Below are 576,716 nucleotides of genomic sequence, written 5' to 3'. Positions count from 1 at the left end.
TCTGGATCTTAACGCCTGCAACGGCGGCGGCATTGTAGTGCTTGGAATGTGCCACTTAACAGCAAAACACAAAAACACGACTAAGGGTGTACATTTCACTGTAGTTCGCTCACGCGCTAGTCTAAATATTTTCGGCGTGAATGCGTTTAATTCTTTCGAATTAGATGTACAGGACAATGTGCATGTCATTGGCACAAACGTTTCCTATGCCGCAATTCAACAACTCTGTGACAAGTATCGACGTTTGTTCGACGGTACTCTGGGATGTGCAAACAGATTTTCACGCTCCCATTACGTTGAAAGCTAATGTGTAACCCAAATTTTGCTGCGCACGCCCTGTGCCGCATGCATTACGCGACAGTAATTGATTCCTACCTGCTCTCACGTATTGAGGAAATTTTGCGTCGCCTAGCGGGAGGACAGTTCTTCTAAAAACCGATCTTGCAGACGTCTATCTTCAGTTACCAATGGACGAAGAGACAAAGAAAAATTTTGTTGTGAATACTCATGTCGGCTAGTTTCAATATCAACACCTGCCTTTCGGAAGTCCTCCCACGCCTGCGTGGTTTCAAAGATTTCTCCAACAAGCGATGTCCAAGATGTCTACTTGTTTTAATTATCTTGACGACATTTCGTCTCCGAGCAGGCACCGAAAAAACACCTTCAAAATTGGAACTGTCTTTTTCAAGATCTTACTGAGGCCTGCCTCAAATATAATTTGCAGAAATGTTCTTTTTTCAAGACTACAATTGAATACTTAGGACATGTCATCGACACCAGTTAGGCTCGTCCTTCGACAAAACATTTGCAAGCCATTCAGAAATTACCATCTACTAAGAATTTTTCGTGAACTGCAAGCTGTTCTCGGAAAATTGACTTACTACATAAAGTTTATTTCTAATGCGGCGCAAATTGCCGCGCCTCTGAAACGTCTCAGGCGTGAAAATATTCCGTTACAATGGACAACAGACTGCATCCAAGCTTTTCAGAGACTGAACAATTCATTGCTTTGTCAACCTTGCCTTATGCACTACGGTCCGCTCAAACCACTTGTGCTTGCTGTAGATGCCTCGCCCCATGGCGTCGCGGCGGTTTTATCCCACAAAATTGGCTACACAGAAAGCCCCATCGCATTTGCTTCAAAAACGTTGAACAGTGCTCAGACTAGTTGTAGCCAGCCGAAGAAGGAAGCCCTGACTATAGTATATGGTGTCACTAAATTCCATCATTACCTGTATGACAGAAAATTTCTTCTGGTCACGGTCCATAAGCCACTGACTGCATTGCTTCATTTGTCGAAACAAGTCCCCGACAACACTGTGCAAAACCTTCGGTGTTGTTCACTATTATTGTCTAGTTATCAGTATGAAATTCTGTATCGCCCGACGGCGCAACACGCAAACGCCACACACTGTCTCGTTTACCTTTCGGCACAGATGCAGGATTCGACACATCGGAAGATCTTGTTTACGTATTGATTATTCTGATTCGCAAGCGCTGGATTCTTTTCCTATTTACTCACGGTGGATCGCACAAGCCACGGAGCATGACAAATCGCTAATATTGCTAAGAGGTTACATTCGCAGAGGTTGGCCGCGCTCTCAGAAATGTTTTCCCGATCCATTGGTGCGAAGGTATTTTGTGCATCACAACAGTTTATGTCTTCTGAATGATGTGATTCTGCTTCGCACGCCTAAGGAGCAGGCAAGAACGCTAATTCCCACCTTGTTGCAACAGCAGGTGTGTTCTACATGGAGGTCACTGGGGAACGGTTCGCAATAAGCAGCTGGCGCGCCAACATTATACGTAGCTTGGTTTGGATAAGCAAATAGAACGTGTGACGGCACACTGTTGCGCACGCGCGGATAAGGCGTTCGCTTCTGTATTTTCTCTCGTAAGACAATTGTTTCTGAGAATGGCCTTCCTTTTTCTTTGAAGAATTTGCACAATTTTGTAAACGAAATGGAATACGACATGTCAGGACAGCACCATTCTCGCCACAATCTAACAGCGAGGCTGAACGCATCGTTCGAACATTCAAACCGAAAATGTCAAAACTTCTAGCTTCACACACATGTGAAGATACCTTACTTATGTTTTTGAGTTCACATCGTACTTTACCTGCTCCTGACTTTTGCCGGGAGAACATTTGCATGAAAGACACCATCGGACCTTGCTGTATTTGTTTCGTCCTTACCGCTCTGCTTCAGACTTCACCATGAAGTTTGATCCAAATGTCAGAGTTTAATATCAAAGGCACAACGAGCATTGTTCTAAGATCAGCTGCCAGAGAGTAGTATACAATTCGCGACAGCGCAGACACACGCCAGCACCACCAAAATCAGCTACGGCTCCGTAAATTCAGTGATCCTGCCGTAAATCAAACTGTTTCAGATTTATTCACTGCCCAACGTCCGGCCGCCGCAACACAGGCGCAGCTTACCGAGGGGGTGCCTCCATCCGCGACCGCCTCACCAATGGGAGTCGACGTCTACTCACCTGCGGCGCCGCTGCCATCAACGCCGCACGTCGCCCAGCTCATGGACATCGACGGCATTACTGTCGTCTAGTCGCCGGCGCCCTCTGCGACACCCTTAGTGCTCCTGCCTGTGCCCTCGGATGCGTGCTGCGTCTGGTTTTCCGGGGCAGTTTTCCTCAGCTCGCAAGACGCAATGTCGGGACGCGGATTGGTCATCTCTGCCCCAAGAAAACAGCCTCATCACTTTCCACGGCACAGTCCTCCCCCCGTACCATAAAAGTTGGGCGGGGAAGGGTGCGGTATCGGACGCCATCCAGTCGGCCGTACTTTAAAACACGTACGCCGCCGCGTATACAAATATCTCCTCTCCGGAGCTCCAGCGGCGGGTATATTTATGTTCAAACATGTTATGTTCCTCGCTCCTGCATCCAGTAAAGAACCACAAGGCGTGCAAAGGAAGTTACAACAGAAATATTACATGGAAAGGACGAGTCAGTCTCAAATATCTCTGTTAAAATTCGTAGTAATTGTAATGACAGAGCAAATATAGATCTAGCCAGTTCCTCTGCTGTCTTTACGTGCTTTGATAAAAACGATAGTAGTCTCCTGCTCAGTATGCCTGGTGTCGGGAATTACGTTGAAAAACAGGAAATTGACGACTTCCTTCAGTTCAAATGGCTCTGAGAACTATATATGGAACTATGTATGGAAATAGTATATATGGAAATAGTAACTTCTCCCATAATCAGATATCAGATTACGGGGTACTGCTCCCCAGTACATAAGGGATGTTTTCATCATTGTTTCTTTCCGTTTTTTCTTTGAGGGAGCAATTTGTATACAAAGTTATGCAGATAACGAAATAACATCACAAATTGAAGAATGTCAACATGTTTGTCACAGACAAAGAATCTATATTCCGTAGTTATATGAAGATGATTTTAATCTCTCTCTAGGTTAACTGGTCTCCCGCGAGCGCACGTATTGCACGTGTTGCAAAGCCGGCACGAGTCATAGTCTCTCTCTCTTTCAGAACTACTCCTACTTTCAGTCACAACGTTATCATTTATTAGAATGATATTATCTAGTTTTATTTCTGTGATCATGTTAGTGCAGAAGTGTCCTCAAATTAACTTGCACTGTAAAAGATTTTTATCAGAATCTCACTCACACTTCGTTCACCGGCTTCTGCTCTCTTTACAATAGACAAGTCGCGCTGACTTCCCATTATTTCTGTTGTTCTCCATGTTAAATTACAAAGTGCATAGCCGGCCGGAGTAGCCGAGCGGTTTTAGGCGCTACAGTCTGGAACCGCCCGGCCGCTACGGTCGCAGGTTCGAACCCTGCCTCGGGCATGGATGTGTGCGATGTCCTTAGTTAGGTTTAAGTAGTTCTAAGTTCTAGGGGACTGATGACCACTGCAGTTAAGTCCCATAGTGCTCAGAGCCATTTGAACCAACAAAGTGCATCATCTTCCAGTTCTTGTGGTGGTTTCTTCTTTTGATCGAACTTTCCATCAGTTTCTCTCCAGAAATCTTTTAAATCTTTGATGTAATCCTCTCACATTTCTATGTTCATCAACTTTTTATTCCATTGTGCTTCAATATAGTTTGTGTCCATTTTTAACATCACAAACAACTGCATTATCCTTCAGTTTTCTCACATATTTCATGTGTCCCCACAATTTGGATCTCTACTCTCACTAAGCTCCTTTGAATTCAGCTAACCTTCAAGCTTCCTGATGTATTACTGACAACCTTGTTTCAAACATCGCCTCGTCTCAATTCATTTCTGAACTTGGCCGCAAAACTATAAACTGCATTTAATTTTTTACTTTTCTTTTTTTGCCTTCCTATTAAGTGAAAGACAGTTTTCCTAATCTATCTCAAAATAAGGAGACAATGACAACAGCACTCTGGTATACGACGACGTAATAAACAACGCAGCATTACCAACACAGTTAATCATAACTGAACCAATATCTGTAATGACATGAGTATGATATAGTATGGGCCTTCCGGCCCACACTTTATAAGTTTAGGGCCGTACAGCACTTAATACTGTCCTCGGTTGTCTGCATGCAGTTAAATGTCAAAATTTTATTTCCACATCTAAACTGTTCGTGTTATTTGTCAAAATATGTAAAGCTTAGCCCCGTACCAGTGCAAAACACATGTCGCTCGCTTATTGCCACTACCGGTGTAACTTACACGTTAAGGCGCGCTTGATGACAAAACCTAGTTGCGGTTCGATCTTTGTACCCATTTCATGAGTCAAATGCTTCACGCACGTGCATTTAGATTGACTCGATGACATACATCACACTCGGAGATTTCGTCTTGAATTGCTTGAATGTCCATAGGCAGAAATCAACAAGTCTCTCGACTTGTCTGAGTTCTTGCTGACTAAGCGAGAAGACAGGTCGATGAGACACGCTTCTCTCATGTGCATTTCGGTCGACTCGATGAAACATGACATTCTTGGGGATTGCGTTAACAGTTCCTCGAATTCGGTTTAGTAGACGTCAACAAGACTTGACTTGCTGAGAAAGCAGGAAGTGAAGTATTAAACGCAAGCAGCCAGTAGTAGTGGAAAGGCATTTAACCGAGCATGGTGGCACAGTAGTTAGCAGAATGGACTCGCATTCGGGAGAACGACGGTCAAACCCGCGTCCGGCCATCCTGATTTCCTTAAATCGCTTGAGGCAACTGTCGGGATGGTTCCTTTGAAAGGGCATAGCCGACTTCCTTCCCGATCCTTCCCTAATCCGAGCTTGCGCTCCGTCTCTAATGAACTCGTTGTCGACAGGACGTTAAACACGAATCTCCTCCTCCTAGCAAGTCATATTGCTGGCATAGTTACCTGTACGCCCTGCGCGTGTCATCAACAGATTTCGAATTACAAAATGTAAGTCCAACATGTATTACGTACCACTCCAACAACAACAACAACAACTACTACTACTACTACTACTACTACTACTACTACTACTTCCCTAACAATTACTTCTTGTAATTCAAGAAAAGAGGAATTCTATTTTCATTTTGAAGATGCTCAGTCAGCTGGGTGAAGCGGGAAGCGCAAAATTGACCGAAGGGCTATCGGCATTAAAGGAGGAAGATATGCATATAATTTTGAGCTCAAGACGCAACAACACGTGATTTGTATTAGCACTGTTGATTTATTTGAAGAAGTGGAAGGTATATCTGCCAGCAAGATACACAACTGTGAGTAATGAGGAACCTGAGCTACTCAAGACTGGAAAAGTATATCTAATTTACCACGGAAGAGTAAATATCATGAACACAGTCGATTCTGATAATAGTTTAGGGACTAACGTTATATACACACAATTTCTTTTTGTACGAGCGTCTGGTAACAACAGTAAGCGGATATCATAAAGATATAAAATAAGACTTCCAGTGTTAATTCCTGTTCCTAAGGTATCGAGCATTGGAACCATAAGACAAATTCATATTCGCTGCCTAGAGGAAGACCTTGTGGTTCTGAGTTTAATTAGCAAGAGAGTTCAGCTTTCACATACAAAGTCATTAGCCTTAGTTATGATCCAAACACCTTTCTGAAAACAAACGCGAAAATAATGCATTCACTCAAGGAAGACTGCTTTAGGGAATCTGAATACTTTGTTGCCTTTGAAGCGCGTGATAAACATCAATGTATTTATTACACTGAACTGTTTTTTGTTCAAACATGCTGCTAGTTACATTAAGAAAAGATTATTCTTAGCATACACTATTTGCCACAAAACACAGTTCAGTGTCAATTCGATTTTATTAACGAAGATACATGTGTTAACACTTGGTTAGTTGCTGGAGGGGTTTCACGTGCACTATGTGATCAAAAGTATCCGGACACCTCCAAAAACACACATTTTTCATATTAGGTGCATTGTGCTGCCAGCTACTGCCAGGCACTCCACATCAGCGACCTCAGTAGTCATTAGACACTGTGAGACAGCAGAATGGGGTGCTCAGCGGAACTCATGGAGTTCGAACGCGGTCAGGTGATTGGGTGTCACCTGTGTCATATGTCTTTGCGCGACATTTCCACACTCCTAAACATCCCTAGGTCAACTGCTTCCGATTTGATAGTGAAGTGGAAACGTGAAGGAACACGTACAGTACAAAAGCGTACAGGCCGACCTCGTCTGTTGACCGCCGACAGTTGAACAGGGTCGTAATGTGTAATAGGCAGACATCTACCCAGACCATCACACAGGAATTCCAAAATGCATCAGGATTCACTGCAAGTACTATGATAGTTAGGCGGGAGGTAAGAAAACTTGAATTTCATGGTCGAGCGGCTGCTCATAAGGCACACATGACGCCGGTAAATGCCAAACGACGCCTCGTTTGGTGTTAGGAGCGTAAACATTGGACGATTGAACAATGTGAAAACGGTGTGTGGAGTGACGAATCACGGTACACAATGTGGCGATCCGATGGAGGGGTGTGGGTATGGCGAATGCCCGGTGAACGTCATCTGCCAGCGTGTGTAGCGCCAACAGTATAATTCGGAGGTGGTGGTGTTATGGTTCAAATGGCTCTAAGCACTATGGGATTTAACATCTGAGGTCATCAGTCCCCTAGACTTAGAACTACTTAAACCCAGCTAACCTAAGGACATCACACACATCCATGCCCGAGGCAGGATTCGAACCTGCGACCGTAGCAGCAGCGCGATTACGGACTGGAGCGCCTAGAACCACTCGGACACAGCGGCCGGCGGTGGTGTTATGGTGAGGTCGTGTTTTCCATGGAGGCGGTTTGCACCCCTTGTTGTTTTGCGTGACACTATCACAGCACAGGCCTACATTGCTGTTTTAAGCACCTTCTTGCTTCCCAGTGTTGAAGAGCAATTCCGAGGATGGCGATTGCACCTTTCAACACGACCGAGCACCTGTTCATAATGCACGGCCTGTTGAGGAGCAGTTACACGACAATGACGTCCCTGTAATGGACTGGCCTGCAGAGTCCTGACCTGAATCGTTTGGGATGTTTTGGAACGCCGACTTCGTGCCAGGCCTCACCGACCGACATCGATACCTCTCCTCAGTGCAGCACTCCGTGAAGAATGGGCTGCCATTCCCCAAGAAACCTTCCAGCACCTGAATGAACGTATGCCTGCTAGAGTTGGAGCTGTCATCAAGGCTACGGGTGGGCCAACACCATACTGAATTCCAGCATTACCGATGTAGGGCGCCACGAACTTGTAAATCATTTCCACTCTGGTGTCCGATTACGGATAGCGGTTCTAGGCGCTTCAGTCTGGAACCGCGCGACTGCTACGGGGCAGGTTCGAATCCTGCCTCGAGCAGTGATGTCCTTAGGTTAGTTAGGTTTACGTAGTTCTAAGTTCTAGGGGACTGATGACCTCAGAAGTTAAGTCCAATAGTGCTCAGAGCCATCTGAATTTAATTCAGTTACAGCAAGAATTCTATAGTACGGATTGGGTTTTGGTTGATTCCGCTTTTAAGACCCGAATAGTACAGTTGTGAAAGATAATCTGATAGCGTTCAAGGATCCTAGACATTTCTCGAACTTTTGTTTTCCAAATTTTGAGAACAGACTGAAGGAAATTCATCAACTGCTGGAAATAAATTTTTCACTTACTTGAAAATTTGTTCTGCTTAAGTGAGGTAAAGTAAATTAAATGTACATAAACATGAAGAACATAAATTTATTGCAGTCAGAAATCTACTGATGGCAATGAGAGACAGACTTTTAGAGAAACCAGAAAGTTTTCAAGAAAAAGTTTTAGCTTTGGTGCTAAAAAATAGTAAAATTCTGTGTCAATGTCAATAAAAGTAAAGGGTTTTGTGTAAGTCTATACCTAAGGGCACCCAAAATTACTGAAAATAAATATTCAGTGAAGAGATAATCCTAATTTCAAATGAGCAATTCTGGCTGGTTTGTGTCCAGTAAAGGAACATGTCTATCGCGTGTCACTGTATTTACCTTTTCAAGACGATTAAAAGTTTTCTAACGTACCGTTTCCTGCTGAGTCGAAGCAAGTACAAATACTCGAAAATCAAAATAAATCTATTTCTGGTTGCCGGAGAGGAAAGAAAAAAAAGAAGGAAGGTGGCGTGGAACTTGAGAAGGCAGAAGGAAAGGAAGAATTTACGGTTGTTTCATTATACACTTTAATCCAAAAACACTACGCACCTCGAATGAATCATTCGAATGGGGCGGAAATCGATAGATGTGATGTACATAAACAGACAAACAAATGATTAAAGCTTCAAATAAATTGGATAAGTTATTCAAGTGAAAGATCTACACAAATTGAGCAATATAGTAACGCGTTGGACCGCCTCTGAGCCTTATGCAACCATTTATTTGGCTTGGCATTGATTGGCAGCATTTTTGGATGTCCTCCTGCGGGATGTCGTGTCTAAATTCTATCCGATTCGCAAGTTAGACCGCCAAAATCCGGAGCTCCAAACATTCTCCATTGAGGAGAGATCTGGCGACCTTGCTGGCCAAAGTAGGGTTTGGCAAGCGCGAAGACAAGCAGTTGAAACTATCGCAATGTGTGGGCAGGCATTACCTTGTTGGAGTGTAAACCCAGGATAGCTTGCAATGAAGGGCATCGAAACGGTGCGTACAATATCGTCAACTTACGGCTGTGCTGCATGGGTGCCGCGGATGACAACCAAAGGGGGTCTGTTATGAAAAGAAATGGCATCCCAGACGTCTATTAATGGTTCTTGCACCATATCTCAGGCGACAGTCAGGCTGATATCTCACTGCTCTCCATTGCGTCTCCAGACACGTCTTCGCTGGTCATCGAAGCTTAGTTCGAAGCGTGGCTCATCAATGAAGACAATTCTACTCCATTCAGTGCGATTTCATGCCGAAGACGTGTCTCGAGACGCCCCAGACAGCGGTGGGATACCAGTCTGACTGTCGCTCGCTATATGGCCTGACAGTCAGGAGTGATCGTCTGAGCTGTCATTTCCTTTTCTAGTAGGACTCTTCTGCTTGTCATCCGAGGCATCCTTACAGGACAGAGGTAAGTTGACTATGTTCGACGCCTCGTTTTGCTGTTATTCATGGCAAGCCATCCTGGGCTTACATTTCAGCAGGATAATGCCAGCCCGCTCACGACGAGTGTTTCTACTGCTTGTCTTCGTGCTTCACAAACCGTACTTTGACCAGTACGGTCGCCGGATCTCTCCCAAATTGAGAAAGTTTGAAGCATTATGGGCAGGTCCCTCCAACCAGCTAGGGATTTTGACCATCTAACGCGCCAAGTGGACAGAATTTGGCACGACATCTCTCAGGAGGACATCTAACATATCTGTAAATCAGTGCCAAGCCAAATAGCTGCTTGTATAAGGGCGAGAGGTGGATCAACGCGTTACTCACTTGCTCCATTTGTCAAACTCTTTCTCTTGAATAAATCATCCAATTTTTCGGAAACTGTAATCATCTGTTTGTCTGCACATGAGCAGCACATTTACCTATTTACGTCCCATTCGGATAATTCGTTCGTAGTACGTCGAGTTAACTTTTTTTCTTAGAGTGTACATCAGAAAAAATAATCGTGAAAAACATGTATACCTTTTAATGTTGCAAACCACTAACACAGGTATCACTCATTTCTATTACGTAAATTACGTTTCGAAGTTAGTGCATTTTAGAATAACTGCTCATCATAAATCTGGCGTAGTTTATAAACTTTGTTACTTTCATTCAAACGAAAAGTTAGCTGAACACCTAACTGAGTCTTCACTACCCAAACCAGTTGATAACATAATTCCTACTAAGAAGACTGAATATGTAAAGCTTTTATACTTAAGATAAAAACAAAAGGTGACTTTTCTAGAGTATGCAGATAATGAGTGCATGCTGGAACAAATTGCCACATACAGTGGTAGTTCAAATAGCGGCTCATATTCTGATCAAATAGATGCACATACTCCTCTCAGTACAGCCTATTACTTGCACTGAGTTAAAATGTTGAAGTTCAGATCTTAAATAATGTGGAGGTTGTGTTGTATAAAATGGTTAACAGATGGGGCATATGTAAGTGTTAAGACTGAATGAACTTTTACTGCAAGATAAAAAGATGGAAATAAGCTGTGAAGAATAACTACAATTTCAGTCAACAAAGCTTTGTCATATTTGCCATGGAGGGCTTTAGGAGGGTGAAATAACATGTGGCGATCACTATCATTTTACTGCTCCACATAGAGGAGTTGGATATACTAGATGCAGCGTGTACTGTAGACTCAGTTTTAAAGTGCCCATTGTGTTTCACAACTTGAGCAATTTTAATGGTCATTTGTTCTGTCACAAACATATGTGAAGTTGAGATAGTATATTGTGAAAAAGAAGTGAAACTAAATCTGGTATATACGTCATTTCCAGAAAACTTTGTCATAATGCACCAAGAAAGCTATTGTAACACAATATTCGAGTTTATAGACTTGCTTAAATTTTTAGCATGTTCTCTAGAGAAGTGTGGATCATATTTTAAAAAATGTTTTCAGAATATCAACAATAATCTTTTCCAACTGTTACTTCCAAATAAGATATTTAAAAGTTTATGAACAGGAGAGATTCACAAAAGGTGAATATCAAAGAGCTTGTAGTACAAAGCATTTATTGAAGTGTGAGACACAAGGAGAGTATTTCAATATGTATTTGGAAATCGATGTGCTACTACTTGCTGATACAAGCTAAAACATCTGTAGCCTCTGTCTTAAAACAAATGAACTGCATTCTGATCATTAAATTACTTCACCTGGCTTAGCAGCTTAGGATGGGATGGTCTACTGAAAAATACTACTGCAGGATTACTTCTTACTAATGACACTGAAGAACTTCATTTTATTGAAAGAGGCATTAGATGTGGTATTGTTCATTCTCCACTTAGGCATGCTATTGCAGATTCATGGTTAGTTACGGTAAGAAAACTGATGAATCTTACATTATTCATCTTGATATTAATAGTCATTACAGTTTTCCAATGATGCAACATTGTTCAGTTCGCAATTTGCTGTGGGTTTCTCCAGAGAGCGTTGAAACATTTGATGTTAAAAGAATATTAGATGATCCTGACATTAGAGAGACTTCAGATGTAGTTCTTGAATATTCTTAGAATATTTACGATTTTCATTTTGATTTGTGCTTATTGCTTGAAACAATGGCACCATCACCTGATAGTAACAAGCCTCGCATGCAAAAGGAATAATTTTTTACATTTTGTATTCAGAAAACCTATTCAGTATAGAAATCTAAAACCATGTTTGCATCACAAATTGTGTTGAGTGGTACTTAAGATAAATTAGTGAAATCAGTGTGAAGTGAAGTAGAAATTAGAAAATAAATGAAAAAGTTAGTTTAGTTTAGAAGAATTACACACTGGCAAACAGCGGACAAAGCAGCAGTGGCAACAGCCGGCGCTTGAAGTCAGCACGTTCAGGAGAGAAGCGGAAACTGTCGATTCAGCCGTCAGGGCATCGCCCGACCGGCTCACCTCAAGAAGATTCTTCGGGAAGCTTTTCACGTGACAGAAGAAGCCATCGCCCTCCCCACATAAGCGGGCGCTGTCGATTCAGCCGTCAGGGCATCGCCCGACCGGCTCACGTGTTTCTCAGTTGTCACATGTGAGCAAAGGCCCTCGCCTACATTCCAAGAGCCAATGACCGACGTTAAGAAGATTCTTCGAGAAGCTTTGCAACGTGACAGACGAGGCAATGACCGTGAAGTCGTTCACCTCCAGTGGACTGAAGTGAATAAATACGCGAGACGCGGTGGGCCCGACAGACGAAAGACGAAGAAGTGAAGAAGAGTAGCAGTAGTTTTCAGTCAGTTTCGGTGCTGAAGATCGTCATGCAAGAAGAGACTACATCATGCACAGACGCACCAAGTCCGCCGCTGTAATGGAATAGCAAGCAGCAGCCTCGGCGCCAAAAGACAGAAGTTAAAAGGTATTTGAAGTCTGATTTTTACGTACCCGGGTGACTCGTGAGGACGGGAAGGAGACGGCCTCACATCAGCAGTCACCTGTGAGCTGGGATGAAGATCTGACAGCCGAAGACTGGCAAGCGGGAGTCCGTTGTTCGAGTCCGGGATACTGGCCTCCCCCCGCCGCGCCGCTCCGCTGGCCGACGCACAACACACACGGTCGCTTAGAGAAGAGAAACACTAGGACGCCACATTCAAGGTATCACCGTCCGATGCACGACTTCGCTCTCAATAATTACACGGGCCACAGCACGATGCGCGTCTCCAGTCAACTGGGCGAGACGGCGACACGAGATACACACCGCCAGGCGTAATCAGACGCCGCCGCTGCCGCAGCATAATTTTGGTGTCAGAGAAAAAACCCTTGGCTCAATATGAGGTGTGAATGACAGTCATTAAAGGTCCAAAGTTAGTATTGTTTAATGTGTGAACTATGTGATTCATCAGCGTACAGTGCTTTAGTAAAGTGATAAAGTATTTTCAACACACTTAATGTGAAGTGTGTGTAATCTTCTAAGTCGAGAGTTTTCGTTGCTTGTGTTAGTGCTTTTGCCGTGTAAAGAGTGGAGGAATGTTGAGTGGTAAATTCGAGGGCGAATTTCTCCGAAGAGTGGAGGAATGTTGAGTGGTACTTAAGATAGATAAAATTAATATTAAGAAAGATTAATAGCATTTTATTCTTTAGACAAGTTGGGCCAGGTGATCTTGAGGTAAAGTGCTTGTCTGGAAACAAAAACGACACAGTTCCGATAACAGAGTTTCAGTCTGCCTTTAACCTAGCATTCACCTGTCAGTAACGTGAAAATTCGCTAGAAGCAGCACATGGTTCGAATTTCACGTTAAACTGTATGTCCCCTTTCACTGTTTATATAACTGGTGTAGATTAGAAACACTCAACTCACCGAAGTAGCATCCAATTGAAAGACATTAGCAGGCCATTAAGCCACACGGAATTATTATTATCATTATTATTATTGTTATTGTTATTTGAACCCTGGACGAATAAACTGAGATTATTGCGCAGGAACATATGAATTCAAACATGAATTTATAGAAGACTTTTTTTCAAATTTATAAATAACAGGTTTTATTGGTAAAATTATGCTAAATGTGTGAAATATGCTAGATGAAAGACTTTTATATCTCGGAATGGTAGATATGGTGCTATTGCACTAGTTGCTAAACAAAACATTAAAAGAAGCTTTATCTTAAGTACAATTTTTTTGATGCACCATTTATTTATTTACTCGTAGTGATACAAGTTACACGACGAGCTCGTTTGGACGATTTGCCGTTATCGAGTTACATGTAAAGATGATATAATGGTATAACATCGCTCCTTACGTCTGTGTTAGTCTGTGTCTATATATGGCACCTTATGCATACATCTTAGCTGGTATGACGTGGTCCATATGGCGTCTTGAAGAATAACTGTCGACTGGCTTCTCTTTATGATGCGATCACGTTATTTACATGATTACTTTTTATTTGTGTGATCTGGTAAAGTTATTTTTGACAGTTTCGGCTCCAGCGATGCTATTTCTTTACAATGAAGTTTCTATTTCATGGAAAGATAGTGACTACATTTAATTTTTTAGAGGTAGCATTTTTCAGGTTTTTATGTAAATGGTAATTGTTCTATTGTTTTGTGTTTATCACGACAATTTAGACTTTTTCTTTTATAATGTCAATAAAATTTTCGAGGTATTTTTATGCTTAAAATATGTTTGTTTACTGAGGGTATCTTCTGGGTATTTTTCTGTATGGGTGTAAATTTCTATTTCCACCAAAATGTTCACTGAATGTTCTTTAGATACTTTGTGTAACATTTTATGGCATTTTCAGTATATTCTGTTTTATGTTGTTGGCTTTTTAAACGCAAGTAAAATGTGGCTTGGCTGCATTCGCAATTTCATGTGTGTTCTCTAAATGTGATTCCGAAATTGCTGCCTGTTTGTTCGATATAAAATTTATTGCAGTCGTGACTCGAAAGTTTGTATACAACTGGATCTGACAAAGTTGAGATATTATTTTTTGTTGATTGTATTATGGCTTGCAAGTTGTTATTCGTACTAAATGTAGATTTTACTAACGTTTGCTTAAACAAATTGCTCATTTTTTCTGATATTTTGCCTATTTGTGGTGCTGTAACACACATAGGTATATTTCCGATTTTTTCTTCCTTTTTTAATATTATTTATTTATATGTGCCACCTGCTTTTGGTTTTGTATGCTGTTCATATAATGTTAGTACTATTTTGGGGCTGGCATCATTTTGTTGTGCTATGTATTGTATCGTTTTCATTTCATTGTGTATCTTATTATTATTGACAGGTAAACTTAAAATTCTATTAATCACTCATTGGAATTATACATATTTATACCAATTTGGGTGACAAGATTTTTTTATTTATAGTAATATCAGTCGTAGTAGCTTTTCTATATATTTCTAATTGGTGGTGGCTGTCGTCATTGCTTACTTTTAGGTCTAAAAAGTTTGTCTGTTTTGTTCTATTTCCATTGTACATTTTACGGTAGGGAGCAAGTTGTTTAGTTGCTCATGGATAATTTGTATGTCTTCGTTACTGCCATCTACTATAACATATCTGTTGTAGTAGAAAATTTTATTTAATGTTGGCCAGTTTAAATTGAATAATTTCTCTTCCAGCGTATTAATAAATATGTCTACTATGGTGCCTGTGATATAATTTTCCATCCCACTCCCTCTGATTGTGTAAATATTTTATTTTCAAATTCAAAATAGTTTTGAGATAAAGTAAGTTATAATAGATGTTTCATAGGAGATTTCTCTTCATTATCTCTATTGTTTCTGATACTAGAATATTTGCATGTAAATTGGTTATGTCAAATGAAATAAATTTTCCTGCTCAGGGGATTTGTATGTCTTTTATTTTCTGGCCTAATACTCTGGGGTTTTTTGTTGTGTATTTGTGTGTATCGTGAGTAGATGTAAGGAGCAATATTACACCTACCAACTTCTAATGTACATTTGACAATGGTAAATAGCTGAAATGAGCACACTGTGTAACTTGTATCACTATGAGTAAGTAAATAAACTTGTACTTAAAATAATATATGTTGTTCTTCAAGCTCATGCAAGTGGCAGGCCCACTGGAAAATGTATTTGAAAATAGTGTTATATTCAAGGAAAATCTTGTTTCTATTTAATTAAATAAACTTAATGTTATGTTTGATAAGTCAATAGCTGGAAGAATGGCTATTACAGACATTTCAAACACTCATATTGTAGAATTTAATTATCACTCTTTGTAAAAAGGTTTCCAGTTAACCATGTTAAACTATGTTGTACTGACTCTGATAGTTTAGTTTATCATGTTACAAATCCAAATATTTATGAAATTATTACAAATGACATCTTTACCTGGTTTTATAGTTCGGGCTTCTTAGAAAACAACAAAAATAACATTCCACTTGTAAGTAAAAAGAAAATTTGATTAACAAAAATGACTTAAATGGGGAACCTAGAGTTTAATTTATTGGACTAAGAACATAAATGTATGCACTGGAAACTGAATCACAATGTTTATTCTGAAAGATGAAAGGAATAAAACTGTATTTGGTTAAGGAGCTAACCATTAATCGTTACTGTATGTACTAAATTCACATCTTAAAAGTATTGTTCATTGTGTTAGTTCATTGAGGTGTCATGTAGTTTCCACCGTGCAACAGCATAACTTGGCGTTATCATCCAAAGTTGAGAAATGAACTGCAAGATGAGGTTTATACCAAGCATGGGGCCACTACAATGTGAAAAACATACAGATTTCAGTTGATTTTAATGGTTAAAAATAAATAAACTCACAAAAATTAATGTTGTTTTGTATTTTCATCAAAATATCCCTCCTACAACCTGGAACATTCAATTCAGTAGGAGCTGAATTATCAGTCTAACGCCTTGCATTTATGTTGCACTGTCTATATGAATTTTGGTATAGAGAAATAAACTCATCAGTCAGAAAGAATATAGCCAATGTGTCGAAGCGGAGTGAAACATCACATAAATATGGTAATAATTATATTGGAAAGAAATAGTAGCCAATTGCATTCAGATCGTGGATTTCTCCTACATAATTCCCATACATTGTCACAAGTAATTTTTCTACATACACACATATCAATAAAAGTTTTGAGATTTATGACACAGAAAATAAAAATTGACTCTGACGTGTTCATACTCCTATATTCACTGTCATTGTGTCCAGATCATGAAACTGACAGCAGGAACATTTTTGTAGTAATAAAATCGTCTGTTTCCTATGGGGAGTTTTTCACAGTCCTCTTGACTAACGTCAACATATGGTGGAACGTCCCCTTGCTCAAATGTAGGCTTGAATCCGTAGTGGCACACCATCGATGAGATGATCAAGTCATTTCTGGTCCAAATTGTACCACTATTCAACGGTGATTCTGCGCAAGTGGTGCACAGTACGGGATCATTGTCGACGTCCAAAAACAGCTCGTTCAATTAAGATCATGTCCAGGGAAGAGATAGGCCAATCCATTCTGGTGATCCTATAGTACTCAAAGAATGTGTTCATGAGATCACCATGCTGAGCATGCAAGTTACCATCCATCAACATGAAATTTTCATCAAAATGTTAATGATATGAACCCAATATTCGTTGCAGAATCTCGTCGCTGTACCATACAGCAGTAAGATTACTCTCAGCAACCACAGGAAGTGTATGATGGCCCAATGTAATGCCATCTTGGTACGTCACTCCATTGTCATTGTTATGAACATGTGGGAAACAATGCTGGAGGTGTTCAGTATTACCAGGCTGTCTCCATACACTTCATCTAAGATTATCAGCATACAAACAGATCTGAGTTTTGTCTGCTAACAACACCTAATTACAATCCTGCGGCGTCCATTCTGTATGATTTCTTGTCCATCTGTAACTGAGTCCATGGTGTTGTGGTGTATGATGTGATGCTCGCAACATGAAATGGCCTCCTAACAATGATGCGACACATGATGTTCTGTACCCTCTTCAGACGTCGAATTCAATTCTGGAACACCCAGTGCGCAGTTCCTCCGACTCAAAAGACGTAAATATGGATCATCCTATGCACACGTCGAATATGGGCGGCCTATGGAGAGTAAGTCCTCATCACTATCCGTCAATTGGAACCGATTTAATGTCCACACAACTTCATTTTGACTCAGATGCACACATCAATCATCTTCCCTGGTTGACAAGCATTTTGCACATAACCTGACGATGCAGACCAAAACATTCGTCATGATTGTCCTTTGTGACGTGATGGATGTTCACCCTATTGTTCCACAGGCGTCTGTAATGCCTCATTACTGACGCTTTACCTTCAACCATAATTCTACAATCCATTCAAGTGCAGCGTTCTCCCCATAGGTAGCACTTATGGTAACTGTGTTTACATTTACAAACACCAGGGGTGGCCCCTGATCGGTACAGGAACAGTCGTAATAGCAATAAACCACCATGACATATTGAGGTGAGGCAGCATTTTTGTTGACATGTGTATATAAAGCCCCATATATGTGTGTATATCCAGAGTCTCCTCTCAAACCCCTGGATCGATGTCAGCGAAATTTGACACACAAAGCAGTCTCGCTGCCATAGGAGTGGAGGTATGGGCCAAAAACCGTTTTTTAGCCCATGACATGTAGGCTGCCCATCATGATATGCATGTTGTGTGGGAGTAGTATTGACCTGTCTTACCAACCTGCTTCACAGGGAAGCCTACATGTCAGGGGCAAGAAACAATTCTTCCAGCTCCTAAAAATTATGCTGCTCTGCATGACAAGCATGTTGTGTTGGAATATTACTGACCTGCCTTATCGACCAGCTCTTCAGGGCAGCCTACATGTCAGAGGTAAAAAGGGCATGTTATGGGGGTAGTATCAGCCTGCTTTATTGACGAGCAGATGGGGACAGCTGAGGGATGATTGAGAGGTGCAGAGGATAGCTGGGGAGAGAGAGAGAGGGGAGAGGTAATGAGCAGAGAGATGGGGTAAGGAGGAGATCGACAGGGAGAGGAAGAGAGAGAGAGGAGGAGGAGGAGGTATAGATGGATAGTGAAAGTGAGTGGTCGGTTTTCGGTTATTGGGAGAATTCTAGGAAAGTGTAGCTCATCTATAAAGGAGACCGCCTGCAGAACATTTATGCGACCCAATCCTGAGTAGGGCTGGAGTGGTTGGGATCCCCACTAGGTCGCATTAAAGGAAAACATCGAAGAAATTTAGAGGCGTGCTGCTAGATTTGTTACCAGTAGGTATGCTGAAAACTGGAGTATATGGAAACGCTCTGCTAACACAAATGGGAATCCCTGGAGGGAAGAAGTTCTTTCTGCGAAACATTATTCACAAAGTTTAGAGGATCGGCATTTGCGACAAACTGTAGAAGGCTCCTACATCTCTCGTAACGTATGTGAAGACAAGATAAATCGGGGCTCATACAGAAGCAAATATATAGTAGTTCTTCTCTCCCTCCACATTCGAGTGGAACAGGAAAGTGAGTAGTGTAGCAGCGGCACAAACTACCGTGCCGCACGTACTGTGCGGAATATGTATGTAGATGTAAATAAGAATTGCATTCGCAGGTGTGATAACCCTACAGATGGTGTTAAACGTGGGTAATAAATACTGCGTAGCACACTTGTTCGTGAAATTTTTGGGGGTGAAGGCGCATATTCACATTTCATTTGTAATCTATTTACTTGCTGGATTTTACATTTCAGAATTGTTGGAACTCTAACATTAAAGTGCTGTTTCTTCTCTGACGTCATATTCACTGTCACTGTTGCTCTCCAATGTGGCGGTAGACTTTTCTGTTAAATCCTCTCAATACTTTTGCATGATGGTAACGTGTAACACGCATACAAAAGGCCAATCTTTCGCTTGTTTTCAGATGGCGGTAGTGGCCACACAAGTTGTTTTACAGACGAATGACGTTGATAGTAGTTTCAACAAATAAAATAGTTTATTTTTAAGTCGATTTTAGCATCTGCATCCGCAGAAACAAAATTTTTTAAACTGCTATAATCTGTTCCGTATGCCGGAGCTCTGAAGGTAGCATTGCGCCTAGCCTAATTTTCGTCTGCTGAATTCGAACCCCGTAGTTTATAAATCACTAGAATGTTAGAGGCTACTGCTGAGCACGTTTAAGTACAACCTAAAACTAAACTCCGCCCGAACAGGCCATGAAGGCCCAACGGTACCGACCAGACGCCGTGTCATCCTCCTCCCACTGCGGATATGGTGGGACATGTGGTCAGCACACTGCTATCCCGGCTGTATGTCAGTTTACGATTCCGGAGACGCTACTTCTCAATCAAGTAGCTCCACAGTTTGCCTCACAGCCGCTGAGTGCACCCCGCCTGCCAACAGCGCTTTGCAGACCGAATAGTCACCCATCTTATTGCTAGCCCAGCCCGATAGCGCTTAACTTCAGTGGTTTTAGTACAACTTAGTCTACGAAATTCTTGGTAGTTTCTGTAAGTTAAAGTTCTTCTCCACAGCGAAAACGTACATGTCAGCTAATGTTATTATGTGACTGTCTCACACAATGCGTGCTCCGCCACGATAGGATTCTCTGCCTTTATCAACCTGCAATACCAGTAATGTTCGATGATTCTGGTACTGATGGATCGTCCAGTCATTCCAACTTAGACTTTTCCACGTGTACAAGGTGTGCGATATACTCCCGAGATTGCGACTAGGTGCCTTTTGCCCTTTGCCGATCTGGAACAATCTATCATGTTCTAAGTCGGTTTGTATACAGCCCTTACGTCGTGTTTGTGCAATATACATACAGATGATTCTGTCCGTCACCCAGGGGATGTATGGTAGGAAGTCTGTACCCGACATTTCCTCTCCTGACGTGTCACTTCGCCGACTCTTAGCTTCCGTGACCCTTCTTGTATAACACGTGGGATATCCACTGTTCCTCAGATCGCGTATTAGGTATCGCATCTCGCATCCGGGGAGGCCGAGCTGTTCTAGGCGCTTCAGTCTGGAACCGCGCGACCGCTACGGTCGCAGGTTCGAATCCTGCCTTGGGCATGGATGTGTGTGATGTCCTTAGGTTAGTTAGGTTTAAGTAGTTCTAAGTTCTAGGGGACTGATGACCTCAGCTGTTAAGTCCCATAGTGCTCAGAGCCATTTGAACCATCCGAGGTGCTGCAGCACGTGTTCGTCTTGCGCGCACTATGACCGTATTAATCATGTCTCTTTTCTGTCTCGGATGATGATATGAAAGTTTGTGCATGTATCGGTCCGTGTGTGTCGGTTTTGGAACCACGCTTTGGGCCATCACGCAGGTCCTCGCTATAGAGAAGAGTCACCTTGTCTATTCGTTCAAGGAAGTCAATGAAACTGATAAACACGACAATAGTTTGGCGAAAAAAAGGAAAGCCTCAAGGTAAGTGGATTCTGGATGCCAGTGCAGCAGCGAACGGCTGTTGCAGGTAGCAAGGAGAGAACCACAGCGGTAATGACCAGGAAAACCTTTCAGACTTTGGTGCGGCAATTTGGTACTGTCTCAGGCCGCTGGCTCGACCGCAGTCCGCCTCCAGGAACTGAGGGTGAATCTTGTAACAACACCAGTCACCTGTGCTGGCTAAATGTTTGCGAAATCACTAAGCAAATGTCGGTCGAACATATCGAGACGAAGGCCAACAGGCATTGCGTTACTTGTATACTTCGTTTACTGGGGAAATGCCCTCAGACTTTGGAGCGACAATTCGGTATGATCTCTGGCCACGTGCTCGATCCACTCTGCCGCCAGAAATGGCAGGTGCATCTTTCACAATGCAAACCACATTCGCTGGTGAAACGTTAGAAAAATCACTAAGCAAACGTCGGCCGAAGATCTTGAGATAAAGGCCGACAGCCAATACGCTACTCATCTAATTCGTTTACCAAATGTACGCTAATTTACACTAACAACAATAATTGTAAGACCGTCGTGTCTGTCTGTCTTTGAACACACTAATCTCCAAAACTATAGACGAAGTTTCATGGGATTTTCGCAAGTAACCTGAGCATAGTTTGAGGCATTGTATAGGCTCTAGTTCATCAAATTCGGATCTTGCAAAAATGATATCGTGATTTAGAGTTTTACTAAGGCTTCCTTGTCTGTCTGTCTGAACACGTTTATCTCCAGAGCTACCTAATAGATCTTTATGGAGATTTCATTCGTAACTTCAGCGTAGCTAGGCCACCAAATAGGCAACATTTAGTCAAAATCGGAACACTGAAAAAATGTATTTATACATATTATAAAAATGTGCGTATGTACGTTCCAGATCTCGTCCGAAATCACTGAACCGATTTCAACCAAACTTCGTACACGTATCATTTACTATCTGGAAAGAATCGCTGTGAGGGTAAGAACCTATCAAACACGTGGGGATGAGAAAGGAGTGTAGATCTCGATGCGAAAATATCCAGATTTTATTCTAGATGCTAGAGCATTTGAGAACGAGAGCATTTAGCGACTTGCAAAGAATTTTGCACATAATTTTAAACCTTGGCGACACAGTTTTTCGCTGACATTCCCCACATAATGATGAAAGGCAAAACTTTATTTGTTGCTACATTTTCGCTGTTCATTTTCGCATCAGGCATGACGTTTTAATTTATCACTTCTTTATATTCGCGATACATTTTGCAGACAGTGTTCACATATATCACTGAACCAGCCTGCAAATAGACACCGATGACCTTAGCAGTTTGGCCCCATAATATTTTAGCACAATTTTTTTACAAATTCAGCCTGCAAAATTGTATCTATCTATAACACTTAGTTCAGAATACATGATGACATAAACACTGAGATGCGTGAAAAACTGCCGCAAATGCGTGATGTTTAAATTTATTATTACTAAACCGCTGAACAGATTTCGAAGAAATTTGATAAAGAGATAGCTTGAAACCTGCGGAACAACTTAGGCTACTTTAGAAAGTGTGAAGTACAAGATACTTATTGATCTGAACAATATTACTCGAATTTTGGAAAAATGGTTACTCTTGGGAAAAACTATTTACTGTTTGACTTTTGAACTTTCTCATATTGTGAAAATGCCTTTCTTGGTTGGTACTGGCTACGCGATACGATTCAAAGTAAGGAATACAATACTTATACAATCTTCGATGTGTTTATTCCATACTTCCACACTATTTGTTGCATAATGTACATTTGCATAATTTATAGCCACTATTTACACTATCCAGTATTTGAGAACGAGAAAACTTAGTGACTTGCAACAAACTTTACATATAATTTCAAACCTTTAAGAAACTTTTTGTCGCTGACAACCTCTGCAAAATGATGAAAGGAAAAACGTTTATGGTATACTACATTTTCGGAATCCATGCAGCATTAGGCATGACGTTTACATTTATTACTTCTTGTTACAAACTCTGTTCGCAATATATATACTGCTGAATGTGCCGACAAAGTTATATCATTGTTCAACAAATATTTCAGGAGATATGAGGGAAGTAGAAGATGGACAGAGGGGGGGGGGGGTGAGGAGATATACAGAGGAAGGGAAATGAGGAGATGGATAGCTAGATGGGGAAGAGGAGATGGACATAGAAAGGAAGAGGGAGGAGATGGACAGAGAGAGGGGAGGAGGATATATACAGAGAAAGAGAAGAGGAGGAGATGGATAGCGAGATGGGAAAGAGGAGGTGGACATAGAAAGGAAGGAGGAGGAAATTGACATAGAGAGGAGGAGGATGAGATGGGCAGAAAAAGGGGAAAGCAGCAGGTGGATAGAGAGAGGGACTGGAGGAAATTAACCAGAGAGTGGGTGGTGGAGGAGGTGAAGAGAGAGAAGGAAGATAAGGAGATGGACAGAGATGGAGGCAGAGGACGTGGTCGGAGAGATAGAGAAGGAAGTGATGGACTAATAGAACTGAAGTAAATGCATGCCAGGGCAATGGCGGTGCCGGGTACTCAGTTAGCTCACCACGATTATAAATTATGCTAGCGTGCTTCATTTCCCCATGCACTACACGTTGCATTGCTTACATAGAAATATAACTTGTGTTATAAATATGTTGACAGAGTCACTAATTTTATACCTACCATTATTTATATCGTACGTGACACATAAGTTGGGGTGAGACCAGGAAGCGAAAATTCCAGTGGGTAGAGTATCCTACAAGAGGCTTCTTGTCACTTTGTGGGAGCTTTCACTAATTCCAGGAATGACTTCCATTATGCCAAACGAAACTGGATGGACCCAGATACGCGACTGGGATGACGAAAACAAATGGTATGCGTAATTGTAACGGGGAAGAAAGGATGTCGCCATCCTTAGCCCTTGCACAGGTCAGCAACACTCCAAGAGTCTGCATTCAAGTCATTATAGTGTCACCCTGTCGCGAAAGGATAATACTTGTGCCCTAACACAATAATGATTAACATTATCTATAGCATTTGTTGCAAATAGACGAAAATTTTAATTCTGACGCTGTTCTTTAACGTTGAAAACTTATTGTGATCTTCAGTCCGGATGCTACTTTAAGGCAGCTCTCCATGTTAGTGTGTCTTGTTCAATCTTCTCCATCTCCGTATAACTACTGCAGTCCACGTTCATTTGACTTGCTTACTGTTTACCCTAATCAAACTAGGGACGTCCCCTATAATCCTTAGACCCTCCACGTCCTCCCTCCACTCGTCACAAAAACACACACACACAAACATTCAGTACTAAACTGACGAATCCTTAACGCCTAAGCATGTATCCCTTTAAAAGCTTATATTCTCTTCTTGTCTAAGTAATTTATCGTACACGTTTCACATTCGTAGAAGGTACCATTCCAGGCAAATAAATACCTTCAGAAAAGACTTCCTAAAAGTGAAATTTACATTCGACGGTAAATTTTCTTTATCAGAAAAACATGTCTTGCTATTACCAGTCAGTACTTTGCATCCTCTCTACTTCGGCCATCGCCAGTTACTTGGCTGCGCAAATAACAGACCACATCTGCATCGTTTATTGTCTCAGTTCCTAATATGATTCCCTCAGCATTGCCTGACTTGATTCGACTTCATTACATTACTCTTATATCACATTTGTTAACATTAATCTTGTAACGTCGTTTCAGGACACTGTCCGTTCCGTTCAACTGACCTTCCAAGTCCTTCACTGACTCTGACAGAATGACAATGTCAACTTTTAATTATTATTGCAGGTATCCTGGATATTCTCATCGATGCAAGCTTTTATCCGTGAAGTAGCTAGTACAGTGGATATCCGTCGCTATCTATGCGGATACAAGCATCTGCGCCGACGTCCATTAATAGAGAGATGTGTTAGACGGCGTGGATTTCTCTGTAGAAGACAAGGCTGAAGCGAGAGGGTCAGAAGCAAGAATTCCGTGACCGCCCGGCTGCGAGCTATTCTAGCGCCTCCCGGCGGACCTGTTACGTATTTGTGTAGGCGGGGCCACCGCTGCCCTCCAGCTTCCCTGCTTCTTGTCTCGCACCGTCTTTCTGCTTCGTGCGTGACGAGTACTCTAAGAGGTGTGTATTTAGAAGTAAAGGGAATTTTGTAATTTCGCGTGTTTTATAAGTACGATTCACGGAATATTTTCGTTATTGTTTTTGTAAACAAGTCTGAAAAGTGGATAAATGCTTCACGAATTTCTTGCCGTGTCAGAGCAGTATGAAATGCCAAACTCTCGACCACTTCCTCCGTGGTCACCGTCAAAAGTTTTCTGAAGGCCGTGTAGTAATTCGTTTAGTTGGTTCGAATTCTGTTGCGAAGCCACAAAACTTCCAAATTCTACCAGAGATTATGTCGATGACTATAACGGAAGAACATCTTCAACGATGTTGATTTCATTGGATGGTGGATAACTCAGCTGATTTCTCTGTTTCCTCTCAGCATCAAGCACCGTTTCCATGTGCCACTAAGGGTGTAGCCGTTGTCCCTGTTAATATTGTAGCTGTACGTACTGATCGCAACGGCTTCTTTGATAACAGATTCCCTTGCATCTTAATACTGGGATTCTGTCATCAAAGAAATCTTTGAAATCCGAATGTGCAATAACTTTAACCGGAACAGTGGCTATACCCTACAAAGAAACGGGTGCTTGATACTGAAAGCCAACAGAGAAATGAGAGAGCCAGTCATCATTTAACGAAATCTGTATCGCTAACATTGTTCTTCCATCACAGACATCGATATAAAATCTAGTATCGTATGGAACTTTCGTGACTTCATGACGTCTCCGTTACATAATTCGACAAACTAAATAAAAGAGCACACAGCCTATAGATAACTCCTGGCGATGGTGACAGAGGAAGTCGAATAAAACTTGAAACTGCATAAAATTCTGACGCGGCAAGAAATTCTGAAACCATCTATCCAAGAATGTCGCCGCAAAAAACTACGTTTTCATACGTAAAACGAATCTGTACAGTGTTAGTGGTATCGGATATTTAGTTCGTTGTCAGCTGTTAGAAAGCTATATGTGTTTTGGTGCTATCAGCGCTTATTCATATAGTATAAAAATGGATCAGAGAATTTGTATTCAATTTTGTAATATGAACACAATAAAGTACAGCAAAAAAAATGGTTCAAATGGCTCTGAGCACTATGGGACTTAACATCTGAGGTCATCAGTCCCCTAGAAATAGAACTACTTAAACCTAACTAACCTAAGGACATCACACACATCCATGCCCGAGGTTGGATTCGAACCTGCGACCGTAGCGGTCGCGCGGTTCCAGACTGAAGCGCCTAGAACAGCTCGGCCACTGCGGTCGGCAAAGTGCAGCAAAGTTTTAGAAATATTAAATATCGCTTATGAGTAAAACAGGAGTTCATGAGTGGTACAGGCGTTGCCAAGAAGGCCGCGAAGATGTTGAAGAAGACGGGCACCTCAGTACATCATCAACAAATGAAATTGTGAGAAAAAGTGAAAAGAATGATTGTGAACGATCGCCTAATCACAATCAGAGAAGTCCTGGTGATTCTGGCAAATCAGTTGGCTCATACCGTAAAATTTCTCGGTCTGTTTTGCTACGTAATGCGTGACAGTAAAATTCTTTCCAAAACTGTTCAATTTCGAACAAAAATAGTGGCGAGTGTAATTTGCTCAGTTGTCGCTATATGAAATCAGTGAGTTCCTGCCACGAAGTCGAACGATGAATAAAGAGTGCTGCTAGCCAGTTAAATGGAATTTGCATGAAGTAATCAGAAAAAAACTGCCAGGATTTGTGACGAAACAGTTAATGGCTTTTGCACCACGATAATACATCTGCTCACACTTCGTTGCTGTTTTTGGGGCCAACACAAAGCCAACACAACACTCTACTGGTGCCCCAGCCTCCATATTAGTCTCGTGTGACCTTCCAATGCTCCCATAATGAAAGAAAACCTTAGAGTGCCGTCGCTTTACAGTTACTCATCAGATTAAATTCACATCACTGAGAGAGCTAAAAGCTGTCCCAAAGATCGAGTTCCAGAAGTCTTTCGGCAATTAAAAACAGCGCTGGCGTAATTGTTTAATACCTAATAGGGAACTATTCCGAAAGGGATAACACTGAAGTAGACGAACAAATAAAATTCTTTCCAAAAAATAAAGCTTTATGTTATTTTTTGAACACACTTCGTACTTGTTCAGAATTACTTCCGGAGTGACACTTCGCCACACATAGAGGTGCTGAACATCCCACACGAAAACACAGAAGTGACCTTAAAATTCATTCAACTCATTCAGACTCGCAAACTATTCAATGTACAAACATAAAATTGGCATCAGTGTGGTGTAGAAGAACTGTACTACATCGATACGTCAGTTTTTTTTAATATCTGTGGAGGAGCGGAAGCCCATTCTTCCTCAGGAGCCGAAATCAGAAAACGTAGTGATGTTGGACGCTGGGGTCCGGAGGGTGGAGCGATGTCGATATTCTAAATTATCCCAAAGGTATATTCCATTCCATTTCATTGTGACAGATGCAGGAGGAGTAAATAAATGATTAAGATGAGTGAACAGTCTCTGCTGCAGTTATGTAATTTAACAAATTACCTTGCACTAGGAAAATGGTATGAGCTCCACGACTGTGATATAACTTTTAAAATGGTAAACAGCATTCATCATCCGTCGTTTCCGTTCTAGCTTTATTAGGACAGATCCAGATTTCCGGTAGTAACTAGCCATTATCCCTGCAGTATTTCGGAGCTGTTATACATGCTCTAAGAACTCCGAAATACCGCACTGATAATGGCTAGTTACTAGCCTAAATCTGGATATGCTCTAATAAAGCTAGAACGGAAACGACGATTGATTGCTGTCTTTACCATTTTGAAAATTATGTAATTGTTTTATTAATTCCAATTTAGCGTTTCGCACGGTTAGTGCATAATCAGACTGGAACAATAAGAAATAATTACAGCCCAAACACGTGAACCTAGCGAGTAACGTATCTAATATTGCTAAAAGGTGAGTAAATTTAAAAAATACTTTAAAAACTTACTTGGTTGTGGAATACCTACCTTACAGACTTACCAACCTTTCTTGAGGTCATCACGTGAAAGAGGCTTTCCCAGCTAACGATAAGGTCCAACATCGTTTCTGTCACAACGAACGGTTCTTGAAGGACTCGTATTCTCGCCCCGGGGTCTACAAAATCGTGTGCTTACAGTGCCCCACATCGTTTACTGGACTAACTGGACGAACCCTTAAGACTAGATTTCAGGAACATCTTTTAACTAGGAAGGGCGGCGTCAAAAACAGCTCGGCGTTTTCCGAGCGTCTCAACAGAACCAGGCATAATCAGCCTTCTCTAGAATTAGACATTTCCGAGTTCATGAGACGGTCTGCAGAACACAGTCTCAACGAGCAGCTGATTACAAGAAAACAAACTTTTTAAGATGCTACGTTGTCAATCTTCATTTCAAAATGAAATCTTCCTGCCCCCGCCGCCACTACCACCCACCTCCTTCCGCGCCCTCTTATCCTTTTTCCTTATCCCTTTTCTTTCAGCACTTACGGCACCTTCTTTTCCATTTTTCCAAGGTCAAAATTTCTTCAAACAGATGAACCCGACGTCACACCATTTCCTCTCTTACCCCCTCCCCTCCTTTTCCTATCGTTGCATATTAGTACATAGGGTTCCTATATTTACCTCCTCCCCTCCGCCCCCCCCCCCCCCCCCTCATTTCCCCGCATGTCATTTATATTCTCGCTGCTCCAGCGCCGCCACCTGGCTGGTCTTCAACTCACGCAGTTCCTGTTCCGTAACATCGCTGCACCACATCTGTGTTTACTACCGGCGAGGGCACTGCAGTTCCATCTCATTCAGTTCGATGGTTGTAAACGTGTACCTACCGTCGCACCAGCTCTTGGTTCTTCAGTGGTGAGTTTTAATTACATGACACTTCTTTCTTATTATTTTCATATTTTATCCGTTTTCCCCCCTCCCCTCCACCACCACAACTCGTTATACTCAGTACTTCTGCAATTAATTGTTTTACCTGTTTTAGGGTTCCCTTACGTTAACTCGTAGTTCATGACAAGCGTGTTTTCCACCGCTGTTTTATATGACAACCGGGCCCCGTACTTAACTCTTTCAACGTTCAACCAAGTAAGTTTTTAAAGATTTTAAAAATGTATGCACCTTTTAGCGATATTAAATCCACCACTCGCTAGGTTCACGTGTTTGAGGTGCAATTATTTCCTTATTGTTCCAGTCTGATGCTCTAACCGCTTGAAATGCGTTATTGGAATTGATAAAACAACATAATTGCAACAGAGACTGTTCATTGGACTGAATCATCCCGTAGTTGTTCTACTAAAGTCGGGATTCTCAGCAGGCGTGACAACTTCAGAAGTGTAATTGTCCACAAACTACTGCCTTACAGATGCTACTTTATGACAGGGTGCACTGTCAAGCCGATACTAACAGTTATCGTCTTCGAGCTCTTCCTTCACTGTACGTTGTACACAATGATGCGAATCGGGTTCGTATCCTTTCGAATTTAGTGTTTTCTTAAGCGCAATAAGGGGATCACAACATAAAGACGAAAAACGTCCCCATACAATTACACCACTTTCTCCGTACTTCACTGTTGGTACTACACATGCTAGCAGGTAACTTCCCTATGCATTCGCCAAACTCAGACGCTACCATAGGATTGCCACAGGGTATAGTGTGATTCGTCACTCGAAATAGCTGGTTTCCGCACCACTTCAAGCGTAGCTGAGCATTGTTGGCCTATGAGGAGCTGCTCGACCATTACAGCGCATTCTTTTAAACTCCCTACGCACAATCACTGTGCTAGCTCGGCTGCTGGTGGCAATTACGAGTGAATCTTTACGGTTAATAATAATAATAATAATAATTAATGTCTTGTGACCAGGGCCTCCCGTCTGGTAGACCGTTCGGCGGGTGCAAGTCTTTCGATTTGACGCCACTTCGGCGACTTGCGCGTCGATGGGGATGAAACGATGATCATTAGGACAACGCAACACCCAGTCCCTGAGCGGAGAAAATCTCCGACCCAGCCGAGAATCGAACCTGGGCCCTTAGGATTGACATTCTGTCGCGCTGACCACTCAGCTACCGGGGACGGACATCTTTACGGTAATTTCATGCGTTTTTGTCAACCATTCTCCGCAATACTCCACGGTCCGTGCCCGTCAGTACACGAGGCCTCCCTGGTCTTTAGCTGTGGTTTTTCCTACGCTTTTCCACTTCAAGGTCACTTCATCAACTTGGGCAGCGCTAAAAGCATTGAAATATCCCCAGTGTATCTGTTATCCAGGTGACATCCACTGACTCGTCCACATTCGAAGCCGCTGAACGCTCCTGACCAAATCATTCTACTGTTACTCTGCTTCTCTACTGACAACGCCATACTCCCAGATTCCTTTTACACTGGCGGGTCCTCCACTAGTGGTTAATGACACAGAGGTGTTCAGATACTTTTGACCAAATAATGTATATGTATATCTTATTGACCCGAATGTACACTGCTGGCCACCGTAAATGCAACACCCTGAAGGAAGCATCCGAATCAAGTGAAATTTACACCATGGGTTTGCAGCGATGAGATATGCAACTGATTAGAATTTCAGCGCAGACGCACATCACGCGCGCCTGTGGCGCCACCTCATAGCGCCATTTAAGGCTTGGCGATTTCGACGAGTGTATGTCCGGCACGTGTGTTTACCTTGTGGTTGTTTCACAAGACGATCAGTTATGCCTCGTAAACAACAGCGAACATCGTTTGATCAAGTATCCGCGTTCGACAGAGGAAGGATAGTGGCTTACCGAGATTGTGGATTATCATACAGAGAAATCGCTAGTCGTGTTGGACGAAACCAATCAACTGCAATGCGGATATGTGACCGTTGGATGCAGGAGGGTACGACGGACCGACGTGGTCGATCGCATTCACCTCGGTGCACCACTGCACGTGCTGATAGGCAAATTGTGCGCATGGCAGTGACGGATCGCTCAGTGACATCCCGAACCACAGCACAGCACATTGCGTCTGTAACGCATCATCCAGTGTCTGCGCGTACCATTCGACGCCGTTTACAGCAGAGTGGTCTGTCCGCAAGACGTCCATTGCTTCGTCTACCATTGACGCAGAACCACAGACGTCTCCGTCGCCAATGGTGTGATGACAGACGGATGTGGACGGCAGAATGGAATGACGTTATCTTTACTGACGAGGCACGCTTCTGTCTGCAGCACCACGATGGTCGGATTCGAGTGTGGAGACACCTTGGAGAGAGGATGCTGGACAGCAGCATTATGCACCGCCACACTGGTCTTGCACCGGGTATTATGGTATGGGGCGGTATTGGATATTATTCTCGCACGCCTCTAGTACGCATTGCCGGTACTTTAAATAGCCGGCGCTACATATCCGAGGTGCTGGAGCCAGTTGTCCTTCCTTACCTACAGGGCTCGGCCACAGCCATATTTCAACAGGATAATGCGCGACCACACGTGGCACGCATTGTCCAAAGGTTCTTCGTCAATAACCAGATTGAAGTGCTTCCCTGGCCGGCTCGCTCTCCGGGTCTTTCGCCGATAGAAAACATGTGGTCCATGGTTGCTCAATGAGTGACCCAGATTACATCCCCAGCTGCCACACCAGATGATCTTTGGCAACGTGTGGAAGCTGCTTGGGCTGCTGTACCCCAGGAACACATCCAACGTCTCTTTGACTCAATGCCGAGACGTGTGGCAGCGGTGATCTCCAACAATGGCGGCTACTCTGGCTACTGATTCTGGCAGGAACCACATGTCACAGACGTCTGTAAACGTAATCATTTGATACTTGGTCAACATGTTATCTACAAAATAAATTTTGTTGTGCTACCTCTTATCTTTCTTGGTGTTGCATTTACGGTGGCCAGCAGTGTATATACAGGGTGAGTCACCTAACATTACCGCTGGATATATTTCGTAAACCACATCAAATACTGACGAATCGATTCCACAGACCGAACGTGAGGAGAGGGGCTAGTGTAATTGGTTAATACAAACCATAAAAAAACGCACGGAAGTATGTTTTTTAACACAAACTTACGTTTTTTTAAATGGAACCCCGTTAGTTTTGTTAGCACATCTGAACATATAAACAAATACGTAATCAGTGCTGTTTGTTGCATTGTAAAATGTTAATTACATCCGGAGATATTGTAACCTAAAGTTGACGCTTGAGTACCACTCCTCCGCTGTTCGATCGTGTGTATCGGAGAGCACCGAATTACGTAGGGATCCAAAGGGAACGGTGATGGACCTTAGGTACAGAAGAGACTGGAACAGACATTACGTCCACATGCTAACACCTTTTTATTGGTCTTTTTCACTGACGCACATGTACATTACCATGAGGGGTGAGGTATACGTACGCACGTGGTTTCCGTTTTCAATTACGGAATGGAATAGAGTGTGTCCCGACATGTCAGACCAATAGATGTTCAATGTGGTGGCCATCATTTGCAGCATACAATTGCAATCTCTGGCGTAATGAATGTCGTACATGCCGCAGTACATCTGGTGTAATGTCGCCGCAGGCTGCCACAATACGTTGTTTCATATCCTCTGGGGTTGTAGGCACATCACGGTACACATTCTCCTTTAACGTACCCCACAGAAAGAAGTCCAGAGGTGTAAGATCAGGAGAACGGGCTGGCCAATTTATGCGTCCTCCACATCCTATGAAACGCCCGTCGAGCGTCTTGTCAAGGGTCAGCCTAGTGTTAATTGCGGAATGTGCAGGTGCACCGTCATGCTGATACCACATACGTCGACGCGTTTCCAGTGGGACATTTTCGAGCAACGTTGGCAGATCATTCTGTAGAAACGCCATGTATGTTGCAGCTGTTTGGGCACCTGCAATGAAGTGAGGACCAATGAGGTGGTCGCCAATGATTCCGCACCATACATTTACAGTCCACGGTCGCTGTCGCTCTACCTGTCTGAGCCAGCGAGGATTTTCCACGGACCAGTAATGCATGTTCCGTAGATTCACTGCCCCGTGGTTTGTGAAACCCGCTTCATCGGTAAACAGGTAGAACTGCAACGCATTATCTGTTAATGCCCATTGACAGAATTGCACTCGATGATTAAAGTCATCACCATGTAATTGCTGATGTAGCGACACATGAAACGGGTGAAAGCGGTGACGATGCAGTATGCGCATGACACTACTTTGACTCAGTCCACCGGCTCTCGCAATGTCCCGTGTACTCATGTGTGGGTTCATGGCAACAGCAGCTAACACACCAACTGCACCCGCTTCTCCTGTGACGGGCCTGTTACGGACCCGTTTGCGTGCTACGACCATACCTGTTGCATACAGTTAATGTTTTGCAATGTGCGGCACGTTGGATGCTCTCCGTCCGGGTACCGTTCTGCATACACCCTGGAGGCTTCAGCTGCATTTCGTCGACACTCGCCATAGATGAGTATCATCTCCGCCTTTTCAGAGTTCGAATACACCATGGTCACAGTTCCTACAACACTACACTATCACAGACACTTGGTAACACGGTGTACTACAGTTGGTCTGCGTGCGGAGACGAATGCAGAATAACAATAGCAGCAAGCGCTACAGGCGGACACTGCGACGGCTAGACCAAACCACAACAGTGCACTACAGCCACACTCGTAAACACGGTCGTCATCGTAAACATGTCCCTGCAGATGCTGCTCGCCGACCGTGGCCCGTGTTTGTTACAACACGCAACTGAACGTCGGAGGTTTCAAGCGTCAACTTTAGGTTACAATGTCTCTGGATGTAATTAACATTTTACAATGCAACAAACGGCACTGATTACGTATTTGTTTAAATGTTCAGATGTGCTAACAAAACTAACGTGGTTCCATTTAAAAGAACGTAGGTTTGTGTTAAAAAACATACTTCCGTGCATTTTTGTATGGTTTGTATTAAACAATTACACTAGCCCCTCTCCTCACGTTCGGTCTGTGGAATTGGTTCGTCAGTATTTGATGTGGTTTACGAAATATATCCAGCGGTAACGTTAGGTGACTCTCCCTGTATAGCACCTGAATATAAGTTGCCACCCTTAATTCTGAGGACGGACAAACAGAAAGGCAGTGAGAAAATCTGTAACTTAATGTATTTATAAAAACTGTCAACAATCTGTCGCTCTTAAATAGACTACTTACGTTTTAACGTAGATGCGGGTGAATTATACATGGTAAGACAGCTAAGACAGGCCACCGCAAATATATCCAGAATGCATGAATATATCGAGGTACGGTTTTCGCCAAGTTACAGCGGACAATATGTAGAATTTCTGACGTTCGCGAGAAATTTTTATTGTTTATAGCCGTCGAATTAAGGCACCGACTTTGTTTTCTTTAATGGTACTACACTCCTGGAAATTGAAATAAGAACACCGTGAATTCATTGTCCCAGGAAGGGGAAACTTTATTGACACATTCCTGGGGTCAGATACATCACATGATCACACTGACAGAACCACAGGCACATAGACACAGGCAACAGAGCATGCACAATGTCGGCATTAGTACAGTGTATAACCACCTTTCGCAGCAATGCAGGCTGCTATTCTCCCATGGAGACGATCGTAGAGATGCTGGATGTAGTCCTGTGGAACGGCTTGCCATGCCATTTCCACCTGGCGCCTCAGTTGGACCAGCGTTCGTGCTGGACGTGCAGACCGCGTGAGACGACGCTTCATTCAGTCCCAAACATGCTCAATGGGGGACAGATCCGGAGATCTTGCTGGCCAGGGTAGTTGACTTACACCTTCTAGAGCACGTTGGGTGGCACGGGATACATGCGGACGTGCATTGTCCTGTTGGAACAGCAAGTTCCCTTGCCGGTCTAGGAATGGTAGAACGATGGGTTCGAAGACGGTTTGGATGTACCGTGCACTATTCAGTGTCCCCTCGACGATCACCAGTGGTGTACGGCCAGTGTAGGAGATCGCTCCCCACACCATGATGTCGGGTGTTGGCCCTGTGTGCCTCGGTCGTATGCAGTCCTGATTGTGGCGCTCACCTGCACGGCGCCAAACACGCATACGACCATCATTGGCACCAAGGCAGAAGCGACTCTCATCGCTGAAGACGACACGTCTCCATTCGTCCCTCCATTCACGCCTGTCGCGACACCACTGGAGGCGGGCTGCACGATGTTGGGGCGTGAGCGGAAGACGGCCTAACGGTGTGCGGGACCGTAGCCCAGCTTCATGGAGACGATTGCGAATGGTCCTCGCCGATACCCCAGGAGCAACAGTGTCCCTAATTTGCTGGGAAGTGGCGGTGCGGTCCCCTACGGCACTGCGTAGGATCCTACGGTCTTGGCGTGCATCCGTGCGTCGCTGCGGTTCGGTCCCAGGTCGACGGGCACGTGCATCTTCCGCCGACCACTGGCGACAACATCGATGTGCTGTGGAGACCTCACGCCCCACGTGTTGAGCAATTCGGCGGTACGTCCACCCGGCCTCCCGCATGCCCACTATACGCCCTCGCTCAAAGTCCGTCAACTGCACATACGGTTCACGTCCACACTGTCGCGGCATGCTACCAGTGTTAAAGACTGCGATGGAGCTCCGTATGCCACGGCAAACTGGCTGACACTGACGGCGGCGGTGCACAAATGCTGCGCAGCTAGCGCCATTCGACGGCCAACACTGCGGTTCCTGGTGTGTCCGCTGTGCCGTGCGTGTGATCATTGCTTGTACAGCCCTCTCGCAGTGTCCGGAGCAAGTATGGTGGGTCTGACACACCGGTGTCAATGTGTTCTTTTTTCCATTTCCAGGAGTGTATATACTGTTTTTTGAGACACTTGCAAGAAGCTTTTAAGAGAAATTCAGTGACATAACATGCATGGGATTTGACCAAATAGTATCACTACTGTCCCGCCAACAAACGTCAGCCCTGTCATGTAAGCAACCATATACTCGAGATATGGTTCTTCTGTTTATCTGTGCATTTAAAGCCCGTCAGTCTGTGCTCTGCTGTTGTAGCGGTCAGATAATTTGCCCATAAAGCTGTTGATTCGCAATGTCTACAACAGTTGGAAATGTGAATATGGTTTATGGCGAATGTAGCCGAAATATTGGGGTATTGGTGCTATTCTATCATGAAGAATACCCAGGTCGAAGTACTCACGAATATGCCTTGGCGAGCATTATAAAAAAATTCTATAAAATTGAAGCGCAGAGAATAAAATACGCCAAGGAAAGAGAAGAGCAAATGGTGATGTCTTTAAGCATCTACAGTTCGATGCGCTTTCCTTAGTCGCCACTGCACTTCTTTACTGTAAGGTCACTGCGTGCTTCTGATGACGGCCACGGAGGGCTAAGTGCAATAATATCGTGGCCGAGAAGTATGTTTTCAGGTCAGATGTATTCACACGGGCTTCAGCATTGACGCGAAGCAGCCGACTGCGAACGAATGGAGGTGAGTGTGGTTTTCCTTCTTTATGTTCCACAAAGAAAAATTTAGCAAGTAAACAAGAAACCGGGCTTCGTCGATGTGTGCTTATTTAACTAAGCGAACTACTTCCATAATTTTAATTCGTGGTCTGATGCTGAATATACACCTTTTCCAGATTAAAACTGTGTGCCCGACCGAGACTCGAACTCGGGACCTTTGCCTTTCGCGGGCAAGTGCTCTACCAACTGAGCTACCAAAGCACGACTCACGCCCGGTACTCACAGCCTTACTTCTGCCAGTACCTCGTCTCCTACCTTCCAAACTTTACAGAAGCTCTCCTGCGAACCTTGCAGAACTAGCACTCCTGAAAGAAAGGATATTGCGGAGACATGGCTTAGCCACAGCCTGGGGGATGTTTCCAGAATGAGATTTTCACTCTGCAGCGGAGTGTGCGCTGATATGAAACTTCCTGGCCGATTAAAACTGTGTGCCCGACCGAGACTCGAACTCGGGACCTTTGCCTTTCGCGGGCACGTGCTCTACCAACTGAGCTACCAAAGCACGACTCACGCCCGGTACTCACAGCCTTACTTCTGCCAGTACCTCGTCTCCTACCTTCCAAACTTTACAGAAGCTCTCCTGCGAACCTTGCAGAACTAGCACTCCTGAAAGAAAGGATATTGCGCAGACATAGCTTAGCCACAGCCTGGGGGATGTTTCCAGAATGAGATTTTCACTCTGCAGCGGAGTGTGCGCTGATATGAAACTTCCTGGCAGATTAAAACTGTGTGCCCGACCGAGACTCGAACTCGGGACCTTTGCCTTTCGCGGGCAAGTGCTCTACCAACTGAGCTACCAAAGCACGACTCACGCCCGGTACTCACAGCCGTGCTTTGGTAGCTCAGTTGGTAGAGCACTTGCCCGCGAAAGGCAAAGGTCCCGAGTTCGAGTCTCGGTCGGGCACACAGTTTTAATCTGCCAGGAAGTTTCATATCAGCGCACACTCCGCTGCAGAGTGAAAATCCCATTCTGGAGACCTTTTCCAGAGTTTTACCAGACTGTCGAAACACGAATATATCGTAAAAAATAATTAGTCCCAGAACTGAAAATACACGTACCATTGTGAAAGACTGTGTACCATTGACAATCACATTGGCTATCATCCTTCGCGATTTGGCTACTAGTGATTCATATAGAAATTTTATGTTCTCTCGAGGCACACGTCTCACCTATACAGGGTGTTACAAAAAGGTACGGCCAAACTTTCAGGAAACATGCCTCACACACAAAGAAAGAAAATATGTTATGTGGACATGTGTCCGGAAACGCTTACTTTCCATGTTAGAGCTCATTTTATTACTTCTCTTCAAATCACATTAATCATGGAATGGAAACACACAGCAACAGAACGTACCAGCGTGACTTCAAACACTTTGTTACAGGAAATGTTCAAAATGTCCTCCGTTAGCGAGGATACATGCATCCACCCTCCGTCGCATGGAATCCCTGATGCGCTGATGCAGCCCTGGAGAATGGCGTATTGTATCACAGCCGTCCACAATACGAGCACGAAGAGTCTCTACATTTGGTACCGGGGTTGCGTAGACAAGAGCTTTCAATGCCCCCATAAATGGAAGTCAAGAGGGTTGAGGTCAGGAGAGCGTGGAGGCCATGGAATTGGTCCGCTTCTACCAATCCATCGGTCACCGAATCTGTTGTTGAGAAGCGTACGAACACTTCGACTGAAATGTGCAGGAGCTCCATCGTGCATTGAACCACATGTTGTGTCGTACTTGTAAAGGCACATGTTCTAGCAGCACAGGTAGAGTATCCAATATGAAATCTTGATAACGTGCTCCATTGAGCGTAGATGGAAGAACATGGGGCCCAATCAAGACATCACCAACAATACCTGCCCAAACGTTCACAGAAAATCTGTGTTGATGACGTGATTGTACAATTGCGTGCGGATTCTTGTCAGCCCACACATGTTGATTGTGAAAATTTACAATTTGATCACGTTGGAATGAAGCCTCATCCGTAAAGAGAACATTTGCACTGAAATGAGGATTGACACATTGTTGGATGAACCATTCGCAGAAGTGTACCCGTGGAGGCCAATCAGCTGCTGATAGTGCTTGCACACTCTGTACATGGTACGGAAACAACTGGTTCTCCCGTAGCACTCTCCATACAGTGACATGGTCAACGTTACTTTGTACAGTAGCAACTTCTCTGACGCTGACATTAGGGTTATCGTCAACTGCACGAACAATTGCCTCGTCCATTACAGGTGTCCTCGTCGTTCTAGGTCTTCCCCAGTCGCGAGTCATAGGCTGGAATGTTCCGTGCTCCCTAAGACGCCGATCAATTACTTCGAACGTCTTCCTGTCGGGACACCGTCGTTCTGGAAACCTCTCTCGACACAAACGTACCGCGCCACGGCTATTGCCCCGTGCTAATCCATACATCAAATGGGCATCTGCCAACTCAGCATTTGTAAACATTGCACTGACTGCAAAATCACGTTCGTGATGAACACTAACCTGTTGATGCTACGTACTGATGTGCTTGATACTAGTACTGTAGAGCAATGAGTCGCATGTCAACACAAGCACCAAAGTCAACATTACCTTCCTTCAATTGGGCCAACTGGCGGTGAATCGAGGAAGTACAGTACATACTGACGAAACTAAAATGAGCTCTAACATGGAAATTAAGCGTTTCCGGACACATGTCCACATAATACCTTTTCTTTATTTGCGTGTGAGGAATGTTTCCTGAAAGTTTTGCCGTACCTTTTTGTAACACCCTGTATACCTCTTGGTTCCAGAAGTATGGATAGATAGTTCGACAGTACTCAAGAATTTCATTAAAACAACTTTGGAGTAACAATGAAATGTTTATATTAACATTTTACTGAGGTTCACTAGCTCAGTGAGACCACTATGAATTTTATAAATGCGATGCATGTACGAGCATAGTTGCGGAACGTGGAAAGTAAAGTAGACAAAGACCATAATCAACAAAAGGGCAGTTTTCAAGTTGCTGTCACTGAATGTGGAAACACGCGTGATGAAACTAGCAAAAAGTTTAAGAGTCTTAAGACCTATGTAGAATACAATTATGGCTCACTGGGTCAAATCTTCTACTCGTAATACGACAATGGCAAAGAGATAGTCTTTTTATTCAGATTGGGTTTTTTGTATATGTACATCTACTTCTACATGACTGCTCCGCAGTTCACAATTAACAGCCTGTCATGGGGCGGTCATCGAACCACTTTAATGCTTTTTCTCTACTGTTCCATTCACTAACATCGCACGACAAAAATGAATAGTTAAATATTTCCGTGTGAGCTCCGATTTCTTTTAGAGGTTTAGTAGCCCTGTAGCATTTTCTGAGTGTTCCGCCTATAATACGCAATCTCTGGTTCTCTTTCCCCACAACATCTTCTATGTTATCGTTCCAATTTAAGTTATTCATATCGACAGCCATGAGGTTTGCGTGATTTATCGTATAACCGTTTAGTATTAATGTGGATGGTTCAAATGGCTCTAAGCACTACGGGACTTAGAACTACTTAAACCTAACTAACCTAAGGACATCACACACATCCATGCCCGAGGCGGGATTCGAACCTGCGACCGTAGCAGCCGCGTGGTTCCGGACTGAAGCGCCTAGAAGCGCTCGGCCACGGCGGCCGGCCTCATGTGGATGATCTCACACTTTTCGCACCGTACAGATATCATGTCTAAAGCATTTTGCAATTGGTGTTGATCTCCTGATGACTTTACTTGGTGGTGAACGACAGCAGCATCTGCAAACAATCTAAGAGTGCTGCTCAGATTGTCTCCTAAATCTTTTATATACGAGTAGCTCAGGAACAACAGAGGGTCTATAACACTTTCCTGGGGAAAGCCAGATATCAGTTCTGTTTAACTCGATGACTTTAAATCAATTACTACAAACTGTGACCTTTTTGACAGGAATTAAAGGATCCAGTCACACAACTGACACGTACTCCATAGGCACGCAGTTTGTGTCGAAGTCGCTTGTGAGGAATCTTGTCGAAAGCCTTCCGGAAATCTAGAAATGTGGAATCAATTTGAGATCCCCTGTCGACAGCACTCATTACTTCATGTGAATAAAGAGCTAGTTGTGTTTCACAAGAACGATATTTTCTGAATCCATGCTATGTGTAAATAGACCGTTTTTCCCAAGTAATTCATAATGTTCGAACACAGTATGTGTTTTAAGATCCTACTGCAAATCGGCTGCAGTGATAAGAGTCTCAAGTTCGACGGATTACTCATATTTCCTTTCTTGAGTATTGCTGTGACCCGCGCAGATTTCCATTCTTTAGGTCCGGATCTTTCCTCGAGCGAGCAGTTATATATTACTGTTGATTTCGGAGCTACTGTATCAGCAAACTCTGAAAGGAGCCAAACTGGTATACAATGTGGACCGGAGGCTTTCCTTTGTTAAATTATATAAGCTGCGTCGCTACACTAAGAATATCTGTTTCTAAATTACTCATGCTGGCAGTTGTTCTTGAGTCGAATATTTACTTCATCTTCTTTGGTAAAGGAATTTCGAAAGACAGTGTTTAGTAACTCCGCTTTAGCGGCACTGTCGTCGCTAACATCACTGCTGTGGCGAAGTGAGGGTACTGATTGTGTGTTACCACTGGTGTACCTCACATACGAGGTGTGAGAGAAGAGTAATGAGCCTGACAACACCGCAACGTCGTGTTGTTCTACTTGTGTAGGCCGGTGTGTTCATCCCTTTTCAGATGCATAGTTTGAGTTTTAGCCCTGTAAAGCCATCACGTGATTTTTGAGAGCGCCACCAGTTATTCCGTGTTTTTGTTGTGTGTCACGAAAATGGCACAGCGGAATTTAGAGCAATGTTACGCCATCAAGTTTTGCGTTAAACTTGGGAAATCTGCAAGTGTGACCTTTGAAAAGTTGAAACAGGTCTATCAAATCATTTCTTATTAAAAACATAAGTTTTTCACTGGCACAAATCATTTTTGAAAGGCCAAGAACACGTAGAAGGTGAACTGCGCTCAGGGAGACCTTCAACTTCAAAAACCGACGAAAACGACGAACGTGTGAGTGTTCTTATGAGAGCAGACAGACGTTTAACCATAAGCACAAACTGTCAACCAACTGTTTTACAAATATGTTCTCGAAAGGGTCAGGAAAAGGATGAATCGAATGAGACCGGACATTGCAGGCAAGTGGATGCTGCTTCTTGACAACGCCCCATATCTCATGGCCACTTCCATCAATGAATTTTTGACGTCAAAAGGCATTATTGTTGTTCCACAGCCTCCATACTCACCTGGTTAGTGTCATTTCCCGAAATTGAAAAATGCCTCAAAAGGACGTCATTTTGGGACTGTGGAAAACATTCAAAAGAATGTTATCGACATGTTGAAGGTCCTACCAATTGAAGCCTTTCAGCGCTGCTACCAAGGCTGGGAAACAATTCCGGCCGTGTATAGCCGCTTCAGGGAACTACTTTAAAGGAGACTTCATTGTTGTTTGAAAAAATAAAAACTTTGTTGGGAAAATATCAGTCTGATTACTTTTCTCGCACATCTCATGTGAGTAGAATCTCTTTGGATCTTCTGCTCGATTTTTAAACAGACTCTGATTGTGAAAACTATTAAAAGCATTTCCCATTGAAATCTGCATTAACCTTCGAGCGACAGTAAACCATCGCCAGTCTTGGAAATTGCTCTGACCTGTTTTCTGTGGGGATCAGTATCATCTCTTATTAATTTATTTGCTATATATACCCCAACTTCGTCGATAGTCCACTCTTTCCTAGTTCGTTTGGAAAAAGTGGAGATAGTCTCTTAGAAAGGCGTCGAGCGAAATTTATCTGTCTCTTTAAATTGATAAATTTAGCGTTTATTTTTGGTGGATTTGGATGTTACGGTATTAAGTTTCGGCACTACAGCCTTGTGGTCAGCAATCCCTGTCAGATGGTCTCACGATTGTTTGTTGCTAAGAAGTAAAGTATGTCTTCGCACCCATTTACATTTCTTGTGGGCTCCTGAACTAATTGTTCAAAATATTTTTCGGAGAAAGCATTCAGTAGGATTTAGAACGACGTTTTGTGCCTACCACCGAGTTCAAACACAAATTTTCGCCAAACTATAGAGGGTACACTGTCAACTACATTTGTATGAGTCGAGTACTTATTAGAAATGAGACTCAAGTTTTCTGTAAACTATTCAGTAACTGTATTATCTCAGTCGGGTGTCGGCAAGATGATCCAGTTATTAATTTATTCCAGCTCTCAAGTATAATGTTTCCATGTACCAACTCACAGGAATTAATCCAGTTTCCCTACAAGGTTAACTACTTCTAACAACAACAAACACTCGACCACCTAATGTATTTAATCTGTCCTTTCTCAACACCACAAAGTCATTTATACAAAATTTCAGCTGAACTTATCTCCAGCTTTAGCCAGCTCTCATTACCCATAACGATTTGATCTCATTGCTTTCTCTTAGCGCTCGGAGCCCCGGTTCTTTACCAACACAGCTATGACAGCTTACAGCCAAAATGGTGATTATTACTAGGTCTACCATTGTCCTGTGTTTGTCCAGCACCCATTGAGACTGAAGCCCTTACTGTACTTTCCCGAGACACTTTAACATTTAAAAGCGCCTGTTACACTCCACGTAGCTAACGCTAACCATGTAGTCACCTCCTGTGTCTAACGGACACTTGACCTAATAAACGGAACCCGAGACCCCATCAACGTATGGCGCAAGTCGAGGAATCTGCAGCCTACAAGTGGGCAGCCACTTATTAGGCTCTGTACCAAAGTGCGCAGTCTCTTCTGTTGACAACGCTACAGATGGTGAGTCCTGCTTTCATCTCGCAAGCAATAGTGACAGTTTTTACCACTTCAAGTAGCCACCCAAAACCAGAGAGAATCTCCTCTGACCCAAAGCGACACACGTAATTAGTGCCGAGCCACCACCTGCAATTGAGGCACCCTGTGCTCTTCATGGGATCCTGAAAGACCTGCTCCACATCTGGACTGACCCACTCCAGAAACTACAGAGTGCACACTGGATTTCTTCCCCTCCTTTACAGCAATATCCCTAAGGGCGCTCATTAAACATCTAACAGTGTGGCTCCCAACCACTAGTAATCCCACCCCCTGTGAATTCCCCGACTGCATCTGGCTCAGGATCTTCGTCACCCACAGACAGTGCTTGGAAACTGTTTGTCAGACGAACTGGGAATGCCCTTAGCTTGGCCTCCCAGAAAGTCTTCCGTTAGCTTGGAATGATCTCCTACTCGATCATTGGTGACGCATCACTCTCAGAGCTTGCAGTAACCGGGATGACCACAGCTGTGGACCATTTGGGGAACAAGTGGGACGCGCTGAGTATCCCTTGGATTCCCATCTCCGGCCCCCACAGTGATGCCCATTGGCGGTTGCCTCAAGCAGTGTGACCGAAGCCTGCACTGCCTGAAACTGTGAACGAAGTGTCATCAACTCAGCTCGCATCCGAAAACAGCAGTCAGTCTCCATACACGCTAAAGACGACGGCACTAGGATTACCGTAAGTTCGTCATAAAAAAGAGGACTTCTTTATCGATAAAATCATGCAGTTTACGGCTTAAAAATAAACCGTGTAAAACTACCTTAAACTAAAGCAGTGATTTTCCGTGGTTATTTTAAGATTCAGTATGCATTAACTTGACAGACGATTTGTTATCACTACACTCAGTTATCTCATTATTGTATTACGCCACGAATATTTGGAGACTGAAGAAAGTTTTAACAGGATTTTGTTTCGCAGCAACCATTCATAAAAGCTCAGGCAGTTCAAGTGTTTGAAACACACGCAACAGTTTTTATGTTTTTTACTTTAAATCTGTTACTGCAATTGTTTCCAAAAGAAAAGACACGATCCGTGTTCGCATTATTTACTGGCACTGGGGGCCGAACCGCACAATAACCCTGGGTGCAGTGTGGGGCGGCGGTGTAGTGGGTGGAACACTGTGGACTATGGTGCGACGAAGCCTATCCAACGTTTCTAGGTCCCCGCTTCAATACACAATGGCCCTACCTCACTTAAATGTGCTACACACGTTTAATATTTGTTCTAAATGTGGTGGCGTCCGAAGAGCGAGGCACCAAAGGAGGGTTGGTATCTCGCAACTCAACCACAAGAAACGATAGTCACTGCATGCCGCATCGACGAAAGAGCGACACCAGCGTGGCCACACCCACAAACGTTTCGCTACGCCCCTGCATCAGCTCGTCTACTTACGGCCGAATACAGGACCAGCCGGCCGGTGTGGCCGAGCGGTTCTAGGTGCTTAAGTCTGGAACCGCGCGACCGCTACGGTCGCAGGTTCGAATCCTGCCTCGGGCATGGATGTGCGTGATGTTCTTAGGTTAGATAGGTTTAAGTAGTTCTAAGTTCTAGAGGACTGATGACCTCAGATTTTAAGCCCAATAGTGCTCAGAGCCATTTGAACCATTTGATACAGGACCGCTCAGCCCCAGTCCGTGATCATCGACTAATAGAGATCACAAACGGCGCGAGCACGAGCTTAATGGTGTGGGCTGCATACTTGATAAATTAAGGCGTCGCCGGAGGTGTGCACATCCCGCTTTTAACCTGTTCATGTTTGCCTGTTAGCCAGGCAGGCAAGCTGCCCCACGTTGTCAGCAGAACGGGAAGACTGCTGCACTCCCATTCAAGGTAATCTATACCCATTCCATAAAGGAATCTTGCTTGCCTGCTCGTCTCCCCACTTTGCTACATTACGTAGCAATTTTTTTCTACACTTTCATTGCAGTGTTATGAGTAGAGTTCGGAAGCGGATGAAAAGCCTTTTTTACCAAGTATCAAAAGACAACGTTCAATGAACCATATATTTATTTCGGGTCATTGCAGGCCAGAAAGTGGTGGATTTTAGTTGTCCTTTTCTTCCTTTTCGGCGTATTTCTGGCTTATTTATTTCTTTCGATATGAACGATTTTCTCTGCAACTTCACTCTCTTTCGACTAGTACTATTCTCACTTCAAACCATCATTTGGTCACCTCTAACAAATATTTTCCTTACAAGGGAACCTCCCCATCGCACCCCCCTCAGATTTAGTTATAAGTTGGCACAGTGGATAGGCCTTGAAAAACTGAACACAGATCAATCGAGAAAACAGGAAGAAGTTGTGTGGAACTATGAAAAAAAAAGCAAAATATACAAACTGAGTAGTCCATCTGCAGGATAGGTAACATCAAGGACACTGTGAGGTGAGGCGTGCCGTGGTCCCGTGGTTAGCGTGAGCACCTGCGGAGCGAGAGGCCTTTGGTTCATGTCTTCCCTCAAGTGAAAATCTTAATTTCTTTATTTTCACAAAGTTATGATCTGTCCGTTCATTCATTGACGTCTCTGTTCACTGTAATAAGTTTAGTGTCTGTGTTTTGCGACTGCACCGGAAAACCGATGGGGAGGTGCGATGGGGAGGTTCCCTTGTTAGTAAGCACAACCATCTCTGAAAGCAGAGAGCCTTTGCACCTAAGAACCTGAAGGTGTCTACTATACTGCATCGCCAACTGAAGTGGGGTTTTGGAAGTCTAGTTTCTGTAAATTTAGTATGTTCCAGCCAAATATCACCCCAGTTATACCTATTTTAATTAATTTCTCCAGGATGTGTACTGCTAGCGAGTTCCTTTAATTAATTATAAGTGGCCAAAATAGCTCATAGCAAACACGAAATTCGTTTTTCATATTATATTGATCTGGGAGAAGCAGGTTTTCTTTCATACTAAGTTTTCTTCGCACTGCGTTGCATACCACCAGCATGCAGTTTTTAATCTCCACTGAACGTTTTTCTTTCTGTATCAATGAAAGTCTGTCCTAAATTTAGAAAGCCCATATACTGTTAAATGACTTCAAATCCTTAGCAAATACTTGCACGCCCTTGACAGCAACTAATTTTTTGTCCTCTTTCAAAATATTTATGGAGTGGGAAAACTGCTGGTCAAATTTACAAATATGTTGCAACATATTCAAGGTTCCCGAATGAGTGTTTAGTAACTTTTTACACAGTTTACATAGCGAGACACCAACCGATTTATTTGAAGTTGCCTCATAAACACACGACAACTTTCCCCTGCCGGACTTGAGCTCTGTTTCGTGACTGGTAATATGCGCCAATTCTTAATTTCTCCTCAATCGCCTTTAAGTTTGATTCGTTTATTTTGTTGCCCCCACTGTTATGATAAATGACCTGCAGTGAAACTACCTACACAAACATATACCTAGGTAGTGAATTTGGATTGATAGCGCAACCCACCGATATTAGAAGACACGGTATGGATCACGAGGTGAATGCGCAGTAGCAAGCTGCACCACTGACGTCAGAGTGAACCCAACCAGTGCTCAGTTGCTCGTAATTACCAGAACGTATTGTGTTGTAATTGCGTTTACGAGTGAAACCAAGGTTGTTTAGAGCAGTGTGAATTATTATTAGTGACTGGCGATTAAGTTCAGAGGAGTTAGTCTTTAAGTGAAAAATTAAGGTTTGCTTCGCGATCGCCAGTTCTACTAGTCACAGCAGACGATTTGAGTAAATTAGGAACCAAGCTTCACATAGTTCCTAAAAAAATGAGACGAAATAAAAATGAATAAATACTTCAAAATGTGCAGATTTGTTTTGAGTTCAAAATGTTCGTTTCTGCTCAATACGTTTCACTGATTTGGATTACGAAAGAGATTTGAAAAATGAACTGTTGAATATTACTTCGAAACGCAAGATGAAGACTGATGCTGTTCCAACTCTAAATCTTCTATCCTCTGGTGCTGATTTAGTAATGAGCCTAATAATGAGAGAAGTATTCGGGCACAGAAACGAAGCTACCGTAAAGAATTAGATGCTTTACAGGTAAATATATAATCAAATAATGTAAAAATTACAACTTGACAAAACATTAACAGTGAAAACACACCGCCGGCCGCTGTGGCATGCGGTTCTAGGTGCTACAGTCTGGAACCGCGCGACCGCTACGGTCGCAGGTTCGAATCCTGCCTCGGGCATGGATGTGTGTGATGTCCATAGGTTAGTTAGGTTTAACTAGTTCTAAGTTCTAGGGGACTGATGACCAAAGAAGTTAAGTCCTATAGTGCTCAGAGCCATTTGAACCATTTTTGTTTGAAAACACACTGCTGTAAATGCAACAATGCTTGCTTACGCCAACAATTATAAATTATAGAAACAGAAATAAAAGACCTTAGGCAAAAAATGCAGATTTAGAGGATCGCCTCCGTCGATGTTGGGCTGAGTTAGATGAAACTGAAACGTGTTCGAAAGGGTATTCCGGGCTCTTTTTGTGACTGTCAACAAATGGTTATGAAACGATGGTGTACTCACTGGTCGTCTGAAGATATTGCAAAGGCAGCGACTTTACACTGCCTATCTTAAAAAGCATTCCGTTTTGTTAGAGATATACTGAAATATCTTCTTCCTAGTGAAGTCACAATTAAAAAGAAAGCTCATTCAGTTTAGTATGCCATCAGGTTCTATTGATTTAAGCCTTAGTGTTTTGAAAACTCAAAGTTGTTAGCAAAATTTGAAAAAGACGTAGTTCGGAGGCTTTACACTAACATTTCACCGAGCATAGAAGAAAACAGTCTAATGCAAACCTTAATAATAATAACAGTAACAATAATACACTAAAACATGGAAAATCACTATCACATTCATACCCGTGTATGAGTCAGACATGAGTGTGCCGTGTGCCTATTCAATGCAGTGCGGCGCGGTGAGGGCACAGCTCACAGCCCGCCTGCGCGTGCCCTTACAATGTGTTCTAGTATCCGTGGCGCAACCTGTTGTCAGGTGCAGCAATCTGAACGGGTCCCGCGAAGCATGCCAGCCTTGCGGAAACCCAGGTTGGCCTTCTTGAACCGTTGTGCTTCGGTACACATGGACTCTTTTGTCTTCGTTCCGTCAGATTAAGCTGCTTCAGTGGTTGCGGCAGAGATGAGGGCAGGCAGACTGGAAGGAGAATCTGTACGTCTGCCGCTGTCACGTCAGTGCTAGCGGACATTCGTTGTTCCCAAAGTAGTCCCGCGGTTATGACGAATCTGAGAACTGTGGCGCTGCGATTGCTTCATACTCGTAGACGCGTCTCTTACCGACAAAGGGAACTCCCAATCGCACCGTGGATAGCCTGTCAAAAACTGAACACAGATCAAGCATGAAAACAGGGAGAAGGTGTACTGAACTGTGAAAAAAAGTAAAATAGAACCAGTGAACGCGCCAAGAACAAGAAGTGCAATAAAGAGCAGCCTGAAGCAGCAACGGCGTCGTACGTAAGTGGCCATGTTGTTGCGCTACCAAGCCGGCGAGCCATGTTGAAAACTCCCTCCTGCCAATCTTTTTTTTTCACAACATTACGAACTGTCCGTCTGGTCATTGAAATATTTGTTGTCCTTCTGTAGTCTTGGCAGTTGTAATAATATACACTAGTTATAGAGTATGAGTCATGTGGAAGGAATACGTTCCCGTCGCAAGTAAATGTCATGAATAGTGAGAGCGCCGCGTGGTTTGAGGCACCATGTACGAGTAGTGCGGCCCCTCCCGCCTGAGGTTCGAGGCCTCCCTCGGGCATGGTTGTGTGTGTTGTTCTTAGCATAAGTTAGGTTAAATAGTGAGGAAGTCTAGGGACCGATGACCTCAGCAGTTTGGTCCCTCAGGAATTCACACACATTTGAACATTTGAAAAGTGAGAGCAGGCGAGACGCCACATAGACGTCACACGAAATGGAAACAACAAATAAACCGGTGGGAACTACGTTACAACAGAGCGATTCAAGAGTCAAGACTTCCAAACCGGAACGCAACTTCAAAAACGTTAAAAACGTATGTTTTGATAGAGCACAGAGAAACTGTTGCGTTTGTTTGTTGCAGCTTATGTGACAAACTACTATGTTTCCATCATTTCCTTGAGTGTCATCACATTCACTTTCATACGAACACTTATATCGGGCAAGGAGGCCTATCTCACTCACTTACCAGGCGTACAAAATAGGTGCGTCGATACGAGATTCCTATCATATGACACATGCACTGTCACTAATGCCGTGTATGACACACGAGACGTGTTTTCCGGTGGAGGATTTGGTTGACTTGTCGCCTTGTCACCAAACGTTTGTGGTTCCCGTTCGAAAGCCACTTCCTTTCGGCTGCTAATAGAGTAGTTGTGCGGAACCAACTGTCATTGTAGGTCCAAACTTTACACCTCGCCGTTGCAAACGAACGTTACACCACGACACAGACACAAATTTGAATAAAGCGAAAAGCGAAAAAAAAAAAGAAAACAAGGCTCATCGGGTTGACAATCCAACACCGTGACCACTTAACAACGACGCCACTTGCCTTCACTGCTGCTATATATTGAGCTTCTTGTTCTTGGACCGTTCACTGTTTCTATTTGCTTTTTTTTCAGCTTTTTTTCCAGCACACGTTCTTCCAGTTTTTATGCTTGACCTGTGTTCAGTTTTTGACGGGCTTTTCACTGGGCTCTCTTACCACTAAATCTGAGGGGGTTTCCGTTGTGAGTCATACGGATGTGCCGGCCGAAGTGGCCGTGCGGTTCTAGGCGCTGCAGTCTGGAACGGCGAGACCGCTACGGTCGCAGGTTCGAATCCTGCCTCGGGCATGGATGTATGTGATGTCCTTAGGTTAGTTAGGTTTAACTAGTTCTAAGTTCTAGGGGACTAATGACCTCAGAAGTTGAGTCCCATAGTGCTCAGAGCCATTTGACCCATTCGAACCATACGGATGTGTAAAGCTATCGTGACTTATTGTTAGTACAGAAGATGAGTACATTGTCTTTCTGCTGTAACACAACCTTTAACGAAGCTTTGTTTAGTGAGACTGTAGAGGGTGTAAGACGAAAATTAATTGATGCAAAGTACACAATTGCTAGTGTGTTCCATTAAAGAAGTGATGTGTCAAGTAAGTTTCACGCTATAGTCCACGCTTCAGACGAATAACTTCCAAATTTATTCCAGTGCAAAGAAAAGGTTGTATTCTAGTTTATTCCACCTCCACCATGAGAAAACGTATGTGTCAAACAAAACCGGGGCACAGGGTAACTTCATTGCTATATCCTTGCGACCAAAAAGCGCGCTATTTCTGTATTCTTTGATCATGGTAACTTGGGTTTATGGGCTAACAGCGAGTTTGATAGCTTATCATTCATTTCTGCCACTTTTTTGAAAACTGTTGTAAGTTTATTGTAATAGTTAATCACTATCTAGGAATTGCACTTCATCTTTGTCATGCTTTCTGGTATTATCGTTACAGACTCAGTAAGCCTTGAAAGTGCGTATATGTCATTGTAAATTGATAGAAGTTCTCTGAATATGTATTAAACATTAAAACTAAGTTGCAACAGACTTCGAAAAAGTTTTATATACAGGGTGAGTCAGCTGCCCTTGCCAATGGGTTTTATGCAACCCGCAAAGCCTTCATATACCACGCATAAGATTTTCATATCCTCTCCCTCGCTATGTGCAAACTATTAGTGCTACAGAAAAATTGAACAGTACCTTTTTGTGGGAAATTTAATGTAGTTAGATTTTGTACTGGGATACACTTTCGCTAGAGACTGTAGTTTTCGAATTATCACAGAACATACAAAAGCGGCCTTCAAATATGTTTTTCTTGAATAACTCGAAAACCATGGCATCCAGCAGAAACGTATCGCAGTACACACACACACACACACACACACACACACACACATGCATATACATCTATACAGATAAATAGAACGATATTCACTGCTAACTAATCAGTATATATTGGTATATAATAATCGTAAGGCACAATTTTTGTTTATGTCGTTTCGGCAAATGGGACGTTCTGTGACTCTTCAACTTGCACTTGAGAATGGCTATAGAGCCTTAATCATGATTGTGTGAAATAAATGAATAGTAATATACAGTCTAATGTCGGATTTTTTTTTCAAAAAGGTCGTGTATGTGACGGGAATGCTGCGAGTCCGATGTTATACTTGCGAACTCGTGTACTCGCTCTCCTTTCTGAGGGTCGAGTCCACTTGTACCCGATAACCGATTCAAGTGACAAGTGAGAAGTGTCGCTGACTCACAAGACGGAGACGGCGAGTTCGGAGATGACGTCACAGGACTCGCTGGCGAGTTTTAACCCTTTCAGACCCTCTGGCTACAAATGTGTACATTAACTTGTACTATGTCTTAACTGCAACATAAGTATTTTTTTCCAGTGGAAACCGGACCTATACATTTGTGAATGTTCAACCTGTTCAGCATGCGCAAGTATGAAAATATCACCAAGTCAGTATATCACATCGCAGCAGCTCGTGACCCCCAGAAAACACGAGTGTGGTTAGTTCGCTATATTCCAGTGTATAATTGCATATTGGTATTGTTATTTTGCGTGGTAAATACTGAATGATAATTTTATTATATATTACAATAGAGATTAGTTCGTAATTAGTTATTGTAGTCCATAAAATGAAGCTAAGTGTACAAAGTATGCTCTGGAAGCGGGTACATATTTTTGTATAAATCTTAAACTTAAAATCATTAAAAATTACCTAAGAGCATTACCACATAAAGAAAAATTTCTTACAGGAGAAATTCAGATCTGAAAGGGTTAAATCGGGTATACGGAGCTCATTTATAATCTCTGTCGACTAAGACGACAGCATCCTCTTCTAGTACGCCAGCTGCGTTATTCATGTATTAGATAAAACTCTCAATATGGAAGTTATAGTTAAATGTACTCTTAGTGAGAGGCATCTAATTTGGTTTATCAGGTGATGCGGTAATGTCTGAAGACAGTTGTAAATACTCATTAGATTCCAGTGGAAATGGATTATACGAAGTTAAGTAATTCTTCTTATCTATGTCGTAATAAACTGAATTTATATCCTATGTGTCACAGTATGCACTCGGTTTCCTCTCAGAGCAAACCAAAGAACCCACCGTTGAACTGGCGAGAGTGTTTTCGTCCAGAGCAACACATAATCTACTTCATTTAACAATAAACATTAATGTAAAACACTAATGCACTATTTTTAATAATCTGCGATTTTTTCCATCTCCTGCAAACGCGGAAACTATTAGCCGCAGAGGAAAAATTAATAGGACCTTGTTTTTATAAGAATCTTAATTTCGTACTGGGGAACATTTTCGCTAGAAGCTGCGGTTTTCGATTTATTCAAGAACAACATAAAATAATCTTTAAATATCTTCCCGATTCTGACACCCCACCGGTCAGGGTTTTTGGAATGTTATTCCTGGCACTCCCGCCTACCAATGTGCAAAAATATGCGACTATACGAATTTTTTTCCCCTATTCGGCCTTCCTTGATCTTCGTTGACTGGGCTATGTATCACATTTATGAGTTCATAGATCCCTCGTTTGTTCGCTTACACATTCCTGTTGATTACAGATAGATTGTCTCTACGTACGGGAGCCAACTTTCGATTGAAGCGAAACAATATTGTTTCGCGACTCATGAGAAGACCACTCGGCAGTCTAATTTTTGTAATATTTATATTTATGGTAAGTGAATTTCAGGACTCAAACATCAATTTGCCAAATCAGTTCGATGCAACTCTCAAAAATTCTCGAGAAGATCAGCTCTGAAATTATAAGAGATATTTTAATTTACTCAAATTAAGGCGTATTTTTCAGGACGGGACTCGTGGCTCACTCGGTGTTGCAAGTTGGTAATTCGGGAATCAGTGCGTTGTTGGCTCACCTCTCGCTATAGTCTTTTTTCAGTTTCGTTTTTTTTTTCTTTCAATTCGAATACCTGAATCATTAAAATATAAAACGCATCAAATGTATGCTAATTACACATATCTATTCATCATTTGTTATGTAAAGCGCCCGTCTTCCTTTTTCTAATTACATATCGCACGCAAAATTTCTCGTCTTCATTGTAAATATAATTTTTTAATTATCGTTACTTAATAAATGATTGTTGATAATTTTTTAATGTCATTTTTAATTTAAACAATCATCATTAACAATATCTTTTTTAAATATCTATACCTAAGAATTTATATTTGCAATGCCTGTGATATGTAATAATAAACCAGAAGACGTTCATTTTTCATAAATAATAATTATATATGTGTTAATTAGCATTCAGGGTGAATATTAATAAAACCGACAAACTGCAGAGCTGACAAGTGAGTTCCTCTGACCACTCCTTGTGTGTTCCTCGTGTGTTACAGGCTGTGTGATTGACGCAGCGTAATGTAAGCAGCAGACTGGTGCAGTATTTATTTCGGGAACAAGCCGAGGTGGTATTTGTGTACTACCAGATGGAAACGGTCGAGAGGCAGCACGGCTATACCAAAACAAGTACTCATCAGTTCTCTTTCCCGACGAAGCAATCTTTACCAGAACTGACATCAATCAGCATAATCGACATCTGTGGGCTACAGATAATCCTGTCTTATCAGCATCGGTTCAGCAGGGATTCTTGGCGACCACATACTAGGACCGGTTATAATTCCACAACGCCTCGTTGAATTAACATACATGAGCTTCCTGCGGAATACTATGCCTGGGCTGTTTGAGAATGTGCCTCTGGCAATACGACAGTTTATTTGGTTTCTGCATGACGGGGCACCACACCACTTCCGCATTACAGTTCGTCAACATCTCAGCATCACCTTCGCCGAACGTTGGATAGGACTTGGAAGATCTGTAGCATGGGCTGCTACATCACCAGACTTAATCAAATGGCTCTAAGCACTATGGGACTTAACTTCTAGGTCATCAGCCCCTAGAACTTAGAACTACTTAAACCTAACTAACCTAAGGACATCACACACATCCATGCCCGAGGCAGGATTCGAACCTGCGACCGTAGCGGTCGCGCGGTTTCAGACTGTAGCGCCTAGAACCGCTCGGCCACCCCGGCCGCCACCAGACTTAATCCTCCCAGATTTTTACCTTTGGGGGCATCTGAAAAGGGCTGTGTGTGCTGAAGCCGGCTGGTGTGTCCGAGCAGTTCTACGCGCTTCAGTCTGGAACCGCGCGACCACTACGGTCGTAGGTTCGAATCCTGCCTCGGGCATGGATGTGTGTGATGTCCTTAGGTTAGTTAGGTTTAAGTAGTTCTAAGTTCTAGGGGACTGATGACCTCGAAAGTTAAGTCCTATAGTGCTCAGAGCCATTTGAATTTTCTTCGATTTGTTGTCGTGCACACACACGCAGTCCATTTCCGGACACATGTTCATTGGACCTTTTCTCCTCTATTTCCAGTCAAGAATCCGTCCCTGCAATTTGTCAGTTTTATTAATGTTCACCCTGTACACTTCATGAATTTTATATTTACATGATGTAGATATTCGAACTGAACCAAAAAAAAGAACGAAAAAAGACCGCATTAAAATTCGAACCAGTCATCCATTGATGATGGCTTCCTCTCGGAAAAATATTCTGAAGGTGAAATGGTCCCCATTTCGAATCTCTGGGCGGAGGCTACTCACGAGTATGTCGTCATCAGGAAAAACGAAACTGGAATTCTGCAGCTTCGAGCTTGTAATGTTAGATTCCTTAATTGGGTAGGCAGACTAGAGAATTTAAAAGGAAAATGGACAGGTTTACATTAGATATTGTGGGAGTTTGTGAAGTGCAGCAGCAGGAAGAACTAGATTTCTGGTCATGTGGGTACAATGTTACAAATAGCAAATCATATAGAAATAATGCAGGAGTAGGTCTAATAGTGAATGAGAAAGTAGGAATGCGGGTAAGCTACTACGAGCAGCGCAATGAACGCATTATCATAGCCAAAATAGGATTCTAAACAGCAATCCATTGATTACTGAATTAACATTCTTCGACCATACCAAGTGAACAATGTGACCTGTTGTAAAAGTGGTCTCAACGTTGGGATTCTTTGAGAAATGCATCAAACTGCTTTGGCTGAGTTATATTTAGGTTCTGAACTTCCCCGCAGTAAGTATAAAAAAAATTAAAAATTCTGGTGGCCGGGTTGTCTCCTTGTCAGATTACGGACTTGGCACTTCGGCACTGTCACCGCGAGAAAGAGGAACCAAGGGAATGGAGTGAGACGGAAGCATTTATACACAAAGACAGAGAGAGATAGAGATATGCCCGGGCCATATTCTCCACTTGCAGTGGACAACCTGGGCAACACCTCGGCCACACTTCGCTAAACACCTGCAACAGTTTGCTCCATCCGCAATATTATCGGTCAATACAGAAAAATTACCGTGTATTGCAACCATACTGCAGCAATGTTGCCGACAACACTATTGTTGTCAAAAACTGTTGTGAAGTACGGCCTTTGTAAATGCACTTTCATGACTTCTGTTCTGTAAGACAGTGAGGCAGATACTAGTTTAGTGATACTAAACCGTGTTTTATTGGCGTTATTCGAACGAGGTACCAGCTGAGCAGAACCAGTTTGCAGCAGCAGTCTTGACGTCAGTGTCCAGGCTGTATTTGCAGCGCTTAGTAGGTGAAATCAGCTCGTACCCAGGTGTCCTTCAGCATCGTCGCGCCGACTCGATATACCGACTACGTACTCACAGCGAGCGCATTTACACTCACTTCGAATCAGCAGCCACCTTCTGCGTTGCATGTCGCTGATTTCGTTTCGGGCTGAATATTAGTCTTATACGTTTACAATACAGGGTTTTACTTTGTAAAAGTAAAACAGTATTTAATGATAACTCAAGGAATGATGCGAAAACGGAGATTTTAAACGACAAAAGGTAAGAACTGGTTTAGCGAAATATGACATTCTCCGCTCTCGAGTAAAAATGTATTGAACGGTGGTCAACAATTTAAGAATATAGGGTTTAGCGTTTGAGCAAGTAGCCGCTACGCGATAATCAATTCCTCTCTTCAAAATTTCTTGGGTATCTCCTATCACACCCTGAAACATGGACCTTGCCAATGTAGGGTCACTTGCTCGCTTCAACGATACACTTAGCCGTACCGTAGGTGCAACCACAACGAAGGGACATCTTTGTAGAAGCTAGACATGTGGTGTCACCGCCAGACACCACACTTGCTAGGTGGTAGCCTTTAAATCGGCCGCGGTCCGTTAGTATACGTCGGACCCGCGTGTCGCCACTGTCAGTGATTGCAGACCGAGCGCCGCCACACGGCAGGTCTAGAGAGACGTCCTAGCACTCGCCCCAGTGGTACAGCCGACTTTGCTAGCAATGGTTCACTGACAAATTACGTTCTCATTTGCCGAGACGATAGTTAGCATAGCCTTCAGCTACGTCATTTGCTACGACCTAGCAAGGCGCCATTATCAATTGCTATTTATCTTGTGATGCATGTACCGTCAGACCGATGTTCACCAATTATGGATTAAAGTTAAGTATTCCAACAGCTACGTACTTTATTTGCTAGACTCAAATCCTTTAACTGTTCGAGACCTCACGCCAGCCTGTGTGAGCTTAAACGCGTGCCTTTCGGCTACCTCCTAGTGGCTTGGCTGTCTTGCCAAGTCACAACAAGAAACACCTGTCGTTCCTGATAAGGGACAGCGTTTTCAGTAGTTGCAGTGGCAACAGTCGATAACTGACTGATACGCCCTTGGTTATTAGTCAACATGGGCTTGTTGCGCTGGCACTGTGAACGGCTGAAAGCAAAGGGAAACTGCAGCCGTTATATTTCTCGAGGGCAAGCAGTTTTACTATATGGCTTAATGGTGAAGTCTTCCTATTGGGAAAATACTCCGGAGGTGAATTAATCCCCGTTTCTGATCTCCAGATGGGAACTACTCAGAAGGATGTAGTCAACGGGAAAAACAACACTGGCGTTCTACAGCTCCAAGCGACTAACGTTAGATTCCTTAGTCGGGTAGATAGACTAGTGAATTTAAAAATGAAAATTCACAGGTTGACATTATATATTGTGGGAATTAGTGAAGTGCAGTGGCAGGAAGAACACAACTTGTGGTCAAGTGAGTATAGAGTTGTTGTTGTTATTGTTGTTGTTGTAGTCTTCAGTCCAGAGACTGACTAGTTTGATGCAGTTCTCCATGCTACTCTATCCTGTGCAAGCTTCTTCGTCTCCAAGAAACTACTGCACCCTACATCCTTCTGAAACTGCTTAGCGTTTTCGTTTCTTGGTCTCCCTCTACCATTTTTACCCTCCACGCTGCCCTCCAATACTAACTTGGTGATCCCTTGATGCCTCAGAACGCCCTACCAACCGATCCCTTCTTCTAGTCAAGTTGTGCCACAAATTCCTCTTCTCCCCAATTCTGTTCAGCACTTCCTCATTCGTTACGCAATCTACCCATCTAATCTTCAGCATTCTTCTATAGCACCACATTTCCTAAGCTTCTATTCTCTTCTTACCTAAACTACATAGTGTCCATGTTTCACTTCCATACACAGCTACACTCCACACAAATACTTTCAGAAAAGACTTTCTGACACTTAAATCAATACTCGATGTTCACAAATTTCTCTCCTTCAGAAACGCTTTCTTTACCATAGCTAGTCTACATTTTATATCGTCTCTACTTCGACCATCAATAATTATTTTGCTCCCCAGATAGCAAAACTCATTTTCTACTTTAAGTGTCTCGTTTCCTAGTCTAATTCCTTCAGATTCACCTGATTTAATTCGACTAAATTCTATTATCCTCATTTTGCTATGTTGATTTTCATCTTATATTCTCCTTTCAAGACACTGTCCATTCCGTTCAACTGCTCTTCCAGGTTCTTTGCTGTATCTGACAGAATTACAGTCTCATCAGCAAACCTCAAAGTTTCCATTACTTCTCCGTGGATTTTACTTCCTGCTCCATATTTTTTCTTTTGTTTCCTTTACTGCTTGCTCAATACACAGACTGAATAACATCGGGGATAGGGTACAACCCTGTCTTACTCCCTTCCCAACCACTGCTTCCCTTTCATGCCCCTCGGCTCTTACAACTGCCATCTGGTTTCTGTACAAATTGTAAATAGCCTCTGCTCCCTGTATTTTAACCCTGCCACCTTCAGAATTTGAAAGAGAGTATTCCAGTCAACATTGTCAAAAGCTTTCTCTACAAATGCTAGATGTAGGTTTGCTTTTCCGTAATCAATCTTCTAAGTTAAGGCATAGGGTCAGTATTACCTCACGTGTCCCACATTTCTATGGAATCCAAACTGATCTTCCCCAAGGTTGGCTTCTACCAGTTTTTCCATTCGTCTGTAAAGAATTCGTGTTGGTATTTTGCAGCCGTTACGTATTAAACTGATAGTTCGGTAGTTTTCACACCTGTCAGCACCTTTTTTCTTTGGGATTGGAATTACGATATTCTTCTTGAAGTCTGAGGGTATTTCGTCCATCTCACACATGTTGCTCTGGTAGATTTTTGTCAGGGATGGCTCTCCCAAGGCTATCAGTAGTTCTAATGGAATATTGTCTACTCGCGGGGACTTGTTTCGACTTAGGTCTTTCAGTTCTCTGTCAGATTCTTCACGCAGTATCGTATCTCCCATATCATCTTCATCTACGTCCTCTTCAATTTCCTAATACTGCTCTCAAGAACATCGCCCTCGTATAGACGTTCTACATACTCCTTCCACCATTCTGCTTTCCCTTCTTTGCTTAGAACTGGTTTTCCATCTGAGCTCTTGATAATCATACAAGTGGTTTTCTTTTCTCCAAAGGTCTCTTTAATTTTCCTGTGGGCAGAATCTATCTTACCCTAGTGGTATATGCCTCTACAACCTTACATTTGTCCTCTAGCCATCCCTGCTTAGCCATTTTTCACTTCCTGTCGATGTCATTTTTGAGACGTTTGTATTCCTTTTTGCCTGCTTCATTTACTGCATTTTTATATTTTCTCCTTTCATCAATTAAATTCAATATCTCTTCCGTTACACAACGATTTCTACTAGCCCTCGTCTTTTTAGCTACTTGATCCTCTGCTGCCTTCACTATTTCATCTCTCAAAGCTACCCATTCTTCTTCCACTGTTATTACTTTCCCCCGTTCTTGTCAATCGTTCCTCAACGCTCTCTCTGAAACTCTCTACAACCTCTGGTTTTTTCAGTTTATCTAGGTCCCATCTCCTGAAATTCGCAGCTTTTTGCAGTTTCTTCACTTTTAATTGACAGTTCATAACTAATAGGTTGCGGTCAAAGTCCACATCTGCCCCTGGAAATGTCTTACAACTTAAAACCTGGTTCCTAAATCTGTCTTACCATTATATAATCAATCTGAAACCATCCAGTGTCTCCAAGCCTCTTCCGCGTATACAACCTTCTCTCATGATTCTTTGATTCTTAAACCAAGTGCTAGCCATGATTAGGTTATACTCTGTGCAAAATTCTACCAGGCGATTTCCTCTTTCATTCCTTACCCCCAGTCCATATTCACCTACTACTTTTCCTTCTCTTCCTTTTCCCACTATCGAATTCCAGTCCCCCATGACTATTAAATTTTCGTCTTCCTTCACTATCTGAATAATCTCTTTTATCTCACCGTACATTTCTCCAATCTCTTCGTCATCTGTGGAGCTAGTGGCCATACAAACTTGTACTACTGTGATGGGGGTGGGGGTGGGGGGAGGGGCTTTGTACCTATCTTGGCTACGATAATGCGTTCACTATGCTGTTGGTAGTAGCTTACCCGCACTCCTATTTTTTGATTCATTGTTAAACCTACTCCTGCATTACCCCTATTTGATTTTGTATTTATGACCCTGTATTCACTGACCAAAAATATTGTTCCTCTTGCCACCGAACTTCACTAACTCCCACTGGATCTAACTCTAACCCATCCATTTCCCTTTTTAAATTTTCTAACCTGCCTACCCGATTAAGGGATCTGACATTCCATGCTCCAATCCGAATAATACCAGTTTTTTTTGTTTTTTTTTCTCCTGATAACGACGTCCTCCTGAGTAGTCTTCCCCAGGAGGTATGAATGCGGGACTATTTTACCTCTGGAGTATTTTACCCAAGAGCACGCCATCGTCATTTAACCATACGGTGAAGCTGCATGCCTTCGGGAAAAATTACGGCTGTAGTTTCCCCTTGCTTTCAGCCGTTCGCAGTACCAACACAGCAAGGCCGTTTTGGTTAATGTTACGAAGGCAGATCAGTCAATCATCCAGACTGTTGCCCCTGCAAGTACTGAAAAGGCTGCTGCCCCTCTTCAGAAACCACATGTTTGTCTGGCCTCTCAACAGATACCCCTCCGTTGTGGTTGCACCTACGGTACGGCTACCTGTATCGCAGAGACACGCAAGCCTCCCCCACCAACGGCTAGATCCATGGTTCAGGGAGGGGGTGGGGAGCATAGGGGTACAAAAGAAAAATCAAATAGAGAAAATGCTGGAGTAGGCCTAATAACGAACGAGAAAATAGGAATTCGGGTAAGCTACTATGAACAGCGTAGTGAAAGCATTATCATAGCCAAAATAGGCACGAAGCATACCATCATAGTAGTACAATATTATAGGTTGATTAGCTCCACAGATGATGAAGATATAGAAAGATGTATGATGAAATAAAGAAAATTATTGAGGCATTTAGACGAGAAGAGTCTTTGACTGTGATGGGTGACTGGAATTCGATATTAGGAAAACAAAGAGAAGGGAAAATAGTAGGAAAATATGGACTGGGGGGAAACGAATGAAAGGGGAAGCGACTGCTATCATTTTTTACAGAGCACGGTTAATCATTTCTAACACATGGTTTAAGAAGAAGGTTATATAAGTGGAAGAGAGCCAAAGACACGGGAAGTCTTCAGGTTTATAATACACTGGTAAGGCAGAGATTTCCAAACTAGATTTTAAACTGTAATATATATTTTCAGGGGCAGAAGTGGACCTTGCCTCAAATTTATTGGGTATAAACTACAGATTAGAAGTGAAGAAAATTAAAGAAGGTTTAAAAGTATAGAGCTTTGATCTGGAAGGAACCAGAGGTTGGTAAGAGTTTCAGAGGGAGCATTAGCCTACGTTTGACTGTAACAGTGGAAGGGAATATAGCAGAAGACTAATTGGTGGCTTTGAGAGATGGAATAGTGAAGTCAGAAGAGAGTGAAATAGATAAAAAGGCAAGCCTGAGTAGAAATCCTTGAATGAGACAGAAGATACTGAATTGAATTGACGAAAGGAGAGAATACAAAAATGTAGCAAGTGAAGCAGGTGAAAAATAATAAAGAGGCCTAAAAATTGAGACTGACAGAAAATGCAAAATGACTCAGCAGGAATGCCTAGAAGACAAATTCAAGGCTGTAGAAGTATGCATAAATAGGAGGAAGATAGAAGTAGCCTGTGTGAAAATTAAAGAGATCGATGGAGAAAAGGGAAAGCTTAAAGATAGAAGGAATACACAGAAGGGCTACACAAGGGAGGTGAACTTGAAGTTAGTATTATAGAAAGCGAAGAGTAACTGAAGATCAGACGAGAGTTTGACAGAGCACTGGAAGACCTAAATAAAAACAAGGCCCCTGGAATAGGCAACATTTCCTCAGAGGTATTGAGGACTTTGGAAGAAGGATTCACGACAAAACTATTCCACCCCGTGTGCAAGATATACAAAAAGACAGGTGAAATATCCTAAGTCTTCAATAAAGTTGTAATAATTAAATTGCAAAAAATAATGATAAAGATTATGTGAGTAGATTGAATAATTATGAAGGACCTACAGAATCGAATTGGAGAATAAAGGAATTTATGACACAACTTGACTGAAAGATGGGATTGATTGATAACTCATCCTGAAGCATCAAGTAATTGCCAATTCTGTAATGGAGGGATGTGAGAGGGGATAAAAATTGTAGAGCTAGAACGAGGCACTGAATACAGTACGCAGTTTCAAATAGATGCTGCTCAAGTTATTTAGAGGCGAAAAAGCTTGTGCAGGATAGACTAGTCTGAAGAATTGTTCCCAACCAGTCTTTGGATTGAAAACCACAGAAAAGGACATCTCATATCAGGAGATCCAAATTTTTTTTTAATTTGTAAAAGTCATCTCACTTAGCTATATTAAGTGCACACTTTAACTGTTAATTCTAGAAAATATCTTTTCGAGACATTACACGCCGTAAAACATGTAATTTAGAAAAAAAATTTTTGATGGAACCTGCTGCGATCTAGTTTCGTTTGCTAATTGCAATGTGCTAAAGATCGGTTCACTTTAGCCGGTACCCCGGCGTATCGGAAATTTGACGGCATTATTCTCCCCTGTGGTTTAAGTGGTGACCTTTACAGTAGCTGCCAAGGGAATGCAACATCAGTGTCATTTCCGTACGAGCGTTCTCGGCGAGAATATTTTGAATTTCACGTTGGTAGCCATGCAACAATAAATCGGAGATCATGTAATATGCTCAGTCGGACTACATGTGTTCTGAAACACATTCATGTCTCAGTTCAATTGATTATTTCGATGTCGTCCGAATTTGACGTTGGTTAATCTTCTTGCATTTAATTCTGTTCCGGGCATTGTTTAATATTCGTTCTTGCCGTTCACTTATCTTGTTAGGTGGAAAGGTGGCCGTTTAACGAAAACTCAGATTCTTACGAGCATTTTTGGGATGATGAACGCAAATAACAAACAGGAAAGAATTTGGTGATTCAATGTCCTATCCACGACGACGTCATAGGAGACAGAGTGCAAGTTAGATTAGGGGGGGGGGGGGAGATGGGGGAAGGAAATCAGCCGTGTCGTTTCAAAGGAATCGTCCCCGGCACTCGTTTTAAGCGATTAAGTGAAATCAGAGAAATCCTAAATCTTGATGGTCGGACAGGAATTGGAACGGCGTCGTGTTCCCGAATACGAGTCCAGTGTCTTCCCATTGCGTTCAATAGCTAGGTGCATACACAATAAAGAAATATGTATATTTATATAATGGACTATCAGAGTTTTGCAAAATTTGGGGATGTAGTGAATCCAGGTAGACGTACGAGTACAGCCGAAAATAGATTACCGTGTACAGTGTTTATGTCCATAGCATAATAAATATGTATTTCCGACCATTGGTTCCGTATCTTAATATAATCGGTTGTGGACCCATTATCACCTGCTTCAGTTTGCCCCAAAAGGTTTGACACACTATGTATATTAAGTCTATTTGGAACATATTATCAATTCTTCAGGCGCAGAATTTTATTAAGAGCAAAATGCTATATATGTTTAGATCAATTTAATAATACAATGAAGCTCCAAAGGAACTGGTATAGGCATGCCTACTCAAATACAGAGACAAGTAAACAGGCAGAATATGGGGCTGCGGTCGGCAACGCCTATATAAGACTACAAGTGTTTGGCGCAGTTGCTACATCGGTTACTGCTGCTACAATGGTTATTAACATTTAAGTGACTTTTAACGTGGTGTTATAGTCGGCGCACGAGCGATGGTACCCAGCACCTCCGAGGTGGCGATGAAGTGCAGATTTTCCCGTACGACCATTTCACGAGTGTACCGTGAATATCAGGAACATCAAATCTCCGACATCACTGCGGCCGGAAAAAGATCTTGCAACAACGGGACCAACGACGATTGAAGAGAATCGTTCAACGTTACAGAAGTGCAATCCTTCCACAAATTGCGGCAGATTTTAATGCTGGGCCATCAACAAGTGTCAGCGTGCCAATCATTCAACGCAACATCATCGATATGGGCTTTCGGAGCCGAAGGTTCACTCGTGTACCCTTGATGACTGCCCGACACATAGCTTTCCGCCTCGCCTGGGCCCGCCAGCACCGACATTGGACTGTTGATGACTGGAAACATGTTGCCTGCTCAGACAAGTCTCATTTCAAATTGTATCGAGCGGATGGACGCGTACGGGTATGGAGACAACCTCATGAATCAATGGACCCTGCATGTCAGCAGGAGACTGTTCAAGCTGGTAGAGGTTATGTAATGGTGTAGGGAGTGTGCGGTTGGAGTGATATGGGAACTAAAATACGTCTAGATACGACTCCGACAGGTGACATGCATGTAAGCATCCTGTCTGATCACCTACATCCATTCATGTCCATTGTGCATTCTGACGGACTTGGCCAATTCCAGCAGCAGAATGTGACACCTCACACGCCCAGAATTGCTACAGAGTGGCTCCAGGAACACTGTTCTGAATTTAAACACTTCCGCTGGCTACCAAACTTCCCAAACATGAACATTATTGAGCATATCTAGGATGCCTTGCAACGTGCTGTTCAGAAGGGATCTCCACCCCCTCTTACTCTTACTGATTTATGGACAGCCCTGCATGATTCATGATGTCAGTTCCCTCCAGCACTACTTCAGACATTAGTCGAGTCCATGCCACGTCGTGTTGCGGCACTTCTGCGTGCTCGCGGGGGTGCTACGCGATATTAGGCAGGTGTACCAGCTTCTTTTGCTCTTCAGTGTATATACCACGGAACATATGATCCTTGCAACTGAACTGAATTTATTTCCCCCACTCATCCACTCTTTTCCTGTTTTGACTTGCAGTCGTCCATAAAGGTGATGATGATGTTTGGCTTGTGGGGGTGCTCATCTGCGCTGTCATCAGTACCAGTACAGAGTCTCAATTTTTCACAGTCCAATTTTTTTCACAGTCTAATCTAGTCACTGTCGCGAATGATGAGGATGATGATGAAATGATGAGGACAACACAAACACCCAGTCCCTGGGCAGAGAAAATCCCCAACCTGGCCAGGAATCGAACCCGGGACCCCGTGATCCAGAGGTAGCAACGCTAGCCACTAGATCACGAGCTGTGGATGGTTCACAAAGAGATACATGGAAGTAAAAGATACACTTACTCTGTCAACAAGTTTTCTGTACTCTCGCATGTTCAAGTTGAGGCAGAGAAGACAGGCCACCTTAAACTTCTGTTAACTTCTAGTGGACAATGAGGCTAGTTTTCGAACTATCAAAGTGGCTTGTACTGTATGTAAGTAGTATATCTATACCCATTCTGGCGCACTTTGCTTATATTTGATACGCCATTTGGCTGACGTCATTGACCTAGTTACATCATTTCTCTTGTCGGTGACATCGTCACTTTTATCCGTCATCATTTTTATCAGTGATTTAATCATCCTTTTCAGTGAGAAGCCATGAACTTCCCCTCCTCTCCCCCTCCCCCTCCCCCTACCCGCAACTCTTTCTGACCAACCAGTCTAGTATCAAAAATGAAAGAGCCAATCAAAAATCCAACCTGGTGAACTTAGCCAAATTCTGTTAATAGGAAACTAAAGTCCATCTCCCTCTCCATTCCCCTCCCTCTATCTCCCAAGCCAGTCAAAATTTCAAGACGGTATAAATATATAAACTGTACTAGTGGGGAAATTTGAAAACCTCTCGCCCCACTAGCCAATCAGAAATCCACTCCCACTGTAACGGGTTTATCAAAGGGTATGTTGCTCAGTTCCATGGCGACTAACTTTTCCTTAAAAATGCCATTCCTTAAAAACAGCTATTTTAGATCTTTCCAAGACACTTCTTTTCGACTTTCACTACGGATATATTTTTAAAAAATTTCTGCCAAATCGAGTATAGCTGTGCTACAGATGGTGATACCCTCACATATCACATTAAAACTCCAAATAACTACAAAGATATCAAGAGTGATATGTGTATAAGGTTCGGTACTTCTGGTGTCCCAGCTAATAACGGATATAATATTCCAATGTTGAATAAAAAAGAGGTTGATCTGACGAAACACGAACTGAATTTTGCATCTATTGTAGAATTTGTTGACCTATGAGGAAAAATGTATGCTCTCAAGGCCAATTTTTGGTGCATATTGTGCAGACTAAAAGGCATAAAACAATCTTATCTACGTAGGTTAACCATAGACGACTACAGGCATTGCATCTTGGATCCAGAGGTAGGTGTAGTTTGTCATTCAGTCGAAGCAGCATATTGTTTCAAATATTAAACATAAACTCCCTTTACCTGCACATAACAAACGGCATACGCTTACCGATAAAGTAAATACAGTGACCTGAGGCCACTACCCATCAAGAATAATCATCAATGTTATTGTAAATACTTATAAATAGTGTAAATATCTGAACTATTATGACTGATTTTTATTGTAAAAAATATAAATAATGTGAATAGTAGATTGCCACTTGTGACGATATCAACTTTCTGATAGATACTTCACAAAGAAAAAATGTGAGACGTCGTAATTTGATTTATTCAAAAAATTTTCATGAAATAGATCAGTGTAAAATATAAATTTTTGATTGTAACTTGAGGTGAAAAGCGCCCTTTTGAGGAATACTTCTTGATGGGAATTTAGGGATCCATTCTAATTTCATGTAAATTTTTGTGTGAAACTTTTACAATAAATTTTATGTATGGTGTAATTGTTCGTTTTTCTGGTCCTTCCCATTCCATCTTTAGCTTGTTAGCACCATGCAACATATCTCAACGGGTTTCTATCTTCTGACAGAGCTGGCGATTGGATGTGTCTTATCAGGGTAGCTGAGACATGCAGAGATACCTTCTGCACTGGGTTGTCTGTCTCACAGTAAATGTGGTCCCGTACTGATGCCCTTCACATATGTACTGTGTAGATGTGTGTGTTACTGACTGAAAAAGCTCGAGAGGTCAAATATTTATATTTTTCCATAAAATGGCGCCAATGATCAAGATATTATCTTAAAATGTTGACAGATGGCAATTAGCGATGGATAAAAGTGGATAGATGTGAAGTATTTTGTGCTCACATACCTATAAGAGATGAAATTTAATGAGATGGCAGAGCACACAAACACACACACACCCCTATATCACATAAAATTTAATAACTAAGCAGAGAGATAGGAAACAAGAAATTTAAAAGACGAGATGGTACAGAGTGATAATTTGTCACAATATTGCTCGACAGTTTGCCACAATTTAGGGGAGTAGGTTACAAGTGCGGTAAATTTGTCACAACTTTTACAAGAATTGTTAAAACTTTGGGATTTTGTGACACTTTCTTATAACTAAGAGGTAAATTGTTAAAGTTTTGGGATAATTTATTAAAGTTTGGAGGGGCGTATTTATTATAATTTTCCTTATCATTTTCTGCTGGTCACCATTCTTTCCATTAACCATCACTCTTTTCATTATCTATAATCCTCTATATTGACCATTGTTTTCTTAAATAGTTATCTATTTCCTAGGGGAATTGTGGATACCCTGGGAGCAATAGTGAACACCTAGGGTGGGGGGATGGTGTACACCTAGTGTGGAAATGGTGGACATCTAGTGGGAATGGTAAATACCTGGGTGGGAATGGTGAGCACCTAGGTGAATTGGTGGACACACAGGGGGAATGGTGGACACTTAAGGGGGAATGGTGAGCCACAAGGGGGAAAGGTGAGCACTTAGGTTGAATGGTGGACACCTAGGCGGGAATAGTGGCCATGTAAGGTGAACAGTGGCCACCTGGGTGGCATGGCGGATACCTGCAGGGAGGGAGAATGGTAGACACTCTATAAAAGAACCATATTTACTCTCACAAAGTAGTGTGTGTGTGAGAGAGAAAGACAGACATAAAGAGAGAAGGAATGATTTCTTTGTATTAGAGAGATCACATGAGTATAAGGAGTACAGTATTTTCGTCATAAATACAGAGGTGTGTGTGTGTGTGTGTTTAATATTATGCTGATTAAATACAAATGTATGTGTGTAAGTTTACACAACACCAAGGTAAATATCTCTAACTTTCAGTGGTATGGTATGATTATATGAATTCGTTGTGTCTATTCTTTTGGACATACCTGATGATGCTGATATTAGTTCCTTCCCTTTCCTTTCCTTTTTCCGTCTCTCCATTCAATTTACGTGATATAATGTGACTTTACACCATTTTTACACTTTTGAGATAGTACCAGAGGCATCCAAATATCTTTGACTCTTTACCAAAGAGTAACTTTTATATATGACTTTAATATTTCACCGGAAGTACATAACTGCACTTGACTTTGACAGAAATAATGAATATCTTTGACTTTCATTTGGAGGTTACTTAGATTTTAACGCAAATCTGGCACTAATTTCACACATCATTTAAATACTACGCTCTTAATTTTACACATCATTGAAATACTACACTCTGATTGGCAGGAGAGGCAAGGGGGTTTTAAATTTCGCACTAGCACAGTAGGGTTTTTGGGGAGAGAGTTTTTAACTTCTCACTAACACAATTAGTCTTGTTCTACCATCCCAAATTTTCGATAGGCTCTTTCATTTTTCATACTATACTATGACTGCTTGGAAAAGAGGGACATACCTGATGATGCTGATATTAGTTCCTTCCCTTTCCTTTCCTTTTTCCGTCTCTCCATTCAATTTACGTGATATAATGTGACTTTACACCATTTTTACACTTTTGAGATAGTACCAGAGGCATCCAAATATCTTTGACTCTTTACCAAAGTGTTGTTTGTCATTGATAAGGATGTTTGTCAATGATAAGTATGGTGGTGTCACTGATAAGAGTGATGGCATCACTGACACAAGTGTTATCTTTAGGTCAATGAGCTTCTTTACATGATGCAAATAATGCCAGCCAGATTTGTTATAGATACACCAATTTTATATATTCTGTTATATGAAAGAATCCCTGTTTATTTCAAATTTTCAATGAAACAACATATTTTTCCAGTGGTGTTGGAAAGAGCTTTTGAAGAGAACTTCAACAACTCAGCAAATGTGGAACTTGATGAAGTGTGACGAGATAAGTGTCATACACTACTGCCCCACTGTAAGGAGATGACGTCCCACAATCGTCTCCTCTACTTAAGGGGACATGCTCGTGAAAATGACCAAAAATTAGAAAAAAAATTTCTTGGTCTATAGAAAAGAGCATTTTATGCTTATTTCAAAAATGTGTAGTTTAGGGGCATTATCATTTTCCATTGTAAAACTGAGGTTGAACATAATGTTGCACGGGGGTCACTCCCATCTGTCAGTATGAAGTGTGTCAGAATACACGATGCATTATTTTGTTCTTCCGTTTTTTCCATCATTAGTTATGGATCATTAACACAGGTGTATTCTAGAAGGCACTGACTGCCAGAACCAAAGTGCAGGCGTGTCTACAAGGCTATGGTTCGAAAGTAAACAAAGATCTGAGAATACATGATTTTGGAATTTCATGTGCATGTGGTTTTGTAGTTATTGTGTGATGTTTTGTTTCTGCGTGTGTGTGTGTGTTTCCTGTGCTCCAAATGCCGAGAGTAAAGAAATTTAGCCCCAGACGAAAGTTTTGCGGCAACCAGTTCCAAACTCAACTGAATAATACACATCAGCTGCTTCAGAAGTCGCCCACAGGAACTGTGTCTACAGGCAGTGCTTCTAGACGTATACTTTCGGTTTCTGAATGTAATAAGAACAAGCCTAGTAGTAATGTGAGCAGCAATTAGATTAGATTAGATTAATTATTCATTCCATAGACCCATAAAAGAAAAGAGGGATCCTCCTGGGTAATGGAACATCTCAGATAAACACATTACAAAAATGTAATTAGAAAAACTTGAGTTTCATCAATTTTAATGATCCTCAGTCAATAAACAGTAAAATTATGTACATGAATTAAATTTAAACTTCTAATATTTACAGGTTTAATACTTACATCTGCTTTTATTAAATCCATCATTCAGACATTTGCTAGTTTCTTGGCTATTACAACCAAGCATTGTCAAAAATTAAAGTAAGTTATTCATTTCAGTGATCCTCAGTTAAGAACAGTCAGATTATGTACAAGATTTAAAATTAAACTTCCACTATTTACAGACTTAAAACGTACATCTGCTTTCCATACATCCATCATTCACACAGTAGGTACTTACTTGGCTGTTACAACCAAGTATTGTCAAAATTAAAGTACAATAAATTTTCATTAAAATGGTCTACTGCACTTGTTGAGAAACTCATGGATGGAATAGGAGTTGGCAACCAAACATTCTTTGAAATTGTGTTTAAATTGTGCCTTGTCTGAAACTAAACTCTTAATGGTTGCTGGTAACTTACTGAAAATATGCGTTGCTGAATACTGGACTCCTTTCAGGGCAAGAGTAAGTGATTTTAAATCTTTATGTATATTGTTCTTACTCCTAGTATTGATACTTTGTACTAAGCAGTTAGTTGGAAAAAGAGATGTATTATTCACAACAAACTTCGTTAAGGAATAAATATACTGAGAAGCTGTGGTTAATATGCCCAATCCTTTGAATAGGTTTTGACATGATGTTCTTGGATTTACACTACTCATTTCTCTTATTATATGCTTCTGTACTCCAAAAGTTTTTCTCTGTTTGTGGAGTTACCCCAAAATATGATACCATATGATATAATGGAGTGAAAATAAGCAAAATATGCCAGTTTTTTATATTTATATTTCCTATGTTTGACATCATTCGCATTGCAAACACAGACTTGTTTAGGCGCTTTAGCAGTTCGTTAGTATGTTGCTCCCAACAATAACGACGGAAAAGTTATTGTGGCCCTAAATATGCTGTCAAGACTTTTGAAGAGTGCTGCGAATTGTAAGTACTGCAATTGTGAAGATAGTATTGACGTTTCTGAGGATATTTCAGCAAGAAAGGGTTTTTCAAGTCGGTTAGTGATTGCCTGCAACTCGTGTAAGATGCACAGTGATAATTTGACATAGCAAGTAACTGATAATCGACATTACAGTGTAAATATTCAGCTTGCTTATGCAATGCGATGTATTGGAAGGGGAAGGAGAGCTGCCCAGATTCTTTGTGCAGTGATTGATTTGCCTCCACCGCCACTGACGTTTGACTGATACAATACATTAATACATAATGTTTTGTGTGGTGTAAGTGAACATTCAATGGAAAGAGGAGTAGAAGAAGCAGTAGCCTTGTCTGAGAATACAAACATTGTAGCAGCATTTGATGGATCTTGGCAGAAGAGAGGTCATACTTCTCAGAATGGAATTGTAACTGCCACATTTATTGAAACTGGTATTACTAGATTATGAAGGTCTAACAAAGCACTGCCGGGGTTGTTCAAGTAAATTTATTGGCACCCATGTTTGTGTAAAGAACTTTGATGGCCCAAATGGAAACATGGAAACGAAATGAGTTCTAAACATTTTTGGAAGATCAGAGGTCAGTCGTGGTGAGGGGTATGTAGGCTACCTTGGGGATGGAGATTGTAAAGGACACACTACTGTTATTAATGACAGACCATATGGGGACACTCTGATAGAATAGCTTGAATGTGTTGGGCATGTACAAAAAAGAATGGGAGCTCAGCTGAGAAAATTATGTAAAGACTTCAGTGGAAAAAACTGCCAGACGGAAAACACATAGGTGGTCCAGGTCATCTTACAAAAAGTGAAATTGATTCTTTGACTCAATATTATGGACTAGCAATAAGGAGAAATGTAGGAGATTTGGAGAACATGAGATGAGCTGTTTGGTCAACATGGTTTCACAGAGTGTCAACAGATGGAACCCCACAGCATGTTTTGTGTCCAAAGGGGAAGATTCATGGTGCAAGTAATGGTTGATCAATACTACAGGCATTCAATATACCTACAAGTATTCCTTGCCACTTGCTGTAATGGAGGGAATTAGGCCTATATATAGGGCTCTGGCAAACAAAAATCTACTTAGGAAATGTACGCATGGTCTCTCTCAGAATGCAAATGAAAGCTTCAACAGCTGCATATGGGAGAGAATACACAAAACTGTATTTTTTGGGATGACAGTGTTGAAGATTAGTGTATTGGATGTAATAATAACATTCAATCATGGTGCAATTTCAAGGATCAGTGTTATGAAGAAATTGAACATCCAGACGGGAAGGAATATGACTTCAGCTCTAACTGCTATTGATAAGTGGCGGGTAACCAAAGCAGAGACAGCTGCAGAAGCTGCTACCAGGGAGTCAAGGTTAAAGAAAGGAATGGAGAGAAAGAGTATGGAAGATAAGGAAACAGGACAACAACCAGAGCTGGAATGTTCTAAACGAGCATAGTGGTAATTTAATAAATCTGTAAATCATCTTTTGCGATTTACCGAACGCTCGAATGTTCATCATTCAGGTACACTTTTATCCTAAATGACTGAAGTTAAACTCACAAAAATTGGTACAGATATTTAGAATGGCCTCCTCGACCTTCCTTGCCTACAATTTCCTGAAAAATTTATAACATGATGATGATGATGTCAGTGATATTCCAGCTACATTTTTAAATATTTTTGTTGTAGTAACATATATTACAGACGAGCATCAGGGAAGGAAATTGGAGGCATAAAACACTTACGTGAATGTTGTCTGCACTCTGACTCTTTTTCCGAGCTGTGCAGTCAGTGCTTCCAAAGAAAATGGTACCGCAGTGAAATAATGTGCCACTTTTATATTATTATAAATATTGTTGTCAGTACCAAAATATAATAAATATCTCAATGATATTTTTGGAAATACTTTGACTAATGATCCTAATCGTGTGTAAGAATTTTGAGCTATCTCTCATTTATAGATTAGTTGCACTATGAAGGTGAATATAATGCAAAAATGCAGCCCATTCAGGGGCATGTCCCATTAATACAGCTCAGTTAGTATCATGTAACAGTACAAATTTATATACAAACATATCCATCATGGAACAACTCGAATTCTTCAGGTCAAACCTTATAAAACATAATAAGCTATCATTGCCTGGAATTGCTGAATTTGAACAAATCCATGGCCCTGCTTGAATTAGTAGTAAGGTACAATTACTTCACATTTCATAGTAAAATGTACATGCAACATAAAAGTCTCACAATAATCTCAAGTATAGCAGGTACAAATATATACCACCTGCAGCAGAAAACCCTTGCTGTTGTTAAATCGTTCTCTATAGATTAAATTATTTACTATAAACATTTACGTTGATGATCCATAACTTTCGATAGATAGTGACACAAATGATGGTAGTAATATAATTGCTACACTCAATAAACAGTACAAAATTATGAAATTTGCTGTTGAATATCAAAACAATTGTAGCATCAACTTCCTACACCTGAACATTAGTAACACAAACAATAGGCACACCTTAAAAATTCACAGAAGAAGAACAACAGACACCATCATACACAGCCCATGTTGCCACCCTACAACACACAAACATGCTGCCTACAGAACACTAGTTAACGGAGCCAGTAATATACCACTGGATAAATATGCGAAGCATGATGAATTCAGTGCAATCACACAAATAGCTGCAGTAAATTTCTATGATAACACCCTTATTGACAACCCCATACATAAAAGCGAAACCAGTAATAAACCAAATGCTCCAAAGAAATGGAAAACAAAACTCGTTGCTGGGATACAGGTACCATTCGTTAGCTAAATGTCCTACAAAATAGCAAATATTTCCAGACTGCACAACACTGATATCACTTTCACAATACATAACAAACAGCAAGACACAGGCAAAATAATTACACAGACCAACAAACACACATAATCAGGTATTTACAAAATAGTGTGTAGTACATGTAAAGTCCTCTACAGAGACCAGTCTTGGAGACCCTTTCAGAAACGGTGTGGGGACCACGTAAATGCCAACCACATGACCAGTTTAAGCGAAATCATCCATAGCCACCCACCTTAAGCACACAGGCAAACAATTCCATAGTATTGCAGATGATATACTACACAAAATGAACATGGGAGACCAAATGGACATATCATTCCATAGTATTGCAAATGATATACTACACAAAATGAACATGGGACACCAAATGGAGTCATGTGAAGAACTAAATATTTTCGTGCATGGCTAAGTTGCTAAACGATAAACTGGAAAGTAATAATGAGAATCACTTCAAAAATTTCTGCAAGATGGAATTCTCGTTTAATTAATATAAAATATCTGGGGAAAACGTTTAACAACAATTAATTAACCACGAAATACTAAATAATCGTATTGTATTTGAGGGTATACTGAGAAGTAATGCCTCCGATTTTTTATTCTGGTCTCAATGTCAGGTGCGGTATTACCTGTCGTGCATATTACTCGGTAGACTTCCCTGTTTTGCTGACGCAAGTTGCAGCCTTTTGGTGCTAGAGGGCTCCAAATTGTAGCATGTAACGTGGCTCTGTGTTATGTGCCTATGTCGGTGCATGACAAACGGCTCAGAAAACTGAAAGCAAGAATTCTAGGAGTCCATCTACGCTTGGAGCACCCTCTCCTCCAGCATAACAATGCCAGACCAAGCACAGGGACTGTGGCATCTGCGATAATCCAATGCCTTGGGTTCACTGTCATCAAACGTCCTCCATACAGTCCCGACTTGGGTCCATCGGAGTATCATCTGTTTCAAAAACTTAAAGAACATCTCTGAGGACTTCACTTTGATAACGATGAGGCGGTACAAGCGGAGGTGAGGTTGTGTCTCCGTCAACAGTCAAACATTCTACAGTGATGACGTCAACAAACTGAACTATCGTTGGGAGAAAAGTGTTCGCCGCTAGGATGACTATGTTAGAAAATACAAATGTAGACATTAAGCATAAAGATGTAGAATGTTAATAAAATTTGTTTCACTTAAAGAGCTTAGTGTTTTCACTTAAAAAATTCGGAGGCATTACTTTCTACTAGCGTCCTCGTGATATGAGCCATGACATAAACATGCTTTTATAAGAAAGATAGTAATTTTGTTCTATATACTACCTCAGTAACTAAAATAAATTTCATTTCTAACACTTCATCAGCGATAACAAACAATTCACTTATCGCTATGAAGCAACTAGAGAGTGGGATCAGCCATAGGAGTGTTCCACGAATACTAAATTTCAATGCGTTTAATCCTTTCCACATGTCGCACCTTCAGAAACTTCATGGCAGTGACTTTCACAATCCGTTACAGTTCTTCTAATGGTGCCTATGAACGCTGCAAGGTGGTGGTTCCTATGCAAGAGGATGTCCAGCCCATTCCGCACAGCTAATTACAACCCGTCTTAACGAAACATTTATAGGTCGTTGGATCGGTCGTTAGAGATCCAAAAAATGGTTTGCACGCTCATTATTCTTAGCAACTATGGACTTTCATGTGCAGGGAAATTAAAACAAGTCTACTAAGATCACTGACGACTACCAAAGAGATGGAGTACTGTATAACACACGTATATGTGTTTCTGAAGTCACTGGAACAAGTCGTCACAGGAGATTTAAAGTAGAACACGTGCGTTAAATCGCAACGTAACTGTAATTTGCCGCTGCTTCGGCATCAGTGAAAATGACAACGTGATGCGATGGCTCTGAGTATCCGATGTTGCGATCGAAACATATCGGTAACCTTCCTATCTACTGTCTTTTATGACGACTGCCAGCAACCTCAGAGATCTACAATGTAACCAAAAGTTGTGCTTCGTTCCGGTTCACATCACCTTTTGTTTGCGACTCCCAGCAATCCCAGTGATCTAACAGCAACTGTTATTTATATTACATCTTGTGGCTTTATTGTTTTGATTATAAGAAATTATATTTTAAAAATTTGAATTTACGAACAGTATTTTGTAAAAACTGATTTCTCATTGCAAGTTTTCAAAACTCGAGACTTGTGATTTTTGTGGCTTGTGGGGGGGGGGGGGGGGAGGTGTATGATTGAAGAGGTGTGTTGTGCGAATGCATGGCACTTACCATTTTAGAAATCAAGCACTGGCTCAGGGTCAGCATTATGAGCGGTTGATGTGACAATCAAAATAATAGATACGTGTACCTTACCTGAGTCACGTGTTTTGTCGAATTTAAAACAGTACGGCAGAAATAAGTGGTAACTCTTCTCAAGACGGCGGAACAGTGTTTTGCAGGGCTGTTATCTTGTTATTGCACAATAAAGTTCCACACATGTTATGTCATTACAGCCGTCTTTGAAGAATCTTCGCAAGCCTCAGAAGAACATAGTTCGATTAAAATACGTAGTGGGTGTAAACTGCTTGCGGACGTCAGAGAATTCGCCACATTGTCCACTGAAACTTTGCTTGAGAGTAGTTGTTCCCACAACAGTTGCAAGTAATTATATTTTAAGTAAAAGCTGTAGCAGTTTCATATTATGAAGGTGTATGTTAGTAACTATTGCTTGAGCGTGTAAGGAGTTTGTCCACGGTTTCGTCCTTGCACGTTGCTAGGATTAATTCATATGCGGATCCATGCAACACCAACATAAGGCGAAGTACAATATGATAGAAATAGAATCAGTCATTGAAAAGAAATAGTGCAATCATACAGTATCTTACCTTCGTTTTTGCCCTAAATAATTTCGAAAGTACAGGCTTACTTTAGATACCAATCGACAATTTAGAGTTTTCAAACCATCTGGAACATTCTCGTAGGCGAGCGTTATTACATCACGTGTTCAACAATATTCTCTACGTAGTAGCGTTTCAACCGGACAAGATGCTTTTGATCAAACATTTGCTTTTTGATCACGGAATAAACGCTCACATCTGGCAACAAGCCTTTAGATATCTGCTAACAATAACACGTTTCCTAAGGATTTCTCTTTTGATTTCTGGTCGTCAAATATATTCGCCGTGACACAGAGTTCAGTGTGTGATTAACTCTGTTTTTTAGCAAGGTATGAACTTCATCTCAGCTATTTACCAGCTTTTCTACGAATAAGCGTACGAGAAGTAGAGTTTCACGACTCCTCTGATAACAACGTCATTAGCGATGGACTACAAGCTCCAATTGGGCAAATATAGCTAAGGAAATAAAGATGATCGCTTCAAAGGAACCATCTTGGCATTTATTACAAGTTATTGAGAGAATTCATGGAATACCTAAATCCGAATGGTAAAACGTGGATTTCAATCCCATTCATCTGGAACCCAAGCTCAGTACCTTAACAACCACAACCCCTCCTCCCCACCTCACCACCAGTCAGTTTTATTTTTTCTCTAGAGTTGAGCTGATTTGGGGGACGGGAGCAAACAGCGAGGCTATCGGTCCCACCGGATTAGGGAAGGAAGTCGGCCGTGCGCTTTCAAAGGAACCATCCCGGCATTTGCCTGAAGCGATTTAGAGAAATCAGGGAAAGCCTAAATCAGGATGGCCGGACGCGGGCTTGAACCGTCGTCCTACCGAGTGCGAGTGCGGTGTGCTAACCACTGCGCCACCGTGCTCGGTCTCTTTTCTCTAGATTGTGTTGCTTTGCGACTACGCACAAGGATATAAGACCATAGAAGGCGTCGTAAGGGCGGTTTCTCAACTTTATTTTTTCATAGTTTATCCGTTTTACCACTTTGTTTTTCGGTAATCGTTAACCCTTTAATTGATAATGTTACTCCCAACCAGCATTGATTTCTAGTACGCACTGTACGAACGCTGACATTCTTAAGGCATTTTAAATGGCAGCGTTGCTCGCATTTATCCATTGGCTACGCGCTGTTGGCAGCGCCTGTGTTAGTAGATGGCATGCATACGGCGGGTTGCTCGAGGACTATGGCATGCTGCACGATTTCACTGTTTTCTTTTGGTTGTTCACATATGAAAATTTCACATGGTCGTTGTCAGTTCACATATGTAGGTATACTTCAGTGAGTAACATAAAAATTATGTACCGTATTATTTTAGGCACTGGAAAGACGATTTCTTACAAGTGACATCCTTTTTCTTTTTCAAATTACTTACCATAAGTTTATATAAGCACTTCATGACGTTCAAGAAATTCCACTCACTTAAAAAGTCACTAAAATAATTATTTTGATAAAATTTTAAAACAGTGCCAAATAATGAGTCAAAACATAGCCATAGGCATATTGAGAAGCTTACTTCTGCCAATTTTGTGAACACCGAAAGACAATTCCAACTGTCTGCAAGGAAGGCCCTATTCACGTATTCTTCATTGAAGCTGCACAGGACGCTTATTGCTGGTAATTAATGCCATTGACTTGCTTTTACTGAAACAATACTATCTCGGATCGAGCTGATTAAATTTTATGTGCACTCTTCGGCGGTCACAGGGGAGCGACTCCTGTACTTTGACCAAGGTACTGGGCAATCATATTGTCTGGTACGCTTCTGTTACTGTTAATTATTTACTCCCCTGTTGTTCCAGTACTGATGTGAGTAACAGTTAAACCTTGTATCACCAATGGGACTTATTTGCTTCCCAGTTCCCACAGGACAGGAATGTCTTAACTTATGCATGCAACTGCGATAATTTGTTGGGTTTACGAGGATTTGAAACAAACGGGGCCACTGAGCGAAGCTTCAAGCACGGGTTTTCGCTTTTTGTGACACCGTTGTATTGCGTATGTTGTGTAGAGGCGCTGTTTTACTTTGATTGTTGTGAGACACTCAGACGCTGAAAATATTACTAATCTTCATCATGCCATCGGCTAGTGCTACATATACAGTGTGTCCAGCTTGTCTTCACCACCACAAATAACCTTTTGTCGAGACAGAAAAGAAAAATGCATCAAGCAAATGTTTAGCTACCAGGGGAACATTAACCAGCACGACTGCCTTTACTGTGTCTTTGTTCATTACGAAGGTATGAAGAGTAATAAGTTTGTTTTAAACATCATCCTTTATTGTTGCTGAGTGTGCCGGCCGTAGTGACCAAGCGGTTCTAGGCGCTTCAGTCCGGTACCGCACGACTGTTACGGTAGCAGGTTCGAATCCTGCCTCAGGCATGGATGTGTGTGATGTCCTTAGGTTAGTTAGGTTTAAATAGTTCTAAGTTCCAGGGGGCTGATGACCTCAGATTTTAAGTCACATAGTGCTCAGAGCCATTTGTTGTTGATTGTATGACTGACTGAACGGCCGGCATGCGTTTTCCTGTGTTTACATTTGTTTACTGTCTTGAAGAGGTCGGATGGGTTCGCGTTGTAGACTGTGTGAGTACACATATTCATTATTATCCATTTTCCACATTTGAACCTCAGTCTCTACATGTCACTCAAGTATTCGTTTTTTAACTATCCTTCTGCTGACAAAGTGTGCTGAAACAATGGCATATCGTATGCAAGCAGTTGCTGAGGTGTCGTATTTGGAATTTGAAGTCAAGAAATTGCACTCGTCATATGGAAGTATAATAATGGTGGTCAGTGCCATAATGTATATTATAGTCTTCCTGCTTTTAGTGAGACGAAATATAAACAGAAAGTTATGGACAGCTATTTCCACAAAATGGTAAAGAGCAGAAGGAGGAGATGCAGATACTCCATATCACGAAAGTAAGATGTAAGAATTAGTGTTGCATGTAGTCTTTGCAAAGTGACAGCCAAGATTTGAGAAATTTCATAGACCGTAACTTTTTAATAATGGCATCTTACTGACGCAAAGTTACCACTTATTCTCTTCTTTTTACAGATCTCATTTAATTTCCTTATAAAATGGTTTCCCAAATTTCTTCCCTCTCGATTCCAATGGACGTACATCTCTCACATAATATTATGATAAAACTCACATAACGGATGCACCAGTCGGTTGCGTAAATGTTTGTCACGTAACGGGTATTACGTGATAAAACCATAAATCTAATTGCAATGAAAGTATCTGATTAATAGCATAATGAGATGTGGTGTAGCGTGGAAGCAAACGGCTTCCGAATGTCATCTTGAGCAATTTCTTGCCACACCTGAAACAAATGTGTCCGATTATGAAGGCTGCTGGCTGCAGTACAGATTGAAAGTAATTGTCTCCCCATCGCATCCCAGACATATTCTATGGATGACAAATCATGGCGTTCGTGGTGTGAATTTCAGTGCGGATCGTTTCATCATCCTGCTGAAACATTCCGTTTGTTAGCATAGTTATGAGGGGCCTGACAACAGGGTTTACCATTCTTACTGGTGAGCGTTCAGCCACCCTTAAAGTACAAAATTAGTCCTGTTTAATCATATTCAATGACTCCCCACATCATGATTCCAGGAGTTGGGGAGGCACGAGTCTCGATAATCGCCGATTCCTGTGACGATCACTAGGTCACCTGCAGACACCTTGACGACGGTCTGACCTCCACTAACAGAAGAGAGACTCGTCACTGAACACTGTAGAATGCCACTCACTGTCTCAGTTGACTCTGGCTCTTCACCATGCAGGTAAGTCTCCGTTGGCTGTGGTACAGACAGATAAACAATGCATGTTAACTCGAAATCTCATCGCAGCTTTCAGTAATATGTTTCACTCAGTTTAGGGCAAGACTCTGCTTGTAACCTCCTCCTGGATTTCAGCTGTTGTCAGTAGTTTAGTAGAGTTTATTCCAGATCACAAAACTCTCTTGACTGTTCTCAAGAAAGGGTCTCTGATAATATAAGGACCTCTAGTGAACAAGATAACACAGTAAGCCGGCAGGGATGACCGAGCGGTACTAGGTGCTACAGTCTGTAATCGGGCGACCGCTGCGGTCGCAGGTTCGAATCCTGCCTCGGGCTTGGATGTGTGTGATGTCCTTAGGTTAGTTAGGTCTAAGTAGTTCTAAGTTCTAGGGGACTGATGACCTCAGAAGTTAAGTCCCATAGTGCTCAGAGCCATTTGAACCATAACACAGTAAATGATAAGTAGTAGGGTATCAGGACATTTTCTGGTTACGATCACGACCGTATCACACGGGCCACTCATAAGGACTTCCAGTATCAAGGTACACAGTAATGAAACTGAGTGAGGTCATGCCCCATTCCCCTACTCTCCAGGGAAGCACCATCCTAGCATAGACATTACCAACAAAAAATTTTTGCAGTACAAATTTTACATATTCTTTGATTTTTTACTAGCAGTTCCTTTTTAGCATTTTTATGATTTTTTACAAATGTTATGTACAATAAATATTTTAATGATTTACATACATTAGTTTATTTACAATAATTTGCAAAGCATTTCTTGTGATGATATACTCTCTAAGACAAAAACGCGACGCACCACGAAGGAATCTGAGTGGCACCGAAATCTGTAGATGCGTTCTACGTAAACAGACAAACAAATTATTACAATTTTCGAAAAATTGGGTAGTAAATTTGTGAAAAAGAGTTTCACAGACTGAGCAAGTCAAAAATGCTTTGCTCCACCTCTCGCTATTATACAAGCTGTTTTCGCTTTGGCATTGATTGATAGAATCGTTGAACGTGCACCTGAGGGTATCGTGGCAAATTCTGTCCAATGGGCGTGGTAGATCGTCAAAATCCCTTGCTGGTTGCAGGGCCCTGCCTATGATGCTCCAAACGTTGTTAGTGGGGGAGAGATCCGACGACCCTGCTTTGGAAAGCACGAATATCAGCAGTACAAACTCTTGCCATACCCAGGTGCGGGTTATCTTGATTAAGTGGCTTGACATGGAACGCAACAAAACGGGAGATAGAGTATCGTCGGCGTACCGGTGTGCTGCAAGGGTGCCGCAGATGATAGCCAAGGGTGTCCTGCTATGAAATAAAATGGCACCCCATACCATCATTCCGGGTTGTCAGGCAATATGGTGTGTGACAATCAGGTTGGTGTCCCACTGCTGTTGAAGGGTATCTCCAGACACGACTTCACTGGTGATTGGGGCTCATTTCGAATTGGGGCAGAATTCTATCCAGTCAGTGAGACTCCAGACCGAATGTACCGAAACCATTGCAAACGGAATTGTTGGTGTACAAAGGTCAATGGTAGTAGGCGCAAGGGGCGACGTGAGGTCAGTGCCCTTTCTGTGAGCCACCTATTAATGATCCTTGTGGTCACTGAAGCACCAGTTGCACATCTGATCTGGGTCTCTGAGTGCCTCTCTAACGATTGTTTTGGTCCTCACCTTCTGTCGTCTCTCTAGGTCGACCGCTTCCTTCTTGATGGTGTGTCCAGCCATGGCCCACCCATTCCTGTCAACATCATCGAATAGTGGTATCATTCCTGTTAAAAGTCAAGCGATTAGTCGATTTCTCCAACCAGCTTCTTTGAGCCCAACTAAAAATCCCCTCTCCAATGCTGACATCTGCGTATATTGTTCATGCACCTATCTGCGAGGCTTAGGTACTGTCCACCTTAGTACATGGATTAAAATTCGCAAAGGCCTTATACCCTGGTGTATACATGTCCCCTCTTTACTATCCTTGCCAGCTAAATGGTGAAATTGTGCTGCAGTATCACGCAGTCAATCATTAGCTGCCAAAGTTTACAGTTTCGCACTTTGTGTCGCTACCTGTATGAATATCAGTTTGTGACCAATTTGCATAGCTGCTCTGTGGCGGTGTTCACCTTACTCGACCACTTCGTATATTTCCAAAAAGAAGCAAAATGTGGAAAAATGTAGTGATATACCTACGCAGGGGCTCACACAATGGACAGAAACACGCAATCCATAAAAGTTAACGTACACCATTTTCAACACAAAGTTGTTTCTTTTCGTGGCACATGTATGGTTTTTTTTTTTTTTTTTTTTTTTTTTTTGCAGAAATGAAAAACTAAAGGTACAGTAAGTGAAGGCAGACATGGTTTCATTGTTCTAATCCTCATACAATCTGAGATATCAAACAATAAAGGATGGCAACGGCGCCGCGATTTTTGCTGTAATGTGCGGGAACCCACTCACAAATAATCGCTAACGTCGCGTCCGACGAACCTGCACCTCAACAAGCGTTCGAAGTGCGCACCATACCGTAATGCATTGTTGCACATCCTCTGGTGTCATAAGCGGGGTTTGTTGTACATACTCTTTCACTGCACCCGTGAGAAAAAAATCTAACGGCGTCACGTCGGGGGACCAGGCTGCACAGCTCATGGGACCTCGTCATCCTGTCCACCTGTTTGGAAACATTGCATCCACAACTCCCCAGAAAAACGGTCGCGGCCGGCCGGAGTGGCCGTGCGGTTCTAGGCGCTACAGTCTGGAACCGAGCGACCGCTACGGTCGCAGGTTCGAATCCTGCCTAGGGCATGGATGTGTGTGATGTCCTTAGGTTAGTTAGGTTTAATTAGTTCTAAGTTCTAGGCGGCTGATGACCTCAGAAGTTAAGTCGCGTAGTGCTCAGAGCCATTTGAACCAAAGACGGTCGCGCGTAATGTATGGAGTATCCATCATGCTGGAACTACAGTGATACATCGCTTCCAGTACCACGTCCTCCATAACAAGGGATAGAGTATCTTGCAGAAAAGATGCATATCGCTGTCTGGTTAATGTTCCCTGATAAAAACAGGGACCTACAATACGAGTACTAATGATGCCTTACCAAACGTAGAAACTCCACAGTCGTTGATGAGTAACTGAAGCCAGAGGCTATTTTGCATGGACCAATAGAGCACGTTCCGCAGATTCACATGACCATGATTTGTGAACGGAGCTTCATCCGCAAACAATGTATCACGTGGGAAGTCAGGATGACCTTGCAACTGTATAAGTGCAAAACGAAAGAATTCAATGCGGGATTCGAGCTCATTTCTATACAGTTTTTGTTGGAGTGAGACACGATAAGAACTAAACTTATGCCTATGCAAAATGCTCCACACACTGCGAATGCTTATTCCAGAATCGTGTGTACTCTATCGAACACTCGCCTCAGAACTGTGCGCTACAGCAGCCAGAGCAGCAATTTCGTTGTCATTGTTAGTTTCTGTGTTCGCACAATGACGCTTTCTAAGCGTCCAGCTGCCTGTTTCCATAAGACTTGTGCAGATGTTAGAAATGGTACGACATGAAGGGCGCCATCGATCTGAGTGGTGCTCAGCGTACACTGCTGTAACTGTGGTTGCATTTCTGTGACATTCGCCGTAAATTGACATCATGCCCAGTTCTTCATCATCACTGAAGACAGGCATTTCGACAAGACGACCACAGATGTCACAAGCCACACCAAAACAAGTAATACGCTGTCCAAAACGTACATGAAATGTATCACCGTGTAGTTTCCTCTTGAACGCCGACAGTAGCACAGCAGAACCGAGCAGGAACCGATAGTTGACTGAACAGCGTAGGTAAAACGTGCGTACTGATAGTGGTCTGTTTACAGCAGGCTGCAGGACTGTGCACGCAACCCTTGCCCTACGCATTAAGACACAAACAGCTGCGTGTTTCAAGTATTTTTTATACTTTTTCATTTTTTTTCGTTTTACAAGTATCTCCTACTATTTCTTGAGCGTTATCGCTACCAGTTCATTTCAACGTTTACATCAGTGAAACCAAGTCTGCCATCACTAACTGTACCTCTAATTTTCATTTCTGTAGAAAAAATATACATGTGCCACTTTGAAAAAAATTTAACTTCGTGTTGAAAGTGGTGTTCGTTGACCTTTATAGATTACACATTCCTGCCCCTGACATGGGTGCCTGCCTGGTCAGTTGCATTTTTCACATTATGTTTCTTTTCTGAAATATGAGGCAGCAGAGTTAAGTGGGATTTCCTGTAAATATTGCTTTATCTACAAAGTTATTTTTACAATTTTTGAAGACTTATGTACATTACTAATAGCATCAGGTACACAAAAAACTAGTAAAAGGAAGAAAAACTTCAATACCACGTATCACAATGAATATTTACTTTATATTTGGTATTTTATTGTTTTTGTTTTCATTCAGTATATGGTATTGCGTTTTAATCACTGATTGGTTTGATCAGTCTACATACAGTACATGGAAATTGAGATTCTCTCAGTTATTGACAAAATCAGGAAAATCACCGAATTTCAGCTAAATTTCACGAAAAGGCCTAAAAATTCATCAAACAACACGATTTTGAAAAAGTCAATTTTAAAAACAGAAAATGTGAATTCCACTTCAACGAATAACAATAGTCATTTTTTCAAGCATTTTAACCATTCTTCGAACATTTTAACTGTTTTTTTTTTCAAATTTTTCATCATTTTTGAAGTATTTCTTGTATTTTTAAAAATTTTTCATCATTTTGCAAGTATCTTTTACTTGTCGCTACCAGTTTCAAACGTTCATTTCATTTGTCCAAATATGAGGTCTGTTCAAAAATTCTGGACCCTTCTCCACAAAAATTTTCTGCACTTACCTTTTACTTATTGTGCATGGTTTCCTTCAAAATACTCTCCTCCGCAATTGATACACTGCTCTCAACGCCATGTCCACTTCTGGAAGTAGTCTTGGTACGCCTCTTGCTGGATCCCCCTATGCCCCTGTCTACAAATTGTCTTTCATCTCGACCGTTGTTGCAAAACTTTGTCCTTTCAATGGGGTTTTCATTTTTGGAAAAAAAAATGCTCACAGGGGCCAGGTCAGAAGAGTATGGAGGAAGAAGCAGCACAGTGATTTCGTTTTTTGTACAATAGTCATGCACCAATGGGAATGAATGCGTGGGTGCATTATCTTGATGCAAGATCCATGAACATCTCGCCATATTTCAGGCCATTACCTTCTCACTTTTTCTCACAGGTGTGGCAGATAGTCGCGATAGTATGATTGGTTAACAGTTTGTCCATGTGGCATGCATGCATGATGTACAAATCCTTGAAAGTCACAGAAAACTATCAGCATGTCTTTGACATTTGACCTGTCCTTTAACTCCCATCCTGCCATTTTTAACCGTGAGAACCATTCGTAACACCGAGGACGGCTTAAACACTCATCATGGTAGGCTTCCTATATCATTTGGCATGTCTCTTGTCAAGGTATCCTTGAGTTTCACACAAAATTTAATGCACACATATTGCTCATCTAACACTGCCATCTCGAAATTCGCAAACTGTGTAACACAACATTACACTCAAAAAGCACTGAACAATAACTAACAGACACACAACAATGAAAATTCCAGCAGTTACACATTAAACACAGGCGTGTTCATGGATGCCAACCGCATTTCACTACAAAACCCTTGGCAGGAAATCGCGAAAGTTCAGGAATTTTTTTTAACAGACGTTGTATATCTCGAAGATTTCAAGGAAAAATCCTGAAATCTGAAGCAAAAATATCCAAAAACGTTTTCAAGCATAAAATCCAGATACAAAAGTTTGAAATCATCTACAGATTTTCATCTCTTTTTTCCTTAAAAATGTGGATAAGGAAGTGGAAAATCTCAGTAAAACAGGAAGTATTTTTTTCATTTCACTCATTTATTTCATTAAAAATTTTATGTTAATAATATTTTTTCAATATGAATGTATCTTTTCATAGTTTTGGAAGAGTCAGAACATTTATAACATAGAACGTATTTTAATAGAAACAAAGATGTTATTTGATAAATATATGAAAATCTTAATTGTCACATACCCATTCTATGTTGTGAATAGTAAGAGATTTTTTCAGATATTAATGATGTTATGAATGCAAAAGATGATTATGATGGCTGGGAATATAGCATAGGAATCAAAGATGATATAAATGATTTATTTTTAATGGAAACATAAATATATTAAAGGTGATTTTTATAAAAATTACAGATATATTAAATTTTATCAAATAAATATTTCCACATGATAATGTATGTGTTTTACTATAAAAAACATATATTTTGTCATTAGGAGGACTTAATGTTTTTTAATTAACCTCAACAGATTAATTTACATGTTTCTTACTTTATATTAAATTCATATTTCTATGTTCAATATCATTAAACAAACATTCTTTTATTTTATTTATTACAAAGTATTTCTCAATTTCTTTAGATTTTTTCTCCAAAATATGACGAATTTTATAAGCTTACATTTTTTACCATAAACCAGATAAATTCCTCCATGATTTTTCTGTTACATTCATCTTTCTTTTACCAAATACCTTTTTATTTACTTGAAGAATGTTGTAAATATTTTCCTTTGGGTAATAACTTGTATCAAATTGTCAAACATTTTCTTCATGTCTGCATAAAAATCTTGTGTTTGTATATTATAATATCAGTAGTCAGTATATTGACACAGAAGATCAATTTTTTCAACATCTTTTGTTTTCATAACTCTATAATGAAAATTATACATTAATTCTTTTGCTGAATCAAGTCTGCTTATTCCAATGAAAATTGGTTTGTTAATCGTGAGTTTAGTTTTATTCATGTGAATAGCTACAAACTCTTCATTAAATATTTTTGTTACTTCGAAATATGGTTTTGCTACAATTTTTTTCACTTTTTGTATCTCAAATTAATTTTATATCTACTCTATTTCTGATATTTTCCATCACTTTTCTAAATACTGAGCTATCCTTGAGCTTGAAAAAAGCTTTTTTAAAATGATTTATTGCTTCTGTTCTCATTCCTGTATACAGGTCAATATATTTTTGTAGCCAATTACAGTTGTTCAATTTTAATGCTTCATGTATTTTTGTTCCCTTCATTCCTACAAATAAATGTTAAGATATCTACAGTGCATGACACAATTATTTTTGTCATTATTTTCATCATCTTTAGTCATTCTCAGGAGCTAATGTTAAATCTCTATGTGTATCATATAATTCTTTTCGATATTCTAAATCCACATCCAATATACAACTGAACTGAGAAGCCACTGAAGTTTCATATATTTTCTCTATTAGAATAAAAATTATCTGGATTATCTGAATCAAAGCCACCATATGGCAAATACTGACTAGTAGGCCAGCGATATAAATTATTTGAATCATAATTTTTTTTAGTTGCTTTGTCTTATCTTTTATGAGATTGGGAATACCACTCCTAACACCTTTTTCAACCATTGATATCATATCAAAATCATCTAATAACTGTAATTTAATTTCAGTCATTTTATAAAGGTAAATTAAATTGATTCAAGTTAAATATATGTTTAAAGTTAAGAAAATGAATGGAATTCAACACAAAGTTAAATTTAGATTTTTAAATTATTTTTAATTGGGTTCAGACTGACTTTTATCAGCAAATTTTTTTATTTTCGTTGTATTGTAGAATACAGTATTCACATTAACTCGAATATTTGTCTTTAGACAATGGATCTGTGCACAAGCAATTCGAATCTGTAATTTCTTGGCAGTTAATATATTAGTTTTTTATCACACTCTGTCTGCTATCCAGTTTTTATGATACTTCTTAAAACTCTGTCTTCATATTGACTGTTAGCCATCTGTTGTATGTTTATGTAAATCAAAATATTTATAAAATAAATTTATCTTTATTTACCCAACTGTTATGTGAATTATCAAATCCTAACCATTTAACTTAAACTGTCTCACCGTTTCTCTTAAAACATTCTCAACTACATATGTAAATAAAATTTTATTTGTACTTCTTGCTCACAAAAATTTTCTTTTAAATCTTTCACTTTGTATGTAACTGGGTCTGAAAATATAACATGTTCAGCTCTAAACATTTCTGTTCACTAGTTTGCAATATAACTTTTTCAAAAATTCCTTTCAACTTTCTGATTCTCACTTTATCTCCTATTTTAAATTTTGGTTTATTATCAATAGATCCAATTTTAGTCAAATTTAAATTAAATTTGTGTACTTCCTTAAGTTTCATTTTTACTGTCAAATGTTTTGTATTATTACATTCTTCAACCATTTTTAACTATACCAATCCACTTGTAATTACCTTGAACTATTTTTTTCCATTTTTTCCCTTCAGTGTTCCATAAAACCTTTAAATAACTGGTTCTTGGAAATCTTTCTCATAAAATTCTTTTCCATTATCTGTTTGAATATTTCTCACAGTTCTTGTACCAAAGATTTTTTCAGTAACTTCTAAAACATATTAACAAGTTTTACATTTAACTGGTATTACCCAAGAATATTTTGAAAAATATCAGTTGCAGTTAATAAATATTTAGATTCTTTATTTATTATTGAAATTCCTTTTAATTTTTCAGAACACATTTTTATTAAATCTGCTTGAAAAATTTTTCTTACTGGCTTATGTAATTCATTAATAAATTCTTCGTGAATGTTTATGTTTCCAGTATTTATACATTAATTACCACTTTATCTTTTCTGTTTTACCTATATTCATTCCTTGAATCTTTTGTCACCCATTTTTAATTACTGTTATTTGAGGATCATAAGATTCAGTAAATGTCTTACACTTAAGGCACCATGTATGTTCATCCATTTATATAGGTTAAATTACACCTAACGAAGCCATTTTTACATCTTCTGGTACAATTTGAGGTGTATCTCTTAATCTTACAATTAGAAAATTAGATTTAGGCACAATTATTGATTAATTATTATTATTTATTTCATATAGATTATCATATATACTTAATCTAATATCAAAATTATTTAATGTTTAACCTGTTTTTAAATTTTTACCTCTGACTAGTGTGAAATCATTGTAAAAATTTTATATTTGTTGCTCATTGGCTATCGAAAATAAAAATTAAGTTATTCATGTATATTTCTTTCTGGTACATGTATAAAATCTTTTGTACAGACTTCTAGTTCTCTGTTTACCTTATTAATTGTTTCATTAACATTATATAGTCATGTAATTATCATTATAAAGCTCATTAATATTTTTATTAAGATGTCATTGTAAAAATTTTATATGTGTTGCTCATTGGCTATCGAAATTAAAAATTCAGTTATTCATGTATATTTCTTTCTGGTACGTGAATAATACCTTTTGCACAAACTTCTAGTTCTCTGTTTAGCTTATTAATTTTTTCATTAACATTATATAGTCATGTAATTATCATTATAAAGCTGATTAATATTTTTATTAAGATGTGTTTAGTGATATAGTTATTACATTGAATTAAAAAACTTGATATATAGCCTGTTAATTAACTCATTTTGTTCATTTTCTAATTTCATTCAGCATATAATAAATTAATTTGCACCTAAATATTGTATTAGTTGCTTTGGTATATTGCTAAAAAAGAATAAAAATTTTTTGTATTGTTTGTTTTGTAGTAACAAATTGAGTGTGTGCCATTATGATTTGAAGTATCTAACTTAACTATTTGAGTTTAATTTTTTTTGTTTTTCAGATAATTCGTCAGTCTTAGAAACTCTATGAAATTGTTTAATCTTCAGTTGTATAACTCGTTTTCCATGTCAAAATCTGACACTGCTCTGTCAACTTTCTTAATCATTTCTGACTTTTTTATTCCTTTACCTTTTTTGTCAATTGTTAAATTATATATTCCTTTTTCTTGTAATTAAGCATAATTTTTGTTTATCCTGAACTCATTTAGCAATAGCTCCACCAGATAATGAACTAATAGCTCCTAGCACTGCTAATAAAATCGGTAAAAAAGCTCCCTCACTTTTTGTTAAACCTGTTTTTTCTCTCTTTTCTATTAAATATTCAATAACTTTTTCATAACACATGTACTGCATATTACCGAGCCAATTTATATCAGTTTTTAATACCCTGCCTCCATTTGTTTTTGAGCATCAGTTAAAGAATTATCATTATTATGTAAGTGATAATTACTGACTTCAATTTTAATTGATTTAACTTAAGTTTTGTCACCCACTAGTGCACAATAATCAGTGCAGGAATTAATCGCTTCTATAGATTTTTAAAAGAATTAAAAAATGTTCTAGTCCTCAACCATTATCATCAAATTCAAATCCTAGTTCTAATCTTCTTTTTCCACGCATGATTCCTCTAACTGCTGTTACAGCTAATTTTTCTTCAAACGATGCATCTTACATTATTTCCTTTGTGATATTTTTAAAGTTGTTTATCTGTGTCATGTCTAAAGTCTAAGAAGATCTCTGTAAGAAGTGTTATGTTTTTGCATGCTTCTTCTAACTTATCTATCCCTTGATCTCCTCTCAGTAATAATTCTTTTAATTCTGTTCCTGGACCACAATAATTATAACCTAAAACATACATTTCAAATGGTAATTTGTTAATGTATGTGTTAATTAATCCTTTAATACATTTATCATTTTTCCCAATATGTGAGTTATAAATTGTTCAAAAATCTAAATAAATAAGGTACACCTTTTGTATTATTAATAATAAAATCATTGAACTTGCTAGTTAACATTTTTCTTATACCAACATTTTCATGATTGATTCTTATTTCTAGCTAAATCTTCACCATGTTTAAAGCTAATCTGTCTATTAAATCCATAACATCATTTATCCAAATATAATCAGCTGTGTTTTCTGTACATATTTTTATTAATCCTTTACTGTCTTCTCATCATTTGAAAAATCTGCTACTAATTTTGGATAACTAAACTCGAACAATTTCTTTTATCAGGTTATTATGTCTAATACCTCTACTTGATTTTATTTTATTTGAATTCTTATCAAAATATACAGCTCCTCAGATAATACATTTCCATAATTTGATAAACTGACATAATAAAACTGTTTATTTATCTCATCTATAGTATTATGTTTTTTAGTAAAAAGATTCATCAAATCACCTGTACCTTTATATTCTCTTTCATTAAATTTTACTGGAAAATCACCAATATATTTTAACATACCAACAGGTCTAAATCCAGAATGTTTATCATAACTATTGTTAATATATTTCAACAGTCTTTCACTTATACTTATTTTTTCAGGGTTTTGTTCCTTTTGGTTTTTGTCCTCTTCTTAATATTTGCTTATAATTTTTTGTATTTTTGATTAGTCTAACGTTTAATCAATTGCTGATATTTGTTCGACTTTTGCTAAACGTTGATGATGTGCTTTTCAGCTTTTCTCTTCTCTTTAGTAGCTTTTACGTATTATCGCCTAGAAATTTGATTCCTGCTTTAACATTTTCAATTCCATCAATAACAGTTTGGTCTTTTTTTGTATTTCTTATATTTCATTCCATGTTGTTTCTTCAATTTTTAAATTCTTCATTTGATCCTACAATTTTTTTCTATTTTGTTTAGCTTGTTTAACAACTTTTGGATCGAAAGAAGTTAAATTCATATCAAATTTTGCTAGATTTTAATTAAGAAAAATCATTAACAAATATTACTTTTTCTGTTTAACATTCATGTTTGTTTTTTGTATTCATGTTTATTGTTTATGTTTAATGACTAATTTAGAACAGTAAATATTTAACTCTTTTAATATTCAAAATTAAATTACGTTCATAGACCTATAAATATTTCTTAACTGAATTATTTTAGTTTTAAATTTATCTAAAAATAACAACTACTAGTACCTGGACCATATTTATCTTCATCATTAGACCACAGATAAGTTGTACAGTGTTCACCAGTTTTTTCTAAATATTTATACTTTTCAAAATCATCATGATCCCTTGTAAATTCTTTCTTATGTTCATGTCAAATACGATAAGTGTGGTTTGTTAATAGATTTTAATGTCCTTAAGGTCACTTCTTTATGTTAAAAAACAGTAACTGTTCATATAGGAAAGACTATACTTTCCAGAACGTATTTAATTTTTTATTTTTTATTTATCTTTGTTGCAATGTCCGTTGTCAGAAATCTGAACTGATTCTAATTCCAATGTGAACTACATTTTTCCTTAAAATCATCTAAGTTTAAATCTCCACCAACAAATTTGTGGTAAGTATGATTCAAATTTCTTATTTTGTCTAAATATATTTACAAAAATGAGATTATCTATGAGGAATCACTTTGGTATTTTTAAATACATCTGATCTAGACAAAAATAATTATTCCTTAATGTCTACCTCCAGCAAAATATTCTGTAATTATATCCTGATTTTCAAAAATGAAGTCATCATATAAAGTTACTGAATTGTTTTCAAGTTCTACCACTGGCATAATTTTACAACTATTTTCAATGAAAGTAACAACATTCTCTATAAAGTCTTTAAAAAAGTTACTGAATTATTTTCAAGTTCTGCCACTGGCATAATTTCACCATTATTTTCAATGAAAGTAACAACATTCTCTATAAAGTTTTTACAAATTTTTATAAATTCTTGATATTTTGTGTAAGTAATAAATAAATAAATTCGAATAAGCATATAAATGATTGATTTTATCCAGGTTTAACCGTACTACAGCTAAAATATAATTATTGATCATTAATGTTGTACTTCATCTGATTGGTCCAATTATAATACATCAAATTGAATCAGGTAAATGTTATATTTTCTGATTTCTTCTCTTGAATTCTAATTCTTGTTTCCAATTGGTTTTAATTTAATTGATAATAATTAATTAGTAATAAATGAGTCAGTTATTTCAATAAGGTGGTAATTTGTCAGTTCTCATGTAAAGATTAACTGTACCATATAAGGGATAGAGAAAGAATGTTGCACAAGTTAGTTTTTGTACATTTTTAACTCCAAGTACTACATCCAAAAATAAGCTGTATTATGATGCAGAGAGAATAACAATTTGTGTTGGACAATATAGTTTAATATGCTTAGAAAAATTTATTCATACAAAAAAACCATATAGATACATTAAAGCAGATGAAAATCCAAAGGTTTTCTTAAATTTGATGTGGACATAAAATATAATATCACAAGTGTGTTAGGATTTAATATTCAAATTATTGCAGCTAATGAAACAAACTGTTCCTAAAACACTATATGACTGCAATTAATAAATGCTAATTTTAATGTAACTGATGGAATGTTTGTAAAAAATGATTATTTTCATAATGAAACTAATATTACTGTTTCCTTTAAACCCAGTATCGAATTTGTATCTTTTTATCCTCATTTTCAAAAAACTGAAGATTATTTGTATCATGTCTGCTCTTTCCAGCTGTATAAATTTGTTAAATTTTTTGTTGTTTTTGAGTCCATTTATCCCACATAAAATTTTAATAATGATGAACAAATTTAAATTTTTATACTTATCATTCTTTCTATAAAAATAGTCATTACTTAAGAAGCCCAACATTGTATATAGTGCTAAATTGCTTAAGAAAATTAATGAGGTAGAAACAGATATTTTATAGAATGTTACTGGATGTGATTATTTAAATACAAAACATTGAGAAAAGATTTGTATGGAATTAAATAATGAATTTAAAGTTGTATTGCCAAGCAGATAATTGAAACTGGTAAGTGGATAGGTTTTCCATTTTTTCAGGATGGAAACATTAAACTGAGATAGAAAGGAATTAAGAGAATGAGGTGATTATAATGAATATCATGATAGTGAGTTTGTAATTTGGAATACTTTCAACATTTTTCAAAATTGTCTTGTTAATATTTTATAATAGTTTCACTGTTTCATTAACATTTTTTGAAATCTTGTCCACGTTACTTAAAAAAAGGAGGCGAAAATGAGGAGGTGACTTGAAACCTTTATATCTAAATTTCATGCATGAAAACTTTTTTGAATTTTTTTCTCTTGAAATTGCTCGATTTTTCCTTGAAATCTTTGTCATATATTTAGAGCCATGAAACAAACGTTTGAAATTGATAGTGAAAATAGTCGAACATTGTAAAAATTGGAAAAGTTACTGAATATATTCAAAAAGCTTTAAAATGCTAAAAAACGACAATTGTTTTTCGTTCTTGTTGGTTTCACCGTTTTTTGTTATTAAAATCGACTTTTTGGAAAATAGTGTCTTTTATGAATATTTGGGCCTTTTACAAGAAATTTAGCTGAAATGTGGTGATTTTTCTAATTTTGTGAAAAATTGGACAGAAACCTCAATTTATATCTGCAGATTGTGCCAAACAGCCTTGCCACAGTGGTAACATCAGTTCCCTCTGGTCACTGAAATTAAGCTCTGTCCAGCTTGGCTAGCACTTGGGTGCGTGACTGTCAGAGTCTTCCAACCGCTGTTGGCAAGCACGGTGCACTCAGCTCTTGTGAGGCCACATGAGGAGCTACTTGACTGAGAAGTAGTGGTTCTGACGATAGCTGGGAGATTGGTGTGCTGATCGTGTGCTCCTCAATATCCATATCCAATGACGGTATCTGTTGAGGATGACACAGCTGTCGGTTGGTACCATAGGACCTTCCAGGACCTGTTTGGATGGAGTTTAGGTAATATCCTAGATTGTGCGTGAACACTGAAGTTCACCTGCTTGCAAGATATTTTTGAGAAATAATCCGTACGAAATAATAAGGTACAATTCTGCAGCATTCGACACACCTGGATGTGCTGCTGATAATCCTTACGGAATAACGCCACAAAACGAGAATGTCATCGACCTGACGAAAGACTAGGCGAATGATTGGCAGATGACGGAGATTGTAGGCCTAGGTCAAAAATGTGTGTATACTGGTAGATGGAACGCTAGACTGTGGGTCTTGTCATCTCAGAGATTCTCACGAAAGAAAATTACAAGGAGTGCCTGCTGTAGGGCGCTGGCACCGCTCCACATATGATCGCCAATTAGTCTTTCGATCTCGAGATCATGAGGTGCACACTGCACTGCAGCTGAAAGTAGGGTTGTCGTTCATGACGACAAACGGTACATCTAGTAGTGGTGGGATCAGCAACCTACCATACACACTCTCAGTATTCACTTGAAAGTGATTGTCTGTGTGGCCGAGTGTTTGTTTATTTCTAAATAGTAGTTGTGTGTGGGATTCTGGGATGCACCGCTTCTCAAAGTTGTATGTGTGATTATTTGTGAATAACTGCACACTATATATGCATACAGATTATGTACTCTATTTGTGCATGCAAATGTTGTATGCATTTCCAGTGTATGAGTGTGTTTGGTTTTTCTTCACCTGCTGCTGCTAGTCCCATTTCCCACGTACAATGTGAGGCAGCTAAGTCAACTATCCAAAATAAATCAGTATATCGAGGTGCGGTTTTCGCCAAATTATAGCGGACAATATGGTAAATTACTTGACGTTCGCAACGAATTTTTATCTTTTAAAGTCGCCGAATTGCGACACCGACTTCATTTTTTTCTGGTGGAGCTATATACTTTTCCTGTGTTATTTGAAAAATATCCACAAAAAATATCCACAAATATCTGCCGTGTTATACCAAATGTAAGCAAACAAGTAACTCAGGTATGACTGTTATGACAAGTGCTCAAAATGTTGATCTCGAGCACTTCAACACGCAGTAAAGCGATTATGGAGAAAGAATACCGCACGTTGAAATTCATCTGGAGTTAACGTCAGCACAGGCCCATATTATAAGTCATTTCATGCCTTGGGGAATCGTCGGTATTTCCTCATAGACCGGGACTGATGACATTGCTGTTTGGTGCCCCCACCCCAAATTCAACCAACCTATCCTCATAGAACTCTTGCTCTAGTTTTCGCCACAGATAAGTGTACAGAACTGTTATGTTAAGTGAGTGTGTAGACCATTTTGCGTTTCCTGAATGACCATGCCAGTGCTCTCCGAATGTTCTCTTACGAGTGTGTGTCATTACATGTGCAGAATGGGAGGGACATCCATCATGTTGGTACCACACTGATTTCCATATGTCCAGTGGAATGTCTTTCAATAGCTGCGGCAACAGAATATATTAGGAACTCGAGATACTTGAGTGTATTCACATTCTCGTCAATAAAACAGGGACCACTTAAGAAACACGCACCAAACGTTAATGGACCAAGAGCGTTGTCTTTATTAACTTTATTGAGTCAGTGTGTATTTTCAGCTGACGATTATTGCATATTGCGAAGAATGACTTGCCCATGGTTTGTAAGCAACGCTTCTTTCTTAAACAAAATTTTGCATAGATATGCCACATCACGTTACACTATCCGTAGATAACATTTGGGTAACTGTAACCGATTTTGGACGTCATTCCTATGAAACTACAGATTCAGCGAAATGTGAAGGGGATGAAATGCGATGCAATGTAGTGCTTGCAGAACACTCATTTGATGAATCCCCCTCATACTTCCGAGATGCCTCTTATTGACATTTGCGTTAGTTTCATTTTTTCATCATTTACTCTTCTTTTTCCTTGGCGTATTTTATTGTCCAAATTTTCAGGTTCTAGAACATTTTTATAACGTTTTTAAGGACAATTCGTGAGTAACATGCACAATCTGGATCTCTTCAGCATACAACCGCAACGCTGCTCTAATAGTTTGGCGACATTCGCCATGAACGATATTCACTCTTTCGGCTGTTGTAAACATTATGAATGTCTCAGTAGCTTCATGAGCAAGTTATCTGATAGCTAATAAAAGCAGAAAACACACTGAATGACTTCAAGCGAACAGGTAAACACAAGAACCATACCTGTTTTACATGTTTGCTTACATTTGATGTAATAGGATAGATGTTTGTAGAACCTTTTCTCCCGACAGCAGGACAGTGGTTTGCGACAATGTTGTCTTGATACTATTTGATCAAGACCCATGCATGTTATGTCGTTGCACTACTCTTAGAAGCTTCTCTCGAATACCACAGGAAAAGTATATAGCTCCATTATAAAAAAAAAGTCAGTGTCGTAATACGGCGACTATAAACGATAAAAATTACTTGTGAACGTCAGGAAATGTACGATATTGTCCGCTAAAACTTGAAGAAAACCACAGACGATATATTTATTCATTCTGGATATATTTCGGGTGGCCTGTCTTAGCTGACTCGCCCTATATACAGTATACAGGGTGAATCAGCTGCCCCTACCGATTTCGTTTTATGCAGCCCACAATGTTATGGCTGGCCTTCATAAACCATGCACGAGATTTTAATATTCTCCCGCTTGCTACATGCAAAATGAACGGGATCCTTTTGTAAGAAATTCAATGTAGTTCAATTTTGTACTGGGGTACGTTTTCGCTAGAGGTCGTATTTTTCAAATGCCCTTCAAACGCACTCCCACTTCCACAGTCAGTCAGGATTTTAGTATGTTGTTCATGGCACTCCACTCTACCACTAAACAAATATTTGCGACTACACGAATTATTTCCCACATTCCACTTATTTGATCTTCGCTAACTGCCCTTATTACGCCACCGGCTAAGTCTGGCACTAACAAACTGTAAAACAGGCGTCTGTGCAAATTTTACCTAACAATGTTCTGATTTTTAACAGCATGAAATAAACATTTACATCGTTGTATTCGTCAGTCCTTCTGTCTATGTAAGTACTGTGTTTGTAAGGATTAACTTTCGGTCGATTTGTCAACAAAATTACTTTTAGCGTATTTTCACAAAAGCTGTTTTTCGTTCATCACCCCCAAGAGCACATTTAAATTAGTAGTGTCAACGGAGTAGTCGACTATGCTGGTGGCATAAAAGCCCAACCAGTAGAGACAAAAAAGGGTCGAATATCGGGAATAGTTCATGTAGTTGGATATTTTTGTACAGTGACAGGAGGAATTGCCACGAGCAACATACGCGTTCCAGAAAATCTGACTGGTGAGCAATGAGTGTGAGGTGGACATGCGTTTCAAGGTCAGTTTTGTAAGTTTTTCTAGAATAACTCTAAAACCGTGGCCTCCAACGAAAACGTATCGCAGTACAAAATTTAACTACATTAAATTTACTGAAAAAGGCCTTGCTCCTTTTTTCTGTGCGACTAATAGTTTGCACGTAGCGAGTGAGAGAATACGAAAATCTCGCACATGGTTTATAAATACCAACTGCAACATTGCGGGTTGCGTGTAACGATAGTGGTAGGGAGAGCTGAATCACTCTACGTGTGTTATATAGGAAGAAATAATTAAAATATAAATACTATATGTAGAATGATCAAATCAATCAGTGCTTAAAATGTAAATATTGCATGTAAAATGAAAAAAATTACAAAGCACAAATTTAGGGGGAAACATAGTATTTAAGTTCTTCTTCCCTCTACAAATTTTTAGAGTCCCTGACAGTATTAATAATGTATATAAATCATCAGAAGGAATTTTAAAAAAGTCATTGCAAATAAACCAATGTATATACTTGTATGACATCAGAGAAACAGCTTTGCGAATTATTGTAAATAAACAAATGTATATGTCATCAAAAATATTTATTGTACATAACAGTTGTAAATAAAAGCATTAAAAATTGAAAAATCGTTTCATAAAAAAATTAAACAGTACTGTTAGAAATTGTATTGCAGAAAATATTTGTGAATGATAAATCAGTTAATTTGTTATAGACTTATCACTATTTACTGAACTTTTCACTATAGAACTCTAAAGAAAAAATTATTTTAATAATAATCTGTTATAGCAAACCTAAACCTCTTCTTATGATTCACAGATCTCTAACGAAGAGGTCTATGCAACTGAACTGGTAATAAAAAGAGGAGGAAGGGGGATCCCACCAATTCAATGTGTTCCCATTGGTCGAGAGAGACAGAGGTTTCCCGTGAATTTTATGTCACACAGCTGTCCAGCGACCACATGACCAGTATCAGGTTAATTTTTGAAGTTGAATATACCTCACACAATTTCTCCATGTGCGTGGGTTGAACGGTGCTTCCCTGGGGGTGGGGGGTGGGGGGGTGGGGATAGGGGTAGGGAGGTGTAGGTGATCTCACCCAAATGCTTCAGTACGTAACCAGGCATTAGAAGTTGTTATCAGTGACCTCGAGAGATCTTCATCGCTGCCAGAATCTGGACAAATACCCTACTACTTACCAGTTACAGTGATACCTTATGACCGGAAGTCCTTATCTTATCGGTGACCCTTCTTGAGCACTGCTGGGGTGTTTTGTAATGCAGAATGAAACCCACCGTGCTACTCTTGTCATCCTTCTATTCATCACAGTCATTTGAACAGCTCTACAATCTTCTCGTGTTGCAATCCTACTGGAGGTAACTATGCCTAATCCTCTTGCCACAGTTTTCCCCAGCGCATATCGACGTCACACATTCCGCAGCCGTTGCACTATATCAGACTGTATTATGCCCCTAGGCCGCCATTGCCGATGCTTTTACCTTCCTCAAAGTCAGAAAGATGGCAATACGCTGCGCGAGTTTCCACTGGGCTTGCTGTGTTGCGATGGTTCCAGTAACTTTAGACACATCGAATACCCATCATGTTCCCTTACCATTCTCCTTCCGTAGGAATGGCTTTGTTCTACACTGAAAATAATTTCGTAAAAAAATGAAAACTTAAACAACATTACCCACAGCCATGTAAATAACTGAACTACCAGTTTGGTAGCGTTAGGTTAATGTGTTCCTAATGCAACACTTTCCATTTCTGTTAGATTATATGCACAGTGTTAAAAATTATACCGACAAACTTCGAGGCGGCGTAGGTGGTGTCTTGAGGAACAAAATGAGGATGGGAAGCCATGTCCAGGAACGTTATCCAACAATGCAACAGAGTATGGAAGTTACAGGCACCGGTGCCTTATGCAGGTTGTTTCTTATTAACGTTAAAAAAATCGAATCGAAGTAGATGACGCTGATACAAGTAATTTAACATAAGACACCTGGGGCCGAAAATCCCGGGAAATACCCCATGTTGAACAAGTGACGTCAAGCTGATCTAATTTTGTATTTCTTCACTTTGGTCTCTCTTTTTTTTTTTTGCAGATTTTATTTAGTAAAGAACACGTACGTTATTTACTGCTAACTATGCAATTTTGGAGCTTATACTTATTTCCTTGTGGCGCATTACGCTAGGTTTAGGCCCGGAGCCACACAGACGTGAATACTTGGGTTGGCATGATCAAGAGCGACAGGTCGATAGGCTCCACCACTGCACGCGCGGCGATGCAGGCCTACGTCAACTGGTCACGTAACACGTTCAACATTTGCCATCCACTTTTGAGATATTTCCTGACATTTACGGCTCCGTGTTACTTGTATTAAATTACTTGTCTCGATGTCATCTACATCGCTTTGGGATTTTTTAAACGTTAATGAGGATTACCCGGAGTGTTTGTATAAACAGAGTGATCCCGTGTTCATGTTACAAACTTTCAGGGATGATGGAGAAGTATAAATGTATCAATTTGCGGTAAGGAAGGCTGGTCCGGAAACGAACGACTCGAATGTTATAAGTGAAAATCATTCACATACCTACGATAGTGGAACACATGTACTGGTACTGTTGTTGCTAAGGTAGTAGGATAGGAACTTCCAGAGGTGGTAGTATGGACCGAAACAAGAAAAAATGTCTAGTAAACGGGGGCTCTACACTTCACACCTTAGGAGCAATGAGCACTTGTTCAATAGAGGAAATGTGTTTCACAGTAGCGAAGATAAAGAAGGGCTCAGAGCTCCTCAGGTACGCATTTTAGAGCCCATGTTCACTGAACTTTTCTTCTTGTTTTGGTCCACACAACCACCTCTGAAACTTAGCTACCCTTCAATCGTGGCAATAGTACCGGTATATCTATTGCACTATCAGAGGTATCAGAACGATTTTCGCTTGTAACTTTCGACTCCTTCATTTCTGTACCACGGTCCCTCACCCGAAATTCATACGTTAATCTTCTCCATCATCGCTGAAAGTATGTTACATCATCAAGGTATCAGCCTGTATGTATACACATATACAGGCGCCAGCGTCTACAACTTCGACGCTCTGTAGCGTCGTTGGATGTCGTTTAGAGACACGGGTTCCTATCCTCATTTTGTTCGTCGAGACACCTTCCACGTCCTCTCAAAGTTTGTCGGTGTAATTTTGGAACACCCGTATTGCAGGGAAAAATTACAAACATTGGTTTACTCACTATGGGTTCAAAAACCAGTCAAATAATTTTCCAGCGATAAGGGATATAGAAATGACTTGGGCTATGAAACGGGTAGCACTCCGCCATACAGTGAAATAGAATACAATCGACGTCGCACCGCCGCTGCAGCGTCAAGTGTCATGAGGAAGCCTGCCGGCCGCGATTAACGAATAAAGGGGTCCGTAACTCGCTCTCTCGCCAGTTCTAACGTCCCTACTCGCTTGCCCTACTCGGACCACGCTTAAGGGCATTCGTATTTGTCATACATACGAGGTGTTTCAAAGTGATTTATTTGATTTCACAAGACAACGCGTCTAGGTTGAAGTCCCTTTGGCCTGAATACATTACGTATCTGTCTCTCAGAATAACCGTTTTGTCAGAACACTGTCTCCAAATATTGTATCTCACTCGACAGGCTTTCAGGATCAGATACCACACGCGCTCTATGAACTAACGTACGTAATTCACTACCGCATTGTGCAGGGTGATGGCAGCTTGTGGCTTGCAAATATAGATCTACCTTCCTTGGCTTGCGTTAGACACAGTGTCCCAAGGTACCATCTCCTTTCGTTCGTACCAAAACATCGAGAAAAGGAAAAGTACCATCTTTTTCCACTTCCACTGTGAAGTTTGTATTGGGATGGAGCGAATTTAAATGGTGAAGAAACGTATGTAGAGTATCAAGTCCATGTGGCCATACCACAAATGTTTCATTCACATACCGCAGAAAACAAGAGGGTTTGAGAGTGGCTGACTATAGTGCTTCCCATGGGAAGCCCTCTGCCTCCTGTGGTGGCCCATTGTTTTATAGAGGACTCTGAAGAAAAAGCACTGCAGTCAGCTACTCTCAAACCCTCTTCCCATGGGAAGGTACCGTTCGTGGTCAAATGCAACTGCGCAATATGCAGGCTTGGCTAGCATCTGAATTTATGTTCAAGCATGCTTTTCTCTTGGTGTTTCTATATTTTTGTCCAACCCCGGAAGATGACCGAAGGCTTCCAGTTTTTGCTGATATTTACCAACTGAAGACTGGCATGTGACGCAACGTTGAAGGAAATAAGGAAAAGAGGTAGAGACGAAATGCTATATATTTGTCCCTCCACCCAGTACTTATTCTGCTCCCAGGTTTCGATTCCCAGTTTCAGCGAATTAAAAATGATAAAAAAATACACTTATGATTGAGTATGGCTGAAAGTAGGTTGTGAAATGTAGCCATCTTATGGACAGAATACGACACAGCAGGTAAACATGGATTCTATGACATAATCAATTAATTTACTTCAGTCATTACAAGGAGATGCAATGTAAAATTATAGTATAAATGTAATTCCTGGAAACGCGTATTTTCTCAGCCCTTAAGCACATAACCTTTTATTTTATTTTTAAGTTCACAATTTACCCACTATTAATAATTTATGATGAGCAAATAAAATATGTCCTTTATTACAGTAGCTGGCATGAACAGTAAGATACAGATTTTGTTTTACTTTCAATTTATTTAGAATGTTTGTTCAGTTTGTAATTTCTTTGCCGGTCGGTGTGGCCGAGCGGTTCTAGGCGCTACAGTCTGGAACCGCGCGACCGCTACGGTGGCAGGTTCGAATCCTTCCTCGGGCATGGAAGTGTGTGATGTCCTTAGGTTAGTTAGATTTAAGTAGTTCTAAGTCTAGGGGACTGATGACCTCGGATGTTAAGTCCCATAGTGCTTCGATCCATTTGAACCATTTTTTTAATTTCTTTGCTACAATTATGCATTTAATTTTCGGTGTGCCATATTTTTCGTCAATATAGTCTAGCTAGATTTGCTAAATCTGTGTATAAAATAAGTGCAAAATTGTGGTTTCACAATAGAAGAGGGGAGGATGGGGTGTGCAGTTTTCGCAGTTTCCCCAAGGGTGCAGAATAGAGGGCTGCATCTGAAGTGTATGGTCGCTTGAAGCGCTCGGTGCAAGCAAGTCTGGCTGATGCCAACACAGCCGCTTTGCCCGGCGAGGGGCAGCTGCACTCGACGTCCTTGGCGCTCATTGGAACATCGCTCGCTCGAATTGCCCGGTCGTGTGCTATAGCCACCCGAGCCCCGCTTAGTAGCCGCTGTTGGATAATGGCGCGTGAAGGTGAGATGACAGGGAGTGCGATAGCGAAACTTGATTGAAAGAAAATATCCCGAGTGTGAAAAAAGGTGGTCGTAGCAATGTTTGGGAAAGGTTTTCGTTAGTACTGACCAGGTTGTCGGTTACATGTACTGTGGCAACTGCCCTGCTCTCCTGTCTTACACATTTCTGTAGAACACGTCAAAGTGTAAGCTCTGAAGCATTACCATTTTCACTAAAAGCTACAGTAAGTAAAAACGTGCGTAGAAATGTGTGCCAGAGATCTTCGTCCATTTACATTAACATTAGATGTAGGATTGCGCGCTTTATGTCAAGAGCTTGTAAACACCAGTTCAGAATGAATGCATGTAGACGTTTCCAACATTTTGTCTCATCCTATGACAGTATCGTGAAACACTGAAAGACAGTGTAATGAAATACGAGTGCGTATTAAACCAGTATTATCCAGGATATACGCGTGAATGCATGTAGATGCACAGAGGATATATGGACTGAAATTAAATGTCGTGTGGCTAGGGCCTCCCGTCGGGTAGGCCGTACGCCTGGGCACATATCGATAGATGTGTTACATGTCTATTACTGCGCACTTTGCTTATCGACGTTAGACACTGCGAAATATGGTATTGGTGACACTTCACTATTCTCAGAAGAAAATATCTGGGAAATTTATGAAGACCTACGCCGACAAAACATTATTCAAATTGTTAGGAGTAAATCCTCAGCATTTTAATAAGATTTCTCTATTCACTGACGGACGCATTGATATGTGCAAGGCATTCCAATCTTTTCAGCCTTATCCATGTATTACACGATTTGAATACAGTTTTGAAAAACATGTTTGACGACTGTTACTTGATAAATGAGACTGCAGTGGTTTACACCGCGACTTATGCTGCCAAAGATACTATCCATTTAATAAACAAAAGGGACTTGAATTCGATACAGACAAGCTTGAAGCAAGAAACGGATAGTAGGTGGAATAGCTTATTTAGAATGCTACAGTATGTAGTTAGACAGTACGAGAAAATCATGGAAATGCTTCTAAAGAAACACATCTCTGAAAAACTTATTGGTTACGACAAGGACACTGCAAAAGAACTCATGCTATTTTTAGAGCCATTCAAAGATGCACTAGGATTACTGGAAGGCAAGATGTTCCGGACAATTCAGTTTGTTTTGTTATGGGTGCACCAACTCAAAAGTAATTGTAATACGGGGCCGGAAGATACAGAGATACGTTTCGGTTACTCCAGACTCAGTTTCCTTGTTTACGAGTAATACGTGCTGCGTGTCTAGCAAACGGCAATTGTGCTTAACTGCAAAATGTCGGTTTTGCGTCACCAGCGTATTTTGGCAGTAAAGTACAACTGTCGTATTATCTGTTAACTGTAGATACTACGAGTGCTGAAAGACCGCTGTCTCCGTCTGACAGACGAGAAAGTCGAAATTCGGAGGTTGCACAGAATAGCAACATTTCTGTGGTCGCCCTACCGATTATTCGATATAATTAATGACTGATTCTGAGCCGGCCGCGGTGGCCGTGCGGTTCTGGCGCTGCAGTCCGGAACCGCGGGACTGTTACGGTCGCAGGTTCGAATCCTGCCTCGGGCATGGGTGTGTCTGATGTCCTTAGGTTAGTTAGGTTTAAGTAGTTCTAAGTTCTAGGGGGCTTATGACCTAAGATGTTGAGTCCCATAGTGCTCAGAGCCATTTGAACCATTTTTAAACTGATTCTGACAGTGGTGAGAGGTTAAATACTGCGTATCAAAAGTATGTTGAAGTATCAGTTCCTGATAACCCAAAACAAAATTATAATGTGGCGGTAGTATCTTACCCTGTTTTTGTGATAGCTGTAAATATTTGCCAGCCGGAGTGGCCGAGCGGTTCCAGGCGCTTCATTCTGGAACCGCGCGACCGCTACGGTCGCAGGTTCGAATCCTGCCTCAGGCATGGATGTGTGTGATGTCCTTAGTTTAGTTAGGCTTAAGTAGTTCTAAGTTCTAGGGGACTGATGACCTCAGCTGTTAAGTCCAATAGTGCTCAGAGCTCAGAGCCATCTGAGCCTTTTTTTTTATTATTATTATTCTGGATTTACAATGTGAGTACATTTTTCCAGCACCTATTCTAGATTACAGTAAGTTACTAATTATTGTTCTCCACTCTTCTCTATTTGTCCATAAATCTTCAGGAATGTTGTTCTTCCTCATTGCTGACTGAACTCCCTGTATCCATGTATCAGGTGGTCGTCCCCTTTTTCTTCTTCCAATTGGTACCCAGTCGATTATGCATTTTGGTAGCCTTTCCTGTTCCATTCGTCTGATGTGTCCATACCATTTAAGTTGTTTGTGCTCGATGAAATCAATAATTGAATTTTTACATTTCATCTTGTCTCTGATTACTTCATTTCTTATTCTTTCTCGTCTTGATATTCTTGCTGAACGTCTCCAGAAATCCATTTCTGTGGCTAATAATTTTGATTTCAGTTGCCATTTTGTTGTCCACACTTCTGAACCATATGTAATAATGCTCCTAACTATTGTTTTAAAAATCCTTATTTTGTTATCAGTTGTTATGTGTTTGTCCCAGAGAATTCCATTCAATAAAGAGATTGTCGTCTTTCCAGAATTTATTCTTGATTTAATTTCTTTGTCCTGTTTCCCATCATTTGTAATTTTCACACCTAAATATTTATATTCCTCAGTAGCTGTTATTGTTCCCATCCCTTCTTCTAATATTAAGTCTCCATTCACTCCACCAATTACCATGTACTTTGTTTTATTCATGTTTACATGTAGACCTGATTTTTTATATTCTTGAATCAATTTTCTGGTCATATACTCTATGTCCTCATAGTCTTGGGCTATAATCAGTTGGTCATCTGCAAATTGTAACGAGTATATTGTTCTATCATTTATTGGTATTCCCATAGCGTGACATTTTTTCTTCCAATTCTGTAAAGTTACTTCTGAATATATTTTATACAATGTAGGTGAGATGCTACGTCCTTGACGTAATCCTTTTGTGACTTGGAATCCATGTGATAGATATTTACCAATTTTTTTTTTGTAAATATTTATTTAGGACTGTTCAGAGAGGGTCATCCGCACTCAGCAACCAAAAAAATGAAGTTTCTGTTTCCGGAGAGACTAGACTGTGGGACATTTGATAGTCAATCTACCGATGAGGTTAACTTGTATTTAACCCGAATGACTAGTGGTGACGACGAAGATCCACTTGAGAGGTGAAAACGTGCCTGAAGTCTCTTTCGCGACCAATCTAATTTATCGAGAAGAATGTTTTGTGTTCCAGGCTCAAATGTGACCAGCGAAAGAAATTTCAGTGTGGCATGGAACGTAAACTGCGAGGGACGAAGCAAACTCGATGAGAAACGAGTCATTTCACTGTAACTATGCCAACAAGGAATAATTTGTAGACAATTTTGTTCGTGTTAGATTTCTAATTTCTTAGATGGGCAAGTTCACATATGTACATTTGAATCAATAAAGCAGATGGTGTTACATAAGCCAGCACTGTGATTTTTCATAACGAGACCCCCAAAAGTTGGCAGTTACATAGTTTTCCTTTGAACCTCCAGACTTTTCCTAATTTTCGTTGTTGCATGAAGCAAGTTATTTTCTCCTGAGGATCACAATGATATCACGATTAGATAATACCATGCAGGAGTATAAGTCTACAGCGTAACTAAAGTGATGTAAGTGTGGTTTCATCAGCTGGTGAGAGTATGACACCAGCCTGCAGACGCACAGAGCTGCTACTAAAGTGGTCGCAGCAGCAGCGCTGGGAGCGGGCCAGACCGGCCGGTCTCTGGCCTCCCCACGGCGCCTCGTTCGCCCACGGCCTACTCTCTTCGAGTATTCGTACTCTGACAACGCCATGCCTGAGTGCGGTGGGCTCTAGCGAGCATGAGCGAACAAAACGCCTGTTTGCAGACCTGTAGTGCAAAATCACCTCGCTACGAATTTGGCTCGCTCGAGGTGCCGAGCTCATTCAACAGAGATGTACACGTGGTCGACGGAGACCGAATCGTCGTCCCACCAGTGGTCAACCATTCTTCATGTTTTTGTCTGGTGCGTTTCGCGGCGTCGTTTTATGTTTCAAACTGCTGTAATCCATACCAAATAAATACAGACATTTAGATTTACACTGCTTTCTAGCCATCAAACAGTAAAACAATTTAATTCGAGAGATCTTTGTATCCGAAATAATTTAAGACCCACAAGAAACTTCGAGTGCACAGCTGCAAAAATGAAAGCGTCGTTGCCGCGAACTACCTGGCTGTTGGAAGATGGTTTTTCTGTGACTGGCTACGTAGCACCTGATTCCGCCACTGTCTATTGTTATTCCCAAAGCCCATCACGCACAGAACCAGTCTTAAATATAACTCTTTATACACTGAAGAGCCAAAGAAACTGGTAGGTCTGCCTAATAACCTGTAGGGCACCCGCGAGAACGAAAAAGTGCCGTAACACGACGTGGCATGGACTCGACTAATGTCTGAAGTAGTTCTGGAGGGAATGGACACCATGAATCCGTAAGAGTACGACGGGGTGGAAATCTTTTCTGAACAGCATGTTGCAAGGCATCCCAGATATGCTCAATAATGTTCATGTCCGGGGAGTTTGGTCACCACCGGAAGTCTTTAAACTCAGAACAGTGTTTCTGGAGCCACTCTGTAGCAATTCTGGACGTGTGGGGTGTCGCACTGTCCTACTAGAACCACCGAAGTCCGTCGGAATGCACAATGGACATGAATGGATGCAGGTGATCAGACAGGATGCTTACGTACATGCCACCTGTCACAGTCGTATCTAGACGTATCAGGGGTCTCATATCACTCCAATTCTACACGCCCCACACCATTACAGAGCCTACACCAGCTTGAACAGTCCCCTGCTGACGTGCAGGGTCCATGGATTCATGAAGTTGTCTCCATACCCGTACACATCTATCCGCTCGATACAAATTGAAACGAGACTCGTCCGACCAGGCAACATGTTTCCAGTCATTGACAGTCCAATGTCGGCTTTGACTGGCCCAGACGAGGCGTAAAGCGTTGTGTCGTGCAGTCATCAAGGGTATACGAGTGGGCCTTCGGCTCCCGAAGCCCATATTGATGATGTTTCGTTGAATGGTTCGCACGCTGACACTTGTTGATGGCCCAGCACTGAAATCTGCAACAATTTGCGCGAGGGTTGCACTTCTGTCACGTTGAACGGTTCTCTTCAGTCTTCGTTGGCCCCGTTCTTGTAGGATCTTTTGCCGGCCGCAGCGATGTCCGATATTTGATGTTTTACCGGATTCTTTATATTCTCGGTACACTCGTGAAATGGTCGTACGGGAAAATCCCCACTTCATCGCTACCTCGGAGACGCTGTGTCCCATCGCTCGTGCTGCGACTATAACACCACGTACAAACTCACTTAAATCTTGCTAACCTGCCATTGCAGCAGCAGTAACCGGTCGAACAACTGCGCCAGACACTGGTTCTCTTATAAGGGGGTGCCGACCACAGCGCCGTATTCTGCCTGTTTATGTATCTATGTATTTGAATACGCATGCCTATACCAGTCTTTTTTTCTTTTCTTTGCGTTTCAGTGTAGAAGCCATATCACACTGTTCGACCAAAATGGTTGTAGCTTTTTATAACAACAAAAGAGACCTCCAAAACCAATTCGTGCTTTCTGTTATATGTTTATCCTGGATTGAAAAAAAAGTTATTTTAGAACAATCGTAAGAATATTTTTTGGATGATGAAAAAAAAAATTCTGTAACTTGAGATTTGCAATACGCGTGTATGTTCCTATAGCCCATTAAATTTGCATTAACATCGGATATATCATTTCAAGCTATACAGGGTGTTACAAAAAGGTACCGCCAAACTTTCAGGAAACATTCCTCACACACAAAGAAAGAAAAAATGTTATGTGGACATGTGTCCGGAAACGCTTACTTTCCATGTTAGAGCTCATTTTATTACTTCTCTTCAAATCACATTAATCATGGAATGGAAACACACAACAACAGAACGTACCAGCGTGACTTCAAACACATTCTTACAGGAAATGTTCAAAATGTTCTCCGTTAGCGAGGATACATGCACCCACCCTCCGTCGCATGGAATCCCTGATGCGCTGATGCAGCGCTGGAGAATGGCGTATTGCATCACAGCCGTCCACAATACGAGCACGAAGAGTCTCTACATTTGGTACCGGGGTTGCGTAGACAAGAGCTTCCAAATGCCCCCATAAATGAAAGTGAATAGGGCTGAGGTCAGGAGAGCGTGGAGGCCATGGAATTGGTCCGCCTCTACCAATTCATCGGTCACCGAATCTGTTGTTGAGAAGCGTACGAACACTTCGACTGAAATGTGCAGGAGCTCCATCGTGCATGAACCACATGTTGTGTCGTATTTGTAAAGGCACATATTCTAGCAGCACAGGTAGAGTATCCCATATGAAATCATGATATCGTGCTCCATTGAGCGTAGGAGGAAGAAACTAAAATGAGCTCTAACATGAGCTCTAACATGGTTTCCGGACACGTGTCCGCATAACATCTTTTCTTTATCTGTGTGTGAGGAATGTTTCCTGAAAGTTTGGCCGTACCTTTTTGTAACACCCTACATACACTCCTGGAAATTGAAATAAGAACACCGTGAATTCATTGTCCCAGGAAGGGGAAACTTTATTGACACATTCCTGGGGTCAGATACATCACATGATCACACTGACAGAACCACAGGCACATAGACACAGGCAACAGGGCATGCACAATGTCGGCACTAGTACAGTGTATATCCACCTTTCGCAGCAATGCAGGCTGCTATTCTCCCATGGAGACGATCGTAGAGATGCTGGATGTAGTCCTGTGGAACGGCTTGCCATGCCATTTCCACCTGGCGCCTCAGTTGGACCAGCGTTCGTGCTGGACGTGCAGACCGCGTGAGACGACGCTTCATCCAGTCCCAAACATGCTCAATGGGGGACAGATCCGGAGATCTTGCTGGCCAGGGTAGTTGACTTACACCTTCTAGAGCACGTTGGGTGGCACGGGGTACATGCGGACGTGCATTGTCCTGTTGGAACAGCAAGTTCCCTTGCCGGTCTAGGAATGGTAGAACGATGGGTTCGATGACGGTTTGGATGTACCGTACACTATTCAGTGTCCCCTCGACGATCACGGCCAGTGTAGGAGATCGCTCCCCACACCATGATGCCGGGTGTTGGCCCTGTGTGCCTCGGTCGTATGCAGTCCTGATTGTGGCGCTCACCTGCACGGCGCCAAACACGCATACGACCATCATTGGCACCAAGGCAGAAGCGACTCTCATCGCTGAAAACGACACGTCTCCATTCGTCCCTCCATTCACGCCTGTCGCGACACCACTGGAGGCGGGCTGCACGATGTTGGGGCATGAGCGGAAGACGGCCTAACGGTGTGCGGGACCGTAGCCCAGCTTCATGGAGACGGTTGCGAATGGTCCTCGCCGATACCCCAGGAGCAACAGTGTCCCTAATTTGCTGGGAAGTGGCGGTGCGGTCCCCTACGGCACTGCGTAGGATCCTACGGTCTTGGCGTGCATCCGTGCGTCGCTGCGGTCCGGTCCCAGGTCGACGGGCACGTGCACCTTCCGCCGACCACTGGCGACAACATCGATGTACTGTGGAGACCTCACGCCCCACGTGTTGAGCAATTCGGCGGTACGTCCACCCGGCCTCCCGCATGCCCACTATACGCCCTCGCTCAAAGTCCGTCAACTGCACATACGGTTCACGTCCACGCTGTCGCGGCATGCTACCAGTGTTAAAGACTGCGATGGAGCTCCGTATGCCACGGCAAACTGGCTGACACTGACGGCGGCGGTGCACAAATGCTGCGCAGCTAGCGCCATTCGACGGCCAACACCGCGGTTCCTGGTGTGTCCGCTGTGCCGTGCGTGTGATCATTGCTTGTACAGCCCTCTCGCAGTGTCCGGAGCAAGTATGGTGGGTCTGACACACCGGTGTCAATGTGTTCTTTTTTCCATTTCCAGGAGTGTAGTTTTGAAGTGAGCAATTCGTAACGAAGACGCCGTAAACCGGAAAATCCTTACTACAATCTAAAATATAAAACATATATTCAACTCTAAAACCAAATTACTCCATATAGCCTAACGCAGAAAGAAAACAAGAAAAATACTGGTATAGCTCATTTTGCGATAGGTCTATTGGTTCGCTTGTAATTAAAGATTAAATTCAAGTCTCCACGATAAAAAAATCCGATAGTAAACGAAGTAGGAGTGGATTCATTAAGTACGAAAAGTTCAACTTTTGTCACAGAATATATAGTAAGTGAGCCCGCATCTCGTGGTCGTGCGGTAGCGTTCTCGCTTCCCACGCCCGGGTTCCCGGGTTCGATTCCCGGCGGGGCCAGGGATTTTCTCTGCCTCGTGATGGCTGGGTGTTGTATGCTGTCCTTAGGTTAGTTAGGTTTAAGTAGTTCTAAGTTCTAGGGGACTTATGACCACAGCAGTTGAGTCCCATAGTGCTCAGAGCCATTTGAACCATTTATAGTAAGTGAAACTTGATAACAACGTGAGCAAGTTCAAAGTTTTCCACGTGACATTATCCGCGGTAGCCCAGATATCGCGAGGAAATGTTTCAGAGTATATCACCTGCCGTCGAGCGTTACTGACAAAGTCCAGTGGTAGTACAACAGAGGGAAATGACAGATTCGGCAGGGGCCAGGAGATTATGCCGTGGTAACGCCCCCCCCCCCCCCCCCCAACTTCAATTATGACGTCAACTGTGTTCACAGGAATAAACGCATACGTTCCTCGTTTGACGAACAGACACTGTATGACACCTCGGCTGGCCCACTAAATCACCCGATCTTAACTGCACAGAAATTTTCTGTGACTATTTGAAACAGCAGATGAAACACAGCTTTAAACAGCCCCATAATTAGGTAGTTCTGCAGGATCTAAACATCAATGAGTAGCTTCAGCTGTCTATAACATACCTGAAGACACTTGTGCACTCTCTTCCTCACCAAATGAAGGCCATTATGAAGGACAGAGGTGGTATTACACGGTGATATCTTCTGGAGGTGACTAATTTTCTGCCATGTCTGCTTGTTTGTCACGGACAAGATATTCTGTCCTAAGTAACCACCATCTAACCCCTTATATATCATAGTTATCTTATGTAACTTTGATTATACGTGTCATTTTGTGTAGAAATTATGACTTATTCCTGGGACAGCAATCGGAATCTATACATGACTGTTAAAAGACAGTGAAGTATTACTACCCGCTAAAACTAGACGCTGTATTAGTACAAAGAGAAAGAAAGAGACGTATGGCCACGAGTAGAAAGAAAGGGTCGTATAGCTCTGTTTGCTGGGGGACCATGAGGTACTGTTCAGAGGCCTAACAGGAAAGTGTTTTCTACCTGCTCTGACACTGCCTCCTTTCCACGCAGGATATGTGAGTAGTATCTTGTGTGTGTGTGTGTGTGTGATTCACGCGGCATAGACATCACTGTGTGTCATGTCGCAAGCTGTAGCTGCGTGCGAATGGGTTCGTGTGCGACATTTTCTATACGGCAGCAGTACAATCGAAATTATAGAGTGGCTGAATGAGGAGTGTTCAGTGTTCATAGAGGACTACAGGAAAGCTGAGGTTCTGTGGAACGCACGTAAAAGTAATTATCAAAATAATGTACTGAAAGAGACGTTACCGCCGGCCTGTGTGACCGAGCGGTTCTAGGCGCTTCAGTCTGGGACCGCGCGACCACTACGGTCGCAGGTTCGAATCCTGCCTCGGGCATGGATGTGTGTGATGTTATTAGGTTAGTTAGGTTTAAATAGTAATAAGTTCTAGGGGACTGATGACCTCAGATGTTTGAACCATTTTTTGAAAGAGACGTTACCGGTACGCGAAATCTCGCTTCTAAATAAAAAAATCGACGAGGACGCTGTGAGGACGAAGATTCAAATTTGAGAAGTGCATTTCATCGCGAACACACGCGCGTAACGAATAAAAAAGCGGCTCAGCGCCTAACACGGAAAAAAGTGGTTCGCATATGAATCATTAAAATTCATCCTATATGTAACGGAACCAAGTGCAGGAATGACAGCTCAATTGTAAGTATCTCGATTTCAATAACTACTCATATTTCTTAACTGACGTCTGTAGTATACCAATCCATGGCCATAAAATTATCAATACGTATATTTATAAAAAAGGAACCTTCATACTGTTCTTAGAAAGTCCCAATATTTTTAAATTGTTGTAATGAACAGGCTGCATGTAGTACATTCTACCAAATGCACTCGAATAAGTACGTAATCGATAGATGTAAACAGTAGTTTCTAAATTCATTAGCTATAGTAAACCACAAAACCAAGTTTGTAGGAAGAAGGTAACTAAATGTTTAAGTAAATGAATGCGCGTTGTAGTACGAACATAGTTAATATAAAGTGATGCAGGATGATACCGTTGGTATCCCTCTTGCCACTCAACCTTTCCATGTGGTGTCATAAAATATTCTTTGAATTCCTCTTGTACTGCCTGTGCATCACAGGAAGGTCTTCGAGGCACGTTTGATAAATTCCTTAAATCTATATAACTGCGAGTAGCTTCTCTCCACTCTCCAAGAGTAATTACACCATTATCTACGTCTTCTGTGTCCAGACTACTTGGAGGTGATTAAACAGTTCTGGACGTTGCATTTTGTCTTAAAAAACTGTGGAGATACATACAAGCTTTTGCAACTTTTTCAGAATTCTCACCTTTAAGTAACATTTGCTTCCTAAACACTCTAAAACTGGGTACATTACTCCGAAAGTGTTTTCGACAACACGTGAAAGTTGGTAATTAAATATTCTTTCCTCCGACCTTGGTAACTGTGCCAAATTTTCTATTCCGGAAGAGCTTCTGGGGGAGAAATGTTTAATTTATTTTCCGTTAATGCTTTGTGAAAAGAACTGTTCTTAAAAGCTCCTCAGTCATCCGGCCCTCTCAACCAACATGCACATATTGAAAGCAGTAATTTGCGTCTGCAATCGCCATAAGGACAATGCTAAATGTTTTTTGTAGTTAATATATTCACTTCCAGTATTGGCAGGCCATGTAATTTGCATGTTTGCCATCTATGGCTCCTATGCAGAGAGGAAAGTTCCGCTTCACATCGAAATTTCTGACAAAATTGTTCCATTCTTCAGCACCCTTTGGAATCTGTAAAGTAAAACGTAATCATTACTTTTCATATGTTTTTCAGAATGACGACACAGAGGACACAGAAATAAAAAATAAAGATGTAAGTCACCCTTCTAAAAAAAACGTTTCTCAAACACCAGCTACGTCCCATGAGGAAAGCGAAAGAGAATTACACTACTGGCCAGTAAAATTGCTATACCTCGAAGATGACGTGCTACAGACGCGAAATTTAACCGACAGGAAGAAGATGCCATGATATGCAAATGATTAGCTTTACAGAGCATTCACACAAGGTTGGCGCCGGTGGCGACACCTACAACGTGCTGACATGAGGGAAGTTTCCAACCGATTTCACATACACAAACAGCAGTTGACCGGCGTTGCCTGGTGAAACGTTGTTGTGATGCCTCGTGTATGGAGCAGAAATGCGTACCATCACGTTTCCGACTTTGCTAAAGGTCGGATCGTAGCCTATCGCGATTGCGGTTCATCGTATCGCGACATTGCTGCTCGCGTTGGTCGAGATCCAATGACTGTTAGCAGAATATGGAATCGGTGGGTTCAGGAGGCTAATACGGATCCCAACGGCCTCGTATCACTAGCAGTCGAGATGACAGGCATCTTATCCGCATGACTGTAACGGATCTTGTAGCCACGTCTCGATCCCTGAGTCAACAGATGAGGACGTTTTAAGACAACAATCATCTGCACGAACAGTTCGACGACGTTTGCAGCAGCATGGACTATCAGCTCGGAGACCATGGCTGCGGTTAACCTTGACGTTGCATCACAGACAGGAACGCCTGCGATGGTGTACTCAACGACGAAACTGGGTGCACGAATGGCAAAACGTCATTTTTTCGGATGAATCCAGGTTCTGTTTACAGCATCATTATGGTCGCATCCGTATTTGGCGACATCGCGGTAAAATGGAAATGTCGTGTGGCTAGGGCCTCCCGTCGGGTAGACCGTTCGCCTGGTGCAGGTCTTTCGATTTGACGCCACTTCGGCGACCTGCGCGACATCGCGGTGAACGCACATTGGAAGCGTGTATTCGTCATCGCCATAATGGCGTATCACCCGGCGTGATGGTATGGGGTGCCACTGGTTACACGCCTCGGTCACCTCTTGTTCGCATTGACGGCACTTTGAACAGTGGACGTTACATTTCAGATGTTTTACGACCCGTGGCTCTACCCTTCATTCGATGCCTACGAAACCCTACATTTCAGCAGGACAATGCACGACCGCATGTTGCAGGTCCTGTATGGGCCCTTATGGATACAGAAAATGTTGGACTGCTGCCCTGGCCAGCACATTCTCCAGATCTCTCACCAATTGAAAACGTATGGTCAACGGTGGCCAAGCAACTGGCTCGTCGCAATACACCCGTCAATACTCTTGATGAACTGTGGTATCGTGTTGAAGCTGCATGGGCAGCTGTACCTGTACACGCCATCCAAGCTCTGTTTGACTCAATGCCCAGGCGTATCAAGGCCGTTATTACGGCCAGAGGTGGTTGTTCTGGGTACTGATTTCTCAGGATCTATGCTCCCAAATTGCGTGAAAATATAATCACACGTCAGTTCTAGTATAATATATTTGTCCAATGAATACCCGTTTATCATGTGCATTTCTTCTTGGTGTAGCAATTTTAATGGCCAGTAGTGTATGTGTCTGTCTCTCACTGTCTCCTTTTTCCTGCTTTGGCACTGTCTCCTGTCTATCTCTCCCACTGTCACTGTCTTCATTCCTTTCTCTCGCTCTTCTTTACCACTGCCTCCTTCTCTGCCACTTTCACTGTCTCTCTGCCCCATTGCCGTTGTCCTCATCCCATTGTTTTTCTTTCCCACTGTCACAATCTCTTTCTTTCTCGCTTGCAGCCTGCTGTCTTTTTCTTCAATCACCGTTCTTTCCTCTCCACACATGTCCTTGGTTTGCTTTGGTGACCAGTGAACTTCAACACATGGGTCCAGGGGATTGGGTAACTGGGAAAATGTTTTCGTGCTGAAGTTCGCCGGTCTGAGAGGGTTTCCAGATCCCCGAAGCCTATGTAGAAAGATCTCCGTTCATCCTTCTTTTTGATTTACACTGCCTCCTCTTTTTCTTGCTTCCACAGCTTCTATCTCCATTCAGCTCTCTTTCAATTCAGAGGTAAAGTTCGCCGGCATGTATATGCACTGAAACGTACTGATAATGGCATACTGCAGCTATCAGTTTCTGGATGTCGTGAATTCGTATTTCAAGTGCAGGCGCATGAAATACAAATTCACGACATCCAGAAACTGATGGCTCTAACATGCCAACATCAATACCTCTGAGTGACTACACATGACGTGCATGTGTGGGCTGAGGGAGGCATATTTAATTGCCAAAACTGTTTGTGATCATAGAACAAAATAACTTTTTTAATTGTACAGTTGTTTGGCGACTTTTCTTCTTAAATATTTTATAGAATTTGCTCGGTAAGCGGAGTTTGACTACCTTGTTCATAGTAATAATAATACTGATCAAAACGTTATTTATTCTTCCGCGTTTTCTATTAGCTCATTGTTATTTCTTTCCCCCGGTACATAAGCCGTACCATCAACAGTAAAGTCGATAACAATAATGGTACGATTCAGCGATTATACGCAAATACACAGCGCTTTATCGACATAACTGCAGTTTGATGAATAGTGACTAACGAGAAATGCTGGTTTTTAACAGCCAACCTAGCTCACAAATGGCTCTGAGCACTATGGGACGTAACTTCTGAGGTCATCAGTCCCCTAGAACTTAGAACTACTTAAACCTAACTAACCTAAGGACGTCACACACTTCCATGCCCGAGGCAGGATTCGAACCTGCGACCGTAGCGGTCGCGCGGTTCCAGACTGTAGCGCCTAGAAGCGCCGGCCCTGGCTCACAAAAAGAATTCGCAAATCCAGATTCAGAATCTTATAATAACATTAATAATTCAGCTCTTAGTTCCAGAACTCGTGCCAATACCTTTTCTGTGAGAAGCCACCTGACCTTTCAGTGATAAAGGAGATTTTGATGCAGCAAACCCATGTCTTCACAAACGATTCTAAATAGTCGAGTTTGCAAAGCGTTATCCTTAATAGAGTTCACAATTTTGATCACCTCTTTAAGCACATTATTTAATTCAGAGGGCAAAACCGTGGCTGCCAGAGCTTGTCGATAAAGAAAGCAACGTGTTCATGAAACGTTTGGCATTAATGATTTTGATTTCGCAACGAGCTCACTTTTATTGCCAGTCACATGCTTAGCACTATCATTACAAATGGTGATAGAAATGCTGATTGAAGCTAACTAAGGACAAAAATAGTTTAAGTCCCGAAACACTGTGGTAATCGGAGACAGCGAGTATATCTAAGGAGGGAAAAAAGAAAATTACGTTCCAGCCTAAAATGAGGGGTTGAGTACATTATTTTGCTATTTACCGAAAATTAGATTTGAAATTTGATTACCAAAGGCAATAAACTGAGAATATAATGTGCTTTTCCCTTAAAAGCCTATAAGGAAACCGTAGTATTTATTTAACAGTGGAACATCTGGATTGACTGTATTAGTCGATGAATTATACGAAGAATAATTTAACTTCATTGCTGTTTCTGCATCTGCAGGCAGTTGCGAACTGTACTGATTTTACTGTACTGTGTAATTTCATTAGTGGAATGAAAGTGAACGTTTGAGTTGCGATAACAGTGTTAATGAACTTAAAATTTCACCGTGAATGTTAACAAAATTTTACGCTCTCGAACTTTGGCTCCAGGCTTTCGTGATTTTATTGCCCGGCTACAAATACTCATTTCGCATTTCGATTGTCTGTGAATGTTCTACTTTGCTATCTTGAATCACTGTACTGTTAAGTTATCTATTAATGTGAGGCCACCATTCGCATATTTGTACGCTTATTTGAATAAACATATGGTCATAAGTTTAAACCATCCGTTTCAGACATTATTATCCCATAAGGTCATTTTCATATTGTTTACCTTTTAATTTTTATTATTAATTTATTGCTTATTTATTTATTTCATCTTTGTTAATATCTATGCTAATAAAACGATTCCTTGGTTGATTTATTATTGAGTTAGTGCTAAAAAGCAACAGTGTATGACCGACCCCTTTTGATTCAGCTAGCCACTGTGAAATTAAACGTTGCGCACTTGCTCTCAGCGATTTACGTTGCAGTTTGTTGGTCTCAAATGCAATTGTAATACCTAGCATGTGAAGTTGCATGACGTTCAGAATACAAATGGCATAATTCCAGGAACAAAAATAGCTTCTAAGTAATACAAGAGCTCAGTGTGGAAAAGAAACAAGAAATCACGAACGTGCTTCTAGCTTTGATTTTAACTGATTTATAGGGAAAGGCTATGTTTTGCTTAACCTGCAGGAAAGAATAACTTACAGTTTCGGTTAACAAATGGTAAACTACAGTTGGTTGGTTCTGGGGTAGGGGACCAAACAGCGTGGCCATTGGTCCCATCGGATTAGAGAAGGATGCCCTTTCGAAGGAACCATCCCGACATTTGTCTGAAGCGATTTAGGGAAATCACGGAAAACCTAAATCAGGGTCGCCGGACGCGGGTTCGAATCGTCGTCCTTCCGAATGCAAGTCCAGTGTGCTAACCACTGCGCCACCTCGCTCGGTGTAAATTACAGTAACAGCATTATTATTCCAAAGAAAATATGTAGTATCGGCCTACCTATGCACGTGGGGGTCCTAGAAAATCAGTCTACCACCATCTTCGCTGTATTCATAGACTTGACTAAGTTATGACTGACAGATGAAACCTTTGGCAGTTCGATGAAGAAAATATAGTAGATAGGACAGAAGCCTACATTTCACAGTTTATTCATTTCTTTAGTTATTTAGCCTATGGCTGCATCATTAATAATTACTTTTCACAATTATCTCAGTTTACGAACCAATATCCAGGCCACGATTTTAGTCTATTGATCCCTCCTTCACCAACGGGACCTCTGTTGGATCGCCAAGTAAAGCTATCAGAGAACACTTTTGGACCACATGGTGAACAGTCTGCTTTTCAGTGTCTCAGTCACAACTTGGAGATCGCTCTACCTTTGCTGATGGTTGTAAAGTCTGAGTGAACTTGAAGGTGAGGTTTTTGCTGTAGTTTTTTGTACTCCCGTACAAGTGCACTTTCCCGCAACATAGATGTGAGTGGCTAAGTGTGGGTAGCCGAAAATTAGGTGTAGGTCTGGTTGTACCAGTTATAAGACGCAAGATATGGTAGAGCTGTGTGTCAACAAGTGTTGAGTGTGTATTATTCATTCAAGGTGGGGAGCAACATGATGTTCCACAGAGTTTCCGGGGAATTTTATTTCGAGTTGTGATTTTTGTAGCTGTTCTTGATAGATGTTGTTTGTAAGTGAGCGTACTGTCAATCTTGACCCTTGATATTCCGGGTTTCTGTTATGTTTGAGTAGCGTTCCTTCAAAATAGACAGTGAGCTCTTCCTTGGCCAATATTTTTTACTCTCTTCACTTGGAACTAGCTTCGCTTTTCTACTGCACCATGCGACAGATTGTTGTATCCGTATAAAGTATAGCCATCCACTGGATAACTAATGAAATATGGACTGTTCCGACAAAATAACGTGCCATAGAACATAATTAGACGATATTATTATTTTGCTAATTCCTGGCATTCCACGGCGTGTAATTTAACTCTTCATTCGACACAGTTTTAAAATTCAGAGAAAAATTTTTGTCACAAAGGTTCCTTAACTCAGTCGGTAAAAACGGAACCCTTGTAAGATCACTTTGTTGTCCGGCTGTCTGTCACTTAAGAACCCTTTCTCTCAGGAACCGGTAGAGGTATCAAGTTGAAATTTATGTCAGTTACTAAGATCTACGGTCTGTTGACGGTGTCAAAAATGTATGCTTTTAAGTCCAAGAAGTCAAAAGATACGTCAATTTATGTCACATATTTTGACAGTCGCACATTCACTCTTCAAAGCCTACGGATGAGCTATATACATAATTAAATTTGTACGCAATCCTCAGAGTGCGAGTCTTACTCGCACTCGTCCAAGCTTTTTTTTCCTGTATACGGTACTTCCCAAATGTGTTGAAGTAGTTATGACAATCTATTTTTATGTATTTTAAAGGATATAGAAATTTCTTCATGAGCAATTAAATCGTTTCAGACCCTAAAATCATAGTTATTTTTTAAATCAGTGGAAACATGTCTGTATATACTTTAAAAGACTGAACTGACAAACTCGGCGGGAAATCTTCTCCCTCTCGTGATCAATATAACTAAGGAAAAAGTACTTACCATGTGGCAGTTCATTGTTCCAATGCAACCCGCTTTCTATCTACTAACATGATACTGCAATACAAAGATAGACGCTGCCAACTGTCTGTAGCCAGTAAGTGACGGAGAGTAATACTGGCATTTAAAAAGCATTACGACGCTTAATGTTCGTACAATGGCTACTGACAATCATTTTTACTTTAGAGCAATTGTTCCCATTAAAGGGCAAACTGTTTCATATCGATGTACGGTGTAGTCCTTATAAATGAATTAACGCGACAAAAAGAGTACGCTGTACAAAAAAATTAACAGAAAAGAGAAATTTCGAACATAAGATCGTCGGCTGATGGGAGACTGTGATCGGTCCGCGAAGGCCGTCCACTCTCCCCCTCCGCTCTTCCTTACACCCCAATACTTCGCCCCCTGCAGCGGGAACATGGGCTACGCATCAAAGCAGCACTCTACCATGTTGGGATCGTTGAGCTCATGAATAGCTGCCAGGAATCTAGGTTCTCGAATCTGCTGCCTTCGTCATTATGAGGTTAAAATATTGTGTGCAAAATTTTCCGATATGTAAGAACATTTGGCTTTGCAGAATGATTATGTGTGTCGGTGGCTGAGTGGATATGCGTCATAGCACGATTTCAGATATTTAGAAATCAGCACTTCTACATCTACATCTACATAGATACTCTGAAAATCACATTTAAGTGCCTAGCAGAGGGTTCATCGAACCACCTTCACAATTCTCTATTATTGCAACCTCGTATAGCGTGCGCAAAGAAAGAACACCTATATCTTTCCGTAAGAACTCTGATTTCCGTTATTTTGTCGTGGTGATCGTTTCTCCCTACGTAGGTCGGTGTCAACAAAATATTTTCACATTCGGGGGAGAAAGTTGGTGATTGGAATTTCGTGAGAAGATTCCGTCGCAACGAAAAATCTTGTATCATTTCAGTGACACTCTCTCCCATATTTCGCGATAATACGAAACGTGCTGCACTTCTTTGAACTTTTTCGATGTACTCCGTCAATCCTATCTGGTAAGGATACCACGACGCGCAGCATGTAAAATAGGACGGACAAGCGTAGTGTAGGCAGTCTCCTTAGTAGATCTGTTTACATTTTCTAAGTGCCCTGACAATAAAATGCAGTCTTTGGTTAGCCTTCCGCACAACATTTTCTATGCGTTGCTTCCAATTTAAGTTGTTCGCAATTGTAATTCCTAGGTATTTAGTTGAACTTACGGCCATTAGATTTGACTGATTTACCGTGTAACCGAACTTTAACGGATTCCTTTTAGCACTCATGTGGATGACCTCACACTTTCCGTTATTTAGGGTCAACTGCCAACATCGCACCATCCAGATATCTTTTCTAAATTGTTTCGCAATTTGTTTTGATCTTCTGATGACCTTATTAGTTGATAAACGACAGCGTCATCTGCAAACAACCTGAGACGGCTCCTCAGATTGTCTCCCAAATCGTTTATACAGATAAGGAACAGCAAAGGGCCAATAACACTACCTTGGGGAACGCCGACCCTTAGTGTTAAAATGTAGCTCCCCTCATAAGTGGCCGGGTCATTCAGTTTCATGGTCAGGGGAAGGCAAGACCATGCCCGGAAAAGCACTGTGATGATAAAAGAACTTCGTGCTGATGACAGCTTTTGTTAAGTTTAGACATCATTAATTGAAACCATATACTGTATATTAAAAGTATTAGTGCTTGATATTGAATGGGAACTTTTAGAGAGAACCATGGCTGCAATTCTCGTTCACTGCGGGGTGTACTTTTCTGTTCGATTGCCAAACGAGAGAGATGCTTTTCCAATACGCCGTCAGCAAGAAAGCGGAAGCCCATTGCCCCAGCCATATGTGAGAAAGTTCTTTCTTACTTCCGACGTGATCTAAATACATGAAGTGCACCTCCTGCATTTCCATTCCATACGGATATTTTTGAAACGCTACAAGCATCAGTGCAAAGTTTACATCACGTATTGATAAAGAGGAATAGTGATTATTTTAAGAGGTTGTAGTACCGTATACACTAATTTGAATTAAACATTACGTATTGTGGTAGAAGCAGTAGTAGTAGTAGTAGTAGTTTTATTTATCCGTAGAACACTTTTGCAAGGCTATTGGACATGTCGTGTTATTGCAGTTTAAGAACAACAAAAATAAGTAATTCACATACGCAGACGTTTGCATACATACAAGTCTAGTTTGACAAAGATGGAACATGTAATTGGCCGTGGCCTTAAAGTAGGAACCATCGTGGCATTTTGCTGAAGTAATTTAGGGAAACGACGGAAAACCTAAATCAGAATGGCTGGATGAAAACTGGAGCCCTCAGCCTTCCGACTACAAGGCCACTCTGTTTAAAACAGTGCTACCTCATTCATTCATTAATATGATTTGCGTCAGGTTTTTATAGGTTACAGAGATACAGCTGTTATAATGAAACACAAACAAATACCCACACAACGCATCAAGCAAAGGCAAACGTTTAAGATCAAAGTTGATTTTCATAAATGTCACCTCTGACTTCGGTGCAGTTTCGAATTCACTTGACATCACCATGAGCAACTCTACTAAGGGCGTCTTGACGGTCTCCTATGTGGACTGCGCTATTCGTAACCCTAAGGATCAATTCGTCTCTTGTGTTTACTTCTTCTTTGTAGATTTCGCCTTTCAACCATCCCAACAGACAAAAATCTAAATGAGCAAGGTCCAGGAGCATTTGTGACTACCATTTCTGATGATCCATCTAGAATATGCAGAAGTCCCTTCACGCTAGAAAAAAAATATATATCCTTTTGCCAAAGGAACCCCTTGCAATAATGCTAGAAGGTCGTTTTTAAGGAAGTCTGGATAGTGGGGCGATGTAGTACGATGCGATAACACAACAGGCCCAATCAACTGATTGTCTGTCATACCACACCATACATTTACTGAGAATTGTTCTTGAAAATTAGTCTTTATCAAAGTATACGAGTTTTAGTTGGACCGATGAGAGTTAAGACTGTTATTGATACCGTTGCAAGTGATAGTGGTTGTATCAGTAAATATTAGTAATAGGTTTACTCAGCAACTCGCAATTAGCCAGTGACAAAAATTCCAGTCGTCTACCTTTGTCTCAGTCTCGAAAATGCTGAATTTGCTGTAAATGATAAGAATAGGGTCCGTGAATACGTAATGTCTGTCATATTGTGGTATGCTGAACGCCGATACGTGTAGAAATTCTGTGCGTGTGTATCGAACGTCTACACTCTACCAGTTTAAGAATGTCTTTAACTTCATACACACTCTGTTCATTTGCACGTTCAGATGAAGTATGACTGCTGAGCTCCGCTCCAGTTCCACACAGTTTAGTGAAAACGCGAGTAAACACTCCTGAATACGGTACTCTGCAGTTAGAAAATCGTCTACCGTATTCTCTACAAGTAGCAGTAGCGTTTCCATTACAAAACAAGTGCAGAAACATTATACCGGCGTATTCAACATTTGTATAGCATCGGACAGATTACATGAGCTCTTTCTAAGTTCTAATGAAACACAGCAGCGTGAACTATAGGGAACCAAGGATTCTCACGCAATTTTCGTTTCACTGTGGCAACAAATTATCTGTTTCTAGAGAGTCTTCCAGTGCATGAACTTTGGAGTGTTGGGCTTGGTTTGCAGGTAAGTAATACTACATTTTTTATTGTATCTAAGTGCATCTGATAATATTCCCAATATTACAGGCTGCGAAAATGTCTACCCCAAGTAATTAATAAAAAGCACTCCGTCTTCAGGCCACGAGCGGCCTACCGGGACCATCAGACCACCGTGTCATCCTCAGTGGAGGATGCGGATAGGAGGGGCGTGGGATCAGCACACCGCTCTCCCGGTCGTTATGATGGTATTCTTGACCGAAGCCGCTACTATTCGGTCGAGGAGCTCTTCAATTGGCATCACGAGGCTGAGTGCACCCCGAAAAATGGCAACAGCGCATGGCGGCCTGGATGGTAACCCATCTAAGTGCCGACCACGCCCAACAGCGCTTAACTTCTGTGATCTCACGGGAACCGGTGTATCCACTGCAGCAAGGCCGTTGCCCGCAAAGTAATTAATGACAATGAAAATGTTCGACTGGCACAGTTGTACGTTCGGGTTGTATCGGAGAAAGCAGTTTCGGGTTGTACCGGATGAAACAGATACTATAAAAACTGAAAGATTTACAATTTTTTTCCTTTAACAGGAAAATATGGAGAAGTCACGAAATAAATAGGATGAAAATAAAAAGAGGAAAATGTTAGAAAAGTCAGACTTCTTGAAATGACAGTCAGGGAAGCGAGTGAGTCATATTCCGTTCTAAGAAGTATAGTACATTAGATGATAGACCTAAAGCTTTATGGGAAAGCAAAGAGGCGAACGTGAAAGCAGTTTTAGGAAATAACAAGTTGTAAGATCCCTACTAAGTTTGGAACACAGGTCATCTGTGAGAGTAAGCAAGGTTATTGACCTTTGTAGCAGCCTGCTGCAACTCAGTCTCCTCCTGAATTTGATTTACAGCTCCCTTACCTCGGATTATTCTCGTCTTTCTCCAACACTACCCTCCTGTTCTTTCACTTCTTTTAAACTAGTTTCTAATATTCCTTATTGCCTAATGTTAGCCTTCATTTGCCCGGTATTAGCCGCTATTTGTTCAATATTAACCCTCGTCTGTTAATCAGTTCTCTTATCAGAAACCTCATGCATCCCTCTACGTGTTTCACTAATAAATCAACCATTTCATTTGTAAGTATACTGGTGCATGTTGAAAAAACACGTTGTACTGGCAGTTTATCCATATCCATCGTCACTAAGCAAAATGACAAGAAGTAATGATCAATTACACCAACAAGTTCTACAAGAAATGGAAAAATAAATCATCGCAATATACTCTCCAATAGTAAATCCACTTGTCATTTACACAGATGAAAACCATAGAAATAGAACGTTATTCCACTGTATAATAAGCTAATATTAGTCCATCTGATTAAGAAACATGCCTCGAATTACGCTGAACCACATACAAAGAAAATTCCTCACAAAAACCATCACAGTTTCGATGCCCCTGCACACACATCATTATTGCAGTAAAATCTAATTCTCAAATGGCAAACTATTTCAAAATAATAACCAGTCACCAGTGCCGTTTAATTTCATCAAGCAAATTAAATAGTCAAAATTGCAAATGTAAACTTCCAAAATTTTTTTCGGAGAACTCTCAGTGCTGAACAGGAAACAATATTTTACGATCAATGAAACCATCGAAGAAGACTGGATTCTATATATATTCATTCCATGTATGAACCATAAATTTTTTTACATAGGGTTATTTATTTCAGTTAGTAATGACTATCTACAGGCCTCAGCACACACTATTTTCTAATTATACCGAGTCAACATGTGTAAGGGCGGTACAATCAACGTAATAAGCCAAACAATAGTAATATAAAATGCAAGTACGACATACACTTACATTTTATACCAATAGAACGAACCTTATTTAACTTTTTACTATGACAGTACCATACTTAGATACGCTGACTCGATGTGGTTGGAAAATCGTATGTACCCAAGTCTGAATACTGTCATTAGTGATAGAAATTAATAACGTCGTATAAAATAAAATAAAACATGACAAATTGGTGAGGGTTGATGGCATGAGATTTGTGTCCATATAGAGCCTAACATTCTTTACTGTACGTGTGATAAACGATGTTTCACTAACGATTTATTTAATATCTTTATTTAAGACTATTATGCTCAAAAGTTGTACTTAATAACTTTATTATGAATTTTTGCTTATTTGAGCCCACTTTTCCCGTCGTGGGAACTTAGTCCTAAGATTTATAACTTATACTTACTTTAATTTAATGTTTATAACCATATATGGTCAAATTAAAAATTTTTTGTAACAAAACGACTGTTTAGAATTTCATGTCCGATGCAACCTTCTAAAAATTTACACGAGCGAAATGAAAAGGATGTCAAAAATATGAAAAATTTATTATATTCTTAAGACACTGAGTGTTATAACACTGTTAAGTAACATATCACGGTATTTTTTAATGTGAAAAATGTTCCGGTAAACCTTTCAGAAAAAATTACAATTCTGTAAAAGCTTCCGTGTTCGATACTACTCGGCCTTCCCCTACATTGAGAAGCGTAGCATATTAACATGATTTGGTATTGTTAAATATCATTGATAAGCTATTTTAAAGTATGCAATATGTGATGACAATATGTAACGACTTCATTTGAGTTCCCAATGCTGCGAAAATATTCTGCAGAAAAATTTACAAAATCCGTTTCTGTGATGGCGATAGAAAACTGTAACTCACGGAGGGTATGTAGATCAGTCGTCAAATTTTCTTGCTTAAGAGAGAATATTGACATCATAGGGCGACATCTCGGGCCATATACGAGTAGGATAGCAGGGGGGAGGGAGACAGTGGCCATTGAAAGAGGAATTCAGTTCTCACCAAACCATGGTTATTAATACAAGCTTACCACTTACACGTTTTGAATCTAAATACTGTAAAGTATCATATTAAATACCGGGTGATCAAAAAGTCAGTATAAATTTCAAAACTCAATAAACCACGGAATAATGTAGATAGAGAGTTAAAAATTGACACACATGCTTGGAATGACATGGGGTTTTATTAGAACCAAAAAAAAACAAAGTTCACAAAATGTTCGACAGATGGCGCTGGACAGCAAAACGTCAGTGACTGCGCGTGACAATCGTGTATAAAAGGAGCTGTAATGAGAGAGAGAATCAGATGCGCCAGCAGTCGCAGCATGTTGACGTTACCTAAAAAGGCGCTTTTAGTGAAGCTGTATTATCAGAATGGCGAATGTGCTAGTTAAGCGTTACGATCCTATCGCCATAGGAAGGGGATTCGAACGGGTAAAGGTCCGTTGACAAATGCAGCTGTGGCGAGAATGATTTCGAAGTTCGAAGCCACGGATTGTTTAGACGATAGACCCCATGGTGGCCGACCGAGCACAAGGCGTAATGCTGCTAAGACAGTTCAGGAATAAATGGAGACTAGCGGGTTCGTCTATGCACGGGGAAGTCAGCGCTCGTGCAGTCGCACGTCGCACCGTCATTCCATACGCGACTGTTTGGTTGGCACTTAAGCGTACCCTCCGATGCTATCCGTACAAAGTCCATCGGTATCGTGAACTGTTACCTGGCGATTTCGTGAAGCGGAGGGCATTTGCGGTGTGGGCGTTTCAAAAGATGGCGGAAGATGACGATTGGCTGAGTAACGTGTTGTGGACCGACGAAGCTCATTTCACGCTCCGAGGGTCAGTCAACGCCCACAACTGCAGAATTTGGGCTACCGAATATCCTAGAACTGTTGTGGAAACTCCATTGCACGACGAGAAAGTCACGGTATGGGTTGGATTTACCACATCTACCGTTACCGGGCCTTTTTTCTTCGAGGAAATGTGTGATTCTGGTTTTGTAACTGGTACCGTAACGGGTGAGAGGTACGCCGATATGTTACAGAATCGCATCATCCCCAGCCTGTCTGATAAACACCTGCTGGAACGTACGATGTTTATGCAGGATGGCGCTCCACCCCATATTGCTAGACGCGTGAAAGATCTCTTCCGCGCGTCGTTTGGTGATGATCGTGTGCTCAGCCGCCACTTTCGCCATGCTTGGCCTCCCAGGTCCCCAGGCCTCAGTCCGTGCGATTATTGGCTTTGGGGTTACCTGAAGTCGCAAGTGTATCGTGATCGACCGACATCTCTAGGGATGCTGAAAGACAACATCCGACGTCAATGCCTCATCATAACTCTGGACATGCTTTACAGTGCTGTTCACAACATTATTCCTCGACTACAGCTATTGTTGAGGAATGATGGTGGACATATTGAGCATTTCCTGTAAAGAACATCATCTTTGCTTTGTCTTACTTTGTTATGCTAACTATTGCTATTCTGATCAGATGAAGCGCCATCTGTCGGACATTTTTTGAACTTTTGTATTTTTTTGGTTCTAATAAAACCCCATGTCATTCCAAGCATGTGTGTCAATTTGTACCTCTCTATCTACATTATTCCGTGATTTATTCAGTTTTCAAATTTATACTGACTTTTGATCACCCGGTATTTTTAAGTGAAAAAGAAAATACTGTAATGGAACTACATGCATTTTTCTGAAGGCTCACAGAGTAATCAATTTTTCCTACCTAAGCTGCGACTGCAGCAGCCCATTTGCAATTGGACTTTTGTGTTAAGCCAAATATAGCAGAACAGAGGCGGTTTGAAATAATATGACTTAAGTAACTGAAAACTGTCGCAAACGGGTAGAATGACGGATGGTAGCTTTCTGCATAAAACGGCTTGGAAGTTAGTTCTATCTGTTTATTATGCTTGTTTTTTGGAAGTAAATGACTCTTACTGTGCTGAACACCTCGGTCACTTTTCCCGACATATAGTGTGAACATCATTCCCGTTCGGTCGTCGTGTCAGCATTAGTGGTCCACACAAGAAAGCATCAATCTGAAATAAATAACGACTAACTACATTTGTAGGCCAAAAGACGTTGTTTTACACCGAATTCTAAAAAATTATTCTTCTACATTGAATTGAGGTGTCAGGAATAATGTAAATGACTTAATTTACATCAGACGACGAAAAACAGAAATGCATGTACCAAAAACTAATGGAGCAAGCTCCCTCTCTCAGTCTCACTGCCAACAATGGCGACGTATTCTTTACCAAATCCTCCGATACCGATCTTTCTATTAACTGTTAACCTACATAAATTAGTACATTATATTAATTAATAGTAGCATCTGAAAAATGAGACACCATCACAAATGTTTAATAACGGTTCTGAATGTCATTTTCCTTTTGTGCATTGTTTTACAACAGCCTTTTCCTTTTTTGCATTGTATTACAACAGCCTTAATTCGATTTCATATTACTTGCTACAAACAGTACCACATTTGAAGATGACCATCTCTTTAACGCGCATTATGAATCCATGTTACTTCGGTGTAACACTTATGCTACAGCAAATGCTCGGTGCCAGTGAGTTAGCTGCACTGGAAGACAAGCAATAAAATATTCCGCGCCTCACTTCTATTTGTCCAGCAGTAGCCACACTACATGCCACTCTGCCCCTGATGTAAGCGGCAAATCTTACCCAGCCCACGGCCGAATTCACCAACGTCAGCTAAAATTAAGCATATCTTATAATATTACTGTTTCTGTAAGTATAGCCGGCCGCGGTGGCCGTGCGGTTCTGGCGCTGCAGTCCGGAACCGCGGGACTGCTACGGTCGCAGGTTCGAATCCTGCCTCGGGCATGGGTGTGTGTGATGTCCTTAGGTTAGTTAGGTTTAAGTAGTTCTAAGTAGCACAGCCAGAGTGGTGAAATGAATTGGCGCAGCCCATTGATAAAGTGGAGTATCGTGCACTAACTCGTTTCCTGTATTTCAAGGGGAATAAAGCTGTTAAGTTCGTGGCAGTGTAAGGCAACGATGCACCATTATACACAGTCCAGTCACATTAACGTAACCACTGCCATGTTCGACGTCAACGTACAAATAGCCACACACAGACGGTAGGTAGCAGCACTAGCAGTGGAGGGTATATAAAAAGTGTTGTGGGACGCGGAAAACCATCCTACAGGCCGGTCCGAATAAGTCAGTTCCCTCCAACGCCATAAGTCATGATCTGCAGGAATAGCGCTAGACGCTCACCCTGGCATACCACGAGCATAGGACCGCTCGTAAGGAAAAGTGAGTGAGTGAGTGCGGAAAACAGTGTAGTCGTCGTCGTAATACGGAGACGGACCGATTAATCTGACGTCCAAAAGGGCATGATCATTGGCTTCCGAGCCAAGGATGGAAACATTTCTGAAACGGCTATGTTTGTAAACCGTTCGCGTGCCGCCGTGGTTAAAGTACACTGTGAATGGCCAAATAACAAAATCTAAAACGGGCGCCAAGCCAACTGTGGTGCACTACAGGTCACAGATGGTAGGAGTGAGCGACAGCTGCGAAAATGTATACGGGCGAACAGACGTCCAACCAAAGCTATCAGCAGTGTCTCCTCAACGACGGTTCCGAGAACGTTGCTCGGCAGCAGGCGCCTGGTTCATGCACCGATGCTGACTACTGTTCATCGGCGACGAAGGCTGAAATTTGCGACCAGTACCGCGACTGGACGTCCACTCAGTGGCGCCAGATGGACTTTTCACGTGAATCACGTTTTATGCTCCATCGGGCAAATGGCTCTTGGCGTGTATGGCGTGAAACGTCTGAAAGCAAACAAACAGGGAGCGTTACTGTCTGGCGAATGTTTTCATCGCATTCTCCTTTGATTGACAGTTACTTAACGTATTGTTCTCCATTGATTGACAGGTACTTAACCTATTGTTCTGCTAAAAGGATCCTTCATTTTGATTGGCAGGTCCTTAACCTATTGTTCCCCAGCCCCCTCCCCCTGGAAGTTAAGCAGAATGTATGACCGGAAATTGTGTGACCGGAAATCCAGTCAACTCGGAACTTTAAAGTTTAAAAGAAGGCTTGACAGCCACAACTGATCAGTCTTCCGCAGTAGTTGAAAGTGTCCTCATGGATTCCTCCAAAGTGCTAAACATCCCTCAGCTATTAGGGAGGAATACAAGACCAATAGACGAATGCTTCAGTTTGTTTTTATTACAGCAGAACCTGGATAATCTGACTACTGACATTGGCAACATAAATTACACCGAAAATAGTAAACTACTTAGCGAGAAGAATGTAAAAGTGCTTACATCTATTACAGAACTGTTTTGCAAGAAACATTATGGTGATTAAATTCTGTGACTAAGTGGACTGCCAGGAACACTTAGAAAGAGGACGGTCTGTAATGTTAAAGAAGGAGATGTGTGTCTCATTTAACTATTATCTACGTAGTTCAAAAATGGTTCAAATGGCCCTGAGCACTATGGGACTTAACATCTGAGGTCATCAGTCCCCTAGAACTTAGAACTACTTAAACCTAACTAACCTAAGGACATCACACACATCCATGCCTGAGGCAGGATTCGAACCTGCGACCGTAGCAGTCGCGCGGCTCCGGACTGAAGCGCCTAGAACTGCTCGGCCACCGTGGCCGGCTCTACGTAGTAAATTCTGAAAATTCGTCACTGCAAGACATGGTGTCAAGGCGAAGCTGCCTTTCCTCCTACACAGGAACGACGGTATCACAGCAAGAGTGATATGGGATAAAAACGGCAAGGAAGCACTGGAAACTATTTTGAAGAAATACAAAAATCCTGTGGTTATACCATATAACGTGGAATTACCTGACGTTAAAATGGTAATGGAGGAGTTCCCTGGAATATTACAACAGCTATGTGTAGACGACTATTACCTTTTGGATTTGGACATAACGCAAGACTCCATCGGAATTTTTAACAAAATGGAGATGTGCAATTACTTGATATCAACCCAGGACTTCTGCATGGAAGGAGGTCACCAGGACAGTAGCAATGTAATTGTGGACAACGATAAGACAGTTGGAATGGACTGTCTAACGTGGTTAAGCTGCAATTGTAGTGTAAAGATATATAATAAATTTATATGTCAGGTCACAAGTCCGGGAGTGAACCAGGATATTGGTAACCACATTATAGATTTTATAAAGTGTCCAGACATGCGACTACGATAAACTTTTAGGTCTTCCTTGGCTGAACAGCATGGCTACCATGGCTACAATATAAAACTACAGAATGGATCGTGTATTCGAGCCTGTTTACGTGTATTAGACACCAATAAACAATATTTACAATGTGCCTCACTTTACTCTGTACCACTTGCTTTCATGTGATAATAATTAACAGATAACGTACAGAATAACTGTTGTGTTGTGTTTAATAACGTTTGCAGTTTGTGTACTGGGGTAATAAGAATACCCGAAAATTGACAGGTGTACAAGTAAGTCTCCCAGATACTCCAGACAGAGAAAAGCTTATCAACTGTGTTCTGTCTGCATATAGTTTTAATTATCTACCTATAAACTATGCGGAGATTCTTAAACTCTGACTCGAATAAAGACAATATAAGTATTATACAGAAGTGTTATGTTACAGCAGGAGAAACTTATTTTTGTCAGTCTAGAACACTGTTCTCAACAATATCGTCCGATACAGATATTACGGAATAGGGACTGGTTGACACGAGCAACGTTATTCCACAAGTCCTAAGAAAAAGAATAAATGTATCACAAAGACTAAAATCATTTTCCATTAAAGAAATTGCACCTTTAAGAGCAGTTTATGTGTTATGTGCACATAAAAGGAAACTGGAAATGGAAGACATCGAAGTAAAGAAAACTAGAGTATACAGAGAAGACAACTGCTATAAAGGAAGAACATAAGCTGCAAATTCAAAAGGAAGAGGCTATAGCGAATGTACAGGCCAGTTTTACATATGGCTTTAAACACAGCGTGTGGAGAAATCTAGCTACAACTGGGGAATACAAAATAATAGCGTTTACTGTAAAGAGAAGTGGTAAGTGGCCATATGTTGGAATATTGGCCGAAAACGACGAACTGGAGCAGGTTTACTATGTTCAAGGACACACGAAAAATCTGTTTATCAAACTCGATTCCTCTTTAGAGCTGCTTAAAAAGGATGGATACATTATACTGAAATGTGGTGGGCTCGATGTCATTAATACACTTAGCAACAGAACAACCGTTTGCAGAACTTAAAACCAACGGAATAACAAACTTCAATGGCAATTCGTTTGCAAAAGTTGTAAACTTAAAGTTCTGTACCAAAATACCACAAGAATGTGCAGCAGAAGAACTTGCAGCATACACCCAGGAGGATGTGGAGCGTTATAACAACAGTGTCATGCAAGAAATAAGAGGAAAAATTAAAGTCCCTGAATGTTCTCATCTAGAAGAACTGCCAGAAGGAATAGAACTAATTGTTAAAGCCATAAAGGAGGTAGTTTACAGGAACAAAATTAGATATATACCGGAGTTCGAAAACATACGTTCTCTGTATTTTTCAAATTACTGCCTGGAGAAAGAAATAGATGATTCAGATGTGGATTTAAGTTATAAGTTAAAAATTAAATTGGACATTATTAAAGCTACACCTACCAAAAATTATGAAAGAATTGTTTTCTGTACGTAAATGAATATGCAAAAGTTAATAAAGATTTGGTACTAGAATATTTGCTTGTCTTATTCGCTAATCTACCAAAATTCCTGAGACATTTCCTATATACAATGAGTCATGGGCATGTATTTCGGTTGTGGAAAGTGGATAGTCGGATGACCTTGAAAAGTAGTTGAAACTAGGTAGTTGAAAGAATAGTGACCCCCTTTTCGTACCTATATGAAGTGGTTCTTCCAGTCAAATACCGCGACACTGAATATAGACTGTGACCACTGGAGTGTGTAGTATCAGATCAGGAGTGCGGTTACACATAGCCCACGATGCAACCTCGTAATAAAATTACCGAATTTAGAAAGTGATTCGGCTAAGGAACGTGGTATGAAACCGGTATTTGCAACTCCCTCACGCAAGCGCCGCTAGATATTTCTGCAGTATTTGTAACGCAGTCTGTCTAGATGGCATGTCAAAGGTTCTGCCATATATCCACTGAGTTATAGACGATGGTTGATTGAGAAGGACCACAAACAGTAGTAGATGGTGTGCTGATTGAGGTCGTAAGAAATGTACATTATCTTTCCAGATCTCTAGTGCTACGCTTTCAGTAGAAATGATGTCTATGATTTGGAATCAAGTCTTTCCATTCAAGCACATACCTGCGTTGGATCCTATGGAGAATTTCTTTAATGATTACAGCCACTAGTGAATCATATTTCTGGCACTCCCATATCTCGAAACGAGCCACCTTTCTAGAACCTGTCTGCTACAGTAAAATTCCATCATGGTTTTACGTAGTCCCTACACAACTTGCAACTGCCCCTCAGACTCTGCACTACCATCCCTGCAGCTTTGCACATGTGATCGTTCCAATTTAAGTCGGAACTGAGTAGAAGTCAGAGAAAGCTATACCTACCACCTTCTGCAACCCGTGTAGAAACAGTCTAAGCTGAGTTAGTGCGACAGGACTGTGTTTTGGCCATTCGATGGAAATGGGAACACGTTGTCATAGCTCCGCCATGGTGTGTCAGGTTAGCGCCAAACGAAGCCAGCTCCTGCAACACGAGGTAGCATAAAAGACAGTACAGGAACTGGGAGAAGGACGAGGATTTTGCTACTGCATTGTGGTGTGTCCCCAAACTTCATAGAGATACTGCAGCCCGAAGCAGATCTGCGTCTCTCAGGTCCCATTCACATCTACCACCCAAACGTGCTATCATTGTTATTCTGTATGAATCAACAGAGAAAAATTACGACCTATAAAAGCTACATTAACTTTTTCCGACAGAGAACTCCACAAGATTTTTACTGCATCTCTCTCCTCCCATATATCTAAATCAAATACCGTCTGTATGCTGACATCAAGCACATGTGACGATCCTGTTAAATATACAGGTATTGATCCATTGCACAGGCCAGTGTAAAGTTGCATCGCCTGTACTGTAAGAGGATGACAGTATCCCACAGACTATACAGTAAGTAGCAAGAGACGCTCCCTGTGACCCTGTGTCGTTATTTGAAACATTGCTTTTTCTGCTGTAACACGCTTTGTACACTGCCCTACTTTTTCTTTTTCTGCCATGACATCGAAGTCTGTGTCAGGTTCTGAACTGACATTAACACGTTCTTATCCATTGCTTCTCACAGAAAACTAGACGTTGCATGGTACATATCATGTTGTTATTACTGCTACCACAAAACACCACACACACTGGGTGATTTTAAATAAAAGACAGTTACAACATAAAGAAACTGGAAGAGTTTGGCTGCGTTGTGGACCGTTTCCAAACTGCTGTCTGAAGGTGACTGACGACCTCTACATTTAAACTCATCTGTCACAGTGACGGAATAGCTGATGGCTCTGCGTCCCTTTTCGACTGATTCATCATATTGGAGTCATGTACTCGATCACTGTTTCATTGCTAGCCATCCTCGGAAGGTGCTGGACCTCCACCAAAACTCTTTCTCCAACTCAAACAAGTGATGTCAGTCAGTCGTTATGTGGTAACCAACAGCGCACCAGTGGATGGATGGGGTGGAAAAGACACCGTTGATGTACTTTAATAATAAGCATCACTGTTGATACTACGAACAATTTTATCAATTTTACAGTAATTTCAACACCGACCAATGATGCGACAGCATGTTTCCCAATTTCAATAGTATAGCTAAACCGCCCCTTCCCTGCACTGCGAGAATCGTTGCGAATGTAGATAGATGACCGTGCAGTACGTCCATTCACTGTTATTCTCGAACATATGCATCATCAAAAGTATACCAGACAGCGCTATACATATTTCTAGCACTCCGAGCATAGTGCATAATTTGCGATCTATCTCTCTGCGGATGGGTGTCACAGAGCATTCTCGCAGACTTAGGACAAAACTAGAGGCTGAAACACCCCCTTACATTGTCTTTGACCAACCCACCCTTCAGCACCGTTACCGATTTAATCTGCAGCTGACCAGAAGTAGACTGCTACATTCCGCGATTCGTGAATGAATGGAGCTAGCCGAGTCTTCGCTCATCGAAGTACACAAGATTTCTCCGCATGCGCCAATGTCGAGGAGGAGGGGAGCACCCGTTATCAGTGTATAGTAGTAGATCTGAAAGTGTTGTGATGTAATAGCAGACGGTTAAGAAGAACAAGTAACTGGTGGTTTTTATGCATGATGGAGCTCCAGAGGGATGGAGTTCAAAGCATTTTACGTAAATAAACTACGCTATCGATTTTAAAGTATTGTTCTAGTTTCTGGGATAGGTACTAGGAGGGTACAGGTAAGAGGAAACATAAACACATGCACTCCTAAGCCTACACGGTTCTGCACTTAAAACAGGCCACAGTGTTACATCGTTTCAGTTTCTGACCTATCAGTCATGTGAGATGCAGCGCTGTTAATATTCCAAAGTAAGAAATATATTTCCAGCGCATGACATTCGTCCAACGTGCAGGTATCTCTACATTAAACTGTGGTAACAAACTGTAAAATGAAAAAACTACTTCCTTAAAATATCGATTCTGTGTGATATGTACACAATGTAGCTTTCCAGAGATGTACAGCGTCCACTGTTCACTCCGATCACGGTTCAGAAATTATACTATGCCCGCATTGTCCTATACAGGGTGATACAACAAGGTACGGCCGAACTTTCAGGAAACATTCCTCACACACAAATAAAGAAAAGATGTTATGTGGACACGTGTCAGGAAACGCTTAATTTCCATGTTAGAGCTCATTTTAGTTTCGTCAGTATGTACTGTACTTCCTCGATTCTGATGATCAAATTGTAAATTTTCACAATCAACATGTGTGGGCTGACGAGAATCCGCACGCAATTGTGCAATCACGTCATCAACACAGATTTTCTGTGAACGTTAGGGCAGGCATTATTGGTGATTCAGGAAAGGTAGTAGGAGTTATCCACAAAATTACAGGCACATACCATTAACGTCGATATGCAGAAGGATTTTGGAGCATATATTGTGTTCGAATATTATGAATTATATCGAAGAGAATGGTCCATTGACAAACAGTCAAGACGGATTTAGAAAACATCGTTCTTGTGAAACACAACTAGCTCTTCACACACACGAAGTGTTGATTCTATTGAAAAGAGATTTCAAAATGATTCTGAATTTCTAGATTTCCAGAAGGCTTTTGACATTGTAGCACACAAGCGGCTTGTACTGAAATTGCGTGCTTATGGAATATCGTCTCAGTTATGCGACTGAACTCGTGATTTCCTGTCAGAGAGGTCACAGTTCGCAGTAACTGGCGAAAAATCACTTAGTGAGACGGAATTGATTTCTGGTGTTCCCCAAGGCAGTGTTATAGGCCCTGTGCTATTCCTTATCTATATAAATAATTTAGGAGACAATATGAGTCCTAGGTTGTTTGTAGATGATGATGTCGTTTGCCGCATGCTAAAGTCATCAGTAGATCAAAATCAATCGCAAATCTATTTAAAAAAGGTATTTCTATCGTGCGAAAATTGGCAGTTGACCCTAAATAACGAAAAGTGTAAGATCATGCACATGTGTGCTAAATGAAATCCGTTAAACTTCCGTTACACGATAAATCAGTCAAATCTAAAGGCCTTAAATTCAGCTACGTAGATACCTAGGAAATACAATTACGAATAACTTAAATTGGAAGGAACACACAGAAACTGTTATGGGGAAGGCAAATCGGAGACTGCGTTTTACTGGCAGAACACTTAGAAAATGTAACAGATCTACTAAAGTGATGCTTACACTACGATTGCCCGTCCTCTTTTGGAGTACTGCTGAGCAGTCTGGGATCCTTACCAGATAGGATTAACGGAGCACTTCGAGAAAGTTCAATGAAGAGCAGCACGTTTTATATTATCGCGAAATAGGGGAGGGAGTGTCACTGACATGATACAGAATTCGGGTTGGACATCATTAAAACAGAGCCGTTTCTCGCTGCGGCGGAATCTTCCCACCAAACTTCAATCACCAACTTTCTCTTCCGAATGTGAAAATATTTTGTTGAAGCCAAACTACATCGGGAGAAACGATCATCATAATAAAATAAGGGAAATTAGAGATCATACGAAAAGATATAGGTGTGTGCTTCGTCCGCGCGCTATACGGGAGTGGAATAATGGAGAATTGCCGGCCGGTGTGGCCGTGCGGTTCTAGACGCTTCAGTCTGGAACCGCGTGACCGCCACGGTCGCAGGTTCGAATCCTGCCCCGGGCATGGATGTGTGTGATGTCCTTAGGTTAGTTAGGTTTAAGTAGTTCTAAGTTCTAGGGGACTAATGACCATATATGTTATGTCCCATAGTGCTCAGAGCCATTTAAACCAATGGAAAATTATTGTGAAGGTGGTTCGATGAACCCTCTGGCAGGCACTTACGTGTGATTTATGGAGTATTCACGTAGGTGTAGATATAGACGACGAGGTGATTTTCGAGGTGGTACGTTTCCTGAACAGCCAAAATGCAGACCTCTACGATCAAGGGCTCCACCGGGTCATCCATCGTTGGGAAATATGTGTCACAGTGAAGGGTGGACGTACGGCTACATCTACATATATTCTCTGCAAATCACACGCAAGTGCCTGGCAGAAGTTTCATCGAACCACCTTCACAATAATTCCCTATTACTGCAATTTCGAACAGCGCGTGGAAAGAAACAAGCACCTATATCTTTCCGTGTGAACTCTGATTCCCCTTATTTTATTATGATGATCGTTCCTCCCTCTGTTGATGGAGGTCAAAAAATATTTTCGCATTCAGAGGAGAAAGTCTGTGATTGAAATTTCGTGACAAGAGTCCGCCGCAACGAGAAACGCTTTTGTTTTAATGATGTCCACCCCTAATTCTGCACCCTGTCCGTGATACTCTCTCCCCTATTTTTCGACAGTACAAAACGTGCTGCCCTTCTTCGGACTTTCTCGATGTACTCCGTTAATTCTGTCTGGTAAGGAAACCACACCGCGTAACTGCACTCCAAAAGAGGAAGTGCAAGCGGTCTGTATTAGATCCGTTGCATCTTCTAAGTGTTCTAAAACGCACTGTTTGGTTCACCTTTCCCTCATTATTTTCTATATGTTCTTTGCAGTTTAAGTTGTTCATAGTTGTAATTCCTAGGTATTTAATTGAATTTATGGTCTTTAGATTTGATTGATTTATCGTGTAACCGAAGTTTAACGGATTGCTCACAGCACTTAAGTGAATGACCTCACACTTTTGATTATTTAGGGTCAATTGTCAATTTTCCACTATACAGATATCTTATCTAAATCATTTTGCAATAGGTTTTGATCTTCTGATGACTTTACTAGACGATAAACGACAGCATCATCTGCAAACAGCCTAAGCCGCATGCCCGAATTGTCTCCTAAATCACTTATGTAGATAAGGAACAGCAGAGTGTCTATAACACTTACTTATGGGACACCAGAAATGTAACCTCTCTGACACGAAATCACGAATTCAGTCGTGTAACTGAGACGATATTCCATATATCATACTCATGCGACTTGATTACAAGCCACTTGTGAGGTACGGTGTCAAAAGCCTTCTGGAAATCTAGAAATACGGTATTAGTTTGTAATCCTTTGTCGATAGCACTCAACACGCGTGTGAATAAAGAGCTAGTTGTGTTTCACAAGAACGATGTTTTCTAAATCCGTGTTGACTCTGCCAATAGACCGTTCTCTTCGAGGTAATTCATAATGTTCGAATACAGTATACGTTCCAGAATCCTTCTGCATATCGACGTTAATGGTACGGGCCTGTAATTTAGTGGATTACTCCTGTTGCCTTTGTGTGACCTGTGCAACTTTCCAGTCTTTCCATGACTAACGCCTTCACTAAGTTTCACGAACACAGCTTAAATTTTTCGAGGTGATAATTAAAACTTCATGAGCGCTCCCCGAATATGAAGACTACTAGGACGTATCTCTTCGCACGATCAAGTAATCAGCAGAGTGGTAGCGTGTCGGGTGGCTGTAAGCAGGCAGTGTGGCAGACACTACTCTCCCCGAACGAGTTTTCCACGCAGACGAGAGATCGGACAGTGTGTCTCCAGAATGTGTCTTCAAAAGTCTGTTCATTTGGTTCATTTAGAAGACGATACAAATGTTGTTGACAACCTGACCAAGGAAGCATCAACCGAAAAAATAATACATGACGTTATTTCCACAAGTCATTAACTGGCTTTACATAAACTGGGGCGCTTTCATCATGAAAAACGGATTTAGCGCACTTTCCACTATAAAAAATTTTGACATCTTCAATTAATGCGTTGTAACAACAAGAGATTACATAAAAATTTCTAAGTTTTTGGGCGTACACGTTAACGAAAAAATAGCCTTTAGGTTCAAAGGTTCAATTACTTTTGTAATAATAATAAGTGACAACAATAGGAGCCGTAGATGTCAGTAATTTATCATGTTTTCTATGTATTCATTCAATTATACCTTACCAAATACCTGGTTGGCAGCAGAGAGAACGATGACAGACTTTTAGATGTAGATGGAATAATCTTAAGAAAGTAATCACTGAAAGGAATGAAACAGACCAGGAAATAACGGGAAGAATTCAAACAGAAAACAGGTCAAGGTTTGCACTCGGAAAGCTGCTGAAGTCCCAGCTTCTATCGAGCGCCACAAAGATTGGGATCTACAGGACAGTAAAGCAGCCTGTTGTCCTAAGACAGAGTTTTGGACTGATGAAGGATGGAGACGACTGGAGAAAAAGGAAGAACCGCGAATTGCAGAAGTTATAGATGTCACTGGACGTAGTGGCTGTCATTAGAGAAGGGAGACTGAGGTGGTACGGGCACATAATGCGGCGAGAAGGCCGTATCACCAGTGAGGTGGTGGAAGAAGACATCAGAGGCAGCACACCGAGGGGAACACAATCTCTGAGATTGACTGACGGGATCAGAGGATATACTCGTAAGTAATATGGGAGTAACTGGAGAAGACTCCATTGACCGAGGAAACTGGTGGAGGCTGCCTGGCGAGGTCGAAAACCGCCTAAGGTTTGTGTGGCCAACCTAGTAAGTAGTAAGTACGTTTATGCCCTACTAATAAGAAGCAGTTATTGTAAAAACTAAATCAATTACAATACAGAGCAGGATTCGCACATGACCATATTACAAGCACCTTTTTAAACGATTGGATAGGTTAACTATAGTCTCACGTACATTTATTAACCAAATAACTGTGTTATGAATATGCACGAGGTTGAGAGTAGTAATGATATTCACAATTTCACAGCATAGGGCAAATTTATTTCTATTATAATCTAGTGACTCTTAGTTTAATACAGACTGTAATGAAATACACAGTTATAAAACGCGTTAACACTCTACTAATAGAAATAAAATTGCACTCAAACGACAGACGTGTTCTCCTAGGAAACTCGTCCTATCTCAATACATTACAAGAAAATATATGAATATGAAGTACTAGTTAACTGCAAAGGATGTAACCATAAAAACATAATTACTCAAAAAGTGTTTGGAACTTTTGTCTCGTCAGTCCAACATGTCGACGCCTAACCTGAAGTTTTTCGTACAGGAATAAAACACACTGTCGAAATTTTAGCTGCTAAGGCGCATTGCAAGTATTTTTTAAAAAATGTTAAAGTTACTTACAGCCTTCCTGTCTGGCGCGTGAATCGGCGAATAAGCAGACGCAGCAGTGATAAGAGGCCGTAACGCCGCGTAGCCCGTAGTCCAAAGTGCACAATTGTGAATGTTAAGCACTTAAACCATGCCAAAATGTCTTAAATCACTAATTTTTTGAATAACTTGCAGTTCATATCGTCAGCTAAACTGTTGCAGATCTAATTGTTAAACAAGTAATAATGTAAATGTCGTGTGACTATGGCCTCCCGTCGGGTAGACCGTTCGCCGGGTGCAAGTCTTTCGATTTGACAACACTTCGGCGACTTGCGCGTCGATGGGGATGAAATGATGATGATGAGGACAACACAACACCCAGTCCCTAAGCGGAGAAAATCTCCGACCGGGAATCGAACCCGGCGACAGTCTGTCGCGCTGACCACTCAGCTGCCGGGGGCGGACTGTTAGACAAGTGACTAGTAAAGGGAAGAAAATCGAGTCTGTGTATGATGTTACATTACATAGTACATTTTATAAAAATTTCCGTAGCACAGTTTTTATGATAATTTTTGAGTAATGTATGTTTTACTAACAATTAAACTGTTCCTTAATTATTTCCAGAAGTCAAAGAATGCGAACTGTCTATCGCAAAAGAAAACAAACGTTTTCTTTGCAGCAGTCACACATGATTAAAAAAGAACTAATGCATTCAGGCAAATCGCAGCAATTACTGGTTTTTGTATAGAGTAATAAACAGTCGTTGCCGTTGTTCTGCAGACTGCGTTGCGTACAAAGTATACTTGATCAGATTCTGAAAAAGCATACTTGATCACATTCGTAAAATCTGGTGATGCAGACTGGCATTGCACAAATGACTGAAGTTTAAAAATGTTACTCTGCTGATTAACGTGAAATGAGAAGAGCTATTAGAAATTACATTGTCCGATGTCCGACAAATTGTTTTATAGTGTTGAAAAATTTCTTTATCGAGTGGCTGAATCTTTTAGTCGTCCTCCTAAACACAGATGTAATGTTATGTCCAGAACAAGACTCCAACAAAAGCAATGAATTATTTGCTGCAGCCGCTAAGAAGACGTTTCGGATGTACTATTGAAAATCATTCTCTTCCATTTTTCCAGATTTTGCTACGTCGATTAGAAGATTTTTACAAATAAATAGCCCCTTTTTCTTTAAATTTTTGGTTCTCATTTGCCTTGAGGTTCTTGAAGACAGGTATAAAGCTGCGGAAATAGTAACCCGCTGATACTTATCACTAACAGTGTTGTAATAGGAGAGTGACATAGTATTCATTGACTGCACAAGCAACTTTATCCCTCTTTCACACGAATTGATCAACTGTGCTTTTGCACACAGTTCTTGCATGAAACTGACTGATTGGCTTTGTACACAGGGTTTCAGGAGATAACAAGTAGTTTCGTCTTTATGTAGCCACGAATTTCTCCATAGTACTACCTATTAACCACATCTCCTCTACATGTTTTGCTTGAAGTAAACGTCGCAATTTTCCGGCTTCCTATACCTTTGCATACTACTTAATTACAACCGTTTTATTCCTCCTTAGGTTAACGAAAAAATTTGCTGCCTTTTCTTTGACACACGTGTTACCATCCATATTTTCTTCAGGCTAGGAAGATATTGTGCTTCGTTCTGAACCTTAATTAGCATGCCAATCATCGTTAGAACCACAATTCACGGAATCGTCAGTTATTTCCCGTTTATTCTAACGTTCCCACAATTTATAACCAAATATCGACATCATTGGAAAAATTCCAAGAAATTAACTAATCAGTAACACATATGTAGGTCTTCAGAAGGAGTACATGATTTCGATTCCATATCATATTCATTGTATTACATTTTTGCAAAGTTGGAAAGATTAATTGGATTTCAGATTGTTGTCCAACTTTGGAACCTGCAAAAAACAAATGCTATTTGCTATCATATATGAAGAAAATATAAAGAAAATAACTGAGCTTTATATCCATTGTTAACACTTAGCGGCACCGTAAAGCAACTGCTAATTATTAGGGTATTAAATGAGTTGGAAATTCAAGAGAATAGTAACTGCAAACAATTGTGTCAGAGAAACTACAACGGAAACAGAAATTCACTTTTCAAATTATGATCACGTTGTCCCTTTTTATCTCTTTGCTGGTCTGCCATCAACCAAGGCTATACACCAGTATTAAGACAAAGCTGTTATGGGCGCACTCTGCATTGTTGCCAGATGTATCCACGATGGCGTCGATGACGTCATCCAAGATGGCGACATGTAGACTTGGCAACAGTGCATGACATCATCCAAAATGGTGGACATGATGTCATTCAAGAAGGCGGATTTTGGTGGGAAAATAGGTCAATTGGGCTACCTCCACTAACCTAACACCCCTCCCCTCCCCTCCCCTCCCCTAGAAAAATGGCGGGAAGTTCAAATTTCGACAGTATAGTGCATCACACCACAGTTATCTCTACTAACCTAAGAAAATCGCAAGGAAGATAGGTCACTTGGGCTACCTCCACTAACCTAAGTCACTCGACCGCCACCTCATCCTAGGAAATGGCGCGAAGTTTGAATTTTGGCGGGAAGATAGGTCAATTGGGCTATCTCTACTAACCTAAGAAAATAGCAGGAAAGGAAGGACACTTGGGCTACCTCCACTAACATAAGTCACCCAAACACCACCTCCTCCTAGGAAATGGCGTCGGGGGGACATGACCTTTGCTGGGCTCCTGGAGAGAGGAAGGATTGTACTTTATTTATTTTGGAACAATTTATTTAGGGATGGAGTATATTTATCACAGTAGTACAGAACACACGTTCTGATATGCTTGGGGTCACACCACACAGCATATGGACCTGCAAAATACTCCTAAATAACTCATGTATAATGCTCTGCACCCACACTTGCTATCTATAAACACCCAAAATAATGCATTGCACAGCCTACAGACCTGCAAACCACTCGAAAATAATTTAATACATTTATGTCCAGAGACCCAAACAACTCATAAATCCTCAAAATAATAATCCGTTTAAAAGATTCTGCAAACATGCTTGCTAATTGTCAACTCTCAAAATCATGCATCAGTCTTTATTTAAACAATATCATGCAGTACAGCCATCCAGTGTATTCACCATGGGGTCCAGAGTCCAACTGACCTAGTTCACAGTACTGCCACCAGAGGGTGCTGTCATCCATTCTGTGACAAAATCTAAGATGCATGCATGTGTCGAGGCCGCCGCCAGACACAAGCCAGCATGAGCCATTGCTCTCACACCACTGCTACCTGCAGTGAGCAGGTGAAAGTTGCTTCTATTTTAGGGTATACAGTTAGAGTTCTCTGAGTGTTATACTGACATCACAGAACTCCAAGACGCGCTCAGGCTGGTTTCATATGTGAGACACCTCTAGGCAGCACATGTGTTTCACCATTGCTGATTCGATACCTGGGGATACTGACGTCGCCAAATAGCACATACTGCATTGTTCCTAGCGTGATATGTGAGACGCATCTAACTGTGCTTAACTGCCACAACATGAGTTAACGCTTGGTTTCTTGTATGCACAGAAATTCTTGCCCTAACAGAACCTGTTTACGAAAATAGCACAAGAATAACATCGAATGTAGTCTTCCTAGCGCTCCTAACATGGTACCCCATCCATCACGTGTTACCTTTCCTGCTTTCAACACACACAAACGTTCCCACAGCTATGTAGAGACTTCTATATCCCAGTATAAAAGAATGTCTTGTGAATGACTCGAGCATTATGATTGGCTCTTATCGAATTTACCCGCCAAATTACTGATGCCGTCAGTATCGAAGCACCATCCGCCTTTTCTTTCTTACTGCAGACGAGACTTTCAGCAGGAAAAAAAGCTATTTTACACAGATCGTCATATTGCACTGACAATTAAACCCTGCAAAGTGCCCCTGCATATCGTCAAATACGGAAAGACTCTTACTCAATTATACTGCTCTCCCACTGAGGACAGGAGCTTGAATATCCGAGCGATAAACCGATCTCCAACCAATAAATATATCACCGTGTACCGTGTCGATGTAGTAAACATACAATTCCTATCCTGCGCCATACATCGTCTCTTTTACATCATTCGTACATATACCGCGAAGACAGACAGCACTAGATATTTCCCTGTGAGATCGGTGGCCATCCATGCCTGGCAGGTGACCAGAGCACCCTCAGTGGACTGAAGTCACTCTCAGAACTGTTCTACAAATTCGGACTCGCTTCCCCTCGGCGCAAACATGTTGCTGTTTCTAGTCTGGACCTGCTTGCTTGCTTGCTTTTCTACACCCATCTCCAGACTCCAGGATTACAAGAACACATGTATTTTCGCATGGTTTCCCATAACATTATACTATTTTCGCGCTACTTCTCGATATCAAGCACACAGCAGTAGCCTACCGATCGATTGCGCAACATAATTTTGAAGATATAGACTGGAAATTATTTCTCTCCAAACCCGAAACTTTAGCGCTTATCCCGCCTCTGAAGACTTTGACGTGAGAACTCGAAACAAATAGAGGAAACTGATTTATTCACTTACGATTACCGATGTCCATGATGTAACAGATTCCAAATCATCCTATAATTTACAAGGTCAGCTAAGGTGTTTCTCATGTCTAGAGAATCGCCAAACATGTTTTCCACATGCTAGATGAACACACCGCAATCGATCTTCTCTCAACTAAATAAGGCGCGACTGTGCAGAAGCAGTCAACTGAACAATTTACATGGGAGGAAATAACAGTCCAGCGCAAACGCACCTCCATATTCAGTCTTCTTAAATTTCCACTTGATCAAAAAAGTCGTCCAACACATACTAAGTATTAGTTCACTATTTAGTTGTCTAGAGGACAACATGGTTAATTCATCTACATTCCTACACTACAACAGTTCTCTCCATTTGGGCACACACTACCGTTAGCTGGAAATGAAAATCATTCCCACCACAGACCACGCATACACAGAACCATACTATGAAACTTGTCACACATATATTTCATCGCTATACTTACAATTAAATGTTACGATTGCGGTTTCAGTTGAATGACATCTGACAATGAGCAAAGTGTCGGAAATACATCCTACTGATGGCCGTGGCTCTGGAATTAGAAATACCTCTACCATTGTTATGACTTAACATACTCTTCCCTCTGCTATCACAGTATTCTACAGTCATACCTTTGCACATGTCGGAACCCAAACACATACTTTAGCAGCCTGATGCTCAAGGTTAACCTATTACGCATACCCTACTACTACTAAGTATAATACTTCGTCAATAACTGATTGCTGGCGATACGAAATAATACTGAGAGGAAATCAGCGATGGGTGGACATGTCTTTCAAGTTATTCTTGTGAGTGATACCACTGTGTCAGAATGATACGCCTAATCGGCCAGATGTAAAAAAAACCGATCGCAACAACTGCTCTATGTTACTGTCACAAGCGCTCTTGGTTCTACAGGTGCACACAAACATCCATGTTAAAAGCTGTACTTGCTTTATAAATCGAGGTGGTTTTTTGTCCACACAAATACCGAAATGGTGATCGCTGGAGTGTATATTATCATACCAGAAGTCCGGTTACATGTAGCCCACGATGCAACCTCGTGATAAAATCGTTGAATTTTGAAAGTGATTCGGCTGAGGAACGTGGTATGAAATCGCTATCTGCAACTCCCCAACACCACTAGATATTCCCATAGTATTTGCAACATATTCTGTCTCGATACCATGTCAGAGGTTTTGCGGTATATCCGCTGAGTTGTAGGCGATGACAGATTGCGAAGGATCACAAACGGTAGTACATGGTGTGCTGATTGGGGTCGTAAGAAATGTACACTAGCTTTTCAGATCTCTAGTTTAACGCTATCCTATAGAAATGATGTCTATGATTTGGAATCAAGTCCTTTAATGATCACAACCACAGGTGAATCATATTTCTGGCACTCTCATATCTCGAGACGAGTAACCTTTCTCGAACCTATCCGCTACAGTGAAATTCCAATGTGGTTTTAGTCAGTCCCTACGCATCCTGTAACTGCTCCCATTTCTGCAGCTTTTGCGCATGTCATTGTTCCAATGTAAGTCGGAACTGAGCAGAGGTTGAAGAAAGCCATATAAACCACCTTCTGAAACCCATGTACAAATAAAACGACCTGCGTTACTGCAACAGAACCGTGTTTTAAACGTACGGTGGAAATGCGCGCATTGTGGTGCGTCTCCAAACTAGGTAACAGTTACAACAGCCTAAGGCAGATACACGTCCATTCACATCTATCAGCCCAACATGCCATCATCGTTATTCTGTACCATCCAACAGAGAAAAATTACGAACTATGAAAGCCCCACTACCTTCATCCGATATAGAACTCACCTAGGAGCCATTGCTGGCTCGATGATGCATAGCTGCGATGTGGGTCCAGCATAGAGAGAGAGAGAGAGAGAGAGAGAGAGAGTTGTTGCGATGCTTCCCAGAATAGCACTCCTAGCGGGACACACCGTCCGTCACGGAATTTACTTGTCAAACTGCTGCTGTTGCCGGTGCGGGATGATCCTATTAAATATACAGCTGTTGATCAATTGCAGAGGCCACTTTAAGGTTTCATCACCTGTACTACAGGAGATGATCATATCCCACGGACTATGCCGTAAATCGCAAGAGACGCTCCCTGTGCCCATGTCTCATTGTTTGAAACATGATTTTTTTCTGCTGCCATACATTTTGTTTTTCTGTCCTGACTTCGAAGTCTGTGTCACGTCCTAAACAGACATTAAGACACTCTGATCCACGGTCTCACGAAGAAAACTAGATGTGGAGCAATGTAAATCATATTGTCACTGTGGCTACCATAATATGCCACAAACATTGGGTGATTTTAAATAAAAGAAGTCAAAACATAAGCAAATTGCGGGAGTTTTTGCGACGTTGTGGCTGGTTTCCAAACTACAGTCTGAAAGTGATGCATGAGCCCTACATTTAAACTCCTCTGTCATAGTCACGGAATGGGTGATGACTCTTACGTTCCGTTTCGACTGATTCATCATACTGCAGTCATGTACGCGGTCACTGTTTCGGTGCTATCCACCCCAGACGGTGCAGTCCATCCACCAAAACTCTTTCTTCAACTCAGACAAGCGATATAAGTCACTCTTTATGTGGTAATCAACAGCGTGCCAGTGCACAGATGGGATGGAAAAGACACCATCAATGTACTCTAATAATAAGCATCACAGTTGATAGTGCGAACAATTTTAGCAATTTTACAGTAATTTCAACACCGACCAATGATGTGACAGCATGTTTCCCAATTTCAGTATCACAACTAAACTACCCCTTCTCCACTTTGCGAGTATCATTATGAACGTGGAGAGATGACTGTGCAGTACGTCCATTGATTGGTAATTCTCGAACACATACACCATCAAAGTATACCAACAGCTCTCTATCTATTTTTAACACCTCGAGCATAGTGCTTAATTTACGATCTGTCTCTCTGGGTATGGGAGTCACAGAGCATTTTCGCTATCTTAGGGTAAAATTAGAGAGTGAAAGACCCTCTGTACACTGTCATTGACCAACCCTTCCTGCAGTACCGTTACCCATTTAATCTGCAACCGACCACAAGAAGACCGCTACAATCCATGTCTCATGAATGAATGAAGCTTGCCCAGTCGTCACCCATCCAAGTGCACAAGATTTCTCGAGATGCGCCCATGTCGAGAATGTTAGCACTCCTTATCGATGTATAGTAACAGATTTCAAAGTGTCGTAATGTAATAGCAGACAGTTGAGAAGAACAAGAAACGGATGATTCTTATCCGTGATGGAGCTCCGGACAGATGAAGTTCGACACATTTTTGCGTAAATCAACCAAGCCATTAATTTTAAAGTGTTATTCCAGAGTGTAGGATCAGGACCTGGAAGGTAATGGTAAAAGAGAACATAAACACATGCACCCCTAAGGCTACAACGTTCTGCACTTCAAACGGGCTATAGTTTTAGATTACTTGCGTTTTCGACCTATCAGCCCCATGGAATGGAGTGCTGTTAATATTCCAATGTAATAAATATATTTCAAGCGCATGACATACATCTTTCTTCCAGGTTTCTCTATAATAAACTATGTTCTCGAACCTTCAAACGCTAAACTACTTCCGTAAAACATTTGCTCTGTATGATAGGAGCACAATATAGCTTTCCAGAGATGTATAGTGTCCACTGTTCACATCCGATCACGGTTCAGAAGTTATACGATGCCTAAATCAGGCCTATATAAAATGATCTTTAGTTACGAGGGATACCTCTTACAAGGAAACAGATAAACGCATAGCAGCAGCGTCCGATATGTGAAAATTACAAGCCATTCCGCCACTAACTCTGTAAACACCACATCTGTCAGGCAAATGTATACACGGGGATTGCAGTGCCTCACAAGCACCTATTGCTATCTTAGTTATGAAGCTGAAGTCTCGATTTTACACCCAAGATGCGACAGGGGGATGGAGTACATCGCAAAAATCAAAGTTCGTTTAGAGGAAATTGTCACGTTTCGTCTCACATGAGATGGAAGTCCTCTGATGTCCGACAGGTTTACCGTTAACGATCGCAAATAGACAGTGCTTTAAATCACATACAGAACACGTGGCTGTATATGAGTCGAACGCAGGCTATGTCACATGAATGATGCATCCTGACAGAACAGTGGAAAAATTGACCTGTAGCAACTTTTCCCTCTCTAGAATGCATCATCAGTCTACCATTAAATTATACCTCGTTACAGTTCCATCTCAATCGATCACCCTGTCCCCTCTCTGCTATCCTTTAACACAGATGCAAGTCAGTTTAGTGGTGGATAGTTCTCTGTCTTCCAGAAAAGCGTCAAATACAGTAGTCAGCTCGCGTCTGTCACTGGTACCTCACAGACATACAGTATAATGCTACCGCGAGGGAAAAAAATTTACTGCTTCCCTGATTCCCTTCGCTTCCACGCGACAACATCTCGGATTCCAATTGCTGCCATATACCTATCTCCATGTAAAAATTGTTCTGTGCGAACCAAAAGATACACAAGCACTTCCTCAATGTCCCCGCATTTCGGTGTATATTTGGACAATTTATACCTATTCCCCGTTATTTTTCGCAATTATATCTATTTTTTATGTCAGTTGTATCCGTGCAATCATGGCATAACCTCTCGTTCTGTGTTTTAAAACTGCTTGTAAATGTAGCACAGCTGCCCACAACAACTAGCCCAAATCCTCTGATCAGGAGGCGTAATAAAGTACTGCACTCGATTGTATCCAGTCACCTCCACATTCGGAGAGCTCTTGCTCTGTTTTCTGTTTTAACTTCTTTTATTTAAAATCACCAATGTTTGTGGCATATTATGGTAGCCACAGTGACAATATGATTTACATTGCTCCACATCTAGTTTCCTTCGTGAGACCGTGGATCAGAGTGTCTTAATATCAGTTTAGGACGTGACGCAGACTTCGAAGTCACGGCAGAAAAACAAAATGTATGGCAGTGTACAAAACGCGTTACAGCAGAAAAAAATCAAGTTTCAAACAATGAGACATGGGTACAGGGAGCGTCTCTTGCGATTTACGGCATAGTCCGTGGGATATGATCATCTCCTGTAGTACAGGTGATGAAACCTTAAAGTGGCCTCTGCAATTGATCAACAGCTGTATATTTAATAGGATCATCCCGCACCGGCAACAGCAGCAGTTTGACAAGTAAATTCCGTGACGGACGGTGTGTCCCGCTAGGAGTGCTATTCTGGGAAGCATCGCAACAACTCTCTCTCTCTCTCTCTCTCTCTCTCTCTCTCTATGCTGGACCCACATCGCAGCTATGCATCATCGAGCCAGCAATGGCTCCTAGGTGAGTTCTATATCGGATGAAGGTAGTGGGGCTTTCATAGTTCGTAATTTTTCTCTGTTGGATGGTACAGAATAACGATGATGGCATGTTGGGCTGATAGATGTGAATGAACGTGTATCTGCCTTAGGCTGTTGTAACTGTTATCTAGTTTGGAGACGCACCACAATGCGCGCATTTCCACCGTACGTTTAAAACACGGTTCTGTTGCACTAACGCAGGTCGTTTTATTTGTACATGGGTTTCAGAAGGTGGTTTATATGGCTTTCTTCAACTTCTGCTCAGTTCCGACTTAAATTGGAACACGTAGGGACTGACTCAAACCACATTGGAATTTTACTGTAGCGGATAGGTTCGAGAAAGGTGACTCGTCTCGAGATATGAGAGTGCCAGAAATATGATTCACCTGTGGTTGTGATCATTAAAGGACTTGATTCCAAATCATAGACATCATTTCTATAGGATAGCGTTACACTAGAGATCTGAAAAGCTAGTGTACATTTCTTACGACCTCAATGAGCACACCATGTACTACTGTTTATGATCCTTCTCAATCTGTCATCGCCTATAACTCAGTGGATATACCGCAAAACCTCTGACATAGTATCGAGACAGAATATGTTACAAATACTATAGGAATATCTAGTGGTGTTGGGGAGTTGCAGATGGCGGTTTCATACCACGTTCCTTAGCCGAATCACTTTCAAAATTCAACGGTTTTATCACGAGGTTGCATCGTGGGCTACATGCAACCGGACTTCTGGTATGATAATATACACTCCAGTGATCACCATCTCGGTATTTGTGTGGCCAAAAAGTCATCTCATTCAGAGGTACTGTCGTACCTCGATTTATAAAGCAAGTACAGGTTTTAACATGGATGCTTGTGTGCACTTGTAGAACCAAGGGCGTTTGTGACAGTAACATAGAGCAGTTGTTGCGATCAGGTTTTCTTACATCTGACCGATTACGCGTATCTCTCTAAGACACAGTGGTATCACTCACAAGAAAAACTTGAAAGACATGTCCACCCATCGCTGTTTTTCTCTCTATATTATTTCGTGTCGCCAGCAATCAGTTATTGGGGAAGTATTATACTTAGTAGTAGGGGATGCGTGATAGGTTAACTTTGAGCATCAGGCTGATAAAGTATGTGTTTGTGTTGCAACACGTGCAAAGGATATGACATACAGCCTCTTCGTAACGACTGGGTGTGTGGCCGATAAACTGCAACCCTCTCCTAGAAAACCTCGAAATAACGAAGCCAGTTTCCACACCTGAGCATGGCGATGAACTTGCGAACTTTTTCGAATCTTTCTACACAGCCTGAACACTTTATTGATCCCTAAGAATCATTAACTCCTATGGAGATCCATATCACCCTTTTAAAACACGAGAAAACGCAAACTTCAACCTGCATGGCCCATGACTCGTCTGCTACCCATGTGAGGGCTGCCTGCAGACTTCCATTTTCGTAAGGTCTAAAACGGCTACACGAAATTGTTTTAACATTTATGTCTCTTAGACAGTCAACTGAGAATTGGCCGTTTTCTGTTCCTGCTAACAGCAGTTTTCAGAAAAATGTACAGGGCAACAAGTACCACCACAGATAGTTAGAAGCCTTAAGCAATCCTAGTATGCTCGAACAACAGCGCATTTAAACGGATTATAGACACAAACATCCACTGCCCAGATCTTGCAAATTGCCTCAGGCATTCATAACTGCGAACAGAACACAGCCAGAAAATGGCATGTTTCATCTCGAGAAATGCATAAGCTTCCAGGTAGTGGGTCTCCAACTATCACGATAACACCAGAAAATCTCAATTTTAAACTCATTTCTACCCCATAATACGTTGTTAGAGCTATGAAATAGGTACAGTTCGAATAAGACTCGAACTCGGGTTCTTTGCCTTTCGCGGGCAAGTGCCCTACCAACTGAGCTACCCAAGCACGACTCACGCCCCATCCTCACAGCTTCACTTCTGCCAGTACCTCGTCTCCTACCTTCCAAACCTTACAGAAGCTCTCCTGCGAACCATGCAGAACTAGCACTCCTGAAAGAAAGAATATTGCGGAGACATGGCTTAGCCACAGCCTGGGGGATGTTTCCAGAAAGAGATTTTCGCTCTGCAGCGGAGTCGAGGTACTGGCAGAAGTGAAGCTGTGAGGACAGGGTGTGAGTCGTGCTTGGGTAGCTCAGTTGGTAGAGCACTTGCCCGCGAAAGGCAAAGAACCCGAGTTCGAGTCTCGGTCCGGCACACAGTTTTAATCTGCCAGGAAGTTTCAAATCAGCGCACACTCCGCTGCAATCTCAACAATGAAACTTTTATCAAACCAGACAAAAAAATCAATACAACTCAGAAATCCTTACCTTACAGGCCTTTACTCCTTCTGTATGTGTTACCAACAATTCATTTTCGTCAAATTTGGACTTAATTCCTTCTTTCGATGTAGTCTTCACTTTCACTTTTAGAGGGGCATCTACGACCTTAGAATTTTTTCAAGCAGTTTCGAGTGATTGGATTTAAATGGCAGTAGAAACTTCAACTTTTATGAGTGTCACTTGGGAGGTATGTGTATTTGCCATGATCTGCACACTTTGGGAGAGCTGCTTGTGCAGTTTGCATAGTTTGTAATAGTTAACTACACTGTATTTCTTCTTTTACCACACTTCAGTGTATAATGTCACCACGAACAGAATGTTTTTGAATTGGCTTAAATTAATCTGATTTCACGTAAAGCTTATTTGTTTTGGTTTGGTGTACTTCATTAATCCTGTGGGATTTATACTACTCACTCCTTTAGGACGATCTTGCAGTCCTGACATACTTAGATATTTGACTGTAAGACCATTTTAATATTTATGAATTGCAGCTGGTGATACTGGAGAAGGGGGAGGAGGAGGGGGATAGTGGTGTGTGACACACACCTAACAGGTACAGTGAATCAACATGATTACTTATCATCACACATTTAGCCACCCTCTCATTATTATAATTGTTCAACTAAACAGAAGAGAACTGGTCTGTGTTTGATTAAGGATTATTTACTTATATATGCTTGTATGTCGTGCATCATTGACTGTAACAGTATTTGAAGTTCGGAACAGTCAGATCATCACAGGACTGCTGTATTTAATTAAATAACTCCCACACAACCAGAACAGTTCCTTTCTAAAGCTTTTACTATCTCCCTTATGGCTATGTTTCTGCAAATGGTAACATATAATTATGCAACTGTTTGTACCCATAACCATTCTTATAGCTCGCATTTCTGGGAACAAATATTGTTGGGCTGCTCACCATTCTACTTGGGAGAGAGCATGGTGAATCCATGTCTGAAACCCTCTGTACTAGACTCAGATACACAGTAAGTCATACAAAGACTTAACTGCTAACAGACAAAATTGTCTGGAGATCTGAATGCTCAGCCACAGCAACTTTTCACAGTCTGGAGTAATGACAAATGGCAATGCTGTGAAAGCGGCCTACTACCGACGCAATTCGGCGATAAAGGAATACAGATCATCACCCTTTTGACTTCTTTTCGTGTGAGATTTTCCACTTTTAATAAACTGTTTCTCTTGACGTCCAAAGACCATTGATCTGTCTATAAACGCGGGTTTTTTATTGATTTGTTGTTATGGAAACGATGTTTAAACATAATGTGAGAGTGAAACAACATAATAAACTGTAAAGGAGTGACATGTTAGCCACATATAGTTGGTTATGTGTAGGAAATAAGTATTATTATTATTATTATTTATTAATAACGTTTCTCAGATGTCAGGCAAGAGTTATGTCCCAGGATGTACAAGCACTTATTGTTCCTGTCTCGATAAGAACTACAACAAAACGAGAGGAATAACTTCGTAAGAGAAATGAAGAGTGTCTTGCAGAAGATGTGATTAAGAGCTTTATTGAAATAGATGAAAATATGAGATGAACTACAAGAGACGACAAGTGGTACTATACTGTAATAAACCATTCAGAGTGTTTCTACAGATAGTGAGTGGAAAGCACTTCAAAAATCTGGACTAGTACGAGTTTTTATACCATGATTGATAAAATGTTGCTTAAAAAGACAAATAAAAACTCTTTACTGGGCTGCCTGTAGTCTAGAGTTATGGATGACAAAAGTTTAGAAGATATAAATGTAAATGAAAGATTCTTTACATTTGTGTAACTGAAATTAATAAGCTATTCTTTGAACAATAATAATACATTGATACTGTATATTTCATTGTTTAAGGTGACAGAGTTCCATAATTTTTTATATAGAAACGAAACTGTAACGAAAACACCATATTACTTACAGACAGAAAGAGTGGTGTAATCACTCTGTAAGTGCAGAGAAATATTGAGAATCAAAACGAATGAAGAAATTATAATGTAGTGTAAGGATATATGTTTGTCATGTAAGTAAAATACGAATCACACTAAGGAAATACAAAATTTACTAAAGGTGAAGATATGTTAAAACATAAGAAACCTTGTGAAGTAACACATTAAAATTAACTGTAACTGAACTTTTTTAAAACATTCTCAGTTAATTTTTAATATATTATAAATATATTTGCAGCGCAAGTCGTACTCTTCGTCTGCCTTAGCCTTCCTTTTAACTTTTTCTTTGTCAGTGTCTTTGTGATTGTAGGTCTGGCTGTGCAATAAATTATGTTTATATTTTTAAAAGTTTCTGACTTCACAAATCACCAGCTCATAGACCAGTTAAGTATTTATTGAGATAATTATTAAAACTCATGTTGCAAAATGAATTCAGAAACTGCTAATAATATAAACGTTAAAAATCTAATGTATGCTATGGAGTGCCTATGGCGTCAGTAACGTTTCGTGAGTTATGTCAAAAGATACACACCTGGCAGTATTTTCTTCATATTGGTGCTTTGTGTGTATTTTTGCCCAGTAGAATAGTATGTAGATGCAGAAATAAAAATGATGTTACAAACCAATGGAGACGGCTTGGTGGAGTGCATCTGTTTGCTATGCAACAGTCTCATAACTGAATGTCAACACGAGGGGCCTGAAGTACAAACAAGCTCTGAGCTTATTTCATCAGAGTATGCAGGGGACATGTAGCAACTGATTCAGCACTTCGACAACGTTGCAGAATAAGAAGAATGCGCTACTGTAATAAGGCTAAACGTAGCAGCTACACTTACAGATGTCATAGAAAAACCTTTCAGGACGCAAACTTCGAATAAAGGAGGGCTCTGAAACTCCGACGTTAAACACTAGAGTAGCCGAGGACTGACAGGTTCAGGAAACGAGAGCACATTCGGTTACCAGCGTGTGTGTGTGTGTGTGTGTGTGTGTGTGTGTGTGTGTGTGTGTGTGTGTGTGTGTGTGTGGAAGGGGGGGCGGGAGGGGAGGGGGCGAATCATATCACCACCTGCTACAAAGCCTCTGCCCTCCTTAAACTAAGTCTCAGAGCCAGGACCTTCCATCTGCTTTATGGATACTGATGGAAGACTACCTGTATTAAATTGCAGGATGGTTTGGTGAGTTTAACGACTATCTACAAACTGCCACCAACTTGGAGTTCACTGCTGCTGACCCACAGACGTCCAGTCATGGAGGGGGCTTCTGATTTGCAAGCCGCATTCCTGCCAGTCACATCAGTGACTTACTAGGGATGAGGACCAGGGCAATCTTCCATGGATGAAAAACCTATCTGCCCATCCGCAAACTATTCAGCTGAGGCGCTGGGCACCTGTGTGGTCATTACTGGGACAGTAGAATTACCATCTTCCCTGCTGTGTCCTGGGACAGTTACTCAGGCTGTCCTCCATGTTGGTGTTGGGTCTTCTGCCTACACGCCATCTCGAAAAACGATAACAGGTGCACTCATATTTCCGGTGCAGAGCCTAAGCGCAGCTTCACTCATCAATAGCAGTGATGCTTCAATAGACGTTCACATCCACGCCACACTCTGGGAACACAAGACCATCACGCCCTCCTCATGAGATAGGACCGTAGCACTGGCCACTGGCAACACAGGACCTGTACTCAGCAAGTTTCTCTCCAGGCACTGATATGTCACCTCACATTTTCAAGCAATGCGGACTCAGCATGGTCACTGCTAGGCAGTGCATGGAAGACGATAGAGTGACTGTAAAACTCACAGCAGTAAATGATGGTTAAGTGAATAATGTTTCATTAGCGCTCCAGCACATAAAGGATCACTAATCCCCCTCTTCGTTCTACCTCCCAATGACAAAGCGACCTCATTCAGGTCGTAACAGTATAAACAAATTGTATTCATACTAGGGGTGTTACATTACAATAGCGTGGTGGGGAACTGAATCCCCTCCCCACACAAATAAAAGTACTTTTGGACCACTTTACTGAATCATTTCTTTTCACAGTGAATATGGGAGTAAATTGAGCATTGACTGCACATCTTTGTTGCAAAAAAAACGTGACTGAAGCACTATGATCGTTGCAGGATAAACTGTTTCCCCAATCAGTTACGTGTGTCAATCAAATGTCTCATATTTGCTAATTTGGCTTACTGAACATAATGCAATTAGGACATTACGAAGAGACATCTTGTACAACGGAAACTAAATATTAATGTACTAAATAGAGGAAGACCTAAAAAGTCTTATCTGTACGTGTTCTACTGCTAACAGCCATTCATTATGTAAGACATAAAACATAAATAACTCAGCAAGCATAGTAAGGCAGGAGCCAGGGCAGATGGAGGGCCAATATCCATTTTGGCATAGCCAGCTATCCCTGTCAGGCGTTACAGGCCACAGTCACCAGTGCTACCGCTTCTTCTGCCATCAGTGCATACACCTGGATGCAGGGCACACATGGAGTGGCTCACAGGGCGACAGGATACAAGTCTCCTTGCGACCCCAAGAGTTGAGTTCGCCAGTGCATCTGATGATGAAGTCATATCTAATCACCGAAATATTGTAGCCGGCCGGAGTGGCCGTGCGGTTCTAGGCGCTACAGTCTGGAGCCGAGCGACCGCTCCGGTCGCAGGTTCGAATCCTGCCTCCGGCATGGATGTGTGTGATGTCCTTAGGTTAGTTAGGTTTAATTAGTTCTAAGTTCTAGGCGACTGATGTCCTCAGAAGTTAAGTCGCATAGTGCTCAGAGCCATTTGAACCATTTGAACCGAAATATTGTGCTTGGTAAACACTATGAACTGGCAGTACACACATGGACTGTTCAACCAACATAAATAAAGTATGCTAAAAATGCCTGAAAATAAAACAGAGAACAAATTCTGTCAATACTTCTAAGTGAAGAAATAAAGACAGTTAAGACGTGAAACAAACAATAGTTTTAATGCACTTTCTACAGTGGTGCATGTTACACACATTTCAGCATATGAGAAGCGCAAGTCGCCGAAGTGACGTCAAATCGAAAGACCCGGCGGACGGTCTATTCGACGGGAGGCCTAGTCACAACGACTTTTTAGCATATGAGAAGCTAATCAGCGTATGTTGTGCGGGATTAAAATTATTTAAACCGACTTGGAGATAGCATGGGACACCAAAAGAAACATTTTTCGTTCATGTCATAATTACCTGTGAGCATTTTTTTAAATATGGTAGAGGGTGTAATCTGTCTCAGCGGTTGTGAAATTCCGTGCAAGTGTAGTTCTATGTGAATGTGTGGGCAGGTGTTGAGGTGACTGTTTAATTGGGCTATTTCTCCTACCTAGGCCATTAGATGATAGGCATTATTACAATTCCCTCGCTAGAGCATTGCCAGAGTTGATGGATGGTACGCCACTCTCTACAAGACGGCGCAAGTGCATGCGCTTCCAGCATGACGAGGCACTGGAACATTTCAGTCGTTCTGTGTGTCGATTCTTGGGCTGATAGTTTGCAGAAAAGTGGTGGTCCTGTAGCTCGACCCCTTGATCTGACCCCTCTGAACTTTTTTCTGTGAGAAGAGAGTGCAACATCGTCTGTGAAACCCATGTTGAATCAGAAGAGGATCTGGTTGCCCAGATAGTAGCAACACCTGTAGGAATTAAGGACACTCCAGCAGCTTCTGACCATGCTAAACAGAAAACGACCCACCAGTATAACAACTGTTTACAAGTCAGTGCAGGTATACTTGAATATCTAGTGTGGCAGAAGTATGTGTTGCGTTAATGTTGTTCCTTGGTAATTGTTGTTGTTGTGGTCTTCAGTCCTGAGATTGGTTTGATGCAGCTCTCCTTGCTACTCTATCCTGTGCAAGCTTCTTCATCTCCCAGTACCTATTGCAACCTACATCCTTCTGAATCTGTTTAGTGTATTCATCTCTCGGTCTCCCTCTACGATTTTTACCCTCCACGCTGCCCTCCAATACTAAACTGGTGATCCCTTGATGCCTCAGAACATGTCCTACCAACCGATCCCTTCTTCTAGTCAAGTTGTGCCACAAACTTCTCTTCTCCCCAATCCTATTCAATTCCTCCTCATTAGTTATGTGATCTACCCATCTAATCTTCAGCATTCTTCTGTAGCACCACATTTCGAAAGATTCTATTCTCTTCTTGTCCAAACTATTCATCGTCCATGTTTCACTTCCATACATGGCTACACTCCATACAAATACTTTCAGAAACGACTTCCAGACACTTAAATCCATACTCGATGTTAACAAATTTCTCTTCTTCAGAAACGATTTCCTTGCCATTGCCAGTCTACATTTTATATCCTCTCTACTTCGACCATCATCAGTTATTTTACTCCCTAAATAGCAAAACTCCTTTACTTCTTTAAGTGTGTCATTTCCTAATCTAATTCCCTCAGCATCACCCGATTTAATTTGACTACATTCCATTATCCTCGTTTTGCTTTTGTTGATGTTCATCTTATATCCTCCTTTCAAGACACTGTCCATTCCGTTCAACTGCTCTTCCAAGTCCTTTGCTGTCTCTGACAGAATTACAATGTCATCGGCGAACCTCAAAGTTTTTACTTCTTCTCCATGAATTTTAATACCTACTCCGAATTTTTCTTTTGTTTCCTTTACTGCTTGCTCAATATACAGATTGAATAACATCGGGGAGAGCCTACAACACTGTCTCACTCCTTTCCCAACCACTGCTTCCCTTTCATGCCCCTCGACTCTTATAACTGCCATCTGATTTCTGTACAAATTGTAAATAGCCTTTCGCTCCATGTATTTTATACCTGCCACCTTCAGAATTTGAAAGAGAGTATTCCAGTTAACATTGTCAAAAGCTTTCTCTAAGTCTACAAATGCTAGAAACGTAGGTTTGCCTTTTCTTAATCTTTCTTCTAAGATAAGTCGTAAGGTTAGTATTGCCTCACGTGTTCCAACATTTCTACGGAATCCAAACTGATCTTCCCCGAGGTCCGCTTCTACCAGTTTTTCCATTCGTCTGTAAAGAATTCGCGTTAGTATTTTGCAGCTGTGACTTATTAAACTGATAGTTCGGTAATTTTCACATCTGTCAACACCTGCTTTCTTTGGGATTGGAATTATTATATTCTTCTTGAAGTCTGAGGGTATTTCGCCTGTCTCATACATCTTGCTCACCAGATGGTAGAGTTCTGTCATGACTGGCTCTCCCAAGGCCATCAGTAGTTCTAATGGAATTTTGTCTTCTCCCGGGGCCTTGTTTCGACCCAGGTCTTTCAGTGCTCTGTCAAACTCTTCACGCAGTATCTTATCTCCCATTTCGTCTTCATCTACATCCTCTTCCATTTCCATAATATTGTCCTCAAGTACATCGCCCTTGTATAAACCCTCTATATACTCCTTCCACCTTTCTGCCTTCCCTTCTTTGCTTAGAACTGGGTTGCCATCTGAGCTCTTGATATTCATACAAGTGGTTCTCTTCTCTCCAAAGGTCTCTTTAATTTTCCTGTAGGCAGTATCTATCTTACCCCTAGTGAGACAAGCCTCTACATCCTTACATTTGTCCTCTAGCCATCCCTGCTTAGCCATTTTGCACTTCCTGTCGATCTCATTTTTGAGACGTTTGTATTCTTTTTTGCCTGCTTCATTTACTGCATTTTTATATTTTCTCTTTTCATAAATTAAATTCAATATTTCTTCTGTTACCCAAGGATTTCTATTAGCCCTCGCCTTTTTACCTACTTGATCGTCTGCTGCCTTCACTACTTCATCTCTCAGAGCTACCCATTCTTCTTCTACTGTATTTCTTTCCCCCGTTCCTGTCAATTGTTCCCTTATGCTCTCCCTGAAACTCTCTACAACCTCTGGTTTATTCAGTTTATCCAGGTCCCATCTCCTTAGATTCCCACCTTTTTGCAGTTTCTTCAGTTTCAATCTGCAGTTCATAACCAATAGATTGTAATCAGAATCCACATCTGCCCCTGGAAATGTCTTACAATTTAAAACCTGGTTCCTAAATCTCTGTCTTACTATTATATAATCTATCTGATACCTTTTAGTATCTCCAGGATGCTTCCAGGTATACAACCTTCTTTTATGATTCTTGAACCAAGTGTTAGCAATGATTAAGTTATGCTCTGTGCAAAATTCTACAAGGCGGTTTCCTCTTTCATTTCTTCCCCCCAACCCATATTCACCTACTACGTTTCCTTCTCTCCCTTTTCCTACTGACGAATTCCAGTCACCCATGACTATTAAATTTTCGTCTCCCTTCACTACCTGAATAATTTCTTTTATCTCGTCATGCATTTCATGTATTTCTTCATCATCTGCAGAGCGAGTTGGCGTATAAACTTGTACTACTGTAGTAGGTATGGGCTTCATATCTATCTTGGCCACAATAATGCGTTCACTATGCTGTTTGTAGTAGCTAACCCGCACTCCTATTTTTTTATTCATTATTAAACCTACTCCTGCATTACCCCTATTTGATTTTGTATTTATAACCCTGTAATCACCTGACTAAAAGTCTTGTTCCTCCTGCCACCGAACTTCACTAATTACCACTATATCTGACTTTAACTTATCCATTTCCTTTTTTAAATTTTCTGACCTACCTGCCCGATTAAGGGATCTGACATTCACCGCTCCGATCCGTAGAACGCCAGTTTTCTTTCTCCTGATAACGACGTCCTCTTGAGAAGTCCCCGCCCGGAGATCCGAATGGGGGACCATTTTACCTCCGGAATATTTTACCCAAGAGGACGCCATCATCATTTAATCATACAGTAAAGCTGCATGTCCTCGGGAAAAATTACAGCTGTAGTTTCCCCTTGCTTTCAGCTGTTCGCAGTACCAGCACAGCAAGGCCGTTTTGGTTAATGTTACAAGGCCAGATCAGTCAATCATCCAGACTGTTGCCCCTGCAACTACTGAAAAGGCTGCTGCCCCTCTTCAGGAACCACATGTTTGTCTAGCCTCTCAACAGATACCCCTCCGTTGTGGTTGCACCTACGGTATGGCCATCTGTATCGCTGAGGCACGCAAGCCTCCCCACCAACGGCAAGGTCCATGGTTCATGGGGGGAGATATTAAGCACTGGACAAGGTTTGAACTCTGAACCTTTCGTTTACTAGCCCAACGCCTTAACCGTTACGCTACCGTTGGTAATAATGAATTAAAACTTGTTTGTGTTCTTTTTGTCATCACAGGAAAACACATTAGAAAAAGTTTTTTCATTGTCCTGTACAACCTCCTAGAGTTTGTCGGTTTAAATAATTTTCGTTCTGAGAATTCCTAAATTTCGCTAATAACTGTCAAATGGGGCTTATTCAGAATCTGGCTAGATTTTTCATAAGACATTATTTATGGCATTTTCATCTAATGGTTGCCAACATCTACTACTACTACTACTAGAGTTTTTGCAATGCAGCTGATAGCAGGATCATTTCCCTGTATATGACCAATTTTTTAATCACATCAGGGAAACTTTCAAGTTTCAAACATGGACATAGACGTGAAGTGATACAGGTGAACTTCTAATATATGTCATATTTCCTCTGTGTCAAGTGTGCAGAAATTTTCTGTTGGGTCTGGTATAATTTCTGGTTCACATCCATTTCATACTATGAATAGAATATCTCAGCAAATTCAGAACTATCGTCTATATACATATCTTTATACATGGTCCAGTCACATTAATGTGACCATCGCCTATGTTCGACGTCAACATTGAGATGGCAAGTAGCACCACTAGCAGTGGAAGATATATGAAACGTGTTTGTGGAATGCAGAAAACAGTGTAGTAGTTGTCGTAATGCAGAAACGGAGTTATTTATCTGGCATCCAAAACGACATGATCATTGGCTTTTGGGCTGGGGCTGGAAGCATTTCCGAAATGGCTAAGTTTTTACACTGTTCGTGTGCCGCCATGGTTGAAGTATACCATACGTGGCAAAATTATACTGTCCAAAATTGGCGCTGATGTATCTGTGTGGACCTTGGGCAATAGATGCCAGGGGTGAACAACAGCTGCAGAGATGTGTATAGGTGAATAGACGTGCAACTGTTGAGCAACTGACTGCCCATATGAACCAAGGGGCTACCTATGACTATTCAGCTAACATTGCCGTGTATGGTCCTATGCAGCAGGCGTATGGTTCACCTTGCCATGCTGACTGCCATAGAGAGAAATAGGTACTGCATATTTATTGGGGTTACATACTTGTCTGAAAGAAAGACATGTTGAATGTAATTCAGTATGTATAGAATCATTTCTATATTTAATTTCAATTTCCCCCCTGAAACTACCAATCACAGTAATAAAATATAGCTAGAATAAAATTATTATCCAAATAATCAGGCTGACATGAAACTTCTAATATAATGGCATGAAATATCTCATAAAAATTGCTTCTGTTTGCATGAGACACACTCATGAAATATAATTGTATATTCACATATAACTGATGAAACTTTGCAAAATATGTCTGAAGACAGGTCAGGTTGAGGATGTGCAGTAAATATCGTGCTGTTCCTTATTTCTTGTAATCTCTTATTTACTTGAATTGTTAAATTTACTACTATGTTGATTACCAATGATGGACAGAAAAAATGTATTCTGTGCTTTTCATACTTTAATAGGTGGGACAAATGATTATAAAGCTATTGCTTACTTGTGAGTTATAGAACACTTTGCTGGAACATAGCCTCTAAAGAAATGACACAAATGTCAAACAGTTGTCACTGGAAAATTAGTCTATGTTAGCCAATATGTTGTAATTAAATATCTGTTCTCAATTTGGATGTCTCATTGGATTTTATACAGGCTGCTGGATATAAATATTCAATACTGTTTTGATATAAGTAAAAACATATGTTTCATACATAAATTGTGTGCTGCTTGCTTGGTTTATGATTGAGTAACTTAGGAAGTAACCTGTTCAGAGCTTTTTTTGTTGTAACTTTTATAGATAGCATTGTAGTTTTCATAAAAATCGTGACAGCAGTATGTTCGAATTACTATAACATATATAAAGCGTTTTTCGCTATTACTCTAAGATGAAAGCCTCCATTTTCGCCCACGAATGCTTCCAAAGTTATGCTAAAATATGTGTTGTGATCAGTTACAAACACTTTAGTGTGGTGTCGCAGTTACACCCCAGTTACGTCAGTACACTCCAACTCGAGTGCCTCACCTTTATCAAGGTCATACGTGGACAAACGACTGACGCACAGAAAGTCAGAAAGCTGGATTGTAGTCTAGGTGATTGTACTGAATTGGCTGAGAGCACATTGGTGTTGGTGGCTAGGTTACTTGTGCATGTGCATGAAGCATGCCTTTGGGCCACTTGGCAGGTAGCCTATACTAGCTGTGTCTGTCCACAGATGTGCTGAGGGGTAACTGGGGCACCCTTGCCCTACAGGGTAGTGTTAGGACACCCTGATTTCTGTATACAATGCAGTGATCTCAGTATTAATTGAGCTCTAAACCAGGTTATCATAGGTATTAAGAACTTGAAAATGACCCCCCAACCCACCTGCCCTTAACCATTCATGCCATCTAGTGGAATTACCAAGCGAGATGACGCAAGAGGTAGTGCACTAGACTCGCATTCAGGATGACTGTTGCTCAAATTCGCGTCCAGCCATCTTGATTTCGGTTTTCCATGGTTTCCCTAAATCTCTCCATTTTCCAGGATTGTTCTCTTGAAGAGAACAGCTGATTTCCTTCCCCATCTTTCAAACATTCCAAACTTCTGCACCATCTCTAATGACGTCAGTGTTGATGGTACGTTAAAACGTAGTCTTACTTCCTTCCAGTGGAATATATTTCATTCTTTGGCTGCTCAAGTCATGATATTTTTTAGTTCATCCACCTACATAACTGGCGTCATGGCAAGAACATGGACTTTGTGTTCAACAGTTCACCTCTCCAACACATATGAAGAACGCAAGGAATAAATTGTGTAACATCGTGAAAAGGAGGCGTTGAGAGAATTTGTAGAGCAACAACATCTGCTTAACCTTTGTGATACGCAAGTCGTTTAGACATTCTGCAATTCTTTTCAATCACTGATTAATATTAATGCAACATATTATTATTTTCAAGATGGTCACCAAGTGGAACACACATGTATATCTCGTGCATAAAAAGAAGTTATTTAAGAGTAAAGAGTGTTAATTTACTTTGTGTTGAATACATGCCACAGTGTCTGTTCTCGTTATGCAACTAAATATTTGATGTTTATTCAGTTCATTATTTTAAAAACAACTCGTGTTATTTAAATGTCGATAGCCACTGTCTTGAGCGAAATTTTACATCTTGTACACGTTGAAAAATCTATTTAAATTTTCTTAATACTATAAATTTCTTTAAAACAAGGTAGCTACTAGTGCAGTATTGTCTGCTATCGCCGTAAAAGTGCAATTTTCCGTTTATAAATCGCATTTCTGATCACATTTCGTGTTAGTTACAAGACGCGACCTAGACACCTTTTCCTGTTTATAAACACCCCAAAACCTAACCGAACAGTCTTGTTAATGCGAATTCTTTCAAAACAAAGCAAGTACTAATTAATTCATCTAGCAGTATCGCTACATCCCTAAATAAGTACAAAACCAGTAGCCAAAGCACAAAGCAAGACAGTGCCGTATTTGTTTACATGCATCCATACTCATGTCCTTCACAAACTTAACACCTTCTTTCCAATCATACTTATACGTAATACTTCTATCCGAATTACTTTCACCATGAATGACAAATAAGGGAGCTGGTATAGGATACTGAGTGAGGAGAATTCTTGTCAGTCCTGTCTGAAATATTTTCAGGGGTGTGTGTAGCATGGTGGGGAAAACACTAAGCAAACTGAGAAAGATCTTTACTGATACTACAGAGTATGCTGTGGGAACATTTCGATCGAGGAACAGGAAGGGAAAATTCTGTGTGGGACAGGCGAAGGAAGGATGGAAGGAACTACTCAGAATCAAGGTAGACAGCGAGGACAAGGGATGTCAGGAAAGGGCAGTTAGTAGGAAAGCAGGGAGAAATGGCACATGAGCTTTTAGTTTCGTAACAAACACTAGGAACAGGATCAGCTACTGCCATAGTTAAATGAACATTCATTTCACATCATGTATTGCATATTTTAAGATCTGTTGCCTGATATTTTAAAAACAAGTCGTACACAATACAGTATTTTCTGAATATTACATTTAGCAGTACTTTGTTCCACATTACAAGCAAAATTTGTTTTGAGCCATAAAACAAGAGTAATAGCATTGAGTTACAAAGAAAATTAAATTAGTTGTAGGAAACGTAGGGGTTAAAGTAATACAACTTTCTAATTTAGAAGGAAATCATACAAAGATAGGAAAGCAGTGAGCAACAGGTTTTTTTAATGTTAAAGCAAACTATAATATATAAGTTATGCTTCATGTTGCTATTCCAGGTGTGAGGGTCTTGACAGAAACATCGAGCCTGTTCCACCTGAAATAGTGTTACTAAGTGAAAAACATCATGAGTGACTGTGTGTGTGTATATGTTTCTATCGTCTAAGAAACTAGTACTACTTATTACATCTTTTAAGAGCTTATGTAAGGCGTACTTTATACACTATTTGTGTTACTGGAACTAGATGCAGTTCTACATGTTGTATGTGTGCTGTTACGTTGCATGTTTGTGTGCATGACCAGTGCCACAGGCGGCAGGGAAGTCTCGGAACTTACACTTCGAGCCTCGTCTCCACATATGGCGTATTTCTTAGATGTAATGATTGTTTTATTGCTTAAATAAATCATTTTTCCTTACATTATTTAGTTATCATATTTTAAATGCAGTTTACATACATGAACCAATTGTGTGCTATGTCTACTTCTCTTGTAATTAACTTAACTCTTTTAGGCGTTATTCTTCTTGTGTTATGAATCTGTATCTAATGTTGTTGTTGTGTTTGTGTTATTGTCTGTGTCTGTATCCATATCAGCGCCTGTGGCTGTGTCTGAGTTTGTGTTCCCCCACAGATCCTGTTGTAGAGTTTGTTGTGTGTTTTCAAGATCTTCCGTATGGATTTTCTTGCATATACGCGTGATGTAGTATTCTTAAAACCTTATCAGCGATGTTACCTAGAGCAAACCATTTGTCTAGATCATGTAACATTTCTTTGATGTCTTCTATTCTGTTACAGGTCTTACATGTGTGAGGGTATTGCAATGTAATGCCATGTGTTCAGGAGAACCATGTGCCCTGCATGTGCACGTAGCATTATGGCTGAGACCCACACGGTGCAAATGTGCTGGGTACAGGCTGTGGCCAGTCAAAAAGTTAACCACGCCATGACTTGGATCCACATGCTTCAGCTTCAGCCATTCGTATATTGGGGAAGCAGGAGAAAACGCGACGGTCTTTGTCGATCGTCTCCCACACCCATTGCCATGTGTCAAAGCAGCGGCTGCTTAATTGACAAATATCTACGATGTTTTCCCCTGTTATTTGTAGAATCTTGTCATGTCTGCCCTCTTCAGCCAGTATGCGCTGCTCTACGGCGAATAGTGATGTCAACAGGGCAAGTCCCCAGAACCAGACACAATGCTTCTATTGATGTAACGCCAAAAGCAACCGACTTTTGAGAAGTATGTTCCTCTGTCCCCATCTCAGTGTGTTTCTGTAGGTCACTAGACACAGATGGTACACCCATGCACTTACCGGAAAGCATACTATGGCTTCCAAGAGAGCTGTGTGAAACATTCATAGGATCTTCAAAGATAGTCAGTATTGTGTGAAATTTGGCTTGCGAGTTTGTGCATCGCTTTTGTTACATTGTTAGTTGCCTGTTTTGTGTGTACACTGAAAGTATGTTGTTCATCAATATGTATTCCTAAATATCATATTACTTGTTTCCTCTTTATGTTAACATTCTTGAGTTTAATAATTGGGTTCAGTTTCAGTGACCCTTTGAATAATAGATATGCTGTTTTCGTTCCAGCTATTTTGAGTTTTGTTTTGGCTACACCAATTACTTACACATATGAGAAGTCATGTAGTTTTGTTTTCTAGTGCTCCCACGAATTTGCTGATATGATAACTAATAAGTCATCTGCATAAATGACTGCTCCATTTACCCTGTCATCTGCATCAAAGTTGTTTAGCAGCGGCTTGATCGCAATGTCTCAAAATATTGGTCCACAGATTTAACCTTGCAGGCATCCCTTTGTTATGTTATTGACTACTCTCTAGTGTCCTGTTACCCATTCTGGTGTCCTGTTTTTGCAATAATCTGGAGAGCTGCTATACAGGGCAGTTGGTAGTTGCATTTCTGGCAACCTAGTGAAGAACACAGGCCATCACAGGTTATCAAAAGCGCCTGCAATGTCGATTAAAATTGCAACTGCATATTTATCGTTGGTCGCGTGTATTATCTCTAATGTGCGGTTGATTACATGGTCTATTGATTTTTTAGCCCTGAAACCGCATTGATATGGAGAGAGCTGTCCCTGTGTTTGTCGTCGATCACAAAGGAGCCACCCCGGTACCTTAGCCAACATGTTTAGGAGCAGACTGGTCTGTATGTTTTGGGGTCAGTTGGGTCCCTGTCCTCTGATTTCTTAATGACGGAGTTTGCTGTTTTCCAAAGAGCAGGGACTTTTCCTTGCTGTAAGGCATCGTTTAGCAAGTCCGTTAGAAAGGGGGTGATCCATATGCCAATACTTTTAAGAGTTTCCGAAAGTGTTCCATTTGGGCCAGGTGCCTTTCTGCTTTTAAGTTTAGCTATCGCTGGCGCTATCTTTTCACAGGTGAAAGGGATGGTGACACCACTATTTTCGTAAATATTACTCATTTGATCACGTAAGGTCGTTTAGCGTTGTTGATCGTGTGTTTATTCGTCATCAGGGAGTAGCTTGCTCAGGAGAAACTCTACCGGTCACTTCTAGCCAACATCACCTGGACTACAGGCCTGCGTCCACACTTGTGACCTCACATACTGATGGCCAGGTCTGTATCGGAACGCTGCTGTGAAATCCTCTACAGCCACACAAACTTTACGAGCATAGGTATTCCCATGCTTTCCTCTTCTACATGGCCTTGTAATGAAAGTATGGAAATTTATATCACTGCGTAAAGTTACTGAACAAAACTGCCCTATGTTATTTGAGCATCTAAAATTGTTTTGACGATTTACCTTAAATACGCATTTATAGGTTAGAAGACAAACTGTAATTTTTAATTCTATCTTTGGCCCCAGGAACTACATTTTCTTGGAGTAAAAAATTTGTAATGTGCAACAACTAGCTGACGTTTTCGGTTTTAAATAAAGCAGCTTGAGCTCCTACAGAATATGAAGATTTATTTCCCTTGTTATTTTCGTAAATTTTCCTCTCCACTCCAAAATTTGCTGATATCACACGAAACTGAGGTCATTCGACGCAATGGAGCACCTCCTGACAGAATGTTTCGTAAATCAAAAACCATAAAAAAATATTTTATTTCCCTGTTTCTCCAGAATTTTAGGAACCTTAAACATGAAAACATTGTTTCTCCTATATCCTTGACTGAGATTTACGTCACAGTGTGCTATTAATTAATCATAATGCACTTGTGTAAAAATTCTGCTTTCTATACTGCTTAATCTGTCGAACACTGAATTCATTAAAGCAAATTTCTGAGGTGATTTCTTTAAATTCAAACGTATTTTCGAATAGCTGTATTTGTAAAATTGAACAAAATATTTTTGTAGCTCTTTCATATAAAAGTACTGGAAACTCAATAATCTAGTGAATGATAGGGAATGCTAAACATTTTCGAACCACACAGTGAAAATAAATTTATTCTTCAGCACACAAAAGCTGTATGACAATATGGATCAGTAAACCATTATAAAAACTCTGACAGATACATAACACAAGTAGCAGTATAGTACAACATACTCAGCTTTGTTTATACAGTGAGAGAAACATATATTTATTTTCTTCAGAACATAATTAAAATGAAGACAAAACATTTTATTTCTTGAATACTGGAAACACAAATCTGGTTGAAAACTACTCTGCATATATCAATCACAATTTCAATTTCTTACAAGTCTCCCAAAATATACGCTTGTACTGGAAGGGGGAATGAGCACACATTGTATATACTGACAGGTAAGGTATACAGAACACTTGACACACATTACATTCATAGGCACATTGCAAGTTAAAGGAAATTGTGCACAAAATATTCATAGACACATTGCAAGTTAAAGGAAATTGTGCACAAAATATAGATCAAATGCAAATAAAACTATTCTCACTCTGATTTTGTCGAACACCTTACCAAAACATGTTTGGACTTTTTCATCAAAACATAAGCATAATACATAATAAATATAGGCTTCTCATATAACAATGGATAACTGATTTGTACATCGTCTGAAAGTCAAAGAAATTGAACAAAGGCTCCAAAAGGGATAATACTATCTCATTACAATATTCATAATATAAGGAAAGGTGAGGTGGCTATATAGCCTAAACAGAAATTGCAAATAAAGTTGCAGGCCACTCTCATAAACGAGCACTTCAGTTGAGTTACTTTAGACCTGAGAGTTTAAAGGCTCACATCACATCCCCTCACAGTAGTATTCCCAACTCAGAAATGAGGACAGAGTCCAAACATGATTGATAATTTATTTTTAAACCTGTTTTTCACAAAACATATGTGAACTCCATAGTAAATAGCCTGTCTATGATGACCATATGGGAGCAATAAAGCATCATCAGTTGTGTTGTTGAAGAAGCTGGAAAGTGCTGTTCCTCAAAATCATAAATGGTGACTCATTCACACCATCCAGAGGGAATTTCTTACATCAATAATGGGAAAAAGTTTGCTAAGGACACACAGCAAATGAAAAATTTATCTACAAAAATGCTATGAAATGGAAACAGAGAAAAAGTTTGTAGCATACTTTTATTAAAAAGACTAAGATATTACTGGCAGATACAAGGCAAAAAATCAGAAATACTTAGATATTTACAATAAACTAAAATTATACCCTACTAGCTGTCCCATATTTTATCAGAATATTTGAATTCAGATATATAGCTTCTAGTTTACACTAATGCTCATATTAACTAGTTTGTAAGTGTCCCAGTGCATGGACTGATGACAATGTGAAAGGTTACATAAATGATTGGCAAAAACTTAGTAGACAAAAACAGCAACCGAATGTCACAAAAGTAGGTGCTTTGCATTTTTATTCTTCAAAGCAACTACTTTCTTCTGTCATGATTTTTGTTATTTGTGTACTTTACAGGAATAGCCTACAGTGGCTCCATCTTCCTGTTAATGTATATCTTGACTTGTTTGGCAGATTAAGATATACAAAACATGATTTATCAATGAGTGAATAAGTATAGTAACAAAAACACAGAAAATTATGTGTAAGACACAGAAATACAGGAAAACCAATTAGAAACCCTCATCCCTATCCTCCAATCCATTCTAATCACAGCAAGCTGTCATCTCTGACAACAGAGCACTGATTATGGAACATTATACAAAAGAACTCACTCTATTTTTTTTAATATTTCCAGCTTTCTCTTCTTACCAACTTTTGATTGTAGATCTGCTGTGTTAATTTTTTATTGCAGTAATTTTTAACAGTGAATTTTTTGCAATCCATATAATCATTTAAAGAATGTTTTCAGTCATATGGCTGCCACATAAATCAAGCTGCTCCGCATTTAAAGACAAATCATGTAGTATCAGACTGGTAGCCTGTTGCCTTTGGTTTTGCTCCTGCAGGAACTGTTTTTCATATTCAGGACTAACAAGCTTAGAAATAGTTATATAGCTGTATATGACACCATTTACAACAAATGGGCATGGATACAGTAAACCTCCTCAACCTAAGTTTCTTATAAGCTGGAAGGGTTCCGCATAATGCGTGACTTTTTGAAAAAGCAAACTCTCCTTGCATAAGTAAGATGACTGCCGTATAAGATGTACGAATTGTAAGCTCCGTATATAATGGTAAAAAGTGCATGCATAAATGCTCTATGAAAGAAATATAGTGCAGTGTACGAAAATATGTGTGTGCTGTGTCAAATCTTAATAAAAAAACACTAGAAGAAAAGAACAAGGAAATCCTTGTGTACGTAAAAGTGACAGTGACCAATTCTCAAAATACCGACGTTTGCAGAAAAACAAAGACGAAATACTTTGTGAAATAGACTCAAAAGAGAAAATTATTAACATCTTGTGTGATAATATGACAAAATTACAGCAAGACTTGAAATATTTACAGTCATGCAAAAGTGCAAATATGACACATGTTATGCCAAACAAAAGCTATGCCTGGTCTGTCAGGCCTAAACAATTCACTCTTGGAAAACAAAGTAAAAAAATATTCGACCTGCCATTAAAAAACAGTTTCAGTGTTTCAGAAAATAACGAAAGACAAGAATAATTATATGCAAATCAAAACACAACTAAGAGTTCGTCTATAATTACGATGAGCAAGGTAGGAACGAAATTTTCCAAAGTAAACATACACTTGGATAGCCATGGGCGTGGACTCGCAAAAATATTACGTTATAGATATGGTACAAGGGCATCTAGTGACGTGAAACCAGGGGCACCTACGTATGACATTACAAAAAACATACAAGCCGGAACTTCATCAAACACAAATGAATGCACGGCGATATTGGGGGAAGCCAATGATGTTTGCCAAAATGAATTATCGAGTGCCGTCGAAAACTTAAAGGTAATACTGGATACCAATCAGATGAAAACAATGATCATCATGGGAATTCCTCATAGACACGACCTCATAAACGATTCATGTGTAAATAAAGAAATCATGAAACCCAACAAACAGTTCGAGATTAAATGCAAAACGTATGAAAACGCTCAGTTCCTACCTGTTAACTACCTAGAGAGAGAGTGTTTTACAAGAGATGGTGAGCACTTCAACGTAAAAGGAAAGAGACTTCTCAGCTCTAAAGTTACGCAGATTGATGGCTACAGCAGAACCAAGATTACCATTCCAGCCACAAATAATAGTACAGCAACCACCACCAGCTACAGCAGTGAAACCATCAAAAACTACAGCGACAAAAAACCAATATCAATATTAGAAACAAAACCACCATCGTCAGCTGATACAGCACAACCCCGACCAGCAGCAGAAAAACCATCATCGACTGAAGCAAGACAATCCTCATCAGATGTGACAAGAACTACAGATGCTGTAACATCATCTCAATCAACAGCAGAACCACCATCATAAGAGACAAAAACAGAGCCACTATCACAAGTGGTGGCAGCATTGGCATTGCCAGAATCAGGACTATCATCATCACATGCACAAGCAACAAGGGAAGAAGCAACAACAGAAGAACCAACAACGACATCAACTGAAGAAACAACAGCAGAAGAACCAATAGGAACCACTCATAAAAAGAGAAAAACTTCACCACCATGCAATCTTAACGAGTTTTAGTAGAAACTGGGAGGAAAAATACATTAAGATAAGTAATCTACAAAAAGTTGTGTCTGGCCAGTTTAGAATAGATAATTTTCATGACATCACATCTAGAATAGCAAATAATAATCTTAATATGCATTTGAATATTGGAGGTTTATCAAGTAAGCTGGTCAGCAAGCTTCATCACTTGAAATATTTCGAGAGAGAACAAAATGGTCTGTAAAGGTTATTTGCTTAAGTGAACATTGGCATAGGGACGAAAATATACATTTAGTGAAGAAACGTACAGATTATGAAGTAGCAGCTCGCTTCTGTAGAGACAATGGGTGTGGTGGTTCATGTATTCTGGTTCACTCATCAGTAAAATACAAAATTAAGCAAAATTTCAATAATTTAAATGTAGAACTCACATTTGAGAGTTGCTTCACAGAACTTAAGGAAAATAACATGGTGATATTCAGCATATATCGTACCCCTAGTTACTCAATCTCCTGCAATTTTCTGGTCAAACTTGAAAATTTACTCCACCAACTCAAAACTGAAAAGTTATCTAAAAAAATAAATTCTTGTGCCGATTTTAATATAGATACGAGAAAAAAATGACAATTTTTTCTTTAAGATGAAGGAGCTGATGTCCACACATGGTTTTATTCTAAATTTTGTAGAAATGAGAACAGTAACTGCTTCATCAGTATCTTGCATAGATACAATTGCTAGTAGCTTAAACTACAGAGTAACAGAACAATGTATAGTAAGCTTAGGGATTTCAGACCACAGTGTTCTATTAGCACCATTACACTGTGTTAGCCCAAAACACACAAATAAGAAAATCACAAATTTTAGACAAGAAAATATAGAAATGTTTGTCAATAAACTCAGCCCTATCTCATGGCCATTTACTGCTAAGTCCTCAGTAAATGAAAATTTCAATAACTTTCTGGATGCCTTCTTTATTGTGTTTAATGAATGCTTTCCTTTTATAACTATAAAACCGACACACCTAAGAAGGCTTCATGGATAACAAGGGGTGTTCAGATTTCAAGCATGAGGATAAGAGAACTTGATATGGAGGCGAAAGTCAACCGAGACTATGTAAGACAATAAAGAAAATCTTTGATAAAGTTGTCAGACAAGCCAAAAAATTGGCGAATAATAATTACATTCCAGTCGCTAAAAATAAGTCTAAAGCAATATGGACCATTGTAAAGAATGAAGTAGGTATCAACATGGCAGACAATGGAAACTTGAACTGGTGGTTGAATGTGATACTGTTCGGGACCCTAGACAAATCTGTGAAGCGTTTAACAGACACTTCATACATCCATGTAAAACTGATGAACTTTCACCAACAAATGTGTACCTTGTTTCCAGTTTATGTAATCCCACTAAATTTAAATTCACCCATATTCTGAAGTAGCTGATATCATAAAGTTATTGAAGAATTTAAATTCTGTAGGCTGGGATGAAATTTCTAAAAAAATAATAAAGGCAGTCACCCATAGTATTGCACATCCTCTGTTCCTTATAATGAATCAATCTTTCGAGGAAGGATGTTTTCCTGATAGAGTGAAGTATGCTAAAATATGACCCTTTTACAAAAAAGGCAGACACAATGAAGTGAGTAATTATCGACCAATCTCATTGTTATCGATATTTTCCAAAATATTTGAAAGAGCTGCATGTAACTAATAATAATCTGCATAATATTATCCAGAACAATCAGCGTGGTTTCCAAAGGGGACACTGCACTGTGCAAGCCATTAATGAACGAATTACAAAAATTACTAGTAGTCTACATACAAATATGAAAGTATCAGGCACATTTTGTGACCTAAGTAAAGCCTTTGACACAGTAGATCACAAACTACTACTTCACAAACTACAAGCATATGGTTTTAGAGAAAATTCACTGAGATGGATGCCATCTTACCTATTAAACAGAAAACAAAGAACAGTAGAACAAACTGGTAAGAGATTATTCTCAAGTTGGAAAAAGAACAAGGTGTGCCACAAGGATCTATCCTTGGGTCAATATTGTCCTTGTATTATATAAAAGACCTGCTGACTAACATTAATTCAGACACTATTCTTTATGCGGACGACTCTACAGCAATAGTCTGTTGCAAGAAAAGTGAAAATTTAATTAGTCATCTTCAGCAGTCTCTGGGTGAAATTGAGGCCTGGGTGAGAAATAATGGTCTGAAATTAAATCTAACAAAGACACATATCATTCACTTTACCACAAAAAAGCTGTACAGGATATACTAGAAATACTATATGAGAACAATCACCTAGCCACCATAAACTGAACAAGAATTTATCATGGACAGACCATGTAGATTCTATGTGTCACCGTCTAAGTGGTCTTATATTTGCAATGAATGTTTTAAGCAGTGTAATAGAAACACCAGTCAAAAAAGTTGTATATCATGCATATCTTGTATCTGTGATTAGATACGGTATAATTTTTTGGAGATCAGAGAAAACAAATTTACAAAGAGTCTTTCGGCTACAGGAAAAAATCATTAGAGCCGTGGGAGGTGAAGAAAAATGACAATTGTGCGGACCTCTGTTCAAGGTCCTTGATCTTATGACTGTTCCTGGCCTCTGTATCTATGGGACAACGTTTCCTAAACGAAACCCACAACTTTTTAAGGATAACCTCCTTAAGCATGATTATGAAACAAGAAACATATATCAGTATAAGTTACCGACTCATAGGCTGAAACTGCTGGAGAAGACATCTTACTATGTGGGTATGAGGATGGGAAATAAAGTCTGTAAAAAAATTAAAGATTATGAACCAGAAGAATTTGGACATCATTTTAAAAAATACCTAGCAAGCAAATATTACGACAGTGTAGAAGAAATTATGACTGACTGCCACAAATAATTGTGCCTGGTGTTACATTTTATTCATCATGCTTAAAAAGTACATTAAGTAAATACCAATTCTTAATTTTACTTCATTTTGAACATGATTATTTTAAATCATTTTGTGGTACTTAAAATTACACAATACTTGTAATTATTCTGCATACTTACAATTAGAAAGTAGCTTTAAACTGACGAGTCACCTTTGTCCCAATCATCTGATTGTATGTGACATGTTATGTGACAATAAAGTTTATATTCTATTCTATTCTACACATCACATTTCAATTTTCATGTGACTGTGTATGCACAGTAGCCTGCAAGATATGTTATTACAGACAAGTAACTGCTAATGCCAGAATGTCAGATTCTGCTACACAGAGAGAAGCAAAGTTGTGTGAAAATGATGTATGTACTGCATTGTATTTCCTCCATGGTTCTAAAACATCAAAATGATTTACTTTCATTGGTCCATCTATTCCAGATTTTTAAAGAAATCCTTAAAATTGTAAAAAATCGCAGTTTTTCTCCTCTTAAAAAATTTGCCTGTTTGATACGTGGCATTGTGCCCCAGCCAGTTGCCCGTACTTTCCAAAACCTATCCCCAAGAAGGTCAGTCTGGAATTTTCCAGGCAAAATGTATTTCAAAGAAAGTTCATCCACACAGTAATTTGTGATCTCAATAATAGAGTGTGCAGACAATTTCACAGCAGATAATGTTTCTTTTGCAAAGATTCCTATACCTTTTGTCAACTCTTCCCACTTATCTAGTCAAGCCAAAAAATTATTTAACAATATGAACTGCTCGTCTGTGTCTCAATTAGTCAAAGGTCTCTGCATTAGATCCCTCTTCAATAAGCCTTTGTGAGGAGTCTTAACATTCAGAATTTTCTTCCACAAAGAAATAATCCTGATGAACTCTGCTGCACCTGTGTTCAAGTTATTACATGGACCCAATCCCTTTAATGCCTCCACAATGCAGTCATTGAAAATTTGGACTACTTATTTCACATTTTGCTTTTCTAGGGAAGAAGAATAGAGTGCTTTCAGTGACAACCCATAACCATATTTCAATAATTTGTCAGATTCCAAACTGTACAGTTTTCATCCATCTGAGAATGAGGCTTCCAAAAGTGAATCTAAACTTCCCTCAAATGGAGGAAATCTGAAAGTAAACCCATCAGTTTTCTGGTTAAGCCAATTATTTCTAACACACTTCAATAAGTCACATGATCAACTTAAAAAAAGAGGGGCCTTGTGCTGCCTGCACGATGCAGACACACAGTACTCAGCTTAGACTTCTTTGAGAAATATGTCATAGCCTTCCTGTTTACAGAATTATTATCACTTACTACTGCAAGCACTATGAACCATATGTCTTCCAAGCCAAGAAATACCTTCTTCAAAACAATGTGCAATGTTTCAGCAGTTACAGTCTGAAAAGGCAAAATGTGTACAACATCTTTGAATGGAAATATAATACTACTTATGATAAATGTGTGTGCACTAGTAGCTAACTCTTGGCAATCATAAGCACTTCCAATAGCATTAACATCTTTATAATCAAGTTACTGCTTAATATGGATCTTGTCAACCTTTAAAGTTACAATCATATCCTGCAACTGCAAAAGAGGAACTTTACACTTAATGTAAAATAAGAAATTGCTGTCAAAATTTTCTAATTCAGGACCAACATTAACTGCAAGACAAATACTCCTTATTGTGCTTTGATGGGGCATTACCAGGTTTCCAAATTCCCTCATGAAGCTATAGGCAGCTGGAGAAATAATTTGTACAAGAGAAAAAGACAAGTCTTCTGGTTTGTATCTTAGTCTGTGCCTGCCACTCACAAGTTATATTTGAGACTTCACAAAGTGAAAAATGCCTTTACCATCAGAGTCTTGAATAAGCTTATCTAAAATACCTTGCAGTATCTCTAATAAATGCTCTTTATCTTCATAATTCGGAGATTCATTGTTTTCAACACACTTCAGTAAACTTTCAGTATCATGAAAATAATTTATTTTCCTAGGGAACTGGTATCTGTTCTGGAAGTTATTCATCGATACTCCTTTATAAAAAAAACTGAAACTTCCAATTGTTCATTAATAACTACCGAGTGACATAAATTAGGTACAGATCCTGTTGTCTCAATGTTAACAAAAATTACACTGTTTGCCCTGCTGATGACGGTTCAGAACGAAGAGAAGTTGACTTTATGCCCCCCTATTAACTGAGATATATTTGAAATTTTGTTTTCACTTTCGTATTGATCAGTAGAATTCACACTCTCACTCGTCACTTTCTGAAGTTGTGCTGTTTCCCTTTTGATTAGACGATTCCCGGAAAGCCTGTTGTGATGACAAGTAGGAAGGACAACCAGGAAATATCGATGGATCACATCCATCTTTTGTCCTTGGTCGTTAAAGATTTACAATTAAAATCCATCCTGTCTTCTCGTCAAAGCAGCTTGCTGTCCATACAATATTTTCCGGTTGGAAATGTTTGTGACAGATCTGTAACAGCACAACATTAATTAAAACAACTATACTGTGTGACAATAGTTGCATTAACGAGAGACATTTCACAGCCAGATTCGTATTAACTTCGCAGCAAGGGACCAGAATTAAGAAACAAATGATATTCATACATCATACATAACTGCTTTTAAAAACGACAAATGTGGTGCAATGGAAACAAATGACATGTTATAAATTTTTCGTCATTTACTTACCCTTAAATGATGTGTAGGCACAAATTCCTGTTTGGGAATAGCTGCAATCCAGCAATTTCTCAACTTCACATATTTGGGAAATTGAACCATGTGCACTTTCATGCCATTTTTAGATTTATCATTTCCCTGGCGCAAAAGGGAACGCAGCACTTGTTTTCCATACTTTGAAGAACTGTAGGCGAATACTGTATAAAATATATATCACTTTCAGGTGGCACACACTTTCAACAAAACACAGACGCCAACAGGACAGCCGACTAAAGATTAGGTGGCCAACAGTTTGTGACGTCATGTGCCAATATGGCCGTTGTGCATAGGCCTTGTAGCTAGAAGGCTTTGCTCTAGCCCTGTGTCTCTTACTGTCTGCCCGTTTTAACGTTGACAGAACAGTTGTGATCTTAATTCGTTCTGTCTATAACTGAAAGGGTTCTCCAATACATTGTTCTGTAGTTGTGTCTTAACAAAGTTGTCCCAATGGTTTTCTCTTGTTTTGTTTAGTTCTTTCTTGAATTTTTGTTTCATGTCATGGTATACCTCAAGTCTGAACTGTCGTTCTTGTGGTTTGACACTATCTTCTTTTCTGTTGTGAGTCTTCCCGAACTCTTGTCAGCTCTATAGATTATAGTAGTTCATGTCTCCGTCCGGCTTTCGCTCGTGGAATGACTGCTGACTGCGCTCTTTGGAGTAAGTCTGTTAGAACACCCGTTTTGTAGTCAGTGCTACCTTGGTTAACATGTAGTGGAAAATCTTCTGTGTCTCCAATCTTATGCCAGTCTACCCTGCCTAGAAGTAATTGCTAATGTTTTGAGTTCGTGGTTTGTTCATTTATGTGCCTGTGTGAATGATTATGCCATTGTGGCCACAAACTATGTGTTGCTCTGTAAAATACTTCCATTTTATTATGTGTGGTAGTGAGTTTTTGTTTCCTACTGATACGTCGAAATTACTGACTCCTCCAGCTTTACCACAATATTTAATACAAAGAGATTCCACTTATATATGGTATCAGTCTTTTGTATCTGTTCTATCAACATACCAGAGTGTAGAGCAGGCGTTAATGTCTGTGAGTATAATTAGCTTTCTAGCTCTGGAAAATTGTGCTTTTTTCTCTGAATAGGCCTGCAAGAGGTTCAATGTCATACGGATACTGTGCATACATTGACGTGATGTCTATGTGTTGTGACACTAAGTGGTTAAGTTGAAGCTGTATGAGTACTGGAACAACCTTCATACTCCCCCACTGGCCATTGTTGCCAAATTTATTCAAGATGGCGGCTATAGATATGGCAATGTCGCAACAACGTCATGGCGGGAAGTTCAAATTTTGGCGGAAAGATAGGTCAATTGAGCTACCTCCACTAACCTAACTCCTCCACTCACCCCTCCCCACCCCCTCCCCCAGAAAGTGGCTAGAAGTTCAGATTCCAACAGAACAATGCAACACACCACAGATACTTCCACTAACCTAAGAAGATGGCGGGAAAATAGGCCACTTCAGGTACCTCCACTAACCTAAGTCATCCGACAGACACCCCTTCCTAGAAATTAGTGGGAAAAGGACTCAGCCTGTGCTGGGCTGCTGGATAGAATGGACGTAAGTCTTTACTTTGCAGGCAGTCTTTATTTAAGCAATTAGAGGCAGTAGCTCCATCCATTGTGTTCACCATGGGGTCTGGAGTCCAACTGACCTATTACACAGTACCACCACCAGAGTGCACCATCGCCCCTCCTGTGATGTAATCCAAGATGGTGGTCTCGAGGAGAAAAATGGCGCGAAAATGATTCAGCCTGTGCTGGGCTGCTGGACAGGGGAAGGAGTGTACTTTATTTATTTTCCAACAATTTATATATGGACGGATTTCACGTAGTATATTTATTACAGTGATAGAAAACACTCTCCCTGACATGCTTGATGTCGCAATACACAGTTTACAGACTTGCGAACTACTTGTAAAGAATGCAGTGCACTGATGTACAGACACGCAAACAACTCGTAAATTACCGAAATAATGCAGTACAAAGCATACAGACCTGCAGACTACTCGTAAATAACGAAATAATGAAGTACACTGATGTGCAGAGATGCAAACAACTCCCAAAGTGTCAAAATAATACATGTAATCCGCTCTGCAGACACACTGCCTAATCGTCAACTGTCGAAATCATGCATTGCACAGCCTACAGACCTGCTCGCAAAATAACGCAACAGACATGCAAACAACTTGTAAATTGTCAAAAAATAATACATGTTTAACGCTATTGAAACACGCTCACAGCGCTTAAACACCCAAAAATAATGTAGTGGACAAATACTCAGTGCACTAAAAAAACGCAATGTATCAGCAAACTGTTCCAATGTGCGCATGCACTTTTCAGGGCCAGCGCTGTCACGCCGCTGCCAACTGCAGGTGAAGGTCGCGTCTACAGTTAGAGTTCTTCGAATGTTATATTGACATCACATGTTTAAATAAGCGCCAAGTCACCCTATGGACCGCGCGCACGTGTTCACTGTTCCTGACGCGATCACTCTCTCTACCTATGGTTCAGCAAACACCTAATTGCCCAGCGACTCACCCTCGCAGACGCTGCAGAAATCTGTCCCATTGCTTTCCACAATAGCACTGGCTGCATTGTTCCTAGTGATCCTAACGGGACATGCGATCTGTGTCTAGCTGTGCACATGAGCTAACTTTCTCAGCGTGGCTGATGCATCGCCGCGAGATGTTTGTGCAGCGACCAGGGCCCATGTAGTATTTAGTGTAAGCAAAACACTGAGTAGTCGCCTTGGTGATGAAATACATGCGTTCATGTGCTGCCACCAAGTCTTTGTAGACTTTCTCTACGTTCAACCCTTCTCCTTTTCATGTACGTGCTGCTCCCAAAAGGTTGCAAAGCTCACTTTTGTCAGTTGGGAAGTTTACAGTTTGGAGGCTCATATGATCTGTTTTGCCAGTGATTGTGTGTCCATTTGGATGACTGAGATGTGTAACTAAACACAGTGCCTTTTGAAATATATCTTTATTTTTGAGTCTATTGATACCTATGTTTGTCTCAATGTCCTCATAATCGATTACTTTTGTTATATCACATCCATGTTTCTGATCTGCGACTGGTGATATGTCCAAATGGTTTTTTATATCAGTTAAGAGTTGATCTGTGGACATTGTATCTGTTTCTGTTACTTGCTGTGGATACTCTGCATCTGCTGATAATGTACGTAACACAGATGGTTGCAGATTGTTTTTGTTTGCAGTGTTTGTATTTTCATGTCTTTTATATGTCTGCATGGATCTCGTCTCCGTGTATGTGTCTACACTACTGTTGCCTTCCTCTGACTAACTGTTACTGGTATTGTTTTAACCTATTATTTTTTTGTATTCTGCTCGCATGTTGCTGAGCTGTCTATTATAGGTACTTCAATGTTTTGACAGTGTGTAGATCCTCCATAAGTAAAGCGAACTGGCTTTATGTATGGTCTACATTTTGTATTCTGTCTTTCATCTCAGTGTCCCTGTGTTGAGGTGTTAGGGCTCTGTGTTTTAATACTGTACATGCGTCTGTGCATTATCAGTATCTGGATGGAAAATTTTTGCTTCAATCTCCTCCATTCTGAGTAAGATCCCAGTTTGAAAGATGGCCCATTGATACATGTCATGCACGATTTGTCTGGCTATGGAATAGTTTATGGCTACATGCATCATCGATGTCGCCTGTGATATGAAAATATCTCTGCTGAATTGTGTTACACAAATGAAGCGACAAGAGTTTGCCTGTTTCTAGGTCCATGCTTTATAAACGTCCCATGTGTTGCCTCAAGGCGACAGCGTAGCACCAAACTCTGTTTCTGGTTGATGGTAACTTATACCTAACTGCAGATTCTGTTTTATGGCCTGTACCTATGACTGAGGTGGCGGTTGTTGTAGCGCCAGTGTGGTTACATTCTGCCCTAGTGAACACTGTCTGTGATTTCATAGTCTGTGCAGTCAGTTTGTCATTCATGTAACCGCCTCTGTGTTGGGCATTCAGGTTCCTCAGCCTTGTCACGAACCCTATTTCGATATTTACAAGGAATGCACCCAACAGTTGTTTCCTTGCAACAGACTGCCCTCCTGTGGCCTGATTTTGCACATCTTTCACAGACCTGTTTTCTTTCATAGCGTTTCGGAGAATGGCCTACACTCCAACAGTTGAAACTTTTTTGCACTGCTACAAAATCCCTGATGCTTTGTGCCCCGAACTGTATTTACATTCCCTAACTTTATAGCAGCAGGAGACAGACCCTCTGAGTCATTTTCAGAATTTTGTTAACAGCAGGTTTTCCTCTCGGTCCTGTTTTAAATTTAATATTTACTTCCTCACTGAATTAATCCTTGGTGATGTGTTCATTAAGATTTATTTCTTAAAGCTCTTCGAGAAAGTCTAGGTCTGTCATTGTGGCAGGTACTTGGTGTACTGCCAACAAGGGTCTGAATTTCTGAGACTCCTCGCATCTTATGTCTTTTAATTGTTTTCTCAATTATTTACTTTTTGTCTGCCTACGTTTCTGCCCCTAGAATTACTATATTTACAGCTAATGGCATTTATTTTAACTTTATCTTGTTTGGGATTAATGGCTTTTGTTCACTCACAGCCTTTGCACCCTGATTGCTTTCTGATTTGAAAAATTAAACACTCGTCTGCACTTTGGTTTTCGGCTTTCTGGCTGAGCTGTGGCGGCTGCAACTGCTGCAAAAGACAGCGGAATTGGCCTGCATTTGGATCTTAGCTTCTGATTCTCCACCCTGAGGTTTGGTAATTTCCGTTTCAAGCCATAGAATACTGTCATGTGTGTGCAGGGCATTGGCAGCAGCCAGTTCTCTGGGCAAGTGTTCATTTTCTTTCCTTAGCACTTTGGTTTGTCCTTCTAGCTTAGCTTGGGATAGTACAAGCGCCAATATTTTGTTTCTTACTGAGACAGACTACAATGTAGTTACCTTCTTCTGTTTTGGGTCATTATGTAGTTCTCCCAAGATTTCGTGATTACCGCAATTTTATCAGCATCTGATTTATCCACATTTGCCCCCACCTGGCAGAAACACTACGTGTTATTACGCCTGTCTTCCTGCCACTTCGTGTGTCTTCATTTCTTTTGCGTTCAGATGTCACCGTGATTACTAGTTCTGGAGCCTGTTTTCACTAATAGGACTAGCGGCCGCTGCCACCAGCATAGACTATGTAATTTTGTCTAGTATCTACAGTTTTGCATGGGCATGGGGCCAGCATAGTCAAGAATACATAAGGTACACGTCCCAGTTACTTTATGAGATATTAAGAGAACAGCATCAAGCAGAACTAGAAGTAGGAAATATGCAGCACTGTGAACTGAAAGCGTAGGAATGTGCAGAATGTTAAGAAGAAGGAAATGCTGCTAGGTAGTAGCAATGGCCGAGGTGTCTGCCCTCAAGTAGAGGAAAAGCTTAGGGGTAGTGTAGAAGCCACTAACACATTCGAATAAGATGCAGGGGTAACTCTAGTGATAGAGAACTTACGGTCTTTATGTAAATATTTTACAAATGAGGGTCATTTAGAGATAGCGAATAGGGTGGATGACAGTTTCGACATAGATGGAGCACATGACACACATGATCACCTGGACAAGATAGCCTCCCTGACTCATAGCACCAATATAGACTTTGTTGAGCTGTTTCAGCGTCATGGTCAGCCACATCTTAATTGAACTGTGATATGGGATAGTAAGAGATTGGATATGACGCTGATGGCAGCTCACCACAGATGTGTTGCTCTGGTACCAGTCAAGACTATCATCAGATAATATTTCACTAGGCATGGCCTACACCTAAACAGAACTTGGAAGAGAATATTAGGTCAGCTGATACATGAAAGTATAGGGGGAGGGGGGAGTAGATCACCTGTTAAATATCTGTTGTCGTAGGGAGACAAATCCAGACAACAGGTTCCCCTGCCTAAAGAGTATCAGTCTAAAAAAAATCTGCAATAAACACAAGACAGGTTCTGACATACCAAACGGCACATATACTGTTTGAAAGACAGATAAGAAATAATGGAAAAGTAAAAATGGACATTTTATTGACTTTACAGTCATTTATAAAAACATGAAATCAATGATAAACAAAATAAAGCAGTTTAAAGTTGACCTCTGATCTTCGATTTGCATGGTAGTTCGCCACTGGTATAGAGACACAGAAATCCAACATGCAATATTATTGTTGTATGGAAGGACAGACTCTTACTATAAGATTTCTTCATTGAGTGGTGGATCATCCATTTATATCAGAAAAGAAACACAATTTAAATGAGACATTACTTCAATGCTGTTAGTAAAGACAAACATTTTAAAAAATCAGTTACTGAATTAACAGTGCTGTGTTCATTAAGAAATGAGTCACTTTGCCTGTGTATTGATCACCCTATGGGAGTGTGGGTACTTTTTTAAATAAATGGACAGAAGTTCTAAATGAAGTCTCAACTTCCAAATTCCGCATAGCTTTGTGTGGTGGTATAAACATAGACACAAATATCACAGGCGGAACTAGTAGCACTCTCAGAAAGATCCTTCACAATTTCAGCATGCCCCTAGTGGTCAACAATGCCACGTGAGGGTACGTACAATGACAGTATCAGCAATCGACAACGTGGCCACAAATATAAAGAAAGAAAAGGGTGATATAGGTGTAACTCCCAGTATAGAAATAATTCCTAAAGTGCAGACTTACAATAGACTTAAATCAGGAGCCAAAACGCAAGATTTTCCAAGAGAATTAGCAAACTGAAGTTGAAAAGTAGCGCAAAGTAAATCGGCTGATTCTTTACACAATCTAACTTTCATGTATAAAACAGCTAAAAATCTTTGATTGCAGCTGGCCATTTCTGTTTCTGAGATGTTACATACATAACATACATCGATGTCATGAGAACTATGCATTTCAAATGCCAGTAATTGGGAATTGGTGTGATTCTCCTTGAGGCTCTAATCACTGAACTACAGCAGGTAGACAAAATGATGGAAACACCAAAAACACAACACAGTGCTATCCTAATATGATGTAGTAAACCAGTTGACATTCAAAAAAACTTCCAGTCTTCTTATAATGGATAAATACAGGCCCTGCATAGTTTTCAAGAGAATTTTATATCATTATGAAGATGGTGATCTTGCAGCTCTCTAAAAACTAAATTATAATGAAATACAGACCTTTAGCTGCTTACAGGCGTTGATAAATATCAAAGGGGACAGTTAAAAATGTGTGCCAGACCGAGATTCGAACCCATGATCTCCTGCTTACATGGCAGTTGCTCTATCCACCTGACCCACCGAGGACACATAGGATAGTGCGACTGCAGTGACTTATCTCTGGCACGCTCCCCATGAGACCGACATTCTCAGCTTATTGTCCACACACTACATTTGTTGTGCCCCTGCCCACTATAATCATTACTCGCAGCAGTCAATCTACCGATTCCTGTAAGAGTTCGGACAATGTGAGTGCATCCGCACTGAAGAAGAAGATCATTGGCCGGTAAGCCTTATGTATATGAAGATGGTATCTGTTCTTTCGGACATGTCCAGTCATCCTAGATGACTGGAAAACAGTGGCTTGATCAGATGAGTCCCTATTTCATTTGGTAAGAGTTAATGGTAGAGTTCGAGTCTGGCAGAGCCCCCACAAATCCATGGACCGAAGTTGTCAATAAGGCATTGTACAAGTTGGTGGTGGCTCCATAATGTTGTGGGCTAGGTTTACAAGGAATTGACTGGGTCCTCCGGTTCAGTTGAACCGATCTCGACTGGAGATGGTTATGTTCGGTTACTTGGAGACCATTTGCAGCCATTCATGTATCTCATGTTCCCAAACAACGATGTCATGTCACTTGGCCACAGATATTTGCAATTGGTTTGATTTGGACACCCAGATCGCCTGACATGAGTCCCATCGAACATTTATGAGGCATAATGAAGAGCTCAGTTCGTGTACAACATCCTGCATTGGCAACACTTTTCCAATTATGGATATCTATAGAGGCAGCAAAGATTGTGTTAAAAGACATCTAAATATGTTAGTAAGAAGGTGCATGTGCAAGTTTTTAGTGCCTATGGATGGCCAGTTTCAGAGATTCACGAAGTGATCATGCGCAGGTCGACAAGTTTATTCTAACATCCTTGCATGAGGAGGATAACTTCGAGGCTGTTATTAACTTTGAGTTGACAGCACACTGTCAACGATAATGTGAATCAGATCTTGTTTTCACTCGCGTCTGTATGAGGGAGATGGATTATTTAGAAATTTAAACTTTTTTGTGTGTAGTTTGGGGGTGTTAAATAACAATCTACACACTTTAATCGTAAAAATGGTGCTTTGTTTTCAAGTCATATGTGTTATAAATAATCATAACCGGTGTAGAAACCTGTAAAATGGCCACTGTAGCAGAGGATGGAATTGAACTGGCGGAGCCATCGATAAGCCAGCAGAATGGGGAGAAAAAGAAAGCGGTTTTCGGACCTGGATATGAGGGAGAAGGTGAGAACCCATTATTTACATTTCTTTATTGTATGTACCGTGCGTGTTAGGCCAGTTGACGTTTTGTGTATCGCCGTATGCAGATGGTTGTCGCTCTTGTGTGTGAAGGGAATCATCGTTGTTTAAGTAAACATGTGTCATTAGTTTCAGGGATAGTAAACCATTCATCGGCACTGTGAGAACATTCAGAATGAATTTTCAAACCTGTTCGTCTTATGCATGTGACAACCTGTAACTTGTCAAAAAGTAATAGTGGTTGTATGTCAGCATTGTGTGTTTGAGATTTGTATAAATCACATGAATCGAACCTACAAGTTTTCCTTTGCTCACATATTATATGAAGTAATTTTTCATATTCAGAGACATTTACTGTAATTTGTTGAGTGTCGTAGCTTTATGCATAGGAAATTATTAGAACGCTCTTCGGAATCCATGCTAGAAACCGTAATATGCTTTGATGGTGTGTTGATTTTTCAGTACAGTAGCCAGAAGGTTTTATGTTGAGACATATTTGTGTCCTGTATGACAATTTTGACAGTCACCTTTAGCTCGAGTGTGTGTGAAAAATGCCATTTGCACTTTCGTCATTAAACGAATGTCTCTCCTCCCCCCCCCCCCCTCCCCACTTCCATGAGTAACGGACCCAGCTTAACCACTGGTTAAAGGAATGTTACTTCCAACAACACCATGGCAAAGCTGAAATATGTTGTGGTTGTCAGTAGGCCAGTAGTGGTTTTGCTTTTCACATTGAGAGATTACCTGAATGTGTCAAGTTTTTTTATTGTCATTTTTGTTGATGTGTGTAAACACTTGATTTTGTTTTTCAATATAGACAAAAAAAGTCATCATGGTGTGACAAATATTATAAATTATGTCATACTTGGCCATTTGTTTCAGTAATTGTGTATTCTTATAAGTGATATTTTCAACACAACAAATATTTTGGGACGTATAGAAAATTAGCTGTTTCCCAATGACGTCCTTTTTTTTCCCTCTCTTACTTTGACTCTTCAAATACTGAGAAAGTCTAGTGTTTATCAGCTGTTAACAACCAAAGCTCTCGAGTCATTTTCATGTCATGTGTTCTGTATGCATACTTCATGAGTTTGTGAAAGATGTCACCACATTCTGTCTACACTCAGTATTGTTGTCCTATGGTACTGTATCTGTTCAGCAATTGGTTTTTTGTCCCTTTTAGCAACATCTTTTTCACTCTACAATTAATGTGTCTGATCCCACTCTTTAACCATTTCTATAAAGAGCCTATTTAGCATTCTAGGAGGATAGGACTCATGGAAATACGGAAGCGTCCGATCCCACCCGTCTGCTTTGACCCATGACGTCACAAATATGGCGGAAACAAAAACTAACACACACACTTTCCACAAGAAGCCTAATGACACTAACGGGACAAGCGCGGGAAATGGGGTGTTTTGGGTGGGGGGCAAACTAAATATAAACAAATTTAGATGCCTTGCGTAGCTACAACGTGTAAGTGAAGACAGCCATGCATGAATACCCACCCACCTCCCCAGGGTCGTAACCCCTGCAACCCATAGAAGATAAAGATGCTTCAGTAGCTGATTAGTGTTTGTCTTTTTTTTAAAAAAAATCTCACGGGATAGAACGAACAGATCAGAAAGATAAATATAATAAACTAAAACAGAAATTCGAGGAAACAGATAATTAAAATAAGTAATACGTGTTTTTAAATTAAAAAAAAAAATCCCACGAGATAGAACGAACAGATCAGAAAAATAAATAAAATAAGATATAACAGAACTGGAGACAGCCACACTCAAACCAAACTCCGCGCTGTCATGACGTTACATACGACAACACCCTTACGTCACGGGTCAAAGCCGACGCGTGGGATCGGACGCTTCTGTCGACCCGGTCTCATTATATTTCCACCTACCAAGCAATCACTTCTGAAGATTTTAATACCAGAGTATACAGTTTTTATAATTCATATGTTTGGCACCTGTACTGGTTCATGCTTGACTACAAATGTAGATCATTTGATTCCTATCTTGTCTAAGGATGTTTTGTCACAAAATTATATTTTAACTTCTCACAGTGCTTTATATGTGTGAAAAACCAAGACACACCATGTTCTAGATCTCTATTAAACTACTACAAATGAAGGCAATGAATGGTGTGGTTTTAAATGTTAAATTCTGATTTAATTCACTTGGTTCTTCAGGTTACTACCAGTAATGTGATGTGTAGCTGTATCTGTGTAGTAATACATGTACAGTATTGTTATTTACTTCAATCATTTAACTTCTGTGTTCTCATTTTTTGTCGTTTGGTGCTGTTAATAGCCTTAGGCTGATCAGTTTTTGGTTACTTGTGTTTGTGGCTTTCACCTCAGTGTTGCCATGCTGAAGGGAATATTTGATTTTTGCCACAGCTACCGTGTTATTCTTCTAGGTCAGGTTTGAGATGTTGGTGCCAGGGTTTTTGTATCATTTTGTAAATGTGTATTGTCACTGCATAGTCACACTGTTTACTTTTCTGACATTTATGATATATTTAACTCTTTATTTATTTTATTATAATTGGAAGCAGGGTGTTGTTTCTCATCATGTGCTTTAAAACTTTATTTACATGAAAGATTAATATGAAAGTTTTTTATGTATGCGCATATGGCAGTAAATTGACATTAGTCAAGACTTGAACAGGAAAATGGAAACTATTCATATCTAAATGTTGGAAGACAACAATCAATAAAGAGGAGCCATGTCTTCAGAATGTGAATGATACAGTTGTCACAAACAAAAAAGCAAATTCACAAAGTAATGCACTAAATATGGCACACAACAGATCAGTCTGTTGGCCCAGTGTTTATTTTGCATTCACATTTATTGACTTAAGCAACTTATAACCAGTTATCGCCTTTCAGCATAACCTAGACATCAGGCTACACTACACAAGTTTGTTGCCATAACCAAGATGTTATGGGGAGAGACTGAAATCACATTGTAGCAGAGGTGCAACCTATTTATTTACAAAATAAATAAATTGAGTATTTGTTGTGCCAGCACTGGTTATGCATATTAGATAACATTTTGGAATCGATGTTTCCTCAGTCAAATTTCTCTTGAGCTTACCAGTTGAGTCCTGAGCAATTGAGGGTAAAATTTAAATTGGGCCCAGTGGTGTACTTCAGCAATGTTGCCGTTGCTTTCACCATGTTGTATGATGAGAATGAAAGATGTTGAGTCAGCTGCTGGTTGTATGAAGCCAATGAGAAAGCAGTGAACAGCCAACATGTTTTGAAAGAATGTCACAGTCTCACTTGGTTTATCACACCCTCTGAACTCATAACATATGCAGGAGAAACAGGGAAATATTTTGTCAACCAGGATTATTAAAGTAATTCAAGCTATACTATTAGGTCCCAACCTAATCGCAACCTTATTATTTGTGGCATATTTGGAAGAAACTGTTAACTCTGTGTGATAACCAAGATTATTAATTTAATTTTTGTGAATGAAACTGTCATATTCCAACCTAACCATAACCTCGTGACACGTGGCATCCCGTACTGTAAAAAAAGAATCAGGTATTTGTCTCAGCGATGACGAAGAGAAGGGTTTCAATTCTGTGTCTAGATATTTCTTGCCCTTCCCCCCCCCCCCCCCCCTCCCAATTGCTTAGGTAAAAGTATTATCACACTGTCTACACGAAGGTGTTGCCTTGCCAACCTATGGGCGATAGAGGAGCACTGTCACTGACCCTGGTGCAGAATTTAACTGCAGTAGGTCATTGAGTTCCATGATACTTTTCATATAGGTAATTTTTCATTTGATAATACTGTGTTTGATACCATTTTGTCGGTGACTTCGTAACATGCAGATAGAAATGAAATACCTATACCAACAAAAAAAAATTAAAGTGAAAAACAGGAAGAGTTGTAACACCACAAGCTTTAGTGGCCAGTCATGTTCCACACAATTCTTCTGGCTGTCAGCTGTGTCATTTTCTAAAAAAAAAAAAAAAAAAAAAAAAAAAAAAAGGGGGGGGGCGACACAAAGCAAACAGCCAAAAGAATTTTATTGAAAGTACGTATGAGGAGTTTCATGGCACTTGAAAGCAAAAGGGTCATTCCATGTGAAGTGTCCTAGGGCTTCCAGCTCAACCATCTTCAATTTTGACGAATTTTGTCGAGTATCTACTTGAGGATCCTACATGAACGTATGCAAAGTTTAAAGCTTACCCATAACTTGGTTGAGGTGCTAGAGCCACTTTTGTGAAGATCACTTTTACCAAGACCAAAAAGTCGTGGAGAAATCTTCAAGTTTGGCATTCCAGTGTTTCTAATGTAAAAGAACTAGAATCTTGCTTCTGGGTATAGTGGTACAAATTTTTGTGCTTTACACACAAATTATGGAAGTAGAGTTCAGAAAGTAAAGCATTTGGCATAATCTCAGTTGAAAGTGGGCAACAAATCATGTCACGAGAAATTTGTCCCATACTTTGAGGCATAAGTAGTAGAAAAAGTGTGCTATGGGCCTGGTCTTTTGCCAAACTAATGTCTGTCTGGGTGTTTAGTACATCAAAAATTTGGGCCTGGTTGTGTGTTTAGTTACTGTGTTACCATCCTACAAATTTGCTAAAAAACATGAAATACACCCATGTTCAAAGTCATGTGTGTCAAAATGGACACCTACCACATTACATTCATGAAAACCATTCAACAGAGCACAATTTATTCTATAAGAAAAACTTCTTTTCATTTTGGTGTCTCTTTGAGTAGGGTGCAGAAATTGCTCCTAAACTATCGAATTTTTTGTAATTCGAGAAAAATCCTTGCATTGATCCATGGTGGCTACACCACTACCAATCTCAATGAGTGGTAACCCCATCACCCAGGGGCCACACCCGATAGCCATGCAAGGTAGCCGCGAGTGGGTTTCCTTACTGCAGGTTCCCAAGCTTGAAAGTGAGAGTCTGGCAGGTTCCCAAGCCTGGATGTGGGTATCTAGCGGGTTCCCAAGCCTTGTTTGCATCTCTTTGTGGTTCCCAAGCCATAATGCAGAATTTTTCAGTTGTTAAATGCTTTAAATTTGTTGCTGATGTCCAAAACTATTGCTTCTGGGAAACTGTATTGCCACCCTATCATTGAAGCAGCTGGAACTGGTATGACTGCAATTATCTGTAGTTCTGGAATCCAGCATATGTCTCTTCTGGCTGGCCAGTGAAATGATTGAGCAGCTCCATGAGGATGCATGAAATTAATCAAGGCATCATTTTCTTCACATGAAACTTCACAGATATTTCCTACCCACCATTTTCCATCATAAATGCAAGTGACATACTGGCCAGGCTGTAGGTCAGTAATAGCAACATGTTTAGCAGGAACTTTAGCATATCGGTTAACATTTGCTATAAAGGACTATGTATCATTTTATACTCTATGAATCTGAAGTCGCTTTCAGCCAATTGGCACAAAATGGTGATCGTAGCTTATACCAGACACTGCGCATCCATCCTCAAAACGTTTTTCTTGATCAATTTTTGCATCTTCAATAATTTCTTTTTTAATATAGATAAATTCAATGTAATGCACATTTTTTTTTTTGGCTATATTCAAACAGATCTGTTGGTCAGGTTACCTTCCATTCAGAAAGTGAATGCACTCAGCGACTGTTATGTGATGAGTGCAGCAATCAGTCGACCTTTTTTTAGATTTTATTACGCAAATCCAATACTCAAAGAACTGTGACTGACACCCGAACAACAGGGACTTACATGCATTGACAATAGAAAATAGTGCATTGAGAATGGCTAGCTACTAGCTGAAATCTGGATTCACGGAATAAAATCTAAAAAAGGACGACTGATTGCTGCACTCTATAATTTATAAGATCTATTGGTGTGAAGATTTGGTTGTTATTTGGGCACTGCTAAATGCTTAACTGTGCCCCCAATTCTGTCACATGGTGTTTTCCCATGGCTTGTTCCAAAAAAATTCCGTTCTGCAGTAATGCCAAAATCTTTTTTATGATGGCAAATATTTAGGAAGCTCTTAAAATTTTTGTACTGTGCAGCTGAACCATCACTAAAATAATGAATGTGCTTAATTTTTTAAAAATGCACTTCAGGTATTTGATCAAGTACATTAAAAACACATGCACTGCGACTGTGTCATGTCGTAGGCAATCACTGATTATACAGTAGCTGACGCTGTTTAGGTCTTCATTATCTTTGTAGTAAATGACAAATAGATGTATTGTAACTTGACTATTTTTCCCAATGGAATCATTGAACTGTCTCTTGGACAATAAAAGAGTAATATTCAGTGAAATCCATGAATATAATCAAATCTCCTGGTTTGAAACCTTCTTTAGTGACCTGTAAAGGCTTGCTCTGATGCTTTGCAATGTAGTGGTGAGTAGAAAGGGCCAAAAGTTTTGTAACTAATAGTTCAGTGAATTCTTCAACTGTCATTTCTCTGGTTCCAAGTCTCTGTCAGTGTGAGACTGTTGTTTGAACTGATTTTTATCCTCAGGATCAGTATTTGCAAAAGCACTTTCCAAATATTCCTTTAGAGCTTCTCTCCTGACATACTTCACAGCGCTGAAGCATGCAATCCTTTGTTTCCAAATTACAGACGATTTTTCTCAGTAACATGTTGTAATCTTCTTTTATTGGGCTATGTGCCAACACAAGTTTCACATTTTTATGTATTGTGCAGAGACGAACTGAATGTGAACCAGCTGTGCCTACAGTCGCACACCACTTTGACCTTGTTGTTGTTGTTGTTGTGGTCTTCAGTCCTGAGACTGGTTTGATGCAGCTCTCCATGCTACCCTATCCTGTGCCAGCTTCTTCATCTCCCAGTACTTCCTGCAACCAACATCCTTCTGAATCTGCATCTCTTGGTCTCCCTCTACGATTTTTACCCTCCACGCTGCCCTCCAATGCTAAATTTATGATCTCTTGATGCCTCAGGACATGTCCTACCAACCGGTCCCTTCTTCTTGTCAAGTTGTGCCACAAACTCTTCTTCTCCCCAATTCTGTTCAATACTTATTTATTAGTAATGTGATCTAACCATCTAATCTTCAGCATTCTTCTGTAGCACCACATTTCGAAAGCTTCTATTCTCTTCTTGTCCAAACTATTTATCGTCCATGTTTCACTTCCATACATGGCTACACTCCATACAAATACTTTGAGAAACGGCTTCCTGACACTTAAATCTATACTCAATGTTAACAAATTTCTCTTCTTCAGAAACGATTTCCTTGCCTTTGCCAGTCTACATTTTATATCCTCTCTACTTCGACCATCATCAGTTATTTTGCTCCCCAAATAGCAAAATTCCTTTCCTACTTTGTGTCTCATTTCCTAATCTAATTTCCTCAGCATCACCCGACTTAATTTGACTACATTCCATTATCCTTGTTTTGCTTTTGTTGATGTTCATCTTAATCCTCCTTTCAAGACATTATCCATTCCATTCAACTGCTCTTCCAAGTCCTTTGCTGTCTCTGACAGAATTACAATGTCATCGGCGAACCTCAAAGTTTTTATTTCTTCTCCATGGATTTTAATACCTACTCCGAATTTTTCTTTTGTTTCCTTCACTGCTTGCTCAATATAGAGATTGAATAACATCGGGGAGAGGCTACAACCCTGTCTCACTCCCTTCCCTTTCATGTCCCTCGACTCTTATAACTATCTTCTGGTTTCTGTACAATTTGTAAATAGCCTTTTGCTCACTGTATTTTACCCCTGCCACCTTCAGAATTTGAAAGAGAGTATTCCAGTCAACATTGTCAAAAGCTTTCTCTAAGTCTACAAATGCTAGAAACATAGGTTTGCCGTTCCTTAATCTATTTTCTATAAGTCGTAGGGTCAATATTGCCTCACGTGTTCCAACGTTTCTACGGAATCCAAACTGATCTTCCCCGAGGTCGGCTTCTACCAGTTTTTCCATTTGTCTGTAAAGAATTCGCATTAGTATTTTGCAGCTGTGACTTATTAAACTGCTAGTTCGGTAATTTTCACATCTGTCAGCACCTGCTTTCTTTGGGATTGGAATTATTATATTCTTCTTGAAGTCTGAGGGTATTTCGCCTGTCTCGTACATCTTGCTCACCAGATGGTAGAGTTTTGTCAAGACCGGCTCTCCCAAGGCCATCAGTAGTTCCAATGGAATGTTGTTTACTCCCGGGGCCTTCTTTCGACTCAGGTCTTTCAGTGCTCTGTCAAACTCTTCACGCAGTATCGTATCTCCCATTTCATCTTCATCTACATCCTCTTCCATTTCCATAATATTGTCCTCAAGTACATCGCCCTTGTATAAACCCTCTATATACTCCTTCCACCTTTCTGCTTTCCCTTCTTTGCTTAGAACTGGGTTTCCATCTGAGCTCTTGATGTTCATACAAGTGGTTCTCTTATCTCCAAAGATCTCTTTAATTTTCCTGTAGGCAGTATCTATTTTACCCCTAGTGAGATAAGCCTCTACATCCTTACATTTGTCCTCTAGCCATCCCTGCTTAGCCATTTTGCACTTCCTGTCGATCTCATTTTTGAGATGTTTGTATTCCTTTTTGCCTGCTTCATTTACTGTGTTTTTATATTTCCTCCTTTCATCAATTAAATTCAATATTTCTTCTGTTACCCATGGATTTCTACTAGCCCTCATCTTTTTACCTACTTGATCCTCTGCTGTCCTCACTACTTCATCCCTCAGAGCTACCAATTCTTCTTCTGCTGTATTTCTTTCCCCCATTTCTATCAATTGTTCCCTTATGCGCTCCCTGAAACTCTGTACAACCTCTGGTTTATTCAGTTTATCCAGGTCCCATTTGCTTAAATTCCCACCTTTTTGCAGTTTCTTCAGTTTTAATCTACAGTTCATAACCGATAGATTGTGGTCAGAGTCCACATCTGCCCCTGGAAATGTCTTGCAGTTTAAAACCTGGTTCCTAAATCTCTGTCTTACCATTATATAATCTGTCTGATACCTTCTAGTATCTCCAGGATTCTTCCATGTATACAACCTTCTTTTATGATTCTTGAACTAAGTGTTAGCTATGATTAAGTTATGCTCTGTGGAAAATTCTACCAGGCGGCATCCTCTTTTCTTTCTTACCCCCAATCCATATTCATCTACTAAGTTTCCTTCTCTCCCTTTTCCTACTCTCGAATTCCAGTCACCCATGACTATTAAATTTTTGTCTGCCTTCACTACCTGAATAATTTCTTTTATCTCATCATACATTTCATCAATTTCATCATCATCTGCAGAGCTAGTTGGGATATAAACTTGTACTGCTGTAGTAGACATGGGCTTCGTGTCTATCTTGGCCACAATAATGCATTCACTATGCTGTTTGCAATAGCTTGCTTGCACTCCTATTTTTTTTAATTCATTATTAAACCTACTCCTGCATTACCCCTATTTGATTTTGTATTTATAACCCTGCATTCACCTGACCAAAAGTCTTGTTCCTCCTGCCACCGAACTTCATTAATTCCCCCTATATCTAACTTTAACCTATCCATTTCCCTTTTTAAATTTTCTAACTTACCTGCCCAATTAAGGGATCTTGACAGTCCATGCTCCGATCCATAGAACGCCAGTTTTCTTTCTCCTGATAATGACGTCCTCTTGAGTAAATTCACAAAATTTGGAAAATCCAATTTCAGGTCTATTTTTATTGCAGTATGCAATAAACATTTCTTTTAAGTTGCTCAGTAATAAGTATTTTCATTTTTGAACTTTTCTCCATTAATCTGAACAGTAATACAGTCCTTTATTCCTGGATAAATCATACTAAACTGTTCTTCGTAAAAATGTTCAATGGCTCTTGCCTTCACAGCCTCAGAAAGCTTTTTCTCATATTTACCTTTGGGCTGTGCCAATATTCCCTGTTAAGTTTTTAACTTTCTAGCCTTCCTTACCATTCTTTCTGAAACACAAAATTCTTCCATAGTCTTTTTGATAGACCAGCTTTGGGGAACTAATGTCAAAATTTGAATTTTCTCATTATGGTTTGATGTATGTAATTTGTCTTTCAATTCTTGGATCAGCTGACTGTAATCTGAACAAGTCAAGCATTGCTTGCCTGTGGATGGTCGCTCCAGTTTTTCTAATAGAATGAAATGTGCTGTGTTGAATGGTGTTAATGAATGTAATGTGGTAGGTGTTCATTTTGAGACACAACACGGGTATATTTTGATACATTCATGTTTTTTAGCAAATTTACAGGGCAGTAGCCCAGAAATTAAACACACAAGCCAGGCCCAAATTTGTGATATACTAAACACACAGACAGACAGACAGACAGTAGTTTGGCAAAAGACCAGATCCATAGCACACTTTCTCCACTATTTATGCCTCGTTAAAGTATGGGACAAAGTTCTCGCAACGTGATTTGTTGCCCACTTTGAACTGAGATTATGCCAAATGCATTGCTTTCTAAACTCTACTTCCATCATTTGTGTGTAGAGCACAAAAAGTTGTACCACTATACCCAGAAGCAAAATTCTAGCTCTTATACATTAGAAACAGTGGAATGCCAAACTTCAAGAATTCTTCTCGACTTTTTGGTCCCAGTAAAAGTGGTCTTCACAAAAGTGGCTCTAGCACCTCAGCCAAGATACAGGTGAGCCTGAAACTTTGCGTAAGTTCATGTGGGGCCCTCAGGTACATACTGAACAAAATTCATCCAAATTGTAGATCGTAGAGCTGGGAGCATCTTCTAAACCGAGACACTTGACATGGAATGGCCCAAAAACGAGAGTAATATGTTCACACAACTGAAAAGATTGCTGAGAAACTCAAGAAGTATACTGATAAAATCAAGATCTTCATTAGCTGAGGCTGTTTGGATTGGTATAAGTATTTGTTCCTAGACTGTAAACTTATAGTGATAAGTTTTTGTAATACCGACTAGGAATTGGAAGAAATGGTTATGCCAGAGAAAAAGGGTCAAAATTTGTGGACCTGTGAAATCCAGCTATAGATTCTAAATTGGCAGCACAAATACACTTCCTTGCAAAACTTTAGACAAAAGTAAATTTCATATGGTGTGTCACTGCCAAGTAACAGTTCAATGAAATGTAGACCATACATAGAATGAACAGTATAGTACAGAAGGTAACTGAAAGAAATAAGCAATGAGACAAGAGAAATGACACTTTTATTCAAAGACAGTAACTGCACTGAAGTCTCCGCAGTTAATGATGGTCCCCTGAATATGTCAAATGGTATGTGACCACATTAAACATCTTAGGTGGAGGAGCTTGTGAAATATTGGAATGAGGGGGTATTGGGCAAATGGGCTGGCCCACCCGTTCCCCTGACTTAAATCCCATTGAGCACCTCTGGGATGCATTGGGGAGATGTATTTACAGTACTTCCACATACACCAACAACCATCCAACATTTTTCAACCATGTTGGTGGAGGAATGGAATGCTCTACCACAAGAACTCCTTACCAACCTCATGCCCAGTGGAGAAGCACACTGTGGGAAATGCATTGCCATCCGTGATGACCACACACACTTACTAAGAAGCGCCCACCATATGTAATGTCCAGGGGACCATCATGAATCACGGAGACTAAAGTGAAATTATTGTCTTTGAATAAAAGTGTCATTTCTGTTTGTCTCATAGTGTATTTCTTTCAGTTACCTCCTCTACTACCCTGTTGCAGTTAACTATTTATGACACAAGTTTCATCAATCTATGTTACTTGGCAGTGACATGTCATGCAAAAGTTACTTCTGTCATTAAGTTTTACACACTGGTATACTGTAGTATCAGAACTTTAATTTCTGAGATTCCCACCAAAAAGTAAACCTGAGCTATATGATGTTCAAGTGTGTTACAAAAAATTGAAGAGGGGATAGAATACTTGTATGGGAACATTGGACCTGGTACTAAAATTGTAGAATAAGGAGGAAAGAAAATTGACCAGAAATAATATATGGAAAATGAAAACTGCATACTAGGTAACACAAGTTTATTGCCCTCTTGAAGCTATTTCTGGAAAAAAAAAAAGAAAATCAGAGTATATTTGTTTAGACGAAGGCAGTAATACAAATTACAGGTGGTATGTTGTTAAGTGTCCCAAAATTTAGTTTTGAACCAAAAATGAGATAATTTTCAGTCACTGTTTGTTTATCCAGGAATCATCACACAATGATAAAGCATTTATCATCATAATACAACCATGGCTTGTTAAACTGATAGTTTGATAATCTTCACACTTACCAGCACCTGCTTTCTTTGGAATTGGAATTCTTACATGGCAGTGTTTGGCATGTCACATATATCTTGCACACCATGTGGAATAATTTTGTCATGACTGGCTCTCCCTAGGATGTCAATAGTTTCGACAGAATATCATCTACTCCAGGCACCTTGTTTTGACTTAAAAGGTCTTTCAGTGCTCGGTCAAGTTCTTCTCTTAGTATCATACCTCCACCTCATCTTCATCTATGTTCTCTTGCCTTTCTATAATATTACCTTCAAGTTCATCTCCTTTGTATAGGCCTTCTGTATACTTCTCCCACCTTCCAGCTTTCCCTTCTTTGCAGTACTGGTTTTCCATCTGATGTCTTGATATTCATATGGCTGCTTCTCTTTTCCAAAAGCCAGCTTCTCCTCTTCTCCAAACGCCTTTTTAATTTGTCTATAGGTGGTATCTGTCTTTCCCCTGGTGAAATAGGCTTATAAATCCTTTATATGTCCTCCACCCATTCCTGCTTATCCATTTTGCACTTCATATAAACTTTTTTCTTAGGCATTTGTATTCACTTTTGCCAGCTTCATTAACTGCATTTTCTTATTTTCTTTGATTAGATTCAATATCTCTTGTGATATCTGAGGACATCTACTAAGCCTTGTCTTTTTACATATTTGATCTTTTGCTGCTTCAGTATTGCATCTCTTGAAGCTACCCATTTGTCTTGTGTGGTGGTCCTTTTCCCATTCTAGAAAACCCTCAACAACTTCTTGTTCTTTCAGCTTATCCAGGTCCCATCTCCTTAATTTCCTACCGTTTTGCAGTTTCTTCAGTTTTAAGTTACAGCTCATAACCAGAAAATTGTGGTCAGTCCACACTCCCCCTGGAAATGCCTAACTTCAACCCATCCATTTGTCTTTCCAAATTTTCTGACCTATGTACCCGATTAAGCGATCTAACATTCCATGCTCTGACTCGTAGTATGCTAGTTTTATTTCTCTTGATGATGACACCCTCCTTAGTAGTCCTCACCAGGAGATTCAAATGGGAGACTATTTTAGCCAAGAGGAACCACACATTTGTGTGGCCCCTCAACAGATATCCCTACATTGTGGTTACAGGTGTACTAGAGCTGTCTGTAGCACTGAGACATGCAAACCGTCCTATCAATGGCAAGGTCCATGGTTCATTCTTCTTTACAGAAGAATGGAAAAACTGGTAGAAACTAACTCCAGGGAAGATCAGTTCGGATTCCAGAGAAATGTAGGAACACATGAGGCAATACAGATCCTGTGACTTGCCTTAGAAGATACTTAGAGAAAGCTTCTGACAATGTTGACTGAAATACTGTCTTTGAAATTCTAAAGGTAGCAACAATAAAATACAGGGAATGAGAGACTATTTACATCTTGTGCAGAAACCAGATGGCGGTTGTGAGAGTCGAGGGGTGTGAAAGGGAAGCAGTGGTTGAGAAAAGAGAGAGACTGGATTGTAACCTTTCCTGAATGTTATTCAATGTATACACCGATCAAGCAGTAAAGGACACCAGAGAAAAATTCGGAATAGGAATTGATCATAGAGAAGAAATAAAAATGTTGAGGTTTGCCAGTGACACTGTAATTCTGCCAGAGACAGCAAAGAATGTGGAATAGCAGTTGAACGGAATGGACAGCATTGTGTAAGGAGGATACAAGATGAACATCAACAAAAGCAAAGAAAGAATAATGGAATGTAGCCAAATTAAATCAGGTTATGCTGAGAGATTTGGATCACAAAATGATACACTTAAAGTAATAGATTAATGGAAAATCTCATATAAAGATGTGAAACAAATACTAACAAAGAGATAGAGGGGCTGGCCAGTACTTACCTCAGCTCCAGTACAGCCGATAGATACACAAAAAACAGAACCGAAAATTTACGTTCCTAGCTTTCAGAACAAATGTTCCTTCATCAGGGAGGAGAGAGGAGAAAGAAAGGGAAGAAGGGAAAGTGGATTCAGTTACTCACAACCCAGGTTATGAAGCAACAGGGAAGGAAAACAGGGAGGGTAGCAAGGATGGAGGCATGGTTGTCAGAGGGAAGCCAAAGATGTTCTACTGTAAGTACTGTGCCAGCTTCAAACCAAAGAGGATGCAACAGAAGTAAAGAGGTATACAGTATAAAGATAAACAAAACTATGTAGGATGAATAGATGCGTGAATGGCTAAAGAGGAAAGGGAAACAGGAGAAGACTGAAGAGTAAATGGGAGTGAGGTTGTTTAACGTAGGTTCAGTCCTGGGGGATGGCGGGATGAAAGGATGTGTTGGAGTGCAAGTTCCCATCTCCGCAGTTCAGAGGGACTGGTGTTGGGTGGGAGAAGCCAAATGGCACATACGGTGTAGCAGGTTCCTAGGTCCCTAGAATTATGCTGGAGGGCATGATCTGCTACTGGGTATTAGACATCTCCTAGGCGGACAGTTCGTCTGTGTCCATTCATGCGCTCAGCCAGTTTAGTTGTTGTCATACCGATGTAAAAGGCTGTGCAGTGCAGGCATGTCAGCTGATAAATGACGTGTAGTTTCACACGCGGCCCTGCCTTGAATTGTGTATGTTTTACCAGTAGCGGGGCTGGAGTAGGTGGTTGTCAGGGGATGCATGGGGCAGGTTTTGCAGCGGGGTCGGTTACAGGGGTAGGAACCGCTGGGTAGAGAAGGTAGTCTGGGAATATTGTAGGGTTTAACAAGGATGTTACGGAGGTTAGGGGGGCGACGAAAGGCAACTCTGGGTGGTGTGGGGAGAATTTTGTCAAAGGATGATCTCATTTCAGGGGTTGACTTGAGAAAGTCATATCCCTGACAGAGTAATTTGTTGATGTATTCGAGGCCAGGATAATATTGGGTGACAAGGGGGATGCTTCTGTGTGGTCTGGGGGTAGGAACATTGTTGTTGGACGGGGAGGAAGGTATTGCTCGGGACATCTGTTTGTGGACAAGGTCTGCAGGATAGTTGCGGGAGAGGAAAGCGCTGGTCAGGTTATTGGTGTAATTGTTGAGGGATTCATCACTGGAGTAGATATGTTTGCCATGAATACCTAGGCTGTAGGGAAGGGAACGTTTGATGTGGAATGGATGGCAGCTATCAAAGTGAAGGTACTGTTGTTTGTTTGTGGGTTTGATATGGACAGAGGTGTGGATGTGAGCTTCAACAAGATGAAGGTCAACATCCAGGAAGGTGGCTTGGGTTTTGGAGAAGGACCAGGTGAAATTCAGATTCGAAAAGGAGTTGAGGTTATGGAGGAAATTAAGGAGTGTTTCTTCACCATGAGTCCAGACCACAAAGATGTCATCTATAAACCTATACCAGGCCAGGGGAAGCAGCTGTTGGGTCTTCAGGAAAGCCTCCTCCATGCGGCCCATGAAGAGGTTAGCATAGGACGGAGCCATCCTGGTTCCCATGGCCGTTCCCCTGATTTGTTTGTAGGTCTGGCCATCAAAGGTGAAGTACGAGGGTCAGTCAAAAAGTAATGCCTCCTATTTTTTTTTCTACGTTTAATTGTCAGGAAATTTAAATGCAATTACATAGGTTGAAAACCACAACATTGAGGATCATTTTGTCATTTTTCAATGTAATCTCCGCCCATCTCTACAGTTTTGGTCCATCTTTGAACAAGGGCATGTATCCCAGCACGGTAAAAATCACAGCTCTGCTTCCTAAGCCATTGACGCACGGATGTTTTGACGGCCTCCTCATCTTCAAAATGAATCCCACGATGAGCTTCTTTTAGTGGCCCGAACAGATGGAAGTCTGATGGTGCCAGGTCAGGGCTGTATGGGGGATGAGGCAAAACTTCCCATCCAATTTTGACAATCTCGTCAGAGGTGTGACGACTGGTGTGTGGTCTTGCATTGTCATGCAAAAGAAGAACATCTGCCATTGATTTTGTTGGGCGAACTCGCTGAAGACGTGCTTTAAGTTTGTTGAGGGTTGTGACGTATTGAACAGAATTTATTGTGCATCCCTGCTCCAAAAAATCAACCAGAATCACACCCTCTGTATCCCAGAAAACTGTTGCCATAACTTTCCCTGCCGATCGCACAGTTTTGAATTTTTTCTTCCTCGGCGAGCTTGTGTGACGCCACTCCATTGACTGCCTCTTTGATTCGGGTTCAAAAAAATGCACCCATGTTTCGTCCCCGGTCACAATTTTTTTCAGAAACTCATCTCCCTCCAAACGGAAGCGCTGCAAGTGTTGGGAGGCTATTGTTTTCCTTGCCTCTTTATTCTGATCGGTTAACATTCTTGGAACCCACCGTGCACAAACTTTTGAGTACCCCAATTGTTTAATAATCGTGATCACACTGCCTTTACTAAGAGAAATAATGCGACACACTTCATCTGCAGTCACCCGACGGTCACCACGAATGATGTCATCAACTTGCTGAATGTTGTGTGGAGTCACTGCACTCACCGGCCTGCCGCTCCGCTTTTCGTCAGTCAACGGTGTTTGCCCTTCAGCTTCCTTACAACGACGAACCCATCGTCTAACAGTGCTGACATCCACTGTCACAACACCATACACCTTCTTCAGTCTTTCATGAATGCGTATGGGCGTTTCACCTTCTGCATTCAAGAATTCAATCACACAACGCTGTCTCAAACGAACATCGATGTCGGCCATCTTACAAACTTCTGCTGTGCTGCCACCTGTTGACACAGAAAGTTACTACTGCAGTAGATTGCAGAAGAAGGTTTGAGGAATGGCGCCAAATTCAAATTTTTCACTTAACTTAATTTCTTTAAGTAGAAAAAAAATGGGAGGCATTACTTTTTGACCGACCCTCGTAATTATGGGTTAGGATGAAGTTGGTAAGTGTGATAAGGAACGAGGTTTTTGGAAGATCTTTGGGTGGGCGTTGGGAGAGATAGTGCTCAAGGGCAGAGAGACCATGGGTATGTGGGATGTTTGTGTAAAGGGATGTAGCATCTATGGTGACAAGAAAGGTTTCAGGTGGGAGAGGAGTGGGAATGGATTTGAGGCGTTCTAGGAAGTGGTTTGTGTCACTCCCATCCTACATCAAAGACACAAACCACTAGATAAGAAGAGAGTAGAAGTTTTTTAAATGTGATGCTATAGAAGAATGCTGAAGATTGTATTGGTAGATCACATAAGTGATGAGAAGGTGCTGAACAGCATTGGAGAGAGTAGAAATTTGTGGCAAAACATGACGAAAAGAAGGGATTGGTTGATAGAGCACATTTTGAAACATTAAGACATCACCAGTTTACTATTGGAGAACGAGGGGGGGGGGGGTGTAGAGGGAGTCCAAGAGATAAATACAGTAAGCAGATTCAGAAGGATGTAGGTTCCAGTAGTTATTCAAAGATGAAGAGGCTTGCACAGGGTAGACTAACATAGAGAGCCATGTAAACCAGTCTTCAGACTGAAGACCACAACACCACAATGAAAACAAACAATTCAAAAATACAGAATATATAAGGTGTTGAGGACAGTTCAGGTGAACTGGGTGATATCTGCATTTCTCTAAAATTGTGAGCAAATGTATATTTTGCAGTATATGTGAAATTCCATGGAATTGATATTGCATTATTAGAACAACTCATTGCTAGTTAACATAACCAAGTTTGAACAGTAACTCACATAAGAATCAGTCAGGTTTCAGTGACTGAAGAAAAAGACGATGATCTTGTTTGTATGTAGTTACTATGCTTAGATGCAATAAAAGTATAAAACGGTTGCCTCAGGTTGTATATTTGGTCTACATGTCTTGTTGAGGAAGGTTGGCAGTCCTCACCATGAGATATAATGAAAATGTGAGATGTGGTGTCAAAATTCAGTTGCAAGAGGGCAGGACAGGCAGTGTTTTTTGTAACAATAATTTGTATTTCTTTCAAATCCTCATTGAACCACTACATGTGCAGTGTATTAGGAAAAAAGTTATTTGAATTCCAAAAGTTTACAGGATATTTTCCATAACAGTAAGAATAATTTTGTAGCCCGTGATATATGAATGGAACTATCCAGTAACTTCCGGAGTTGGGGCTAAACACAAGGGATGACACCTAATAGTCCTCTAGCTTTTCCACTAGATATTTTAATTTATTTCAGCACTGCAGTACTAGGCTCCAGCAATATCTCATTCGTTCTGTTGTCAGAAATGTAATTTATAATCCATGGCTCTGCCTAGCTAATTTAATACTATTAGCCTTCATATTTCATTCTGGCTGCAGTTTCTTACCTATTTCTCTGCTTGCTACCTCATTTTGTAACAAGTCTTTTAAAGGCCAGTTAAGCCTTGGTTGTCACAGGGGCTCCTATTTACACAAATCCAGTATTCATTTGAGCCTATAACATGCTGCGCTCTTTTTTTTCCATGTACATAAGGATATTCCAGTCATATGTCTCAATTCTCAATGATATTGGTAATCCTGTATGTGGACTCAGCTTTACATGAGTTTGTCTCATTTGCATTGGTTTTCATCTGATTCACAAAACTGTCAAAAATTTTTAATATTCTTGTTCTTTCAAATTTTTGGAATTTTTATATTAAAAACAATCATTTCTTTTACTACTCTCTTCCGTTATTGTTGACAGAGCACTATTAGACAGATATAATTGGAGACACCCCCTCCAAATGTGAAGATACTAGAAATAGTATCAAGTATTACTTAATTTGATTTGGGGGGGGGGGGAGATGAGGGAGGGCAGGTGTATTAAAAATTGTTGACCAAGGCCTGAATACAGTAAGCAGGTTTGAATGAACGTATAGTGTAATAGTTAACAAGTAAGACTTGAATTGGATAGGTTAGCATGGACAGCTGCATCAAACTAGTTGTTGGATTGACAAGTGATAACGACAACAACATGCATGGTTTTATTAAAGATGGTGTCTCTCTTGACTTGATCCTAGATCATATAGCTGTTTACAGATCAACCTAATTTTTAATTTGAAATTTGAACAGTGTTGGACCCAGTAATATCTCATGCACACAGAGAATTGCCAGATGTGACATTCACATTGTTAAAACAGGTGATAAAATTTAACCCTGGATATTAGGATACTAGTTGGGTGCTTAGCAAAGTGAGGTTCCTACATATATTTAGGTGGTAGTAGTAGCTATGAGGCCTTGTACATAAACTAAAGATCTATTTGGATACAAATTTTAAATAAAAATGTACAGGTAGAAATTTTTCATGAACAACAAAATCATCATTTATACTCATTTCGCTAATAAATAAAAGTTTAATATGAGGATAGTTGCAGATCCATACTGAATGCCTTAAACATTGTTAACTATTGTGAGTTGAGAGTGTGTATAGACACAATTATGCAAAATTCTTTTCAGATGGAAATCATGATGAGATTGGTGTGTCTGTGATATGGTGGTGGAACTTACCTCTGGATTGATTTAATAAATAAAATACTTGTACCTATCATATTGGTTTTGAAATTCTAGCATCAGTCTTGTTTGCAAACTGAATTATAGGAATTCAGGTCTGCATTAATGCATAAACAATTGTTTACACGACAGGTGGACCTGAATTCCCATAACTTTTGTGTCAATACCAGCACATTTCTATGGGTTGAAGCTGAACCGTAAACACAGCTCTTTATTGGTGTTAGGATCATAATCATCCATTTGATTTTCACTAGATAAAGGCTTCCTGTAAATTTCGTTGTGCATTATAGTCTTCAGCCACATGCACCCGTGTTTATCTTATATGTGTTTGAATGTCATTTACATTTCATTTTCATTACAGTCATAATTAAGTATTTTACTCCAGCCTGTTTTCTGGTCCTTTTTTATTTACCAAAATGCATCTCGCCATTGTTCACTGAGCAACCGTTAATTTTCACATTTTTGCAAAATCAAAAGTCCTTCCATCACTAACATGTCAGAGCTGTAAAGTTTCTGGTTCAGATGCATTGGAAACTTAGCTTTGAAAACTAATATTTAGCACTTCAGTCCATCATATTATTCAGTTTATTCCTTTTCCTATTCATCCAGTCATCTTCAGTGGCTTTAAGTTCAAAAACTTAACTGGTTGTAAGATTTCATTGTTAAGGGTCATTTGACAATGGACAATGATACTGATTGCATCAATTAAACAGTGTGGTAATGACTGCATACCCAAGGCTCCCTGATATATCGTCTGTAGGAAGATACCTCTCAAAATCTAAACATGTTCCAGAATGTTATGTACAGTTTGGGGGCAGTTTTCATAATCACACTTACAACACCACTACTTCTTATCCTTCTTTGACTCTGAGAGCATATTGGTTTTACTGTGCAGATTGATCACTACCCATTATTCAATTTCTTCCAAGTCTGTTTAATTGTGTGAGTGTTTTTTCTTCTCTTGTGGTGCTACACAAGTCATTCACAATTATACCATAAAGATATAAATGTGGATGTCCATAAATTGTGGTATCAGTGTTTGCACTTAAACCATCAGGAACAATAACAAAAAATCTGTGCGCGTTATTAAACACCAAACGTACATTTTTGCTGGGTTTGTTTTGTCGAATCACAGTAAGCCCTAAATGAATGCAGCAGATATCCATAAATTATGGCATCAATATTTACACTCACTCCATCAGGAGCATTAACAAAAAATCCGTGTGCATTATTAAATCAAACATACAGTTCTGCAGTTGGTTTGTCAAAGTACAGTAGGTCCTAAATGAGTCAAGCAGCACTAAGATTAGTAACATTTTCATAGAACAGAAGACATACATCTTCCATTCAGTGGTCAACTGTAGTTGTCAAATTATAACTGATTTTCAGATCTACGTTCATGTTTGCTCTATTAAGTTCTTCCATTAGTTGTTAAAGTTTATCTGCTCTAGAAGCTGAGTGTAAAATGCCATCAGCAAAATGGAAGTAGCTGATTACTGATCTGTTATCATGTATGCATCCTTCTTTTCCCCAGTGTAGAGATATGAAGAAATATGGAGAACAGTCAACCTCATCATTTATTTCTCAACTTGTACTATCCTGCTGAAATCTAATGAAATTTGTAGCCTTGCTATTAATGTAGGTTGAATCTGTACTTCGTGTAAAAAGCTTTCTTAAAATTTATGAATTTCAGGTAAAATAGTAATTCATACTCATTGTTCAGTTCTGTTATTTTTGTTCGTGATTTATAAGTCATCAGTTGTGTGTTCAAAGATGATGTCACCCACTTCCAAAATAACTTTTTACTGAATTCAAAAAGTCCTATTATTGTTGGCGATTTGTTATCCTGTATATGTGGGTATCATAGAATTGCAGATCATTATCTAACAGCTATTTATATATCTGTCCTTGTACAAAATATAACTGTTTCTTTGTATGGAAAACCTGCAGAACCTGCCATACAGATTAATGTGCCATACACTGTCATGGATCTTATGTTTGGAATTCGTAATATTAATGTTGTACAAACAGTCATCTTTTTTGTGTACAAATCCTGATTAACCTGTTCATTCATATTATCCTTTGTTATTAATAAGCTCCTTTTCTTTCACTTATTGCCATCTTAATTTGTTACACTCTAACAGTGCTTCAGTCTTTTTTTACATTCAGTATACTTCTTCCTTGTTTATTTCAATTTTGTCCTTAGATTTCTCCTACTTGTTTTTTCCCTTATAACTGCACCTTCACACATTCATATAACAATTAGTTTTTATGTATTTACATTGCAGTCATCATTTTTTCAGTTCTAATTTGGTCCCCCCACCTTCCTCCTCTGTGTCTTTTTTCCGATTGTCTTATTATTTCTGATTTTATTTATTTTCAACTCTCCCAGTTGTAATCACTTGTGAAGAAATCATGAGTTTTTCCTCTGTTCTTTTGTCATTCTTCATAACAGGTGTTGTTATTGAAAGCATTGTTTGTGTTATGTAAGGCAAATTACTAAAACAGTTTGAAAATGAATTCTTTAATTCTAGATTGTTTTAAGTTCTGGGGCAGTTTCTTGTAATTTGGTACTTCAAAGATGTTACTGTTGTTCATCTTGCTTATCTGTGTGTCAAGTTTTTTTTATGCTCTAATGGATGTCGTATGTAATGAGAATTTGATTTCTTTGACATCCTTGTCATCATCATACTTTAATTGACTTACTCCAATTTATTTAGAGGTCCACAAGATGGTGGAAAATTACAGAATAACAATGAATAAGCCTTGGTCCATGTTTCAGGTAAAGATGGAGAAGCTATTGCCGGAACATCGGGAGCTGAGGTATGTATGTTTCTGGTAAATTACGGACTGAATACAAGTTCTGTTTGTCTTCTTACTCTCTCTTTCTACATTATACACGGTGAGTCAGGAGGAAAGGTAATGCTTCAAGAGGTGGCAGTATTAGTGATTCTGAATAAAAAGCACCATATGAATGTATGTCCGGTTCTCAACAGCTTCCGAGGAAACTGACGAAAACGGTGGGGAAGAGGACAAATGCAGCTAATAGTAAATGAAACATTGTGATCTAATATTTTAATTGTGTTAATTTCCTCTCAAAATATGTTCCAAAAGTCCACCATCGACTGCACTTCATTTTGCACCTGCTATAGACAGCTGCTGTGTTGCTCATTCATACAGTCATTTACTTGAGCATATGCATGTAAAATAGGAGTGAGAGGTTCCTCCTATGTGTCCAGTCTTTGCCTGTAGACCTCACTCTCAAGCCATGCCACTAAAAGTAATCTAATGAAGTAAAATAGGGTGACTTCGGTGGCCAAGAAATGACTTGACGCCTGAGATTTTCATATAGTTATGTGTCGGATATGGTTAAGCAATGGGCATATGTTCATTTGAAGTTTTCATTCAGAATCACCAACTGTTGCCCCCTCAAAACGTGTGCCTTTCCTCCTAACTCACCCTGTATGTTTACTATTCATACTACTTTCACGTGATTGTGTTTTCAATGTACTGCATGTAGACAGATTAATCATACAACTTAATTTCTGCAGTGCAGCTTAAAAGTTTATTATGACACCACTTCTGTTGAGTATTCTGCTTTTCTGAGCATCTGTCCTCTTGTTAAAAATGTATGTAAATGTAGTAGTGTCTCAACATGTGGGGATATTATAAATGTGATGAATGTTGAAACATTAAGGAAGGATAAAAATATGACTTACAGAAGAAGCAGAAAAATGAACATATAAAGAACAGTAAATATATGCACACTTTGCAGCACAATAAGTGCGGTGGAAAATAACAACCGTTCAGTCCAGTGCAGCACTGATACAAACGAAATGCAGTGTGCCTTTTTTCCAGATTACATTGAGAACATGTGGAAGAGGAATTATTAGTTTAAATACTATGCAAAAATAATCATATCTGTATTCTGAACCTGTTCCAAGAAGATAAAAAGCTCTACTGTGAAAAAAAGTGCTGTTATTAACTAAACTTTCTATGTATAGAAGCAGATGTTTGATTTCATGTCAAGTTACAATAATACCCCCTCCCCGTCTCCAGTTGCCATAAGAGGCAAGTACCGTATGGAAAATATCCCTTTGTTCCAATTATGTGCAGTTAATTTTCCTCAGTAGATGTACAAATTTTAGACTATAAATATATGAATGTTACTTGTGGTTGCAATTATAATAAAACTGGCTGCAACATTTACTGTTAGCCCACACACATATGATGGCTGTGACTTTAGCAAAAATAATTATATCTGCACAGCAACAGGAGAATGAGCACTGGAGTTTTCTTATGATTATAGTTTATTACTGAATTCTGTCAAGGAGAGACTACACCCAGTGACCCTCAGATTTCTGTGTACCTTGACACACTGATTGTGGTCCACTCAAAAGTAACTCAAATAAAAGGGTTAAGGTCACTAGGCCTCATTTATTGAAAATACAGATAATTGTAACACATATCTTTTGTATTGTTGTTCTGTTAATCTCTTTGTGAACTGTAATTACTTCATAAAGTAAAGTTAAATTTCAGTTTTTGTTAAATACTTTCAAATTTCAATGTGGTAAGAAAGTGTGCACGGTGATTTGAACCCACGACATCCTGATTGCTGAGCAGTCACTGCACCAACTCTTTAGTTGAAAGTTTAAAGCACTGAATGGTGATTGTTGCCCTAGATTTTTCCAAAAACTAAGATCTAGCAACTCAAACCCTCTATGGACAAGTTTAGATAAACTAAAGTGTTTAACTTCCATGTGGGAATACTGCACCCAAAGGGGAATGTCATTCTAGAGTCATTTATCATGTTAGAAATTATCCCCTGATGTGATGATGGGATTCTGTTGCATTGACTGACACGCTAACTCAGCAAGTTATCACACCATTCGTTTTTTAGTAACCAATGACAACACATAATTGAAGGTCAGATACCAGAAACAACTTGCTTTTATTCCAATCACTTTATTCACGATCCATTCCTTATTGTTGGCAAGCTATCCATGACATCATCATTGCTCTTTTAGAGAAAGGGAATTTGATGCTTGGGAATGATATGGAGTTTCTTAATGGACTGCACAATGATTGATGAAATGATACTAAGAATCCAGCAAGCATGTGGAAACTGAATGTTATCATGTAGCAACTCCAGTTCAGGATAATGATCTCATAAACACATTACAGTGAATATTGTAATAAAATGTAGAGCAGCTGAAACATATTATTGTGTTTCCTGAATTGTTTGATATGGTTTGATGCTGGCATCAGGAGGTTGGATTATAAAACAAACACATAGCCATCAAAAGGAATCCCCATGATGATCAACTCCGCTAATTGGCATTTGCCGTGGAATATGTCTATCTCAACTGAAGGAATGTAACATTTTTATATGAATTAGTATTTTGTACAGTAAATGGTGGAACATTATGATTATATAAGCGGCTTGTTGTCTGTTTTGGCTACAAATATATCCGTGGCTTATCCTGCAGTGGTCGTGTGTCTGTGGCAGTTTGGGGCTTGGTGTTCCGATGGAATTGGGTGACTTCATTGGATAGATGGCTGACTGGATGTAACCCATTTTACTCGCATTTTGGGTAATGTTACAAACCTATCAGTGTGACAACTATATTCTGAAGAATTGGTTTGTTTCCATTAACGTCAGTCTCCAATATGGACATAAAGTATGGTGTAGGTGTGGTTTGCAGAACAGAATGAGATTTGTCTACTTGACTGGCCTCCTCCTGCACCAGACCTCCACCTCGTTGAAAATGAATGAGCGGAGCAAAATAGACTCCACGACAAGAGCCAGTGATGATCTTCAAAACTGGGCACTAGCTGCCTGGGGGAGATAGCCGAAAATGAGAGATTTATTACTCAACTTAGATTTCTTCCCTCACAGAATGCAGATGAACATTGAAGGGGAATGCCTTTGTATGGAATGTTAAGCAGTAAAGTGAGCTGACAAAATCCTGTATGGAACTGTGAAGTGTTAGTTCTGTTAATTTTGTGTTTTGGACAGATTAAACAAATTAACACAAACAAAAATCCTGCTGCCATTTAGTTTTTTATCAGTCTGTCAATGAAGCCACCAAACTACAAAGTTTCTGTATCATGGACTGTGATATTCACATTATTTCTTACTGTTGCCCCAGTGTTCACTTCACCTCTTGACTGCCAATACCTTTTCCACATCTGAAATACTAGGAATTACACAGAGAAGACCACCTTGTATGCCCATGCTATAACATCATTTTAAGTCCTAACTACCTGGTTGCCCAGTACTATCAGAAATAGTAATCGGAAATAGTAAGCAGCTTATGAGAAATGTAAGTCTGCACAAACTCCACATGTAATATATGTAGTTTTTATTAAAGGTCAATAATACTTACACAGGAATCTCTGTCTGGAAATGTTCAAGAAAATGATGTTCATGACCCAAGTTTATATTGACAAAAAATTAAATTCAGTATTGCAATTTGGCTTTTCAGTATCTTTTTTTTACTCCTGTTTTAATGGCCACTGAAGGAACGTAGTGTAGTCTGGAAGATGTATAGTGGTGCCTGATAGACTGATAAATCAGAAAATAAAATCTCTTTGAGAGCAGTTTCATGTCCACAGCACATTTACAAAATACATACAGTCTTGTCTTGATGATGTTGCAAGAATGTTTACTAGAGTTACATGCTGGAAGCTGTGATCTTCCAGCTGAAACAAGCAGTTGTTGTATGTAGTGAAAACTGAATGGAACTGTACTTTTGTGCAGAATGAAGGGCAGTTTGGTTGCTGTCTGATAACAGCTAGAAGTGACTTTAGACACAGTCTACAAGCCTTAGGCTGCTGCCTTGGATCATGGCAGTAGTGAAGCACATGAGGCAATGGTTGTGGTACCAATAGTGGCTCCAGCATTGCATGTTGCTGCCCCTTATAATATACCTTTGCCAGTTTGTTCTCACCTGAGGATGTATGACAGACAGTGGTGGGGTCACAAATTCCTGGATGGAAGACTCATGTTGGTACTCATTGCATGGCACCATCCTCTTACAAATAAAGTCCATACATGAGATGCTGCCCATTGTTAGGCAGTACATTTGGACAAAGAGGGCCATGCACCCCCCACCCCCACCCCCAGCTGCCAGGCAAAGAAAAAAATTTAGTGTAGTCAGGTATTTTTCTTTCAAGAAAATGATTGAAAAGTCGTACATTTTTAACTGGATCGTAACTGAAACTCTATGTTAGATGAGTAATTGAGTCTCTCAGGAAAATAAAGTGGTGGAAATTTAAAAGGTATACCATGAAGCATCACTCTGATATTTGTCAAACGTGTGGAGATATTCATCAAATAATTACTGTTAAATGATCAAACTTTGATTCAGTTTGTAACTGATGTCTGTCATCAACATCAGTATGAAATGTGATCCCCACAAGCACAAATCCCATTGCACCCCAGACATTCTCTGTGGATGACAAGTCAGGGGATTGGGCAGGCCATTCCTCAAGTTGTTTGTTGAATTAACTGCTGGAATATGGCATTTGGTTATTTTATCTTAAGGGATATAACAAAAAGTGGTACCATTCTTTGTACAAACTTGTGAACATTCAACAATTACTACATCAGTTCTGTTGTTATATCCATCAGCTCCCCACACGATAATTTTAGGAGTTTGAGAGGTGTGGGTATCAAGAATCACTGCTTCCTGTCACATTTCATCAGATCATCTGTGCCCACCCTAGTGTCAATTTGACTACCACAGATAGAAGTGAGACTCATTGCTGAACACTACAGAATGCCACTTAGTGTCCCAGTTGACTCTGGATCTACACCATGCAAGTCTGTGTTGTCTATGGCACTGTGTAGGTGATAAATAATGACCCATGTCAACTCGAAAGATTACCTTGTAGATTACCTGAGCAGGTAACCTCAAACATTCATCATTGGGACTGAAAATGTGTGGTATCTTTATATAAAATTTAAGAGTATTCACCAGCATCTTAGGCAGAAACATGCTGATCAAGGTTGTGAAGAATGGGGAAAGTCAGCTGTGGTTAAGCAGCCAGGAAAAACAGAGATACAACTTCATTGTAGATGTAAACAAAGCCAAAACACATTTCACAAACAAAATCTGAATGAAACCAAAATGAGCACAAAGAAAGCATAGAGATAGGTGTTCAGTGTATTCAAAAGTATGATTCTATCTGCCAATCTGGAAAAAATTTAAGTAATTTTTTCTTGTGTAAATTCACTAAATGGGTGACACTCATCTATGCACACTGTCTGTGATGCACTGGTACTGAAACTGAAATACTGAATTCACTCTTACAAAATTGTTTCACAGAGCAAAATCATGCTATAGTTCCTTCTTTCAGTTGCTGCTCCTATGTGAGAATAATAAATATTGAGACAGTGATGTAAGAAATCAACTAAAATTCATCTGCAGAGAAAAGGTGGTAGACCTGATGAGATACCTGTACAGTACTATATACATTCTGTGAAAGAATTTGTCGCCATTGTAAAGGTACATGTCCTTCAGCAAGTAACTTCTCCAAGCACTTGCTGTGGTGTTCATACTAGAATGAAAACTTGCACAAGTTTACTTATGGAAGTCACTTGGGCAAGATGATTTGTTGTTGCTGCTGAAGAAAATTTGTGACAAAAATCAAAAAGCTAAGGAAAAAGAAATGTTTGGGTGAAGAAATGGATACAGAGGTGTAGATATTTATCAAGAATCACTATTGAATGAATTAAAATCAGAGGATTTCTCTCAGATTAAAAACTTCATGAGAATGTCATATGCAGTTTTCAAAAATCTCTTGTGTATTGAACAATGAAATGTTCCGAACCGGGACACAAAAATACTACAAGCTGTATCACCAAGAAATCATCTTTAAATTATTCTTCAACTTTTGTAAATGGTATTTATTACTTTTATTACAAAGGTAATGCATTCAAAAACAGGATACAAAAATGCTGTAAGCTACATCACTAAGAGATTGTATTTTAATTACTCTTCAATTTCTGCAAACATTATTTGTTACAAACATAATGCATTTATGTTTACTACTACTACTACTACTACTACTACTACTACTACTGCTCGGCTTGGCTCTACAGCCCTTGGAGGGCCTTGGCCTGCGTCACAATATCCTGCCATTCTATCTGGTCCATGGCTTTCCTTCTCCATCCTCTGGTACCCAGCTTTTTCATGTTCTCTTCAATTCCATCCACCCATCTCTCTCTGGGACGTCCCTTCTATCGTCTGCCTCCAGCCTTACCATCAAAAATCTTCTTACATGTCCTGTCTTCCTCCAGTCTGACCACGTGTCCTGCCCATCGCAGTCTTCTTATTTTAATGGTAGTGACTGTGTCAGGTTCTTCGAAAAGTTGTTCTAATTCTGCATTTGTACAGATGCACCAATCTTCTTGATTGTATATTGGGACATATATTTTATGCAGAACCTTTCTCTCCCAAATGTTAAGGATCCTTTCCTCATTTGCAGTCATGATCCATGTCTGGGCACCTTACATAACAACTGGTCTCATAATTGTTTTGTAAATGAGGATTTTAGATTTTCGTGATAGAAGTGGGTAGTGTGGCAAAGTAGCATCTGTTGCCTGCTGCTATTCTAGCTTTCACCTCACTGCTGATGTTATTTGTGTCTGTGATAGTCGATCCGAGGTACTTGAAGTCTCTCACCCTTTCAAACTCCTTGTTGGCTATTCTGAGATTTGGTAGGTTTCGCTGGTTGGTCATTGCCATGTATTTGGTCTTTTCGACATTGACTACCAGGCCCAGTTCCCTTGCACGTCTCTCTAGTTGTTGATAGGCATCAGCCAGCACAGCGTTGTTTCGTGTGAATGATACCACATCATTAGCGTAGGCCAGGTACTGCAGTGAATGATTAAAAATGGTTCCTCCTCTGTTTATCTCTATCTGACTTATGACTTTTTCTAGGCAGAGGTTGAGTAACAGTGAGGAGATATTGTCACCCTGTCTCAGTCCCTTCTTCACTTCCACTTCTCTGGAGATTTCGCCCTATATTTTTACTTTACAGTCAGTTTCACTGGTCATTGTAGTAAGTTTAACGAGCTTCTTAGGTATTCCTGCCTCTTCCATCGCATTCTGCAATGTCACTTTTGAGATACTGTCATGGGCCTGATTTATCTTTATTTGATGTTCATAACATTTTTCAAGTAGTGTGCATATTGTGAATATTTGGTCAGTTGTTGACCTATTTCTTCTAAAGCCACTCTGATAGTCTCCAATTCTCTCTTCCACATAGGTAGTAAGCCTCCTAATTAGGATCTTGGAGAACACTTTATATGTAGTATTTAGCAGGGATATTCCTCGGTAATTCTGGCAGTTTTTAATCTCCTTTTTTATGTATGGGGCACATAATAGCCATTTTTCACTTCATTGGCATGCTCTCCTCCTGCCAGATGTTCAGTATTACTGTATGTATTGCTTTCCACAATGCTTCCCCACCATATTTGAGAAGTTCTGTCTGGATCTGATCTTCTCCAGGTGCCCTATTATTTTTTAAGGTCTTAATGGCTTGTATGTCTTCCTCCAGTGTGGGTTCTGGTGTTAAGAACTCTGGTCCATAACAACTTATTTCCACCAGTTCTAATCCTTCTTCTTCTGGGTTCAGTAACTGTAGGAAGTATTCTGACCATCTGTCAAGTATTTTATTACTCTCCCCTATCAAATCCCCTTCTTTGTTTCTACATGTATATGTTCTGACTTGAAACCCAGCCCTTCCTTCTTTAATCTTTTGATACATTTCATGTACTTGCTTTTCTTCTCCCAGCTGTTCAATTTCTTCCATTTTTTCTTTTCTAGTGCTCTTTTCTTCTTTCTGCAAACCCTCTTAGCTACGCGGCACTTCTCATTATGTTCATTCAGATTTGCTCTAGTTCTTCTCTGAAATAATTACATTCGTGCTGTGTTACGCTCCTCAATTCTTCTCATACATCCTTCATCAAACCACTCTACCTTCATTTGAGCCTGTACATGTCCCAAAACCTGCCTGGAGAAATGCAGTCTTACATTGTTTCCACATTATTTCTGTATGTTCATTTGATGCGTCAGTATCATTCTTAATCCCCTCTTCTATTTTTGCATGATATGCTCTCCGTATTTCTTCTGACTTTAGTTTCTTAATGTCAAAACTTTCCTGTTTGTGGCCTTTCTGTTTAGTGAGATCCTTTGCCTGTACTTAATTCTCACTAGATGATGGTCTGAATTGCAGTCATCTCCACATTGGCTCCTAACATCCATTATGTCTGATCCGTGCCTCCTGTCATTCAATATATGGTCTATCAGATTTCTAGTTTGTCCATCTGGTGACATCTATGTTTCTTTGTGTATATTGGTGTGTGGAGACCATGTACTGCTGAAAGTCATGTTTTTACTTATAGTAAAATCCACAACCCTAATTCCATTGTCATTTGATATTTCATTGAGGCTATTTCTTCCTATAATTGGCTGATAAGCCTCTTCTTTTCCTATTTTTGCATTCAAGTCTCCTATTAAGATCTTAACATCATGTTTAGGAGCCTGATCATACAACTGCTCTACTTTGCTACAAAACTCATCCTTCTGTTGTTCAACTACCTCCTCTGTGGGTGCATGTACATTTATAATTATGTTGAAAAATTTTCCCCTTAATCTTAATATGGACATCTGTTCATCGATTGGTTCGAAGCGCATTACAGCATGTTTCAGTCCTTTAGCAACCACAAAACTGTACCAAAGGTATTTGTCCTCCCGCCACTAAAGCAATTGTGAAATTTCCTGAGTCCATTATGTCTTTTCCCTTCCACCCAATTTCCTGGAGAGCCAATAGTTTTATACCGTAATTGTTTAGTTACTGAAGCAGCTGCCGTAGGCTCCAGCTTGGTATAGGCTCCGCACGTTCCATGTTTCTTTGTACATATCTCCTATCCTTTATTTGTTTGCTGGGGTCATGATCAAACTATCTGTCTGGCTTATTCCTTTGTTAGCATTCACAACAAGTGATTTTTACAGGGAAAGATTGTTAATCTTCCGCCCAACCATTTGAGGGGTTGCCTCTTACAGCTCGCTGGGTAGCTGGTTCCATTTTCAGGGGAACATCCTTAGCCTTTGTAGATCCCTCTACTGACTGCAAGTCAGCAGTTGATGGTTGGAGTCTCCTCTGCCTTTCTTCCAAGCCATTGGCCCTCATACCTGCTGGTTTTGGTCCCCTCCCCCCCCCCCCCCCCCCAAGTATTTTATTTCCCTGGTACCCTCCATATGTGGAGGATGTTCCCCAATCCACCACTTCAGGAGGTGCCTGATGGGGGACCAGCAACCCCACACAGGCATTTATGTTTGCGCTAAGGTTAAAAGTCAACTAAAATTTAAAGTCACCTCTACTGCCATGCTACTTTCCCTTCTGGTGAAACAAAGTAAAGTAATTGGTTAATTTTTTCTCATTTTCTTGGCCTGATGGTGACAAAATATATATGTTCATGGATTCGATTGGTACATTCGTTTTAGATTCATCTGTCTCTGCAACAATCTCCTCTTCCACAATGACATTGTCGTACTGGTATTGAACACGCAAAACTTCTGTAAATTTGAGAAAAACTTTCAGCATCTGACAAATTTGAGGATGCAAGACCGTTTCCACTAACTTGCAGGAGCTGCTTCTGCAAGTAGACAGAACTTGTGAAAGTCAACTTGCTGAGGGTGTTTCCACAACAAATAACTTTGCAGAGATAGCTTCTGCAAGGGACATGCGGAAGTTTACTTGCTAGTGGACATGCAGCTTAACAGCAATTTATGATGAGTCACAGCAGTGTTAAGTGGTTAAACTTACCAGAGAAAGACACAGTCCCATCTTTTTGAGATGCTCGTTGCATAGATGCACACAGCTGTAGACCTACATCACCAATAATCTGTTGTAGAATTATAGGACATGTTTTATACTTGTGTACTGTGATATTACTGGAGACTGAAATCCTCTTGTAGAAATGTACTTGAATTCCACAAACAGCCGTTTAGTGAATTTCATCATGTTCTGTTGTTCTCTGAGAGCCATAGGGTAGCCCTCACTGATGCCATGTCTCTTGACCTCCAGAAAGTGTTCCCTGCATTATCATATTTTCATGCACAAGCTTGTGGAATAGGGGACCAGCTTTGTGAATGAAGATTTTTTGACAAAAAGAACTTGCCACATCATTGTTAATGGCAAGAAAGTAACTTCAATCATACCCCAAAGAGAATATTATAGGACAGTTACTGTTCACACTATCTATATAAATGGCAGTTGCCATTGGAAACTCAGTGGGCAGTTCACTGATGACACCTTTGTGTGTAGGGCAGCCTTGGCATTACATAATTGTTATCAAATGCAAAAAGACCTGCGCTAGCCCTGTGATTGGTGCAGATACCTACAGTTGAGGTTCAACTTCAACAAATATAATGTATTGCAAATACATAAGTTGGTAGACCCACTGTTGTCTGAATACACAATCAGTGTTCATTCACCACATACATTGCCAGCTGTTAAATATAATGGAATTACAATACTAGTTGTATACTGCTCATAGCATCAATACTTCTTGTCCTAACTGTGCTGCATTATCCGTCTATAATCTGAATGTGTGTGTGTGTCTCCATACCTTGTCATTTTTCATAGGTTATGGTAATTAACAGTTGTTTCCCTTTCTTACATTTCATTTCCTAACTTCCTTTTAAGATGGGGCACCCATGTGACTGGAATTCATAATCTAGATATTCAGTTTTCTTGCTCAAAATACTTTTGTTTAAACAGTTGATTAAGTAAAGAATTAGTAGTGAAGAAATCGAAATAGATGGTGTAATATGACAATGTGATAGATGAATTAGGATGTATGAGCCAAGTAATATTACAGGAATTTTGTGATACCAGCTGACTCCATGTAGTTAACTTAGGTCTACATGACTGTCAGGACTGTAAAAGAAACTAAATTGTGAGGATTAGGAGGGGAGCCTCAACTTTCCTTTTGGCTCTGCATGCCTCCAGGTAGTGATCACCTCAAACTGGCTTGAGTAGGATGGCAAAATAGTCTCGGACTACTGTGGACATCCTGTACGTTTCTCTTTAGCAGTGGAGTATCATCTTCTACAGAGACTTGGGCTCTTGGTTTTTTACTAGAAACTGTGGGTGTTACTGAACCTTAGCATTATGGGTTGCAGTGTGCTGAGATAATAGGGGGCTGCAAGATGAAACACTAACAAGTGGTTAAACTTGTTCAACTTCCAAACTTTAGTCACTCCTTTCCCATAGAACTACAGTGAACTCTGACCCTAAAGTTCAAAGCCCTAGGTGGGTCGTATGGTTCTCCAAATAGTATTACATTCACTTAACAAGTAGATCTTTGTTGCAACAGCAAATAAATTTACACAATTATTTAGAACATTCTGAGAAGACAGATACTTTGCAGAGTTGTTTTTTTCCAGTTGGGAATGGGTGGAAGGAGTAGTTGATGTAAAGTGGCAAGTGCCTTCTGGAAATACCCGCTCTGTTTCTAGATTCATTGCTAATCTTTTGCTTTCCTTGCCACGGGCATATTTTGTTAAAGGGGAAATGCAGTGTCCGCTTGTAGTGTGCCATCATTTTCCTTTCTTATGCTAGTAATCCTTAAATCATCCACAAAAGAATCATGTAGAATGTATTTTGGTACCAATGTCCTCCATGTCAGAAAGTCTGCCATCATGTCCTTATTTTATTACAAGCTAACTGTCTCTAAAAACCACATTCCATTCCATCCTAAAACTTAACTTGGCTGTTTCACACATTGTGTGTTGCAGGCTTCATTTTCACTTGATGATTTAAGGAAATTACAATACTAGTTGTATATTGCTTGTAGTATCAACACTTTTTGCCCAAACTGCTGCATTAACCACCTATAAGCTGAATGTGTGTGTGTGTGTGTGTGTGTGTGTGTGTGTGTGTGTGTGTGTGTGTGTGTGTGTGTGTCACCCCCCCCTCTCTCACTCTTCTCTCCCCCTCTCTCCCTCCCCCTCTCTCCCTCCCCCTCCCCCTCCCCCTCCCCCTCTCCCTCCCCCTCCCCCTCCCCCTCCCCCTCCCCCTCCCCCTCCCCCTCCCCCTCCCCCTCCCCCTCCCCCTCCCCCTCTCCCTCTCCCTCTCCCTCTCCCTCTCCCTCTCCCTCCCCCTCCCCCTCTCCCTCTCCCTCTCCCTCTCCCTCTCCCTCTCCCTCTCCCTCTCCCTCTCCCTCTCCCTCTCCCTCTCCCTCTCCCTCTCCCTCTCCCTCTCCCTCTCCCTCTCCCTCTCCCTCTCCCTCTCCCTCTCCCTCTCCCTCTCCCTCTCCCTCCCCCTCCCCCTCTCCCTCTCCCTCTCCCTCTCCCTCCCCCTCCCCCTCCCCCTCCCCCTCCCCCTCCCCCTCCCCCTCCCCCTCCCCCTCCCCCTCCCCCTCCCCCTCCCCCTCCCCCTCCCCCTCCCCCTCCCCCTCCCCCTCCCCCTCCCCCTCCCCCTCCCCCTCCCCCTCCCCCTCTCCCTCTCCCTCTCCCTCTCCCTCTCCCTCTCCCTCTCCCTCTCCCTCTCCCTCCCCCTCTCCCTGTCCCTCTCCCTCCCCCTCCCCCCCCCAGCATCCCTCCTCCTGTCTCTGTTAATACAAAAATTGTGAAAAGAGAAATTATAATTTAATACAAGAACTGCAGTTTGTTGGTGGACGTATATGATAAAACAGCAGGACAGTGCCAAAAATGGATCAAAAGTAATTGTTGAGAATTATAAACAGTGACAAGGTTAGACTGTATCACTTCCAAAGTCTGTTGTGGTGTAATTACACACAGCAAAAAAAAGTTTTGCATCACCTCGGTTCCGAGAGTTACGGAACCTGTACAGAAAATTGGAATAGAGATCAACATAAACATCATTTCTGCCCTTTTATTGCTCATGAAAACCACACATTGCATGTTGTACCACCATACATCAAGACCTTCAGAGGCGGTGGTCCAGATCGCTGTACACATCGGTACCTCTAATATCCAGTTGGTCCAGATTCTCTCACTTCTGAACGGCAATTTGACATAGATCTATCAGAGCGGTTGGTGGGTCATGTTGTCCATAAACAGCCCTTCTCAATCTATCCCAGGCACGTTCAATAGGGTTAATTTCTGGAGAACGTGCTGGCCACTCTAGTCGAATGATATTATCCTGAAGAAAGCCATTCACAAGATGTGCACAATGGGGGCACGAATTGTCATCCATGAATACGAATGCCTCGTCAATATGCTGCCGATATGGATGATCACCAGCAGCATACGTCGGCCCCGGATAATGCCACTCCAAAACAGCAGGGAACCTCCACCTTGCTGCACTCGCTGGACGGTGTGTCTAAGGTGTGCAGCCTGACCGGGTTTCCTCCAAACACATCTCCAACGATTGTCTGGTTGAAGTCACTTGCGGCACTCATCGGTGAAGAGTGCGTGATGCCAATCCAGAGCGGTCCATTTGGCATGTTGCTGCGTGCATCTTTGGGAAGGTTTAGTGACATCTCACAACAGTCAAAAGGACTGTCTGTGAAGCAGTATCCACAGTCAACGTCTATCTGCAGAAGTTCTGGGAACTGGGTTGATGCAAAACTTTTGTTGTTGTGTGTATATGATGATGCGACTATGTACAACCTTACACAAGTGCCAAAGCAACAGGCTCTGATAGTGAGAGGCTGTGTTCACAGAATAAAATAGAAATGGGCCTTTAAGTATATAGGTTAACAGACTCAAATAACAAAAAGATGCTGATAACAGCCATGCTGAAGAAATTGGAGAAACCCAGTTAGACTAGTTAGTAACTGAGGATAATTGTTATTATGATTAGGACTGTTGATAAGAAGTATCAACACATAAATAGAGCTGTGGTTATTGAATGGAATACTTCTAGCTGATTAGGTACCATCAGTTTTAAGTGGCTGGCAGTGAGATGACTGACTGAAAAACCCCAAATAAGAACAGAAATATGACTCATTACATCAGATGGATAAAGAAGTCAAACAGAAAGATTCTTGACATTTGATACATAGGCATCTGTTTGAACCCTTCATCTTTCACAATGGACCATTTACATCTACATTTGTACACTACAAGCCTTCATAGGTACAGTGCACCAGTTACTTAATCTTCCAGTTTACAGAAAGTGTGATGAAGATGGACAAATACCTATGTGAGGGCCTGAATTTCTCATTTTACTGTGTGGCCTTATTCTGTCAGATAGATAGAAAGCTTTCCTTGAAGATGAAAGCAGTGACATCTTTGAAACAAACAGCACTAGACATCAGGAGGTTTTTGGGCACATAGTGTGTCAGTGGGCTCAGTATTTCTTATTTCTGTTAATAAAATGAGGAAACAAATCATCCAGAGAAGATCACAGAAGACCAGCATGTTATCCATCTAGTTAAGGATTGGTGATTGGAGAAAGATATTCTCATTGAGACAGATGTTAGAAAAGTTATGCATGTGATTGCAGTGAACTTCAGCAATTACTTCTCAGTAAAAACATTAAAAAGTTGTAGTTCATTGACCCTGCCATTGCCAAACTCTGCTGTGTGCAGTAGTGTGTTCAAATGGAGTAATATGTAAATACAAAAGAGGTAGCAAGTGTAGAAGTGTGCATACTATTTATATTCTTCACAAGTATTGATGATGATATATGCCAAGTGTTCAAGTGACTTGTTCATTTGTGTTTACTTTTGAATAGAAATTTTGATGTGCACTTGGGCAGACCATTGTTGTATTGAAACAACTGTCTTTTCTTCATGATTTTTTTACTTCTTAACCACTTTGACATTTTACAGTAAATGTTGGCTGAAGTATTTACACCAAATTTTGCAAATCCATTATTAATGAATACAAGCAGTTAATTCATCGCCCTTGTTGTTGTGTATACTACTACTTCGGCTACGACCTCCATCATCACTAGTAGCTACAGATTTTTTTCAGGTCTCTATTTTTATTATTAAGATCCCGAGTTCATTACACATATCAGTTTATAGCTTTTCAAATGTGTACTGGAACAGGAGTGCAGTCTTAAAAAAAGTAGTGGTACCATTTGGTGATTATTTCTCTTCCTCAGTTGTGAATAATTGTTTTCATTGGACAGTGCTGAAGTTTGTAAGTGTATGTGATGTCAGCTTGTACACCATTTTAATTTATTTCTCATTTCAAAACGTATTATAACACTTGACTAATTATCTTTTCTTGTGGCTTGTAGCCCCCATCGGAGGCTGCCGGTACGAGCAGTTCCAAACCTTCCATTGGAATTAGCCGACATAAATCAGAAAGAGAGAGAAAAATCGGACACAGGCGTGTTGGTGTTGGTGGAGAAATTACATACAAAAAGGTGAGTTATGTGATTTAAGCCAAAAGTAAGTGTTGTTTCTGTAATAAGTGTACCATAACCACGAAAATGTCAAGTAAATGTATAAACAGAGTACCATTGTAAGGAAAAATTGAGTATGTGATTTCTTGAATGTGGCCCACAGTTTATTTAATATCTGCCAAGTGTTAGACAAAAGCGAATTTCAGAATGCGGAATGCTGAAAAGTATGAGAATATGAAAAGAGTTTTAGTCCACTGTATTGTGTTTCTGGTTTATTGAATTTCAGGCATTGTTTTGCTGTATTTTAGTACATTAGTTTTATTCCATAGGGACTTAACTGTTTATACTCGCCTTCCATTATTGCAGCTATGTTTTTGTCTCCCAAAACTGCATTAATTATTTTGTTTTGGTTTCTGCCAATACATTAACTTTTTGCATTACAAATCAGTGTAAAATGTTTACATTTTGTCATGGACTGTGCAATGCTCTCAGCTTAAACTAATGTTTCTCCTTCCTATGATCAAGACTTAATCATGTCTAACAACAAAAAATGTAATTAATTTATTCACGTGTATCCTTTTAAAATTATATTTATTGATTTCACCATATAGAATTCATTATTGTCAAGCCCTGCCCCCATTTCATTTTTCCTTCAGCATATTTGATAAGTAACTGTTTTTATAAATTTTGGTGTAGATGCGTACTTTCATCTCTTTTTGTTCTCATATTAAACACCGTGGCACTCATTCCCACCGTAAATACTGTAATACAATACAAATATTAATTCTGCATTATATTTTGAAATTTTCAATGTGATTGGATGCAGCAGCTGTAGAATGAAATCTCCATGAGTGTATAGTGAAATACAGCCAATCAGTTGCAGAAATTGAAAGAAAGGTCTAACCTCGGTTTCGATGTCTGTAGTAGTCTTCTTCAGAAGAATCAATAATTGTACTGGTTAGATAATGTTGCAGAGGTGTGTTAAAATTGTAGCTATAAGCCACCAATGAAAAATAAAATTCATCTCTGTAATAGTAAAATCATACAAATAGTGCTGATCATCATTAGACAGTATTTCACAAATGTAGTAAGTGAGTGCATTTTCAACATAAAATAATTTTCTGTAGAGTTCCTTGTTGTTCCTTAGTATAGGTCCATACAGGATGTCCCAGGAGGAATGGTCAGTATTCAGGGATGTGGCAAGTATGATCATATGAAGCAAAAAAAGTCTACTGAACATGGACTTTAAAACACCTTATAGTGAAACACAAATCTTCTAGTGAAAAGGTGCTCACAGCTCTTGAGGTACACCTTTTAGAGCCCATATTTACTAGACTTTTTTACATTGAATTATCATTCCTGTAACATCCATGAATATTGACCATTCCTTATGGGTCACACTGTATTTCCCATATTCATCTGTTTTCAGCCCCAGAATTTTTGAATGATTTTTCTGTTTACTATTTTTTTTTCATGTATTTTCTCTATTTCACCCACATCAAGTAAAACTGTGTTCTGCTGCTCTTAGGGCATGAAAACTTATCACAGTGTTATAATGCCTGATTTTGGCATTAATGGAGATTGATGCTTCATTATAGATGTCCTTGGACATTTGGCACACAGTCTTAATCTTTCGGGTTCTAATGGCATTAGTTTCTTTACTTAGTCTGTTGTTTGAATGTCTTAAAGATACTTGAATTTCTGAACTGTATAATTTAGATTGTTGTTGTTTCTGTTTTTGTTGTTGTTAATAGTATGCTAAATATAATAATAATTAATAGAACAAACATTTTATCAACAGACTCTGATACACTGTTTGTGAGACATGTGTAATATAACCTATGGCAAATCAAAATGTAACAGGGCTTCCATCACATGTGTAGGTAGTTTTTGTGAAGTAAGGAGAAAGATAGAATAAGTGCTGTCAAGCATTTTTCCTCGTTTCTTCCATATTTGTTATGGTTTACTGATGTTTACATTGTGCAGAGCTTGTAAAACTGACTGCATTGAACTGTTCAGAAAAATGAAAACTGTGCTCTTGAATAGGGCACAGATCTGTTATTCATGGGGAGCAGTAATATGTATGCATTGATATGTTGGGAATGTTCATATCAATGTGCAACGCAGTGTAAAATGGGAGTTTTTATGGCTGTGTTGTGCCCGTTAAATGGTGTGATTTCGCTTTTCTTTCACTTTCTCAAAATGTTCCCAGTAATATGGAAGGGCTCTTTCAACATCTTATCACTCTTGTCAACAACATCAGGAACATAGCTTGCAGTTAGGTATGTAGTTGTTAAGTTGAACTGTTTATATCATCGCTGAACTTTGTTTTATTGTCATCAGTGCATTTTCAGACTGTCCCAGACTTTATTTATTTGTTTATTTATTTATTTATTTATTTATTTATTTGTTTATTCATTCATAATTCATTATGACCAAATTTCTTGCAAAGAGCAACATGTTTTGCAGTAACTAATGTTTAATGAATCTGTCATGATTATTATGACAATTATCTGTAGTCATTTGTATGCATAACTTTTATTTTCTAACTGTTCTACTTTTTAGATACAAACAACCCAGATCATGGGGTCTATCCAACTTGGAATTCAGCACGCAGTTGGTGGTTTGGCATCTAAACCAGAACGAGACTTACTAATGCAGGATTTTATGACTGTAGAAACTACAAATTTTCCTTCGGAGGGATCGAATCACACCCCTGCCCATCATTATTCTGAATTCAGATTTCGTACATACGCACCAATAGCATTTAGATATTTTCGAGACTTATTTGGCATTCAACCAGATGATTTTTTGGTAAGTTTAGTGATAAAGCTACGTAATATTGCTTTTGCCCTGTTTTTCTTAGATTAACAACTGCAGTGCTGCATTTGGTGTTAATTGCCTTGTGTGTTTCCGATAGCTTAGCTCTGCTCAGTTGGTATAACTGTTCAGTCTGGTGTCTTTTAATAGAACAGCTTCCGTACAGTGAATTCCATCATGGTTTTAACTTCAAAAGTGCAACTGTCTTTTTTTTCCAAAGTAAATGAAGATAAAAGGAAACAAGAGCTTGGTTAGAATAACAGAGTGAATGATTGGATCAGAAAATGAGATTGCCCATTTCTTCTATTCTTCCTTATTTTTCTGCTACATTGTGTGCTGCATACCATTGTCTGTTGCAGTTGGTAACAAAACATTTGTGATTTAATTTCATTGTGTAATTTGACCCTGCACAGCTTCTATATTTTATTCAACAGAATGTCTGAAACTAACAGTGAAAGTGCGCAGAAAAGTGATATAACGATTACGATCTTGCAAAGTGATTCCCAAACTGCATGTTGATGTGCAATATGTGAGTTTATTCAGTATGGAGTCTACAGCTAGTGTACCACAGTCATGTTGCATATTTGGATCATGGTAAATGACACCATCTCATTCTATACTAAGCTGATCTCAAGTCTCAATCTATCTCTTAATATAATCTAAGCATATTATAACTATTCATAGTCCTTAACATATTAATCTAATGAGAGTCAAAATATGTGGACCCAACTTTTCCAGCTTTGTCCTGTCCTATCCCATTCATGCATTGAGGGGAAAATGATAGTGTATATGCCTCTGGACAAGCCTAATCTTCCATGTCTTATTTACATGACCTCTACGTGAAGTGTACAATGGTGGCAGCTTAATGGTCACACGGTGGTATTCGAATACAGTTTTCTAAATTTACCAGAAAGGGTTTTGTAAGAAGTAAACTGTCTTTCTTCCGAGGATTCCCATTTCAGTTTTAGTCTTTTCTGTTACACTTTTGTATCGGTACTAGACCAACCTGTTAAGATTCTAACAGCATTTCTCTGAGTTCATTCTATGTCTGTTGTCATGCCTGTTTGATAAAGACTCAAAACACGGGAATGAAAATCTAGAACTGGTCACACTAATGTCTTGTAAGTGATTTCCTTTGCAAATCCACTGCATTTTCCCAAAACCTTTCCAGCTAATGTAAATCTTCCATTTGTCTTTGCTACTACTGGTCTTGTGTGGTCATCCCATTTCATATTGCATCTTAGTATTACCCCTATATATTTAAATGTTCTGACATGTTCCAGAAGTTCACCAATAATCTTATAATCAGGTACAATCGAGTTGTTTGTCTTTGTTATGCACATTATCTTGCATTTGTCATACTAAGAGAGGTTCTATATGTTACACAAAATGGAATTTTGTCCAAGTCTTCTGTATTTCCTTATTAAGGATGGTCTAATGTTGATGCTGTGCTGTAGATTTCAGCCTTGTCAGCAAAGCATGCTGTAGTGTTGCTGATGCTATCTGATAAATTGTTTTTGTATATTAAGAACATTAAATGATCTGTTATGCTTTCGTGGGGGAAAACCCAACATTACGGAAGTTATGTGGAGCATTTACTGTTTAGCACAATGTACTCAGATATTCATCGGCTACAAATTAATGACACTATTCTTAAAGTTTCAGCTATGTTTCTGGTCTTCTTTATTGACTCCAAGCTGACAGTGAAACCTTCAACTAATGTGATGGCAAGATCCTCACATGTTGCCATACTTTAGCCACAGGTCATGGGGAACAAGTGGGATTCTTCTTCTCCAGTGTAATAATGCTTTTGTATGAAACTAACTAGAATGTTGGCCAGAGGTTTATGGACAAGTGAGACATTCATAAGTCATCATTGACACCATCCATCATTATGGGATTATGCTGGCCAAAGGTGCAAGAGGATCATCCCAACAACCATCCTTTACTGAGGCCACAGAGCCACTACTTTCTCTCTGATAATAGCTCATTATGGTGCATTAGGTATACTACTTCTTGTCTGTTTAAAATCACTAGCATTTCATACCATGCTTTCCCTGATTGGTTTGGTCTCCCAGAGCACCTTTCAGATTTTACAGTGTGTTCACACTGCAGACAAAAAAGTCCAGAATATCCATGACTCCTACCTTTAGTAATAAAGACTGAGGAAGGTGATTTCATTCTTCTGGGCACCAGGACATATGAAAATTCAGGGACACAACATGCTTTCTGCGTGCTTGCTGTCCCTTCATAATTGATGCAGCTTGTGATGATGCTAAGACCTGTGGTGAACTTCCTTCCAGTAAGTTGGCAAACAGTCTTTTCACACATATACAAATCAGACATAGCCTTCTGACGTAAAACTTCCTGCATCAGTGGTGAGGCTGCGACAAAGCTTTTGGTATGCATATTCAATATGGCATATTTTAATAGATTTTTGTATCCTAAATAGATGTTTTGTTTTGTATTCAAACGAGAGCAGCGGTTAGTTTTACCAGTTGATGTTCCCATTGTGTAAACCAGTTTTGAGACAGATAGGTCACAGATTTTCAAGTTTTGTGAAATGCCTGGTCTACTTACTAACTAGTTGGGGAGAAGATAGTAATTTCCTCAGTAAGGTTGGCTTGTCTAGCTTTGTTGTATGTTATCATCTAGCCACACTTTTCCTGAGTTGGATTTCCAGATTCAGCTATGTTTATATAAGTATTTGAAATGGAGACAATGGTTATCATTTTATATTTTGATTGGATTGGTAAATGATAGTGTAAACTGGAGATATGGGATGCTATTTTAACGGGTTTTGTACTTAGTCTCTTCAGAGTTTTATTTGCTATTTTGACTATGCCAGAGATTTATGAAAACAGTGGTGGTACTTTCTCAAGCACAGGGGAGTTAGGAAGAGAATGCAGATGCATTGTAACATCCTAGCTGTAACTGGCAGCTGAAACTCTGAAATTGTTTCTCTGAATGGCAGCAGATTCGTACTGGGACGTTGTTTGTGGTTTGACGATAGCATGTTGGTTCCAACATTTTTTTCCAGGCTATTACATCAACTGATTCATGTAGTCAATGTTTAAGACAGTGAACTTGTATTTGGAGGAGTGAGAGTCAATTATTATTGGAGTGGTCATCAAGCTCTAGACGTATCATGTATACATCACTTCAGGCAAATGGTAGACTGTTTCCATCAACGAAGGCATGGCAGATTCGTTCCCCTGGCCCTATTCACTTGAAGTCTCTAATGACTATAGTGTTGATTGGATGTTAAGAGTTTGACACTTCCTTGTTATTTCTAAGTTACAGGATTAAAAGACTGAAGATCAGGAAAAATGGCCTGGCAGTCCAAGCTATGGTACTTGTGAACAAAACTAGTTGAAAATGTGCATTGAGTGAAACAACTAAAATGTATGTTAATAAGAGGGATGTACTTGAAGCAATTGAAGGCAAGATCTTGCTAGAAGAGAAATATTCTGCTAGAAGCAAAATATTCTGATGCTGAAACATTTGTGTTGCCTTGATTGTACTATTTACATGTTGCAAGATGAGTGAGGGAAAGCAATACGACGACAGATGCTACGAATCCAGCCATTCATTAAATGAGAAGTAGTCTTGGACAGTCTTGTTTCTCTCTCTCTAACGCGCGCGCACACACACACACACACACACACACACACACACACACACACACACACACACACAGAGAGAGAGAGAGAGAGAGAGAGAGAGAGAGAGAGAGAGAGAGAGAGAGCGAGAGAGAGAGAGAGAAGGGTTGGGCTGGGGGGGGGCAATTAGAAAGATGAAGTGATTGTTCTTCATGTTTATTTTACAGAAAACCTGTCACTGTTTGTATTTTTATTGTTGACAGAGTGGCACACAGATTATGATTTATAGAACTGTGATTACTGTTATACCTGTCATTATTGGATTTGTATTTACTACTTCCAGATATCAATGTGCAGTGCCCCTCTGCGGGAGTTGTCCAATCCAGGAGCAAGTGGGAGTATCTTCTATCTCACTGAAGATGATGAATTTATAATTAAAACTGTGCAACATAAAGAAGGCGAATTCCTTCAGAAATTACTTCCTGGCTACTACATGGTAGTAAAACCTAATGAATATTTTACTTGGGAGTCTGTATTATAGGTTTCATGTGTTTAACATGTTAATAAGTTAAATGTTTTATCTCTCTTGTTTTCTTTGACAGATTTAAGTATTAATATTACATTTATTTTCTGTTCCAGAACTTAAATCAGAATCCTCGGACCCTATTACCAAAATTTTTTGGTCTTTATTGTTATCAGTGTAATTCTAAAAATGTCAGACTAGTAGTTATGAACAATCTGCTCCCTTCATCTATTAAACTTCATCAAAAGTATGACTTAAAAGGCTCAACGTACAAAAGAAAAGTAAGTATAACCCACAAATTATGTCTGTGGTATTGTGTTGTCAAATCTTTGACACAGTCCTGTTTAGTTTATGGTACTGTAATTTCTGCATATGCCAAGAAAATGTCATTTCATATATTCTATGACTATATCTATGCAGATGATGACAAATGGGACGTTATGAAGCTGTTGGTTTGTAAAGTGTAAAATTTAATATTAATTGCAAACATGAACTACTTATTTATGACAAGTAGGAGGAATCCGAAACCTACACAATAAGTTTGGAAATGAAAGTGAGTCTACAATAGATTATTCTGTTACATTATACAGTTTCTCTGAACATAAATTTTGCGGTACATGTTGGGAGTGATTGCTATTAACCATTGTGAAATTACCTCCAAGTGCCATCACAGATTGGTACACCCTTCTGTAAATCTGGCTTTTACCTGAATAGCATAGTAGACTGTCCTGAAATATATGCACCTGTTGGGAACATTTGACACTTTCCAGATAGTCCTACAAGAGAAATGAGTAGCTTCTAGGTCTGGTAAACTGGTGAGCTATCTAACAGAATCCTCATATCCCATCCGTGTGCCAAGGATGTTGTCAGTGGGACACTAAGGCATGATAATAAAGGAATGAGCCATATTTTTGACCACCTGCTTGAGCTCAATGTGACTGTACTTGTTTTGTAGAATACATTTTTCTATGTGTGAGACGCTTCCAATTTTGTTCTTTACAGTGAAGGAAATAGTGTCACACACAGGCATAAATTAGCTGGAAAAACTTTGTGTGTTGTTTGCAGTCCGTTAAGTTTAATTGCTTGGTGAAACTGAGCAGTCTATTCCTTACTCACTGCAGTGCCTACCACATTGCTTTATGTTTGTGATTAATGTAGTAGAGTGTTTTTGATTATAAGAAGTACAAAGTTGAACTAGTTTCAGTTAGGAGGCATGAGGCATTAGGTATGTCATTTCATGTAAGTGATACATGAGCAAGTGATTACTGCAGTACAGTGAACTTTCTATTAATGTTGTAAGATAGAGTGTAGAAAGCTGTTTAAAATTAATGCTAATAATACTTCAAAATGTTTCGATAAATTAGGAATTGTGGGAGGGAGGAACTGACCTGAAAGTCCATTAAATTAATAGCCTGTTAACCATTACAGGTTTATTTCAAAAGAGTGGGAACCTTGAACACAGCTCATTAAAGGCAAAGAAAAAGGTGTCATAGAATTTCTAAAATTGCAGGTTGTTACATAAGTTATTGGCCATTATGAAGTTACAGATTGTGATTGGATGGATCAAGTTATTCTCATAGACTTAATGAGGGAAGACTAGTGCACACTTGAAAATAATATTTTGTTGTTTGTTTATCAAAATCAAACTTTCTACTGTTTCGTAAAAATAAATTGTGAGAGATCAGAAGTCAAGTCCCGTGAAAAATTGAGTATTTAATGAGGATATATACTGTTGTGGGGCTAGTAACAATGAATGACTCTGATTTGTGTACGCTTAGTACCAGTTAAAGCAAATAAAGTTGAAAAAGTACTGTAGAGCATGATATAAATATTGTAGTGTGTTGTTCTTCCTATCAAAATTTTCCACAAATAAACTGTACATAAATCCACACGCTCATGTTTGATGTACAAGTTACTTAAATACTGTAAAATTATTTGATATATGAAAACAAATTATAATCCAGAAAAGGAAAATGGTTCTAGTCCATTGTCATACTTTGGGAAAAAAATATCGCCATCTATTATGATGTATTGTTGAAACTTATAATGTGTACTTAGATTTGATTGCAAACCAGAGCCTTGAGTGATGCACTTTGGGAAATGTACTTCCAGGACCCTTCTGTTTTATGTTAAGTGAATGATGGTGAATGTTACAGCTAACATCACATTCAGTGTACTCTGCAGATAGCAGGGTACTGCAGTAATCTTCAAGTTAGGAAGATTATAGAGAGTGGAAGCTGTGTTGGCCATGGTCAACAAGCTTCAGACTGTTGCTCTGGGCTGCGGTGGCATTGGGGCAACTGAGGTGAATGCTTTGACACTTCAGTCTGTAGCATCGCCTGGGATCCCTGATACTACAGCATCTTCAGATTTGCTCATCCTGTCCAGTCGACACATTATGGCGAGCTGTGGCAGGGTTGCAAATCTCTGGGCAAAAGGCAAAATGGGTATTCAAAACAGGTTTGAGGTATTGCCTGCTGCTGAGAGTACATCTGAGCCAGCACAGGACGCCATGCCCGTTGGCACTGGGGCCAATCTTCCTGAGAGGTCCGTAAAAGCTCAGAGGGTGGGATTGCTTGTCATTGGGAGCTCCAATGTTAAGTGGGTGATGGAGCTCCTCAAAAAAATAGTGGGCAGAGCAGTAAAGAAGGCTAGTGTCCAGTCTGTTTGCCTGCCACAGGGTCTCATCCAAGATGTGGAGGAGGCTCTGCTGGCAGTGATTGAGCACACTGGGTGCACCCAGTTGCAAATTGTGACTCTCTTGTTGGGTGGAAGCTTAGCTATCATTGTGCCACATCTTTGCTGGAACCAATTGTGATCCTCTGGTCTGGAACAGAGTGAAAGGTCTAAACCAGAGGCTCAGACAAATTCTGCTACAGTGCCCGATGTAAATCTCTCAACCACCGCTATCAGGTGGAGAATTGTGGGATTCCCCTTAATAGGTCAGGAATCGCTACACGCAGGAAGTGGCTACTAGGGTAACAGAGTACGTGTAGTGTGCACCTGCAGGTTTTTTTTAGAGTAGAGAAATCCTTCCCCAATCCCGATAAGGTGCCTTCTGAGTTCAGAGTAGTTTGTCATAGCAGATCAGAGGAAGAAAATGTTAATATAGTATTAGTTAACTGCAGAAGCGTCAATGGAAATACCCCTGAATTAATCTCCATTATAAACAGTAACAATGCTCACATATTACCAGGGACAGAAATCTGGCTAAAACCAGAAGTAAATAGCAATGAAACTGTAAATTCGATGTGGGTTGTGTATTGCAAAGATAGGTTGAATGCTGGTATTGAAAATGTGTTTATAGCAGTAAAAAATATGTTGTCATCTAGTGAGATTAGTACAGATTCTGAATACAAAATAATTTTGATGAAGACAAGTGTTAAAGGTGAATCAAACACGGTCATCGGATGCTTTTTGTAGGTCCCCCGCCTCAGCAGTAGTTGTGACAGAACAGTTGAGGGAAAACTTCGAGAATATTTCCCATAAATTTCATGGTCATACCATAGTTTTAGGTGGAGATTTTAACTTACCAGCTATAGATAGGGAGACTCAAGTGATTAGGACAGGTAGTAGGGACAGAGAATTTTCTGAAATTGTCCTAAGTGTTTTATCCAAAATTACCTTGAGCATTTAATTAGTCAGAGAACCAACTTGTGAATATAACATGGTAGATCTGTTAGTAACAAACAGATCCAAAGTTTTCGACTCGGCATAGAGTAAGGAAATTGGTGATTACAAGCCATTACAGCATACAAGAGGCAGTTTTCAGATCATGTTAGCAGTCAGCATGAAAATTTCATCTCCATCTCTAACAACATTGAGTACCAATGGACTAAGTTCAAGAGCATTGTACAATGTCCTTTAGACATGTCTGCGCCAAGCAAAGTTGTGAGGGATGGAAAAGACCTGCTGTGGTTCAACAGGCATATTAGAAAACTGCTATTAAAGCAAAGAGAGTTTTATTGCAAATGTAAACATATTGAAAGCCTCACAAACAAACAAAAGTTAAACAAGCCCAAAATTAGCGTAAAGAGAGCAATGTATAAAGCATTCGTCGAATTTGAAAGTAAAATTTTGTCAGTGGTGACATGATCAAAAATTCTAAGAAGTTTTGGTCTTATATTAAATTGGTAAATGGATCGAAGCCATCTGTCCACACACACTGTGACAATAAAGGCTGTCACAGAAAACGTCTTTTTACAAAACTGTTTCACAGAGGAAGAGTGCACTCTAGTGCCTCTTTCAAATCATCACACAAACAGCAAAATGGCTGATATCAAAATAAATGTCCATGGGGTAGAAAAGCAACCAATATCATTCATCAGAGGGAAGGTCACTGGACTTGACAGGATACCAGTATGATTCTACATTAAATATGTGAAAGAACTTGACCCTCTTGTAGCAGCAGTGTACCGTGAGTCTTTGTAGGAACAAAGTGTCACTGATGATTTGGAAAAAAAACACAGATCATTCCCATTTTCAAGAAAGGTCATTAAACAGATGAACAGAACTATAGGCCTGTATCTTTGACGTTAGTCAGTTGTAGAGTTTTGGAACATGTTCTATGCTTGCTTATTATGATATTTCTGGAGGTTGATAATCTCCGTGTGAACCAACATTGGTTCCGAAAGCAATGATCTTGTGAAACCAGTGCGCTCTGCTCACCCACAAGACCCAGAAAGCAGCAGATACAGGTGTCCAGGTAGATCCTGTGTTTCATGACTTCCAGAAGGCATTCGATACAGTTTTGCACTGCAGCCTGATGAACAAAATATGAGTATACTGAACATTAGATCAGCTGTGTGATTGTATTAAAGAGTTTATAGGAAACAGAACACAGCATGTCATTCTGAATGGAGACAAGTCTTCAGACATAAAAGTAACTTACGGTGTGCTCAGTGAAATGTTAAAGGCCCTTTACTTTTCATAATATATATAAATAACCTGGTCGATAATGTTGGAAGTTCCATGAGGTTTTTGCGGGTGATGCTGTTGTATACAGGGAAGTCACAGTGGTGGAAGATTGTAGCAAAATGCAGAAATGCCTGCAGAGGATTGATGCTTGATGCAGGGGGTGGCAATTGACCCTCAACATAAACAAATGTAATATATTGTGAATACATAGAAAGAGCCCTTATTGTATGATTACAAAATTGCCGGAAAAACACTGAGAGCAGATACTTCCATGAAATACCTCGTATGCACGTGGACTGATTTGAAATGGAACAACCACATAAAATTAATCATTAATAAGTCATTTTCCACACTGAGATTCATTGGAAGAATCTGCAGGAGATGTAGTCCATCAGTGAAGAAAGTAGCTTATAAAACATTTGTTCGACCAATACTTGAATATTGCTTGTCAATCTGGGAGCCATACCAGGTAGGACTGATGGAGGAAATAGATAAGATCCAAAGAAAAAGAGGACATTTTATTACAGATTCATTCAGTAATCATGAAACCATCACAGAGATAATCAACAAACTCCAGTGGCAGGCACTGCAAGAGAGGTGTCTGCTAAATGATGTGGTTTATTGTTGAAGTTCCAAGAGCGTACATTCCTAGAAGAGTCACCAAATATATTGCTTCCTCCTACATATATCTCTCGGAAAGACCATGAAGATAAAATTGGAGAGATTTGAGCCCACATAGAGGCTTACCGGCAATTGTTTTTTCCCGTAAACTATTCATGACTGGAACAGAAATGGGAGGAAGTGACAGTGATAAACAGAGTATCCTCCACCACACACTGCAAGGTGGCTTGCGAAGTATAGCAGTAGATGTAGATGGATACCATGTTTTATGTACTAGGAATCGTAAGTTCAGCATTTATAGTTACAAAGACAGGTGAACGATGGGTTGGCAAGTTGTAGTAAATGCCCACCATCATAACTGGTGACAGAAGATAGCTGTACCTGTTTGATCTGGAAATAAAAGTGGCAGTCATGTTCAGGTCATCCAATGAGAGTGAAGTTTGTTAGGGCTGTTAGCAAAAGAATGATGTGCACTTTCTTCCTTACAAGTGAGCATAGTGACACAAGCACATTTCAGAATGGGATAGTAATCACAATAGGTGTGTAAGAGTATGCTGTTCAAAACTTTGTTTCAAAAGAAACTAGAATCATTCAAATATTGATCTGCTCTAGATCAATTTCTACCTTCACAACTGCTCACAGGGCAGCCAGAATAAAAGCATCTATTGAAGAATCATGATTGCAAACTCTTTGGCATCCACCTTATAGCTATATCTGTCTTTCTGTGATTTCCTGTACTTCTAAAAAGTGTGTGAAATTATCCATGTGCACCATTTTGAATTGCCAGGATCCACACCCTACCCATGAAACATTCCTTAACAACATTACCAAGGAGACACATAATGACACATACTCTTTATTAGTAAGGTGCACTGGAATAGCTGCTTATAATAACTAATCTTTATTCACGACAGACTGTTTTGGCGTTTATCGCAAATTTCAAGTGTGTTTAAGCTGATGTGATGTCCATGTACATCGTTAGTGGACTGTCTTATAACTTTCACTGTTTAGATAAGATGGTAATTTATGTAAATATATTGAAAATAATATGTCTGACATCAGTTTGGTAGTTCAACTCTTATGATACTATATTTGTAAACATACAGCGTTGAAAGAGTTAAAATGTCAAACTGCTGTCAGACATATTCTCAATATATTTACTTAAATTACCATCTTATCAAAACAGTGAAGTTAAAACATGGTTCACTAACAACATAATATGGATGTCATTATCTAACGTATATTATGCTGCTGGCCCTAAAGAAGAGATAAAGAGCACTTGCAGTAATTAGTCTGGGACAGTGGACCAGTGCTGCTTATTAGTCAAAATACTGTATTTTGAGAAGATATGGAAAGATAGTGCTTTGCTGCAGAATCCTCCTGGTAGAAGAATGGCCAGATGGTGTAGCAAATGCGCCTTGTATTTGGATGAAGAACCGTACCCATTTTGAGTCCATTTTTCAGCAATTGCTCATCCACACCAGTAAAATTGAATGAAATTTAGTAGTGGCATTTCGGTTTCCTTAAAGGTAAATGCATGTATAGCTTTTCCGTCTAGGGTGAAGTAACATTACGTAATAAAAATTGTAGTACATGATCTAAAACATTTGGTACAAGAAAGTATTGGTGTGGTCTGTTTTTGTATTTGTGCAAAAGTTTATTCATTTGTATATTAAGGAGTGTGAAAAAAAGGTGCAGGTAGAGAGAACCACTCACCGTGTACAGGAAGTGTTGAGCAGTAGACAGACAAGCACATAAATGAAACCAAATGTTGTAAATAAGCTACAAGGAACAGAAGGCTAAAACAGATGTTCATGGAAATTCAGAAAGAGAATGTGGAAAGTAATGGGTCATGGTAAACTGATCCAGAAATTCGTCATGGAATAGAAACAGGAATCGATCTGGGAAAGAAATTTATGGATTGATTAGATGTCTTTTTTAATGAACAATTTCCCTGTTTTAGATTTTAAAATGGCTGAATATATTTACTGTAAAGAAGTAAATATTTGTAGATAGCTAGTAGTTGTGAGCTGTAGAATGTGACGTATGCACATTGATGTGTTAAAAAAAACATGTATACTATTTTTTCCCCATCATAGGCATCTAAAAGTGAACGACAGAAGAGTTCACCAACATTTAAGGATTTAGATTTTATGGAACATCACCCTGAGGGGATAGGACTCGAGGCAGATACATATGCAGCCCTTGTTAAGACAATTCAGAGGGATTGTAGAGTAAGTAGACTCAATTTTGAAGTATTTAGTGGTCATTTTGTTTTGAGGGCATGTCAGAAACTAATATTGATATGATTTGTACATTTCAGGTGCTGGAAAGTTTTAAAATAATGGATTATAGTTTGTTGGTTGGCATACATAACTTGGATCAAGCAGCAAAGGAGAAGGCGGTAAGCAAAATGGTGTGTGTGTGTGTGTGTGTGTGTGTGTGTGTGTGTGTGTGTGTGTGTGTGTGTGTGTGTGTGTGTCCTGAAAAAAAAGTATCATATATTAATAAATTATTCTGATAGACATGGAAACAATTGCACAGACAAAAAACTATCCACCATCAACAAAGCCAACACCTAATAACACATGAACTAGGAGATGCAGATGATATTGTGATGCCATCTGCACAGTGCAAGATGGACAGGGCACAAAATGTTAGTTCAGTGTGAGATAGGACAAACTTCTGCAACTTACATTTCTCCATGTTATGAAGGCATTGCATTATCCAGAATTCTACCATTCTCCCATGACTATTACAAAAATTGTGTAGTGGTTGGGCTGTAAGCGGACTGTGTAACAGCTGTTGTCCTCTGTTGAAAATAGTTTTCATTTTGTCCAAATTTCATATAGCTTCTAGAGAATGATGTGTAATGTTATTGAGCTGTTGTAGAGAAATGGTGGGAGTTTGATTCTGCAAAATATTCTCACCATACTGCAATACTATCTGTTCTTATTTGAAATATGAGAAGTGAGTCTTAACTGGTGGCTGTCCAAACCCCAATTCTTAGTGTCTATTTAGTAAGGGGTTCTTACACAATTGCTGGATTGCCATTGATGCAAACCTTGCAGCAATCATCTTGTTCAAAAAGAAAAGTAAAATTTGACATAGTGTAAAGTGTGGCACCATTCCTGCGTCAAAACTTAGTACTTCTTACTGTGCAGTGCATGGTTCCTGAGATACCAGGGGTGAATTATCCAGTGGTTCTTTTAGAGTTCAGGAAACAGTGCACATTCAATGACCTTGACCATGTCTGCGCCTCACAAATTGAGAAATGAGCTGCATCCTTAATTTTAGGTTTGGTTTATGTTTATTTTAGGTTTACGTGCCCACATTCTCAAATTTTTTTTGCAATGATGTTCCATTACAAATATTCTCTCAGGACACGTTGTGGCCTGATATATTCAAGGTAATAGTAACAGCAGATAATGTACAGTAAAGTGGACCAGAGCCTGCCACTTCGATAATGTAGATTAGTGTGCAGTGTGTACACAGTGCACAGTTGCTTACTTTGTGTTAAAAGTTGTGCAAAGCTGTTGTGTCCGAGTAACAAAAGTAAGGGATTAACTTTGAAATAACTAAAAATCATCCCCTGAAGAGGGTGGCAAATTTAGCAGATCAGTAGTTGCATTCTAGCATATAGACATCCTGCCAATAGCTGACATCCCAGTTCACAAGGATAAGCTGTACAAATTGGAACTAAGGACTATTGTGGCAGAAGGGGACTGCTGACTTGTGTTCCAAATTATGTAATGCTGATATAGGAAGTGCTGTAATTTCCTAATGAACATACCAGAGGGAATTTCATTAGAGTGTAGAGTGTGGTGTCCAAAAAAACATTTTGGATATGCAGAAATGGGCCCTTTGGTTGAAGTCACTGTTAACTTGAAATGCTCTACAACCAATGCGCAAAATGGTAACTATTTGGAATGAGAAAGACGTGAGCAATCACACGTCATGAGACTCAGTAAGTCCCCATATCTGAACCTCTTTGAAAATCTGTGGGACTGACAGGAGCAGTGAACAAATTTGGCTACAATGGCGTCCATGCTGTGTGCCTTATGTACTTGAGGTGATGTGGATGGAGTGGCATTTTACTACATTGTATATCTAGAATCATGTATAGTACACTCCATAGTGACTTATGACTCTTAACAAAGCTCACTGATGTGCTACAGACTGTTACATGAATATATTTCTTCTGTTGAGCTTATAAAATTCTTCGGTCCTCCATATTCACAATGTGTTTCCCAATAATGGTTGTTCTTAATGATCGTATATTGAAATATGATCAGTTTCAGATATGGGGAACTTTATCAGTCTCTCGTGGGTATGCTCCACAGTCTGGATCAGCCATTGTGTAAGGTGGGACGCCATTGAAAGGTGCATTGCAGCTGCTCATGTGTAATATCAAGAGCACAGCTGTTAATGGAAAATAAATTTTGTATATGAAGGAAAGCGAATAATATTACAGCTGAGCCATTCTAATCAATCTTTCTGGGTAGCCCCATATTATATAATTATATTCTATTTCTTAATGACTTTGTGCATCCTGACAGTGGAACATATACAGTGTCTTAATCACTGATACAGTAATTTTGATGGATTTGTTGTCACGTGTAGTCTTGATGTCAGTGTTTCAAGGCTCCACAAATTCTTATGTCAGACAGTAAATTTAAAATTTGTTTATGGGTTTCGCCACTGTAAATATGATACATTTTTGAATATCAGTAAATTACTTTGAAAACAAACTTAATGCAAAAAGAAATTTTGTGCAGCATTTATTTTTGTTTCCCCCATTATATTGGATGATCAGAGAAACCCCATGATAGAAATATGTTACACTTTAATATGCTATGAAAATAAACATTTTACATTTTGCCTTTATCTTTTTTCTCAAGTTTAACAATCTTAAAATTGAAGCATATGTTTTCAGTGATTATGTTATTCTACTGAGGTATTATCAATCGAAGTGTAGATTTATGATCCTATTCTTTGCCATAAGTTACTGCAGCTGGAAACTAACCAATGTTTTGTTCCTCATTGAGAGTTATGATTGATAATTTTGACTATTTATTTAAAACCACACACAGAAAGTGATTCAAAACATAATTCCTTATTTTTTGTTATTAGCGTATTTAACCTGTAACCTTATGTGGCCTCAAATTTCTTTGCATGCTGCCATATTAGAGTTACATTTGGAACCAAACATTGGTATCAAGAGGCCATACATTTCTGTCACTGCATTAAAGTCTCTTGGCCAGCATAAAGTTTATGCAGCATATGACTAACTGTACTCAAATAAATTATACTGTTCAAAAGAATCAGGACAACATGAATTCGGGCATCTGCCATACTCCATTGAGCAATAATTGGGGAATGGGTATGTTATGAAATTATGCCTTTATATTTCAAAAATTAAGTACACAACAAAACACCATTACATCCATGATCGTTTACGTAAAAAGAACTGAAATGTACAACCGATGTCGAAAACAAATTGGAAATCACCATTCATCCCATCATCCTATGTGCTTGTCATTTGACTTTGAAAACTTTAATAATGTGTATGCACTCCATGAGTGTTTATCACTGCCTGACACGTACATGATGGCATGCTCCATATAAGTCTATGGAGGTCACTCTGTGTTATCTGTTCCCATTCGTCAGTGAGAATTAATGAGAGTCCTGGAGTGTCTGGTGGAACATCACAACCACGATCACAGCTGTCAAGCATGTCCCACATATTCAAAATGGAGTGTAGGTCAGGACTCACTGCTGGCAATGCCGTTACTTCAATGTCCAGGCTTTGCAAGACATCTCTGCTGATGCCCACCACTTAGACTTCGGCATTAGGAGCAGCTCAGGGCCACCACAGTATGCAGCAGTCACCATATGGTCCAACAGGTTCTGCTTGATGTACTGCATGACAGTAAGGTGACCATGGACAACAACAAGATCCATATGGCCGATACACTGAAGTCTCCCGTCAGCATCATAGGACCTTGGAAATCTTTCAGTTTCCTGGACAACATTTTGCAGGTACCACTCACCACAGGTCTCTGCACACAAACACAGCCATCACCTTGGGTCAGAGGATATCTGGACTCCTCTGTGAATAACATGTTTCACCAGTGATGAGGTTGCCCATTGATAAGGGAACAGCAGACATGAAGGTGAGCTACAAGGTGATGTCGTGTCAAAGGGTACTTGAACAGGTCACCTGGGTCGTAAAGTCGTATCTCATAAATGGTTCATTACAGTTACTGGCCCTTCTGAGGTCATCTTGCAGTGCTCTGCGGGTATCCATATGACGTGGCAATGCAGAGGTGGCCAGGCCAGGTATTGGTCCCCATGTGGGGGTTGTAATGCACTGGCAACCTTGTCCAACTTGCCTTGTTTACTGACCTATCTCCCTCTAGTGCATCCACAACCTATGGATGACACAATGAAAGGCATTGGCATCTGCAATGACACTACCGAAAGAGCATCCTTTTTGGATCAAATCGACTGCCCTTGTAACTTGCACTGCATTAAGCTGTCACAGTGCATGTGCTTGGTTGAATACAGTGTCCAAAAACGACAACTGCCATCTGCGTACCTCACTAGAAAACACTGGGATGCCGGTATGCACTTCCTTCTGAGGGGTCGGAAAGATATTAATCGTAGCCTACATCGAAAGCAAAGCTCTCAAGCCATGCAGTAAATCAATAGGTACTGCCTTTATCATAATAGATTTAACATATCGGATGTTGATATACATGTTTACATAATTCTTTTGAACTGTGTATTAAAGTTTTTTACACCACCATATTACTCCCCTAAATAAAGATTTTATAAAACTACACTGTGCTTGTGTATTGCTGGTACATTTTATGGAATTCAAATATTTTGCATTTGGTTATGCACTATTATGTGACTCATTGTTCTTTACACAAAGCCATGGTTCATTCCTGATGACATTTTGAGGCTAGTAACTAAGCAAACATGTTCCATGTGTGTTTATTCAGTGATACCTCTTGTGAAAGCTGGTGGTGATGTAAGAATTTATTACGTTTAATACTTCAACAATTTGGACATTCTCACTTGGTTGGCCACCACCTCTTTCCTGAGGAACTAGCTGCTGTTGGTGTTGAAAGTACATGTTACAACAACAATTCTCGTCAGAATGTTGTCAGCCCATCCCAATTAAAAATAGGAATATGTGAAACATGGCCTGATACGGCCTCGTACAAAGGAACACTTCTGCACAGTTTATTACACAGCTGGTAATGTAATCTAACAGTTCCATACTGGTATGATGCTCCAGCGTACAGCAAATCAAAACATGATGGACAGAGCATCAAATCAAAGCTTCAGAATACTGTTTCCTGTTTGGCTTAAGGATGTCTCCATTGTACGAGGGCAGTTCAATAAGTAATGCAACACTTTTTTTTTCTGAAACAGGGGTTGTTTTATTCAGCATTGAAATACACCAGGTTATTCCCCAATCTTTTAGCTACACAACACTATTTTTCAACGTAATCTCCATTCAATGCTACAGCCTTACACCACCTTGAAATGAGGGCCTGTATGCCTGCACGGTACCATTCCACTGGTCAATGTCGGAGCCAACGTCGTACTGCATCAATAACTTCTTCATCATCCGCGTAGTGCCTCCCACGGATTGCGTCCTTCATTGGGCCAAACATATGGAAACCCGACGGTGCGAGATCGGGGCTGTAGGGTGCACGAGGAAGAACAGTCCACTGAAGTTTTGTGAGCTCCTCTCGGGTGCGAAGACTTGTGTGAGGTCTTGCGTTGTCATGAAGAAGGAGAAGTTTGTTCAGATTTTTGTGCCTACGAACACGCTGAAGTCGTTTCTTCAATTTCTGAAGAGTAGCACAATACACTTCAGAGTTGATCGTTTGACCATGGGGAAGGACATCGAACAGAATAACCCCTTCAGCGTCCCAGAAGACTGTAACCATGACTTTACCGGCTGAGGGTATGGCTTTAAACTTTTTCTTGGTAGGGGAGTGGGTGTGGCACCACTCCATTGATTGCCGTTTTGTTTCAGGTTCGAAGTGATGAACCCATGTTTCATCGCCTGTAACAATCTTTGACAAGAAATTGTCACCCTCAGCCACATGACGAGCAAGCAATTCCGCACAGATGGTTCTCCTTTGCTCTTTATGGTGTTCGGTTAGACAACGAGGGACCCAGCGGGAACAAACCTTTGAATATCCCAACTGGTGAACAATTGTGACAGCACTACCAACAGAGATGTCAAGTTGAGCACTGAGTTGTTTGATGGTGATCCGTCGATCATCTCGAACGAGTGTGTTCGCACGCTCCGCCATTGCAGGAGTCACAGCTGTGCACGGCCGGCCCGCACGCGGGAGATCAGTCAGTCTTGCTTGACCTTGCGGCGATGATGACACACGCTTTGCCCAACGACTCACCGTGCTTTTGTCCACTGCCAGATCACCGTAGACATTCTGCAAGCGCCTATGAATATCTGAGATGCCCTGGTTTTCCGCCAAAAGAAACTCGATCACTGCCCGTTGTTTGCAACGCACATCCGTTACAGACGCCATTTTAACAGCTCCGTACAGCACTGCCACCTGTCGGAAGTCAATGAAACTATACGAGACGAAGCGGGAATGTTTGAAAATATTCCACAAGAAATTTCCGGTTTTTTCAACCAAAATTGGTCGAGAAAAAAAATGTGTTGCATTACTTATTGAACTGCCCTCGTATAATGCGACTCCAACATCCTTCTGTGCTTATACTTCTATCTATCTATCTATCCATCCATACATACATTCATACATACATATATACATTAGCTGAAGTCCCCTGCCTTGATTATATCTTTCTGTTCTGATCTCAGGAACTACTGTAGTGATTCTGATAGGGCTTTCATGAATAAGCTTGCACAGCCTTATGCTGTGCCTGGTGCGTGTTAAGTGGCCCTGTGTGATTTGTACCACTGTTATGTAGTGAAGGATGCTCCATACTAATGTTGTATGGTGGAGACTGCTTGGTACAGATGTTGTGTGGTCGAGACTGCTTGTTACAGATGTTGTGTGGCGGAGGCTGCTTGGTACCAATGTTGCATGGCAAAGGATGCTCCATAAATGATGTTTCGTGGTAGCAGATGCTTCATACCAATGTTGTGTGGTGGACTGTGCTTCATACTGATTGTGCATGGGAGAAAATACTTTGTACCAATGGTGCACAGCAGAGTGTTCTTTGTAACAGTGTTATGTTGGGAAAGGGGGGAAAGGCACACACAGAAAAGGTAGTTCATGTTAGGCTGGTACTTGAGTCAGCTGACCAGCAAGTTCCCATAGCTCTTGCTGGAATTTTAATAACAACTCTACACAGTAGCCCAAAAATAATATTACTGTTACACTAGTCAAGTTGTCCCACCATAGTTACTTAGTTCTATTTCTGCAAATTGGGGGCAAGTCACTAGTTTTGTATGTTGCGGCATTCAGTGAGTACAGTGACCATGTTGATCCCAATATAGTTTTGTTCCGAGATCCGCGTAATGTCTGATCTGTATCCGTGATTGCAGACAGTCTTTGGAGCCTTCTGTTAACTGCACCCTTCTCATTGTGCTGTCTGCCCCCATTTCTGCTGCCGTTTCTTTAGATTTAATTTTATTTAAGAAAGTATGTCTGTCAGCCTGGTGAAAGTTCTAAGATTTTGTGTCACTGGGTGGCTTGCATGTCTGTTGACTTTTTTTAGCTACTCCTTATTTGGCCTCATGAGGTTGAATGGTCACTCTCAGGATTATTCTACAGAAAATGTGAATACATTACATGGAATCATACCCGAGACCTCTTCGTCACTAGCTAATAAGTCTGCCTGTTAGTGCACAGAAGAATCTGGCCTATTTACATTGTACCTCTTGAAAGATTTGGAGAATCGGGGGAACTGTGGTCTCTACATATGCAGGATGTGAAGGTTGGAATGCGTGAGTGTGGTCCGATGGCATCCCAGAGCGCATAGTAAGGGATTGTTGGCTGTGAATACATTTATTGTCAGGATTTATACAATACAAAATAGCTTCTACATGGTGTTGATCAGCATTGAGTAGAGCGGCGCTCATGGCTGGGTGCAGATGACTCACGAGGCTCAGTAGGCGGTAACGTGGCTTGGCGCAGTCAGGGACTACACACTCTCAGCAGAGGTGGCATCATACAGGGTGCTGGTGTAGAAGTTTGCAGGCATTGCCTGTCCAGCCAGGGTGCAAACAGCTTGGTGAACCATTCCACGAAGGTGCTGTCATGGTCATCATAGTTTGCACCCTGCTCGACGGCCAGCAGTTCCACATGGGATGAAGGTAGCAGTGCAGAAGTATGCCCTGGCCTCGCAACAAAAGACGGCCAAGACACCGGAAGCTACTCGCAGGTTCAGCCAGGGGGCACCACAAATGCACTCTCGCGGAAGATGTGAAGTTGGCAGCTCAAGGGTCGCCCTCGATTGACTGGGTCATCGGTCAAAGACACTCAAGTATTCACATCAGTAGCAGCAATGGTGGCAGCACTGTAATTGATGACAGTGAAGTACATCAAGCTGGTTTGCTGGTATCTTGTATTAGAAGTCATCAGATGAACAATAGGCAGCACATCGTAGAACAGCTTCAATTTGGATTCACTGTAAGACTTTGTCATGCCAACTGACCCAATGGTTCAGAAGTCTAAGTACACTCATGTTCAGAAAAACAAAACACCTTGAACATCTAGAGATAGGACATTCGTATTCACAGGGCATGTACATTATATTTTCTGCAGAAATGATTAGCATTTGAACCATTTCGGCCACAATTTCAAGGTCAGCATAAATATTGTGACGCCCACCACCTACCAGTAAAATGTACCTACGACTCTCGTTGTCGCTATAAACCGAACATAATAGATGAGTGTGACTCACGCAGATGTGCAGGATACCTTGCAGATGCACACATGAATTGTATCATCAAATCAGTGAGTTTGAAAGAGGGCTCATTATTGGCACGAGAGAATGTGATGCATCCATCTGGGAAATTGCTGCTTGTGTGGGATGAAGTGTTTCGGCAATGAATGAGTGTGTGCAGAATGGTTCACAGAAGGACATAGAACACAACGAGACAGGTCACGTCACACCACCCAGACCACCCCGCCGAGAAGATTGACATGTCACAAATCTGCGCCCTCCTTGGCTCTGGTGCATCAGTGGAACAGTGTAACACATCACACGCTATCAGAGGTGATGGACCATCTCCTGTTTGAGAATGATGGCCGCATTTTGGTTTGCCACAGAGAGGGAGCAGCATCCGTGAGCATTCGCACAAGACATACAGTGCCAACTCGAGGCCTTGTGGTATGAGATGCTATTGGGTACAACCACAAATCACAGTTGATGCGTGTCCCGGGCACTGTTACCAGTGTGGCACACGTGAATGACATCCTGCTACTTGTAGTCATATCCTTCCTGCACAACACCCCAGATGGAATTTTTCAGCAAGACAATGTACTACCACATGTTGCTGTGTGAACATGTGCCTTCTTGGTGTCACAGGATGTTGGCGTTTTGCCCTGGCACACCGGATAACCAGACTTGTCACCAATTAAAACTGTGTGGGATATGGTGAAATGATGGGTGCAGTACTGTGACCCAATGCCAACCACCACAGATGAACTTTGGAACCAGGTGAATGCAGCATGGATGGCTATGCCACAGGACACCAGTCATACCTTATATGCAACATGCCACCACTCATGGAACAAGTTATTAGGGCCCATGGCAGACCCTGTGCCTGCTACAACAGGACACATGCTGAACCAAGATGATTGAAATGCTAATCGTTTCTGCAGAACATACTAATGTACATGACCTGTGAATATAAATGTCCTCTCTCTAGTCACTCAAGATGTTCCGTCTTTTTTTTTCTGAGCAAGAGTGTATTTATACTGGTTATGTTGTGCCAGTTACGCTGCCGAGCTGTGGCAATGAGCAAATTTGGTCTCATTTTCTAGGCTTACCAGCACACTGCGCCACATCATGGTGTCCCTACTTAAGCTCTCAGATCTTCAGCTTGGCCCTTTCTGCAACATCTGAATGTTTTGGAGCTGCTCTTGTGTGTTACACAGTCGTACCTCACCTTGTGGTGGTGTCAGAATGACGTTACAAAGTGAGCATTCTCCTGCGATTGCATTCTCTCATCTCCGCTCGATTGTTGTGTGTCAAAGCCCAGTGGTGTGCCTCACTGTTTGCAGTATTGGCTCTTCTTCCTGGTTTTTCACTCTGATTGAGACACTGCATTCGAGCCTGTCTTAGCTTGGCTCTGTGCTTGCTGGGGAAAAACTTAAAAAATTTTACGTTAACCAAAAATTAAATTCTGTGGTGCAACAAGTTTATCTCCTCACGTTGCCAAATATAATTGTTCAGGGAATTATAGGCAAACATTTGATGTTCAAGGTTAATGTGGACACTTAAAATAGTCAACAGCATGAAGATTGGTTTTGGGGGAGGTGGGGGGGGGGGGGGGGGGTGGCAGACAGTATCTCACCATGCAAAATGCTGCTCTCATCAGTGGTATACCCTTGCATCCTTGTGATTTGTGAACTGACATACTCGCCATTCATGTGGGGGACTTACAGCATAATGTGGGATCCATACTGTGTTGCAATTTATTATTCTCGACATATACAAAGCAGTTTCAGTGGTGACAGCACAAAGTGACAAAAAAAGTCCTACAATCAGTTAGGGATCAAACACTAACCTTTCTATTTGTAGGTTTAACAGCTATGTACTGAGCCATATCAGTGCCATTATGACAGGATTAAAGGGCTTCCTGCCTACCAAATTTACTTGTGCAACTTTCCAATTCCATTCTCAGTAGTTGCTGGGGAAATATTGTTGTCCGTACCCTAATTTCTATTATTTTATCAATACATTCCTCCATATGCTACATATATGAGGGAAAGGGTTGAATAGTATCTTATGAGAATCGTCTAAGATGATGATGTTTTCTAAAGGCTTTGTGGTATTGTTTCTTTCTTTTGCATTATTTAATTGAAAATTATTGTGCATTTCTGAAGTGCTCATGTCTCACCTAAACGAAACTCATCACGGTCAGTGATTTAAGCCACTGAGGTGTATCCTGATATCTACAGCAGTGTAGTTCTTCATACCACAGGAATTGTTCTCAGAAATGGGAAGAAAATATGGAAGGTAACACTAGTCATGATACATGAGTGAGACATTACAACACAGGCTTTTTTGGAAGTGGGACTGAGAAGTTGGGTTCATGTCTCATTCCAGCCACTCTAAATTTTGTTTTCTGAAATAGCGGTAGGGGAATTTAGGGTTGCTTCCATTGAGAAGACCACTGGCAATTTTCTCTCAATCATACATCTCCACTCTGAGATAGGCTCTGTATCTAATGACTTTGGTGTAGATGTGATAATAAATGTAGCTTTTCTTGGTGTGGATTTTAAATCTCTATCTTCATCCTTTCATCTTGCCCAGCATGTGCTTACAGCTTTCCTTATGCAGCTCTGCATCAAGAAACGTATGGTTCTTAGTTGTCTGTACACACATGCACTATGTTCACCATTTTTTGGGAAAATCACTTTGCGTTTTTGTTAAATCTGTTATACAATGGTACCTATAAACGTTTTCCAATACAGCTTCATTTATTTTATTTTATTTATCAAAAGTAATTTCCATGGACATATTCTTGATCTCATGCCTGCAGGTAGATTTTTTTTCTGCATGAAATGACTGCTCTTTATCAGAATAGTCAATTGAGGAATTAAAGACATATGTGAAAATGATTAAGAAGTTCAAAGCCTCCTGCATGTAAATACTAGGTGCAATTTTTTCTACAGTGTGCTGGACCACTGTCACAGTGAAAGAAATAATTTTCTGCTTTCAGTATCAAATAGATAGCTATGACTGTGTTTGATATAAAACTTGCCCTTGTTTTTAGAGTAAAACTTTCCCTTCACAACAAGAAAAATGGCAACTGTTCACTTTCTGATATATGATGATATGCAGACGGTGCCTAGTGTGGACTTACTTAAAGACATCCATATTTATGTATGTATTTATTTATTACTTATTTTAATATTTGATTGGAAGATTCTAGCAATCAAGCCAGTTTTCATCATCTGAAACAATACTATTCATATTATGGTAGGTACCAGATCCAAACATTTTGAGAATTTACATTGACTACAAGAACCAATATTATGCCATATGCTCTTCTGTGAAGAATTTGCACCCCACAATGAATAAAGATTCATTGCTTCAGTGTTATCAAGCATAATAATCAAAGATGCCTGTGCAGACAGCCCAAAGAATCCTCTTTGTTCACTGGCATTTGCCTTCTAGTTTCTGTACTGCAAAAAATTATCAGCGGTGATTGATGGAAATGAATCTGAGTGGAGAACATCCTTGAAGCTGAAGTTGCCACTCTGAAAGATCTGAATATGGCAGAGTTGTCATTAGTATTCTCCAAACACTGGAGAAGATTCCTCCAAGATTAGTTGTTCCAAGGTCAGCTTTTGAGAAACATTGCACTGTATAACAATTAACCATTTTCCTCCCTTCCTTAGAAACGCTTGCTGATGCTAAGTGATATCCCAGTAGACAACACTTTTAGGTACAGTACATGTATGAACATATACAAATATCAACAGAAGTGAATTTTAACACATCCATCAGAACCACAAGTTGCAGAATTAAGCAACGCTCTCTGAATTTACACGTCTCATAGTAATACAGTTCTGCACTATGCGTACCTGATATGAATATAGACTCATAAGACAGTTTATTCGTATTGCTGATCCACAAACTGAAGAAACTCTGTGTGAAACTTTCTACACCATCTGTATTAACTTAAGTAATATTGTGCACAGTGACATTGTGCACATTCCAGCATTGGAACTAAAAGGTTTCGTCCTTCCATCCCACTACCATTTTTCACATCACACAGTTGTATGAAAGACTGTTTTGAGAGGAAGATCAAAGTATTAGTTTTCTTCCTCTGAGCTTTTCAAAAGTGTTTGTAACTGGGGAATTTAAGTTGCAAACAGATGCATCGTGATGTGTGTGGGCATATTGTCATACCAAATCATTTGAAACCATTAAAGCTCTGCTAGTGGTGTTTAAACTTGTTTGTAGGGAAAAGATGTACACCACTAACTCCAGTATTTAAGTCTGTCTGTATATATTTATTTTTTGAACTCCAAGGGGTGTTTTGGAAGTAATTTATGTAGCATCACAGTGGAATCTACCTAATGTGAAACACTTTGCCCTCATTAGAAGCTTTTGAAATGCGTACTGTCATTCATTGTGACTTTTTCCATTGAAAAAAGGTAGGGGATCATGCCCCCCCTCCCCTACCCTCCTCCTCCTCCTCCTCCTCCTGATGTGACCTACCTTTTTACCAACATTGATACAAAAAAAATCTGCTTTTAATGTTCAGGCATTGTTCCTATTGTTCTTTTGTAAGATAGTAGTTCATTCTCTTTTCATGCTATAAAAGCAGTCATAAACTATTTTTTTTTTTAAATGTATATATAGAAAAGTCCCGAGATTCCACTTCATCATCTTCATCATATTTTTGACTCTGTTGTATAGTAATAAATCAGTGTACCTTTAGAACGAAAGACTTGAGGAAATTAATTGTATTTTCACTGAATAGCTTAAGGGGAAAATGTACACATGCATGTAATTGCCACAGGCATCATCATCTCACTTTAAGTTGGTTTAATTAGTCTTCTTCAGTTGAGTTCTAACATTTGCCCGTATCTGAATCAGCTGAATTTTAGCAGCTTCCAACAATCTTTATTCAAAAACCTTCAGAATAGCACTGTTCTTCTTCAAAAATGTCTTTTGTCTGTGTAAAATATTCAGCTCGGGCATTGTGTTCACGATTTGTGCATAGATATTGCATTTCTGCATCTTATATTTGTGGGCAACCTGGTAGGGTATTTAGAAAAGCCAGTAACAAGCCTTGTTTTCCACAATCAGAGAATGTTTTTTCCTTCTATCCACATGTTTTCTGTGTTGTAGGAGAGAAAAGAGGAGGAAAGGAAGGAGCAAGAAGGGGCTGCACATGGAAGCAAAGCTTCAGCTCATGAGAAGGGATCTAGCGGTGATGGCCCAGGCAGCCCTGCAGCTGCATTTATCGAAAAAGAGAGGGAGGCTGCATCAGCAACAATTTTACATCGGACTCGTTCTATTAACAGGCAAAGGCTCGTTGCTCACTCCACAGCAATGGAAAGTATTCAGGCAGAAAGTGAGCCAATAGATGAGGAAGATGATGTCCCGTAAGTGTAATTTACCTTATTCTGAATAATATATATGTTGCATTTGTGGACCCGTTTTCTGCCATTGTCAGTCAGCTCTTCAGAGCCCATTCATTTTGGAAATGAAGTGTAATGTGTCATCTAAGGTAATGTCACTATGGACAACCTGTAGAAGTTGATTATATGCAGAAATGCAGAAATTATTAGCAAAGAAATGACTTGAAACTTCCTGCTAGATAAAGCTGTGTGCTGGACCAGGACTCAAACACAGAATGTTTGCCTTTCTTGCACAAGTGCTCTGGTGAGGGACCTCATCCATGACTCAAGAGCCACCCTCATAGCTTCACTTCTGCCAGTACCTCTCTTGTACTTTCCAAATTTCACAGAAATTCTCCTGCATAATGTCTGAGACTAGCACTGCTCAGCAAATGAGTGTAGTCCCACAACTTACGTAACAGAATTTCTGTGAAATTTGGGAAGTGAGAGAGAGGTAATCACCGAAGTAAAGCAGAGAGGGTGGGTTGTGAGTCGAGCCTGGATAGATCAGTCGATATAGCTGGCAGAGATTTTGGGTTCAAGTCCCAGTCTAGAACACAGTTTTAATCCATCAGGAAGTTTGAGATCAGCCCACACTCTACTTGTAATTACTGAAGTATATGTGGTGCAGGTGCAGATTGAAAACAATCCCTGAGTGGGGCATCACTAAGCAGCTCAGTTTTGAAAAGAGAACTGTGTGTGCTTGTGGGATAGTGGAAAAAACTCCTTGCTCTTAAATGTTTGTTCACCACAAATCTCTCACCCAGCTCTTAGTTTTCATGAGTGTGAGGTCATTAAAGGATCTGGAAGTTATTCAGAAATACGAGACACATTTAGTTAGTAGTTATTTAGTTCACTTGAATGTTAATAGCTGTGACTTTTCACAGTGATGGGGAGTGTGTCTGTTTACCATCAAACAGATTATCAGATATTTTTCAGTTTTTCTTGATAAAACTGTCAAGTGTGTTTTGGAAAATGTGACATAGTTCTGATGAAGATGACATTCTCACAAATTTCAAATGGAGTGCATATACTTTATTAACCATCTCCAAATATAACTGTTTTTCCTTTAACAGACTCTCTCCCCTTCCTTACTTTCTTTCTTTCTGGTGCACGAGGATTTGAAACTAGTCTCTTAGTTCTCTCATATGTGGAATTGTGGCAATTCCTTTAGTAGTGTTGTTCTTTCCTTCCTTCCTTCCTTTCTTTCTTGTGTGCTACGAAGTGAAACTAATCTCTTAGTTCTCTCACACTTTAAGTGTTGTGAAACAAGAGGCTGTTTATCAACTGAAGATTGATATTTACGTTGAGAATGTTGCATTATTCTTGTCAGGAACTAATAAAATTTCCCTCTAAATAACTTGAATTGGTGATACACAACTTCTGGTATGTGATACTTACCAACCTAGACTGAAAGCTATTGATTGCTTTTTGTAATTTTGAAACTAACATGTTATTAGTATACTGTAGAACTCCATTGATAAGCCTATTAGTACAATGAAAAGGTTAATATTGAAGACCTTTTGTAATACTGCTAACAGTATTTAATATTCAAAACTTAGTAAATTTTGAAGTGCATGAATTAAAAAAGAAAAGTAAGTTTCATGTACATTGTATTGTTGTATGATTACAAACAGAATAGATCATTTAAATCATCAACAAACTGTTCATGAATACAGCAACAAAATTTCTGGTGTTCTGATTTACCTGAAAAGAAAAGTAAGAAACTGGTTTATTACCGTACAGTCATTGATGCTGTTCTGCATATTCCATTAATTTATTGTTGTGTCTTTAGACCAGGTGGGATTCCTGCCAGAAATGCTCGTGGTGAACGTCTCCTACTATTTATTGGCATCATTGATATTCTGCAGAGTTATCGATTAAAGAAGAAGTTAGAACATACTTGGAAAGCTATGATACATGATGGGGTGAGTGTAGTTACATAATATCGAGTCATATTTTTAGTGCACAAGTCTGTTTGCTGTTTATTTCTTATCAGTTTACTGGTAAGAAATAATTATTTCATTTTGTGATTTTTACTTCGTGTGTGCAACCATTTTCTCCAAAATCTACGTGAAGATGATGATTTGAATGTGGAATGTGAATATTGTTCTTTACATGGCGGGAGTATGAGCTGTTGCTGCAACACGTCACTTTGTACAATCACGAGCACAATGAAATTAGTGCTGCCAGTTTTGCCTGATCATTTGGCACGTTTATTAAAAATCTAGCGTTTGAACTGTGCCATGCATATGACTTAGTATAGATCAGTAAGCTTTCACTTTCTTTTGTGTTCAATTAAAGGCAAGGATTAAGGTGGTACAGATCTGCATCTGTAACCTTTTGAGTGAGAAAAACTTCACTGGTATGGGTTGAGTTTATCCATGGACTGCACAGAAGAAAATGCCCATAGCTACAGGCTTTCTGTTGAATAATTCTGTGACAGACCGTGAGACTGCAGAGTGTAATCCACCAAAATACTGAGACATGCATATCAAAGACCTTGGAATACCCGTAGAGGCAACTTGCAAGCTGGTGGAACAACAAATGCTGCATTTCAGTCAAGGGCAGGTGAGGGGCACTCTGAAAGTTCAAGGCCAGACAGTCTGGAGAGAAACTGGTAGCTTTTTGGGTTGTGAGAGCAAAAGTAGAACACTTACAACCATTAATTATGCCACACCAGCCACAGTAGAATGTAAGTCAATCATGAAGGCCTCTGGTAAAGGTAGATTGACACCCACCTATGCCATAATGGAAGACAGGACTAATTTATCTTTTCCAGCTGACATAGCACTGACGATGGCTAATTTTTTCAATGCCATAACGTGATGAAGACAAAGATCCAAATTTCTTACATCTGAAAGAAGCTGCAGAGAGGGTGCAGTTACACTTAATCCAGACAGCTGAGAATAATACTGCCAAGTGCTGTACGTCATCTGCCGTGGTGTAGCGGTTATAGTTGCTGGCTGGTGACACGTGTATCACAGGTTAAATTCCTGCCTCCTGAAATTTTATTATTTAACATTCATATTTTCACAAAGGTTCTTTGACTTTCTTATTTATGGAATTTACCAGAACATTCTGTGTATGTAAATAGGAGCACTCACTTTCGAGGCAAGTAGTTCATCTCTGTTTACCCCTTTGTGTCCACGTAATAAATCTGCTTTCGGTGTGAAGCGTTAATTCTTGTCGATGGCTGCTATCATAACAGGTGCTAGGTAACGCAGACATCAACACTGTTGTGTCTCTTATAGGCTACACAAAATGTCACGTTCATGGGCAGGAACCCAAATACAAACAGCCATAGAGTCGGAATTGTCAAGGTACTAATCAATACAAAAGTATAGGTGAGTCAGTTGCATATCTAGCATCCAGTATTGTTTTCAGGAGACCATGGCCTTTACCTAATGAAACAACTAAAGGGATTCTTCTATGTCACTAAAAACAACAGGTAGGAAGACCTGAAGTGTTTTTTCAAGTCAACTTTTACTTGGATGTTGCTGTCAGCAATGGTTCAAGAATGATGAGGAAGAGCTCAAGCCATGTAACAAATTTCAGGTGGAAACTAAGGGCATGTGATGACAGCTGGCAGCAGGTCCAACTGGCCAAAGAACAACTGAATTAAAGAGCCGAAAGCTTGGGTGAGATGACAGCCATATACAGGGTGGTCAGAAACTGTCTCAAAAGTAGTAAGAGTGTTGCAGGGTAGGTTGTGCCTAGAAATAATTGTTAAGAAAACAATTTGATACATTGTGCCATTTCTGAGGTAATTAGCATTGAAGCTAATGAGGGTGATGTGCACAAATTCAAGTTGCACGCAAATTCAAGTGGCATGCCATATACAACTACAGACAGACAGAGCAACATACCAAATCTTTTCATAACAGTTATTTCTCAGTGCAACATACCATGCAACACCCTTACAAGCTTTTCAGACTGTTTCTCACCACCCTGTATACAGTGTGTTTCGGATCTGTTTCACACAGTGAGCCTTAAAGTCACAGAAGCCGACAACGTTTCACACCTAATGAAGGTCACAGCAGAAGTCTATCAAGTACCATGATACAGGACTTCACCAAGTGGAGGTTTCACAAGTTTTGATCACCTCAAAACAGAAAGTTTAAATGAGTGTGGGTGATAATTGCTCAAAGATGTGCACAGTACTGCATTTTAGATGACGCTAACACACACATTGTATTCCTTTCAAAGCTCAGTTATTAATTGCAGTGCCGGCTGGAGTGGCCGTGCGGTTCTAGGTGCTACAGTCTGGTTTGAATCCTGCCTCGGACATGGATGTGTGTGATGTCCTTAGGTTAGTTAGGTTTAATTAGTTCTAAGTTCTAGGCGACTGATGACCTCAGAAGTTAAGTCGCATAGTGCTCAGAGCCATTAATTGCAGTGACTGGTTTTTACACTAAGGAAAATTACAAGCACAACTATCCAGAATAAGCACCCATAGTTACAGTGGCGAAGTAAATTGCTCAATTCTGGCTCAAGATAAAACCACTTCACATTTATATGAAATCATCAAAGTTCTCACTTTCCTGCTACAGACAGTTACACTGCAGTAGTGAATTTAAATCAGTTCATAACATGAATCACAGAGTCCAACAGTAGTTCACTCCAATGAAAATTACCTTAGACACTCTTGCTAATTATAGCACAGTTCATATGAAAGTTATTAAACATAACAGTTTTTTAATTTTGCAGTGACCAGTGCACAAATTTTCACATATAGAACAAATATGTTTATGATGTAAGTCAACACAGAGTGCACACTCGAACATAGGTCTTACTCATCAACACTCAAACCACAAAGTGGCAGTTTTGGGTGATGTCCAACTACTTAGATGTGTGAATAGTTTGAAAATTACGTTGCTCTTTAAAATTTGGGTAGGTTGGATTATACTGTTTTGATGAACTACAATTGTGATTTTTATTCATAGAAAATGTTGTTAGTCAGAAATTTAGAAAGATACATGGTCACTATTATCGTTATATGATGTAGCTCCCTTTGTTTGCATGAGTAAGTGCCATATTGCAAACTAGAGTAAATTAAATGGAGTTATTAAGTAATGAGTTAAGTAATGAATGCTGTATGTTGTCTTCTACAAGAAAATTAAAAGTAACAGAAGTTGATGGTCAAAGTTCAGAATCTAACAGTAGGCATGACAAAACCTGTGATGGAAAATGATTCTGCTTATGAACTTCAAAAGTTCAATTAGTTGGGTAGATAATTAGTTTGAGGTAATATTAGAAACATTACTGGAAAGTCAGAATTCTTAACTTTCAAGTGCTGTAGGTTAGCTTCCTCAAATATAAGTTTAACTTGTAAGTTCTTGCATGTATCGAACTGTAGTGCTAACTTTAGTTAACTGTAACGTTTATGTAACAGTGCTCTAATTAATACTAAGTACACCAATGGAATCAGAACAGCCAAAATAATAAAATTAAGTGAAACCCCAACTGAAGTAAGAACTTGAGAATTTTAAGTAAGTGTTATGTGTCAGCAGGTAAATATATTGAAAATTAGGGAAAAAATTCTTTAGTTATGGAAGGAGAAAAACATAACAGATGGTAATAATTCATCTGCTGTGTCACAAGCTGACAGGCACTGGTATTATGAGAATAACTATGGATGTCGGAACAGAGCGCTTCGAAATTGTTGTTTCAGCAAAAAGTAGCCTTAATGTTATGCTTGGATGTGGCTTCTTGCAGGCATCACAAGCAGTCATAGACTGTGAAAAATTGGAGCTTCAGATTGACCGTATTCCAATAAGTTCCTCTGGGCCATTAAATGCACATAAAAGAAACCTAGATGCTTTCTCATTGCTGTAATAGTGGCTAAGGCAGAAAGAGGCAGATATCTCACGCAGTAAAATATGAGAGAAATTATAATTTGATTGTAAAATAACCTTCTTGCAGTCAGTCAGTTAAATTTTCTGACTAACTGTCAGTTACTAGGGAAGAATTGTTTAGAATATTTCATCAGAATTACTTGTGATTGTCTAGTGAACTAAGCCGACATCCTTCCAAGATTGTAGCTGGATTATCTGACTGTCAACTGAGTTGCCAAACATTTTCTGGATGCCACTTTACACTTATCTTTCTGAGGCAATACCGGTAATTTATGAACATTTGTCTTGCTATTAATTGTGTATCCTTGTCATTGTTTTCTTATGGTACCAAGCCATGTCATACACATGTGAATCAGAGTGCAGCACCTATTTATTCAAGTAACTAATGGTCAGTATATTTGAGAACAGTGGAAGTAGCAATGCAGCGAGCTGATTATTCATTTGACTGTAACATATAGAACCTTTATAATGACTGTCATTTCAGTTGTGTAAAAAAATCGTAATATTTGTTATACAGTTATAACAACAGTTAACTCTGTTGTCATTTTTGTATCATCAGCAGCTTGTGAATTGACGACTATGTTTGTTATGTCAGATTATTCAAATTGATGTCAAATACAAGAGATGTCGTTTGCAATTTGAGGTGTTTTGCAAACAGTGGTGCGTGATTCAACTGCAAGATGAGCAACGTTTGACCTGTCATATAACGTAAAAATATTTTTTGCGAAAGGAGATGCACAAAGAAGCATTACACTTGCATAAATGGTACTGTAAAAGGTGATATGAAGTATGAAGCAAACTATGTTGATTAATATTATTGGAACAACGGACTATAAGTATGGTTTTAGTTAAACTATGGTATAAATATGTGTTACATATGTAGATCTTTAATTTTTCATGTGATCCCGTAGAAGCTGTAGAGTGTCTCGTTACATCAAATGACACTTCCCAGAAAGTCGGATGATAGCGATAATAGGTTAAATAAATTTGTCAGAAGTGATGTATAGCTCTGGGCTATAGCCAAAGTTTATCTTTGCTCCTGTAGACAGAAGCTTGCATTTAATTATTCATAACAACAGTACACACATTGAATTAACAGTATCAAAATAATCATTAAATTTCAATGGAAGAAAAATTGTTAAGATTTGTTGGTGACTGTAAAGATCATTCAGCATTACATTGCACTCAATAACTGTAAAATAAGAAAACCTACATCATCATTAGAATAAAAATATGACGACAGGGTTCATTGTTGTAATTACAAAGGGCTGACAAATGAATAGGTGACAAAAAAGTAAGAGATCTGTTTATTATTTCAAAAGTAAATACCAGAACTGTTAATACATTTATCCTGCTGTGAGGCAAGATGGTCAGTGCCTTCATGGAAAAATGTTTGTGGTTGGTCGCTTGTGGAACCATGATTGTACCCAGGTGTGCACCTCTTCATCCAAAGCAAATCAGTGCCCATTAATATCTTTCTGCAGGGCTCCAAAATATGCAAATCACATGGGAAAAGATCAGCCATGTATGGAGGATGTGCAAGTGCTTCACAGCGAAGCTTCCGAAGCACAGTTGGAGCAACCACTGCAACATGTGGGCCCGCCCATATGTTACCAATGTTGTTTTGTTTTGTTTACACTGAAGAAGTGGACCTGAAAAGATCTTATAGATCCTGTATAGAGTCCCAATGTTTTTTGCTTCTGCTGACATAATTTTTGGTTTTTGTGAATACATAACTTTCTTTATGAAAGTATGGCAATGAGTGATTTCTTAACTTGACTACTTTATGCATACAATCCAACCGCAAAGTTTTCAATACTACTTTAGTGTGACACAGGACAGCAAGTGAGCACAGTCAATTTCAAAGTTCGAAGTGCATAATATCTTACTAATTCATGCCAACCTAGGAGCACTTGTGTTTACAGATACTTTCTTTTATTAAAATAGACTTTCATCTTATGGTTTTCATGGTAAGTTGTAATTCATTTGTATTGCCACAACATGTATTTTAATAGTGTTTTAAATATTATGAAAAGGAAAATTGCTACTTGCCATATAGTGGAGATGCTGAATCGCAGATAGACACAACTAGTGTTCTCAGTTAGTTTATTAGACACAACAGAAACAAAATCATCAAAAATATATTCTTTGACATTATCTAATACAGAATGACAACATTCAGGTGGTCCACCAATTCCACACCTGTAGAAACCCACTCATTCGAAGTTAAAGTTGTCATCAAGTCAGGTTTGAAGTACAGTTTTGTCCAGGAAGGAATGTTCTTGATGGTTATTTGATAAGGAGCATGCTTCCATGTGTGGCCTACCAATGACCACATGAGGGACTTGTCTTGTTTTTTCCCCTTCCTTTCTTTCCAGTAGTTTATTCTTTCACTATGTTTTCTCCACTTTCTTCTGCCCATATTGTGCCTGTCTTTGGCTTTGTTTTTTCTTGGAAGCCATGTAACTTATTTTTGCCCTGAACTTTTCTTTCTCCTATTTCTTCCTCTGTTTCATCAGTTTCCTTCGGGTCTGCATTAACTTATTTGATACATGTTATTGATGCTTTTGGGATTCTGTCAAAAAACTAAACAGTCTTTAACTATCCTTTTTTAACCAGCGTTTTTATGTGTTCATAGAATAAAACTCCTCTCTTCATCAGTTATCTAATATTGTTTCTATTCTTTCACAAGCTTCTTTATTATGTTTAAATTTCTATTTCCCATTGTCATATTTTGGTTCCAAGATTTTCCTTATTATTTTTCTTTCCTTCTTTCCTATATCACCAAATTGCTTCAATGTATCGAACAAAAGTTATTCTGAAGCATAACAATTGTGATTACTACTACTACTACTACTACTACTACTATTATTATTGTTGTTGTTATCCATGCTTACATTTTCAGGACACCGTTTCAGTGCATAGGCCAGCCTTTTATGCAGAAAGGTTTCAAGGCTTTATGGCGAAGACAGTGTTCAAGAAAATACCATCCCGTAAGTTAAATCTTTGATATTCAGAATTCTCATGTTGATGCAAAAACACCTTTCAGTTAATAGCATTCTTGGTATGGTGAACCTCACTTGTGTAACATGAAGCCACTTTATTACCAGCGGCTTCACTGAATTGCCCAATACACAAGCTTTTTTCCTTCTTCCTGCAGGCATTTATTTATGAAATACAGTGGGAGTGTTTAGAAGGGGTTTAATAAAATAGTGGTAGTATTTTGTGAAGTGCAATAAATCAGTGTTTTCACTTGTAATTACAGCTAGTGGTTTAAGTTTGTTCCTGTATTCATACATTGTGTGTCTTAAATCTGATCATGGAGAGATTTTAGGGAAGTGGAACGAGTAAAGTTACACATAAACAGGCAGATTGAAACATGAAAATAATTGATAACAGCTGTAGTTATAATATTATTGATCCAACTGAAATGAGTGTCTATTTCAGAGATGTGATATTTTTGCACCTAACAGATGTCAGTGCTAACTGCACAACAGTGAAAATACTTAATTGTGTTGGTCTATCTTCAAATTAAATTTTTCTGGTATATGGCACTTATTAAAATAATTATAGTTAAAAGTCAGCAATAGTAGTAGTTAAGTGGTGGCAGCCGTAAATATAGCTACATCTAGTCTATTAGACATGAAAATGTAATATGCAGGACGTTCAATAATGCAGGCAAAAAAGAAAATAATGAAAATAAAAATGAAAAAGCAATAATTTGATGAAAACGAGTCTAAAAGCAGTTTGTTGTAACAATGTTCAACCAGTAGAATCAAAATAATACACGATAATCATCAACATATATATAGTTGATATCTGTGAGGTGTCAGCCATTATGCCAGATACCAGCATCAGGCTTTCCCAGCATTCTGTTGACATCTTTGAAGTGTCAGGTATTCTGCCTGATATTAGCACAATGTCCGACACCTCAAGTTGTCAACAGATCACCAAGAAGGCCTGAAGAATTACAGATACATAGTTGCTGGCGTAAGCTTTCAGAGTTGTCTTTCATAAACAAAAGGTAGCTGGAAACAATAGTAAATGAAATAAACAAATTTAAAATGGTGACATCAAATGAAATTCTGTTTAGCAGATGACCTTTCTTGAAGTGTTTGAATTTCTGTGCTCATACCTGTTTGTGATTCTCTCAACTCCTCAGGAAAGAAGCATCATTTTTGTATGTGAACCCATATGTATTATAAATATTGATGTATTTATGTATCACATCTCCTCCTAAACCACAGGATTGGTTTCAACCAAACCTGTTACATATATCACTTATTGTCTGTAAAGAACCAATGTAGGTGTGAGAACCACTTACCTTTGAAAGGGGTGGGTTTGAAGAAGCAGCGTAGTTCACAATGCGCAAATAGCTAGGCTATATTCATTGTGTATTTAAGAATGAGAGCAGTTATTAAATGTTGTTTTATGTTTATTGGTCACTCAGCTTTCACACTGCAGACATAAAAAGGATTATCTAATTGAACAAATCAGTTTCACACTGCACGTGTCTGCAGCTATATTCAAATTATTTAATGTGCACTGGGAATGGATGTGAATCTACTTTCAGCTTTAAAAACAGTGTCAACCTGTTAGCCTCATTTCTTACCCAGCATTATATAACCTAAAGTGCAACAGGAGGCTTAAGATTTTTGTGATTAGTTTTCAGTACAAACTCCACAAAAGGATTACTTAATTTCAAAACATAACAACTGTAACTAATAATGAAAATATAAGAAGTTAATTGTCAAGTAACTACTTTTTACCCGATATCTTCCTCAAGATTTCTCGAGAAAAAGGTTCCCTGTGGATGCCATAGCATGCTGGCACAGTTAAAAACACGATCTGCACTGGACAGATGGCAGGGCAGTGGAAAATGCTGCATCAGCTGGCGAACTTCAATTTCAGTGTATGCTGCACCATTGCGCAACACCTGTCACAAGAAACAGGTGCAGTTTTATTTGCTTTGGCAGTTACTTCTTGGCTTAAGCCATTTTATTGTGGGAAATGTCTTAATTGGAAAACAAACACACACACACACACACACACAGTGTATTACACTGATTTGTAACTGTTACTGGAGTATGTTTATCTTCTGTATACAAGGTCACTGTAGCTTGATAAAGGTCTTGCAATACAATAAATTATTGTAATTGACAGTCTTTGTCAATATTTTGCTGAAAATTACTTTCTTCCAGCAAATTGTTCAGGTTTGTTGCAGTAATTGTATTACTGGTTGAAGGTTAATTTATCTTTACTGAAAAACAGCTGATTATCAAACCATAATATTCATAGTCATGTCACTTGTTTTATTAATCACTACATATTTGGTATGATACTATCCATCTTCAGATGATATACAGGATCTTTCACAATTCACCTCCTTTTGTACCTATTAACTTAACCTACGAGCCTTCCTGATGAACTCAGTTTTCATAGTGTTCAGGCTGTGTTTTGCAGATGGTTTGTGTCATAGCTCCCATTAAAAGTTGGAAAAAGTGGCACAACACAAAAACCTTTGGTATTAAATAGAATTTGATTTCTTTTATGGTTTCTTTCATGCTCTCCGTTCAAGGTTACAAAATATTGGCTATTGAAGTGGGATGCAAGGACAGGAAAGGACAAGTGTCCTCAAACTATTGCTGAATGTACAGACGGTAGAAGCTGGCATGTTTATCAGTAGATGTTGCGTTTGGTATACCTTACTGAAGTGTAATGATGTTATAGTTTTTCTAAGATACTTTGCAAGTGACTTCCTTGATACTTTACAACCTAACCACATCCATTTGTTATTAAAATAGGGACAGGAAAAAATCTTTTTTTGTGGCCAAGGTTGGTGCTATTTTTTGCCAAATTCAGTGTTGTTTTTTTTGCCAAATTTGGTATTATTTTTTGCCAACTTTATTGTTACTTTTCTCCAAATTCACTGCCCTTTATTTCCAAATTCGGTGCTTTTGTTGCAAATTTAGTACCTTTTTACCAAATTGGGTGTGAGGTTTGTTGCCAAATTTGTTGCTTTTTTGACATATTCTGTGTTATTTTTTACCAGTTTTGCTGTTATTTATTGTTGCCAACTTCAGTGTTATTTATTGTCAAATTTGGTGGTGTTTTTGGCAAATTTTGTGTTTTTTTCCTAAAATCAATTATGTTGTCAGATTCAGTATTACTTTGGTCAAATTTGGTGGTATTTTCGTCATCACATCAACGATTGTTACTCAGGAAATTAACCATTATTTTAAAATTATACATGAGCCTCTGGCTTGACGAGAGTAGAGGACAAAATGCAATTTTATCATTCATTATCTGTCAGTTAGGATTATTAATAAACTGCCATCCTGAGAATTATAATATTTTTATACAGCAAAATTAAAAATATCATGATATCTGTTAAAAAAGCCAATTTCATGTTATTTAGCTAAAAACTGATCATTTAATAATGTTTTTTGTATTATTGTTTTCACAAGGCACACATACATGTTTTTCATTTTTTATAAGTCTAACACTTCTTGTTAAAAATTTCCAGCCCAGTACTTTGTATTTCATACTGATGTTAATGCCTAATATAAAAGCATCACCACTTTCTGTAGAAAAACGAATTGTTTGATTTTGTAGTTAACACTTTGGCAGAACAAATCTTCCTCTCTGCAGTCGAACGTGGACTGTTTGGAACTGCCAGGTTAAAACTGTGTGTCAGACTGTGATACGAACACAGAACCTCATTGTTTGTGAGAAATGCTTGTATCATCTGAACTATTGGGGCATGACCCATGACCAGACCCACATCTTCATTCATGCCAGTACCTAACTCCTACTTTCCAAACGTCACATTAATTCCCTTTCATACCTTACAGGACTAGGACTGTTGGAAGAAAGAGTAGTGCTTGTAAAAGGTTGGTTTCTGGGTTCATGTGCCTGTCCAGCATAAGGAAATTTGAAACACGTTGGCAGTTAACTACTGGTATCATAGCATTGTTGTTCCTATCTTATTTGCAGTGTGGCAGGCATTCATTAAAAAACTTGGAATTTCACATTACACATAAAAAAGTTAAAAATACTTGTCCTACACCCAAGCACCATGTCCCTACAATGACTACTTGCAGTCATTTGTGTCCCTCATTTGCCCATGATAACTGCACAGATTTCCATCATACAGTGCACATTGTGAAATATGCAGTCTAGTACATTTCAGAAGGAATAAGATTTACATAATCCTCTCCCACTTTCATCAAAAGCAGAGGACTGGTTTTGCTCTTGGATTGATACTTTAAAAATCTGAACACTTATGTTTACAGTCCTTGAAGGGAACTGAGGCTGGTCTCATCATCTAGGTGAGATGCAGTGTTCATGCTGATTGCCAGTGGTCCACAGCTCACTGTACCCTATATTTTCAGTTGCTTGTGGGATGGCCTATGCGACTTTCCTGCTTTGTTTTTGTTTGAATAAAGTTGAGTGAGAAATTGCTGCACAAACGTAATAAGTGTTGCTACATACATAATAAGTATTGCCAGCCTGGGACTCATTTTTAGTGGCAGCCTCTGCCTCAGACTTGTTTGTGGCTTTTTCTGACATACGTTTTCTGGAACACCATCCTCAAGACCACGTGTAATCTGCCACTGTTGTTGAAGTGAAATATACATGCAAAAGAGGCAGGAAAGATTATTGTTTAGCAGACCATTCATAATAAAGCCATTAGGGGTGAAACAGACGCTCAGGTTCAGCAGCTGTGTCTCTTTGAAAGGAAGTATCCTGGCATTTGCCTTAAGTGATTTAGTGAAACCACAAAAACTGTAAATATGAATGACCTGCTGGGCATTTGAAATTTTTTCCTGAATGTGGGTTCAGTCTCTTAATCACTGCACATCACTAGGTGGGTGCAAGGCAGGGATCCTCTGTGATCTTGGCTGCCAGCAGGAAAATCTTGAGAGATCAGATACGCATTCACAGTAATGAGAGACCAATATGATGCTCACTATCTGTAGATGTGCTTCACAGCCATAAGCAGTTTATAACATACACTAATAAGCCAAAACATTACGACCACTGCCCACTGCAACAGTGGATGCTGCCTGGAGTCTTTGCGGGCACTTGACGTGGTAAAAAACGTGTGTAAGTGGAGCAGACACAGACAGGGGATTACCGTGTTGATGATATGGGCTGCAAATGGGGAAATCCATTGAGATAAATGACTTTGACAAAAGGCAGATTATTATTGCATGGAGCTTGTGAACAACTATCTTGAAAATGGCAAAGCTGGTTGAATGTTCATGTGCTGCTGTCATGTCTACAGAAAGAAGTAGGAGGATAGTGAAACTACCGCTAGGTGCTAAATGGTTGGCTATCCTACCTTCCAAACTTTACAAAAGGAGACGAGGTACTGGCAGAAGTAAAGCTGTGAGGACCGGGCGTGAGTCGTGCTTCGGTAGCTCAGATGGTAGAGCACTTGCCCGCGAAAGGCAAAGCTCCCGAGATCGAGTCTCGGTCAGGCACACAGTTTTAATCTGCCAGAAAGTTTCAGTTATTTATGTGATTTACATGACTTGTACATTGACATATAATGCTACAGACCTCCATAAACATAGCAACAAACTGTCGGATCCCAGATACTTAGAATCAGTGATGTATTTATTTCCTTAAATGGAAAAACAAGCTGTTAAGCAGGTGGTTACAATATTTTGGCTCATCAGTATTAGTTCCAGCTCTCCACACACTTTCTTCATGGACATCTTGCAACAAACACAGCTCCTTTTTAAATTAAATAACCAAAGAAGAAAGCTAATTTATGTTTCTGTAGTTTTATTCATTTAGAGACATGAACTGAATGGACCACATCAAAACTATGCAAGCATTTAGACTGAAGATACACAGTAGTTTACAGGAAATTACACATGATTCATTATGTTGAAAGGCAGTTTTCTCAAACATGACACTGAAAACACATTTCTAAATCATGGTGGATTGCTTAGGTGTAGATGTACATCTGGTAAGCTACAAAAGGTTTCTAAATGATCAGAAGTTGTAACTGGCAGTACAAATGAGCTGTGACTGTTTAATGCCAAATGAACAGTTGTACAGGTAGTGTACATAATTTTCTAAAGAACAGGTTTCTTCATTATGAGTATCTAATTCATATATGGTGAATGTTTTATTCCTAAAAGTATATTATTGTATCTCCTATAACTAAGGCTTTCATTGTGTGTCAGCTGGTAATACAGTTGGACTTCATGTTACACATAGCAGTTAATGCTTGTAGCATTTTAGGCAAGATGTCATCATAAAAGTCTTTTGTTTTTGTTTGTTTATTTTATTTTGTAAGACAAGGAAAGAGTTTGTTACTGTCTGTTATTTATTTCAGATGTGTTCTATTTGTATGCTGGCTTATTATATATTTAGTTGTTGTAAATACTGTACAATGTCTTAATGTTGTGTATTGTTATACTTGAAGAATTGAAATGTGTGTATATTATTGTCTTTGTGCATTTTTATTGTCTGTAGGTCTACGTGTTATACTTCATTGCATGTCTCAGTGCAGAATATGTGTAAGCATGTTATAAAGTAATTTTGTTTGAAAACAGTATTATAAAGATTTATGTTAATAACCTTGCATTGCAATTCCAAGTAACAAATTGTATGAAAAATTATTACTTTGTGCGATACCTTTCATCACACAGGAATTGTTGTTGCATAATAATATTTTATTTTGTGTATTAATCCTTCTTTTATATTGCATTTAGTCAGTTGCTTTTCTGCTGGCCTATTTGAGAGAGAAAAGTAAAAATAATTTCTACAAAACCTCCAGAATTTCTCAGAATTTATGTATATTGATTTTTAAAATACGAACTGAAACTGTTATTCTAATATAAAAATTGCTCAAAATGACTCATGATTATGTCCATGGTCATCATAGGAGCATAATTGATTTATTGAAACTGGATAGGTTCAGATGTTATGGACTTTATTGCAGCTGTTCAAAGAAGTCAAGAAACAAATATGGTTCTTTTAGCGGTTGACAAATGTTCGTAACTTTTTAAGAACTGTGCATACCTCAGGAAAGTGGGTTTAAATTAACATTTACTGCATTAATTCTTACTGTCCATAGAAAGACTTTAACTGATTAGCTACAAATTGAATTTCATTTCTGTCAATAGTCAAATTCTTGATTGCAAAACCTCTGTTTTTAATGTAGAAATTTTCTTTTTAACCGGCGTTTCCCTATTTTGAATAACTTCTCATGTCACCATACATTGTAGTTTTGGCCCTTATTGAAAGATGTCCTGTATTTTGGCCTTAATTGAAACAAAGGCATGAATATATTGATTAATGATTTGCCCGAGAACACCTTAAATTTTTGGTGTGAATACTTGTAGGTGATGATTCATAAACAAGGAATTGTCATTGAGTGATGAGCCATGATCACAAATAAGGAAATACAGGCATCAGTAGTGGATGTTGTGCATGGAGGATATGAAACATTTTCACATTACTCATTCATATCTACTTGTGTGACAGTAACTAGCAAATGAGTTACTCTTCATGGCATATCAGACACACGTGTCTCCTTCGGTCTAATGCAGACCAAAAAATTTATAGTTGTATTTAACATACCTCAGTGTTTTAGTAAAAGTATCAGTGAAGTAAGATGCACAAAATATTATGGCCTTTATGAAGAACATACTTTAAGAAACTCTTAGTTGTATCAACTGTTACAAAACATATTCGGTAACCTGAATCATGGGATGCAGTGAATTCAGCAGTAAACAATATTTGTCTCATTGGACACTGGCTAACCATGTTGTGTGTGAAATATTGAATACAGTCAGAGAAATTAGTTTTTCAGGAACAAAGATATTTGCTACAGGCCTCGATTGTTGTCGTCATCTTGAATTTGAAGTTCAGTAGTAAACATATATATTCAAAATCAGTATAATGTTGAAAGTATGAAAGTGCAATTTTGAAATTCCAATGCAAAGAAAAGTAAATATTTTATTGTTTATCCTTGGGGCATGTGACCTATTTTTATAACCCCTCCCCGCCATTTTATAGGTACCGTATTTACTCGAATCTAAGCCGCACTTTTTCTCCAGTTTTTGTAATCCAAAAAACCGCCTGCGGCTTAGAATCGAGTGCTGAGTAAGCGGAAGTTCTGAAAAATGTAGGTAGGTGCCGCCACAACTAATGTCTGCCATCGAATATATGTAGCGCTACACAGGCATGCTTTGCAGGCAAAAAGATAAATATTGGCGCCATAACCTCTGCATCAGTAAACAAATTAAAAAAAAGGTGGAAGACGAGCTTTTTTCTCCGCCCCGAGTTTCAAACACTGCGTTTTCATACATTATCCAACGAAGTAAATACATTTTCCATATTGTTCATCTTCGAATGTAGCAGCCTTTCAATGTACTACGAAAATCCGACTGGCAAGACTGTTTGGGATGTTTGTCTGTCAATATGGCTAACTTTACATTCTGAATTTTTTGCTACCTGTGACAAGAGATGGTTGCTAATAGGAACTTTCATGAATTGTGAATCACATGCAGTATTCTCTGCACCATAAGATTAATACGAATGTAAACATTTTGCCATGTATTCTTTTGAGTTTGCTGCTATCTCATTTAAATCCTGTCTGCCTAATAAACTACGGAACTAAGAGTGAGACAACAGCAAACACGGAAGAATATACGTATCATGTCATGTTTATATTCATATTATTCTTATGCCGAATAGTGATACAGTCAGAAATGAAGCAAGGGAACTGACTAGATTTTTAAATCTAAGATGACTCTAATTTCTGTGCAGAATGTAATGTACTAAAGACACGTCTGCAAAGATTTTCAAACGGAGAAAATTTTTCGATAAACTCTCGTCTAGAACATCTTCTATCATATGCAGCCTATTATTTGGTTCTTGTTTATCATTCTCAAAGAAAGCAGCAGTGTAAGTAACAACAAATAGTAGTCTCTTGCCATTGTTTCACTAGTGAGATGATTCCTCTTTTTTCTTTTAATTGTAAGCAGCGGTAGTGCGCACAAAAGCAAGTCATGCCGCGAGCGGCGACATGCTGTAAACACTCATTGTCAGCAATGCATGACACAGTACAATAATGAATTTTCAGCTTAGAGTGATGTAAAAACCTATACCAAAGCAAACGGCACTTATCAGATCAAAGAAAAATAGGCAATTGCTTCTAACCAGACGAAGCACGTGAAAAAGGAAGGGTAGCCGTATAAATATGGACGGAGCGCCTGACGCATAGCAATGCCTACCTGGTAATGCTTAACTGCTAAGCTTATGACTGGAACCAAACTACTGTAGCTGTATCGTCATACATTTGACCTAAATTGTGTCCCATATTACAATGGACCAACTTTGTTTCGATTTGGAGGTGCGGTGTAAAACTTTTCTCTCCCCTTGAATTTCGAGTCTCAAATTTCAGGTGCGGCTTAGATTCGGGATTTTTTTCCTTGATTTCGAGTCTCATTTTTCAGGTGCGGCTTAGATTCGAGTGTGGCTTAGATTCGAGTAAATACGGTAACCTATATTGAAATATGCAAAATGCCCCACTGCAAGACAACTGGAAAAAGTTTTAAAGGCCTGCATTTTGAAATGGAAATGATCTCAGCTTTTCACTATAATGCTTCCTCCCCTTCTCTTGCTATCCCCAAGCTGTGACACTATTATTCAGAATAGTGCATGCTTTATGTAAGAGGCTAATGTCAGATAGCTGATTTATTTGGCTGTATATTCAGAGAATCTGCAGCTAACTTTGTGTACATTTTCACTACACATGGCTGTTGCTGGAGTATGTTTCCATGTTGATGTAAGCTGTTGAGTATGTGAATGTTTCAGCTTCTGCCAAAAATTTAAAGGAAAAGAACACTTTTCACAGATAATAAATTAATTTTATAATAACTGAAATAAGTGCAAGAAAGGTGAAATCTTAAACATTATTAAAATTCTTCATAATTTTGTATCACTTGTTCTCAAGAAAGTTTCTTGAACAGTGAGTAGTGAGTTCCTAAAATACATTGCACTTCATTTCACTTGCTGGGATATTTGCATATTCTTATGCCATTCAACTCTGTGCTGTATCACTGCACTCTCTTCTTCACTTCTGTGGAATACACATCCGTTGTGTGTAAGAGGAGTGTAATTTCATGTGCAATTTGTGCAGTGAGGAACAGTTGGGGGCTAAGATTTGTGATTAAGAAATTTGTTTGACAAGTTTGGCGTTATAAAATTTGTAGCCATATTTTAAATCCATGATGGACACTTGGACACAAGTGTTTGCTTCAAAGAATGTACAGAGAGATTGATTTTTTGCATCAAAGAATATATACCAACATTGGTGAAAACAGCAATGCTAAGAAGAATATGTACTTTATACCCTGAAAGAGAGCTGTTTCTAAATCTCTCTCTCAACTTCCTGAGTTTTCGGGTCATATTGCCCACAATCCACAGGGGTGTTGGCATTATGTTGTCACTTCATAACCATTAGTTAGTCCAAATCCGAAAAGACCATTGTCAGTGCAATATACCACTTAACATTGAAAGCATGTTTATTATGGACACCAACATACAGAAAGAATGGACCTGAGCTTCAGGAGCCAGTGTGGTGCTTTATTTTATCAATTTTGCTTAGAGAACACAACAGGTGTTTTCTTAAATTATAGTTTACAAAATATTGCAACCAGCCACAAGGTTGTTTTTTGAGTGATTTTTTATTGTACTGTCACTAATTTGAGGCCTAAGGCCATCTTGAGATAGTAAAATTTGCGAAGTCAAAGCTACTATCTTGTATTTAGTTCAGTTCATTGATCAATATGGATTGTAAAAGAAAATCAAGCTCTTGTCTTGTAATATCTAAAGGAGGGCTGTTCATGGGGATGCAACTATAAAACTTTCAAAGAAGTCAATGCCACTGTCTGGCAATGGGCTTAGGCCAGAAAATAGTAACGGTAAAACAAAATCCCTTCAGAAATATTTGTAGCTCGTTACAGTATTTCCTACAGTGTAAAGAATGGTGCTGTATATACAGACATAGAATATTCTGGAACTTGGGGATCTTCTAGAAATGATACTAATGGCAAATACTTGCTGGTGATCGGATTTGAGCTGGCAACCTGCAGCACACCAGCCACAATCCTAACCACTACTCCACATTGGATACAGCACAACTCTCAGCATTGCTCAGAACATTGACCCACCCTTTCAGAAGTTCTCGTTGAAGCCAACTACAGCATCCTAAACCAAGATCTTGTCAGTAGTTCTTTGTATGGCAGCATATGTTACATTCAGGTTGTGTTGTCATGTACTCTTCACTGTGATGAGTATCAAAGGTAGGGCCCCTCCTGTCAAAGCTTTTCAGTCATTGAGTGGGCCTTAAGTTTCCTCAAAAAAATAAGTCCCCATAAGTGCCTAAAGACTGTAGTAGGGAGGACATGGACTATGTCTCTGCAATTTTTGCCTTCTTGATGAAGAGCATAGCCCTCCACTTCCTATGTGATGTCTGACAAGCGACGAAGCATATGGTATGACCCAGAGTAGCACGTTGGTAACTTTCCTGATCATCAGACTTTCTGTATACCAAGTCTCTGTCTGCCCTCACTGTCCAATTCTTGGTGTTATAGTGCTGTGACCTACTGAGTATCTAGTGACTGTACACAAGCCAACTGTTTTGCTTTGTTGGTTCTGGTGACAAGGTATGTCACGGAGTCATCTTGAGTGCCATCTGATTTGAAACAGGAAAAAGGTATCCATAGCCGTTCCAGCTTTGCAACCATGGAGCAGAAAGAACAGTGTGGATCCTGTTCTGTCTTGTTTCACTGTATTATAACCAAAAGTTACAATGTGTAGCATTGTATTGTAGTCTCTCTGTTTGACATCTGTGTACATCAAGAGCATTTCTGCTAAAACCTTATTACATTGTTCTGTGAGGAAATTTGCCTTTTTATGGTAAGCAGCTGTCATCCTATGGCTGCTGTCGCAACATGAGATTACTTCTAATGCTAGTCTCGACTGGAAAACTTTTCCGTGATGAGAGATGATCACATGGGTTACTCTCTGCTTCAGAATTAGGCCTTTTACAAAGAACCTTGCAATTTCAAGAGCTTTGGCACTCGGCACAGCTTTGCTGATGGCATAGCAGATGAGGTAGCCAGGGCAGACTATTATCCATCAATTCCCATATGTCACCTTTTGGAACATCCCAAAAAGGTAGATTCCAGTGCAGTAGAATGGTGCAGTTGCAGGCTGAGTTGGAATTGGATTCCATGGAGGCAACTGTGGCACAAGTTTCCACTGCTGTCGTTTCCATTCATTGCCTCACATAGTGTCTAATGGTTCGGTAGAGTCCTGGTCAGTGATACCGGGGTTCTGTGTAGGGTCTTCATGAATCTGAGGTGACCAAATCTTAGAGTGCCATGGAAATACTCCAAGATAGCTGGCAGTAGACGAGCTGGGATGATGAAGCATCCATTTATGTTCTCTTGGATCGTAATTTCTCTTATCAGTAGATGAGCTGGGATGATGAAGCATCCATTTATGTCCTCTTGGATCATAATTTCTCCTATACAATGTTCCGCTTATTAACTGGAATTCTCCTTTTGTCAGTTATTTCTTATTCAAGACTTCTATAGTTTTAAAAAGCTGGATCTCCCCTATGTTCAGCAGCAATTAACTGGGTTACCAAAGATTTTTATTTCTTGGTTGACACAGAGGCACCACTTTTTAGGATTCAGCTGCCTGCAGTATGAACACACTTCAGCACAGTTGTTAGCCAGCTTACATGTTCTTCAATTGCATTTGAAAACAATAATGGCATCCAGAGAGCAAAACACATCATCCATTTAATGTGTCAAAGCAGGTTGTTCATCATAAGCTTGAATGTGACCGGAGCATTACACAGTCTAGACGGCGTAACTTTGAACTCGTGGAGGCTGTCAGGAGTTACAAAGGCAGTCTCTGCCTTGGCAGCCTGCGCCAAACTCTTATTTGCTAGCAGCCTATCTGCATAGCCATAGTTGAGAAATAATTTGTTCCATTCAAGTAGTTTAGTGTGTCGTCAGTGCACGTCAGTGACTAGACTGACTGACTTTTTTTGTTCAGTCGTAGGTAGTCGTGTAGAAATGCCGTGTACCATCCTTTTTCTTCGTGAGGACCACAGGAGAGGACCAAGGACACTCTGAAGGTTCAATAATGCCATCTTGCATCTTTTTCTCTACTTCCTTGAAAATCATGTGCTGTTCAGCCAACAACACACTACATGAGCATTGACTGATTGGTGGATGATCCTCCATCTTGATACAGTGTTTTACCGTGGGACACCTGTTCATTCTTTTCTCTACTCTTGATTTGAAAGCATCCAGAATTTGGTACAAAGTGACTAACTCTCACTGACATTGGTCCCCAGTCAGACGAGATCCGATTGGTAGTCTGATAGTAGTTTCCTGCACTGTGTTTTTTGTAGTGTTAATGGACCTGATTCTTCATCAGTGGCACAGAGTTGCCAGTCCCAAACTATTTGGCTGTTGGTACATTTGTACCTTTAGAGATAAGTTGTGGTTTCTCTTTACAGGTACTGATCCAAAGTTCTCCCTTACAACATGCAATACTTGTGGTCATTACAGGTATGCAGATTTATTTTGCGAGACTGAGTAACTTTTTATAGTTGACAAATCCTTCAGTGTTTAAGGGAGCATCTAGACTGATGTCTGGAACACATCTCATTGATAACAGTGGGATAACAATGTCTTCAACTGCAACAATGGCCCAGAGCAGCCTTTGTTGTGTGTGCTTGTTACAGGGCTATTACAAATGATTGAAGCGATTTCATAAATTCACTGTAGCTCCATTCATTGACATATGGTCACGACACACTACAGATACGTAGAAAAACTGATAAAGTTTTGTTCGGCTGAAGCCGCACTTCAGGTTTCTGCCGCCAGAGCGCTCAAGAGCACAGTGAGACAACATGGCGACAGGAGCCGAGAAAGCGTATGTCGTGCTTGAAATGCACTCACATCAGTCAGTCATAACAGTGCAACGACACTTCAGGATGAAACAAAGATCCACCAACTGCTAACTCCATTCGGCGATGGTATGCGCAGTTTAAAGCTTCTGGATGCCTCTGTAAGGGGAAATCAACGGGTCGGCCTGCACTGAGCGAAGAAACGGTTGAACGCGTGCGGGCAAGTTTCACGCGTAGCTCGCGCAAGTCGACGAATAAAGCAAGCAGGGAGCTAAACGTACCACGGATGGTGCTCCACCGCACTTCCATCATGATGTTCGGCATTTCTTAAACAGGAGATTGGAAAACCGATGGATCGGTCGTGGTGGAGATCATGATCAGCAATTCATGTCATGGCCTCCACGCTCTCCCGACTTAACCCCATGCAATTTCTTTCTGTGGGGTTATGTGAAAGATTCAGTGTTTAAACCTCCTCTTCCAAGAAACGTGCCAGAACTGCGAGCTCGCATCAACGATGCTTTCGAACTCATTGATGGGGACATGCTGCGCCGAGTGTGTGAGGAACTTGATTATCGGCTTGATGTCTGCCGAATCACTAAAAGGGCACATATCGAACATTTGTGAATGCCTAAAAAAATTTTTTGAGTTTTTGTATGTGTGTGCAAAGCATTGTGAAAATATCTCAAATAATAAAGTTATTGTAGAGCTGTGAAATCGCTTCAATCATTTGTAATAACCCTGTATAATAGTTCCATCAATCTGGAGTTCTGATCTTCTACAGTGTAAAACTGCTTGTGGTGAGTATATTCTGTCAAAGCAGGAAAAGAAGCCCCTGAGTCAACTGGTACCCAGACAGGTTGGCCATCAGTGATGACGTCAGTGAGATTTCATAACATTTTGGTAACTGTTGTCCGTGGTGGGTTTTCGTTTGTAAAACTCTCACCTCCATAGTAGAAAGTCACCTCACTTAGTTTTCATGCATTTGGTGGCTAGCCAAGTGCTTGATATTTATTTACGGTGACATGGAATGACTACAGTGTGTTGAGAAGTGACCTCACCTGCAATCCGGTGATGTGTTTTGTCCGACAGGTCGATTGTAAATGTCTGCAGTTGACTTACGTGAATAGAACTGTTGTGATGGTTTATGTCTTGAAGTGTAATAGTCATCGAATACTCGTTGTCTTTTTCAGTAGTAGCATACAATATATTCAGGACATCCACTGTGGAAACATACTGGTGTATTGTACACCAACCCTCAAATGTCTGTCCTTCTCAGGGGCATTATACTTGATGGAGTTGATTGTAACTGCATTGGTCGAATGCTGGGTTGTCATTTAACAGCTACAGCATAATTCTTAGTTGGCAAGAGTCTCACCTTCAACTGGTGGCAGAGAACAGTGCTGAAGACTGATACACCTTCTCTTCAATGTTCTGTTACCTCCTGACGTATGGGCTCAACATCCGTGGCTATTATCTCTTGTGTACTTTATCCAACAATTCTGTCTACCATAAACTGCTGTATCTCTTCTCTTACTACCTGCTGTATGGAGAGACAAAGTCCTGGTTGTCTTTCACAATTGCCATAAGGACCGCATTCAAGAGCCTGTCATACTTCTTTCATCTGAACAAACAAGGTGGTGTAGTGGTTCGCGAACTGGACTTGCATTCAGGACAATAGTGGTTCAAATCCGCATCCGGCTGTCTAGATTTAAATTTTCTGTGCTTTCCGTAAATTGGTCCAGGCAAATGCCAGGATGGTTCCTTTGAAAGGGCCTTGCTAATTTCCTTCCCCGAACTTGAAATATTCCAACCTTGTGCTCCATCTCTGCTGACGTAGATGTTGACAGGATGTTAAACCCAAATCTTCCTTCCTTTTCGTCTTTCATCCAGGTCTTTTCTGTTGTGTTTCATTGATATACTGTCACCAGTTGATGAATTTGTTCGTTGACGTTCTTTTTCCACAGATGCTTGATTTGTCTCTTCTGAAACTCTCTTTATCAAATGTGACATTTTATTGGGTTATGTCATTTGAATTCACAGTGTGGCATAAGGCCAAAACAGCAAAACAGTGTGTGTGTGTGTGTGTGTGTGTCATTTCTTTCATACCGTTGAGCCCAGTTCAATAGTTCTTCCACTATGTAGGCTTGTTGCTGATTTTCACTGAATGTTTTACACTGGAGGTATGAATTTAAAAACGCCTTCAGTCACAACTTTTCGTGGGTTTTTTTTTTAAGTACACAGTGCAATTCAGACTCTGTGGGTCCATCATCAGGTGTAATTCGTCTTAATACATGCTTTATTTTTTTCTCTTGAATGAGGTGAAATGCATATTCCTGTCACAAAAAGGTTTGGTGCTAGGTTATGAATTTTGTAAGTCAAACGCAGAAAATATGTGCGAAATAATGGAAAAGATGAACAGTGTAAACCTACCAAATAATCCAAGAAAATCAGTTTTAACATTTTAGCACCAGCACACATTCTTTTCTCCATTGTTTTCGTACATATCACTTCATTCAAGAGGCACATTCGCATACGCATGTTTGTAAACACTTCACAGATGTTTTTGTTCATGATGTGGTCAGAGATGAATTTATTTGTAGTGCTAAAGATATAATTATTAAACAATTGACATATGCAGCAAATAACTTTAGAATAGGTCTTTAAAATTACTGAAATAGCTGTGGCGTGCGAAATCTGTCCATTCATTTAACGTACATTCTTCTTTTTGATTTTGTGGAGGTATATCTCCCGTTGTTCTAACAGATTTAGGGTCTTACCAGTTGCTTCATTAAGTAGTACTACCAAATTGTTTTATAGATTGTTGATGGCATGTTTCGTTTCCAGCATACATTATGCAATAACTGATTTTTTGAAGTGGTTGAGCCTGAAAGCATTTATGTGTTCTTGAAAACAGGTTTTGAAGTTTCTGCCTGTTCTCTCTACATAGTAGGCAGGACAACTGGGACGTGATACTTCGTTGTATGTTTGCATGTTTGATTTTATGTTATGGACGAGTAAATTTCCTGACTTATTATTAGTTGAGAATGAAACTGCCACCTTTTTTTTAGGTTAGCAATTTTTTGTGACATGTGTGCTCAGGTATGGGATACTGGCGAGTATTTTCTCTTCTTTCACAGTGTGGCCACTTGTTGTCGTTGTCTTGCTTTTGTGTATTTGTCTGTCTAAAGTCAATTGTTTTCGCTGTGTAGTCATTGCTTATGAAAATGCTCTTTATTGTATCTGTCTTACTCTTGAAAGTGTTTTCTTCTAAATAAAGAGAGAGTACTCTGTGTACAAAGATGAATACATCACTAAAACATTGACTTTCTTTTCGGAAAACAACATAACAAAGCTCAAACAAGATCCAAATATAAAATTCCAAAACAAAATCAGAATAAATGCAATTTCCTCTTCACAGAAAAACAAGCAAGAACATACATTTTAATAAATCCCACAGCCCCAAGACTGAGAGCTCAACCTAAGATCCATAAACCTCAAGTTCCATTGAGGCCTATTGTTAATTCTAAAAATACACATGCCTCCAGAGTCCCCCATTTACTGTACGAAATTCTGAAACAGTACTATGCATTTGATAAATCATACTCAGTTAAGAACACAAGTGAATTAGCAACGAAAATTAAAGATATAAATATTCCTGCAGGTGCCAGATTTACCTTTTTTGATGTAACTAACCTATTTACAAATGTACGAACTGAAAAAGCAATAGACATAATCTTTGAAAACTTAATAAAACATTAAAAAATGGCAATTTCAGAAATATCAGAAGTCAAGGACATGTTGCAGCTAATATTGTCTCACAATTGCTTTACATTGAATATTTTCTTCTGTTCAGCCTGGAATTTATCCTAGCTATCAGGCTTCTCTTCATTGTTCTCAAACCACTGCTGGGCTGTGCCACCCAAGTAAAAGTACACATGTGCCCAACACATTATGCCATCCCACCTGTGGCATTTGGTGACTCAATCAAATCCTTTGCCATTTCAATGGTCTTGGTCAACATCTCCAGAAATCACTGATGAATGCCTAAGGTCCAGCTGATTTACTGCTATCTTGGAATCAGTTGGTCTCCCAAATATACGGATCTTGGAAGCGATGTACTCCTTGTATTCCTGTCCCTGTCTGTATAGGCAATGGTCTTTATGTTGCCTAGTTGGGGCCATGGTGATATTCCAGATCCAAAATCAGGGTCTTCAGTGAGGTACTACACTTAGCACTGAAAGCACAGTTATAACCGACACCAGCATGGGGCGAGTTGCTATTTATACAAACATTGAATATTCCACAATATATAAATATTACAAACACATGAAATTTTGAGAATCTTGTAGAAATGATAAGTACTAAATCACAAATATTTGCTGGTGATTGAATTTGAACTGGTGATCTGCAGCATGCCAGCCAGTGACACTAACCCCTACTACACATTGGATGCAGCATAGCTCACTGCAGTATGTTGTAGCCAACTGAATCAATACCCGTCACACTTGGTATTTATGTGCTGTACTGCTCAGCAATTGAGGTTGCCAGTTGCGGTCACTAAGAGTAAAACTTTTCTGAAAACACTAAATTTTGCCTTATAGCACACTAATGATGATCACATACTGTAACAATCCAGATCTTACTGGACTATGAAAGCCAATGTAGTGGCAGCTTGCTGCAAATGGCATGAAGCAATTTGCACAGATATATCTCCACCCATTCCAATATTGAAACTTCAGTTCAACATTGTGTGTAAAACTATCCATCTACATACCTCAGCAGGGGGAAAAAAAATTTAAAAAAAATGCAACACCAAGAGGGAATTGTACAACATAAACAAAAGTTGGTAGGCATGTTTCTACAGCTGAAAGATGATGTCTATTCAGATTTCATGCCGGTAGCATCACAATGTTGCTAGTAGTGCCACTATGATGATGCAGATCAGATTGGCTTGAAATACACGCTGTCATGGTCATGAGCATTAATTACCGTTGAGATTGGACATGGTGAGTTGATGCTAGTCAAGAATGCTTTTAAGGCAACAAAGACACCATTATTAACACCCACTGAGTTTGAACAATATCTTGTAACAGGGCTACAAAAAGCTGAATGTTCCTTCTTCAATATTTCAGAAAAACTTGAAAGGAATGTAGTCACTGTACATGATTGCTGAAAGTGGTGGTCCCGAGAATGTACAGTCACAAGAAGACAGAGCTCCAGACGGCCATATGGCACTACCAAGTGGGAAGGTTTTTGGCGTATGGCTCTGGTGCATCAGACTGCATGTGCAGCAGCAATTTGAGTGGCAGTTGGCATCACAGTGACACAATGAACTGTTTCGGATCAGTTACTTCAGGGACAGCTGTGAGCCAAATGTCCTGTACCGTACGTTCCACTGACTCCAAACCACTGCTGTTTGCAACTTCAATGGAGTCAAGCAAGAGCTCATTGGAGGGCAAGATGGAGGTGTGTGGTGTTTTCTGATGAAAGTTGGTTCTGCCTTGGTGTCAGTGATGACCCGTGTGTTGGTTAGTGGGAGGCCAGTTGAGGGCATGCAACCAACCAGTCTGTGCGCTAGACACACTGGCACCTACACCTGGAGCTATGGGGTCCGGGATAGGATTTTATATGACAGCAGAAGCACTCTCATGGTTATCCTACACACTTTGACTTCAAATTTGTACCTCAGTCTGGTGATTTGACGTGTTGTGCTGCCATTCACAAACAGCATTCCAGTCACTGTTTTTCTACCATTTGCATGCTTGCATTCAATATTCTAGCAGTTACCCCAGTTATTAATATACCAGCATTTCACATTTTCAGTGGCTTATCTCAGTTACATTAACCTGTGATCTTGCAATGTTAATCATTTAAATATCTTACATAGACAAATGTATTCCCGAAATTTAATTATTTTATATTATGGTAATTATTTTTCGGTGTTGCCATTTTTTGCATCAGTGTATATATATATACACACACACACTAAGTAAGTCACTGTACAGTGCATGTTAGAGGGTACATTGTATCAATATTTTCTATTTTCTGTCCTATTCCACTCCCTTATTGAGCCAGGTAGAAGTGGCTGTCTCTATGCCTCTGTATGTGCCCTAATCTCTCTCACCATATTCTTATCATCTTTGAGTTCTGTATACAATGATGACAGCATAACAGTTGCATCGTCTTCTTCAAATACTGGTTCTTCTAATGTTTTGTTAAAGCCATGTAGATAAGATGACATTCATCTTGTACTGTGGTCCTATTGTGGCTTGGTGCAGTACCCTTTGTGTATCGCCCATTTAGAGCCACTGATTCCACAGATGCATCACTGTTTCAACAATGTGCTGTATGAGTGGGAATGACATAGTAAGATAAAACCCATTTAGACTCTCATACTGACATTGTGCACTTTGACATCAGGGGAGAAGTACTGGCTCTTGATGATGCTCTTCACAGCCTAATTTCATCGTCCTGATGACACGGTATTTTGATGGTCTAACTGGCTGCTATCTTTAGGTGATATTGCAGGTGCACAATCATGTGGAAACTGAAGTAACATCAGATTCAGTGTCTCCTTTATACCCCAAGAAAAGGCCATTGCGTGTGCACAAGAAGCGAAAGGGCTGCCCTCTGCACAAAAAAAAAAAAAAAAAAAAAAAAAAAAATCTCTGTTAATAATGTCTTTGGCTAATCTTACTTTGATGGATTCCTGAAGTACATAACCCCAGTAATGGGAAGCCAGAGCAATAATTTGCATATCTCTAAATGACATGTTCTTCATCAAGACCTTGTTCAGCAAAGGCACATTTTTCAGACTGCAGCAAATGTGTGTGATGTTAATGTTCCACACATTGCTCATGAAGTGTGCAAATAGTCAATCCAATATAAGCCCTTCTGCAATGACAGCGAATTTTATATACCCCAGTCTGAATCATCTTTGACAGATCCAAGAAGGGCCCTAGTTCTGACCAAGGGCAAAAGGACACTTTTAATATTGTGTTTTCTGAGAAGTACTTCCTGCAAAAGGTAAAAAAAGCAACTGATTTACAAGTGTTCATTGTTGAAAAGTACGAATGGGCAAATTGAAAAGCACAATCAATTTGATGATCAGTGTAACCATTTGACTTGAAAACAACCTTAAGATAATCCAGTTCCTGCATCAAATTATCAGAATCTGAAATAGCGTAAGCTCTCTTCACCATCATTTCGTTTTCAGGCAAAATGGATATACTGATTATCAAATTGTTTGTGCTTTTCAGTTTGCTTGTTTGTGCTTTTCAGTTTGCTTGTTCGTGCTTTTCATTAATGGACACTTGTAGATCAGTTGCTTTTTTACCCTTTGAAGGAAGTATGTCTTCAAAAATTTCAAGAATCCTCAGAAAATACAATGTTAAAAGTGTCCTTTTGCATTTGACCAAAACTAGAACCCTTCTTGGATCTGTTAAAGATGGTTCGGGATTAATGAAGGGTGGGGTGTATAAAATTCCTCATCATTGTGGAAAGGCTTATATTGGACAGACTATTAGCACACTTCATGAGCAATATGTGGAACATCAATATCACACACATTTGCTCCAGCCTGAAAAATCTACTGTTGTTGAACATTATCTCAATGAACGGCATACTATATCATTTAAAAGGACCCAAGCTATCACTCTGACTTCCCATTATGGGGATTGTGTACGCTTCTCGCGCACATGCAGCGGCCTGTTCCTGTGGTATAAAGGAGCTGCTATACTTGATGTTACCTCAGTTCCAGTGTGATTGTGCACCTGCAATCTCCCCTGGAGGTGGCGGCCAGTTACACCATCGAAATATCATGTCGCCAGGATGATGATATCCGGCCACATACCCATGAAGAACATCAACAAGCATTACTCCAAAAAAAATCTATGTAATCACAGTACTGGCTCTTGCTTAAATATTTTCCTCTTTGACAGTTGTTAACTAACTGATGCTGGTGAAACTCTTACCTTTCCAGTCATACAAAAGTGCATGTTACCGAGAATGTGTGTGTGCCATCTCCTTGTAACCTTAGCTGTATGTTACTTGTAAACTGCTTTATACATTTTCAGAATTTGGATTCATTTCACCCATTCTCTTTGAATGTTGAAAATTTCACAAATGCTACTGTACATTAGTAGTTTCATAGTCATGATTCTGCAGGTGTTGGAGAATTTCATCAATGGATTCTTGTCACAGGTACAGGGTAGACTGATGCTTTTTGTATGTCTTCATCATACTGAATGTGATAATCTTGATGTTAAAATAGCGGTGATATGAAAGAGGGAAAGTGGACGTGTTACAGAGAGTTGAATTTACCTACTCATGTGGTGTTTGGAGAGTATTTTTACATTTGATACTACATGTTCCAGATACCATTTTCAGTAAATTTGAGGTCAAATTATGGTCACAGGTCTGAGAGATTTCAGCTGCTTGTTTTCCATGGTCACCTACCTTCATATTTCTTTTCCAACTCCTCTCTGAACTGCTTGTAACAGATGCCTTGTTTTCTTTTGCGTAATGGTACTGGAAAACATTTTTACAGTGGATATTAGGAAAAAGATAATCATCCCATACCTCTCAACTGAGTTACAACTTGTAGAAGTGAGACAAAGTGACACAAACTAAAATCTAAGCTACAGGGAGGATGCTGAAAAATTTCTGAAGAATACTAGAGCTAAGTAGTCGGTACTTACTTGTGACAGATATACTGGTGCCTTGTGACGTGGAATTAATGACCTTTCATTTCGTGAGCTAAGCACCAACACCGCATATAGTGAAGAAAACAAGAAACCATATCTTCTTCTTTTTTTTTTTTTTTTTTTCCTTGAAAGAGTGGGGTTTATGGACTTTGGAAGGTACACACTCAGTTATAACCGCTTTGTATCCATATTACATAAAATATTATTAATAAAACCTCTTTTGTTCACTTAGTGAGCACTTTGATATGCTATGTGAAGTCTGCTTCTACTTTGAGGAATGCTGTACCCAGGAAAATTAAAGATTCTTCTTTTTAACATTGGTCTTCCAGGCTGATTGACATATAGGCGCAGAACTGACTCTTGCGTTACTAGGCAATGTGACACACACTGTCCGTCCTCTATTAGTTTTCATTCTACTGCAAAATTTGCTTCAAGTGGCGAGTGACATATAGCCTAAGAAAAGAACATCCACAGCTCTGAATATTCTCATATGGATCCTCCTGAACCATGTAAGTGCTGGAGTAATTTATTTGAAAAACTGATTTACTGACCGTCCTCAGTAAATTTGCTCACAGTTTATCTTTATTTCAGTGAAACATTCTTGGTGTTAATAACTACAGTTAAACTAATAGAGTTTTAGCTATTGGGCACATTGCATATATGGATAGGTATAAATGGGGCAAAGGCAATGTCAGACTTATCCACGTGCAACCCCATACTCGAAATCACAACCCATACCTTTTATAATGAAATTATTCGGGAGTTATCCTGTGAGTCTTCTTAGTAGATCTTATATAAAGTTAAAATGTATTTCAGAAACTTCACTTGTTAAGGATATATTTTTAAGGATATTCTTCTATATTTGCCTGCTGCCTCATCCCCTCTTCCCGCTTCCCTAGCCTGGGTTCATACTCATCTGCCACCTCCTAACAGTGATCTTGGCCCCATATCACTCCACCTCTTGAACTTAAACTCTTGCTCCATCTCTTGAAGGTGCTCTGTTTTTCCATAAAGACAGTCCTAACAAATGTTCAGGTTTCACAGAGAAGTACAAAATTTTCAAATTGTCCGAATACAAGGTCCACAAACTCCTGTCAGGCTTTTAACAGTTAAAACAGTTCAGGACTGTCACGAGAAGGTTTTAGCCCCTTTACACTAAAATTGCTACACCAAGAATAAATGCAGATGATAAACGGGGGGGGGGGGGGGGGGAGACTGATGACCTCAGCAGTTAAGTCCCATAGTGCTCAGAGCCATTTGAATCATTTTTTTTATGTTAAACGGGGATTCATTGGACAAATATATGATACTAGAACTGACATGTGATTACATTTTCACGCAATTTGGGTGCACAGATTCTGAGAAATCAGTACCCAGAACAACCACCTCTGGCCGTAATAATGGCCTTGATATGCCTGGGCATTGAGTCTGAGCTTCAGATCTTCAAGAGCAGTGCCTGGCGTATTGTGATGAGCCAGTTGCTCGGCCACCATTCACCAGACATTTTCAATTTTTGAGAGATCTGGAGAATGTGCTGGCCAGGACAACAGTCAAACATTTTCTGTATCCAGAAAGGCCCATACAGGACCTGCAACACGCGCTCGTGCATTATCCTGCTGAAATGTAGGGTTTCGCAGGGATCGAATGAAGGGTAGAGCCATGTGTCGTAACACTTCTGAAATGTAACGTCCACTGTTCAAAGTGCCATCAATGCGAAAAAGAGGTGACAGAGACGTGTAACCAATGGCACCCCATTCCATCACGCCGGGTGATACACCAGTATGGCGATGACAAATACACGCTTCCAATGTGTGTTCACCGTGATGTCGCCAAACATGTATGCAACCATCATGATGCTGTAAACAGAACCTGGATTCATCTGAGAAAATGACGTTTTGCCATTCGTGCACCCAGGTACCTCGTTGAGTACACCATCACAAGAGCTCCTGTCTGATGCAGCGTCAAGGGTAACCGCACCCATGATTTCTGAGCGGATAGTCCATGCTGCTACAAAAATCGTCGAACTGTTCATGCAGATGGTTGTTGTCCTGCAAACGTCCCCATCTGTTGAGTCAGGGATCGAGACGTAGCTGCACGATCCATTACAGTCATCTCGACTGCTAGTGATACAAGGCCATTGGGATCCAGCACGGCATTCCATATTACTCTCCTGAACCCATCGATTGCATACTCTGCTGACAGTCACTGGATCTCGACCAACGCGAGCAGCAGTGTCGCGATATGATAAACCGCAATCGCGATAGCCTACAATCCGACTTTTATCAAAGTCGGAAATGTGATGGTACGCATTTCTCCTCCTTACACAAGGCATCACAACGACGTTTCACCAGGCAACGCCGGTCAACTGCTGTTTGTGTATGAGAAACCGGTTGAAAACTTTCCTCATGTCAGCACGTTGTCGTTGTCGCCACCGGCGCCAACCTTGTGTGAATGCTCTGAAAAGCTAATCATTTGTGTATCACAGCATCTTCTTCCTGTTGGTTAAATTTTGCGTCTGTAGCATGTCATCTTCGTGGTGTAGCAATTTTAATGGCCAGTAGTGTACTTACAGTTGCTATTTTTACACACATGGGTTGCAGCAAAGATAGTTCCAGATATCAGTCCATTGTAATCTTGAATGCCTACCCGCAAAAACTAAGATGATATATCTCTACAGTCTGAGAAATTTAAGAAATAAAAATGTGTAAAGACTCTAGAATGCAAAGGGTTTTGATAACAGAATACTGATACACTTTCACGAAGTGCCTTTGTGTGTGTTTCGTAATTAGGCAGAAAGATCCCTTTTAGAAAACAGTCCCTGATTACAAACGTAATTTTCATTATTCTCTCTCTGTCCCTCTCTCCCTCCCTCATATCAAACTACAAAAATTACACAAATATACTGCATGTGATGTTAAATTGTTTTCAGGTATCACTTTGTATTGTATTGTTTCTGCAGTTCTTTAATATAACCCTCTTCAGTGTTAGCAGTTCCAGTCGCCAGTAACTGATCTTCATTCATTATTAATATTTCAGTTCTTTTACTATGAGTTGTAAAGGATGTGTTTGATTTATACATGTACATCTATTAACGTACACTTTTCTACATTTAGAGCTAGCTGCCATTCCTAACACAAACTAGAAATTTTGTTTAAGTCACCTCGTATCCCTCTACAGTCACTCGACGATGACGCCTTCCTTAACACCACAGCATCATAAGCAAACAGCCGCAGATTGCTGCTCAGTCTTTCTGTCACACTATTGCTCTTGATACATCTAACACACTGTCAGTCTTATGTAAACTGTGTCACCAGACTGCTCTTGTTGTTGTCGTCGTTGTTGTTGTTGTTGTCGTTGTTGGTGTTGTTGTACCACCAGCCAACCTAACACACCACATAGCTTATTGGAAATTGTCTTCCATCTCTGTAATTACAACATTGTAAGTGTTTATTGACTAGACATCACAGAGTGCTTGTTCATAAAATGTAAAGTAAATGGGTAGCTGGAAATGAGAAAAACAATAAAAATAGAGGAGAGAACAGGCATGGATGATAGAAGAAAAGCGAAGATGCAGTTGAAATATTAAATAGTCGAAAGCTTAACAACATTTTTCGATTCTGTTTGTGCCTGACAACTGCTCACTGTCTCTAATAAGCACTGAGTGATTACCTTTACTTATTTTATAATTTCTGTTGTAAAACAAAGTACCCTCTCTTTAGTTCTCACATGGAAAAAATCACTCTGAAATGCCTAGTGAATTACCTATAACCACTTATAATGTTGGGGTGCTGACTAAAAGTAAAAAAAGTAAAAATGGTAGCAGGAGAGAACTTTCTTTCAGTCATTTATGTCAATAAGTTGTGTATTTTCTTAATTACTTTCAGACACTGTTGAAAATTGTGTGCCACAATAAATTGCTTTTAGAGTAGCCCCTGTAAAAATGTTTGATTGTAATTGCCAAGTCTTTGAATAGTGTAGAATTCATTGTTGTTGCATTGTATCTGTGAAGTGAGGAAAAGAGTGTGTGTAGAGTAGTGAGAGAGAGAGAGAGAGAGAGAGAGAGAGAGAGAGAGTCAGCATTGTGGTACTGAGTAGCCAGTCCCTTTTCCTTATAGGTAACATGTAAAATGGTGTTTAATAATAATTTGATCTATTTTGTAATGTAAAATTTGTTTGACCTTATTTTCTGTCTGTCATGTAGTTATAAATGCCTAAATGCCATTCTGTTGTGTGAAGTATCTTGGGATAATGTTAATTAGCAGCAGAAAGAAAATTTCAAACTTCGTCATTGTGTTAACCAAAACTCTGAATATTCTGCACAAGGTGGAGCTGTGATATTTTAATGATGGGGATTTGTATGGTGGTAGTCTCATCAGTGCCTATACTGTGTTGTAATATTGAATAATATAAGACATTTTTTCATAAGGTAACATGTTTTTAGACTCTCTCTTATGTGCAAAGACACATTGTTTAGAAAATGAAGTGAAGTTTTGATTAGTAAATTTCTTTTAACATTTATTTACCATGTTAATTTCAGTAATAAAGTCACAAACAAGTACTGTCTTAATAGCATGATAGAAAGATTGTTTCTTGGTAGCATCTATGACATCAAGGTTCCCCATTTTCTTTTGAATTCTGTTGTAATACCTGAAGGCATTAGCTTTGTTTTCATAAAGTTCTGTCTGAAATTATAAACATGCTTAATTTATTCAAAGTTGTTGATAGTGTTTATGTTTACAACAAAGCGTATTTTAGTGAGAAAAGCCGAACACACAAAATATAATATTTACACCTTCCTTTTTGTAAATTCATATTGCTTCTTCTAGTGAACATTACAGCAAATTTTATTTTCTGAATCTTTGAAGGTGTTGTAGTCTGGCTCAGTAAACTATATTTTCCCCTTTCTCTTTCTTTCTGTCTGTCTCTGTCCTGTGCTGCGAATACTTTTAACCAGTGGATTTGCCGGAAATTAAAGGCAATCATCGCAAGTTTCGTACGTTGGTTACCAGCTACATAGGTATGCTACTTACTAGCTCTGTCAGCTTCTGTGCATGATATATTTGTACTCTTTACACTGTACATATTAGCATGGAAATTATTTCAACTAAATAATAGTAACAAGAAGGTAAATTAGGCAGTAGATGAGACAGCAGGTAGTAAATTTTTTTCTTCTGTCTCAATAGCAATGTAGTTTTTTTCCCAGCAGAATAACTGAAAACTGCTTCTAATCACTTATAGTCTATGCCTTTTCACCCTTTGCTCATTAATATTTCTGTTACTAAACTGCAGCGGGTGTTTTACATTAACATGTGTGTTGAGTGAGTTTACGTGTAAACAAAATATTTTTTGGATTGTTGTTCAGTGTCGGTAAAAAACAAAACTGCCACTATTATCACTGTTTTAGCAACACAGCTCCAGATTGATACATTAATGCACTGCCATTATTTAGTGAATAGGTGACAATCAATTCCTCACTGTAGATATATTGGTGTATTGTAACTGGTTTACCACAGTTTTATAGGTCATTGCATTCTAAAATTTTGTGTGCCATATACAGCATGCAAGTAATTTTGATAGAAGAAAACATGCATTACAAAATTATTATGGAGTTCATGATGGAAGTAGCGTGATTGTCATGAAATTTAAGTTTTATGATGAGGGCAGGAACAACAGAATGTCTTTGTGCAGATTTTCAGGTTATTTACAAGTTGTCATTCACTATATATCTACAAAATTTTCATCTACAGTACCTGTTATCATGTTTTTATTCTTATTATGAATTGACATCATAAGCTGATTTCGGATTTTAACATACTGTGAAGTTACATCCGTATTATGTAACATGGTTGCATAGTATTTCATAAATACCCTGGATAGGAGGAAAAGAATATTTCAATAAGAAAGGAAGAGATGGTGTCATATTCACCAAGAAGCTGAAATATTGCTCAGTCATACAGAAGTATATTCTGCTTGAACGCACTGACAGCATCACCATCAAACCATTTTTTTTTTTTTTTTTTTTTTTTTTTTAAATGATCAAAGTATGATTGATGTAAGCTATCACTTTATTTACTTACCAGTTTACATCATCTTACAAAGAAGTCTCATCTACGAGATGAGATGGTTAACACACTGGACTTGTAGGTTATAGGAGCGGGTTTTAGTGCCCACCATTCTATCATAATGTAGGTTTTCCATGGTCTCCCTATATCACCCATATTGTTGCTTAAGAGGGCCATGGTTATATCTAATACATTCCCTCATCCTTTTCAAACAACAGCTAGTGCTCCATGTGTAATTACGTCAGTGTCGTCAATGGATCACCAGTTTTGAGCTGTCTTTTATGGCTGTCATTTACAGTTACATCTTTCATCAAGTTTGTATCCCCTAATTATAAGAGTACTTTGCTCACTTTGATAATCTTCACAAATGTTTTCACTCGAAGTGATTGTTCCATCCCTACAGATATAATTATTGACAGTGCTTTTCAACTGATAAAGAAGTAAATCAATATTGTTATTTCTTCTGCATTTCCTCTCTCAGCCATTAACCCCCTACCCCGCCCCGACACACTCACCCTGCCACTTGTTCCATTCTCTCCTGACCACACCCCATCTCTCCCACTACAGTGGTATGTACTGTGCAATTGACACTACAATTAAAATGATAATAGCTTAGTTTCAAGTGTACTGTGATGTTTTTTCTTGCTTCATAGAAATAACACTGTCAATACGAGTTCTTTGTTTCTCACCTTAAGTGGGGTGAATTTTAAATGTATTTGGAGGTACATCCAAGTTAAAAGTACTATTTCTCCATATGATTAAATGCCTTGTGCAGCAAGCAAAATATGTTTAGCAGCAACATTGTATATGAGATAAAATTTGGACATGTTCCAGTGCAATTTTGGTCCATAAAAGACTGTTTATTATTTAAATTATTTTCTCTAGTTTACTTCAAGACTTCAAACTCGGTTATTTCTCTGGGCTTCATTTATGACACATTTACAGCCTTTCATCTAAAATGTGATTAAATTTAGTGAAATGGGAAATGCCAAAAACACGTTAAAGTCTGACTTTGAAAGTTTTTATGTGCTTCCACAATTTGAAACATTTTTGCTGATTCACTTGCAGATTGAAGAACATGAGGAATTAATAAAGAAATAATCATTTGCAGTATGTCAAAAGCAACTTGCCTCATATGGAAGAGTAAGGAAGGTTGTTAGGTCCCCAAATAGAGGTACCACCCAAACTAGTATGCAGAAAGATTAAATGTTACGGTTCATCTTCAGTTTGATAGTAAACATTTGCAGTTTGTGTTGAAGGACATATGTATTGTCTATACCCTGAGGCCTCCTGGTGAATCAGTTTTGTACATTTGCTCCGTGTGTGTGTGTGTGTGTGTGTGTGTGTGTGTGTGTGAGAGAGAGAGAGAGAGAGAGAGAGAGAGAGAGAGAGAGAGAGAGAGAGAGAGGAACTATGAACTATGACAAAGGTAGACCTTCCTGCAGTATGATGTTGCTAAATTTACCATATATTCTAATGATTAAAACTCACACATCACATTATCAGCTTCTGCAGGTTTTTTGCTGACATCACTTTGTAAAATCAGCCAGTTGCCACAGAGCAAAGTATGATTGTTGTTAAGATAGTTGTTTTTGACTGCACGGCATGTGGAAATGATTCAGAAGAATTAATATTTTGTAAGAATTTTCTACTACAATATTTACATATTGTTGTTCAAATTGTACTGTATTGATGTATTTGGTGTCACTGAAACAACTTTGAAGGGATACTTAACAGCATGTCATCACTCGAAATCATGGAAACAATCTTACTGTGACAAGGACTAACACAAGTAACTTTGTTCAGTTGTTGTAGGACTATCTATAATTTTATTTTTTGTGTTTTTTCTGTAACTGGTGTCAGTAAAAACTAACTTACATATATAAGGGAAAAGTGGGTGATGGAGTGTTTTTCATGTTTATTGTGTTTGAGAATATGATGACATTTTAAACAGCTATATGAAGCATGTGCCAGTTGTGTATTTTAAGTGATGAATCGTCTCTGAAAATATTTGCTTCAAATGATTTCTCGAGTGATCTTAGTCGCCTTATCCTGATATGAAGTTTGACGTTCCAGGCAGAACACCATTATTGTTTTTTGTTTAAGAAATGTGTAGTTGTGCATGTTATCTGTTCCTTAAGCTGTTCTCTTTTGGTAAGATGGCATTAAAAGGAAAAATAAAGTTAAATCACAAACTGTATTGACACAGTAATACAGTATCACAAGCAAATAATATTCTGCTGGAGAAATAGATGTCACATATGCAAATGTCTTGTACTGTAAGAAGTTTATTTATTTGCTAAATCACATGTTCTCAGAGAAGCAGTATAGAGTATCTGCACTGGAGCTCAAGGGGAGTAGTTAACCTCTCCAATTTGTCTGGTATTTACACAATCCTAGATGCCTCTGCCACTTGAAATAGTATAAAGCTTCACATGTGAAGATGACTCGCCCTTCTGAAGAGAACAGCTTGTGGCTAAGAACTTGACAGTCTGTGCAGTTAATTTATTACAATCCACAAGTAAAAACAGTGATATGCTTCTGTAGATGCAAGTCACAAAGCAAGACTGCTTTGGTTTGTGTGTTTTCATTTGATTTTACAAGTAAAATTTTATCGTATATGTAGGTATTTAATTTCTGATTTGTGTGTTATATGTCTTCAAGTAAATATTTTAATGTCTTCAGTTATATGCTCACTTTTATTCTATTGCATGTTGCATGTGTGTCTGTTAAATTATTCAACATGTTTGTTCAGTTTCATATTAGTGATTTACAGCATGAATGTACTTTACATGTAATGTTCTATAAGAAAACTGAGCAACTCGTAAGCTGTGAATTCATTCGTATTATTTTTACTTGCTATAAAATCACTATGAAAACAAGAGAGACTGCTTGAGAAACCAAGGACAATAAAGTCAAGTGAAGTATTGGCATTCTTTTTGCATGTTGGTTCCCCTCTTTGTCTTTCTTCTATTTCAAGAGAGGGATCTCTGCTTACTCCAGGATTGGTATTGAGATCAGTAGCTTTAATACTATTAATCACACTACTGTGTCAAAGATGACGAGTGTTATGTGGAAATTATTTATTTATGTGTAGTTGAGGAGTTGAGAAGGTCATTGTTCCTTTATTTTTAAATGTAGATTAGTTTTAATCATGGTATTACATGATAGATGTGCTGGGTCAGAAGGGTGGTATGCTAGTTTTTTTTACCCCATCTTTGGAGCGGTACTATGCTTGTCTAATCATAATGTCATTGCTGGAGGAATTTGATAGAATAATGAAGTTGAATATAATGGGAATGATTTGCAGGATTGACCTTTTTGAATTAAATTTGCTGTCTTTAGAATGTTCTTGCTTGTCTCCCTGTGAATCCTATCGTTGTTCACGAAACAGCTTGCTGGCTTGATGCCAAGTGATGTAGTTAGTGTGATCTAAATACTTCATATTGTTAAGTGTTTTTAAGGTTGTTAGTATGTTAAAAATTAGTGGGGCAGACCATGGTGTATGCATTTCAAACTTGGATTATTGCCACAGAAACAGTGTTAAGCAAGCTTATGAATAATAATTTTGGCCAGACATAGACTTATGACTGTTTGAAATGTTTTAAAAGTTGCTAAATATTCCTTGATGGTGGTGAATTTTTAGTAAGGCCATTAACAAGCACTGTGCAACATAAGATCACTGCCATACGAGTCACAGTTTAGTACAATCACAAACCAGTTCTGCACTATGTCTGTTATACGGCATTAAAATATAGTTACTTGATCAATTTCACACAAGTTTCTTATGCCGTATGTATAAGAGATACAATTGCAATATATTCTGAATGTTACCAGATATAATTGTATGCTGTCAGTTTTGATACTCTCTGGACCTGATGTGGCAGTAGTATTTTAAGAAACTTAACACACAAAATTGTCTGATAAATTTTACAGGAGCTTAGGTTGCTTCAAATTTTGTAAATCAACTGCTGAATGACAAGCAAAAGAGCTTTGTGCGCAAGTTTGTGAAAATTGCTTGAAGATTGCTATGACTTGCTGTTGGCAGTCACCACTGATGGTGTCGAGAGCAGTTTTGAAATGAACAAAATAGTTGTCACAGTGTAAGAAGCCATCACAGAAGCTCAAGAATTCTTGGGGAGGATTGAAGACAGTTGTAGTGAAGTTCACTTTGGTGGACACATTTCATAAACGATTAATCTGTTTTCAACATCCTGTATGCCATGAATGCAGTTCTTTCTCAGTGTCCAAAGGAAACTCAAAAGAACAGGAGAATATAATGAGTCACAGTGTTTAGATACACACCTGGGTATGATTTGTGCAGGTGAAGCAGGTAAATAAAGGGGGAGAAAGGTTGAGTATCAGTATGTATTTCATTCCATATTGTATGTGTAAACAAAGTGATTTGTCCAATTTGTGAAATTGTTCAATCATTTGATGTATAGCAAATGGGAACCATGTTTTGAAATAGCGCACTTACCTACTTACACGCCAAAGTGCTGAAATTGTATCACAATAAGTCTGAAAAGGAAAAATGTTAACGTCGCAAAAGAGAGGATTATATTTTCCTTGATGTTCTTCAACAATTTTTATGTGGTCATGAAGCAGTTTTTTGCTTCTAAGGCCTCAACCAAAACTGCATTAAAATTAGTGTATGTCAGATTGGCAGGGAAAACTAGATGCGTTACACAGAAAGAACAACTGTCAGTCAGTCTCCATACGAGCTCAAACTACTTAGATTTGACTATTGTAGCAGCTTTGAGAGATTTATGTGGACAGAAATACTCTTGTTGTCAAAAAAGAGGAAATGCTGTTCTCTTTTGGATCTTCTCTGTCTCCTCTATTAATCCTACCTAGTAAGTGCCCTTGTCTGACTAGTAGTACTGGAAAATTAGTGAAACGAGAATTTTGTCACCCTTTTGTTATGTAAATTACATTTCTGTAGGATTCTTTCAATGAATATCAGTGCTTTTCCTAAGGCTGGTGCTTAGGTGGACTTGAAGGGTATGTCACTCACGATGCACACTTATAGATTTTTACATTTTTACCTTTTTTAGTGATTGATCCCCTAATTGTGTAATGGAACATTGACGGGTCTTTCTAACATCTGTGTGCAATATGCTACATTCATCTATGTTCTGGGTCAACTGCCACTCCTTGTACCAAAGGTTGATTGGTACAGATTCTCCTGTATTACACTAAAATATTCTGTCATTGCAACTTCCCTGTACAAAGCCTTATCTTGTGCATTCAGCCTAGTGAAGATTCTGGTGTAATGATGCTGTAAAACTGCCTTTGGGTACGCCCAAAATTACTTACGTATTTGATGAATTCTCTGCATTAAAAAATGATAATCTGAGTTCTATCTGTGAGGATGTTCTCAAATCAGTCACAAAACTGGTGAAGTTTTCTTTAGCTGTAGATTTTCTTCAGTAAACTATAGAAAGGAACAGATCAGACATCTTCCAGATGTTGAAAACCACACCATGGCTATTGTCATTTTCTGCTACCAGGATCTCTTGCATGATGTGACTTCAATTTCACAAGCCCACTGTTCATGGAAGTCTTATTGGTCTCTACAAAGGAGATTTTCAGTCTCCACAAAGATCATAATACATAAGCATAAAATGTATTACATAATTCTAAACCAGGTTGTCAAAAATATATAGCCTGTAGTTCTGCACATCTCTCTGATGACCTTCTTGAAATTGGAAATAGCTTTCACCATTTTCCAATAGCTTGGAATACTGTGTACCCTCATTCTCTATGTTTTCGTCTCTAATATACTTTTTTTACATTGCAGTTGCTGCTAGGAACGTGTGCAGTAGCTGTGCTATTAGAAAATCACAAAGAAATTCACTATCCCTGAAGTTTGTTGTTGATCTGTATGGAACTATAATTTCCTAGTAAATTGCTTTGTAGGGAAACACAGTACTCCTGTATCATGGTGCAAATACTTGTCATTGTCAGCAGAAATGTTACGTATCGGTAATGACATTGAGTGATGAAGATTGATGACTTTGATATTCTTCTTTTTAATTTTTGTACTGTTGATAATAACAACAGATACAGAAAAAAGTCTACAAGAAGCGGTTATCATTAAAATGATTGTGCAATACCAATAACCGTACGGATTTGATTTCAATCTCGGATACAGTTATATTTATATAAAAACTGGGGAACAATATCTTTGCAATAGAATGAAAAATAACTGTTTTATAAAAACAGAAAAAGTAATACCTGAGCCTCAAACTGCAATCCTAGAATTGTAATACCTGTGTGTTTTCATAGTTCAACCGCAGGGTTATCTTACCATATTGTACTGTAGAGCTGAAGATGAAGTCAGTTTTGTGAACAAAATGTCTTGTGCATTTCCCTTTTGGTGAAAGGGGACTGTGTGTACAGATGCTGAGACTGAAATGTGTGTACCTTGCAGCTTAATTGTATCGGGCTTTTCCTGCAGGAGGCAAGTTTAAAGAAAGTGGGGGGGGGGGGGGGGGGTTCACAGAATAGAAAATCATTGCATTTGTCAAATGGTCTTATATTCCTTTCTTTATCTGAACCCGAGGAAAATACCGTAATTAGGTGGTGTTGAGAGAACTGACGTGACCACATTGCTGTGAAACATATGACTTTGCTTCAGATGCCTGGGAAGAAACTTTCAGTGAAGTCAAATGCCTTTTCAAGAAAATCAAGAATATTGTAGATACCACATGCCCTTGCTCTCTCGAAGCCCAAAATACATTAATAGTAAATGTAATACTTGTGGACCTGTTGTCCACTAATTGAGTGTAGAGTCAAATCTAACACAAAAGTATTGGACAATGTGAAATTATAACAAATTGCTGCCATGTGTCTGTCACTGTTAGTCACTCAAATGTCATGGTATTTCTTCATTCCACCTCAGGATTATAATCTTAGGGTTAAATAGCCCAGATTTTCTCATGTGTTAGTCTACATCCTTCATATGAGAACTGAGAAAAAGTGTAACTCTTTTTGCCATCTAATAGGTACAAATTTGGTTTATCTTCATTAAATGGGGTTTTATTTTCTTTGTATGTGAACATTCACATAGGGTGGAACATCAAGGGATTTAGAAGTCTAATTTCAATTTGCTTTCAGATCAGTTCGAAAAGAAAAGGGATTGTTAATATACATTGTGGCACAAATCAAAAAGTATATATAGCAAATATTTCATTCTTATGTGTGCACCCTCCTTTAAAAACTGTGTGGGGACATAAATTGTTCTTTCCAAAGTACTATGAAGTATTTACAGCACTGCATCTTAAATTAAATTTTGTCACACCACCAGATATCAAAAGTTTTGGCAAAAATGTTATGTATTTATGCATGTCTTATACTCTTTCAGCACTGAAACATTCTCCTTCTAAACGCAAGAGTATCTCTCGACCATTACGTTCTCAGGATGAACACGGAGAATCCAGTGGTAAGTATACTGTTTTCTGGCAATAAGTAACTGAATGTCTGACGCAACGCATTTTGCTAAAATATGAAACATATCATCCTAAGTTTGAATATCGTCAAAATTATCTTTTTAATTTCATTCTTTAATTAAAAACTCAGATAAAAGGAATTATGAGGTAGTTATACCTGGGAGATTTTTTAAGAGTTCATGATGTGGGTTCCCTGTTTATAAATATTTCTGTAACTAAATTTTGAAAGTTCGCTTCCTTTTTTTTTTTGTACTTCCATGCGTTTTTTGCAGTGTATGTTTACAAAATCTTAAATTTTCCAGCTTTGCAAGTTTTTTTTTGTCAGGTGCCTGTCTTCTTTTTCTCATATTTGAGTGGCAAGCACTTGTCCTATTTCTCATTGATTGAAGAAATTCTGACATAGAAATAAAAATAAAAAGTATCAGGTGATGATTGTGTGCATTAACCTGAAGCGAGTTATCTTTATCATATACGAAGAAAACAACATACTTGTTTCTGTTGCATATGTTGTAAGAAATAGGGTAATAAATATAAATGGAAATGTGCAACTCTTCATTAAATGAATCAAACTATTTTTGTTTCAGTGATTTGCTTGTACTGTGATGTATTTCAGACAGGAGCTCACTGCATTTGGTTTATTAGAATCACAAGATATTTTATTTCTTCCACATCAATCGCCAGAAAGAGATTTTTTAATTTATGAACATTTTTATGTGAGCTTCATTTTTGATTCCTAAGTTCCCTTAAATACTCTCATGTAATTAAAAACTTCTAAAAGTGAGAGATTTTATAAAAATATTTGCAAGAATTGTGAAACAGTTTTATAAGTTATTCTAGATTAGGCTGTTCCAATACTGCCCCATGGGGCCTAGGGCACATGGGGGCACCCATCAGCCCAACTCACCTGCAGGTGCAACTAATATAGGCTACCTGCGAGATAGCTCTCTATTGCAAGTTCTGCACATATGCGAACCTCATGGATATCACTGGCCGACAAGGCGGGGCTGTACAGAGTGCACATTACAGCTCGGGCTGCTGACTGTTCGCACTGTCCACTGCAACCTGCGAATGCCTGGCTGCGCGCACATGGGCATTTGAGATGGAACAGCCTATTCTAGGCATTAATGACATGTGAACAGTTTCAAAAGGAACATTTTGAACAAATTTTAGATTGTCTAAGTCATTTGAAGATTCAGTTATTAGATAATTAAAAACGTGCATCAGCTTCTTGATTGCATAGTATGATTATAGTTTGCTACAATATCCGTAAAATTTTCTTAAATAAAAACTGAAATGCAAAGTTTATTCTTTTAGTAGGTGTTTGAATTCTTTACAAGAGTGCCGTGCTAAGTAGGGGCCCAAAAATGTCCACACTGATGATGGACCATTAGGATTGTGAATATGATTTCTGATACACTGTCCATACTTCTGTTGAATGCTCTGTATACAATGGAACACTTGTTAGCCCAGCATCTGTGAAAGCAGGAGGATAACATTGAACCTGATTATATTAAACACTGTAATTTTTAAAAGCATTAGGTTGTAATATGCAGTTCTGTTTCAGTACTCTAACAAAACATTTGATAATTATCTATTGCAGGATTGGTTATGCGGTGGTATTTTCACTGTACTTGCAAATTTAACCAATGAGTTTGGTAACTTGGCGTATATTGTTATATTAACCCTTTGCTGTGGACAGTTTAACTCATCGTGCTATGCCACTCCCCAGGTGCAGAGGGCATGTTCAAATGTGGCCTCTGGTTTTCCTTAAGTGCTATCGATGTGTGTATGCATCCCATTCTGCTGACCCTCTCAGTACTGCAAACAAGTTACTTGCCTATCTTGGTGAATCAAAAGTTTTGAATATTTATCATACAACATACATGCCTCATTGTGTGTCATCATGTGCAGAAAACCTCATTTGCTACTTTGAACAGTTTATGGAAATATGTTGATTTTTATGATGACATGATTCCTTATGTGGCAAGAGTGGAATTGGGCACACCATGCGCAGGTGTCTGCCAGATATAAAAACCAGTATCTTGAGAATGAAATGAGATATTGTTGTGCTCTCAATTTTAAATAAAATTTTGATATCTTATCTACATTTCTTATACAGGCAATGTACAAGCTAAAATCAATTGTAAACAAAGGCTACACAGTGTGTTTTTGCCTCTGTGAACTCTTCAAAAATTTCATGGATATTTTACTTAATTTGATCCAGCAGAGTAACTAGGGCAAATAACGAAAAGAAATTTGATCCTTTATTCAGTAAAGATATCGGACTGTAAGGTGTGCAAAAATCAAACCTTTTCACGTAATAGTTGTGTTAAATTCAGGTGGTAAGTATTTCATAGTGGTCGGGACACTGTCTCTCAACACAGGTAGTAGCATTGGGCTAGGAGTATAGCAGCAACAAGCTGTGCTCAGCGAGGAATGAAGGGAACACATCTGTAGCGGTTGAAGGGTTAATAGGCCTTCCATTATTTTCACACACACACACACACACACACACACACACACACACACACACACACAGTATTGTACATTTCTGACACATTCAAGGATAGTTGTTTTGGGGAGGAAGAGGCTGAAGGAATCAGTGGTGATTCCAATAGTATATATCAGTCAAAATGCTAAGGGGATAACCTGGTATTACTGAGAAGAATGGTTTGCCTGAGCAGTTCAGCATTATAAAAGAGAGGAGAATGAAGGTTATCTTCTTTACTTAGACTTGTCAGTTATAAACATTACTTATAAATGAGATATATTTCAAGTATTTGTAGACCAGAGTTGTTAGTGGTTGATGAAAGTGTTTCACTTAATTTTGAATAAAGTGGTGAAGTCCCCAACTCATGACTTAACAGATATGCTGTGTGGTGAGTCATTACTTTTTAGAACATGATCAGTCCGCATCATGAGGTGGAAAGTGACATTGGGAGTTCATGAAATGCAGTGCATAATTGTGCTCTTAACTTTAAAACTAAAGGGAGTATTTCTAGATGATAAGGGCAGTGTTGACAACAAGCAACTACAACCAGAGAGGATCATTACTTGTTGCTCACGGGACTACTGCAATGGTAGTAGAATGCTACTCAGTTGCAACCACACTCACATGAATAGCAAAATGAACCAAATTATCACCAAAGCTATTTTTAAATCATCCTGTGATGGATTTTGCATGCTTCATTTGACATGTCCCATTAACAGTATGTCTAAATATATTGAGAGCCGCCCCCCCCCCCCCCCCACACACACACACACACCCCTACCTGCCTGTTCTGTTGTTATTGTTTTGTGATCAAATACAGGAGACTGAGTGGAAATACAAGGTTCTGCCTCCATTGTGTTTTATCCCTATTTTCTGCATCATATTTTTCTGTGTGCCAATCTGGAACAGATCCTTTGTGAAGCTACAGCCTCTATTCTTTTTCCTGTCTTGCTCAGTGGTCTTCTTTCACTAGGAACAAAATCAATCAGTTTTACATACCATCATTGAGCATTGTTTTGAATGATATGACCAAAGCTTCATGAGATATTTGCTTCTCAATAAATCTACATCTGGAATTGGAACTTTATGTAATGACTATTTCAACTTGAGCACACTCTAGTAAAACTTATTTGCATCTTGGATACTTTCATTGACTTTCATGTGACAAGGTGGGGGTCCTGCTGCCGGTCTGTACAGTGTTTGATCCCTTCAGGGAATCTGCTTCCAGCTATATTTCTTTATATAGGGCCTGTCTGATTGGCTTGGTTCATCCAAATGTAGAGATATTCTGTCTTTGAATCATTTATAAGATAACCACTCTTTCTTACTCTTCATTTTTACTGTTTTGTCCTTAAATTTATCATTGTGATGGCTACATTTTTAACAGATGGACAGCTGAATTTTGTTATCAGCAGTTAGATTTCTGTGGTATGGTAAAACATTACCAACCAAATAGCTGATTTTCAATGAATTCCTCCCAAAATAAATGCCTATCTTTTAAAACCCCCCCAGTAACCCTGAAACTATAATAAACCTTTCATTCACAGGGAACTGCTTCAGGCTCTTGACTTGCCTCATGATAAGGCCCCAGGCCCTGATTAGATTCATAATCAAATGATCGTCATATGAGTGCGACTCACAGGTAACTGTATTTGACCAGAAAATGTTTTCATCTACAATGAAGAGAATGTGTCACCACCCCAGTCCTTAAACTAGGGTAAAACCCAATGTCTGTTGACAGATACAGGCTGATTAGCCTTGTGGTCTGTAAACTGTTTGAAAGGATGGTAGTATGATGATTATGCTGGGTTGTCAAATCGGGGAATTTTGTCTCCTGATCAGTGCGGTTTTTGAGATGGATGATCCACATCTGACCATGTGGTTAGGATGGAAGCAGCAATATGACAGGCTTTTTCTAAACACCATCATCACATTGCAGTCTTTTTTTATCTCCATAAGGCATACAGCATTGCTTAACGACATCACATTTTACTTACCCTCTGTGACTGTTTGAGACTCCCTACTGAATTTCATTTGTCAGTTTTTATTCCATTGATTATTCTGGGTTAGAGATTGTATGTTGCTCACCTCCCTATGGGCTCAAGAGCATGGTTTCCCTCAGGGTTGGTGTTACACTCATCCTCATCAACATGGCCTAGTTATCTTCGTTTGGCCAGTGGCAACCCCCACAATGTATGTCGACAACTTTCTCATTTGATATTGCTCCTATTATATAACCTTGGCTGAATGCTAGCTCCAAGGAGTCATACAATTATTTTTTGATGCAAATGGTGTCTACTCCGTGACACTCATCCTCAAGTGGCATTATTAGTTGTTACGCATCTTGAGACCCTCTTCCAAGACTGACACTTACATCACTCAAAACGTACTCCACGTGTAGTCCCGTGCACTTCTTCTTGTTTAGTACCCCGCTCACATATTTCAAGGATCTAAAGTTTCAGTTGCCTCCGTGACCTTTCAGCATTCATTCCTCTCAGTTCTTCAGGAGTATAAGGGTGCTACCATCAGTTACACTGCAAGCTGAAAAAACAACCATAGAATGGGACAAGTTTTTACATCTCCCATCAGTCAGGGACAAAATTTGTTGCTGGAAATGTGAAATACTTTTACGGCAGAGCTGATAGTCATTAACAGAGCACAGCGTTTTAATTTGTAGTGACTCAATGAAAAGTCTCTAGGCTATTGACATATGTTACTTTTGTTGCCCTGTGAAATGTGCTCTTCATGATCTTCTCTCTGACCTTAGTCATACTTCTTGCTTAGTTATCTTCCACTAAGTTCCAAGTCATGTGGGTATCCCAGGGAATGAACAGGCTTACAATTTGGCTAGAGAAGCGAGTACCCTTCCAACGTTCACTTATCGATCCCAGCTACAGGTTTGTGTGTGCAAATACGACCTCTACTCACTCAGCAGTGGATCATCATCTGGTGGGCTACTGCTCCCTCTAATAAGCTCAGCACTGTCAAGGCATTCCTCCTCTGTTCCTCCCAGAGGGAATCCACCATTCTGTGTTGCTTTTGCGTTGATCATTCCAGATTAACTGTGGTTTCCTCTTTTGTAATGAACCACAACTATGTTGTGATTTTGAAGCCTTACAGACACTAACTCACATCCAGGTGGAATGCCCCCACTTCCTGACTCACCACACCATTCTTCCAGATTATTCGCCTCTAATAATGGTGCGCAACATAAGGACAGTTGAACAAGTTCTTTGTTACCTCTCTACAAGTGGTATTTACTCTCTGATATAATTCTTTAAAGTGCTTTTAGGGTAGAGCAGGGGTGATTGGGGTGTCTCTTGCCACATGTTGATCGTGGAGGTTGCTAGCCATATTGATCATCCTTCTTCTGCACATTTAGGAATGCCCCTTAATAAAGCAGTCCTATGAAAGAAAGACCACAAGGAATCCTTATGCCTTATACTAGTTGATAACAGCTGAATAGGTTTTCATGCTTTCTCTGAGAGCATGGATTCTGTTTCAATCTGCCATCCATTGACTATACGGAGGACAGGGGACTGCCCATCCTCACCCTTTCTGCATGCTGAGCCCTGTGAGACACTTGACAGCACCAACCCTCCAACTGACCTGATTATCTCCGTCACCTTATGTTACTATTGTTGAGCCCACTAATGTTAATTACATTTTTAGCCTTCTCACTTTTACTGTTGTGAATCTCCCCGTTAGAAGGCATTATACATTACATTACTGTTTTAGTCCTACATCAGGTGGACAGGGAATCAAATGTAGGTGGGGTGTCACTTTTTGCAGCTGAACTCTGGAGGAGCCAATGTATAACCTCTGACCTGCATACTGGCATGACCCATATTCACTGGTGTGCAAAACTGATGAAGGAAAGTAACTTTTGCATGATGTGTCACTGAGAAGTGACATAGCTCGATGAAACTTGGACCGTACACAGGAAGAACTGCTACAGTATAGTGCAGGTCACTGAAAGAAATACGCAGTGAGACAAACAGAAATTAAACTTTTATTTGAAGATAATAATTACACTGAGGTCACCATGATTTATGTTGTTCCCCTGGACATGAAAAAAGACAGGACATGGTTCTTAATAGGCTGTGTGATAGCCACAGGTGGTTGTTCATTCTCTGCAATATGCTTCCATGGTGGTATCGAGGTTGGTAAGGAGTTCTTTTGGTAGGGCATTACATTCCTTCACCAGTGTTTTTGACAACTGCTGGATCGTCAGTGGTACATGTGGATGTATTTCAGTATGTCTCCTCAATGCATCCCACATGTGCTGTATGGAATTTAAGTCAAGAGGAGCAGATGGGCCAGTCCAGTCCATTCTCCGATTGCGAAGAGTACATTGTCACAATAACATTGACTGGTGAGTGTAATGTGTTCAAAGATTTTGAGATCAGTATGAACATGCAACATTACTCCTTCCCCCACCATGATACCTTGACCACCAAAATGACGATGTTCAACAATGTTCAGGGGTGCATTACTTGTTCCCACCTCTTGTCATATGACGTAAGTCCAAAATCATTACTTAGACTGAATCTGCTCTCATTCAAGAAGAGTACATAATCCCATTCTTTTTTGGTCTAGTCCCAATGCTCTTGGTGCCATCTCAAAAACACAACATACTGGTCATCGGGTAATGAAACCATTATCATGCAGTCACCTTGCCACTGTGGAGTATGAGATTGCATGCCTTTCAGTCCTGTTAAATGTGGCTGCAATTTCACCCGCTTTTCAATATGTGTCCTTTCTTACCTGTTGCACAGTGTAGCATTCATCTGCTACTATAATTGGCTTTGACCAACCACTTCCTCCTCCTTTGGGCAGCAGTGCTTGTGGTTTGGAATGCACATGAAACAAAGCTGTGAGCAATACCAAACTCCTGGGCTACACTCATCACACTTTGTCCCCCCTTCCAGGTTGACAATGATCCTTTCTCATGTGAAATCATCCATACGTAGTCTCCAGGCCCTGTTGATTGAAGACCACCACCACAGTGCATTGTAACTGCTTGCTGATACACACACACACACACACACACACACACACACACACACAGTCTGTCCTCTTCCATTCCTTCAACTTCTTTGTGTTACGGGCCCAGCCCAGCCCTGTATAGCACTACAGTCATGTTGGCCTCATGCGATGTGATGTCCAACTTTCTGTTCATGACTGGGAGACCTTTTGCAACATACTTCTGCACTCTAATTCATTTCCACTGAGTAGTTAATGTGTTATGTTATTTTATATTGCTCATCGTTAAGTTTTGCTGAGTAGTGTACTTAAATTCTCTTTAAATTATTTTTCATCTGTGACATCAGCATTGCTTTCAGTGCTTCAACATGAAGAGTGAATACTACTCAAACCACAGAAATATTCCAATAAGCCTTTAACCTAGCCTTAACCTCTGAGGTGTGAAGATGATGATTCATTCGAATTCCAATTCGAATTGTAATTCAAATTAGTGGTTGCCTTTCCACAGTATGATTACTAGGGTAGGTTATGCTGTTCAGCTATGCACAGTTATTGATATTATTGCCCTACTTTTGCCACTGCAGGCATACTATCACAATTATATTAAATTTCTGTCTGGCATCATTAACTCCATATGGACTATACTGGGAAGGAGAGACCGATGACATCACTGTTTAGTCCCTTAAACACACCTACCCCAACAGACATAAATATGGCATGTTGTGAGAATTTCATCATTTCATTCAGAATTTGAAATGTTAATTGGGAATTTGCATTATGTTTTAGGATTGCTGTGTATCACAGTGTCACAGAGGCTTTTTCCCATTTAGTTCAATGTATAATGTATTCCAAAGCGAATGCCCAAAATCCAGAGAACTCAAAGAGTGTACTTACCTTCAGATTCACTTTATTCCTGTTGTGGGGAAGTGGTGATAATGTTCAGTGTAATTGTGACTTCAGATAGATAATTTGTTCAGTTTATCACTGCAAAATAAACTGGGAAGGGAGTGGACATGCACTCATTCGTACAAGAAGACCAGAAAAATCAAACAATGATTGCTGTGGTGTTGTAAAACCAGAAAGGAATTTTGTTGAAAGAAATCATGCAACATACCCTAACAATGGCATCAGACATTCATGGTACAAATACTAAGAAACATTTCAAAAATCAATTAAAATAATGCAAGTAATGTTCACCAAGGACATCGCTCACCCACCTGACAACTTGGTGGCATATGCTGTCACTCTCACATATGTTTTGCATAAGCAATTAAACGTGACAGTTTAATTATCCCCCCCCCCCCCTCCTCCCCACCGTGTTCATGTCTTTCACTACTTTGTGCCAGATAATTACCAATTCTCCTGGAAAGTGGATGACCAGTGGACCTATGTAATGCTTGAGAACTGTATCTGATGGATGGAGTTGCAGCCATCTAGGTTTCCTGTCCGGTTTCTCATGAAGAATTAGAAAAGCTAGTGAAAAAGATGGAGAGGGTCTAAATTTGGTAGTTTATTGTGTGGTAAAACGATTTTGATCTCCGATGAAAACCACTTGTGTACTTTTAGCTCTTTGTACCCCATAACAGAGATTAGTTTTGGTTTGTAAAGGAAATTTCTGGGGAGTTCAAAGAGATGGATCCAAAATTGAAATCCTGACTGACCCTGAAATTCAGCAGTTAAGTAAGGGTTTTGTATTTGGAAGTCATGTCGACATATTTCAAATTAAACAGCTTAAGTTAATGTAAATATGTGACAAAAGGCAACAACAATCAAGAAACCAGAGTAATTCACAGTCATAGCCTACTCACTGTTTTGGTAGTGTTTCACAGAAAATACCACTCTCTCTCTCTCTCTCTCTCTCTCTCTCTCTCTCTCTCATGACATGCCACACCTATTAATTCACGATGTCACCATATTTAAAAGCAGCTTAATGAGGATTGCTTGTGAACTTTTTGCTTCAGCTGTTAACAGAAAATAGTCCTTGCACTTTGAACATACATGTGTTGTTAACATCATGGGACCATCACTACATTCTGTTGGTTTGAACTGTCCATGGAGAATAGTAATATAAGAAGGCATGTGAAGGGTCATGATGTACCCCAGTTAACACTGAAAGGGAACTGACTGTGTGCATATTTGCTTTCTTTGAGCAAAGTCAACACAAATGTAATTTTTTTAAAAGAAAATTACAATTAAACTGGTAGAATGAAACTATTCAGGTTCCATGTAAACACTTCAAACATCCTCTGTCAGTTGTAAATGAGGATAGGCAAAGAATGATTACATAATTATTTGACATATCATTGTCTTTCCTAAGACTTGTATTGTCTTTCTTGTGGCATGACACATTAAATGACATTACAGCGAACATGTGTTGCCTGACAAAAGGGAACACTAACTATATATACAGGGTGAACCAGAATGCCACCAAAAAACTTACAGATGTGATGGTAAGGACTAAAACAAGGAAAAAAGTCTGGTAAATATAGTCTCTAAAATGCACCTCTTAAGAGCTGTGAGCACTTGTTCATCTTTGCTACCGAATGCTATTTGCTTTCCATATTTTGAGAAAAAAAGAGTCCATTAAACATGGACTCTAAACTTTGTACCTTAAAAGCTACGGGCAGTTGTTCAGTAGAAGAGATGCATTTTACAGTAGCTAAGATGAACAAATGCTCATATCTTGTATGGTATGCACTTTTAAAGACCATGTTTACTGGACTACTTCTCTGAAAGTTTATGGGTGGACACCTGCTTTACCCCCCGCCCCCTTCCCAATTATAAGTTCACTCTAAACAAGCGTAATGTATCTTTCTATTCATGATATGTCCAAGACAGGACTTCTGAAGCACGGCTCCTGACTCACGTAGTATATACAGTCAGCTTCATGCATAACGCATGATTGGGCCAGAGAAATAGTAGTATGTGGTCCATATAAGGCTTGCACGTTCTAAGCGGTACCTGGAATGTGCTGAAGTAAGGTGCAAATTTAATCCCCAAAACTTTACTGACACTGTAGCTGCTGTTTAGTACAGCCACACTTTGCAAAATCTGAAATATATCTATTATTGTACCATATTAGCATACTTAACGTTTTTTCAGTATCATGCTAAAAAAGGCATAATTCTGTTGTAGATTTTTTTATGTTTTCACTTGTTTTGGACCTTTTGTGGAAGGTCTGCTTCCTCTCTAATAAACCTTCCATGGAATGATTTCTGCTGCTGATTTCTGTGATGGGAAAGTTAATTTGGTCATGTCATGTTGACCTATCATGTTTGTAAATTCGAAACTACTGTGCACATAAAAAGTGCGTAGAAAAGGTCTAAATGAATGTGAGTGAAACTTAAAGAGATTGGAAAGGCATTTTGACTTCTGTGTCAAAAGCTAGGCAACTCTAAGATGGTAATATACTGTTTGTCTCACCCCTCCATGTTCCTCAATTTATATGCCTCATTTGACCATTAAGAGGATGGTGTGGATCCTCCAGCATGTGTATTTGTTCTGCATTACTAACCACTTGCATGTTATTCCCTGCTTTGCATTTTCCTTAAGTTTCACTCTATTCCTCGGGTTGTTCCACAGTGCTGCAACAATCATGATGATGAGTGTATAAAATGAGGCTTTATGTTTTTTTAATTATATTCTTTGTCAGCACAGTAAAAGATTTTTCAATGTAGAGTAAATTTTTTGTTGATATATCCATCTTATGTATATGTTTCACTTAATAAAAGCTTAAAATTATTCAGCAAAGTGAACTGTTGACCCAATGATAGCAGGAACTAACATGTCACGAGTAGTACACCCTGTCCCAGGTCAAAATGGTGCTCGTTGTTACCTGGCAGTACAATCACAAAAAGTGAAATTGATGACAGTGGTGACAGAAAAGGTGGTGGAACATGAAAAAAAATGAAGTTGAGGATGAGCAAATTATGACAGAGGAGACATAAGGCTGAGTGAAGTGGGATTTGAGTATATGCCCGAAAGGAAGAACAAAGTGCACACAGTAAATATGTGATTGACAGTATGGATAAATGTGTTGTTAGGCACCAATTTCTGCAATATAGTGAAAAATACAACATAATACTATCTTTGTGAAAACTTCACAGCTTTGAACTTACAGAACAAGGCTAGCAAAGAATATTGTTCAAGCTATAGTTTTTCATTTAATATGATGCCGAATAAACATGTCAGCAGGATTGAATGAAATCAGATGTTTTCAAAAAATATGCATTAGTTTTTTTCACAATAAGGATCAGAATTAAAGTGCCCAATGCTTTATTGAGACAAACCGTGGATCCATACTTATTACACTGTAAATAAATGTTATTGCAGTGACAGTGTCCAAGAAAGAATTCAGAGCATAGGCATATAGATGATTGGCATGGTAGAGTTCCACCTGCGAGAAGACTGGAGTGTATACTATTACTTCCTCCCCCCATCTGTTTCCCGGCTGCAACATGGTGGTGCTGCCGCCCTGGCTGGGTCTTCCTTTCACTTTGCTGGTTAATAATTCACTGGGAAACTGTCTTGACAGCTGTTATCATTACTGCATGCTGACTACTATCTAGACAGTTGATATATATGTTTTGCATATTTTACATTTTGTTCACTGCTAAGAACCTCAAGCCTCACATCTCATTTAATTTGTACTAATTTCCCTCATTTAATTTGTACTAATTTCCCCTCCTTTGTCTACCCCCTCCTTTGTCTACCCCCTCCTTTGTCTACCCCCTCCTTTGTCTACCCCCTCCTTTGTCTACCCCCTCCTTTGTCTACCCCTCTCTCTCCCGTTCTCCCTCCCTCTCCCTCCCGTTCTCCCTCCCTCCCTCCCACCCTTCCTGTACCCCTCCACCTCACCTCGCCCACTCCTGTATTCTTCGCCTCACCCTCACATTGTCCCCTCCTGTATTCCTCGCCTCACCCTTGCCTCAACCCCTCCTGTCATCCTCGCCTCAACCCCTCCTGTCATCCTCCCCTCAACCCCTCCTGTCATCCTCCCCTCACCCCCTCCCGTCACCCTCGCCTCACCCCCTCCCGTCACCCTCGCCTCACCCCCTCCCGTCACCCTCGCCTCACCCCCTCCCGTCACCCTCCTCTTCCCCCTCCACCTCCCTCTCGTCTCTCGTCTCTCCTCTCCTCTCCTCTCCTCTTCCCCCTCCACCTCCACCTCCCTCTTGTCTCTCCTCTCTCCTCTCCTCTTCCCCCTCCACCTCCACCTCCCTTTCGTCTCTCCCCTCCTCTTCCCCCTCCACCTCCACCACCCTCTCATCTCTCCCCTCCTCTTCCCCTTCCACCTCCACCTCCCTCTCGTCTCTCCCCTCCTCTTCCCCCTCCACCTCTCTCTCGTCTCTCCTCTCCTCTTCCCCCTCCACCTCTCTCTCGTCTCTCCTCTCCTCTTCCCCCTCCACCTCTCTCTCATCTCTCCTCTCCTCTCCTCTCCTGTTTCCCCTCCACCTCTCTCTCCTCTCCCTCTGCCTCTTCTCCACACTCCCCTCCTTCTTCTTCCTCTCTTCATTTCCTCTCTCCCTGCCTGTCCCTCCCCTCCATCCCCTCCACCTAACCCCTCTGCCACTGTTCCCCCTCCATACCCCCTACCTAACCCCCCTGCCATCGTTCCCCCTCCACCCCCGCCCCTCTCTCTCTTCTCTCTCTCTCTCTCTCTCTCTCTCTCTCTCTCTCTCTCTCTCTCTCTCTCTCTCACACAAAACCTTCCTTCTTTCTACTATTTATATTTCTCCATCAAAGCGTATTTTCATCTGTGAAGGGAATAGCAGCAATTCTGTGTGCAGTGTTCAATGCTCCTGCTTTACTAAGAGTACTTCGTGGGCTATTTAATATCCAGTGTTTAATAAGGTAGTAGGTTAATTTCAAAAATATGAAAGTATGTGGTTTACAGTAACTTACACAGCATCATATATGCTAACCACTCAATATACTGTTACTTCAGTAATGACTGTCATGTGCTTTCTCTGTACTGCTTACACTAATTTCTCTTCTTGTAAATTCCTTTCATCTTCTATCTACAAATTATTTATTTGCAGACTTGAAAATAAGTGAAAGTTGTTTTTACTTGTGTAATTGTAAGTTGCTCTGGTGTTTGTGTATTTTGATGGACGTCTGTTTTAAGTTAGTCGTGTATGTGCTTTCTTTTCTTCCTGTTGTTGCTTGTACCTCTGTAAGTTTTAGTTACAAGAAACTTGTTTGAGAATGGACTGTTTTCAAGTGGTACACCATTCCTGTATATGTCAATCTTTAGTTGTTTAATAGTTTCAGCAACTTTTTTATGTGCAGCATTGTGTATATGTACAGCATGTTGACACTCTTTCTTCATCTCTTGCTTTCTCTTCTGATTGTGCCGGAACCACAGGAAGCCCACCTGGAACAGTCGCTCCTACATCCACAAGTGCTGTAGCCGTAAGCTCCCCTCCCTCATCCACTCCGCCCTCATATCCCGCAGTGCTGAAGGATCGGCCACCGAGCTTCGGGAAGAGCGGCCAGCCCCCTGCTGTAGCCATTAGCACCGTCACATCTAGCACTAGTGGCAGTGGCAGCGGTAGCGGTGTGGCAGGAGCCCGGGTGCCACCCCCCGTCCCCCCTCGGGGGTCCCCGTTCGGCAAGCGAGGTTGGCTCGTGTGTGGAGTGCAGTAGCTTTGCATATTTTATCTTAACACTCCCAAGCTTTTACATTTTGTGTTGCAATATTTGTAGTTCAAAGTATTTAAAGTAGAAATTTGTGTGCTCATTTGAGTCCGCATCCTCAGATCAGCTTCCTGACAGTCGTATCATATTAATGGCCTTCTAGGTGCCTTGAGTATGAACATCACATTTGAGACACCAAGAAAGGGGGAAGTTTTAAGAAGTTGTAGTCGCTGAAGTCAAGCATATCATTCAAAGCGATTGCTTGATAGGACACATTATAAGACAACAAGGGATCACCAGTTTAGTATTGGAGGAAAGTGGGTGGGAGGATTAAAAATTGTAGGAGAAGACCAAGAGAGGAATACAGTAGGCAGATTTAGAAGGATGTAGGTTTGCAGCAGTTATTAGGATATAAAGTAGTTTGCACAGGACAGAGTAGCGTGGACAGCTGCTGAACCAGTCTTCAAACTGAAGATGACAACAACATTCAAAAATTGATGAGCTGTTTTGAATTGATATGAGACATGAATTTCATGAATTGGGTAGAGAGCAAGATCTATAGTTTAGCGGGGTTTCTGAGGAGATCCCTTGTAACATCTGTTATCAGCATTATTTTTCTTTCTGTCATAAATGAATAGATTGGGAACATTCAAAATTCTTTCACATCATTTGCAACAAGCTTATTTATTGTAAGAGAATGACAGAGATGCTCAGGTGGCTCCAGTGTAGACATAAGAGGAAAGTCATCATGCATTTGAGATAATGATAGTTGCTAACTTCGGAGAAACTTTGTTTCAGTAGAGGACACACAGCATATTATTACACAGTGCATTAAGTGCCAAACAAGGACTGTAGTGATGAAACTGGGGAAATTAAAATGTACACACACAACATATATGTAATTTTCTGTGCAAAATTTACGAGCAGTTTCGAAAGTGAGGCAGATGATAAGTCCCACATACACTTGTCCTTGTGTATAGATCTATAAGTAAATCACTGAAAATGAATTGAAACGGATGAAAGGAAAACTAAATTAAAACTGCCAGCAAAATCAGTGTCTTTCTGTCCACACAGCTTTTCTTATTATTTTTCATGTGAGCTTCTGTCAAGAAGTTCTAATATCTGTATGCATATCTGGGATGACTTGTGTTTAATTACATTACCTCAGTGCTTGCACTTTTTTTATCTGTACATTAGCTTTTGCATGAGCTGCCTTCCTAGTGAAAAGTAACTGTTCATATATCTGTTTTCAGTAGTGTTATTTATTTTAATCTTAGTGTACAGTGAGAACTTTGTAGAGCAGAGTTTAGTGATAGTTTCTATTTCTCTTGTTTATACTCCGTGTGCATCATAACTTTAGTAGTAGTGCCACTGGTGAGTAATTTTCTCTCTTTCTGGGGTCTGTTCTTTCTCAGTTAGTCTAGACTGCTTTTTTGTATATTTCTTTTTTTGTAATTTTATACAGTTTTTAAGCAGCACAAAATGGGTAGAACTGTACTGTCTGTCTGGAAACGGTTAGATTCTATTTCAGCAATTGTTGACAGGCTTTAGGTTACTGCTTTAACCTGCAATGACATTGGGGTACCAGTGGCAAAAGTTGACACCTTCAATGCCATCAGAATCCCCTGGAAACTCCATTGTCACTACACCTTCCAGTACGTAACATCCAACCTGTCTGCCTTCATTTCAGTGTGAGTGGCAGACTGTGTTAGCTTCTCATATATTTGGGAGGAGAGCAAAAGTGGAAACTGGCCACACAGCTATTCCCTTTTGTCTTATCAGGAGGTACAAGTTGCTACTCATTGTTGATAACATGTCTTGAAGCAGCATGGAATGGTTTGTGTGTTAGGTTGTTAAAAGAGCCAATCAGGGAAATAGCAGTGAGGTTGGGAAAGGAGGCTAGTGTTTACTCAGTATGATTACTGGGAGGTCTCATCCAAGATGCAGAGGCGGATTTGCTGGTGGATGTTGAACACACAACTGGGCACAACTAGTTGCAAATCATATCTCATGTTGACATGAATGATGCTTGCCACTTGGGTCCTGAGTGTGCTCTTTCTTTCTGTAGGTATTTACTGAAATAGCAAATTCAGCTAACAATTCACACACAGTGCAAGTAGTAAGGTCCCAAACATTTCATTTCTTCTCTTATTAAAGGTAATAATGCCCAAATAGTATTAGGAACAGAAAGTGAGTGAAAACTGCAAGTGCGTAGCAACAAAACCCAAAAGCCAGAGTGGAATATATATCACGAGGATCGATAATACGCAGGTGAAGTTAAGCATCAAAGGTGGATCAAACGTGCTAATCGCATGCTTTTATAGACCACGTGTGTCAAGAGCTGTAGTGGCAGACTACTTCAGAGAAAACTTGCAGGATTTTGTAAGTATATTTTCTGAAAATGTTATTGTAATAGGAGATTATGTTCAGTTTGCCTGCTATAGAATGGGGGAATGGTGAGATCAAAATTGGTCCCAAATACAGATATTTGTCTGACATTATTCTGAATGTGTTGTTCAAAAATTACTTCTAGCAGATACAGAACCAACTTATGAGAGTAACATCACAGATCTCCTAGGGATAGACAGACTAGAACATTTCAAAGCAGTTAACATAGAGGAGGGCATCAGTGATCATAAGGCTGTGATAGCATCAGTGTCTATGGATGTTACAAGGAATATTAAGAACAGTAAGAATATATCTTAGTGTGGCGAGAGTGACAGGATAGAATTTGTTGAGTATCTAAGTAGTCAACATCAAATGTTCCGTTTTGAGGACAAAGATGTCAAGCACAAATTGATAGAGTTCAGAAGCATTATTCACTACTCCTTAGACAATTATGTGCAGAGCAAGGTTTTAAGTGATAGGGAAAAACCCACCGTGTTTTAAATGAAATTGAAGCCCACCTGACAAACAAAAGCTAAACAAAGTGAAAATAACTGCAAGGAGAGCAGTGAGAGAAGTGTTCAGTGAATTTGAAAGTAAAAATTTTCCAACCAGTCTGGCTAAAAAGCCAAAGAAGTTTTGGTGTTATGTAAAGACAGTAAGCAGATCAAAATCTATTCAGTCACTCAGTGACCATGCAGGCAACAAAATGGAAAATGGCAGAGAGAAAGACAAAATCTGGATTCAGTCTTCCACAGAAGATCATAATACAGTTTCTTGTTTCAGTTGTTGCATGAATGCCAAAATGGGAGATAATGAGGCAAGTGATTGCGGATTAGAAAAGCAACCACAATCACTTAACAGTGGAATGACATCTAGACCTGATGAGATACCTGTAAGATTCTACAGCAATTATGTGAAATGACTTGCTCCCCTTCTAGTAGTAGTTCATTGTAGGTCACTGGAGCGACAGAGGTCTCCTAGGCACTGGAAAAAAGCACTGGTCATTCCCATGTTCAGGGAGGATCATAGCACAGATGCACCTATATTGTTGAGGTCAGTCTGTTGTAGAATTATGCTGACATATTATAACATTTTTGGAGAACAAAAATCTCCTCTGTGAAAATCAACATGAATTCTGCAAACAGAGATCTTTAAAACTCATTTCGCACTGTTCACCCATGAGAGCCACAGTGCCGTAAACATTAGCAGCCAAGTTGATGCCATGTGTCTTCAGGGCTACATTGATACAATGGTCCTGTGTCATTCAGTGAACAAAATGCAGGCTTCCCAAGTATCTAACCAGACATGTGACTGGATTCAAGACCTCCTTGCTAGTAGAACTCAACACGTCACTCTTAACGGAACAGAATCGACAGATGTGGAGGTAATGTTAGGAGTGCTCCAAGGATGCATGGTAGGTCCATTAGTGTTTACAGCATACAGGGTGGAGAAAAATGGTGTCATGAAATTTTAGCCCAGGATACCTGATGCCAGTAGGAACCAAAATTACTAATGTTGTGTAGGTCAACAACGCACAATTTTTATACTACGGGAACCTGGCGCCACGCGAATGTTTATCTGCCAGAGATCACGATGTATCCAAGGCGGCCCGCACGCTTGGTGGTAGCTTGCCAGCCTCCCACTCTGGGGGCCTGGAGGCGAATCTGCCTGGGTCCCGACACATCCATTTTAATTTCATGATAAAACATACCGGGAACAAACCCATCAACAGAAAGTATTTCACAAAGTGTTTTGGCCCTGTAAAGGCCCTTTCTTGTTGCGAGGAAATTGTTTACTTAAAGCAGGTGCTTGAACTGGCGACCCTGTGACGCCACACAAGCTTGGTATTGTCGAACGGTGTTTTGCCAAATTCTTTCAAAGGTTCCTGGCATTCTCCTGATGGGATTAGCGCCATTGTTGAATGCGATCCATTAATTCCTCGTCATTTCTAGGTGGTTCACGTCCGGGTGGTTGAACTAGAGCCTTGGAGAATCCCCACAGGAAAAAGTCTGATGGCGTGAGGCCTGGTGATCGCAGGGGCCATGTCCTACAAGCACCTCTCCCAGTTATCTGGCCATCAAAGAGTTCATTTAAATATCCGCGCAAAGCATGACTGTTATGTGGGGGCACCCCATGATGTTGCAATCACATGTGTAGCCGTATGTCCAGGGGAACATCTTCCAGCAGGCCAGGTTGAGTTTCTTACAAAAAGTGAAGGTACTTTGCCCCGGTAAGCCGAGGAGATATATGGACCAACCCAATCAGATGGCCATCCACAATGCCTGCCGAAATGTTGAGCGAAAATTGTTCCTGGTGTCCATGGATGCACATGACGTGAGGATTTCCTCTTGCCCAGTAATGAACGTTTCGAGTGTTGTAAAGGCCATCCCGATGGAAGGTGCACTCATCTGTAAACAACACAATGGTGGGGAAGTTAGGATCTTGTGCAACAGATCACAGAAACCACCAGCAAAACCCTAGCCTGTGTTCATATTCCGCCACAGGATTTAGGTCTTGGACAGGGTAGAAACAAAATTGATGCTGGCCGTCATCCCTCAAAACCTCCCACACTAACCGATGAGTGACCTCCATGTCGTGTGCTCGAGAAAAGTCTCTTAAAATGCAGCATCCAGTCGTGTTCGAGATCTTCCAGCATCACCATGATATCCCGCTAACGATCCTGTCTTGCCAAGTTGCTGGTGAATTGCTGTAAACATTTGCGGGTGTGGGTGGCGTCTTGGTGAATACTGTTCCTCATACAACCGTCGAGCTTCATGCGCATTACCGTTGGTTAGTCCATAAACAAAAACCATATCTCATTGTTCTTCAAAAGAATACTGTGTCGCCATGCTTACTGTATGACAAAATCACAGGTGGTGTGTGTGTGTGTGTGTGTGTGTGTGTGTGTGTGTGTGTGTGTGTGTGTGTGTGTGTGTGTGTGTGTGCTCGAGCTCCAAAGCGTAGATTACGTGAGAATGCCTGTGATGTGAGGTGGAGACAAATAGCAAGACCTATTCGACACGTGTGTGTATCACGTTGGGGCAGTGATGGGGCGAGGGACGTTTGTATGTGCGAACCGACAATCATAACGCTGCCTGTGTCAACCGATGAATGGCAACAGGGCAATCCACACCCAATCGGAGTGTGTGGCTCCAAGTTTCGATAGTTTAAAAATGGTGCATTGTCGACCTACACAACATTAGTAATTTTTGTTCCTACTGGCATCAGCAATCCAGGGTTAAAATTTCGTGACACAATTTTTCTCCACCCTGTATATAAGTGATCTTGTGGATCACATATGATACAATTGTCTATAAAATGTTAGCAATACCAGAAGATTGTAGCAAATTGCAGGAAGACCTGCAGAGTGTTGACTATTGTTGCAGGAACTGGCAGTTGAGCCTGAGTGAAAAAAGTATCATATTACACATAAATAGGCAAAGAAATCCACTGCTGTAAACTTATGCTTTTGGCAACAAATCACTAGGAACCATAACTGCCATTAAATACCTAGAAGTAACTATCCAGTGCAACTTGAATTAAAATGTCCGCTTAAAAATAATTGTAGGAAAGGAGATGCCATGGGAACAGTCATAAGGAAATGTATTTCATCCATGAAAGTAGTAGTTTACAAAACACTGGTTCAACTGATTCTTGAGTGTTGCTCATCAGTCTGAGACCTTTACTAGACTGGATTATTAAAGGAGACAGAGAACATCCAATGATGTGTTTCATCATGGAATCATTTAGTCAGCATGAGAGCATTATGGGGATACTCTACAAATTCCAGTGGCAGTTGCTGCAAGCGTGTCATTGTTAATCTCGGGGGGGGGGGGGGGGGGGTTTATTATTGAAATTCAGAGAGAGTACATTCTGGGAAGAGCCCGGGCAATATACAGTATCTCATAAAAAGTATCCGGTCACCTCTGTGTAATGAGGGATTGACCACTAGATGCAAGAAGGATGGACCCGCTAGTATAAAAGGATGTGTGGGGGATATTGTGTTGTCAGAATGGATCGGTCAGGAGAGCGCAGTGACTTCAAATGTGGACTAGTCTTTGGATGTCACCTGAGCAACAGATCCATCAGGAACATTTCAACCATTCTACGGCTGTCCAAGAAGACTATTGATGACGTGATTATGAAGTGGAAATGCGAAGGATGAACCACAGCTAAATCAAGACTAGGCAGGTGTCAGATACTGATGGACAGGGACCGTCAAACATTGTGGAGGGTTGTAAAAAAAATCTTAAAAAATGAGGAGAAGCAATCACTCATGAATTTCAAACTGCTGACAGCAGTTCAGCTAGCACAGTGACTGCATCTAGGAAGTTAAAAATAATGGGGTACAGTGGTCAAGCAGCTCCACATAGCCACATGTTTCTGCAGTCAATGCTAAGCGATGCTTGAGGTGGTGTAAAGAGCAATGCCACTGGACAAAAGATGACTATAAGTGTGTGATTAGGGGTGTTCAATCACACCATATCATGTGGTACTCCAATGGAAGAATTTGGGTTTAACAAGTGCATGGAGAGCATTACCTACAATCATGTATAGTGCCAACAGTGAAGTATGGAGGAGGTCGTGTTACCGTATGGATCTGTTTTTTGTAATTAGGGTGTAGCCCCTGTATTCCACTGAAGAAAAAGCTAAATGCAGAAGGATATGAACACATTTTACAGTATTGTGTACTGCGTACAGTGGGGGAATAGTTTGGAGACAATGATTGCTTGTATCAACATGACAATGCATCCTGTCGTAAAGCAGTATCTGTGACACAATGGTGTGTGGACAGTAGCTTTACTGAAATGGACTGCCCATGGTCCCAACTTGAATGCAGTGGAACATCTTTGGAATGAGAACATCAACTTTGCTCCAGACAACAATGTCCATTATCATTATCTTCACTGGGTTTGGCCCTTGAGGAAGAATGGATTGCCATTCCTCCACGGACATTCCGATGTATCATTGGAAGTGTTCCTAGCAGAGTTGAGCCATCATTTAGTTAAAGTACAGACACACCCCATATTAATTTCCACTAATAAGTATCAGGATACTTTTGACCAGATAGTGTTAGTTCTTATCGTATACTTCTCACAAAATTACCACAGTTTTCAACTGTGCCTGGGTTAAAAAATGCATTGTAACTGATATTTCATGGCACATGTGGTTCACGCATGTCCGATACGACTGAAGTCAGGTTCCTTTGGGACAGACAAGTGCTCTTCTGATATTTCATTAAACCATCCTGATGTAGTTCTAGAACATTGTGTTGATGAATTGTTTTGTCAAATGTACAGATTTTCATCAGAGCGCTACTGGCAGGGAGAAAGATGCACAATATGCAAGCATATCCACAAATTTTATTCTTATATTGGACACTTACTGATAGATGTACATCCCATTTCATGCTTAATAAATACTTTCCACGTGAAAATACCATCACCCATCAAGACTGCACTCTGCTGGAAAATGTGATCCATTGGCTCTCGCACATTTTGTGCACTTGCCAAGATGTGCTACCGTTTGACAGTTCACACGATGTCTCTTGTGACAATCTTAATGTGCTGTGACATGCTGTTCAGGAAGTATTTGTGAGAATGTGATTTACATTAAAATGAGAAATATTCAAGCTTATTGTCAAGAGTGTGAGAGTAGTTCGTAAGTGTAACAACATTCAAGAATTCAACTAAAAATCTAGTTATTCAATCCAACTGGGTATTCAGATTGACCAGATAAAAAGTAAACACTGTCATTGACTCATAAAATTTGAATGTTTTATGTAGTTGGTGCATACAACAATGAGACAAAACATTATGACCTCCGGCTTAATAGCATGTTTGTCAATTTGAGGAACACAATAGAGCAGCGATTCTACAGGGCATGGGTTTGATGTACCTTAGGTAGGTTTCCAGAGGTATGTGGCACCAGTTTTCTATTTGTAGGTCATTCATTTCCTGTAAATTATTGGTTGGTGGTTTGCGGATGCGGATTTCGTGCTAAGTAGCATCCCAGATGTTTCATCAGGTTCACATCAATTGAATTTGGTGGCCAAGACCTTAACGTAAGTTTAATATCATATTCCTCAAACCACTGAACCATGATTCTGGTCTCGCAACAGGGACAATTTATCCTGTTGGAAGATGCCATTGCCATCAGGAAGACATGAAGAATGAAGTGATGCAAAAGGTCCACAGTAGTAACAGAATCCACAATTGTTTTGGTTCCTTTGATTACTGCCACTAGTCGCGTGGAAGCCCAAGTGAGCATCCCCCACTACGTAATTCTGCCATCACCGGCTTGTATCTGTAGTGAGGTGCATGTTTTGAGCAGTTGTTTGCCTGAATGACGACATATCCAGACAAGACCATCGTCCTTGTGTAACAAGAAACATGATTCAACTGACCAGGTGAGATTTGTCCATTGGTCCACAATCCAGTTTCAATTATCCTGTGCCCACTGCATTCATAATTGACCATGTGATTGGGTCAACATGGGGGTCATCTGCTACAGAGCCTCATGTTCAACAATTTGTGCTGATTGGAGTGCTTCAAACACTTGTTGCAGCATCAGCATTGTAATCTTTCATCAGATAAGCTACAACGTCCTATCTTACTTCATAGAGCAGGCAAGTCTCCAGTGATGAGGCATGGACATCCAATACCTTATCATTTACTTATGGTTTCATTGTCATTTAAACATTTTTTTGTGAAATGCTCATGGCAGTAGCACACAAACAGCCTGTCAGCTTCTTCATTTCTGAGATGTTCATTCTCAGGTGCCAGGACATAAGAATTGGCCCTGTGTCAAACTTGCTTATGTCAGTGGATTACCCCATTTGCAACTCATATCATCACTAGAATGATTCTCTCTTTCTCTGTACTCTGCTTATTTACTTTTCTTACTGTGTCACGTGTGCGCAGTGCCAACTGGTGGCATTATGTGTTGTACTGGGCAGTGGCTATAATGTGTTGGCTTATCAGTGTGCATTTCCTGACACTCTGACATGCTTCATCGTTTTTATTGCCCCATAAATTATGTTGATTGTCCCACGTATAGAAGAAGAAGATGAAACATATTGTTTTTTAGTGGAAGTGCAAGTGGAAAGTGAAGTAATTTATGTACTGTGTACTGCTGCTTCATTATACGTTTGGATGTGGTATAATAAAAACAGTCATGAGCAGTCAAGGTACATACAGTAATGGAAATCAGTGTAAAGGCAGGGTTCCACGAAAATAATAGTACAACATCTGAAGCATATATTTATCAAATTTACTATGAAAGTAGAAGATAGATATTATAAAACTTAAACAGTCATGATGGAATTACAAAGTTTCATTCATAATATGAGTAACAAAAGAAGATAGTTGCATTTCCTGAATGGAAATTGGTATAAAGACACTCACTGTCTACATCTACATCTATACTCTGCAAGCCACCTGATTGTGTGTGGCGGAGGATACTTTGAGTACCTCTATTGGTTCTCCCTTCTATTCCAGTCTCGTATTGTTCATGGAAAGAAAGATTGTCGGTATGCCCCTGTATGGACTCTAATCTCTCTGATTTTATCCTCATGGTCTCTTCGCGAGATATACGTCAGAGGGAACAATATACTGCTTGACTCCTCGGTGAAGGTATGTTCTCGAAACTTCAACAAAAGCCTGTACCAAGCTACTGAGCGTCTCTCCCGCAGAGTCTTCCGCTGTAGTTTATCTGTCATCCCCATAACGCTTTCGCGATTACTAAATGATCCTGTAATGAAGCACGCTGCTCTCCATTGGATCTTCTCTATCTCTTCTATCAACTCTATCTGGTACGGATCCCACACTGGTGAGCAATATTTAAGCAGTGGGCGAACAAGTGCACTGTAACCTACTTCCTTTGTTTTCGGATTGCACTTCCTTAGGATTTTTCCAATGAATCTCAGTCTGGCATATGCTTTACCGACGATCAACTTTATATGATCATTCCATTTTAAATCACTCCTAATGCCTGTCCTGTTGTGTTATTGTATTTTTAGTACTTTGTCCAACCTCCGTTCTTCCTAATTACCTCAAAAATTCTCTTCGACATTGGTTTTGTTAAGGTTTGTAGTACATGCAGTGAAATTGTCACTCGGTCTTTTTGTATCACAATTTTTAGCTCACATATGGCCTCAAATTGCCTTCTATTGCGATAGACACACCTTGCCAATATTTCACAAAGGTTTTCCATGGGGTTCAAATCCAGGCTACTTGCAGGCCAGGGCAAGACATCGATATCTTTATCTTCAAACCATTTTTTGCTGTAGCAGAACCCTACACAGGTGTTTTATCCCATTAAAACATTAGATTCTCATCCCCTAGGCCCTCATACATTCTAATCAATTCTGTTTCTAGCATCTCATTGTACATAGAATTCATCCAAGCAATGTGTGACTTTTCTTTAGTGCAGAAGGCTGCCCAAATAACAATACTTCCACCACCAAAATTTCTCGTCATTCTTATCTGCTGCTCTGTTCTCAGATCATGCCAACAGTATTGAAATCCATCCTGCCCATCTAAATTATCTTTTTCTCACCACTGAATATCACTTTATCACATTATGAAATCCATGATATACATTTTTCAGCAAATTCCAATCTAGCCTGGTTATGTTTTGGTGTTAATGCAGGTTTATGCAGTCATTTCTTGAACGCCAGATGTTTGTCATGTAACAAAATTTGTCATACACATCTGTTATTTACCGGCAATTGTAAATAGGCAACAAGTTCACAAGAATAACAGTTTGTGGCTCTTGCTTTGCACAAAGTAACTCTTTATTTGCCTCAGATAATTTTGCTTTGCCCATATTTTCCATTCTGTTCACATTGTGCACCCAATCTAACAAAATTATCAATCACTGTACTTGAACAGTTCATCTTCTTGCCAGTTTTACAATGAGCGGGTCCTATTTCATTGTATGTACTGAATTATGCTTTATCATCATGTGATAACTGTATTCCATATGATATTGCCACACTCATGGTTTCTGTACATGACATTCACTGTCACTAATGGTGTCTGTTCCATATCCCCAGTAGACGCATGTACACACACACACACACACACACACACACACACACACACACTAACACCACTCAGAGCTGACTGCCTTTATACTTAATCAAATGCAATATAATTTGACCGAAAATGTTGGTATATTGGATTTCATACTATTGCATATACACTGTGCACAACATTTCCAACTGAAAGTGTTAATTTTTCAGCAGATATCCTTGTCTTTATACTGATTTCCACTGTTGTACACCTATGCACTCCTTTTGTCATGATGGCAGTGAAGATATATTGTGGCTTTGACTCCACGAGATATATAAAGCAGTGGCAATCATCTATATCTGTGATAACTCAACCTTATCCCACAAATAATGGATGTTGATCAGAACTGAGTCTTAGGTTTGCCTAAAAAGATTTAGCTCTGATGATCCAGGAGGCCCGATCCTTCGCATTGAGATGACCCTCAAATCATACAAAAACAGTACTGTAACAATGTGGCAGGGCACTGGCTCGCTGAAGATAAGGGTCACCACCAGGGTGCTGTAAGTAAACGAACAGATGTACATGACAGTTGATTCCTGTATTGTCTGCTAGTGGGAGATGGTGGCAGATATATCAGAAGACACAGTACATCCCATGTGTACATGTGTGATCTATCATTATGTGTAGAACTGTGCAAGTGTAAACTTGAAATACTTCAGTTTCTTGTTAAGCTGGTTAGACAAGGAACAGCTTAAAATTCTTTTGCGATTTCATTAAATTTGTACAGAGTTGAATTAGGTTTATGAAAAGTTTTAAGTACCCCAGTTGGTATTTGTCATTGGGTGCTCATATTCAGTTTATAGTTCCAGAACTGTTTAGCTATCTGCTTTCATCCTACCTGTCAGTCATTCTTGTAGTGTTGCTTTGTAGTCTCTGTTGACATTATCTTATTTTCATGTTTTGTTATAATGTAAAAAATTAGAAAATAATAGAGGTCTGGTATAATTTTATTATATGTAAAATTTTTTGTGAGACCAGATTTATTTATATTATTTGCAAGTACTGAATATTCCTAACAATTTTTTAACATATTTGTTGGATGCAGTTATAAATATTTAAGTCAATCCATAATTTGAACAACTCATAAACTACATTAATTCTATTTTAAATTAAATTGTTTACGAAATCTTACATTAAATTTGCTGAATCCGTAGACTAACGTGGATGTGACCAAAAATGAAGCAGACTTTTACAGTTTTTTTTTTTTTTTTTTTTTTTTTTTTTTTTTTTTTTTTTTTTTTTTTTTTTTTTTTTTTTGTATAAATGTTGTATTGAGCAGTTTATATCGTGTTTCTTGTTGGAGTTTCTTCCCAGAATTTAATTATTTGTAGCGAGACTTCCTTAGTAAATAGTGCATTATAGGTTCACATCTCTACAGCCAATATTCTGAAAGCTGCCTGAAAAATAGTCATGCACGTCGGAAGATAGTTTTACTATGGTATCTCAATACAATCTCAAGAATGAGTCATCAACCAGTAGAAATGTTAGTTCATTTTGGTGTGGTTATTATAATAAGAATAATATTGTGGTGCCCGCCTAGTGCAAGCATTACAGTTTGATGCCAGTTCACTAGCTTAGATGAATTTCACTACTTTTCCTTCCACTGAGCAGCTTGTTACGTGGTTTTGTGAAGAGGAAATCTGATGTGGTCACTGGGAATTGAAGTCCGGACCTACGCATTAGTATCCGACCGAGCTAATCACTAGACCATGGAGATGATGTGTAAAGTAAATGGAATCAATGAGGCACTTTGCACATCACATACTTTTTCATTCTTTTTATGTAGGGCTTATGGAATAATGGGGAGAACTCAAAGCTAGTTCCTTTTTAATCCTACTGAGCTAACAGAAAACCAAATTCATTTTCCATGTCACAAAACAGGCATTTTAAAGTGGATTTATTAGGAAATCTTGTAAGCTCTGCATTTTCTCTTCATAACACACATCAGTGACTTGCCATCAGATATAAGGGATTTAAACAGTTTTCTGTTTGCAGGTGACACAAATGGACCATAAATGTTGCAGTTAACTGTAGCAAATAGCATAAACATGAGGCACAGAGAGAATTGACTGATAGTTAACTACAGTAACAAATGCTGCAATTAATCCACTGTATTTATTTGATCTTGGAAAGAACCCAGTAAATAACGCTGAACAATTTAAGTTCTTAGAACTGAAAATGTATGGGAACAAACTTACAAATCCTAAATAAAAATTCTTTAATAAAATACAAGTGTTGTTACGTATCTCATTGAAATGGTATTTTTTCTAATGGAATAATTACAAAAAAATTGTCTTTTGTTTATTTTCATTGTACAACATACTGCCATAATACATTCCTGCCTCCCCAGGGAGCTCGTAACTCTTCTGTGAGCACAAGTGTGATGAGCATGGGGCCCTGACCGTTGTGGCATTTCTTCTCTTCTTGTGCCACAAAACCACTCTCTGACTATTTCTTTCCCTTTGATTTAACCGCCAATGAATACCCTATTCATTGTTGACTCTGCCATACCTCTAGTCTCTGCATTTTAGTTACTCTATTTTACTGTTTTTCCTATGTATTACACAACTTTTGTTGTATTTAAGAATGGCCACCATTACCAGGATTGACCTCAGCCTTTTTTTTTTTTTTTTTTTTTTTTTTTTTTTTTTGCGCACAATACTCGGCATGTTAGCTGGTCCATGTGGGGTTCATTGGATACCCACTTGGTGGTAGCTCCCTGACTACGTGGGTAACACATTGTTGGTGACTGCTCTATTGTGTCTTCGGGAATGCCCAGGAGTGTGTGTCTATCTTATTTGGGATAGAGGACTCCTGGCAATGATTGTCATGCCAAAGGGCCCTAGATTAGGCAGGGCAGTGCCCGTCCCAGTAATCTCACAAGAAATTAATGTAGAAAGACATAGCCCCAGTACATTTTCCTCATTAGGTATGAATCCAGATTGATCGATGAGACAAGGTGAGAGATGTTATCCTCAGTTCCTTCCCTGTACCAGTACTGATGGCGAATATGTCTTAAATATCAAGCTGTAATTTTTTGTGGAGGAAATCAAAGACAGGTATAATAAGGTCATTACAATAACGATGCAGGACAGATCACGCTACATACATTGTTGAACTTCAACAAACAAGGTGACATCCCAGTCACAAATATGTTGCACAAGAAACTAAATATAGTCAAGGGTATAATTTTCCGCAGGTGCCTTATACTTCAGTCAAGGCATTATGTGTCAATTTATGATGATGAGGTGTAAATTTTATCTGCCATGTTCAACAAATGCCTAAAGATAAAGTAGACACTGAAGCCTGCATTTCTCATGGGTTTTAAGGTTAGAGTTAGGATTGTGGTTTACCGGTGTGGTGTAAAATCTTATGTACCACCTGCCATAAGGTACAAGTGTGTGAAGTTTGGCCACATGTCATTTAATCTACAAATGAATGTACCTGTTGAGACTGGATGGCCACTACACAGGAATGCCTGTTGTGTACAATCACCTTACTGCATCAGTTGCAGGGGTGCACACATCTCCTAATCACCAACTTGCACTTTACAACGAGGGAATGTAAGGTCCAGATGTTGAAGATCTTTGATTGTTCAACATATCACCAAGCCTTTACCCTATCCAGATGACACTAAGTTATTCCCAAAAATTAAGCCTTTGGTCATCTATTACAAGAGTGAATATTCCCCCTCTCCCCTTTGCATTGGGCATAGCAGCTAGCTTAGTTGATGTGTTAATATGAGGAAAGGGGCTCCGTCGTCTTATCTCTGCATCTGTTGTGATGACCTTTGCTCCCTCCATTTGTATAATAAAGACCTATACTTGACTGACACACCCTAGTGGAGGCTTGCTCCCTCTTGGTCCTACTACCCAAACCACCTCAACCCCACGTCATAATGACAAACAGCATCTGCGGAGGTATGGACATCAGACTGCAGAACTGCCCACTCCTCATCTGTACCAAGCTCTTCTTTGGATACTCCTACTGAATCCAAATCCTATAACGAGGAGGAGGAGGAAGTAGCAGCGGCGGTGAAATGAAGAAAATAGAAAGGAAGATGAATCTGGCAGTCTTGATTCCACTGGATCCCTCCTCCACTATTAGGTTTACTCAGTCGTTTACACAACTCTTCAGGAAATTCAATCCCCAACAACATATTCACCCATTTTACATAATTATTGAATGTATAATGAGAACTGAATTGACATTGAAAGAGCCTTTGGGGGCATGTGTAGGACTGACCTTGAGATGATCTCCAGTGAACTACTATCATGATGGAAGTGGTGGTGGTGGTGGTGGTGGTGGTGGTGGTGGTGTTATGAGGTTCAAATATGCTTGTAAGTATAATGTAGTGCTCATGCCAATCAGATTTTATCAGGATACTGTCCACAGTTAATTAATTTTGATATTAATTCAAGCTGTAACATGAAGTCGAATGCTCAAATAAATTCAGCTGCAGAAATATTTAATTCAAATGGAATACCTCTATACTAGTAATGTCTGCCATCATAGAAGAGGAATGCTGTGTACTTCCTAAAACTAACAAATGGTATATGGCACTTGACTGAATCCAGCTGTAAAGTCAAATGACAACATGAATCTTGTACTGTGTGACTTGCACAGTAGTGTGTCCACATTTTCAGAGTGACTATCCTAGTTTTCAAAGACAACCAGAGGATTGTTTTACTTACTCATGCACTCCTCTATTAGTCCACATTTCTCCATCATTTCTAGCTCCTTTCCACATTAGGCCCCTCTGCTAGTGGCTCTGCAGAGGGATTTATCCAAAGGTAGGGTATGATGCTTCACTTTCATACAGCACTTGTAGTTACTTACATAACATTTACCATGAGATTCATTTGTTCTTTCTTGTTATTTATTTATTTACACATCAAGTTCCGTAGGACCAAATTGAGGAGCTAATCTCCAAGGTCATGGAACATGTCAGTACATGAAATTACAACATAAAAGTAATAACAGATAAAAATAAATGTTTATGAACCTGAAAAAAGTCAGTCCATAAGTTTAAGTAAACACAATCAACAATCCAATAAGAATCAGCTTAATTTTTCATGGAACTCCTCGACAGGATAGGAGTGACCCATGAGGAAACTCTTCAGTTTCGATTTGAAAGTGTGTGTATTACTGCTGAGATTGACTGTACTCCCTTACTATCTGTTTCTTCTAGCAAGTCTTTCTAGACAGTTTCAAATCCAAAGTTGATGAGGTTATCAATTTCTCCTGTCTTCCTCATTAATTTCGCTGCACTCACACAAACGATCTCCTTACACATCATCATGGAATAATGATCAGTATATATCCTCTCAGTAACTCTAGCAGTTAAATATTTATTCTCTTTTCACCAATCAGGGTACATAAGTATGCACAAATCAGCCAGCCTTTTGAATCTGATACATCCGCAAATAATTTTGAAATTACTTCTGATTTTGAAGATCTTCATTAAATGCCTCTGAATTTTCATTCAGTAGATTACACTCTCCTTGAGTTACAACCCTGCTAGTGTCCTGCACAGGATTCATTTCATCTTTCAGAATAGCTACACTGTCTTCCATCAGTGCCTGAAAAATATTCTTGCATCTTCCCCTCAGCAGTTTTCAGAACTTGCCCAACTTGTCTAACCAAAATTTTACTGCATATTCCAAAAAAATCATCATCCTTCTTTCTCTTTGTCGATTGACTCCCGCTCTTCATTCTTCAGATAAATGTGTATTATTTCCTGTTCTTCTGTTACATCTTTCACTTCACTACCTAGTCCTGGAAACTTGGTTTCATGAACTTCACTCTTACATCCTATCCCTAATACTCTAACAGTCACTTTGTTCATTTGTTTTATATTTTAACACTTCATTACTCTTGAGACCTGTCACAATCCTGTTCCAGCCGCACCCTACCACATTCCTCAGAGATATGGTGTTACGTAGTATTCCTCCTTTCATTAGATGTCCAGTTACAGAATTTAGAGCAGGGCTTAACAACTGGCCGGTTTTGAGCGCGAGTACTCGCGTCTGCTCAGGCACGTGCTCGCGAGCAGGTGCAAGGTCGCGTAGGGAGGGAGGGGAAATGCGCGCGCACATTTGAACAGGGCCGCAGCGTGCCTATTGAATTCGCGCCGACTGTGTAACGTTTAAAGTACTACGATCAGCTCTAACAGTCACTTCGCAGGTTAAGAATCATGTCAAGTCGCCGTTGTGTAACCCCAACCATGTTTTCACAGTTCAACCCCATTGGGAGGAATCGTATCTGTTTACAGTAAAAGATGGTGTTGCAAAATGTTTAGTACGTCACAAAACGCTGAATTCTTTTAGGAAATTTAATTTGCAGCGACATTATATGTCATACCACGCGAAAGACTACGGAAGTGGAAAATGTGATGGACCAGATCGTGCACAGGAAGTTATTAAACTTAAAAGGAAGCTATCCGAAGAAGATCTGGATGACTAAGAAAAATCAACTGAGGCAGCTTTCAGAGTGAGTTACAAAATTGCTTTGCTTTTAGCAAAATCCCTGCGCCCCTTCACTGATGGCGATTTAATAAAAGAATGTTTGGTAGTTGCAGCGGAACATTTGTGCCCATCTCAAGTTGATCAGTTTCGGATTGTGCCATTATCTAACATGACCATTATGCGTCGCATACAGGACATAGCAGACGACGTCCAGAGCCAGCTTGCAAATATCGGTAAAGATATTATGGCGTATTCTCTAGCTCTGGACGAAAGTGTTACAGCGCAGCTTGCCATATTTATTAGAGGTGTTAATAGAGATCTTCAGGTGAGGGAGGAGCTCCTCGATGTAGTAGCCATGAAGAACACTACAACCGGAGGTGATATTTTAAGTAGTGTTGAAGAAAGTGTTGAAAATATAGGATTGTCGTGGAATTCTTTAGTTTCAGTGTCTACAGACAGTGCACCAGCGATGACAGGGAAAAAATCAGGTTTCATTGCGCTGTTGAAGGAGAAAATGAAAAAACTGACCGTGCCGAATGAAATAAGAGGCGTTCACTGTGTGATCCACCAGGAAAACTTATGTGCAAAGAGTACCACTCTAAAAATGTGACGAGTGTTGTTGTTCATACAACCAATTATACACTCCTGGAAATTGAAATAAGAACACCGTGAATTCATTGTCCCAGGAAGGGGAAACTTTATTGACACATTCCTGGGGTCAGATACATCACATGATCACACTGACAGAACCACAGGCACATAGACACAGGCAACAGAGCATGCACAATGTCGGCACTAGTACAGTGTATATCCACCTTTCGCAGCAATGCAGGCTGCTATTCTCCCATGGAGACGATCGTAGAGATGCTGGATGTAGTCCTGTGGAACGGCTTGCCATGCCATTTCCACCTGGCGCCTCAGTTGGACCAGCGTTCGTGCTGGACGTGGAGACCGCGTGAGACGACGCTTCATCCAGTCCCAAACATGCTCAATGGGGGACAGATCCGGAGACCTTGCTGGCCAGGGTAGTTGACTTACACCTTCTAGAGCACGTTGGGTGGCACGGGATACATGCGGACGTGCATTGTCCTGTTGGAACAGCAAGTTCCCTTGCCGGTCTAGAAATGGTAGAACGATGGGTTCGATGACGGTTTGGATGTACCGTGCACTATTCAGTGTCCCCTCGACGATCACCAGTGGTGTACGGCCAGTGTAGGAGATCGCTCCCCACACTATGATGCCGGGTGTTGGCCCTGTGTGCCTCGGTCGTATGCAGTCCTGATTGTGGCGCTCACCTGCACGGCGCCAAACACGCATACGACCATCATTGGCACCAAGGCAGAAGCGACTCTCATCGCTAAAGACGACACGTCTCCATTCGTCCCTCCATTCACACCTGTCGCGACACCACTGGAGGCGGGCTGCACGATGTTGGGGCGTGAGCGGAAGACAGCCTAACGGTGTGCGGGACCGTAGCCCAACTTCATGGAGACGGTTGCGAATGGTCCTCGCCGATACCCCAGGAGCAACAGTGTCCCTAATTTGCTGGGAAGTGGCGGTGCGGTCCCCTACGGCACTGCGTAGGATGCTACGGTCTTGGCGTGCATCCGTGCGTCGCTGCGGTCCGGTCCCAGGTCGACGGGCACGTGCACCTTCCGCCGACCACTGGCAACAACATCGATGTACTGTGGAGACCTCACGCCCCACGTGTTGAGCAATTCGGCGGTACGTCCACCCGGCCTCCCGCATGCCCACTATACGCCCTCGCTCAAAGTCCGTCAACTACACATACGGTTCACGTCCACGCTGTCGCGGCATGCTACCAGTGTTAAAGACTGCGATGGAGCTCCGTATGCCACGGCAAACTGGCTGACACTGACGGCAGCGGTGCACAAATGCTGCGCAGCTAGCGCCATTCGACGGCCAACACCGCGGTTCCTGGTGTGTCCGCTGTGCCGTGTGTGTGATCATTGCTTGTACAGCCCTCTCGCAGTGTCCGGAGCAAGTATGGTGGGTCTGACACACCGGTGTCAATGTGTTCTTTTTTCCATTTCCAGGAGTGTATAAGGAAGCATGGGCTACAACACAGGCAATTTAAAAGCTTTCTTGGGGATGTAGAAAGCCAGTATGGTAGCCTGCCTTATTACAGCGAGGTCCGCTGGTTTAGTCGTGGCGAATTATTAAATCGATTTTTTTCCCTATTAGATAAGATAAATATGTTCATGGAAATAAATAACATGTGTGTTGCTGAATTGAAAGAGCCTTCATGGAAATGTGACCTCACGTACTTAGCAGATTTAACTAGCCATCTGAATGCTTTGAACACGTCACTACAAGGTAAAGATCTGCTAATTACTCATTTCATAGATCGAATACGAGCTTTTAAAATGAAATTGACACTTTGGGTGAGTCAGCTGGAAACAGGAAATCTAGCTCATTTTCCTAAATTATCATCCATGCAAGATGTTCACAAAGACTGTGAACGTTATTCACATAGTTTAGTTGCCCTTAAGGAAGAATTTGATCAACGCTTTCATTATCTGACAGCACTAGACAGTGGTTTTGATCTGTTCTCCTCTCCATATTCAGCGAATATTGAAGAGATTCGTCCTGAGCTGCAACCAGAGATTATTGACCTGCAGTGTGACAGAGAATACAGAGACAAATTTCAGAACAAGAAAAACATTTTGGAATTCTGCAGACACTTCCCTCAGGATAGATTTCCTCGTTTGCACAAACTGGCGGCTACAATAATATCAATGTTCGGTTCCACGCGTGTTTGTGAACAACTGTTCTCTGGAATGAAATGTAAGAAGATGCACCTGAGAAACGCATTGTCTGATAGAAATTTAAACTGCACGCTGCACCTACAGTGCACAAGAACAGTTACTCCGTACATATACGCAATTGTAAAGGGCAAAAAGTACAAGATAACCGAGAATACCACACTTCAGTGACACCTTTTAGTGTATAACAGTTCACAAATTAATATGAATGTGGAGGCATACACTAAGCTAATAAAACTATGTGGCACGTGTACATTCTCCTTTATTTGTTCCATTTGTCGCAGTAATAATTCGTGAGTGATATCCCTGCAGGTGGCCGCGGATTTACATTGACTGGCGGGAGCTGTTGTGTGCCCCATGTGACTCTCCCCACTCTCCGCTCTGGTCCGGTAGTGGGGGTAGCGTGCTCGCGCTGCTCCGTGCTCGCGCCTGGCTGCTCACAGCTTGCTCCACGAGCACGTATGTTGTGAAGCCCTGATTTAGAGGTCTCTTCCTTCCATATTTATGTCATCCTATTCATGCCACTTGTTTAAATTTTCATCACTCTCATCACAAAAACCTTTCCAGAACACTATACCATTTAATAGAGTATTCAAGTAACAAATATCTACAATTTGAAACTTCCTGGCAGATTAAAACTGTGTGCCCGACCGAGACTCGAACTCGGGACCTTTGCCTTTCGCGGGCAAGTCCTCTACCAACTGAGCTACCCCCCCCCCCCCCCCCCAGGGGGTCCACAACTCTTTTGTGGACACGTGCGTAGCGAGCACGGGACCCCGAGCTAATGTGGCCCTCCTTCCTTTCCGGGCTGCATACCTTCCCTTTCCTCATCCTTCCCCATCCCCCATCTTCGCCCCCCCCCCCCCCCCTCACCTCTGGCTCTTTCCTTCCATTTCTCCCCCTCTGGGAGTATGGTTTGTGCCTACGTCCGGAGACGGACGCTCGAAACTGTTACAAATTCCTTGCTTTCTACACTTGCAAGTCTTCGTCCTTCCTCTGTCCTTCTCCTTTCCTTCCCTCTTCTCTTTGCCCTTTTCTCCGCTGCGGCATTTGAGACCCCTCTTCTTTCCTCTCCCTTTCTCTTTTTTCCTCCCTGTGCGTGTCTGAAGGCCGACCCACGCACTTCCATGCGTAATTCCCCGCCCCGGGTAGAAAGGTAGGACACGTACGTACCCCCTGGTAACGGCCAGGCCCAGGGAGGGGTGATTACCCGAGCTGATACCTTCTGAAAGTGCCGATTGGTCCCTCCGTCCGTTTGTCGGGAGGTGTGACCTGAGGTGTGAACAATCACCAAAGGCGGGAGTGCCCTCAGTGAGGGCCCCCACAAGGGAGGAGCGCGCCATCGGAGACGCCGGTAATCATGGGGGATTCTTCCGCAATGGTTTCCTCACCTTCCACTATGTCTGCTCACAAACGTAAGTTCACTGAGTCTCAGCCACAGACAGTTCTTCCATCGTTGCCACAGTTCCTTGTTGTTTCTCGGTCTGACGAAGGTCACGACTTCTCCACGGTCAACCCTTTCATTATTCAGAAAGGTGTCGACGCAATTGCAGGTCCTGTAAAGTCTTGTTCCAGATTACGGAATGGCACCCTGTTGTTAGAAACAGTCAGTGCCCTCCAGGCACAAAAATTGCTGCGTACTTCTCTGCTCCACACCTTCCCTGTCCAGGTGGAACCGCACCGTACCTTAAATTCCTCGCGTGGAGTCGTTTATATACGCTCCCTCGATGGATTGTCTGACGAAGAAATTCAGCACTACCTGTCTGACCAGGGCGTAACGGCTGTTCATAGGGTTATGAAAAGGGTTGACACGAACATCATTCCAACCCGCACTGTCTTCTTGACATTTGACAAAGTTCAACTCCCATCGAAAATCAAAGCAGGCTATGAGATAATTTCCGTTCGCCCTTACGTCCCAAACCCTACGCGTTGCTATCGATGTCAGCGGTTCAATCACACCAGCCAGTCCTGTTCCAATCCGGCCAAATGTGTTACGTGTGGCAAGGATGCCCATGAGGGTGCTTGTCCACCTCCATCCCCTCGCTGCATCAACTGTATGGGTGACCACGCTGCTTCTTCTCGAGATTGCCCCGTTTTTAAGGACGAAAAGCTCATCCAGGAAATTAGAGTGAAGGAAAAGGTGTCGACCTTTGCTGCTCGAAAATTATTCGCCAGCCGACAGCCCACCGTGCCTCAGACAGGAAAATACAGCACTGTCCTTGCTTCTCCTCGGCCAACAAAGGAGGTGGCCACGCAGACTTGCGAGCTCACCTTTAGTGCCACGGTCGTCAATGGCTCACCCTTCGTTGGGTTCTGCTAAATCTCGAGCCCAAAAGTCAGACACCAAGACTTCCAAAAAAGAGCATACTCGTGAAGAGTTTTTACGTACTGCAACTTCACAACCATCGGTTCCTCCTTCATCTAAACATCATACTTCCAAGAAGGCTACAAAGAAACCCAGTTCCGTGCGTGATGCCGTTGCGTCATCTGCGATAGCAAGAAGGCAAGCTGGAAATTCTTTATTAACTCATTTAACACCTTCACTCCCTCCTCGGAAGTTTGGAGTCAGCTTCGACGGTTCTCAGGCGCGCCTAGTTTCTCCCCGGTCTCTGGGCTCACTGTCGCGCATGACACGTTAGTGGACCCCGTCGCAATTTCTAACTCGTTGGGTCAGCACTTTGCTGAGATTTCGAGCTCTTCAAATTACCCGCCAGCGTTTCTCCCGAAGAAACGTGCAGCGGAAGTGCGACCTCTTGCTTTCTCCTCTCAAAATCGCGAAAGCTACGATACTGTTTTCTCCATGCAGGAACTCCAACATGCACTCTCTTCTTCTCGCTCCTCCACCCCAGGACCGGATGGTATCCACGTCCAAATGTTGCTGCATTTATCAACCCATAGTCTGCGTTACCTCCTTCGCCTTTATAATTGAATTTGGACCGATAGTACTTTTCCCAGACTATGGCGGGAAGCTATCGTCGTTCCTGTTCCGAAACCTGGAAAGGACAAACATCTCCCCTCTAGCTATCGCCCCATTTCTCTCACGAGTAGTGTCTGTAAGGTTTTGGAGCGTATGGTGAATTACCGTTTAGCATGGTGGCTGGAATCCCGCAGTCTTTTTAACACCTGCCCAATGCGGATTCCGAAAGCATCGTTCTGCAATTGACCATCTTGTTGCTCTCTCCACTTATATCATGAACAATTTTCTCCGGAAACGCCAAACAGTAGCAATATTTTTTGATCTGCAGAGAGCATACGATACCTGTTGGAGGACAGGCATCCTCTGCACACTGTTCTCTTGGGGCTTTCGAGGTCGGCTGCCCCTTTTTCTCCGCGAATTTATGGCAGAGCACACATTTAGGGTGCGGGTGAACACTACTCTCTCCCGTACTTTCTCCCAAGAAAACGGGGTTCCCCAGGGCTCCATGCTGAGTGTTGTACTGTTTGCCATTGCCATCAATCCAATTATGGATTGTCTCCTTCCTGATGTCTCGGGCTCCCTCTTTGTGGACGATTTTGCGATCTACTACAGCTCTCAACGGACCAGCCTTCTTGAACGACATCTTCAAGGATGTCTCGATCGCCTCCACTCTTGGAGCATCGAAACCGGCTTCCATTTTTCTCCCAGTAAGACCGTTTGTGTTAATTTTTGGCGATGTAAGGAGTTTCTTCCGCCCTCCTTACATCTAGGTCCTGTCAACCTTCCGTTTTCAGACGTCGCTAAATTCTTGGGTCTTATGTTTGACAGAAAACTGTGCTGGTCCTCCCACGTTTCCTATCTTTTGGCTCGCTGTCTGCGATCCCTTAACACCCTCCGTGTCCTGAATGGTACCTCCTGGGGAGCGGACCGAGTGGTCCTTCTCCGCCTCTATCGCGCCTTAGTGCGCTCAAAATTGGATTGTGGAAGCATAGTCTACTCCTCTGCTCGGCCGTCTATTCTTCGGCGTCTCGACTCTATCCACCACCGTGGATTACGTTTAGTGTCTGGAGCTTTTTACACTAGCCCTGTGGAAAGCCTTTATGCTGAGACTGCTGAACCTCCGCTGTCCAATCGGCGAGCAGTCCTTCTGTGTCGTTATGCTAGCCATCTGTCTTCCGTGCCTGCTAATCCAACCCCTGACCTTTTTTTCGACGCCTCCTTTGATGTAGGGTATGCAGGCCGCTCCTCCTCCCTACTACCCCTGGGAGTCCGCTTCCGTCAACTGCTCCATTCTCTTTCTTTCCGCTTTCCTAAAACCTTCTTGACAACTTGGGGTACAGCACCGCCTTGGCTCCGTCCCCGGATCTGCCTGCTCCGTAACCTTTGTTGATTTCCCAAGGATGATACCCCTACACTTGTTTATCGTCGGGCATTTGCTGCTCTATGTGCACAAATGACGGACGCCACATTTATTTACACCGACGGCTCGAAAACATCGTTAGGTGTAGGGAGTGCCTATATTGTTGGCGACACCCCAAATCACTTTCGGCTTCCCGACCAGTGTTCAGTTTATACTGCGGAGCTTTACGCTGTTCTCCAGGCTGTCCACTACATCCGCTGCCATCAGCGGATGCAGTATGTAATCTGCTCAGATTCTCTCAGCTCTCTCCTCAGTCTCCAAGCTCTTTACCCTGTCCACCCTCTGGTCCACCGGATTCAGGACTGTCTGCGCTTGCTCCACCTGGGGGGCGTCTCGGTGGCGTTCCTCTGGCTCCCGGGACACGTTGGTATCTGTGGAAATGAGGCGGCCGATATTGCAGCCAAGGCTGCAGTCTCTCTTCTTCGGCCAGCTATTCCATCGATTCCTTTCGCCGATCTACGGAGCGTTTTATGTCGTTGTGTTGTTCATTTATGGCACGCGCATTGGTCAACACTTCCCCATAATAAATTGCGGGAAGTGAAAGCTCTTCCTTGTGCTTGGACCTCTTCCTCCCGAACGCGTCGTCGGGAGGAGGTAATTTTAACTAGACTCCGGATAGGGCACTGTCTTTTTAGCCATAGACATCTTTTAAGCGGCGATCCTCCCCCACTCTGTCCCCACTGCTCTCAGCTGTGGACGGTAAGACACCTTTTAATTGAGTGCCCCTATTTTAATCCGTTACGCTCCCGTCTACAGCTATCGCCTGATCTATCGTTGATTTTAGCAGATGACACGCGCTCAGCCGACCGCGTTCTCAAGTTTATTAGTGCCAGTGAAATGACGTCAGTCATTTGAAGCTTTTTTGGGGACAACCAACCCCTTTCTGTAGTGGAGTTTTAAGCCTTCCTTCTGCTTTTAGTTTCTCCAATTTTATGACTTTGTGCCCATTGCTGCTGGTTTTCAATTTCGGTTTTTTACTGTTTCCTAAGTCACGGGCTGGGCGCTAATGACCATAGCAGTTTTGCGCCCTAAAACCGAAACAAAAAAAACTGAGCTACCTAAGCACGACTCACGACCCGTTCTCACAATTTTACTTCCGCCAGTACCTCAGCTCCTGCCTTCCAAATTTCACAGAAGTTCTCCTGCGAAACTTGCAGGACTAGCACTACTGGAAGAAAGGATATTACGGACCTAGAGTTCGAGTCTTGGTCAGGCACACAGTTTTAATCTACCAGGAAATTTCAAAACCAGCATACACTCTGCTGCAGAGTGAAAATTTCATTCTGGTATCTACAATTTGTTCTGCATCGTATCCCAGGCTGGTAATCAGATTCCATCCACTTAATGTGGTAGTGTCCTTGGCCTCTGAATCATTCCCCACCACTGTGACCTTTATCTGGAGCATTCATTATTTGCCGTATTATTTGTATATTGGTGTGCCTCATCTTTTTTTTCCAGGTTTTGGTCCTTAAATTCATTGACTTTACCTCGTTCAGAAAGTCAGATTCCTCCGTTGCCTCTGAATGTTGCTCTGAACCCTCTCTTGGACTCTGCTGGGAGAATAACTTCTGGAGTTATTACTCATTACAATCTCTGTGAAACTCCTGTTTTTGTGCAATCTCTCTCCTATTGGTTTACTGCAGTTTAAAGATGCCTGCATTTATGTTCTAGACCCTCAAACAACTTCTCAAGGTAATGTAGAAACTGTTCCATTTAATTAATTGCATTCATTAAGGCGCTGTACTACAGACTCTCAGGCAGACACATTATCAGAATAGAAATTTTGGTAAACACGCCAAGAGGCTTGCCCAGATGTGAAAGCTTCTTTAATTTATTTTAATAGAAAATTGTACAAGCTAAATTTTAATTCATAATAATGTAGTCTTTTCAAAAATTCAGTCTGGATATCAGCCTGTTTAGCCTTAGACCAGAAAGTGATAAGAAAACTCTCCTCATTATAATTTTGTGTGTTACTGTGATTGTCCCATTCACATCATGTTCCTCTAGAAGTCGTCTGACAAATTTAATTTTCTAGATGTCTGTCATGTCATAATCCATACAATACAGAATAAAATTTACCACTTGATATTTCCCATCTCCAGAAAAACATTTCAGTAGTTCAGATCCCCAGATATAACACTATTGTGAAAGTCTTGAAAATCCAACTTCCTGTAAATTCTTTAATTTAATATCAGCATTTGCCAATTATTGACTGCTTTCAGAGTCAATTCTTTTCATCACTACTTATTATAAATTAATGTCCCACAATGTGTTTTGCTATGTGTGAAGGCTAATCTGAAGAACTACTGATACAGTTTTCACTAGTAGACAGACATATTCACAAGTAAGGTTTGAGTATATAATTTATTACCATTACATCAGACAAGTTATTGTGCCATATGTACTTCTGGTGCCTATGTGAAACTGAGTCATGCCACTAGTTTACTTATATTTTGTCCTACAGAGTTACCCATGGCCTCAATTTTGGTAACTACTTTACCCATTTGGGCTTGTGTACGGTCATTGACTGAAACCATGTGACACATTGTTGAAAGTTTTTCCTTTTAATTTGTGATGTTTCAACTCACTAAGATTGTGAACTGCACTTTGGTTTCTAGTGTGTCAATATCCTCACAAATCTTGGCCCTCAAAGCTGCATTTCAGGGAACAATTTCCTTATTAACAGCATCAATATTTTCAATCATAGAACTGTTTATCCATCTTAATGTGTTTGACAAACCTTCATTATCACTCTTCAGTTGATTAAGCAGGGTTGTAATCTGAATAACAACATCAGAAGCATTTACTGGTATTGCATGAACAGTAGACTTTCTTCACGTAAACTTACACAACTCTGTTCCTATTCCCTGTAACACTCTGTATCAAGTTTCTCATCAAGATTAGCCATTGTAGCACTTCCGTTGGTTTCTGTTGAATCAACATCAAAGCATCCAGGGAAATGAAAAACACAAGAAATACTCTTCTTGTTTTGTCCTTGATGAAGAATGTTGGAAAAAGATTTCTGATATCAGCACGAAAACATTGCAAATAGGCACACTTAATTTTCCTTCATGTTCAGTGGTTTCATACTGTGGAATTTTTCTTCTGCAACAAATCGTAAAGGCTGAAAGTCACATCAAAACAAATCCTGAGGAAGCGCACAGTACAGAGTTCTCTCTATTTCATTGTTTCATGTATAAAAAGTAGAGCCACCAATAGATTCTTAAACCCACAACTCAAGTGGGCTTATTTATACTTATCTTGTGGTTGTTGGTTTGTCCAGGTCCACAACTTTGTATAATGTTTTTGATGATTTTAAATGATAGACAATCAAACAAAACCTTCCTATAATGTTTGTTAATTATTATTCAGTGCAACAACAAGTACATATTGTTCCCCCTGAAGATGGCATAGTTGGTGCTACCACTGTAATGTTTAATAGACTTAAATCATTTGAATCTGTTGCTCTTGTAACTGGCTTAACTAACGGAACACTTTCAAAAGTATCCACAACTGCCCACCTTCAGCTGAGGTGATGTGTAACATCATTCCTATGGTATCAAACAAGCCCTGCATCCAATTGCAAAATGTCTTATAAATCAAATGAATATTTCCACCATGTCCAATGGTGCTAAAGGCCAATTTTCAGTGTGATACAGTGGATCAAAGTAATAGTCGGGGAGCCTTACAAATTTCTGCTTCTGTTTTCATGCGTATTATGTTGTTAACTGATTGAACTGGGTTGACATGGGGATTAAAAAAAAAATAAAGCAGTCATCAATCCGAATATTGTTGTGTGCACTACAGTGCTTTACTAGATGTGATCCTATTGGAGATGATATGCCATGCCTTTTCCTCCCTTTGACCTTTGAACTGACTTATCCAGCCAGTTACAGGAACATCTACAGTTTAACGTGGATTCTGAACCACAGTGCAGCTTGGCATTTTACCCATCAACAAACATTGACAGAACTGAGAGATACTGTGACAGATAAAAATCCTAGAATTGTCCAGGGATCAAACTTGAGATCTTTGGGTTTGTAGTCCGGCACTTTACCACTGAGCCATCGATCTAGAGAAAGACTAAAAAAATATAAAATCAGAAATCACTACAAAACTATCAAAATCAATGCATTTGTATCAATGTTTGTACTTCGACTGTGGTACTTCAGAAGAAACTGGTTGCTTAGTAGATTGTGCAGTGCTGTTGTATCAGGCACGGCAGGATTAGTTCTCAGAAGCTGTCTACAACATAATGTTTTATGTTACTGCAAATAATACATTCTTTTGACTTCCAGTGAATTTTAGTAATAGTTGGGATAATTTCTAAAAGAGAAAGCAGATGTGAAAATTTAAATCACACTATGAGATCTGATAAATTAAATACAGATTAAAGAATTGATATGGAAGGAGATTAATTCTTTCAAGCAAATTTATGTAGTAACCAAATGTGTGTGTTATGTTATATCAGAACCAACTTTTACTATGCAAAAATGTAGGTTATGATTGACAGAGGTCCTACTATGTGAAATAATTGATAAGGATTGAATCAAGTGCTTTGATTTATGAAAAGAGTGAAGGATTCAGTGGTTTTAGGTCACAGCGGTCATTGCAACAATCAACAAAAAAACTGCTTAACTCTTCTAAATCCCGGAATCACAAACACAATTTTATTGTCTCATTATGTTTAAATTTAAATAATTAATAATTAATTTGATACAAAGACTAATTTATACAAACAGAATAATCCATAATGTAATGCTGTATGGGTAGTTAAATAGTTGATGCACAGCATCCATAATATTTGGCTCTTCAAATAGGGGTCTGCAGGAATTTCCAGCCTTGATGGGCTAAAATGATCATATAATATTTGTCTCCCTGTGCAGTAATCATGAATTGTGCGAGCACAATATAATATTTGTCTCCCCATGCAGGAATCGTGAATTGTGCTAGCACAAGGGTTTTGATTATGTGATGTGTGGAAGTTTGAATCTGTCCTGGAGGCATGCTCAGATAGCCAAAGTCATTGAGGTGACTGCTCGCAACAAATGGGGAATCCAGGTTCGAGTCTTTATGCAGCACAAATTTTCATGTGTCACAAACACATGATGAGAGTGCACATTCGCAATATGTGAACTTATTTCGTAATATTTGTAAAAATTGTCTTTTGTAGTGCCACTTTTTATTTGCAATACTTACATTCCCCCAGAAGTTACTTCCCCACCTGTAACAACCTTTCCAGAAACCATGGGCCTTGCAAGAGATAGGGTGGCTTCAGTGCCTCAGAAATACACATAAATGACTCATAGGTGCAAATACGATTGAGGGGTATCTGTGGAGTGACCAGGCTAACCCATGGATCCTGAAGAAGGGCACAAGCCTTTTCACTAGTTGCAGGGACAACAGTCTTGATAATTACAGATGTGGCCATGTACCGTAAGCCAACATGGCAGTGCTGTGCTGGTACTGCAAATGAAAGCAAGGGGGAAATGCAGCGAGACCTTTTTTTTTTTTTTTTTTTTTTTTCCTCTCCTGGGGTCATGCAGCTCTACTGTATTGTTAAATGATGATGGCATCCTCTTGGGTAAAATATTGTGGAGATGAAATACAAGGAGGGGGGGGGGGGGGGAGGAAAAAACACACACACGCGTGGAGAATTTGCAGTATGCATCTCTGTCACTGGGAGGGTATAGCATAACTTGTTGCCAGTTCAGTGCCAACTGCATTGTCAACCTGCCTTGTTCTATTCATATTCACTGATTGTTTTTGCTAGCTCTGGTTTTTTTTTCTGCTTTTTTATGATGGCATGTTTAAGTGAACAATGTGCATCTGTGAAATTTTGTTTTCTACTTGGTAAAAACGCTGCTGAAAGTATTTTAATGTTGAAAACGTCTTACCAAAATGACGCTATGGGAAAAACTAAAGTGTATGACTGGTATGCTCAATTTAAAAATGGCGATATGTCGATTGATGACTAACCTAGTTCTGGACATCCATCTCCTACCTGAATCGATGGAAATATTGAAAAAATTCAAGAGCTTGTGCTCACATACAGTCTACAGACAACTGATTAACTGTCAGAGACTAGTGGGTTGTCTTGGAGCTCGGTTCAGCAGTCTTTAATGGAAGATGTGAGAATGAAAAAGGTTGCTGCCAAGCTTGTTCCTTGGGTTCTGACTGACAGTCAAAAGGAACATTGAGTTGAAACATGTCATGCTTTGAAACAACAGCTTGAAACTGATCGAGATTTTCTGTCAAATTTCGTTACTGCTGATTAGTCACAGTGCTATGGCTACGACCCAGTAACAAAACAACAATCAAGCCAGTGGAAGGGGTCATTGTCATCAAATAAAATCAAAACATTACTGATTTGGTTTTTTGATGCCAAGGTCTTAGTTCATTCAGAATTTGTTCCCGCAGTTCAGACTGTCAATCAGTCCTTTTATTTGGAAGTTTTAAGAAGATTGCTCAAGAGTGTTCATCCAAAAAGACTCAGTTTGTGGCTGACAGGAGACTGGTTTTTCCATCACGAGAACGCACCTGCCACCCAGCCAGTTTTTGGCTAAAAATAGCATGGTTCTGCTGCCCCATGCATCTTGATCACCTGACCTGGCTCTGTGTGAGTTTATTACTTCCACGCATGAAAAGGGGCATGAAAGGACACGAAGTTGACAACATTGAAGAAGTCAAGGAAAAAATGAGGAGGATCTGTCAGCCATTTGTAAAGACGACTACAAAAAGTGTTGCGAACAGTGGAAGCACTGGTGGGACAAATGTATTAGTTGTAGTGGAGAGTAATTTGAAGGGGATAAGGTTGTTTTGTAGACAGTTTGAAAATATATAGCTTTTAAAAAATAATTCCCCCCCCCCCTTTTTTTTGGGTACCCTTTCGTAGTCTCCCTTTTGGATTTCAGAATGGGAACTTCAGAATCCTCTTGTCATCAGGAAAAATGATCCTGGCATTCTACAGGTCTCAGTGTGAAATGTGAGATCCCTTATTTGGGTAGGTAGATCAGAGAATTTAAAAAGGAAAATGAACAGGCTGATATCAAATATAGTGGGAATAAGTGAAGATGAGTGGCAGGAAGAACAGGACTTTTCAGCAGGTCAGTACAAGTTTATCAACACACAATCACATAGGGGCAATGCAGGTGTGAACCTACTAACAAATAAGAAAATAGGAATACGGGTAAGCTTCTATGAACAGCATAGAGATCACATTATTATAGCCAAGATGAACTTGAATACAACACCCTCCGCAATAGTACAACTTTATAATCCAATTAGCTCTGCAGGTAATGAAAAGATTGCAAGAATGTATGATGAGATAAAGGAAATTATTCAGATACTTAAGGGAGATGAAAATTTAATTTTGTGATTGATAAGTGGAATTTGATAGTAGGAAAAGGAAGAGAAGAAGAATAGTAGTAGAGCACGGATTAGTGGAAAGGAATGAAAGAGAAAACTGTTGGTAGACTTTTGCACAGAGCGTGATTTAATGATCACTAATACTTGGTTTAAGAATAATGAAAAGTGGTCATATACAGAGTGATTCAGTTGCCGCTACCAAAGTCATTTTATGCAACCTGCAGTGTCATATTTGGCCTTCAGAAACCATGCTCGAGTTTTTCATATTCTCTCTCTCACTATGCACAAACAGCTAGTCCTACAGAAAAAATTAACAGGACCTTTTTGTGGGAAACCTGATGGAGTCAAATTTTGTACTGGGAGGCTACAGTTTTCATGTTACCCAAGAAAAATGTACAAAAGTGACCTTCAAATCCACCTCCACCCCCCATACTCATCCCTCACCAATCAGGAATTCTGGTATGTTTTTCGTGGCACTCCCTCCCACCATTGTACAGAAGTTTCCATATACACGAACAATTCGCAATATTTGACCTTTTTTTGGTCTCTCTTGATTTGGTTATTACACCACCAGCATATTCAACTGTTTCATTAACATTACCAATTGAAATGTTCCCGTGAGGATTATGAAAGAAAAATGACTTTTGTAAAAATTATGCTAAAACTAATTACAGTGACAATTTGATCCAAACTTAACCATTACAACCACAGTAGTTTTGTAGTCACTAGGCCTGACAAATATGGTGATGTAACTATTTATTTTATGCTGTCAAAAATCACAAAATTGTTATGTAAAATTTTCACAAATGTCAGTTTTACGATTTGTAAGTGCTTGACTAAGCCGGTAGCATAAAATGAGGCCAGACAGTGAAGACCAAAAAGGTCAGTACAAGTTTATCAACACACAATCACATAGGGGCAATGCAGGTGTGAACCTACTAACAAATAAGAAAATAGGAATACGGGTAAGCTTCTATGAACAGCATAGAGATCACATTATTATAGCCAAGATGAACTTGAATACAACACCCTCCGCAATAGTACAACTTTATAATCCAATTAGCTCTGCAGGTAATGAAAAGATTGCAAGAATGTATGATGAGATAAAGGAAATTATTCAGATACTTAAGGGAGATGAAAATTTAATTTTGTGATTGATAAGTGGAATTTGATAGTAGGAAAAGGAAGAGAAGAAGAATAGTAGTAGAGCACGGATTAGTGGAAAGGAATGAAAGAGAAAACTGTTGGTAGACTTTTGCACAGAGCGTGATTTAATGATCACTAATACTTGGTTTAAGAATAATGAAAAGTGGTCATATACAGAGTGATTCAGTTGCCGCTACCAAAGTCATTTTATGCAACCTGCAGTGTCATATTTGGCCTTCAGAAACCATGCTCGAGTTTTTCATATTCTCTCTCTCACTATGCACAAACAGCTAGTCCTACAGAAAAAATTAACAGGACCTTTTTGTGGGAAACCTGATGGAGTCAAATTTTGTACTGGGAGGCTACAGTTTTCATGTTACCCAAGAAAAATGTACAAAAGTGACCTTCAAATCCACCTCCACCCCCCATACTCATCCCTCACCAATCAGGAATTCTGGTATGTTTTTCGTGGCACTCCCTCCCACCATTGTACAGAAGTTTCCATATACACGAACAATTCGCAATATTTGACCTTTTTTTGGTCTCTCTTGATTTGGTTATTACACCACCAGCATATTCAACTGTTTCATTAACATTACCAATTGAAATGTTCCCGTGAGGATTATGAAAGAAAAATGACTTTTGTAAAAATTATGCTAAAACTAATTACAGTGACAATTTGATCCAAACTTAACCATTACAACCACAGTAGTTTTGTAGTCACTAGGCCTGACAAATATGGTGATGTAACTATTTATTTTATGCTGTCAAAAATCACAAAATTGTTATGTAAAATTTTCACAAATGTCAGTTTTACGATTTGTAAGTGCTTGACTAAGCCGGTAGCATAAAATGAGGCCAGACAGTGAAGACCAAAAAGGTCAGTACAAGTTTATCAACACACAATCACATAGGGGCAATGCAGGTGTGAACCTACTAACAAATAAGAAAATAGGAATACGGGTAAGCTTCTATGAACAGCATAGAGATCACATTATTATAGCCAAGATGAACTTGAATACAACACCCTCCGCAATAGTACAACTTTATAATCCAATTAGCTCTGCAGGTAATGAAAAGATTGCAAGAATGTATGATGAGATAAAGGAAATTATTCAGATACTTAAGGGAGATGAAAATTTAATTTTGTGATTGATAAGTGGAATTTGATAGTAGGAAAAGGAAGAGAAGAAGAATAGTAGTAGAGCACGGATTAGTGGAAAGGAATGAAAGAGAAAACTGTTGGTAGACTTTTGCACAGAGCGTGATTTAATGATCACTAATACTTGGTTTAAGAATAATGAAAAGTGGTCATATACAGAGTGATTCAGTTGCCGCTACCAAAGTCATTTTATGCAACCTGCAGTGTCATATTTGGCCTTCAGAAACCATGCTCGAGTTTTTCATATTCTCTCTCTCACTATGCACAAACAGCTAGTCCTACAGAAAAAATTAACAGGACCTTTTTGTGGGAAACCTGATGGAGTCAAATTTTGTACTGGGAGGCTACAGTTTTCATGTTACCCAAGAAAAATGTACAAAAGTGACCTTCAAATCCACCTCCACCCCCCATACTCATCCCTCACCAATCAGGAATTCTGGTATGTTTTTCGTGGCACTCCCTCCCACCATTGTACAGAAGTTTCCATATACACGAACAATTCGCAATATTTGACCTTTTTTTGGTCTCTCTTGATTTGGTTATTACACCACCAGCATATTCAACTGTTTCATTAACATTACCAATTGAAATGTTCCCGTGAGGATTATGAAAGAAAAATGACTTTTGTAAAAATTATGCTAAAACTAATTACAGTGACAATTTGATCCAAACTTAACCATTACAACCACAGTAGTTTTGTAGTCACTAGGCCTGACAAATATGGTGATGTAACTATTTATTTTATGCTGTCAAAAATCACAAAATTGTTATGTAAAATTTTCACAAATGTCAGTTTTACGATTTGTAAGTGCTTGACTAAGCCGGTAGCATAAAATGAGGCCAGACAGTGAAGACCAAAAAGGTCAGTACAAGTTTATCAACACACAATCACATAGGGGCAATGCAGGTGTGAACCTACTAACAAATAAGAAAATAGGAATACGGGTAAGCTTCTATGAACAGCATAGAGATCACATTATTATAGCCAAGATGAACTTGAATACAACACCCTCCGCAATAGTACAACTTTATAATCCAATTAGCTCTGCAGGTAATGAAAAGATTGCAAGAATGTATGATGAGATAAAGGAAATTATTCAGATACTTAAGGGAGATGAAAATTTAATTTTGTGATTGATAAGTGGAATTTGATAGTAGGAAAAGGAAGAGAAGAAGAATAGTAGTAGAGCACGGATTAGTGGAAAGGAATGAAAGAGAAAACTGTTGGTAGACTTTTGCACAGAGCGTGATTTAATGATCACTAATACTTGGTTTAAGAATAATGAAAAGTGGTCATATACAGAGTGATTCAGTTGCCGCTACCAAAGTCATTTTATGCAACCTGCAGTGTCATATTTGGCCTTCAGAAACCATGCTCGAGTTTTTCATATTCTCTCTCTCACTATGCACAAACAGCTAGTCCTACAGAAAAAATTAACAGGACCTTTTTGTGGGAAACCTGATGGAGTCAAATTTTGTACTGGGAGGCTACAGTTTTCATGTTACCCAAGAAAAATGTACAAAAGTGACCTTCAAATCCACCTCCACCCCCCATACTCATCCCTCACCAATCAGGAATTCTGGTATGTTTTTCGTGGCACTCCCTCCCACCATTGTACAGAAGTTTCCATATACACGAACAATTCGCAATATTTGACCTTTTTTTGGTCTCTCTTGATTTGGTTATTACACCACCAGCATATTCAACTGTTTCATTAACATTACCAATTGAAATGTTCCCGTGAGGATTATGAAAGAAAAATGACTTTTGTAAAAATTATGCTAAAACTAATTACAGTGACAATTTGATCCAAACTTAACCATTACAACCACAGTAGTTTTGTAGTCACTAGGCCTGACAAATATGGTGATGTAACTATTTATTTTATGCTGTCAAAAATCACAAAATTGTTATGTAAAATTTTCACAAATGTCAGTTTTACGATTTGTAAGTGCTTGACTAAGCCGGTAGCATAAAATGAGGCCAGACAGTGAAGACCAAAAAGGTCAGTACAAGTTTATCAACACACAATCACATAGGGGCAATGCAGGTGTGAACCTACTAACAAATAAGAAAATAGGAATACGGGTAAGCTTCTATGAACAGCATAGAGATCACATTATTATAGCCAAGATGAACTTGAATACAACACCCTCCGCAATAGTACAACTTTATAATCCAATTAGCTCTGCAGGTAATGAAAAGATTGCAAGAATGTATGATGAGATAAAGGAAATTATTCAGATACTTAAGGGAGATGAAAATTTAATTTTGTGATTGATAAGTGGAATTTGGTAGTAGGAAAAGGAAGAGAAGAAGAATAGTAGTAGAGCACGGATTAGTGGAAAGGAATGAAAGAGAAAACTGTTGGTAGACTTTTGCACAGAGCGTGATTTAATGATCACTAATACTTGGTTTAAGAATAATGAAAAGTGGTCATATACAGAGTGATTCAGTTGCCGCTACCAAAGTCATTTTATGCAACCTGCAGTGTCATATTTGGCCTTCAGAAACCATGCTCGAGTTTTTCATATTCTCTCTCTCACTATGCACAAACAGCTAGTCCTACAGAAAAAATTAACAGGACCTTTTTGTGGGAAACCTGATGGAGTCAAATTTTGTACTGGGAGGCTACAGTTTTCATGTTACCCAAGAAAAATGTACAAAAGTGACCTTCAAATCCACCTCCACCCCCCATACTCATCCCTCACCAATCAGGAATTCTGGTATGTTTTTCGTGGCACTCCCTCCCACCATTGTACAGAAGTTTCCATATACACGAACAATTCGCAATATTTGACCTTTTTTTGGTCTCTCTTGATTTGGTTATTACACCACCAGCATATTCAACTGTTTCATTAACATTACCAATTGAAATGTTCCCGTGAGGATTATGAAAGAAAAATGACTTTTGTAAAAATTATGCTAAAACTAATTACAGTGACAATTTGATCCAAACTTAACCATTACAACCACAGTAGTTTTGTAGTCACTAGGCCTGACAAATATGGTGATGTAACTATTTATTTTATGCTGTCAAAAATCACAAAATTGTTATGTAAAATTTTCACAAATGTCAGTTTTACGATTTGTAAGTGCTTGACTAAGCCGGTAGCATAAAATGAGGCCAGACAGTGAAGACCAAAAAGGTTGAATGTGGGGAAGTAATTTGTAAGTTCACAAATTTTTGTACAGTGGCACGAGGGAGTGCCATGAGCAACATACTAGAAACCCTGACCAGTGGAGGCTGAGCGTGGGAGTGGGGGTGTGTTTGAAGGTCACTTTTGCACATTTTTTCTTGAATAACTTGAAAACTATTGCCTGCTTTGCAAATGTATACCAGTACAAACCTGAACTTTGAACTTTGAAGGCCTGATACTGTATAACAGCACAGGCTGCATAAATCGACATCGGTTGGGGTAGCTGAATCATACTGCATGTTTGAGGAGACCTGTGAGACCAGAAGGTTTTCGATTTATTGTGTAATGGTTATACACAGGTTTCAAATCCAGGTTTTAAACTGTAAGTCATTTCCAGGGGCAGATGTGAACTCTGACCATAACAAAAACTGCATAAATCGCAAAAAGTTAGGAAATTAAGGCAATGGGACCTAAAGAAACCAGAGGTTGTTAAAAGTTTCAAAGGCAGTATTAGGCAATGTCGCTCTGCAACAGGGAAAACCAATGAAATAGAAAACAAATGGGTAGCTTTTGGAGGTGAACTAGGGAAGGGAGCAGAGGATCGCAGAGGTAAAAAGACAAAGCCTACTAGAAATCCTTTGATAACTCAAGAAATATTGAATTTAATTAACAAAATGAGAAAATATAAAAATCCAGCAAGTGAAACAAACCAAAACGAATTACGGATGTCTTAAAAATGACATTGATAGAATGCACAAAATGGTCAAGCAGGACTGGCCATAGGACAAATGCAAGGCTATAGAAGCATGTGTAACTAGCAGAAACATACATGCTGCAATGGTTCATTAACATAAGTATTATTGATTTTATTTCCCAGTATTGACTCTGCAGCAAAATATTCATCTGATTGTGTACTTTATAGATCAACAGTGAAGTTCTTACAAAACCAATGAAAGGAAATTTTTTATACCTAATATTATTATATCTCTGAATATTTCCTTTAGAATTCTTAGATGCTTTTGAACAAATTCTGGGAACATTTTTTCCATTCTAATGTTGTTACAAAAAAATGTGGTTTAGGAAGACTCAAGAGCTTCTTGAGGTGATAAAAAAATCTCTGTGCTGGAATTTTTTTGTTTGACAGAATAGAACAAAAATAAGTCAAGTCACAAATCATGTGAATTTGATATTTTCTTCTGTCAAAAAATCAAGTATCATGATGGAGCATTATACGAAGTTTTTGGCCATTTTTCGTAATTTTATGGATGGTTTGTGGCAAACACATTGATGTATACAATTCAACATTCACTCTTCATCAAGCTGCTAAAGCTATGGTCATAACAAATCCAGTGTAATGAAACAAACATGCAATCATGTTCTTGGTACAACCAAACAGTTGATTGCTGCTTAGTTCTGGCATGTTAAAGTATACTCTAGTTCTATTTCCGGTTTCAGTGATGCATTCAGATTTCCTTTGCAGATTTTTTTTTACAGCATATCCATACTCCAACTGAAACAAGCCTGTTTTTTGAGCTTAGGTCAAATTGCGCAGAATCCATCAGCAACAGATCTCTTTTTATAGATAAATGTCCACATAAAATCTAAGATACTACAGTGTTTGATATTCTTAAGAATGTGTCCAACTCATGCTAAGCGATATTCTGATCCTCTTCAGTCATGTTCTGCAAAGCATCAGTGGCTTTTGGAATAACAACTGATTTTGGTCTGCCTTCACAAAATTCGTTGCTTCGTGAAGCACGACAATGACAAAATCATACAAACCAATTGAAACAGCCCTTTCTGAAGACAGATGATAACCAAAAATTCAGTGAAGCAATTTGAAACATTGTTGTTGGGTTTAGGCTTTACAGAAATCGTGAAAAATCATCCAGCAAAAATCTTCATGTGAAACTTCCATTTTTCCACAACACTTTTCCTTTAAATGCTAGCTGTGGACAAATTACTCAGCCTGTTTCTCATCTGTGATTGTTTTAACAATAAAAGAAAGATAAATTTAGAAATGTAGTGATGTCATATCTTCAGTAATGCTATCTACAAGTCATTTATTAAAACTTGAAAGGCAAATGTTTGAGAAAACAGTTTTAACTTATTTACCCATACTTTCACTTCGTTTAATGACACTCACACTGCGCATATAGAAAGACAAAACTGTTTTCCAGACAATTGTCTGACGTATTAGCATTTATTCCACAATAGATTTTGGTCTGCCAGCTATTTTCAAGTGGTTTTCCAATTTCATGACAATAAAAACACAGAAATTAAAAATTTTTACTTTTCAAAAATTTGCTGTTTGTCAAACTTGCACGAAAAACCTTAGTGCATGTCACAGTTAAAATTGAACAATGAATGTATCAAACACTTGACATCATTAATAGTTATGGTTCTGTATAGAACTATGTTATAAAATAGAAATGCATAATGTTACAAAGTGAGAACAACATGTTTGCTGATGAACAATTATACTTTTACATTACCACAAAACATGTATTAAGAGGGCTGAAATTATCAATTTAAGTCCCTAGCATATTTTCTTTTATGATGTTATGCATACTGGCACTAGGGAGTCATGGAGGGGGAAAAAACCATAGATTGTACTATGACATACAGTAATTCATGGGTGCAAAGGTGTCCAGACAAACATAGAGTGTATATCTGTCAAGTAGATAATGTTTGTATCTTTGAGTATGGACAGTGGGAATGGCCAGGAATCCTTATTCTGTCTACATTCTTGAGCAAAACACACAAAATGTGCAATAAACTGTGTACACTGCCAGAAAAAAAATTGTGCACCTGGATAGACAACATCTATTTTGATCTGATGATGGCAAATACCACCTGGGGAATAGTATATGTACTGATCATGGTTTCAACATCATTCACCAGCAGATAACGTAGTGGCGTAGCTACCAGAGCGCCATCTGCATCTACCCTTTAATAGGGAATGCTCTCAGCCTGGTGCGGTGCAAACATGAAACAAACAGAGAACAATGCAACAGACACACACTGGCACTTCTACAGGTAAATGAGTGTGTTGGAAGGGTGGAAGGGGGGGGGGGGGGAGAGGTTCAAATTGTGGCCTTCTGAGTGGTGGAGTGGTCCTTTCAGAGAATTGCCACCCAAGTTGGACATGCTGCATAAGTTGTGCAACAGTGGTCATGTGGACATTCTCACACCCAGAGACAAGGTTGTGGATGTCCACGCAGCACAGATGCACACCAGGATTGTGGCATTTTAAGGGCAGCAGTGGCAGATCAAACAGCTACCACAGTACAAATAAGAGGGCCCGTGAGCTCAGATGAGGTGGCATGAACTGTTGCACACTAGTTGTTAGCAGTGGGATTAAAGGCATGCACACATCTAGCCTGTCTTCCACTCACACCCCAGTATTGATGTGCATGATTCTACTGGTGCAACAGAGGATCACTTGGAGATGGAATGATATGCTGTGGTCTTCAGCAATGAAAGCATATTCTTCTTCCATGGAAGTCATGATTGTTCGTGTGTATGACATAGACTTGGTGAGCACTTTCTCCTAGAATGCATTCATCCAAGACACACTGGCACCACCTCAGGCTTTGTGGTCTGGTGTGCAATAAACTAGAACTTTTGTTTGCCATTGGTGTTTCTAGAGGGGATACTAGATAGCACTCAGTAAATGCAGAATGTTGTTAGATCCGTTCTTTTGCCATTCTTTCAACAGGAAGGTGATGTGTTGTTCCAACAGGATAATGCTTGCACACAAACTACCTGTGAGGCTCAACATGCTCTGCAAGACATGCAACAACTTCTCTGGCTGTCCCAATCTCCAGACTTGTCTTTTACATAACTATATGTACAGGTCAAGCAGGCGTGGCATAATGTATCCCAGGACAGTATTTGCCATCTTTGTGATTGACTGTATGCCAGAGTCAACACCCACTGCTGCCTGTGGAGGTTTTAGCACATACTAATATGGGTGTTCCGGCATGGGTGTTTCATCTGGTACCTCTGAACTGCTTGTGCTGTTTATCTGTAAGTGTACTCCATATGCACTGTTGCAACAGTAATCTAAAGAGCAATTGAAACCTCTAAAAGGATGTACTAATTGTTTTTCCTGCAGTGTAGCTCTTACAATAACATAAATGCGGCCAGACGTTACTCACCAATGGCCCTACTAGACCAATGTTATGACGGGCCTCTTATCAAAGAATCTTGCATCTTGACTCAAGCTTCATCTAAGAGGTCCAACTTTAATGTCACCTCAGCTGAAAGAAATGCTATACGAGAACTGATAGAAGACGAAGACATTGTCATCTCACCTGCTGACAAAGGAAATGCTACTGTGCTTCTCTCACGCACAGAATATAACAGCAAGATATACAAACTGCTCGGCAATCATGCATATAGTAAATTAAAAAGTGATCTGACGGGTAGGATCCAGAGAAAGACTGTGGAGCTCAGTTCCAGCAAAAGTCGCTAGGGTTTGCATCAACAGGCTGCAGTTCCTCCTAGACTGTACGGCCTACACAAGATCCATAAGAATGGGGCGCCTCTCCATCCCATTGTAAGTAACAGAGGAGCACCTACTTATTTTGTTGCCAAATACCTGACATCACTATTGGGACCTCTCGTAGGCAAGTGCGACCATCACATTCAAAACTCTGAAGATTTCATAGGTCACCTGAAAACCCTTAGATTGCAATCATCGGATCTGTTAGTAAGTTTTGATGTTGTGTCTTTATTTACAAAGGTGCCCTTGCAGGACTCGTTGGATCTCATTAGCAACAAGTTTGAGGAGGACATGAGTAACATTATTTAAACATGTGCTTACTTCAACATACTTCTTATTTCATGTTCAATATTTTGAAAAAGTGGTCGGTGTCGCCACAGGAAGCCCTCTGTCTCCTGTGGTGGCCAATTATTTAATGGGGGACTTTGAAGAAAAAGTACTGCAGTCAGCCTCTCTCAAACCCTCTTGTTTTTCTGCAGTATGTGGATGATACATTTGTGGTGTGGCCACATGGACTTCAATACTCTACCTACATTTCTTTGGCACCTGAATTCGCTCCATCCAAATATAAACTTAACAATGGAAGTGGAAAAAGATGTCACTTTACCTTTTCTTCATGTTTTGGTACGAAGGAAAGCAGATTGAACCTTGGGACACAGCGTCTACTGCAAGCCAACGTATACAGATCTATATTTGCAGGCCACAAGCTGCCAGCATCCTGCACAATGCGGTAGTGCATTACGTACGTTAGTTAATAGACCACATGTGGTATCTGATCCTGAAAGCATATCAAGTGAAATACAACATTTGAAGACAGTGTTCTGACAAAACGGTTATTCTGAGAGACAGATACGTAATGCATTCAGGCCCAGGCGAGTTCAATCTATGAAGCAGAATGAAGATACGAAGACACCCACCACTTTGGCCTTTTTGACGTATTTTGGTGCCATGTCGTCAAGAATCGGAAGAGTCTTTGGAAGATATGGAATTAAGTGTGTTTTTTAACCATCTGCAAAACTGAGAAACCTGTTGGGTTCGGTTAAGGATGACCTTGGCTTGAGGAAATGTGGTGTGTGCAAGGTTCCATGTCAGTGTGGGGCAGCGTATATAGGCCAGATGTGCCGCACAGTACAAGAACGCTGCGATGAACATCATCACGCCTTCGTCAACCGGAAAAGTCGGCAATTGCGGGCCACTGTCTGACACAGGACATCGTATGATTTATGAAAAGACAGAAGTTTTAGGTATCATTTTTCTGGGATTGCATCGTTAAAAAGCAATACACGACCGTACAGACGATAATCTCATCAACAAGGATACGGGATTTCAACTGAGCACAGTCTGGAACCCTGCATTGGCTGCTATTAAATCACGACGCGAAAATCAAGATTCTTCGATAACAGGCACGTCATAACATTGGCCTAGTACGGCCGGTGGTGAGTGACGTCTGGCCGCACTGTTGGCAAACGCAGCGCACGCGCAGGATAGCCGCTCTGCGATTTTCGGCAGAGGGAGTTTGAATATGGCATCATCTATCTGCAAACCATTGCGCATGCGCGAGAGTCTCAACATAAACGTATGTTGGATAAAATTTATAAAAGTGTAGGAATCAGTTTTTATACGTAAGGACGTTGGAATCGTAGAACTGTCACTAAAACTACAACATAAAGTGAAGAAAGAGAAGGCCCTAGATATCCTAGAATGAGCAGAAAAATAGGACATCATAGAAGACAGCTCGAAGTACTGCTGATTTTGAAACACATTGTGGATTCCTTAATATGCAACATGTTACCTTTGCTCTTTTCTTCGTAAGATTGTATCAGGCAGGGTATATGATGTGTCTTATTTACTCTTGCATTGTACCAACACACCACAACCGGGTCATTTCTGTAATCCTTACTCCAGTTTGCCTGTATTATTTTGTCATACAGAGTAAGTGACATTTCCTTGTACCATGAACTGTATCTTCTAAGATATTAGCTAGCAGTTACTATTACAAAAACTAGGTCAGAATGTCTTAGTTTGATTTTTAGAAATCTGGCCCAAAATACCCTTATGCTGTCGTATGAGTTATATAATTTCTTGTGTAATTGTGTGTTTTGCTGTAGAATCGATACAGAAAAATGATTTCTGGTCATTCCCATTGTCCATACTCAAAGATATATGGGGTGATTGTAATTAAACTTTCCCTATTTAACACATTATAACACGGAAACTAATTACCATATGAGTACCAAATTTGGTCACATTAATGTTCACAGCGCCACCGTCCAGTTCCATTTTTGGCCACCGGGTGCCGTGATTAGTCACCGTGATTCATAGCCTCATACACGTGACCAGTTTTCATGCAAAATGGGACCTCACAGCTCACGAAGTTCACCCGCTTCTCCGAAACACATTTGGAAACAATCGAATTATCAGCCGATCGTTTCCAAATGTTTGGCTGACACGATCAGCCGATCTCACTCCCTGTGATTTCTTGTTGTGGGGCTACTTGAAGGACAGGGTTTACCATGGGAACATTCACACATGTAAAGATCTGAAGCGCAGCATATCAAGAGAGATAGCGAGCATACCTGCGCACATGCTTCGTTCTTCTGTGCTGAATCAAATCCCGCGCTTTCATACTCTTTTGGACACTGATGGGAGCCGTATCCAGGTTAAGCCCCTTTCGTTGCAGTAATGGTACCGGTATGTAACGGTATGACGTACCATCGTAGCAGCACATTAAAAGTGTTTTATTTGAATTGATTCTGCTTTATTTCTCTTCCCCGTGTTCCTGAAATTAATACTACCAAGTTTGGTCCTCGTTTGGTAATTAGTTTCCGTGTTATAACGTGTTAAATAGGGAAATTTTAATATAACCACCTGGTTGGTATATACCATCAACTTGATAAACATACAGTACGTGTTAGTCTGAAATTTATTGTACCTGTTAATCACTATATGTTATCTTATCATTAGTTATTTGTTTTTCTTGCCTCCATAACACTAGTGTGCATAATGTTATGAAGGTAGGGACCGGAAAATGTAGGATCTTTTTTCGGCAAAATTTGCATCTATTTTTTGCAAAATTCTCGACTATTTTTATCGAAATTCGCATCTATTTTCTTTGTTTGTAAATGATTAGACGCACAAATTTAAAAGATTGTCACGCTGCATGAGTGAAGACAAACAAAAGTGACTGTTGAAAAAAAGTGCTGATTGGGAACCTTTTGACTAGAATGTTTACTTTTGCAAAAACTTCAACGCCATTTTCTCCCGAAATGGCCTTTCCCGTTGAAGAGCAGCAGCATTTTCCCGCCAGTTACGCGACTGCGTCTCCGATATAAGGTGTTTCTGAACATTATTTGTCTTTTCCCGCAAAATTTGAAGATTAAAAAATCTTCGAACTACTAATTTCGACCTTTCATTGCCTTACGACACATGCTTGACGACATTACAGATATAACTGGCAAGGCACTTTGCGTAGAAGTAGAACCGAACGTACAGAAACTCGATTTAAGCGGTAGGGGAAGAATTTCGGCGCTGTCGAAAAACGTGACAGATTTTATTTTCCAATCACTACAGCGCAGAGAGCGCTATAGTCACAGTTGCCCGTAGCGTAAACAGACTAGAAATTTGACGGTCACATGAGAAGGAACGGTGCGGGGAAACAAATCCCGCCTTCATTTCGCTGGGCAGCAACCTACAACAGGACTGACACAGTATCACAAGGATGGCCGTCTCTTCTGGTGTTGTAAGGGCCGTAATCGAAAGCCGTGATGGACCAGGATTAGTCGCTTCACTTAAGAAGAAACGAAAACAACACAACCTAAAAGGAGAGAATGTTCTGAGTATGAACCTAGAGATACTTAAAACAGAGCTATATGATATACTTGTCAAACGCTGCTACTACACTGTTGAGGAGTTCATGAAGGATGAACTTCATGAACTGAACATTTGAGCATGATGAATTTACATATAGTCTTGTGTGTAAATGTAGCCGTCCTTCACGAAAGGGAGGAAAGAAAAATAAAAGTTTATATTAATGTTAAAATTCGTTGTACCAATTAGGCCCAAGTTGTGTTATCCATTTTTTGGCGTGTCTCCTGTACACTAATCATATGATTAGAAATTGTATGTTATGAGACGAATAAAACGCTATTCACACAAAGCATTCGGGGGCGGCTGCCGCGCAATTGCTTGTTGAAGTAAAGTGAGCAGAGTACTGTTAACGACGTAGTTCAGGCCCGACCTCCAGTGGTATTCGATTTCAACTACAGTTCAAAACATCCGCCACCTAATTTGCCACGTTAAAACTGCCTGCATTATACTATCTTTTGAGCTTTAGGTAACAAATACACGTACGCGTTTCTTTGTAAAATGCTAGGTCCCATGGCTGAGTACTACATAGCATTATGCGACGTGTACCTTAAGGTTCGCCGGCCGGAGTGGCCGAGCGGTTAAAGGCGCTACAGTCTGGAACCGCTACGGTCGCAGGTTCGAATCCTGCCTCGGGCATGGATGTGTGTGATGTCCTTAGGTTAGTTAGGTTTAAGTAGTTCTAAGTTCTAGGGGACTTATGACCACAGCAGTTGAGTCCCATAGTGCTCAGAGCCAGCCTTAAGGTTCCTTCACACCGAAAACCAACAAACAAGCTTTCAGAATTGATAGTCCCGTTGAAAAGCAGCAGCATTTTCCCGCTAGTTACGTGAATGCGTCTCCGATATAGGGTGTTACTGGACATTATTTGTCTTTTTCCGCTAAATTTGAAGATTAAAATATCTGGATACTACTAATTTCGACCTTTCGTGGGCTTTCATAGCCTTACGACTCATGCTGGACAACATTACAGACAGAACTGGCAAGGCACTGTTGTGAGTTTGACAGACTTGCAACTGTTGAAAAATGTTGACAACAGTTTCAAACTCTTGTAAACACACGTTCGGCGTTTTCCCTTTTTGTTACAAAAAAACAATGGAAATGGATTCTGACTGTGAAGATTTGCTATGGTGGGAGATGATGCTTTTGTTCTTTCAGAATACATGATGAAACCATACGCATGATGGCAAGAGAAAGGCAGACAGGAAAGGATGTTTAATTACAGAATATCTTGTGCTAGAAGAATTGTGGGGAATTTTTTTGGAATATTGCAATTAGTTTCACGGTGTCTTGGAACAACTATGCACTTAAGTCTTGAAAAAGCAACATTAATGACTTCTGCAACGGTGTCTTTGCACAGTTTTCTTAGAAGAAACAAAGAAAGTGCCACAGTTTACTCACCACCTGGCAGTTTTGATGTGGAAAATCCAGAAACAGGTAGGGTTTCGGATGGCAATTGGAAGAAGCCTCCGCAAAATAAATGTCTTCAGCGAAAGGGAGGGAAAGCAGGAAGAACCACAAAGAATATATGGAATGAATTTGCATCTATTTTGTATCGCATGTTTGTAAAGTGAAATGGAATAAATAAATATCGAGTGAAAAGACAAACGTAATTAAAAAATTCCGAGCAAAACCCTTATAGCTTTAGTTTTTATCAATGTAAAGCCATTAATTTGCAAACTACGGTACTTTGTATCAAATGTCCACAAAATTATGTGACAAATAAATAAATTTCTGGTGAAAATACAGTTGTAATTACAAAATTTCCGACCAAAAGTCCTTCAGCTTCAATTACACTAATGAATGACGTTCTACTTACGATTGTAAATATTTTTCACCCTGGCTTGTTCATGCCTTACAAATACTTCAAATACTCGTAAAATATCCATTTTGGAAAGTAGATCACAGTTGTCCCAGACACACTTTTAGTTTTGACCATTTTACAATGCTCAAAATTGTACAGTGTTTTCATATTTGCCCATTTCCTTTCTCATTCCACAAGCGGTACACCAATTTTATCCATAATTTCTTTCAACAAATCTTTTCTTTTATATCTGGCTTTATATGCAGAATCAGAAGGACCCTACATAGGTTTCCTCATTTCAATTTCTAACAAAAGCTGAATTTTTGGATCTGTTTACGACTCGTGAGTTGCCTTCGTCAAAAGAAACGCGGCAGACGACACGGCAAAAGCGCATGCGCAAGTCACAAAACTCTGCCGTGTTTTTGCTCACTGCCCATAAACTGCAAACTCGATACAAAACTTCCCTCGACTAGTTCTTCAGACTCGCGACTTCAGACAACTGTTGACAACAGCTGAAAACTAAGTCAAACTTTGAGTTGGAAACAGCTAGCTGTCAGCCGAGTTTGTTGGGGTTAGTTTTCAGTGTGAAGGTACGTTAAACAGACCACTCAACAGTCCACAATTTGCATGGCGCCAGATCATTGAGGGCATTGATACATCTTTGAGTTTATTTTGCGAGTAGGTTCTTGCGCACATTAACTTGCCAAGTTGGGCTTCGCCAGACGATGTGCAATGTCAGTAGCTGCTTACATTTTCGATATTATATGATTATATGTAGAAAATAAAACTATTTCAAACTATCTCTGATAAATAGCTCATCTGAATACAATTCGCTGTGAAACAGCTTCTATTAAATAATTCCGCATTTTAAGGCAGAATTCGAATCTATTTCGCGTTTATCACAAATATGCGAATTTTTCCTGTTCTTAGTTATGAGAGAATATACATTAGATACTAATCGATGGCAATTTGAGATACTGTTTTAATAAATAGTGGAATAAATTATCACACCTCAGACAGCTACCTGACAAAAATGTTATGTTGTAGCAGTAAAATAGAATTGGTCAGGAGAGCTCACTAACTTCAAATAAGCATTATTCATGGATGTTACCAGAGTAACAAATCCATTGGGTACATTTCAACTCTTCGAAAGGTGCCAGAGTTTACTGTTGGTGGTGTGATTGTGAAGTGGAAATGCGAAGAAACAACCACGGCTGAACCAAGACCTCATGTACTAATGGACAGAAACTGTTGGGCATTGCTGAAGGTGGTTATTTATTTATTTATTCATCCATCCATCCATAATACAATGAAAATAAATAACTCAAAAAAATGCATACACACAGAATATATAAGTACCCTTTATTAGGATGAGACAGGTGGTCGGTCATGGCCATGATGAAGGAATTATCGTGGCATTTGCCTGGAGTGAGTGAGAAAAAACACAGAAAATCTTAATAAGGTTGACAGAGGAAACTCCATCCCCCAAATATGGGGTCATTGTCTTCACAGCTGTGCTGTCTCATGTGTTTGTTCCCTATTGTACAATGTTCTTTGGTATAAACACAGTTTTGGTCTTTGTTGCTGCACACATCGAGAACAACCTGTTCGTGATTCTGAAACCATGAATTTGCTGCTTTTCCCCTTTCACTAACTCCAGTCTGTTTGAAAAACTGACTCCAGGCCCATAAACGTGCACATCTTCAATTCCTGCCCTCATTCCAGCTAAAAAACTGAGTCAGTATCCCCCCATTGTGAGTGAGATGTTATCAAGCACAATAGCTCTTTGCATATGGTACTTTTTGCAGTGTTGCAATCTGGCAATGTGTTGCAATTATCCCCTTTCATTATTATCCACTGCCATAAGTCCTTAAAGCAATCTTTGATTGTGGAGTATGCATTACATATTAAGAAAGTTTTAGCTGTCTTTTTAAATAGATTTGAGTAATTTTTTAAAATCTCCTTTGGAAATTTATTATACAATTTTATTTGCTGATAGAAAATGCTGTTTTGAGTTTTTTGTGTGTTTATCCTTGGTATAATTGCCTCATGTTCCATGAATATGTATGGAATTGTTGGTGACATACTTAGTAATGTTTTCCCTGATATGCACCTTAGATTGGTAGATGCAGACACTTGATGCAGAAGGGATATCCAGTTTTTTAATCAGTTCTTAATAATAATCCCAACTACAACATCTAGTTATGGTTCTTATGACTCTTTTCTGCAATTTTTAAATTTTGTCAATGTTTTGTGCCTTTGATCCCCAGTAAAAACCCTGTAGCTAAGAATTTAGTATAGGTAGGAATACGTCACCACAAGACATTGGCTGTTACAGACTGATGCCAGAACCCTAAGAACAAAACATTCCGATGACATTCTTTTTGCCAACATCTTTGTGTGTACATTCCTTGTTAATTAACAGTCAATATTCACCCCTAAAACTTTGTTACACAGTCTACAAATTTATCATCTTTACTTAATGTGATGGAATTGTGTTTTCCCTTTATGCTGTATGGCATACTGTTTGTTCTACTTTGTTTTCAGTTTTAATTCATTAGCTACTGCCCAATCATAAACATCCTTGAGAGTTTCATTTGCTTTCTGTAAAAGGAGTTATGGTGTTTTATCAGCAGCTATGATATTTTGTCATCAGCTAAGAGAACTTTTTCTCCATGGCTTGTACTGTCTCTAAAGTCATTGATATAATTTGTTAATATATATTAAGAACAGCACTGGACCCAGTACTATGCCCTGAAGAACACCTATGTGTATATGTTTCTTTTCTGTGAGTTGTTTTACTAAAAATTTATTACCAGCAGACGTGAACTATCTGTATCTTCTGCACCCTGTTTGCCAGGTAAGACTGGAACCACTTGTCTGCTATTTCTCTTACACCTTGTAGTTCTTCCTTGTTCAGTAGTATTTTATTGTCAGCAGTGTCATAAACCTTGGAAAAATCTAAGGATATGCTTGTAAAACGGTCATAGTTCTCAGGAGCTCCAAGTACCACATTTGTAAGCTCTGTAGTGTCAAATATTATACTTTTCCCACTTCAGAAATTAAATTGTGCTCTGTTACAAAGGTTGTATTTATTCATGTAACTTACTGGTGTATCTTTGATGATTGATTCAATTATTTTTTTGAATGCAGACAGTAGTGAAACTGGCCTGTAGTTTCCAGTACTCTCCACGTTACTTTTCTTGAATAAAGGCACAACTTGTGCAAGCTTTAGACAATCTGGAAAAATGGCAGAACTAAGGACTCATTTTAATGGAGCTTGTATGCTCTCCATGCACACCGTCAATAGCAACTAGAACCTCATCTATGCCAAATGAGATCTTTTTTTTTAATTTCTATGTGGTCTTCCTGACTTCAAGCACAGTTGTGGGAAATACCATGGTGCTTGCATGGTAAGTCATTGTGGATGCTACATGTGTTTTAAGACGATTTTATTCAATTTCTCTGCAATACCAGAAAAATAGTCATTTACAAAATTTGCCAGTTCCTGATGATTTTCTATGATTCTTACCTATCTTTGATTTATATGTTGTTATGACTGTCTCTTCCTGTTCCATTTGCTTGTTTATGACATCCCACACTACTTTGCTTTTATTTTCTGGATAATATAATATTTTTCATCTATTGTACTTTATTTTTTCAAAGTTTGCTGTACCCTCCTGTATATTTTTTATTTCTGTAATAGTAATCTAAGCACTGTAGATGAGTGTTGTGATTTTGTAAAGAGCTGAGAAATTTAAATCCCTGGGAGGACTTTCTAATACCTGCAGTTATCCATATATGTTCTGTAGCTGCTGCTGTGGAAGTGGTTACTTTTGGAAGTGTCTCCCCAAAATTAATTCAGACAGTGAGCAGAATTTAGAGAACTTAGCTTCTACAGTGTTTTCCATACACAGTTCATCCCACATTCTGTTCTGCAATTCCCTAGAAAAAGTATGTGTTTTACATTCCAAGAACATTCTTCTGTGAGCTTAACATAGTTTGCAGGTTTTACCAAGGAACACCAAGCTCTCTTATAAATACCCACAGGTTTTGCCGTCAATATCTGTAAGTATACAGTCTAAGACTGATGCTGTACTTTTTGATACCCAGTAACAGTGTTTACCATTTGTGCCAAAAAATGTTTCAGAATCTATTACTTATTTCACCCTCAACACGTGTGTTAATATTCATATCTCAACAAAATATTATGTTAGTTTTCAGATCTGAGCCTCTTTCGAGGACTTCCGTTAATTTGTTGAAGAAAATGTCCACATTACCACTAAGTGTGTAGTTCACACAGAATATTTACCTTCTTATAGATGTCCGATTTTGTTAGTTCAACTGCTGCCAGTTCAAAATGTTTATCTACATGAACTGTGATAAGATCTTACCTAGCTTTAAAATATGGGCCGTTCCTGGTATAAATACACGATCCCCTCTGACAGTAGCAACTTGCACAGTCATATGACATTAGCACTCCATGCTGAATTTCAGTATCTCTAAAACAGTACTCTCTGTAAAAAATTGCGCAATATCTGCAGAAGGAATAACTGGCGAGTTTCAAAGTGCTACCAGTAGTCCAGCTGACACAGTGGCTGTTTGTGGGGAGTTAAAAAGAGTAGGTTACAATAGTCAAACATCTCCTCATAAGCCACACATTTCTGTAGTCAGTGCTAAGTGGTGGTTGAAGTGGTGTAAAGAGCAATCCTGTTGGATAGTGGATGACTACAGGTGGTGTTACAGTATGGGGATTGTTTTTCATTGTTACAGTGTGGTCTTCTTATGAGGCTTAAGAAAAAAGCTAAATGCAGATGGATATAAACACATTTTACAAAGGAGCAGTTTGGAGATGACAGTTGTCTGTATGTGCCCTGTTATAAAGCAGCAGCTGTGATGTGGTTTGTGGACAATAACATTCCTGAATTGGACTAGACTCCACAGACTCCTGACCTGAACCCAATGGAACATCTTTGGGATCAGTTGGAGTGTCAGCTTCACTCAAGACCCCAGTGTCCAGCATCAATACCTTATCTGGTTTTGGCTTTTGCAGAAGAATGGGCTGTCATTGTTCCACAGACATTCAGACACATAATTGAAAGTGTCCCCAGCACAGGTCAAGCCATCATAAATGTGAAGGGTGGACACACCACATATTAATGTCCACTAATTATAGTCTGGGTAATTCTGATCAGATAGTGTATTATCCATTTTCCAATTATAATGAGCTGCTAAAAATCTTTCCAGTAAATACAGTTAAGTCTTTGGGTAACAGTTAAATAACAAGACTACCGTGAGGCTATCAACTAGGCTGAGGAAGGATATTATGACCTGCAACAAATATAAAGATACTGTGTGACATATTAGTGAAAAGTTCTGTGCTGACTATCTTCTTCACCCTGAGTTTGAGGTCTCATTTAATGCATATTTGACAGTGTTTGTTTTCTGTAGTATGTTAAAAAGTGATAGATTGCCTGTTTACTGTCTGTTTAAGTGTGTTTTGTTGGTATGTGACTGATTTTTCTTGGTCAGTTTTTTTTTTTACACTAGTTTTTCAATTAAATTACATATTTAACATGTTGTGCGCTTTCAGGTCAATCAAAATGATCTCTGTTTTGGCTTTCAGTGTGTGTTCTGATTCAAAATAAGCCTCCAATCTTGTGATGTGAGAAAAAAGTACAATTTTTCCAAGCGCTCAATAAAAAGTGAATTTGAGCTGAATGTCACTTTGATATGTGATCCATAAACATTGATATTTGTAGCTACTTTCATGTAATTGTCAGCCCTGAGAAAGGAGTGCAATAGTACATTGCAGTGAGGCAAAAATTAAATTTCAGATTACTAATTCATGTTAACTGTGTGTACCAATAAATGCAGCACATATTTAGTGTGATCCTCTTAGCCATGAGAAAATGGCCTTCAAATAATTAAATATTTGAGAGATTTTATAGTCCTTTTCTTATTCTCCAAACAATAGAATTTATTTACCATTCTATACATATTCTGATTCTGTTAAACAATAAAGTCATTAGTAACTAGATTAAGCTTTTGAGATGTTTGTGTAAAAAGTATGGATTCCTTAACATTTGATCGTGGCCAAAATTGGATTAGAGCTAATTTGTGAACTTGGGGGGTCAGTTTTCCCATACTTGCTTTGTGAGATGTGTGTGTTTGGAAACAATGACAACAAGGAGGATGATGAGGAGGAGGAGGATGATAGCTAATATTTGTTACTGAAAATTTATTTTGCCAGAAATTTGTCCTATTATCATTGTACATTCCACATTTGCCCATCCTTGTCAATAAGGTTCTTTCCTTCTCAGACAGCTTATCATTTCATGTTGTCTATAACCTGATTTAAATTGACAACTAATGTTTAAGATCCAAAGTTGTGGCATCATATCAGCTGTTGTCTGTGGGCAGCTCCCACTTTGCTCACCTCTCTGCAGCAATAGAAAATTGCTTTAAAGTCATGATCTTCTACAAAAGTTGTTTAAAAATTATTAAATTTGCCTTTGGTATAGTGTCTCAAAAATATGTTCTTGATTTTAATTAAAGCTAGAATTATGTCAGTCTTTTTGAAACGGGTGAAATTTTCCTATTCAGGAAACAGGTTCAAACTTACATCTCAAAAATTATTGTATTCACTGCAATGTTGCCCCCTCCCCTCCCCTCCACCACCAAAATACCTTGCTTGGTTATGGATCTTTCTAAAGTTGCATATCAAAGTGCATTTGCTATATATAAGTTGCTTTGTCATAAGTTAACCCATAACAAGTATGAAGTTTACAGTCTCTGTCTCCTACAAAATGTGTAAACAATCTGAAATTCACATATGGTGTCCATTTCTTTCTCGATTTTAATTAGGACCATTGTTATGTTTTTTCCTGAACTAGGCAAAAATTTTGCATTTAGGAAGGTCTTTTTTGTGGCGGTGTTCGTAGCGACAAACACTTGGCTGTAGAAATGGCTTACGAAGGCACCGCCACACTTTTAATAGCGGGCCGACCGGTCCGCTGGAACAGTGAAGAGAAAGATGAAAGCCCAAACACTCAGATTAAATAAAAGTCGGTACTTATCTTTATTCATGAAGATACAGAAACACAGTAGTGAACTCGGTGTCTACAGAAATCTGTCTAGTTCGAGTCGGAGCGGCTAGGTCAGCGTCGGCTGACGACAAACAACAACTCTGCTGCGATGAACACACAACTGACTAGCAAGTACACAATTCGGTGGCGAGTATACAACTGAGCGGCGAATACAGAACTGTCCTAGCGCTCGCGACTCCAGCGCTTAAGAAGCCAGAAGCCAGCGGTGGCGCGCGCAGACTTGCGGCGATTTCCTCTCTCGCTGGCGCTGCCTATGCGGACGGCGTCCGAACTTTGATGCTGCCAACCTTTTGGCAGCGGGCTCGGGTGGCATTACTGGCTAGGACATAACAGTCTTCTACTTAGTAACTGGTAGGTACAACCCTGTGCCCAGTGAAAGTGGCAACACAGTGGGAGCTGTTGATAGCAGGCTCCCATTGGTGGCAGAAGCAGTCCAGCCTGCCAACTGTCTAATGCCAGTTGGAAAGGTCAATAGTCTCATTAAAATAAATGTATCTATAAAAATGGCTTCACATTATTACAGAATAATAATATTAATTTTGCTTTCTGGTAATTTTTATAGGCCTGCAACTTTACACATTTTGTCATTGACACAAAATGTGTCATTGTTATTCAGATATGTAGTCCTGCTGAAATTTTATTTGATGCAAATGACCGAACCATGTAACACCCATTAATTAAACGTTCATCATGCTTGTTCCTGTTATGGTTACCACATTATGCTGGTCAGTAATAACACACTTTAAATATCATAAATGCATATCTTAGACACGAAGCAGGAAGAACAAAGCATGCCAGTACACAAGTTGCTGACCAAGTGAGACATAGAACAAAAGCAGTTCAAAGAGATCAGAGTCAAAGATTACTCAGTCATGACACTCTTAATTCTTCTGTAATTCACATAAAGGGTGTTGAACTATTTTTGTGCGTAGTATTGCTGTGTTACTGTGTTTCATTAGCGACTGTAAATATTTTTATATTTTAATAATTCTGTTTACGTGTTATGTGAAGTTTAGAGAGGCTGGTACACCCTTCCAGGAGTGAAGCTCCTAATATTCTTTATGGAAATACTTTAAGTACAAAATACTAATGCTAGCTTTCAGAATACTTATGATCCTCTTTTCAGGGAGGAAATAGAGAATCAGAATTAGGAGCAAGGCAAATAAAAGTATTGAGCATCCTCAACCATACACAACATAGCGGTATGATAATAACAGTTAATTTACTATATTATTTGTGTGCACTCTGATGTTCAAAACAAAGATAGAAGTCATATCACTATTTACATATCTGAGCAGCACTTTCATTAGTTAGGGACAGACTGACATCTCATTTTATGGTTTAAAAGACTGCTTCCATTGATGACGTGTGTTACATTTAAGTCCACAAGATATTTATAATGCAATTTAACAAAGTTATTGTAGATGAGTGTGCCTGCTGCCAACAGTTGACATTACCACAGTCATTTAACATCATTACTCTAATGAATACTTTTCTTTCTTCTGTCATTCAGTTTATCCTAAGAATAGCAGAAGTTTCTGCAGAGTCCCAAAGTATTTACATGATACTAAACACCAAAGTTGTGTGTACTCACCAAGCAGTATTACTACTATTAATAATATGCATCCTGGTATCTTAGAAGCAGATTACTATAATTTTCAAATGAATTTTATGAGCAAGTTATTTTGTATTTTGATTGACTAACGATTTTTAACTTTAGTGCCTGTGGCTATATTTGAAAGTGCCCGTAGTATATAAATTATTTCTCTCTCCCTTCCCTCCCCCCCCCCCTTCCAACCCCACAAACCTGCATATCTGATGTTATTAATGCAAGATTTTTTAGTTTGCTTGACACAAAGATTACCAGTTATGTAGAATGTTATTACTGGAAGAAATATTGACTATTAACCTGTGACTGGCAGGGGGTGGAAAAGTGATTGCAATCAGTGCCTTATGACCAGACTCTGCACTTGCCCTATGTTAAATCCCAAACAACTTTGCAGTATGTATCTTATGGATGCAAGTTGTGTGTAAAACAGTTGATAGTGATCTATCCATCATATGGATGTGTTAAGTGCCTCATTTGCAGCTTTAAGAAGAGGTAGGCTATGTGCTGGCATCAGGATTCATCCAGTCTCATCACATTATTAACCATCTATACCAGAACAATGGAACTGTACACATTTAGTATAACAACTTACTCTAACTTTTTACAAAGGAAAATTGGCAAACTGTTGTATGTTTCGAGTCATTATGTTATTTAGGCAACAACTTCTGACACCTCAATAATGCCTTCTTCAGGCCACTATGAACTCCGTGTATAGACAATCAAATATATTGATCTTTGCGTACTGAAGCCATCAATACCTGGATTCCATAAATTCATCTTTAGAGTATTTACTTTGAAGACTTGACAACAACTCAAAACATTCAGCTGTCTGGCAATTTTCCTTCATAAATACTTGACTTGCCACTGCCCCCATTACACAATGGATCAACAGAGACATACTCTTAACAGTTACCAACAATCACATCTGATTAAGGAAAAATGTCCAGTTGGTATCAGTAAATACCACCTTCCCAGTTAGGTGACGGAACTCATAGAGGACTTCCCAACCAAGATAACAATAAAAAAAGTATATACATTTTTCATTGTATATATTATATTATTAGCATTTCAGTTTCCAAAGTGTTGCTCCAACAGTTGTGAGTGAATTCATTGTGTCAGAAAGTTGATACTCTTTTTTTTCCACATATTTTGGCTGTTTAATAACAGATGCGTATCAAGTACTTCTAGAACACAGTTTTCACTATCATAAGAGTGATATAATTTCAAGCCGCTAAGAACAATTTTATTGATGGTTACATTAATGCTCATCTGTCATCTTATTGTATAATGAAAATTAATTCAATAAAACGATCATTATTTTTATTTTTCTTCTGGAACTAAAGGGTGATTGTTTTTTTTTGGCTACACAGAGGAAATACTCTTAATAGTAAGCTTTGTAGACGCAGAGTTTACATTTGAACTGCATTTTCAGCATTGCATTTTTACTATCCACATTATTTATTGTGTTCAAGCTGTGGAAACCCATCCTATGTATATTGCTTTCAAAACTGAAACAAATTAGTTACACAACACTTGTACATAGATAATTTTGAAGAAAGGAAAACAGCTTTCTGTTACTCTAGATCAAATCCAGTGCACCACAAGTAACAATTTTTATCATATCAAAAGAGTAATGCATGCATGACATGTAGTTTGTCTTACAGTATGGTGTTGCTAATTGCAAACTAATTAGTTACTTTGCTGTAGATTTCTGTACCACACACTGAGCTACTGTATAATAGTTTGCTTTTGTCCCTGTGTGGTACAGGTATGAGTCACGCCCCACTGCCCTGTTCTTCCACTCCTCCCCCAGCCTTTGAGGATGCCCTGCGTGGAGAATTGGTGGATTCTGGTACTACTGTTACTCGCCATCGCTTGGGGCCACAGCATGTAGTTCGTTTACATAGAGATTCAGAAACTGCCAGGTGAGTAAGATACAGTGACACTTCACTCATTCCGAGTAACCAACAGCAGTGTTGAACTGCTGTTGAATTTTAATTTGCTTGTAGTGTTCTTCTTGTGTTTTTAAACTTGAGTCTTACCATCTCTTACTTCTCCCTGAGTGTACTTTAACTGAAGTGTAATGTTTTGTTTTGGCATGTTATTGACAGTATTAAAAATAGTGGTAGTGTGCACTGTAAAAGTACATTGACATATAAACAATGCATTTAGGTTGTATGATCTATAAATTAGTTCACTGTGTAAGTTAATAGGTCATTAGACAATAAAAGAGGGTACTTATCTAATGAAAACACTTCTTGAGTGTAAATTACTTGTGGCATTTAATTGGTTCCAGAACAAATCTTCACTCTGCAGCAAAGTATGCACTGATATGAAACTTCCTGATAGATTAAAACTGTGTGCCAGACTGAGACTTCAACCAGGGACCTTTGTCTTTTGCACACAAATGACCAACTAAGCTACCTGAGAATAACTCATGACCTGTCTACACAGCTTTACTTCCACCAGTACCTAATCGCCTCCCTTCCACACTTCACAGAAGTTCTCCTGCAAAACTTGCAGGAATAGCACTCGTGGAAGAAAGAATAATATGAAGACAGGACTTAAGTTTGCATGGTAGGAGATGAGTTATTAGCAGAAATAAAGTTGTGGGATAAGTAATGAGTTGTGCTTAGGTAGCCCCATTTGTAGAGCACTTGTCTGTGAAATGCAGAGGTCCCAGTTTCACGTTTCAATATGTTGCACAATTTTAATTTGCCAGTAAGTTTCATTTTAATTGGTATCGAATGTGCGATAAATTATGATGTGTTGTTTTTTAGTAAACCACTAATTTTTATAAAGAAATATTTAGAGCCATTGTGTTGTGATTTATGTATAAAAACTGGACTGTATTTTAATACTCCTCTGACTTCATAACATCACTAATTTGATTTCCAAACATGATCTTTGTAATTACTTCCAATTTTTCTATTTGTTACATAAAACAGAGAAATACAGTGATTATCAGAACAGAATGAAATACCTTTCTGTGTGCAATTACCATGTACTGCCTCTCTTCCAATTCAGAGGAACAACAAACAATTCTGAAAAATGAGAAAATGAACTTTGTGGTTCCTTCATTGCTGAAGATCCAGTTCATTGTAGATTCTCTTTTTAACTCTTGGCACTTTCGTCAGTGCAAAGATACTATGAAGGAATTACTTGACACTCCTCTGGTTAACTGTGTATTTCTGGCTAAGCAGTAATTCATACTATAAATACATTTACTTTACCATGGTTTACCATCATAGTGTACAACTGTGACTTCATTTACCATCACAATGTAGTACTGTGACTTGAGTTAGTGTTGGACTAGTAAAATAATGTTGTTTTTTTTATCATTCAGTTGGGACTACATTCTTTGCTGGCAAGCAGTGTTACTCTCTTGTGTGTGATGACTGCATTACAAAGAGAACACAGTAAATAATGTCAGACGGGAAAGCGGAAAACCAACTTTCTTAGAGAATGGAATGTTCACTGATTTAAATTTTCATGGCAGTTTTAAACAAAATTATGAAAGGAAATAATTAATGTGGCTATTTCACTTTGATGTGTATTCAGTGACAGGCAAAACATACCATACATTATGAAATGGTCTATTAACCTTAAAACAGCATATCTTGTTAATTGTCAATGTATATACAGATGTCTAATCTCATCGTCAGCATTTCAGTTGCTGATTGGTAGACGTTCACTATGTATGTAAGAATCATGTCCTAATTTCATACATTTGATTTCATAATTTAGTTTCTTCCTCATTTTACTTCTCTGTTGTACACTGCAGACACCATCATTTGTGTACACTGATTATAAAGGTCTTCATTGTCTGTGTGTGCAAAACAGTATGTCAGTAGTATATGAAAGTGAAATTGGATTTGAAAGGAAATATTGCTTTCCTTTTTGCTTAACATAAGTAGTTAAAGTCATGTAATAACAAATCTTGATGACAAAACTATTCTTCAAAATTATCGTTGGTGACTTTATGAAACGATATTTTGAGACAGTTAATTAAATTTGTCATTTACTTTTGGATTTCAACTGTTGTCTCACATTATCAAGAACTGTTGCTGTGGGTTCCATAAAATCTGAATTTTACACCCTCATTGCGAGACTTAAATATGTTTTGTAAAAGGATTAGAAAATACTTTTACACACACGAACAAAACTTAGTGGTCAACTCATTTTTTTAATAAAAAATAGTGGACTTTAGTTAGATATATTATTAATGTTTTAAGCTGGAGATTCAATAGAGAACTGTGTTTTTGCTTTTCTTTGCACTACACACAGAGTTACATGAGTGGTGTCAATTGACTGTGTGAGGTACTTCAGGGGTTAAGACTCTTTGCCCATAATCAGGATCAATGTTCACATCATTATTCAGCTGTTGGCCTCTCCCAACTTAGATTTTCCAATATTTCCCCAAATAATTTGTGATGACAGCTTGTGCTAAAAATGCATGCTGATAGTTTTTTTTTAAGGTGATCACTTTGTTGGTGTTTCTCTAGAGCAAGTGTAGAATGTATAATGACTGGTAGACACCTGAGACAAGTTTGACAAGAAAATCAATCCTATGAATATTTCCTGTGTGTTAAAACAAAGTGTTAAGAGATACAGATGCACAAAATATTTGTTGTAGAGGTGGGATTCACTCTCAAAGTAAGGGAAAATTTAAGTTTGTGGTATCTGATGGTGAGATCATCCCTTCAACTCATAGCTGCCCATATTTTAATTTCCTGACGAGTGGTATTACACTGAGAAAACGTACAAAAATACAAGGTTATGACCTTAATAAACAGACTGCTCAAAAACAGTTTTGTACCACCTTCGTGACTTGTATACGTTGTGTTTATATATGTGAAACCACTTGACACTTTATTGACTGCAGGAAATCATTATCTACAGCCACCTGTAATGGAGGTAAAAGCAAACCTGCTTTCTTAGTGCAGTTTAGTAGAGAACGCTATTTCTCCAACCATAAGCAGGACATTGCAGCTTGTGTACACTACTCAGTTCGTCAACATGCTTCAAAGGTTTATTTCAAACTTAGACTGTGAATATATTGTCACTTTGCAGCCAGAAGGGTTGTCAGCACAGGAAGTTGACTGCCAAATTGGCAGACATTTCAACATAGTCTGTTGGATTCTCTAGTGATTAGGCGTGGGTGGTTCCACTCCTTTACAACTTGGTATCAGTCACTTTGTTCATTTAGTCCAGTCTACAAGAGAGGTGTTATGCCCACGTTCACAGGCAGGGTATGAGCATCAAGCTCGGTGGTCTTCGGCAGTGAAGCAGTGTTGTCTAGTCACCTGCGATCATTACGCTCGGTGTGTCTCAGAACTGGAGTGACCTTGCTGGTAGACATTGGGGCAAGGAATGGAGCTGTGTCAGACAGTGGCACTGTGGTCAGTCACTGTTACACTGATAGTTAGGTGGCCTGAGGCCTGCCCAGCTGCTGTGAGAGACAGTGGCATAGACATGCAGGGTATGAAGCCTAGCCTCAGCAACTGGTTGGTGGTACCTGGTGATGGTGGACACCGAGCAGATTGGTGCCTGGAATGACCTCAGTTTGACCGTCAGTCTTTTGGTACAGAGGCTGGACCTCCAAGGTAGGCAGTCCTGTAGGATGCAAAACCAGGATGACTGCTCTAGCAGTTTGCAGGTGAGCAACAACAGCCTCACTGCAGTAACCTGCTCTGTGGTAGTTGCTGATTCAATACCTATTGCCAGTTTTACAGCTAGTATTTATCCACACCTGGTTTGACCATGTTGGTAAGCAGACACGCCCAGCTGTCACGTAGCCCCCTTGTCAAAATGCTGCCAAAGCGTCCTGTATTTTGGTAATATTGTTGATCATTGACCGAGCAGTCATGCCGGTACATTGAAGTGGGTGTGGTAGTGAAATGCTGCCAAAGCTGATTACTGCAAGCAGGATGATTATGGCAATGAACACTTGCACTGACCAGTGCATCTACATTATTCCCCTCTTCGAAGCATTCAGTCCTCTGAATGCCATGCTGCTCTTGAAGTGTTTGACGTTGAAGTTCCTAAAGTAAGGAGCAGATGAGAAGTCTCTCTGTGATATTGGCATATGTGTCTCAATTGTTGTTCCATCGAAATTCAGTTATTTTTACCTGCTATCATTTGGCCCAGGGAGGCAAGAAGTGTTGAGTCCAAGGTGGGATTTAGATAGGGTAAGTCTTCACTGGGCCAGATCTCGAAGTGAGTGTAGGGTGGGTAAAATAATGAATAGCTGGTGTTTGGTGTTGTGGTTTGTTGACCTCCATGCTCTGCCAAAATAGAATTGTGGGCCCACCTCAGTACCTCATCCCATAAACTTACTGGCATGACTATGTGTCATCCATACTTGGTTTGTTTATGCAACCGTCATCAGCACAGAGCTGTATTTGTGTCATGGACTGCTGACAGTCTGACTCACCACCCTGCACCATTCACAGTTTGTCTACAGAAGTTAAACACATATTATTGTGTGCAATTTCTGATTGAGGTCAACACCATTACCGTGACTTTTCCATGGTAGAACCTTCAGGCTCATACGCCATTTTAATGTTGCATGATCCATTACAACTTTGGAGCATCTGCCATACATATAACAAAAATATGTGCTATGATAGATCAGGCTAAGCATCTACACTCCTGGAAATGGAAAAAAGAACACATTGACACCGGTGTGTCAGACCCACCATACTTGCTCCGGACACTGCGAGAGGGCTGTACAAGCAATGATCACACGCACGGCACAGCGGACACACCAGGAACCGCGGTGTTGGCCGTCGAATGGCGCTAGCTGCGCAGCATTTGTGCACCGCTGCCGTCAGTGTCAGCCAGTTTGCCGTGGCATACGGAGCTCCATCGCAGTCTTTAACACTGGTAGCATGCCGCGACAGCGTGGACGTGAACCGTATGTGCAGTTGACGGACTTTGAGCGAGGGCGTATAGTGGGCATGCGGGAGGCCGGGTGGACGTACCGCCGAATTGCTCAACACGTGGGGCGTGAGGTCTCCACAGTACATCGATGTTGTCACCAGTGGTCGGCGAAAGGTGCACGTGCCCGTCGACCTGGGACCGGACCGCAGCGACGCACGGATGCACGCCAAGACTGTAGGCTCCTACGCAGTGCCGTAGGGGAACGCACCGCCACTTCCCAGCAAATTAGGGACACTGTTGCTCCTGGGGTATCGGCGAGGACCATTCGCAACCGTCTCCATGAAGCTGGGCTACGGTCCCGCACACCGTTAGGCCGTCTTCCGCTCACGCCCCAACATCGTGCAGCCCGCCTCCAGTGGTGTCGCGACAGGCGTGAATGGAGGGACGAATGGAGACGTGTCGTCTTCAGCGATGAGAGTCGCTTCTGCCTTGGTGCCAATGATGGTCGTATGCGTGTTTGGCGCCGTGCAGGTGAGCGCCACAATCAGGACTGCATACGACCGAGGCACACAGGGCCAACACCCGGCATCATGGTGTGGGGAGCGATCTCCTACACTGGCCGTACACCACTGGTGATCGTCGAGGGGACACTGAATAGTGCACGGTACATCCAAACCGTCATCGAACCCATCATTCTACCATTCCTAGACCGGCAAGGGAACTTGCTGTTCCAACAGGACAATGCACGTCCGCATGTATCCCGTGCCACCCAACGTGCTCTAGAAGGTGTAAGTCAACTACCCTGGCCAGCAAGATCTCCGGATTTGTCCCCCATCGAGCATGTTTGGGACTGGATGAAGCGTCGTCTCACGCGGTCTGCATGTCCAGCACGAACGCTGGTCCAACTGAGGCGCCAGGTGGAAATGGCATGGCAAGCCGTTCCACAGGACTGCATCCAGCATCTCTACGATCGTCTCCATGGGAGAATAGCAGCCTGCATTGCTGCGAAAGGTGGATATACACTGTACTAGTGCCGACATTGTGCATGCTCTGTTGCCTGTGTCTATGTGCCTGTGGTTCTGTCAGTGTGATCATGTGATGTATCTGACCCCAGGAATGTGTCAATAAAGTTTCCCCTTCCTGGGACAATGAATTCACGGTGTTCTTATTTCAATTTCCAGGAGTGTATTTTTCTGCAACTGAATCATTTTTCTCTGCCTTATTTAGTTGCCTGAAAACAAAGGTTATCAGATACTCTGCTCTATCTACTTCTTGGCATAATATACACACCAAGATGTGATTGCTGGCATCACAAGACAATATGAGCTGCTTCTGACAATTCGGAAAAGTGAGAATGGCACCATTGGACAACAAATTCTTCAACCACACAGTCTTCATCGCAGTCTATAATACAGTGAAACTTTATCCCCTTCATCAACACATGTGTAAGGGGTCTCACCATTTCTGCAAATTTAGTCACAAATTTCCTGTAATAAGTCAAATCTAAGTATAGCTGTAGTATATTTTTCAGTACTAGGAGTAGGAAATTCCCACACTGCTTGTACGAGGCAGTGATATGCTTGCACACCATCCTGGCTGATAATATGGCCTAAATAACAAATTTCCTTCAAGACACAATGACACTTCTTCAAACTTAGTGTTAGATGTGCCACTAATATTCAACTAAACTCTCCCCATAATAATACTACATTATCTTTAGATGTCCTTAGAAGACATGTCATCATCCAAGTATACAATACACTGCTTTGGTTTTAGCCCTTGTAACATTTGATCTGACTGGCATTGGAATGGCATTGGTAGATTCTTCAAACCGAATGCCATCTGGCAGTACAGGTTATAACTACATGGAGCCATAAATGTGGTCTTGGGTCGATCTTACAGCTTACTTTTCAATTGACAGTACCCACTTCACAAATCCATTGCTGTAAAATATTGGCATTGCTCCAGGTTATTTAAAGTATCCGTTATGTTCAGTATTGGGTATGCATCTGTTACTGTATGTTGACGCATATACCGATGATCACAGCAAAATCGATATGCCTTAATCACATTCAAACTCTTCTTAGATATGAATACTACTGGTACCCTCTTAGGGCTGATACTTTCTTCTTTAATTCTGTCAGAGAGCTGCCGATTTATAAATTCTCCCATCATTGATTGAAGGTGATGTGGAGCTTGGTATGTTTTCTAGTGCACTGGTGGGTCATTTGCAATGGGAATCCTTTACTGCATTATCTGAGTTGACGGAAATGATCCTAAAGGTTTAAACAACTCTGCATATTCCTTTAACAACGTTTCTACCTCCCTGTCATTTCCCTGTAAACGTGAGACTTTTCCCCATAATGTAGCTAAATTGGCAGACTTTCCTAGCTTAATGTGCTCTGTATTCACCTATCCGTCAAAATATTCCTCCTCTAGTACCTCGAGATTGGCTCTCAAAGCACCTCATGATAGCTTTCTTCTATTGAACCAAAATTGTACATGCTGACTGGGTCTATCTGGCTTTCATCAACCTTTTGCACAAAACACTGCACTTTGTTTGGGTTCTGCTACACCCAAAGTATTGATTTGCATATCTGCTCCTGCATCTACGCAGACTAGTTTTCCTGCACTTTGTGGTGTTTTATCCTGCAAACCAATTGTAAACATACTGTGCACGCAATTTGGGTGGCTTCTCCAACATTTAATGTGTGCTTTGAAGCATTTCAGTATTCTCAGCAGTAGTACCTAAACAGAAAGAATACTATCAACCTCGACTATTGTCACTTCATTTTGAATTTAGCATTATATGTATTCAGAAAATCCAGTCCAAGTTTGACATTGTAGCTGCTGCCAACTTGAGAATTCCATGCAAGCGCAGAATTCTTTCGCTCTCACTCAGAAGTTCACTAATGCCAAACTGAGAAAGTAAATATTCGCCACCTACATCACTAAGTATACCATGAGGCAGATTCAGATACCTTAACCCAAATACACCTGACTTCCCTCAGATACCAATGATTGTGTATTCAGCAAAAGCGTACTACTCTTCATTTTGCACAGTCAGTCATACAGTAATCTGCCACTGATGCCACACACCAGTCACCTGTGCTCACATTTACTCGGAATACTGCACAGTAGCCAAAACATTGCTGTCCTTGGTTAATGCTGGAGTGCAAGCTCCATTCTGCGACCATCTTCTCTGTGCATATGAAAACCTATGCTGACATTCCCACTATGTGTCCAGTCTGCATACGCTTCCCTCTCTGAGGTTTCCCACAGTTGTGCTGAATATGACCAGGCTGACCACACTGATAACATGTGGTTCCCGTAAAATGTCAAAACCACCCTCTTTTTTACTACATCTGGGCACTGCATCTATTTCTGCCAAAGGCACTGCATTGTCCACAGCTTTGTTTAACAACTTTGGAAATCCTACTTTCACCTTTTGGGAAATTTTAGCTGGCAACCTGACACATCCAGTACCCTTTGTTGTGCCTCTTTATGGGTGGCTTTCCTAATTCAGTCTACAAAACTTTAGACATATTCCACTTGTCTCTCTATTATACTATCGAGCTGCTCTCGATAATACCTAGAAGTATTCTTCCTCCTATAGAATTCCAACTCCACAATTTCTCATGACACATCACTAATGTCCTTGCATCCCCTGTTAATTTCAACTAAACCACACTCAACAATTGATTGTCGTTCCATCCCTCTAACTTTGTGGTTGTGAGTAGGTTATCCGCAAAAGACAAAACATTCCCCCCCACCCCTCATTTACCTGGAAAAGGAATCACCATTGTGATGGTGTTACTGTCTAGGACAAGTAGGGAGATACTTGAGGGGACTGTTTCCTTCTCTCCTCATGCAACCTCTCTAGTTCCCCATGTAACTTTAAATGGTCTACTCACATTTGAGTGACTTGGTCAAGTAAGTGCTGTATTGTGTCCTGGGTACTCATCTTACCTGGCGCTATCTTGCTCACTGTCTGTCGCTATCAGAACCCAAAACAAATGTAAAATATTACCAAATTCAAGGAGGAAAAGGAAACAAATGATCATACAAGCCCGTACAATGTTTATAGTCGGCACTTAGTTTCATTCACCTGCTAAACACCATGATTGAATCTTGGCTGCATTGTTGTTCTGCACCAGTGTCTGACATCTATTATCAACCCTACTAGCTCTTCTGACACCAAATGTAGGGTGTTGGGTGTTGGGTTATCTAGTAGGTAGGCATGGGAAGTTCCACTCACATACAGGTGGTATCATTTGGTTTACTTCTTTAGTCCAGTCCACAACAGAGGTCTTACACCAATGTCCACAGGCGGGCACTAGCATTGAGCTGTGCCCGCAGCCACAGTGGTGAAGTGTTGTCATGTAGTTGCTTGTGGCCACCATCCTCCGTGTGTCTCAGGAGTGGAGCAACCTTGTGTGGTAGGCATTCCAGGCCAGGCGATGGAGCTGTGTCAGGTGTTGGCACTGTGGTCAGACATGGCCACACCACTAGTAAAGCAGGCAACAGGCCTCCCAATTCCCAACCATGGAGAGAGATGGAGGTGCAGACATCTTGGATGCAAACCTCAGTCTCAATTTTTGACTGGCAGTGCCTGGCGACCACAGGCACCTAATGCATGAGCAACTGGGAGGGCCTCAGTTTGACAGTCGGCCCATTGGTGCAGAGGCTGAACGCCCAACGTAGGATGGCAAATGGAGGTGGCTGCACCAGCAGACACCAGGGTCAGGCCTTTTGGTGAGCCCCAGCCATCATGTAGACCCCTTGCCACACCACTGCCGAAGCATCTCAGATTTCAGTAATACTGTTGGTGATCAACCAAGCAGTCATACCAGTTTATTGAGGTGGGAATGGTGGTGAAACACTGTGCCAGCTGATTATTGCAAGCAGCATGATTGCAGCAGTGTGTGCTTGCACAGGCCAGCACTGCTACATCATCATCATCATCAGCAGCAGCAGCAGCATCATCAGTATTTGAACATTCGACCACTATCATCTGACATGAAACATTGAAGGTCTGCCTCGTAGTATTCATCTACAGCCAAAACCTCCAGTTGATGACAACTATGTACAAATTATGGATCATATGTACCCTGAGGAGAGTGCACCAAAACTGCTGGCTTCCTTTTTGGAGTTAACTGAGGGAACTGTGTCAGCCAAGGCAGTGCACAATCATTTCATCATGATCAATTTGGCCTGTAAAATCCACTATGAATAACAGTGCAAACCTCACAGCACCAGGGTGTGTGAAGATGGTGAGCACTAGAACACCTGCATTAGAACATAAATCAAAGACGTCGGGTTCTCTTCACTGCCGAGTGTGGGATTGAGTGTTTTAGAAGATGTAGATCACAAGGTACTGATTCACATATCAGGCATGAAGTGCCGCAGGTTAAACTGGGAGGTAGGTGAGTCAGTCATGTTTTGGCCCAAATTTTGGAGTCATCTCACTACTATCAAGGGTAATAGGAGGGCTATACCATACTGTTTGAGCACATGGGCCCACTGGTGGGTGGCTGTGTGTACATGGGCCCATGTGGGCAGGAGTGGGCAAATAGATAATACTCGGCCTGTCAACCAGCTCGGCAAGGGTTAGAGGGTGGCTCTCTCAGTGCATGACCAATAGCAAACTGAGGTACACCAAGGAGCACCTGCATCGTGTGGGACATTGTTGTAACAGCCTAGGGTAAGTTGTAGCACACCAGTATCCTCCCAACATATTGTTCATCGTTACTGTTGACATTTTGGTAATGGGTTCATCTTTTAACATAATAACACACGAGTACATCAGGCTTACCTCATGGATGCCTTACCTAATGAAATGGCCTGTGGTATATGGTGACAAGAACCCAAGTGAGAATACTTGAGACAAGTTGCACTGTACAGTTGCTCATTATTGGAACGCTCATCTCTCACTAGACAACTTCAGGAGAGTCACTGTTGTATAGTAGGACAGGCTCAAGCAGCAACGTCTCAACCACATAGTGGACAGCATACTGAGGATCGTAGTGTGACACAATTGTGGGGGTGGAACAGCTTGGTATTGAATGTTACTCATCAGTAGATTTTGATTTCAATCACAATACCTATATTTTGGTTGTTGCTCTGTTTTTACTTCACAGTAAAGGCTTATTATTACATTCCGTGCTCCATTTTAATCTAAGTCATCACATGTTTGCAGATCTGAACGATGTGAAAACTATTATGAGCAGTTTTTTTTAAATTATGTAATATATATTTATAAATTGGAGAGTGTCTGCAATTCCACTATCACAATTTTTCCAGTGTCATTCCATTAGTCCAAATCTGGGTGAAAATCACGTTTCATGTCATTTTGCCACACTTAAGATATGATGCATAATGTGCAATAAAAACTTGTAACATCATAACACAAAGTGTGTGTGTGACAGTTTTTACTTTACTTCTAAAGTTTGACTTTAGTCTTGTTTAAAATCTTGAGAAAATTTTGTTGCAAAAATCTCTTTATTCATGTGTGTAAATCCTCATGCCAAGTAGGAGTGAAATGTCATGGGTTTTGCACTAATTGTGGTACAGTGAGATTGTCTTGTGGTAGAGTGGGGGGTGGGGAGCTAGAAAATTCTTTGTTGTTTCAAATGCTGTCAAGTGTTCATCTCTAGTGACTCCACCAAAAATTTTAACTTCAGTGAAGAGTAATTGTTTTTCCATGTCGTCGTACATTTAAGTATGTGACTCTTGTGTTATTACCAGTATAAAATTCTTTTACCTATGTGAGTGTTGTGAGGGAGCTACCTTCAAGTGCCCCAGCTATAACAGTGTGTCCTTTTTGGTTATGTATTGAAAGGGAAGAAATAGATTTGAATCCCAGTTCATCCCTGCTGTCCCCTCCCCTTACTTCATCTCAAGTGGCTCTACTCTTCATTCAACAAATCCACAGCTGATTCTGTCCCCCCTACTTTCCTCAAACCGAGCTCATGGGTTCCCCCCCCCCCCCCCCCCCTATTTAACTCACTGCTCATACTGATTACATACACTAAAAAGAAACTGTAAAATACAATTAAGTGGTGTTTAAATGCATATGATAGATTCCTTAAATAAGTTTCTAACTGTATTTTATTAAGAGTTTGTTATGTCTATATGTTTATGTTGACCAAGATGATAGTCTTTGCCTGAACGTTTATAGTTTCATTGAAACACATGCCATAATTTAAATATGATATTAGTAATTTTTAAAAACGCAGTAATCAGAACAACACTTCAGGAAAAAGTGAATATGGACCTTACATAGCAGTAGATTCCTCTTGGAACAAAGGAAAGTGGCATTGAAGACAGTTGGTGGATGTGGAGGAGATCACTTGAGTCAACCCTCAGTCCTGTAGATTACTTACAAATTGGAGTTGTAAATAATCTGCTGTTCTTTTACTCATTTTCCATTCTTTTCTTTTGTTGCTAGCAGCACTAAGACACAGTATAACTAAAAAGTTTTTCCACAGCGAACTTGTAGAATTAGTGTTCCTAGTGATGTATAATATTCTGAGCTTTATGCAATGTCAGCCATTGTCTTCTTCAGGAAAGCTAATGACTGTCTAAGAAGTGATGGTATTTACACAACTGTAAATGATACATGTATGCCTTATGTGATAGATGATTACAGTGATGCTATTAATGATACTGCATCCAGAGTGTCACTTATTCCCATCACAGTGCAGTCTGTGGAATGTTCTTATCAGTAGTCACTTAATAAAAAGTAAGTGTCTGCTTCCACACATTTCGGTGTGTGTAGTCTGTCTCTGTCTTAAACCTGCTGATACATATTCTAATTCCTGAGGCATCTTTGTTTTCAGAGTCCCGGTAATTGAAAGCCAGGGCTAAAACCCCCATCTGCTCAAACAAGATCTTGTTCGTAAGCCCATATTCAGCCACCACTGATATGTCTTTCACAGATGTTCAGTATAATCTGGTGAAAGGTTCAAATAAACAGTCCAACAACGCTACTATCACATTCACACAAAATACAGTAAATGCCAGTGACTGTGAGGCCATAACTATCCTGAACAGAGCTAAGAATGTCTTTGATATACTTAGGCAGCAAAAAAAAAGTTTTCAATCACTCATCTGTTTAAACGTCGTCCACTTTTATTCAGTGTGGATCTAGCAATCAGAAGAAATGATATGGCACCAGTCTTGTTGTATCAGTTGACTGAGTGTTTGTCTGCATTTTGTGGAGAGATCTGATCTGATCAAATACATGTAATAGACATTTTTGTCTGAACGCAGAAGCTGGACTTGGATAACAAACATACTGAGAAAAAGTGTGTGAGAGAAGGGGAAAATGTAGGACAGCTGTCCTTCTTTCAAATATCTTAGTTGATTGTTGATTGGGGACCAGATGGACAACTTGGCCACTTTGTGTATCATAAACCAACTCTCTCTTGCAACCCCCCGCCCCCCTCACACACACACACGCACACACACACACACACACACACACACACACACACACACACCAGGGAGAGCTGATACAAGAAGATTACTTCCATTCTGCAGAGCAACCTCAAGTAAAATTGGTCAAAACAGACAGTATATAAAAAATATTTGGCCTCCTAAGGAAGCAGATGATGATTTACTCCTTGAATGATTTCAAAGGTATTGTTGTGACTGACAATTCGCAATTTTTCAGAAATGCAACTTTTATTGATGTAAGTTCACAAGGTTGATGACTGAACAACAAACGAAAGATAACAATAACGATGCCAGTAAAAGTCTCCTAAGTGAGGCAAACAAAAGTTCACTTCTAATTTTCCACAAAGGTTCGTGGTAACACACACACACACACACACACACACACACTAATAACAGTCCAATTCCGAGACAAAGATGTAATCTTCAATGGTCGAAGTACACGAGGTCGGCATCCGGAGTGAACTGAACTTCGGAGCTGGTTCTAGCCCGTAAATAGCTGTCTCCAGCCAATCAGGTTCTGGCGTAGTGATACTTCCTGCAGGCTGTGGCTTGAGCTCCCCCTGCTCTAAATGTCTGTTTCCATTATCTTGTTTGTAAACAACCAGTGTTTACCATGGTGCTTTTAGTACACCTTGGACATAGACAACCTCGTCCTCTGTGGTGTAATATGGGTTGCCAGCCCTCAGGGGCTACCTCAGCTCCAGTATAACACCCCCCCCCCCAACCCCCTTGGAAATGCTGGTGTGGCACGGGCGACTGTTGGGGAGAGAGTATAAATATAGCCTGGTGCTGTAGGCTGATCTGCAGCTAAGTCCTCCTGAAGGAGGTGGTGCAAGCCGGCCGTCTTCCGCACAAGGCGGCATAACGCCACAGCGGTGGTGGGCTGGGCAAGCAGCATGGGGATGTCCACGTCATCCAACTGAGGTGGTGCCGAAGAGGGGCTGGGAAGTGGGTAGAGGGGAAGGTCCTGAAGCTGTCCCGGTCTGGAGTACGCAACAGCATGGGACTTGCAGCCGGTGTGTGCTGGCTATCTCTGGGAAGATTATCCACCAACTGAGGAGAAGGCATCAATGTAGGCCCCAAGGAAGGGACCGCCAATGAGAGGGAGAGAGAGGAGCCGGCATTTGGGGCTGCGGCTGCTCGAGGAAACGAGGATGCAGTTGTTTGCTGTGATGCGAAACCACCCTGTCGTCCAGGCGTACCTTGGATAACAACCCCTGGAAGCCAGCTGGGTCAGGGCCCGAAACTGCCAGCGCACACCTTGGAGCCAGATAAATATCCGGAAGTGCCTGGCAAGGCACGAGGTACAACCTGTGGCAGGAGATGGAGTAGGGTCCGAGGCTGGTGACCATGGAGCAGTTCGGCTGGACTCTTCTCAGCCACCACCATGGTCCTGTGGGTACTGAGAAATAATGTAAGAGCTTCTTTCAGAGAATGGTCCTCTGTGTACTTCATCTGAGTTGTAAAAGTGCGAACAAGGCGTTCCGTGACAGAATTTGGCGAACTCTTGACTGCGAAATTGCGGGCTGTTGTCTGATACCAAGGTGATGGGAAGGCCTTCAACGGTAAATATTTTTGACAAGACTATGATGGTATTCTCTGTGGTGATAGAGTAGCGTCAGATAATGAGAGGGAGTAGGCATCCATGATGAGTAATCAGTAAGCCCCGAGGAAGGGTCCTGCAAAATCCACATGGATGCGCTCCCATGTGAGGGAAGTGGCCAGTCAGGATTGGAAGGACTGGCGTGGTGTGGGAAGGGTCTGGGTACACTGCTGAGAACCCCGAACCATGCACTCCACGTCTGCTGTCATGCCTACCCAGAAGATATGGCGACGTGCGAGCGTTTTCATCCAGGCGGTACCCCAGTGACTGTGATGTAAGACGTGGAGAATCCATGACCGCAGGGAAGTTGGTATGATGACTTGTGGAGTGGCATCATTTTCCCCATGAAGGAGCAACCCTATTGACAGCCACCAGTTGATGGCAGATGGAAAAGAAGAATCAGAGGTCAGCCTGGGCACGAGGCGGAGGAAGCACCGGCCAGCCGCGGAGAACATAGCGGCGCACCAGTTGTAGGAGCGGAGCTGCGGTAGTTTCTGTGGCCACCCTCTCAGCTGTGACTGGGAATGCAGCTAATGCATTCTGTATGTCTTCATTGACCTGAAAAATTAGGAGGTCCAACGAATCGAATGCCGGAGGGGAGCCGAGACAAGGCATCGGCATTGGCATGCTGGGAGGTGGGCCGGAAATGGACGGTGTACCTAAAATGTGAAAGGAATAGGGCACATCACTGCAGGTGGTGGGAAGTCTTTGTGGGAAACTGGACTGACAGGGAAAATAAGGCCATGAGGGGCTTATGGTCAGTGATTAAATTATAAGACCTACTGTAAAGGTATGGGAGGAATTTGATAGAGGCAAACATGATGGCTATGGCCTCCTTCTCAATTTGAGAATATTTGCATTGGGCCCTGTAAGGGATTTAGATATGTACACCACCAAGTGTTCCAATCCGTCGGGTAGACAGTGTGAAAGGACAGCTCCAACACCATAGTCTGAGGCGTCCGTAGCCAAGAGGAGAGGAAGAGAGGGGAGACACGCTGCAGATTTGCAACCTCCACTTTAAGGTTTGGAAAGCCGATTCACAAGCCGGGGACCAATGAAAAGGCATGTTCTTTTGGCACAGGTGATGGAGGGGCACCGCAGTGTGGGCGGCGGAGGGAATGAACTTTCGATAGTAAGCAATTTGGCCTAGGAAAGACCGCAGTTGGTGGACATCCCGCAGACGAGGAAGGGCCGTTACAGTGGCAATGTGGGAGGAGGTATGTGATATGCCATTGCGGGAAATAATGTGGCCCAGGTAGGAGATAGCAGGTTGAAAATGGGAGCATTTAGCAAGGTTGCATTTTAGGCCCGCAGTCTGCAGGTGCAGAAACAATTGTCGCAGATGACTGAGATATTCATCCGTGGTATGGCCAGTGACGACAGTGTCATCAAGGTAGTTTATACAACCTGGCATATCCTGCAAGAAATGTTCAAAGTAACGTTGAAAGATGGCCAGTGCACTAGTGATGCCATACATGAGACGGTTCAACCGGAACAGCTCAAACGGTGTGTTGACAATGGCCAAATGAGTAGAAGGCTCATCTAAAGGTATTTGGAGGTAGGCCTCGGCAAGATCGATCTTCGAAAAAAATTGTACCCCTGTGAGCTTGGAGAATTGGAGAACAGGTCCTCAGGATGTGGGAGGGGATAGTCTTGAACCTGTAGCTGAGGGTTAAGCATAGCCTTGAAGTTGCCACAAACTCAAAGACGCCCGTCTGGTCTCTTGAGGACGACCAAGGTGTCGCCCACGAACTGTAACAGACCGGAGTGATGACTCCCTCTATGGTGAGACGGTCCATTTCTTGTTGAAGAGGCTGCTGGAGGGCATAGGGAACCTGCCCTGCTGGGCTCAGAAATACTTCGGGCAGGCAGACGGTTTCGCTGGAGCAACGCATGAAAATCTTGAGCACAACCGACACACGGCAAGAAGAGCTCCTGGAATTCCATGCAAAAGGTGTCGACTGCCGGGAATGGAATCTGGGAAGACACCAGATGAACATTGTCGTCGATGGCGAAGCCAAAGGCCCGGATGGCATCCAACCCAAGGAGATCCACCAAACCGATTTATACATGACGGAAGTCGTGAACTGACCCAAGAGGGTGATCGCTTGCTTATTATAAGTAAGGAGGCGGCGAGGTGTGGGCACCAGGGGAGGTGCCCCAATCTTCGCATAAGAGGAATAGTTGATCAGTGAGACCGCTGCTCCGGTATCCACCTGCATCTGTCTGAACACGCAGTCTACCAATCACTCCTAACAATGGGCCATCACAGTTGATGACCCACGCATGTGCCAGTGTTTGATGTTGGCACAGTGGCAGAGCGTTGCACGGTCTGATGAATCCTGATGTCTTCTTCATCATGCCGATGGGAGGGCACAAATCCATCGTCTTCCAGGATAACATCTCCTTGACACTTGTACTATAGGGCAGAGACAAGCTGGTGGCAGCTCCATTACACTCTGGGGAACAGTCCCATGGGCATCCATGGGTCCAAGGGGGGAATATTAATGAATGTAGTACCAGAGGTGGCTTTTTATGTTATGCAGAGTCTCTGAAAATTTAATTCATTTATCTATGATAGTTTCTGATATAATGGGGCATATGAACTGAAAATTTTAGTTTGTGGGGAATTGACTTTAAAGGAAAAACTTTTGAAATTTGTTACTTACAGTTAATTAACTATCCTGCTGCATATGATGGCCATTCTTTGGCCTCTAGCAGGTCTTCCAGCTTCTTTTTTCACCTTCCTGGATGTTTGTCTTGCTTTCTTGGACATATTAGATGCAGACCTGTCTGCGTCAGCTGTCCTCATTTTATCGCAATGTTGCAGCCCAGTGATCATATTTTCACCAGGATTAATTCCTAACTTTTTCAGTATCCAACACTTTCCAATATTACCCAATTGAATGTAATAACAGCATCATGAACTCCTAGTTTCATTGTATGCATGGCTACAAATACAGTTTTGGGAAGGCAGTTCCAAAGTATGCTGTTGAAACATTCATTTGGGTTCTGTGTCTGCCCATGCAGACATTTCCTTCGAAGGTCAGGATGAGCCAAGTCTCTGATAATAGGTTTAATTGCTGTAATAACAGCAGCAGGAACAGAATGCTGGTGAGAATAAGATTCTCCAGTTGCCTGAGCCCTATTGTATTTGCTCCACGATTTTCTCCTGATGGACACAATCCATGACGTGGCTTATCATCAGTAGAGGACTTATGGAAGAATATGGCCAAACATCTCTCTTCATTGCCTCCAGATTTTCTTTATTTCTCCTAATTGCCTGCCCATGGTATACCTGCAAGTTTTCTATTTCAGTTTTAGTTAACCGACCCTGTCCAGTCAACAATTTTCCATCTTCTAATTTTTTTTCCTCTCATATCAGCAGTGAGTTTTCTCAGCCTTGTTCCCAAACGTTTTTGAACATGGCCTGCACATTCTGTTTTGCTAATAATGGCATCTCCATATTGCTTAGAGTTCACCACAGTGTTGTATGCCTTACTGTCACCATCGCCCAAATATTTGGTGTACCATATGCCTCTTGTTTCTTCGGAGCGATGAAATATTTGTTGTACTCCATGAACTTCCATACCACCACTTGTTCCTCTAAAATTAGCCACACAGTTGTGTTCTTTATGTTCATTCACTTTACAACAGTTGCAATATTTAGACATTATCTCCACATCTAACACTGTACCGGTGTCTACACTTGTGGCAGTCACTACTCCATTCAGAGAAGTATGTCGTCTTTTCTGCCAACTTCCATCAAGTGCAACTGCAATATCCGAACATCACTAGCAGCCAGTTTCATGCTTTCCTCACTGACCTCTAATATTGCAGTCAATTTTTCAAATTTATGTGGTGGTTGATGTAAGTTCATCACTTAACAAAATGTTTTCCCTGCAGCCATGCCCTTGCCAGTGGATCGTAAAGCATAAACTAATCTAGTATTGATTTCATAAGGGCCACTTGCATCTGGTTTTGAAGAACTCATAAATGAAATCACAGCTGAGCATAGTGCAAATTAAATCCAAAGGAATTGCTAGGCCTTTTCTCCCACTGGCACTCTCACAAATTTTCACACTCTGTGACTTACCACACTGTCTACATTGTACAAATTTAGAAATTACATGTGATAATATTCTCAAATTTATAAATATGTTCCTGCATCCCTTGTCACTTACAGTAAATTCTTTGTAACTCTCTTGAAATGGTGAGAGCTTCTTTGATGATGCACTTGTTGAAGAATTACAATTAGAAACATCATTGCCAGGCGACATAACCTCTTGTACAGAAAGCTTTCTAAAATTATTTCCTCTAAATTGTCGTTTCTTGAAAAATGCCTTTACGTTTCATCATCTTCAATAAACACACTAAAACACACGTAAACAAGCACTGCAAACGTAAGTATAACAACTACTTGCAATCACACTTGAACAAAACTAACCGCGTGTTTGAAAGCGTGTTGTTTACAAACAGCAGAAACAAAAGAATACCGACCATTGCATTCCAAGGATAGTCAACACACTTGAGAGTAAAAAAAAAAAAATCCCTAACATGCAATGTAGGGGATATAAAGATCTAAAATATATGCAGAAAAGTGGGTGACAGAAAAGTGGGCGTGCAATATAAACACACGTGGCAGAAAAATGCTCTTTAAATGCTCGGGGGGGGGGGGGGGGGGGGGGGGGGAGGCAAAATCCTTTTCAGAGAACTTAAATAAAACCTTAATCAATTGAAATATGATGAAAACCGAAAATCGATCCCCCCCCCCAACCATGGCGTGATGCCCTAACAGTCAGTCACAACAAAGTGATCCAATAGGGGTTCCGTTTTTACTAACTGAGGTGAAGAAACACAAAAATTTAAAAGAAGCTTGTATATTAAGTTACTCATGTCCAAAACAAAACATGTTTTACTTAAAATAATAACATTTCCTTATCAATATTCAGCATATGGTCTTAGCGTCAATGAAGACTACACATTGTCACTAGCTTCAGAAGGGGTTTTACTAGACTTTGTATGTAGCAGAGCTGAGGGAATAAAAGTATTCACTACTGCCGTCCAATAGTGGCAATAAGTTGATAAATAAAATTACTTTATGTAATGTGTCAAAACATGCATATATAACAATAAAAAGATATTTTGTTACTAAATATGTAACATTGTTCTAAAACTAGGTAAAGTGTTCAGTTAAATAAAAAATGTTGATTGACACATTGAAATTTTTACTAATGTATTAAACAGACTACTATTTTTAAAATATATAGTACAAATGACCACAACATAAATAAGGCATCAGTCGAAGAGAAAGTGCCTACCAGTGGTTTTAACAAGTAGTTCTTCATTATTGTATTAGAGGCTTTATTATACATTTAAAGAAATAATTAATCTGTTTACCACTTGAGTAAATGTTTAGATCTGTTATTTTGCCTATTTCATTTTGTCAAAACTGTTAAGTATCTACTTTTAGAGCAATGATGTGGGTTCTTTGCCTGTACACACCTCACATTACAAATTCAGTGAAGAAGAAAATTTTTCAATTATGTTAAACAGTTTATGTAATGTAATTTTATTTATCACTTTGTAAACATCATCAGAGGGCAGTAGTGAATATTTTTCATCTCTCAGATCTGCTGTACAAAGTCTAGCAGAACACTTTCGTAAGTTAGTGGCAATGCATGGCCCTCAATGATGCTAATACCATTACACTGTGTACTGGCATGGAAAAATTATTATTTTAAACAATAAATGTATTGTGCCTGACAGCAAGTTTATGTACAAGCAATCTCTTCATTTGTTGTTATAGTTTAAACTGATCATGTTTGAATATAAATGTGATAATGTACAAAACTACATAATAATAAAAAAACTGTTTACAGTATTTAATATGAGTTTGGTAACAACTACGCGAGATAGACCATTTGCACCATTTTACAGCACTGTACTGAACATGTTGTGTGTCAAGTGCAAAAATCTAGAAAAATCAGTTAGACAACATCATTAAATCATTTAAATCTGGAATTTCATCATGTTTGTGGACAGTTGCTTTTCTGACAAAGATGATGGTGAACTTTATTGAAAGCTAGGAATTTTATACCCTTTTAAGATGACGAATTTGCCTAGAATATTTTATACATCAAGAGATATTAGTTCAAAAGATGTATTCTATTTTTGTGTCAAATTGAATCTCTTAGTTGCACCATGATCTTTATTTTCTTTTCTCTTTCTGTACTGTGTTGAGTATCAATTTATAAACTGAGATGGTGTAGTAGGTAAGACACTGGATTCCTAGTCAGGGGCCATGCTTCTCTAAATCACCAGATGAAAATGCCAGCATCATTCATTAACAGAAGACCATTACTTATATCCATGCCCATTCTTCTGTTGTTACAGCTGATGCTGTGTTGCAATGACATTAGCATCGATGGGACTGCAGTCTGCTGGAATCTTCCTTTCTTCTACCTTCAAATGTTTATTAGAAGCTTTACAACAAAGTGGTGTTATTGAAACTTCCCAACCCCCCCTCTCATCATCCTTTCGCATTTTTCTGATTTTTATTTCTGTGTAAAACTTTACTCGTTGACCTACTTCAGTTGTTAAAGACTGCCCAAGCTAACCATCATAATTAGCGTAGTGTTCCAAAGTAACTTCTAAGAAAGAATATAGTATGGCAAGAAGAGAGAGTGTCCTCCACAACTTCCTCTTATTGTTTGGTCTAGCAGTTCATCTCTGACAATTAATCATTCACCCTTAGAAGCTTCATTTATGAGAGTTGTCAATCATCTCATATTATACTTCCCAGTCTAATGGAATGAACTGAATTTACTCTCCTTGCCCTATTGTGTGTTGTTTATTGATAATTTCATGAGATGTTTTAAAAATATAAAGATGTGGCACCTTCTCATAAGATCCATTTACATCCAAACCTCTCTCACATTTCAGTTCTTAATTTTTGTTTCATAGTAGTGTTTTGCTAAATGTTGTTTCACTGTCATTCTTGTTGACAAAGATACGTTCTGTTATTTGGGCTTGAAATGTGGATAAAATATAGTAGAATAAAATAATAGATGTCTCTAACTACGTCTCCACAGATGTGCTGAGTGAAATGGCTTTTGATGCCATACCTCAATGGTTGTGATTGATACAATAAGAAATAGTGTGGAATTGATTTTTCAGAGTTCACGTCAGTGGTGAAAAGCCCAGCCCATACGTTGAAGCCCAATGTGTTGTGCACGTAGACCGGATGATGTTATCATAAGGTATGGATGCTACCATTTTATGTAGTCATCCTCCACAGTTTCCACAATCACCGACCACATCATAGTGATGTGATGATTTTTTATTTTCCTTTTAATGTCTGCTGCCATGCCCTAAATAAAATGGAAATGTTCCCCTTTTCCTTTCTGCTGTGAACGTTCTAAGTGAATGCAATTGTATTGTTAGTTTAGGCTTCTCCTTGAATATTGTCTGTCTGTAGCACACAGTGGCTGTTATGCTGTTTTATTGTGTTCTTTGGGCTTTTTATTCTTTTTTCTTCTTCTTTCTTCCATCAATTCTTTGTTTCTGAATTGGATATGTTTCCAGCACATTGCCAGCTTTTGCAGATGCAGGCTCCACTTTTCAGCCCCCACGAATAAGATTCAGAATATAGTAAAATTTTATCATTTTTAATTCTGCTGTAAACATTGGGTTTACAGCCAGATGTACCAACAGGTATTAACTGTTGTGGGGGAAAAAAGGCTTTTGTTGCCATAGTGAATAAAAGAAGAATAATAGAAATCAAGTTCAAGTTATAAGATGATTTAAAAAAAATAATAACTATGTGACAATATGTTATATGGCACATGATTGTAGCTTGATGAAGGCAGCTCAACTAATTTATTTAATTAATATAACTCTTTAATAAATACTCCTTTGTACCAAAATCAGATGAGGCGTGGGTCCAAGTGAATTCTTGTGCTAAACACCAACGTCACTGTTTTCTCCTCAGAGTACAACTTCTATTTACTAATTTCAATTTTGCCCCATTCTCTTTGTCTTAATTTTTAACATATAAAGAGAGAAAGCTCTGTGCTTCATTTTTATGTAGATTAGTGATGACTGTTTATATTTTATGAGATTACTTATATTATACTTCTTCCAAGCGCACTTCTAGTTCACATATTATCAATTATGTCTTTGCATTACATTATTTTGTAAAAATAACTCAATTTATAAAAAAAATTGAGAAGTTCTATTTAACACATTATCAGTGGGGTCAATAACATGAATTATAAATACTGAAAAGAGAGGTGTTAAATGCTTGTACGTTAACTACAGCAGTTTTTTATTAGAACATTTCTCATGCAACTGTGGAGAAGAACAAAATGATGTGTAAACATAATATAGAAGCTTTGAGTTGTAAAAAGTATCAAAGAGAAAAAAACTGAACAATTGCACAAGATCGGACAGATAACAGTGACAATAATACAGTAGGTTTCTTCAACAAGGGTAGGAAAACACCTGAAGATATTACACCCAGGGAGCTACAGCAATTAAAAAAAACAATGCCATACTAACATAAGCAGGCAAGAAGAACATAACAGTGGCTATGAATGAAAAGGAGTACATAGACAAAACACTAAATTTTTTTAAGGAAAACTGTATCGCCAAGATGACCGGTGAACCAGCTGCAAGGTATCAGAGAAACATTCAGCAAACACTGAGAAGCATTAAAAGAACAATACAGAAAAAGCCATAGGCACCTACTCTAACAACAAGGCAACACATCAGACACATATTGATGAAATAGCAACCATACTCAGGATTATAATAGCATAGAATTACTTTGTCTTCAAGAAAGAATATTATAATGCCTGACATTGTCAACTGGAGAGAAATCATGAATCCAATCTAGAGAAAGCTTCAGATATGAAGTTTTGATTGCCTCGATGGCTTGTAGGTGGAATACTAGTTTTTGCAGGGCTAAGCTGCCATTTTCAGTTCTGCAAGGGTACAAAAATATTTCACTGTTGTAGCTATAATCATAAATTAATGATTTTACATAAATTATTTTTTACATGCTCGCAGTGTACAGTTTATGAAATCATGTAGTGCAATAAACTGAACATTTGTTTTTGGACCGTGAATTTAAATAAAACATAAAATTACACAAAAACAAACGTGCAGTTTCCCACACAACTTTATTTCATAAACTGTACACTGAGAGTGTGGCCAAATGAACTTATATTAAATGATTAATTTACAGTTACAGCTACAACAATGTAATTATTTTTGAAATCTTGGACATCTGAAAATGGCAGCTTAGCCCTGACAAAACTAGTAAACCAATGTACCTACAAGCGATCAATACAATCAAAACTCCATATCTGAAGTGTTCTTTACAAAGTATTTTATTCCCGTCACAAAGGCCTGCCAATGGGGAATCACCCTTTGGCAGTATATTCATGAACAACCTAAGAAAGAAGATCTTCAGATACACAGTAAAACAAAATAAAAATTTACAATGTTATGTACTGGTACCATTATGTTGAAGACAATTTGCCTGATTGATGAACCAAATGTACACACGCAACAGCTACACAATGAAATAAACAATTTACACTCAAAAATTCGTTTGACTTTAGAAACAGAAACAGACAACACCCCAAATTTCTGGATCTTGCCATGCAGCATCCGGTGTCTGAGCAGCGATGACATTGTTAATGTACACTGATCATCCAGAACATTATGACAACCGACCTACTGTCAGTGTAAACCCATCCAGGCAATAGCAGCATCACCTGGTGAGGAATGACTGCTATTCAGATGCACAGACATGTTGCATGTAGTATCAGTGAGTGTGCTGTCCATATGTGGGATGCGAAAGGCATGTGATCTCTCTGTGTTTGAACGAGGACAGATTGTGATGGCCTGGAGCCTTGGCATGAGCATTTCAGAAACTACACAACTTCTTTGGTGTTACAGGGTGCTGTGGTGTCTTCAACATGTGTTGAAACCAAGGTGAAACCACTTCCAGATGTCATAGGGCTGGGCGTCCACATCTGATTACAGATGTAGGATGTCGTAGGCTGAGCAGGCTGTTGAAATAAGACAGGCGCCGAACTGTGGTGGAACTAACATCAGACTTTAATGCTGGGCAGAGTACAAGTGAACACACAGTGCACCAAACACTCCTATTGATGGGCCTCCACAGCCAACGACCCATGCATGAGCCAATGCTAACAACATGACATCTGTAACTATGACTGAAATGGGCATGTGACTATCAGCACTGGATGTTGGTGCTGTGTCAGGTCATTGCAGGGTCTGATGAATCCTGATACTTTCATCATCATGCCAGAGAGAGGGTGCAAATCTGTCATCTCCCAGGGGAACTGCTCCTTGACACCTGGACTGTGGGATGGGGACAAGCTGACGGCAGCTTTGTTATGCTCTGGGGAACATTCACATGGGCATCCATGGGTCCAGTCGAGCTCGTGCAAGGCACATGATCATGGAGGAGTATCGTACACTGGTTGCAGACTGTGTACACCCCTTTATGATGATCAGGTTTCCCATAAGCGTTGACCTTTTTCAACAAGATAATGTGCCATGTTACAATGCCAGGACCACAGTGGCGAGTTCCAGTTAATGTGCTGGTCCCCCAACTCGCCAGAACTGAACCCAAACACACACATCTGGGATGTGACTGAACGTGACATCACAACTCATGGCCCCCTCCCTTCCTGGAATTTATGGGAATTAGGTGACTTGTGTGTGCAGATGTGGTGCCAGCTCCCTCCAGTGACGTAGAAAGGCCTCATTGCTTCCATGCCACAATGTGTGACTGCTGTTATCTGTGTTAAAGGTGGACATACTGGATATTAGGTAAGTCACCATAATGTTCTCGCTGATCAGTGTATATGGAACTAACTTTTCAGTGATAGAAATTGCTTCAGATGTATTTGAATTAGTAGCTTTTGAATCTAATTGGAGACCATGATGTAGACCACAAAGCACATCATTAAGGGAAACTGAAGTGTGGTTAACAAAATAAAAAAAATACACGTTCACAGTGAAATATGTGTCTTGGCAAGTCAAACAAAAAATAATCCCAAGACAGTAAGTTAAGTGCATATTGTAGGAAATCCATGTGAGGATTATAAATTTTAAGAGGAGCAACTGAAAACCAAAAATGTGGCAAATTAGTATAAGGAAATAAATTTTCTCTCTAGTTTAGGTAGATTTGAGGAAAAAATCCTGTTTCCCAGTTTGATGAATAAACCTTGATGTCTGGCTAGTATTAATGGGACTCTGTTCTAAAAATCGTACCTTTGTTCACTAAGGTGGTGGTCTTTGGGATGTGGAAGCACCAAAATTGACAACATGTAAGGGAAACCATAGTGTATATATTCAAATGGATTGGCTTTGTGAGGCAGCATTGGTAGCAAAAGTAAAGTAAGGGGTATCTGTGAGGTACATAGTTTTCTGTGAATTGGTGTGTAAATGTTAATATTTATTTTATAAAATGGTGGAAATGTAATCTTTGTTGACTCAGCTTCATATGTTGATGTGAAAGAAAATTGCATACAGAAATACAAGTTTGGCTGTCATCTTTGTTAGAATGTTGGAAATCAAAAAAATCCTAGGTTTGGCAAATGAAATGGCAGAGGAATTTACTGTACTATGGTCGCAGAACAGTAAAGATTGACTGTAGGAAAATGTTATGATATAAACTGAAATATTGTGGTCTACTGTATGGTGATACTGTGTGTCAAAATGGTATTTCTATGAAGGGCATATAAGATATGCATGTGAAGTAAGGAATACAGTAGCACAGGCAACAATAATCTCAATATGAAACAGAGCTTGTGATGCTCCCCGAGTCTTTGTTGTGTAAATAAACTGGTTTCACTACTTCTTTGTCATAGAAAGCATCCTGTATCTGGTAAACTGAAGCAGTCCAGCAACTGGAAGAGAACTATGTGCAACACATATGTTATCACTCTGTCTCTCTGCTTAAATGGAAAATTGGTTCTACTGACTCACTTCATTTATGAAGTATGTAGGAAATGTCTGCCATTAAAATGCTCTGAAATGTTTGAATTGTGTTTTAACTGAATTAAGTACCAGTTGTGTTAGACACAATTTACTTTTGTTTACTCTTGTTTTACAATATGATGCAATTCATAGCCTCCACTGGAAAATTTGCTGTACATGCACTCCTATCATAAACTGTTCCAACTCAGTTTCTGTGAAGGCATATTTCATCAATATAAAATCCATCAGTGTCATACAACACTTTATTTTTTAACACAAGTGTTCAATTTTCTTCATCTTCTCTTTTTACCATTTGTACCTGAGTGCATTATAGGTGCTCCGTCTCAATAAACTTCCTTTTCTTAAGTGCTCCATCTACAAATTTTGTATTTTCTTTATTAAGACTTTTATCCGTTATGCATGTAGGACATAGCTGCTGTGATGAATAAATGACTGCAGCCAATCTCCGTAAAAGCGGCTGTTTGCAGTCATATCTGATAACATTTCCTCTTTATTTATTTTTTCCCCTCTGTTGCTGTGCGTTTTTGTTTCATCTATGCTTTTGCTTTTACTCAACCATTTGTTTAACTGAGACTTATCAGCTGCCATGTCCATCGCCTATAACTTCAAAAGTTCACAAAACTCATCTGTTTTAAGTACTGAATTAGTAGTTTCCCACATTTTACTTGTTGTCACACTTTCCAAAACGGATTCTGGGTGACTTTCCAGTGAATTCCTTAATTTCCCATGAAATCTACTTTTTTACTTTCTACATGAAGAAGTCCCTTGCTCCAAAAACAAACATTGTGTACTCACCCCTCCCCCTTCCCTGGCTTTCCTTGTCACTGGACAGTTACACAGCTTTTCCTTTTATTGTAATTTAATTAGTAATCCTATTCATTATGAATAACGATAGGTGTATAGCAGCACCCATCGAGCCTAATAAAGACGGATCTGCAATTGAATCTTTATTTTTTGTAGTATTGTGAGCTGGTGCATGGAGTACAGAGAAAAATAGGAATAGTGAAAGTCATGGGGGACGAAGGAAAGGTGACAGGTTACAGGGGATACTCATCTGTGGATATGTAAGATGCACAGGTAAAGTACATTTAGAGAAAATATCAGCTTGTGAAAGTCTGTCCAGTGAATGCAGGATACCAAAACAACAAATAACAAAATGTATATTCTATGAACATGACCATGAGAAAAAGAGATTAAAATACTAATAGGAACAGCATCAAATACCACAACTTAATGATACTGAGAGATGTAAGAAAAGTTTGAAACTTTGTGAAAGATAGTACAGTAATTAAGAAATCAGTAACACATTTGCAGAACAAACCAGAACAAAACCAACTAGTATATAAGCTCTGGAGAGCACATACTGTACCAGATAGAGGAGAGTTGAAATTACTATGGAAGAGGCTAGAGTAAAGCTCTATCTATTCAAATACACAGTTCTGAGAGCTGTTTTGCAGTGGAATGTCAGCTTAGACTTGCACTATCATTTAACACACACACACACACACACACACACACACACACACACACACACACACACACACACACACACAGAGAGAGAGAGAGAGAGAGAGAGAGAGAGAGAGAGAGAGAGACCACAGGAACCTAAGGTTACTGGTGTCATAAGTGGTATCTATATAATAGTGATTGTACATCAAGCAGGGAAATCTTCGCTGTTGTAATTCGGGCTTTGGCACATGTAGAAAGTGACTGTTGCATGTCCACTTGAAAGTGCCCTGCCCAAAAATAAACCTGTGACTAACATTTTACAAAGTTCTATTAAACCTAGTGCTAGGAAGAAGATAAGCGAAAATAAATGAAGGGATGTAGCTCAGAGTTGTGAACTGAATGCGAGACTGGACAATGGAATTAGAAATATATGCAGTGAGATTAAGGTGAGTGGTGTAGTATGAGGCTGAGCTAGTGCAGTACCAGAGATGAGATGAGTATGAGGCAAGAAAAAAAGAAAAAAAAGATGATAGAATAGTGCAGGTATGCCTAGGCATCCCGAACCATTCAAATTTCTCCTTGACACCTCTGCTTAGCTCACTTGACCAATCTGTTTGGTAATCTCATTCCGTTTATCTCATGTAGTGTCATTCCCTTGACCTAATGAACTTTTTCTTAAATTACAAACAGCATATGATACGATAGTTCTATTTACATCATAGCCAATTTCCTGTTTGAAACGTGCCCAACTGGTGCATGTGCTACACCACCTGTCTCCATTCCTTGGACTATGTAATGCCCCTTCTCCTTCCCCCTCCCCAGATTGCAGCCTTCCTTCATTGGCCCCCCTCTCCAGGCTGCAACCGCCTCGCTTCCAGACTGCGTCCCACAGCCCAATTCTTCCCTCCCCTCCCCCCCCCCCCAATCCCCCAGACTGCGTCAGACTTACCCCCCCTCCCCTGGACTGCATCAGACTTCTTACCCCCCCCCCTCCCCTGGACTGCGTCAGACTTCTTACCCCCCCTCCTCCCCCGGACTGCATCCCACTTCTTACCCTCCTCCCTCCAGACTGTGTTTCACTTCTTAACCTCCTCCCCCAGACTGCAACCCACCTCTCCCCCTCCCCAGACTGCATCTTGACCCATCTTTCCGCACCACTCTGTACCCCCATCCCACCCTTCCCCTCCAGACAGCATCCCACCTCTTCTTTCCCTCCCAGATTGCATCTCAACCCTCTCCCACTCCCACAACCAGTCTGTGTCTCACCCCTTCACCTCCACTGTGCTGTGCCCCACACATCCTTCCCTGCCATTAGACTGCACCCTGCTTTTCCTGCCCCACTGCCAAGCTTCCACATATTCAGACACTGTGTAATTGTTCTGGTTAGTCTCTCCACAGTGCTCTGCTTCCACTCGGTGTTTCTCCATTTTGTGCATTGTCTGGTATCCTTACTCAGTTCTTGCATCACACAAGGGACCCTATGCAGTTCCCTATCACCTCCACCTGGTCCCTACATCTCGCCCACAGCTCACCCCACACAGAAGGTCCTTATGTGTCATGCAATGCACAGCAACATCAGACCTACCTTCCTCCCTATGTGCCTCTGTATTTTTTTTCACATTTTCATCTCATCTCTCATAATGTAGCATTACTGACCACTGGACACACACACACACACTCTCTCTCTCTCCCTCTCTCTCTCTTTCTCTCTCTCTCTCTCTCTCTCTCTCTCTCTCTCTGCTCTGCCACAGTGGTTATCTTCCTCCATTCAGTACTAGTATTGCTGCTCCTTTTACATGCTATCCATAGTGTTTAATGTATGACATTACTAATGGAACCATTTCTGTCATTTTACTTAAGTGGCATGAGATACTTGTTTCTTTCTTCTTTCTAGTTCTCTGCAGCATGTGATAGCGTTGTATAGATTATGTTGGTGAGTTCTGAGTGTTGTATATGATTCTTAGTTATTTAATTGCATAATTTTGATATTAATATGCAATAAATAAAGTTGACTCCTGCTGTTTTGGTGTATGCTGTATGTGTGAAAGCTGTACAGTTACATGCTTGTGTCAGCACATCATAATAGAGAGAATGTAGATTTCCATACCCAGCTATGGTGTTGTGCATAATAGGTCAGCAGTCTATTGTTTTACCAATGTTGAAGGTGGAGATTATCATCCCCATTCACTCTAAATTGCTATACCAGTACTACCATAAATGTTTTATACATGACTGCTTAATTAAAAGGTTTTGCAACTAATATAGTATGGCTACTTTTAAATGCTTTTTAACATGTCTTTGCATATGTTCTTCAGAAAGCCCCTTTCACAGCATTTTACACCTCTTTGACATTGTTGTATTCTAATATCTTTGTTATTTCAATGCCCTATAAAGTGTTGTAATATTAGTGTTGACTGCATTTCCTGTATATATACAGTGTCACACACATAACAGGGGCATCTGTAATATTTAATAAAAGTTTCAAGATATCACAACAGGGTTTCCAACAAGTGATACTGTGTAAAAGGGTGAGTAATTTGTGGTATGTTAATTCTTGTAACCTCTTTATATGCTGAGATTTGGAAGCAAGTGTGTTTTCCTATATGAAATTTTGTCCCTTTGATAGAAGGTAGCAGAAAAATTTGTTTAATCTGAGGGGATGCACTAATACTGCAGCTTTGTCTTCATTCTATTAGCATGTAAACGTAGCATAATGTAGCTTAGACTTGCTCCTCACATTTAGAAAATTATTCAGCTATTTTGCTGAAATATTTCACTGCATATATAAATAAGCTTCATAACTGCACTTTTTAAAAAGAGCTCTTGATGCTGTCAATGAAAGTGCCTTTTGTTATTTTTAAGAAATAAAAACATTTGTTGCTTCAATTTTCCTGTAAATAAAATACCCCCGCCCTCCCCCTCCGCCCCTTTGCATGCTATCATTTGCCAGGAAAATGGTTTTGAGATCTCAAAACAGTTTATGAAAAATAGCATGAGCATCCTTGTACACTGACAGAGGGGAAAGAAATCGCAGCACCAAGGAAGAGTTGTGTTATGTAAATCAAAGTTAGTAAGTGCGTTTCTGCATCTGAAAGATGATGTCTGTTCAAATTTTGCATCAGTTTTATAAGAGTGGCATTAGTAGCACCACTATGAGGATGCAAATCAGATTTGCTTCCAATACACACTGTAATGGTCATGAGCATTAGTTATTTTGAGAATGGACATGGTGAGTTGATGTCAGTGAAGAATACCTTTAAGGTGACAGAGAGACCATTATCGACACCTAACTGAGACTGAATGAGGTTGTGTTATAGGGCTGTGAGAAACTAGATGCTCCTTCTGCAATATTGCAGAAAGGCTCAGCAGGAATGTGGCCACTGTACATGATTGCTGGCAAAGGTGCTCGCGAGAATGTATAGTCACAAGAAGACAGGGCTCTGGATGGCTACATGGCACTACCAAGAGGGAAGACCATCATGTTTGACATATGCAGCAGCAATTTGAGCAGCAGTTTGTATCACAGTGACACAACAAACTGTTAAAAATTGATTATGTCAAAGACTACTTTGAGCCAGATGCCCTGTAGCATGCATTCCACTGACCCCAAGCTACTGCTGCTTGTGACTTCAGTAGTGTGAAGGGAGAGCTCATTAGAGGGTAGAGTGGAAGTCTGTTGTGTTTTCTGATGAAAGCTGGTTCTGCCTCAGTGCCAGTGATGACTGTGTGTCGGTTAGAAGGAAGCCGGTTGAAGGTCTGCAACCAACCAACCTGTCTGCATACTAGACACACTAGACACACTGGACACACACCTGAAGTTATGGTCTAGGGTGTGATATTGTATGGCAGGTGGAGCACTCTCATGACTGTTCCGTGTACCCTAACTGTAAATTTATACAGCAGTCTGGTTATTCAACCTGTTATGCTGCTATTCATGAACAGCATTCCAGGGCGTGTTTTCCAACTGGATAACACTCACCAGCTTATGCTGTTGTAAAACAACATGCTCTACAGTGTGTTGATATGTTGCCTTGACCTGCTCAATTACCAGATCAGTCTCCAATCAAGCACATATGCTACATCATTGCATGACAACTCCAGTGGCGTCCACAACCAGCATTAACTGTCCCTGTATTGACCAACCAAGTGCAACAGGCATGGAACGCTCTCCCACAAACTGACATCCAGCACCTGTACAACACAATTCGTGCATGTTTGCATGCTTCCATTCAACATACTTCTGGTTACACTGGTTATTAATGCACTAGCATTTCACATTTGCAATGGCTCATTTCACACTTACATTAAACTCTGATGTTGCAATGTTCATTACTTAATTATGTTATCTAGACAAGTGTATTCCCAAAATTTCATTACTCTACATTAATTATTTTTTTGGTGTTACAGTTTTTTTCCATCACTGTATATGAATGAATTACTCCTATAAAGTCATGATTTGAAATAATGTGTTTTAAGTTTGGTAGCAAACATGTTAATGGATAACTCCAGAACTGTGGTTACAAATGCAATTTTCAAATGCTGTACTAATTGAAAGGAGAAACTTCTTACGGTTATTGAAGATTCTGGAATCACATTTGTGTTCCCTGCACTGCGTGCCAAACGGAGGTACATGCATTGTGCCATGGGGCTTCTTATGGTGTCGACTGCCTAGTTAATTTAGACCAAGTGATTTGGCCATTATCAGATGTGCCAGGAGCAATTATATCTCATCTACATAAAGTAGCAATTTTCTAGCAAACAAAGATTACACTGATGTAAAGAATACAAGTAATGAATGAGAGCAAAGAAAAATCCTTCCTGTTGGTCCCTTCTTAGGTGAACACCCATCATCCAAAACTTTTCTGTGAGTTAATTCCGTCTCTGATCTGTGATTCAGGAAGATCTTCATAATAAACATAACAATGGCAAAATCCTACTCTTTAAAAAAAAAAATGCTTGAAAATTAAGGTGTATCTTAAAGTCCGTAGCATCTTATAGTCCATAAAATATGGTAGTTAATTCTTCATGTGAAATCTACCACTCTCTCCATTCTGCTAAAATCTTTGGCATCAGCTACTTAATACACTTTTAATTGTCAGTCATACAATATCATATTGTGCACTTTTTTTATGTCCTGATATGCTTTACACTGTGTACCCAAAATTTTCAAGAAAATTTTTTTAAAAAGATTTATTGCTTTTTGACAGTCTGCAGAAACAAATTGGGAGCAGCAGCGATTGCAATGCACTAGTTATAAAATATTATATAGAACATTCTTGAACATATAAAAACACTTTCCTTCATAAGTGGTAACCAGTTTTGACCTAATGTGGATCATCTTCATACCATACTCTAAGAGTACAACAGAGTAGAGGGAAACAGTTAACACAATAAACATAAAATTAAACAATGTTATATCAAGTGATGATGTGTGGAGACTTTGGCATGGGGCAGGGACAACGGATACCACTCATTGATGTTGACTGCCAACTGTGGCAGTGTCATGAAGTTAAAGAGCAGAAGCCCTGCCCCCTCACCTGTCACCTGACATCATCTTTAGCCAGTAGCATACAACTTATGCAGTACATGTCATACAGCATGAATATAAACCTTAATACTATGCTGAGTATTAGCATAAGTTATATCTAAGTAACAATTTATATCTTATACAGTTAAAATTTTACATAATGTAACATTGAAAAGCCAGTACCATCAGTTAACATGTTACTAGACTGCCCTCTGCGGGACTTAAATGTACACAGAGATGGGCTGTAGGATGCCACCGTTTACCTATTGACACGGACACCATGCTGTGTTCAGTTTGACCACGTATGATCTTCATGTTTGCATTGGGTGTAAGACGTCCTTCAACACCAAACGCCAACATTTTATGAAGTGCCAAGTACTGCAGAAAACCCATGTAACTGTTTTCCAGCACTGCCAGTAACAAGGCAACCCTAATAATATGTACAGAATGGCACTGCATAACACGTTGGTGGTTGATGTTGAAGGAGCAGACCAACACAAATGTGAAGATCATACACGACCAAACCAAAAGCAGTATGGCAGCAGCACAGCATATTTGATCACTATTGATAAGGCATCCATGTCATTAGGTAGCCAGGAACATCCTACTGCCCATCTTTGCTGTCTACAAAATCCCATGGAATGCAGTCCAGTAACATGTTATCGAATGTTCTTGGCTGACGAATTATATTTTTTCACGCTCTAGTGTGTAAATTTTAACTCTGTAACATATAAATTGTGACTGTATGTTAAGTTAATTCCTATATATTTTAGCTCCAGAGCAGAAAACTTTCGCAAACAGTTTTTTGTAATTAAATTCAAGACAATGATTACACAGCATTCTGTATGTATTGTCAGGGGTATCTTTTATTCATTATTACTTAATAAAATATAAAACTTAAAAAATATTCAAACTACACTCCTTCCCCTTCTGTGCATTGCTGCCACTGCTTTGCCCAGTCCGCATAGGCTACATGGAGGGTGTCACCAGGAATCTCCTTAAGGCAGCACGTGAATGCCACTTTTACCCCCTCCATTGGCCCATGACAGTGTCCGTTCAAGCTTCTCTTTATCCTCAGAATCAAAATTAAATCCGGTGGTGCCAAGTCAAGGCTGTACGGTGGCTGAGGCAGTGTTGCCACATTGCTCCTGATGAGAAACTCTTGCACAACGAGGGCATTGTGGCTCAGCACATTGTTGTGATGTAAAATCCAGTCTGTTTGTGATGTCTTTCCTGATGCATTTCACCCTCTCCCACAGCTGTGCAAGGACTTGAGTGTAAAACTGGCAATTAACTGTTTGTCCTTGAGGCACAAATTCCTTGTGAATTACATCATTAGAGTCAAAAAGACAGTGAACATTGCCGTAACCTAGGATTTGCTCATGTGTGTGCCACTCATACTGTGTCTTTTTGATTTGTGATTGTAATCAAAAATTCATGTCTTGTCACCTGTCACTTCTCTGTCCAAAAAATTGTTGTCACTTTTGCGACATTACAACTATTCACGACTCATCGACACCTACATCTCCTCCTGTTCATTGGCAAAAACCTCTTTGCATACACTTTCCTTATCCCTAATTTGTCTCTCAAAATGTGATAGATGTTTTGAGATCAGCTAATTATGATCCTCTTGACATCATTCTCACATTCAACTGTCTATCCTCATTCAAAACTTTTCACACATTCTCCACATTTTTTTGCCTATTGGGACATGACAGATGCCTGAAGCACTCATTGTCATCAGTGTTCTTTTGGCCCTCCTGAAACACCTTGTACCGCTTATAAATTCTTGGCTGTGACATACCTACGTGGCTTCATCCGTAAAGCCACCCCGAAATAGGCCTTCCATCTCAGAGCCTGATTTTTTTTTTTTTTTTTTTTTTTTTTTTTTTAGCGCAACATCGTGTTTCAAATCATTACTTGATTAACCACTGCATCTCGAATCTCAGCACATAACCAAAACATACCGTGTGCGAAATGCAGTCCTCACTCTGTGAATGCCTTAAGGTGCTGAGCCAAGATGCATTCATTAGCCTAGACCCCTCACCACCATTTCTTCTGAAAATCACATTGCTCTAGTGCTTCTGGTTTGCTGTAGAATATAACTCCAAAATCTTTTAGGACAAACTCTGTATTAGAAGTCTGGATTAACATTCACATGGATCATCTTAACTGTTGGAAACTGCAGAGCAGACATTTTCATCCGTGTGGGATGAATTTCAGTTACTGAAAATCCATCTAAACCCAAAAATTATATAATTGCATGGTGTTCCATATTATTTGTTGGAATAAAACGTGTGCACGCACAACCCCCCCCCCCCCCCCCCCCCACACACACACACCACTACTTAAAACATCATATAAGCTAAACTATTCTTCAGATTCAGTTAGTACTTGGCTTATATTGCAGCACAGTGTGCGTATCAATGCCATGTCTGCCTACACATCCTGTCTTTGCCCTCATATATAAAATAAGCACACTTCTCAAAATTTTTCCACTGTTAAAAGTGTTAGTAATATAACGAACAACAAGCAACACCCATTGTTGTTGTGTAATTTATCTTCAGTCATCAATTTCATTTTTAAAATTACTCTACCTTCTAAAAATAAGGTACTACAACCCTCGTGCCCTCTACCAGCAACTACTAGCACTCATGCGGTAAGTATGGCTCATTGTCTGTCTCAGTTTCCACAATGACTTAGTAGTGGCTGTCTCTGCATACAATGTTATCATATCTTTATCACAACTGAGATAGCTCTTTCTCTCAGTAATATCAGGAGTTCCACACTGGCAAATTGCTACTGTTCTATATTTACAGGATTTTGATGTCTCAATTTCATGTTGTACCAGTGCTTGACCCTACTTTTCGGGTCCAAATTAGGATGTCCCTCAGTGATGACCCTCAATTATCTAAGATTATTGATGGATGTTTCAACACCCATTGCATTTGTTGATGCCAGGATATGTGCTTTACAGAACACTGAGAGATGGTATTGGTTTATGGGTTAATGAAATTCAGCCAAGAGAGTACTTTCCTATCTCCTTCATAATAGGCACTATTAGCTTTTTCACTTAACAGCATCTTATTCAGATATATGCTGTAGATTTAACCTGAAGATGTGATTCATTATAGTGAAATCGGCTGTACTTTGATTCCACAACAGGCATGAATTATTAGGTAAAAGCAAAATTCGCGAAGTTTTTACAGAAGCTTGAAATTCAGCGCGATCTTCATTGCAAGTTGCTTTTAAGAATTTGCACAACAAAACTCTGTCTCAAACTCTAACTGAAAATGCACAGATACTCTGGTTGTATGCCAAGTACACCATCGACAAGACGTAATCAATACCTTAACTCCACAATAAGAATGGTGACGAAAGTGCCACTATAGCAGAATTACTAAACACAGTTTTCCAAAATTGCTTCACCAAAGAAGATGAAGGAAATATTCGAGAATTCAAATAAAGGTCAGCTACCAATATGAGTAACTTAGAAGTAGATATCTTTGGTGTAGTGAAGCAGCTTAAATCAGTTAATAGAGGCAAGGGTTGTGGCGCAGATTGTATACCAGACAGGTTCCTGATCTATGTAACTATTTGGAGATTAGTGTTTGCAGTTTATGTAGTCTTGTAAATTCCTTAGCTCCTCACACCCCTTTGACTGACTGTCTGCTCACGCTGTCCCCCTCATTGCCCGTCTTCTCGCTGCCCGCCTCTCTCGCTGCCCGCCTCTCTCGCTGCCCGCCTCTCTCGCTGCCCGCCTCTCTCGCTGCCCGCCTCTCTCGCTGCCCGCCTCTCTCGCTGCCCGCCTCTCTCGCTGCCCGCCTCTCTCGCTGGCCGCCTCTCTCGCTGGCCGCCTCTCTCGCTGGCCGCCTCTCTCGCTGGCCGCCTCTCTCGCTGGCTGCCCCCTCACCCTGCACCCTACATATCTCTCTCTCTCTCTCTCTCTCTCTCTCTCTCTCTCTCTCTCTCTCTCTGTCTCTCATAGTGTAGTATATATATATATCTCTGCGCCCGGCTCCTCACGCTACTCACACGTGTGCCCTTCTGCCTCCTCCCCGCCCATCTGCCCTTCCGCCCCACTCCGCACACCCGCCTGCTCTTCTGCATATTTCTATATTTCTGCAAAGACTACTATTCATGTTCAGAAATGCAAGTTGGATACTTCACAAAATGTAGACACCTAGTATCCTTGAACTAAGAGATTAATGAGTCAGAGTTAGAGTTAGGCAAGGCCTACAAGTATTTGGGAGTAATAGTGTGTGTGTGTGTGTGTGTGTGTGTGTGTGTGTGTGTGTGTGTGTGTGTGTGTGTTTGTGTGTGTCTTAACAGAAATGTTGGACTGTCTTCACTGGCACAAACTAATGTGGCATAGTAATAATAATAATAATAATAATAATAATAATAATGTTCTGCCAGTCGTAAAAGGCGATGAAAAGAACAAACCACTAATAGGGCTAACCCCCCTTTTAGTGTGATTAGTTGGTTCAGGACAGAACTAAAGAAGCCTCGGACAAGCGCCGTCATGGTCGGGGACGACGCTTGAACCCTATGCCCGCCCACAATGGTAACGACACTGCAAGCCAACTGGAAAATGATTTAAATCCAAATAGAGGTACTTTGCAGGATATGCTTCCTGCAACCACCCTAGAAGGAAAACAAAGACAGAGGATGAGATGGTCAGATGAAGTTAATCGACACCTCATGTTCTGTTATTACCAAGCAGCAAACCTAGGAACCAACACAACTGGATACAGATCACAAGTATACACAACATTTATTACCAGATACCCAGAATTAAAATTTTTAACAGAACAACGACTAGCTGATCAGATTCGTGTAATAATAAAAAATAACAGGATACCCAAGTCAGAATTAGAAAACATCAAACAACAAGTACAACAAATACTGGAACAAAATAATGTGCAATCAGAAGAAGAAGAAAATACAGTAATGGACTCAAACATCCCAGAGCAAACAAACAAAGAACAACACCATCAATTAAACAATCAGAGGAAAATGAAATCTTAAGACAGCCACCAGAACAAGCACAAATAGAACACGAAGTGACACACATGTTAGATATAGAAGAAAAATTTCAGCTGACATATATAGAATACAAAGACACAAATACAGACATTAGACCATTCTTGCATAGACCGCCAAATAACCCACAAGTCGAAACAACAATAAAAACTATCAACACAACCATACACAACAAGATAAATGAAAACACAACTATGGAAGAGTTACAACTACTGGTTTATATAGGAGCACTCACTACACTAAATATACACACTACGCAGAGGTCAGAACCAACCAACACACAGAAGAAACCCACAAAACCAGCATGGCAACACAGGCTACAGATCAGAATAGAAAAACTGAGAAAAGACATTGGACAGCTTACACAATTTATAAGAAATGAAATGTCAGAAAAAAAACGAAAAAGGTTAGGTAAAATCTCACAACAAGAAGCGATAGAGCAATTAGATGAAAAGAAGCAGAAATTACAAGCATTGGCCAAACGACTTAGAAGATACAAAAAAAGTGAAAATAGAAGGAAACAAAACCAAACATTCAACACAAACCAAAAGAAATTTTACCAGACAATAGATAACACACACATTAAAATAGACAATCCACCAAACATAACAGACATGGAACACTTCTGGAGCAACATATGGTCAAACCCGGTACAACACAACAGGCATGCACGGGGGATACAAGCAGAAACAGACACATACAAGATGATACCACAAATGCCTGAAGTGATAATTTTGCAACATGAAGTCACCCAAGCAATTAATTCTACTCACAATTGGAAAGCCCCTGGAAAAGATAAAATAGCAAATTTCTGGCTAAAGAAGTTCACCTCAACACATTCACATGTAACTAAATTATTTAACAGTTACATTGCAGACCCATACACAGTCCCTGATACACTTACACAAGGAATAACTTATCTGAAACCTAAAGATCAAGCAGACACAGCAAACCCAGCAAAATATTGCCCCATAACATGCCTACCAACAATATACAAAATATTAACTTCAGTCATTACACAGAAATTAATGACACATACAACACAGAACAAAATTATAAATGAAGAACAAAAAGTCTGTTGCAAAGGAGCTCGAGGATGTAAAGAGCAACTGATAATAGATGCAGAGGTGACATATCAAGCTAAAACTAAACAAAGGTCGCTGCACTACGCATACATTGATTACCAAAAAGCTTTTGATAGTGTACCCCACTCATGGTTACTACAAATATTGGAAATATACAGAGTAGATCCTAAATTGATACAGTTCCTAAACATAGTAATGAAAAATTGGAAAACCACGCTTAATATCCAAACAAATTCAAATAATATCACATCACAGCCAATACAGATTAAGTGTGGAATATACCAAGGAGACTCATTAAGTCCTTTCTGGTTCTGCCTTGCTCTGAACCCACTATCCAACATGCTAAATAATACAAATTATGGATACAATGTTACTGGAACATACCCACACAAAATCACACATTTGCTATACATGGATGATCTAAAACTACTGGCAGCAACAAATCAACAACTCAACCAATTACTAAAGATAACAGAAGTATTCAGCAATGATATAAATATGGCTTTTGGAACAGACAAATGTAAGAAAAATAGCATTGTCAAGGGAAAACACACTAAACAAGGAGATTACATATTGGATAACCACAGCGACTGCATAGAAGCGATGGAAAAAACAGATGCCTATAAATATCTAGGATACAGACAAAAAATAGGAATAGATAATACAAATATTAAAGAAGAACTAAAAGAAAAATATAGACAAAGACTAACAAAAATACTGAAAACAGAATTGACAGCAAGAAACAAGACAAAAGCTATAAATACTTACGCTATTCCAATATTGACCTACTCATTTGGAGTAGTGAAATGGAGTAACACAGACCTAGAAGCACTCAATACACTTACACGATCACAATGCCACAAATTTAGAATACATCACATACATTCAGCAACAGAAAGATTCACATTAAGCAGAAAGGAAGGAGGAAGGGGATTTATCGATATAAAAAACCTACATTATGGACAGGTAGACAATTTAAGAAAATTCTTTCTAGAACGAGCAGAAACTAGCAAAATACACAAAGCAATCACTCATATAAATACATCGGCTACACCACTGCAATTTCATAACCACCTCTACAACCCTTTAGATCACATAACATCAACAGATATGAAGAAAGTAAATTGGAAAAAGAAAACACTACATGGCAAGCACCCGTATCATCTAACACAGCCACACATCGATCAAGACGCATCCAACACATGGCTAAGAAAAGGCAATATATACAGTGAGACAGAAGGATTCATGATTGCAATACAGGATCAAACAATAAACACCAGATATTACACCAAGCATATTATTAAAGATCCCAATACCACAACAGATAAATGCAGATTTTGCAAACAGCAAATACAAACAGTAGATCACATCACAAGCGGATGTACAATACTAGCAAATACAGAATACCCCACAAGACATGACAATGTAGCAAAAATAATACATCAACAGCTTGCCTTACAACATAAACATATTAAACAACACATTCCCACATACGAGTATGCACCACAAAATGTACTGGAGAATGATGAATACAAATTATACTGGAACAAAACCATTATAACAGATAAAACACCACCACATAACAAACCTGACATCATACTCACCAATAAAAAGAAGAAATTAACACAACTAATCGAAATATCCATACCCAATACAACAAATATACAAAAGAAAACAGGAGAAAAAATTGAAAAATACATCCAACTGGCTGAGGAAGTCAAGGACACGTGGCATCAGGATAAAGTTGAGATTATACCAATTATACTATCAACTACAGGAGTCATACCACACAATATCCACCAGTACATCAATGCAATACAGCTACATCCAAACTTATATATACAACTACAGAAATCCGTAATTATTGATACATGTTCAATCACCCGAAAGTTCCTAAATGTAATATAACATATACCGTACAGTTAAAAGGAAGTGACGCTTGATCAAGGTCCGCGTCACTTTCCATTTTTATCCAGACCTAACGTCTGAGAAAGTAAAGAAATAATAATAATAATTATTATTATTATTATTATTATTATTTTGTATATTGTTGGTAGGCATGTTATGGGGTGATATTTAGCTGGGTTTGCTGTCTCTGCTTGATCTTTAGGTTTCAGATAAGTTATTCCATGTGTAAGTGTATCAGGGACTGTGTATGGGTCTGCAATGTAACTGTTAAATAATTTAGTTACATGTGAATGTGTTGAGATGAACTTCTTTAGCCAGAAATTTGCTATTTTATCTTTTCCAGGGGCTTTCCAATTGTGAGTAGAATTAATTGCTTGGGTGACTTCATGTTGCAAAATTATCACTTCAGGCATTTGTGGTATCATCTTGTATGTGTCTGTTTCTGCTTGTATCCACCGTGCATGCCTGTTATGTTATACTGGGTTTGACCACATGTTGCTCCAGAAGTGTTCCACATCTGTTATGTTTGGTGGATTTTCTATTTTAATGTGTGTGTTATCTATTGTCTGGTAAAATTTCTTTTTGTTTGTGTTGAATGTTTGGTTTTGTTTCCTTCTATTTTCACTTTTTTTTGTATCTTCTAAGTCGTTTGGCCAATGCTTGTAATTTCTGCTTCTTTTCATCTAATTGCTCTATCGCTTCTTGTTGTGAGATTTTTACCTAACCTTTTTCGTTTTTTTTTTTTTCTGACATTTCATTTCTTATAAATTGTGTTAGCTGTCCAATGTCTTTTCTCAGTTTTTCTATTCTGATCTGTAGCCTGTGTTGCCATGCTGGTTTTGTGGGTTTCTTCTGTGTGTTGGTTGGTTCTGATCTCTGCGTAGTGTGTATATTTAGTGTAGTGAGTGCTCCTGTATAAACCAGTAGTTGTAACTCTTCCATAGTTGTGTTTTCATTTATTTTGTTGTGTATGATTGTGTTGATAGTTTTTATTGTTGTTTCGACTTGTGGGTTATTTGGCGGTCTATGCAAGAATGGTCTAATGTCTGTATTTGTGTCTTTGTATTCTGTATATGTCAGCTGAAATTTTTCTTCTATATCTAACATGTGTGTCACTTCGTGTTCTATTTGTGCATGTTCTGGTGGCTGTCTTAAGATTTCATTTTCCTCTGATTGTTTAATTGATGGTGTTGTTCTTTGTTTGTTTGCTCTGGGATGTTTGACTCCATTACTGTATTTTCTTCTTCTTCTGATTGCACATTATTTTGTTCCAGTATTTGTTGTACTTGTTGTTTGATGTTTTCTAATTCTGACTTGGGTATCCTGTTATTTTTTATTATTACACGGATCTGATCAGCTAGTCGTTGTTCTGTTAAAAATTTTAATTCTGGGTATCTGGTAATAAATGTTGTGTATACTTGTGATCTGTATCCAGTTGTGTTGGTTCCTAGGTTTGCTGCTTGGTAATAACAGAACATGAGGTGTCGATTAACTTCACCTGACCATCTCATCCTCTGTCTTTGTTTTCCTTCTAGGGTGGTTGCAGGAAGCATATCCTGCAAAACATCTCTATTTGGATTTAAATCATTTTCCAGTTGGCTAGCAGTGTCGTTACCATTGTGGGCAGGCATAGGGTTCAAGCGTCGTCCCCGACCATGACGGCGCTTGTCCAAGGCTTCTTTAGTTCTGTCCTGAACCAACTAATCACACTAAAAGGGGTGTTAGCCCTATTAGTGGTTTGTTCTTTTCATCGCCTTTTACGACTGGCAGAACATACCTGAGGCCTATTCTTTTCCCAGGCCTCCACAGGATTTATCATTATTATTATTATTATTATTATTATTATTATTATTATTATTACTGTTACTATTATTATTATTATTAATCAAGTCAGTATAAGAATGAGATTTTCACTCTGCAACGGAGTGTGCACTGATATGAAACTTCCTGGCAGATTAAAACTAGGTGTGAGGCAAAATGTGGTAGCCCAAAGAAACAACATGTGTGACTGTGTCCTAATGGACTGAGCTGGGGCATTGGGCAGCTTCCCATTGCACATCTTGAACATTATTAGAAGATTCGATTAGTGCGCTCATGTGATGGTTTACCCCTTATTGGTGTAACATGGTAGCACTGCAGAGTGAAAATCTCATTCTGGAAACATCCCCCACGCTGTGGCTAAGCCATGTCTCCGCTATATCCTTTCTTTCAGGAGTGTCAGTTCTGCAAGGTTCGCAGGAGAGCTTCTGTAAAGTTTGAAAGGTAGGAGACGAGATACTGGCAGAAGTAAAGCTGTGAGTACCGGGCGTGAGTCGTGCTTCAGTAGCTCAGTTGATAGAGCACTTGCCCGCGGAAGGCAAAGGTCCTGAGTTCGAGTCTTGGTCGGGCACACAGTTTTAATCTGCCAGGAACCTTCAAGTCAGTATAAGACTACTTTTTCTTGCACTCTCACAGTACAATGTTTTTGAACTGTAATGCAAAGCCAGCGATTCACTTATGAAAGTTACAGACTGAATATAATGACATAGTGTAGTATTGCAAATATACCCCTAGGATAGTGACAAATTGTGGTACTTGAAAGATACTGAAACCGACTTCACTATTGTGATGGAAATTGACATGTTTTGCTAGTTTGCAGTTTCAGATTCAAATTGAGACTTTGGCGTTTTATATTGAGACTTTGGCGTTTTATATGTCCTGTATGTGGACAGTCATAAAGATTTAATTAATCCCTCAATAAATCAAACTACAACTATGGAAGTTGTTGATAGTGTTAGTGCTTCTCTATATATTTACACTTCAATGTGACACATTTTTCTCAACAGTGGACAACTACGCACAGATCTCAAATTGTAGAGTTCTGCATTTTATCTGTTTGGGGAACATTCAAACTCAAAAATCACAGCATTGTGCTTTCTTCATCCAAGAAAAGAAGAAGAAATCACTGTATCCAGTGTCAGGAGAATACTAGGTGTGAGGCAAAATGTGGTAGCCCAAAGAAACAACATGTGTGACTGTGTCCTAATGGACTGAGCTGGGGCATTGGGCAGCTTCCCATTGCACATCTTGAACATTATTAGAAGATTCGATTAGTGCGCTCATGTGATGGTTTACCCCTTATTGGTGTAACATGGTAGCACCCCACCACACCAGGCCAGTCCCAGAAATAAACTGGATCCCCTTGCTGAATGGCAGTTGGGTCTTCGTCTTTTTCAGCAGTGGTGAATCCACACATTTCCTGTGCTTGCTTTACTCCTTTGTCTGGGGATCACAGTGACACACCAAGCATTTTGTTTAGCTTCTCAAGTGGTGTGCTGTGGTACTTTGGTGCAGAGATTTCAGTGTGTACGGGGATCACAGGCATGTACCTGCAAACAAACAAAAAAATTAGTTACGTAACTTTATTGCTTCAAGGTGATATTTAAAACTTTATAATTACCGCTTGTAGTTTCTATAAAAACATATTCAAAGGGTTGATAGTCCTTTCAGCACGAGTCAGTTAATTTAACTGACTTTTCATTTTTTATGTGTGTGCAGAAATTCCATTCTGATGCTATTGTGAATTCTTTATAATAATTATCCAAGTTTTTAAACAAGCAATATAAGTTGTGAGGCTGCATGTTTTTAAATTAAACACAGTCAGTATTGTATAATTCATGACCACCTCTTGTACTTCCATTATTCTTCAGCTACAGATATTTTCTACTAATTTCTGTTCTCTGTTACCTAATTATAACACTAACAGAAACATTGTATCTAGCTGATCACATGCGCACTATTGATTGGTGCAGTAGAACCACTCACATCTGGCTACCCTTTTGACATTGTGAGTGCAGTGCCCCAGCTCTGTAGTGTATTCTACAGTACTGCCTGCCTGAGCATGAACAAATGTAATGTGATTGCCCCTCAGGCTACTAGCTTTGACTGTTGGACATAAACAGATGTGTCAAAATGAAACAGCATTTACGAGGTGCATTCAAGTTCTAAGGCCTCCAATTTTTTTTCTCTGGACTGGAAAGAGATAGAAACATGCACATTGTTTTAAAATAAGGCCGTGTTCATTGTCAATACGTCCCAGAGATGGCAGCACCATACGGCAAATGGAATTTTACCGCCAGCGGCGAGAATGAGAACTGTTTTAAATACTTAAAATAGCGACGTTTTCCTTACTTGAACAGCGTGCAATCATTCGTTTTCTGAATTTGCGTGGTGCGAAACCAATTGAAATTCATCGACAGTTGAAGGAGACATGTGGTGATGGAGTTATGGATGTGTCGAAAGTGCGTTCGTGGGTGTGACAGTTTAATGAAGGCAGAACATCGTGTGACGACAAACCGAAACAACCTCAGGCTTGCACAAGCCGGTCTGACGACATGATCGAGAAAGTGGAGAGAATTGTTTTTGGGGATCGGTGAAAGACTGTTGAACAGATCGCCTCCAGAGTTGGCATTTCTGTGGGTTCTGTGCACACAGTCCTGCATGACGACCTGAAAATGCGAAAAGTGTCATCCAGGTGGGTGCCACGAATGCTGACGGACGACCACATGGCTGCCCGTGTGGCATGTTGCCAAGCAATGTTGACGCGCAACGACAGCATGAATGGGACTTTCTTTTCATCGGTTGTGACAGTGGATGAGACGTGGATGTAATTTTTCAATTCAGAAACAAAGAGCCAGTCAGCCCAATAGAAGCACACAGATTCACCGCCACCAAAAAAATTTTGGGTAACCGCCAGTGCTGAAAAAATGATGGTGTCCATGTTCTGTGACAGCGAGGGTGTAATCCTTACCCATTGCGTTCCAAATGGCACTACGGTAACAGGTGCATCCTACGAAAATGTTTTGAAGTACAAATTCCTTCCTGCACTGCAACAAAAACGTCGGGGAAGGGCTGCACGTGTGCTGTTTCACCAAGACAACGCACCCGCACATCGAGCTAACGTTACGCAACAGTTTCTCCGTTATAACAACTTTGAAGTGATTCCTCATGCTCCCTACTCACGTGACCTGGCTCCTAGTGACTTTTGGCTTTTTCCAACAAAGAAAGACACTCTCCGTGGCCGCACATTCACCAGCCGTGCTGCTATTGCCTCAGCGATTTTCCAGTGGTCAAAACAGACTCCTAAAGAAGCCTTCGCCGCTGCCATGGAATCATGGCGTCAGCGTTGTGAAAAGTGTGTACGCCTGCAGTGCGATTACATCGAGAAGTAACGCCAGTTTCATCGATTTTGGGTAAGTAGTTAATTAGAAAAAAAATCGGAGGCCTTAGAACTTGAATGCACCTCGTACTGTTAATTTATGAGACAAAAATAAAATAGAGATAGGAAGAACACAGAAAAATGATGGTGCATAGCATCTTAAAGTCAAGCATGTGTTACATGGTATCTCATAACAGTATCATGCTTAGGTTACAGGTGGTTACAATCAAATGCTAAAGTTATATTTACACTGTCCTGTATTATGCTACATCTACCAGAGCCTTTAGACAATAGTTGTTTGCCACGTAGTTACGTTATGTTAATTTAAAATTATGCATTAATAAACTTGTTACATAATAACGATATCCATTATTTTGTCACTGAGCGAGGTGGCGCAGTGGTTAGACACTGGACTCGCATTCGGGAGGACGACGGTTCAATCCCGCGTCCGGCCATCCTGATTTAGGTTTTCCATGATTTCCCTAAATCACCCCAGGCAAATGCCGGGATGGTTCCTCTGAAAGGGCACGGCCGACTTCGTTCCCCATCCTTCCCTAATTCGATGAGACCGATGACCACGCTGTCTGGTCTCCTTCCCCAAACAACCAACCAACCATAATTTTGTCATTTGCTTTTACAATGGATGCCACAGCCTTGAATTGTCACAGTCCAGTAAAAATCAGATTGGTCACAGTGCAGAAGCAAAGCATAACAACAAATATCAATTATTTTATGTAAAAGTAGTATACACCCTTGGCCATCAAAATTGCATCATCATGAAGACAGCATGCAAATGGTTAGCATACAATGCAACCATACAAAGTAGATAGGAGTAACGTTTCCTAAAACCTGTGTGTAATGAAAGATTACAAATCAGGTTTCTTATTCAGAAATCACATTTGACTGTTTGTTCCTGAAAAGATTGTCTTATGTCTCGTGTAAGAAGGTGAACTGTTTAGTAACAGGTGTTAGTATTTGACAGGGGCAGGATTGTGAACTGTCAAGACTGTGGTTTATCGTTCCATGATACTACTATTTGCATTGGTCGGGATTCCACAACTGTCATGTGAATATTGGAATCAATGGTTTCAGGAAGACCATATTCAATACCCCAATGACCCCATGTGACTAATGCCTGAGAGGACAGACATATTGTTTGCTCAGGCGTGCAGTATGATACAGCCACATTACGTACATTGAGTTGGAAATTTGCCCATTTGCAGCAAGATGAGTATCCACATGGACAGAGAAACGGAGTCTGGAGCACTACCGTCATCATAGTGACCATTGTTACATCTTCCTTCGACACGGCAGCAGTGAGAAACATGCCAACAGTTATGCACCCGACGACAATACTAGGCACAGGAGTAGCACCAAATCATTTTTTGAGATGAATCTGGATTGTGCATACAGCTTTACAATAGACATATCCATGCACAGAAGCTCCGAGAAGATCAAACATTGCAAGACTGCATTTGTCGTCATCTCATGGGTCCAGCAACTGACGGGAGAGTATGAGGTGCTACAGAGTACAGAATGTGAACATCTCTGGTTCACAAAGCTGGTAGCTTGCTCAGCAGGCATCATATTTCTTATCTGATAGGCTAGTGGCTGTGCCTTATCTTCAAGGCCTCCATAACTTTGACATTCTAGAAGATAATCGAAGGAGGTCTGTTGCCGGTGCTGTTCTGACCACATTGAAAACATTTTGTCTGTCATGGGTTGCCGCGTTACTGGCACACCGCCACTCACCAGCAGCTTTTGATAAACCCCGGCATTTAGTTGAAGCAGTGTCAAATGATGTGTCCATACGTCATCCAAGCTCAGTTCAATTCAGTGCCAAGTGTAGTGTGAGCTGTTGTTGCTGCCAGAATTGTCAGCTCAGTGTACTAAATTTTTTACCCTGGATACTCTAAAACCACACATAAATGTAATCATGTATTCTCACTATATATGTGTGTGTGCAGTAAGCAAACTACTGTTATTTGCAGCCCTCCTTAGTGTTTGCAGTTGCGATGGCAGGCAGCATACTTAAGTCATGATGATAAAATAGATCATATTGTTTATGTTTAAAACCTTCCAGAAGCATTTGGTGCCATTGGATATCATTTTGACTGTAATATATTTTATTCTGAATGACAAATTCTTTCTCTAAAATAGTCCAGAAGTTTAAGTTACACTCTTAGTTTAGTGCTGGCATAGTGCTATTTTCCAAGATGATGGTATTGAAACAGTTTTGTTCCTCACATACCAGCTCCGTTTCCAGTGCAGCAAATATGTTTTTTCCCTGGATTGTGTATTCACCTTATAGGTGACTCAAATGAATATAAAAAGTAATGTGATAATGGAAATCCTGGGAGGAAGACAGTGGTTTGGAAAAACAACCACTCATGATGTAAAAAAGTAGTGTGGAGCAGTTTGAAAGTACGCGAGCAAGTTCTTAACAGCTTTCAAATTTGCATTCATATCTGACTGTTTATGCACATACCATTATTCAACCATGTGTAAACCGTGATAATTTGACTTCAACTAATATATGTCTTTTATTTGTGCATACTAACCAACTTTGGGCTCGGCAGCATCCCAAACACACACCATTGATGTATTTAATGAACCTCACTGTGTATATAGGTTTGAATTGCAGCATTAATAGCTTTAAAAATACTGACTGATTTTATATCATTAATGTAAGTGTAGTCACCTGAAACTTTGAACATGTGCTAATGTAGGCTGTCCCAGCATATGGAACTGATAGATATTTCCTGGTTTTTCTTGCTGAGTAGCAGCATTGATGAGATGCGAAATTTCAATGAATGCCACATCTGTCATGTTGTGATGCTATCAGTCTTGGCCAGAATATTAAGCTTACAAAGGATGAGAGTAATTAATCTGGTGTATTCATTGAATATCTTTAGAATTATTAAGATTTCCTGAAAGCTCTTCAGCACCGTCTGCACAAAATATATTTCGAGAATTATTTATTACTGCAACCAGTTATTTGTACGAAAATTATATGTAACATTGAATTAAAATTTTTGTGTTCCATTCACAATGATGCTGCAGTTAACTAAGGCATTTGACTGTGTTTATCACAAAATATTACTTCAGAAGTTGGACCATTGCACAATTCGGGGAGTTGTAATGTGGAGTCTGAGTAGGGTATGATCAAATTGGGGGTGCAACAGGGATCAGTGGTGGGGCCACTCCTGTTCCTTATTCATATAAATGTTATGCCCTCTAATATTACAGGTAATTTTAAAATATTTCTGTTTGCTAGTGACACTAACTTGGTAGTAAAGGATATTGTGTGCAACATTGGCTCTGTTTCAAATAGTGCAGTTCGTGATATAAGCTCATGGCTTGTAGAAAATAAACCTATGCTAAATCACAGTAAGACTCAGTTTTTACAGTTTCTAACACACAATTCAAGAAAACCTGACGTTTTAATTTCACAGGCTAGGCATATGATTAGTGAAACTGAACAGTTCAAATTTCTAGTTGTTTGGATAGATAGTAAAATTTCATGGAAAGCCCATGTTCAAGATCTTGTTCAAAGACTTAATGCTGCCATTTTTACTATTCGAATGGCATCTGAAGTAAGTGATCGTTTGACATGAAAATTTGTCTACTTTGCTTATATTCATTTGCTTATGTCGTATGTTATTATATTTTGGGATAACTCTTCTCTTCGGAAAGGATATTTTTGGCACAGAAACAGGCAGTTCGAGCAATAAGTGGTGTATGTTCATGAACCTCTTGTTGACCCCTCTTCATTAGGCTGGGTATTTTGACATTGGCCTCTCAAAAAAAAAAATATATATATATATATGGTTATAATAGAGGCAAACATTCCACGTAGGAAAAATATATCTAAAAACAAAGATGATGTGACTTACCAAATGAAAGTGCTGGCAGGTCGACAGACACACAAACAAACACAAACATACACACAAAATTCAAGCTTTCGCAACAAACTGTTGCCTCATCAGGAAAGAGGGAAAGACGAAAGGATGTGGGTTTTAAGGGAGAGGGTAAGGAGTCATTCCAATCCTGGGAGCGGAAAGACTTACCTTAGGGGGAAAAAAGGACGGGTATACACTCGCGCGCACACACACATATCCATCCACACATATACAGACACAAGCAGACATGTTTATTGAAAACTCTTTGTCTTTAAAGAGGTTTGATTCAACTGTAAAAATGCATATCTCATACGTCATGAGATGATAAAAACATATAAAGGAGTCAAGAGTAGTGTGAATGGTCATGTACACTAGCTAAAGTATCGAACTAATGAAGAGAGAATTGTTAGTCAAATATTTTCTTTAGGCACTCCTATTTGGTATACGGCAAAAACACACACAATTTATATTCAAAGCAAAACTAAGTATTTATTACAAATAGAAGAAGGCATATGATATGCCTGTTTCCAAATGATCAACTGTTTTAGGACTCTCCTTTAAATGATATTCAGTATAAGGAGCCATGAAATGACAGCAGTGCATTTGTTTCAGTGTAGATGGAGGATATCATTTACGATAAACATTAATATGTTAGGAAATACTAATGTGGGTCTTTTGTAATTGCAACATACATGACTCCACACATGAGAAGGCACTCAGTACTTGCAGCAGTGGAGTAGGTTAGAAACATATGAAGCGGCAATAAATGCTATTCCATATTTCTCTGCAGTCATCATGGCCAACAGTGCTGCACACCTGCATGTATGAAATCAGTGAGGTTATTAATAGGTTTGGGAGTGACTTTTGACACTCTCTGATAGTTCCATTTCCAGATTTGAGCCAAGTATTACAATACATTAGACCAGGGCCTCCCAACCTTTTCAGCTGGCGGACCCCTTCTTCAGTGGAAAATCCATGGCGGACCCCTAGTCAGTCAAGAGCACAGTAACTTTAAATTTCAGAGCGAAACCCATGGGAACTGAAAGCTTCTTAATGCAAGTGCCATGTTCCCAATGACACCCCCCCCCCCCCCCCCCCAAAGTATCAATAGTCTTTGGTTTAGAGATGAATGAAAACAACTTGAAATTAATGATCCAATTTGAATTCCCACTGTATCCAGACACTTGCTAGTGGATTTACTCCCTTTGTTCAACACACTATAGCCTGATTAAAATTACTTGGTAATTGAAATTTCACACGATGGAGCCATCTTCCTCCAAGAGCAATCAACATTGCGTCCAAACTGTTCGCTATTGACAAGCTGCCGCTTATGTTCTGTTCACTTCCACTGTTTGGCTACTGTTGTGTAAGGAGCATGCATATTTCGTAACAGGTGTGTGTGTGTGTGTGTGTGTGTGTGTGTGTGTGTGTGTGTGTGTGTGTGTGTGTGGTTTTTCGTGAAATCCGAAGAAAAATGTTCAAATGTATGTAAAGTCTGCCTTTGGTCGTCCTCCCTCCTCATTCATTTCAACTAGAAACTTCCCTTGTTGTGAAGGTGATGGAGAAACTGCACCCTTCTTCGATGATCCTGACTTCAGCCGCCGATCCATGTTAGAAGTAATAAACTGGTCAAAAATCAACTTATGAAATAGGTAGTGCACTGACAAAGCAAGTTTAACATTTAATGATGCCTGGGGACGCATACGTGCCAGTGAGCGCTGTGATTGGTCGACAAAGCCCGCTTCGCACATGCGTAAAACATTTAAGCGCATCTAGCGCCGTGAGCCGGCGCACAAACGACCCCCGTATTGTTGCGAAACAGTTGATCAGAGAAGCCGCATTCTCCGACACTAAACTGTGCATACGTTCTCACTTATGAACTGCAAAGGCTGCTTGGGGATACGACCTGAAGTAAAAGTACACGTTTTTCACACACACAAAAAATAGTGATAAATTTGATTTTCACACTTTTATTCAATAATTTTACTCATTATTTTACACGATTTGGTGAAAGGTGGCAGCGGACCCCCTAGAAAGAGCTGGCGGACCCCTAAGGGGTCCTCGGACCACACGTTGGGAAGCCCTGAATTAGACTCAAATCCCTTTGCTGCCATCCAGATTTAGGTTACCTGTGGGTTTCTTAAATCGGTTATGACAAATGATTCATTTGGAAAGAACTGAGTAGTGCCTTTTTCCCATCCTTGTGCTGTTTGAATTAGTGTTTCATCTCAAATGAACTTGATATGGTGTGAAGCTAAATTCTAATATTGCTTCCTTGCTTTCAGTTCTTGAACAGTGGTAGGAGATGCTGGTCTAACTGTAATATACCTTCCAACTAAATACCACACTCATCCAAAAGGACCCATATCCGGGAAACACATTAGCCACAAAATTAAAGTAAAACATGCCCTTTGTAGTATGTTGTCCAGCTGAGTCCTACAGGATTAAGCAGTGTCACAAATGAAAAGGGAAATATCCGAGATGGAACCATCACATGACAGAAAAGGAGGTAAAAGGCTATTGTTCACCTTTGTGTTACCGAAGAGCCAGTTTGAATGAAACTGGCACCTGTAAATCTAACAACACTGCTTCTGGATATAACCCATCAAATAATGTTTGAAAGTACACTGCAAGGTGACACTATGGTTTGGACACTTGAATGATATTCTGGTGGACTAGGGATCAAATTTCTGTCTAGATATCCAGATTTATGTTCTCCACTATTCTCTTTAAACACTACAGGTAAATGCCAGGACACGTCCTTTAATAAAGCCATGGTCAGTCCTTGTCACCATTCTTGTCCACATGAGCTGTTACTATGTGTGTAATAAATCTCAGTGTCATTGTCATGAAATACTTTTTACCATCCTCCCTAATTATTTATTGTTATCCACTAATTTATTATTACAGTGAATGGTTTCTATTTTTGTGTGCCTTTACAGCAGCATTTCCGAAGTGCGCCTCGAATGTCGAGTAGAGACAAAATCATCATCATTGAGTGTAGAGTCAACATCATCGACGTCAGGCTTTGGCTCTGGTGCTACAGGAAGAAATCTGACGTGGACCCCACCTGCATCAGTTGAAGGAAGCACACCAACATGGACTGAAGGGACACCATCTTTCACAGAATCTTCGAGCAGTGGAGATATAGGTTAGAAAATTAAAATTTCCTTTTTGAGACTAATAATTCACACCCTTTCAGTTCTGAAATATAGTATATAGTTATAACATGGTGCACTTTTTAATTTAATCATCAACAGAACTGATAAAATACTCATTATTTCTGCTACTTGATCTTTGTTGTTAGATTTAAAAAAAAAACTGCTACTGATAGTTGTTGTAAGTAGTCAGATTAACAACTACTACAAATCAGAAGAGGAAGCCATCACATCTACAAAACTGAGAAGACAGTACTGTAAGGAGTTCACACATTATGCAGCATTATGCTGTTCTAAAGTATTCACATACAGAAAGAATTTCTGGTAACTCGTGATACAGGTCTTATGGTTAATGATTAAATGTTGCTGTGGATTATTGTTTTTGCTGGACTGTGACTGTGCATAAAGGTACAACTTTTTTTTTTTTAAGTCTTGTTTCTCATTACCTTAGGTCATTTTATTTTCTGGTGCAAATCAAATGACATGAATTCAGCTTGAATTACAGACAAATGCATGTGTTTTTCATTATACTTTCTCAGCTCTATAAAATACCCATGTGCTTACATACTATTTGGTTGTTGAGCTGTTTCAAAAAGGACAAATGGACAGAGTATTCTATGTCATCTGAGGAAGTTTGCTGCTAAACTACTGACTGGCCACACATGTTCTGCAAGTCTTAAATGGTGTAAATGTAGGATTGAACTGTTCCAAATGCTTCTTGCATTCTGTCTTCTTACCCTCTGTTTTCTGTCATTATTTTTTAACCTTCGTACAATGATTGCTTGTGGGATACTATTCTGAACCATCTCTGACAGGACTGCGTGATAAGTGAGTCATGAAAGAAACTATTTTATTTATAGATGACTCACTGGAGTCATCTTTAATCTCTCCATCATGTTGTTATATTTGACGTAGAGTAGAGGAAGCTTGTGGCACGTGACTGAGCAAAACCTCAATGCTCCTGTGCTGCATAGCATTGCACATTGTGAAAGTACACCATAAACCTCAAGAAGTACAATTTTATGTTAGCAGTTGAGTGTGAATGAGTGTCTGCATTAAATGAAACATAACATAGTCTCCGCAGTATAAAATGTTGTGTTCCCTCCAAGGAAGAAAATGGGAATTCTGGAAGTGGTACACATGGTCCTTAACAATAAAATAACTTACTTATTTTCTTTCAGTTGAGTAACATTCATTTCATTTTGAAGTCAATGTTTTTCTCTAAAGGGAAATTGGGATCATTTTAATTACACATTTAAATTTTATTAATAGTGACTATCTAAAACTACTGTTGTAAAGTACCTTAGTAGCTAATGTCGGAAATGTGTGCTAGTATGATGGCACTGCAGAGAGAGCTATTAAAGTCCTGTAGTAAGACATTTTTGTCACCAGCATTTGGCTGTCAAGGCGGATCAAGATCCTGAGTGCCAGACTGAGAGCCAATGCCCTTGAGTTCCAAATCTCTTTGTGGTGTCTTATAGTGTAAGGGTACATGACTCTGTTGGTCCATCGGTGTCAGATAGGGACATTACAGTTTGCTGTGTGCTTAATCCTGTTACATAGGAGTATGCTATGTGCTGTCACCAAGTTTCACCATGTCTCTTCTTCCTTTCATTCCATAATCACCCATAACAACAGAAACTTAACACTTCCATCATCATGTAGCAATGTCTCCCATGTGGTACAGATAAACACTGGCCAATTAGTTACAGGTTGGAGAAAAGCGAAAACAAAACCACTTCCACTAAGGACTGGCCCAGGACAGCAGTGTAGGATGCTAAAGATGCTGCATTAAGGACTGCCATTCACTTTGTATGTATTTTGGGGATTAAAAACAGATTTGCAAGATGTCAGTATTCCTTCACCTTGCCTTCACATCCTTCCCCTACGCTATCCAACAGCCAAACAGCAAAATGTTTGTATTTCCTGTCATTCTGTGCAGTTATGCTTATTTAAGAGTAATAATAAATAGAATCAACTTTTTCCTCATGAAAGTATACTGTTAGGCAATTATTGCCCATGGGTGACAATCAGATAACAGAAGATGGGCGGTGTACAGTTATGTTATTAAGAAATAGAAGATAACTGCAGTCAGATAATTTGCATGTTTTTGTGTATATCACTGTGAAAGTAGAATTTGGTGTAAAAAATCACAAATTATTCACTTTTTATATACAGAATACAGTCTCACAGTCATCAAGTGTTCGTCTGCCCCCACATTATGTTGTGGTGCACAGTTATCTATAGAGTTCTTTCATTTTTTAAAACTCCACCATACAATTCCATTTACAACACATATACAAACTTCTCTGATGATTAAAGCAGAGTGTTCTGTCACAGTTTTACAACTATCAGTTTTGCATGCTCAAGCACATGTCAGTCATTTACATTATGCTGGAAACACTTGATCCATCATAGTAGGCAAGAGGAAGGTAACAATAAACCACCTCCACTACACCTTTTCCCAGGACAGCAAAGCTGGGTTCTTGCTCCGTTCCCAGTCCTCACTGACTAGTATAGGACCAACTTAGACATACATTTGGCATGTTACTCAAAGGACACACATACATCAACTTTACATTTATTATGTGATACTTCAGTCAAGTCAGCAACTTCCACTTTGTATTCAGTTTTCAGTGGAGACCTGAAGAAGTATCAGTTTGCCTTCTTTGAAATCTATTTACAAGGAATAAAGGGCCCATTAAGTATAAAAGTAGGACAGTGATGCACATCAGTTGTCATCATGAAAGTTATCCTATTGTCATCCAGCTGGAAAAGAGATACAACCAGTAGACATTCATAGCCTATACTAAATAAATGTGTGTGTGTGTCAGCTACTTGAATGCAAGAGCCAGCTACTCTCTTAGAGGAAATGAATAGTCTGAAAAGAAGATTAAAAAGCTTAGACCACATCAAATCAGTTTGAAAATTTACGCAAGGAAACATTCTTCTGTTTGTGTTTTACAAGCTTGTGCACAGTCTAGGTTTAGTATTCTGTTTTCTAACATTAATGGCTAGAAAACTGATGTGGAACACAGAACCTATTTTGTGTGCGATAGAATTTGCAGAAAACAAGAAGAAGTGATTGTAGTAGTTGTAATGTTTCATCATGAGCCCACAATCTATTCAATTAAATTTATAAAGTTTCTACTGCAGGTAAGATGTTTTCCAAATATACCTACAATAATGAGATTTATCAGATCCTGTACTTAATGTGGTGGTTGGTTTGAGCAAGATAATACTTCACTAGGTGTGGCTCTATTGGAGAAGGTATGCCATTTTCTCCTCCTGACTTCAGAATTAGTTCATCCACCCAGTTGTAAGGGGTACCTACATCTTGATATTAAATTCATATCATGGTATGGCTTAATTTTTCCCCCCATACACAGAAGACATTGACAGACATGAATGTCATATTAACTGCTAACGAAAATACTAGAAATGATTAGAGAACTGAACTTCAGAGATTTCAATTTTTAGTCAAGTTTTTCACCCTGTTTTAATTATATATGTTGAGTTTTTAAAATACAGTATTGGGAAACTCATTGATAAAATTGGTTTGTATCTGTAATCAGCTGAAGGCAGACATGATACAATTTCAGCATTGAGTACCATATATATGTTGATGATTTAACATAGAGTGCAAAACATTATTCTAAACAGCATTGCACATAATGATAGATTACAGAGATTGCTACAATGACACATGTATTTGGTTGGAATAATGTTGCAAATTACAAACTCTGGCTGAGTTTACTGTTTCCCAGTGTGGTCTGACACACTATTGAAATGCACATGATTGCAAGAGTTTTAAATGGAAGGAAGGAGTTGTATGAATATATGGTGTATCATCATATCTTTGCTCTGCTGTACAGACCAAAAGTAACCATAGATGAATATTCCACAACACGTGGACATAATATCCATTCATGGAAACATTGTCAGTTCAAACATTATCACTTTGAACATTGTTAGTTCACTAAAGAAAACTAAAGTTGATGAACCTTTGAGAATGATCCACTTCTTAGAAAAATTTTTTGAAGCTTTACATAACATTTGATGGCCTGGAGACAGCTGGTCAACTTAAATGTGTGTGTGTGTGTGTGTGTGTGTGTGTGTGTGTGTGTGTGTGTGTGTGTGTGTGTGTGTGTGTGTCACTGCTGTTTTACTTTTCAAGTGCCCACTAAGACATTTTTGTGAATACCTATACCAGATTTCTTACTGTTTTTTAAAATATTCCATATCTTTATCTGTACTGTTCTCTTCACCTCGTTAGTTTCCTTAACAGAGAGATACTTTTGCAAATATTTAGCAGGCCCCTGAAAATAAATTACATATTGCTTCACATAAAAATGTTAATCCAGTTAGAAAAACAAAAGAATATCTAATTGAGGGATTTTGTGTTAGACACATGAATGTGACCTTCCTGCTCAGTCATGTAGTCCTGTTTAAACCATAAATACTGCAAATTACGTGGATAATTTGCAATTTACTGGCATGCATTTTGTTTTTCAAACAGCAAATTACATGGATAATTTGCAATTTACTGGCATGCATTTTGTTTTTCAAACAGAGTACTTTTGTCTAATTAGTATGTTCACAAAAATGTATTTTATTCTCTAAACAAAGGATTTCAGAGATGTAAAAGTACTGCAAAAATAAAGCTACAGAGTGTCAATCTATGATTTAAATTAATAACATTTCATTTCATTGTATGTACATACTGTTTCCCATAAGTATAGGAATCAAATGAAAACACAGTGACAGTATTTTATTTCGTCACTGATCCTGATTTCTTTCAATGAGCATGACAACTGAAAAAGGAAAGAAGAAAAAAGTTGAAATATGAAATTGTGATGTGGTTGTCAGATAGTTCTCAGTGGTAGGTGATGGCATTTTCCTCATGGGAACTCTTTACTCTCAAATATTTCCAGGCATAGTGTGCAAAATGAGACTGTGTTTGGATCATTTGCAATGTTAATTATTCCCTACAGTTTAAATTTACATTCTCCAAACTAGTATATTCTTTGGGTTACGCTATTTTAGATATGATAGTGATGTGGATATCTCCTCGTGCATTAGAATCGTAGTGAAATGAAAGAGAACTAAGCTGTGAATGACTGTTGAAAGGCATGTAACCCTGTTGTTGTTCTTCCCATTCGTAAACACAGTTTGTTGTCATTTTTAAATTTTATTGTTCCAGTAACTGTATCAGTATTTTGCTAACAATCTGGTATTTGTTAAAATAATGTTGGTGTAGTGGAATGGTGTAGATTACATAATGGAGTAACTGTATCATCCATATATTTAATTTTAGAGCATTGTGTTATGAATGTGCTAAAATCTTGTTCGTTGATCATGCACATCCCTTGAACTGTAATGTTTCATCATCCATTAAATGAATTTTATCCAGTTAACTGTGTACTTAGAATTTTTGATACCTTCTGACCCCTATCCTAAAATACAAAAGGTGAAACTATTCTGTGGTTGTCACACAGTTTTCCCAAGTGAATCTCTAAATTATAACTGAAATGCCCTTTAGCTTTCTGTCTATCAGTAATCTGCAATGAAAATGGAAAACTAAATAGTTATATGTGGGGAGTCTGATTAGCTACATCTTTATATTATTAGATATTTCACATTTTTTTAAATTTTTTTCTGTAAAGTGCTTCCAAAAATGCTTGATTGAAACTGGAGATACTTGAGAGTAGACAGAATATTATTTTTGTGCCATGTGCTTCTGAGTACTTACTGATAAGCATTTGAGAGGGCTATTTGACCTTCGAACACAAAAACTTTTTATATTTTGAGGTATTTAGGGGAGATGATAAACTTGTATGTTGCTCTCCTTTAATTTCTGTACTTTACTGACATTAATTAGATGAGGGACATGTTATTTCACTAATCCTTCTGTTATAATTTTTCTCTGTTTGCGTTGAGTGTTTACACTAAAATAAATGCTAGTGAGAAACTACTCAACTTACCTGTAGTTTTAAGTATTATTGTGAATGCTTATCAATTTGTAGCTCATCTTGCATATGAACATACATAAAAACCTGAGGCCAAAGAAATTTTAAAAGTATGATGCTAGTATGTTCATAAATAATGTTGCTGGTGCACTATGTTAAAGTGTAAATGCAGTGTTCAAAGCACATAGTTGTGTTTAATTCTGTAAACTAACGATGTGCATGTTTGTGTGTAGATTGGCTTTCTTTTTTTAATATTGGGCATACATGTTCTTGTTAAAGCAATCATTGCAAATGTAAGCCAAGATGTCAACTTCTTTTACATTTAAATTCATTATCATTGCTGTAAAAGGGGGAAACAAATAACTAGTTATTTTGATAGAAAGACATTGTGACTATTACTAGCAGACTGTGTTCTTGTGACCTCTATGTTTTCTTAACCCTCTTTATGTGGTAACATTTCTGCTAGCGTGTAATTATCATCATTGCCCAGTAAAACCATATTAATGATTTATATCAACTAATTTTAATGTTTATAATACAAGACATATTTTACTTGCTGCATGGTTCTATGTCTGATTGTTGGAACCAAAATTTTGTGTGTGTTTAATGTTGATGACAAAATATGACCACTTGCAGTTTTGTGTGTTACATCTGTGTACATGTGTGTACCTAACACAGTTTTAAACTTTATTGCGAAGCTTATAGGTAATAATACAGTGTTGCATGTGTTGGTTTGCTTATTTCAGTGAAGTATTTCTGTTGTTACTACTGTTTTGTAGGTAAGTGAGCATTCATTTCTTTCTTTTATTTTCACCTGTTATAAGATGCAAGATGTTACAGGCAGATGGGGTGGAGACCCCCTTCATCGGGTAAGGTAAGAGTTGCCCAACCAAAAACCAAATTTTAACAGTAAATAACCATGTTATATAGAGATAATACACTCATTCCTTTCTGAATGGCTTACTCGTTGTTTCTCTTACCTTTAAAATAAGCTTCAAAATATGAATTATAATTCTGACGCCAACAATTGAGAAAGATGGTGTTGCCAGCAGTGATGATTTTGTCTCCTGTAATTTTGAATCCAAATCAAGTGATATCATCCATTTCTAATAAGGTAGTAAAATTATGATTTATCAGCATAGGGAAAATGCAGAGATGGTGCTTATGATGGATGTTGTTTGTCCCCTTCGCAGGTGCATATGGAATGGTTTCCTTATTAATTAAGTTTACAGATAGTGCTGCTGCCCGTAGGCAAAAGTACTAAGATACTTGGAATAATACAAGGATAAATTATTACTTGGAATAATACTGTTGGTAGGACTGCTATGATTGGAATGGGCCATTAGGAGTGGGGAGAGTTGGCCATTACACACTCCGAACCAGTTTGTCTGTAGTGGTCTTAATGTCAGAGCAGCAGGTGAGCCCTACCATTGCACAGTGCTTAATTACAAAATTCCTTGCTAATGAAGGAGTTCGAGCAATGGAAATGCTTTGGAGATTGACTGCGCAGTTCGGGGACAAAGCACTGCCGAGGACTCTTGTGTTTACCGAGCATAAAGAGTTCAAGGCATGATGAGTAGTAGTGCAAAATCAGCAAGATGATTGCCGTCCTTGCACCGGGATAAGGATGAAAACATTCGTCTGGTTCAAGACATTCTTGAAGGATATCGATGGTGAGTGTATCTGAAATTGCAGAACGGACCAGATTAAGTTACGGGAGTTGTCAAGCGATTATCACAAATGACCTGAAGTTCCATAAAGTTTGTGCCACACGAGCCCCTCACCTTTTGACCCCTGAGCAGAAGTTGAGATGTTTGAAGGTTCATGAGAGGCTTACAGCAAGGTTTGTGGAAGAAGGCGATGCATTTTTGAATCAGATCACTACCTCTGATGAAACATGGGCCCACTTCACTCCCAAATCAAAACAAGCCTGTATGGAGTGTCGGAGGAGAGATGGCTCCAGTGAAAGTCAAAACTTTACTCTCAGTTATTTGAAGTCTTTGAACTGGTTTCTTTGAAAGGTGAGGCATTTTGCTCATTGACTTTTTGCACGAGTGACACACATTCAGTGTTGCTTACTACTGCAAGCTGTTGCACCAGGTGAGGATTGCATATTGTCCCGAAGGATCAGACCAAATTATTTGAGAGGTCATCCTCCATGACAACACCAGGCCCCATAATACTGCTCTAATGGTCTCAAAATTGTTCATCCTCCCTACAGCATGGATCTATTGCCCTTTGATTTTCATTTGTTTGGGCTGCTTAAAGAAGCTCCAGGAGGGCAAGGATCTGAAGATGATGAAGGTGATGAGGAATTCGTATACAGTTGGCTCCTGATGCAACCAGCTTCATTCTACAATGCTGGGATGAAAAACCTTCTTTCTTGCTGGGAAAAATGTTTGTAAAGGAGAAAGCTGTATAAAATAGTAAATTATACGTGACATTTATTTTTCAATAAATAATGTTTTTTAAATCCCACTTATATTTGGTTTGCCCTTGTAACAAACTTTTACCAGTAATACATAATAGTGAAAACATCTTTTGTTTATAATGACACACAATTCTGTAATCTGGGATTAAATAGAACATCAAAACTGGTGATTCCTGGAGATGGCTTCTGTTGCATATAAAGTTACTGTCCAGTTGTCACGTGGTCACCAATGTCACTACTCTAAGATATTCTTGTTCTGTGCAGAATCAAAGTGCAGGAGAGAGCTGTTCTAAAACTCACCAAGGTTGGGTATTATTTCATTTATTAATAAAAAACTAGTGTCAGGCAGGAGTTCAATCCATGTTATTCAAGAACTTACAAGGAATTATGTATATTACCAACTATATAACTACTTTAACTGCAGAAATTATGAATTCCAAAGTACAAATTATCATGCAGTGAAATATCATTATGAACCAAAAGAGAGGGGTGTGTGCTGCCCATTGTGTAACAATATAAATTTTTAACAGTGTGTAGTTCAAGTGAAGAACTCTCACAGAAGAAAACGTACTTTACTTCTAACTATTAATGTACTGGAGCTGCTACAAATAAATAGTTGCATGTGTACTGCAATGCAGGCCACAGTTGGACCCATTGCTAATGGGTATATTTGAAAAGCAAAACCTCTCAATAGATATTGTCTGCTGTAATCAGGTGCATCCTGCTTAATGGTGCTCGTAATTTACACTAATGAGCGACCAGTGAAACTTGTGATTTTCTTGATCTGTTGATTACAATGAATGCAGTTGTGGCTGTACTAAATGTGGCACAGCCTGGGCAGTAATCTAGACTTTGCTTGTTGGGTGAGGAAAAGCAACAAAAATCCTTAATGAATAACTACTGGTACCACATATCACTAAACCAGAATTAGGTATGAGGCATGTCTGAAAACTAAATACCATTTTGGACAAAGACTCATAAAAATATGTTTTCAAACCAAAATTGATTTTTACAAGGAAGAGCATTTCTTAAACTATTTTTCTAAACAGATATTTTTCATAGTGGAAAACCAACTTTTTTTCTGTGCCCTCTTCATTAAAAAATGCCGCCAGTGAAGACCGTCACTGCTGAACACCGTTTTTTGCGTGATTTTCTGCTTACTAAGTTCTTTCTCAAAGGTGAAACCATCAGTGTGGTATGATACTGTGAAACATTTAGAAAACTTTGGGATGCAATTCAAAATAAGACATGGAGTGGTCAATCATGGCATTTTGTTACTTTAGGACAGTACACATCCCCATCCTCATTCAGCTGGTGTCACTTACAAGGGAATCTCCCCATCGCACCCTCCTCAGATTTAGTTATAAGTTGGCACAGTGGATAGGCCTTGAAAAACTGAACACAGATCAATCGAGAAAACAGGAAGAAGTTGTGTGGAACTATGAAAAAATAAGCAAAATATACAAACTGAGTAGTACATGCGCAAGATAGGCAAAATCAAGGACAATGTAGGCTCAGGAGTGCCGTGGTCCCGTGGTTAGCGTGAGCAGCTGCGGAACGAGAGGTCCTTGGTTCAAGTCTTCCCTCGAGTGAAAAGTTTAATTTTTTATTTTCAGTTTATGTGACAAACTCTTATGTTTTCATCACTTTTTTGGGAGTGATTATCACATCCACAAGAAAACCTAAATCGGGCAAGGTAGAAGAATCTTTTTACCCATTCGCCAAGTGTACAAGTTAGGTGGGTCGAAAACATATTCCTGTCATGTGACGTACATGCGGTCACCAGTGTCGTATAGAGTATATCAGACGCGTTTTCCTGTGGAGGAATCGGTTGACCTATGACCTTACGATCAAATGTTTTCGATTCCTATTGGAGAGGCACGTCTTTTCATCTACTAATCACACGGTTTTGTGGTGCAGTCGCAAAACACAGACTCTAAATTTATTACAGTGAACAGAGATGTCAATGAACGAACGGACAGATCATAACTTTGTGAAAATAAAGAAAGTAAGCTTTTCACTCGAGGGATGACTTGAACCAAGGACCTCTTGTTCCGCAGCTGCTCACGCTGACCACGGGACCACGGCGCTCCTGTGCTCTCACTATCCTTGATGTTGCCTATCTTGCGCATGTACTACTCAGTTTGTATATTTTGCTTATTTTGTTCATAGTTCCACACAACTTCTTCCTGTTTTCTTGATTGATCTGTGTTCAGTTTTTCAAGGCCTATCCATTGTGCCCATTTATAACTAAATCTGAGGGGGGTGCGATGGGGAGGTTCCCTTGTTAGAAGATAGATTAAGGAAAGGCAAACCTACGTTTCTAGCATTTGTAGACTTAGAGAAAGCTTTTTACAATGTTGACTGGAATACTCTCTTTCAAATTCTAAAGGTGGCAGGGGTAAAATACAGGGATCAAAAGGCTATTTAGAATTTGTACAGAAACCAGATGGCAGTTACGAGAGTCGAGGGGCATGAAAGGGAAGCAGTGGTTGGGAAGGGAGTGAGACAGGGTTATAGCCTCTCCCCGATGTTATTCAATCTGTATATTGAGCAAGCAGTAAAGGAAACAAAAGAAAAATTCGGAGTAGGTATTAAAATCCATGGAGAAGAAATAAATGCGATGGGGAGGTTCCCTTGTTAGAACCTTCATCTATAATTTGGTTGGGAGCATGTTGACCACCTGCACACAGCCCCAATATCTCACATTCTGCCTACCACCTGTTCTTGAACTTGAAGCATGATTTTGGAGGAAGGCACTTCGACAGTGATGATGACACAAAAAATGGTGTTCTGCAGTGGCTGCCTTTACCAGCAGCACCTTTATATGAAGAGGACGTAGAAAAGTTGGTTTCCCGCTATGAAAAATGTCTGAATAATGGTGACAATTTCATAGAAGGATAGTTTAAGAAGTGCTTTTTTCCTGTAAAAATAAATTTTGGTTTGAAAAATTGTTTTTAATAATTTCTTCTCCAAAACCATACTTACATTTGGGACATGCCTCATATGTAATGTAAATGATAACTGTGAATTTGTTTTGTTTCCATTGTGATTAATACAGAATTGTATGTATCACATTGTGTGTGTCGGTTGATAGTAATATGTGTGTGTGTGTGTGTGTGTGTGTGTGTGTGTGTGTGTGTGTGTGTGTAGATAGATAGATAGATTAAAATTTCATCTGCTGTTGGTTCCATCAACCTGTTGGACATGTAAGTAAAATCAGTGATCAGTTCATCAGAGAAATTTCTCAAGCACATCTCAAGCACAAGGTCATTTTTCACTCTTAGAAATCATGTAACCCAGTTACTGAAAATGATACCTCTGGATTGAGTACATTACATTCAAAAAAAATGAAAAAATTAAATGGAATGTGTAAATTCTTAGAAATTTATGGTTTTAAATTAAAATTAGTTTCATTTATGACACACACATTATCAGTAATACTGATACTATTAAACCAAACTTGTATAGGTGACTTTTTGAGGTACAATATTATGAGAAGGAAAGATGCTACTCACCATATAGCAGATATGCTGAGTCGCAGATAGGCTATGGATTTTCAATTTTTTTTTATTTATTTATTTTTTTAATTCTTCATGAAATAAATGATAATTTCATTACTAACTAACATTGTCCCCAGAACTGCAATTAATAAACTCTCAGGATTTAAAGTAAGTGGTATAGAGACATATCCTTCATTAAGGTAATATCATGGCAGAAATATGGTAAGTTATAAGATACAAAAGTGAAGTATAATCAACAGTCAAGTGATATTATTGCAGTAGCACACAAATAACACGTTGACTTGATAATAAACATGCAGATAGAGGAAGCAGAAAAGTAACTAATGTTAAAAGTTTAGATAAAAAGTGCTGTGAGGCCAGTGAACTATGTAACTACTACTGAAGAGTGGAGCATTTTGTCTGGTTTATTTGCAATTTTTTTACTGTAGAAGAAGATCACTGATTGCGAATCAACAAAGATATAAACTGAGTTCTCTGGTATGCAACTGAACTGTCATTGCAGAACTGGCTAGTACACCCTTGCTAGTAGAACAGAACATATTTTATGCTTTACTGGAGCCACCAAGTTCCAGATGCTTCTCTATATTGTAGACGACTTTGCTTGACAAACCCAACAAATGGAAGGAAGGTGATAGACTACACATTACTTCTCTGCCTCTTTCTGGATTTTGTGTCCCCCCAGCCCCCACCCTTACCCAACCCCATCCCTCTCCAACAATTACAGTTCACTGGTGCAGGCAGGAGAACATGCCTGATTTGCTGGCCAATATACTTAGTGGCGTGGAATACCATTTTCATGTACACTAGTTAATCCATTAAGGTTCCGGCACCATACAGCCCACGAACCCCATGTACCAAATGCATAGAATGGTGGTGAGTTTCTTCTTGCAGTACAAGTCGGAATGATTGGTACATAATGTTTATCACATATCCAGTGTGCTGTCTGCTTACATGCTGACCACTGCACATTGACATACAGCAGTTTTCCTTCTGTTTCCACTTCCATTGTGAGATCTGTGTTCAGATACTTTGAACTGAGATGCAGGAAGTCTTCCAGTTTCTTTCTTCCCTGTGTGTCCATATCACAAACATGTCATTCACTTAATATAATGACAAATTGGATTCTATGTAGTTGCTTTTAGCACTTGCTCTTTGATGTGATCCATACACAAAAGAGAGGGAATTGCCTGTAGTTGCCCCTTTGGTCTGTTTATAGTAATGCCCATCAAATAGAAAATACATAAAGACAAGGGCAAGCCTTAATTGCTCCATTGTCTTGTCATTGAATTTCTTGTCCGTCTACTGGAGACACTTTTAGTGGCATTCTTTTGAGGAGGGGCACCATGTCAAAACTGACAAAAATGTGTGTCATTGAACTTAAACTGGCTGAGCTGCTACATAAATTCCATTGAGTTACAATTGTGAATATCTTTAGCATGGTGCAGCAGTCAGCAACTGGATGCTGAAATTTAATATAGTTACAAATGTGATGTTATATTTGGGTTCAGATCCCTGTCTGACCTTTCATGTTTAGATTTGCTGTGGTTTCCATAAATCTCTAAAGTTAAATGCTTCAGTAGTTCCTTTGAAAGGGTACGACCCAAATTTCCAGCCCATCCATCTCCAGTCTGAGCTTGTGCTCCATCTCTAATGATCTTAGTGTCAACAAGATGTTACACCTTAATTTTCCTTCAGTCCATTTATAGCAATCGTCTTCAGATGCTATCAGCAGTGCTATGATTTACTTGCAAGAAACATGCAATCGTTGAAGCATTTTGAGACAAATGAAATCAGTAATATTATGGGGTAACAGTAATCCCCCCCCCCCCCCTCCCCACCACCAATAATTCTGGCATTGTTTCGAAAATGAGTATTACGATGAGCTTAATCAATGGCCGATACACATGATATTTTTAAGATTACCTCTGTCAATTAGTGCTTACAGCTATACTGTCGTAGCCTTCCAGGACATTAAAAAGGAAAGCATATGATGATAAGTGAATACATATTTCTTAGTGTAGCCTTCTTGAATTATGTACTCAGCATATATTTTACACAATATTTAAAGTGGGAACATGAATTCACATTCAGTTAGTGGTAGCTCATTATGAAGACATGGAATAGAAATAAATATCAGAGTTGAAGGTACTCTATGTGGAACAAAAATATTATAAATGTATCAGTAGTATAATGCACTATGCCTGAATATATGGACTGCTGGTGTTTAACAGATCAATAGTGAAAGATTCTGACTGTTAATCAAGTTTGTGCTACACTCGGAATCAAATTTCGTCACAACTGCAATGATGGCATAGATGACAATGTTTGATAAAATTGCCTGGGGTATGTAAATCAGCTTGGAGGATGAAGTGATATAAGTCTAATGCCAATTAAAGTAACACATCAGCCACTGCAGCACTGCATTGTGCTCTCTCCTCTTAGAAATTTATTTTTTGCTGTGAAGGTGTAAATATTGGTATAGAAAAAACTAGCTTTGTAGAAGTGTTTGTTTAGACCAATTGAGAATTATTTCTTTTATGAAAATAATATGGATTTCCATACACATTTATTAAAAAGCAAGCAACAAAAAAAGTGAGAGCAAACCAATTTTGGAAACCAAGCGGTCAGGTATGATCTGTTGCAATAGCTACATTCCATACTTGAATATTTCATAAGCAAAAGTACTTTTTAATGTACAAATTATTAGAACAACTTGGTCATAACAACTAAATAGTCACATACGTATGTAACCTGAAGTAATGAATCCTTATCAAAGGAAGAGATTTCCAATAATGGTTTTCTATTGAAGAGGCCATTAAACTCTTACAGCTGACATTTATTATGAGTTGATGAAAGGGTAATTAGATATCATTCTAAAGTTACTATACTGATTTCTGTTTGAGAAGGTAGCAAAGACCTAGAGCATTCACTGTATTTGTACCTCATAGTACAGAGTTGCTTGTCAATATAGTGAAGAGTTGAAGAGAAATTTCAGTAATGGGACATGTAAATATAATTTGCCTGCTTCAAAAAATGCAGTGAAGTTATCTCTCTTTCAGGATCTTCTGAACGGGTGAACTACAATACTTGAAGGCCCCAGATACACTGTTTTCTGATCATTTCATTTGCTAATCTTGCCACAAATTCATATGTGATATAAGAGTGTTTCATATTACTGGATTTAGAATTCTGACAGATGAGATGACAACTGTAGTCAGTGGTTTTGTGGTGCTTTTTGAGTTGTTTACATATTTCACGTTGTATTTCAGATGATTAAAAGAATCCCTGTTTTGAAAATGATATGTAGCAACTAGAGTAGAGTACTCAGGTGTGCAGGGTGTATCATAATTAATAATAAAATGTGACATAGGTGAAAATAAATGGCAATAGAAGCAAAAAATTCCAGTAACACACTGGTCCACAAATGAGCTGTTTGCAATATAATTGCAAATATGTAGTTACGAGCTACCACTGGGTTCAATATGAACTATTGCCCCAGTCAGTACAAAAGCATTTGAAATGTAAACTGTTCAGTTAAGTGGGTCTGAGCAGGTTGGCAATCTGTATCATAAATAAAGTAAAATTTATTCATATGAAAGGTACCTTTTATCAGAAACTGTTGAGAATAAAACATTGTGGAAAATATGGCTTGTAGGTTACACATTTCTTATCACATTAACAGAAGGATTTCTAAAAATATTCATTAGTTTTGTGATGATAATTATTGTTGTAAAAAGTGGACATCAAAATAAGAAACTATCTACATTTTCCTATGTACATAAGGCTCTAACTTCTGTGAGATTTACAGAATAGGAAAACCCTTATGTTAAAATATGCAGAATACTCAGATTAGTGTATCCTGTAGTTTTGAACAAATTCTGGCAAGAAGCAGCTGAGAAAAACACTTTAGTCTTAAAAAAAAAAAAAAAAAATTACGACTTACAGGAAACAGACATTAAAGTTGTGCATACATTCCAGCTCCCTAAGATGGGTTGTCTGCATTCTCTTCCATCTCATCTGGCAATGTCCTTTTTCTTGCTTGTCTGCATTGTCTTGTTCTTGTTTCAAGCTCTCTAATAGCTCTACGTGATACCCTAACTCTTTCTTTTTCTAAATTTAATGTTTGTTTCGCTGTAAATGGCCAGCAGTTTGTAGCAGGCTTTTCAGGAGTTCACACCTTGCAACATTTTCTTAATTTAATGTTGCTGCTGCATCAGAGACACCAAAATTCAGTGTACTAATTGAGACAAACACTGTCTTGAGAATTCTGGCTTAGATTACAGTGTTGATGGACTCATTAGGATTCTGGGTGTGGCCATGAAGACATTTTTTCAATAGTCTTACATCTGACAAATCTCTTTCCCCCCCCCCCCCCCCCCCCCAAGACCTCCATTATGGAAAAAGGTATAGCTGGTTTGTGAATGCATTTCGCACCGTTTTTCAGTGCTCTGTTGTACTTTACCATGAATCACCTCGTGGAGAACATAGGCCATGAATGGGTTTCTCATCTTGTTGAAGAGAAGATGAGACAAAACTGTGCATACAACTTTTCTCCCGTCTTCTACACTACTAACATTTTGCCTGATGGCCATGCATTAGTAATTTTGAATTTTATCTATGATAAATTCTGTGAGTCTATTCTTACTATATAATCCTCTGCCATCTTCTAATTTCTTTCCCTCTTATGCAGCCTTTGGAGCCTTGTAACCGTTTACTTTTCTGCATGATCTATACACTCCATTTTAATGGTAGTTGCATATTCTCCATATGACTTCTCTTCCTCCACTTCTTTGAAAGCTTTTGAGCCGCACGGAGTGGCTGTGTGGTTTGAGGCACTATGTCACGGATTGCGTGGCCCCTCCCGCTGGAGGTTCAAGTCCTCCCTTGTGTGTGTGTGTGTGTGTGTGTGTGTGTGTGTGTGTGTGTGTGTGTGTGTGGTCTTATTGTAAGTTAGTTTGTGAAAGTCTAGGGACCTACGACCTAGGCGGTTTGGTCCCTAAGGAATTAAAAAACAAAACCAAAAAAATGCTTTTGAATCCCCATCTCCTAAATAACTGACACATCTTCCTTCTACTACTGTTCAGATTCTTGGAAAATGGTCACCCCCACACAGTGTTTTGTTTAAATGAATGAATAAGCACGAAACAAGGCAATGATATTTATGTATTGTAAATATTGAAAAAGGGAAATTCTGTAGATTAAGATCAAGGAAAAAAAACATGAGCCGCACGGTCTGAGGCGCCTTGTCACGGTCCATGCGGCTCCCCCCCCCGTCGGCGGTTCGAGTCCTCCCCAGGAGATGGGTATGTGTGTTGTCCATAGCGTAAGTTAGTTTAACTTTGAGTAAGTAGTATGTAGTGTGTAGGCTTAGGGACCGATGACCTCAGCAGTTTGGTCCCATAAGACCTTACCACAAATTTACAAATTTCTGAAAAAAACATGAAAATTTCAAGATTTCAGTTGGTATGGGGCCCCTTAAGTCCCATTTGATTGGGCTTAAATTTCACCCATGGTCCATGGTTGGGGAATGTGGTAGGTGCATTGTGGGTCATTGGCACATATTGCTGCTGATGTAAGACAATGTCTCATGCACCAGTCAAGTCCAAGATTATCCATCTTGTACCCTCACCTCCAAGAGCACCCGACTCTGTGCGGAGTCATCTCAAAAGTGAAGTGTACAGCACTCCCATTGATACAGCTGAATTACTGTAGCAGGAAATTGGACAGTCTTACCAAGGTTTATGAGGGCATCAAAAAGTTTCGTAACTTACTGCAGTGATGAGTGCAATGTGCATCCAACTGTGAGGATGTCACAATGAACATGTCCTTTAACAGTAACTTGTAACATGTAATGTGCTCAAATGGTATTATATTTCTTGTTGAAGTAAGCCATGGGTGAAATTTGAGCCAAGTCAGATGGTGACTTGATTGAAAAGTTACGTTTCAAATACATTTATACTAGCTGTGATAATATTTCACACTGAAGTTAGTGGTGGTTTATAAGCACACATTCTCAGTTATCTCGTAAATGGCTCATTTATGTAGGCCTGTGTTGACTGGAACATTTTTGCTTCTACTATCACATACTTTCACCTGTGGTACACATTGTACACTGCAGTTCTGTATTCCAGCTGCTAAATTGCTCAATTAAAAGTATATGAATAATGTATTTTTTTCAAAAATAACTATATACCATTCTGAAAACAGGAATTCTTTTAAGAATCTGAAGTACAGAACAAAATATTTATTAAAAAGAAAAAAGTTCCTTAGCTGTCTCCTGTCGAAGTTTGTGCTACATCTGTAATGATATTGTTATCGACGGAATGTTAAACCTTGAAGCATGCTTTTTTTATAACCATCTTACTCAGAAGATCTAAGCAGTGATGTAACTTAATTACAAGGCATTGCTTACAGAACTGGAATAGATGACTAAACATTGTTGCATTGTGTGAAGAATGACACCAATAATCTGGATGGGTGGTATGTAATTAGGTTTTTTTTCCTGAGTAATTCTGGGGATGCCTCAAAAATCGGTTTTATGGTTGCATATTTTGCTCCATATAACTGTATGTTATCATTTATTTAATGCATCAGTTGTAAACTGTCATAATGTGATAACATAAATTCTGCAGCTAAAAAGAGTTTACAATATTTCCTTTATAAAATGGACATACGTAACAGGCACATCTCCTGGTTTGGCATTGCAGATCAACTATGTGAGTATTTGTATTGCAAAGACTGTAATCGGGTAAACTAATAATTCATGTGTTTATGTTAATTAACTTCCATGATGAAAATAAAAGTTCTGAAAGTTTGGACAACTAAAACATAAGTGACTAGTAAATTCAGATTAGCTTAATAACAACAGTTGATACTCAATATTTTGATGAGAACCTATGTTGACAGGTGCGTACATCTATACTGTCGTAGCCACCTAGGATATGAAAAAGGCAGTATTTGGTGATTAATAAGTGAACATTTTTATTTCTAATATTGTGTCAGTTGTGATACACTTTTTATTTTGAACAAACAGAGATTATGTAATAATTAGGAAAGAAAGCAACAGGGAAAGAGATGGTAGACAAAATCATTCCCAGTAATTGATGCGTCCATCAGAAAAAAATAAACCTTGGCAATGATTACTCCACTATAAATTACTATAATTTCAGTTGTGCTGAGTATTGACACAATAGCAGTGTATTCATAGACATATTACTAATTGTGTAGGACTCTCAGTACTGACTGCGCAAATAATTTGAGCTGTCAATAGTCACATCAGCATAGAGCCAGTGCAAACTAACAGATTTATGAAAGATGAGATCTTAAAGACCTTTGGTAGACTGTAATTTCCTACAGAAAAAAGATAAAGCAATGAAATATGAAAGGAACTGAAAATTTTCAGCATAAAAGATTGAACACAGAGCAGTAAAGTAAAATGGAAGGGGCATATTGAATGAATGGACAATTAACTGAATTCCAAAGATTTTTGCTCAAAAATTAGCCAGTTGAAAGGTGGAACACTGGAAAAAACCCTCACCAGATGGAGGACAATTTTCCTTGAAGAAAGAATGGTCCCATATACCTAAACCTTGAAGAAAAAGAAGATTAGAATGACAATGACAGTTGAAGATTACCACTGAAGTTATCAAATCCTATCCCAGATACGGATAATTACATATAACCAGTACTACTTGTATTTCTGGTGGTGGTGGTGGTGGTGGTCGTCGTCGTCGTCGTCGTTGTGGCTGAAACTGCTTTTGTTATTCAAAATTCTTCACTTACACACATTTTATTAGAGCTCTTTGTGCTCCTCCTTTGTTAAATAGATGTGGTGTGTTCAGAGTTTCCCTATGAAATAAGTATTGTCAAAATATCATATTTGTGTGCTAATACTCAATGCCTGTCCGCCACACATGGCTAGTGTCATAATGTTTATCACACCATTCAAAGAAAATCTAGTTACAATTTCAATTCTGGAAGTACCATAATAATTTTCCTAGTTAATGTGTAAGATTTAAGATTATTTGCAGTTTGTGTGATAATCATTTTCATATATGGAAAGTGAGTTGTAAACCATTACTTAGCAGAAGTGATGCACCTTTTAAAACCTTTCAGTAATGCTAACTAACAAAAAAGTGGACTCCAGAAAGACAATATTTTCTGTGAATTCTTAAGAGCAAGTTGTGTCAGTCTTCATTCACTGAAAAGAACACTGGTCCTGTAATAGTGTTCAGTGATTGATCCTCATACCAAGTGGCTGTTAAACAGAGACGTGATTAGCAGGGAAAAAGTTCACCTTCCCATTTTGAAGCAAGAAAACCGTTGAAGTTGCAGTTGTCAATGAGGTGGATGATTTTCTTTTTCCCTTCTGACCTTTATATAGTTTCTGGAGCAACTGAAATAGGACAAACTCAAGAAACTTTTATAATGCATTTGGTCTGACAACAATTCAATAAAAAAATTTCTCCGTCGTGATAGTACATGCTCGCACACAAGACTCAGAGCCCCAGGAATGCATTGCCAAATTGGTTTGGATATCATTATTTCATCCACCCTATAGCCATGACCTGGCACCCTTGAACTTCCATCTGTTTGGTCCATTTAAGGATGCTCTACATGGGAAACACATAGAAGAAGAAGAAGAAGAAGAAGAAGAAGAACGAAGACGAGATGAAGAAGAAGAAGAAGAAGAAGAAGAAGAAGAAGAAGAAGGTGATGAGTCTTATTCACACAGTGAAAAAAACGTTAACATGAGGCCATACAACGTGATGCAGACTATGTGGAAAAAAGGATATGTAAAAGAAATGTTGATTGTTATTCTTTTCAGTTAATGAAGACTGACACAAACTGCTCTTAAGAATTCACAGAAAAGATTGTCTTTCTGGACTCCACTTTTTTGTTACTTTGTATTACTGAAGGAAGCATTTTAGAAAAAAAATAAATCACTTGTGCTAAGTAATGGTTTACAGCCCAGCTTTACATGCATCAAAATGATTATTACCCCAGTTCTAACTCTTAAGAATACATAAATATTTTTGTGGAAAGAAATGTGGACATTATTTATTGAATGACACTCGTGTATCAATCTCAAGCCTCTGCCTGTAATCAAAAGTCAAAATTTTCAGTGTCCCATCATAATTGTACACAACACTGTAGTAACTGACCAATTTTATTTCTTGTCTTTAGTACAGAATTGTTAAGGCTCTCTTGGCTACTTGCTGACAAACTGCCCGTTGGCTTCAGTCTCGGGTTCTTCGGCTGACGTCCGTGTGTTTTTTATTCCTCCCCACTAGCATGAGGTGGTATGGATTACCTAAGATCCATAAGAATAATATTGCACTAAGACTGACTGTTAGTGCTCCTGGCTGTCCAATGTATAAACTGGTAAAACACTTGGTCTCTCTGCTCCAGCCACACGTGGGGGAGACTGACACATACATAAAGGACTCAGGACATTTCATTGAAAAGTTGAGGAAACTAAAACTTGGACCAAGCAACATGTTTGATGTTGTTTCTTATTTTATGAAAGTGCCTCTCAGTGACACTCTGGAGCACATCAGTTCCATCTTCCCACAAGATATCACAAAACTCTTTTATGTCTATCTCACCACGAGCTATTTCACATGGAATGGCAATGTCTGTGAACAGCTGGAAGGCATCGCCATGGGTAGTCCTCTTAGTCCAGTGGTGGCCAACTTCTTCTTGGAACATTTCAAGGCACAGGCACTGGACTTGTCACCTTGTAAACCCAAGGTGTGTTGCAGATATGTTGATGATACCTTCATTGTGTGGAACCATGGTGAAGAACAGCTCAGTGACTTCCTAAGATGCTTGAACAGCCTCCATCCCAACATAAAATTTACCATTGAAGCAGAAAAGGACAAAAAACTACCATTTCTAGATGTGCTGGTCACAAGGAATGGTGACAGGGATAAAGTGTGTATTGAAAACCAACACACATGAACCAATACCTGCACAAACTTTCAAGCCACCACCCGAGCCAGAAAAGAGCCATGATTAATGTGCTCATAACATGAGCAAGATGAATATGTGGGCTGCAGCACCTCAGATGTAGAATACAGCACTTGGAAAGTGTTCTGAGGAGCAATGGGTACTCCACAAGATATATTAGAAGTATAGCAGAGCCAAACACTCGGAGAAGTGACGAATCAGGGAAGCAAATGTCGGGTATGGCCTTTCTGCCATACATTCCCAGACTGACGAACAGAATAGGCCGTGTATTGTGTAAACACAGTGTAAAGACTATTTACAAACTGACAAAGAAGATCAGTGTGTGTCTCAGATTGGCAAAGGAGAAAAGGGACCCACTTGCAATGTCGGGAATGTACCACATACCTTGCACGTGTGGAAAAGTTTATGTTATAATGACTGGGTGATCAATCAACACCAGGATCATGGAACATAAGCAACATTGCAGGTTGAAGCAGGTGGAGAAATCAGCTGTGTTAGAACATGCACTGTGTGAGACAGACCTCACAGTAAAATTCGCCAACATGGAAGTTCTGGCTGTAGAGAACAACTGTCACTCCCACTTGTTCAGAGAAGCTATGGAATACATAAACATGAGACTAGCTTCAACAAGAAAGAAGAAAACCTCAAGGTAAATGGATCCTGGCTTCCCATGCTGCAGTGAACAAGGGAACTGCATGAGAAAAGATCACGGAGAAGCCCTTGGACGTTGGATCGCCAGGTACATATAGTTTGTGGCTGCGTGCTCAGCTCCAGTCCACCATCAGCAATGGAAGGTGAAACTTTGACAATGCCAACCACTTGTGCTGGCAAAATGTCAGAAAAATCATCATATGAACATTGGCCAAAGAACTTGAGACTGAAGCCAACTGGCAGTTTGTCTTTAGTACAACCTTGATCTCTTAAGAGGTGTCTTTTCTTTTAGAAGCTCATAGGAGTTTCCAGTTTCACCAGTATTAAAAGTGTCGTGCAGCTCATGTTTCACTTCTGTCATTTCCAGTTCCTCCACCACACTTCTCTTGTTCCTGCAGATTTTTCTTCTCTGTTTATTGTGTTTGAAATTGTATAATGAAAATCCAGAAGTCTTATTATCAAACAATCAACATTGTGCACGCTACCAAATCAAGTAGTCTGAACACAATGAACAATTCTTTTTATGGGAGAACACTTAATAGTTTAACATAGTCTATCTAACAGTGTTTATCTAATATGTAATTGTTCCCCAATATTTACTATCATCTCTAGTAAAACATTTGTTTTTGTGTAAGATAAGTTGTAGGTAGAGATTTATTTTAAGGTAATTTCAATTTTTGTTTGATCATAACTTTACATATGTAAGTTAACAAAAGACCTTTTTTTTCAGACTGCAAAGTAACATTTCTCTAAGTGTTTGTATGGTAGCTGTTGGTTACCATCTCACTCCTTAAAGTGTTTTGTTTCATAGGGCAAATACAATTTTAAATTATAAGGAAACTGAGCATTTTCCCATGATGAATTAAATCTAATGAAATACTTAAATCCTCCACAGAAGTGATAAATTAAAAGATAGTTCTAATACATTCTGTTGCTGTATATGTGAATTAGATGATTTACTCTCGTATTGCATGTGAAGGAGGTAACTGAAAGAGAAGTTAATTTGAATTAAGGTAACTGCCAATATTTCCACACCAGCTCCCTCAAAAAAACTTTGCATGCACTTATCATTGCATGTTTGTCTCTCAGCTAATGAAGATGAATTATCATCAGGAGCTGCAGTTTGTTCGTGCACATCCATAGTATATATTTTGTGTATTATTGTGGCAGCCTACACCATAGCAGTATTAAGGTATGTAACTATCTTATTATCATATGCAAATGTATAGTTTGTACCTACTTCTTCCTTAAACAGGTTTTATAGCTTACAAAGCATAAATATAAAGCTGCCGTCAAGGAACCGAAGCAGTCATTCCAGTTCGAAGTATAATGATAAGGTAATTTACAATATCTCAAAAGATCTGTGAAAATGTTACATCATAAGCACACCGTCTGTTTTCATTAGTACTTGCAGAAAGTTACAGCCACTTACCCATATATTGTTAAAGTGCGTGAATGGTGTTTTACTGAAGCAGTATAAGGAACAATTAAGTGCACTTTGAAAACAAGTAACATTGCTTATAAATGAGTAGAATTTACTTCAAGTTTTCTTAATTTAATTATTCACAGATTTCTGTGATCATTGCCTGTCACTTCATTGTGCAAGATCTCCCCACCCCAGCTGCTTGCTTTGCCTTCATGTGTTATAGACATTCATCATCGGGAGTTAAATTACATTACATTACATTAATACTTGTTCCGTAGGTCATGAATATGACATTTTGTAATGATGTGGAATATGTCAGTTTAACATAAGTTTTTTTGCACAGTATAATTATTTTTTTTTTATTTTTTACTCTTTATGGTTACTACTCCATATCTAAAAATTCATCTATTAAGTAGAAGGAGTTGTCATTCAAAAATTATTTTAATTTGTTTTTAAATGTTGGTGGCTGTGTATCAGACATTTAATGCTATTTGGCAAATGAGCAAAGATTTTTCTGACAACATAATTCACCCCTTTCTGTGCCAAAGTCAGTATTAACCCAGAATAGTGAAGATCAGCCTTTCTTCTAGTGCTCTGGCTATGCACTTCGCTATTATTTTTGAATTGTGATGAGTTATTAACTACTACTTTTATAAGGGAATATACACTCCTGGAAATTGAAATAAGAACACCGTGAATTCATTGTCCCAGGAAGGGGAAACTTTATTGACACATTCCTGGGGTCAGATACATCACATGATCACACTGACAGAACCACAGGCACATAGACACAGGCAACAGAGCATGCACAATGTCGGCACTAGTACAGTGTATATCCACCTTTCGCAGCAATGCAGGCTGCTATTCTCCCATGGAGACGATCGTACGGATGCTGGATGTAGTCCTGTGGAACGGCTTGCCATGCCATTTCCACCTGGCGCCTCAGTTGGACCAGCGTTCGTGCTGGACGTGCAGACCGCGTGAGACGACGCTTCATCCAGTCCCAAACATGCTCAATGGGGGACAGATCCGGAGATCTTGCTGGCCAGGGTAGTTGACTTACACCTTCTAGAGCACGTTGGGTGGCACGGGATACATGCGGACGTGCATTGTCCTGTTGGAACAGCAAGTTCCCTTGCCGGTCTAGGAATGGTAGAACGATGGGTTCGATGACGGTTTGGATGTACCGTGCACTATTCAGTGTCCCCTCGACGATCACCAGTGGTGTACGGCCAGTGTAGGAGATCGCTCCCCACACCATGATGCCGGGTGTTGGCCCTGTGTGCCTCGGTCGTATGCAGTCCTGATTGTGGCGCTCACCTGCACGGCGCCAAACACGCATACGACCATCATTGGCACCAAGGCAGAAGCGACTCTCATTGCTGAAGACGACACGTCTCCATTCGTCCCTCCATTCACGCCTGTCGCGACACCACTGGAGGCGGGCTGCACGATGTTGGGGCGTGAGCGGAAGACGGCCTAACGGTGTGCGGGACCGTAGCCCAGCTTCATGGAGACGGTTGCGAATGGTCCTCGCCGATACCCCAGGAGCAACAGTGTCCCTAATTTGCTGGGAAGTGGCGGTGCGGTCCCCTACGGCACTGTGTAGGATCCTACGGTCTTGGCGAGCATCCGTGCGTCGCTGCGGTCCGGTCCCAGGTCGACGGGCACGTGCACCTTCCGCCGACCACTGGCGACAACATCGATGTACTGTGGAGACCTCACGCCCCACGTGTTGAGCAATTCGGCGGTACGTCCACCCGGCCTCCCGCATGCCCACTATACGCCCTCGCTCAAAGTCCGTCAACTGCACATACGGTTCACGTCCACGCTGTCGTGGCATGCTACCAGTGTTAAAGACTGCGATGGAGCTCCGTATGCCACGGCAAACTGGCTGACACTGACGGCGGCGGTGCACAAATGCTGCGCAGCTAGCGCCATTCGACGGCCAACACCGCGGTTCCTGATGTGTCCGCTGTGCCGTGCGTGTGATCATTGCTTGTACAGCCCTCTCGCAGTGTCCGGAGCAAGTATGGTGGGTCTGACACACCGGTGTCAATGTGTTCTTTTTTCCATTTCCAGGAGTGTATTTATTGCGAAGGTACTGTGAATATCCCTGAGTTCCTTAAATGAATGTCTGCAAGGTGAGATCTTGGGGTAGGCTCCAGCTATTATTCTGATTACACACTTTTGTGCAATGAATACATTTTCTCTTAGTGATGATTTATCTCAAGATATGATGCCGTATGAAAGTCGTGAAATGGTAGGCTAATTTACTGATAAGTTTATAACCAAAATTTGCAACAACCCTAACAGCATAAGTAGCTGAACCTAACCATTTCAGCAGAGCATCAGTGTGTTTCTTCCAGTTCAATTTTTGTCCAATGCACACACCAAGAAATTTTGAATATTCTGCCTTAGCAACAGACTTCTGTTCAAAGTCTATGTTTATCAGTGGTGTTATGCCATTTACTGTACAGAATTGTATATGTTGTGTTTTCTTAAAGTCTAGTGAGGGTCCATTTGCAGAGAACCACTTAATAATTATCTGAAAGAAGTTATTTACAATTTCCTCAGCCGATTTTTGTCTGTTGGGTATGATTACTATACTTCTGTCATCAGCAAAAAGAACAAGCTTTGCATCTTCATGACTGTTGAGTGGCAAGTCATTAATATATATTAAGAACAATAAAGGGCCCAAGACCAAACCCTGTGGAATACCATTCTTGATATCTCCCCAGTTACAGGACTGTGCTGATTTTTGCAGAATATCTGTTGTTAATTTCAACCTTCTATATTCTTCCAGTCAAATATAAATTAAACCATTTGTGCACTGTCCCACCCAACTCCAATACTTAAGCTTATCTACAAGAATTTCATGATTAACACAGTCAAAAGTCTTTGAGAGATCACAAAATATCCCAATGGGTGATGTTCAGTTATTCAGAGAATTTAATATTTTATCAGTGAAAGCATATATAGCATTTTCTGTTGAAAAGCCTTTCTGAAAACCAAATTGCCATTTTGTTAGTGCTTCATTTTTACAAATATGTAATGCCACTCTTGAATACATTACTTTTTCAAGAATTTTGGATAAAGTTGTCAGAAGTGAGATTGGGCGGTAGTTGTTAGCATCAGACCTATCCCCTTTTTTATGCAGTGGTTTAACAATAGTGTATTTCAGTTTGTCTGGAGAAATACCCTGTTTCAGTGGTCTGCTACATATGTGGCTGAGAATCCTACTTAGCTGTTGGGAACAAGCTTTTAGTACTCTGTTGGAAATGCCGTCAGTTCCATGTGAACTTTTGAATAATTGTTTGAATGATTGCGTATTGTTTGTTTCCATCATAGTGCTGATGATTTTCTTCTGTAGTATTAACACTGTGAGGGGTTTGGTTTTTCAACAATACAAAAAATTATTCCCTATATAACAACTGATATAAAATATGCACAATAAACAGTTCTCTTAACAGTTAAGTCAGTTATCTAAAAGTCACATTGCATGAACAAAACTTTTAAATCACTTCACTAAGCAATCCATGTGTTCAGTCCATGACAAGATTTTATTTATAGTAACTCCAAGAAATTTAAGAGTCTGCAGTGAGCTGTTCTTTGCCCTCATAATTTATCTGTGATACATTTCATCCTTTGCCTCTTTGCCCATCTCCTCTTCCCCTCTTTCCCCTCTTTCTGTCCATCTCCTCTTCCCCCTCTTTCTGTCCATTTCCTCTTCCTTCCCCCAGCCTCTGTCCATCTCCTCCTCTCCCCTCATTCTCTGCATTTTCCCTCTCCTCTTTATAGCTATCTCCTCCTTCCCCCATTCTGTCCATCTCATTCTTCCCCCCTTTTCTTTCCTTATTATCACATCCATCCCACTAGGAAGCTGGTGGTTCCTATCCCCATAGTATTTCTTTCCAGATCATAACTAATGTGTGTACCAGATTTGATTTAAATGATTCTAGGTGTTTAAGATGAGCTTTTTACCCACGGCTTTGCCTGCATATGCACATGTTAAATATATTTAATATATTTCACATGTATTTGTACACAAATTCCACTTGTATCTTTAGTGAATTTCACTCTGTAGTTTTATTTTCACACAGCTCAATGTTTATTCAGTCATATTTCCGGAACTATGTGTCATACAATAACATATTTTTGTAGGTACATTCAGCAAAATATTTGGATACTGTCAGTGAAATGTGTTGCAAATACAATTAATACTAAAGAAGTAATAAATTAAAACATCATGCTTCGTGCAACAGTTTTACTGCATGAAAAGCAAAAATGTAGTAAGTGATAAACTTTTTTTCCGTGCATCATTTTGTGCAGGTTGTCAGTGAGAGTGAGTTTCATAAAGGTTTGAAATTATGTGTAAAATTTGTTGCAAGTCACTAACTTCTCTCATTCTCCTACATTGGATGAATAAAGTAGGCATATTCGCGCATCATGAACTACACTGCTTTCTCGCCCCCACCGTTGTGATGGGTAGGTGCTTCTTCCCCTACAACAATTATTTCCGGACAGTATGTGATATGAGTACCGATTTTGGTTGAAAGTAGCCCAGGGGTTTAGGAGGAGAGTGGAATGAACAAACACACATACATTTTTATAATATATATGGATACCAATTTCATTCATCAAGTCAGCAATATCTCGCAGTATACTAAATCATTGTCTTCTTTGAAACAGCAAGAAAATTTTCCTCTCTTCTTCTATATGCATAAATATTTATTCTGCTGCAGATAAGATATTTTTCTTGAGTGTGGAACAATGTAATTCAGCTGGGCCCAGGCTCCTAACCATATCATTTAACCCAGTTTGTGTAAACAGCTTTGGTTTTAAATTGTTCAAAGTACAATTAAATTCTTCATGAGTTCATTCATCTGCATCAAACTGGGTTTTGCCACAAATATTGTGAATAATATCATCAAAAATGTCTGATAGTTTAGGTGCAGGAAGATCAGGAGCATTACATAATCATTATAGTGGTTCCTTGGCTCCCTCCCTATCATTTCAACTTTGTGTTATTAATTGAGATTAAACGGCAAAAAGTGTGTAAATATTGATTGTTAATTGTTAAAAACAAATTGATGGGATATAGTGTTTTCGTTACCACATTAGGATTTAGCACACTAAAACCCCTTAAGAATAAGCCGCTTTCATTATAAAAAGCTTCATCATCATGGGCCTCTATAATCGTAGATAGCCTTATTTTTCATGTAAGGTATAAACAGTTCATGTAAATGTAGAAAAAATACATTTAAATGAAAGATGCCAACATGATGAAAAGCAAGCATGTGAGATAAACAAAATTTTAAAGTATTTTTTCACTTGTACAGGGTGAGACTTGTGTCTTGAAAACAGAGAACTCCTTAGACATTAACATACTAGTGTGCTACCTCATCTGCTATAACACTTCATCTTGTAAAAGTAATCTGCTTCCTTTTGTAACATAGACAAACAGTTAAATGATGAAATTTATTAATGTAAAAAGTCTTCAGTTATAATCTCTTTCAGAAAATTAATTACTTCTTTTATCATTTCTTATTACCTACTTTTGTGTCAATAGCTGCACAATTTATGTATTCAGTGTTTGGGATGTTAGCCAACTGGTCATTGCATACACCATCATCTTCAGTTTTTCAGTGAGTGCATAAGTATCTTTGAAATTCCAAATCAGAAGGACTACAGTCTTTAAAGTAGTTTAATATTATTTTACTAGGAACATCGTGACTTCGTCATTTTCTGAATATATCCTGTTACCATGTCCAGTGTCTTTGAATTTGTCTGTACTTTATCGTTTGAACAAGTAAATCATCAGTCTAATTAGACACTGACAGAGAACTAAATTATACTGAACAGTGTACAGAACTACCAGTCTGGATTTATCCACTGTTTTGCTTCAAATGTTAATGACTAGCTTCCATTCCAAACAGGTGAGTGTTCGCAGATCGTACTGCTACATCACCTTTTGTTTTTTAAGCTGTTTATGTCATTGTAACATTTTGTGTTATTTTTAAAAACAGACATTGATTTTCTACATTCTTGTACCACAGTTGCATATTCCTCAACTGAATGAGGTGGCGCAGTGGTTAGCGCACTAGACTCACATTCGGGAGGACAAGGGTTCAAACCCGTGATTTAGGTTTTTCATAATATCCTTAAATCGCTTTAGCAAATGTCGGGATAGTTCCTTTGAAAGTGCATGGCCGACTTACATTCCCATCCTTCCCTAATGCAATGGGAATGATGACCTTGTTGTTTGATCCCCTCCCCCAAATCAACCAACCATATTCCTTGTTTGTGCCTGATACTTCTCCTTATATTGTGTGAAAGACCCTTTACATGTGTAATGTGTAATACAAATATATCATTGTTCATATAGTAATAATTTAAATGACATTATTTTGCATGATGGCTGCAATTTAAATTGTGCATAAAATTTGCTGCATTTGGCCTGTATCTGGTGTTGTGTGTTATTAATAGTATGTACAATTTTGCTCTGGGTTAGGCTTTTTAAATTACGGATAACTTGTGTTAATATTTTGGACATCTGTCAAAAGTAAGTCAGTTAACTGAAACAAGAACATGTATGCTCATTTGAAGTAACATTCAACATTGATATGCATTAAAGAAATGTGAATTCTGTGTGTGATATTATTTTGTTGTATATGGTACACTGGTGGTGTGTATTTTAGTAAAATGTTTTAAAACTAGAATATTAATCATTATCACATATTTGATTATTGGAGTTTGTTACACAGAAAGATAAAGCTTGTTACAAAAAGGTTTCTGCAATGTAAAACACCCAAAAATATATTTTAATACATATTTGCTCTGCAAACGTTTCAGTGGTACAAAATGGGATTCTTCATTGTGATAGGCTAGTTAGAAACTTGTACAGGCATAAGATATGAAACTGGGAATCTCCACAACATAAATGTGTACTATATTAGCAAACTCCTTCAATAAATTATTGCAAGTCTTTTGGTTCTAGGATTACAAGTCTCTGTTAGTAAATAACCAGTAAACCCATGTATAAGACAGCTGCAAATGTCTGATAACTTTACAAATGTGTTAAAGTGTTAAATATTTGGCACTAAACATGCAAGTGAAAAAAAGTTCAGAAAAGGTTTGAAATTATGATCAAAGTTTGTTGGAAGTAAATAAATGCTCAAATTATGAAACACTGAATGAATATAATGTAGGTAAAATGTGCTCTGTTTTAAGCAAAAGCTTGTTTTTCGTACATCTAAATGTCTGTGATGAACTTCGTGTCATACAATGATATAATTTTCAGGTACATTCAGTGGTGTATGTGGATAGTGTTGAAAAAAGTCAGTAGTAAATAAGAAATAAATTAAAACATCATGCCTGATGCAGCAGTTTTACCATATGAACAGCAGAAATAAAAAAGCAATAAAATGGTTCCCTTTCATCATTTCGTGTGTGCGCATGAGGGGGAGGGAGGGGGATGTCTGTGAGAAAAAGTTTTGTAATTTTGTGTAAAGTTTGTAAGAAGTCGCTGTCTGTTGTCATTCTCAAAAAATACTGGTTGAATAATATCCATGAATTTAGATGCCATCAATTACACTAGGTTATAGCTCTTAATGAGTAGATTATGACAGCATTTTGTACACAGTCCATAATTATGTGAAATATTGAGTACAGTCCACAATTATGTGAAATATTGAGAATCAAATTTTTGTTTCACCTGGAAGCCATTAAATAGGCAACTTCCAACTGGTACCAAGCTCTGGGTTCCAGGATAGTCACATGGTAAGATAAGTGTTACCATATATAAACGAACAAATAACATTTTTTTTCAACAATACCTTCATATTATATATGGCTGAATAGTATAATGGTGGAAGAAGCAGTTGTTTTAAAATGTCACACTTCTACAGAAATGTTAAAGTGTCAGCTATGTTGGACATTGAGATAACTAGCATTTGTGGAAGAACCTCAGAAATTAAGAGCTTTTTAACTAAAGTTGCTTTTCTGTTCACTACCTTTCAACCCTTTGGAATGCCAAGGTTCCAACGTAAAAAATTAAGGAAAATGAGTTGTTAGTGTGACAAGGCTTGGACTGACATCTGCTACAAGTATAACATACCAAGGCTGCAATCTGTGGAGAAATAGCCACTTTAGAAGAAGCCGAAGTTCCGGCTGATATCACTTTGTTTGGTTCTTTGGGATGAGGTAGTTCTGTTTGATTGATGGGACTTCATTTTCTTAATATTGAATTCTTGTAAGAAATGATTAATAAAGTTGAATATTTGTATAATTATTAGTTTTCAGTAATGAAATCTTATCATCCTAACAAATATTAGGATTTAAATGGAGAAAATATCTACCATGTAAATTGTTTCTTTTTAGAAGGGGAAAAAACAAGAAAAATGAAATTGCTCTTATAAATTAAGTGAAGAAACTAGAGTAGAGGTAATTTAGCTGTAACAGTGCATGAGATGCTTAAATAACATGATCAGATACCAGTTTCTTGTAATTTTCAGAGGTTGTTTGTAGCAGCAGTTTTACAAAGAATAAAGTATGGGAAGGGTTAACACAGTTATGTTGCACTTTTATTACAATGTTCTATAGTTCTTTACAGTTCATTGTGACAAACATTGACTAGCATCATATCAAAAAATCACTACTGTAGTTGGAGAAACATCTGACTAATGAGTTAATGAAAGTTTGACATCAATTTACATGAAACAAATGAACTGTTAATTGATGTCTTGTCATTCCAAATGGTCACTTTCGCAAATAATGTAACCCCACTATCTTTCAGTATAGTTTATCATAACTACATCTCTGTTGTGATGTGTGATTTGAGAGGTATGCTACAACACAGAGGGTTCTACAGAACTTTAAGTGTGAATGAATGAGTGGGAAAACTGAAAATAAATGCTGCAGTCTGAAGTGCAGATACATACTGGGTGGATATCATTAAAGTGCAGCTATGCACAGAGGACCACTGTGTTCTGTACTTATCATATGTCATTGAAACTTGGTAAATATTCTAATGCGTTAATGTAGAACCCATTCAGGCTGTGGAAAAAATTAGTTCCAGTTTTGCCCACTAGGTGCAAATCTAGTGCTGTGAATGGAAAAAAGTCGTATCAAAATGTTTCCATCTGTCATGGATTAGGAATGGGGTGTGGGCAGAAAAAGTGAAACAAGTGAGAAGGGCATAATGTTGATTTTATTGTTAACTGCCACTTACACAATTTGGTCAATGTATGCACCGGAGACGTTGATGAGATGCAGCATACACAAAATGGTGTGATCAGCAGTTGCACGCAGCAGTATCGGTGGCATTAGAGCAATGTGATACTGGCCTTCAGATTAGGTAGATATCCAATGTGTCGCTGGTAAATGTATTCTTTTAGCTATCCCCAGAGCCAAAAGTCCACACGGATTCTGATCAGGTGATCTTGCAGGTCATGCATCTGGAAAACTTCTGGAAATAACACGTTTTTGGAAGGTTGTATTAAACAGATCTTTAACGGGGTAAGTTACGTGAGGTGTTATCCCATCTTGCATGAAAACATTGGTTCCCACACAGCTGCACTCCTCCAAAATAGGAATCACATGCTGTAAAAGAGGTCTCGATAACGTGCAGATCTCATGTTACACATGACAGGCGCTTATGATGGATTCTCTTCAAAGGAGGACATACCACACAGTCCCATAGGAAGAGTGCAGTGGCTCTTTGGGCACCGCATGTGGTTTAACATTACCTTAAATTCAACAGTTCTTTGTATTCACTGCACTCTTTATCATAAAGTGTGCCTCGTCACTCCATGAAATATTGCCCGGCCACATGTCACTAACTACAATCTGTGCTGGAAACCAAAGAGCATACTGTTTCAGTCACTGCACTGTCTGGATCTTGCACGGGTACCAGTATATATGGACCAAACACTTTCCGTACTGCTGACCGTGAGATGGACAAATTTCATGAAACTGCAGGAGCATCAGCACTGCCTGAGGTACAGGCTGCAGCAACAGCAACAGCAACCTTGTCAATAACTTCCACCAGGATAGGATACCTTCCTATTACCAGGTACCACACCAAGCTCACCTGTGTTTTCAAATTTCATTATCATCTTCTTCAAAGCATTTAATTACCTTGGACCTCTCCTCAGACCTGTCAGTTGACAATACTATCTCTATGCAGCACTGTAATTGCTACTGTTCACATAAAACAGTTTCACTAAGAGTGCACAGTCTCTCTTCTCGATAGCCATATTGTTCACTCACATCATGGCTTGTGAAATGACAGTGTGAATGTCATACTGTCATACAAACAGTGTACAATGCCAGATTTGCACCTGGTGGCCAAAATTGGAACTAATTTTTCTCCACAGTAAATTATTTCCGCATTAACGCATAAGCATATGTAACAAGTTCCACTGTCATATAATAATTCTCTCTGTGACTAACTGCACTTTAATTACACACATCAAAAAAAGATTTTGCATTACCTTGGTTCCAAGAGCTCCAGAACCTGTACAGAAAATTGGAATCATAAACATCGTTTGCTCCTCTTTTATTGCTCATGAAAACCACACATTGCATGCTGCACCACCATACAGCGAGACCTTCAGAGGTGGTGGTCAGATTGCTGTACACACTGGTACCTCTGATACCCAGTGGCATGTTCTCTTCCATTGATGCGTGCCTGAATTCATCATGGCTTACTATCCACATGTTCATCAAGGCACTGTTGGCCCAGATTGTCCTCCTCTATGGCGATTCGGTGTGGATCCCTCAGAGTGGTTGGTGGGTCACTGTCCACAAACAGCCCTTTCCAATCTATCCCAGGCATGTTCGATAGGGTTCATGTCTGGAAAACCTGCTGGTCACTTGAGCAATGTCATTATCCTGAAGAAAGTCATTCACAAGACGTGCACGATGGGGGCGTGAATTATTGTCCATTAAGACAAATGCCTCGCCAATATGCTGCCGATATGGTTGCTTTGTGGGTCAGATGCTGGCATTTACATATCGTACAGCCACTGTGGCGCCTTCCATGACCACCAGCAGCATACATCGGCCCCACATGATGCCACCCCAAAACAGCAGGGAACCTCCACGTTGCTGCACTTTTTGGACAGTGTGTCTAAGGCGTTCAGCCCGACCAGGTTGCCTCCAAACACGTCTCGGACGATTGTGTGGTTGAAGGCATATGCGACACTCATTGGCAAAGAGAATGTGATGCCAATCCTGAGCGGTCCATTTGGCATGTTGTTGGGCCCATCTGTATCGCACTGCATAGTGTCGTTGCAAAGGTGTACCTTGCCATGGACGTTGGGAGTGAAGTTGTGCATCATGCAGCCTATTGCACACAGTTTGAGTCGTAACACGATGTCCTTTGGCTGCACGAAAAGCAGTATTCAACATGGTGGCATTGTTTTCACAGTTCCTCCGAGCCATAATCCGTAGGTAGCGATCATCCACTGCAGTAGTAGCCCTTGGGCGGCCTGAATGAGGCACGTGAGCGACAGTTCCTGTCTCTCTGTATCTCCTCCATGTCCGAACATCATCACTTTAGTCCACTCCGAGATGCCTGGACATTTCCCTTGTGGAGAGCCCCTCCTGGCACAAAGTAACAATGCGGACATGATCAAACTGCGGTATTGACCATCTAGGCTTGGTTGAACTACAGACAACACAAGCCGTGTACCTCCTTCCTGGTGGAATGACTGGAACTGATCAGCTGTCGGACCTCCTCTGTCTAATAGGCACTGCTCATGCATGGTTGTTTACATCTTTGGGTGAGTTTAGTGACATCTTGGAACAGTCAAAGGGACTTTGTCTGTGGTACAATATCCACAGCCAACGTCTATCTTCAGGAGTTCTGGGAACCAGGGTGAGGCAAAACTTTTTCTTGATGAGTGTATAACTACATTAAAACTGTGATCAGATGAACATAAAACAATTTTAAGTAGTTTTGAAAACTATAATTTCTTTTCTAAAAGTTAATAAACAAATAAGGTTAAAATGAGTTTATTTTAAATAATTCAGAACTGTAAACCAATACAGTTACAAGCTGCGATGGAGTAATTGATTACTGCTAAAGCTTGTAAATACCAAAGAATAGACTGTAACAGGCATGATTAAGAAGCCATAGGAACTAATTGATGCACTTCAGAATATAAAGTTATTGGCTGTGAGAAAACACATGACAGAATTAGAGAAATATGTGATTATGAGCTAGATGCGAAGAATGTTAGATCATTTAATCATTAAACATCTATAGAAACTGATGATTTGGTATTTGAAAATTTGTTAAGTGATCACAGCTGGGTAGTTCTTATTTCAAACCAGACTTAATTTTTCATCCAGGCATATATCAGCTGGATTTAACATTCACAAAGCAAGTTTTCATTGTTGCAAGGGCTCTCCTGTCATGGGTACACAATTTGTAATGTGGGAAGAAGTAACTTCATCATACAAGGTGGCAAAAAAAAGTAGCCCAACATTTGTTTCTGTACCAAACAATTTATTTCAGTCACGATACAGGAAGGTAAAGTGGAGCCCGTGTACAAGTTAAATGAAGGCTATTTACTGTGAGTCACACATCTGATGTGACTGCTGAAACATGTAGTAACTTTTTGAGCACCCAATTTTGTGATAACTTAAGGATGAAAATCCTCAGCACTTCCACAGGCCACAATGATTAGCACTCGGACATCCTAGATTGCAGTTAGATTTGAAGGGGAAACCTTTCTGTGCAGAAATTAGTAAATGAATCATAAGAATTCAAATCATAACTATTCGGATGCCCAGTCTGTTCTTGCGGATGATGACCTGCAAATTTATTTAAAATGAAATAAATTAAAATTGGCAGTCAGAAATTCTGAAACAGTATTTGGTCTGGGAGGCCATCCCACATAAGCCATTCATTTCGTAATTCTAACCCTTAAGCAAAAGCTGAAGAACGAAAATGGTAACTAGTATGATAAGGCAACATTCCAGTTTTCAGTCTGCTCAAACTTTTCAGCATTAGATTGTGTTATGATCACCCAGATGAAAATGTGATTCATTTGAAAACCAAACATTTTGGAATGATATTTTTTGTTGACTGTTACATCCAGTAGATCTTGTTCCAGACAGAGGAAGTTTTTCTAGTCCGATTAAAATAACTTGACAGTTGACACTTCACACGTTGGAGCTAGTTTTGGTTTCCTTCAGTCTGTATGCTTAACATCACACCCAAACCTTTGCCATTGCCAAACTGCCCAACAATTATTTCACTTCAGATTCCTCCTCCAGCTTTCATTCTTGATGTGTTTGGATCCCAAGTCCTGGGTCAGACCCTTTTGTTTTGTATTTCATCACACAGTAACTTACAACAAAAGCAACGCGTGCACATGCGCTCTCTCTCTCTCTCTCTCTCTCTCTCTCACACACACACACACACACACACACACACACACACACACACACACACACACAATGATGCTAATGAAATAAATGTTTCATACACAGCACTAACCAAACACTGCTAGATCATTCTGCACGAGACGCAATTCCATGTGATTTATACAATTATTATAACCACAGAGATTGGCTTACATTGGATGAGCTTTGTATGACATTGTGTGAAGCTGAATTTTTGAAGTCTGTCAATTTATCATTGTGACTCAGACGTGAGAGTCTTAAATATAAGAGCCTTATGTACTGTAATGGCATAGCTGAGTGATTAACGTGTAAACTTCACGGGTAGAAGATTGAAGGTTTGAAAGTCATCAAATGCAGCAAATTTTTTTATTCTTCTAAATCTAATTGAAAGGCTTTGATTATTATTTTTATTCAATTAACTGGTTTAAATGTAATTTTATTTTGTTTCTAATACTTCGCTATGTCATTTTCATCATCGTATTGACCTTTTATTTTCTCCCATTTTTCTTCCTATCATTCTTTTTTCATTTGTAACCTGCTTGTGTAACACATAATCTGCAACCAAGTGCCAACTATAACTGCTCATTGCTTAGTAACAATGCACCCCGTGTAACCAGTGTGAGGATAGTTTCAGGTAACCAAAATTACAGTTCAGTTTAGCTTTAAAACTGAAATTTTGTTGCAGAAGATGAATATGCAAACAAAGATTTTATGAAATTTTTCTGTCTTGAGTTCATTCGCTGAAGTTAGCCTAAATGCCGTGAACAAAGTGATTGTGGTTTTAGTGGTTTTAGTCCTGCTGCAGATTATCTATCACCGTTTTATCAGATGCATTGCACATCATGAGAGTGTGGTGAGGTTAGGGCACGAGTTTAGATTCCTGGCTAGAAAACCCATCACATACCGCAGTTCATTCATTGCTCACTTAAAATCAGCTCTTGACAGAGCATCCGCTATTTTCATCACACCTCGTGACAGCTGCTTCTAACATTGCTCCACATTATATGTTAACAGCAGTTGTGAAGTGACCTGCTGTGTTCGTGTGTTGCCTATAACCGAGAGGTAGCTGGCAACGGATGTGGCAATACTGTAAAGGCAAGTGACAGATGTCAACTATCAAGTAATTTTAATTGAACTGTAGAGGAAACACCACACTTCTAGAATCAAATAGATATTCCACACAGGTTTTGAGGTCGTGAGAGATACAGTAGGATAGAATATGAGGGGAAATTAACAATGAAACTTGAAAGCCTGGAATATTTGAAATGGCAGGGACGGCATTAAATGCACAAGTAAGGACAGGGAAAACAGAAAAAGAAAGGAGCCAGAAATGGACAGTTTCAGCAGAAAAAGAACAATTCAGGACAACAAAGCTGAACAGTGGTAAGGACAAAATACAGGACAGAAAAGGAAGTAAGAAATTCATCAAGTGTAATAAAGGGACGGAAGAAATAGAGGCAAAACAGGAGTGAGTAGCATAATCTGAAGTCAGTCAGATGGTGGGTTCCTTGTGCTAACCTCTGACCTGTAGGGGAGGATCCATATTGCTTGTGTGTTGTAACTGGCACATGGATCACTTAATTTCCTAACATTCCTCCTAGTTACTACCTACATAGATTTTTCCATTTCTTTATTTTTAACAGTTTTAGAGTTTTGACACGCACTGAGAAGGCATCAGCTGTGGCATGATTTCGAAATGCCTGCAGAACATTTATTGTGTTTGGTTAACCTACATCTGAAATATATTTCTCAAATGTGTGCATTTTATCTTGAAAGACATTGGCTGTCTCTCAGATAGTCAACTAGCAACCACCTAAAAGTTAATGCGAATCATCTTTCCTCTATACTGTAATCAGTTTCACATTGCTGCCTGCTTCACTATGCAGCTGAATTACACACTTTGTCCGAGCAATGGTACATCAGAATTCCATCCGTGGAAACTTCCTTTACAGTGTGTACTTGATTCCAATGCCCGCTCCAAATGAGGTGTGGCAGTGGATAAGACTCGACTCTAATTCAGGGAGAGAAGGTTTCAAATTGCGGCTTACCTTAACCAGTCCTGTTATTGTCAACACCCTTTTCACTTATCTCTCCCCCCCCCCCCCCCACACACACACACACACATCCAGCTCCCCCCTTTTCCTTGTCCCCATTTTTTTCTATCTCTTCACATAGATGTTTTTAAAAAAATTATTAAATTATGATATAAAAATGCTGGTGAGTAATAACCTTTTGGAGGTGAAATATTTAGCACTACCAATGGACACGTACAAAAGTAAAAGTACACAACTCTGTAATTCCATTCTTGCATTCAGAATGATTAGTTCCTTTCTCCCTAAGGACGCCAACAGTTTTCTCTCATAATTTAATAGTTTTGTTGATTGAATTTCCAAAGTTATTTTAATAATTTTAAATATAGTTTTATTGGGGTTAAGAAATAATGCTATTAAAATGCCTGATAAATATGCATTTATGCAGTGTAAATTCACTAGTGCGTGTCTTAAATTAGATTATGTTAATTCTAGCACAAATTTTTATTCTAGCATAAAAGTTTATTGGTTAAAATATCTGTTCTATATGTTCCTTCGATGCTGCGACAGCTGCTGCCTTCTCATTGCTATTCAAAACTCTAAAACTATTAAAAATAAAGGCAAAGGCATCATGCTTTTCTTTGCAAGTGTTGGTCAGCAGTTATGGGTCATGGATAAGGATGAAATTTTGCACATTTTTTGTTGCAAAAAACCTTCTCTTGAAAATATAAACATTGAAGCTTTCTATTTTGTTCAAGTCTTATTTATATTAGAGAAAGATGAGCTGGTTGAAGCTTTCTATTTTGTTCAAGTCTTATTTATATTAGAGAAAGATGAGCTGGTTGAGTGGGGAAGATTTAGAAACATCATACTTTAAACTATTGGTGAAGAAGTGTTTGACTTGTTAGCAGAAAAGGTACTAGTAATATTACTTATTTTGCAATAACTTATCTTGGTCTTTTGCTAGGGATTATCGTTGTGAAGTGTTGTTTTGCGTCTTGCAAATAACAGGTCTATTTGCATTTCTATCTCGGAATTAATGTCATTTATGTAAGAAAAAAGGTTTGAAGTATGCATCTTCACACTGTTGTTATCTGTTGTAAATCCTTCTTCACTAGATTGCGGGATCCATTGCTGACACAGTACACACTGCAAAACAGAGAGTTGTAAAAAAAAATAACTTGCATAGTTCCACTATCTTTAGTTTCAGTATTCTATGTCCTGAAGTACGTAGAGTATCTGGGAAATCATTGAAGCATTAAGAAATCACTTCTGTTTCTGTTGTCAAAGCACATAGGCTAAACAAGCTTTCAGACTCAATGACTTTGGAAAAATATGAATTATTGTTACTGCAACAAGTAAACTATAGCCTAAGCAAAAATGTGTTGGTGTGTCACACTTGCAGTACTAAAAACCTGTATTTTGAACTAATTATGTTAATTTTCTTACGTAGTTATTTATATGTACTAGTACACATCATTTTAGAATTGTTGAAGCAGTGGGAAACAATGTGATTCATAAATTTAGGTGAAGCTAAATATTTTTAAAAAAATGTTTAAGTGCTTACAGACTGAAAATAGTTTAAAACATTGTTCTCGGTTACTTTCTAGCTCAAACTATTCAATATTTATGCATTTTTAGCAACTCCTTGCTTATCCTTTATTTGTAGGATATAATTATTCTTCATCACCTTGGGTGATATTGTTTTTAGCATGTATCTTTATGTGATAAGGCTTTTTTAGTTTTGTCCTCTTCTTTGAGTTAGCATTTTATGTATGATTATTTATCCATTCATTTATTTCATGCTTAGGTTGCGCAGCAACATCGGTTAGAAACCTCACTCCTCGTAGCAACGAAGGACCTAAATCAGCCTCCCTTGAAGATTCTCTTGATTGTCTCAGCTCAGAAATGGTGAGCACCTCTCATACTAGTACATACATCCGCATAAATAGTCATAGAATATGAGTAGACTATTTCATTTGAGCAATGTGTCTTGTGAATGAATATGTAGGAAGTAAATACGTCCTTCATTTAAATAGGCTGCAGGACTTGATTTGCTCAGTTTTATGAAATGCAAAAAATGTCGTGGAAGTAATGTGTGAATGATTGTATCAGCTTTGTTGTTTCTTCCTCTCTACTTAATTTCATATCCATTAAACCCAAAGGAGTGAAAGGGGGGAGTGCTTGTTACAAATAGTGCAGTAAAAATTTTTGAGACTCTAAGATTAAAGTATGAGATTTGTGTTTTTTCTGATTAGTGGTAGGGAAGAAGCTACTAATTTGAAATGTCTTTGTTTACTAATAATAGATCCCATCTTTTGCAACGTAGTGTTGAGTGGTAATGTAAGTATGTGATTGGTTCCTAATTTACGTAACAAAATTTGTGGTGGAATGAAACAAGAATAATCAGTATGTTGTGTGGTTGGTGGCAGTTTTAATGTCATCATTTTATTATTATTTAGATGTATGACTTCATTTAATTGCATCATTTGTCTCTGTACTTGGCATATCATATCAGCATTCTTAGTTTTTGGAGAGATTTTCTCTCCCAAAGATTTTCATATGTTTGGTGCTATACGTCTCTCACAATCTAGTCTCTTATTCTTCAGTAAGCTATTGAAGGAGGACACAAACTGCTTGGGATGAAATCGTAATAAGACAAGTGTAGGAAACTTCTCTCATAACCTATTCATAAGGTAGGCATGAGCGCCAAACAAAGATCCCCTTTATCAGCCTTACAGAATATTGTTAATTTATGATGTGTGTAAGAGGAATGGGGAATGGCAGTCAGTAAACTGGAAATGTTCTAAGATGAAGGGAATTGTTTTGTAATCTAGGCTGAGAGGACACAAGAAAAGTATCAAAGTATCATCATGGGAAAGCATACTGCACAAATCATAATATGTGGTGTCGAAGGGAGTGGGTAGTTAGTACAGACTGAAGAGAAGTTTGAATGGCGAACTGAGAAAGTTATCATTAATAGACAAATGGCTTCATAAGTGAGAGGGGTACCCATGTATTTAGTGGCCTTAAAATTAATAGCAACTATTACATCATGGTTTTGAAGATAGAAATTTGGCTAACATTGAGGAAAGTATGAAATAACACAGTGAAAGTAGCAAGACCTGAGATGTGTGAAGTTTAGTTACTACAGGAAGAAAGTTCACATGATATGTTTCAGGGAAGACTGACTGAACATATACAGACAGTCCCAATCAGTGAAACTTTATAACTTGAATGAAATAATGTAAAAAAATCTTTGGACAAAAGTAGTCAGCAAATTTCTTGACAAGAAGGGGTTAAGCAAACACATCAGAAAGTAGAAAAAAAGGAAAAACCAATAAAAGATAAACAGGCAACCCATCATAAGTATCTCCAGATGGGGGGAATGAAGCTTATATAACATATAAATAAAAACAGAATTCACTCAGAATATTATCTGATAAGCATCAGAGGGGTGGTAGAACAGATTTGTTTGCAGAATAAAGGATAATATGCACAGGCCACAAATAATGAGGTACATAATAAAGAAATGTCTTAGCCAAGAAGGAAGGGAAGAAGTGAATCAGAATTTAAAACCAGTCACTCACTGGGTACAGTATTACAAAAAGTTGTGATTTGGCGACATCTTCATGGAAGTAAAAACAAACTTGGAAGAAAGAAGTGATGATTACGTAACAATTAAAAAACTAGAAAATTTGCTTAGGACATCAAAAAACTCTAAAGTGATTTGTTTCGGTGGAATAACTTCATAACTATTGAAATGAAATGTGCCAGTAAATCCTTTAAAATTAACATTGTTGCACCTATTTAATACATGCTGGCACTGCTCCAAAATTCCTTATAGCGTGAGGAAAGCATAGGTGATATCTACATTTTAAAAAATTGAAAGAAGAATAACAATAGACAACTGGGGGGCAAGTTTATTAAACACCACTCATAAAGTATAAGAAAAACTAATTAATGAAAGATTACATTCTACGTCAGATGCTATGTTGGTTGAAGAATAAGCAGGGTTTAGAAAGGATCAGTCATGCATAAACAAAACACTTTGTTTGAAAATACTGATTAAGAGAAGAAGAGAATTCAACCATGAGTCACACACCTGGCATTCATTCATTACAAAAAAGCCTTTTGGCAGTCAAAAGATCACTCCGTTGTGATATCGTGATTAAACGAGGGTATCGTCTCCATCTTGTGAATGTCATAAAAAGCTCATGCCTTGGCACACAAATAATATTTAAAACAGAAAACCTGCTGTCTTATGACCTGCCAATGATCAAGTTGTTATTGAGCAAAAGGAAGATTACATGTTGAGATCCTTATATAATCAACATATCTGCTTGGGATATAACATGTAAGTCTCTGCACAAAAGAAAGAATATAGCCTTTAGACAGAAATATACAGTCCGAACAAAAATAATTCTTAGATAATAGATCTATTGAATGAGTGTTTCACTTCTAGTACTTTGGCTGTGATATAATGACACTGATCATGATCTTGATAACAAACTAACTACCAGACTAAATGTGCAAGATGTGGTCATCATTCTCATAACAGTGAAGTTTGCAATATAAATGAATCGTTAAATGCTGAGTGATGAAGTGGAAGTGCATAGATCCCTTCTGGTGCATTTGATGTGTAACATGGTAACACGGGTTTCTCGCTTTGGCACTCAGTTTGGTTAGATAGTCAATTCTGCTATGTATCCCTTATTATTATTATTATTATTATTATTATTATTACTACTACTATTATTATTATTTTCTCACACAACCAGTCCTCTTCTTTCCTCTACAGTTTGTCTTCTTTGTATGTGTATACAAAACATTATCATGTATTGTACAAATAAAAATATTAGCTATGTGATAGTTCTGCGTGTTCCAAGTAGAGCAGTTAGTCACACTGAAAGCACTTCTGGCAGAGTTCTGTGTTGATAACCAAAAATTGCTTTTATTTTACTACAAAGTTCACATCTACTCTCACAGTGGAGAAAATAATACAGCGCATAAATGAAGACATTTCCTTGCAGGAGTGTTACGCAGGAAATACAATGTGGTTGAAAAACAGTGAGGGGCTTGAGGATGAGAGAATAGTGCCCAAGAAGGATGAAACAAAAATTATAAGAAATGAAAAGAAATTCATAAGCTTAAGGACTAAGGGGATTTGGAAGAGCTCAGAAATTATTGGCGGAGAGGGTTGATATGGTGACAGAAAAGGGAGAGGAGAGGAGAGGAGGGGGGGAGGCGAAGGAGGAGATTCTGGAGAGGCAGGTAATTGTGGAAACTGAGACTAGAGAAGTTGCAGGAGCATTTCATGTGCTAGAGATGTAAGTCTCATTTGCACAGCTCAGAAAAGCTTGTTTTGAAAGGCAGAGAGGATGAAAGGGAGGATCTAGTGGCAGAAAGTGGTAAAGCATCAGTTACCTTTGCAACTGGATATCACATTTGCCATTAGTAACTCACATAAATGAGCAGCAGTTGTTTGCATTGGCCACACTGAAAGCTATGTAACTGCTGTATAATGTAAATGGAAGAAGTAGATGCTTCCACAGTTCATTGCAGTCTTTAACGTAGCATTTATTGACTCTGTATACAATTTGATTTCTTCTCCACTTGGATTATAGTATGACAAGTGCCATTTTGTTGAAAATGTATTCATTTTCCACTGTAAAGGTGATAATTAAAATGTTTGTGGGACTTTTGTTGCCTGTTTTATTTGTGAGCCTATTTGTAATTAAAATTTTTAGTAAAACTTCTCAGATGAACTTATGCTAAACACTGTGTTTTTTTATCTTTGTCTCTGTTCTCTTGAGATACTTACTATGTTGATCAGCTTCACAATTCCTCTCCCTTCTATACTTTTTTCCTTGTCCTATGCCCTTTTGCCCTTGCTTTCTCTCTTAACTTCTCCATGTCTGTATATTACAGCTGGCCATCCTTCTATTACCTTTTTCTTGTAATCATTTTCTTTTTGATCGTTCAAAACTCTGTTAGTCTTCTGTATTACTGCTTCTGTATTAACAAAAATATTTAAAGGATAGATAGCTACTCACCACATAGAGGAGGCATACATTACTACTTGAGAAATATACACAAGTACAATCATGCTGACTGTTGTCTTCATTTGAAGGAATTCCATATTTGCTGCTAAGTATTTTATTTTAAGAATGTGTCCTTCATGTAAAACTTTAATATTAAGTATAGGCCACAGAGTGCTTCTTCAGTTGGAGTTGACATCAACATATAGTCCAGTTAATATAATTTTGGTTTGTTATTATTAACCTAAATTATTCCAAGGAAACTTTGGTATGGCTCCTTTGGTGATAGACAACCAGTTCTTTCCACTATACTTGAAAACTGCATTTCTTCTTTTTAAAAAACTGTGTTGTAGAATATGAGATTTCAGCAAAGAAAAGGATGGGAAGTAGAGATATAACCTTAACCCTATACCTGGCAATATCCCTTGGGACCAATTACCTTGTTTTGTTTTGTAGCAATGGATACACTTTTATACGCATTTCTGTGTCCTTTCATTATCAGGTACATTTCAAATGAACATCAATATCGTCTTTACAAATCTTATAATTGCAGTTGTTAAATATATCATTACAAAGGTATTAGTCATATACATATTTATTTTCTAAACCCATTTTTTTTTCCTAATGTAGTGTTCACCCACAATCTGTGTTACACTGATTGGTAATGGACTTATTCCATTCAAACTTGATTTCCATTATATATATATATATATATATCTAAAAAGAAAGATGATGAAACTTACCAAACAAAAGCGCTGGCAGGTCGATAGACACACAAACAAACACAAACATACACACAATATATCATATATATATATATATATATATATATATATATATATATATATATATATATATATATATATATAGACACACACACACACACACACAAAGATGATGTGACTTACCAAATGAAAGTGCTGGCAGGTCGACAGACACACAAACATACACACAAAATTCAAGCTTTCGCCACAAACTGTTGCCTCATCAGGAAAGAGGGAAGGAGAGGGAAAGACGAAAGGATGTGGGTTTTAAGGGAGAGGGTAAGGAGTCATTCCAATCCCGGGAGCGGAAAGACTTACCTTAGGGGGAAAAAAGGACGGGTATACACTCGCGCACTCACACACATATCCATCCACACATATACAGACACAAGCAGACATATTTGAAGACAAAGAGTTTGGGCAGAGATGTCAGTCGAAGCAGAAGTGCAGAGGCAAAGATGTTGTTGAATGACAGGTGAGGTATGAGTGGCGGCAACTTGAAATTAGCAGAGATTGAGGCCTGGTGGATAACGGGAAGAGAGGATATGTTGAAGAGCAAGTTCCCATCTCCGGAGTTCGGATAGGTTGGTGTTAGTGGGAAGTATCCAGATAACCCGGACGGTGTAACACTGTGCCAAGATGTGCTGTAACTGTAACCTGGAAGGTGTACACGATCAAAGGCAGAGCCACGTGTGAGAGCACCCACGTGATCTACCAACTAACCTGCCTACACTGTGACGCATTCTATGTGGGAATGACCAGTAACAAACTGTCCATTCGCATGAATGGACACAGGCAGACAGTGTTTGTTGGTAATGAGGATCACCCTGTGGCTAAACATGCCTTGGTGCACGGCCAGCACATCTTGGCACAGTGTTACACCGTCCGGGTTATCTGGATACTTCCCACTAACACCAACCTATCCGAACTCCGGAGATGGGAACTTGCTCTTCAATATATCCTCTCTTCCCGTTATCCACCAGGCCTCAATCTCCACTAATTTCAAGTTGCCGCCACTCATACCTCACCTGTCATTCAACAACATCTTTGCCTCTGCACTTCTGCTTCGACTGACATCTCTGCCCAAACTCTTTGTCTTCAAATATATCTGCTTGTGTCTGTATATGTGTGGATGGATATGTGTGTGTGTGCGCGAGTGTATACCCGTCCTTTTTTCCCCCTAAGGTAAGTCTTTCCGCTCCCGGGATTGGAATGACTCCTTACCCTCTCCCTTAAAACCCACATCCTTTCGTCTTTCCCTCTTTCCTGATGAGGCAACAGTTTGTTGCGAAAGCTTGAATTTTGTGTGTATGTTTGTGTTTGTTTGTGTGTCTGTCGACCTGCCAGCACTTTCATTTGGTAAGTCACATCATCTTTGTTTTTAGATATATTTTTCCTACGTGGAATGTTTCCCTCTATTATAATCATATATATATATATATATATTGTTACTAACGCAACTGTTTCTGTTTTTGTAGTTGCGATTCTTTCTTAGTTAAGCTATAATTTCATTATGTTGATCCAAATTTCCATTTTCCTAGATGCAGTTTTTGGTATCTGTGTAACTGATCTTACAGGCCAGTGCTACAACCCTTTTCTATTTTTACACCGTAACCAGCTTCATTTTTCTGCTGTATCACAACTGCCATAATTTGTCTTCATAGAATTTCTCCATCCTGTTTCTTTACTTTGTTATCACTCCCCTCTCTATCTTACTGTCTTCCTACCCATATACAGGATCTGATCGAAAGTTTCCAGTCATCCACATGTAATGTAGAATTGACCAATAGTTCTCATGAGAGTCAGACATGCCAGTAAAAAGGAGACAAAAAGTGTTGCATTGTTGGTTGAGAAGCAGCTACACAACTTGCCCACTAGTCATTTTGTGTGTCCTGAATAACAAATCCATCATGAGGAACATTTCAACCAATCTAAAGCTGCTGAAATCAACTGTTGGTGATACGATTATGGAGTGGAAATGCAAAGGAACAACCACAGCAAAACCAAGACCAGACAGAGCTCATGTACAGATCAGATGGACAGGGACCATCAAACATGGGGGGGGGGGGGGGGGGGGGGGAGTTGTGTGAAAAGAATAATAGTATTAAATCAGGGGAAAGAATCACTCGTAAGCTCCAAAGTGCTACCAATAGTCCAGCTAGCACAGTGACTGTGGGCAGGGAGTTAAAGAGAATGGGTTATTTTATGGCTGAGTAGCTCATCATAAGCCACACACACATTTGTGTACTCAGTGTTAAATGACACTTGATCTGGTGTAAAGGGGTATACCACTGGTCATTGGATGACAGGAAATGAAGGATTCGGTGTAATGAATCACACTATACCTTGTGGCAATCAGATGGAAGTCTTTGGGTTTGGCAAACATTAGAGAATGTTAACTGCCATTTACATATAGTGCCTCACTGAGGTATGAAGGAGGTTGTGTTACAGTATGGGGTGTTTTTCATGGTTATGGTGTGGTTCCCTTATTGTGCTGAAAATGCTAAATGTGGCAGGATATTAAAGCGTCACGCAGCATTTTGTATTGTGTACATTAGAGGGACAGTTTGGAGATGATGATTGCTTGTATCAGCATGACAGTGCACCCTGTCATAAAGCATCATCTGTGAGGCAGTTACATTCCTCAAATGGACTGGCGTGCCCAGATTCCCACCCTGAATCCAGTGGAACACCTTTGGGATGAGTTAGAATGTCAACTTTGTTCCAGACCCCAGTGTCCAACATCACTACCTTCTCTGGTTTTGCCGACCGGAGTGGCCAAGAGGTTCTAGGTGCTACAGTCTGGAACCGCGCGACCGCTGCAGTCGCAGGTTCGAATCCTGCCTTGGGCATGGATGTGTGTGATGTCCTTAGGTTAGTTAGGTTTAAGTAGTTCTAAGTTCTAGGGGACTGATGACCTCAGCAGTTAAGTCCCATAGTGCTCAGAGCCATTTGAACCATTTTTTTCTCTGGTTTCAACTCTTGAGGAAGAATGGACTGCTGCTATTCCTCCACAGGCATCCAGACACCTCACTGAAAGAGTCTCCAGTAGAGTTCAAGCTGTCATAAAGGTGAAGGGAGAACACACCACAAATTAAATTCCAGTAATAACGGTCTGGATACATTTGATCAGATAATGTACAAGTCTTTGTTTTGCAAGTTTTGATGTATCATTACTTTCAGTTTTTCAGTTTAAACTAACTTTATTTTGATGTTCAGTTCATGCACAATCCATTTTGACTATGTGCTCTAATTGTTAGTTACCTACAGAAAAGGAAACAAGAAGAAATTCTAGAACACATCAATAACATTTACAGAATGTCAGCAGCATTCTCTCTGAGCTGTTCATATCTTACCTCTATCTTACATGTCTATCGTAACATTTCTGCCTAATATTAATGTCTCATTAGTCTTCTTACCACACCTGTAACATTTCTGCCCAATATTAATGTCTCATTAGTTTTCGTACCACATTAAAACATATTTTCTCTGTGTTTTCTATCAGTTAAGAACCTAAACTGCTATTGTGTACTCCAGTTCATGTTCTCTGCATCACGTTGCTTTTCGCTGTATGTTTGCTATAATGTATGTGAGGAACTCTTAATGTAAAGTCCGCCATTCCTTCATCATCCCATTAGTTGGTTTCCTATCAGTCATTTTAGTTGTAGAAACAGTGGAGATGTTAGCCATAAAGTATTAATATCTCTCTCAAATTATTGCTATGTGACAACATTTTTAGTTGCCACCTTACTGATGTTATTTTAATCTCAGCTTTCTATTTCTTGTGTTGTGTACCCCAACCAGCATAAATTATGGATAGCTAATGTATCAATTTAATAAAGTGGGAGAAGTCAGAATTAAATGTACATTTGTATTTAATGCTTCATATTAATGTCAGATCTAATGAGGCACATGGACAAAATGGTGGAATTTTTTTCCAACACAATACAGTTGCAGTTGTTCTGAAATTCATAATGTAATACATTTTCTTTTTGTTGACGACAGACCCGTCTTTTCTTAAATATTCATACCGCACTGCAGGTGCTCAGAAATAAGTATCGTTTCTGCTTATAAGTCATTTATTTTTTGCATTGTGAAGGATTGAATGTGAGTGGATACCCACAGCCTGTAAAAATGGAAGAGGGGAGTTATATAATTAGTGGTAGATAGAACTGTTGATTCTTTACTGTGACCCAGTTTGTGCAAAATGGATTGTGGCTATAAATTTCTAAGAAATATTTCAGTCACTTTCAAACAAATTTAAACAATGGAGAATCCAGGATGGAATAATTACAATACAGGGTGTACATAAAGTCTGGGAACACTTTCAATTATTTATTGCACAAGAACCAAACAAAACATTGTACAGATATCATAAATATGTCATTTTGAAGAGAAACCCTGAAAGTTGTTTCCTCCCCCTTCATGTATACTGCCACAGTGTAGTTCGGTAATATTTGCTGATGGTCAGTGCTAGTCGCAAACATGGCAATTTCAGGTGCAGAGCAAGCTTTCTGCATGTTGGAGTTCAACAAAAACAAATGTGCTACAGCTGTTCAAAGGATGTTTATAACCAAGTACAGTAAGAAGCTACCAACAAGGAAGGCCATTTACCACTGGCACAACAAATTCATTATGACAGGTTGCTTGTGCCCGGCAAAGAGTAGTGGACATCCCACTGTGAGTGAAGTGAATGTGGAGTGCGTACGAGACATTCAGGAGTAGTCCAAAGAAATCGAAATGGCTCCAATGACAGTGTGGAGAGCCCTTTGACAGAAGCATTCGTGGGTACCTGAACACGGAGCTGCCACATCGATGGATCGGTTGTGCTACAGAAGGGGACAGCTGTTTCATGAAATGACCTCCCCGATCGCCAGATCTCACTCTGTGTCACTTTTTTCTTTAGGGACACATTAAAGATAAGGTGTATGTACCGCCTCTACCACATGATGTAGCAGAGCTCCAGGATAGAATACAGGAAGTGACTGTCACAGTCGACAATGCCATGCTGGGACGGGTATGGCAAGAATTCAATTACCGTATTGACGTCTGCCGGGTCACTCATGGTTTGCTTATTGAATGTTTTTTGTAAAAAAAACTTTCAGAGTTTCTCTTCAAAATTCAATATGTGTGACATATGTACAATGTTTAGTTCTTGTGCAATAAGTACGAGGTGCATTCGAGTTCTAAGGCCTCCGATTTTTTTTTCTAATTAACTGCTCACCCGAAATCGATGAAACTGGCATTACTTCTCGACACAATCGCCCTGCAGACGTACACATTTTTCACAACGCTGATGCCATGATTCCATGGCAGCGGCGAAGGCTTCTTTAGGAGTCTGTTTTGACCACTGGAAAATCGCTGAGGCAATAGCAGCACGGCTGGTGAATGTGCGGCCACGGAGAGTGTCTTTCATTGTTGGAAAAAGCCAAATGTCACTAGGAGCCAGGTCAGGTGAGTAGGGAGCATGAGGAATCACTTCAAAGTTGTTATCATGAAGAAACTATTGCATAACGTTAGCTCGATGTGCGGGTGCGTTGTCTTGGTGAAACAGCACACGCGCAGCCCTTCCCGGAGGTTTTTGTTGCAGTGCAGGAAGGAATTTGTTCTTCAAAACATTTTCGTAGGATGCACCTGTTACCGCAGTGCCCTTTGGAACGCAATGGGTAAGGATTATGCCCTCGCTGTCACAGAACATGGACACCATAATTTTTTCAGCACTGGCGGTTACCCGAAATTTTTTTGGTGGCGGTGAATCTGTGTGCTTCCATTGAGCTGACTGGCGCTTTGTTTCTGGATTGAAAAATGGCATCCACGTCTCATCCATTGTCACAACCGATGAAAAGAAAGTCCCATTCATGCTGTCGTTGCGCATCAACATTGCTTGGCAACATGCCACACGGGCAGCCATGTGGTCGTCCGTCAGCATTTGTGGCACCCACCTGGATGACACTTTTTTGCATTTTCAGGTCGTCATGCAGGATTGTGTGCACAGAACCCACAGAAATGCCAACTCTGGAGGCGATCTGTTCAACAGTCATTCGGCGATCCCCCAAAACAATTCTCTCCACTTTCTCGATCATGTTGTCAGACCGGCTTGTGCGAGCCCGAGGTTGTTTCGGTTTGTTGTCACACGATGTTCTGCCTTCATTAAACTGTCGCACCCAGGAACGCACTTTCGACACATCCATAACTCCATCACCACATGTCTCCTTCAACTGTCGATGAATTTCAATTGGTTTCACACCACGCAAATTCAGAAAACGAATGATTGGATGCTGTTCAAGTAAGGAAAACATCGCTATTTTAAGTATTTAAAACAGTTCTCATTCTCGCCGCTGGCGGTAAAATTCCATCTGCCATACGGTGCTGCCATCTGTGGGACGTATTGACAATGAACGCGGCCTCATTTTAAAACAATGCGCATGTTTCTATCTCTTTCCAGTCCGGAGAAAAAAAATCGGTAGAACTTGAATGCACCTCGTAATTGAAAGTGTTCCCAGACTATATGGACACTCTGAATTATGAAAACGATAGATTAATACTCACCATACAGAGGAGACGTTGAATCACAGACAGGCACAACAAAATAACTGCTGAACATGTAAGCTTTCAATCAAAAGGCCTTCTTCTAAATTCAAAATGGTCACCAAGACAAACTACATCCTCACTCATAATTAATTCACCTTTGAAGGTATCACCTACAGACATATCTGTGGCACAAAAACAGGCACCTGCATGGCACCATCGTATGCCAATCTATTCACAGGCCATCTAGTGGAATCTTCCCTAACCAATCAGAATCCCAAAACTTTCACTTGGTTCGGGTTCATTGATGACATCTTCATGATCTGGGCTGAGGGTAAGGACAGTCTAACCACATTCTTCCAGAATCTCAACACCTTCTCACCCATTCATTTCAACTGGTCCTCCTCAAACCGACAAGCTACCATCCTCGAAGTTGACCTGCATCTCAAAGATACAGAAATACCTCCATCCAAAGCAAACCTACCAACCATCAGCAGTACCTCCTCTTTGAGAGTTGCCACCCATTCCATACTGCTGAGACCTACAACAGATCAAAATTACATTCCCAACCTTGTATAGAAACACATCTCCCATGCCTTGTCTGCCCAGTTCCACCACCTCCCACATTTCCACCATCTAGCCACAAAGGAGCGCTCCCCTTGTGATTCATTACCACCCAGTACTGGAACAACTGAATCATATTTTCTACTAGGGCTCTGACTCTCTCTCCTCACCGAGCGAGGTGGCGCAGTGGTTAGCACACTGGACTCGCATTCGGGAGGACGACGGTTCAATTCCGTCTCCAGCCATCCTGATTTAGGTTTTCCGTGATTTCCCTAAATCGCTTCAGGCAAATGCCGGGATGGTTCCTTTGAAAGGGCACGGCCGATTTCCTTCCCCATCCTTCCCTAACCCGAGCTTGCGCTCCGTCTCTAATGACCTCGTTGTCGACGGGACGTTAAACACTAATCTCCTCCTCCTCCTCTCTCTCCTCAGGCCCTGAAATGAGGAATGTCCTACCCACTATCTTTTCCATCCCTCCCACAGTGGTATTCTGCTGTCCACCAAACCTATGCAGTATCCTTGTCCATCCTTACTCCTCACCTACCCCAAACCCCAACCCCTTACCTCATGGCTCATATCCCTGCAATAGACCTAGATGCAATATATGTTCCATACATCCTCTTACCAGTACCTACTCCAGGCCGTTACAGGCATCACTTATCCCACCAAAGGCAGGGATACCCGTGAAAGCAGTCATGCCATTTATGAACTAAGCTGTAGTAACTGTGTTGCTTTGTATGTGGGCATGAGAACCAACAAGCTGTCTGTCTGCATGAATGGCCACTGCCATACCATAAACAAAAAACAGCTGGACCACCCACTTGTTGATCATGCTGCCCAACACAAGTGTGCTTCTCGTCAGTGACTGCTTCACAACCTGTGCCATATGTATTTTTCCTATGAGTACCAGCTTTTCTGAATTGCTAGGTGAGAAGTCTCCCTGCAGTATATCCTACATTCCTTGCAATATATCGTACGTTCCCATAACCCCCTTTGCCTCAAATTTCAATAGCCCGTCTCCTTCACCCACATATCCTCTTGTATGCTCCCACTCCAATACTGTACAGCATTCTATTCCACCAACACACCCACTAGTCTTTTTTTCCCTCCTCGACTTCTTTCCTTTCCCGTTGTTTCTCTTCCCCCCCCCACCCCCCCCGCCCACACACACACACAGGAACTACTCAACTGCACCTAATGGCCTTACCCTGTCCCCACCACATCACTGTATGCTCATCCTCCCACAAGCAACACTGCACTTTTCCCCATGTGTACCATGCTATCCTTCCCCCTCCCCGCCCCAACCTCCTCCTTACCCCAAGCTCCATCAGATTGCTTCTCCCCCCCCCCCCCCTTCCAATCAGTCTGTTCTCAGCGGCCAGAGACTCTGTGTGTGTGTGTGTGTGTGTGTGTGTGTGTGTGTGTGTGTGTGTTTTTCCTCCTTTAAATGAAGGCCTTTGGCTGAAAACTTAAATTGTTTTCATAATATTGTCAGATAGACTTAAATTACTTTATACTGTCTTCCTCTGTAAGTGCTAAAGCATTATGTATGAGAAAGACTTCATGTTAAATATACTTATCACATTCCTAAACGAAATAGTTGCATTAGTTGTGTAGTCATAATTCCTCCCAATATATGCCGATAAAGATTATTTATTGATTTTCAAGGTACTTAGGTGGCAGAATCGTAATGATCGTAATAGTTGTGGTGACACCAAAATAGTTCTGGATTGGGAGCTTTATGTGTTGTAATAACTATTTTAACATTCCAGGGATAGTTACTCAACATAATGACATACAGGGCACTATAATTGTCCTTACGAACTGAGTAGACAATATTTTGAATTGTAACCCAGCTGCTTGCAAATATGCTTTCTGTGTAGGTATGCAGCAGGTTAATCGTGGTGTGTGCTAATGGCGGATCAGCTGATGTCCTACCCCTCTAACCTGGTTTGAGCCTCATTCCCATGTATGTGGATGTCAGAGGTGGTATGGAGTCTTGAAGGTGGTACGGATGTGGTTGTTGGTCATGCAGAACATACAAGATGGTACTGGGAGCAACATCCATTGCATACACAGTTGCTTGTGTACTCGTTGACAGGTCCTCTTCAATGTGATGCAGTACGGCCTCTTCCAGTTTGGGTGTGCTGCGTCTCCTTGGAGAACCAAAGTCACACCTGCTGATGGTGAAGGTACTCCTTTTTGGCCATTGCATAATTGTGGCAGAAAGGGTATGCAATAGAGTCAGACATTGTGGGTAATGAACTTGATAAAGGCGCAAATGTTATGTTTTCAAACATGGGCTCCAATTTGTAATGTTGTCTACTCAGTCCCATCTACAAGTCCAAGCAGTTTGTTAGAGGAATTTTAGAGCACCTTGTATAAATCAACTGTGCTATTTTTTTTTTTTATTATTATTTTCAACCATGGCATGCAAATAGGTTGGGAAACATTTTTCATACCTATGTCGAATTGAGCTATCATTTTTGTGCATTAATATCCTTGCTGTTAATGTTTGCTATCTGCTTTTCACACATTTTTGCTGGCTTATGTTGCTTAAATTACTACTGCAAATATTGAGTAAACTGTTACATGGAATCATACTTTTTCAGAGCATTTCTATCATGGTGTATGCTCCTTTTTCTTTCTACTTTTTGAAATGGCTGACTCCAATTGTTGTGGTTATCATAAGTATTTGTTTTTTTCTGTGTTACTTTGATTCAGGAAAAGTTGTTATGTGTTGTGTTTGTACACAAAAATAGGACAAGATTTAAAGTCTCTCACCATTACAAGTTGCAGATAGCAGAATATGTAAAGATGGGAATTCATGCTTTCTTGGCAAATGTCAATGATGAAGTCTTTGTAATCACCAGCCTAGTCGAGGTGTCATTCTGTGGTGGTGTTTTGACAAATTAGCTACTCTTCATCTTCAGGCGAAGTGTCAAGAGTCATGTCTAGTTCATATCTTTAGAGCAGCTAGACCATAGGCTCCTCTGTCTCTTCCGCAGTGGTTGGGCCTATCACATGCCTCCAGAAGGGGTGTCATGGACTCCCAGCTAAGGGAGGGTCATGGCGACACATGCTGGTGCTGCCTGTCTGTTTCATCCGCGGCCTTTACTGCTTTCACATATGAGTGCTCTTGACATATTTTTGCTAGAACTACATCCTTTGCAGAGCTCAGTTGAAAACCATTATCCCATTTGATAAGATCATCAAGAACCCATATCTCCACTGCCTTTTTGATGATCAAATCCCAGAACCAGTTTGTCGGGCACACCTCCTCTGCGAAATGCACCGTTGTCTTTGGCTGATACATTGCTTGCCATACTCGCAACTGATGCTTTAGTCTCCAGGTGTCCACACTCTGAGTTTGTCTTTCATTGAGCCATGCACATTTTGAATTTAGCCAATGAGGGGAAAATAGTTTTAATGTTATTGTTCTCCAATATCCTGGCAATCTTGGCCATGGATGCCCCATCATACGGAAGGAACACCAGACACTTTATGTCTTATTCCTGATTGTCAATTTTCTTCTTCTGCTAGACTGGAGAGCATGTCTTATCTGCATCTCTGGTCTTGCGCATGGTGGAACAGTCTCCATCAGAGTGGTCCCCTATACTGTGTTCATCGTAAGAGTAAACTTGACGTAAACTACACCATGTATTCTTTCCATGTTTGCGGGAATCACATTAGATTTTGTTTCACATGGATTGAAAGCCGGCTGTCACAAGTACAGTCGTGTACAATGACAAGGATATGTTTTATGCTGTGCATTATGCACATTTCGACTGAATGATAATGTGGGACAACAGCTTTACCTGTGCATTTAACGTGGACAGCAAAGGCCAGCCAGCTGGTCCAGTCAGCTGCAGTTAAGATTTAAACAGAGATTAGCAGAGAAACACCATTGCTTCAAAATGTCAATTTTTGAACAGAATAAAATAATATTCGGCAAAATTCCAGCAATACTGCACGCTTCTTAGGGAACCAGACAGAAAACATAACATGCTCTCAGTCTTAGTTAACATAGTATTGTAATTAAAAACAAAAATAATGAAAATTTGTAACTTAAAATCATGGTAATTTTTCTGTGTGAGCTATGTGTGACTCAAAACCATATTGCAGGGATTTCATTGTACAGTTAAGTAATGAAGCCACTGAAGGTACTACAGTCAGTTGTCTGGTAACTTGGAACTCTTTCCATATCAAGATCTGACAAATACATGTCAGTACTGGAACTGTCATCTGCTACAGTGATAATGAGTCAGCCAGCAGTAGAATTCATTAAGCTATCCAAGTGCCACATTAGCCCCTCTTCTTTTATGAAGTACCATCTTGTATCGTGCCAGCATTCAGTAGTGATGTGTGACAAAGCTTTGTGTGCATTAGTTCCAGTATGTCTGGCAGCTTAAACGTCCTGTTATTTCTCACAACAAATCACTTAACTTTGCTCCAGATCAATTCTCTTTGGTTGTTATTGCAGTTGTACACTAGCAACTGTAAAAATACAGCATTTATGGTGTGCTTTATACCATGAAAATTATTGTTTTCCATTTTTCTAGGATGCTTACCATTCTGACTCATGTTAGACTACATCTGTGGTATAAAAAAATGGATGTAGTCCAAATGAAGAGTATTTGATTTTTCATTTTTGCCCTAAAATTTAAATTTGTGATATTGTATTAATTGAAATGATTTTGGATAATCAAGAACTTATATTTGCAATGGAAACTGCATTTCTGTGTGCACTATGTAATTAGAAACAAGAATACATACATTTTTCATAAAAATTATGATTAGATATGTGTTAACTAACATATGTTTCATGGATTTTGCATTTAGAAGACATAGTTAATTCAAACTGAATGAAAAAAGGCCAAAGTGAGATGCAAACCATCGATCTATGAACTATTCCTGTTCATGAACCTACAATGGTACCAATTCTGCTATTCATCGCATCTATAATAAATGCCTTAATTTTAGTAAATAAAGTCCTCGGAAATCTTTGTAGCTTATTTTTCTCTGTAAACCTGTGAAAAACTTTGAGAACAATTTGTTTCTGAACATTTTTAACTACATGCATGTTTCACTAGGAAGCAGGAAGCAGTGTCAGCCATTTTCAGATTACGTATCAGTAGCACCCAATAAAAACTATAAAGCTGATGTATGATTCAGAAAAACATTGATGGCTGTTAATACATTTAAATATCTTAAAGTTTCATTTACCATAAAATAGGAACAAGGTATCTAATAATAAATAAGGATCTATTTTTGAGAGTGTAACAACATCAGTATAAGTGTGCTACAGCTGCTGACCACTCATTGTGTTTGTGTTTGTTTACATCAGGTTTATTCTTATGATGAACAAATTGTAGTAATGTCAAGGAGTCATCTAATGCTACCCATTTGAAGAGAGACATGACGTCAAAACTGACCAAATCGTCCTTGTCCAAATTTATCATCTGAAGCAGCTTCATAAACTCAGTTGTGTCGTTGACATGGTGTGTGCAGTGACCTATGAGAGGCTTTAGTAACTGCACTAGGTGCTTAGTTATTCTGTATGTTGCTGAATTTATCATGTACACTATTGGACATAGTGAAACTTCCTTCTTGTGTATCCTTGGGAGGCCATATAGCTGTGGTGGTATCAGTGCACAACACCAAGGATTTGAGGACCATGATCAATTTGATCGATAAGGAACTGGATGAGGTGACAGCACCTGACAAGAATTAAATTTTGCAGTGCCAAATGGGAGATCTCCAGCAGCATCGAGGAAGCCATTCAGAGGCTTCCCTCTTTTACTGCCAAAGATGTAAGAAGGGAGACCTGCAGTGTCCCTGACAAAGCAAAAATGCCAAAAACTAACATCTCCAAAGCAGAATTTAGGGAAATACGCAACCTCTGAGAAGGCAAACACACAGTCATCCTAGCAGCTGATAAAGGCAGTGCAATGGTGCTGCTACAATCTGTTGACTGCTGACAGAAGATTGAGATGCTGTTACAAGACACAACTTACAAGCCAGTAAAAAAGGATCCTACACCAGCTGTGACCAGGAGTACTATTTCACTTCTAAACAATTCAGGAATGGACCACACAGCACCGATACCACCGCAGCTATATGGCCTCCCAAAGACACGCAAGAAGGGAGATCTGCTACATCCAATAGTGGATGCAATAAATCCACCAACATATGGAATAGCTAACACTTGCATAGGTACTGAGGTCACTGTGCACACCATGTCAAAATCTCAACTGAGTTTGTGAAGGTGCTTCAGGGGATACATCTGGACAAGAGTGATCTCCTGGGCAGTTTTGATGCCACGTCTCTCTTCACACGGGCACCTCTAGAGGACTCCTTGGCATTACTATGGAGCCACTGTAATGAAGGCACTGTGGAACTGTCCTGCCACATGCTCACTACTTCCTACTTTATAAGTGGTGAAAAGTCCTACCAGTAGTTAGACAGAGCATCGCAAACCTGTATATGGATCACTTGTAGGAAACTGCTCTCAAAACCACGGGTTTGAAACCAAAGACATTCTATCGATATGTGGACAACACATTCGTCTTGTGGCCTCATGGTGAGAAAAACGTGCAGAAATTTCTTAACCACCTTAACAGCATACACAACAATATAAAGTTCACCAATCAGGTAGAAGAAAACGGATGCGTGTCTTTCCTCAATTTCTTAATGAGGAGGAAAATCAATGGCATGCTGCGACATTCTGTCTACAGGAAAAGGACACACACTGACCTGTGCCTAAATGCCAATAGCTGCCACCGTCAAGTACAATGCAAATCTGTGCTCACCACACTGGTGCACAGAGCATGAGACATGCAACAAGGAGACTCTACCCACTGACTTGCAGCATCTGCAGCAAACATTTCACATGAACAGAGATACAGATATGATGCTCTCTCCAGCTGAACAAGAAGAAGAAAGAAAATGACAATCTATATCTACATCTACATACATACTCCCCAAGCCGCTGTATGGTGTGTGGTGAAGGGCACCCTGTACAATTACTAGTCATTTCCTTTACTGTTCTGGTCACGAATAGAAGGAGGGAAAAACAATTCTCTACAGACCTCAGTAAAACCCTAATCTCTCTAATCTAATCTTTGTGGTTCTCATGGGAAATATACTTTGGCAACAGTAGAATAGCTCTACAGTCAGCCTCAAATGCTGTTTCTCTAAATTTTATCAGAAGTTTTCCTCAAAAAGAACATTGCCTTTCCGCCAGTGATTCCCATTTAAGTTTCCTAGGCATCTCCATAATACTTGCATGTTGTTCGGACCTACTGGTAACAAATCTAGCAGCCCACCTCTGGATTGCTTCAGTGTCTTCTTTTAATCTGACCTGTGTGGATCCCAAACACTTTAACAGTACTCTACAGTGGGTTGCACTAGTATCCTATATGCAGTTTTTCTTTGTAAATGAACCACACTTACCTAAAATTCTCCCAATAAACCGTAGTTGACCATTCATTTTACCTACTACAATCCTTATATGCTCATTCCATTTCATATTGCTTTTCAATATTACACCTGGATATTTAATTGATGTGACTGTGTCAAGTAGCACACTTCTAATACTGTATTCAAACAATATGTGTTTTTTTCCCACTCATCCGCATTAACTTACATTTTTCTGTATTTAGAGCTTGCTGCCATTCATCACACCAACTAGAAATTTTGCCTAAGTCATCTTGTATCCTCCTACAGTCACTCAATGCACCACAGCATCATCAGCAAACAGGCGTAGACTACTGCTCCCCCTGCTTGCCACATCATTTGTGTATATAGAAAAAAACAGTTTTCCTGTTACAAATCCCTGGAGCACTTCTAAGAATACCCTTGTCTGTGATGAACGCTCGCCCTTGAGGACAACATACTGGTTTCTGTTCTTCAGGAAGTCATTGAGCCACTCGCATATCTTGGAACCTGTTCTATATGCGTGTACATTCGTCAGTGGTTGCCAGTGTGGAACCATGGCAAATGCTTTTCGGAAATATAGGAATATGGAATCCATCTGTTGCCCTTCATCCATTGCAGGATATCGTGTGAGAAAAGAGCATGCTGAGTATGGCACAAGTGATGCTTTCTAAAACCATGCTGATTCATGGACAGAAGCTTTTCCTTCTCAAGGAATATATTACATTTGAACTGTGAATATGTTAAAGGCTTCTGCAGCAAACGAATGTTAAGAATATTGGTCTGTAATTTCGCTGGTCTATCCTTTTACCCTTTTATATGCAGGAGTTACGTGCTTTTCTTTCCAGTCACTTGGGATTTTGCCCTGGGTGAGAGATTCAGGATAAGGGGCCAGTGCTGTAGAGTACTCTTTGTATAAAACCAAATTGGGATTCCATCAGGACCTGGTGACTAATTTGCTTTCAGTTGTTTCTCTAAGCAAGGGATGCTTGTTTCGATGCCCTCCATAAGGAGTCTGTCTGATGGTCAAATCACAATTTCTACGTACGATTTCCTGCATGAACAATTTCTTAATTGAAAAATTTAAAACTTCAGCTTTACTTTTGCTATCTTCTACTGCCATGTCACACTGGTCAATGAGTGAATGTATAGAAGCCTTAGACCCCCTTAGGGATTTTATGTAGGACAAGAATTTTCTTGGGTTCTTTGCGTGATCTTTTGCTAAGGTATGACAGTAGTAGTTGTTGTAAGCTTCACACATTGATGTTTTTATAGACACGCGAATTTCTATTAACTTTAGCCTCTAGTCATTTACGCATTGTCTTTTGAACCAAGAGTGCAACAGCCTTTGCTTCCGCAGCATTTTTTTTATTTTTTTTAACTCATGATTGGTCTTTTCCATCCTTAAGCCTCATACTCAGCATATACTTATCCTGAATATGATTTACAATCCATTTAAACTTAATCCAAAATTCCTCTATGTCCATCATACTGGAACGAAATGATGTCAATTCTTTGTCTGAGTGGAATTGTAACAGCTGTCTATCTGCTTTTTCTAGCATAAATATTCTCCTAGACTTCTTGATTGATTCAATAACTTTAGTAGCCAAAGCCACTATGATAGCATGGTCACTAATCCCAGCTGTTATACTGAAGCCATTGATTATGTCATGCCTGTTTGTAGCTACAAGGTCTAAAATATTTCCATTGCATGTGGGCTCTTGAACTAGCTGCTCAAGACGGTTTCTGTAAAACATGGTCAAAATAACTTCACAAGACTGTCTGTCTGTACAATAAATCTGTAGACAATGAATCCATAGATGCCTCAATCTATACTCGGTAGGTTAAAGTTGCCTCCAGCTAATATTGCATTACATTAGTATTTGTGCACTGTTGCGCATACACATTCTTTGAACAATTCTAAAACTGTCACGGTGGAATCAAGTGGCTGGTAAAGCCATCCAACAGTTAACTTGATTTCACTTACACCTGTTACATGCCACCAGATAACTTCACTATCCCACTCAAATTGAACCTCAACAGAAACAATATTTTTTTCAACTGCAATGAAAATGTCCCCTTCTGTGGCGTCTTAATCTGTCTTTTTGATATACATTCCGTGAATCGCTATCAGCCAGCTCTTGGTCCTGAGAATAATTTGAGCACAAGAAGTTTCCTGGAAAGCAGTCAATTCGGGAACTTTGTTACAAATACTTCAAGAATTTACTGATAAAATTTTGACAATCAAAGTGTCTTTTCTGTGAACATGGTCTGATTTTGCTATCTGCAAGTCGTTTGGCGAGTGTTTATCAGAGAACCTCAAACAACTGCCTAGCCTAAAAAAAATCCATGTGCACTTCATAACTACTCTGCTACCAGAGTAGCTGCTTCCTTTTTGTAATGCACCCTTGACCTATCAAGGGAGTCATAAAATTCCCCACCTGATAAAACACAGGTCCAGAAATCTGCAACCAAGACCATCACAGAGTTAACAAAGACTTAGGTTGAGACCCTCCACTTGGCTCCAAACCAAAAGACCCCAATATACACTGAAAACAGTGCTGCAAATTGCAAGCTCTGCTTACACTATGTGCACAAGGCCAGCAGGCTTCACTACCACTGCAAGCCACTAGTACGAACAGAGGATGGTCTCAAAACCTAGGCAACAGGCACTGTGGGTGCCAATGTGAGCCACAAGTTGTGCACAAATGCGGAAGAAGACACAAAGTGTCTGGTGTTCCTTCCGTATGCTGGGCTGCCCATGGTCAAGGTTTCCAAGATATTGGAGAACAGCAACATTAAAACCATTTTCAGCTTATTGGCAAAAATCAGAAATATGCGTGGCTAATTGAAAGACAAACTAGGACCACGAACACTGGTGATCTACAGCATCAGTTGTGCAATGGTGTATTTCGCAGTGCCACTCGGAACATGTGAGGAGGATTCGCCTTGGCCAAATGGAAAAATCTGTAGTGACAGAGCACAGCCTCAATGACGATCGTATTTTTTTGTTTTGAACAGACAGATGTTGTGCCAGATAAATAGATTCTGGGGCTTGATCATCAAAGAGGCAGTGGAGATACAGATCCATGATGATCTTCTCAACTGAAATAGCAGTTTCCAGCTGAACTCTGCTTGGGATGTAGCACTAGCAAGAATATGTCAAAAGCATTCAGATGTGAAAGTGGCAAAGTCAGCACCCGGATATGCTGCCAGAACCCTCCAACGTGCTGGGAGGCCCCCCCCCACAGCTGTTTGCGATTCCCAATTTCTCCCCTCCCCTGCCACTGTCCACAGTACCCTTTCCAGAGGCATGTGATTGGTGCAGCCATTGCAGACAAGGCAGAGAAACCTGCAGTCCAGTGTCTATAAAGATGTGAACTGGACATGACCCTAACACTTTACCTGAATATCATGAGTAGGAAACTTGTCAAAACAGTGCCGCAGAATGACACCTCTACTCAGCTGGTAGCCCAAGAAGACTTAATCATCAATATGTATAGAGTCATTCATACTTCATAGTACATAATAAAGACCACAGTTATCTTCAAGACTGTTATGCTGCATCAACAACAGAAGTCACTAATGGTGATCTCACTTATTTAGGATAGAACTACCCAGACATTTTAGCAGTAAGAACAATGAAATATTCCTTATGTAATGATGATTCAACAAGAATGGAACAACTAACAAGTCACACATTTATTGTTCACATTTTACCAGCATAATGTGGTATATAAAGATATTTGTGTACTCAAAGGGTCATGCAGAAGTGAACATTAGAGTGAGGTAACGAGACTCAGAAAAGTGTTTTATTATCTTACACTTGAGCTTATTTTTTCATTAGTACTAGTGACTGCAACCTCCCCCCTACGTTCTGTAATTCTAGTTCAGCAGCCACTGTTGACTTGGAGGTGTAATGTGGACTTTCATTTTAATTCTGCATCACATTGTTGTCATGTTGTCTTTGTATTTTTTGCCCTGCTGGTGACACTTTCTTGTAGCCTGCACCGATGTTGGCTTGCTGTGAAATTATATAGAACTAGAAACCTACCCGTACTTCACACTGGTAGCACGAAATGTTCATGGCCAGATGACTTATCTGGCATAGCAGCAATAAAAAATGTATACACAATCCTTTCTTGTGAAACAGTCTGTCTATTAATGAAAACCATACAAAAACCCCTACAGTAATTCCTGAGATTAGCCATCACATACAGATAGAAAAATCCAGCAAGGGACGTGCATAAATGAAGTTGAAGCATATTTTAGTGTAAATATGGGAATGTCTATTTTGAGATTAAAACAGACTAGCAAATAATCTCAATACAATTTGTATTTTTTTAATGTTACAGTTTTGTTTCAAAATGGTGAACAAAACTGAATGTTAACTTTATAAACACACCAGTTTGTATGAGTTAGCTGCTATGTTACTTAAGTTAAGTTCACAGGAATAAGACAAAAAGTCTGTGTATTTGTTGGAGTATGCAGGACGTGGCATTTGTTGTGTATCAGCTCACATACAGTGCCAAAGTAATGTCGAACTTGTATTTGTATTTCAGTGTTGTTTGACCAAAATTTCTAACAAAAATGCGTAAGTAAAAGATCAATCTGGTTGTCAGTATTATTAAAGGCTGCTGTATTGCTCTCAGTTATGTTTACACTAGAGACAGATTTCAGCTGAAGGATGGCCTAAGCATATTGGACAAATAGTTAACACCTGTAGTAGATATTACACTAATACTGTGTATCACTACCTAACCTTGATAATGGTCTCAGTTTGGTGAGGAAGAGAGAACACAAGTTTCTTCATGTATGCCATATCCTGTTGAAGCACCTTGCTGATAATTAGATCCCATAAAGCTTACAAATTGTGGGAATGTTCATTGCTGTGTTTTAGTTTCTGTTCCAAATAGTCAAAGACATTTGCTGTGGGATGAAGATCGGGTGATTTAGTGGGCCAGCCAAGGTGTGACAGAATGCCTAAGTGTTTGTCAAACCAGGAACATATATGTGTAGTCCTGTCAACACAGTTGGGGTCACCTTGGAAGATGGGAGTGTTCACAGCATAATCAACGTGAAGATGTAGAAGAAGGGCAATGCTTAATTTAGTCACCAGGAATCTTTAAGTGAACATTCTGGTTCATTTTCACTGTTATCCAAATGTGTGGGCCCAAGCTGTGGTACAGAAAACATGCTCTAAACATCACAGAATCACCCCCTGCTTGAGCTACACCCTCCACCCATTGCGAGCTAAAAATGGCATTTGGCCATTGATGCAGTCAGTGCCTTGCACCATTGGGAAACAGGCCAAGTTCCTACATCATGGATCACATTATATGCCTCCAGTCAGCTATTTTCTGTGTTGTTTGGCTCATTGGAGACATTCATATTTATGTGCTGCTGTGGGCAGTGGCCTTCTGAGAGGTACTCAAATCCAGATGTCCATTGCATACAGTTTCCTTTGCAATATTCACTTGGAAACTGGTTGAAATCGACCTACAGTCACTGACAGCAGCAATTTCTATTGAGGTAGAAACTGATTATCATTGATAGGGTGTGACATTCATCTTTGGTCCCTGTTGGTTAGGATCTTTTTACAATCACTGTTCTTATGTCATGTTACATGGTTGGGAGTGGTACATTGTTCCATGTAGACACAATGGACAGTCTGCATCAATACACCAACAAGATAACTTCATTCACAACATGGTCATGTGCACATCCAAACATGATAGCTGCTTTCTGCTGTTCTGTCCCTTCTCCACATTAACCCATCTTACTACACTGATCCATAAAACCAAATGCCACATAAACAGCTAACTGCCGTGGCATTGCAGTGACATATGTCAGTGACAGAGTGTCACATGATTGCCTGGTACCATTTATACACTATCTGCAGTGCTCCAAAGTAAACGGTGTGTTCCTTTAAGGAATATTTTGTGTGGTGAGCTTATGTACACAAGATTTGAAATCAAGTGCTTCAGTCAACTCCATAAGAAAGATAGGCTGTTGACAAAAACAGAAAGTAAATTTGCATACTACTGATTTAATGATATTTCTGTTACAGGACAATTGCATTTGAATTAAAACCTTGGAAATATTTGGTATACTATTACAATAAAAAGTTACATCTTTCAGCTGTTTTGATTTGTCTCTGTCTCTTCACAAAAAAAACTGCAAACTTGAAACCATACTCTTTCTGTCTTTGTTGTCCACATAACTTTCAGGGAATACACCCCATAGTTCTGGTTTTGTTTTAGCATCATCAGTGAATAACTCCACATCAAAGATGCTATCAATATTGTGGCTATCAGAGATAAGTGTGAACTTGATGGCAGCCATCAGTAGACTTCCACATCATAAAGATGATCAATGACTTTGCATCTGGCTACAGCCAAAAGTAGTTGCAATGAAGCTGCATCCCAGGAAAACCATCACCCAACACTTCAGCATATGACTATGATGTGTGTGAATTGCTCAGTGAATTACAGTGTGTGACTAGAACATATTGGCAAAATATGGCCTATGCTTGTGTCCATTTTAATGCTCATGTAAACTGAGTGTGACAGGTTTAAGCAGTGTTTGAGCTGTGATGGATGCCAGTGTGTCTTGAATTGTAGTAAACAAATACACACACACACACACACACACACACACACACACACACACACACACACACACATATATTCATTCTCCTCCACCACCGACACTGATTCTGTAAAATGGTTGCAAGCACTAGAATTCTCTCTCTGTTTAGTGATCTATATTTGCTAATTTCATTAGTCAGACAAGTGTCTTCTATTTTCCTTTGTAATTCATCTGAAAAATATTGCTTTTATGAAAAACTCTAAAAATGCCAATTAGTTGTTATCTTTCAAACATTATTGTGTTAGTACATGCTATGGACAGTTATATTCATACTGAGATGTGAATCTCATAATAAGATGTGAATAATTTTGATAGCACGTTCTTTGCCAGGCAGTTTTTCTCTGTATTCTTCTAGTGTAGTTACATTTTATTTTTCTTGCGATTACTGTGCGTAACATTCTGTTTAATTTACATCTTATATTTGTCATTCTAACTCATTTCTGTATTTGTGCAAGCAGCCAGATGACTTTTTTCTCTCTGCTAGTGACCCATTTTAAAGGTAAAGTAGGACAGGATAAAAAGTGTGTTCTGATTTGTATCAGATAATTTGCAGCTTTAGACTTTCTTGCCTTCTTGTGACATATTGTTCCCTGAGAACTGACTTATTGATATTTTTAAATGTGAATCAGAATAAGTGCTGTTGGTGAAATATATAACACAGAACACTGTAATGATTTTTTTTAATTATGGGTGGATACTTTTTTTACCAGTACTGGCTTAGTCAAATATTGTGAACTTTATAATGCAGGAACTAAATGGACCTGTACTTGTTTTCCAAAGCTACTTTTAGTCAGTTTGTTGGTTTAGTCAGTATTAATTAATATCCAGGCAAACAATGTGCATTTTCTATTTTTTAGATTTTTGTGTGTGTGTGTGTGTGTGTGTGTGTGTGTGTGTGTGTGTGTGTGTGTGCGCGCGCGCGTGTGTGCGTGTGTGTGTGCGTCCGTGTGTGTATGTATGTATGTGTGTATTTTGTGTCATATATTTTACAATTGTTAAGAAGACTTTGATCAGTCCAGAAGCATGTATCAGTATATGTAGTTTTGGTGTGCTGTAACTCAAGTGAAGCTGTAATTTATTAAAATATGGGAGTGTGCTATAAGTGTTTTTTTATGCTCTGTGCAGTAGAATTATGTCTGTGTTTGTTGGAGCTGGGTGCTCATTTGTCAGAGCTACCAGAAAGTATGCCAGTCAGTATAGATCTGTTATTGTTCTTATTGTTGTTATTGTTAAATTGTAGATTGTGTTAGTATTTAGTATGAAACATAAATTTGAAGAATAACATCAGAGTAAATTTTATATTGCAATAGGTTTAATAAAGGGAAATTGTTAAGTGAAGCATGTTGACCGGCCCATTGTGAGTATTGGTAAATTGACATTTTTAAAAATGTTAGAAATATATCGTAATGCACTGTGTGTAGAAATTTTCTGCTAACAAACAGTATCCAAAATGCCAACTAAAGGTAATTTGTTGTGTAAATTGTTTGAAATTACGTTGTATACGTGTCAGTAGTGGCCTGCTATTAATCCCGACATGGTACAGGCACAATCTTCCTTAGTTGTGTACTGTTATGATAATTGTTGTTTATTTCAACTCTCTTGAGATCATGCTGCATTTACTCACTGCCATTTTAAATTCATACACTTCTTATCATTGCGCCACAACAAGGAAGTTCATAAATTTTTATGTTATTGTGATTCCTCAAAACAGCTCACTACAGTTCATATTTTGTCTCATTTTATGGCCCAAATGCTGTTGACATTAGCATCATGCTTCCCAGATTTGTCATAGGAAGGCTTACTTTTTCAAAACAACTACTATGACTTATATTCTCAGTAGTAAAATTTGTCTTTATAATGATGTACTCTGAACCCCTGTTGTCCTCGTTTTGTAGTATAATTTCCATACAGTTCACGTGTTATTGCTGTGTCAATGTGGATTTATTCTTGACTATGCTTCATCCAAATTAAAACTTAACATTTCAGTTATTGATAACCTCCCCTAGATGAACACATTTTTCAGAAGTCAACTTGTATTTAAAAAATTGACTTTGTTTTTAATGACACACTACTCTAATGACAGAGTTATTTTATATTAAACTTCTATCTTTCTCTAAGGGTGATTTTTTGTAAATAAAATATTATGTTCCACCAATTTATGTGCTGTATTTGACTTGCGCCAAGTTGCCCATGATTAAAAGATATTTGTAGCATGGATTGAAACAGCTGTGATGTGAGGTAGAAATTCAATAACTGCTGGTTTTCTATGTTTATTGGTTTCTCAACTCTCCTTTATATCTGCTATATATTTCACTTACCTCCTTCTTTCCAGTTTGTGAAAGAATATTTGTGGGCACAATCATCTTATGTATATTCATGTTGAAAGCATGGCGAATGATGATAGTAGAATATTATCTAGGTAAAATTGTACCTTTAGCTTCAAAGTTCTCTCTTTTTCTGTTTGTCAGTTACTGTTGAAAGGCTACCCAATGGCTGAGTTATTTAGTAGCACAGCACTTGATTTTAAATGATGTGTAAATTTTCATTTTACTGTAAATATGACCTGTAAGCATCCTGTATACGAATGGAGGTATCAGGTGGTTACTGCTGGTGCTGCTGCTGCTGCTGCTACTGTTCTTGTTGTCATCATTGTTATTATCATTGTTGTTGTTGTTATTATTAGTATAGTTGTTGCTGTTACTGCACAGTTTGCATGCAGAATTGAGCTGTGCTGTGTAGTTGCAAGTTTCTTCAGATATGAATCACTGTCTGTAACAAGTATTTCACTCTTCCCAGATGACTTTACATACGGTAGTACTTTTAAACTGTGTCACGAAAAATTTGTCATATTACTTCCTGAGTAAAATTTTATTTGTTTTTTGAATTGTGTACTATGTCTTGTAAAGGAAGTTACTTCATGACATTCAGTCTTCAACTGACTTAAATACTACAACTGACACACGTACTCTACCTTGTTAGACTGCAGATTAATATTGATTATCTTTTTGGTTCCTTTTCACAGAAACTTGCATTGTGCTTATTGATGCTTTGTTTCTTGTCCAAAATTGCAAGTCGTCATAACCTTCAAATTGAGCTTACCACTACAAGTAAATAATGTTCAGCCTTAATGTTGGTTTTTATCTGCTCTAGCTCTGAGTCATTTACTTTGTGAAAACTCAAGTGCCACAAGGCTGATATTGTGATTTTGTGGAAAATTCATCTTGTGCTCTTATTTGTTCTCACCTGGACATCACTTACAGATTTAAACTTCATACCCTTATACTTCCTGCTCCCAAAATAAAATGATTATCTTCACCATTTTTCCTACTGAGCAGTAATATTTCTTTGAGAGTACATATATGAAACAATAAATGAATTAAACTTTTTTTGTTATATAGTCACACATTGTAGTGGTTTTGGCAGTCGTTATTTAAGCCAGTCTTGCTGTTTCATTTGCAAAATTGAAGAACAGTTTTGTTTGTAATCTTATGTAGCTTACTTTCATTAGCTGATTAACAGAACAGAAAATTAAAATCCTAGAAGATGAACTATAGTCCAAAGGCCTAAAGAGAGATTGCCTCTTATAACACACTGCTGACCGTATACAAATAAAATAAAAATAAAAAAAACACCTTAAGCAAAAGTGGAAATACTGTCACATACAACTGAGTTTTAGAAGTAATCCATACAGTGATACTACTTTCGTGTTTGCTTTGCTCATACATACAACAACAACAACAACAACAACACACACACACACACACACACACACACACACACACACACACGATAGCAGTCACTTCTCAGCATGACAGGCAGTAACTATGACTGATTGTTAAACAAATTGGGAACAAGTAAATTACTGAAGCTTTTAAATCAGTGGCTGTTGCTACTTTCACTTCTGTGCAGAGAAGTGCAAAGTTTGTCTGGTGGCATTTATTTCATTCCTGCAAAATTTAAGAGAAATGGATTTAAAACTTTAATATTACCAAAATGCACAAATTATTTGTAACATTGAGAAGGTTGTATATAAGGCAGTGCAAGTGTTAGGAAACTGATATAAGATGAGTTTCACTGAGAAAAAGTAAAAGCATTGATGTAAATACATTTGCACTGTTGTTCTGCCCTAAACTATAGAAATAGAGAATAAAGAATCCAGGAACCAGGTGCACTGCTAAAAAGTGAGTGTTAATGTGGTCAGTCATATGCTTCATCCAACTTTTAAGAGCATCGAAAAGATTGTTATCTTTGGATACCTTATACAACTTGTGAGGTACTTCATAGTTTCACAGTGCTGTTGTAGTCAATTGTAAAATGAAAGTTGTTATGTAGAAATTCCCACTTTCCGATAAACTTGTTTGTCTTGCCACAAGAGAAACAGAGATTTGAAACCCACTGGAATGAAATGAATGTATGTATGTATGTATGTATGTATGTAAACTAAATACAATGTAAATTCCATGTAACTATTAATATCATAGCTAAAAGCTTCAAATAAACCTTTCTAGTAACAACGTCATTTTAATAAAATCAGAGTATACTCATATGGTATAAGTGATTATTACTGATAACAGCCATTCACAGATACTTTGTGCAAGACAAAAGCCAGAATTTTTCACACAAACTGATATCTTTACTTTCCCCTTTTTATAAGACCCCGCCCCTACCCCTAAGTTCTAAAATAAAGGAAGGTGTAAAGGCCACAAAAGCAATATCTGATAGTAGAGCATAAATACTGAATAATTTGCTTTTAATCTGATTTTGTGGGACCATTATGCAACACGTGTGTCAAAATGGCATGAAATTAGTGTTACACTAGCTTCAGTGCAGGTGGGGTTAATGTAAATGCCTTTTATATAATGTTATAACTATAATGTTTAACTGCAGTAATTTTAACACTGAGAATTGTTGGTAAATACTGCTAATAGCCCTTCACAATGTATATGAGATACATTTCTCTATTATTTGTGTCTCACAAGCTTGACAATTTCACATTTTTAGAATGATAAATTTTATATTTGCACAGTAATTGGTTTTCATAGTTGTTATGTGCTGTCTTCCATTCAATCAGACATTATTCACATAAGCAGGAAACTCCTCTTGAATTCTCAAAACTTTTTTATGCTTTTTCCTCACTGTGTCATTGATGAAACTAAATTTTGATAGTAGGAAGCAGTGGGCATTTTTGAAACTTGAGTGTTCTCGAGTAAGATTTCGACTGTAACTATAGTTCTTGTTATCATGCTTGTTGATAGGTGTGTGTTATTCTGCTGGTTTATCTTCATGATCAAAATTATACACAAAATTGATGGTTTTCAATATGGTTATTATAGTTGTAAAGAAAACCTATCTGCCTAATACATTCAGATACTGTAATCTTGAAAACTGATGATCTAAGATTGTAATGATTCAATATACTAACTGTGAAAGAGATTATATAGGCTAAGAATTTTCTGATATTATTTCTCTGAAAGGGTAATTATATAAAAGCCAATTGTAGCCATTTGCAAATATGTTGAACATGTACCTGTTTCTTTTGTGAATTTTCTTTCTGTGTTATACCTACTTATATTTTCTATGATCAATAAGTAATTGATTAAAAATAATAACTGTTGCATATTGTAAAAGCTGTATGCCATCAGTGTCATGTTAACCCTTTCATGCAATAAATTTAAAAATCAATTGCAGTTATCATACATTTGTGTTCTATATTTTCATTTAACTTATAAAATTTATAAGAATATTACAGAAGTGACACTGTGCGAGAAAATAAGTGCTGACTATAATGTAGCTCTTGGCCTATTTTCTTTCTATTAGCTAATGTGTTCAGTAGCCGTTACCATACCCCGCACGCGCCCACACACACACACACACACACACACACACACACACACACACACACACACACAGGAAGAGTCATCTTCTTCAAGGAGGAGCCAAATTATGTGTTTTTAACTACACCTCTAGAAAAAATAACTTATTTATTCATAAGTCGAAAATACATTTTACATTTCTTGTAAACAGAAATTACTCCATGCTTCTGCAACATAAAATGATATGGTCTTTGAGGTATTATCACATTATGGTTTTCTCTCTCATTTCATATCATGTCTATGCTGCATATATTTGTTTTTCTTTATATTGCTCTGCAGATATGAAATTTTTCATTAAAAAAAATTGAAGGTGCTCTCAGTTTCAGGTCACACGATGTAGCCAGTTTGTGTTGTACCTAACCATATTGTTTAGGGCACATTCATTAACTTATTAAATTAAGAGCTTTCTAAGAAGGAAGAGATTGTGTTAATGTAGTAGAAGTTCATAAGGAAGTGTGTTGGTCATTAACACTGCTGCAAAGTTTGACATATTATACAAAAAACTGATTTTCATGTGTGTGTGTGTGTGTGTGTGTGTGTGTGTGTGTGTGTGTGGTGTCAAACATGAGCTCTCATTTTAGGAATATATTACATACAAAAGAAAGTAAACTTCAGTACAAAATACCATACCTGCTTGCTATAATCCTAGAACCTTCTGTTAGCTTAGTAGAAACAGTGAAAAACATATTATAGTATGCTTATCACTAAAGTTTGTCATTAGAGCATTTTATTGTTTGAGAAAATTATGTATATTTACATTGTCACTTGTGCTCACCCTTTCTTGATATGTCTTTCTTGTTGCTGTTGAGAGTGGATTATTTCATGTTCTCTCCATGGTTCACGAACCATAGACTGTCACTATGCATGCATTTACCATGTTTTGTTGTCACCATTTTCTTTCCTTGTTACTGGTCATACAACATAGCAACATTCCAACAGTTGGCGTCTTTTAAAAAGTTTACCACTTGTGTTGGTGATATCTCCATGGTCTTCCAAAAACTGTAATCTTATCTTCCATCATTATTGTTCCTTTAACACTTCATACTTAATTTATTTGGATCATTTATAGAAATGTATGAGCATTAGTCAGATATAATAAAGGCTCGTAATTATATTGCCTGCTTGCTTTGCCATCTTTTGCAGTAGTAGTGGTTGGTTAGATGGTGAAAGAGAATAATATGGTGATGGCTACAATTATGCTGCAGACATTCTTATTAAAACCGAATGCAGTGTATATTCAAACCCTCTCATGTGTTAATACTGCAATAAGTACTTGCAAAATACTGGTTTTTATCTTTGTGATCTTAATTTAATTTTAACTATACTTGCATTGGCAACAAATCTATTTTCATTACTTCAAACATTGACCAAACATACAGGTAGAACCAGTGGGCAGATGAAATTTTTTACTGTCACAAGTATTATACATTCTTAGTTTTTTGTTTGTGTGTAAAAGATAATTATGTAATGAAAATTCAACTTCCTCATAGAAGTGACACCTCCAGCTTAGAATATTTTAAGTGCTGTTTCTGCAGTCATTTTATTGCTTTAGTTTGTGTATTTGCATTACAGATCAAAGACGCAAATAACTGTATGCGGAAAGATGGGGTATGGGGGGAGGAGAGTCACATGACTGGATTAGAAATGGCTTCAGTCTTTCAGTTCTCATATGAACTTGTTCTACTGAAAACCGTAGGTTCAGTACCAAATTGTATTTGGTTTCTTCAAGCTGCTTACATACTTTAAGTTGCACCATTTTGATAAACAGATGCGTATTATAGTACTGCGTGTATCTACAGCTAATTTAAATATTTTCATTTTCATCACTCTTTAATGTCTCATAAAAAAAAAAGAAAATGGGGGCAAAAATTAAATTTGGCTGGATGTATGTGAAGCTTGTAGCTATTTAAATTCTAACTTGTTTTTCTTTTGACATTTCAGACTCACCTGTAAGACAGGGTGCATCATCCACAGTGCAGGGGTTATGAAAGGAAATGTTCTTTCTTGCATTTTCTGTCTTTGTGGTCTGTGTCTCATTCCCAAGTCAAAACTTGTGCAGTTTGTGCAAGTATATTTGCAAATAAGTTCCTGTGAAGTTTCATGCTCTTCCCACTAAGATTGAAATTATAGCTTATGTTACCATAATATGTAAGCATAGAATAACTGTGCATAAGAGTGCGCAGTTGATTAAGTATATTGTATTTCATATAAATTTCTTGCACTGCAGTTTATTGTAGATAAGAATTTATTTTTATAATTCTTAAATAATGAAAAGGAAAATTAAGTTACCAGTATTAGTCTCATGATGTCTATGAAACCTCCAAAAAGTAAATGTTATAAAGTTTGCGTGTGTCCACTTTTACTAACTTTTTTTGCAAATGCCTCATCACATTTTATGCTGAAACTCAAAAAGCATTCTCAAGATAATATTAATTAAAGCTAGGATAAAGCAGGTATGTTCTCATAAGCTGAAATATTGGTCACAAGTTAGTTTATTCTTTAAAAATAAGTGAAACATATTTTCACTGTCTGGATGCTAAATTGACTATTTTATTAGAATCTCAGACCACAATGGGTAAAGCAGAAGAGATGTAATGACTGAGTGTAAGCCACAATCATTGCATGGTCAGTTTGTTCTCTCCATTAAATTTTAGTGATGGCAGACAAATGTAACAGGGCTTCAAAAATTCAAAGCAAAGTACAAAATCAGCTTTCTTATTTCATTTAGATGACTGTCAGGTGAGTGGTGGCTTGCAGTGTGTGATAAAATATATCTTGTCATGTGAATGTAAGTTAAGAAAACATTCCATTATTGTGATTTTTCTTTCAAATAGTAATATACTGAATAGATTTGTTATTTAGTGTTTTATGTCTGTATATATGTGTGTGTGTGTGTGTATGTGTGTGTGTGTGTGTGTGTGTGTGATGTTCATATGACAGTTATTTATTACAAATCTTTGTGCACACATACACACTACCAATCTGACATTACACACTATGGCTTGGAAGCGAGTAATTATATGTATAAGTATGTGTTTGGAAACACAATTTAATGTTTTCAAAATACAAATTTGTGAGACAATATACATTTTCTTGTTTTTATAGTGTTACCGTCAGTGTTGTCCAAAACTTTGCAAATACGTTCCATTTTGAGAAACTCATTTCTGTTACCAGTTACAAATGAATGTCACAAGGAAGTAATCAGTAAAGTTTTGAAGAATGAAGTATTGTATACTATAGTCCAAGTATAGTGATCTTGTAAGTATGCATATATGATCATTGCACTTCCAAAACACTTACTTCATTATTGTGATTTGCAATAATGACCTAATTTTTATACCCGTTCTTTAGGCACATATCTGCCTTTCATGCACATCCTCTTCTAATGGTATGTGTGCATTATGAACATCTATTTTTCAGGACACCATTGTGTTAATTTTCACTGCTATACTTGGGCTCTGTTACCGTTGTAACAAGTTACATTTAAAGTTTTATGAGTGTTTGCAGATTTTAAAGAAAGTCTTGTGTATGAGTTAGAGCAACATTCAAGCTACTTTTGCTATAGAAAATAATCAGCTCATATTACTAGCACTATGTTACCACATAATATGATTAGGTGTTCGCCTAAAAGACAATATCTTCAGTGGCAAATGATGGGACTTAATATTGAGTTATAAAGGCAACAGATTTACAAAACAGTTATAAAGGCAACAGATTTACAGAATAGCTAAAAACAGTACTCATCAACTGCATAGTTTTTGTGTTAGATTAAATTTGGTGACAGTGAGATTGCCATATTAACTAAAAATAAATTATCGTTTAATAGCAATTGAATCAAGTTCGTGTGCATCATGATGTGGGTAAAGCAATTACTGTTGTTAAAATTTATGTTTTAAGCATGTACATGGGTAATGTGAATGTGCAGCAGATCATATAAAAAACAATGACACCATAAAAATGTTAAGAAGTTAATAACACGTCCCAAGTTTTGGAAGTTTCAAATAACTACAAAATTTGGTCTGCTAATGTACTATGACTTCTAGCTTCTAGTAATCTGGCATTTTGCTCTTAGTGAGAGTCTCTCTCTCAGCTGACAGGGGAAGGTAGAGTGGGGGAGGGGAGGGGATAGAGAATGAAATTTGTCACATCCGTGGATTTTGATAAGCCACAACAGTGCCTAGATCATTCTAACTGGCAAGCATCAGAGGGAACTTGGCCAGTCTTTGCTGTGTAAGGATTAGAATACAGGGTTTACAAGCTGAGGTTGGTGAGCAATACTCGTCTTCCTTAATGATAAACTCTTGCCGTCAACCACCATGCAATGCACTGGTTTTCTACTTTCCAGTGGGTTGGATGGCTGTAGAAACAAAATAGTCACTAACCAATAACTTCTGGGGCACCTCTCATATTACAGTTATATTAGACTTCTTGAGGTGATGTGAGACTCTCGATCATCCTTTATTTTCCTAGCTGCTTGTGGGACATCACTGAATCCTACATTAGTCACAATCACTCCCAGCATGTAGATTCAACCACTGAGTGAGGTAGCACAGTGGTTAGTACACTAAACTCACATTCAGGGCGATGGCAGTTCAAATCCCCATCCAGCCATCCTGCTTTAAGTTTTATGTGATTTCCCTAAATTGCTAAGGCAAATTTTGGAGTTGTTCCTTTGAATGGGCATGGCTGAGTTCCTTCACTATCCTTGCTTAGAGTGAGCTTATGCTCACTGACATCAGTCTCGATGGGGTGTTAAACAATAATATTCCTTCCTCCCTTCCTTCTTTGCTTCCTGGAGTAGGCCTCTGGACAGTAGTAATACCCAAACAAACAAAGAATCTTCATGTGACTACTTCATCAAAGAATTCATTCAAATATAGTGGAAATAATTGTAATAATTGCCCACATATTGTGGTAAATGATATTTTCATTGTGGTCAAAACAGAAGAAGGAACTTGAGAGAAACTATCATCTTTCTATATCTATTAAAAATAGAAAGTGTTGCAGGATCACTGAAATCAATCAGGAGGCTATGTAATTCTAAGTTCCTATTTGAGATAGCAAGCTCTTCAGTAAGGAAGTTGTTAAGTGCCGTATAACTTGAAGACTATGCCACTAGTAAACTGTGCAACATAATTAAAGAATCACTTTTTCAAAACCCCATAATTCCCCACCCATTGTGATGCATCAGTTTAAAATTTGGATCAAAGATGCACACAACCATGTTCTGTAATAGTGCAAAGGTGTGGCGCCTCTGCGGCATCACCCTCAGGCTCAACGACGCTTCAAACAACAAGGTGTCAACATATGCAAAAAAATGCCACAGCTCAGAAGTTCAAGTGATGTGTAATGTGCATTAACGATGTCACATTGGTATCAAATTTCACTACGGTTCTGTCCAGTGCCACAGTGGACATGTCACATGATGGGAAAGTCATTGCACGCCCTCTTACCCATCCACATTTTGCCCCTTCTCTTGACGCCTGTGCGATGGAAATCAGAACTGTGATGCCTAGCATTGAAATCGTACAGTTTTTGTATGAGTGGCCACAAAAAATATTCCAGCCTCACCACCACTCAGAATCGGCATGAAAAGGCCACAGGGAGTGCCGTAAAGGGCATCAATGAAACCACCCCTTTCCCTAGGTCATTGATTCCCATACATTTTGCAGTTGAAAATGACAGTTTGCAGTGTGATGAGCAACAGAAAGACATTACTCACAATCTTTGACACTGGTGACACTCACGGGCATTTCTTTGCACCCATTTGGAATGCACTGTGGCTGCAAATTTTGCTCTCGTGTACAGGTTAGAACCACTAGGTACTGAAGCAGAAAAGGGGGCTTACGCTTTTTAAGCACTCTCACTTTGTGTCACCCTGTGGTGTGATCACAGGGGTGTGCGACATGGACACGTGTGAATAAAATGGCAAAAGGTCCCTCTAACCCCCCCCCCCCCCATTCCCTATTTGACAAAATCATCAGTGGCACCCGCCCACCTTTATTGAGATTTTTTACAGACAGAACCTCTTGTGAAGTCGTAGGCGCTTGCAGACTGGAAACCGCATTGGCACACTCAAATTCCAGATGGCATACTATCGAGTGCTGGAGCATCAGATTGGTGGTGAAAGAACAGCAGTGAAGCCTGCCTGCAGGCATTTGAGACTCTCATTGTAGCTTCTGTCTGTACAGGTAATTTTTTAAATTCTCAATAAAGGTGGGTGGGTGCCACCGAAGGTTTCGCCAAACTGAGTGGTGTTAGGGGGATGCTTTGCTATTTTATTCAAGCACATGTTGCATCCGCCTGTGGTCACACCATAGAACAACACAAAGTAGCAGTACTGTTTCAGATCACCTTCAAAGTTCATTGAATGGTTTTAAATGGTCCCTAGTGATTTCAACCTGTACATTAGAGCAAAAAATAGTGATCATTAGTGGTCACACTGCTCTCCAAATGGGTATGATCACATTCAACGGGGGTGCAACCCCATTGTATCCTTAGAGAAGGTTTGAAATGCCCGAGGGTTTCACCAGTGTCAAAGGTTGTGAAGAACATCTTCCTGTCACTCATCAGACTGCAAACTGTCATTTTCAACTGTGAAATGTGTGGGTATCAATGCCCAGGGAAAGGGGTGGTTTAATTGACACCCTTTATGTCACCCCCTGTGACCTTTTTATAACATTCTGAGTGTCAATGTGTCTGGAATGTTTTTCCGGGCAGCTCATAAGAAAACTGCATTATTTCAGTGCTGGGAGTCACAGTTCTGATCCCCATCACAGAGGGGTGAAATGTAGGCAAAAGGGGGTGTGATGACCTTCGCATTGTGTGACATGTCCACTGTGGCACTGGGCAGAATTGTGGTGAAATTTGATGCGAACATGACATCATTAACCCTCATTACATGTCACATGAACTTCTGAGCTGTGGCCTTTCTTTCACATATGTTAACTCATTGCTGTTTGAAGCATCATCAAGCATGGAGAGTGACATCACAGGGTGCCAAGCTTTTGCATCATTACAGAGTAAGGTTGTATGCACCTTTGAGCAAAATTTCAAACTTCACCATGGCAATGTGTGTGAATTATGAGGTTTTCAAAAAAGTGATCCTATAATTTTGTTGCACAGTTTACTATAAGCTACACACTATAGCTAAATATGCGAAGGTGTAGGCAGCTGTAGGGACATATTGCATCTGGACTGAATGAAGCTGCAACAGGAAGAGAACGATGATCTAATGTGCTGATTCCATTGTCAACATTTAGGAACATAGCAATAGTGTGCAGAGGTAAGATGAAGTTCATTAGATGTCGAGCCGCCTACAAATCAGTTATTCAATGCATTCCTTTGTCCACATGTATTAATTACTCAAGAAAGCACCTAGTTTGGAGTATAGAATGTCTGATGTTCATTGAAGAGACGAAGTTACAGGCGATTACGATTGTGCAATGTATCCCATCCTCTGGGATGAAAAAGGTGTTAAAGCCAATCTGCTACTTTCCTAAAGCCTTTCATATCAACAACGAAGTCTGTTGTTACAAAGACCAGTGTTGGTTTGCATACTTTAGGTTTCAGTTAATAAAAATACTACAACCAGTAAGTATGCATAGATTGGAGCCAGTGGTGGTGCTAGTGTGTGTTGTTAGGTGGTGTGTGTGTGTGTGTGTGTGTGTGTGTGTGTGTGTGTGTGTGTGTGTAGCAGCAGTGAAGAAACATTGGACATGTGTCCAATGTTTTTCAGTGAGTAGGTTCCACCCCTGAAGTGAATTTCTGAGAGGTGTGCATAATACTCATCTATGGTGGTCATAACCTCTTCATGAAGCTCCAAATATTTTTCCGCTGTAAATGTCTTTAGATATATGAATAAGTGTAAATTGAAAGGCACCCTGTCTGATAGACAGGACTGATATTCCAACATTTTGTTCTTCAGACTCATCAGATTTACCATTGCCTAATCACCTTTCATTGTCCTGATGGAACTGCCCCCTCCCCCAACCCTTTGCAGTCCAGGTGAGACACCTGGTCCTGAAGAATAACATAGCTTGGCAGTTATTATTTTACTGTTTAGTAGATTAACAATTACATACATTACCTTTGCTTCTCACAATACACTGGCTATTAATATTTTATAGCTGATAAAATTAACTTCCCTCATTTAAATTAATGATCACTGGCTTCCATGTACAGTTTTCATTGCTGTTTTACTGGCCTGAAGTACTGAAAATATGTCTCATCCATACTAACATTTCAGTGTATGATGTTGGCTTGATTGGTTGTAAAAGTGTCTGAACATTGCTGAGCAGTTAGTTTTCACAAGTACTCTTGGTCAGCATTTAAAAATTGTAACACTTATCTAAGGGAATTAAGAGTTTATGGCCACTATAGGTGAGTATTATGCACAACTCCTAGGACATGAAACCCTAATCTTCATATCTTCTTGTAATAATCTGTCTCTTGTTTTACATTTATAAGGCCAATTTAGTTCTTGTTGCTGTAGGTATGATAGTACAGTCCAAAAGAAAATGGAATGGTAAACAGCACTTTCATTGAAACAGATGAAATTGTTATATACTTATTGTATGCCATTTGGAAGTGTAATTTGAAATGGGTACTCTGTTCAACTTTCCTCAAATCTAAGCCCACACATGTTCATGTGCAAGCAGGTAGAGCAATATTTGTGCAGAGCTGTTTGTATAAACAGCTATGTTGAAGTTGTAGCAGTGGCCTGGGCTTCAGGGCTGGAGCAGGTGCACTAAAATGAGGCATGACTGGTGTTTGCTGTGGCTGTTGGGACAGTACAACTTCGATCACCACACTTGAGAGATAGCGGTGATTGTCATCCTTGCCTCCTGTATCAATATGTGGCCACCCTTGCTGTCTTTGTATCACCACCACCACCACCACCACCACCACCACCACCCCTCCCAACCACCCCATTTTAATTTGTACCAGCTGTTGTAAGGGGCAATGAGAAGGCGGATCTTGTCTACACCTCTACTTGGGAGAGATCTATTTCATCAGCTCCAGTGTTTTGTGTGTGCTCTGCCCCAGTGTTTTATATGTGCTCTGTTGCTTATTGGATTGAGGACTATTGGCACCCACTTCTGCTGGTAATGTGAGGGTACTGTATTAGTTCTGCTGAGCTCAGGTGTGACCAATGTATAAGAAAGAGCAGCTGCAATTTGGTTGGTAAAATCTGAAGCTTTCAGGTGGGGTCAGATGTGTTGCCTCTTTGTTGGCAAGCTGTTGTCTGCTGTGTCTGTACATGAGGTGGCTAGGGGCCTGTTGAGCCTACAGCTCCCTGTCACATATGCAGGGACAGCCCTGACCACTATTGCTGGAGTGATGCATATTGAGCCTTCTCTGTGTTTCTGTTAGCAGCAGCCGGAACAGAACTGATGTTGCTGTTAAATGCTGTCTGTAGCAGGGCTCTACTGTTCCCCTTTTGGAGGAGGTTGACATTGTGGCTCCTACCAATGGTTTGTGGGTGTTTGTGTTTCTGTCAGCAAAGCTGGTTCAGGACTTTCCACTGTATGGTGTGCCAGGAATATTGTGTAAGTTGGGACAGGATAGTAAACAGGAATGGGAAAATGAATGTGCCATTACTGAAATTTGTCACTCAAAGGGGGAGTGACGTTGAGAAATACCTTTATGACTGTTGTTGTTGTTGTTGCTGCTGCTGCTGCTGCTGCCACTCCTGCTCCTCCTCCTCCTCCTCCTCCTCCTCCTCCTCCCACTGGGTTCAGCTATTGAGGCAAGCTTGGCTTGTATGAGGCAAAATCTGTTAACAGAGGTAGCCACGGCCGACATAGCGACAGCTGGAATGTCTCCGCATATGTCTTATCTTGTTAGTGCTGTTCTGCTGAGACGTAATATTTCAAACACTTATCAAGAATGGGTCCAAAAACTGTAGAGCATGGAAAGAAGGAAGAATGATTCAGATTTAATGTGCTGATGATGATGAGTAGGTCATTACAGACGAAGCCAAGCTTGGATGATAAAGAAATCGGCTGTGACCTTTTCAAAGCAGCAATCCTAGCATTTTCCTTAAGTTATTTTATGGAAAACACAGAAAGCCCCTAGTCTGTTTCAGTTTATTACTACTGTACCATCTCGCTCAGTAGTTGCAGAGGGAACCATCTCATCTGTTGCAAACTGCACAACCCTCCAATGTGACAATGATGGCTAAGCCATGTGAAAGGTGTACCCAAGCTTTGCACTGTTCCAGTAGCAATTTCTGTCATCAGTACAAGTCTAAACTAGTGGCTGCAGCATGAGTTTGTGTAGCAATATGGGAGAACAGTCTCGTGCAAATTTTTGGAAAGGACATGTGAGGCTCATCAGCTGGAAACGGTTTATGCAAAAGAGAACCAAGACCAGAAAAATGCACAGTGCTGCCCTAGTGGATTCAATCTGAAGGTCACAGATTACTACCACGAGTAGACTCCCATTCCTCTGCAACTTTATTAAATGGAAAGAGAACTGGAGAAACTTCCTGGCAGATTAAAACTGTGTACTGGACCGAGACTCGAACTCGGGACCTTTGCCTTTCACGGGCAAGTGCTCTACCATCTGAGCTACCCAAACATGACTTTCACCCCATCCTCACAGCTTTACGTCTGCCAATACCTCATCTCCTACCTTCCAAACTTCACAGAAGCTCTCCTGCGAACCTTGCAGAACTAGAACACTAGAGCCCGCGAAAGGCAAAGGCCCCGAGTTCGAGTCTTGGTCCGGCACACAGTTTTAATCTGCCAGGAAGTTTCATATCAGTGCATACTCCGCTGCTGAGTGAAAATCTCATTCTGGAGAACTGGAGAGTTATTTTCGATATTGTATGCTGTAGGTGTTGCTGAAGTAAACCAAGTTGCTGTTGGTGGTGTTGCTCTTGCAGATGATTTTGCTATTGTAGAGCAGCTGATTACTACCAAATCTGTTCCAGTGCTGCTTTTGTACATTGTTCAGTCTGTCAACATTTCTGAAAGAGTCAGTTCAAGCCTAGACTGTGCACACATTGTACTTTTATGGCTAGAAGGCTTGTCAACAAAAGAAATTACTAGCCTGATTGGTGTACACCACAGCAACATAATTAAAACATTCTGCTTCTATCATAAGAGAGAAAACATTGAAAATCAGTCATGTAAGATTCGACCATGGTTAATACCACCAGCTGATGACTGCTACCCACAAATTGTAGCTCGTTTTTAACCAGAGAAAATGCAACAGAACTGCATGATGCTGTTTTGGAGGCAACTAGGAAGACTGTGTCAACCCAGGCAGTATGCCTCCATGTTCACACAATCAATTTTTCCTTTCAGCATCCATTACAAACATCAATGCAAACACCCCAACATCACAATCTGTGAATAATGTGAGCATGGGAATGCCTGAGAAAACATGTATTATTGGCACAGCATTCACTGATGATTTCTCCAACACCTGACGATTGTCATAGAAGAGTATGGAGATAGCCACATACTTACTTATGTCTCTAGCAATCTGAAGTTCCGCAGTCTCAGCAGGGAAGTTCATCAGTCATATTTTGGGCAAGTAGCATGTAAAGATGGTGGACACCTCTCTTCAGTATCGAGCCCTGGAGTCTTCCAAGATGATACTGCATGAGCACACTGTGCCTACTTCTTGAACGCTTCCTTCCAGGAGAAAGGAATCAACTGAACTGACATGAACATGGTTTAGTATGCTTGGCACCAGTTGGAACCCTCTTCACACATTTTATGATCTGAAGACCATCGCCATTGAAGAGTGGGACAGGCTAGAGCAGCAACACATTATTGAATGTCATCCAGCAACAGATTTTGATTTCACAGGTGTCGAAGGGTGTACACTTTTGAAAGACTTGGTTATGTTTTGATTATTGTTAATTTTTTTATACCACAGCTTAGTATTTTCTTTTTTTTAGTTTCATAAGACTTATTCTTTCATTTGTTTCTCCCCATGAATTTAAACACACAAATGTTCGTAGATATACTGCTGGTGCGAACTTCTTTTAAGCAGTTTATTTGAAATATGATCAGATGAAACTATTTTCATTTTAAAGACTTCATGAAGATTAAGGATGGTTACACTGTAGTAGGTTGTTTTTCCTTTCTCTGACCTTTAAACTGGTTTTTTGAGCAAGTTATAGAGGGAACTACATTTTCCTGGCATATTTAACATATACAAATCATTGCCAGAGGTGAATGATGAAATATGTACTACATAACAGAAGAAATCCTAGGTGCCACCAAAGAGTAAAACCAGAACCTTTCTGATTTTTGGTTTAACACTCACTTGGTTAGCTACCAGCTAAAATACTGTTACACAATCAGGCCAAGAGGACCGCACACAGCAACAAGGCTCTTCTCCCACTAGATTCTGTTTCCTCCTATCTGCTGCCAGTCACTCTGTATACCAATCTGTAGCAAGTACTCATGGATTCCATCTATCCATGTTTTCCTTGGTCTGTCTAGTGGCCTGTAGGTGGTTACAACCTATTATTCTAACCTCCTTCAGCTGTCCTCAGAGAGTAAAACCCATGGATTTCAAAGCCTATTGGTGTTTATCCATACAATTGACGTGCAGTCTGATGGCATTCGTTTTTAAATAAAACTTTTTTAAAAAAAGAGTGATTTTTATTCATAAAATTTGCATTGGTTTGAAATATTGCATTATTATACAAAATGGGAAAATCTATCAGTGCTATTTCAGTAACGATGCCAACCAAAAAGAGCAGTGAACACATGGTGTAAGACATCTTGTCTAGGCAGACATCAGCATACTTATACTGTAGGAAATGTATAACACAAGTGCTCACTTTAATGCAATTTATATGTAGTACAGGACCAAGTTCATGGCAGTCAAATATGCAATTGTAAAACCAACATTACATATGTGATGACTGTGAACATGAGGCTGAACTGAAGCCAGTCGGTATATATAGATTGCATTAAAGTCAGCGTTTGTACTATGCATTTTCTACAGTAAATGGCATAAGAATTGGTATAGCAATGCTGAGACAGTAATGTACCTGTTATCATGTGGGGTGGCGTATTGGATGGTACACGTGTCCATGCAGCGTTGAAGACTTGGCCCATCTGGTCTATACGGTGGTTTCTCACGGTCGCCGTCCAAGATAGTTGTATTACAGATCGACACCATCCCTAGTCTGGAAGTATTTTATGAAGTGCGGAATCAGTGAATTACAATGCCCCGTTTCCCTTAAAGGTAAAAAGCAGGAAGAGCCACAACCAACTTGTGACATAAGGAGAAAACATAAAACGTAATTATTCATTCATAATTTACGATAAAAATAGCAAGTAGCTGAACTGCTGTCTGTGTCGATATAACATGCCTTTATCTGCTTGTAGCCCTTGAAAATGGACAAATTAACACAAAAACAGACTTTCTTCAACATCAGTTTTCACCTGTCAGCAGTGACTATTTGAAATGTCCAGACAGTGGTATAATTCCTGATTACAACATTATTTTTGAGTTGATTTACGAAAAATTAGAATCAATAGGAGAATACAAGTGATTTTTTGTAGTAGACAATTACTTATCACATTTTGTGAAAAGTAATGAACAATGGAAAGGACAAGTTTTCTTTTATTTGCCTATTTAATTTAATATTTGGATTCTACGTGTCTTTAAACTGAAGGAGTCAAATCTTTTCAATTTTTATGCAGTTTTTGCATTTATTACAGCAAGTAATAGGAATAAAAAACCAAAAATCGGGTATTTAAGAAACTGGTTATTTTGAGTGGTTTTAATAGTCCGGTTAAAACTCAGATAGCCCCCCAAGAATTTTCTTGCTTGGCCCAGCCGTCTGGACCCGACACGGATAGACCAGTGAATGGTGATGCTGTGCAAACCTGAAGTAGTTGGTAGGATGGTGTCTTATTGGTACGACGAACGACTGAACTCATCACCATTGTTTGTGCACACATTCATAATTATTGCAGTCTATGGTACGATGGGGTAGAACGTAGTTTCGTGTTTCACATACAAGGTGATTTCTTTTTTCACCACGTACAGACACTCAGGATTGATCAATGAGATTATATGGAAGAATAAAGGTCTAATGAACTTATGTCCGGAAATGCATGGTTTCCATGCTAGAGACCATTTATTCAAACGTACTTCGTTATAGAGACTGCAGTCTAATATCCGCTGTACCATGCAGCCGCAGTACAGTGTGCATAGTTTCCTCCTAGAGGGTGGCACTGTTCCTCATACATCATGCCCTATGGCCCTCTCCTGCCATTGTCATTGGTAGTGTTGTGTCTGATTCACTTCTCTTGCTGACTCACCTTGTAGTGGATGTGATACCGCATTGTATACAATGGTTCTGCATTCAAATTGAGAGCTTGCCAAAATGGTGTTTACGTACAGAAAGGCAAACGGCAATCAGTAGTCGGCAGCAAAGTTGTATAAGAAGAACTATACCTGCCTACAGTCACAACAGCATTCACAATGTTTGGAACAGTGTTTCGCCATTTGTCTGAGACAGGGTCATTTCAGGAAGCAGAAAATCATGAACGATGTGCCTGAAATGTTCAGACACCGGAATTGGAGGAAAATTGTGGAAGGCAACCGCCACGTCAGTACCAGGCAGTTTGCCCGCCAGTACATAGCCTGCTTGTTCTTCAGATCTCAACCCGTGCAGTTTCTGATGATGATGCCATCTCAAAAGAATCATGTATGCAGAGCCCATTCCAGATATGGAGACACTAGAACAGTATATTCATGCTCCCTTTGACACTGTTTGGACGCAGCCTGACCGATGTGAACGTGTGAGACAGAACATACTACAGTGCGTACAAACATGCGTTGAGGCACATGGAAACCATTTTCATCACATACTGTAACTGGGGCGGCATGGTACAGCTCATATTAGACCACGGTCTCCGGAACGATGTATGATTGAATGCATTTTGGGACATAAGTTCAGTAGACCGTTTTTGTTCCATATCCTCTCATCGATCAGTCCCTGGGTTTTATACACAGTGGAAAGAATCACCCTGTGTAATGTAGGCTGATCCGGGTGGTAGAAAACATCATGTAAGCAACCGTTTTGTCCAATACTTGTAAAAGGGGCGATGGTGGGACAGCTCCATTGTCAAAGCGAACACAGGTCCAATGAAGTACACTTATTATGTTAAAGTAGCTGCTTGTGTTTTTTGCGGGTTGACCAATTTCCAGCTGAGAATGCCTGCAAGAAGAAGAACAACACCAGTAAATGCAGTTAACTTACACACTATTACTAAACACAGGCAGTATTGAATCCAAGATTTTGGTTGGGGGGGGGGGGGGGGAGGGAGTGTCATAGATATCTTGAGTAAACAAAGGGGTTTTCTTAATCTTAATCTATTATAATGCCAAGTGAAATAGCGAGAAAATCTTTGAGACCCCTTCTTTTTTTTTAAGAGAAAACAGGTGTAGTATAAGGGGGGGGGGGGGGGGGCTGCAGCCCCCTAACTCCCAATCTCTCCCATCTGGATTCGCCTCTGGACATGGACATGCACATGCAAAGAAATGCATGCACACGATACCATTGTTCACAACAAAAACTGCATAAGTCAAAGATCCTCTCTCTCTGTTGGAGGCTAAACTCATTTCCAAAGAGTCTTGTTTTCTAATATCTTAAGTCATCCATGATGATGTCCCCACATAGCTGTATCATACTGGGATGCTAGAAAGCTAGAGGAAAAGTACTTATGTGTCAACTACATCCTAAATGCAGTTGACAAACACTCCGAAACCTCAGGTATTTGCTTAGCTTTGACAAAGGTTCTTGATGTTATAGATTATTCAGTTTTCCCTATAGGCAGTTATGGTATCCAAGGCATGCCGAATGAGTGGCTGAAATCTTTCTTGAGTAATCGATCTCATGTTACAAAGGTCAGACAAAGCACAATAGCACTACACAGAACTATCTTTCAGATGCATCCTTACTGTCACACGGTGTACTGCACGGCTCTGTCTGAGAACCATATCTCTTTCTAATCACTTACTTTCATGTGAAAAGTATGCAGAAGCAATACTATATCCATATGATACAAGTCTGCTTATGGAAGCAGAAAATGAGAACATCTTACCAATTGTGCAGTGTCATCACAGATGAAATTTCCTACATCTACATCTACATCTATACTCTGCTCACCACCATGAGGTGCATGGCAGAGGGTGCGTCTCATTGTACCAGTTCTTAGGGTTTCTTCCTGTTCCATTTGCGTATGGAGTGCAGGAAGAATGATTGATTGTAGCTTTTCTGCGTGAGTAATTATTCAAATCTTATCCTCACGATCCCTATGTAAGTGATATGTAGGCGGTTGTAGTACATTCCTAGAGTCATCATTTAAAGCTGGTTCTTGAAACTTTTTTAAAAGACTTTTTCGGGATAGTTTACGTCTATCTTCAAGAGTCTTCCAGTTAAGTTCCTTCAGTATTTCTGTGACACATTGCCGCTGCTCAAGCAAACCTGTGACCATTCATGCAGCCCTTCTCTGTATACATTCAATATCCCCTGTTAGTCATATTTGGTATGGGTCCTACAAATTTGAGCAATATTCTAGATCTGATCGCACAAATGATTTGTAAACGATCTCCTTTGTAGACTGATCCCACTGCCCCAGTATTCTACCGATAAACTTACGTCTACCCTTTGCTTTAGCCACAACTGAGCCTATGTCATATTCCATTTCATATCCCTACAAATTGTTACACCCAGGTATTTATATGAGTTGGCTCATTTCAACAATGACTCGTTGATATTATAGGCTACTTTTTAAGTGCAAAATTTTACGTTTCTGAACATTTAAAGAAAGCTACCAAACTTCCTTGGTCCTCCCACATGTCTTACCTGACCACCAGCTGTACCTGATCCCTCATTGTTCTTCCTGGCGAGCAGATCGGAGCACACTCCTCCATTTGTACTAGTACCTTATCTGTTCGAAACTAGACTATGGGTATTTAGTTTATGCATGTGCACGTATGTCCATCTTACACTGTCTAAATACAATCCACCATCGTGGAATCTATTTGGCCACTGACGCCTTTCACACTACCTCGGTTGAGAGCCTCTATTAGGAGGCTGCCGAAGTGGTCTCCTCAGCAGATATGCGTGCCGTTTGTCTGCCGAGCCTGGCCACCCGTCCTATGCCTCCTCCTGGGTCGCATCCCTCTCCTCTGTTACCTCACGGAGTTCACTTTCGGCTATTGCTCCGGCAGCTTAACTTTACGCTATCTGCCACTTTACCGACGGGTGTAAAACCTTCACCACCTCGGCCTAGTGCGGAAGCCTGTGTTCACCTCGGACTTCATTCGCTTCCAAAGGAAACTACTCCACATTCGATCTATCGTTTTTAAGTTTCTCGAACTTCGCATGGAACTCAGCGATAGTACCTTTGTATACACTGGTAGCTCTAGGGCTGACCACGGTGTCGGGTGTACCTTCGTCAGTGGTACCGACGATTTTCGGTATCGGCTTCTGGAACACTGCTCAGTATTTACAACAGGACTGTTCGCCCTATATGAGTCGACGCAGTACATCCGCCGGCAAAAGCTTTTCAATTGTGTCATTTGCCCCGACTCTCACAGTGCCCTTCAGAGCCTCTGTGTGCTGTACAGTCCATCCCTTAGTGCAACGGCTTCAAGATAGCTTCCTCTTGCTCACTCTTGAGGAAGCCACTGCGATGTTTTGTGGGTTCCTGGTCACGTCGGTCTGACGGGAAACGAGGCTGGTGGCGCTGTTGCCAAGGCTGCAGTCCTCCCACATCGGCCCGCTAGCTCTTCCATTCCTTCCGATAATCCTCATATTGCCGTCCGTCAGCAGTTGGTGTCGCTTTGCCACATCACCACTGGCCCTCACTTCATGGGAACAAGCTGTGGGGAACTAAACCTGTCCCATCGGCTTGGCCAACCTCCTCTCGGCCCTCTCGCTGCGAGATCATTTTAGCTAGGTTGCGTATTGGGCAGTGTCGTTTTAGCCACCGCCATTTGTTAAGTGGTGATCCCCCACCACTTTGTGATCATTGTCATCAACCTTTTAACGGTTCGCCATTTCCTGACCGAATGCCCTTTTTTTTCACCACTTACGTTCTAAATTATGTTTGCCGCCTGAGTTATCGGCCGTTTCTTCGAACGACTTGCGGACTGTCGACCGCGTTTTACTTTGTAACCGTCGTAGCAGTATAACGAAGGAATTTAATCTTTAGTTCGGGACCTTCGTTTCTCTACAGCGTATTTTGTGGGCCTTTCTCCAAGAGGAAGTCCTTGTTCTTAGCTCTCTTTCCTTCCATCGATTAGGCTTAACGTGTAGTCGCTTTTAACTCCTTTTTCGTATTAGTGTTCTAAGGTTCTGGCATGAGCGCGTATAATCTTAGTTGTTTTTGCGCCCTAAAACAAAACAAAATATATGCCAATCTTTACACCATTCTGAAGTATTATCAAGACCTGACTGAATATTTATGCAGCTTCTCTCAGACAATACTTCTTCATAGATAACTGCGTCCTAGTGGCTCTATAGAAACAGGCTTATACTAAACCCACAAAAAACTGTTACTTTACACCTTCAGACCCAACAAAATGAAAATGCAGCCAGTAATTCAAATGAACAACAGGGAAATTCAAAATAAGACCGACACGAAGTTTGTAGGCAGTTGCGTGCAAGACATTTGAAACTGAACTCTCATGTCTTCCTTAAAGTCACAACTCGTTAAGTCAACGTAGTATGTAATGAGAGTGCTATCCAGAAATGCAATTCACGAAACTGTAAAAACTGTATTTTGCTCAGATACACTCGCTATTAAGACATGATATCTTTTGTGGTGATTCGCCTCATGCATTAATAACGCGTAGGAAGCGAAAGAAAATCATCAGAATAATTAAAAAAGCCCTTTTTTATTTTAGAGCTTTAAATATTCTTCCTTCTGCCTGCATTTACACTGTAGAAATTGAGCTGTTTGTAAGGAAACATATGATGGAGGATAATCTCTTTATCCCATATACTGTTGTGCAAGGCCGCCGACGTATAAAAAATATTGGGGGGGGGGGGGCTCATACTGGGGGTCTTGCCTCGGGAAATTTTCTAAATTTTAGATGAAAAATAGTGAATTTAAAAGTTTTTTAAACATTTTATAGTCATATGATCAACATTAGAACCCCTAAAACTGGACTCTCGATAACTCGACACTCCGGGAAACTCGACAAGCCTGACACCTTTTTTGGCGTTGAAAAAAGAAACAAAACATAAACACGCACGGTATTTTCGTAAAAGCTAATTTAATTTACTGTAATAATCATGTTTATAAACTATTACGGAGCAGTGAATACATAACTCTGCTCTGAAAAGACTGAAATTGTGTTTAAATCCTAAACTATCATTAAAAGAATAAAACGTAAAATGTCGCTGTCGCACAGTAATAGAACTTTAATTAATAAGTGAAATAGCTTTTTTAAGCTTACTTTGAATAAGGCTCAGGGTTCATTAAATATAAACAATATCTCATCAAAGTTAATGCTTTAATACAATGTGCCTAATACTTTCAATCAAAAAGTATGTAAATAGCGGGTTTTAATTGGGTCTTACATCCAAAAAATATGTAAGTATCTGAAAATAACTAATACAATACTAAACTAGTGCTAATATTTGGAAACTTAAAATTTAACGTTATGTATGTATTTAATTCTCTATTTTATAAAGATATTTAATATTGCTCCAAATGTCATTATTAGGGCTAGAGTGTCTTTAGAAAGGAGCAAATGTCGATCGTCTGACTGGATTACTGAATCTGAAGTCTTTGATGACTGGTCGGATATCCAAAACATCTCGGTGGGCATGAAGAACAGCCAAGTTGTTCAATCGCTTCTGTCCCATTGTTGATCGGAGATATGACTTCAGACATCTAAGGGCGCTAAATGACCGTTATGCTGTTGCTGTCATGATTGGAACATTGGAGTAGCTTAATGTACTTCACTACTTCACATAACATTTCTCCAACTGCAGGCTCTTGTGTAATGTACTTTCTTACATCACGCATGTTTTTGAAGACCAGTTTTTTTTTATTAGCGATATCAGCTAACATATTCAAGTGTAAGCGCAGTCTCTCAGTGTCTTGGTCATTTTTGAAAAACTCAGTTGATTTTTCCAAATTTGTTTCACATCTGTTTACTAAAAGCAAGCACTCTTGTTCAACTGCAATGACCAGTGTGAGTCCAGTTAAAGCAAACCGCTCAGTAATGCAAGATTGCACCGTTTCACAAACGTCAATGTAAACAGATTTGTAGTATTCCTTTGGGGTTTCGGTGAGCTGGCTTCGTTGTTTTCATACTTGTTTGCAATACTTCGATTCCGAGGAAGCGAAGGATCATCAACTAGTGAAGGATTTTCTTTTAAACACAATTCCCAAAAGTGTACAAAATTCAAAACTATCACGCCTTCCATTCAATATACAAATCAAACAATCATATATTTTTTTCCAGATCAGCAACGCTTAGATGAGGGCATTGAATTTTTTCATTGGCACCCTCTACTGGGTTCATTGCATGGCAATAAAGACGCAAAAACAAATAAGTCTTGAATTGTAACATTGACTCAAGGTAGCCTGCACATTTGTAACCTGCCTCTGTTTTGTCCTCTGCAGAAAGTGTTTCAAAAAACTCTAGAAGTTCTTCAAAGTTTTTCAATATTCGAAGGATACTAGAAGCTCGAATAGTCCCGCGAGTCGGGCAAAAGGGTCGTAGACCAGCTTGGTCATTGGCGCTCTCACAGTGTATTCTTCTCAAAAGTCTCATCCTTTTGTTGGATTCTCTTACGGTGTATAACAAGTTCTTGGCTAAAGCCATAATATTCCTCATAGACGTAAGTTGGCGGAGACTGTCCACAACTGCCAAGTCTAAATTGTAAGCAGTGTAGTGCACATAACGTGCTTTTGGTTGTATATCCAAAACTAACGTTTTTTAGTCCTTCGAACTTACCTCTAATTTTCGAGGCACCATCGTAGCAAGTTATCCATTAACAGATCAAGACGAGCAAAAACGTCCTTTAAAATACTAAATAGAGTTTGTGATTCAGTGTTGGGGGTCTCGTATAAGCCAATAAAGTCTTCGTTGATGATTAAGGAATCATCGACAGTACGAACGCAAAATGACTCTTGTTCGTGAATCGAAGAATCCCTTGTTTCAACAACCATAATAGAAAAATGTTCAGTCATCTTGATTAAAGCCAATAACTTTTTCATCACAGACTTTCCTAGTAGATCAATGATCTCGTTTTGAATATCGTAGGACGTCCACTTATACCCCGAACATCCTAACCAATCTTAAACTCAGGTATGTCATTCTCTCAGAGTTCCAACAATTGAAAAAAATTGAGTTTACATCTTCGTGCCCTCTAATTGCTAGTCCTTGTCGGCATAGAAATTGCACGGTTGTGAAAATTGTCTAAAGAGCTAAACAGCCTTTCTTCGTACCACTATCTAACTGTTCATTCAATTGGGAGGCCACACTTCGGTTAGTGATAGAATTTAGTTTCAGAACACCTTCTTTATGCGTAAACGTATTTTCATGAAGATGTAATTTTTCCACAGCCTTTTTTCCACTTAGAAAACCCTACGGAAGTAAATGCATCTTCTTTCTTTGAAGAAAATTGTGAATTTTAGCATCTGCCTCTTTACAGGTTTTGCAAAAGAACTTTTTCGGTAGATGCTTCATATTATAGCCATGTATATTTGATCAACTAAGACTTCTGAAGTGATCTTGCCTTACCAGATTGTCCAAGTTTCGGCCGTGAACGGTTCCTGCCTGAAGACGACGAAGCAATTGACGACACAAGAATTGTTGGAGGTTGACTTGCAGTATCATCAACTTTTAAGCACGCCTTTTGGGTAACAAATTTATCCATTGCAAACTTAATTGACAATACACTAAGAGACTAAAGTAAATGAATAAAATATAGTCATATAAAATAGTCTACTAGGCACTAAAATCGGAACACTAAACACGTCTGCAGCATGCACTGAACGAAACTATCCACACTGAATGGCTGCGACAGCAGGGTGGGCTTTATATAGCCGCGGCGTCGTAATGTCACGAAGCGTCAAGGCGACGCGAGGCGGAGGGTTCCAGGCGCTTTTGCTCCAGTCCTTTTGATTTCGCCAAGGGCGCAGCGCTGGACGGCCGGCGCCAGACTTTACCCGAAGGTTCGCGTACCGGGACAATTTCTAAGTGTTCCCGCAGCACCGTAACACTATCATGATTCACACCATTCTTTTTCAGTCAACCTGCTTGCTGCCGTAATAAGTATTTGTTTTAACTCATTACTGAATGTATTTTAAAAGGTAACTATCGTCAAAACAAGGAAAATAAAAAATTCCAACTTAATTTTATGATTTTACAAAGCATAATATAAGTAATAATTTTTTTAAATTATTGGGGGCTCCGCCACCTCAAAAGAATTTTTGAGGGGGCTGGGGCCCTCTCAGGCCCCGTGGAGTCGGCGCTTGTGATGTCGTGCATGAGCACCACACTGTATTAAGGAAAAATATTCGTGTAAACTGTTCCAGCAGAACTCTGTAATAAAATTGTGCTTATCTTTGACATGTTGCATTCTAAAATGTGCTGCCAGAAATTATAAAGAGCCCCACTCAAGCAGATGCATTCAAAAAAACGTTGTCAACTCCGTTTTACTAAATAACTGGTTTTACAGTATGTCTGATGATTATATGGGTAACAAACTAATGTAATTGTCTAATATTACAATACTCTAAAACATTGTCCAAACATCTATTATACATTGTATTTATAAAAGATATTTCCCAATAAATAAATAAAAACAAGCGCTTAATATATCTTCAGAACATGGGTATATGCAAGATTTTTTTTTCCCCCGGAGAATAAAGACGGCGTTTCTGGGTAAATTTTGAAAGGACACAGTCTTCCCTGTTTAATTGCAGCCCAAAAATTTATCGATACTAAGCAGTCAAACTCTGAGTAGCTGCAAGTACTGACCTGTAGGAAGTATGTATTCGACATGGCAGTTTGGAAAAGTGACTCACTACCTCATCTAGATCAAATGGAACGCTGCGATGCACAGAGAGTAGAACAAGCCCTGTTATTCTATTTTAATTTGTGCTACTCCTTAAGTAGGTTTTCAAACGTTTTAAAGTCGAAAGTGTCCTCTGTGGCGTTGCTATTAAAACTAGAATGGTGACTAGAATTTTGTAGCAGAGTTATATCGTAAAAAAAAAAAAAAAAAAAAAAGTCATTGTGTCTACCGCCTCCCAAGCTTTCTCTGGTCACGCACTTTGTTCTTTTATGTTCTGGCAACAATGATAGATAAAATTTGACGGACTCGGTATATCTATGACACGGTACTGCAATTTACGTATTTCCTCTGACTTATGTTATGAAGGGATTTAATTAAATTTTGACTGCTTCGAAACCTGTCGTGGAGTTAGTTTCTTACGTGAGGGAAGAAAGGTAAGGCTACGTTATTGTTGTAATATTCCTCTGAGCTGTTAGCAGAACTGTTGTCTCGATATTTCATTGTCTCACCTTGGTACTGCGACTGTTACTCTGACTTCTTCTGCTAGTTTTGAGCCCTTCCTAAACAGTTTTTTTTTTCAGTTCTGTGTCACTGTCTCTTACCGTTTATTCTAAGACACTGTACACACCACTAACGTAGTGTAATGCTGTAACAAGATCACAGTTAACACTCCGTAATGCTCTGCAAAGAGAAAAGGTTAAGGAGAAGATTTTTCCAGTAGTACAAATGATACTATAAACTGACCATAAGTGACTGCACATAAAAACAGGTGTGCACTGTAGGCAGTTTCTTCCATAGCAGTCGATTCTCACTGTTGCAGAGAATGCATTATGCCTAAGAACATTTCTTTCCAGCGCCGAATTGTCACCCGTTTGTAGATCCACAGAGTTTCGCGCAGTGCCAAGTGTTGAGTGTCTGACAGATGATTATAAATTTTTCACAGATTGTTGCAGAACGCCGTTCTGTTTAGCGGAACTCCTGAAGACGTTTGAAGCTGGTCGTGCCGTCCCTAGGCAATTCCAGATAGCCTCCAGAGAAAACGAATCGGCTAAGACTAGGTTTTAAAGAGCGAACACAGCAATGTACGAGGGGAAGTTAAAAACCAAAGAGAATTTGAGGAACGGAATATTTATTATAAGAGATAGAAAACTGGAACATACATTATTTTTCCACATAACCTCCCTGCACTTCAACGCACTTTGTCCGAAGTTTGACAAGTTTTTTGTTGCACCTGTAACCAATTTTGCACCGCATCAGTGACTTCACATCGGTTGCAAATCATCTTCCCCTGAGCGCTTCCTTCAATGGTCCAAAAACATGGAAATCGCTTGGAGGCAGGTGTGGACTGTATGGCGGATGTTCCAGCAATTCGAATCCCATCTCATTTATTGTTTTGGCCGTTCGTTTGGCAGAATGTGGCCGAGCGTTGTCTTGCTGCAGGATGACACCTTTTCGCAGTTTACGGTGACGTTTGGATCTGATTGCCGGTTTCAGATTAGTTTGCCACCCATCACAATACTTTTCACTTTACACAGTTTTGCCTCTTGGGGTGAAATGAACGGCTACCACGTGTTAGCATAATCTTACCAACTGATGGCTGACGTTTAAATTAATTTCTGTGATGATGCATTCACTTTCGTCTACAGTAATGACTTTCTGTAAAAATCCATCTGACTCACGATGATAAGGGCTAAATGTTTACGATAGATGTCCATCCTTTGCGCCTTATGCTGTGCTGACAATTCTTTCCGTACCCACCTTGTACACACTGCAGAAAATTTAGCCTGCCGTGTAAGAAGGAATACACTGAACTTTGATATGTAAAAGTATTGGCGATTTCGGCCACTGTGGATCGTCTGTTTCCATTCCATACCCTCAACGACTTCAAAATTGTCCTTCATTGTCGACGCGACAGCCTGCCCGGTCTTTCCTCGTCACGCAGATCGACAATGACTAAAGCGGGAATAAGAGTAACACGTTGTGTAGAATTATTACAGACGACAATACCATAGCTCTGGATACTAGCAGTGTTACCAAGCCCTACTGCAAGCAATGGCAAAAGTTCCTTTACTTTTTGACTTCCCGCGTCGCCCCATGTTTCTGTTATCTGGTTGTGAATACCAGTGCTGATGTACTGTGAGGTCCTAGACCATTGGAAGGTGCCTTTACACACTAAATCGCCAGCTGCAGCTCGGAACTCCAGGAGAGATCGAAAATTTCCATCATTTAGTTTTCCACAAAGAGCCAGTTTCTGCCGGCCGTAAAGGATCGCAGTTTCCAAAAATACCCTTACGGAGAAAACCGCAACACAAAAAATAATTAATGTAGAGAGTAATGAAATTTTGGGAATACATTTGTCTAGGTAACATACTTAAGCGATAAACATTGCAAGACCACAGATTCATGTAAGCAGGAAATAAGCCAATCTAAATGTGAGATGCTGCTATATTAATAACGAGTGTAACAGCCAGTATGTTGAATGCAAACATGCTTTCAGTGTGTTGTGCAGGTGCCAGATGTCAGTTTATGGGATGGAGTACCACGCCTGTTGTACTTGATCATTCAACACAGGGACGGTACTGCTGGTACCGGAACTCGCGGGAGTTGTCGCCTGATTATGTCCCATATATGCTCGATTGGAGACTGATCTGGTGATCAAGGTGGCCAAAGCAATATGTCGACACTCTGCTGATCATGTTGGGTTACAACAGCGGTATGTGGGCGAGCGATATCCTGTTGGGAAACACCATCTGGAATGCTATTCATCAGTGACAGCACAACAGACCGAATCACCAAACTGACGTACAAATTTGCAGTCAGGAGACATGGGATAACCACGAGAATGCTCCTGCTGTAAAACGAAATCACACCTGGAGACCATAACTTCATATGTAGGTCCAGTGTTACTAGTATGCATACAGGTTGGTTGCAGGACCTCAACTGACCTCCTAACCAACACACGACCATCACTGGCACCGAGGCTTTCATCAGAAAACATAACAGACCTCCATCCACCTTCCAATGAGCTCTCTCGCTTGACACCACTGAAGTTGCAAATGGCGCTTGTTTTAGGATCAGTGGAATGCACGCGAGAGGGGCGTTTGCTGTCCTCCAAGTAACCGATTTGTAACAGTTCTTTGTGTCACTGTCGTACGAAATGCTGCTCAAATTGCTGCTACAGATGCAGTACGATGCGCCACGCCAAACACGATGGTCGTCCCTCTCGGCAGTGCCACGTGGCCGTTCAGAGCCCGATCTTGCGACCTTACATTCTCGTGACCACCGCTGCCAGCAGTTGTGTACAGGGGCTGCATTCCTGCCAAGTCTTTCTGCAATATCGCAGAAGGAACATCCAGCTTCTCGTAGCCCTGTTACACACCTCATTCAAACTGAATGAGGTGTTGATAATGCCACCTTTATCGACTTTAAAGGCATTTAGGCTAACGTCAGATCACCACCTCCAGTATTCAAGGTAATTAACGCTCATAACCGTTACAGCGTATGTTTAAAGCAAACCTGATTTGCGTCCTCGCAGTGGCGTTACTAGCGCCATTCTTATTCGACTGGCGCGAAATTTGAATAGACACCATCTTTCGAAAGTAGAAACATGCCTCCCAAATCCCGTTTATGTCGCACAACTCCTTGATGTTGCGATTTTTTTTAAATGTCAGTCTAAGTTAAGCACTTTGCTACAGCTAGCATCTTGATGTGCGTTTTTGCTTTTCAGTTAATGTACAGCAGATTTTTCCTTTCCTTCTGATATCTTCAAAACACTATCAACGAATTTGAAACGTTCTAGATCAGTGGTTCCCAATCTTTCTTAGATCATTATCCCTGAGTGCAATCAGACATCAGCTAGTACACCCCCCCCCCCCCCGCACCATCTGTTGCACCCATCCTCCCTCTTCTCCCACGTTATCATCAACTTTGGCATCTATCTAAACTGTAGAATGAAATACTGTTCTTGGAACACTTTTATTTTTAAAATGATGCACACTATCAGTGTGTGTATGTCTTCGAATGAATGACAGAGGAATTCGTGGTGGTGGTGGTGTTGTGTGTGTGTGTGTGTGTGTGTGTGTGTGTGTGTGTGTGTGTGTGTGTCTTAGAATCACTATCCACAGTGAGGGTACACACATGTTACAAAACATGCTTCCTCTGCATTATTCTTCTCCACTGCGGCACTTGCTTGACCTTGGCCCTGCAACCCCTTTAAAATCGAACACGTTCAGTTGTGTGCACTATACTTATGGTTCGCAAATCACTTCACTGCTTCACTCCTCACTTCTGAACTGGCACTGGACAACAATAATAATAACCCCGTGGAGGCCCGGGAAAAGAATAGGCCTCCGGTATGTTCTGCCAGTCGTAAAAGGCGACGAAAAGAACAAACCACCAATAGGGCTAACCCCCCTTTTAGTGTGATTAGTTGGTTCAGGACAGAACTAAAGAAGCCTCGGACAAGCGCCGTCATGGTCGGGGACGACGCTTGAACCCTATGCCCGCCCACAATGGTAACGACACTGCTAGCCAACTGGAAAATGATTTAAATCCAAATAGAGGTGTTTTGCAGGATATGCTTCCTGCAACCACCCTAGAAGGAAAACAAAGACAGAGGATGAGATGGTCAGGTGAAATTAATCGACACCTCATGTTCTGTTATTACCAAGCAACAAACCTAGGAACCAACGCAACTAGATACAGATCACAAGTATACACAACATTTATTACCAGATACCCAGAATTAAAATTTTTAACAGAACAACGACTAGCTGATCAGATCCGTGTAATAATCAAAAATAACAGGATACCCCAGTCAGAATTAGAAAACATCAAACAAGAAGTACAACAAATACTGGAACAAAATAATGTGCAATCAGAAGAAGAAGAAAATACAGTAATGGAGTCAAACATCCCAGAGCAAACAAACAAAGAACAACACCATCAATTAAACAATCAGAGGAAAATGAAATCTTAAGACAGCCACCAGAACAAGCACAAATAGAACACGAAGTGACACACATGTTAGATATAGAAGAAAAATTTCAGCTGACATATATAGAATACAAAGACACAAATACAGACATTAGACCATTCTTGCATAGACCACCAAATAACCCACAAGTCGAAACAACAATAAAAACTATCAACACAATCATACACAACAAAATAAATGAAAACACAACTATGGAAGAGTTACAACTACTGGTTTATATAGGAGCACTCACTACACGAAATATACACACTAGGCAGAGATCAGAACCAGCCAACACACAGAAGAAACCCACAAAACCTGCATGGCAACACAGGCTACAGATCAGAATAGAAAAACTGAGAAAAGACATCGGACAGCTAACAAAATTTATAAGAAATGAAATGTCAGAAAAAAAACGAAAAAGGTTATGTAAAATCTCACAACAAGAAGCGATAGAGCAATTAGATGAAAAGAAGCAGAAATTACAAGCATTGGCCAAACGACTTAGAAGATACAAAAAAAAGTGAAAATAGAAGGAAACAAAACCAAACATTCAACACAAACCAAAAGAAATTTTGCCAGACAATAGATAACACACATTAAAATAGAAAATCCACCAAACATAAACAGATGTGGAACACTTCTGGAGCAACATGTGGTCAAACCCGGTATAACATAACAGGCATGCACGGTGGATACAAGCAGAAACAGACACATACAAGATGATACCACAAATGCCTGAAGTGATAATTTTGCAACATGAAGTCACCCAAGCAATTAATTCTACTCACAATTGGAAAGCCCCTGGAAAAGATAAAATAGCAAATTTCTGGCTAAAGAAGTTCACCTCAACACATTCACATCTAACCAAATTATTTAACAGTTACATTGCAGAACCATACACATTCCCTGATACACTTACACATGGAATAACTTATCTGAAACCTAAAGATCAAGCAGACACAGCAAACCCAACTAAATATCGCCCCATAACATGCCTACCAACAATATACAAAATATTAACTTCAGTCATTACACAGAAATGAATGACACATACAACACAGAACAAAATTATAAATGAAGAACAAAAAGTCTGTTCCAAAGGAGCACGAGGATGTAAAGAGCAACTGATAATAGATGCAGAGGTGACATATCAAGCTAAAACTAAACAAAGGTCGCTGCACTACGCATACATTGATTACCAAAAAGCTTTTGATAGTGTACCCCACTCATGGTTACTACAAATATTGGAAATATACAGAGTAGATCCTAAATTGATACAGTTCCTAAACATAGTAATGAAAAATTGGAAAACCATGCTTAATATCCAAACAAATTCAAATAATATCACATCACAGCCAATACAGATTAAGTGTGGAATATACCAAGGAGACTCATTAAGTCCTTTCTGGTTCTGCCTTGCTCTGAACCCACTATCCAACATGCTAAATAATACAAATTATGGATACAATGTTACTGGAACATACCCATACAAAATCACACATTTGCTATACATGGATGATCTAAAACTACTGGCAGCAACAACTCAACCAATTACTAAAGATAACAGAAATATTCAGCAATGATATAAATATGGCTTTTGGAACAGACAAATGTAAGAAAAATAGCATTGTCAAGGGAAAACACACTAAACAAGGAGATTACATATTGGATAACCACAGCAACTGCATAGAAGCGATGGAAAAAACAGATGCCTATAAATATCTAGGATACAGACAAAAAATAGGAATAGATAATACAAATATTAAAGAAGAACTAAAAGAAAAATATAGACAAAGACTAACAAAAATACTGAAAACAGAATTGACAGCAAGAAACAAGACAAAAGCTATAAATACTTACGCTATTCCAATATTGACCTACTCATTTGGAGTAGTGAAATGGAGTAACACAGACCTAGAAGCACTCAATACACTTACACGATCACAATGCCACAAATTTAGAATACATCACATACATTCAGCAACAGAAAGATTCACATTAAGCAGAAAGGAAGGAGGAAGGGGATTTATCGATATAAAAAACCTACATTATGGACAGGTAGACAATTTAAGAAAATTCTTTCTAGAACGAGCAGAAACTAGCAAAATACACAAAGCAATCACTCATATAAATACATCGGCTACACCACTGCAATTTCATAACCACCTCTACAACCCTTTAGATCACATAACATCAACAGATATGAAGAAAGTAAATTGGAAAAAGAAAACACTACATGGCAAGCACCCGTATCATCTAACACAGCCACACATCGATCAAGACGCATCCAACACATGGCTAAGAAAAGGCAATATATACAGTGAGACGGAAGGATTCATTATTGCAATACAGGATCAAACCATAAACACCAGATATTACAGCAAGCATATTATTAAAGATCCCAATACAACAGATAAATGCAGACTTTGCAAACAACAAATAGAAACAGTAGATCACATCACAAGCGGATGTACAATACTAGCAAATACAGAATACCCCAGAAAACATGACAATGTAGTAAAAATAATACATCAACAGCTTGCCTTACAACATAAGCTTATAAAACAACACGTTCCCAGATACAAGTATGCACCATAAAGTGTACTAGAGAATGATGAATTCAAATTATACTGGAACATGTAACAGAACGTAAGATCGTGTATGTCAGTAATTTTCGTGTATGTCAGTAATTTTTTACGTGTAATGTTTTATGTAAATATAGCCTTTGACTGCGAGTTTAACAATTAAGAGACAGTTATCTTTGGACATGCGGAAAGGAGGTCGATCTTTGGGAGAGGTGGTTAAAGGGCTTTGGAGAGAAAGCCTTGGGCTAGAGGAGGTGGGAATACAGATGTGGTGTAAAACAATGTCTTATTGCATGTCATTGTAGAAGTGTTAAATGTGAATAAATGAATTAAATAGTGATTTGCAAAACTAATGTAACGTTTGCTCTCTAAAAATCAAAATACCACATCGCCCTACAAACCAGTTAGTCTCATCCAAACACAAAGAAAACCGCGGGAACATCGCAGTGGAATCACCTCTAGACTTCACGAAGACAACAACGCAGCCATCGATATAAGTACCAAACTGTTCGTACTTGTTAACGACCTCGGACTATAAATTTGAATCTCCTGTAGTGCCTGAAGTCACCATGTGGACAAAGGAGTAGGACAACACAAAGAACTGTGGAAATCTTAGGAAGAGGTCTGTTAAACTTGGGGGCTCGTCCGGGATATTACAGTTAAATGCGATGGGACTAATTGCGCTTCGTTTGCGGAACATTACAAACTTTATAATTCGTAAAACGTGAATAACATTGTACACGTTTCCTGGACCAGAAAAAGTAGTGTGAGAACCAACAAAGTGCTGGCTTATCGGAGAGGTGGACCTGTGAACGACGTCGTGGTGTGAAAAGATAAGTACAATTCTGCTTTGTTTTAAACTTTTCGTCAAAACTGTATCCAAACACGTGGTGTCATCATGACGCTATCAGAAGAAATTAAAAAGGAAGTTGGAGAAATGTTAGACTCGAACGTGTGTGGTGTAAGTGACGATCCAGATGACTCACAAACCGAAAGAAAACCGGATCAACAGGACTGGGTAAGTTTACTCTTTGCCAGAATGGGACAAATGCAGTCCGAATTAACAACGGCAATGAACTCAAATAGTGAATTCCTAGAATCGAAAATAAATGCATCCAGTGAATCGCTGGAAGCAAAAATGAAAAGCAACGGGGATGTACTGAAAGAAGAGATCTCAAATTTAAAACTTCAATTAGGAGAAAGTTTGAAGGGCGTGAACTCCAAAATTGAAGCTATAGAGAATAAGTTTGTGACCTTAGAAAACAAGTTAGCCACAGTTAGCTGAAGTCAAGGGAAAGAGATTGAAAGGTTAACTGCAGCTCAAAGAACTGTGGAGGAGAGGGTAGACAAATTAAGTCTAGATACAGAATCAAAAGTTAACTCCTTAGATGCTGAATTAAATAAGATACAAGAGTCTGTAAGATGTAATTTAAGTGTAATAGACAAGAGATTCACTGAAATGCAAGATAATATTGTGTCTGGAAATTTATGTATGAATGGTGGAAGTGTGTGGAGTAGTTCACCTGTAAAAAGTTTTCCTTGTGATAATTTACACCCTGTAGATTTTTTGCAACACTGCTCTGACAACCTTGTTACTGGCATGTCTGATAATCTAAAGATTAAATTTGTTAAAAAATTTCTTGAGGGAGAAGCTTTGTCTTGGGGAAACCAACATTTTGATGAATGGAAAACGTTTGATGATTTTAAGAAGAGTTTCTTAAATAAGTTTTGGTCTGAGACTGAACAGGGTAGAATAAAAAGTGAATTTTTAAATGGGCCTATCTTCAGGGGCAGAAACCACTCAATGAAAGACTTTTGCAGGGATCAACTTAGGAAATTGGTGCATCTATATAAACCCTTCGACGAAATGACGCAAATTGATGCCCTTAAAAGGAGGTTACCTGAAAGAATACAGTGGGAATTAGTGCATGGACCTGACGACTGTTTAGACCCGTTTCTAAAATATATAGACAAATTAGACAGGGCAATGGAGAGAAATGTGCAACAGTTTAGTAACGGAAACCATTACAGTGGGAGGTGGAAGTCTGATTACCGTGGAGAGAACCCTAGAAGGGACGATAGAGATTTTCGGAATGAACACCAATATGATAGAACAAGAGAGTACAATGCTAATTGGAGAGGGAGTAACTGGGAAAGCAATGGTGTAACTAGGAACAACAGATGGGAAGGTAACAACAGAATGAATACAAATTGGAGGAGTGACAATAGAGGTAGACATCCGGAAAACTCCAGACCGCCTCAATGAGGGTCCACGGCTTTGGGGCAAACAGATTTAAACATAATAGGACCACTAACTTTCACACAAAACCCAATACTGTAAATAACTGTACCATTAACAAACAGGTTAAAAACCAGGAATACCAAGTGAATTATATAAATTTTGATAAAAGAATTTGGGATGCTATGTGGCACAGTAGACCACCACAAAATAAACATAGGAGAGACCAAAGTTCTGACTCAATTCTGGATGAGGAGATGTTAAATGATTTTTACAGGTGGGCAAAAAGGGGAGAGCAAGCTAATAATGAAGAGAGTAACAAATGTTTTAGTTCAGAATTGGGGGGGTTGTTCACACAAGAAGGTAATAGTGAATCAGCTGATGATAAACCTAAGCAACAGGAAAAAGAATCAACCATAGAAAGTGAAAAACAGAGAGAAATAGATGAAACTGGCATTAAAGTATACCATAGTAGTGATGATGTTAGTATTTTTGATGTGAAAAGTATGGTAAGCAAACCAGTAATTGAGTACAATGTTTTTATTGAAATAAATAATGAAGTGTTGGAACTTGATGATAGTTGTGGTGACGAAGCACAGGAATATGATATGAATAATGAAGTGACAGCTGAAAATCAATTGCTACATGCCTTTCCTGATGAGCTCATGGTTAATCAAAGTGGTGATAACAAAAGTGAAAATATTGTGAAAGAATTAGATTTGCGTGATATTATTGAAAGTAAAGGAAGGCAATTCTTAGAAATCCTGTGGAACCAGTATAATGAGAGTTGTAGTAGCAAAGTGTTTTGGTATCATCTAAGTATAATTAGTAGAGTTTTATGCCCACGCTGGTGGGAGAGTAAAAGAAAGAGTCTGAGTGAAAGGTACATAAACAGTAGGGAGATATTTTGTGTGCAGCCAAAGTGTAAACTTGACACTAGTAACTTAGAATCTGAAAATCAGGTAAACCTGATGAAGACTGAAAGGGAGGAAGTAGATGGAAATTATAAAGAAATTGAAAAAGATTTATTATATGAAGTCCCTGAGGGGAAGGCAGATGAAAAGGAATTAGGCTGTCCATACATTAAAATAAGAGTAAATCAGTGGGAAGGCCACTGTCTTATTGATACAGGAAGCCCCATATGCGCAATTTCAGAAAAATTTAGAGATAAAATTAGAGATGGTAAGAACTTTGTAGAAATTCCGGTTTTAGGGGTAAAAATCAGAGGTGCCACTGGTAGGCAAAGTAAGGTAGTTAAGAGTCAAGTATTGTTAACGTTTCAAATTGAAAATGTGGAGTTTGAGCAGGGTTGCCTTGTGGTCCCAAGGTTAGAAGAAAATATCATTTTTGGCATGGATTGGGTCTTAAAAGTGGGTGTAAGCTTCTCTTGGGAAGATAAGACTGTTATAATTACTGAACCTGAGAAAAATAGTATTCTGAAAACAGAAATGTACATCCTTAACTGTAGTAATTCTTGCAACCATATCAAAGCTGTTGTAAGCAAGTTAGATAATCAAGCCATAAGTGATAACACATCCTTTGATCTTATAAATGAACAAAATTTCGAAGAATTAGTCGAAGTAAAATTGAAGGAAGCTGTAAATCTAAGTGAAAGTCAGAAAAATCAGTTAAGAGAAGTGTTATGGGAATTTCAGGATACATTCAGTGAGAGACCAGGGAAGGTAAAAGACTATCAGTGCAGACTTCAACTCAGAGATCATCATCCTTTCTTCCTAAAACCATATGGCATTCCATTCTCCAGGAAAAAAGATGTAGAAAGGGAAATCCAAAAAATGGAAACTTGGGGGATTATAGAAAGGAGTAGAAGTGCTTACAACAACCCATTAGTAGTTGTGTCTAAGAGAAATGGTGGGGTTAGACTTGTACTTGACTCTAGGCACCTTAATAAGTTTTTGATTAGAGAAAATGACCATCCTGACAATATGGATGAACTCCTGCACAAATTTGATAATGTAAAATTTATGAGTAGCCTAGACTTGACATCTGGTTTTCACCAAATACCACTTGAACTTGATTCTAGGAAGTGTACTGCCTTTTTGTATGGTGGCAAAAGTTACCAATATTGTGTTGTCCCTTTTGGATTGAATGTATCGGTGGCTGAATTTATCAGAGCACTGGATTTTGTATTAGGTGATGAATTGTCTTCAAAATTAATAGTATATGTAGATGACATTCTTGTAACTGGAAAAACCTGGGAAGATCATCTAAACCTTATGAGACAAGTCTGTTCAAAATTGAGGGAAGGGAGAATGACCGTAAAATTGGAAAAATGTTGTTTTGGAGTTAATGGACTGAAATTCTTGGGGCATAATATTTCAGAAAAGGGAATCTTACTTGATAAGGATAAACTTGAGGCCATTGTAAACTTCCCTACTCCCAAGAACAAAAAACAACTCAAGTCCTTTTTTGGTCTCACTGGATTCTATAGAAAATTTCTTAGTACCCAAGCTTTAAATGCAAACTGCTTATGTAACTTACTAAAAAAGAATACTGTTTGGGATTGGACACAAGAATGTCAGGATGCGTTCGTGGAAATAAAACAACAACTGTCCCAAAGTCAAATGTTGTATAGACCTGTTATGTCGATACCATTCTGTATAATGACAGATAGTAGTGAGACAGGTTTAGGGGCACACTTGTTTCAAAACATAGAAGTAGAAGGAAAATTAGAACACCATTCTATTGCTTTTGCTAGCCGGGTTTTACAAAAGTATGAAAAATCATATACAGTCACAGAGAAGGAACTACTTGCCATCCACTGGGCATTTAATAAGTTTAAAAGTTATCTTTTAGGGCACAAGGTAATTGTTTTCTCTGACCATAAAGCTCTATCGTACATTCAGGAGTGCAGACTCTATCATGACCGTATAACAAGGTGGGTTTTATTCCTTCAACAGTTTGACTATGAGATCAAATTTATTCAGGGTAAACATAATGTCATTGCAGATGCCCTTTCCAGACTACCAGTAGGTGCAGATGTTGAAAATACTTATGGAAAAGAGGAGAAAGAGTTCAAACTTATGTACTTAAAGGGTGTAAAAGGTGAAGCTGAAATACTGAAAATCTGTAATGATATTCGTAGAAACCAAAACAATGATGAAAATTGGAAGTTGGTTAAAAGTTATATAGGGAAAAAGGGAGGAGAATAGGTAGATCAGTATTATAAAGTACAAAAAGGGATTTTGTTTAGGAGACCTAGACCTGACTTAGACAATTGGAAACTATGTTGGCCTGAGCAATGTATTGACACGTTAATCAGTTACATACACGAAAGCTTCGGACACTGCGGGGCAACAAAATGTATACAGAAGATACAGGAAAATGTATACTTCTATAATATCAGTAGGAGAGTGAAGAAAAAACTTGAAACCTGTGATCGTTGTCAGAGAGTAAAAGTGAGCAACCAAACATCTAAAGGATTGATGCAAAACATTTTACCAAATAAAAACCTTGAATTAACATCTATTGATCTATATGGACCACTACCAAGGTCAAGGGGAGGGTATAGTTACATCTTCGTTATAGGTGACGTTTTCTCTTAATTTATTAAATTGTATACATTAAAGAGAGCAACCAGTAAACAAATTATCATCAAGCTGACGAATCATTATTTCACAAATGTTGGTATTCCCCAGGCCATCATGTCTGATAATGGGTCACAGTTTACATCTAAATTATGGAAAAATTTTATTGAAGATACAGGAATAAAACATATCTTGATTTCGGTTTGTCACCCATCAAGTAACCCAGCAGAAAGGTACATGAGGGAAATTGGAAGGCTCTGCAGAACATACTGTAGTAAAAATCATGTTAATTGGATTGAAAATGTTACTGACTTTGAGGATATAATGAACAGCCTACAGCATTCATCCACTGGTTTTTCACCTTACGAAGTAATGTTTAATAGACGACCTGCAAATTTGATTTCTGAGAATGTTGATTTCCCACCTTGTCAAACTATGACACCCCAGGAAAGAGAGACAGCTGTTAGGAACACTATGAAAAGACAAGGAGAGGTAAGAAAGCGGAGACATGATGCAAGAAGTAAAGGAGTACAGTTCAGGACAGGAGATCTGGTTTTAGTAAAAACACAGGAAAAATCTAGATTGATGAGTTCTGAAATAAAGAAATTTTTTGACATCTACATAGGCCCCTTTGAAATCAAGGAAAACCCACACCCTAATGCCTATAGGCTAATCTACCCAAAATCCAAGAAGTTATTTGGACTGCGCAATGTTACAGAGTTAAAACTCTACAAACATGACCCATAAAATAGTCTTTAATAAGTAAAATGCTGCTCGGAAAGAACTAGTTGACTGGCCCAACTACATCACTTTATTGTTTTATCATTCAAGGAAAACTTCATGTCAAAGTGTGGGACTATGTCAGCTAAAAGTATGAAGTAGATTTTGTGTTAATGTGAATTATGTCTGTACTAATTTCTCTTTGTTCTCTAGTATACCCATTCATTAAATTTGGTACGAGATCAGTGTGTCTGGCTATGAACCATTCCACAGTGTCATAGTAATGTCTCTTAACAGAAACCAAAGTTAATGATGTGGACACTTGTAAAGTAATAAGATATGAATAGTGATTGTGTGTAAGAAGACAAAACCTTGTCATTTGTAAGCTATGTCAGATGGAACGTTATTTAATGGATAAAGCAAACTGGAGGTACTTGTCAGATTATGAGAGTGTACTTTGAAAGACCAGGTATGTTATAGTGTGTTAAAAATATAGTGGGTAGTCATGAAATTTAATCATGCAAATTAAGAATGTATTGAGGTTTAGAGCATTATGGAAACAGATGTTGGTGTATTACTTTTGAAACACTTGTGATGGATTGAAGGTTATGTGACACTAATTTTGAAGTTTATGTTGTGGGAGAATATTTTGTAATAGTTTAGATAATTTAATGTTAAAGTGAATGAAGAGCTGTTAGGAATTTATCCCATACCCTGTTACACAATTTGGAATAATTTCTGTTCATGGCAATATGCTATTTGAGCACAGGAGAGTAAATAAAAATGAAACACTGCTTAATAATGATGTAAAGTTAAGGTAAAATACTAACAATCTTACACAATTTAAGTGTAGAGTTTGTTATAATAATGACCTATAAAGCTGAAATAGACGTACAGTGTGAGGATACTGCAATTATAGTCGCAATCATGTGGAACATCTCAGCTATCTCATTATAAAGGAAACATTAAATCATAAATATGTAAACCAATCTGACTCTGAAAATACAGTGCTGATCACACATAATTGAATTTGCACTGGATTCACCATGTGATTCCATTCATCACGTATACATGAATTTTCCCTAAGAGACAACCATTTAACATTGTGTATAAGTATTACAATATTTTGAACTATGTCTATTTTATGTATGTGGTTAAAAGAACCTGTTTATTTTAGAATAATGATTTCTTTAGATTTAATGGTTGTTTTGGGCACAAGCCATGCCCTAAGGTATTTTATTGAAACACTTATATTAAAAGATTGTGAGAGATGCCTGCATTACACAGTTCACTTAATATATTCTAAAGAAACCACTGACAATCAGAAGAATGAGGTTAACTAAGATGCATTAAGTCAGTATTGAAGTAAACTTGAGTTTATGCATATACTATATAATTATGTACCCATCTTAACACGGCTCTGCAGCTACCATGATCAATTAAATATAAGGTGCCATATTTTATTGTTAGTTATAAGCTCATTACACTTATTGCTCAATACAGCCAATGTAACTTTCAAATTGTATATCATGGAAAGTGTATATATATAACTAAGATCACTTGGGAAACCAATTTTATTACTAACTTTCGGAACTGGAAATTTTATTATGATGTGTGTATTAGACATATTTTATTCCATAGTGACACACAATCCCATGCATGCCATGCACGGACTTGTGGGGGGGGGGGTATTGTAACAGAACGTAAGATCGTGTATGTCAGTAATTTTCGTGTATGTCAGTAATTTCTTTACGTGTAATGTTTTATGTAAATATAGCCTTTGACTGCGAGTTTAACAACTAAAAGACAGTTATCTTTGGACATGCGGAAAGGAGGTCGATCTTTGGGAGAGGTGGTTAAAGGGCTTTGGAGAGAAAGCCTTGGGCTAGAGGAGGTGGGAATACAGATGTGGTGTAAAACAATGTCTTATTGCATGTCATTGTAGAAGTGTTAAATGTGAATAAATGAATTAAATAGTGATTTGCAAAACTAATGTAATGTTTGCTCTCTAAAAATCAAAATACCACATCGCCCTACAAACCAGTTAGTCTCATCCAAACACAAAGAAAACCGCGGGAACATCGCAGTGGAATCACCTCTAGACTTCACGAAGACAACAACGCAGCCATCGATATAAGTACCAAACTGTTCGTACTTGTTAACGACCTCGGACTATAAATTTGAATCTCCTGTAGTGCCTGAAGTCACCATGTGGACAAAGGAGTAGGACAACTCAAAGAACTGTGGAAATCTTAGGAAGAGGTCTGTTAAAAACAGAACCATTATAACAGATAAAACAACACCACATATCAAACCTGACATCATACTCACCAATAAAAAGAAGAAATTAACAACTAATCGAAATATCCATACCCAATACAACAAATATACAAAAGAAAACAGGAGAAAAAATTGAAAAATACATCCAACTGGCTGAGGAAGTCAAGGACACGTGGCATCAGGATAAAGTTGAGATTATACCAATTATACTATCAACTACAGGAGTCGTACCACACAACATCCACCAGTACCTCAATGCAATACAGCTACATCCAAACTTATATGTACAACTACAGAAATCTGTAATTATTGATACATGTTCAATTACCCGAAAGTTCTTAAATGCAATATAACACATACCATACAGTTAAAAGCAAGTGACGCTTGATCAAGGTCCGCGTCACTTTCCATTTTTAACCAGACTTAACGTCTGAGAAAGTAAAGAAATAATAACTGTAGAACACTTTGTGTAGTTATAGCTGTGACATTTGTTTCGAAGCGAGTAATGGAGCAATTTCTGGACTACTGCAGGTGCTAACTACAACTTCTAAAAGACATTTTCGTGAAATATTTCGCATTTGTTAAGTATATGTCTCTATTCTTTCACCAGCGATGTACGGGACAAAGCACAACATATGTGTGCAGTGGATGGACTATGTAACCTCCACCGCATTTATGCTACTAATTCAAAAAAAGTTATTATTGATAACTTACATGATCAGTATTAAAGAGTTACAAAATTGTGATAATAGTTATGATCTTTTGAAAATAATTTAGTTTAGTGACTGAAACAGAATCCAATCGTTTAGTTTTTACCCCTCGGGGGATAATTTTACCCACGTTGAAAACCGCTGTTCTAGATAAAACATTGTCTGTGTATGATCCGAAAAATCCTGTAGATATTTTTTCAAGTTAGTGTGTGGCCGTCTTACTAAAAGACTTAAGTATTGGATCTCCACCTTACCCGACTGTCTGGTTTAAAAAGAACGTAACATCTACAAAACGCTCCCTGCATGTGTATTCAGAATACGCCAACCAGGGTACTTGAGATGAGAAGCCACTGGGTTTGGAAACGAAGGTTCATTTTGGAAAGTGCGAGGAATACTTGACCTTAAGGTGGTACCCATGGGGATTTCACAATCGGTCCTTACAGAAGTCATGAATATAAATTTCGTTCACCTATGGTCCGATACCCCATTTATTAATGCTAGCTCCTGTGTCCTCTGTAACGTCACGGAATTATTTTGGTTTGTACTAGTATCCACAGAAACTTAGTTTGCAATTTGTTCTGAATGTTCTTTTGCTTGCATACAAAATTCAGTAGAAATAAGGTAACTGTTTCTCTCCCTTCATTTAACTGTTATCTGGACTACAACACTGACCTCATATCCGAATGCTGACGTTGGAACACTCAAGGGAATCCCAAACACACATTTAGAGGAATAGTGCTTTCTTTCTTCGCAGTCACTCAATACACAGTGAACTGAAGCACCCATCCACAATCAACAGTACTGCTTGTCGTAAAGAAATGTAGTTACGGTTAGACAATTAGGAAGCTGTAACATTCGTCTTCAGGCCATCGTACACTATCAGACTTGTTTGTCAAATTCGATCTTTTCTATCTACAAGTTTGTCAAACAACACATATGCCTGTGAACAAAGTTTATCAGTTTAAAGTTGTGTCCACAAAGAAGCCTTTTTTCTGTTCAACTTTGCACATGCGCATAAATTTCCAATGGCACATCTACGCATGCGCATTTGCAAGTGTATTTTCCTAGCAATCGAGGCCCTGCGTAAGGCGCAATGCTCCCCGCCTTCGGTGGGAATCTGCGATTTTCAGCATATGACAGGTAACTGATATGCTGTGAAGGGATTTATGTGCAATAATGTCTGTTGACTCCAATGGAAACACACTTAAATTTATAGTTGATTACAGACGAAGGAAAGTCGTGTAGAATGTCACTTCTAAAGATTATATAATAAAAATTTTAGATCTGATGCCCTGACCGTCAAGTACATAAAAAGTCTCCGATGTTATAAGTGTTAAGAAAAACATACCATACTGTAAGTTTCGAAGTAGGTAATAGTACAACAGCTGAGCAAAAGAAATGCTGGGGTATTTGTAACTCCTAAACAAACTACTGGAAATAGAAATGGACATTTACGGCGGAAAAAATGGAAAACACAACCTAAGTTCTAGTGGATTCTGGCCTCTTATGAAATTTCCGTATTTTTTTAAAATCCAAGGATGTTAATCTACAGATTCAGATAATTTTGAGAGTGTGAAATTAATAGCACCTGTTGTATATCAGTTATGCTTATCAACAAGTTTATACAGCTACAGCCGCTGCCAATAATAATAATAATAATAATAATATGCAAACTTATCTGACGAAAGAAAGAGCTGTTTTTGTGGAATTTTGTTGTTTTGTACGTAATGAAATATAGGCCTGTACAGAAAGATACATTTATTTTAGAGAGTACCGTAAGTGTGTTGTACGTTTCTATCATATCATTAGCGCGTTTATTTACACTTTTGCTGGAAATGTGTCTGGCACACAGCACAGTAAGAAAAGGTTCATATGAGCAGTTGCCAGCAGGCTCTTATGCATGCGCAGAGCTAAAGTCGCATTTGAAAAGCACTTTCTCCCACTTCTGGCTACTTGAGAATGTGACTGTTCAGCTGTTCGAGAAGTGGGTACAACAAGCAGTCAAATTCACGTGCGTCTCGCGGGCCCCGAGGAATCGCTTCATGACGTCATCAGAAAGGCTGCAAGCGTGACAGCGCTGCCTGGTGACTAGACCTGTTAACAACTCTGTTGACGTAAGTGACGTCAAAACAGCGTTTATACAGACCTGCCTTCAGCTGTTGTTTTGGAACGTCAAATCAATCCGGATTGTTTGAATGAATCTTCCGTTAACAGAATTAAATGTAGAAAGAAGATTTGAATGCGAATAATCTCGATTATAGTGACATAATAATCCGCAGCGTAGTCAAAGTTACATATTAGAGTCTTACGTGATTTATTGAAGCCAACTGATTACAAATTATTGGTCGAAAGGCAGAGTGATTTATAGCATAACACATATTACGCATTGAGGACAATGTGTCTGAATGTTTTTAACACATTAACTGCAGCTTACTAATGTAGACTAACTACCACTGAGACGTTTGCAGCACGAATTTGTCTTTGAACCCATACCAGCAGTAGCAAATGCGGAAAAACGAATCAAATATGGTAAAGGATACGTAGTGGAACGCCCATTGCATTTTTCCAGTTTGTGTACGATATCTGTACGTAATATGCATCAAAACACGTCGGATGCTTGTTCATTTTCTAATATATGTTTTTGTGGATGACCTAGAAGTTTTATTATTTTTTTAATTATGAGAAATGTGGGAAAATACATTTAAATATGCCGCAAACAAATATTAGGCAAAGCCACACGTCTGTCTGTTACCACAACCTTTATTTCTCATTCGCTGTGTTCCACAACTGTCAACGAAATTATCTCTTTTCACCCTAATCTATACCTTAGACTATGCTACAAATAAATTTATAACTCCAGCCAAGGTTTCTAGGGAAAAGGGGGGGGGGGAGGGGGCGAAATAGCCAAGGTTTCTAGGGAAAATGGAGGGGGGGGGGAAGGGGGCGAAATCCAGTACAGTGCTCTAGCCCGGATATGTGCTCTTGCCCAGTGTCTGTTACCGATATGCTTAAATTTTTATCGTTGTTTTTCTGTAAACAGCTATATGCCATCTTCCTGTGTGTAGTTTCTCAAAAATCCAGTTTATGTGATCTTAAGGTAAAAAGAGCTCACTGAGGGAATATTAATAGATTTAAGCAATACTGACATCTCCAAATTGTAAGAGTGCTATAGATGCAAGTCACTGACTGTCAGAGTGTATCAGTGGGAGAAAACATTTGAAGTAAATCACGAAGCTTTAGGTTAGTTCAACTATTACTTCTTAATGTAGTAAGCAGTCACAATTAACTTCCGTATTTTGATGTATATACATACTACACAAGCAACCAAATGGTACCTGGTGGAGGGTACCTTGTACCACTACAAATCATACTCTTTTCTGATCCACTCGCAAATAGAGAGAGGGAAGAAAGGCTATCTACTATCCGAGCCCTGTTTTCTCGTGCCCTCTAAATTTTCTTAATAGTGTTATAAAAAAAGAACATTGTTTCCCCTCCAGCGATCCTCACATGAGTTTGCCAAGCATCTTCATAATACTCGCACATAGTTTGAAACTACTGGTAACCTATCTAGCGTCCAACCTCAGAGTTGCTTCAGTGTGTTGCTTAAATCTGACCTGGATCTCAAACATTCGAGCAATACTCATGAATGTGTTACATAAGTGTTCTATACGGGTGGTGTAAGTGATCTTCCCCTCATTTTCAGTCACAAAAGATATTCATCTTCACAGAGGAAGGAAGTAATGACCGTGACAGCTAGAAATGTTATTTTTTTATTCAAGTTCTGTTTTTCTCTCATACTTCGTACAAAGCAATGAGTACTGTCAGCCCTGCATAAAATGATAAAATTAAAATCCTGTTAATTTGAACCGTAGTGTTAACTAGCATATGCATCCTTGAGTCGAAACATTACGTTTAATTATAATTATAGAAGGAGAGACTAATAAAATAATTTTTTATTTTGTATTTTTTTTAATATCTTAGGATATTCAGTTTTCTGCCTGATGGTTAGCAGCAACCTACTGAAGACTTTCGATCCAAATGTGAAATTCCATTCTGAATCGTAGGCATGGATGTATAGTCTACATGGACATTGTTTTTACTTCCAGTATTTTGCAAGTTCATTTAACTGAACAGAGTAAAATTACCCCTATTATGGACAACAAATACTACTAGGGAGTAAATATGTTGACATGTAAGTGAAAGACTCCGAAGGGCCCTGAAGAGACTTCTATCGATTTTACACAATACTTTTACTCACATGGATAAAAAGTTCTATTGACTTGCCACATCAGATTTGAATAAAACTGCAAGCTTTTCATAACAGCCTCAAACAAGATGGCGCCGATAGGAAAGTGTAGTGACGCTTCTCTCTCGTTAAAAAGGCAAAAAATGAACAGTTCTTCGTGTAGAGAATGTAAAAAGCGTGTGATGAAGGGTATTCTGTGTATCAAATGCAACTTGTGGTTACACGAAAAGTGCGCGAAAGTAAATCTAAAGTTCGTCAGCGATGATTTTCCGTGGACATGTCACGGTTGTTTACGTGACGAAACGGCTGATCTTGTAAGTGCAGTTGATACAAAAAACGAAATTATAAAGTTACTACGAAGTGACATTGAGGCATTAAAAACCGAACTTTCAACCATCAAGAAAGAAAACGATACATTAATACAAGAAAAGAAGTCCTGTGTGTGTAAAAGCCATCAAACGGAAAAGCAAGAAGATCGCGAAAATACGAATGACCGATCGTACTTTAAAAACAACATTTCAAGTGTTCCCGTTGATGTCTCGGTAAACTCAGTAAGCCAAAAACCGGAAGATAAATATAAATGGAAGGTGGTGACATACAGCAAAAGGAAAAACAAGGCGACAGATACGCAACAAAAGGAAAATGACTTTTTAATAATTGGCGATTCGCTGCTGAAGAATATCGCTGTCCCCAATTGCAAGATCGACGTACGACCTGGTATTAGAACGCATCAACTCGGTAAACATTTTAAAAATATGGTAAATGTAAGACAAGATACTACAGAACCAGATTCTGAAACCAGACATAACTATAATGGGGTGTTTAAACATGTTGGGACGAATTCGTTAAGGAGCAGCAGTGAGGAAGAAATGGCAAGCGAAACAAGAAACATGATTCGTTCTGCAAGAAATATGTATGCAGGATCTCGTCTGATACTTAGCGGAATCATAAACAGAAGGTCGGTGAGTGAAAAATATATCGCCAAAATAAACTGTGCTCTTAAAGAACAATGTGATCGTCTTGGGGCAATTTTTATAGACCCAAACAAATTCCTATGTGAAAACTCACTAGCGAAGGATGGCTTGCATTTAAATAGACTGGGGTCTGTAACGTTCAGCAGAATGTTTGCAGATGTCTGCAAAATCATTAGATGCAAGGGAAACTAATATGGCCTGAAGGGGATGAAAAATCAGACACTCCAGCTGGAAAAGAAAAATATAAACACCATACAAAAAAAGACGATACTAAAGAATTTGCCCCAGAATACAGCTCACAACATGTAAACCAACAAAAGAAAAATTAAATAAAAGTACTTCATCAAAATATTCAATACTTTGGTAACAAAAAATTAGAAGCAGAAGTACTCCTGAGTGAAGTAAGACCAGACATATTATGCATAAGTGAACATGGACTAACTGAAAGTAAAATACATAATGTGGCAGTAAAGGACTACAAACTAGCTAGTTACTTCTGCAGATCTAAATATAAGGGTGGTGGCGTTTGTATATATATTAAAACAGGTACTCTATCAAAGAATGTAAACAGTGAAGCAGCTACATTTCCCATAGCTAGAGAAAAAGACTTTGAAGTTACTGGTATAGTGGCAGGGGATTTTAGAGTGTTTTGTGTGTACAGGTCACCATGTGGCAATATTAGCATCTTTCTAAAAAAAAGTTGCTAGCTTATTGAGAATGAATATGAAGAGAAATCTTATTATATGTGGAGACTTCAACATTGACATGGGGAAAGACACAAAAATAAGACAGGATTTTGAAGAATTGTTAATACAGCATAACATGAAAGTGACAATAACTGCACCAACAAGAGTGACTTCACAAAGTGAGACAATTATTGACAACATAATTACTAATATGTGTAACTATGAGTCACATGTAGTTCAGACAGAAATATCTGATCATCATGGACAACTAATCAGCTTTTGCAGAAGTAATGACACAGTATCAGAACCAAAACAAACAACCAAAGAAATTAGGATCATCAGTGAACAAAATATCAACATCTTTAGAAAAATGTTAAGTAAGGAAACCTGGAATGAAACCCTACAGGCCCAGAGTGTAAATGAAAAATATGATGCATTTATTTCAACAATTAAGAACCATTTTAATGTAGCATTTCCCAAAGTAAAGAGACAAGAAAGGCATCAAGATCAAACACAGTGGATTACGAGTGAAATACTAGAACACCGAAGGAAGCTTCAGGACGTCAGACGGATGGGCGAAGCTGAAAACTATAAAATGTTAAAAAAGAAGTATAGAAAAACAATAAGAGAAGCGAAAGCAAGAGCAATTGACACCACTATAGCGAACTCAAAAACAAGGCAAAGGCAGCTTGGAATGCAATCAATGCTGAAAGAAAGGAAAAAGATGGGTCAAACAAAGAAGAAGGTATTAGGTCAATTAAAGTAGACAACACAGTGGTCACAGATGGTATGGAAATAGCAAACATACTGAATAATAACTATATCAGTGTAGTAGAAAACCTAAAATTGGAAAGAAATAGTCAAAAACAGAAGTACTATGTTCTTAAGACCAGTCACGGAAGATGAATTGCGGAAAACTATACAGAAACTGAAGTCCAAGAAATCAGCTGGTGATGATGAAATATCAAATCATGTAATAAAGCTGGTATGTGAGGAGATAATAACACCACTGCTGAACATAGCAAACTGTTCTTTCAGCGATGCAATTTTTCCAGAAAAACTGAAGATAACGAAGGTAGTGCCAGTGTACAAGAAAGGGTGTAAGGATGATCCCAACAACTACAGACCAGTTTCACTGATATCAGGTTTCTCAAAAATCCTAGAAATGCTTATGTATACCAGATTAGTTAACTATTTGGACAAACATAACATTCTCATGACCTCACAACATGGTTTCAGAAAGGGTAAATCTACAGAATCAGCAATTGTCAGTCTAACAGAATACATTTTACAGTCCTTAGATGAGAAAAAGGTTGTCTCTACAATGTTTCTGGATCTTTCAAAGGCATTTGACACCATTGACCATGAAATGCTGATACAAAAATTAAGCAACTATGGCATTCGGGGGCAACCAGGTGAATGGATAAAATCATACTTGTGCAACCGCAAGCAGTATGTATCATTAGGGAACTCGTACCAATCAGAAACCAAATCCATCAAATATGGAGTGCCGCAGGGTTCGGTAATGGGGCCATTGTTATTTAATGTATTTGTTAATGATATAGGTGTTGAGGAGGAAGAAAAGAAAATATTGTATGCTGATGACATGACAATACTAAATAGTGACCAAAATATGGAACAGCTTGAGAGAAGAGCATACATATCTGCAAATGTCACAGCTCAATGGCTGTTGGAAAATGAACTGGTTATAAATCTAAAAAAGACTATGTATGCAGTGTTTAAAAAAAAGGAAAAGGCTGTAGACATGGATTTAGAGGTTGACGGAACAAGGCTGGAAGAAGTAGAATCTGCTAGATTCTTAGGTATTCTTGTGGATAATGAACTGAAATGGAAAAAACATATTAATAATGTCTGTAAGAAACTGAGCTCTGCCATATTCTTAATGATGCAGCTATCACAGTATTCAGACAAGAACCTTCTGTGTACAGTGTATCATGGACTTTTCGAACCATACTTACAGTATGGAGTGACGGTGTGGGGAAACTCAAACAAACAAGAGACAAAACGAGTGTTCACATTACAAAAAAAAAAGCAATTAGGACCATTTTAAGAAGAAAGACCTCTGAAACATGCAGAAACTGTTTCAAGAATTTAGGTATCTTAACTTTTTCATCATTATATATATACAAAACAATAATGTACATCACAAAAGGTAGTGAGGACTGGATTACAAATGCTAGTGTACACACCCACAATACAAGAAAGAAGAATGAAGTACGGAGCATACCCCACTGACTGGCAATGCTAGAAAAAGGACCCTAGTACTCTGGTATCAGACTACTAAGAAGTCTGCCCAAAACCCTGCAAGATAGTGTACTTCACAATGAATTTACAAAGAAACTTAAAGACTATCTCATTGAAAAAGAGTTTTACAGTGTTGCAGAATACTTATGCCATTAAATCTGTATATATTGTTACTCATTATCAGTGATGTAAAAATGTAAGCTAAGGGTGTAGAAAAATAATTGATAAAGAATTTTAATACTTTGACATGTCCTATATTACACGTACATTTACTGTACACGATGTAATCTTACAGGATCAAATAAAATTCAATTCAATTCAATTCAACCATCATCAGTAATGGTACTGGTATGTAATGGTATGGTGTACTGTAGCAGCACATTAAGTGTTTCAATTGAATTGATTCTGCATTATTTCTCTTCCCCATGTCCTTGACATTAATGCTACCAAGTTATGTTCTTGTAGGGTCATTCCATATCAAATCACCCAATAAAAAATAAATTTTACACCCACCTCCTTAGATTTTCATGAAATTTGGCTCAAATGGTTCTAATATCATCCTGACAACACCTGCAATTTTTTTGTTGTATATCTTACAGTTTTTTTTATAAATTTTTGAAGTTTTTATGTTTTGCGTTTTCTGAACCTTCGGAAATGGTCAGTTTAATTTGTATTCAAAAACTTAAATTTGCTTATCTTAAAAACTCTTTTAGATAACATCATGAATTTTTGCAGCAAGTTTATTTATTATACATATTTGAAGATAAAAATGATGCTATTAAAATATATTAATATTTTCTATGAAAAAAATATATATATGTATTTTTTCTTTTTTTTAACGGATGTTTTGTTTTATAAGAATTGCAATATCTCGAGTCTCAGACCTGATAGAATGCTCAAATTTGTTTTAATTTATTCTTAAACATATAGGCTACTTGATAACACAAAAATAATGATGGCTTTTTAACATGTTTATTAATTATAGTAGATTACATTAAAATTATCTACAAAGATAGTTTACTTACGACACTTATGTATAACCCAACTGATTGCTTGAAACATTGAATTTTTTGAGTAATTTTGTCTTTTTAATAAACATTAATGCTGATTCAAACTGTTTTTCCACTTCGTCCAAGAGCTTTCAGTTCTTTTGATACAGTCTTTTTTGAAGTAATGCATTCTCCCAGTGCCGCTTGATTGAGGTGCGTCTTCTACACAGACTATGTGCTCCAAAGGCACTATGCAGGAATCTTCTCTTTCAGACCAATAAAATGATGCAGCGGGTCCTGAAGGATGTAGAAATAGAATTTCTGCATCTTCTTCATCATTGAATATTGTTTTTACCAGTCCAAAGTACCAGTTACCATCATAATTTGCAGCCACATAGCAATTTATGGATGGTTCAACACGAACCCAATCAGAAGAAGAATGGAAAGAAAAGACTAAGGAGGCTTTTACACTATATGTAGTCCTTCTAATTTCAAGGTTGTTTGTTGGAAGTGGTTTGAAGTTATGAAAACTTCTAGTTCCAGGAATGGTTCGGGTTGCTGAAAAACGTTTTTCTAGTTTTAACCGTAGCAAATCAGCTTCTTTTTTGTCAATAAAGTGAAAATGAATGTTTTCAATATTTTTTTCACAAAACTTATACACATCGATTGCTGTCATTATTTGTTCTTTGTCTGAAAGCTGTAGACTGGCTTTCCTTAAAATTCTTTTAATAGTTCCTCCTAGGCCATCACAAATTGACTTCCCATGACTTGTTGCAAAAAAAGAGTGTTGGGCCTTCAAATTAAAGTCTCTCAAGTGTTCAGTCAAAATTTTAAAACTGTTTCTATTTTTGTACTGCGCAGCACAACCATCTGTAAAGTAGTGAACTGAGTCAATGTCAGTATGATGTAATGACAGCCACTTTGTAATTTCTTTTTGTACAAAGTTAACAAAACCAGTGTCATGTTCTTGGTCATCACTAATAAAACAGTGGTTGGAAACAAAAACATTGTTTTCCTCATTTCTTAGAAAAATTCCAACTGGGTGTAGAGTACAACCACCTCTATTCCAGTGGTAACTTTGGATCTCATTTTGTATAACAAAGGAATAATTTTCACTGAAATCCATCACAATAATTGCTGTTTTGGGTGGTGGGTCTTCTATCAATCTTTTAAAGGCTGCTGATTGGGATTTTGCTACAAACGAGTGTGGGGTGAGCTTTTCCAATGACCTAACCAATAAAGAAATGTAGTCTTCAACACTGATACACTGTTTGATCATTTCTGCCCTGTCTGTGTTAACCCACTGACTGATTACAATTTCTTCTTCTAAATTTTTTGCAGGACAGCTGTTGCAATGATGTAGCATGCAGTTTTGGTTTTCTGTGTTGCACACAAGCATCTTAATTAGGTCTTTATAAGATTCTTCAATTTTCACAGCATCCAGTAATAGTTTAACATTCTGGTGGATACTGCATACACATACAGTGTGTGTGCCTGCAGCACCAGCAAGGAAACACCATTTAGCTCTCAAGAAACAAAATTTTGAAAATCCTACTTCTACCTCGGGATTCTCCCATTTGAAAGAGTAACAGAGTTCTCTCAAGTTACACAAAATGAGTCTTTTTTGCATGTACACATTTTTTTGAACACTTACTTTGTCTTTTGTTCCAGGTAGCACTCTGGAACTTTCATCCTTTTCATAAAAATCTGTTACAAGTCTTACTGTATTTTCAGAAAGAGTTTTACCTTTTTTGGACCAGGAGTTTCCAAAATACCCTTTTCAGATTTTAGCTTTCTAGCTTGTCGCACCATGTACTCACTTACATTAAATTCTTTCATCACTTTATTTCGAGTCCAAAAATCTGGAGCCAAGGTCAGAATCTGGACCTCCCAACAGATGAAATCTTCTCTTTCATAAGAGAAATCATTACATCAAAATCCTTTGCTTTCTCAACCACACTTTTATCTTCTTCGTCATCATATTTTAATGCTTTTGAAACCGCCTATTTAGCAGTCTTTTCAATACTGCTAACCTTCCTTTTAAAATAAGACCCTTTACTTTGTTCTGACAAGCCATGAAGCTTTATCGGTGTTAAACCTAAATAATCAAGAGCAATGTTTGTTTGTACGAGGGATTCATTTCTGGATTCCAATGATTCTAATTCAACCATGACTTCATCATCTGTTTCACTTTCATTGACTTCAACTCTTTATTTTACCTCACAAAAGTTACGGCATGTTGAGCAAAACTTTTGTCCAGGTTTTATACTGATATTTTTTGTCAGTAATTGTTTAGAAAGGTCGAAGCCTACACTTCTCAACGATTTTTTGATGGGCTTTTTGTGTTTTTTAGTGGGTCTACACATGTTGTTTGATACTTTTCAAAAACATTTAAAAAGTAGTAGCTATGGTGTGAACATATATTCTTAAATTCACACAGATTAATTCCAGATCGTAAGTGGATCAAATCTTTTTCTTCCTCACTCAATTCTGATACCGGTTGTAACTTTTTTGAAGGTGTGTAGGTTGTTTGGAAACAGTCAGATTTTTTAAATAACCCTACACTACAGGTTTGAATATCTGACATACTGATTTCACTTTTGGTCTGATTACTGTTCTGGTTACTTTTATAGGATATTGGAAAAGAAGCTGTGTAAACTAAGCAACAGTACTTACTGAGAGTTCGAATAAACTTAATAAAATACTATCCACGCACTATTTAAGATTGTAATAATTTTTTACTTCAAAACACAGGAGTAACAATACAAAATCCAAGTGTACATTGTTACTCCAAGAAGACAAAAACTTATTTTCGGTGTCTAAGTCACTTGGCATTTTTTATTTTTAAAATATAATTAATATTATTTTAAAAATTAGATAACTATTAAACAGGTTAAAAAGTCAACATAATTTTTCCTTTATCTAATAGCCTATACAATTAAGAGTATTTTAAAACAAATTTGAGCTTTCTATCAGGTCTGAGACTCTATATATTGCAGTTTTTGTAAAACTAAACATCCGTTAGCTAAAAAAAATAAAAAACTTATAAATTTTTTTTCATTTGGAAGAATTTAATATATCTTTATGGTAATTTTTTTAACATTTAGATATAATACACAAACTTATTCCAAAATTTCATACTGATATCTTGAGTATTCTTTAATATACAAATTTTTTTAGTTGTGAGGACACGTTTAAGTTACAATTTCCGACTGTTGAAACAAAGCCAAATCTAAAAACTTTAAAAATTTATAAAAAAAACTATAAGAGATAGAGCAAAAAAATTTTACAAGTGCTTTCAGGATGATAAAAGAAGTAATTGTATCAAGTTTCATCAAAATCTGACATGGTTGGTGTCAAGGCCTGGGTCACTTGACATGGAATGACCCTGTACGGTAATTAGTTTCCACATTATAACATGTTAAATATAGAAAGTTTAACTGTAACCAAGCAGTAGTTTTCTTTGATGACAATATCAGTTCCAGTGCACAACTGAATTTCAAAATCTGTCTTGTGGGGTGAAAATCCATTACTGCTGCAATCTTGTGCTGACAATGAGATGATTTTCATAGAAATACCGAATTACTTCATTTGTAATACAGTTTCATAGTTTTTGTAGTTGCTCATGATCTTTACACTTGCGTGCAATGGATGTAGCATCGGCATACAGAACTATCCTTGGATTTGGGGAGCAGTATTTTGTCATTTACATAAATCAACAAAAGTATCCCAGTACAAAGTCCTGGGTACCCTGTATTACATATCAGCAATGTTAGATCTGTGTGTGTCACTCACCATCCTTAAGAGTGAAAACTGATTTGTGTTAGATAAGGTTTTATTAAACTGTGAACAATTATCAGCATAATTACCCAGCTGTTTTCCCAGAGTGTTTACTATCTCTCTCTACAAGCAACTGATAGAGATTAGCTAAAAAAATATCTGTACTTTCAGATGGAGGTCTTTCCGTATCCAAAATTATGTTTCCTTTCCCATCTATAGCTTATCGCAGAAAGTTCAGAAACACCTTCAACACGTAAGGAATTACATCTTTGAGCACCAATTATTGCCACTTTTTGCAACATCACCATAAGGTTTGATATCCCTACTGAAAGATGAACAGAAATTCTTTGTTAATGGGTGCATAATAAGATTCTTTTTTGGTATACCAGTGCTCAGTAATAACTGAAACATGTGGTTTATTAAAACATGCTATTATGTCCAAATCATTGTGCTTATTTCCTAGGCTCGTAAAGTTTTGGAGGATGATCTTGGTTTGCAGGTTGCATTGTATCCACATATTTATTTTTTTTTTTTGTTACCATAAATATCCCCATTAAGCAAGTCAGATGTGCTTGTCAAGCTGGGAAGAGGAAACAAAAAGGCCACACATGTACAAAATAATAATAAAAGGAGAGATTCCAAAAGAGTTCCTGACAGCAAAATGTAAAACTTAATTGTTTTTGGGTATGTTACTTACTTATATCCTTCATTCAAAAAACTTAAGAAGGCTGTTAGTTTAGTGTCTTCAACTTTAATGCTGCTGAGCATCGCAACAATCAAGTCTGAGATAGTAGTGTACTATGATACTACCTATGAAGAAATTGATGCACTGGATGTGAAGTGCACAGTTTAGTCTACCCAGCAGGTGTTCCAGAAGATGTCCCTGCACTGTTCTATACCAACATGAATATACCTATCATTAGTGATATATTCATCACCGACAGAAAATTGAATAATCACATTTTCGCTTCAAGTTTCTGAAATGGCAGTTGATGAGATCATATCTGAAGAGACAGCTATCAACCCACACTTTCAGGATGAGGTAGGACTAGCAATTACCAGAATTCTGAAATGTGGATCTTCTAAACCTAGAGTTGCTCTAGGAAAACAAGTAAGATGTGACACGTGTTCCAGATCAAAGATGAGAAAATAAAAGGTTGCTGTATTAGTTATAGCATACAAATATGCAGTGAATAACAAGTTTGAAATGACTGTTCGCCGGCTGGGGTGGCCGAGCAGTTCTAGGCGCTACAGTCTGGAACCATGCGACCACTACGGTCGCAGGTTCGAATCCCGCCATGGGCATGGATGTGTGTGATGTCCTTAGGTTAGTTAGGTTTACGTAGTTCTAAGTTCTAGGGGACTGATGACCTCAGAAGTTAAATTCCATAGTGCTCAGAGCCATTTGAACCAACCATTTTTTGACTGTGTTCAAAGCTATGTAGACTTGTTTAATTCCTGGTTTAAGTAATTCACATTATTTCATTGCTGTTTGCTGCTGTCATCCATTAATACCTGAATGTCAACAACTACTTTGTTACTTTAAAACCTTCAACATATTCACTGTGGCTGACACAAAGGTCAATAAGAGCTACTAACACTGTGCTTTTAAGTGTCATCCGCAGTGAATGTGCAAAACAAGAACATTTTTGCAATTTAATTGAAAGTCCTAATTCAGCTTCCTTTTTCAGGCATGTTTATTTTTAAATATTAAAACTGATGAGAGTTTCATTACTAAACCACTAATTTTGAAATCTGGATGACATCATCCCAGCACTGCAACAAAATGTGCACCATACACAACAGGTTCAATGCAATCTCTCCTCTCCACAAATTTGCACCTCAGATGTGTTGTATGTCATATAATACTACAGTTAATTTTCCATATATCTGAGCAAAACCAGTTCTTGTGTGTCCAAGTTTATCTCATCTAGACATTGCACCTTTCCCTTAAATTTAGTGTGCTTTACAATAAAATTTGTATGAAAAGTTTTCCGTGTAAATTACCTATTCTACACCTACACCTACAGCTAATGCTTGTGTAACCCAGTGTGCCATTCAGGTGGGTTTACTTGTGTGTCAATATAATTGTTGGGTTCAGTATGAAAGGGTTTCTTGAAATATATTCCCACATAAATTTTTTAGTATCTATTCTCATTTGCAAAATATATTACGCACTGTCAGTGCTATTTCACTGCAAAAATTTTAAATCATGCTGGGGAATATACCAATAACACAGTTCCAGCACACCTCAGAAATTTGATTTTAGTTGCTTCAACCAATGAGAATCACGGCCCAAGTCTTGCACTGCCCTATTTTGTGTATTAACCCGTTGGCTGGCAAGAAGGTGCTGGTGGTCACAGCAGACTGCTCTGCTGGGGCCAGCAGTGATATGGTAACAACCAGGTATCAGCAATTTTACACTTTAATCTTACTGAGGAAAAATATTTACTTATATTTGATATTCCTTGCCATTTCCAGACTATTTTTGGGTCTGCAGTATTTTTATTTAAATGTCTTACAAAACCAAACGATTAAATGACTACAAAGTTATTCATGAATTCGTTTTTAGATACATATTTAACTGTGTAAAGGATAACTCCTGAAACAGTAATTAGCATTCTAGCTGTTCTTTTTAGCCACGACTGTACAGATTCATATACATCACACTCAAAGTTCCTAAATGCCTGCTTAACACATTGACTACCATGCTGCTCACAGCAGAGCAGGGCACTTAATGCTTTATGCCTGACCTGGTGGTGAAACATCCATTACTAATCATGTCAGGGTCAAGAAATGCATAAGTTAATCTCTCTGGGAGTACTGTAATCCAAAAATGTAAAATTATAACTAAAAAGGCCATTTCCAATTATGTCTACCAAGCAAATTATGCTTTCAGTCAGTGATTTCTTTTGCCATAAATGACTAGTGAACACACATGCCTGAGGAAGGTAAATGTTCATACTTTGCCTCTGAGAAGAAGCAAAGCCATTAGAAACAGCTATGTCCTTAGTCCAATTTATGTTGAAATTATCACTTGGGTATTTTAATTAAATTTGGTCTACTATAAGCAACATAGTAAAGGAATCAAAAGAAACACACACACACACACTGAATTAATTTCTTTATTAACAACGCTCGGATTTCCACATCACTATAGAGGTACCAAGCTTGATGCGTTACTCGTTTTTTTTACATGGCGAGTTTCCCCAGTAGGCCTATAAACCATGAAACAGACAAAAAGCTACTTCTCGCTGTCTTCTCTTCTTTGGATTTTCACTTCAGAAACTGAAACATCCATTACAAAAACAAATTACATCACTCACAAATCTGGATTCAGTCACTGCAATTCATACCTATTTTACTGTAAAAAATACTGACTATGATGAACGATGTAATTTTGAACATTCAAAAGTTTTCAAATGTGCAGGTTACTGACGTTAGAGATCAGGAAAAAGTTACGATGATTGCAACTTAAATACCGAAGCCATTTGTTATGAGAATACGCCGTTACCACAAATAATCCACATAGATGCATTGAAAGAAACTTTACTGGGTAACATAATGCATCAGAATACTATAGGCACAAATAATGAAATTTCTGTACATTTACCATACACTTTACTTTTCTTGAGCATTATAAGATTACTAACGGAAGTTACTTACCATCCATTATCTGGAATATAAACTATCCTTTCTCCTCTGCAAACATCTGCTTTTGCAGCAAGTATTGTTAATTTTTTTCCGTGATTGAAAAGCTTTAACGCACACAAATCACAAAACCCGCCATTATACACACGTGCGTCTCGCGGGCCCCAAGGAATCGCTTCATGACGTCATCAATAAGGCTGAAAGTGTGACAGCGCCGCCTGATGACTAGACCTGTAAGCAACTCTGTTGACGTAAGTGACGTCACACGTTGGCTACAGTGTTTATACAGACTTGCCTTCGGCTGTTGTTTTGGAATGACAAAATCAGTTCAGATTGTTTGAATGAAGCTTCCGTTAGCAGAATAAAATGTAGAAAGAAGGTTTAAATGTGAATAATCTGGATTATGGTGACATGCTAAATCCGCAGCGTAGTCAAAGTTACATATTAGAGTCGTACGTCATTGATTGAAGCCAACTGATTACAAATTATTGGTCGAAAGGCAGAGTGATTTATAGCATAACACATATTACGCATTGCGGACAATGTGTCTAAATGTTTTTCACGCATTAACTGCAGCTTACTACTGTAGGCTAACTACCACTGAGACGTTTGCAGCACGAATTTGTCTTTGAACCCATACCAGCAGTAGCAAATGCGGAAAAACAAATCAAATATGTTAAAGGATGCGTAGTGGAACGCCCATTGCATTTTTCCAGTTTGTGTACGATATCTGTACGTAATATTCATCAAAACACGTCGGATGATTGTTCATTTTCTAATATATGTTTTTTGGGGATGACCTAGTAGTTTTATTTTTTTTATTATGAGAAATGCGTTAACTGTGGGAAAGTGCATTTAAATATGCAGCAAACAAATATTAGGCAAAGACACACGTCTGTCTGTTACCACAACCTTTATTTCTCATTCGCTGTGTTCCACAACTGTCAACGAAATTATCGCTTTTCAACCTAATGTAGACCTCAGACTATGCTACAAATAAAGTTATTACTACAGACAACGTTTCTAGGGAAAAGGGGGGGAGGGGGCGAAATCCAGTATAGTGCTCTTGCCCTGTGTGTGTTACCGATATGCTTAAATTTTCATCGTTGTTTTTCTGTAAACAAACATCTATATGCCAATCACATCTTCCTGTATGTAGTTTCTCAAAAATTCAGTTTATGTGATCTTAAGATAAAAAGAGCTCAATGAGGGAATATTAATAGATCAAAGCAATACTGACATCTCCAAATTGTAAGACTGCTATAGATGCAAGTCACTGATTGTCAGAGTGTGTCACTGGGACAAAACATTTGAAGTAAATCACGAAGCTTTAGGTTAGTTCAACTATTACTTCTTAATGTAGTAGGCAGTCACAATTTTCTTCCGTATTTTTATGTATATACATACTACACAAGCAACCAAATAGTACTGTTCCACTCGCAAATAGAGAGAGGGAAGAAAGGCTGTCTGTCATCCGATCCCTGATTTCTCATGCCTTCTAAATTTTCTCAATAGTGTTATACAAAATAATACTCGCACATAGTTTGAAACTACTGGTAACCTATCTAGAATCCAGCCTCTGACTTGCTTCAATGTGTTGCTTAAATCTGACCTCGATCTCAAACTTTGGAGCAGTACTCATGAATGTGTCACATAAGTGTTCTATATGGGTGGTCTAAGTAATCTTCCCCTCATTTCCAGTCACAAAAAGTATTCATCTTCCCAGAGGAAGGAAGTAATGACCCTGAAAGCTAGAAATGGTTTTTTTTATTCAAGTGCTGTTTTTCTCTCATACTTCATACAAAGCATTTCAGAATTTTACAATGAGTACTGGCAGCCCTACATATAATGGTAACATTAAAACCCTGTTAATTTGAACCTTAGTGTTAACTAGCATATGCATCCTTGAGTCGAAACATTATGTTTAATTATAATTATAGAAGGAGAGGCTAATAAAATATTTTTTTTTACTTTGTATTTTTTTAATATCTTAGGATTTTCAGTTTTCTGCCTGATGTCTAGCAGCAACCTGTTAAAGACCTTCGATCAGAATGTGAAATTCCGTTGTGAATCGTAGGCAGGGATGTATAGTCTACATGGATATTGTTTTTCCTTCCAGTATTTTGCAAGTTCGTTTCACCGAACAGAGTAGAATTACCCCTATTATGAACAGCAAATACTATTAGGGAGTAAATATGTTGACATGTAAGTGAAAGACTCCGAAGTCCCTGAAGAGACTTCTGTAAGAAGCTGCACTATCGGTTTTACACAATAATTTTACTCACATGGATCAGAAGTTCTGTTAACTTCCCACATCAAATTCGAATAAAATCGCAAGCTTTTCATAGCAGCCTCCATCACCGTCACCAGTAATGGTACTGGTGTGGTGTACTGTAGCAGCACATTAAAAGTGTTTTAGTTGAATTGATTCTGCATTATTTCTCTTCCTCGTGTCCTTGACATTAATGCTACCAAGTTGTGTTCTTGTACAGTAATTAGTTTCCATGTTATAACATGCTATATATAGAAAGTTTAACTGTAACCAAGCAGTAGTTTTCTTTGATGACAATATCAGTTCCAGTGCACAACTCAATTTCAAAATCTGTCTTGTGGGGTGTAAATCCATTACTGCTGCTATCTTGTGCTGACAATGAGAGGACTTTCATAGAAATATTGAATTATTTCATTTGTAATACAGTTTCATAGTTTTTGTAGTTGCTCATGATCTTTACACTTGCATGCAATGGATGTAGCATCAGCATACAGAACTATCCTTGAATTTGGGGAGCAGTATTTTGTCATTTACATAAATCAACAAAAGAAAGTGTCCCAGTACAAAGTTCTGTGTACCTTGTATTACACATCAGTAATGTTAGATCTGTGTGTGTCACTCACCATTCTTAACAGTAAAAATTGATTCCTGTTAGATACGATTGTATAAGACCATGAACAATTAACAGCCTATTTACCCAGACATTTTCTCAGAGTATTTATCATCTGTCTCTGCAAGCATGTGATGGAGATTAACTAGAAAAATACCTATACTTGCAGATGGAGGACTGTCCATACACACAATTATGTGTTTCGTTTTCCATCTGTAATTCATCACAGAAAGTCCAATGACATATTCAGCAGGTAAAGAACTTACAATAGGGGGCAGTAATTCTTCCAACTTTTTGCAAACTTTGAAACATCATCATAAAGCCTGAGTTTCCTACTGAAAGATGAGGACAGATTCTTTGTTAATGGATGCATACTAAGGTTCACCTTTGGTATCCCAGTGCTCAGTAATAACTGAAAAATCTCATTTATTAACGTATGTTAGATGTCCTAAGCACTGTGCTTACTTCCAAGGCTTATAAAATTTTGGTTGATAATCTTGAAACTGTATTTGGATTTGTGGATCATATCTGCAGATTTAACTCCACACTGTGTATTAACTAAGTTTACAGGCTGCATTGTCACTACCTTTTTCATTTCTTTGTTTGAAGCCGTAAGTATCCTCATTAAGCAAAGCAGATGTACTTGTCAAACTGGTAAGAGGCCACACATGTAAAAAGATGATGATGATGACGATGATAATAATAATAATAATAATAATAATAATAATAACGAGCATAAACTAGCAAAATACACAAAGCAATAACTCGTATAAATACATCGGCTACACCACTGCAATTTCATTTGCAAACAACAAATAGAAACAGTAGATCACATCGCAAGCAGATGTAAAATACTAGCAAATACAGAATACTCCAGAAGACATGATAACATAGCAAAAATAATACATCAACAACTTGCCATACAACATAAACTAATAAAACAACACGTTCCCACATACAAGTACGCACCACAAAATGCAATGGAGAATGATGAATACAAATTATACGGGAACAGAACCATTATAACAGATAAAACAACACCGCATAACAAACCTGACATCATACTCACCAATAAAAAGAAGAAATTAACACAACATCCATACCCAATACAACAAATATACAGAAGGAAACAGGAAAAAAAATTGAAAAATACATCCAACTGGCTGAGGAAGTCAACGCAATGCAGCTACATCCAAACTTATATATACAATTACAGAAATCTGTAATTATTGATACATGTTCAATTACTCGAAAGTTCCTAAATGCAATGTAACATACACCGTACAGTTAAAAGGAAGTCACGCTTGATCAAGGTCCGCGTCACTTTCCATTTTTGACCAGACATAACGTCTGAGAAAAGAAAGAATGATAATAATAATAACAATAATTATAGTATGGTTCATACTGTTATCCATTACTGTCAGAATGTCAACTACTACTACTACTCCTCTGTAATAATAATAATAATAATAATAATAATAATAATAATAATAATAATTTATTATTATTATTATTATTATTATTATTATTATTATTATTATTATATTTCAAAGCAGTTTCTGACAGCTGAACATAAAACTTATTTGTTTTAGGAGATATTAAGTAATATCTAAGAATGCTGTTAGTTTTGTGTCTTCAAGGCATAATGCTGCTTCGTTGATCATAGCAACAAACAAGCCTGAGATAACAGTACTGTGGTATTACCTAAGAAGAAATCAATGCACTGGGTGTGAAGTGCACAATTTACTCTACCAGCAGGTATTCCACAACATGGCTTCACACAGTTCTATACCATCATGAATATCTTTGTAGTAAATACATTACTGATATATTCATCACTGACAGAAAATTGAGTCACATTTTTGCTTAAAGTCCCTATAATGGCAGTTGATCAGACCATATCTGAAGAGACAGCTACCAACCTGCACTTCCCACAGGAGGCAGAACTACCGATTAGCAGAATTCTGAAACGTGGATCTTGTAAACCTAGAGTTGATCTAGCAAAACAAGTCCGAGGTGGCATGTGTTCTACATGCGCGGTGGCTAGGAAGTGTCTCTAATGACTGTTCAAAGCTATGTAGATTTAATTCATGGTTTAAGTAATTTACATTATTTCATTGTTATGGTTCATACTGTTATCCATTACTGTCAGAATGTCAACTACTACTCTGTTACTTTAAAATCTTCACCAAGTTCACTGTGGTCAACCCAAACCACCAACCCCGTGCTTTCAAGTGTCACCTGCAGTGAACTGTGGAGAGAGAGAGAGAGAGAGAGAGGAAGGGAAAGAAATTGCAATGTATTGGGAAGTCCTAATTCAGCTTCCTTTTCAGGTATGTTCATTTTGAAATATTAAAACTAAGAAGAGTTTCATTCCTAGGCCCCTAATTTTGAAATCTGGACCACCTCACCATGCCAGCAGTGGAACAAAAAGTACACCATACGCATGACAGGTCCAATGTAAGCTCTCCTCTCCCAGAAATTCACACGACAGAGGTGTTGGGAACACAGGAAACTGCACCAAATATGTAAATATAATTCCACAGTTCATTTTCCAAGTATTTGAGCTAAACCAGTTCTGGCATGCCATAAAATTTGTACGAAGAGTTCTCTGAATATTCTGTACTAACCTAGTGTGCCACTCAGATGGGTTTGCTTGTGTATCAAGACAATTGTCATGTTTGATTCTGGGGGGGTTTCATAAAATGTATTCCCACATCAGTTTTTAAGTATCTATTCTCAGTTGCAAAATATATTATGCACTTGTCAATGCTACTTCAGTGTTAACATTTTAGATCATGCTGGGGAATATACCAATAACACGGTTTGAACATACCTCAGAAATTTTATTTTCTTCAACCACAGAGAACTAGGGACCAAGTTCTGTGTAATAACTGGTTGGCTGGCACAAGGTGCTGGTGGTCACAGCGGATAGCTCTACTGTTACCGGTAGTATCAGTTATCAGCATTTTTACGCTTTAATTGTATTGAGCAAAAATATTTGTATCTGACATTCCTTATCATTTCCACAACACTTTTGGGATTGCAGTATCTTATAAAATCAAATGATTAAACGATTAGAAAGGTGTCCACAAATTCAGTTTTACACATATTTCAGCACAGGATACCTGACTGTGTAAAGGGCAATCCTGCAGACAGTATTCATGCTCCAGGTTACTAGGAGCCTGGTTAACACACTGACTGCCATCTTGCTACACCGGCAATGGCAGAATCACACACCTTACTTGGTGTGCCCAGCCTGCCAGTGTAACATCTGTCACTAACCAAGTCAGTCAACATGTTAAATATAGAAAATTAAGGCCAGCAATTACTATAATCTATAAAAGTAAAATTACAACTGAAAAGGCAATTTACAATTGTGTCAACCAAGTAAATTTTGGCTTTGTGTCCTTGATTTTTTTGCCACAACTGACTAGTAAACATGCATACTCAAGGACTGCTGAATATTCATACTTTACCTGTTAAAAATAAGCAAAGCCATTAGAAACAGCTATGCACATAGTCCAATTTATGTTGAAATTATTACCTGGGTATTTCAATTACATTTGGGAACTATAGGTAACAAGATAAAAAACAAAAGAAACACACAGACACAGAATGAATTTCTTTATTAACAATGCTTGGGTTTCCACATCACCATAGAGGTACCAAGCTTGATGCGTTACTCATTATTTTACATGGCGAGTTTCCCCAGTAGGCCTACAAACCATGAAACACTCACAAATCAAAGGGAGATCAAGTTAGATCTTACAGTACGTGTGATCAAAACCAGTATGTACTGTCAACACTTCAGATTCAGGTTGTTTCAGTGCACTAGCAATGTTCAACTTCTCGTCAGTGGTCGGTTTGGCAAACGTGCTCTTCGGACGGATGTTATGCTTATTAGGTATTCGTTGTACTTTCACCTTTTCATTGCTGGCACAATGTCGACCTTCCCTATTGCAGCGAGAGTTAACAAGTAGTAGCAAACTGTCAATTTCTTTTTCCACAGTACCTACAGTTTCTCTATCCAATTGGTCTACTTGGCCTAACAGAACTTTCAATTTGGCTTTTAATTGTGTTCCATGAGAGGCAATTTCCTCATTATCACTTTGTTTTTTCATCAAAGAAAAAAATGTCAGAAGCCTCTTTGATTGAAGTAGTTTCCATCATTTTGCCTGTTTTAATAGAATGAAATCCATACATCATAGAGACAGCGTGAATATGTTTACATATATTCAAATTTATTAAATTGTCTGGGCAACAGCAAGAAAAACTGTGCACACATATCTCACATGCAGAGCACAACAGTTTGCACTTCAGGTCACAGTCCAGGGATTGTAGGACAACAGTGTATGTCATACCACTTATTGACTGAGATTTTACCTGAAAATGCTTCCCATCATTACTGGCCGCAATCTGTCCCCTGTCAATTTTTTTTGACTCTGTATGTCGTCGTTGAATCTGCTGCAGTCTATAGGAGTGCCCACCCTTAAAGAGTTTCACAATTCTCTCAAAAAATTTATCCCTCGTTAGCTTCATAAGTATCAGCAGCAACTTGTCCAGTCTGTTATTAGTCTTTCCGTCCAGATAACAATACTTCAATACTCTATGCATGGCTTCGAGGTGCATATTAGTATTGATATTTAAACTGCGGCGATGACAGTAACCCCAATGTTGAGGCCTGAATCCATAAGTATTCGAGAAATATATTCCAAAGTCTTTTGTGTTTTCATCTTCGTGGAGTTCCCTCTCAAACAACTCCAACAGCTCACCGAACTTGTCTACTTCAGGTTCTTCCAGCAGCATGCTTAAGGCTTTGTAAACCTGGGTTTGTCTCTGTGGGCCACCACACACTTTCCTTAAGTTTTTTCTCCAGGAACGGTCAACATGCCACGTACATAGCAAATTATTATCTGCTAGGCCCATTACACGCGCCCATGCACATCGGAAAATTTGCGTATCATCTGACATAAAAACAGATGGTTTTATTAGATCTGCTTTCTCTTTGACACAGGTAAAAAATTGGGTCATTACTGTAGTGTTCTCTTTATTCGAAACACAGAAGGCAACTGGAATGCCGCTTCCAAATTCATCAAGAACTAATAGTGTTGTTACTAGTAACTTGTACACATTTGTACAATGTGTTGAATCTACACATACAGTTTTTGGGCCAAACTTCTGAAGCATCTGACACTGTAGATCTGTCATTAGCACAATCATCACATCATTGTCCGATGAATAGTCCACATTACCGATGACATTTTTGTTCATTAGAACACAGTCTTTTATTTGTTCTAAAAAGATGCTCACACTTGTTGCATCATTGGCATGGAGCTGGTGACTATTAATTCCAAAGTCCCTCTTTATGTTATGGAGATCCTTTCGAGTTAAAAGGTGGAGTCTTTCTACCTCTTCGGAATTGATGGACTCTCTCACATCATCCAAAATTCTTTGGAAGGTCACGCCTTCGGCTATTTTACCTGTAACATTTCTACAATTAATAAAGCTAGAAACACATCATTAATCACATACTACTAGCAATACCTAATGTTTCACTGTTTACTTAATTCTACCAGGACATATATGTGGGGAGGGGTAATAAATGCCCTCAACAGTTAACACAGTGCACAATTGCCATAATTTATAAAGCTTGCTATAATTCATAAAGGACCACAGAAACAGTCATTTCAATTCAAATATACAGGAATTTTATCTTTCCATTGATGTAAACTGTATTTGTATTTTTACTTTACATTTGTAAGGGATCCAGGTAGCACCAATATGTTTGGGTATATATTATGTGCCACATGAAATTTCAGGTCATACACTGGCAAAACAACATTATGTAGTAAGGCAAATATACTGAGAATGTATCAGACTTTAGCAGCATATTTAATTTTGACCTTTGTTAGTGTTGCTGCTGTGACTAACACTTTTATGAAAGATCAAAACAAATCATTGTCAAACTGTGATAAATAAGCCTTGTACATGTAGTTTGCTATAGTAGAGTATGGAAGAGAGGCACAACAGGCAGGGCAAAACTGAGGTGGCAGTGACACCTAATTACTACATGGTAGCCAAATGAAAAATGTCCTGAGGGACTATACTGAGAAGGATGAAAAATATCAATATCTTTTCAGATGAAAGAATAGGACCATTACTTGCTATAGAATGGTGAGGATATCGATGTGCTAGACATACAGATAAACCACAAGCAAACTGCAAAATGGTGGTCAGAAGAAACAGATAAAGGAATAACAAGGATAACAAAGAATGGAATATGAGAAATGACAGATAGTGAACCAGGGAGCATAAATCTGGAGATTTTGAAACATTGTACCAAGATAGTAAAATCAGTACCAGTTATTCAACAAAATGGTATGTGGAAATTTAATATGCGAAGAAATGTCAGTTACATTACTACCAAATGGAGATCACTAAATTTGTTTGAACTATATAGAAATTTGTGTTACATATCATTAAGAAGAATTTAAGGATAAAAAGAAAAGACAGGGCTAAACCTAATTTTAAGACTTTGCCACATTTTCACACTATAACATTGCAAAAAAAAAAAAAAAATTGACACCAGCTAAAAGAAAATTGCATAAGTTTTCATAGATTTAGATAACACTTATGATACTATTCCAAGGAATGTACTTTGAAAAGCATTACATATGGGGGCAGGGAGGACCTCTCCATAAAAATAAACATAGTTATAATTACACCAAACTAGAACTACCCACAGCCTCAAGAACATATTATGAACACACTTTAGTTAATTTATTCTTTAAGAGTCACTATCTACATTCCCCATGTAAGAACCTCATAACCAGGAATGCCAATCAATGTGATACACATCAGTCTGCTATGTTTCCACCAGCAAATTTGTTGCATATGTTATGCACAATTTCTGGTCAAACTATGCACACAATCTGATACAAATACCCTTTCTGTAAATAATACAACACACTGTCCTGACTTAAATGCAGATTCCATACAGCAAGTCAACCTACTTGAATAGCCTTAAATTATTAAAAAGTTATAACTAATATTAAATAAATCTGTATAAAAGCACTATTTAATACTGTTGCATCTATTCTACGGTTAAGTTAACACTCACCAGCAATGACTTCCCTTTCAGATCTAGGGAGTTGTAGAAACCCTATATTCTTTTCATATCCAAAATGGGTTTTGAAATAAACAACATTACAAATACCATTTGTATCTTGGCTAACCTCTATGGCAGCAGTGCAATGACCTCCCATTTTCTTACTGCCTTGCGACTTAGGCTGCCTCTGACCTTTTGATTGAGATTTGAATACCCCAGATCTATGACACATGTAAATGGTCTTAGTGGCACCTTTCATAGGCTTAGCACCACCGTGTGTTACAAAGCTAATGCTTTCTTCCTTCTCTTCTCTTGACTTCCACTTCAGAAAGTCTGAAACACCCATTACAAAGAAATATTACACTACTCACAAATCTGCTTTCTGTCGCGCAATCCATACCTATTTTACTGCCAAAAAGACTTACTACGGTCAGTGATTTAACTTTGAACCTCAGAAGTTTTCATGTCTGTATGAACATGTAACTGAACACTATTTGAGCGATACTAAATTTAGAATGCAGTTACTACACAATTTCTGATCAACAAATCAGTTCAACATTACATCTGAATACTACATGCACAAGGATCGAAATTTCGCTAGACATTTTACTTTTCTTGTACATCATAAAATTATTATACGATGATACTTACCGTCCATTGACTGAAATATAAGATAAATCAGTTCAACATTACATCTGAATACTACAGGCACAAGGATCGAAATTTCGCTAGACATTTTACTTTTCTTGTACATCATAAAATTATTATACGATGATACTTACCGTCCATTGACTGAAATATAAGATTTTCTTTCTTTGTTGGAACCACGTGCTTTTCCTGTACATGTGCTCTCAACTTAGCCAAACCGTTAAACGAATAACTACAATCGTCCTGTGGGCATTTCACTGTACCATCCGTATTCGGTTCTATATCATGCACTTTCCTTATGTGTGCATATAAAGTTTTTCGTAACTGAAATGTCTTATCGCAAACAAAACACGTATTCAAACCCTCCATCTTACGCACCGTATCAGCAAAGAATGCCTTGGTTGAAAGAATATCTACGGTTCGAAAACTACCAGCGATATTACCTAGCATGAGAGACGACGTCATGTCTCATGTTATGACGTCATGATTCCTCGGGGCCCGCGAGACGCTTCTATTATACACCCACAAGGCATTAGCATGTCATGTTCAAAGAATATCCGCGTTTCGAAAACTACCAGCGATATTGGCTAGCGTGAGAGACGACGTCATGTCATGATGTGACGTCATGATTCCTCGGGGCCCGCGAGACGCTTCTGTCAAATTCCACATGGAAAAGTTTCTCTGGCGATCTCAAATTCCGCGTCTGCACAGAGCGGTCTGAGCTGTAGAGGAGTTGCAGGTAGTCTGCATTAGAGATGGGCAAACTGAAACACGTAACTGTTTCGAAACAAATGAAACAGTACAATGAAGCGCTTCGATACGCTGTTTCGAAACAGTGAAACAGTTTGTGTTTTGTAATCTAATAAACCTACACATTTTATCATCTTGAATGTCTACTGTATAAGTATGTCCATATAAACAAAAAATGAGGTACGAGAGCAATAATCATATCGCAGAAAGCATGAAACTATCACTTAGGCGTCTTGGCAGTTTCGTATTTCCTGCAGCAAATGCGCTGCTTTCGTGTCGAGTGACTTTCATACTTTTCAATTGGCTGAGGACAGCCATAGCTGAAGACAGAAGAACCACCACGAACAGAACTGGAGGTGGGAGCAAACTGCAGAAGCAACGGATATGCTACTGGGATTCCCACATTCCGTTAGTTCAAATGGCTCTGAGCACTATGGGACTTAACAGCTATGGTCATCAGTCCCCTAGAACTTAGAACTACTTAAACCTAACTAACCTAAGGACATCACACAACACCCAGTCATCACGAGGCAGAGAAAATCCCTGACCCCGCCGGGAATCGAACTCGGGAACCCGGGCGTGGGAAGCGAGAACGCTACCGCACGACCACGAGCTGCGGACACATTCCGTTAGTATGCTAATTTCCATGCGCACAAAGGGAATCACAGTGACTATAGATTCACAAATAACGCCAAATAATTCGAATAAATAACAAAATATAACAGAAAAAATTTTGTTTTTCAAGGTGTTTCGAACCGTTACTATAAATTCACCATGCTGCCCAGCCCTTCCCGTGTACCATTACACTATCAGTGAAATGTCAAACAGATTGCTTGCAATTATACCTACATCAAAACGCCTTTTTTTATTCAAATTGTTGTAGGCTTACTTGCGTTTCTTAATATGATTACTGTACATGAACAGAGAAGCGTATGTTATAAAAAAGTGTAATTTAACTGAATGATTTTCACATATTTGTTATTTTGAATGTGAATAGTATGCGTTGTTTTATTGTTTCGTTAGTGTTTATAAAGCAGATGTTACGCCATTTCGAAATAGGACAGTCAGCTAGAAACGAAGCTTTATTTTCGGATATCTTAAGCTTCATGCTATTGCTTGTCAAAAATATTTCGACACTCTTGAAAGTGTTTCATGAAGTGGCATGTTGTGTTTCAGTACCTGTGCCGAGCCCGAATCTCGTCCGACACAGAGCGGAATGAAACACCACTGTTTCGAAACGGTGAACCACAGCCGTTCCGAAACACTGAAACAGTTCCACGTATCGATACACTGTATCGAAACATAGAAACAGTGGCCAAGTCTAGTCTCCATGTGACTTGTACGTTTCGTGATTTTGCTGTTCTCTGTACCGCTCTCACATCAAATGAATAGAAAATGGTTTTCTGTGACCGAGAGTTACCAAGTGAATTAAAATACATTCCCATAACGCATTATTAGCAGTTAAACCATTAATCGTCTTGTAGAACAATAAAGTTATTTTTGTCACTGTGCTAAAGAAATTTGGCTTTTATTAATCAACGAAAATAATCTGTTCTTTTCTGTGGAGGCAAAAGTTATTTGGAACAAAGTGTTTCATGTCTTACTATTCACTAGTTTCAAATGTACCTTCAATTTCAAGTGCACATGCGGAATTTTGCCATAATAAAATGGCTACTACAGTACTGGTACTACAAAAAAAATTTGCATCCTGAAAACCACACTGAAAAGCTTAATATCAGTTAGGCCTACTTCAGTGTGAATCTGGACATTAAAAAAAAAATGGTTCAAATGGCTCTGAGCACTAAGGGACTTAACATCTGAGGTCATCAGTCCCCGTAACGGTCGCGCGGTTCCAGACTGAAAATCCTAGAACCGCTCGATCACAACGGACGGCCTGGACATACAAATGTGCACTTTAACCTGAACTACGCTTTTTAGTATGATTTACGAAATTCCGATGCTCATGGAGTATTCCCAGATATCCTGTTTGTTTTATGACCTAATATATCTTAATGTTACATGTACAAACGTACAGCAAATGTTCACTTGATGATGACTAAACATGTGAATTTGTTTCAAATTTATTGACAGCCTTAGCAGGCTCAATTGTTCCTTTAACAAATCTGCATTCCACAAAACACAGTGCTTTTCGCTTGCAAGACATGTTTCTGATACTTGTCTGGTACCTACTCTAGAGTTGATGTCATTTCTTACTTTGTGTTGTTTACATCTTACCCGGCTTGGCCACGGTGGATGACTGACTGACCTCGCGTGAAGTATCCAGTGTTGCGAGTATATACGGTGCGTGTGCATATGTTTTTTTAGGTGTATGTACGAGTGTCTGCCGGCCGGAGTGGCCGAGCGGTTCTAGGCGCTATAGTCTGAAACCGCGCGACCGCTACGGTTGCAGGTTCGAATACTGCCTCGGGCATGGATGTGTGTGTTGTCCTTAGGTTAGTTAGGTTTAAGTAGTTCTAAGTTCTAGGGGACTGATGACCTCAGCAGTTAAGTCTCATAGTGCTCAGAGTCATTTGTTTACTCTTAAATTTACAGCACATCATGTTTTATCGTTGTGACTCTCTACATTGCTTTATATCTATTCCTAGAGTAGAATATAAACTGCCAGTTGTATATTTTCTTGATTCTACAGAAAACTTTGTTTTTTATACAGTCTGAAGTACTCATGAAATAACTTATTGTCCTTATTTTGATGTATGCAAACAACCATTCATTTTTATTTTTGCAAGAAATTAGTGTTCCTTCTTAATAGCTTTTTGCAGTACAGTCTAGATGTAAACCTGATTGGAAATGCTACATCACATCAGTATTGCAGAGTATCAATAAAATGAAAGATCTATGTTAAAGCCACCACACAGTAAAATATCAGGGTTCTTTGAACTGGAGAGTCTAGTTTTTAAATGAATAGTATGCCAAGAACTGCTCCATTATTTTGCGTTCCTTATCTGTAGAGGAGATGATAAAACAATTACCCCAAACATAATAACTCCATATGTCCCCTCTAATCTGAACATAGTGGTGCAAATGGTCTCATGATTTCCCCAGTATGCACAAAATTCCAAATAGAAATGTGATGAAAAGTGTTTGAGCAGAGCAAACACTGATCATGAGATCTCTGTGTTGTCATAACTGCGCATATGCAGTAATGCCTGTTTTCTGACGCTTGAAACTAGCTCTCTGGCAACTGCTCAAATGAACCTAAACACAGCAAGCATATGACTGTCAAAGTGTTTAATTGGTGATGTGTTTGTTCCTGTGCTATGTCTGGAAGTGTTTAATTGGTGATGTGTTTGTTCCTGTGCTATGTCTGCCAGACATAGCACAGCAAAAATGTAAGTAAAGGATCTAGTCGTACAACTCATTTAATGTATGTATGCCTGAAAGAATTGCACCAAACTATACAGGCACTGTAAAATAAATATAATGCTCTACTGTATTTCATTATGGTGGTGATGGTAATGTTTTGAGGGCACAGCTGTAGTACAGTTGCATTTGGAAATGCCATTCATACTAAGAAAAAGAGTCAATATATCATACAGACTTAAGCCGTTCCCCATTAAAGAAGTTACTCCAGTAAGTACAGTTAATGTGTTATGTATACAAAAAAGAAAACTGGAAATGGATGCGATCATAGCCAAGAGATGAAAACTAGAGTATATGGTGCAAATAACTGACATGAAGGAGGAATGTAAAGGTAAAGTCTAGGTTAACAAGTCACTTGAAACAAAGCATATGGAGAAATCTGGATACAAGTGGAGAAGGTAAGGTATCAGCACATACCGTCAATGGCAATTTTTAGTGGCCGTATTTTGGAATACTAGCCAAAAATGATGGATTAGAGCATGTTTACTACATTAAAGTATACAAGAAAAATTTGTTTATAAAGCTCTATTCTCATTTGTATCTGCTTAAAACATTGCACATAAATGTGAAGTACTGAATGTTGTACACGTAGCAGCAGAACAGATGTCGGCATAGTTTAAAACCGACAGCATAACAAAATTTAATGGGTGCTCATTTGCAAAATTTGTAAACTTAAACATGGACTCGTTGCAAGTATGTGCAGCAGAAGAGCTGGCAGCGTACATCCAGGAAGATGTGGAGCATTTTAACAACAGTGTTATGCAAGAAATAAGAGGCAACATTAAAATCGCCAAATACCCTAACCTAGAAGAACTGCAGGGAGGAAGAGAGCTAATTGTTAAAATCACAAAAAAGATATTTCAGACAAAAAATAGATTTAAATTATAAATTAAAAATTATGCTGTTTGTTTGTTATTAAAACTATACAAAACAATAATAGATTTATTTTCTCTATGTATATGTAGAAAGTAATAAAGATTTGTACAAGAAAATTTGTTTTCGTATTCTATACCCTGTCTCCCATGTACGGTGATCTATGTGTACAGTAATTGGGCAGCTGAGAGACTATGAAAAGTAGTTGAAAGTGGGTAGTTGGCAACGAGGCAACCCTCGTTTGGTACCACGATTTTGTGGAATTATGGCAGTATAAATTTTTATGAAGGAAAATTGTATGTTTTGGGAAGTTGTTTTATTTAGATAATCAGGTCTGGCATCTCAATGATGCCTCCTTCTGGCTCCTATGCACTCCGTGTAGGGACAATCAGATATATCGATACTGGAGCCATCAGTATCTCCATTCAGTGAATTTGGAGTGTGTAATTCGAAGACGTAAAACCAACTGAGCATACCTGCAGTATGACAAGGGGATAGTCCAGTAAGACATGTCGAAACCTTACACAGAAAGAAGACATCGAAAGAAAGGCGCTGTCAAAATATTAGCTGCTAAGAGGCACTGCAAGTTTGATGGTTTCTCTGACACTACAGTAATTAGTCACTCAAGTAACATCTATTGCTGCGCAGGATTAGCTATTAAATGTGTGAAGTATATTTAACGGCTATCATTGTGGTCAATTCTTCAAGTTCGTCTCTGTGAGAGACATCCTCACTGCTGCAAACCATTTGTCTCACATGGGGAGGACTGTGTGGTTGCAGCTGAAATACAGGGAAAATTTGCAAGAAAGCATCTAAAGGATCCACGATCGTACCATATAAACTGGAGTTGACTGACGTTAAAATTGCGTTTTAATGGAACAACTGTCTGGAATATTGCAGCAGTTCTCGGTTCTTCTTGGATGTGCATCATGAACTGTAGATTGTTAGGCCTGTAACTTTCACTTACCCCTTGTCAATCCAACCATCTCGTTCTTAAACTTAGATTCTAATAGGTTCTTCCTGTTCATTACTTATCATGGCTTAGTAATGGCGACAGACATACTGAGAGTTGCATGATCTAGTGTGTACCTAACTGATGATCTGAAATTGCTCTCCAAAGAAAAGGTTGAGTTTTGTCAGCTGTATTCTCACAGTTAAATGTTCCTTGACTAAAGATTTAGCGTGTTTCGTACAGGATGGTTCAAAATGCCTCAAACTCCTTCTGTGCGCTGCACAAAAGCATTTGGGTGTTTCATATTAACCCAAAGATTTCTTCCAGCCTTAGGTAAGATTTATCCGTTTTAGGTTCAATTCTACTGACGTGTCTGACAACCGTTCTCGGGTCTGTTATGTGGTTACATCCTTCCACAGACAGAGGATGCCTCTGTCAAACGATTTTAACCCAAATGGGATGACTTTGCATTCTGACATCATGCATCACTGCTCGCTCAATTGTTTGGAAGAGGTATGTAGCCTACATCTCTACGGATACATGGATGTGTCCGATCTGTGTCTTCTCCGATCGCAAACGTACAACACTTTTCTCTGTTCATCTAGTCCGCAGCAAGGCATGAATTTCACCAATAAAAAACGCTATTCTGTCACATATATAACTATTTGCAACAAATGAGACTTTCACTTTTCTTCTGCTAAGATACCATCTGTGACCTCAAAAACGCGAGTGTGTGAACTGTGATTGTTTTGTACGACTTTAGGCTATCCGAGCATGACTCACTGCCAGACCCAAACAACCACATGTCATCAACCCTATGTCTACAACCTGCACTCGTACAATCATTATGTATATTGCCGTACAGGTGAGACATTTGCCCAGTATCAGCGGATAAATACGATATTGCAGTGCCTGTGTTGTTCAGAAGTACGATGCAATGGTCTTTTGGTCATGCTTCGCTACAGGAAAACACTACCCCTTCATACAAGCTGCTGATTTGCTATTGCCTACCAATCACCAACGAGAGTTGCCTATCAACCGCTTGCTAGAGTGGCACAGGCAACAGTCCCCCCTGATATGTGATGGCGGTAGCCACCATATAACCAAAATAGACGGTATGTAGGGGAAGACATTCACCACTATTCAGAAGTTAACCGATTTGAAGAGCACCGCAGCAAGTCGGTCGAAACGTTGGCAGTTTAGTTACATTAATGTTTTATAATGACGCAAGCTAATACCCAAAATTATTTTATTCAAAATCATGTGGCAAGTAATTTGAACAGCAGCCATCACATTTCATGGCGTGTTAAGGACTATCCTCTAGATCTCTGTAAGGTTATCTTTCAGCATGATAACACAAGGCTACATTTTGTCAATGTTGTCCTGACCTACCCAGGTACAGTGTTGTTCGACTCTTGGCCTGACCAGCACGTTCTCCACATCTCTCACCGAGTGAATATACCTGGTCATAGGTTGCCAAGAGACTGAACCGCCATCACTCGTCAACCACTATGACTGATTAACTCTGGCATAGATTTGAAGCAACGTGCTGCAAGTGT

The 576,716-nt window shown here is 39.4% G+C and overlaps 2 protein-coding genes across 7 annotated transcripts; one reads left to right on the top strand and one right to left on the bottom strand.

The window, feature by feature from the left end:
* The first annotated feature begins 189,309 nt into the window (after positions 1-189,309).
* LOC124721726 (phosphatidylinositol 4-phosphate 5-kinase type-1 alpha-like) lies at positions 189,310-504,953 on the top strand. Of its 6 annotated transcripts, none has more exons than XM_047246822.1 (18): positions 189,310-189,614; positions 212,021-212,061; positions 227,476-227,604; positions 230,149-230,397; positions 234,349-234,501; positions 234,645-234,809; positions 242,166-242,300; positions 242,390-242,470; positions 256,126-256,382; positions 258,193-258,325; positions 265,161-265,248; positions 292,881-292,943; positions 301,358-301,435; positions 315,287-315,541; positions 374,095-374,251; positions 428,379-428,584; positions 469,824-469,924; positions 503,813-504,953. In XM_047246822.1, the coding sequence occupies exons 1-18, from the start codon at positions 189,509-189,511 to the stop codon at positions 503,822-503,824; spliced, it is 2,409 nt and encodes an 802-aa protein (XP_047102778.1). In that variant the 5' UTR covers positions 189,310-189,508; the 3' UTR covers positions 503,825-504,953. The 6 variants fall into 6 exon arrangements, with proteins under 6 accessions (XP_047102778.1, XP_047102777.1, XP_047102779.1 ...); XM_047246821.1 differs by having other exon boundaries at positions 428,376-428,584; positions 503,813-504,952; XM_047246823.1 differs by lacking the exon at positions 292,881-292,943 and having other exon boundaries at positions 428,376-428,584; positions 503,813-504,951.
* A 49,186-nt stretch (positions 504,954-554,139) lies between these two features.
* LOC124722391 lies at positions 554,140-575,191 on the bottom strand. The gene is made up of 3 exons (XM_047247562.1): positions 575,173-575,191; positions 565,829-566,925; positions 554,140-554,154 (listed from the first exon to the last, which is right to left on the bottom strand). The coding sequence occupies exons 1-3, from the start codon at positions 575,189-575,191 to the stop codon at positions 554,140-554,142; spliced, it is 1,131 nt and encodes a 376-aa protein (XP_047103518.1).
* Positions 575,192-576,716: the final 1,525 nt, after the last annotated feature.

This window comes from Schistocerca piceifrons, chromosome X, assembly GCF_021461385.2.
Source record: "Schistocerca piceifrons isolate TAMUIC-IGC-003096 chromosome X, iqSchPice1.1, whole genome shotgun sequence".
Classification (NCBI taxonomy): domain Eukaryota; kingdom Metazoa; phylum Arthropoda; class Insecta; order Orthoptera; family Acrididae; genus Schistocerca; species Schistocerca piceifrons.
Note: the sequence above shows the minus strand (reverse complement) of the source record. Positions and strands in the feature narration are given on the sequence as shown.

What these genes read in the sequence shown, in the direction of transcription:
- LOC124721726 (XM_047246821.1), top strand. Translation starts at nt 189,509, where the DNA reads ATGGCCACTGTAGCAGAGGATGGAATTGAACTGGCGGAGCCATCGATA. An exon ending in GCTCAACGTACAAAAGAAAA is followed by an intron (nt 234,810 to 242,165) that starts GTAAGTATAACC and finishes TCCCCATCATAG; the next exon opens with GCATCTAAAAGTGAACGACA. An exon ending in GTTGGTTACCAGCTACATAG is followed by an intron (nt 292,944 to 301,357) that starts GTATGCTACTTA and finishes ATACTCTTTCAG; the next exon opens with CACTGAAACATTCTCCTTCT.